The following is a 576,716-nucleotide window of genomic DNA, read 5'->3' on the forward strand; positions in this document are numbered from 1 at the left end:
AGACCAGCAATATCTCCTCAGAAATGTGTGAGTTGGTCGCAAAGCTATACTGAAGTATGAGTTTGATCGATCTGCTGTTGAGGAAAAACTGATTTAACAAATATAACCATGGTTGCTAATCACTAGAACCCTTATAAAGTGCATGCATGCCATCGGTAATCCAATGCCATCCCATCCAATGAGGTATTGGTTGCTGTCGAATGCCTCGGAGGTGCTGAAATTTGGATGATGTCTAGCAGGAGATCCAGGGAGTGCTGTTGCTGTTTGTTGCCTCTGAACGAAGATAACGGTCGATTCCTTCTCCTAGCAGTCTTGATCGTCCTCTATTTAATAGCCGGAGCTACTGTGTTCTCAGCCATTGAAAGGCCGTTCGAAACCATTGCTCAAAATCATTGGAAACTGACTTTGCAAAACTTTAGCCACACCTTTAATATCAGCGTTGTAGAGCTGAGATCTTTCCTAAAGGATTATGAAACAGCCATGGCGGCTGGCATCAGGGCGAATGCCCTCAGACCACGATGGGATTTCACTGGCGCTTTTTACTTTGTCGGAACCGTGGTATCAACTATTGGTAAGATATGATTTCCCTATAAGTGGGGGTTTTTGGTTGAAAACTATCCTCAGAGGCTGGAGATTCTATTTGCACTATTAGATATCTGTTAATGTTATTGGTTTTAAATATTTGTAAAATTTTGACTTTTTTTTTTGCATGGTTGTTTCCAAAGTTGAAAGTTTTGAATTCATAATATGTTACTTTGCTAAGGCTTATTTTCCTTGCATATCATTATTATCAGGGGCCCTTTTACTAAGGGCTCCATTTCTAAGGTGCGCTAGCATTTTTAGCGCATGCAGGATTTTAGCGCGCGCTAAACCCACTCTATGCTTCTAGAACTAACGCCTGCTCAATGCTGGCGTTAAGGTCTAGCAAGCGCGGCAATTTAGCGCGCGCTATTCCGCGCGTTAAGGCCCTAACGCACTTTGTAAAAGGAGCCCTAAGGTGCACTAAGAAACTGGTTTAGTGTCTTTTAATGCTGAATTTTCCTGCATGCTAAGCCCATTTCTAGTGCATCCCTAAAATAGAGCTTTTTTTATTATTTTTTTCTTTCTGCAGGTCATGTACATGTGACCTACAAAAATATTAATGCAGGAACACTCTTTGCCCTGATTCTATAAAAGACACCTACATTTAGGCATCTAGATCAGGACACCTTGCTAATCTAAGTGTCGAACTTAAAATTTTAAATTGGCTTAATTAGTGGTGATAATTGAAAGTGCCATAAAAAAACAATGAGAAACAATTTTTAAAAATTAATTTTCAATTCATTTGCCTACCACTTCAAAATAGTCATCTACACCAAGGTGCCTACTGGCAAGTAGGCATGGTTAGGGGCAGATTTAGGGTAGAGTTTTGGTGCAGATCGACTTAGATGCACTCATTTATGCCAAAAGAACCCTGGCCTAAATGGCGGTGTTCCTAAGAATTAGGCGCCACTTGGTGCAATTCTATCAAAGGCATAGAAACATAGAAAGGTGATGGCAGAAAAGGGCTACAGCCCATCAAGTCTGCCCACTCTACTGACCCACCCCATTAAGGCACCTGGGAGTTAGATGCCGTTTATAGAATCAGGGCCTTACTGCCTAGTATTCAGGCAGCGAGGACTGGATTCTATAAATGTCCCTCAAAAATGGGAGCCAGAAAAAGATCAGTGCTGAGCGCAGTTTTTGAAAGGGTGTGCGCCCTTTATAGAATCGGGCTTAGCACCAGTTTCCAGGTCCTGACTTTGGGCGCCATATTTAAGCCTGCTGAAACCTGATGTAAATGATGGTCCCCAAGTTGGATGCACGGACCCATTATTCACGAACAATGCAGGCAACATTTTGGAATGTCCCTGACATGCCCATGCCCCTCTTGTGGCCACACCCCTTTCGAGATGCGTGGAATGGGATGTCGGTGCCTAGCATTATAGAGTGTGCACACCCAGATGCATGCACAAATCCCAGTTGGTGCCAATTGACATCAATATTTGTCAGCACCCAATTACTGATGGTTACGAGCTCTTAGCCAATTATGTTGCTCACGCATCTTGGGAGCATATCCAAATTTGAACAACCAAATCTGGGCTCCCATGTTGTTCAATGCATTCTAACATGAATTGACTAGCTAGATAATGCTTCCATGCTCATTCCCCACCCATGACAGGAACCCCCCCCCCTCCCTGAAAAATTAAAAAAAAAAAAAATTTGTAGTACTCAATTAGCCTGTGCAGACACGAAAATCACCACAAAATGCTTTAATGCATTTTGAGATGTCTTTTTTTTCTCCAGGTTAAGTGTGCGTTAGCACAAGGTCGTTTAGTATAAAGGTCCCTTATAGAGGAGCAACTCTATGGAAGTTATGATACCATCTAAAGGACTAACGTGTCTTTTCAGGTTGTTTCATTTACATAATACAATGAATAATAACATTTTTATTTATTTATTTGCTCATTTAGCCTGTCCTCCCAAGGGAACCCAGAACGGGTTGCAAGGGTGAATTCACAAAAAGGGCCCAAGGCTTGACAGATGACATGATGACAATATAGACCTAATTTACAATGTAGCATCTGAGTGACAGTAGGTAGCACGGTTTCGATTTTACTGGGAATGGTATTTGTGTACAGTAACCAAGGGCTCCTTTTACTAAGCTGCGGTGGCGTTTTTAGCGCGTGCTAAACCCGCGCTACGTGGCTAGAAGTAACGCCAGCTCCATGCTGGCGTTAGCGTCTAGTGCGCGGGGTAATTTCGCGCGTGCTAAGCCTCTGCTAAAACCGCTATCGCAGCTTAGTAAAAGGAGCCCTAAGTTCTGGGCATAGGTCATTGAGGCACTAGGTTTGTAAAGAGGAAGGTTTTCACGGTCTTCCAGAAGCTCCAAAGCCCGTCTAGCATTCTGACAGATGTGCCATAGTCTAGGTATGAAATGCGAGTAGGCGTGTGTGCGGGCTGTTTCGAGCTTGAGAGAGCGACCAGGCGGCAGGGTCAGTCATCTCTCTCCCTGGGATCTCAGTTTTGGCTTTGAGAGGTAGATTTGGGCTTTATCACTGCCTCCCTCCATCCCAACTCATTTATGCTGGCTTTTACAAAGCTGTGGTAGAGGTTTCTACAGCGGGCTGGAGAGGTAAATGCTCCAACGCTCGTAGAATTCCCGTGAGCATTGGAGCATTTACCTCACCAGCCTCTCCTGTGGCTTTGTAAAAGGAGCCCTTAATGCCAGTTCTTGAACAATGGCTTACTCCAAATAGTTGTGGAAATAAATAGCCAAGACTTTTGTTGATTCACAATTCATAACCATTCGATAATACACAACAGAATTTTGACCATTATTTTAGAAGGATCCCCACCTATATACAGCAGCTTTTGCATGTGTAAGAACATAAGAAGTTGCCTCCGCTGAGGCAGACCAGAGGTTCATCTCGCCCAGCGGTCCGCTCCCGCGGCGGCCCATTGCCTGAGCAGTGGTCCCAGACTATCCCTAAAACTACCTCTACTCCTATCTGTACCCCTCAATTCCTTTATCCTCTAGGAACCTATCCAAACCTTCTTTGAAGCCTTGTAACGTGCTCCGGCCTATCACAGCCTCCGGAAGCGCATTCCATGTATCCACCACCCTCTGGGTGAAAAAGAACTTTCTGGCATTTGTTCTAAACCTGTCCCCTTTTAATTTCTCCGAGTGCCCCCTTGTTCTTGTGGTTCCCCATAATCTGAAAAATCTGTCCCTGTCTACCCTTTCTATACCCTTCAGGATCTTGAAGGTTTCTATCATGTCTCCTCTAAGTCTCCGCTTTTCCAAGGAGAACAGCCCCAGCTCTTTCAGTCTGTCAGTATATGAGAGGTTTTCCATATCCTTTATCAGTTTAGTTGCTCTTCTCTGGACTCCCTCAAGTACTGCCATGTCCTTCTTGAGGTACGGCGACCAGGCCTGGACACAGTATTCCAGATGCGGGCGCACCATTGCACGATACAGTGGCAGGATGACCTCCTTCGTCCTGGTCGTGATACCCTTCTTAATGATACCCAACATTTTGTTTGCTTTTCTTGAGGCTGTGGCGCACTGTGCCGACGCCTTCAGGGTTGTGTCTACCATCACTCCCAGGTCTCTTTCAAGGTTACTTACCCCTAGCAGTGATTCCCCCATTTTGTAGCTGAACATCGGGTTCTTTTTCCCTACATGCATGACCTTGCATTTCCCTACGTTAAAGCTCATTTGCCACTTTTTGGCCCATTCTTCTAGTGTCGTTAGGTCCCTTTGCAGATCTTCGCAGTCTTCCATGGTTTCTACCCTGCGGTAGAGTTTGGTGTCATCCGCAAATTTAATAACTTCGCAGTTTGTTCCCACCTCCAGGTCATTAATAAATATATTGAACAGGAGCGGTCCCAGCACCGACCCCTGCGGAACTCCGCTCATAACCCATTGCCATGTGTAGGTTTCCTACATGTGTAAGTGCAGTTTCAGAAAGCTGCCATTTATATTTGGGGATCCACGCACCATCTAAATGGCAAGGCAGTGTGGTTGAAGTGTGGAGAAAGAATGGTTTGTGGAAGCCAAAAATTTATTATTTATTTATTTAAGCATTTATATACCACTTATAGCCTAAGTGGTTTACATTCAGGTACTCAAGCATTTTCTTCCCCTATCTGTCCTGGTAGGCTTACGCTTTACCAAATGTACCTGGGGGCAATGGGGGATTACAATCTAACTATGTTACCAGCAGGAATGGAGGGTTAAGTGGCTTGCCCAGAGTCACAAGGAGCAGGCTGGGATCAAACTCTAACCACTAGGCCACTCCTCCACTGTGTGCATAAACTTAAAGTGCCTTATATAGAATTTGGGTGTATATGGGTACTTTTATAACAGAATTCCTAGGTTAAGGGATCAGGAAAGCATCTGTTCTGTGCTACTTTTATAAAGACACATAGATACCTATAAGTCTTTACAAAAGCACTAGCACAAATCCTGCAAAAATTGCATTTAGATTGAAGGTCCAGACATTCTGCCCATTTGAAATATCCACATATACATGCACATATGCAAGTATTTAAAAAAATGTGCACATACATCACTATGACACCCATGCCCCACACAAATTCAACCCCTGAACATGCCTACTGTACAAGTACATCCCAGCTTGAACCTTGTGTACTTTTAGGTGTGATCTAATTTTAAGAGCCCATTTGTACACAAAAAAAAAACACAGCATTTTCTATGCGGTGCAGTGATTCGAGCTAGAGCCTCAGCACCCTGAAGTTGTGGGTTTAAATCCTATGCTGCTCCACAAAGACTTGTAAATTTCTGATGTCTATATCAGAAAAAAACTCACAATTAAATCTAAATAGACATTCTTTATATATGTTTGTTTGTTTATTTTAATATTTAATATTTTTATTTTTCTCATGACAAGGAGGAAAAGCCTCAGACTCTAGACTGCCGCTGTTGATTTCAGTGTGGACAGATCACTCAAGGGAGAAACCTCATAGGCATAAAAACCTCCCCTCCACCAGTTCAATTCACTGTTATTACATTCAATGCCATTGTTCCCAGGTACAGTTCAATTGTAAGGCTATGTTCAATATTATTATTCACAAGTACTGTACTTTTCAATTATGAGACAAACATACATCCCACCCTTTGTGTCCTTGAAGTTCTCCTTTGTTAATGCTTTTACAAGATACAAAAAACTTATATCCACTTATCTTAGCTGAAAGACTCTTTCATCCAGACACAATGAAAAGGGTGTGAATGCTTAAAAAGTCCCCTGGCCCACGCCAACGATGGCCAACCAGTGTTTCACTATAGCTGTATGGGGGCAAAACCGGGCTCATCTAAAAAACAGATAAATAAAGAACTTCCTTTTGAGAAACTTTCTTCACAAAAAAAAACCTCTCCTCACAATTGAACCGCTGTGAAGAAACTTTTCATTAGCAAAAACGTCACTACATTCGGCACTTAAGTTCCATCCTCACTGGCAAGGCAAAGATGGCCGCTGACGGGCTGGATTTCATTAAACTTCAGCATCTGATGTCACAATGGTGCTCCTTCTCTTTCATAACTCTGGTTGGTTTTAGAAAAACAAGTGCCGTTCAATGCGGGAATTTAACTCCGCCAGCTCCTCAGACGTCAAATGAAAGATCCATTCTTGTTCACATTTTAACAGCGTTGTTTCCCAAATCTATCCTCTGCCATGTGATCAATGATGCAACATCGCAATGCAGGCAGAGTATGTTTATGGTACAGGCAATGTAGAACAAGGGGTGCCTCAGCACTCTTACAGTTCAGGCTGCTCTTGTGCTCCCCAAATCTGATTTTAAATCATCGGGTTGTATGTCCCAACATAGATCTTGGGGCATGGGCTCATGATCACTTAAACCACAAAACTAGAGTTACATGGGAATGATATTTTAAAGGAAAAAGCTTGTTAGTAATTGGATGCTCAAAATTTTGATCTAGTGCAAGAGTATGTTTAATAAGATCCACATTTTCTGTGACTGCCCTTAATAGCTGTTAATCCTTTCGCCTCCGTATCCACTGGACAAAGAATCTCTTTCAAATTATGGTTCCTACTGAAAGCAAACCTTAGGTTTTTCCCCTGAAAAACTGGATGAAGTTGAAGAATTAACCATGTTTCTTTATCATGGAAACCTCTTTCCCCACTGCACTAGAGTATCTCAAAACACAAGTTGGTGTCTGATCATCTTTTGAGTAACCCCTCCAAAGATGATCAGATGTGCTTAAATCTTGTTTCTATAATTTGCAACTTTTATATTCAGTTCGTCAACTTTTCTCAGATTCGGCTTTTCGTATCTTGAGTCATTCCCTAGTAATTTCGGATTTAGATTACTGCAATGCTCTGTTTCAGGGTTTAAGACACAAATTTATTAGTTGACTATAGTTGGTATGGAATGTTGCAACCCGTTTGCTCACTGGTGCCAGACAATTTAATCACATTACACCTTTACTTCACTTACCCCCCCCCCCTCCCTTCTTTTACAAAACTGTAGTGCAGTTTTTAGCATAGGCCATGGAGGTAACAACTCTGACGCTCCTAGAAATCCTATGAGTATCGGAACTGTAACCAGCGCTGTAGCCAGCGCTGTAGCCAGCGCTAAAAACCACACTATGGTTTTGTAAAAGAGGGGTTAGAACATTGGTTACCTGTTTCTTTTCTCATTACTTTTTTTTGTCAAACATGTTTCTCATAAGGAAGTTATTTGTTTATCTATTTTTTTTAGATGAGCCCGGTTTTGCTTTGATGCAACTATAGCAAAACGCTGGCTGGCCATCGTCGACGTGGGCCAGGGGACTTCTTAAGCATTCACACCCTTTTCATTTTGTCTTGGATGAAAGAGTCTTTCAGCTAAGATAAGTGGATATGTTTTTCTGTATCTTGTAACAGCATTAACAAAGGAGAACTTCAAGGACACAAAGGGTGGGATGTATGTTTGTCTCATAATTGAAAAGTACAGTACTTGTGAATAATAATATTGAACATAGCCTTACAATTGAACTGTACTTGGGAACAATGGCATTGAATGTAATAACAGTAAATTGAACTGGTGGAGAGGAGGTTTTTATGCCTATGAGGTTTTTCCCTTGAGTGATCTGTCCACACTGAAATCAATAGCGGCAATCTAGAGTCTGAGGCTTTTCCTCCTCGTTATGAGAAAAATTAAAATATTAAATATTAAAATAAAAAAAACAAACATATATAAAGAATGTCTTTTTAGATTTAATTGTGAGTTCTTTTCTGGTATAGACATCACAAATTGACTAAAGTTTTGGGGATAGCATGTCACTTACATGAAAATTCTATAACCAGCACCAAAACTTAGGCGTTGGTAGACGCCCTATCGATGCCTAAGTTAATTGAAAAATGCTGTCAGAAACAGCAAAATAGGGCAGTGTTAAAGTGCCTACCAATACCTAAATGAAAGGCGGCTGGCAATGCAGCTAGGTAGCCACTTTATGCCGCGGAATGCCAAATTAGGCATAGCCAACACCAGAAGTGGCATTAGGAAGGCTAAAGCGGCTACCTAGCCACGATTCATGGCATGATAGGCGGCTGATATGTAGGCTCAGAAAACCCTGGCCTACATTTCAGCTGCCTGTCTTGTAGTAAGGCCGGCTGGAGAAATGTCTACACTCTTTGGCTGACAGGCCTGCCTCTTCAAATTGGCAGATCTTCCCCTTCCCAGTGCATCCTGGGATGCACTAGGGAGGGGTCTAAGGCTCTAATTGGCCCAGGTGTCTATAGCCCCTCCAATGGGAGTCCTTGGTGCCTCCCACTGTATCCCAGGCTGCACTAAGAAGGGAGTCTAAGACCTAGGTTCCTCCTATGGGAGGGGCCTTAGGTGCCTGGGCTAATCAGACTTAGACTCCTTCCTGGTGCATCCCAGGATGCACCAAGAAGGGGAAGGCCCACCATTGTGAAGAGGCAGGCCTGCCGGCTGGAGGATATAGGCATCCCTCTGGCTTGCCTTACTATAAAAGGTACAGGGGGGTTGGGGAGGGCTTGGGAGTATTGGCGATTGGGGAGTCATGGGTTCGGGGGTGTCGGTGGTTGGGGGATCATGGGTTTGGGGGGCCTTACATGCAGGAGGGAGTGGGCATCCATCCTGCCTATCACTTTGGGGGGGGGGGTGTTTTGCAGGTTCTGGCAGGAGGGACTTGGCATCCCTCCTGCCAATGTCAGGGGTCCCATGCCGCAGCCACTCAGATGATTGCGACAGGGGTATTTCCACCCTGATCAGCTGAGATGGCAGGACTCCTGAAGTCATGGCTTTGGAGAGCACTGCCAGCTCAGCTGATCGGATATAGCTTCCCCTGCTGCGATCGCTTATGGTTACTGCGGCCTGATTTTAGGATCCCATGGCGGTATACATAAGTGGCAGATATTTAGGCCAAGGTTTTCTGAGTCTACATTTTAGGCCAGGATGTTTTGTTAAAGGTTTGATTGTGCCAGCCAAGTGTCCAAATTCTAAGCTCACCCACAACATGCCCCCCTTAAGATTTGGATGCACTGGAGAGAAAACAACCAGAAAGACGTCTAGAAAGTCTGTTTTGAGAATGCTACTTGGACGTTTTGACTAGTAAGTCATCCAAATGCTAGTTTATGCTGTCTTTTGGACATCTATCTTTTTTGAAAATGAGCCCCATACTGTACATATAAATAATTTTCTTGTAATTTGGCTTAAAATATGCACAGGAAGAATGTACACTCATTTTCCTTTTGGTGTATTTCTTATATTAACATAGCAAATTCCTCTTAGAGAGAAAAAAAAACATTAAAAATGAGTACATTACATAATGAGCTATGTTAATTCATAGTCAAGTAAAGTGGAACAGTACAAAATCTCTCTAGAGGACAATTTTCAAAGCCATTTACATTCGTAAATAGCAATTTATCCACGCACTGTACATCAGAAAACTAGAAATGACCTTCCTTTGATGCAGTTAAACGTACCCACATTGTTTCACAAAGCACATATTTTCAACCATATTAAGAAGAAACATTCCCGTGGGAGGAAAAATTAATCTGGGGGAGGAACATGGCATGCACAGATCACATTTTCAGCTGCCTAACAGTGATGTTCCTTTGAAAAAGTGTGCGATTTACAAGGAAAAGGGTGCTTTACAACTGTAGTACCCTTTGAGCAAAAGCACACCTGTTCTTCTGCGGCGAAACATTGGGTAAAAAGCATGTGGAGCAGTGGCGTAAGAGGGGCGGGGCGCTGTCTTGGTGGGGATGCTAGCACGCATCCTCCCCTCCTCCTTCCACCATGCCCACACCTTCACTACCCCCCCCCCCTGGTACCTCTAGCTCACACCAGCATCGGCTTTCCCTCTGATGTCACTTCTGGGTCCTGCGCCGAGGAAGTGACATCAGAGGGAGAGCCTGCGCCAATGCGAGCCGCAAGTTGGTGACGCCACTTGCGCTGGGAAAGTTAAAGATGTATGGGGGAAGGGGTGCACGTGAGCGGCAAAGGGGTGGGAAGGAGCAGTGAGGCGGAGAAGAGGCCTCTCGCCATCATTATACCACTGACATGGAGGGCAATTCTATAAATGCTAAAGAGGGAATTCAGTAAATGACACTCAAAATTCCACGGCCCCAAAAAGCGCTTAGCCCAATTCTATAAAGGGTACTTAGGTCTGCTAAAAGCAAGTGTACATGCCAGCGCCTGATTAGGCACGGATCGAACGTATTCTATAATTCAGCAAACAACTTTTAGGAATGCCTCCGACACGGCCCTGGCCAAGCCCCTCTTTCAGACAAAAGCAAGGCAGCCAGCGAATAAAATTCAATGTGGGTGAGGAAAAGAATAAAACCTTCCTTTATTCACTACTCATGCTCCAGGTTAAAAACTTGGAACATCCCTCCCCTTTAGAACCACAGTACTCTGGAACAACCTCTCATCCCCACTCAGAAATTCAAGCTCCTTCCAATCCTTCCGCAAACACTTGAAAACTTGGCTCTTTTCAAAAATCTAATCACCTCCCATTCTCTAGTATTTTGTCCCTCTTTATCTTCTTAGTCCCTCTCCTATATCCTTTCATTGTAGTTCCTTTCCTCTTAATTCTGTAAACTGTGCCGAGCTCTGCGCTTGCGGAGATGGCGCGGTATACAAACCTAAGGTTTAGTTTAGTTTAGTTTAGATGCACCACACCCTCATCTCCATGTGTGCTGGCGGCAAAGAAAGCAAATAGAATGTTAGGAATTATCAGGAAAGGAATGGAAAACAAACATGAAAATGTTGTAATGCCCTTGTATCGCTCTATGGTACAGCCGCACCTCGAATACTATGTGCCGTTCTGGTCGCCATATCTCAAAAAAGATATAATGGAATTAGAAAAGGTACTGAGAAGGGCAACGAAAATGGTAAAAGGAATGGGACAACTTCCCTACGAGGAAAGGCTAAAGTGGCTAGGGCTCTCTTGGAGAAGAGATGGCTCAGGGAAGATATGACCGAGGTTTATAAAATACTGAGTGGAGTGAAAAGGGGAGATGCGAATCGCTTGTTTACTCTTTCCAAAAATACTAGGACTAGGGGGCATGCGATGGAGCTACTAAGTAGAAGATTTAAAACAAACCAGAGAAAATATTTCATCACACAACGTGTAATTAAACTCTGGAATTCGTTGCTGGAGAATGTGGTGAAATCAATTAGCTTAGCAGGGTTTTAAAAAGGTTTGAATAATTTCCTAAAAGAGAAGATGGCTGGGGGGAAAGCCACTGCTTAGTCCTGTTTTACTACTTGGTATCTAGCTAAGGTACTTGGGGCCTAAGTTGGCCACTATTGAATTAGGATATGGAGGCTGTGGCAGGCAGGAGCACGTTACAGGGCTTCAAAGAAGGTTTGGATAGGTTCCTAGAGGACAAAGGGATTGAGGGGTACAGATAGGAGTAGAAATAGGTTATAGGGATAGGAGCAAGAGGTAGTTATAGAAATAGTCAGGGACCACTGCTCAGGCAATAGGCCTGATGGGCCGCCGCGGGAGCGGACCGCTGGGTGAGATGGACCTCTGGTCTGCCTCAGCGGAGGCAACTTCTTATGTTCTTATGATATTGGGCCTGATGGACCTTCGGTCTGTGCCACTATGGCGGTTCTTATGTACATGGCCTAGGGCTGCTTCAGGAGCATACAAAGTAAAATTGGGATTCACTACATTGCAGCTCAGGTCGAAGATGCCAATTTTACTAATTGGTCAAGGTTGAATTTTTAAAACCAATTGGCACTTTGTATACTCCTGAAGGATCCCTGGGCAAAACATGACTATATTGAGCAGCTGTTTTTAATCTGGAACAAGTGTATTGAATAAAGGAGCTTTATTCTTTTCTTCGGCTTCCTGTTTTCTTCCTTTTTCAGATAATAGACTATTAAAGTTGCGTTCAGTTCTTTACAAAATAGCGCACAGCAAGATGCATGTGCAATTCCCAAAGTCAATTAACCGCACTAATTGGTTGTTAACGCCTAATTATTGTTAGTTAAAGTCTTGTTAATCAGTTCAATTGTGCTCACGCTCAAAATTTGGCAGACAACTTTTGGTGTGGTATAGAATCTGGGGGAGGAGTTGTGACTTAATTATGTGTGTAGTTCATTAGAATAATGACACATACACATGTGTGCACACCTAAGTGTGGAAGTTCCAGAATTTTACTTAAGCAATATTGGCCCAGATCCTCAAAATGGCGTGCTAGTTATGAAGTGACGTCAGAAGGGAGGCGGGGACTGTGCGAACAGGATGTGGAAGATGCTGGCAAACATTTCAAGCGGTACACGGGCGGAGGGGGGGGGGGCAGAAAGGAGGAGAGGTGCCGGTGCCCCCACCAAAATGGAGCCTGGGGTGATCTGCCCACCCTTACTACACCATTGCCAACAGGTCTGTATAAAAATGATTCCCCAAAACAGTGGAAGTTCAGAAGAAGACAGTTTGTTTTTCATTCCTCGACACTTAGGTTCCTTTTTTAATTTATTTTTTTTATTTTTTATTCTTCATTAATCCTCCCCTACTTCTTTTCCATTTCTTTTTTTTTCATAGGGGACATTTTTCTCCTTTTCGGTGATTTGCCATGAGAGGTCACAGCGGCCATTTTGAAAGGCTGCCATGATGGGGCAAGAGTGAGAGGACTGCACTCCTGCCTCCGTAGACCCCTGCTGGACCACCAGATATGTAGGTAGGCCCGGAGGGGGCCTATCTACACCTTGGGTGGGTTAGGGCTTTAAACAACGTCCCCCCAACACATACACACACACAGACACACTGATTAAGAATGAATGTAGGTGGGTGGCAGGTGGGTATGAGGATCACTTCTTGCCTCAGGCAAAGTTGACAGACCTCATGCATCACCTAGACAGGATTTTAGAGGAGTAGGCAGTCCTGATACATGTCAGCAGAGCAGGATTAATTCATCGAGGGCCCCTAGGCACACAAGTACACTGGGCCCCCTGCCCCGCCCCACCCCACCATGCGCCCAGGCGGAAACAGGAAGCTGCGTCAGAGGGAAGCTTTGGGCAAGCAGCACCACTTGCAAAATTGCAGTTCCCTTTGCCTTTCTTACCCGAGTGGCTTGCTTGTCTTACTTTCCGTCGATGGGGTGGGGAGCCGCGTTGCCGATCGGGGGGGGGGGGGGGGGGTGTTGCCGATCTATGCTGGAGGGGCTCATCACCGTTTGGAAAAAACAATGTTGATGCCCTCTTTCATCGGGCCCCCCTGACCATTTTGGACCCTAGGCACGTGCCTACTGGGCCTATTGGTTAATCCTGCCCTGCATGTCAGTGATAGAAGAAGCTGTGAGAGGAAGGTTCTGTAAGCCAAATTTAGGCTTTAAAAATCCTGGCTGGCATTCTTAGAAATGCTCCCCATTCCAAGCACAGAATTCCAAAATTTCTGGTCTTAATCACCTGCTGTCTCAGCTTTCATTTGGCGTTACAAAGTGCTTTAGAACTGAATAACAGTAAAAGCAAGCAGTGATGTACCATTAGTAATAAAATAAACAACCGTACACAATCCGATTAATAAAGCAAAAAGGGGGCAGAGAAAATAGAAACAGCAGCCAAAGCTAAACTACAGATAATACAAAGAGCTGACAGACTACAGTCTGTAATATAATGAGATATAAAGATGACACAAGGCAGCATAAAAGTGTCAAACTCTGAGCAGTGCATTGCTCTTCGGGCTAGTTTTAAATGAGGAGTAATTATGCTTTGTCCTGAGGCAGGCAGAGCTCTGGAGTCTCAATGCCTGGATGAGACATTGCTGCCTGGAGGAGGGTTTTAGATGTTTTAGGTAGTGGGTTGCATTTTGGTGAAATGGAATCTTGTTCTAGATTAGGATGGGTTCCATCTTAACAGGATGGAACCAGGCTGCTGCACCAATGTTTAAAAGGGAGAGAGCATTTTGGAGGAAAACCAACAGTCATATAGACTCTCCGGATTAGACTAACGTTAAAAAAATAAAACGTATCTAAATTGTTTCCATTACAAGTTTTAATGCATTTTCACACTCTTTCAATAATGTATTATTTTATTATTATGCTCCATAACGAGGCAAAACCCAAATGACTAAAGGGTGAGCGAGGGAGGCTGCGGCCCTGCCCAACAAAAATACCCCTAATCAAGTTTGTACAAGTACTGTATATGCATTTCCAGTCGAAAATATTTATTCAATGTCTATCAAAAGCCAACTAATTACAAATGCAACCGTTCAATAAAAATCCAAATGTATTTGTGCAAAGGAAGAGTCTCACAGAGAGTTTCAAACAATGCAACTTTCTGTACAGAGTCCTCAACCCATTCTGGCTTCATCTTCCTGTAACCTATTATGTTAAACTTAGTCTTATAGCCATTTACATTAACGGGTGCTAGAATATATGTGTGTGTGTGTGTCATTCTTTCTATCTTTCTCTCTCCTTAGCCGCTTTCTGTATTTCTGTCTTTCTTTTTCCTCAACTGTCCACCCATTCTCCCTTCCTTTTATCTTCCCTATGTCCATCACCACCCCTTCACTGCTCCCCTTATCCAGCAGCAGCCCTTCTCCCTTTTTTTAAATCTCCCCCTGTCCAGCAGCACCTCTTTCCTGTCCCCCTGTCCAGCAGTAGGCCTCCCTTCCTTTTTCTCATCCCTATCTCTTCCCGTGTCCATCAGCACCTCTTTCCTGCTCCCCCGTCCAGCAGTAGGCCTCCCTTCCTTTTTCTCCCCCCGTCTCTTCCTCTGTCCAGCAGCACCCCTTACCTCGCGTCTGCCCTCCGCTGACAGCCGCCTCAAGCCGCCGTGGCCTGCAGCCGCCAACAGCTGCCACGGCCTGCAGGCGCCGACAGCTGCTACAGCCTGCAGACGCCGACAGCCACCGCGGCCGACAGCCTCCACGCCGCCTGAAGCCAACAAAACCCTAAGCCGCGCATGCGCACTCCTACCTGCGGAGACCTACAGCGCATAGAAAACAGGAGCACGCAGGTAAGAGTGCGCATGCGCGGCTTAGGGTTTTATTATATTAGATGACTTTGTGACATCATTTCCCAAGCTTCATACAATTGGTCAAAAGCATTTCCATACCATGTAAGTCATTCTTTACATTTTGTTCTATATGATACAATTAAGTTTGCTTTATGATTTAAACAACACCAGTTTCTTGCTTAATTCATTAAAACTTAAACAACCCAATAGAGTATGAAAGATCACAATATAGTGTGAGAGACAAATCTATAAGATTAGTCCTGAATTTTCTAGCTAGCCACAGCACAAGAAACAGGGCTACTTACAGGAAACCAGAAGTCATGTCTGTGTGGCAAAGATTAGAGGAGCCTTTGTAAAACTGTTCTGAGAACAGCAGGAACAACAAAGCATATAAAGTGTTCCCCCGTGAATTCGCGATTCGCGGACTCACTAATTCGCGGTATTCTCCGACCGCCTCTTCCTGTACTAAAGTCGGGCTACACCAATCAGGAGCTGCGTGTCAAAGCAGCTCCTGATTGGTGTAGCCTTACTTTAGTAACAGGAAGAGGTGGTTGGAGCATACGGTGAGTGATTTTCTTCACTCGCCGGTGCTCCAGCTGCCCTCTCCTGCTTTTGACAGGCGAAAAACCGTATTTGCCGTTTTTCAAAATATCGGCGGAGTACTGTATCTTTATAACACAACCCCTGTTTGAATGCTGCACACAGTATTTCCAAATCCACACACAAGCACTCAGTCCAATCCTATATAACTATTATACAGTGGTACCTCGGTTTACGAGTGTTTTGCAAGATGAGCAAAACATTTGCAAAATCGGTGCCTCAGAAACCGAGCATAGCTCGATTTACGAGCACCCCCCCCCCCGCAATCTGGCACCCCCCCCTGCGATCCGGCACCCCCCCCCCGCCTCGAACCGGCACCCCCCCCCGACACGATCGGGCACCCCCCCGCCACGATCCGACATCCCCCCAACACAATTGGGCACCCCACCGCCGCTTCATACCCTCATCTGGGCACTCTTGAAGATCGGCCTACTCGTCTGCTGGGCCTTGAGCATATGAGCATGCTCAAGGCCTGCAAGTTCACGTTCACGTTCAGAACCTGAACTCGCAGGCCTTGAACATGCTCAGATGCTCAAGGCCCAGCAGACGAGTAGGCCGATCTTCAAGAGTGCCCAGATGAGGGTAAGAAGCGGCGGGGGGGGGGGTGTGCCCAATTGTGTCGGGGGGGATGTCGGATCATGTCGGGGGGGTGCCTAATTGTGTCGGGGGGGGGTCGGATCGTGGCTGGGGGTGCCCAATCGTGTCGGGGGGGTTGGATCGTGGCGGGGGGGGGGTGCCGATTCGAGGCAGAGGGGGTGCCGGATCGCAGGGGGGTGCCGGATCGATGGGGGGGGGGCCTTCGAGGGGAGCAATGTCGGTTCTCGGGGGGGGGGGGGGAAACGCATCAAAACGAGTTTCCATTATTTCCTATGGGGAAACTCGCTTTGATAAACGAGCATTTTGGATTACGAGCATGCTCCTGGAACGGATTATGCTCGTAATCCAAGGTACCACTGTATTAAGGAAATATCAAATATGCAAAGCTTTTAACTCTAAAATCTAACTAAATACATTATCTAATATAATAAAACGCTAAGCCGCACATGCTCACTCCCACCTGCGTGAGCCCGTTTTCCGTGAGCTGTAGGGCACCGCAGGTAAGAGTGCGCATGCGCGCGAAGCTCTCTCTCTCCCCCCCGAGGCGGATGTCGGCCGCGGCGGCCCGAGGCGGATGTCGGCCGCGGTGGCTGCTGGCCGAACCTGGACGGCATTTTAAAATAAAACAGCTGGCTTTTCAAAACCCACCCCCACCACCACCACCGCCGATGCAATACCTTTTAAAACCCTCCCCCCCAGCTTTGTGGTTAAGGCCTGGCTTCTTCGGGCAGCAGCAGTGTTTAAAATTTGCTGCTGTTGCCGGCTTCAGGCCTTCCTCTCTGGCGGGTCCTGCCTACTTCATGTTTTCATGAAGACAGGATCTGCCAGAGAGGAAGACCTGAAGCCGGCAACAGCAATTCATTATAAATGCTGCTGCTGCTGCCCGATGAAGTTGAAGGAGGAAAGGGAGCAGAAGGGGAGAGAATGGTAGGGCATGGAGTTAAGGAGGAAGGTATGGGGGGGAGGAAAATACTGCACAGGGAAGTGGGGTAGGTGGGAAATGCTGCAGCACACGGAAATTGAGGGGCAGAAAAAGGAAGGGAGGCGTACTGCTGGGCAGGGGGACCAGGAAAAAGGGGTTGATGGACAGGGGAAGAGGTGCTGATGGACAGGGGGGGCAGAAAAATGAAGGCAGGCCTACTGCTGGACAGGGGAAGCAGGAAGGAGGTGATGATAGACAAGGGGAGGTAAAACAAAGGGAGAAGGGCAGCTGCTGGATAAGGTGAGCAGTGATGGGGTGGCGGGGGACACAGGGGAGGTAAAAGGAAGGGAGAATGGACAGGGGGAGCAGGCAAGGGGTGGTAGTGGACAGCCAAGGAAAAAAAAAAAAAAGAAAGGCAGACAGAAATACAGAAAGCGGCTAAGGAGAGAGAAAAAAAATAAAGACACACACATATATATTCTAGCACCCGTTAATGTAACGGGCTATAAGACTAGTTATAAAAATAAAACATTATGAGAGCAAAAGAGGAAGTGACAGAGAACAAAAACAGGAAACCTGAGCTCAGCTAACATACCCAGAGCAAGAAGTCTTCTGGTTGAAAGGCAAAGTTTTAAATTTCTATCTCTGTAGATTTCAGTTATATTTAATTCAACTTTTATTATCTGAGTTCCATTAATGGCCCAGCAAGAGCTCACATTTTTTTTTTCTTTTTCACCCTCATTACTCATTCAGTTTCTTGGCCATCTGCATGCTACATACCTTCTTACATATATAATATCTATATTTTCTTTGCACACCCTCCAGCATAGAGAGAGGTCTGCCATAGACATGGCGGTACTTGAGGGAGTCCAGAGAAGAGCAACTAAACTGATAAAGGGTATGGAAAACCTCTCATATACTGACAGACTGAAAGAGCTGGGGCTGTTCTTCTTGGAAAAGCGGAGACTTAGAGGAGACATGATAGAAACCTTCAAGATCCTGAAGGGTATAGAAAAGGTAGACAGGGACAGATTTTTCAGATTATGGGGAACCACAAGTACAAGGGGGCACTCGGAGAAATTAAAAGGGGACAGGTTTAGAACAAACGCCAGGAAGTTCTTTTTCACCCAGAGGGTGGTGGATACATGGAACGCGCTTCCGGAGGCTGTGATAGGCCGGAGCACGTTACAAGGCTTCAAAGAAGGTTTGGATAGGTTCCTAGAGGATAAAGGAATTGAGGGGTACAGATAGGAGTAGAGGTAGGTCATTGGGATAGTCAGGGACCACTGCTCAGGCAATGGGCCTGATGGGCTGCCGCGGGAGCAGACCGCTGGGCAAGATGGACCTCTGGTCTGCCTCAGCGGAGGCAACTTCTTATGTTCTTATACCCTGCTATTTGAGCCACAGTGCCACATCTTGGAAGGTATCAATGAAGGCCACAGTTAAGATGGGTTATTTTACTATTAATAATTTATTTATTGATTACTATTAATAATTTATTATTGAATAAAATAGCATGAGTTAGTGGTAAATATTAGCTCACATTGCTAACTGTATCCCTAAGGAGGGAAGTTATTAACCTGGGCTACCATTAAGATGGGTCATTTTACTACAATTCATGTTTTGTTTTAACCATAGGTACCATTTTGGGTAAGAAGAACATAAGAATGGCCATACAGTGTCAGAGCAATGGCTCATCTACCCAGTATTCTGCAGCCCTAACCACTAGGCCACTCCATTTATAAAAGAGGCATCCAGAATGTGCCCCTGAAGCATGCAAATGCCAGCGCATATTTACACCTGCGCCAGAAATGGCATGGCTGCATGCATGTGCTCTTGCACAGTTTACAAAATACTTATGTACTTCACAAGTCTGACTCCACTCTGCCAGGAAACATCTAGAAGCAGCACACAAAGTCATAAGTGCTCTCTTCTACATGCGTCTTCCACGGCCCGGTTTTTAAAAGGTTTTTTCCACTTTAATAAGTCTTTGGACATGGACGATGTTCCGCAAGACTGGAGAAAAGCAGACGTGGTCCCTCTTCACAGAAATGGTGAAAAAGTGGAAAGCTGTGGTTGGAAAAATAATGGAAGCACTGCTGAAGGGGAAGGATAGTGAATTTCTTGGCTTACAAGAACTGAGGCAGCATGGTTCAGGAGCTGTGTGCGCTAGGACTTGAGAGGCTGATATGCACAGACAAAGGAACCTACCTAGTTCTAACTATGCTATTTACGAGGGGCCGCTGAAAAATTCTCAGCCCAACCATTGAAATCATTGAAATTAAAAGTGTCAAGAAAAGTGTAGAATAACTTGTAAGTTTCTCTTCTTGGTTGGGCTGAGAACTTTTCAGCGGCTTCTGGCATTATGATGTCATAATGCCTCATTCCACCATGCCTAACAGCCAACCTCATCAGCGATGTCACAATGGATTGGCTTCCCTATACTTGTGCTCATTTACTAAATGCATTTGCCTCATTGAAAACGAAAAGCGTCAAGAAAAATGTGGAATAACCTGTAAGCTTCATGGCTCCACATCATTCTCTTCTTGGTTGGGCTGAGAACTTTTCAGCGGCCCCCTCATAGTTATCTGGTGACCTTGAAAGTCCTGGATTAGACCAGGTCTAATTCATCTACCGGTAGCAACGATTGGTGCTTTAGAAAATACTGACTGCAACAGACTGCAATCAGATAGAATTTATTATAACCTGACTAAACAAAAGAGAACCAAACACTCTGTAAACTGAAAACCAATGATGATATTATTATTAAGCCCACTGGTAAGTGTAGGGCTATAGTGGTGCTCTATAAAAGCAATAATATGATCTAGATAAAGTGACAATTGTGTGATCCTAATTATTATACTCTTTTAGAAGAATATCATGCGCAGAAGCTGCAAGATGAAATATGCATTGATACACACAAGATAATAGACTGGTTTTCTCACCATTTCACTCACCCTGAAAGAGAAAGAATTCCTGGAAGTAAAAAAAATCTAGTGACTATCATGATATACGTACTTTTGAAAAATTCATAAAGCATTGGTTATTCCCCCAGGGCATCCAATTGTCTCAGCTGTGGGTTTCATTTTGGAACCCTTGTCCCAATTTGCAGAAAATTTTCTCTGTCACTTCATTTCCAATATGCCCTCTTATACTGCATCAGAAATTCTGTTCATGCTATAAATCTTTTCAATGTTTTTAAGAGAGGCAAACATGATTTAAAGAGCCAGAGTCAGCATGGGTTCAGCCGAGGGAGATCTTGCCTCACCAATGTGCTTGACTGCCGCTGGAAGTCTCGGCTGCTAAATTATCATCACTGACTGACAGAGCATGGGCAGGAGCGAGTAGGATCACTCCTGCCCTAGTGCTTCTGCTAGAGCCACAGGTGTCAAAGTTGGTCCTCGAGGGCCCCAATCCAGTCGGGTTTTCAGGATTTCCCCAATGAATATGCATGAGATCTATTAGAATATAATGAAAGCAGTGCATGCAAATAGATCGCATGCATATTCATTGGGGAAATCCTGAAAACCCGACTGGATTGCGGCCCTTGAGGAGGGACTTTGACACCCCTGCCTGCTAGACCACCAGAGAAAGAAGGTAGGTCTGGGGTCTTTCCCGTGGGTCCGGGAGGGGGTTGATGGTGCCTGTTTCATAGTTTATTTAAATTTTGATTAAACGCTTATCCAAAGGTACAAAGCGTTGTACATAATAATTTAAAATAGCTGAGGAACAAACATTTTAGATAATAAACATGAACAAACATTACAAACATACTAGTAACATGAAAACATTGGGGGGAAAAATTGGAGAACTACAATTTTTTCTTTAAAAAGAATACAAATAAGAGAGGGAGGGGGAATGTTGCTTTTTCTTGTCGGGAGAAAAGGGGGGAGGGTGCGCTGAAGGTATTTTTAAATTAAAAACAAAAGAATAGTACTTTGTGGGGAGCTCAAATATAAGCTGAGACCCCCGAAGCAATCTGAATAATTGAACATCCGGATAATTGGAGTTTGGATAATCGGCGTTCCACTGTATTTCCTTGAAGTGTTAAAGAATCAAACTTAGCATTAATTTTTAATGTTTAATACTCAGTCTGAACAGGCAGGTCAATGTGGTTTACAAAATTAGTAGTAAGTGTAAGATTGAAATATTTTGGTGGCCTTCACAGCTTTCTCATATTCACAATGTGGCCTCTTACATGAAGAAGGTTGGAGACCATTTTGGTGTGAACAACCAGCAGTGAGACTGATTGAATCAATGTGATAAAAATTTGAAATTCCAGATGACCAGTAGTGCAACGGAAATTCCTTTCTTAAATATTTAAATTAAGAACACAGATGATTACATTGAGACTATTTTCCATTAATCTACAGACAAATATATGTTCATGGTTTTCATTTAATGAGTCATTTAAGGAGCGCCGGCCGCAGCAGTAACAGCTCCGACGCTCATAGGAATTCTATGAGTGTTGGAACCGTTACCGTCATGGGCGGTGCTATAAACCGCGCTATGGTTTTGTAAAAAAAAAAAGGGGGGGTTAACAGTGGCGTACCTAGGGTATGTGGCACCCGGGGCCCATCATTTTTTGACACCCCCCCCCCCATGTAAAAAAATTTTTTTTTTTGCAATAACCATGAAATGGAATAAATGGGCAGAATAGAAACAGGCAGTGAAAATTTTCTTTTATTGAACCTCATATATGTAACCATTATTCCAAACATAACATAACATAAATTATGTCTAAATTGTCATGACATTAGAAGTACATATGGAGTAGTTGCAGGTGATGCTTGGGACAGTTCTGATTGTGTTAGTTCGGTTTTATGTGTTTTTTGAATAGAAGGGTTTTTATTTCTTTTTGAAGGTTTTGCAGTCTGTGGTTGATATCAATTGGTTGTAGAGTTGGGGGTCGAGTGTTGCAGCTCGAATGGCTAGGAGGTTGTCGAACAGTTTTTTTCTTTTGACGTTTTTGGTTGGAGGGTGTGTGAATGGTGCACAAGTTCTCCTATGTCTGTTTGAAGTGGATTGAATTATTTAGCTGAAGAAATTAGTTACCCCCCATTCCACACACATTAATTCTCTTCCATTTTTGTTCCCATTATAAAAAACACTGATAAGTTCCCAGAAAAAAAATACATTAAAATAAGAAGTGAAAACAAAGGCCCCTACAGATGAGAACATAACATAAGAATAGCCTAACTGGGTCAGACCAATGGTCCATCATGCCCAGTAGCCCATTCTCATAGTAGCCAATCCAGGACACTAATACCTGGTCAAAACCCAAAGAGTAGCAACATTCCATGCTACCGATCCAGGGCAAGCAGACACTTCCCCCATGTCTTAATAACAGATTATGGACTTTTCCTCCAGGAATTTGTCCAAATCTTTCTTAAAACCAGCTACACTATCTGCTTTTACCATAACTTCTGGCCACTTCATTTTTAAGTTTAGATCTTTCCTTTCAAACAGAGACCTTGCTAGATGTCAAATACAGCACAAGGTAACTTCACATGGACTTAGCTGTGCAGGAAATGTGAATCTCCTCATACACCCACCATATAGTGCAAAAATGTGCAAAGGTCTGTTTTTTTCTTTCGATCACTACATAGCCTAATGCCACACAAGCAGCGCTGTTACAAACATATTCTGTAGGTCAATGCTAAGGATAACAAAGTTTCCTTCCTTGGACCAGAAGGAGATAAACCACTGGAAGAGATCCCAAAACAACACCCAAAGACCCACTCAGTGTGTGAATCAGTTGAGTGGAGTGGACTAACTGGGGGGTGGAAATGGGCCCGGAGTTTGCTCAGCAGAATTTCCCAGACCACCTCTTCCTCTCAACACATTGACACGCTGCCACCATTATCACTAGGAACACCTCACTGGGTAGGCCAGCTATGCTATAAACTTTATAAAACACATTATTATATTTTCTTATAAAGCACATATTTTAACTGACCTCTCTGACATCCTCAGCCTTTCCATTCACAAAAATAGAAGGAAGAAAAGTTCCCATTTCCTGCTGTCTCATGTCCCCGGCCTATACAATATTTTTTTTCTGCAGACCCTTCAAAAGTCTGACCAAATCCTCGTTTCACTTGCATTATAAAGTACTGAGGATGCCATCTCTCCCCAATCCCAGGTCCTAAAGTCTAAGACAGTAGCGCAAACTAATGCTGCCAGATACAGGAAAAAAAAATTTTGATTCGATTCAGCCCTATTGAATTGGTTTTTCAATTCGATTTTCCTGCCCAGTTGGGTGATTTTTTTCAAAACTCCTGGTGGGTTTTATAGCTTTTTCACCCCCTTTGGCTTCTCCTAACCACACTGGCGCTGTGGTGTAAATAAAATAAAGAAACAAAAAGGACTTTTCCTCTTTCTGTTAAATCCTAGCTCACGTTTGCAGTCCAACACCAGCTCTGGCAGGATACACATTTCAAATCTGACATGTTATAATCACAAAACAGAAAATAAAATTAATTTTTCTACCTTTTGTTGTCTGGTTATATTTCAAATCTTGTTGGTCCAAGGCTCTGGTTTTCTTCTGATAACTTGCTTGCCAGGGTCTCCTTCTTTCTGCATGCTAACCATCCATCTGCCAACTCTGTCCTCCCTTTCCATTTCCCTTCCCTTCCCAGGAAGTCTGGTATCTTTCCTTTTTTTCATCTCCCTCCACAGATCCACCTTTTCTTAAATACCCTTTCATCCGGCATCTCTCCCTCCTTCCCCACCATCCCAGAGTCCACCATCTCTCCGTTTCTTTTCCTAATTACCCTCCTATCCAGTATCTCTATCCCTCCTCCACACCATCCCTTGTGTCCAATTTCTCTCCCTTTCTGTTCCTTCCCTCCCTAAATCCCATGGTCCATCATCTCTCTCCCTCTCCTCTATTTTCAGACCCATTATTTCTTCCCCCCCCCCAAAGTTTGGCATATGCATGTCTCTTTGAACACCCCCTTCCCTCCGTGTACTTCTAAATCATGGTCCCCCCCCAAAGGCCTGTCCCCCCTTAAAGGTCTGCCTGTCCCACCTTGAAGGCCTGCACCCCCCTTGAAGGCCTGTCCCTTCCCCTTGTAGGCCTGTCCCCCCCTTGAAGGCCTGCCTGCCTGTCCCCCCCTTGAAGGTCTGCACCCCCCGAAGGCCTGCACCCCCCCGAAGGCCTGTCCCCCACTTGAAGGCCTGTCCCACCCCCTTGTAGCTTCTCCCCCCCCCTTGTAGGCCTGTCCCCCCTTGAAGGCCTGCCTGCCTGCCTTTCCCCCCTTGAAGGCCTGTCCCCCCTTGAAGGCCTGCACCCCCTTGAAGGCCTGCACCACCCCCCTCGAAGGCCTGCACTCCCTTGAAGGTCTGCACCCCCCCCCGAAGGCCTGTCCCCCACTTGAAGGCTTGTACCACCCCCTTGTAGCTTCTCCCCCCTTGTAGGCCTGTCCCCCCCTTGAAGGCCTGCCTGCCTGCCTTTCCCCCCCTTGAAGGCCTGCACCCCCTTGAAGGACTGCACCCCCCCCCCCGAAGGCCTGCACTCCCTTGAAGGTCTGCACCCCCCCGAAGGCCTGTCCCCCCCCTTGAAGGCCTGTCCCACCCCCTTGTAGGCCTGTCCCCCCCTTGTAGGCCTGTCCCCCCTTTAAGGCCTGCCTGCCTGCCTTTCCCCACCTTGAAGGCCTGTCTCCCCCTTGAAGGCCTGCACCCCCCTTGAAGGCCTGCACCCCCCCTTGAAGGCCTGTCCCCCCCCTTGTAGGCCTGTCCCCCCCCTTGTAGGCCTGTCCCCCCCCCTTAAAGGCCTGCCTGCCTTTCCCCCCTTGAAGGCCTGTTCCCCCCCTTGAAGGCCTGCACCCCCTTGAAGGTCTGCACCCCCCAAAGGCCTACACCCCCCCCGAAGGCCTGCACCCCCCTGAAGGCCTGCCTGCCCCCCTTGAAGGCCTGCACCCCCCCCCCGAAGGCCTGTCCCCCCTTGAAGGCCTGCCTGCCTGCCTGTCACCCCCTCCCCCTTGAAAGCCTGCTTGCCTGCCCGCCCGCCCCACCCTGAAGGCCTGATGCCCCGACCCACCCCGAAGGACCGCTCGCCCCCCTGGCCTCCCCACACCACCTATGAAGCAGCCGCAGCAGGATCGCGAAGTCAGCGTCAGCGATCCCTGCGCTGCCTCCTGCGCCACGGTCCCGCCCCTCCTCTGACGTCAGAGGAGGGGCGGGATCGCGGCGCAGGAAGCAGCGCAGGGATGCTGACGCTGACTTCGCGATCCTGCTGCGGGCTGCTTCACAGGTGGTGCAGGAAGGTCAGTGGGGCGAGCGGTCCTTCGGGGGTGGCGGGGGACTGAACGGCAAGGCCGGGAACACCCCCTTAGGGCTGGTACCCGGGGCGGCCCGCCCCCCCCCCTAGGTACGCCACTGGGGGTTAATATATCTAGTATCCAGTTTCCAAAACTTGAAAGACTGCATCACACAGGATGAGTTAGAATCTCAAGCAGGTGTATGTTCGATAGATTTACAAAAAAATAAAAAAAAGAAGAGCCTACGATAGAGCTAAACGTACAAGTAGAATATCCTGATCGAACAAAAATAAAAAAGACTAGTATGTTTTTACGTTTATGGGTTTTTAAAAAATCTTGATATTTAGTTAATTCGTTTTCTATCCCGTTTTCCACAAAGAACTCAGAACGGGTTACAGGTTAAAACATACGTAATGGTGAGGCCCCACTTGGAGTATTGTGTTCAGTTTTGAAGACCGTATCTGGCAAAGGACATAAAAAGACTTGAAGTGGTCCAGAAGAAGGCGACGAAAATGGTAGGAGGTTTGTGCCAGAAGATATATGAGGAGAGACTGGAAGCCCTGAATATGGGCTCCTTTTACTAAGCCGCGTTAGGGCTTTAACACGCGAAATAGCGTGCGCTACATTGCCACGCGCAAGACCTTAACGCCAGCATTGAGCTGGCGTTAGTTCTAAAAACGTAGCACGCAGTGTAACGCATGGTAATTTCCTGCATGCGCTAAAAACGCTAATGCACATTAGTAAAAGGAGTCCTATGTATATCCTAGAGCGGGGGTGCCAACATTTTTTGGCTTGCGAGCTACTTTTAAAATGACCAGGTCAAAATGATTTACCAACAATAAAATTTAAAAAAAAACACAAAGCGCACTGTACGCAGAGAAAATGTTAATTATCATTTATATTCAGGGGTTTTTTTTCAAAGAGGTCGAGGCAGATGACTTTAAAATATGCAATGTCACCTCAGTAACAACTATACAAAAATAGGCAAATATACCCCCTTCCCTTTTACTAAACCGCAATAGCGGTTTTTAGCACAGGGAGTTGCGCTGAATACCCCGCGCTGCTCCCGACACTCATGGGCTCCCTGCGCTAAAAACTGCTATCGTGGTTTAGTAAAAGGGGGCCATAGTGCAAAATATAAACAGCAGATATAAATTCTCAAAATGGGCACATTTTGATCACTAATTTGAAAATAAAATCATTTTTCCTACCTTTGTTGTCTGGTGATTTCATAAGTCTCTGGTTGTACTTCCTTCTGACTGTGCATCCAATATTTCTTCCCTTCTTTCTGCCTCCTGCATGCTTCCTCTCCTCCAGACCTCATTCCATTTCCCAACCAATATCTCTCTCTGTCCCTCCATGAGTCCAACTTTTCCTTCCTCTCTTCCTGCCTGCCCCCTGCCACCTGACACACTCCATTCCCTCCCCCAACTTTTTCTTCCTCTCTCCCTGCCCCCTCCCCTTTCTTTCTTTCTTTTTGCTCTCTCTGCCCCCTTCTTTCTTTCTTTCTTTCTCTCTCCCTGCCCCCTTTATTTATTTATTTATTTCTCTCTGCCCCCTCCCCGTTCCTTTCTTTCTTGTCTCCAGAGAAGGCAGCACTGTTAGTTGGTCAATGGAGGAACAGCAGCCTGTTTAGTATAAAAATATTTTAAAAGTATGAAAATAATTCCACCTCTCGAATATTTAAATAAATTTGATAAAAAGCCACATGAAATTTTCAGAATCCCCCCCATGTTCTGAACTTTTGTGAGGCCCCTGCAGATTGTGAGGCCTATGTTTAGCTTATACAGGAAGTAAATCTGGCACTGCTCCCTAGTTCCACTAAAAATATGCCCACAATATGCCCTCCTTGGATGTACTGTAGTGTTGGGCATTCCTTTTCTGTGGGATTTGGACGTTTCAAGCATATGAACATCCATTTGGGCATTTCAAGACTTCCATATGCTTCAAAAATAAGCTCCAAAGTGTAGAAATTGCATATTCTGCAAACAGATGGTTGTAACAGATTGTGTTATACTACCTGGTACCATGATGGAAAGAAAATTGCAGGATTTTTCTGACTCTAATACTTCAAATATTATTAAAGTTATCATCCGTCCATGTGATTTAGTGCACTTTGGGGAAAACTAAAAGAAAATTGTGCACATGATTGGCAGCACATCAGAGCTGTATAAAAGAGGACATTTGGAGGCACCTTTGGTGGAACATTGCGTATAGAAAAAGAGAACAAATCTAAAGCCTGTATCATCATCATTTATTGGCTTGACTAGTCAAACCACAAAGTACAACTATAATTTATTTAAAAATTTATATACTGCATAAAACTATGCGGTTAACACAGACATGGCCAACTCCAGTCCTTGAGGGCCGGAATCCAATCGGGTTTTCAGGATTTCCCCGATGAATATGCATTGAAAGCAGTGCATGCAAATAGATCTCATGCATATTCACTGGGGAAACCCTGAAAACCCGATTGGATTCCGGCCCTCGAGGACCGGAGTTGCCCATGTCTGGGTTAACATATTGATTAAACACATGATATACTAACCGCCCTTTAATCGCATGGATAAGAACAGACAATGGACAGACATCTTATCAATTAGACATTCAGCAATAACTGTAAAAAGTTAAAACCCAGGTATTCATTGTCACTGTATTTTACAGGAAGAACAGAAGTAGCATCATTTTCATAGGAAAGCATTAACTAAGAGCTGCGTTTCCAACATTTTCTTACAATTGATCTTTCCAACACAAAATCACAATATGCCTGGCAGAGTATTCCAAAGTTTAACACCCACCACTGACATCATTAATGCTCCAATTCAGTGGTGTACCTAGCATGTGACACCCGGGGCCCATCATTTTTTGGCACCTCCCCCCATCTGTACGAAAAACATGATTTTTAGTAACAAATCACACGTCACACATGAATACCTAGGAAAAGGCAGCATCTTACATATGCAGTGAGCAGTACAACATCAATACACCCATTGTAAAACTAAACAAGCCAGACTAGTACAGATCAATCCTACACCGTCAATCCTAACAGAAAACTCTGTCTTTCGAACACACAGAACACAGAAAATACCTTCACCTAGTATGGAATATTTCATCACAAACTAACCCCTCCCCCTTTTACAAAACTGTAGTGTGGATTTTAGCCACGGTGGTAACAGCTCTGACGCTCATAGAATTCTGAGCATCAGAGCTGCTACCACCGCGGCTGGCGCTGAAAAACGCTCCACAGTTTTGTAAAAGGGGAGATAAAATAGAAATACATTGACAAAGGTTAAATTGAACTAGCAAGCAGCTGGACTCTGCATACAATGCAACACCACAGAAACAGTGACACATGTCTTCTAAAGCAATAAATAAATAGAAAATTTTTGTTCTACCTTTGTCTTCTCTAGTTTCTGCTTTCCTCATCTTCTTGTTACTCTCTTCCTTCCATCCACTGTCTGCCATCTCTCTGCCCCTATATGGCATCTTCTCTCCTTCTATGCCCCTTCCAGAAACTGTATGCCTCCCCCTTCCATCTCTCCTTTCACCCCCACTGGTCTGGTATCTGTCTCTTCTCCTTTCCCCCTGCTCTGGCATCTCTCTCTCCACTCCCTTCCTCCTGTTTCAAGTTTCAAGTTTATTTTGATTTGAACGCAATATCAAGTAATTTCAATGCGTATAACAATAATAATTTGGGAGGACAAATAAAAACCATTTAAAACAATAAACATACAATCTTATCCACAATTATTTAAAGATACATAAGGAATACAAGGATCAACTACATTTCTTTAAAATTAAAAACACCAAAAAAGAAAAACATTTAGGGAAGAACAACATCAGGAGGGGTATTAAAAGATTTATGGTGAAACTTGGTCTAAAAGTAATTGGTTTTTTTTTGTTTTTTTTTAATAAAAAGACTTAATTTAAAGGAGAATAGAAAAAATCTATCCTCTTCCCTCAATCCTACATGTGCCCTTTTTTTTCTTTCTCCTCCCCACTTCCTTCCAGCATCTGCTCCCCCTTTCCCTCACACTTCCATTCAGCAGCTGTCCCTCCTCTCCCCCACGCTTCCATTCAGTGTCTGTTTCCCTCTCTCTACCCCTTTCATCTACTGTTCACCCTCTATCTCGCCCCTTCCATTCACTGCCCTCTGTGCTCTTTCTATCCAGTGTGCACCCTCTCTCTCTCTCTCTTCCATATAGCATCTTCCCTCTTTCTATGCTCCTTCCATAAACTATCTATCCCGTGCCTCTTCTCTCCTTTGAACATGATTGATTTCAACTCTGTCACCTCTCCATATTTCTCTCTCTGTCACCACCCCCTCCCCTATGCTCTGGCATCTCTCTCTTCTCCTTTCTTTCCTTCCCACCTCACAGTCTGGCATCATCCCTTCCCTGATTCCCGGCATCTCTCTCATTTCCTTTTCTTCCATCTCTCCCTCCCCCTCCATGCTCTGACATCTCCTCCTTCCTTTCCCCCTTCCTTTTCCCTTGGTATGGCATACCTTCCTCCTTCCCTCCATGCCCTGGCGTTTCTTCTTCCCTCCATGCCCTGGCATCTCGTTTCATTCCCTCCAGTTGGGTATAGCAACACTCTCCCCAATTCTCTCCCCCTCTGCTCCCTTTCCTCCTTCTGTCACCCAAGGCCTGGTGTCCTGAACTTCATCGGGCAGTAGCAGAATTCACAATTCACTGCTGTTGCCGGCTTCAGGCCTTCCTCTCTGTTGGGTCCTGTCTTCATGAAAACAGGAAGTAGGCAGGACCCGCCAGAGAGGAAGGCCTGAAGCCGGCAACAGCAGTGAATTGTAAATGCTGCTGCTGCCCGTAGAAGGTAATGGTGCCAGGCCTTGGAACACCGAGGCAGACCGCTTCTCCCCCCTCCCAGCCGAACCCCCGCTGACCCTCCTATCTCCCCCCCCCCAAGTGAACCCTTCCAACCCTCCCAGCGAGAGCAGCAAACCTCCCTCCAGTAGCGTTGGCAACCACAGCGCTAAACAGGCTGCTTCGCGGCTTTCTCCTGCCGGTGAAGCGTCACTGATGATGTCATCAGTGATGCTTCACTGGCAGGAGAAAGCCGCGAAGCAGCCTGTTTAGCGCTGCGGCTGCCAACTCTACTGGAGGGAGGTTTGCTGCTCGGTCATCTCGCTGGTCACCTTAACTAAGGAGGGAGGGAGCGCGATAGGGACCGGGCCGGCTGTACACCCCCCCTAAGGCTGCATCCGGGGCGGACCTCCCCCCCCCTCGGTACGCCACTGCTCCAATTCTAACATGAATAATAGGCATCCTCCCCTCTAAACTCAATTTCATAGTGTTTTCAGACCTTAGATTTCTTCTAGATTGGTAAATTTCAAACAATTCTTGCAGTACCCTTGGAGCAATATGGTACAGTATCTGATGGATGATTACAATGATCTTAAAATAAAGAGTCCCTTATACAAAGCTGCGGTAGTGATTTCCACTTGGCAAATGCGATGTAGCTCATTCAATTCCTAAGGCCTGTGTCATATTTGTCACACCGGGACTTACTACTGTGGCTTTGTAAAAGGGGCCCTAAATGTTTCTATGTGGTGTACAAAAATTAAAAGCTGCCAAGAGGAAGGGAAAAATGAGAGGGAAGAAGGTTAAGGAAAGCCTGTTTGAAAAGGTGGTTTTTTCAAGCAGTCTTGAAGACAGATTTGAGGAGTGGCCTAGTGGTAGAGCTGCTGCCTCTTCCCCGTAGAGGTTGTGGGATCGAGGCCTAGTGCTGCTCCTTGTGTAGGGTTACTAGATTTGGCATCTGGTAGAGGAGGACACGTGGACCCGCCTCATTCTGCTCCTAAGTTTGCCCCGCTCCGCTCCATTCTGCCTCCCAAGCCCAGGCAAACTTCGTCTCTTCGGGCCGGGTCTGGAATGCATCTGCGCATGGGCAGATGCACGCCAGACTCAGCCCAGATTGTACCAGCTTTTCAAAACCTAGGCAAAGTGCCGGATTTTGAAGAGCTGTCTGGATGCCCCACATACCCCCCAGTACCTTTTCTAATCACACACCCCCCTTCCCCATACCCTTTTAAATCCCTCCCTCCCTAGATGGCTGTCTCATCTATTTCCAAGCCAGGAGCGTGGAGGTCAGGCACAAACTTTCTGTGCCCCCGACTGGCCCCGCGCTGCTTTCTGAATGGCTGCAGTCAGTTCACGCGAGTCCCATGAGAACTGACTGGGAGGGGGGAAGTGAAGGCGCATGCATGGCAGGGGAAGGAGTGGGCAGTGGAGAGGAGAACAGGTGCCGGCCTCCCCACCAAGAAGCTGCCTGAGGTGGACCGCACCCCCCCTTCCTACGCCACTTGGCTGGGGTAACCCATGCATAGGAGCACTTTCAACCCTGACCTTTTTTACTGAGCAGACTGAATGCTGGTTATTATCGACGTGTCGAAGTGAAAGATGATATTTTCTTTCTCAAAGGACCCTCAGCCATAAGAGGGCACCCGCTCAAACTCAGGGGCGGAAAATTTCATGGCGACACCAGAAAGTATTTCTTCACAGAGAGAGTGGTTGATCATTGGAACAAGCTTCCAGTGCAGGTGATCGAGGCAGACAACGTACCAGACTTTAAGAATAAATGGGATACCCATGTGGGATCCCTACGAGGGTCAAGATAAGGAAATTGGGTCATTAGGGCATAGACAGGGGGTGGGTAAGCAGAGTGGGCAGACTTGATGGGCTGTAGCCCTTTTCTGCCGTCATCTTCTATGTTTCTATGTTTCTATCTACTGTCAGTTACTATGAAGCGAGTACAAATTAGTGCTCCAGGGAAATACAGAAGCTTTCTTACACGCAGTTGGCAAGGAACAACCATCACCGCTGCAGATGACGCAGACACAACACACACTGTTAGAAGATTTGCATAGAAATTACTGAGCGGTTTCATTATGTCATCTCAAGCCGAGCACAAAGGTATAACCTACTAATGATGTGACATCTAACCCAGGATCTGAAGAGCTTAACAAGCAAACTGTGCTTCCTGGCCCGTGCAATTGGTTTAAGTAACCAAGGCATGAGGTGTTCCAACATGAAAATTTACTGAAGCTGAAACCGATGGTATTATCCATCAGCAGTACCTTTTGCAGTTGTAAATATAAGTACTTTTCTTGTGAAATTTCCAGCATTATTTGGCAGATCATTTGCTAGGAACACAATAAAGAGAGGCATTGTGGTTTAACTTTTACAGCTATGGAACACTACAGCTTTGCACCCAGCTAAATGCATGAAGCAGCATTCAGAGAGGTTTCGATATTAGCGCCCTTCAGAGGAAAATATGATTTCTGTTGAAATTCAGGCTTGACTAGATAGAGGCAATTGTGTAAGTTAAATAAACGCAGAGAGAACTGGAGCAGTAGAACACAGACTTAAATGTCTTATCCAGACCGTCATTCCTTTTCCCTCATTCCCTTTGCAGGCCTTACAGGTCATGGTGAGAAGATCGCCCCCTAGCGTCCATCCAGGCCTACAGGTCATGGTGAGAAGATCGCCCCCTAGCGTCCATCCATGCATTATTTCACACAGAGCAGACTGAAGGTCATCCACAGCCTTTCTTCTGCCCACTCTGCTGACAACCCAAAGATTCCCACTGAAATCTGCAGTTTTCTTATGGACTGCTCTGCTTGCATGGCATGGAAAGTCAGCTGTCAGCTTTTGCAGGTCTTTACAGTCACCTTTGCTAACATATATATTAAAACTGATTTATTTGGAAAAATTCTGCTACTTGAACAAACTTCATTTCCTCGACCAGGTAAATAATACCACAATTACTGATTTAATCTACTTAACTAGATAAAGAAACTCTTGGAAATGGGGCTGGGGTTTCCCAGTTTGGCAACCTTGCTCTTCTCTATCTCCCCGTTTACCATGTTCTCTTTACCAGCCTCTCTTTCTCCCAATCCCATTAGTCTCTCTCCTCCTACTAAAATTTTGCCTTTCTCATTCATTGTCCCCTCACTTTCTTCTCTCCTCCCCCCCACTCCTACTCCCACCAGCCTCATTTACACCTTTTTCCCCAATAGCCTCTCTCCTTCCTAACCAGTGGTGTAGAAAGTGAGCAGTGCCTGAGACAATGGCACCCCCCTCTCTTCCCTACCCCCTTTTCTGCATGCATGCCCCCCTTCCCTTTCCCCGTACCTTTTAACTTCTCCGGCATGAGCAGCTGGAAGTCCAAAGGGGTGTGTCCAAAGGGGCACATCCCTTTGGAGCGCAGGGAGCAGGGGCTATCAACTTTTACCATGGGAAGAAAGAGGAAGAATAAGCTAATATCTAGACCATCGTCGACTACAAGTGTGATAAAAGGTTCCATGGATTTTCATTTAAGATCTGCTGTTTCAGTAACAGAAGTTGAGACGTCCCCAAGAGTTGCTTCTCTGTCATCCAATGAACGCCACCTCTTAAACCTGGAAATATATCATTGGAGGAGATAACTATTTTCCCCGGAGATAATCAATCTTTTCCTCCTTTATTGCTACTTCAGATGGGAAAGATAACTGGCAATGAGAGTAAAGGATGCTCGCCCTAAGCCAGTACAGATGGTCACTACAATTGTCTGTGAAGAAATTGAACTTCGGGGAAAGCAGGTTACTTTACACGATGTGTGGCCAATTGTAAAGCAAATTGAATCTTCCCTGCAAGGAACGGTTGCTGCACTAAGCTCTCTCTGAGGCTGAGAAAAGTTTGGGTGAGATTGATGTGAATGTGAGGAAGATGGACAAATCTACAAAGACACTTTGCCACATAATCAATTGGAAGCTATGGAAAATCAGTTTCACAGTAGGAATTTGAGCCTATTGGATTTCTCAATGACTCATTATTTGGCTCCTTTGGAATTATTGAAAATGTGTGTGAAAGATATTTTGCAATATTCTAAAGCAAGCCTGCACAACTCCGACCCTCGAGGGCCGAATCCAGTCGGGTTTTCAGGATTTCCCCAGTGAATTTGCATGAGATCTATTTGCCTGCACTGCTTCCATTGTATGCATATTGATCTCATGCATATTCATTTGGGAAAACCTGGCCTGACAAGGGCCGAAGTTGGGCACCCCTGTTCTAAAGCTCTCTGTCAGTAGAATATACAAGGTCTGACAATTAAGTTTGTGAACTCATCCTAGAAAATGTGCCAAATATCCTATCTCTGAATAGGGGAGTGTGAGGTGCAGTGGTTAGAACTACAGCCTTAGTATCCTGAGGTTGTGGGTTCAAATCCCACACTGCTCCTTGTGACCCTGGGCAAGTCATCTAATCCCCCATTGCCCCAGGCTTGTGAGCTCACCAGGACAGATAGGAAAAAATGCTTGAGTACCTGAATGTAAACTACCTAAGCTATAAGTGGCAAATAAATATTACTATGGTCGCCTTTGAAGTACTCCCCTTGGGAAGCTATGCACCAGCACCCAGTCCACCCTTCAAAGCAATTTTGGAACTCTTTTTCTAGAATGGCCATCAGAGCTGTCATCGTATTACCCTTGATGTCCTGAATGTCATTAAAATGTCTTCCTTTCAATTATTTCCTTTATCTTTGGGTAAAGAAAAAAAAGTAATTGGAGGCCAAATCAAGTGAGTAGGGATGGTGTTCCAATACAGTTATTTGTTTTCTGGCTAAAAACTCCCTCAGAGAAAGTGCTGTGTAAGCTGGTGCATTGTCGTGATGCAAGAGCCATGAGTTGGTGAAAAGTTCAGGTCATTTTCATCTAACTTTTTCACTTAGCCTTTTCAGCACTTCCAAATAGTAAACTTGGTTAACTGTTTGTCCAGTTGGTACAAATTCATAATGAACAACCCTCCGATATCAAAAAAGGTTAGCAACATCGTTTTGACTCTTGATTTGGACTGATGGAACATTTTTGGGTCTTGGACAATTGGCTGACTTCCATTGTGCACTTTGACGTAGTGTTTCAGGGTCATATTGGTATACCCATGTTTCATCACCAGTGATAACACGGCCCAAAACATCGTCTTGCCTTTCCAAAAAGTCTTAGCAAACTTCGACTCTCCATTGCTTTTGTTCACCGGTGAACTCCTTCGGGACCATTTTTGAACATACCTTTCCGATGCCAAGATTTTCAGTTAAGATTTTCTGGTTTCTCTATCAATAGTCTGCTATGCTTCTCACAGTCAGCTGACAATTTTGATACACAATTCAACAAATTTTTGCAATGTTTTCATCAGTTCTGTTCGTTCCTGGTCGCCCTGACCTTTCTTCATCAGTGTCACTTTCTCGTCCCTCAGAAAAATGTTTAATCCATTTGTACACTGCTGTTTTCTTCATGCCAGTTGGACTAACATGTCCCTGATTTCACTCTTGCCAAGTTTAACATAAAATTTAATGTTTCTTCATTGCTCTAATTCAAGCTCCGACATTCTTGCAATGGCACACAAAAACACACAACAACAATAATGAATGCCACTCAGCATGACACCACCACATGTTGACATAAATACAGCTATGAGACACTGATATACCAAGGTTATGAAACGTTATCGAGTTGTATGTACAATGCTGCCAATGTAAGTACACGGATGCAAGTTTGTGAACTTAATTGTCAGACTTTGTATGTTATACGGCTCATAATCAAAACTCTGAAATGTCCAAAAAACAGCCCACATCAGGACTTGGATGTCCTAATAGCTGGGACATCCAAGTGCCGATAATCGAAACTGATTTTCTGGACGTCCAGCAGCACTTTTAGGCCGCTATGCATCCAGAGCTCAAAGGGGCATGTTGGGAGGTGAGTTATGGGTAGACTTTGGGCAGGCTTAGACCTGGACATCCTGCAGTGATGGTCAAAGCTTTCCCAGGATATCCTAGACAGAACTTAGATGCTAGCAGTTAGACCTGTTTTAGTTGCATCTAAGTGTGCCAAAGCTGCCCAAACTGGCCATTGAGACGCATTAATCTGATGCTTTATCTCAAAGCTCCAAATGTCACGAAGACCATTCTTTGGTATTTTATTCAAAAGGTCACAGACTCTTGACGAAGGTACAGTTTTCTGCACCGAAACGCCTGCTGCGTTGAGTCTTTTTCACATTTACAGAACTGAATCTCTTCTTTTAATAAAAGTTTGTGTTTGAAGGGAGTGTCATCACCCGGTTTATAACCTGTGCTTCCTTGGAAGCTCTTCTTTTTGTACTTCAGTTTTTTTTTTTTATGTTTTCCAAAAACCAATAAAAAATTTTTTTTTGAACTGAAAAAAAAAAAAAAAAGTTTGTGTTTGGAAACATCTCTGGTTTCCCACTTGGTTTTTCTTTGATCTACATCTTCGTGGGAACACGGTGTTGCTTGGTGTGCTCAGAAAATGCAGGAGATACCACTTCACAGGACGCGAAAGCAGAAAGTAAACAGCGAAGGTGACTGATCGGAATTGGTAGCATGGAATGGGGCTACTATTTGGGTTTCTGCCAAGCACTTATGACCAGAATGGAAGCTCACAAAGCAACAAGTAAACAGCGAAGGTGACTGATCGGTATTCAGTCTCATTTATTGAAATAGAGTGACTCGACACGATCGTGTTTCGGCCCCAAACGGGCCTACCTCAGGAGTCTGAATGTATAAGGAGACAATATGCATGGAGAGACATAATCTTCGATTCTTGATTCGGTACTCCAATATTCACTGGATGTAAATGAAATAGATAGGAGCGGCAGCTGGCAATCAAAAAGGAATATTCTCCACATAAACTGCCTTTTGTTTTCACACTGAGAGCGGCATACGTCTCTATTTCATTTATTTCAATAAATGAGACTGAACATCGATCAGTCGTTGTTCTGGTCATATGCGCTTGGCAGAAACCCAAACAGTAGTCACATTCTATGCTACTAATTCCAGGGCAAGCAGTAGCTTCCCCAGTAAGACTCGTGCATCAGAACCCAGTGAAACTCCTATTTTTAGTAATACAGTTGCTTGAAGCAAACTTCTAGCATCTTAAACCAAGCTTTTGTCTCTAGTACAATCATTTTCATTTCTACTGTGACATATGAACAGACCAAATGGTCAATGTTCCCATCATTTCATGAAGTTAAGCTTACTTGGCTGGTCATCATGAGGTTTGAGAAAGAAAGAAATACCAGGGCAGTGCCATAAATCTACATGCTGTTATCTAATTGATAATACCTTCTGGATCATTTTGACTTAGGTGAGGGTAGTATTTGTATAGCCACTTTTATGAGGGGTATTCAATAATGTATCTACCTGAGTATGAAAAAAAATAGCAAGTGTGTTGAAACAAGTCTCTGCATGTTGTGACATGTCTCAAGGTTACTCATGCACAATTGCGGCTCAGTGTGAGTCTAACATTCCAAGAGACAGGATGTCAGGAGAGTCCTCGTGCGAATCAAATAAGAAACTGCTAGATTTGGAGCACCGTTCGTTGATAAAATTTCTCAAAAAAAGAAGGGGAAAAGCCGAAAGAGATCACTGAACGCATGACTGCAGTGTATGGTGAGTCTGCCCCATCATCCTACAAAGTATAATTTTGAAGCAAGCAGTTTAAGTGGGGTAGAGAGTCGATTGAAGATGACTCTCACACTGGACGGCCTGTGGAAACAACTTCCACAGAAATATGCAATAAAGTCGATGATTTAATTTTGGCAGATAGATGAATTAAAGTTTCCCGAATAGCTGAAGAAATGGGCATCTCGTCAGGTTCAGTTTGGAAAATAATTCAATGAAAAGTTGGGCTTGTCCAAGGTTAGTGCAAGATGGGTTCCAAGAATGCTGATGCCATGTCAGAAGATCAAGAGGCTCTGGTGCTGTCAGGAGAACTTAGAGATGCTCTGTGAAGACCAAGTGAAGTTTTTTCATCATTTAGTGACTGGAGATGAGACTTGGGTTTATCACAGAGACCCTGAGTCCAAAATTGAGTCAATATAGTGGAAGCACAAGTCATCCCCCACTCCAAAAAAGTTCAAGACAGAAAAATCTGCAGGCAAAGTTATGGCAACTGTCTTCTGGGATGATGAGGTTGCTTCTGGAGTTCATGAGTTAGGCCGGGGAGAGTTAGGCCAACACAATAATTGCTTTGCGGGAGTCAATCAAGGAGAAAAGACGAGGAAAACTCACAGCAGGCTGCTGCTTCTTCATGACAATGCGCCTGTGCACATGGCATGACAATCACAGACTGCCATCTGAGAATCTGGGTTTCAGCAGCTGAACCATCCACCCTACAGTTCTGACCTGGCTCCCTCGGATTATTTCCTGTTCCGAGTTTTGAAGCAATCTCTCCATGGACATCAGTTTTGAAGTGATGAAGACATCAAAGAACTTGTGAAGGTCAAACAGATTTCTTTTCAAAGAGGTTAAAGTCTTTGCAAGAAAAGTGGATGGAGTGTATGGAGTTATCAGGGGACTATATTGAAAAATAAATGTTTTCAAAACTCTTTTTCTTTCCTAATGAGGTAGATAAATTACCATACGCCCCTCGTAGCAGAAAGAAAAGAGTGGTTTTGGGTTTACTGCATTCAGTTATAAGCTGAAGGACATATCCTTCCTATTGTAAATCTGATTCTGTGATATTTCTGAGTGATTTTATAGCAGGGTACATAATTCTATTTTAGTAAACAATGAAGCAAACTGTTAATTTCCATTCACTCTTCCTATTGTTTTTCTGACAAAGCAACCCTTCCTCGATGTAACAACATTCATGTATTGATTCTACAAGCGACAGCATGATCATTAAAGCTTTTGTTTTGTATTGTAAGATTCTCTTACAACAGAGAATCTTGTTTTACTTTAAATGTTTTGTGACCATACCAACTATATAAATTTATTAGATATTTAGAATGAATGTTTCATTAGCTGGAGAGGGAAAATATTTATTCAGAGAACTAAATCATGGGACCTGTTTCCCAGAGATGATTTGTATCCCTAGAAACAGCTGTATGGTGCATTTGTAGTAGACGATTAGAAAGTGTCATAGCAAGAGATCTGTTGTTACGGAGCTGGGGTTTTCAACAAATGAAATGACCTTCAAATTAAAATGAGCATTTTCTTTGCAACAGTGTGATTGGAAGTCCTTTCTGATTTTACCTTACGGCATTACAGAATATCTTGCTCAGTGAGAGGCCAGCCTCCTAAAGCACAGCCAAATTCACCAGTGCAATTTGCATATGTGGAGGGTAATTTCCAGTGCCTTTTTTTTGTAGGAAAAAAAGGTACCGGTACTCATACAGGGCCAACCTTAAGTGTGGGGGTCACAGTAGCCACACCCATTGTACCAGCTATGGAGCATATGAAAGGCATCATTGAAAATAGGCCTGGATGCACTAAACATAATCGCTATTACCGACTGGATCGCTGTTGGCCAGTTCTCCGGCCAATTGTGGAAGAATGATAGATGTATCAAAAGGATTGCATGCATATGTATTGCGCGGAGGTTTGAGTCTCTCTTGTCCGATTGATCAGTGTGAGAGTGACTCTCACACATGCGCAGAGCTGGTAAAGGGAATCTGAGAGGCAGGGGAAGCCCCGAAAACAGCCTCCTGCCACTCAGCTCTTTGGGGGCAGGAAGCCTTTTTTTTTCTTTTTTTTAATGGACAGATGTGTATGTGTTACACATGCACAATATCTACCCAATTAAAAAAAGAAAGAAAAAAGCCCTCCCCAACATCCCAGCACCGGGAACCAACCAACTCCCCCCCCACCCCATGCAGCAGCAAAAATGGAAGGAAGGATGCGCACTCACTCTTGCCATGCCGTCCCCACCCCACCCGCACAAGAGAAAATTGGCAGGAGGGATGCCCACTCCTTCCTGTCATGCCATCCCCCCCGAGAGATAATTGCCCACTCCCTCCTACCAACGGAGGCCCCCCCCGAACCATTCCCTACCCTCCCCCTTCCTCCCAAGAAAAAAGGCAAGAGGGATGACCACTCCTTTCTGCCATCGGGCAGGGGGAGGGGTTGAGGGAGCATCTGGTAGCAGGAGGGAGTGGGCATCCCTCCTGTCTTTTTGGGGGGATGAAGGGGGAGGGATGAAGGGGATGGTTTGGGGGGCCTCCATTGGCAGAAGGGAGTGGGCATCCCTCCTGCCAATTTTCTCTCGGTGGGGCAGTCCCGGTGTTGCATTCGTTGGGGGTCATCGGGGAGGACCGTCATCGGCGGTTGGAGACTTTTCTTTTAAATGAGACAGATATTTTGCGTGTGTAGCACGTGCAAAATATCTGTGCCATTGAAGTAAAAAACAGGCAGACCTGTACCTGTCAGTTTTTTCTGATAGCTAAAACCCCTGTGGGTTGGTTTTTTTGGGTTTTTTTTAACATAGCTAAGTGATGTTAGTGCATCAGTCGCTTGGCTACTTTGCATGGGGTTTTAGCCAATTTGCATGGTCGGATCGGAAAATGGGCAATCGAGGGGAAAAACAGGCGGTGAGCCGTTGGGTGAATCGGGTCGGTAAAAGCGATCATCGCTAAAGCTGTGAAAACAGGTTTAGCGACGATTGCTGACTTTGGTGCGTCTATCAGGGGAGGGAAGTTTCATGGCGACTCCAGGAAGTACTTCTTCACCGAAAGAGTGGTGGATCATTGGAACAGACTCCCACTCCAGGTGATAAAGGCCAGCAGCGTGACGGATTTTAAGAGAAAATGGGATACTCACGTGGGATCTTTAAGGGAGTAAATTCAGGGGAGGGGATACTTGGAATGGGCAGACTTGGTGGGCTATAGCCCTTTTCTGCTGCTTTTTTCTATGTTTCTATGTTTCTATGTCTAGCCCATAAACCACTGCCCTCCCACCAGGCAGCACTTCTCCCTCTTCTCTCCTCGGCCCCACATATCTCACCCTCTTCTGCCCTCATCCCCCCCCCCCATGACTCCTGCACCTCATTCTCTTCCACCATAAGTTCCCCTGCGACTCTAGCACTTCTCCCTCTTCTCCCCTCGGCCCCACATATCTCACCCTCTTCTGCCCTCATCCACCCCTCCATGACTCCTGCACCTCATTCTCTTCCACCATAAGTTCCCCTGCGACTCTAGCACTTCAACCTCTTCTCCCCTCGGCCCCACATATCTCACCCTCTTCTGCCCTCATCCCCCCCCCCCCCCTCCATGACTCCTGCGCCTCATTCTCTTCCACCATAAGTTCCCATGCGACTCTAGCACTTCAACCTCTTGTTTGTGTTTAGGCATGCTGTATTAAGATTTGCTCTACCACCTTTGTTAACTGGCAGATCAAAAGGAGACAAGAACTACGGTATCGGACAAGACAGAACCATACATTCAGAACAAAGTCAATCCGGAGAGGGAATTGAGGAGGCAAAGGGAAGCGACTGGTCAGAACAAAGGTTAGGGAGGCAGGAAAAGTGTTATCTGGCATTCTGCTGTGGCAGTAAGCCGCCATGTGGGTGAAATATAACTGCCTAGGTGTAGATGGCATGCACATTTTTTAAATTAATTTGAAAACTGTTACATCACTGATCTAAGAGGGAAGTGACCATAGGCTCTTAGAAAGCTTGATTTCTCTCCCAGATAATTTACCTCAGCTAGAAAATAATCTGGTTCCCGAATAATTTTAAACTAAAGATTTCTTCTTTTACCTTCTGTTTCCGAAAACCCCTTTCTTTAGTAGGAGTTCCACTACCCCGCCCCCCTCCTAAACTTCCAGAATAGTTAAGCTCTGGAATGTGTTGCCAGAGGATGTGGTAAGAGCGGTTAATGTAGCTGGTTTTAAAAAAGGTTTGGACAAGTTCCTGGAGGAAAAGTCCACACACTGCTGTTGAGGCAGACATGGGAGAAGCCGCTGCTTGCCCTGGATCGGTGGCATGGAACACTGCTACTATTTGGGTACTTGTGACCTGGATTGGCCTCCGTGAAGACGGGTTACTGGGCTAGATGAACCATTGGCCTGACCCAGTAAGACTATTCTTAGGTTCTTAAGACCCCCGTACTCTGTTTTATCCCCCAGGGGCTCAGCATTCTTTTATTTTGATCCTTTCCTTTGGAGCTCCCTTCCATTGGTGGGGGTGGGGGGTGGGGGTGGGGAATTCTTACAAAAGTTTAAAATTGATCTTAAAACTCATTTCTATACTTTGGCTTTCAGCATGGATGGAAACCCCTGAGCGCAGCTGGCAGGTGAGATAGGTGGTTGCCGCATGCTGGTTTTTCTTTTGCTTTTCCCTATTATATCTCCTGTCACTCCTTCTTGCTCTCCCGTTTCTAGTAGGTTTTGTGTTGTACTTCTTGATTTTATTTGTGGTATTGTCCACCACTCTGCTCCCATCTGTTGAGAGACCATATAGCAAATTCAGGCCCTCTTTTAGGCCCTCTTTTGCAAAGGCGTGCTAAGCGTTTTAGCGTGCGATTAGCACGTGCTAAACGATAACGCGCCCCTAGGATAACACGCATGTGTTAGTGTTTAGCGCATGCAAAAAGCATAGCTCACCTTTGTAAAAGAGGAGGTTAGTACGCTGCAGTCAGTGGTCCACCCTGGGCACCGTCTTGGTGGGAGGCGCCATCACTTGTGCTCCTCTCTGCCCCCCCTGCTCCTTCTGGACACACTCTGCCGCATACCTGCGCACCTCCCCTCCCCTCATACCTCTAATTTCCCCGGCGTGAGCGGCATCACCGACATGCCGCCTGTGTCGGTGTCGGCTCTCTCCGACATCCCTTCCGGGTCCCGCGCGCTAGGAAGCAACGTCGGAGAGAGAGCCGGCACAGATGCGGGCAGCAAGTTCGTGATGCTGCTCGCGGCGAGAAAACGAAAGAAGTACGGGGAAGAGAGGGGATGCGCGCAGCAGGGGGGGGTGGAGAAGAGGGGCAGGGAGGGATGCCAACGCCCTCGCTGTGCCACTGGCTGTGGTAAAGGTTTCTACCTCGGCCCAGGGTGCTAAATGCTCTGCTGCTCATAGGAATTCTGTAAGCGTCGAGCAGCGAAGGAGCATTTAGCGCTTTGGGCCACGGTAGAAGCCTCTACTGTGGCTTAGCAAACCGGGGGAGTCAATAAATGTAAACACAAACTAGGCATACATTATTGATTAATATACTGCAAAAAACAAGATATATCTTGAACTAAAAAACTGAGACGCAACAGAGCTAAAATCTTAGGACTTCGTTCCCTAGGACTTTTTTTTTTTTTTTTTTCCAGTTCTAGGTCCACGGGAAAACAGCGTAGCGCATTAGGTCTTCCAGTGTGATACAGTTGTAACAATTGCTTTGATTCAATTTAGAATGGTCAAGCGTACGAGGGATTGCCGCGTCCGGTGTAATGATGATATATCCATGACTATGCCTGAGCTTAATGCAACCTCATTTTTCTCTGTGCTTCTGCAGGTTTTGGAATGACCACGCCTGCAACGGTGGCTGGAAAACTGTTCCTCATCTTCTACGGCTTGCTGGGATGCGCCGGCACCATACTGTTTTTCAACCTCTTCCTGGAGCGCATTATCTCTCTCTTGGCTTTCGTCATGAAGGCTTGTCACGAGAGGCGATTGAGAAGAAATGGCCTCCTACCTCCGACCATTCGAAGGGGGTCGGCTCTCTCCGAAGTGGACAGCCTGGTGGGGTGGAAGCCCTCGGTTTATCATGTGATGCTAATCCTGGGTATTTTCTCCATTATAGTATCTTGTTGCGCTTCAGCCTTGTACACCCCGATGGAAGGATGGAGCTACATCGATTCTCTATATTTTTGTTTTGTCACCTTCAGCACCATTGGCTTTGGAGATTTGGTAAGCAGCCAAAACGCAGCGTACCAGTATCAGGGACTGTACCGCTTCGGAAACTGTATGTTTATATTACTGGGAGTGTGTTGCATCTACTCTCTTTTTAACGTCATATCGATTGTCATTAAACAAGTTTTAAACTGGCTGTTGCGGAAACTGAGATGCAGGTGTTGTCCGAAGTGCTACAAAACGAACACGCGCCTGGGTCGGCGCAACGCAATCACCCCGGGGTCCCGATTCCGCCGGTACCCCTTCTCAATCCAAACGGACAGGCCTTACGACAGCGACACCGAAGGGAGGAGGCTCTCTGGCGAGATGATCTCGATGAGAGACCTGACGGCATCGAACAAAGTCTCCCTCGCCATCCTACAAAAGCAGCTGTCGGAGACGGCCAACGGTTACCCTAGGACCGTCTGCATCAACGCCAGACAAAATGGCTTTTCTGGAGGGGTGGGCGCTCTTGCAATCATGAACAATAGGTTAGCGGAGACAAGTGATTCTAGATAGAGCTTTATTCCAATTCTCTAGGATAAAATAAAACCTTTCTAACTTTTGACTTCAAAATAAAAAGTTCTAAGGCTAATGCTAGGATGGACAGGTTTACGACAACTGCGGCGTAAGAAGCAAGAGCTGCTTCACTTAGTCAAGGGTTATCTAAACAAGAGAAAATCTATTTGACGTGTTTGACGATCGACATTGCTGTTATTTACAACATGCAACTTATTCACCGGAGCTACAGTGAGCCAGAATAGAATTTTGTCAGTACTTTAATTTGCAAATAAAATTTTGCCATGAATTTTCCTTAGCAGGTATGGTATTCCTCATATTTCGCCCCTTTATCCAGCAAAATGCAGTTATCTAAAAGAATGATTTAACCCCATATTAAGCGTCAAAGATATGGCCATTCTGTGGCAATATTTTTTTTTAACAATGGGGGAGATCTTGATATATTAGAAAGTTCTTATCCCCCCCCTTTTTACAAAACTGTAGCGTGGTTTTTACTGCCATCCGCGGCGATAACAGCTCCGACGCTCATAGGAATTCTATCAGCGTCTATGAGCGTCAGAGCTGTTACCACTGCAACCGGCGCTAAAAACCGTGCTATGGTTTTGTAAAAAGGGGGGGATAATTAGTGGGTTCCTCTTTCCAAAGCTTAGTGCACACTAATGGAAATAGCATGTGCTAAATATTACGAAGCCCATAGTTAAAAAATGAGCATCAAGGGTTCAATTTTATATACAGTGTTCCCCCGGTTTTTTCCTGGGGGAGGCTGAAGAGGGCAGCCAGAGCGCTGCGAGTGCAGGAAATCACTTGCGGTACGCTCCGACTGCCTCTTCCTGCACAAAGTCGGGCCTTACCAATCAGGGTGCCATGTGGGTGGAGGGCACCAGCACCCCTCCTCCTTTCCTTCTCTCAACGTGTATGCCCCCTTCCCTTCCCCCAAACCTATGGCTGTTGTTCGCGGTGGTCAACAACCTTTCATGCAATCTGGAACCGTCTTTCAATCCAAGGGGCCTCATGCACTAAAGTGTGAAAAATGGTGCAAAATAGGCTCTCTACTTATTTATTTGCAGGATAGAGTTTGTTGAGGTTTTTTTTAGTAATGGAGTTCTACAGTTATTTATGTCCAGCATCAGGGCTGGGAGGGCACATTAAAACCAGGGATTAGAGATTCCCTGGGGTCTGGGGATGCAGAGCCACCTTTTTTTTTTTTTTTTTCATTCATTGATACTACATATTGGGCTTTAGAGGGGCAGACTAGGTACCTAGTTTTGGAGTTCGTAGGGCGACCATATCTTAATTCATTGATGCCCTGTGTCAGGGCTAGGAGTGGGGGAAGTAAGGGAGTCACTGGCTCTCCAGTGATGTGAGGCCATCCCGAGGGATTCAGGGGGAGCCTCTGATTTGTGCTCTTTAAGTCTTTCTGTCATACAAAGGGGAAAGATATGTTTAGAAATTTCTCATAAGCTGTCACTGCCAGGAATACACAATATTTCTGGCAGTGTCAACGCCTAATAAATTCTGCATGAAGTTTAGCTAAGGAAGTAAAACAAGCAAAAAAAGCTCATTTGCGTATTGAAGCTAAATTTTGAAAAACTGGGCACTAACCTGCAAACCTTTTCCAGGGGTTAGTGCATGAGGCCCCTAATCACTCAAACAACAAACACCCCAATAAAATTACCAATAGGGAACAGAAATTGAAAATAAAAAGGAATCAATTAGAAAGGCTGGTTCAAAATTATATCTGAAGTCCTTACATGGCCGTGTTTCATTATTAACCCAAGTATAGCCCTCGTGACGTCATTTTCCCCCATGGCCTTCTCTGATTTTTGCTGTTCCTGTCTTCTGAGGAATGATTTTTTTTTTTCTCTTCTTTCTCTCTATGTTTCGGCAAAAACAAGTGCTTCAGTACTATAATGGTGGCAAATGACCTTCCCATGAATATTTCCCAAAAGACTAGTGCAAGATCCTATTTATTATTTCCATAACACTACCAGATGAATGCAGCACTGTATATTAAACATGCAAGAGACGATACATAGTTAAAACCGCGCGCAGACAAAGCCGGGCTGACAATCGTGCATAGGACATCAGCGCGCCAGATTTAAACTCAATTTGAAAGCGCTCCGAGGGGGGTTGTGGGGGGGGGGGGAACCACCGCACTTAACTTAGTAATGTTGGCGCTGCCATGGGGGGGTGTTGTGGGTGGGGGAACCCCCCATTATAGAGGAAACAGGCTTTTCCCCTATTTTTTAGGGGAAAACTTCAGTTTTCTCTGTAATGTGGGGGGTTCCCCCCACACATCCCCAATGGCAGTGCCAACACTACTAGTGTTCCCCCACCCCCCTCAGAGTGCTTTCAAATTGAGTTTAAATCTGGCACGCTAATGTCCTGCGTGCGATTGTCGGCCCAGCTTTGTCTGCACACGATTGTCTCACGCAGTTTTGACGTATCACCTAAGAGACAAGTCCCTGCTCAAAAGAGCTTACCATCTAATTATGACAGACAGGACAAAAAGGGTGAACCTATACATACTGCTCAGGTAGAGAATAACAAAGGGAATGATGAGGCAGATAGAGTAGGGGACTATAGAGGGAATGAAAAACAGACAAGCCCCCTCTTTTACTAAGGTGCGCTAATTGAATTAGCACACGCTAAACGCCAACGCTTGCATGTTAGTCTATGGATGCATTAGCGTTTAGCATGCGCTAATTCGATTAGCGCACCTTAGTAAAAGAGGGGGATAGGTGCTTTACAATTGGGTTGTACTTAGTGGTGTAGTGAAGGTGAGAGGTGCCCAGGGTGGTAACGAACGTCCCCCACCCTCTTTTCCGCCCACCTCCATACACTCCTTCACCACCCCCTCCTGCCGTGCATGCCCCTTCCCTTCCCCCATACTTTTTTAACATTTGCGGTGCAAGCAGCAACCCCAACTTGCTGTTTGCGCCAACGTCGGCTCTTCCTCTGATGTCACTTCCTGGGTGCGGGTCCAGGAAGTGATGTCAGAGGAAGAGCCGACGCTGGCACGACAGCAGGTTGGGTATTGCTGTTTGCGCCAGGAACGTTATAAGAGGTACAGGGGAAGGGGAATGGCAGTGGAGGGTTGGGGGAAGAAGCGGGGAGGGTGAAAAGAAGGATGGATGCCTGCACCCTCACCAAAACGGTGCCCGGTGTGGACCGCCCCCCTCCCTTACTACGCTACTGTTAAAAGAAACCTCCACTAAGAAAGCAAATCTATAACTAGGTGTCTCCTGCTAGGTCTACCAATAGTGCTTAGTTAGGCCCTGATTTTATACATGGTGCCTAAAAGATAGGGACTGAGAAGCATGGCGCATAGCACAGATCAATGTTCAGTTAGGTGCCATGTACAGAATCATGCCTAATGGCACCTAAATTGGACATAGGCACCGGTAGGCATCAAAATCCTAGGCATCCCCTATTTATGCCAGGGTTATCTTGGCCCAAATACTGGTGCCTAAATCCAATTTTATGCCTAGATGCAAAACATACCCATGATCACCCATAAACTACCATTAACCACGTCCACTTCCTGGTAGGCACCTTGGCCTAGGTACCTACCACGCAATTAATTTGAATATTTTCCAGTTATGAGTTTATTGTTGTTCACTAATGATGCCAATTAAGCTAATTAAAAAATTAAGTAAGGTACCTACAACAGTGAGGCCCACCAATCTAGGCACCTAACTTCAGGTACCATTTATAGAATATGAGGTACATAATAATAATTTTTTTTTAAAAAAAGTCTACAAACCCACCTAAATCGACAAAAACAGGTCATCCAAGTACCGATAACCACACAGAGTTTTAGACTTATCTAAAACCAGCTTAGGCCTTTTCACTGCCTCTGTGCTCCCAGAACAAAAAGGGGTGGGGTGTGGGCCAATCAACACTTACTCCCTCTTTTACAAAACTGCGATAGCAGTTTCTAGCGCGGGGAGCCATGCTGAATGGCCCGTGCTGCTCCCGACGCTCATAGAAACTCAATGAGCATCGGGAGTTTCATAAAAGGAGGCCCTAGTCGTAGGCAACCATAATCGAAAAGTGTGACAGGTTGCCTGGACAGAATTTATACATTTTGACTTAGGCCAAGTCAAAATAGGTATAAGTTTCGGATCAGGCTGCAGTTATTGAAGTTAATTTGCACCCGTTAAAATTTGCATGCACATCCGACTGCATGCTGTTCTATAAGGCATGAAACCAAACTCTACTATCATGTAACTCATAATGGGGCATGGCCATGGGCATGTCAGAGTATGCCCAAAAATTGCACTTTATTTACAGAATACTGCCTCAGCATGCTTCACTCAAGTGCCAGCATTTGCACCAGATTTTAGGAGGCGTAAAGCCTACCACCCAAAGCTAGGCATAGGAACATGCCCTTTACAGAATTGCACTTAACACTGATTTTTTTCCAGCGCCTAATTTTGAGTACCGTTTATAGAATTTGCCCCGTGTGCATAACTTGGAGACACATCCATGCCCTTTCACGTTCTGTCCATGTGAATGCCCCCTTGCAATTATGCACCATCTCAAAGACAAGCAATGCACTTACTAGTGGTGTAGCAAGGGTGGGAGGCACCTCCCCACCCCCACTCCTTCCCCACCCCCCACACCACACTTGCGCCCTCCCTTCCCTCCATGTACCTCTTTAAATCTTTGCCAGTGCGAACAGCTTCTCCTGCTATTCATGCTGGCATCAGCTTTCCCTCTGATGTCACTTCCTGGCCCCGTCACCTGGAAGTGATTTTCGAGGAGAACCAGGTAGGCAGAAGCAGCAGGCCTGAGAAGTTGCTCATACTGGAAAAGATTTAAACAGGTATTGGAGAGCACAAGAGTGGCATTGGGAGGAGGGGGGCAGAGAGGTGCCAGTGCCCCTATCAAGACAGCACCAAGGGTAGTCCGTCCCCCCCCCACCCCTTTGCTACACCACTGGCACTTACACACTCAAGTGCTGCTATTCTATGCACTTATGGGCTAAAACATTTACATCAAGGGTGTCAAAGTCCCTCCTCGAAGGCCGCAATCCAGTTGGGTTTTCAGGGTTTCCCCAATAAATATGCATGAGATCTATTTGCATGCACTGCTTTCATTGTATGCTAATAGATCTCAAGCATATTCATTGGGGAAATCCTGAAAACCCGACTGGATTGCGGCCCTCGAGGAGGGACTTTGACACCCCTTATTTCCATACTATCTCACAGAATAGTAAGCAGTGGACTTAAGTACACAAGTGCTGTTATTTTGTCCATTTACACATGCAAAGCACACTCAACTAGACGCGCCCCATCATAGAGCTGCCTTTTAAATATGCATCACATCTCATTAGCATAAATTTGTTTTGATTTGATTTATTGATATTATTCCCTGCCTTGTACTGAAGCATAAAGGCAGTAGTTAACATTTGAATACAAAACAGGTCTTTAGAAGTTTACAAAAGTTCAAATAAGAAGGGGCATTATGAATCTCACTGGGTAATGAATTCCAAAGAAAAGGTCCAACATAAGTGAAAAAGAAAAAAAAAACCTCTTTCTTGTAGTCGAGAGTTTTACCACAAGAGCAAGAAGCTGAAGAAGACCTTTCGGAGATGAACAAAGTGTCTGTTGTAATACATATTTCTTTAAGATTTTTTTTTTTTTAAAGATAGCCTGGAAGATCGAAAACATAACACTTGTAGACCACACATAGGGGATCTTTTACTAATGCACGATAGCCGATTTAGCGCGCGGTAAATGCTAACGCATCCATAGAATATAATGAAGCCAAATTACACATGTTGCACATACAGTATATCAATTGAAACATTATGAATCGCCTAAGCGTTCCCTACATGGTGGAAAACCTGGAATCTACTAAAGGTTGATCTCAATAAAAGGTCATATTGCTCCTCCACTCTATTATATGTTTGCTTCACTCGTTAGACTTGAGTTCATGTTATGGGCATCGGACAACGTTGGGGAAAAAAAATGCCTTCACTGTTGATCCAAACTAGAATCCTTCAGGTTTTCTGCCATGTAGGGAATGCTTAGGCGATTCATAATGTTTTAATTGGTATATGTGCAATATGTGTAATCTGGATCCATTTAATTACAGTGTATGTTATTTATATTAATGAGTATTGGATATAATAAAGAATATACAATTAGCCAGCTTCTATAAATATTTTTGTATTTTGTGAGTAACAATTGGTGTGGAAGCTTCTTTTTATATTTACCCTGTGGTGTATTATTCATAGAATATAATGGGCGCGTTAGCATATGGCGCGCACTAAATCAGATAGTGCGCCTTAGTAGAAGACCCCCATAATGTCTTGAAGGCAATGCGAGCCACCACAGGAAGCCAATGCACCTGGTGCAAGGCAGGCGTAACATTATCCTACTTTATATTTCCAGTCACTAATCTAGGAGCTCTGTTTTGCACAAGTTGAAATCTGCGCCATCCAGATTTTCTCAGACCACGATAAAAAGAATTGCAATAGTCTAACCCAGCGGTTTTCAAGTGGTGTGTCCCCCAAGAGGCGGGAGATGTGCCACCAAAATATTTGGCAAGAGACAGCAAGTCTGCGCTATTTTGAACAACCATCTGTGTTTGCAAGCCGGGGAGAGCAGAGATCCAGGTACTTTAAGTCTCCCTAATTGGTCCCTATTGTTGCCTCCTCACTGCCTCCAGTGATAACTGCCGACGTCAGCCCCAATTGGAAGCGTTGCAGGTTCGCTGCCTACAAGCTCTCTTTGCTACCACAGTTTCTAAGGAGCAAATTTGAAGGGTTTTGTGTTGCTTCACAGCCTCTGCAGTGGAGAGATTCTGCATCGCTGTTACTGAAGCGATATCAAAAAATGTGAAAACATATTGGTTTGTATGAAAAGCGAAAAATCCGGGGCTGACGTGTTGCATGTGATTTTTTGATAAGGGATTGAATGAGAGCCAAAATTACGCTAAACTTACCATCGGCCAGAAGTGCGACCGGTGTATGGCTGACACGGTCGTGAAATTAGGTGCTGGGTTGGGCTTAGGAATAGTTTTCTCAGTCATGTTCTTCAAAAGGAGGATGTGGCCCATCACATTTGGCTGTGGACTGGGTTTAAGCATGGCAATATCCAACTGTCAGAATGATTTGAGGGCACATTCCATTCTCCATGGAAAATTTGTTAAAGACTGATCCTGCAGGAGATGTCACCTGTTCACTCTCAGTGGAGATGTGGAATTTGAATTTGTTTTATTTATTTCTTTAGAATACCGAGTTCCCTAAGGAGTAAGCTCACATTCCTCTGAACTGATAACATTTTGGGGGAGTTCTTCTTCCTTTTAACATGTTGGCCAAGATTAGAAGGCAGCCTTGTATTTCATTTTTGGGGAGATGGATGTTGTCTAGAATCTGAAACAGAATAATAAACAAGAAAAAATGGAAAAAAAAAAAAAAGAATGGAACATTTAAGAGTTTCTTTGTTCAGTGTTCAGGTAGCCCATGTATGAACATTATCACGTGTGGCACAACAGAAGACAAAATTGAGAGCCGCCGGTCGAACCTGTTTGTTACCAAGGCATGCGCCACCTTTGGCACTTCACAAAGCATAAGTACGAACAGCTGGTCACAAGAAAGATTATTTTCATCCATACGAATCCCCATGTACCTAAGGAATATATATGCACTATAGGCTGATTCTATAAATGGTGCCAAGGCCAGGTGCTGACGGCACTTAAATGATTTCTATGTAGTACTTAATTTTTTTTAATTGGTTTAAACGGTGTGATAATTGAAAACGCCATTAAAAGCCAATTAAAAACAAATAAGGTCCATGCAGTGGCATAGCGAGGGTGGGAGGTGCCTGGGCTGGTGGTGTCCCCCTTGCCCTCTTGCCCCGCCACATGTACTCCCCTTCCTTTCCCCCCATACCTGTTTAGCTCCCCGGCGTGAGCAGCATTTCCAACTTGCCCGAACCAGCGTTGGCTCTCCCACTGACATCACTTTCTAGTTGCGGGACCTGGAATTAATATGAGGGGAGCGCTGAGGCCAGCGCGGGCAGCAGGTTGGAGCTGCTGCTTGCCGGCGAAGAGCTAGAGGCATGAATTGAATGTGTTTATGCGGTGGGGGAGAAGTGGGAAGGAGGAGGAGGAGAGGAGGAGAGGTGCCACTGTTCCCATCAAGACGGCGCCCGGAGAGGTCCTCCCCTGCTCCCCCCTTTACTAAGCCACTGATTCCATGTGGAAATTGGCACAGCGCCTACCAAAGCCTAAACCAAGGTACCTACCAATTGTCTACCTATGCCCATCCAAAAGATAGGCATAGTTAGGGGCGGAGTTTAAGTGTGGCAGGACTTAGGCGTCTGTGTTAAGCACCGGTAAATTAGGCCAGGAAAACTGTGACCTAATATACCGGAGCCTAAATTGTAGACACCTACTGGTGCGTAGCTCAATTTAGGTGCCGATAGGTGCGATTCTACGTACGGAACCTAAATTTGATTGACATGCCATAGGTGCCGTTTTCAATGGCGCCTACTGATTTAGGTGCCGTTCACAGAATCATGCCATATTTATTTATTTCTATTTTAAAATTTGTTACACATAACGCCCAACAATTCTGTGTAAGGTACAATATATCTATCAATATATATCTATGGAACGGGGTTCTCAACTCAGTCTTAGGGCACACCTAGCCCCGACAGGATATTGACAATGAATATGCATGAGTAGGGTTGCCAGATTTTTATTATAGTAAAATCTGGACCCCCCCTAGACCCGTCCCCCAGGCCCATCCAGTTCCATCCCTGCCCCGTTATGCCCCTGTCCCACCCCCACCCCCAATCCCACCCTAGCCCTGCCTCAGCCTTTCCCCTGCTGCTTGCTCTCATCAGGCAGGGAGAAATCCAGGCGTGATGTCATTGCGTGGCATCCATGCATGCGCGGATTTCCTCCTGCCTGATGCGATTTAGAGGAGGCTTTTCAAAACCCAGACAAAGTGCCGGGTTTTGAAAAGCTGTCCGAACCCCTGGACTTGTCCTCAAAAGGAGGACATGTCTAGGGATATCTAATCTAATCTGATCTTCCATTTGTGAGTCGCTCATACCTCTAAAGCAGGGGTCTCCAAAGTCCCTCCTTGAGGGCCGAATCCAGTCGGGTTTTCAGGATTTCCCCAATGAATATGCATTGAAAGCAATGCTTGCACATAGATCTCATGCATATTCATTGGGGAAATCCTGAAAACCTGACTGGATTTGGCCCTCAAGGAGGGACTTTGGAGACCCCTGCTCTACAGGCTCAAGGCGACAGATACAGACTCAAGGCATGGTAACCCTATGCATGGAACACATTTGTATACCAAGAAAGCAATGCATGCAAATAGATCTCATGCATATTCATTGTGGATATCCTAAGAACCCGACTGGCTGGATGTGCCCTGAGGACTGGATTAAGAAGCACTGATCCATGGTATGTCCACGTACAGTACTGAAATTAACTGTACATTTGTGCCTTGAAAAACATTCCTTTGTAAGATTTACTTTCTGTTTTCTAATAAAATTCAAAACTGTTACATGCATTAAAAAATCTACTTCAAGCAAATTTGAAAAAGCTAATATATAACTCATTCTGCTGCATCTTGCCAAATTTAGACAAAGAGAAAAAGATGCAATCTGAAGTCAAATGAAAGAAAAAAAACGTCACTTTTGGTGGATACAGCCAACCAGGCTAAATTGGAAATGTGAAATATTTGTCACTTAACTTACTTCTTTCTGCCCAACATTTAGCTATAAAAAGTTTTTAAAAAAATTAACTGTGGCAACTATGAAAAGGCCATGTCTGTTATTGAGACAGCCACTCTTTGCCCTGGATCAGTAACATGGAATGTTGCTTTTATTTGGGTTTTTGCCAGGTACTAGTGACCTGGATTGGCCACCGTGAAGATGGGTTACTGGGCTAGATGGACCCAGTAACATTATTCTTATGTTCTTATTTTAAAAAATTTTATATACTGCAAATCTACAAATCTAAGTGGTTTACAGCTTACAAACATAGAATAGATATAATATTAAAACACAATACTCATAAGAACATAAGAACATAAGCAGTGCCTCCGCCGGGTCAGACCATAGGTCCATCCTGCCCAACAGTCCGCTCCCACGGCGGCCCAAACAGTTCACGACCTGTCTAAATCACCAGAAGGGGCCCCCATGCCTCCTTGGTTTCCTAATTGAGTCCTATCTTCCTATCAAAGTCCTAGCCCTCCGGTCTTGCACCTGCACGTCAAGACTCTTGGTACTGAAAAACCTGAACAATGTCAAAAATTTCTAAAATTCATAAAAATGCCTGAGAAAACAGATGTGCTTTTAAAAGTTTTATAAATGAACTCAAAACTTCAATTTTTCTCAATTCCTTTGGAAGGCATCCCTCCTGCTGGATTGTCATTGAAGGCATGGGGTTGATGTCGGTGTGGGGTGCCGGGAGTTTGGGGAGTGTCGGGATGGAACGCTGGGAATTCGGGGAGTGTCAGGGTGGGGTGCCAGGTGTTTGGGGAGTGCTGCGGTTTGGAGTGGGGTGTCAGGGTTCGATGGGGCCCGGCAGCAGGAAGGAATGGGCATCCCTCCTGCCAACTATGCTGAGGAAAGGTACAGGGGGATGTGGGGGTTGTCGGTTGATGTTGTGGGGAGGAGTGTAGGGAGGGAGTCTCTGTGTAGGGGGATTCGAGATCGGTGAGTGTGAGGGAGGGAGGGAGAGAGGAATCGGATCTCCCTGCCGGTTCAGCTGATCCTGGCAGGGAAATCTCCCACCAGCTGAGCCGGCAGGACTCCCTGAAACTGGCTCAGCTGATCGGGATTCCCCTGCAGTCAGCTGATGGAAAGCCTGCTTTTTTCCACTCTTTGAGCGGTGGGAGGGGATCGTGACCACAGGGGGGGAGGTAAGGAGGGGTCATGCCTTAAACCCTCCAATGGTCATCTTATCAGTTTGGTTACCTTTGGGGGCACTTAACCCTGTTTTACATTCATCTAAGTCCCAACGTGTAAGTTCTGCCTAGGATGTCTTGGAAAAGCTTTGATTATTGCTTCACTTCAGGACGTCCAGATTTAAGCCCACCTGCTGCCCGCCCATAACACACCTCTCAACATGCCCCTTTGAGCTCTGGATGCACAGCAGCTTAGAAGTGCTGCTGAACATCCAGAATGTTTGTTTTGATTATTGACACTTGGAAGTCCCTGCTATTAGGACGTCCAAGGGCCGACTTAGACAGGATTTGGGACATGTTAAAGTTTTGATCATGCCCCTCTAAGTGTATAGCCCTCAATGGAGTTCCAAACATATAAGTTCCATCCAGGATGTCTTGCAAAATGTTTGATTATCGTTGAAAGACGTCCATGTCTAACTCACCCTTGAGACCGGCCAAAACTCGTCCATAACTCGCCTCCACCACACCCATGTCGTGCTCTGATCGTAAAGAGGCTGGAACACCTTGCTAGACGTACAGAAAATGGTTTTGATTATCGGCACTTGGACATCCTGGCGATTGTGATGCCCAAGTGCCGATTTAGGATGCTTTTTTGGGATGTCTTATGTTTTTTGATTATGAGCCCAATATTATGTATATATTCTGTTCTATTTAAGGTTTATAAGTTTCCGCACTTTCATATTTTCACAGGAAATGGTTGGGGGAGGGAGAACTGGTAAGAGGGTGTGTCGTAGAGTGTCATGTGACTAATCAGTCAGGCAAGCCGGCTCACCTTGCAGGAAGTGACGTAATTTGCTTTTGAGATATTTAATAAATAGTGCTAAAAAAAGGTGTGAAAACCTTTTGAAGATCCCTCGTATTTCAAATGTTCATTTGAGCACGATCTGCCACTTTGTACATCGTTTAGCACTTCCCATTTCGGGGAGGAAGTAGCAGTGCTCTTCCTTCATGGATTTGTTTGAAGATACGAGAGTTCTAAGTCTTTTTGATTTCTGATTGAAGCAATTATCTTGTATATTAAATATACACAGGGTAACAAATGCTCAGCGTTGAATTTATCACCATTTCTACTCACTTGACCTTTCAGTACTGATACTGAAAATATTGTTCCATAAGAATGAATAATAATTATAAGAACAGACAACACTGACTACAGTTTATGACCTTTAAAATAAAAAAAAATAAAAAAATAAAAAGATATTCAGAAGAATAATTAGATCGGGGGAGAAGAGAAAAGTGGAATTCCTATAATGATCAAAATGTCAGCAGTAGCAAATGCGGCCTGCTTGACGAGGCGATACTCTGGATTCAGTCTTAACTCATTTGTAACTAATTCTAGGCTCTAGAACAATAGGAGGAGAATGTGTCACAGTGGTTAGAGCCATAGCCTCAGCAGTCTGAGGTTGTGGGTTCAAACCCCACAGTGCTGCTTGTGACCCTGCGCAAGTCACTTAATCCTCCACTGCCATAGGTACATTAGATAGACTGTGAGATGGATCTTTTCCAGATAAGCCCCGCCAAAAAGTTAACCCCCGCCACCCAAAAAAAATTATTAAAAAGAGGCGCGATCTGTAGAAAGTAAAGTGGGGGGGTTCCCCCCAAGTCGTCCCCCCCCCCTGTCGGAGCCCTTAAAAAAATGGTCGACAGTTTATCCTATTTTTTGATAATGTTAAGTTTCATATCCTCTTTTTTATAATCTTTTTTGGGTGCTCCGACGGGGGGTGTGGGGGGGGAACCCCCCCCCCCACTTTACTTTATACACATCGCGCCGCGTTGTGGGGCCGTTGTGCTGAGAACTTCACTGGTTAAGGTTGCTTGCGCTGGCAAAAGGTGGCGGGGCTTAACTTTCGGCGCGTCCACTTTTTCCATTAGTGACGGGGCTTATCTGGAAAAGATCCTACCAGATTTCCCCAGACATGTCCAGGGATCCGGACGGCTTTTCAAAACCCGGCACTTTGTCCAGGTTTTAATAATAACTTTATTTTTTTCTATACCGCCATAATCTTGCGACTTCTAGGCGGTTCACAGTGAAGAGGGCTGCACAATCAGCGAATTACAGGTTGAAAATTAGGTAAGACGTCACTGATCAGTCAGTGATTACAGGGTACAAATGGTTACAGAAATAATCTTAACAAGTTACATCGAAACGGCTGGAAAGTCAGCAATTTACAGAATACAGAAGGTGAGGAAGACATCGAGTTGTCTGTGAAAAAAAAGAAAAACGTTAGAGATGGGGCTTAGTATCAGCATGACGAGTAAGGTCTTAAAAAAGGGGGAGTTGACTGGCTAGGAAATAAATCTATTGAACAGAGCGGTCTTGATTTCTTTCCGAAAGGCGCCGTAGGTCAACCTGGCCTGATCAATGAAGTTGCCTAACCAGGTCTGCTGTCTGCCGGCTTGAAACTTAAAAGATCTATCCAGGAAGGTTCTGAATTTGCAACCTGTGATCTTCGGGTAGACAAAGAGGTTTTGAAAAGCTTCTGGCAACGAGCGATGTCGGGACGGCATTTCCGCATGCATGGATGCAATGTGGTGACGTCACGTGCATGTGAGTGACATCATCGCTTCACACCAGCACATGTACGAATGCCATCCAACGTTGCTCGTTGCTTGTGCAGGTCGGGGGGGGGGGGGAAGGGAGGGCCTGGGGGCAGAACAGGGCATGGCCTTCCCAGATCTCTCCTGCCTGCTCGCCCCGAATCGCCGCATCGCCGCCCCAGTTTTCTCCCGCCCTTCCCCGAATCTCTCCTGCCCTGCGAGTCCGTGGTTTTAACCCGCAGGTTTAAAGCAGGTTAAAACTACGGGCTTGCTGAGCTAAAAACTAATAAAAAGTTAAAAGTTAAAAAACAAAAAAAAAAGTCGCAGCTCGGACGGGCATGCGCAGACCATCTACAGATGGTCTACGCATGTGTGGGGATCGCACAACAGCAATTTGTGCCGGCAGATGGGGGCGTTCCTCCGATCGCCCCCATCTGCATATTCAACTTTTAAAGAATTCATCGGACCTGCCCAGATCGGGCACGGGTCGGTCCCGATCGCTCAGGTTAGTGAATCTAGCCCTAAGCATTTTAGCGCAGATTTAGCATGCACTGAATCAACGTGTGCGCTAAGCGCAAACACGTCCATAAGATAACATGCACGCGTGTTTAACGCAGCTAAAAAAGCATAGCACACCTTTGTAAAAAAGGGGCAAAGTGACTTGCCCAGGGTCACAAGGAGTAGTGTGGGCTTGAACCCATAACCTCAGGGTGCTGAGGCTGTAGCTTTAATTGCTGCACTACACACTTCCCTAGCAGGGATAATTGTACAGTGATGCACTATTTAAAGCCTGAAGAGTTTTACGTACTTATTAGTTATATTTGAGAGGTAACAATCATGCATAGGGCAGTGATAAGCAGTTTGATCAACAAGCTAAGAATCCATTCCAGAAAGCAGCAGCTAGCATAGAAATAAAATAAAAAGCCTCTCTTGATTTCTAGTTGTTAAGCATTTCATTAGAATCATCCGTTAGTCAAGTCTTCATAAATTAAGAAGTGTTTAGCAAATAATTGTTTTCGCAGGTGTTTTCCCTCTACTGTATGTCAAGCACACCCCGTAGCATTCAGTACCAGCAAGGAGGCAAGAAAACAATATGTCAAAGCATTGACTTAATGATACAGTTCATTGTGCTTTCCACCAGATAACAGTTATGTCTAAAGCTCAAACAGGTGTTTTTGCTTTTCTGACTCCTGCATGACGCACAGTTCTACAGCCAGAGATTTTCTGTCTTCAGCGTAAGAAACCAGAATTACTATAAAGACCGCTCTCGGGGAACAATATGTGTGAGCAGCATCTGTAATTTTGAACAGTAGGTAGTCTACAATCTCGGTGTTCCCTAGCCTTGAACACGGCACCTGCTCCATGAAAATAAAAAAAAATATATCATGATAAATTTTAAGGGGAGCTAGTCGTTTTTTTACACCGTTTTCTTTGTGGAAGAAAAACGGTATGAGAAAATTGACTTGGAGGAAGAATATGAACTAAGGGTCCCTTTTACGTTAAAAGCTGGTCTTATTACAGTAGCGTAGCAAGGGTAGGAGGCACCTGGGTTGGTGGCGGACCCTCCCAACCTCCTTTCTGCATCCCCTCCGCTCCTTCTGTGTGTCCCCCACCACACTCGCGAGGTATGAGGGAAGGGAAGGGGCGTGCGTGGGGGCAGGGAAGGAGTGGAGGGGTAGATAGGACGATGGGTGCCAACACCCCCACTAAGACTGCACCTGGGGCAGACCACTCCCCCGTATGGCGGTATATAAGAATAAAATTTATTATTATTATTAAGTGCCACACTATTTGGTGCCTACGTTTTAGGTACCATTTATAGAACTGAGCCCTAAGTGCTCCTGCTCAAGCAGCATCACGAACTTGCTGTCAGTGTCGGCTCTCCCTCTGATGTCACTTCCTAGATGCGGGACCTGGAAGTGACATCAGAGAGAGAGAGAGATGACACCAACACGGGCAACAAGTTCTTGATACTTTTCGGGCCGAGAAAATTAAAGAGGTACGGGAGAAGAGATGCGGTGCGCGCATGGTAGGAGGGGTTGGGAAGGGGCGAGGGGGGCGGAGAGAAGGACGGGTGCCAGTACCCCCACCATGACAGCATCTGTGGCAGACCACCCCTTACTACGCCTCCGATTAGGGGGAACAGCGGATGAGAGGAAGAAAGAAATAGAGAGGATATAAAATGGGAAAATCTCTCCTGGTGCTGAAGCCCCCACGGAAGCCAATTCCAAAAGAACTGGAAACACTAAGAAAGGAGAGGAAACTGGCAGCCAGAAAAGAAGCACTAAGAAAGGAAAGGAAAGTGACAGCCAGAAAAGAAGCACTAAGAAAGGAGAGGAAACTAGCAGCTCAAAAAAAATAGATTTTTTTTGTAGTGCATCTGAAAAGGCTCTAGGCTTAGGTACTATCCAGAGAGGTTTTAAACATAAATCATTTTTACCCAGTAAAAATATCATTGAATGCAGATATGTAGGGGTAACTTTATACAGGTGTTTCTGCATAAAATCCCAGTTTTACACACGGAAAAGGGCTTTTATAAAATTGTACAGCCATATTATTGCCTGTGCTGAAAAATGGCACGTTCTTATATATACTGTATAGTATGAGAAAGACTTGTTTCTATATTTTGGAAATGATAACACCAATAAAGCATATGTAACTTAAAGTTGGTTTAAAACATCTCCTGTGCCTCTTCTTTTTGCTGTTCTGTTTGTAATCAAGGCCTGAGACCTTCTTTTCTTTCTTTTGTGTGTGCTTCTCTATCCAATGAATACAGGCATTCCCAGGCAGGGTAGGACAGGCAGATATCCAAGAAAACACAGATAGATGACTGTCTGGATGCCCAGAGGGATTTCCAAAACCTGGCAGTTTGTCTGGGTTTTGGAAGTCCCCAAGCTCAGGGCCGCATCTGGAGGGCATCTGCGCACGCACGATATTGATGTGATGACAACGCGCGCATGCGTGCATGCTTGTGATATCATCACATCAACACCCTCCAGACTCGGCCCCGAGCTTGAGGAAGCAGATGCAAGGTTTGTGTGTGGGCGGGGCTGGGATGGAATGGGGCGGGGCTGGTGGGTCCTCGTTTTAGTAAAGAGAAAATCTGGTAACTCTAGAATGGCAATTGTGATGCATATGTGTTCTACTATACAACACATGGGTGCACACACTATATATGGCGTCCTAAGTTGCGCACGCAAGTGAATTGTTGAACAAGCCAATTGGCAATTAATACCTAATAATTAACACTAATTAGAAGTTATACACTTAGCTTTGTAGGCACATTCTATAAACTGGTACATGTTATTTCTAGTGTACAAATATCAAAAGGGGGTGTGGCCAGGGGAGGAGCATGGGCATTCTTAAAAGTTAAACACACTGTTATAAAATATGCCTGATCCATGCACAACTTTGGCTCAGGTATTTAGACCTGGTTGTCCTTTGTCTAAATGTTAGAGACAGGTTCGACCACTATGCATCATTCTATACATGGTGCATGCTTTTTATAAAATCACACTGAACACCGTTCTGATCAGCAATGATGGTCTGGGCACCATATCTAGAATTTGGGGGTCAGGGTTAATTCCATAAGAGAACATCAACATTTAGGTACCCAAAATATGTGTTAATGACCAGAGGACTGGCACATACGCACATGTCTCAGCTCCATTGGCTCCCAGTAATCTCCAGGATCCACTTCAAATGTGCGTGCCTAGCCTACAAGATCCTATATGGCATCCTTCCTGCCGTTATCCCTCTATCCTGGAACTCCCCAACCCCTACCTCCTCCAGATCCTCCCAAACTCTTAAACTATCCTTCCCTTCCACAAAAGGTATTTCTCATGCAGGCAAACTTGGGTCATCCCTCCCCTTTAGAATCACTGAGATCTGGAATAACCTTACCTCCCCGCTCCGATCCTCAAGCTCCCTCCAACTTTTCCGTAAACACCTTAAAACCTGGCTATTCTCAAAACTGTAACATTTCCCCCCTCTTAGGCCTCTCCCACCTTCCCCACCCTTTTACATCTAACTCTTAAACTCTCCACTGGAGTTCTCTTTCATCCTAATTCCTGTAAACCGTGCCGAGCTCTGCATTTACTGAGATGGTGCGGTATATAAATCCAAGGTTTAGTTTAGTTTAGTATATGCTATTCCAGCAGCGTGCTGTTCAGAAAATGGCACCCAAATGGGATGTGCATAGCTTGAGGATGGGAAGAATCTGGGTGGAGGATGTGCAGTACACAGTTATGCATATAGAATCCTAGAACTGATGAATGATTTTTAGCAATCGAAGTTCAAATATTTACATCAGCTCTAGGGCCGAAGCAAGTGGTCACACCAGAGGCATAACCAGACCCAGTGTTTTGGATAAGCCCACTGTTAACTTGGATGCCGTGGCGTAGCGAGGGAGTTTGGCGCCTGGCGTCACCATCCCCTACTCTTCCCCACTGCTTGGGCTTCCTCTCAACTCTTCCATGCCGCTTGAGCGTCTCCCCCGCTCCCCGCGTACCTCTTGAAATGTTCACTGGCATGAGCAACACCTTCCAACCGCTGCTCGCGCCGGCGTTGGCTCCCTTCTGACATCACGTCCTGGTCCCACGAATTTATTTGCCTAATTTGATGGCACCTATGTCAGATGCCTAACGATGCCTATGTCAGCCACATCTATTCTCCACCCACAACCACGTCTACTATTTAAGATAGGCACCTTTAAGTTGTCTATTCGAGGGAATCCACAGTTCCTACCTGGAAGCAATAACCCCATCTTTACGCGTTGCTCTGGAGCGGGCTTGCTTCTTCTTGAACATTTATTGGACGCTGACAGCGCTATGAAATCCTGGGATGCTCTTCCCATGCTCCATCCCTTGGAGGTGGGCGGTTTATTTGCGTATAAACAAATTCATCATTATGTGGAGTTCTTGGCTCGCCCAGGCCTACGGTTTCGTTTGGGACACCAATTTTGTCTCTTTTTTGCCAGTTTCAAGATAGTGGCCTGATGGTGTCTGCGTTACATGGCGCTTTACGGTAATCTTATGAGGCTTTGGGGCATCGCTGGGGGGAGAGATCTGGGTATATCTGTCGAGTCTTTGAATTTTCCTTCCCTTATTAATCATATTTCCTCTATATCTATTAGCGCCGAACTGAGGGAATGCCAATTCTGGGTGGTTTATCAAGCATACTTTTCTCATGAGCAGGTGCACAAAGCGGAGGGTACGTCTTCCCCGACTTTCCCTAAATGTCAACAGGGCTGTAATTCATCTTTCCACGCTTTTTGTGGATGCCCTCGTGTGAAAGTTTTTTGGAGGGCCAAACTCCACTTTCTGGAAAGGCTTTTTGGCCAATCTCTTCCGATGTCGCCGGAGGCTTACTTTTGGATCGGTATGAATCATTGCGGGTGTCTGCTTGGGGACATCGGATGCTGATTCAGAAGGCTGCTGTTTTAGGTAAGAAGTTCATACCTAGTGTATGGTTGCAACTGACCACTCCTGTTTATTGGGCTTGGAGGAACCCTTTCATAGTATTGTTGTACTTTTGGTTTTCTCGACCTTGTTATGCTTTTGCTTTGTACTGTATGTTTGCTGGTTGTACAACAATAAAATACAATTTACACTAAGATAGGCATCTTTAAGTTCAATACATTTTTATTGCAATTTATGGAAAAATCAAACATACATCATACATCTAACACAATACAATATAAATTAGATCATATGTATGGATGTAACAAAAAGAAAAACAAACAGACTAGAAAAACAGCAAATTAACAAATAATGATCATTGATACTATCATAAACAACAAAAAAGACAGTATGGATGTGCATCTTATTCAGGCAAATCATAGTCAATCATTTGGTTTATCAGGCGAATGACTATAGGATATCAGCGGCTCCCATATTTAAATAAATTTTTGTATAGCACTGGATCTTTCTGCAGTGACATGCTCATATTTGGTAGTTAAACAAACAGTATTCCACTAGGCATTTATAGGGGAAAACACCCTCCAGGGATTGAAGACAAAGTTGGCCAAGTTCCTGCTGAACCAGAACGTAAGCAGGTAAGGCTAGACTCAGTTAGGGCGCTGCTCTTTGACCTAAGGGCCGCCGCGTGAGCGGACTGCTGGGCACGATGGACCACTGGTCTGACCCAGCAGCGGCAACTCTTATGTTCCAATGTTGCAAAATAATTTTAATAGCCAAATTGAGCAAAATTCTTCATCATTTTGAGTGATTCTCTGGTACTGGCTGCAGAAGACCATAATGCCCCGATTCTATAATATTTAATGGAAGTGATTCCTTTATTTCCAGCAAAGAACTGATAGTCTCCCATACACAAAGCCAATATTCAGGGGTTCATAGTCAGTGGCGCGCAAGACACCAGCGTGCCGACAATCCAGCGCTGACAATTCAGCGCAAGACAGAAGCGTGCCCCCGAAAGCCACCGAAAAACTTATTAAGAGCTCCGACAGGGGGTTTGGGGGGAACTCCCCACTTTAATGCATAGTGTTCGCGCTGTCGTTAGGGGGGTGGGGGGGTGCAACCCCCACATTATAGAGAAAACTGAACAGTTTCCAATTTTTTTCAGGAAAAGTTCTGTTTTCTCTATAATGTGGGGGGTTGCACCCCCCCACCCCCCTAACGACAGCGTGAACACTATGCATTAAAGTGGGGGGGATTCCCCCCCCCACACCACCCGTCGGAGCTCTTAAAAAAATAAGTTTTTCGGCGGCTTTCGGTGGCACGCTTCTGTCTTGCGCTGAATTGTCAGCGCCGGATTGTCGGCGCGCTGGTGTCTCACGCTCGATTATCCCGTCACCATATTCACGTATATGATCGCAATAATATAGTGAATGATAGGCATCTTTAGGCGTCCTTAGGCATGGAAGGGTGCCTCCATTTAGGCATCGCTAGGTGTCCTAAGAGTATGGCGCCTAACTCTTAAATTGTTTAATTAATGTTTGGGGGTTTTTTGATTGGCTGAAAACTGGCATGGCCAATTACCACACCGATTAAGCCAAATAAAAAAATAAATGTTAGGTGTGGATCCCGAATGTAGGTGCCAATAGGTGGCTGCAATTAGGGCAGGGCCTTTCCTCTGACGTGTCGGAATGACGCATCAGAAGAAAGACCGAGCAGCCTGTTTTGAGCGCTGCCTCCTGCTGACCAGCTGCCACTTCGGGTAAGGAAGGGAGGGAGGGAGCGAGGGGGTTCACATCTCAGGACCTCCACCTGCTTCTGCTGCTTCGTGGCTTGAGAGAAGGAAGGGGGGGGGCTTTACGGCTCAGGACCACTGCCGTGCTGGTGCTTCGGGACGGGAGGGATGGGGGTTTTGCGGCTCAGCTGTTTCAGGGCTTGGGGGCTTGAGGGAGAGGTGATTTGTGGCTCAGTGCCACTGCCGTGCTGGTATTTCGGGTCGGAAGGGAGATGGGAGTCCACGGCTCAGGACTACTGCCGCTTCTAGTGTTTCGGGGCTTGAGGGAGGGGAGGGCTCAGGACTACTGCCGTTAGTGCTTCAGGGGACTTTTATCCGGCAATTTTTGTACTGGTTGGGTGACAGTGCCAGTTAACCAAGAGCCAGTTAACTGAGATTCTTCTGTAGTATATTACAGTAATCAAGCCTAGATAAAAAGGTTCATAGACAACTCGGTGAAAGACAAAGGCACGCGCCAACAACTGAGTGCAAGACGGAGGCGCGCGCCAAAGAAAATTACAGTTTTTAATGGCTCCGACGGGGGGTTTTGTTCGGGAGCCCCCCCAGTTTACTTAATAGATATCGCGTCGGTGTTGTGGGGGGTTGTAACCCTCCACATTTTACTGTAAACTTAACTTTTTCCCTAAAAATAGGGAAAAAGTGAAGTTTTCAGTAAAATGTGGGGGGTTACAACCCCCCACAACGCCCCCACAACGCGGCGCGATCTCTATTAAGTAAAGTAGGGGGGTTCCCCCCACGCCCCCCCCCCCATCGGAGCGTCATTTTCTGTGGTGCGCACCTCCGCGCTGCGCTCAATTGTCTGCACGTGCCTTTGTCCCGGCGCGCTTTTGACCTGACACCGATAAAACCAACCCCTGTACCACAGCTCTAAAATCACAGGGCAGCAGAATAGGTTTTAACCAGAATAATAAGTGCAGTTGTGCAAAACAAGACTGAATCCTTTTGGTTACTTGAAACTGCATATATAAATCACTTTGATTGTAACCACAGAAAGGTGGTATATCAAGTCCCATTCCCTTTCATCCCAATTTTTTGTAACTCACTTCGACGTGGAAAAAAAAACAAAAACCCTTGAATTAGGCTGCCTGAGAAATAACACAGTTTATTGCCAATTAATACATGTTAATTGGCAAATAATGTGCACTGATGCCATAATTCAGATGAGTAAACAGAGGTATCTGAGGTTAGGGTTACCCCGGACATGTCCTCCTTTTGAGGACACATCTGGGGGTCCAAACGGCTTTTCAAAACCTGGCACTTTATCCAGGGTTTGAAAAGCCTCCTGTCAATCGCGTTGAGCAGGAGGCGGGGGACGGAGATAGGGCAGGATCGAGGCGAAGATAGGCGGGCCTGGGGGCAGGTCTAGGGTGTCCGGATTTTACAGTCGAAAAATCTGGCAACCCTACCTGAGGCAAAGGAAAGTGATGCAACTTGTCCAAGGTCAGACGGCATATGAGGGGGAGGAAAAAAAAAGCAGGCTTTAAATCCAGACTCTGCTGCAGCTCTAACTGCTGGGCCGTCCCTTGGGTTGAGGAATACAGGATGAAGCTATATGTATCTGCCTGCAATAGTGCAGTGTCAGAGTAGCTTTTATGAGTGAAACCATCATAAAGCAGCTGTCCTACTTGCAAATTATAACAATAAATCAAAAATCAACCAGCCAGCCTTGTCTCCATTTAGATTCTTCTGGGGAAGTTAATTTTGAAGCCAGCTTCCTGGGGCTTTTCTTCCACTAGGGGAAGACTGTGATGAATCAGTTCCTTAGTGCTTTTAACTTTTAGAAAAAGCTTAATAATGCTGGGGAAAAAAATGATTTTTCACACAAGAATAAAATAAGACATTACAGGAACTGCAAATACATTGACAAAATAGTTTTATTCAGCACTTCTCTGTACTGCCGTTCATAGGCGAACCATGGGTTAAACCAGAAAGGCCATGGTAGGACTGCAAATTATATTTTGAGTGAGATTCAAATAAATGATGCCCGAGGTTAGGTGCCGGGATGATTTGTACTAAGCTAGTAAAGGACGCCCTGCATGGAGCATCTCTATAGAAATGAAGACAGATAAAGACCGGTTCATAGACAACCCCGCTAAAGACAAAGGCGCGCGCCGACAACCGAGCGCAAGACGGAGGCGCGCGCCGAAGAAAATGACAGTTTATAGTGGCTCCGACAGGGGGTTTTGTTGGGGAGCCCCCCCAGTTTACTTAATAGAGATCGCGCTGGCGTTATGGGGGGTTTGGGGGGTTGTAACCCTCCACATTTTACTGTAAACTTAACTTTTTCCCTAAAAACAGGGAAAAAGTGAAGTTTTCAGTAAAATGTGGGGGGTTACAACCCCCCAAACTCCCCACAACGCGGCGCGATCTCTATTAAGTAAAGGGGGTGGGGTTCCCCCCCACACCCCCCCCGTCGGAGCCCTAAAAACAGTAATTTTCTGCAGCGCGCACCTCCACGCTGTGCTCAATTGTCTGCGCGCGCCTTTGTCCCAGCGCGTTTTTGACCTGACACCATAAAGACCATATGGCCTATCCAGTCTGCCTACCACGCCATCTACCAGGGGCTGCTGAAAAGTGCTCAGCCCATCCAAGAAGAGAATGAGGTGGAGCCATGAAACTTACAAACTATTCCACACTTTTCATGAAGGGACGGTGACAGGAGTTGGCGGTAGAGGAGAAGGGTACAGAGAGGAGGGGCATGTCCGATGAGCAAAGTTTCCGGAAGGGAGCATAGGGAGTTAACATGAGAGCAGAGCTACCGAGGAAGCCCGAGCCACTTGAAAGAGCCCGTTTTTTTCTCAGACATGCCCCACTCTAGTCACTGATTGCTGATGACCTCTCTCACTGTTGTCAGGATGGCGCAGTCGAGTTTCCTGTTTCCAAGACGGCAAAATCCAGCCTGGCAACGTGTTCTCATAAATAATTTAGACACCCACAGCGTGCTATATTTTACTTTCAAGCTGTGAATGAATTTTCAGGGATGCTGCCATAATTGAACAGATGAAGTTCTAATTCATTTAAAAAAATCAGTTATAAAAACGGTATCGGATCAATGTTAACCTTCCTGTTCCTCTCACTTCTGCTTTCACGCACAATTGGCATTTCAGTATCTCTAACGCAGCACTATTGCGAGAATATTCATTTATTTTGCAGCCCCTTGTGCTGCATTTGAGGCAGTGTTAAGGAAACACGCTGGTGCAGTTTTAGAATTATAATGCACTGCGTCAGCTTGATGCAACTGTTCGAGATACAGGAGCATTATTTTACCCCAGAGATATTTTGTCTGTACAAAGCTGGCTGGATTCAGGGCCTGTTTTAGACATGCTGGGGCCCAGGGCAGAAATTAAGGAGGGGGCTCCTATCTTTCTCCTTCCTGCCTCCTTCCTCAATCTCCCCCCATCTCCCATTACTACCACACATAAAACTGTAAATGAGATGACTTATTCGCACACCAAAAAATCAGACAGACCATCACCAAATACTAGGGCTACCAGACATCAGGATTTACCAAGATATGTCCTCTGGGTGTCTGGACATCTTTCTAACCTGTAAGGAGTTTGTCCAGGTTTTCGGCTCGTGGCTGTGTCTGGGAGGGCCTCTGAGCAAGCGCAGATGTGACGCGAGGACATCACATGCATGCACGCCGTGAGCTTAAGGGGTTTGTGTGGGGGCGCAGCCACATGTCCGGGGTTTTTACTTTGTGAAATCGGGTAACCCTATCAAATACAGAACAAAGGATTGAAAATATAAATATGAAGACCAAAATTGAACTGGGAACCTGAAGAAATTAAACTTAGCAAGTACTGCATCACTGAAGAAATAAAATCAAAAATGCACTTCTTTCTGTACTGAACCTAATCGGTGACATAACCAAAGGAAGTCCTCAGCCAACCCACCATAGCTCCAGTCTTTCATGGGTTGGCGCCACAAAATACTTTTCTCAGCAAAGGGAGAGGGAAGCAATTAAAAAAAAAAAAAAAACCTGTTTGTTTTTTTCTGGGGTGAACATCTGTTTATCCTCAGAAATCCTTTACACAGTTTCTCCCGTCAGAAAATTAGAACATAATTGCCATACTGGTACAAAACAAGGGTTCATCTAGGCCAGTATGCTGTTTTCAACAATGGACAACCCAGGTCACAAATACCTGGCAAAATCCTAAATAGAAAAACGGATTTTATGCTGCTTTTCCTTGAATTAAGCAGTGGAAAGTCTATCTTAATAACAGCGTATGGACTTTTCTTATAAGAAATTATCCAAGCTAAAAGACAAAGGGAGAGCCTGAAGTAGAGAATGACACGGGTAAAAATTTTTACCACACCCGCGGGAACTCATTTTCCCATCCCGGCGAGTTCTTTTCTTTTCTTGTCCCTGCCCCATTCCTGCAAGCTCGGTCCTCATCTGCACAAGCCTCAAACACTTTAAAATCAGAAGTAGCAACATTCTAGAGCTGAGATTGTGATGTCATAATGCCTCATTCTACCAATGCCTAAGCTTCGTCCTCATCTGCACAAGCCTCAAACCCTTTAAAATCACCAGTAGCAACATTCTAGAGCTCAGATTGTGATGTCATAATGCCTCATTCTACCAATGCCTAAGCTTCGTCCTCAACTGCACAAGCCTCAAACCCTTTAAAATCACTAGTAGCAACATTCTAGAGCTGAGATTGTGATGTCATAATGCCTCATTCTACCAATGCCTAAGCTTCGTCCTCATCTGCACAAGCCTCAAACCCTTTAAAATCACCAGTAGCAACATTCTAGAGCTGAGATTGTGATGTCATAATGCCTCATTCCACCAATGCCTAAGCTTCGTCCTCATCTGCACAAGCCTCAAACACTTTAAAATCAGAAGAAGCAACATTCTAGAGCTGAGATTGTGATGTCATAATGCCTCATTCCACCAATGCCTAAGCTTCGTCCTCATCTGCACAAGCCTCAAACATTTAAAATCATAAGTGTTCAAGGTTTGTGCAGTTAAGACAGAACTTACAGGAATGGGGCAGGGACAGTGACATAACTCACAGTGGAAATTGAGTTCCTGCAGGGACGGGGGAAAATTTGTCCTCGTGTCATTCTCTAGCCAAAAGCAGAGATACAATCACTCTCTTATTCAAGCGTTGCACATTCAGCATCTGCATTGCTGATCTCTCCACATGTCTACATTTCTAATCACGTATCAAAAGTATCATCTTAAAGGGCCGTAGCCACAAACCCTTGGAGCCATGTACCAATTTGTACTTTTGCTTCTGAATGATGATGGAAGATGTTTTATTTATAATGTCATTAACCTGGTTCAATGTGATTTTGTTTGATGTGCATAAATAATGAAGTTCTCACTGAGTCTCTGGGGTTGCAGTTGACTAAACCAACCATGAGAACTCATTATGGAAATACAGAGCTTTTCTGGTTGCTCGGATAACCTACAGCTTGGGTTCAAGTGAAGAAGTATCGGGATGAAATAATAATAGGGTTACCATATGGCTCCAGAAAAAGGAGGACGGATTAAGACAACCGGGAAATTAGATTGTAAGCTCTTCTGAGCAGGGACTGTCTATTGCATGTTAAACGTACAGCACTGCGTACATCTTTCAGCGCTATAGAAATGATACATACTAGTACATAGTAGTACAGTGGTGCCTCGCATAACGGACGCCTCGCACAGCGAACGCTGCGCACAACGAACTTTATGTCTTGATCCGTACAACGAACTTCGTTTCACACAACGAAGTCGCCCGAGCTGCATCCTTCCGCGCAGGCACTGCGCTTAACTGCCCTCTCTCCGCCTGGTTCCCTCTTGCCCCCCCGACTCCCCGACACGATCGGGGCAAAAAGGAGCCCAAGCCCTCTTGCCCCGCCGATTCCCCAACTCCCCACACAATATCGGGCCAGGAGGGAGCCCAAGTCCTCCTGGCCACGGCGACCCCCTAACCCCACCCTGCACTACATTACGGGCAGGAGGGATCCCAGGCCCTCCTGCCCTCGACGCAAACCCCCCCTCCCCCCAACGACCGCCCCCCCCCAAGAACCTCCGACCGCCCCCCCAGCCGACCCGCGACCCCCCTGGCCGACCCCCACGACACCCCCAACCCCCTTCCCCGTACCTTTCTGTAGTTGGCCGGACAGACGGGAGCCAAACCCGCCTGTCCGGCAGGCAGCCAACGACGGAATGAGGCCGGATTGGCCCATCCGTCCCAAAGCTCCGCCTACTGGTGGGGCCTAAGGCGCCTGGGCCAATCAGAATAGGCCCGGGAGCCTTAGGTCCCTCCTGGGGGCGGGGCCTGAGGCACATGGGCCCAACCCGACCATGTGCCTCAGGCCCTGCCCCCAGGAGGGACCTAAGGCTCCCGGGCCTATTCTGATTGGCCCAGGCGCCTTAGGCCCCACCAGTAGGCGGAGCTTTGGGACGGATGGGCCAATCCGGCCTCATTCCGTCGATGGCTGCCTGCCGGACAGGCGGGTTTGGCTCCCGTCTGTCCGGCCAACTACAGAAAGGTACGGGGAAGGGGGTTGGGGGTGTCGTGGGGGTCGGCCAGGGGGGGTCGCGGGTCGGCTGGGGGGGCGGTCGGAGGTTCTTGGGGGGGGCGGTCGTTGGGGGGAGGGGGGGTTTGCGTCGAGGGCAGGAGGGCCTGGGATCCCTCCTGCCTGTAATGTAGTGCAGGGTGGGGTTAGGGGGTCGCCGTGGCCAGGAGGACTTGGGCTCCCTCCTGGCCCGATATTGTCGGGGAGTTGGGGAATCGGCGGGGCAAGAGGGCTTGGGCTCCCTTTTGCCCCGATCGTGTCGGGGAGTCGGGGGGGCAAGAGGGCTTGAGCTCCCTCTTGCCCCGATCGTGTCGGGGAGTCGGGGGGGCAAGAGGGCTTGAGCTCCCTCTTGCCCCGATCGTGTCGGGGGTGCCAGGGACCACACGGAGTCACCCACCGTTCCACCCGATTCGGGTAAGCGCAGGTATCGGTGGGTGGCTTATTTGCGGGGGGGGTGCCTTATTTTACATTTTTTTTCTAAAAAGGGGGGGCTGTCTTATTTGATGGCCCTGCCTTATCATCGGGGAAACACGGTAGAAAAAAAAAAAAAATGAACAGTTAAGTCCCAGTTTTTGCCGCTGAGACTCTGCCCTCTCTCACTGTAAAATTAGACTCTACTTAGTCTGTCTTTAAATTTAAAAAATGTGTGTTGTTTTAAAAAACAATTATGTTTTTAGATGTATCTAAATAAAAATAATAACCAAAAATTTATCTTTTTTTATGTCATCTTAGCATATTTTATGCTACAGAACGAATTATTTTTTTTAACATGTATTGTTATGGGAAAACGCGTTTCACATAACGAACTTTTCGCATAACAAACTTGCTCCTGGAACGAATTAAGTTCGTTGTGTGAGGCACCACTTGTATTACTTTCATTGAAAGCAACGGAAGCAATGAGGACAGATTGAGATATCTGGGTTTTACTCCCATTGAAAGCGATGGAAGTAAAACCTGGATGTCTCGATCCGTCCTCCTTTTTCTAGAACCATGTGGTAACCCTAAATTTACACTGTGCCATTAACTGGTACATTATTTTAGGAAGGAAACTACAGTAAAATCTTGGTTTGCGAGCATAATTTGTTCCAGAAGCATGCTTGTAATCCAAAGCACTCGTATATCAAAGCAAATTTCCCCATAGGAAATAATGGAAACTCAGACGATTCGTTCCACAACCCAAAAATTTTAATACAAAATAGTATACGTTCTTGTATTGCATGACCTCGCTCATTTAGAACAGTCACTACACTACAGCGTCAGAGAGAGAAGCACCGTCGGCTCAGTCGTGATGATGTGACGTGTATATACTGTATGAACTCGTATTGCAAGACCTTGCTTGTATATCAAGTTAAAATTTAATAAAATGTTTTGCTTGTCTTGCAAAACACTTGCAAACCAAGTTACTTGCAATCCAAGGTTTTGCTGTATTAACATATATGGCAGAAAAGAAAACACATTATTTGTGTGAACTTTGTTCCAAGTTATGTTCTTTTGAAGTCAGCACTCTCGTTTTTTTCGCTTCCAGGATCCATTGCCTCTTCAAGAAGCTTCGAAGAAAAGAAAGGACTCAACTTTCCAAGGAGTGTTTGAGAAGAAGGGCTTGTAACAGGCCAAAGATTAAACTGGAGCAGTGGTGTGCAGAAATCTGAGTTACACGTGTGGTTTTACAATATAAAAGTATTATCGGTCATATTAATTTTTTTCATGCCACAGACATCACCTCGGTTACATATTGCACTTGTACAAATGATTTGCAAAATTATGTAAAGTGTTGTCATTACTCCTCACCTCTCTCCTGCCTAGGTTTCTGTATGCTGTATTAACTATAGTTACAGTGACACAATCGCTTTTTCATGTGGCTCATCGGGCCCTTTGGACACCCTATAAGGTCCACACAAGGTTAATCAACTAGAGATAAATTACTTAATTAATGAAGGAAAGAATCTCAGAATTGCCACTCCAAGGATCATAATAATATCATCCATAAAAGGAATTGTGGCATGGATATCTTTCATCGATCCAAAACCTTCATATAATAAAAGGCTTTCTTTGTCAATTTACTTAATTTAATAAATGATTGCTACTCAAACATTATTTAAGTTCTTCTTTTTTTGTTATTTAGGTTTTTTTGTCTTTTTGTTTTTTATGTGTGCATATAACACCAAAGGAAACACTTTTTATAGTCTCAACCAAAGTTAACGGTTCTAGATATTCCGTGCTAAAGTTCAATGCTAAAATATAAAGATAAATATCTTTGGTAGTATAGAACCACAACCAGCATCTTTTACTTAAACTTCTGTATCAAACGGCACTATGGAAAGCTGCAACTATAGCCCCATTCAGTATACGTCCAACGGGGACCCGTTTCGCCACTAACACATGGCTTCCTCAGAGTTTGCAGATTGGGCTACAATTTTAGCATTAATACATCATACGTTTGATACAGAAGTTTAAGTAAAAGATAAGTGTTTATTTGTATAACTACCAATGCTGGTTGTGGTTCTATACTACCAAAAATATTTATCTTTATATTTTGAGTCTCTGCTTTATACCTTTAGCATTGAACTTTAGCAGAAATCCCACCCATCCCCGCCCGTCCCCGCGCAACTCTCTAGTGCAGATTCAGAGGAAGAGCTGATGCTGGTGCGAGCAACAGGTCGGGGTTGCGTTTCGCGCTGTAAACATGGAAGAGGTATGAAGGAATGGAAGGGGCACACGGTAGTGGGGAGGCGGGTGGGGGGAAAGGAGGGGGCGGAGAGGAGGTCAGGTGCTGGAGCCCCCACCAAAACGGTGCCTGAGGCAGACCACCCCCACTGCCCCCCCCTTAATACATTGCATTACATTAGTGACTTCTATTTGGGTGCACGCTGGGTTTGAAGAGGGGGGTACCTCGGTGACACGATCACACACCATTTTGACTCATTATATGACATCTATTCCGCCAATACCTTTCAGTTCTGGGCGGATTACAAAAGAAGATAACTGGACATTCCCAGGAAAATTACAAATTAGGGTGCTGTGTACATGGTTGAGACTTTGCTGGGAAATTTACAAGAGTGGGGATAGTCACAGAGATGTGTTAGGATTTCTTGATAAATTTTTTGAATAACAAGGTTTTGATTTCTTTTCGAAATGATTTGTAGTCAGTCGTTGTTGTCAGCATGTTGGAGAGGTGGTGATCAAGTTTCGCTGCTTGCGTTGCTAGTAAGTTGTCATACATCTTCTTGCGCTGTGTACCTTTGACTGGGGGGTGGGTAAATGGGGTCTGAGTTCTCTTTGGTCTGGTTGATTTGGTCCAGTTTAGGTGATTGATTAGGTAGGTGGGGGCACTGCTGTAGACTTTGAATAGTATTCACGCTTGTGTAGGTAGCCACTGGATATCCTGAAAACCTAACATATTAGTAACATAGTAACATAGTAGTAACATAGTAACATAGTAGTAACATAGTAACATAGTAGATGACGGCAGATAAAGACCCGAATGGTCCATCCAGTCTGCCCAACCTGATTCAATTTAAATTTTTTTTTTTTTCTTCTTAGCTATTTCTGGGCGAGAATCCAAAGCTTTACCCGGTACTGTGCTTGGGTTCCAACTGCCGAAATCTCTGTTAAGACTTACTCCAGCCCATCTACACCCTCCCAGCCATTGAAGCCTTCCCCAGCCCATCCTCCTCCAAACGGCCATACACAGATACAGACCGTACAAGTCTGCCCAGTACTGGCCTTAGTTCAATATTTAATATTATTTTCTGATTCTAGATCCTCTGTGTTCATCCCACGCTTCTTTGAACTCAGTCACAGTTTTACTCTCCACCACCTCTCTCGGGAGCGCATTCCAGGCATCCACCACCCTCTCCGTAAAGTAGAATTTCCTAACATTGCCCCTGAATCTACCACCCCTCAACCTCAAATTATGTCCTCTGGTTTTACCATTTTCCTTTCTCTGGAAAAGATTTTGTTCTACGTTAATACCTTTCAAGTATTTGAAAGTCTGAATCATATCTCCCCTGTCTCTCCTTTCCTCTAGGGTATACATATTCGGGGCTTCCAGTCTCTCCTCATACGTCTTCTGGCGCAAGCCTCCTATCATTTTCGTCGCCCTCCTCTGGACCGCCTCAAGTCTTCTCACGTCTTTCGCCAGATACGGTCTCCAAAACTGAACACAATACTCCAAGTGGGGCCTCACCAATGACCTGTACAGGGGCATCAACACCTTCTTCCTTCTACTGACTACGCCTCTCTTTATACAGCCCAGAATCCTTCTGGCAGCAGCCACTGCCTTGTCACACCTGACTGGCAAGAGGGCGTTCCAGGACCGACTCGGGAAAAAACTGCTTTAATCTATGTTCTGTTTCACCTCAGCTCTATATGACTTCTGCAACAGATTCTATATTTCACCTGATGGGATGAAATGACTATTCAATGCTAAGCTTGAATCAAAAGGCTGGCTCAGTAGCAATTTCCTATGCAGGATCAGGGTTGTCGTATCAAGCTTAGTACAGTGCATTACTTCCTGGTCAGAGTCGATTTTCGGTGCACCGAAACATTTGCTCCATGGAAAGCTGGCTAGGTGCACCAAATCAACACAAAATAGGGAGCAATCCACAGGGCTAAGCCTAGAGCAGTGTATTTCATCGGCTCTTAACACAAGAACCATGTATTCCTATCTTAATGACCCATGCTTAATGAGCCAAAGATCAGTGGAACGAAAATAGATTCTCTCTCCTTTATGCAAATATCCTTGGGAATATTCAGCTTTCTCCAACTTAATGACCAAGTTAAGGCTTGGATCAGCTAACTCTGGTTCTGCCTTATGATTTCTTTTTTTTTTTTTTTCCTGCTGTGAATTAGTCCTCACCATTTCCAGTTTAGAATGAAGACATTCCAATGAAACAGCTCTCTCGCTTTTTTTTTTTTTTTTTGTTATTCCATCACATCGTCTACAGTTCTCTCCTTTTATCAGCATATAGTACAGAACTCATTATCTGCTTTCACTAAACAAGCCACTTCAAACTAAATCACCATCCATTAATGGGAAGCCAGAGAGAAGGTGGCATAGCATTACCTTGGAGAGTAATGTGCAAATGCTTTATATGCATCTTTGTCAACAAAAATCTCAGGACTAGAAGCCTCTCTGGCAAAGGAAGACTTGCAGTTACTGAGAGTAAGGGAAATCAGTCTTTTACCAGGCTATAATCTCTTCAGAAGAGACAGAGTAGGAATAATAATGGGAAATGGAGTTCTATATAATGTCAGGAAATCCTTTTTTCATGGAGAGGGTGATTGATGCCTAGGGATGTACTGTATACTCTGGAGGACAGGTGGGAGGGGGAGATATGATAAAGATATTTAAATACCTACGTGGCATAAATGCGCATGAGGCGACTCTCTTTCAATTGAAAGGAAGCTCTGGAATGAGAGGGCATAGGGTGAAGTCAATAGGTGATAGACTCAGGAGTTATCTAATGAAATACTTTTTTACAGAAAGGGTGGTAGATGCATGGAACAGTCTCCTGATAGAGTTTGTGGAGACAAAGACTGTGTCTGAATTCAAGAAAGCATGGGATAGGCATGTGGGTTCTTTTAGAGAGAGGAAGAGATAATGATTAGAGAATGACACGGGGAAAAAATTTGTCCCCATCTCTGTCCTGTCCCCGCAAGTTCGGTCCCCATCACTATCTCATCCCCACAAGCTTGGTCCCCGTCACCGCCCCATCACCACAAACCTATAGAGAAGATTGTTCTTTAAGTAGAAGGAGTTAATCAAAGTGGATGGGCTTGGGGAAGGGAGGTGGGGAGGTAAGGAGAAAAGGCAGGGAAGATTGATAGGGAAGAGTCAAAGGGGGATAGTGATTCAAATATTCTTAATCTAGCCTCTTTCCCAGCATCTTTATCCCACTCTCTCTTTCCCAGCGTCTTCTCCCCACTCTCTCTTCCCTATTTCCCAGTGTCTTCTCCCCACTCTCTCTTCCCCATTTTCTAGCATCTTCTCCCCACTCTCTCTTCCCCATTTCCCAGCATCTTCTCCCTACTCTCTCTTCCCCATTTCCCAGCATGTTCTCTCCTCTCTTTCTTCCCCAGTTCCCTTCAGGCTGCTTCAGCGTATTCTCCTCTCCTTCCCCAGCACTCTTCGCATGGTCCAGCAGCTCCCTCCCACCCTTCTCTTCGTGGTGATTTCTATAAGGCTATGCATTGTATTGCAGCCGGAGCCTTGAAGTCGCATCATGTTGGCTGCTGGAAAAGTCTCCTCCGATGCAACCAGAAACAGGAAGTTGCATCAGAGGAGACTTTTCCAGCAGCCACACGCAACGCATCTTCAAGGCTCCAGCTGCAATACAACGCATAGCCTTATAGAAATCGCCACAAAGAGAAGGTAAGAGGAAGGGAGGGAGGGAGATGCACAGCCGGCCGGCTGGTGAGAGAAAGGGGGCTGCCGGACCGCATGCTCATTCACCGCACATGCTCACTCCTTTAACTGCAGAGACAAGACCATTTACCGCTCCACGGGGTGGTGAATGGCCTTGTCCCCGTACTCACAGTGACCTTTTTATGACACCATTTCGGCGGGTTACTCACAGCTAGCCACGGTAACAACCACCGTGTCATTCTCTAATAATGGTTACGGTAGATGGGTAGACTGGATGGGCCATTTGGCCTTTATCTGCCATCATGTTTCTATGTTTCTGTGTTAGGTGGTGGAGATGAAAATGGTGGCAGAATTCAAAAAGGTGTGGGATGAACGCAGAGGATCTCTATTTAGAAAAAGAATGGTATAAACAGTGGCGTACCAAGGGGGGGGGGCGGGAGGGGAGGTCCGCCCCGGGTACCAAGCCCTGAGGGGGTGCTCCCGGTCCGGTCCAGTTCCCCCCCCCCTGCGCCGGGTGTCGCGTCTGGAAACAGCCTGCAGCAAGATCGCGATGCCAGAGATCTTTGCCTGCTTCGACTGTTTCCTCCGCCACGGTCCTGCCCCTCCTCTGATGTCAGAGGAGGGGCGGGACCGCGGCGGAGGAAACAGCCGAAGCAGGCAAAGATCTCTGGCATCGCGCGATCTTGTTGCAGGCTGTTTCCCCAGGGCAGTAGCGTACCAAGGGGGGCGAGGGGGAGGTCCATCCCGGGTGCCGCCTTAGGGGGGGGGGTGCACAGCTGGCCCGGTCCCTATCGCGCTCCTACCCTCCCAGCGAAAGCAGCATCGGCGCCATTATCGAAAAAGGTAATGGCACCAGGCCTTGGAGCACCAAGGCACCCCGCTTCTCCCCCCTCCCAGCCGAAACCCCGCTGACCATCCTATCTCTCCTCCCCCAAGTGAACCTTTCCGACCCTCCCAGCGAAAGCAGCAAACCTCCCTCCAGTAGCGTCGGCTTTATCCTCCCTCTGCCGCATCACTGATGACGTCATCAGTAACGCGGCAGAGGGAGGAGAAAGCCGCGAAGGAGGTTTGCTGCTCTCGCTGGGAAGGTCGGAAAGGTTCACGGGGGGGGGGGGAGATAGGAGGGTCAGCGGGGGTTCGGCTGGGAGGGGGGAGAAGCGGACTGCATCGGTGCTCCATTACCTTCTTCGGGCAGCAGCAGCGTTTACAATTCGCTGCTGTTGCCGGCTTCAGGCCTTGTTCTCTGCCTGGTCCTGCCTACTTCCAGTTTTCATGAAGACAGGACCCGACAGAGAGGAAGGCCTGAAGCGGGCAACAGCAGTGAATTGTGAATGCTGCTGCTGCCCGATGAAGTTCAGGACATCAGGACATCGGGGAAGGAGCAGGGAGAAATCGGCTGCTGGCTTGGGGGTGAGGGTAGGGAAAGAATCGTGGAAGTGGAGAAATCGGCACGATGGCTTTGTGCGGGCTAGGGGGAGAGAGAAAGAAAGGAAAAAATAAAGAGGGGGGCAGGGGGAGAGAGAAAGAAAGGCAGAAAGAAAGAGGAGGGCCAGGGGGAGAGAGAAAGAAAGGCAGAAAGAAAGAGGGGGACCAAGGGGAGAGAAAGAAAGGCAGAAATAAAGAGGGGGGGCCAGGAGGAGAGAGAAAGAAAGGCAGAAATAAAGAGGGGAGCCAGGGGGAGAGAGAAAGAAGAAGGACCAGAAGAAGGACCAGAGACTCATGAAATCACCAGACAAAAAAGTAGGAAAAATGATTTTATTTTCAACTTAGTGATCAAAATGTGTCCGTTTTGGGGGAGGAAGTGACGTCATCGTGGCTGATGGCAGCCTAGAGCGATAGCTCCGCGGACCCCCGTGCTGTTTTTGGCGATCTTCGCGCGATTTCGCGTGCCTGCACTGTCTGCCTCCCTCAGCTTGTCTGTGAAGCTGCTTTGCTGCGTCTCGATGGCGACGCGAAAAAAACAAACGGATATTAAAGCGTTCTCCTCACCGATCCCGAATGGGCCTCTTAAACCTGGCTCTAAAATGGCGCCCGATCCGGCCGCGGCTGCGGAGGGCCCACCTGCTGATGCAACACTGCCGACTCTACAGCTGGAAATGCGTGGTTGGTTCCAGGAACTGAAATCTGAAATCTCTGCAGTTCGAGCTGATATCCATGCTGTTGTTGCTGAGCTAAAACGAGAGGTGGGTGAAATCGGGAATCGGGTGGGAGAGACGGAGGTTGCAGTGGAAGCACATGGCTCTGAAATAACACAGCTGAGAGGCAGGATTGCAGCGCTGGAAGAAAAAGCTGATGTGAGCACCCTTAAGCTGGAGGATCTGGAAAATCGCTCCAGACGGTGCAACCTTCGCTTTCGGGGTGTGCCAGACACTGTTTCTGACCCTCGCTGTATGGAGGTGATTGATCATATATGTATACAGGCACTAGAGACTGCTGGTTTGCCTGTGGAAGTGGGTAAACCATTGCTGGATAGGGCACACCGCATCCCTGGCCCTCGTGATGTGAACCGCCCTCGTGATGTTGTAGCTTGTTTCCATCGCTATATGGATAAGGAGCATGTGCTTAGGGCGGTGAGGCGATCGGGGGGAACCGTTAAATGGGAAGAAGCGGACATTGATGTCTATCCTGATGTGGCTCCAGCAACCCTGGCCCGCCGTCGCACATATAGAGACTGTACCCGTATACTGTAGGAGCGCAGTGTTCGATATAGATGGATTTATCCTATTGGACTGGCTTTTACACATGCTGGCAAGAACTACACTGCAATTTCTGTGGCTGATGTTCAGTCTCGAATGGTGGAAGCAGGTTTGATGACAGCTTCGGAAATGGCTCCACTGCCTCAGAGGTCACCTATACCCAAATCAGGAAGAGGGCTGGGATGGCAGAGAGTGGCTCGGTCGGCTGCAGCCCGTCGTCCTTTGGAAGCGGCCACGTCCTCATCCCTTTGAACTTTTGTGTTTGTGAGATGTGTTCCTGAACTTTTGTGCTGTGTATGTTTCTTTTTCTTTTTCTTTTTGCAGTGCGGCTTCTGTCGCGAAGGTTATTTATAGGGCTTGGTCTGGGGGTCCATTTGTGAACTGTTTCTCTACACTTCCTGTACCGTGGTTGCCAGGTGCTTTGGTAGCTGGACCATGTGGGGTGTTGTTGGGGGGTTGGGGGGAGGGGGGGGTGCTGGGGCTGGGAAGGGTTGTGACCGAGTGCTCTTTTGTATGATTGTATGGGAGTATGTTAGTATATTGTTTTTCTTAAGGTTGAGATTGCAGGGGTTGGTTGATTTGACTGCTTTGGGACATGGTATGGATTTGGTGACAAAGTGCTTTTTCTTCTTTAGTATGAATGGATAAACTTACTTTGCTGTCTTATAATGTACATGGTTTGAATTCACCACAAAAGCGACGCTTGTTATTTAAGGAATTGAGCCGTCTGAATAGTGCTGTTGGATTTATTCAGGAGACCCATTTCCAATCTCACTTTGAGAAATTGCTTACACACAATAGCTATCCTCATGTTTTCCTTTCCTCTAATAAAATCCGGAAAAAGACTCAGGGGGTGGGTATTTTAATTCATAAACGTGTCCAGGTGGTATTGAGAGAGGTGGTGCAGGATGTTGAAGGCCGCTACATTCTGGTCAAGGCTGAGTTGGATGGCACCTTATATAGTTTACTGAATGTCTATGCCCCAAATGTTGGTCAGGGGGCCTTCTTTACGTTGTTAGAACGTGTGCTGTTGGACCATGTAGACGGTACTCTCCTTGTGGGTGGAGATTTTAACCTCACTTGCTATCCTCAGGAGGATAATTCAAATTCTTCCATCCGCTACGCTAGAAGCGACAGAAGAGCTTTGCTGCGCTTCCTGCGTAGACATGATTTGATAGATGTGTGGCGCTATTTACATCCAGGCACGCGAGATTACACATTTTATTCATCGAAACATAATTCATATACTAGAATTGATATGTGGATGCTGCCTCGTATTGCCCTGCCTCGAGCCCTGGCCTCCAGTATTGAGCCCCGGGTGTGGTCAGATCATGCTCCTTTGACTCTGGAGTTACAGGTTGGGCAGGTTAGAGGCGGCCGTCGCATGTGGCGTATGAATGACTCTTTGTTGAAAGATCCCAATACTTTGACTCTTTTAGAGGCTGATGTCAAGGAATTTTTTGTATTCAACGACATAGCTGGCGTTAATGTTGCAATTCTTTGGGAAAGTTTTAAAGCTACCCTTCGGGGTTGTTGTATCTCGAGGGGGTCGTACAGAAATCAATGTCGAGTGGCTCGCAGATTAGAACTAGTGTCCCGCCTTCGACGCCTAGAGAATGCTCACAAGAGAGCCCCATCGGTGGCTGGGGGGGGTAGCGCTGACGGAGTGCCGGAGAGATTTACAAGAACTTGATTTAGAGGGCATGGCTTGGGCCCTGCAGAGGCGGAAACAACGGTTTTTTGAATGGGGTGGTAGGGCAGGTCGCTTGTTAGCTGCACAGATCAAGCAAACTCAAGCACAACATTCCATAACTCGGATTCGTAATGACTCGGGTCAGCTTTGTGTAAATGATGGGGACATCCATCAGGCTTTTTTATCCTTCTATCAGACTCTGTACACTCCGGAAATTGAAACCACGGAGGGGGAGATAGATGCTTTTCTATCTAGCGTCACCTTGCCTTGTTTGGCGGAAGTTGATGCGGAGTGGCTCTCTTCCCCTATTCAACCCGCTGAGGTGGTAGCGGCTATACGCCATTTGGCTGCTTCCAAAGCACCGGGTGTTGATGGCTTTTCCCCCCTGTTTTATAAGAAAATGGAGGCCCATATAGTCAATCCTCTGACTAGATTGTTTAATTCTTTTTTGGAGGGGGATTGTCTGCCGTATTCGTTTCGTCAGGCAGCGGTCTCCCTTCTTCTCAAGCCTGGGAAAGATCCCCTCCTTTGTGGGTCTTACCGCCCTATCTCATTGTTAGGAGTTGATTATAAGCTGTTTACCCGTATTTTGGCAGTCCGGCTGCAACGTTTTCTTCCTTACCTAGTTCATGGAGATCAGTGTGGCTTTATTTCAGGGAGGCAACCTGGTGATAATATCCGAAGAGTGTTAGATCTTATTGGAGTGGCCCATCAAGATTCGGTTCCGGCAGTCCTGTTATCAGTTGACGCTGAAAAAGCCTTTGATAGGGTTTATTGGCCGTTTATGTTTGCGGCCTTGAAGAAGATGGGCATTTCGGGTGCTTTTCTACACTGGGTGACTTTATTATATGCTGCTCCGGAGGCTTGTTTAAGAGTTAATGGAAGATATACTGCTAATTTTATGATTCGTAGAGGAACTAGGCAAGGGTGCCCTCTGTCACCACTGATTTTCGCGCTAGTCATGGAACCTTTAGCAGCCTCTATACGTGCGAATGCTGATATTCAGGGAATTGTGGTGGGTGGTGCTGAGCATAAGATTTTATTGTATGCTGATGATATTTTGTTTACCTTGACCCACCCGCATCGTTCTTTGACGGAGGCGCTTCGTGTTTTGACTACGTTTGGTGTGGTGGCTGGCTTTAAAATTAACATCGAAAAATCTGAATTGCTTAACGTTTCCCTTCCGGACTTGTTGGTAACGGACTTACGTGCTAGGTTCTCGTTTCGGTGGGCGGTTAAATCCATTAAATACCTTGGTGTGCGTATATCTCGAAGACTTACTGACCTTTTTGATTTGAATTACCCTCCGTTGCTAAGAACTGTATTTGCTGATCTGGATCGATGGGAGGGGTTGAGATTGTCTTGGATGGGTAGGATTAGTGCTTTGCGTATGAATGTGTTGCCTCGTTTTTTGTATCTGTTCTCCTGCCTACCTCTCTCAATTCCTAAACGGTTCTTGCTTAGGCTACAAAGGCGGGCCTTTGCTTATATCTGGACACGTAAACCCCCTAGGGTGCGGAGGGAACGTATGTACTGGGACAGGTTACATGGGGGAATGGGTGTCCCTGATTTTTCTACGTATTACTATGCATCCCAACTGCAGGGACTGTTTCATTGGGCATATCCCTCCCAGCGCTGGGTCTCACTAGAACAGGCCTTACAACCTACTTACCCTTTGGCAGCAGTGCCCTGGCTGTCTTTTGATATCCTTCGGGATCTGCAGACTGGGACATCTTATGGGATGGAATGTACTTTGCATGCATGGAGCAGGGTTAGACGAGCTTGGTTCCCACGTCAGCGCTATTTTTATGCTACTCCCATTAGATTTGCCCCTGATTTTCTGCCTGCTAAAGATACTGGGATTTTTCGGCGTTGGGAAATGGAGGGTCTTAGGGTCCTAGGTCAGCTGGTAGTGGGTGGACAACTGGTACCCTTTGCTGCCTTGCAATCTATATATGACCTCCCCTCGACTGACTTTTTCGCCTATGTCCAACTTCGAGATTTTATGGTGAAGAGGGTGATCCCGGAGTGGGAAGGGGCAGACTCTGCTTTTTTACAAGTTTTTAGGATGGGATCTGGGGTGGGCCTTATTTCACGTCTCTATAGGGCTCTTCTATACACTAGACCACAGGCCCACACATATGAACATCGTTGGGAACTCTTGCTGGGGAGGGCCTTGGATTATCGACAATGGGACTGTCTTTATGGTACACTGCTGAGAGTCTCCTTGGCATCTCCCTTAGTGGAGCAGGGATATAAAATGCTATTTCAGTGGTACCTCACGCCAGAAAAGGTGCACCGTTTCTATCACTGTGGGAACGGGCACTGTTGGCGCAACTGTGGGTGTTTGGGCTCCTTTGGGCATGTGTGGTGGGACTGTATTAAGATTGTACCTTTTTGGAAGATGGTTCAACGACTGCTGATTGATGTGTTACGCTTACCCATCCTATTGCGTATGGAAACATTTTTACTTAACTATCCTTTGGGGAGTTTGGATGTGGATCAGAATCATTTTGTGGCCCTGGTTGCTACGGCAGCCAGACTTTTAGTGGCTACATATTGGAAGCGTGACTCTTTGCCTTCTCGTACTGAACTGTTACATAAGATTGACCAAATTTACTTGATGTCCAAATTGACTGCTTTAAATAATGATTCCTGTGGAACGTTTCATCGACAGTGGTCTCGTTATAGCTCCTGGCGAGGTTTACTTTGAAAAAATTTTCTTACTTTTCTTTTTCATCTTCCTTTGTTTTAGGCTTATATTGTATCACTCGGTGGGGGGGGGTGGGGGGGTTCTGTTGTTTCATATGGGCGATGTACTTTTGCTGTTGGCATACTGCCTGTGTACTTTTTTCATTTTGTTTAATAAAATCTTAAACTTCAAAAAAAAAAAAAAAAAAAAAAAAAATGTGTCCGTTTTGAAAATTTATATCTGCTGTCTATATTTTGCACTATGGCCCCCTTTTACTAAACCGCAATAGAGTTTTTTAGCGCAGGGAGCCTATGAGCATCGAGAGCAGCGTGGGGCATTCAGCGCAGCTCCCTACGCTAAAAACCGCTATCGCAGTTTAGTAAAAAGGGAGGGGGAATATTTGTCTATTTTTGTATAGTTGTTACTGAGGTGACATTGCATAAAGTCATCTGCCTTGACCTCTTTGAAAACCCGCGGAATATAAATGATAATTAACATTTTCTCTGCGTACAGCGTGCTTTGTGTTTTTAAAATTTTATTGTTGGTAGATCATTTTGACTTGGCCACAAAGGTAAGGGGGAGGGAGGGAGGGGAACTGCTGAAAGACATCTAGTAATCCTTGCAGGCTTGACTGCAGGAAATTATTTTTGTAAAATCATGTTTTGTTATGTGACTGGCATTATTTAGACTTTAATTTCTATGAATGAATAGAATGAAAATGATATAAAATTACTTGCTTGTTTTTATGTGCGTGCGCTGAAGGAAAGTGGAGAGAGAGTGGGCTGAGGATGCTGAAGGGAAATGGGGAAGAGAGTGGGGAGAAGACGCTGATTTATAAATTGACAATTGTACAGAATATTGTTTCTTTTTATACTTTAATATAAACAATTCAAGGCTTGTGTGGATGGAATCAGGTGGTTTGCGGGGATGGGGACCGAACTTACGGGGATTAGTCCAATAAAATGGTATTTTTTTATTTCTCATTATTTGTTTTATTTTTATTTGTTAATTTATAAAGTGGTGATTGTTATGTATCAGTTTTTTCAAATTTACATCTACTGTCTTTATATTTTGCACTGTATTAGAGGACATGTGTTACTGTTTTTTGTGGTGTTGCATTGTATCCAGGGTCTGGTTTCTTGGCGGATCAGTTTAACTTTTGTCTACATATTTCTATTTTTAGTTTGTGATTATTCCATTTTGGGCAAGGGTGTATCTCTGTTCTGTGTGTTCTGAAAAAGACATAGTTTTCAGTTGGCATTGACTACAGGACCAATTGACTGTGCGGGATCTGGCTTGTTTAGTTTTACAATGTATGTGTTGGTGTTCTAGTGCTCACTGCAATGTTTAAGATGCAGCCTTTTCCTAGGTACACTCTTGTGGTGCGATTTGTAGATTGGTACTAAAAATCATATTTTTCATATAGATGGGGGGGGGGTGTCAAAAAATGATGGGCCCCGGGTGCCACATACCCTAGGTACGCCACTGGGTATAAAAAACCAAAACTCAAACCAAAAAAGAACTGCCGAAAATGTGCAAGGTACAGGAATTTTATTCAAATCAATGAAAAATGTGTTTCCAAAATTGGTTGACAGGAGGTTTTTTTTTACCACCTGTTTCTTCATACTTTTATGCTTTATTTGCTGTAATCCATATGGTTCTTGTATACTTATGTACTGAGCATCACGGATCCCTGAGGAAGAAGTGTTTCTTGAAACATGTCGGGTCCGCACCCTTCATAGCAAGGACCAATTTTAGAAACACATTTTTCATTGATTTGAATAAAATTCCTGTACCTTCTACATTTGCTGCAGTTCTTTTTCGGTTCAATCGCTGTATCTTCACTGCAGATTTGTTGGTCTCTTTTTGTTTTGCCCTATTAAAATCCCAAACTTAAATGGCTGTATGTGTGCTTTTGATGTGTCACGCGATGCATAAATGGGAACTCCAGCTGTGAAGATCTAAGACCGATGCCAGGCAGATTTGTGCAATCTGGGTCCCGTATGTGGCAATCCAGTTTATGATAGGACGGAGAGGGCTTCGATGGAAACTGCAGTAATTGGAGGATGCGAACAGCGCCGGGCAGACGTTTACAGTCTGTGTGCTGCAGATGGCATGATGGGATCAGGTAGGCAGGAGTGGATTTCCACGGCAACTTCAGTAGTTGGAACCTAAGGACAGAGTTGGGCAAACTTCTAAGGTCTGTCCCAGAAATGCCCAAAAATAGACAATGATCGAGCAATTCATATCACGCTCGTTGCTGGTTTAATCATGAATTGATAATGAGTGTGACTGTTGGGACTGTCCAGGTCTTTGTTTGCCACCATTTTTTATGGTACTATGTTACATCAGGTACTCTGAAACATAAGAGTCAAGTTTATTCAAATCTTGATATACCGCTTATCTAATGCCTAAATGGTTTACAATAAAAGTAAATATAAAAATATATATATATATATATATTTAAATTACAAATACTGAGAAAAACATGAAAAACAGTCAACTAGGTATATAGGGACTGAAGGGGAAAAATATAATATTTTTGAAAAGAAAAAAAAAAAATTACTAAGGTAGGGGAACATATATTTAAAATTTTCCAGAGTTGTCTACCTTTGGATTAAAATAATCTCAATCTTGTTACTATGGGCTCCTTTTATTAAGCCACGCTAGCGGGGTTAACGCGCGCAACTTTTCATCACGCGTTAATCCCCGTGCTGGCCTAAAAACTACCGCCTGTTCAAGAGGAGGCGGTAGCAGCTAGTGCGGCCAGCGGTTTAGCATGCCTTTGTAAAAGAGCCCTAAATGATAGAGGAAGAAGTGTGTGGCATAGTGGTTAAAGCTACAGCCTCAGCACCCTGGGGTTGTGGGTTCAAACCCACGCTGCTCCTTGTGACCCTGGGCAAGTCACTTAATCCCCCCATTGCCCCAGGTATATTATGTAGATTGTGAACCCGCTGGGACAGACAGGGAAAAATGCTTGAGTAAACTGTTCTGAGCTCCTCAGGGAAAATGGTATAGAAAACTGAATACATAAATAGTGTTAAGAGTTTCAGCCTCTGATAACCAGAGCTGGTATTGTGACATCATAATGCCTCATTCCACCAATGCCTAAGAGCCAGCCTCATCAGTGATGTCACAATGGTTGCATTGTCTTTACTTGGCTCACTTCTACTACAGTTTGATTTCTAGAGTGGTGCAGTGGTTAAAGCTACAGTTTGTGAGTTCAAACCTACGCTGCTCCTTGTGACCTTGGGCAAGTCACGCAATCCCCTCCCATTGCCCCAGGTACATTAGATAGATGGTGAGCCCACTGGGACAGACAGGGAAACATGCTTGAGTACCTGAATAAATTCATGTAAACCGTTCTGAGCTCCTCTGGGAGAACACTATAGAAAACTGAATAAATAAAGTCACTTTTTGTCATATTTTAAAAGCATCTTTAAATAGAAAAGTTTTGAGCTTTGATTTAAACCTGTCCTTGGAAGATTCTTGACGAAGATAGAGAGGCCTAGCATTCCATAGTGCAGGAGCTGTTACGTAAATCACTGAAGTAAACTATATTTAATGATTATCTATTAATTAAATACAAAAAAGGAACAATTCCTAAAACTCAAAATGAGTTTTAATTTTATTGTTAATTAAACGGGGACAAGCCTCAGATAATGGAGTAATTTTCCCATTCTGGGATTTCTTCCAAGAGAAAGAAATTCTTTTCTCTTACTCCTATTTGCATCATTGGCATGAACCCCTCCTCCCTACCATAACTAAAAACATTTAATATTAATTACTTTATTATTAATTCATAAAAAGTTTATATTATATCTCCTAACTAAATCTCCGTTTTCTAATCTTCTTTTAAATGTTCAATATTTATTCAATGTTCAATGTTCATTTCATTTAATTCCTTCATATTTAAATTAATGAATCTATACTTCTTAAAACCTTCTCAATTCATTAGTATTGCATGGTTGGGACTATCATGAAAAGACCACACAGTTCATTTCGACACTCAGAACCGACAGAGAAATATGTGTAAAACTTTTAAAGTACACTGGTGCTTCAAAGTGCTTTCTAAAAGTGTCTTTGTGCTATAAATTACTTCAGTTCATTTCATAATTTAGAATACTTAGCTTTGTGCTCTTTTGAAAAGTTTCGCGGGGCAGGTTACATCCCCCGCTGTGGCAGGGATACAACTTTTTAGCAATGCTGAAAGGTAGAGAGCACAAGTTACTTATTTTAACAAAAGGCTACTTACAGAGCATTTTCTACATCGTGAGGGTATCTTCACTTTTTTTTTTATTATTATTATTACTGTACACCGCCTAGAAATTTGAATAAGCGGTATAAAATTTTTTTTAATAAACTTGAAACTTGATCTTCTTTAGGCTAACTGCACACCACTGACGGTTCCTTTCCTGCGCTACCTTAAGAATTGATAATTAACTTTAAGTACATGTACGTGCTGTACGTCATGCCGTCCTTTTAAGTAAAACGTAGTGCCTTGTTCTCCTGTTTGCTTGGAACCGTCAGTGGCGTGCAGTTAGCCTAAAAAAGATAAAAGTGAAGATAGCCTCCCGATGTAGAAAATGCTCTGTAAGTAGCTTTTTGTTAAAATAAGTAACTTGTACTCTCTACCTTTCAGCGTTGCTAAAAAGTTGTATCCCTGATGCAGCGGGGATGTAACCTGTCCCGCAAAACGCAGGCCACGTCGGAAGATGTAAAGTTTAAAAGCAACGGCCTCGGTTTTCAAAAGAGCACAAAGCTAAGTATTCTAAATTATGAAATGAACTGAAGTAATTTATAGCACAAAGACACTTTTAGAAAGCACTTTGAAGCACCAGTGTACTTTAAAAGTTTTACACATATTTCTCTGTCGGTTCTGAGTGTCGAAATGAACTGTGTGGTCTTTTCATGATAGTCCCAACCATGCAATACTAATGAATTGAGAAGGTTTTTAAGAAGTATAGATTCATTAATTTAAATATGAAGGAATTAAATGAAATGAACATTGAACATTGAATAAATATTGAACATTTAAAAGAAGATTAGAAAACGGAGATTTAGTTAGGAGATATAATATAAACTTTTTATGAATTAATAATAAAGTAATTAATATTAAATGTTTTTAGTTATGGTAGGGAGGAGGGGTTCATGCCAATGATGTAAATAGGAGTAAGAGAAAAGAATTTCTTTCTCTTGGAAGAAATCCCAGAATGGGAAAATTACTCCATTATCTGAGGCTTGACCCCGTTTAATTAATAATTAACAATAAAATTAAAACCACAAAGAGTCATTTTGACTTTTAGGAATAAATCACTGAAGGACAGGAGGAAACTGAATTACAGTAGTAAGACTGAAAGGTAGGTCAAAGAATAGACCTCTGTCTCTGGACAGACCAGCTGCAAAATAAACCAAGAGATGCAGGGCTCCCAATTTATCCTTCTGCAGTTTTGAATTAAGGAAATTCTGAAGGCTGGTCCTAATGGTCTCGAAATATTATATAACTTTAGGACTCCTGAGGCAGGCTTTTTAGTCGAAACACAGCCCGTGTCAAGTCATGTGAATGTTTACAATAACTGGTTACTAATAAAGTCCACTCGGTTTGAAGCCCTGGTATGTTCTGCTCTTTTTATTGCATTCTCTCTGTGTGTGCAGACATTGATATCCTCCATTCATTGGTGGACTTTTCACCTTAGCAGCGCAACACGAGCAAAATAATGATGAGATGCGAAGCATCTCATCATTAGACAAATTGAATAACAGAGCTTGCGTTTAACTTTACAAGCTGTGTTATTTGTACAGCAATAATGCCAACTTTTTTTTGAACTGGTGCTATCTTTCCTCCTCTGAAGCATTAGGCCACAAACGTGCAGTCTGTTGCTCTCGGGAAGCCTCTTGAGGGGTTGTTGTCTAGATAAAAAAGACAAACCTCAAACTTGACCACCCCACTACTACCAGCAATGAGGTGGCATACTTACTCATCTGAGTATCCTCTAACATCCAAACCCTCCTGTAACCTCAAGTTCAAGTTTATTAAGGCTTGATATAATGCTTTTCACTGCTAAAATGGTTTACATTACATATTTTTAAACATTTTAAAACAACAGAATTATAGACAAAAACGTAAGTATATAGGTAGACAAGTTTCGTGAACAACTGCAAAACACAGAAGAGGGCAAAGGGAAGGATTAAATTGCTAAAATGACAAGGTGGTAAAAAAGGGGAAAACCACAGGGCAAGCTGCGTTGTAAGGGATAAGTTCATAATCTAGGTCTCGTATGCTTCATTAAAGAGAGAGGTATTAAGCATTGATTTGAATTTGGAGAGGTTGGATTCACACCTAAGAGCAAGTGGAAGTGCATTCCACAGCGTTGGGGCTACCACTGAAAATATTGTTTTGCGAGTGGTGTCAAAAAATAATTGCCTATAGAGGGAACTGCAAGAAGAGATTGTTGAGTGGATCGAAGTGGCCTTAATGTTGTATACGGAGTTAGAAGTCTGTCTATGAAAGCAGGCGAATGATTGGAAAGTACCTTAAAGGTTAGAAAGAGTATTTTAAACATAATCCGATGTGAAATAGGTAACCAGTGTGCCAGTAGCCACAGGGGATTTTCCTATTGTCTAGTGGGTGGAGCAAAAGCAATCCAAATTCATTCCTCCTGTATCAGGTGCCCAAGTTCAAAATGGCATCAGTCAACCCTTAGTTGCAGTCTCACAGAACATGGATTTTCCAAGACAGTGGCAGTACAAAGAGGATGCTACTAGAGACCTTCCTAGACCAAGTAGACATTGTTGGTCCAGGAGGTTCAACTGCATTGGAGGCAGTCTGGTTGAGGGCCTCCCTGACCTAGGGGGCCTAGTCCAGAGATGCCCTGGTTCAGAATGCCTGGGCCAGGAGGCCTTAGGAGGAATTACTCCCACTTCACTCCCTAGACACTAGAGAAACCTCAGTAGGAGCTGGGAAAGATTGGGGAGAAGGAAGATTGTACAGATGTCAGGGTGGTGCACAGGAGATTAGAGAAGCTGGTGGGGTTTAGGGAGGGGCATAAAAAGATTCCCAGGGCATCAAGGTAGGGGAAGGATACTGGGTAATTAGAGGGATTGTGACTGTTTATCTTTAGAAGGCTCTTTTAAAAGATATCATGTTTTGGACTTGTCCCTTGGTGCAGTGGCGTACCTAGGATATGTGGCACCCGGGGCCCATCATTTTTTGACCCCCCCCCCCATGTAAAAAAATATTTTTTGTAATGACCATGAAACGGAATAAATGGTCAGAATAGAAACAGGCAGTGAAAATTTTCTTATATTCCAAACATAACATAACATAAATTATGTCTGAATTGTCATGACATCAGAAGTATATATAGAGTAGTTGCAGGTGATGCTTGGGACATTTCTGATTGTGTTAGTTCGGTTTTATGTGTTTTTTTGAATAGAAGGGTTTTTATTTCTTTTTGAAGGTTTTGCAGTCTGTGGTCGATGTCAATTGGTTGTAGAGTTGGGGGTCGAGTGTTACAGCTCGAATGGCTTGGAGGTTGTCAAACAGTTTTTTTCTTTTGACGTTTTTAGTTGGAGGGTATGTGAATGGTGCGTGAGTTCTCCTATGTCTGTTTGAAGTGGATTGAATTATTTAGCTGAAGAAATTAGTTACCCCCTCATCCCACACACATTAATTCTCTTCCATTTTTGTTCCCATTATAAAAAACACCGATAAGTTCCCAGAAAAAAAATACATTAAAATAAGAAGTGAAAACAAAGGTCCCTACAGATGAGAACATAACATAAGAATAGCCTAACTGGGTCAGACCAATGGTCCATCATGCCCAGTAGCCCATTCTCATGGTAGCCAATCCAGGACACTAATACCTGGTCAAAACCCAAAGAGTAGCAACATTCCATGCTACCGATCCAGGGCAAGCAGACACTTCCCCCATGTCTTAATAACAGATTATGAACTTTTCCTCCAGGAATTTGTCCAAATCTTTCTTAAAACCAGCTACACTATCTGCTTTTACCATAACTTCTGGCCACTTCATTTTTAAGTTTAGATCTTTCCTTTCAAACAGAGACCTTGCTAGATGTCAAATACAGCACAAGGTAACTTCACATGGACTTAGCTGTGCAGGAAATGTGAATCTCCTCATACACCCACCATATAGTGCAAAAATGTGCAAAGGTCTGTTTTTTTCTTTCGATCACTCATAGCTTAATGCCACACAAGCAGCGCTGTTACAAACATATTCTGTAGGTCAATGCTAAGGATAACAAAGTTTCCTTCCTTGGACCAGAAGGAGATACTGATAAACCACTGGAAGAGATCCCAAAACAACACCCAAAGACCCACTCAGTGTGTGAACCAGTTGAGTGGAATGGACTAACTGGGGGGTGGAAATGGGCCTGGAGTTTGCTCAGCAGAATTTCCCAGACCACCTCTTCCTCTCAACACATTGACACGCTGCCACCACCACCACTAGGAACACCTCACTGGGTAGGCCAGCTATGCTATAAACTTTATAAAACACATTATTATATTTTCTTATAAAGCACATATTTTAACTGAACTCTCTGACATCCTCAGCCTTTTCACAAAAATAGAAGGAAGAAAAGTTCCCATTTCCTGCTGTCTCATGTCCCCAGCCTATACAATATTTTTTTTCTGCAGACCCTTCAAAAGTCTGACCAAATCCTCGTTTCACTTGCATTATAAAGTACTGAGGATGCCATCTCTCCCCAATCCCAGGTCCTAAAGTCTAAGACAGTAGCGCAAACTAATGCTGCCAGATTCAGGTAAAAAAATTTCGATTCGATTCAGCCTATTGAATTGGTTTTTCAATTCGATTTTCCTGCCCAGTTGGGTGATTTTTTTCAAAACTCCTGGTGGGTTTTATAGCTTTTTCACCCCCTTTGGCTTCTCCTAACCACACTGGCGCTGTGGTGTAAATAAAATAAAGAAACAAAAAGGACTTTTCCTCTCTCTGTTAAATCCTAGCTCACGTTTGCAGTCCAACACCAGCTCTGGCAGGATGCACATTTCAAATCTGACATATTATAATCACAAAACAGAAAATAAAATTAATTTTTCTACCTTTTGTTGTCTGGTTATATTTCAAATCTTGTTGGTCCAAGGCTCTGGTTTTCTTCTGATAACTTGCTTGCCAGGGTCTCCTTCTTTCTTCTTTCTGCATGCTAACCATCCATCTGCCAACTCTGTCCTCCCTTTCCATTTCCCTTCCCTCCCCAGGAAGTCTTGTATCTGTCCGTTTTTTCATCTCCCTTTTCTTAACTACCCTTTCATCCGACATCTCTCCCTCCTTCCCCACCACCCCAGAGTCCACCATCTCTCCCTTTCTTTTCCCAATTACCCTCCTATCCAGTATCTCTATCCCTCCTCCACACCATCCCTTGTGTCCAATTTCTCTCCCTTTCTGTTCCTTCCCTCCCTAAATCCCATGGTCCATCATCTCTCTCCCTCTCTTCTATTTTCAGACCCATTATTTCTTCCCCCCCCCCCAAAGTTTGGCATATGCACATCTCTTTGAACACCCCCTTCCCTCCGTGTACTTCTAAACCAGGGTCCCCCCCAAAGGCCTGTCCCCCCTTAAAGGTCTGCCTGTCCCCCCTTGAAGGCCTGCACCCCCTTGAAGGCCTGTCCCCCCCTTGTAGGCCTGTCCCCCCCTTGTAGGCCTGTGCCCCCCTTGAAGGCCTGCCTGCCTGTCCCCCCCCTTGAAGGCCTGTCCCCCCCTTGAAGGTCTGCACCCCCCTGAAGGCCTGTCCCCCCCCCCTTGAAGGCCTGTCCCACCCCCTTGTAGGCTGTCTCCCCCTTGTAGGCCTGTCTCCCCTTGTAGGCCTGCCTGCCTGTCCCCCCCTTGAAGGCCTGTCCCCCCCTTGAAGGCCTGCACCCCCTTGAAGGCCTGCACCCCCTTGAAGGTCTGCACCCCCCCGAAGGCCTGCACCCCCTGAAGGCCTGTCCCCCCCTTGAAGGCCTGCACCCCCTTGAAGGCCTGCACCCCCTTGAAGGTCTGCACCCCCCGAAGGCCTGCATCCCCCTGGAAGGCCTGCACCCCCCTTGAAGGCCTGTCCCACCCCCTTGTAGGCCTGTCCCACCCCCTTGTAGACCTGTTCCCCCCTTGAAGGCCTGCCTGCCCCCCCTTGAAGGCCTGTCCCTCTCCTTTGAAGGTCTGCACCCCCCCCCCCCCCGAAGGCCTGTCCCACCCCTTGAAGGCCTGCCTGCCTGCCTGTCACCCCCCTCCCCCTTGAAAGCCTGCCTGCCTGCCTGCCCGCCCGCCCCACCCCGAAGGACCGCTCGCCCCCCTGGCCCCCCCGTACCACCTATGAAGCAGCACTACCTATGCTCCCGACCTTGCCGTTCAATCCCCCCCACCACCCCCGAAGGACCGCTCGCCCTCCCGCCCCCCCCCTTGGTACGCCACTGCCTTGGTGTCTGCCTTCTGGTTGCAACTGGTGTCCTCTGTGGCTCGGCTTTGGGGTTGTTCCTGGAGAATGCATCCAAGTTTTCTCTTCACTCTACAGATCCGTTTTCACCCGCCTAGACCAGGTTGTGCGGCCTTCCTTCGGAAAACTGTCTTGCTGGGCAGGAAATGTGTCCTATTACAGTGGCTCTCGCCTCAGCCTCCTTCTATTCCGCAGTGGAGAGCATTAATGTTACAACAAATGTTACTGGAACGAAAAGACATTGTGGACATGTCTGCTAAAGCAGGCCGGTTGTTTCGTCAGTGTTGGTATTCTTTTAGTTTGACCTTTACTCATTATGTTCAAAGACAACTTTGGGATATTTGATTTGTCTAATGTTTACATTCTGATTGTGTTATTACTTTTGGGGTGCTTACCGCTGCTGCTGCTGCTCAGGAGGGGGGGGAGGTGGTTGGGGAGGTTAAGGGATTGGAGTTGTATTATGACTAAATACCTGTTCTTTACTGTATCTTGTGTTTCTATTGGTGGTTTAATAAAAATTATTTAAATATAAAAGATATCAAGTCCAACTTGGGTCTAGCAAGTACAACTTGGGTCTAGCAGTCTGCATTGCAACAGCCAGAAATGTGTGGTGTTCCTAGCTGCAGTAATTAACTGTGACAGTTACTAACTTGAGGTACAGCATACTAGTGACTTATTGACTTCTAAAGGTCTATATCACTATGATAAAATGCATTATTGTGCTGCAGCTTTGTAACAACCCCTCTACAGAGTCTTGAAAAGGAACTGACTTTGGGGTTACTGGAAAAACTGATTTTCTTCTACTGGTTTTGTCTTTTTTATTTTGTGTGCACTTTTAAATATAGGAATTCGTCAAAATAAAGTTGACCTTCTTTTATTCAATAGCACAGAACTGAGTGGGCATTTGTCGGCAAGTAGAACATTCTCAGCGATTTTGGTAAGTCACCTAGTGAAGGCCTTGGGGCACTTTGCCTCTTCCCTGCCTTCCAGAACCTCTTTGTTGAGCCTTTCAAATTCTCTTGTATATCCTCTGGGGGCTGGCAAAGCCAAACTACCACCCATAGGCACCTGGGCTGCATGACTTGAAAATCACTACTAGAACATTCCTCAAACAGCCCACTTGTAGAGAATGAGTATCAGACCTAGTAAAGACCAGTGGAAACAGTGCCATTGACAACCTGGTAAGGGACAATATAGAGCAGTGGTTCCCAAACCTGTCCTAGAGGACCCCCCAGGCCAGTCGGGTTTTCAAGATAGCCCTAGAGCAGCATAGAGCAGATTTGCATGCCTGGCACCTCCATTATATGCAGATCTCTATCATGCATATTCATTAGGGCTATCCTGAAAACTCGACTGGCCTGGGGGTCCTCCAGGACAGGGTTGGAAACCACTGAAGAGTCTAGCGATCACTGTACAGCAGTGTCTCGCAAACCTTTCTAAGCTGCGGCACACTAAACTTGGGGCCGGGACTGGAGGGTTTCCGCACATGGGCAGACGTCAATGCGATGACATCATGTACATATGTGATGTCATCACATCAACATCCATGCACGCGCAGAGGCCCTTCAGACAGGGCCCTGAGCTTGTTAACCCTAAAATGACTACGCCGGTGGGGTGGGGTGGAGAGCAGGAGAGGCGTCAGCGCTGGCTGACTTTCCTACGCGGCATGCCTCTCGCGGCGCAGCGCACAGTTTGCGATACACTGCTGTACAGCAAGGTTCAATATTTTAATCTCAGATCAGACCTGAACATATTGAAAAAAGAAGCATGGATGTCAAGAGATGCTGAGCAATACTGTTGGAGTAGATCTCTCAGTAGGGTTGCCAGATTTCCTCTTTGAAAATAAGAGAACACCTGGCCCCACCCCATTTCATCCCCCAGTCCTTATCTGACCCGTTTCACCCCCACACGAACCTCCAGTCTCCTTCTCTGATCTCAGGGCCACATCTGGAGGGTCTCTGCGCATGTGTGGATGTCAATGCAATAACATCATGTGCATACTCGCATGCATATGATGTCATCGCATCAACTGTGCAAGAGCAGAGAGCCTCCAGATGCTGCCCCGAGCTCGGGAATTTCCAAAACATGGACAAACTGTCGAGTTTTGGGAATCCATCCAGGCACCCAGACAGTCCTCTAAAAGGAGGACATGTCCGCGTTTTCACAGACATCTGGTAACCCTTCGTCTCAGGAACTGAGGCATGGGTTCAGAGGATTTATGGGCAGCAATAAATAGTAACAAAGAGAAAGCAGGAAACCTACGAGGTAAAGAGTGGCCTATTGGTGGAGTTTTCTGCACCTAGAGGTTGTGGGATCAAATCCTGGGGCTGTTCCTTGTAACCCTGGGCACCTAATCTTCCATTGTCCCAAGTACAAAATAAGTACATTACATTACACTGGTGTTTTTTATTCCGCCAATACCTTGCGGTTCTAGGCGGATTACAATAAGAGGAGATTCTGGTCATATCCAGAAGATTACAAGATAGCTATTTAGTTGGAACAATTGGGCTCTGGAGATAGATTGAAGTAACCGGTTATGTCATGAGCTTGTCTTGATAAATTTCTTCAGTAACATGGTTTTGATTTCTCTTCTGAAGGGTTTGTACCTGTATTTATGTAAACCCCTTTGAATGTGGTTGTGTAACTACAAAAAAGGTGGTATACAAGTCTCAATAGCTCTTTCAGAATCGGCCAAAAAATCGGATCGGTGCAGACCCACATGTAGGGTTACCAGATGTCTGGATTTCCCATGACATGAGCATGGGGGTGGGGGGAACTAGGGCAGGATTGGGGGGGACTGGGTCATAGCAGGGCAAGGATGGGTGGAACTGGGCCAGCCTGGGGCAGGACTAGAGGTAAAGTAAAATCTGGTAACCCCACCCACACAATATTACTGATCCTCAAAGTGCATCCGGGCCCTAATCCCTTTCACAGGAGGAGGAAGAAAACAAAACCAACACAGTTCTCTGAGGCAGTAGCAGAAATAAGAAGGGCAAAGAAGTAAGCATTCAAAACGTAACTTAAAAAAGCTCATGAAGAGAATGTTGGTCAAAAATAGCAGGAATGAAACAAAGATCCGCATGCAGCCAGTAAGGGAAGCAACGTCTTAAAGAAAATGGCCCAGTGAACTAAAGGAGGAAATAAAGCTTCGTTCAATTATATAGGAGAGAAAACCAAAAAGAGAAATTGTAAAGAGAAAAGTTAGTAAGCAAGAGGACAAACGGGAGATGGAAGTCTTAAAAGAAATTGTTTGCTTTGTATAAGGTCAATGGTAAAGAGAAAGAGGCATGAATGACTGTGAAATAATTGCAAGCCAGTGCCCAGAGGAAGACATTCTAGAGCAAGGGGGGGGGGGGCAACTCCAAGCCTCGAGGGCCGGAATCCAGTCGGGTTTTCAGGATTTCCCCAATGAATATGCATGAGACCTATTTGCATGCACTGCTTTCAATGCATATTCATTGGGGAAATCCTGAAAACCCGACTGGATTCCGGCCCTCGAGGACTGGAGTTGCCCACCCCTGTTCCCAGAGGAACGAACAGAGCAGAGGCAACCAATGGACATTCATTCAATGCACAGGAGTTAGCTTTCAGACAGTACTTAGTTTAAATCCCAAATCTGTGTTGACTCTGCTTTGCCAGAGACACTTGAAAACCTGCTCTAGGGGAGCGCAGGTGACAAGGCTCAGTGTGGATTTCTCTCCCCTGCTGCTCAGTGAATTCATTCTAATACATTATTGACGGCTGCTTGAATCCAGTAAACGAGCAGCCCTGGCCGTGGCTAAAAATACGAAGAGCGGGTGCTCAAGTGTCCTTCATGCAGCAGATGAAGTGGAGGGCTACTGATACATCTACATGGCTTTTGTCCGAGGGAAATAAGAAGGAATTTTTCTGGCTTTGGTGTTGCTTAGGGGGGCGGTGAAGGTGCGGAGCGCAGGGGGTACCACTGCCATGGGCACCTCCTACCCTCCTAACTACATCATATTCTGGAAGAAACTGAAAACTCATCTATTTGACACTTAATCATCTGTATCCTCTCCTCCCCCCTCCACCCCTCTTCCTACTCCTTCCTACCCTCCTCTTCTCTTCTCCCACCCCTCCTCCCCCCTTCTCCTTCCCCCCCCCCTTCTCCTTCCCCCCCCCTTTAAGTCGCCTTGAGCCTATCTAGGTATGTGCGACACAGAAATAGAAGATTGGATTAGATTTTATCACAGCATTATAAAAGGACCCCTTAGGACCTTATTCAAAAAGGATTTTTTTTCCTGTTCTGTACCTGTTGAAAACAATTCTTCACAGGGATCCAGAGCACGATGCCATTAGTTTCCAGTCATGTAATTCTTTTTCGACCACACTCTCAGCAGCAAGGCTGTTCTGTGCGGTATGCAGCCTTACAAAATCTATGCAAAATAAAGGTGTACAGATACCTAATGACTGACCTCACAGGAGAACCTACAAGGGGAAACAAATAGTGTCAATCCAGTCCATTTATCTGTGGCTGTGAAGACACAGTTATTTGCCAGTGCATTTATGTAATGTTGCAATGCAGATGTAAAGTCATGTTTGTCTTTCTAATGCCATTTGTTTTAATGATATGTATGTCTAACTGGAAACCGCTTGGTTACAGGCAGTATATAAATTAAATAATAATAAAATGATAGAAAGTCTAGTCTCAGAGTTCAAGGTGCTTATTTACACCTCCAAGTGAATGTGACAGTGTCTATATAAATATATATATTCCTTCCAACTCATTTTGTTAAATAAAATACTATGGAAAGGATCAGTGATGTCACAGTGGCTTGATTGTCCTATACTTTAAATGTACCTGCCTAACATTCCAGATCCTACGTGGCATTCTTCCTCCCCTAATTCCACTATCTTGGAATTCTTCGAGACCTGACATTACCAGATCCAGCCAAAAACTTAAACTATCTTTCCCCTCGTTAAAAGGCATCATCTATGCAGGAAAATTAGGGAAATCTTTTTGCTTCAAAATCACTGAGCTTTGGAATAACCATCCTGCCCTGCTGCGGAATCTGGGCTCCTTCCAATTATTCCGAAAGCATCTGAAAACCTGGCTTTTCTCTAAAATGCAAAGCTCACTACCCTCCTTATAACCACTAATTCTTATTATGTTTTTCCCTCATTTATTAAAGTACCTGTAAACCGTGCCGAGCTCTATCTTTGTGGAGAGGATGCGGTATATAAACTTAAGGTTTGGTTTAGTTTACTTGGCTCCCTTTTACTACATTTTGATTTCTAGAATGGTGCAATGTAGAGAATGACACGGGGACAAATTGTTCCCAATTCCCACAAGAATTCAATTTCCCCTATCCCCACAAGTTTTGTCATTGTCCTTGTCCTTGCCCCATTCCTGTAAGCTCAGCCTTAACCGCACAAGCCTCGAACACTTATGATTTCAAAGTGTTTGAGGCTTGTGCAGATGAGGACGGAGCTTCGGCATTGGTGGAATGAGGCATTATGACATCACAATCTGAGCTCTAGAATGTTGCTACTTAGGATTTCAAAGTGTTTGAGGCTTGTGCAGATGAGGACGGAGCTTGCAGGAAAAGAACTCGCTAGTACGGGACGGGGGAAAAAAATGTGTCCCCGTCTCATTTTTTCGCTTGCACTGCTTTATTTTAACATTAGTATTGAAGGTTTCTGTGTAACTCTGTTACATTTCCCTTAACTGCTGAAAACCAAGTTTTGCAACAGATCGCAGCTTCAAGGAGGAAGGCAAGACTGCAAGGTTTTGCTGAGGCCCTGCATTTGACATTGAATACGAGCAGGGCTGCTGCCACTGACTCAGCAAGCAACACAGATGGTCCAGGGACGCCCTTTGAAAAGGTGGCATAAGATGATGCTGACCTTGGCCACCCAGCTTTGACTCCGCTGAAGTGGTGAAACTGGAGAAAAAGCAAGGAAAAGTAGCGAGGTGCCATAAACAAGGATTCCAACTGGTTAAAGTAAAATAATTTATTGCAAAGTCTCGTTTCCAATTTATTGAAAGGACTCAGCGTAGAAGTGTTTTGGTAACACAGGAGACTATCAACCGTAATGCCAAAATGTGGACATGAGTGATCCTTATATATATATATATATACAGTGGTGCCTCGCATAACGAACGCCTCGCACAGCGAACGCTGCACACAATGAACTTCATGTCTTGATTCATACAACGAACTTCGTTTCACACAACGAAGTCGCCCGAGCTGCCGATGTATTGCATCCTTCCGCGCAGGCACTGCAGGCAGTCGTTAGTCACTGCGCTTAACTGCCCTCTCTCACAGCCCTTCGCCTGGCTCCCTGTGCAGTGGCGGACCGTCGGCTCGCCTCCTTTTATGGAGGGGCCCAGCGCCTACTGCTGATGCGTTGGGGGGGGGGCGGAGCTACTCTCGCCGCTTCCCCGATGCTAGAAAAAAAAAAAAAAAGAAAAGTTAAGTCCCAGTTTTTGCCGCTGAGACTCTGCCCTCTCTCACTGTATACAGTCGTCCTTTTAAGATAAACTCAATATTTTTTATATATCATGGCTTCTAAAAAAAGCAGGAAGGTGATTTCTGTTGAAATGAAACGGGAAATAATTAGAAGGAGTGAATGTGGGGTAAAACAGTGTGACCTCGTCAAAGAGTTTGGCCTCAGCAAGACCACCATTTTCACCATTTTGACAAATTTATCTTTTTTTATGTCATTTTAGCATATTTTATGCTGCAGAACGAATAATTTTTTTTAACATGTATTGTTATGGGAAAGCGCGTTTCACATAACGAACTTTTCGCATAACAAACTTGCTCCTGGAACGAATTAAGTTCGTTGTGTGAGGCACCACTGTATATATATCTCCTTATATATATATCCTTATATAAGGATATATATATATATCCTTATACATCTGGCTAGGTGTCCAGATTTGCTTAAAGGGGGAGTCTGTCCGGTTTTAGCCGGCCTGTAAGCTCACCCAGTTTGGCAGGGCTGGCTTACAACCCCAAACTCGAATATGGCTCTCCACTCTCCCGACTCCCCCACCTACCTCCTCCTCGGCTGCTGTACTGAATATTCTGGCAGCCGGCAGCAACGACCAGGTGAGCCCGCCGACACCGGAAGCCACCTCTCTGCAGGTCCCGCCTACGCGGTAACAGGAAGTCACTGCAGACAGAGGCAGCTTCTGGGGCAGGCCGGCAGCAGCAGGCTCACCTCATTGCCGCTGCCAGCAACCCAAAGATTCAATCCAGCAGCCTGGGAGGAGATAAGTGAGCGAGTCGGGAGCGCCATAAGGGCATGTAACAGCTTTAACTTTTTAATTGAAGGAATTTAAAGACTGAAAGTTCAGCCATGGACTGGCCTTAGCGGCTGCTCAGGCTTTGAGGTCTCTGTGTTTGAATCAGTTGTATTCTAGCTATCTATTTAGCTCTTAGGTGATTTTGATTCTTTTTAATATGTGCAATAACCGATTACCGTGTCTTGTTAATTTATTAAACTGAAAAGCCAGTTTTGTTCACTTTGGCTCCTTTTCTCTGACATTTTCAGTTTTCCCACAGAATTCTAATTTCCATGAATCAAAGCTAATAATCCCCTAGGCCACCCCAGGTAGCTTTTCTATGGCTTGCAAAATGAATACTCTGAGCTGAAAACTTCAGTGTTCACCATTTAAGTAATTCTAAGAGCTTATAGAATCGAGGCCTCACCCGGTACCAACAATCTTCTCCGAGGTATTGTTCTCCCCTTCCCACGATCCTGGATTTGGAGGGTCAAGCTCCAAAGCCTCCACCCGCACTACATGATAAGAACATAAGAACTACCATACTGGGACAGAGCAAAGGTCCGTCAAGCCCAGTATCCTGTTTCCAACAGTGGCCAACCCAGGTCCCAAGTACCTGGCAGAAACCCAAAGAGTAGCAACATTCCAGAGCTGAGATTCTGATGTCATAATGCCTCATTCCACCAATGTCTAAGAGACAACCTCATTAGTGATGTCACAGTGGCTTGATTGTCCTATATTTGGCTCACATAAGAACTACCATACTGGGACAGAGCAAAGGTCCATCAAGCCCAGTATCCTGTTTCCAACAGTGGCCAACCCAGGTCCCAAGTACCTGGCAGAAACCCAAAGAGTAGCAACATTCCAGAGCTGAGATTCTGATGTCATAATGCCCTATTCCACCAATGTCTAAGAGACAACCTCATTAGTGATGTCACAGTGGCTTGATTGTCCTATATTTGGCTCACATAAGAACTACCATACTGGGACAGAGCAAAGGTCCATCAAGCCCAGTATCCTGTTTCCAACAGTGGCCAACCCAGGTCCCAAGTACCTGGCAGAAACCCAAAGAGTAGCAACATTCCAGAGCTGAGATTCTGATGTCATAATGCCCTATTCCACCAATGTCTAAGAGACAACCTCATTAGTGATGTCACAGTGGCTTGATTGTCCTATATTTGGCTCACATAAGAACTACCATACTGGGACAGAGCAAAGGTCCATCAAGCCCAGTATCCTGTTTCCAATAGTGGCCAACCCAGGTCCCAAGTACCTGGCAGAAACCCAAAGAGTAGCAACATTCCAGAGCTGAGATTCTGATGTCATAATGCCCTATTCCACCAATGTCTAAGAGACAACCTCATTAGTGATGTCACAGTGGCTTGATTGTCCTATATTTGGCTCACATAAGAACTACCATACTGGGACAGAGCAAAGGTCCATCAAGCCCAGTATCCTGTTTCCAACAGTGGCCAACCCAGGTCCCAAGTACCTGGCAGAAACCCAAAGAGTAGCAACATTCCAGAGCTGAGATTCTGATGTCATAATGCCCTATTCCACCAATGTCTAAGAGACAACCTCATTAGTGATGTCACAGTGGCTTGATTGTCCTATATTTGGCTCACATAAGAACTACCATACTGGGACAGAGCAAAGGTCCATCAAGCCCAGTATCCTGTTTCCAACAGTGGCCAACCCAGGTCCCAAGTACCTAGTTAGATCCCAAGTAGTAAAACAGATTTTATGCTGCTTATCCTCGGAATAAGCAGAGGATTTCCCCAAACCATCTTAATGGCTTAGGAACATCTCTTTTAGGAAATCATCCATCAAAATTATCCAAACCTTTTTTACACCCTGAGCTGATTTCACCACATTCTCTGGCAACAAATTCCAGAGTTTAATTACACGTGTGAAGAAATATTTTCTGCAGTTTGTTTTGAATCTACTACTTAGTAGCTTCATCGTATGCTCCCTAGACCTAGTATTTTTTGGAAAGGGTGGCATAAAAAATAAAGCAGGAGTGCAAAAACAATATCCGTATTCATCATTCTGGACCCTATTATAGCTCACCCTGGGTTGTCATCAAGACCCCTTTACCCTCTAGAAAACAAACACAATTAAGCAGAATCATTGAAAATATATCTATTACCCTGATAGGTTATAAAGCATTTACAAGGAAATCTCAGCTGATACTCTGCTTCCAAAGAAATAACAGCTTGATGATAATTAAGAAATTCCTTCATCCGAATCTGCATCCATCTTGAGATGTCTGGAAATATATATATCCTTTCGTCTAAATAAATTTGATGATTTTCATGTTCTATAGCCTAAAACCTGCAGATACCTAAAAGTGATGTATTTGATTTGGGGGGTTAATTACTTTTTAAAAATTGATAAACATTTCTCATTTTTAAAGATGAAATTAGTCCACACCTGAGGCTGACATTTGGCAGAATTACACAATTGATATCCCTCTGTCATGTGGTCTCAATAAGTCACATATCCCACTTCTGGTACCTTTTTCCCTCAGCGGGGAAAGTAAAAAGAGAGAAAAGACTTAGTAAGTAAAGTGTCTTCTTTCTTAAGCTCCTCTAGTGATAAGTTCATAAACTGACTCCTAGCATCTTCTCTTACCAAAAAAGGGGATTTTTCACAATGTAAAATTGTAAAAGAAAAAAAAAGAACAAATTGCAAATGGATATTGTATGCATAATGAAGTATCTGGTGCCAAGACTTCTGGAAACATTGTGGTGAGAATGAGCAAAATCACAGATGTACTCAAGGCTGACAGTAAGTAGCTTTAAACTATCTTGATTAGAATACCGCAATTTAGGTCCAAGTTTTTCAGTCTGCATTCATGCTCCATTACAGATGATGTTCTAGAAAGGAAAGAAGGCTAGACTATAATTAGGAGAAAGCATACAGAGCACAATTTTCAAAACCATTTGTGTATGTAAATACAAATTTATGCACATATATTTGTTGTCTGAAAATTACCCTTCAAAACTGCTAACAGCAATTATTCCTCCACGATGCACATTTCTTCAACCATTTTTACAAAAGGCATGTGAGAAGGCTGATGCTGGGTCTACACCTTGGAGGGTGGCTCTCACCATGTGATCGCGTTCAGTAATAATCCTTATACGGGTTCACATAAAATTCATAACAAGATTTCCATACTTCCTCTGGATAGTGAAGTTTGATCATCTGCTCTAAGTTCTACCAGGGCTATTGCTGACCCCCAACAAGGCTGATCCAAGGACATCACTAAACCTTCCTTAGTAATGATGTTAAATGCATACAAAGAGCAGGGACTTAACAATAAACTAATGATACAGAGGAAGGCGCCTAAGCCCTGATTGGCTCAGACACCTAAGGCCTCTCCCCATGCATCCCAGGATGCACTGAGAAGGGGAAAGCCCACCCTTTTGTAATGGTGGATCTAAGGAACAGGGGAGACTGGGCATACCTCCTACTGTCAACTAATTTCTAAGTAGGGAGGTGGGTTGGGGGCATCCCTCCTGCCATGTTTTTTTAGGAAGGGGAGCAGGGGAAGGATCAGTTCATTAGGGGCCTTGCAGGAGGGTCAGTGTGTGTGGGGGGGTAGGAAGGAGTGGACATCCTTCCTACCAATTTTGGCTGCTGGGACTGGGCATCCCTCCTGTCTCTATTTTGTTTTTGGGGTGGTTTGTCCGGGGGGGGGGGGTGTTATTGGGAAGAACTGGCACAGCATTTTTTTTTATGGGGCAGATATTGTGTGCGCGCGCTCCACTTGCACAACATCTGTGCCATTAAAAGAAAAAAGCCCCAACAGCTGAATGGTCTTCCCCAAATCGGCTCTGCGCATGTGTTGAAGTCATTCTCAGAGTGACTGATCTGACGGGATTAGGGCAAACCTCCATGCAAATCATTTGCATGAAAACTTGTTGGAACTTCAATCGCTGTTCCAGAGTCGGCCAACAGCAACTCACATGGTCTTAATGACTGTGTTTTGTGCACCTAGCTCCTGGAGACTAGTAGGGCCAGTCCAATACTCCTGCACTGCAAAGTTACCGCAAGTGTCCGAAGCATAATGGCAAATAAAGGCCAAATGGTCCATCCAAGCTGCCCATCTGCAGCATCCACTATCTCCACCTCTCCCTAAGCGATCGCACCTGCCTGTCCCATGAATTCTCCACCACCTCTACCGGGAGACTATTCCACGCATTAATTTCTTTCATGTAATTTCTTTTTGTAAAAAAGTATTTCCTTGGATTACTCCTGAGCCTAAAACCTCTTAATTTTATCTTATACCCTCTCATTCCAGAGCTTCTGTTGAAATGACTCACTTCTTGTGCATTTATGTCATGTAATAATAATAATAACAGCTTATATACCGCAATACTGTGAAGTTCTATGCGGTTTACAGAAGATTAAGCAAAGGTAACAAATTGAATTGACTTTAAGAGGGGAGGAGGAAAGAGAATTAATAGGACAGGAAATTCATTGTTGAGGAGAGAGTGATCAAAAGGACAAGTTAATCGCTATAGAGGGGAGAGAGAAGAGAGGATCAGTTATCTAGATGCTTTAGGAACAAGTGTGTTTTTAGACGTTTCCTAAATTCCCCATAAGTAGTGGGCGAAAGCAATTGTTCTAGGTCTTTACCCCATGATGCTGCTTGGTGTGAGAGAAGGTGTTCATGGTGTATTTAAACATCTCTATCATATTTCCCCTCTCCCACCTTTCCTCCAAAATATACACAATTGAGATCTTTTTGTCTGTACTCATATGCCTTATGACGCCAACCACAAATCATTTTTGTAGCCTTCCTCTGGACCAACTCCAGCCTGTTTATATCTTTTTGAAGGGGCTGTCTCCAGAACCAAGGAAGCAAAGTTTCTGTTCTGAGCCACAGGAAGCACTCAAACTATTATTCACTATTTATAAGGAGCTTATGGTTGGTAAGGGTAATACATATTTCATTTATTACAGGTTGAGTAAATTTTTCTAAGTGATTGGAAAAGACAAAGATGGAGGAAGACAAAGAAAATATCTATTTCACAAGAAATGGTTTGAACTTGTAATCAAATTTACTTAAAGAACATACAGATATCTACAATGAATATGCATGAAAGATTTGCATACAATCAAACTTTCGCGTCTCCCATCTTTTCTTGATAAACTCATCATTCCCTTATGCCCTCCCCGGACCCTTAGATTGGCTGATCAGAATTTACTGACCATACCTTCCATCAAAAAATTCTACTACTCTAGAAAACCTAACTTTTCCGTTGTAGCTCCAACTTTATGGAATGCCATGCCATCTCAACTCTGCCTCGAAAATTCATTCGACAAATTTAAGACTAAACTAAAAACGTTCTTATTCCAAGACGCATACCATAGCGTCTAAATATTTCCTTTCCAACAGCCCACAAAATAAACACAAACTGCTTTTAAGAAGCGATCCCCATTCCTGGTCTTTTATTCTCCCCCCCCCTTCCCTTTAATTAATTTGTTTTTAATGATGTAATTATTAACTTTCCCCTCCCCCTTTACCTTCAAGCTCATGTTCGTATTTGTAATTTGTCTATTGTTCACATTTCCCCTCCCTACTAAAATTTATTTAACCTTTCATTTTTAGCATTGTAAACCGGCAAGGTGCACATCAATGGTCGGTATATTAAAATTAAATAAACTTGAAACTTGAGGTATGTAAGTAAATCAATGTTATGCATATTCATTGTGGATATCTTGAAAACCTGACTGGCAAGGGACACATTGGCTTACATGATCTGGGGCAGCATGGTTATACTAGAGCAGGGGTAGGCAATTCCGGTCCTCGAGAGCCAGGTCAGATTTTCAGGATATCCACAATAAATATGCATGAAATAGATTTGCATCTCAAGGAAGCAGTGCATTCAAATCCATCTCATACATAGTCATTGTGGATATCCTGAAAACCTGACCTGGCTCCGGCTCTTGAGGACCAGAATTGCCTACTCCTGTATTAGAGCAAGGCTACTCAAATAGGCCAGTTGGGTTTTCAGGATATCCCTAATGAATAAGATATGCATACAATGGGAATGACAGGCATGCAGATGACAGGCATGCAGATCCCTCATGCCTGGGTATGATTTTCCTCTTTGCTGATGATACAAAACTCTTACCAAGAAGACAGCAGGAGTAATGCCCAGTCCCTCCTGCCCTGCAAGCTCACCTCTCCAAAATGGTGGGCCTTCCTCTTCCCGAGGCTTAAGGCCCTGATTGGTTCAGGTACCTAAGGGTCCATAGGTATCTGAGCCAATCTGGGTCTTAGGTCCTTTCCAGGTGCATCCTGGAATTGACTGAGGGGCCTTAGACAATGCCACAGTTACCAACCTGTTGGTAATTTTGGGTCATTAGTAGTCATCGCTAGATTTAGTGTCTGCTTAAGCGATGTTAGGGCATTGATCAGAGTGCTTGTTTTAATATTAATGACCTCATTGTAATACTGATGAGGTTGTTTGCATGGCAGAGTTGGAGGCTGCAATGAACGCCCGGGAAAGGCCACAGTGAGTCATTGTGTACATCAGTCGGTAAATTGCATCCGACACCAAACTAGTTCAACTGGTTTTGCAATGATCGTTAGGCATTTAATGATCGTTAGGAATTTAGTGCATCCGGGCCAGAGCATTGTATGCAGTTCTGGATCACACAACTTCAAAAACAATATAACCAGAATGGAGTCAGTCCAAAGGGTGGCTACTAAAAGAGTGGTCTTCATTATAAAGCATATAGAGCCAGACTCGTAGACCTCAATAAGTATACTCTTGAAGAAAGTGCTTTTAGAGAAGTTATAGACATAAATACTTTTGAAGAAAAACAAGAGAGGAGATATGGTTGAGAAATGTACATATCTCCATAGCATAAATGCACAGAAGGTGGGTTTCTTTCAAATGAAAGGAAGCTCTGGCACGAGAAAGCTTAAGATGAAGAGTAATTGTCTCAAATACTGGACTATTTAAGGAAATACTTCTTCATTGGAAAGGAATGACCTCTCAGTGCAGGTAGTCAAGACAAGGACTATATTTGAATTCAAGAAAGCATGGGACAGGCTTGTGGAACCCCTTAAGGAGAGAGCTAGCAGATGATGACTGGATGGGCCAAGTGACCTTTGTCCTGCCACTTTCCAGGTGTCAGTATCAATTTGTCAAAGATGATGCTAAGAATCTTCACCCTGTCCCTGAAAGGACATGATAGGTTGTTCATAGACTGACACAGCTGTTCCTCAGACGTACTCTACTTGAGCTGCACACGTGCTGTTAGCTGCCTCCCATACAATAGCATTGCAGTAGAAAGATGCCCTTACTATATTGGAGAAGTTAAACCAAAGCAATAGCTTCCATTGGAAAGCTGTCAGTTTAAGCACAAAAAAACCCCTAAAATATGAACAGACTTGGGGTATATTTAGTGCTTATCATTGTATTTAGATGTTTTTACTCGGTTGCAGTCTCAAATCATTGATCATGGTCCGCAACTAAGAAACATCAAATTATCTCTGTGTGCTTCAATAGCAGTAGATTGCCTCTCATATCACGATTAACTACGTAAATGTTACACCCATTTGAAAGACATTTTTTTTAAGTCCACTGCTGCAAAAGAACCTGAAAAATTGTATTTACAGGACTTGATTATATCATTAGTATTTAGAGCTTCAGAAGCTAATGGTCCATTACATTTTAATAGATAAAATTGATTCTCTCCTACCCTTGATATAGAAGCTTATGAGTTCAATTTTAGCCCTAGTTCAGGTCAGAGTTAGAACTGGAGACTGGATTTGATCTCCTCTGTATTTATCCTTTTTTAAAACCAGTTTTGTTTAAAGGGGGGGTCATACCTCTTTGACTGAGGGACCAGTTTGAACATTTTGGCCCAGATTCTATAAATGGCACCTGAAATTAGGCACCTAGATTGGCATGCCTAGCCAATCTAGGTACCTAACTTAATTTTTTAATTAGTCCAATCTGTGCCATTAATGATCTCCTAATTGGCAAAAATTAATTGGGATGTAGGTGCCTAATTCAGTAGGCGCCTACCAGGAGGGCATGGCTAGGGATGGATCATAGGTGAACTTTGGGCATGTTTTGCGTCTAGATGCCTAACTTGGGTACCGGTATTTAGGCCAAGAAAACCCTGGCATAAATAGGGGGCACCTAAGATTCTATAAATGGTGCCTAACTGAAGATTGGCAAGTGCTATATGCCACGTTCCTTGGCGCCTATCTTTCAGGCGTTGTTTATAGAATCAGGGACTTTGTGATTAATATTCAGGAAATAACTGAAGCGTGGCTCTTGCCCAGTTAACTTTCACTGACCATATCCCACATGATATTCAGTGGCTCTTAACTGGATAGTCCCATAAATATCACGTGCGATGGCTACAGTGCTACCCAATTAGTTCCAAGGTAGAGAAAGAAGGTATCCAGGCACCATTGATATTCAGTGCCAGGAGTCACCATAGACTAGATATTCAGTGCCAATATCCAGATATGGTAGGGTTACCAGATTTTGCCGAAGGAAAATCTGGACACATGACCAAGCCCACATGCCCACCCAGTTCTGCCCCATTCCGCCCCCAGATGGCATCTGCACATGCACAGTCATGACGATTAGTGACTACGCTCGTTGTGCGCACTGTATGTCACTGTGGTGTCTCGCATTGTTTAGCTTGTGGCTCATAGCAGGACCGGACCCTGGAAAAAGGTTGTTTTCATGACTGAAACACGGCCTGTGTCGGGTCTATGCTATTTTATATACTGTGTTTTTATTATTTTATATTTTATCTTGCACATTTTTGCACCATTTTCAAATAAAGTTTCTAACAAGATCATCAGTTACACCTTATTTGCCTTCTGCTTCGCTTCTGTCTTTTGTGGAACTACTTCAGTGGATTGATTTTCTTTTGCTTGTGGAGCTCATACATGGATGTTTCTGAACCTGCAGTTGGACTGCCATAGTCTTCATTGTTGGGTCACAGCGAGAGGAAGAACTTTGTGCATTTCATCATAGCAGCTGAGGAAGACAGTCTGCAAGAGTACGCCAGAGGTGTGCGATTGAATTTTGTGATAAACTCAGAAAAAGCAGTAATGAAAAAGAACCGCGTAGAAAGTTCTCTTCAGATGATGAAGTGAAAAATGCCACAACCGCAGAGCTAAAAGTGATGTTGCAAAACAGTCTAATCCTTCCTCCAAAAATTTGAGAGCTCCAACAAGCTAATCAGAATTCCATAAGCTCCAATCAGGCCTTTGGTTCAACAGCCTCTTTACTGTGATGGGATCTATTTTTGAGATCAACTTCCCCTTTCTTACAATGACAAGAATTTGTTACCTTTCATTATTTTTATGATAGGGAATCATACAAGAAACCACAGCATCATATTTTTTTAATTTAAATAATTTTTATTAAATTTTCAATATAAATACAAACAATTTCAACAATATAATATCAAATAAAAATAATTAACTAATTTAATAACAACTAATTTCTTCTATACATCTTCCCATTTCCATTCCCCCCAATGCTGCAAAAACAATCCCCCCAAAAACCCAAACCATATATAATTAATATAACAGTATAATTTTAAGCATCATAGTAATACTTAAGAGTAAAAAAAAATACTAAAAACATGAATACTCAAATAGAAATTATAAGTGTCAAAATAATTGGATTGGATTCCTATATGTTGACTGTGGAGATTTTTGGGGAATCAGTATAATTATCAGGATTTTCATTATTGCATTATATATCTTTTACTGGATTTGGGCTAAGCAGCTCATGGCACCATAAATCAAGACTCCAGGTCTGTCAAACTCTATTGCATAAAAATTATGACCAGTGTCACTTTCCTAATGTCCATTTCAATCTATTCTTCAAAAATATATGAGAGAAAACTTTTCCAACATCCTGCTCCCAGCTTTTCCATTATTTCCTTTCTCTGCATGCAGATCTGTTTAATCCATCTCTATTGTTTAAATCTCTTCCATATCAATTACAACAAGAAAACAATTCATGTGAATAATGTTCTGTCTCCAAGTGCTTGACATTTAAGTGCCTCCTCTATTTCTGAGCTGTGAGCTCCCGCAATGCACCAAGTAAAACTAGGGCTCTGAGAATCAGACTCTCCCCTACCCCTACATCATGGCTCTTGAAATGTTACACTATTTATCAAAGGTACTCCAAAGAAATACTGTACTAAGGAGAATCATACATCATAACTGGGTTAGTTTTTTTAAAAAAAATCCTATTTGGATGATGAATTTTTGAACTCGGGAGCAACTTTACTCTGACATAATAATTCTGCACTTGTAATTTGTGACTGTCTCCATGTCCAATCAGGATCCAACAGGAATATATGCAACTTTACGGCCTATCCTCCCCAAAAAAGCATATTTGTAATTGTCAAGTGCACATTGTGCAACACAATTTGGCGTTATCAGAATAAAGGGGTAGAAGTTCATTAACCTTTGAGCACCAGGTAACAAGATTAATTCTAATTTATTTTGTAACTTTAGTAATGACTACAAGCTCAGAATCTGCAGGATACAAGGCTCCTAATAACACACCAGGGAAGATGCCAAAGGGTTGATTTATGGCTGCCATGAACTCTCTCTCCATTCTGCCAGTAGGGAAACATGGCCAGAACCCAGCTGGAGAACAGATGTCAGATTAACCAAAGTAGAAAACAGTAGTTTTTCAAGAATATATTTATTATAGACATATTACTCTAATTCTGGAGACTGTGGGTCTGCTGTCATATGAAGTGGTATTATGTGGGACGCTGTTATCTCCTACATCTCCAGTAGAAGGCATAAAAATTGGTTATTGGGTATAATGACTGGGGTAACCATCCAAATGATTATGGAATTGTGACCGCTTAAATTTCACATTTTGGTGAAATTTGATATGCTTACGAGAAAATGATGTTTAGAACAAAGAGGTAATATTAAGTGGTTTAATTTGACGTGGGGTCCATTGACCAATTTTATTGATTCTAATTGAATGGTTTTTCCCTTTACTTTTGGTTACACTTTTTACATCCAGGGAAGGGGGGTGGGTGGGAGGGAGAAAGATAATGTATAGGGACTGGTTTATTTATGAGTTGTTAGTACTATTGTATGGGTATCTTGAATATATTGAAATCAGGGGGGAGGGGCTGAAAATTATTCTTATGTATTTCACTGATGGATATAAGTGCTGTTTATTCAGGCAACTTGTTATGCAATTTTTGTATGTACTGTTTTTAGAATGAAAATGAATAAAGATATATACAGTGGAACCTTGGTTTACGAGCATAATTCGTTCCAGAAGCATGCTCGTAAACCAATTTACTCGTATATCAAAGCGAGTTTCCCCATAGAAAGTAAGGGAAACTCGCTTGATTCGTTCCACCTCCCATCCCCTCCCCCCACCCAAGCCCACCACATCCCCAAAAGACCCCCTCCCCACCCCCACCCCCAAGGCCACTGGTGCACTTCTACATCTCCCCCCCCCCCCGTGAACCAGCATGGCTCCCCTCGCCCATAAATGCTGCCCCCCGTGAACCGGCATCACCCACCTTCACAAACGCCCACTCCCCCTGCGCAAACTGGCATCCCCCAACCTCCCAAACTGCAAGCTTACCCCCCAATGTGGCACCGGCACGCAGCACTAAGCCACAGGAGGTGCCAGTGCCCAAAGATTGTGCCTCTCCTCCGACTGGGCCTTGAGCATCTGCGCATGCTCAAGGCCTTCTGGCTCCCACCTCTCTCCAAGATTCTCAGAGAGAACGAGAGCCAGAAGGCCTTGAGCATGCACAGATGCTCAAGGCCCAGTCGGAGAGGCATGATCATCGGGCACTGGCACCTCCTGTGGCTTAGTGCTGCGTGCCAGTGCCACATGGGGGTGGGGTAAGCTTGCAGTTTGGGCAGGCGGGGGATGCCGGTTCACGGGCGGGGCAGCGCTTGTGGCCAGGGGGACTCGCAAATCAAGTCAATGCTCGGTTTGCGAGTCACAATTTGCGAATGTTTTGCTCGTCTTGCAAAACTCGCAAACCGGTGCACTCGTAAACCGAGGTTTGACTGTATACATATATATTTATAAGCATTCGGGGTGTTTTTGTTTTAATTTTCTGTGTAAGGCATACATCGTATTTGCATATACAGAAAAACCTTGCTTTGCAAGCATAATTTGTTCCAAAACCATACTTGTAATCCAAAACACTCATATATCAAAGCGAATTTCCCCTAAGAAATAATGGAAACTCAGCTGATTTGTTCCACAACCCAAAACCATTAATACAAAATACTATCCATATTTGTATTGCAAGACCTCGCTCGTTTAGAAGTCACTACACTCCTGCAGCGTCAGAGAGAGAAGAACCATCGGCTCAGTTGTGTACTGTATGTACTTGTATTGCAAGACATTGCTTGTATATCAAGTTAAAATTTAATCAAATGTTTTACTTGTCCTGCAAAACACTTGCAAACCAAGTTACTTTAATATAATATAAATCAAAAAAAAAAATTTGTTATTTGATCGTGGCACCAAGTGACCTCCCAGCTCCAACCCAGCATACGCCCAATATCAGAGGGAGAAAAAGCAGTATAGGACACAAAGGTACTTAGAAAAACTGCTTTTCCTTACTTTCACTGGCAAAAAAAAAAACCTCCCTCTTTTAACAGCAATTTTTGTTTCTTCAACAAATTTGGGTTAAGCTATTAGAATTTATAACCCTGAATATAACCTAGTAATATTTGTGCCATGCAGGGTTGGGCCGAAATGTGTACTTCACTGGCCATATGGAACTATGTCATGTGGCACTGGCCTCAAAGCCAATGGCAGATTACGATATGAAATTGGCATGGTTTTTAGAAGAAAAACCCAAAACATTTGTCAAGCAGAAATAACAATCTAATCTAATCATTGGGCTCTCTCCATAACATTGGGACAACAAACAGAATGATTGGCCATTAACCTTTGATGCAAGCTCAGTGGACATTACTACTACTACTACTTATCACTTCTAAAGCACTGAAAGGTGTACGCAGTGCTGTATATTTTGACATTTTATAGACAGTCCCTGCTCAGAAGAGCTTAGAATTAGAGAATGACACGGGGACAAATTTTTCCCCGCCTTGCAGGAACTCATTTTCCCATCCCCCGTGATTCTTTTCCTGTCCCAATCCTGCAAGCTCCGTCCTCATCTGCACAAGCCTCAAACACTTTAAAATCATAAGTAGCAACATTCTAGAGCTCAGATTGTGATGTCATAATGCCTCATTCCACCAATGCCTAAGCTCCGTCCTCATCAGCACAAGCCTCAAACGCCTCAAATCATAAGTGTTCGAGGTTTGTGCAGTTTAGGCAGAGCTTACAGGAATGGGGCAGGGACAGGAAAATAATTCACTGGGACGGGAAAATGAGTTCCTGCAGGGACGGGGGAAAAATGTGTCCCCGTGTCATTCTCTACTTACAATCTAACTTGGACAGACAGACCCGACATATAGGGTTGGGGGATGCAGAACCCAAGATGAGAGGAGTAAGGAATTAAAAGCAGTCTCGAAGAGGTGGGCTTTTAACTTGGACTTCAACACTGCCAGAGACAGAGCCCACCGTAGGGATTCAGGCAGTTTGTTCCAGGCATTTGGCGCAGCAAGATAGAAGGGACGGAGCCTGGAGTTGGCAGAGGAGAACGGCACAGATAAAAGGGACTTACCAGTTGAGCGGAGCTCACAGCGGGAACATAGGGAGGGATGTGAAGAGAGATAGTGAGGGGCAGCTGAGTGAATGCATTTGAATTATATTAGGAAACGGATGGGAAGCTAATGAAGTGATTTTCAGGAGAGGGGTAATGTGAGCATAGCAGCTCTCATGGAATATGGATCGGTGGAATGGAATACTGCCAATATTTGGGTTTTTGCCAGGTACTTGTGAAGACAGGGCTAGATGGACCATTGGTCTGATCCAGTATGGCTATTCTTATGCTTTTATGTACTCCTGAACTGCTGGTAGCATGGTTGTATCTAGTGCCACCTCTCGAGATGGTGGTAAGAGCAACGTTGCTGTCAGCAACTGTGCCAGCAAAAAGCATGAGTCCATCCTGCACACATGTTGTCAGTGTCCATGCACTGGTAACATGGGGAGAGTGTGACGCAGTGGTTAGAGCTACAGCCTCAGCACCTCTAGGGTTGTGGGTTCAAACCCCAGGCAAGTCACTTAATCCCCCCATTGTCCCAGGTACATTAGATAAGATTGTGAGCCTGCCGGGACAGAGAGGGGAAAAATGCTTGAGTACCTGAATAAATGCATGTAAACCGTTCTGAGCTCCCCTGGGAGAACAGTATAGAAAACTGAATGAATGATTGTAGCAGCTGTTGGTGCATGGCCATGCTAAAACTAATGGTAGCTGCTTAGCATGTTTTACTCCCCGCCCCCTTTTACAAAATTGTAGCCCAGTTTTTAGCGCTGGCCATGGTGGTAAACAGCTCTGACACTCATAGGAATTTGTGTTGGAAATGATTACTGTTATTTTGTAATGTTTTTAGTTTTTTTTTGTTTCTAATGATTTTATGTTGGTAAGTTATTTTATTATGGATGTAATGTTACCCATTTGGAATTTCTAAAATATGTAATTTATTTATATATATATATATCATGAAGAAAAATATACTTAACCCACGCGACGGTAGGTATATAGAGCAAGTATCACATCTTGCCGGAAACAGCTGCTTTAGGATGTGCCGGCAAGATATATATATATATATATATGAAAAAAAATGTGGGAAAATTTGCCGGGGGTAGATCTCATCATTGGCATAAAAATCGTTTCACAATGGGAGATGTTAAAAGCCTTAAGCAATGCAGAGAAAACACAGGTTTTCTACTCAAGGCCTCTCAGCTGCTTTAGGATGTGCCGGCAAGATATATATATACAGTGGTGCCTCACACAACGAACTTAATTGGTTCCAGGAGCAAGTTTGTTATGCGAAAAGTTCGTTATGTGAAACGCGTTTTCCCATAACAATACATGTTAAAAAAAATAATTCGTTCTGTAGCATAAAATATGCTAAGATGACATAAAAAAAGATACATTTTTTGTTATTATTTTTATTTAGATACATCTAAAAACATAATTGTTTTTTAAAACAACACACATTTTTTAAATTTAAAGACAGACTAAGTAGAGTCTAATTTTACAGTGAGAGAGGGCAGAGTCTCAGCGGCAAAAACTGGGACTTAACTGTTCATTTTTTTTTTTTTTTTCTAGCATCGGGGAAGCGGCGAGAGTAGCTCCGCCCCCCCCAACGCATCAGCAGTAGGCGCCGGGCCCCTGCGAGCCGACGGTCCGCCACTGCACAGGGAGCCAGGCGGAGAGAGGGCAGTTAAGCGCAGTGCCTGCGCGGAAGGATGCAGCTCGGGCGACTTCGTTGTGTGAAACGAAGTTCGTTGTAGGAAGCAAGACATGAAGTTCGTTGTGCGCAGCGTTCGCTGTGCGAGGCGTTCGCTATGCGAGGCACCACTGTATATATATATATATATATCTTGCCGGCACATATATATATATATATATACACATATATATATATATATATATATATATATATCTTGCCGGCACATCCTAAAGCAGCTGTTTCCGGCAAGATGTGATACTTGCTCTATATACCTACCGTCGCGTGGGTTAAGTATATTTTTCTTCATGATTATTTGAAGATAGCATGTAATTGAGAGGCCTTGAGTAGAAAACACGACATTGAAGGCGTCAGCACAGTGCGCCACAGCCTCGAGGAAAGCAAACCAAATGCTAGGTATCATTAAGAAGGGTATCTCGACCAGAACGAAGGAAGTCATCCTGCCACTGTACCGGGCTATGGTGCGCCCCCATCTGGAATACTGTGTACAGTACTGGTCACCGTACCTCAAAAAGGACATGGCAATGCTTGAGGGAGTCCAGAGAAGAGCAACTAAACTGATTAAGGGTATGGAAAACCTTACATACACTGACAGACTGAAAAAGCTGGGGCTGTTCTCCCTGGAGAAGCGGAGACTCAGAGGAGACATGATAGAGACCTTCAAGATCCTGAGGGGCATCGAAAAGGTTGACAAGGACAGATTTTTCAATTTGAAAGAAACCACAAAAACAAGGGGCCACTCGATGAAATTGAAGGGGGACAGGTTTAGAACAAACGCAAGGAAATTTTTTTTCACACAGAGGGTGGTGGACACATGGAACACCCTTCCGGAAGCCGTGATAGGAAATAGCACAGTACAGGGTTTCAAGGAAGACCTGGATAGGTTCCTGGAGGACAAAGGGATTGAGGGGTACAGATAAGAGCAGTGGAAGGTTTAGAGATAAGTGTAGAGGTAGGTATAAAATTAGTCAGGGACTGCTGCTCAGGCAATATGCCTGATGGGCCGCCGCGTGAGCGGACCGCTGGGCGGGATGGACCTCTGGTCTGCCCTGGCGGAGGCGACTACTTATGTTCTTATTGCTTAAGGCTTTTAACATCTCCCATTGTGAAACGATTTTTATGCCAATGATGAGATCTACCCCCGGCAAATTTTCCCACATTTTTTTTCACTCAAGAAGGTGTATGTGTGGGGAGGCTCTGAGGCTTTTTCCTTTATATGGGTTTGGCTAAGAAGTTTTTGAAGCCCTCACACTGACAGGGATTTGGATATTTACTTCCACTTTGTCCTCTCTTCCGTGGAGTGTGTTATTGAGTAGAAGGGTGTTGTATCTAGCATTATATTGTCCTTCCACACTTGTGTTCGTTGATCTTTTATTGATTGTAAACCATTTAAATACTTTTTTTTGATAGCCGGTATATCAAAGAAATAATAAACTAGAAATTAGTAGAGAAACAAGCAGGTTTCGCGAGAAGCCTAATGGGTAGTGTAGCCATCCATAGAGATATGGACGCAGGCTCAAATCCCATTTTAATTACAACATTTAAGGTGGAATACGTGAGTCTTCCAAGACCCACCCAAATTCCACTGTACCTACACACAGGTGAAACCTGCAGGCAGAAGAACTATTGGTGTGAGGTACAGTTGGGTTCAATAGGTTTTGGCTGAGTTTTTTTAAGGCTCACCATACACTATAAGGAGGTTATGGTGGCTGTGTACCTGGAGAAACCAAGAAAACACTGGAGTGACGATGATCCTGAGATGGACTTTAATGAAAGAATCAAAATTTCAATTATACAATAAAACAATCCACATGAAAATAAAATAATCCACATAAAAAATCCACATAGAACCCAAAAGGACCTAGTCCGCTGGTAGCACAGGACCCAACACGGTCCACGCTTCGACAAGATGTCTTATTCAGGGGTCCCTAAAAGTCCTATGGTGGTGAATACGTGGAAAAACTGGTATGTGGAGAGAAGAGCGCTGGTTTCAAGCAGCGCACTTCACTCCACATACCAGTTTTTCCACGTATTCACCACCTTAGGCCTTTTAGGGACCCCTGAAGAAGACATCTTGTCGAAATGTGGACCATGTTGGGTTCTGTGCTACCAGCGGAGTAGGTCCTTTTGGTTTTTATGTGGATTATTTTATTTTCATGTGGATTGCTTTATTGTATAACTGGAACTTTGATTCTTTCATTAAAGTCCATCTCAGGATCATCGTCACTCCACAGTGTTTTCTTGGTTTCTCTTGGACTTCCTTCTCTGTGGATTCCCTGGGGTCAATCTCTCTGGTTTGTCTGGATGTGTACCTGGGCCTTTTTGTGTGGAGTTCACTGCAGTGCCTCCTACTGTATTCCCACTGCTCTGCTGGGATGCCTGTGTGGCCAGACTACTAAAAAAGCTTGCCCCTCCTACATCCCAATGTTTTGTGTGGTTTTCTTTTGGACATTTTTTTTTTCCAAAAATGGTTCCAAAAGATAGACACATTGAAAACAAGCACATCTGAGAAAGAACCATTTTCAAAACACAAAGACGGTTTTTCACCCCTTTTACTAAGGCGCACCAGCTTATCTATCGTGCACTAAATGCTAGAATATAACGGACCCGTTAGCATTTAGCGTGTGTTAATATTTAGCGTGTGTTAAATCGGCTACTGTGCCTTAGTAAAAGGACCCCTCTGTTTCAAAAATGGTCACGTTCGCTACTAGAATTTTGAGAGTCTTCCACAAAACATCCAAACTTGTATTTGGACGTCATATTGGAAATGCATCTCTTTGCTGGTTATCAACAGGGAATGACTGACACAGAAGGACCAGGATAAAAGTAAAACAGAACGTTTTATTAACAATAAAACCACTCAGTCTCTAAGGGGAAAAAACAATGATCGATCGAGGGTAGACACAAAAGCACTCAGTCATTGGAGAAGCAGCATTTGGTTGGACGTGGAACCAATACAGGCTGTGTTTAGGCCAACAAGCTTTCATCAGGAGCCCAATAACAGACAATCTACAATCAGCGATAACAGTGTGCAAAAAGCATTTTGAAATGATGCCTCACATAAGCCAGAAATAAACACCATTAAGATTAGAACTGTTATCACTCTGCATCATTTGATAATATTTAAGCAAGGTAGTTGTGTGTTGAATTTTATTTTCCTATAAAGGATCACATTCTTTAAAACTGAAGTTGCCCAATACAGAGCCTGTTATTCTCTCCTCACACTGAACTACCATCATACTTGAAAATACCAAAGGGTCTTTTCCCAGGTATCCGAGCCTTGGGTTCTGAAACACTGAAAGTATCCTTTAAGAAATGTAGTCATTTAGAGATTTTCAGGTCATTCATTTTCTGTTCCCACCGAACTGTCAAACATTTCATATTAAAATATGAAATCACCAGAGTCTTTATAGACATGCAACACTCCACAGACATACTTTACAGTTTTAGAGGTGGTCTTTCTTGGAATCTGAAAATGTATTAAAACTGTATTTCAAAAATATGCCTACGGTGTCCATAAAGACAATTACTGCATCAGTCTTTTTCCTGCATGGTAATAATGAGCAAAATAGGAGCCATATTTCAGAGTACGGTTCACTTGTTAACTGCTTTTTCTTTTACAGTTAATCAATCTGCCACATTTCCCAAATAGATATTAAAAGACTTTATTGGACATGGTACATTTAATATAAACTACAAAAATGAAGTACTGAAATTGTAACCATACAGTGCATACCAGAAGAATAAGGGCATTCTCTCACTAGAGAATTTTTTTTTTAACATAAAGTAGAATTGCATAGCGTCTCAGAGTGTAGCCTTTATTCGTGCAACAATTTCATTCACAAAGCTGTTATTTTTAGCTAATACTTCAGCCTTCAAGTATTTTAATTTGGTTTTAACGTCTTCCTCGGACATCTCCGCTATTGGCAGCGTTTTAACCTCAGAAATGAAGCCCTGGATTATTTTTTCACCTTCCTAAATGAAAAAAAAAAAAAAAAAAGGAAAATGTATTTCAGGTGGATTTCCATACAGTCCTTACAACTCTTTCAACCTCCTCTATCACAAAAACTACCTACCATGTTCATCAGATCACAGGAAGCATTTTATAACGTATGAAAATGATGAGTGCTCTACAAGAGTTATGTCTTATCTGATATATTCAACCATAGTTATTTGTCAGTCATGTGACTTGGGACAGAAACCTAACAAATCAGTTAATTTTAAGGCCTAAGAATTTTTTTTTTTCATTCTGCATCCATGAGGAAAATTCTTTGCATGTTGAATCAAGAGCCATCTGTAAACAGAGTAATAAATCATGTTTATTATAATTTCTGTAAATATATCTTTCAATCCACATCTGTAGAGTGTTTTCATCAATGTTATAAATTCTGATGGGTTGACAATTAGAAAAAGTCTATACAATAAAATTTAACATGCTGTTTTGCAAGTGCTAAATATAGCACACTGCATGGAAGCCTCATTATATATATTAGGGCTAAGAGCTATAACTTGTATATATGAAATACTATGCTATACACTCTTTCCCCCTCCTTATTCGTGGGGGTTAGGGAGCACAGCCCCCTCACAAATACGAAACATTTGTGAATAACTTTAGGGCCGACTATGAACCACCCCCGCCTCCCGGACCTCTCCATACTTTACTTTTAAAGCCTAGTGGGCTAGCGGTGAAGCAGGGCAGAAACAATCTTCCTGTGCTCCTGCCCCGTGCAGAGCCACATACAAAAATGGCCGCCATGTGTTCCCCACTGTAGTCTTGTCATGGGAACTCATGGCAGCCATGTTTGTTCGTGGCTCTGCATGCAGCAGGAATGTAGGAAGATCGCTCCTGCCCTGCTTCACTGCTAGACTACCAGGCTTTAAAGATAAGATGTGGAAAGGTCTAGGAGGCAAGGTGGTTTAGAGACTCATGAATAACCAAATTTATGAATCCTAAAACTGTGAATTTGGAGGGGAGAGTATACCAGCACATGCATAGTAAATAGCATGGTATACCACACTGCAAGCACTAAGCAAAATGTTAGCACCCGCCTTGGACCAGGTGTTGAAAAGGATTTTTGTTTGTGGGGGGGGGTTGTTGTTAAAGATGGCATACTAATGAAAGTGCTCATCAGCCAGCATTATATGCTCCACAATGTAGAAGGATACAAGTAATTACAAATCAAGTTTTCTCAAACCAATTCTTGGGGCATATAAAGTCAGTCTGGTTTTCAGGATATCTACAATGATTATGCATGAGACCGATTTAATACAATGAAGGCAGTGTATGCAGATTTGTCTCATGCATATTCATTGTGGGTATTCTGAAAACCTGAAAGAATGGGTGTGTTCCAAGGCTGGGTTGAGATGAGAACAACCCCTGCTATGAAAGGCATAGTTGTAATGATCGCTGCTGTCCTTAATATTCTGGTCCCGGGAGAGCCTACTCTCCTAATTGCCTGCTAAGATTATAGTCCAGATGCACATGGTTTGAGCTCTGAATGCTGGACAGCCCTTTCTTAGTCTTTTAGCAGAGACTGGAATTCTCCTGAACAAGGGGAATTAATATTATCGCAGAAACTGTCAAATCCACACTTCAGAGCACCCTGCAAAAAACGGAGCAAAGAACTTATTTTGACACTTTCAAAGAACACTTCTCACTTCAACACTCACAAATCCACATCTTTCTCTCTAACAGTATCATATAATTGGTGTCGGCCGCTACAATATGAATGACACAAATACACAGGATACAACCTCTAGGATTTGTTTTATTTAATAAAACCTGCCACTCATCTGACTGGGGACATGTTGACGTAATGGCCGCTGGCAAAATAAGAAGATTAGCTTTCCTTCTTAAGAAAAATTAAAAAGACCATTGAAAGACTGCTGCAGGAAATCGAAAGAATGGTCTGGAAGCGAATGGCATTTTTAAGATCAACAGTGTATTTTGTCTATCTGCTAAGCGCTTTAAGAAGACTTTGGGGCTCTCCAATTAAGGCCTTTCGCGCAGCCTTGCTCCTAAATAGCTTTCAATTGCTTGCACAGGGCATCACCAGCTGACCTTGCCCCCAACTGTACATAGAGCTCATATTGAAGGGGGCGGGAGCTTAATGAGGATGCTCAGATGCCAGTGCTTTTCTGGAGGCAGGGCTGGCCGATTTCACACTCTGTCGCCAATTTTGCTTTACTAGTTTTGCGTCGCACATTTTAAGTGGAGGAGGATACCATACAGGCAGCTGTTTTGTACCTTTCATTGCGGTTTATTTTATACCTTAGCAACCATGGACCTCTGAGATAGGAGTGTTTTCCGAAACACGGACCGTGTCAGGTCCCTTGGTTTGTTATAAGGTGGTATTTTCAACTGCATAAAACATTTGGTATAATAAACATTGCCTGCATCTGGTACATAGGAGTCTGCAGTTTGTTTTTTGTTTTTGCCAATGGATATGCTACAGCTGGTTAATCCAAAGTACAAGAATGAAAAATGAAGTGCATTCAAAAAACACAAGAGTGACCTTATACCATATAACTATTACTCGAGCCACTTTCATGCCCTTACTGGGGTGGTGTGTTCATCATTGGTCTGATTTACTTTCAAACCTTAGCCTATGGTGAACCCCACTGAGTGTGTCAAATTCGATATATAAGAAGGAGCACTTAACTTGCACCGGACGGTTACCCAATCTTTTAGCCGTTCTTTTTTTACCTATAAAAACAATGTAATGTTATATTGTATGTATTTAATGTGAAACATTTAAGAAACCTATGTAAAGTATTACATGTGGGAAGCAGAAACCCGAGATACAAATATACGATGGGAGGGATGTTATTGAATGAGAGTACCCAAGAAAGGGACTTGGGGTAATGGTGGACATAACAATGAAGCCGACGGCACAGTGCGCAGCGGCCGCTAAGAAGGCAAATAGAATAATCAAGGGCATAATCAAGAGGGGTATTACAACCAGAACGAAAGAAGTTATCCTGCCGTTGTATCGGGCGATGGTGCATCCGCATCTGGAGTACTGCGTCCAATATTGGTCGTCGTACCTTAAGAAGGATATGGCGTTACTCGAAAGGGTTCAGAGGAGAGCGACGCGTCTGATAAAAGGGATGGAAAACCTTTCAAACGCTGAGAGATTGGAGAAGCTGGGTCTCTTTTCCCTGGTGAAGAGGAGACTTAGAGGGGATATGATAGAGACTTATAAGATCATGAGGGACATAGAGAGAGTAGAGAGGGACAGATTCTTCAAACTTTCAAAAAATAAATGAACAAGAGGCCATTCGGAAAAGTTGAAAGGGGACAGAGTCAATACAAATGCCAGGAAGTTCTTCTTTACCCAACGTGTGTTGGACACCTGGAATGCGCTTCCAGAGGACGTAATAGGGCAGAAGACGGTACTGGGGTTTAAGAAAGGATTGGACAACTTCCTGCTGGAAAAGGGAATAGAGGGGTATAGATAGAGGATTGTTGGGCTGCCGCGTGCGCGGACTGCTGGGCACGATGGACCTCGGGTCTGACCCAGCGGAGGCATTGCTTATGTTCTTATGTTCCCTAAAAACATTTTTATTTTAATTATTTTATTAATTCTTCAAATTCCATTAAAACTTGACTTATAACGGCCATATTTATTACCAAAAGCAAAAAAAATCCTCAACTGCAAATCATGATATTATCTTAGACTGAACCCTAAAATCTGCCAGCTGCTGAATATAGCAGTATTCAATCAAACCGTTGTTTCTTAGGGAAATAATAGGTTTGTTAAGTGTTTCACATTAAATACATACAATATAACATTACATTGTTTTTCTAGGTAAAAAAAGAACGACTGAAACGTTGGTTAACCGTCTGGTGCAAATTAAGTGCTCCTTCTTATATATCGAATTTGACACACTCAGTGGGGTTCACCATAGCCTAAGGTTTGAAAGCAAATCAGGTCAATGATGAACACACCACCCCAGTAAGGGCATGAAAGTTATCTCGAGTAATGCTCTGGGTGTATGAGGTCTGATTAGAAAGTGATATGGTATAAGGTCACTCTCTTGATCTGTTTATGCTGGTTCATAGACAATGGCACGAAAGACAAAAGCGCGCGCCGACCATTGAGCGCAGCGCGGAGGCGCGCACCGCACAAAATTACAGTTTTTAGGGGCTTCGACGGGGGGTTTTGTTGGGGAATTCCCCCAGTTTACTTAATAGACATCGCGCCGGCGTTATGGGGGGGTTGGGGGTTGTAACCCTCCACATTTTACTGTAAACAGAACTTTTTCCCTAAAAACAGGGAAAAAGTGAAGTTTTCAGTAAAATGTGGGGGGTTACAACCCCCCCCACCCCCCACAACGCGGCACGGTGTCTATTAAGTAAAGTGGGGGGTTCCCCCTCCACGTCCCCCGTCAGAGCCCTAAAAACAGTAATTTAGAGCAGCGCACGCCTCCGCGCTGCACTCAATTGTCTGGGCGCGCCTTTGTCCCGGCGCGCTTTTGACCTGACACCGTTTATGCTACAGCTGGCACCAGACGACAGCCTTTTTCCTCCTTATAAACTTTCTTGCTGGATGTTGTGTGCCAGTATAGAAAGGCCAAATGGCCCATCTAGCATCCCAGATGTGTGGCACAGCCTCATGAATGACACCGATTATTCCTATTCCTCTCTCTATATATTTATTACCTAATTAGGGTTTTTATTGCTTGTAACTGTCGAGCTCCTTTCGGTTGATGACTTAAGTCTATAAAACTAAGTTTTAGTTTAGTTTAGTTTTTATCGAATGTTTACATTTTTTACTGAATGATTGTACTTCGCTGATTGTCCAGCTCCTCTTAGTGTAAACCACCTAGAACTTCCGGTTATGGCGGTATAAAAGAATTAAGTTATTATTATTATTATGCATGTTCTGAGTTTTCTAACCAGTCCTTCCGGGTTTCTGGATACCCACAAAGAACACAGGTATCTTGAAAACTTGACCGGCCAGGTGTGTCCTTAAGACTGGATTAAGAATCCCTGATATATTATCATTAAAAGCGAACAGAAAAAGACCATCTGTACCATCCGGTCTGTCCAGTCTTATTCAGACTCCCAGCCATGTATAGGGCATCCTCATTAGAGCTAGAAACATGTTTACTATAAGAGCAGTAAGGCAGTACCATCAATGCATGTTAATGGGCAAATTTAATGCACATTGCCGGGCAAGCACTCATACTATGAGGCGTAGGGTGAGGGAAGAAATGATCGTGCAAAGTAGAATTCACATGGGACAATGTAGTTACTGCAACATGAGTGAAGTTTCAAAGTATGCTTGTGCACTTTTTCACTATGCCTTAGTTGGGCATTGTATGTGATCACTTGTTACGTGCAACCCTATATCAGAACACCGTTCTCTGTACGATTGCTTGGGTGGTGAACCATGTGAAAGCTGTGGAATAGTTTTGAAGATTATAGTCAGTGAAAGCTTGGCAACAGAGGTAGTGTGAGGTGTATACTACAACACAGCTATTCAAGTGACATTTATGTCTCAGGCAGCACTGTGAAGCTCTGTTGTGTGTTGGGACAGTGGAAGAAGTTGAAGAGTGGTGGTCAAGAGAAAATCAAGAAAGGCAGGGCCAAGACTAGCACATCAGTAGAGCTGTCAGGTAGATGGTTGAGGAAAAACCAGCTAACAGTAGAGGGCGGTAGTGTTCCTGAGCAAGAGAGCACCCGTGAGACAAGGCTTGGCCAGGCAAGGCCCCTCAGGACTAGGGAGATGGCCAGTCTCTCAGCCAAGGTGGGGGTAGACAAGGCAGTACAATACCTACATGATGGTAAATGCCAATTCAAGTGCCCAGCACAGGATCTTGAAAATATGGGTGCACATGAGCACAGTAAGGAGTAGGGGAGTGGCAAAGAAGAGACTGGAAGCAGAACTCCTCAAATACCAGATAGCCACCAAAGAAAATAGCTCTCAGACACACAAAGCCAGCCCAGAGATAGTGTGCTGTCTTTTTTTCTGTGTAGAAGAGAACAATATGATCCTAGAGACGGTGATAGCAATTACTCATGGCTCTTAGGGCAACAGAGTGTCTAGATACCACCTGCATCCGAGAGGGCTATCTGAAAGGTGACAGCAAGGTCTTAAGTGATCTGGAAGCGGCCAGAAGATCAATTAGTCAAATTAGTCACCACTACAGGGGACATGAAAGCCAACCTCCAGAAAGATATGACCATGATTCATGTCCATGCTACACACACAGGGGTGGCGTGGGAACCTGTAACCTGTTTGAGCTCTTTGGGGACAACAGGATAGAAAACAAATTAAATAAATAAATAAACCAGGTATAATAACAATCTCACCTCTGCAACAGCAGCTGGCAAACTTTCTTGGGCCACAGCACTTCCATACGCTTCCTCGTTGGCCAAGGGTAATTTTTTTTTTTTACTGGTGGTAGATGTGTGGAATAGTCTGCCAGTAGAGGTGGTGGAGAAAAAGACTGTGTCTAAATTCATGAGCATGTGAGATCTCTTAAGGAGAGAAGATGTGGATGCTGCAAGATGGTCCGACTGGATGGGCCACTTGGCCTTTATCTGCTATCATGTGTCTAAGACTACTGCTAGGGGTCAGTGATGTCATTTTGAATTTAATGCTAGAAGGAGTAGGAGTGGAATAGAATCACCAGGCCTTAACTCCAAATAAGTCCTGGAGGTGTATGAGGGTAGAGAATGACACGGTGACAAAATTCATCACCTTTCCCGTCCCTGCGGATAACCGCGGAAAACCATCTTCATGTCATTCTTTAAGGAGAGAGGGAAGAATCGGAGTATGAATGGCCACAACCACTGACCCTCAAGCTTTGCTTTGAAGAATGCTGGTATAGAAGCATTGAAGTTGAGATAGACACTACAGAATGACAGTCTCAGGTATCCAGAGCAGATATTGTGATGTCATAATGCCTCATTCCACCAATGCCTAAGAGCCAAACTCATCAGTAATGTCACAATGGCTTGATTGTCCTATACTTGGCTCCCATAAGAATCAGAGTATGAATGTCCACAACCACTGACCCGCAAGCTTTGCTTTGAAGAATGCTGGTGTAGAAGGACTGAGGTTGAAACAGACAGTAGAAAATGACATGGGATTATTTTCCGCGGTAATCCGCAGGGACGGGAACAGTGATGGATTTTGTCATCGTGTCATTCTCTATATGAGGGTATCCGTGGATAGGGAAGGGTTGGGTTGGAGGAGCCGTACTACACGTGATGAGCATGGGGAGGATTGGGAGGGTGGACATTGTAACAGAGGTGCAATCGGAGCAGGTGAGAGCTGGTCAAAGTTGGGCCTTTAACGCGTTTTTGCAGTAGCCTGTTTTCCACACACTAAATGTTATGTCGGGGCTTAATTCCCTTTAGTAAAACAGCAACTAAATAACTTGTTAAAATAAATTAGTGGCGTGAATTGATTTAAACGGGAGCTGTAATGCCACGTATCTTCATTAACTGAGCATTAAAGTGACCATTTTAGGCATGGATATTTCCGATGCATTAATATGAGGTTCTTCATTCAATTTGTCATCTTTTTTTCTAGCTTTAATTCATAACATTTCATCTCTGAAAACCAAAGAAATCAAGTCCCATAATCCAGTGGTTTTGGCCTGTATATCTACTCTCACACTAAAAGATCCTCGAGCTTAATAAATTTCTCCAACATCTTTGGTTCTTTTGTTCATTTGGAACGAGTGCTACATGGACACCTCGTAAGTAGGAGCTTTCTTTGATGTTTTCCAGGATATAGAATACAGCTGCAGTTGCTTTGGAATCCATGATCCCCGAAGAGCGCTAATTTTCATACGGAATTATAAGCTCTTCATCAATTGAGCAACAGGCCGCTCGGTACAAGATATAACATTCATTCTGTAGCTGAGATATTTGGGCACAGGTAACAAACCTCTCTTTCCCGATGGCGTTTCTTCGCAGATGAGCCTTCCTCATCTTCTTCTGTTTTTCCAATATTTTGGAACTCCTCCAATTCCAGTGCTTTTGCCTTAGCATTCTGAATAACGTGTTTAGGAAAATTAGCAAGCTCTGCCACGTGTATCCCAAAACTCTGATCACAAATACCTAAAGAAAGATATTGATCATTAATTGCACAGAATAGAAGATATTTACAATAGTTCCATCTGTATATAGCTTACTGCTCGAAAAGATAAAATTGAATAAAGAAGGTCTCATTTTATTATAAATACTCAAGGCTTCAGTCATCCAAATTTTCTGTTTTAGCTCCTCAAACTTGGAACGCTCTGCCACTCTTTATCAGAAAAGAAAAAGATCTCATCTCTTTTAAAAAACTTTTAAAAACATTTTTATATAATGATGCTTTTACTAACTAATCATTCAAGCCCGTGTTCATTTTTATAAACAATTTTTTTTTCTTTTTCCCCCCCTTCCTTGTGTTTTTACCCTTTTTATGTTTTTCCAGACTGAGATAATTGTAACTTTTCCCCCTTTTTCCTTGTGTATCTTGTTTGTCACTAAACCACATGCATAAAGAAACCGTATGTGTTTTAATAATATTTGTTTTCTAAACTAATGTTTTTAAATTTTGTTTTAAGATTGTCTGTTCCCCCATAAGCTGTTTTTAAATTGTGCATCGCTTAGAATATTTTATATAGGCGATTTATCAAATAAACTTGAACTTGAACCAGAAAATGAGGCTATGGTAAATGATGATTTGGAAAATTGGAAAATAAGAATACTTAGAATTAAACGATGGAGCACAGACTGTAGCAAATTGAGTAATGCAAACTCTATGGATAAAGGAGTTTGGGCATGCTTTCTCCAAGCCACAGAATGCAGTGGCTAATTCCTGTACGCATGAATATCATGTCCCTTTTTTGGACATGTGCAGTGCCATTTTAGTTAGGACACGGAAGAAAGGATCGAGATGTACGGATCAGTGCATCTCAATTTTCACCTGTATTCTAAAAAAGAAACGGCCAATGTAGAGTCTGTTCTAAAATCTAAAACAGAGAATGACGCGGGGACAAATTTTTCCCCGTCCCCGCCAGTTTTGTCGCTGTCTCTGCCCCATTCCTGTAAGCTCTGCCTTAACTGCACAAGCCTCGGACACTTATGATTTTAAAGTGTTTGAGGCTTGTGCAGATGAAGACTGAACTTGTAAGAATGGGGCAGGGGCAGGAAAAGAACTCTCCGGGATGGGATGGAGAAATGATTTCCCATGGGGATGGGGAAAAATATGTCCCCGTGTCATTCTCTAATCTAAAATAAAGGGAAATGGATGTTTATGTAGCATAATTATCCATTAAAAAAAAATTGTACTGTATATAATATAGCCATTTTGAAAACCGATATATATTGTATTTCTAAGACTGCATAGAAAACTGTGTGTCGGCACATAACTAAGTAATGTTTCCGACGCTGCTCACAGTAACCTGTTAACCTCGCTGGTTTGGAATTTGGAGGAACAAAAACCACTGACAGATTAAGGGGCAAATCCCCTAAACTAGGGGTGTCCAACCTTTTGGCCTCCCTGGGCCGCATTGGCCGAAAAAAATGTTTCTGGGGACGCGCAAACGCTGCAGCAAGACAGAGGAAGGAGCCGGCAAGACGGTAAACACCCGGGGGCAGCAGGGGAAAACACTGCATCGCCCTTGACCGGGGGCCGCACAAAATACTTCACGGGGTCGCAGGTTGGACACCCCCCTGCCCTAAACCCTTCAGTCACTCAACAGCAGCCGCTGGCCCCTAAATCCTAAACATGCTTGGAAGCAGATATAACTTCAAACATCAATTTTTTAGCATACGGATATTTAGCCCCCTTCTAAAATAGGGGCTAAACATCTATGAACTTGCCATGCCCTTGCCATTTCCACACCCTTGGGTCCAATATGTGCATAATCCAGGCTTTGTACAATGGGGCTTTAGACGTTTATGCAAGACATACATTTAAGTGCTGGTTTATGCACTATTAAACCTAATAGGGCATGTAAAATGAGGGCAAGAGTCACTGGCAATACCTCACACAGAAAAAGGCAGGCGTGTGTGGTGCAGTGGTTAGAGTTACAGCCTTGGCTCCCTGAGGTTGTGGGTTCAAATCCCGCACTGCTCCTTGTGACCCTGGGCAAGTCACTTAATCCCCATTGCTCCAGGTACATTTGATAGAGTGGGAGCCTGCCAGGACAGTTAGGGAAAATGCTTGAGTACCTGAATAATTTGTAATCCGCATAGAATTGGAGGATATGCAGAATATAAATTATTAAAAAAGGGAGGGAAAAAAAATGCACCCAAACAGGAGATCCTACCTTATCAAGGCAGACACACAGAGAAGGCGACCAGTGATATTCAATATCTTTATTGTAGATTAAATATGCCATTTTGGTGGGAGACCCTATGTCTGTATTACCAATATGAGAAAATGCTTGCAGAAAAAATAAATGAATCACAAAAATTTATAGGAATCTGGGGTCCATTAGATTCTTATGTTAAACAACTTTAATAATACTGCGTACCTACCATATTAAAGATTTCATATTCTACATACAAATCCAGAGAGGGGAGGGGATTGTTTATTTTGCATTCATATATAGTACATAAGTGTTTTTCAAGAATGTTATTGATGAATAATCTGTTACACTTACTGTAAGATGTGTTTTTATAAAATTAATAAACAATTTAAACAGGAAAAAAAAAAGACTCAACACATATGTGTTTTGGCCGTAAGGCCTGCCTCAGGAGTCTTAGTTTCAATGTGATGCAACTTTTCTCTCTTATGAGTTGAGATACTTAAGTCAAATAGGCAAATCAACTTTCAAGGCAGAGAAAACAACCAGTTAAGGGTGTGTCCACTGTGCTGAGCAACGTATCAATGTCTCCAAATGCTGAAGAGCTGGTTTGCTCGGGGCTTGCGCCTGCCTTTCACTTCCACAGCAGATGGGGACTCGAGCGGCCATCCAGCGGGGGAGCCTGCCGATGCAGCGCTGGACTGCCAGGATTGCAGAAAGGTACTGGGGGGTCCTGCAGAAAGGTACCGGGGAAGGGGGCCCCTCCTGCCGGAATTACGGTAAATTAATCACTTGTTTAAATTTATAACAAATGTAGAGCTGAGGCAAGAGGTCTTGTGCTGGGACATGTGAATTGCTTTAAAAAAAAAAAAAAAAGAGGAAATAAAAATGTAAAGGTATTAGAGATGTGAATTTTCCAAAGCTGAGCAGGAAACAGAAAGACTTCCCTGCCTTCCCTGTAAACTGTCCCCGCCTGCCCTGTCCCATGTCCCAGCCTACCACTAGACCACAAGAGGGGGGACAGGGTACAGAGCCTGGCAGGGAGGGGGGAACAGGGTGCAGAGCCTGGCAAGGAGTGTGGGGTTGGGTGCAAAGCCTGGCAGGGAGAATTTGGTTCAGAATGGGTTTTTATCTTGTTTTCCTCCTCTAAATCTAGAGTGCGTCTTATGGTCAGGCGCATCTTATGGAGCGAAAAATATGGTACATTAATGGATTAAGGGCATGCTCAGTCCAAATATGGACAACAGTGTTAGGAAAGGGATTGAAAGTTCAAGACAGACATGGGTGGCAGTGAGGAGCTGGTGTTGAACCGAGTACAGAATTTATATGCTTAACTACTGAAGTAGCAGAACTGCAACTGAGCAGACCGGGTAGGCTAATTTGGTCTGGCTTTTTTGCTGTAAATGTATAAATTTATCTGTAGCTCTAAACAGATATCTGACATACTGGGTTCTTTTCCATTTAGGAGGTGGAGGGGGGGGAAGGAGAAGCACAGAATAATCTTTAGAGTGGTGAATATAATAATTCAAAATCAGTTTCACTCAGATAAAATTCAACACATGGGTTTTATGTTCCAAAATCAAAATTCTTTTATTGCAACAGAAGTGCATAAATAATTTACAGCTATACAGAGGTTTTTTTGGTTTCTCTACTGTAGATTAGAAGGCAGTACTCCAGTTTCTGTACAGCAACAAAAATGTAGGAAGCTTTTACTGTTGTAAGAATATGCCAACCTACCTATAACGAGCAATATGTGCCTTTCATTATCTAGTCCAATGCTTTTCAACCTTTTTTCAATTGAAACACACTTGACAGAGTGCGGGGGAATGGTTAAAGCTACAGTCTCAGCAGCATGAGTTTGGGGGTTCAAACCCACGCTGCTCCTTGTGACCCTAGATGGATCACTTAATTCCCACTTTTGCCCAGGTACATTAGATAGATTGTGAGCCCACCGGGGCAGTCCAACAGGGAAAAATGCTAAATTCTGAGCTCCCTTGGGAGAGCAGTATAGAAAATTGACTAAATAAATAAAGACGTTGCACACACATGACACACTGCATACATGGTACTCTAGGAACTTTGATGCGACACACTATGGCAGTCCTTATGAATTTAATTTAAACATGCTCTACAAAAAATACAGCCCTATCTTCCCTCAGCAACAGGTGCAAATCAGAAGTAGCACACCTCTCCATGCATAAAAAAATATTCTGAATCTCATGCCATCTTAGTTAACAGGAACATAAATCTCTCTGCTATCAGAACTGCCCCCACCACCCAACGCACATGTTAGCAGTACCGTATTTTCACGTAGATAACGCGCACCCGTGTAAAATGCGCACACGGGTATAGCGCGCGGGAAACCGAAATATATGTAAAAAAAATTTTGTATACCGCGCACACCAATATACTGCGCATGCTGCCCCGATTCTCCCGTCGCCGCCCGACTCTCCTTTCGCCCGCCCTGACTTTTCTAAGGCCACCCCGACTCTCCTCTCCCCCTTGAAATCCTGTCCCCACCCTGAAAGCCTGATGCCCCCCCGACGTCCGATTCACCCCCCCGCAGGACCGCTCGCACGCACTCCCACCCACACCCGCACCCCCACCCTGAAGGACCGCTCGCACCCCCACAGCCTCCCAACCCCCCCCATCATGTAGAAGTTCCTACCGGTGTCCTGTTGCTTCCTCTTGGCGGTCCCAGCCCTTCTGTGAGCCCTGCGCCTGTGCTACTTCCTCTTCCGGCAGTCCCGCCCTTTTTCTGACGTCGGAAGAGGAAGCAGCGCAGGCGCAGGGCTCACAGAAGGGCCGGGACCGCCAAGAGGAAGCAGCAGGACACCGGTAGGAGGTTCTACATGATGGGGGGGGTCAGGAGGCTGTGGGGGTGCGAGCGGTCCTTCAGGGTGGGGGTGTGGGTGGGAGTGCGTGCAAGCGGTCCTTCGGGGTGGGAGTACGTGCGAGCGGTCCTTCGGGGTGGGGGTGCGAGCGGGCCTGCGGGGGGTGAATCGGACGTCGGGGGGGGGGAACTATGTAAAAAAAAATTTCTACAACGCGCTCACGCGTATAACGCGCAATGTTATGCACAGTTTGTAAAATCGTGTATAATGCGCGCGTTATATGCGTGAAAATACGGTAATCCTATGAATCAAACAGCACTGCAGATATTACACTGAGTGCTAGAATGCCAGTGCACTAAAAACAGAAGAGGGACAGCTACAGAGTTCAACACTTACTACTTGCAAAAAGAACAGCAACCTTGGTCGTACAAAACAAATGGACCACCACATCCATAATGCACATTTCCCAATGCTAACATATTACAATTTATAAATTCAACTTTAAAAAAACACAAAACTTTTCTACTTTTGTTTGGGCATTATTTTGTTTGGGCATTATTTTTCCAAACATGTCGGTCCCCATTTCTGTTTGTCTGTCTTCTGCTAATTCTTTTGGCCCCTGTCCATTTGTCCTCTTTCTTCCTTCCATTTTCTCTCTACTTTTTTTTTTTTTTAATAATTGTTTATTGATTTTAAATACAAGAACAAAGTGCAAAAATTGTAATACAAATAGTACATGTACCAGCATTCATATCCAGTCACATATCAATACAAAATATATTTCCCCTCATTTTCTCTCTACTGATATATTTACTGTTTCTTTACTGCCTGTCTGCTCACTCAGATTTTACTCCGTTGATTTCTCCTTTTTCGTTCATTCCACAGCCTCCTATTCCCTTCTTTCACCCACTTCCTACTAGAAAAATTATATAGGGTTTGCAGCAAAACACATATGAAAACAGACTTGAAATCCCAAATACTTATACCCTAGAGCAGTGGTCCCCAACCCTGTCCTGGAAGACCACCATCCAGTCAAGGTTTTTGAGATAGCCCTAATGAATATGCATGAGAGATATTTGTATATAATGGAGGTGACAGGCATGCTAATCTACCCTATGCAAATTCATTAGGGCTATCTCGAAAACCTTGACTGGATGGTGATCCTCCAGGACAGGGTTGGGGACCATTGCCCTAGAGCAGGGATCTCAAAGTCCCTCCTTGAGGGCCGCAATCCAATCGGGTTTTCAGGATTTCCCCAATGAATATGCACTGAAAGCAGTGCATGCACATAGATCTCATGCATATTCAAAGGGAAATCCTGAAAACCTGACTGGATTGCGGCCCTCAAGGAGGGACTTTGAGATCCCTGCCCTAGAGGAAAGGAGGGGTAGAAGATTAATGATGCAATCACCTAAATAATTGAAAGGAATTAATATTCAAACAAATCTTTTTCAGAGAAGGGGAAGTAGCAAAACTAAAGGACATGAACTGAAATTATAGGGTGGTAGACTTTGGAGTAACTTCAGGAAATAGTTTTTCAAAGAGGGTGGTGGATACCTAGAATGCCTTCCCGGTGGAGGTTGTGGAGAAAAAAAACAGTGACCAAATTGAAAAACAAGTAGGATAAACACAGAGGATCCTTACCTTATATAGAAAGAGCATGTAATTAAAGCACAATTAAATGACCTTCACTCTTTAAACAGGACATAGAGCAGGGGTGTCAAAGTCCCTCCTCGACGGCCGCAATCCAGTCGGGTTTTCAGGATTTCCCCAATGAATATGCATGAGATCTATTTGCATGCACTGCTTTCTTCGTATGCTAATAGATCTCATGCATATTCATTGGGGAAATCCTGAAAACCCGACTGGATTGCGGCCCTCAAGGAGGGACTTTGACACCCCTGACATAGAGGGATGTAAGCTGCACAGAGCAGCAGGTACAAATCTAACTACTTTGCTGGGCAGACTGGACGATCCATAGGTCATCTGTTATCATTTACTATGCTACTGTGCTATTATGTCGCCCTGTTGTAAAATAACTAGTTACAAGTTGTGTCCATCTAGCTAATCATCCCCAAGTGCATCACTCTGAACTTCTTCACATTACATTTTAACTGTTATTCTTCTAATTTTTGGATATCTCTTCTCATGGTTTCTACTCCTTCCAGAGTATCCACTCTATTGGCCATCAGTGTCATCCTCAAAAAGGCAAACTTTTCCTTTTAACCCTTCAGCAATGTCTCTCATAAATATATTAAGCAGAACGGCCCCCAGTACCAACCCTTGAGGCACTCCACTACTCACCTTCCTTTCCTCGAAGTGAATTCCATTTACTTTTGTCAGCCTTACATTACTTTATGCTAGCTGTCAGCATTTTTGTTGGCCTAACCAGTGTCAACAAAGGACTCTAGGATATTATATTAAACAATCTGACTCTGGGAATATTAGTGAAGATAAACTGAATAAGCCCCTGTCCCATAACCCACATATCTTGAGTATCCAGCCAGCCTGGATTTCTCAAGAAGATATGTTAACTACCGGTATTTGAATATAAAAAAGAAGCCAGACAGACTGATTCCATCTACCAGAGTCACACCTTCCTTAACAATTAAGGGCCATTGTCTCAAACAAGTACTAAATTATTGCACAGAGAGGTACTGGGAAATACTTAATAGATACTATTTTTAGAAAAAGACTCAAACCTATTAATGCAGATTAAAACCTTCCTCCCCTCTCTTGACTCCCCCTGGATTGCCTTCTCCCCCACCTGTCACATACGCACACACACACACAATCCATTCGTTCAGGTAAACCAAATGCTCTCTCTGCTCTAAGAAAGCCACATGTTTTCCTATACATACACAGCAGTTCTATAACAAAATATCTTTTGTACATTAGCAACAAGCATATGAATGATGCATCTGTCTTCTAAGCATTACACCTCTGTAATAACAAGCCTATTTCCACAAAATATACTTTTATGCACCACTCCTGGCTATTATCATCATTAATTCCCGCTGCCTCTGAGGTTGAATCTAGGACATCTCAGGACACCCACAAAAAGACTAGTCAAAAATGCACTTTTAAATACAAAAGATTACAACTATCGTCCTCTTGCCACCTGCTAAGTCAACCCGTTTCAATCCCGTTCACCACTTTGGGTCCTAAGTTCAGCCCTCTTAGCTTATTCAAGAGTCTTCAGTGAGGAACTAATTCAAATGCTTTGCTGAAATCCAAGTGCATTAGACCTTTATCCAATTCTTTAGTTACCCAGTCAAAGAAAAGTCCATCTGATTTGTCTGGCAGGAGTTTCCTTTTTGAGGCAATCTTTTGTTTCATGAGTAAATCAAGGAAAATTTTTGTTGTTCACCTGCAATTGCATCACTTTCTTTTCCAGAGATAAATAAAAAAAAGATTTGAAATCGAGTTGTGAACATTTCTTAAGAAAGAACTGAATATTTCATGGTGTGTCCTAATTTTTTTCACTTGACTGTATGTCTAGGATGCCTAGCAATGCTTAAGCCTGCTTAGACGCTAGGCGTGATTGTATAAATGGCGCCTAGCAGTTGATTGACAACAATGTAGGCGCCACTTGGTATATTCTATGTTCCCCTTGACTTTTTGACAAAGGTGGATGCATGGCAGAAAGTGAAGACAGAGAAGGCCCTAGAAACATAGTTAAAACCACCGAAAAATAAAGTCACCAGACAACAAAGGTAGGGAAAATGATTTTATTTTCAATATAGTGACTGAACTGTGTCAGAATTTATATCTGCTGTGTATATTGTGTGTAAATGAAAAATGAATGGAAAAAAAAATTGCATTCCAATTGGTAAAGGGGGTGAGATCTGGGGAAGAGCTTGGGTGGTTCTAGGGTGGAGTTTGGGAGGTCTGTGGTTGGGGGTACTCGGTTGATATTTGTTAGACTTACCTGCTGGCACTTCAGGGCCTGTCTGGAGGGCCTCTGCACGTGCATGGATGTCAGTGTGATGATGTCACACATTCACATGATGTCATCACGGCAATATCCGTGCACTTCTGGGTGCCTCGAGCCGTGGACACTACCTTTAGTGTGCCCCGGCTCAAGAAAGTTTGACAGACACTGCTCTAAGCAGACACAGGCTATACTTTTCAGAGAGTTAAACCTTAGCAAACCAATGCACATGCGGGAAGCCCTTCTAATTTTCTGAAATATACTTTATTGAATAAATATAGTAGATGTTTTAACAGACATCAGTTTTCTGAATACTGCAGCTGGGATTCAAGGTGAAGATATGAGGAACAGAAGCTTTGTGGCAGAGCTGAGAAAATAGACAGTAAGGTATTCCAAGTTCTAGAGATTAAATGCTGAATTGTTCATGCGTACGGTCGGATACTTCAGGTGAAAAGACTGGCACTTTATTTGGGGACTTGAGCCACTTGTGTCTCAGAAGGAAGTTGAGGTATGACTGATCCCGAGACAAAGATCCACACGGAAAAGCTATAAATTTAGGGGGGAAAGGGAAGAGCCCAATAGGGACGGAGATTGGTAACAGGGAGCAGAGAGAAGTCATACCTTTGCAGACCCATCAGGGAAAAAGTTGAAGAAGTGACCAGGAACTACAGCAGTGATACAAAGTATTCAAGCTTAGACGAGAGGAAAAGGAAGGTCTTTGCAGGAGAAAGACCACTAGAATCAAAGCTTATACAGGTTAAGTAAGAGTGGCTGCAGAATGTATGAGACTAAGAACATAAGAACATAAGAAGTTGCCTCCGCTGAGGCAGACCAGAGGTCCATCTCGCCCAGCGGTCCGCTCCCGCAGCGGCCCATCAGGCCCACTGCCTGAACAGTGGTCTCTGACTAATTTTATAATTTACCTCTAATCCTGTCCCTATAACCTTACCTCTACTCCTATCTGTACCCCTCAATCCCTTTGTCCTCCAGGTACCTGTCCAGACCCTCTTTGAAGCCCTGTAGCGTGCTACTACATTACACACAATGCGTAACTCACATGCCATGGAAGGAAAAGACTACAGCACCACAATTCTAAGAAATGAGAAGAAGAAACATCTTTGAGCAAGCATGAAGCTGACTTTCTGCAGTTGAGGCCAATTAGAAATTCATTATATCTTTCACAAGATGGTTTTGTCACAATTATTCATGCACTGTTTTCTCGTCTAGTGTACTGTAATTTGCTCTAATAGGTTTGCCTAATGTTCTGTACACAATATAAGAGCTGTAGTTGAACACTGCGGCTCGTTTATCAATAAAGCTAAAATTAACATACTCCGGCCCAGCAACTTCATTGGCTGCCAATTTCTTTTCAATTTAATTTATGATAGTTTCCTTTCTGTTTAAGGCAATCAAATATTTATACTCTGCAGTATATGTTAGATAGGCTTAGGCCATATGAATATGCTATCAGATAGGCCTTCTAAGCATTAATTAACGATTCCATCCTTATTACAGATTTCTCCGTTGAAACTTGGAAGAGGGCTTTTATCAGTAAAAGGTATCATTTGTAGAATATGGTGCTGGTGATCTTCAGGTCACCAATGATCATTTAGGCTTCTATAAACAGTATAAGAGTCTAGTTATCTTCCAGAGGTGTTTTGTTTTTTTTAAGCAGCTCTTTTGAAAGATTTTTTTTTAGCCTCCGTATTTGCTTTGTTATTTATTGGTTATACGGTTGCTTTTTTCCAATAATGCAAGCAGCTAGTCTTTGAATTCCACTAGATCTCAATCTGCAGCTCTACAGAGTTGTCTAATGTTTTTATTTTCCTTGCAGCATTCCAGATTCCAATTCTTCTCTTGAGAAGCTTCCTTGATTCAATATCTGCCCCTGCTGAATTCCAGCTTTGCTTCTTACTGAACTGCTTGATGTATGTTGACCTTGTTTCTATCTTCTTTTATGCTTTCACTGCTACCTGGTATCGCTAGCACCAGAGAGGACTCAATAGAAAGGGCAGGCAGTCGATATATGGAGAAGACTCTACCCCAATCTTTCTTTGACCTTGACCTTGGGTGCCAGATCCACTGGACAGCCTCTCTGAAGACCTTGCCTTCTCACTGAAGTATAACCCATCAAAACATGTTCTTTACACTCAACAGGGACATCAACAAAATTTCAGTACCATGATTAAGACCGAATTATAACTGGGTCCTATCCAGAAAGCATAACCAATCTCCTTTTTGAGTTATATGTGAGGGTGCCCAAAGAACCCATCCTGAACTTCTGCCAGTGCATATTCTGGGCTCTTAAGTCTACGATAGGATGAAAACACCCACTTCTCTTTGTGACTAGGAATAAAATTCCTTACCTATTTCTTCTGATGGAATGGGTTTAACCATACTGGCCTGTCAGAAGGGAGCGAGCTCCTTGGTAATAATTTCTGCAGCTGAGAGCTTAACCTTGATGCTCTAGGTGCGCAATTTGAGGGAATGGGATCTTTGCGTATGGAAACCTATCTGGATAGTTTTTGTTTGTTTGGTTTTTTTAGAACCCACTAATCCAAGGTTATGAGAAAGCCACTTTGCTTTTAAAAAAAATTCAGCCTCCTTCCTACCAGAAGGTTGTCTGGGATGGTAACGGAGATTTAGATTATGCTCTGCTGGAGCCAGTAGGGACTTTAGGGCCCTCTTCTTTCTTAGATAAGAGCAAAGTCCCTGAGTTGTTTGGGAGGAGTGGGAGGGTGGAGTATGTCATTGCCTTTGAACAGGGGTGTCAAACTCAATCACATAAGGGGCCGAAATCTAAAACACAGGCTAAGTTGTGGGCCAAATGTTTTATTAAGATACGTGTCTTAGTAGAAGTATAGATCCTTCCTCACCCTCAGACACCTTTGGCGCGGTCAGGCACTTTTGTGGCGTGCCCTGATCCAATCTAGTTTTTACACTCGGACTGGGTCCTTCTGTCTTCAAATGGATACCGAGGCAGCATGGTGAGGAGCTTGGAGCACCACTGAGAACGGGGCAGCACGTTCAGGCACTTGGAGCGCCACTGGGGCTGGGGCTGCACAGTCAGGCACTTAGATGTGGTACAGTCACCGCGGGCACATAAAACGACCAGGCGGGCCGGATTTAGACCCCCCCCCAGGCCTTGTGTTTGCTTTTGAGAGTAGCAAGCAATCTGTTGCCCTTCACTACAATAGTTCTTGGAAGAGGAGGTCAGGACGGGAGTAGGCCTAGAAAGGGTCTTAAGCGAGTTTGAGTGTTGCTTAATGAAAACAGCAGCTTCTCGCATCTTCTCTCTGAAGAGTTTCCCTCCACAGTACACAGTATATTTAACAGTTCTCCTGCACTTCTGGTTTGAGGTTTGAGGACTTCAGCCATGCTAGTATGTAGATGCTAATCCCTACGGTAGGGGCTCTGGATCCTATATCAAAAATATAAGTTGCTCAGACCATGTATTTCCCACGCTCTTACTCCTTGGCTACTAACTGCGGCAGGAAGCAAGGAATCGCGGCAGCGATCTTCAACAAGAGGAACTATTGACAGCCTGGGGAAACAGTAACATCAAAAAAGAGGTAACTAAAAACAACCTAACAGTAATCAATAACAACAGTTTAGAATGAGATAAAATTAACAGCAGCATAAGATAGTAAAGCCACAGTAATTAAGATAGATTACAAGTGGTTAGTCTAATAATACCAGGAGAAGCATAGACAGACAAAAACAGTAAGCACTCCCATCTATGTCTAGCCAACTTAGGAATGCTATAAAAAAGAGTATCGTGAATTCATCTGATTCAAAATTATATCATCATTACCCAGTCACCATGATTTTGTAAATGAGTATCACATCCAACTTATTATACAAGATCGCATGAAAGATAACTGGCATTATCAGTAATAATGCAAAGAAAACAGTCCTCTGTTCTTACCTCTGATTCCCCAGAATTACAGCATCCACACTTTCTTTACATTACATAAAACATGCTGTCTTTTCTGCTTAAAAACCAACATCCCTCCCTCCCTAGAACAACTTCGCAAACATCCCACCCACACGATGAGTTAAAGCAATAGGAACCAATCCTTTCCCTTGATGTTCTTAAGGTGGCCAAACAGGTAGAAAAGGTGACAGTGAATGCTGGAAGGATAGTTGGGTATAGAGGGAGAAGAATGGCCAGTATGGAAAAGGAAGTGATAATGCCCCTGTATAAGACTCTGGTGAGACTTCAATTAGAATATTGTGTACAATTCTATAGACTGCACATTCAAAAAGATATAAACAGGATGGAGTGTGCCCAATATGAAAATGGTTAGTGGTCATCATCAAGCAAGTGAGAACAGAATTAAACATCTCCATATGTATACTTTAGAGAAAAAGCGGGATAAGAGAGACACGATAAGACACGTTTAAATGTCTATATGGTATAAATGCACATGAGGTGAGTCTCTTTCAGTTAAAAGGAAGCTCTGGAATGAGGGGCCATAGGATGAAGGCAAAAGGGGATAGACTAAGAAATAACCTCAGAAAATACTTTTTCACGGAGAGGGTGGTGAATGTATGGAACGGCCTCCTGGTGGAAGTGGCGGAGACGAGAAATGTATCTGAATGCAAGAAATCTTGGGATAAGTACATTGGATCTCAAAGGGAGAGGAGATGGCATGGATTGGCAGACTCAATAGAAAAATGAAGGCAGATAAAAACTATATGGCCTGTTTCTATTTTCTCTGTTTTAATTCCCCCATAATCCGCTTTATCCTATATCACTCCTATACGTTGACCAACTCTATTTATACCCCCCAGCACCTACCCCATTACCAAAACAATTTTACATAGTAGATCCCAAACATTCTCAGAGCCATACATTCTAAAACCATATTACATACCCCTAAAAAACCAACAAAATTCAAACAAATGCATCAAGAAATTCAAACAGAATTCCCCACTGCTTTAAGGGCCACTCCAAGGGTCTTTAGACATGGCCTTTCAGTTGAAGGATTGCAATGGAGGTCCACCTAGGAGCATGCCCATTTGAAGGGAAGCGCATAAGTCCTTTCTGATAAAATCTTCTTGTAAGGGGACAGGGCCAAGTATAAAAACAGATCACAGGTAGCCACCAGAAGTACGAAAAACCTCAGCAGGACTTACAAGTAAGTGTCAAACAGCCCTGACTCAGCCACTGACTGTCCAGATGAAACTAAATGCAGCTAAAACTAAACTTCTGTGGTTAGGCCCAAAATTGGATCATCTTACTTCCACTGTACTTTTGGATTCTAGAGCCTCCCTACAAATTGAGTTCTCCTCTAAGATTTTGGGAACACTTTTTGATTCTTCTCTTACTTTTAAGGATCAAATAAACTCTCTGGTTAAGAAATGTTTTTTCAGCTTACGAATGTTGAGGAAGGTCGAATCTCTTTTCCATCAACATCATTTTTCTGTTTTGGTCCAATCTATTATATTATCCCAGTTAGATTATTGTAACGCCATTTATCTTGGCATCACTAAGAACTGCCCTCAAAGACTATAACTGATTCAGAATACCGCTGCGAAGTTGATCCATGGAAAGAGCAAATTCGACCATGTGACTCCTTTGTTTTTCTTTCTCCATTAGCTCCCGGTTTATTTTAGAATTCAGTTTAAGTATTTATGTATTGTTTTTAAGATTTTACATGGTATCGTTGCTCCTCTTGTTCCTCTGCTATGGAATGTTTATAGATTTTCATATGCGAGAGGCATTCATCGATTTAAACTTTCTCTTCCTTCTAGGAAAGGAATTCAAGGAGTTAAGAATTTTAGCAGCTTTCTGGCGTTTAAATTTCCCCAACTATGGAATGAACTTCCCCTAATTTTGAGGTGTCCCAGTTTCTTCCAACTCTTCCGTAAACTTCTAAAAACTTTTTTATTCGCTAAACATTTTGAAAATTAACTCTTGTATTTCAGTTTACTTTATTTTTTTTAATTTATTGTTAACCGCGTCGAGCTTGTTTTGGTTGAAGACCCGGTATATAAGGTTAAGTTTTAGTTTAGTTTAGTGTCCCAGACAACAATGAATCAAGGGATATAAGATTTTATTTTGGTGGAAAGAAGTATGAAATATTATTCAGTCTCTATTACTCTGCCTGTTGGGAAAGTAAATAGAGGGAGCATACGAAATCCAGGCATGTCAGTCACAGCAGGGGTGTAGGCAAGTGACTTAGTACTAGACCGGGGGTCGGCAACCTGCGGCTCCAGAGCCGCATGCGGCTCTTTTCCACCTCTGCTGCGGCTCCGGTAGTGTGTCACGCAGGCATGCACCTTACAAGTCCAGCGTCGCGGCGGGAAATAGCCATGCTGAGCAGTGAGCTCAGCACATACACAGATGAAAGCCTTGCTTGCTGATTGGTCCGGCGGCCCCGCCCCGCCGTGCCGCCGGACCAATCAGCAAGCAAGGCTTTCATCTGTGTAGTGCTGAGCTCACTGCTCAGCATGGCTATTTCCCGCCGCGACGCTGGACTTGTAAGGTGCCTGAAAAAGAAATCATCCTGGCCGGGGTCGGTGTCATGCTCCGGAGATCTACAGCCTTCCTATCTCCCTCTCCCTTCTACCTGCTTCCGGCCACATCCCCTGCTCCGCGGCTCTCTTCGGCAACTCAGCAGCAGCTTCTGACGTCGGGGCCTACCCTCTGCGAGTCCCGCTTGTTTCAACTTCCTTTTTCCACAAAGGCGGGACTCGTAGAGGGAAGGCCTCGATGTCGGCAGCTTGTCTTGATCACCGCTGCTGACAAGTTGCTGAAGAGAGCCGCGGAGCAGGGGGGTGTTGCCAGGTGCAGGTAGAAGGGAGAGGGCCAGATGCAGGACTCGTGGGTGAGGGAGGAGAAGAGAGAGAGAAAGAGAGAGGGGAGGGAAACAAAAGGAAATCTTTCATACTGGGCTGGGCCGGAGTGGAGGGAGGGTGGAAAGATTCTGGCTACAGGGTGCATTAACAAAGGAAAAGGGGGGAAAGCTGAAAATGGAGATAGTGACACAAAGAAGAGAAAGGGTAAGCAGGACCTACTGAATAAGGATAGAGATACAGAGGGGACATGAAGAGAAGGTGAAATAGAGACATAGAAGTAATGCTGAAAAAGTGGGGGGGGGGATAAAGACATTGAAAGGGCAAATGGTGAACATGGGGTAAAGACAAGGATAGAGACAAATGAAGATTCTGAAAAAGTGGTGAGATAGGGATATAGGTGAGATGGACACAAAGAAGGGTGATGCTGGAAAATAGGTGGAATGGTAATTCTGACAGACACAGAAGGGAAATGCTGGATCAAGGAGAGATGGGGCTCAGGCTGGATGGAATGAGGAGAAATGCCTTGTTGGCCCGGAACTTCCTCTCCTACGTCAGAATTGACGTCAGGGAGCGGAATGCTGGTCAGCGCAACACTTCTGCAGGGAAAGCTTGGGACGGCGGTGGCTTGGGGGAGGGCACGGAGACAGAAAGAAGGGGGAACAGGGAGACAGAAAGAAAAAGTTGGGGGAGAGAATGGGGTCTGGAGGAGAGGAAACATACAGGAGGCTGAAAGAAAGGAAGAAAGATTGGATGCACAGTCAGAAGAAGAAAGTGCAACCAGAGACTCATGAAATCACCAAATAGCAAAGGTAGGAAAAATGATTTTATTTTCAATTTAGTGATCCTGTATATAGCATTAAGATAAGAAACAATATATGCAGTGTTAGATTTGTTTTATAATGGTTTTGCGGCTCCAAGTTTTTTTTTCTTTTCGAAAACGGGTCTAAGTGGCTCTTTATGTCTTAAAGGTTGCAGACCCCTGTACTAGACATTTGGGAGAAGAATCCTGACCCGTCATGAAATCTGCTGGACCAAAACAATATGGTGAAAACTGGAGAAAAAAATCAGGAATTTAACTTTCTTTTGGAAGAGAAGGATTTTTAAAAAATCAAATTTAGCTTAAACTGAAAAAATGAAGGACTAATTTACTACACCTTTATGGTTTTAAAGTTTCACACTATATAATCAAGAAAAAAAGAGTGTCAATTAGTGAAGGAGAATATAACAAACATTTATTTATTTACAAAAAAATTTTATACCGCCAAAAAACTCAGTGATTTACAGAATTAACACACATAAAAATATAAAATACAAATACACAAACAAAAAACTCAAAATCATCATACATATAACTTTAACATCAGATGTCGCCCATGGCAATATTATCAGTAAACCTCTTTGGCAATAGCCAATAAAAATAAAGCAGTTTCAGAATAATAGCTATTAAACCAGGTCAGAAATAAGCGTCAACAAATAACTTTGATTATGAATCCGTTTTTGTTCATTTTTATACACATTGTGGCCGGGCCAATCCCCGAGTAGGTGGGAAGCCCGGCTCGGACCACAGGTAGATTTATTGTAGCGCCTTTTATGTGGCTGGTTGAAAGGAAAACCCGGATGCCGGATCTTGAGTAAAATCCACCAAGTTTATTACTGCTCTCAGAATAATGGGAAAAAAAAACATTAAACTGGTTAGGGACTTTCACCAATGTCCTCTGGTACAATTACCAGTATCACAGTCCAAAACTACTTTGCACTGGGTTTTAGGGTCAGAAACCAAACAGTGCTAGTTAACAGAAAAAAGTCCTGCTCCAAAACAATAATTCAAGTGAGTCCTGAGCTCCTTTTTACGGCTGCGCACAACCTGTGCTAGCTCTCAGGTTCCTCATATGCTGCTTCAGTTCAAAGAGGAAAACCAAACTATTAACTTTTCTTTCATAAGTTCCATAGAAGTATGGCAAAACAAACTTCCCAGAATATCTTCCCTTAATTGGGAAGAGCTGCTTCTGCCCTGCTCCAAGCACTGCTTTAACTCAGGGTTTTAATTAACCAGGACTGGATTTCTCCTAGGATAGGAAAGGGCCTTTCAGGTTTCACTCCCTCCTATATCCATGCCCTCTTCAAATTCATTCTCGTCAGGAAGACTGCTCATCTCCCACTCATTGTTCAGGTATTCAAGGCTGTTTCTCCACCCATTAACATCAGACTGTTCCTCCCAGCACCCTCCTTGCCTGCCTGCCAGCTCTCTCATAACATACTTTCCCTGAGGACCAACTCCCGGGTTTTCCCCCCAAGACTGACTGGGCCAGGTACTATACCTTCCTGGGATTAGACTTTCCCTGCTGTGGAGCTGGCGTCCTGCAAACATCCGAGGTTGGGGAACAGGCACTCTGGAGAAGCTGGAGTCTTGGTGTGTGGCTGGGCTCTCATGATTAGAGCCCGCTGAGCTCCCCTGATGACTCTGCCTGTTTCCTATTTGAGGCTGTTTGACCTGCACACCACGAGTGCTAACCCCACCCCCCTCCTGGGCTGGTTTTATGTTTCAGAGCTTGAGGAAAGGAGTAATAGGGGGAATAATTGGTTCCCAGTGCCCTCCCCCTCTGACTCTTGGGCTGTACTATGACCTGCCTCTTCTCTTCCCCTCCTGGCTGTGCCGGCTGCCCAGACTCCATGCCAGGTTTTCCAGGGACCAGGGCTGGGTGCTTGCTGGGTTTAGTAGTTCTTTTAGCTGGGACAGGAGCTTCCCTGTCACAACATCCAAGGAAGGGTGGGAGGGGGGATATTTTTTTTACCCTAATTTTGACCTTTGAGTATTTGTATTTGGGGTGGGTGGGAGGATGGGAAGACATTATTAATTTGAATAGGGTAAGGCTATTGGAAAAATCTAAGTTTCTGTTTCTGTGTTGTTTGAATAATCATTGGGTGGGTGGGGATGGGTGGGAGAAAATGGTTTGATTATGTATATTTGTAAGTTGAATGTGCTTTTGTTGACTAATTGTATGTTACATTTCTGTTTATTGCAATATTACAGTTTGGAAAATCAATAAAGAATTTAAAAAAAAAAAAGTAAAATGTTCAACACATAACCTTATTTGGCCGGATAAATTATTCCATAGGGACATCCCTGCAAACGTGAACACGCTCTTTTCTGTAGACACATAGGGGTCCTTTTACAAAGGCGTGGTAGCGGTTTAACACGCGGAATACCGCGCGTTAAACCGCCTGCCGTGCTAGTACCTGTGACGAGGCGTTAGGATTTTAGGCTGCCGTGGGGGTTAGCGCATGATGAAATGTCTGACGCGCTAACCCCCGTAGCGCGCCTTGCTAAAAGGAGCCCATAGTTTACACTCATGGGGGGGCCGACATACTAGTTTCACACTACTAGCAGATCGCAAGGCTTTCCCAGGTTTATATATCTCCTAAAGACCTTGAAACCAACAAGGTACTTTTCGATGTAAAGTTTGATACACCAGCAAAAATCCTTTAAAATGAATCCTCTGTTCAATCAGCAACAAGTGTAGTCTTTTTAATACAGGGAGTAATATGGGACGTTCTTGATATCTCAGTAATCAATCTGGCTGCATAACGTAACATACCTTTTGGTTCGATGTGGTTCACAAAAGAATAAAAACTGAACTTATTCAGTGAATAACTCATATCAGTTAACATGATCTTATAAACTCATATTACTCTACAATAAATTTGGAATACAAATAAGTTTTCAACAACTTCCTGAAGTTGAGACTAAAACCAAAGGTTGGAACTCAGAATCCCAATGGGGAGCCTGACAGGAAATCTGCCAATCTACATATATTTTATACAAATACTGTATAGCCCTTTACAGAAGGAAACCCCCCCCCCAAAAAATGAAGGGCTGTGCAAGGAGCGACCTAATGTGGTAAATAGAAACTGGTCGGTTTGGTACTAAACCATGCAATACTTTAATACAGGATGCCAGTGCAATCTCGGTCGTATGGGGTCACGATCTGATTTTTTTGTTTTTCAGATTAAAAATTAGGTGCACAACTGTATTTTGAATGATTTGCAGTTTACAGAAATTTTTTTTTTTTCTCATTCTTGCTTTATTCCAAATTTCGTTTAATGATAAAGTGCACTAGACTGCCTTTCTTAATAAAATGAAATAGATACGGCTGGTCTGACTTTCAAAGCAAGACAACAGGCTAATTTATTACTCACCTCTAAATCTTCAATGCTGTCAAACATACGATGCCCTACTCTGATAATACATATGGTTCACTCAACCATAATGAGCTTAAGAGTTATTTGAAAGAATCAATTCAGGAATCACAGCACCTCCAGCTTTCTGATAAAGCACCAGTGACGATGGCCAAGATGAACAAAATAGGCATACATCCTGTATTTCCTTTTTTACCAAATTTATTATTTCACTGGACAACAAATTTTTCCAAAAGTTTTGCTTCCTTAAAACAAACTAGTGATTACCATATATACTGGAACATAAACTGCTCCAAATATAAACCAAGGTAACCTTTTTCCCCCCCCCAAAAAAGGGAAAAAAAGGTTAGAAACCAAGGTTAGAAATCTGGATACGTGAGCATCGTTTGTCAGGGATCGTGCCATAAGTAATCACTAATTTTTCAGTTGGGGCTGTTTTGAGTCCAATAAAGCTGAAGGAGAGCCGACAAATATTTTCCTACTTGGGGCCACGAAATGATGTTGATGAAAAAAAACAACGAACCCTCCTTAACATCTGGTAGGCTACAAAAGCACTTTTTAGATATGTTATGAATTTGATTAGTCAAAGAAAGAGTAAAATCTAAAACAAATCCAAGAATTCTGGATGAGAATTCTATCTTTAGGGAATCATCCGAATTTAATTTTACAGATAAAGGTAAATGGTGTATAACGGGGCCAAACCAGAACAGTTTGGTTTTGGTGGCATTTAACGTCATACGAACTAAGGAAGCCCACTCGAAGTCTGGAGATACAGGAATTAATATCTACTATTAAATTTGATAATGATGGATCAACTTCAAGTCAGATAAAAATATCATCAGCGTATGTGAAAATCGATTCCGAGATAGAAAACAACTTTGTTTTTAAGGTGTTTCTGCTATTGATCAGTACTTACCTTGCTTTACACGGTAAAGCATCGTTAGGGACTCATCTGTGGTTAAAGCCGTAACATGCAAGTTATTCACCGTCATGACGTGATCTGCCAGTGAAGTCAGCTCATGAAAATGAGTTGCAAACAAACAGAAGGAACCAATTTGGGTAGCAATGTATTCAGATATAGCCCACGCCAGGCCAAAGCCATCGTACGTGGAGGTCCCCCTTCCCAGTTCATCAATAATAATTAGGGAATTCTCTGTTGCTGATCTGAAATAAAAACATGGCTTATTTAAGCTGAAGTCAAGGATTCATTCTGTCAAGAGAACTTTTTTTTTTTGTTTGAAATAATTTTTATTGAAACAGACAAACAAATAGAGCTGCACAGCTACTTAGCAAGTTTATTACTGCTGGTCAAAATATACAGAACATATGTTGGAGAAGGTGTCAGGTCAAAAGCGCGCCGGGACAAAGGCGCGCCCAGACAATTGAGCGCAGTGCGGAGGTGCGCGCCGCAGAAAAGTACTGTTTTTACGGCTCCGATGGGGGGGGCACCCCCCACTTTACTTAATAGAGATCGCGCCGCATTGTGGGGGCATTGTGGGGGGTGTGGGGGGGTTGTAACCCCCCACATTTTACTGAAAACTCTCTATTAAGTAAACTGGGGGGGCTCCTCAACAAAAACCCCCGTCGGAGCCCCTAAAAACTGTAATTTTCTTCGGTGCGCGCCTCCGTCTTGCGCTCAGTTGTCGGCGCGCGCCTTTGTCTTTCGCGGGGTTGTCTATGAACCGTTGTAGAATGACAGAATGCAGTATCTAGGCTTTTACAAATTAAAAAGAATCTGTACAGCTGATTATTGGTTATAAGGCAATACCGTTTGGTCCATTTTGTAGTCATGTAACAGAGACCACCTTAGGGCTAGAGACTTCTAGTGCATGACTAAGAGCCATCAAATTAATATCACTTCTGAATTTCCAATTTAAAACACATACATACATGCATATTTATTTCTTAGTGTCTCAGATGCCGAATAAAGTTTATGTCAAACAGTTCTGATGGGATGGTACCAAAACAATATGTCATTTCAACTATAACCATACTGCAGTCAAAAATAATGTGGAAAGTTCATAAATACTTAAAACTACCTAAATCCAGAACTGTTCATGTGGCTCTTACCTCAGGATGGAGGCCGTTTCTAACATTTCAGCCATGAAAGTGGAGACTCCTTTGAGTTGACTGTCGCCTGCTCCAACTCGGGCCAGGATACAGTCCACAATGCTCACCTCTGCTGAATCACAAGGTACAAAGCATCCAATCTGGGCCATGAGAACTATCACTCCAGTCTGGCGGATGTACGTTGATTTGCCTCCCATATTAGGGCCTGGGAAACAAATGATATCCAGAAACTAGTCAAAAAAAAGTAGGCGTACTTTCTTCCTTTTCATTTCGAGACCCATACTTTTATTTTTTTAGGGGTTTATTTAACCAGCTCTCAAAAAGCGGAACAATTTCTCGGAAATACCAAACTTCTATTAAAGAAACTCATAACTATTCAAACGTATACACTTCTCCCTCCGTATTCGTGGATTCAGCAATCACGGTTTTGATTATTCACGGTTTTTAGCTTGCTGGCTCCTCCCCCCAAATTATGTCAGCTTACACAGAGAAATCGCTGATTCCAAGTGTTTACAGAGAAAATCGCTGATTCCCAGCACTATCTTCACCGCATTTTGCCTCTCCCTCAGGAACAGGCCAGGTATCCCACCATGTTATTTGCGGTTTCACCATATTCACAATGGTTTTTAATATTAAACAGTGAATAACATATGAAAAAGATATTCACAGTTTTTCTGTATTTGCGGTTCTATTAATCCCCTATCATAGCGAATATGGAGGGAGAAGTGTAGTATTATTTTTTTCCCAGCATGACACAGGGCAAACCTGATGTATCAAAGCATGCCTTATTTATATTAAGCCAATCCATAAAAAAAGGTACCACTTTACAGTCTTGGGTTTTTGTTTACTTGTCGGACAAGTGTTCAATACTATTGGAAATACAAATCCACTTTTGAGGAATTTTTCAAATTGACATTGTAGAGAAGCAATACAAGAAAAATAAAAATTAAGCACCTAAAAGGAGTAGACATGAAACTGAAAACAAAATGGTAATGATACTAAACACAGGCTGGCACTCATATAATTACAGGGTTTTTTTTTAAATTGATAATTTCATTTAACATAAAAGTAAAAGGCAATACAAAATAACAATAAGCAGGAAATACTAATAGTCATTATCCTATCAAGCCCACATTATGAGGAGCGAAGGAAAAAGAAGAAAAATCAAACATGAAGTGAATACACATTAGCAGGCCAATTTATACTTAACCCAATAAACCTGTAGTGAGAGAAAAGGTAATCATTTCTAGGATTTCTCAGCCTTATTCGAAATAAATGTTTCCAAATGAGCTGGGTCTAAGAAAACATAGGAATCTGATCCCCATGTTACCAGGCATTTACAAGGAAATTTTAAGAAAAAAGTGCCTCCTCCCAAGACACCAGGCCTCAGGAGGAGAAAAGCCTTACGTCGAATTTGAGCTTGCCTGGAAACATCTGGAAATACTAGAATGGTTTGACCATCGAAAGAAAATATGTCTTCAAAATCATCATCTTACGTTCCAACTGACACATCAAGACCAGTAAAGTTGATCTTTTTTGTTATTACATCTTGAGAATTTTCTAGAAATTTGGTCAAATCAAGACTATCTTGAACAGCTTCTTTTATACCTGGTGGAATATCTAATCTAATCTAATCCTTAGGTTTGTATACCGCATCATCTCCACGTTCGTAGAGCTCGACGCGGTGTACAGTAGGAGAAATAGGAAGGAACTACAACAGAGGGTTAGAGGTATATTGTGGAGTGTGTGGCGCAGTGGTTGGATCTACAGCCTCAGCACCCTGGGGTTGTGGGTTCAAACCCCGCGCTGCTCCTTGTGACCCTGGGCAAGTCACTTAATCCTCCATAGCCCCAGGTATGTTAGATAGATTGTGAGCCCACCGGGACAGAGAGAGAAAAATGCTTGAGTACCTGATTGTAAAAACCACTTAGATAACCTTGATAGGCGGTATATAAAATCCTAATAAAACTTAAAACTTGAAACTAGAAGTGTGAAGAAAATTTAGAGGACTTGGGATGCCAAGATATAAGAGTTTCCTTGATTCCTAAGTTGGAGGGAGACTTACATTTTTTGAGAAAAGTCAGGTTTTCAGATGTTTGCGGAAAATTTGGAGAGAGCTCAAGTTCTGAAGAGGGGAGGTAAAGTTGTTCCAGAGCTCAGTGATTTTGAAGTGGAGGGAGGTCCCTAGCTTTCCTGTGTGGGAAATGCTTTTTAGCGAGGGGAAGGATAGTTTTAATTTGTGGGAGGATCTGGTGGTATTAGGGTTTGAGGAATTCCAAGAAAGAGGGATAAAGGGAGGGAGGATACCATATAGGATTTTGACAGCTGTAACAATTCTTTTACATACATTTTAAAGAATTCCCTTGTAGACAGAAAGTGAGTCACGGGAATTAGTTTTGACACATTATTTATTTGACATGAGATTTTGCCTAACACAACAAATCCCTCAAGTGTAACATTATAGATACAGAAGCTGTAGCAAATCCTATGCTGTCTTCCTATTTTGTGTGCTCAAGAGTGTGAATCCAAGGAACGACCATAAGTCCCAACAAAAATGTTGCGGTCTTTTCTGTAAATTCTAATCACAGCACACTAACCCCCCCCCCCCCACACACACACACTTCCTTTTACAAAGCCGCGCAAGGGATTTTTTTTTTAATCGCAGGTTGCAGCGGTAAAAGCTCCGACGCTCCAAGGAATTCTAGGAGCGTCGGAGCTTTTATTGTCACGGTCGACGATAAAAAAAACACCTAATGCGGCTTCATAAAAGGGGGGAGGGGTAAGAATACTTACAAATATATCAGCGAGACACCTTACACCTTTTGTCTGACAGCAGCAGGAAAAATGATCACTTTCTAAGGCAGTGTCAGAAGTATTCTTACCGCAAAAGTCACTGAAAACTGCACAGCCTTTTCTCCAGGGACCGTGATATATAAACCACATGAAAAATTCCCTCTGTAGCTCAGCAGGTGTGCAATGGCCAGTGTAAATTATGCAAAACTTTTTATTTGGTGTTTGGGGGCACTGAAATAGCAAAGCCTGAAGAGGCCATGAGGGACACCTGCTCTGTTTCATCCCCCTCTCTTCTTTCTTGTGCTACGCTGTAAACAGATTTAACAATCATCACCCTAATTATGGAAGCTTGGAGATAATGACCACTCAAGACAGCAACTCTTCTGCCTCTGTGTAACGTATAACTATCACTGCTGTTCATCTATTCTCTCTGAAACCTTTTTGTGCTGTGCTCCAAATCGCTGGAATTCGTTTGCCTTTGTTTTAAAAGGGGAAAAGGATAAAAGCTGGGTTATTTGATCAGTTTTAAGACGTACTTTCTTTTTAAATCTCCGATTAAGCCTTTGGAGTGGATTAGAGGTTTTGAAGTTTACCTTGTTTAGTTTTATTTAGATTTTTTTTTTCTACTTTATTTTAGAGGTCTTATCTACCTCTAACCCTCTGTTGTAGTTCCTTCCTATTTCTCCTACTGTAAACCGCGTCGAGCTCTACGAACATGGAGATGATGCGGTATACAAACCTAAGGATTAGATTAGATTAGATTAAGTACATTAGTAGTCATGTATGTTGGCTGTCTGTGTATATTTAATGTGACTGTGTGCTCATGAATTTTTTTTTTAATGAACGGAAATTTATTTTCTATGATTCACTGCACAATGCCTTGAGCTTGGAAATAGGTGGCTAATGAAATTTACATAAATAAATAAGGGGAAGAGGAAACGAGTAGCAAAAGACAGTCACAAATGATTAAATTGACAGCATTCATATATTTAAAACATTTGACTTTAGATGAGAAAGTTTCTATGCACAACTCAATACGTCTACAAATTAAAAAAAAAAAAACAACAGCTTACCGTATTTCCCTGCACATAGGCCGCACCCATGTATAGGCCGCAGAAAAGGGCGGCCTATGTTTAAAAACCATGGTATTAGCCGTGGCTTATCTTCCGGTACTCCCCTGCCTTTTCCATTCATCCCCCACCCTGGTACCTTTTTCGTAATCCCCCTCGCTGGATCGCAGCTCAGGTCTCCAGCAGTGCAGGGCAGCCGCAATCTCTTCGGCATCCACCCTGCCGCCGCACTGCCCGCTGAATGGCCGACATCAGCTCTCGTGAGAACTGACCTCAGCCACTCAGCAAGCGGTGTAGGGGCAGGCCGGATGTCGAAGAGATTGCAGCTGCCCTGCACCGCTGGAAACCCGAGCTGCGCGCCAGAGAGGGAGCTTACAAAAAAGGTACTGGGGTGGGGGGCGGGGAGATGCTTAAATATTTTTATATAGGCTGCCCCATATAACTAGGCCATGTCCCATACACGGGTTTGAAGATGAGACATCATTTGAAGGTAGCGTTTGAGCTTGTTGGCCGATAAAGCCACACCCAGGTCTGCAGATCATTGTGTGCTTAGGTGTGAGTAATCGTAATCTGGCAACAATTCCAGCAGACTTTTATGTTGGAACCTTAAAGGAATAGAGTTTTGTGCGTCCAAGCAAAGGGCCTTCTTCAGTTGTTCGTAAGATTCTAATATCAAAGATGCGGAAGGCAAGGAAATAAGTGAAATACTTTAAAGTTAATCTCTGGGTAGTTTAAAGTATAATAAGTATATTAAAATAAGTATTGTGGACCAGTAACGAGATGAGCTATTGTTGAGCGGTGAGTGGTGTCGCTGAGGTCCGGAAGAAATTGGACTTGGAGAAGACAGAAATATATTGCTAAATCTATTGTCTCCAAGGATATATTAGTATATCCTTGGATCTCTTCGCTCTACTGATCAATGTTTATTAGCTGTTCCATCTCTAAAAATCATAGGCACTAGAAGAGCAGATATATTTACTGTTGCCGGTCCACAAAGGTGGAATAAACTCCCTCAATTTATTAGAATAGAACAAAATATTACAACATTTAAAAAACTTTTAAAAACATATTTATTTAAAGATGCTTTCGATTTCTAACAGTTCATTTAAATTTCTTACGTTTTGGTATTAACGTTTAAGAAGTGTGCTCGAGCTACCTTGTGCTACCTCTTTTACCCTACCTTTTGTTCTTTCCCTTTATTCTTACGAAACCCGAAATTGTAACTTTTACTTTTCCCTTTCCCCTCAAGTAAGTTTTAATTGTTTTTATGTTATGTTAATATAACTATTATGTTAAGTTTCTTATTTCTTTTTATTATATTATGTACATCGCTTAGAAATTGTAATAGGCGATCCATCAAAAGATTGAATAAACTTGAAACTTGAATATAACATTATCATCTAGGGAAGAACGTACAAATTTATGAAGGCACTAGATCAGGGGTAGGGAACTCCGGTCCTCGAGAGCCATATTCCAGTCGGGTTTTCAGGATTTCCCCAATGAATATATGCATGAGATCTATGTGCATGCACTGCTTTCAATGCATATTCATTGGGGAAATCCTGAAAACCAGACTGGAATACGGCTCTCGAGGACCGGAGTTCCCTACCCCCTGCACTACATACTAGGGTGGAGCTAATGGGTTAGTACAGTGGCCTGAGAACATGGGGTACCAGGTTTAATTACTCAAAACATAGATGGTACGTGGAACAAACAGAAACCTCAGATACCTATTTAGGTTCCACTGATATACACTATCAGCTAAATAAGAAGAAAAGGATCTCAGAAACCTTCTTAATTCACGATGAGTAGCAAAACCGAATCAAGATTTACAGGTTCCACGTTTCTATCATCAAGCCTAAAAAAAACCTCTCTCACTACAAGCCTTTTTACTTTTTAATGCTTTCTTAATATGTGAATTTTTACATTTTCATTGGTTATATTAGTCGACAGCCCACACTTCTCTTATGCGTGGCAGGCAGCCTTAAGCCTGATGGGACCTGTTTCGCCGGCCGCATCAGCTTCTTCAGAGGATCACTAATGGCTGCTTTTAATCTGTGCTCTAATCTCAGTGGAACCTATATAGGTGTTTTGAGGTACCAAGTTTAATTCCCACTACAGTTCCTTGCGACTCTGGGCATTTCACTTAACCCTCCATTGCGCCAGGTACAAAATAGGTTCCTGCATATAATATGTAAACCACTTTTGATTGTAAGCACAAAGGCAGTATATCAAATCCCATCCCCTTGCCCTTGATAGCTAGACAAAGGTCTTTTACCTGTGATAATATGGAACATCTGTTTGTCTTTCTCAAAGATGATGTCATTGGGGATGAATGCTATCTCATCCTGAACTTCAATGCAAGGATGTCTGGCAGCCTTCAGGACGATTCTTCCTTGCCCTTTATCAAGGATGACTGGACGTGTGTAGGGAACAGGCGCAACATTTGATGCATAAGCAAAACTCACAACAGCATCCAACTGAGCAATCACGTCGTTCAGAGTCTGGATTGGTTCCATGTAGCCTATTGAAACAAACAAAAAGTTCCTCCATATACGTAGCTATGTTTTTGATCTTCCCCAAATACCTCTTGTTAATTTTCTGTAAGCTGCTAAGAATGGCTGCTTCATCTTAGCTCACCTAGCCAACTCAGTACAAGTGTGTGTCTAAACCTAAAAAGATAAAGTACCGTATTTTCACGCAGATCGGAGAGAGCGAGACCAGAAGGCTTTGGGCATGCGCAAATGCTCAAAGCCTAGTCCAGCCCAGCACAGGAAGAAGGAGGATTTCTCTCGCACCGCCCAGCCCAGCCCAGCCCAACCCAACGAGGGAGGATCTTCGGGCACTGGCACTGGCACATCCTGTGCATTGGTGCTGGTGCCGGTGCCCAATCGGGTAAGAGTTGTCTTTGCGGTGCTGGGGGGGGATGTAGGATCGCGAGGGAGGGGGGGTGACGCGAGTGGGGGGGGGGGAGGATGCCGGTTTGGAGTAGGCGGGAGGAGGTTTAGCATGCGTGGTATACGCGTGTGCGCACTATATTAAAATTTTATTACATTAATTTCTGCTCCCCGCGCGCTATACCCGTGTGCACGTTTTACATGGGTGCATGGTATATGAGTGAAAATACGGTATTGCTTAAGGTCCATGTTACTGTCCTATGTTAAAAGAGACTAGCAGATGCAATTGCCTTCACAGAGAAGGGGAGAATAAATTGCTCCTCATCATGACAGGAGTGGCCCTACAGATGATAATGAAAAATTGGGACAACTTGAATTATAGTTTTTTGGTGGGAGTCTGTATGTCAAGTTTATAAGTTTGAAAACATTTTTTTTCCATGCAGAGGGGTCATCATAATAAATTTAAGGAAATTTGGGGCCCCATTAAGAAAATATTGCAAATTATGATATATTAATATTAGTTCCCTTTGATTTATGAAAGGTTGCACATCCAGGAAGGGAAGTGGGGGGAGGGAGAGTAGGAGGCTGGGAGGTCGGGTTTAACAACTTTATAGTATGTGATTGGAATAGCGTGCATTTTGATATATTACCTGTTTGTTCACTTATGTATTTGATTATAAAATGAATAAAGAATTTATTAAAAAAAAAAGAAGGGGAGAAACAGTATACAATATGCTACAAACGCCTTCTGCTTTTTCTACTTACAGTGGACGCTAGGGTCTGGCAGCAAGTAATTTTGTTCATTGTGAAATGAGAGAGAATGAGCTAGAGGAGTTGTCTGGTGACAGGGAGACAAGAATAGGGCAGGAACAGCAAAATCTGAATGATGAATAGCTGGGCAATGTGTGGAATGTTAAAGAGTGGAGGCGTGGTCTAGTGGTTAGAGCATCTGCCTCAGCACCCTGAGGGTGTGAGTTCGATTCCCACTGCAGCTCCTTGTGACTCTGGTACAAAATAAGTTCCTGTCTAAAATACGTAAACTTTTTTGATTGTAACCACAAAGAAACAGGGGTCTATCTAGTGCCATCCCCTAAAGAGATAGCTGAGAAGGGAGTCTATTGCATGTTAAAATGTATAGCGCTACCTACGCCTTTCAGCGCTATAGAAATTATACATAGTAGTAGAACAACTGGAAAAAGAAGAAATCAGCAAGTTCCTCTTTGTAAAACAAGGACAAACATAGGTCAAAAGTCCAAAGTGTTACTGAAACTGTGGATAAGAGAATGGCATGGGGACAAATTTTTCCACATCCCCGCGGAAACTCATTTTCCCCGTCCCTGCCCCATTCCTGAAAGTTCCATCCTCATCTGCATAAGCCTCAAACACTTTAAAATCCTAAGTAGCAACATTCTAGAGCTCAGACTGTGATGTCATAATGCCTCATTCCACCAATGCCTAAGCTCCGTCCTCATCTGCACAAGCCTCAAACACTTTAAAATCCTAAGTAGCAACATTCTAGAGCTCAGATTGTGATGTCATAATGCCTCATTCCACCAATGCCTAAGCTCCGTCCTCATCTGCACAAGCCTCAAACACTTTAAAATCCTAAGTAGCAACATTCTAGAGCTCAGATTGTGATGTCATAATGCCTCATTCCACCAATGCCTAAGCTCCGTCCTCATCTGCACAAGCCTCAAACACTTTAAAATCCTAAGTAGCAACATTCTAGAGCTCAGACTGTGATGTCATAATGCCTCATTCCACCAATGCCTAAGCTCCGTCCTCATCTGCACAAGCCTCAAACACTTTAAAATCCTAAGTAGCAACATTCTAGAGCTCAGACTGTGATGTCATAATGCCTCATTCCACCAATGCCTAAGCTCCGTCCTCATCTGCACAAGCCTCAAACGCTTTAAAATCATAAGTGTTTGAGGCTTGTGCGGTTCAAACTAGAGAATGACACAGGGACAAATTTTTCACCATCCCCAGCGGGGACTCATTTTCCTGCTCTGTCTCCACAAGTTCTTTTCCTATCCCTGCCCCATTGCTGCAGGCTCCATCCTCATCTGCACAAATCTCAAACACTTTATATTATAAGTGTTCAAGGCTTGTACGTTTAAGGCAGAGCTTAAAGGAATGGGGCAGGGACAGGGACAGAACAGTGACAAAACTTACGGGAACGAGACAGGGAAACCGAGTTCCTGTGGGGACGGAGATAAATCTGTTCCCGTGTCATTCTCTAGCACTCTGTATTCTCCATAATATTTTATTCTCCTCAGTTCTCTGTTTCTTCCAGGTTTGCTCTAAATGCCTGCAAGTTTGTTTTACTTTTCACACTCTTCATTGAACAGGGGATCCTTACTTCCATGTTATTTTTCAGTTTTCTTGGTCATAGGCATTGTGGTGGTGGTGGTGGAGGGGGGGGGAATTCATTAAAGAACGCCAAGTGCATTAGCATGTGCTAACTGTTAAAAACACCCCTTATATTCCCAAGGGCATCGTTACCGCAGTGTCGTAGCAAGGGTGAGTGGCGCTCCTCCCCGCCCCATGTGCGCATGCCCCCCTTCCTTTTCCCCAGACTTTTTTTTTTTAAAATTTTCCAGGCGCGAGCAACCTCACGAATTTGCTGCCCGCATCATGAACTGCTATCCCTCCGACGTCACTTCCTAGGTGCAGGGCCCGGAAGTGAATTCCGAGAGTGGCGACACCGACGCAGGCGGCAAGTTCGCAATGCTGCTCACGCAGGGAAAATTAAAGAGGTACATGGGAAGGGGTGGGCACAAGCGGCGGGGGAGGCTGCAGAGAGGACAGGTGCTGGCGCTCCTACCAAGACTGTGCCCAGGGTGGACCGCCCCCATGCGCCCCCTTTACTATGCCCCTGCTTTAGAAGTTTGTGCACGCTAATGCGATTGCGTGCACTAACGCGCTTAGCATCCTTTGATGAATTCCCCCCTATGTCATCCAATAATGCTTTATTTATTTATTTAAAAGTATTTATAGCCCACCTATCCAAAATCTAAGCGGGAAACAAAGCCACATACAAAATAACAATAAATACATACAGATAAACACAACAAAACGAGAATAAAACATTATTACAAAAAATCTAAAAAAACCCTGATAAACTAAAAAAATCTTTTAAAAAACCCACCTATACCTGTGAATAACCTGATGCCTTTATTGGCACTTGAAGGATCTTCTTCACAAGCAGTACGTACAGAATGGTCATTTGGTACTACACACTTGTATTACTAGCACTTCTCATCGACCACAACGTCCAATTTTCTTCTACCAGATCTTATTAATGGAAAAAGAAATGTTCAAAGTAGAAACATGATGGCAAAGGCCAAATGGCCCATTCCAGTCTGCCTATCCGCAGTAACCATTCTCTCTCTCTCTCTAAGAGATCCCACGTGCCTATCCCAGGCCCTCTTGAATTCAGACACAGTCTCTGTCTCCACCACCTCTTCCATGCATCTACCACCCTTTCTGTAAAAAAGTATTTCCTCATATTATTCCAGAGTCTATCACCTCTTAGATTACTTCTGAGTCTATCACCTCTTAACTTCATCCTATGCCCTCTCATTGCAGAGTTTCCTTTCAATGAAAGAGACTCGACTCATGCACATTTACGCCACATAGGTATGTAAACGTCTCTCTAGAACAAAAATAATAATAACAATCTACATGTCAATCTCAAAATATATATATAATGTTATTAGCCCAAGTGGTGGAAATGCCGACTGAAAAACCATTTCATTAAAGTGGAGAAAAAGCCTCAACTCCATGAACGCCTACTTCGGAAACTGAAGAACCATGGGGTGGAAGGAGACATACATAGATGGATCAGAAACTGGTTGGAGGGTATGAAGTAGAGGGTAGGAGTGAAGGGCCACTACTCGGACTGTAGGAGGGTCATGAGTGGTGTCCCGCAGGGCTCGGTGCTTGGGCCGCTGCTATTTAATATATTTATAAATGATCTAGAAACAGGGACTGTGAAGAATTGCAAAGGGACTTGAACAAACTAGGGGAATGGGCGATGAGATGCAGATGAAGTTCAACATTGAGAAATGTAAAGTATTACATGTGGGAAGTAGAAACCCGAGGAACAGCTATACGATGGGAGGGATATTATTGAAGGAGAGTACCCAAGAAAGGGACTTGGTAATGGTGGACATGACAATGAAGCCGACAGCACAGTGCGCAGCGGCCGCTAAGAGAGCAAATAAAATGCTAGGTATAATCAAGAAGGGTATTACTACCAAAACGAAAGAAGTTATCCTGCCGTTTTATCGGGCGATGGTGCATCCGCATCTGGAGTACTGCATTCAATATTGATCGCCTTACCTTAAGAAGGATATGGCGTTACTCGAGAGGGTTCAGAGGAGAGCGACATGTCTGATAAAAGGTATGGAAAACCTTTCATATGCTGAGAGACTGGAGAAACTGGGACTCTTTTTCCTAGAGAAGAGGAGACTTAGAGGGGATATGAAAGAGACTTACAAGATCATGAAGTGCATAGAGAGAGTAGAGAGGGACAGATTCTTCAAACTTTTGAAAAATAAGAGAACAAGAGGGCATTCAGAAAAGTTAAAAGGGGACAGATTCAAAATCAATGCTAGAAGCTTTTCTTTACCCAACGTGTGGTGGACACCTGGAATGTGCTTCCAGAGGACGTAATAGGGCAGAGTACGGTACTGGGGTTCAAGAAAGGATTCGACAATTTCCTGCTGAAAAAAGAGATAGAGGGGTATAGATAGAGCAGTGGTCTCAAACTCGCGGCCTGGGGGCCACATGCGGCCCGCCAGGTACTATTTTGAGGCCCTCGGTATGTTTATCATAATCACAAAAGTAAAATAAAACAGTTTCTTGGTCATATCTCTTTAGCTATAAATTACAATATTATTGTTAAGACTTAGCCAAAAGGAAAGATTTATAAACTATGAAGAGTTTTACCTCATGCAAAATTGTCATTTCTTTAATAAAACATTAACTATTTTTTTCTGAGGCCCTCCAAGTACCTACAAATCCAAAATGTGGCCCTGCAAAGGGTTTGAGTTTGAGACCACTAAGATAGAGGATTACTGCACAGGTTCTGGACCTGTTGGGCCGCCACGTGAGCGGACTGCTGGGCACGATGGACCACAGGTCTGACCCAGTGGAGGCATTGCTTATGTTCTTAAGTTTTATATGCAGACGGCAATCCAATTAGTTTTTCAGCCGTTCTTATTCTGTATCAGCTGTGAAGATAAGTGAAACTTTTCCATAGGTTCTTTTACATGTTCCCTGTGCACAATGATGGGATATGTTCCCGGTTTGAAAGATTACATTTTTTGAAAAGTAGTGGAGTTTTTTGCCCATAATACAGAATAAGAACAGCTGAAAAACTCATTGGGTTGCCGTCTGCTTATAAAATTGAGTTGAGGCTTTTTCTACACTTTAATGAAATGGTTTTTCAGTGGGCTTTTCCACCACATGGCTAATAACATTATATATATTTTTTGAGATTGACATGTAAACGTCTATCATATCTCCCCTCTCCCACCTTTCCTCCAAAGTATATAGATTAAGATCTTTATGTCTGTCCCCATACGTCTTATGATGAAGACCACATACAATTTTAGTAGCCTTCCTCTAGAAAGACTCCATCCTTTTAAATCTTTTTGAAGGTGCGGCCTCCAGAATTGTATACAATATTCTAAATGAGATCTCACCAAAGTCTTATACAGGGGCATCAGTACCTCCTTTTTCCTACTGGCCATACCTCTCCCCTATGCAACCTAGCATCCTTCTAAGCTTTCATAGTCACCTTCTCAACCTGTTTGGCCACCTTAAGATCATCACATACAATCACACCCAAATCCCACTCTTCCATCATACACATAAGTTCTTCACCCCTAAACTGTACAATTCCCTCTGATTTTTGCAGCCCAAATGCATGACCTTGCATTTCTTAGCATTAAATTTTAGCTGCCAAATTTCAGACCATTCTTCAAGGTTTGCCAGGTCTTTATTCATGTTATTCACCCCATCCTGGGTGTCTACTTTATTTTTCATTTTCCGTCAGGGTTGTGATCCTAGAATATTTCTCTAGTGGATAACACACATCTCACAGCAAATGAGGTGGGTGTAGTATGACTGGCAGTGTACGAACTGTGTGGGTACATGCAGATACGTGTCTGTGGGAAGACTTGTGGATGTGAGGGAGAGGCTGGGGGAGCAGGTGTAGGCCAAGAAAATCTGTAGTGGGGTGTCAGGTTGCTTGGAGGCTAGGGGGTAGGACGTAGAGTCAAGATTATCTGGGGGGGGAGGGGAGAACCGGGAATTGTACCATCCGAAGGATAATGGAGGGACTGGGTTGGACATTTACTTCATATGGAGTATGTAACAGCTAAACTGCATGGCTATTTGGATGTACAGCAGCAGGATTGGGTCTTGCTCTTTAGGAAAATTAAGGGTTGACTGTCAGTGGAACTGTTGGGTGGGTTTGGGGATGGAGGGTGTTGTGGATAGTATTTTCTTAGGAGGGAAGATTTGTTGCATTCTTGGATTTCTAAAGGAGGGAGGGGAGGGATGGGGGAAGGGGGGAAGGTTGAGTTCTGCGGGGTAGTATGTTCTGTGATGTTTTCTTATTATGTTCAGTATGAGTAGCGCTAACCCATGTGGGGAGTCTGTAATGAGTTTTGTATAGTGGATTGGACCTTGTGGGTTGTTCTTTATATGCTTGTCCCGTATATACTGCTTTGGTGTTGGTTTTTATTTCAATAAAAATTTATTGATAGAAAAAAAAGATTATCTGGGGGGGTTTCATGAGGTGGTGGTTTAGCTATAATACATAAATCCTTTATTGATATACATCTTTGTGGGAAAAATAGTAATCCAAATTTTGAATACACGATTCTCTCTGTGAAAGATTAACTACATTCTCAACCTTTAGGTATTGTATTATTTCATCGCCCACCTGTAGCCTGGAGCAAATCCATAGATATTGTTTCTGAAATCATTTCTAATGCAGCATTAAAGTTCTCAAGACTTCTGCTAATAGGTGATATCAATCTCCATTTAGAGAATGAAAATAACATCAATATCTCCAACTTTAAATCTTTCATGAATTCTTTAGATTGAAATTATTCTCCAATAGCTACTCATACTTTGGATCATAATTCCTATATAGACTCGAATCATTCTAGGTCTGCTATTTCTGCTATTGATTGGTATAAACAACCTTGGACAGATCATCTTTTAGGATGTTTTCGGATACCTATTTTCTTATCTAAAATCTCAACTAACCCTCTGAGTGAAAAAAAAATCAAAACAAGAAGTAAAATTAATACGGATATGTTCTGGCAAAAATTGGGTAAAGTCTTTTCAATTCCTGGGGAATTCAATGCTGAGTCTACATTAAAAATGTGGTTTGAAAAGTCTGAAATAATCTTTAATACTATGGCCCCCCTTAAAAATAAATTGATTTCTCATAAGAAGGCTGTACCATGGTACACTTCTTCTCACCATCAACTTAAACAATTATGCAGAAAGTTGGAAAAATAGTAATCTAGATGAGGATAGGTCCAATTGGAGAAAGAAAATAAAAGAATACAATCAGGAAATTAATAAAGCTAGGAAAATTTATTATGACAATGACATTACCACAGTGAAAGATCAGAATAAAGCTCTCTTTTCACTTTGGAAATCTGTGACTACTGAAAAAGAACGATGTATTAATACTCAAATGTCTTCTGTTGTTTTTTAAGGACAAAATCTTAACAATTATATCCTCATTTACCAATGGCGCAGACTCATTTGTACCTCTATTTTCCAAACCATTGGTAGATAATATTCCAGTAAATAGATACTGGTGTACTTTTGACTTGATATCAGAAAGTTAATTAAAGAATCTTTGTGCAAAATTTGAGAAAAACAAATGTTTACTTGATCCTTTTCCAGCTTATATCTTTTGCAATATTCCCTCCTGTGCTATTTCATGGTTTACTGTTCTAATAAATGGCTGCGGGGAGTTCCCGTCGTAATCTCGAGAGTCTACGGGAATTCCCCACAGCCATTTGTCTCAGCCCCACAGCCATTTGTCTCAGTGATCTGCATGGGGCAGGAGCGTAGGAAGATCGATCCTGCCCCGAAAGCCCGCTAGACCACCAGGTAAGGTTCGGAAAGGCGGGGGTCAGTCAGAGCTGGCCAAAAAATTGTTCGCAAATTTTCAACATATGCGGGCTGAGGGAGAAGTGTACTTCATTTTTTTTTTTCAGCAACATTTTGCAGTTTTGGTTCAGGCCATTATTTTATCTCAGTTGGACTTTGGCAACTCGCTTTATGCTCGTTTAAGTAAACGTAATTTGAGGAGGCTACAACTTATCCAGAATACGGCGGCTAAATTGATATACGGTAAACCTAAATATGATCATGTCACAGCTTTACTGAAATCCCTTCACTGGCTTCCCGTTTACTGGAGGATCCAATTTAAAAGTGCAACTGTAATTTTCAAAGTCCTATATGGTATTTTTTCTCCTTTGGTCTCTGTTTCATTTAATTCACAAGAAATCTCTATTCTAGGAGCTCTCAGAAATATAAACTTGGCTTTCCCACTGTTAAAGAAATAAAAACTATGGCCAATTTTTGTCGATCATTTTCTTTTTTATTCGTAAAAGTTTGGAATGACTTTCTTTCTATAATTAGAGTTCTCTCTCATTTACCTACTTTTCATAAAGTACTGAAGATATATTTATTTTCAAATAATCAATCATAAAAGATAAAATTCTAGCCTACAAGATATAGTTTTTGTTCTAATCTCTTGTATAATTTTATTAATATTTTGTTAACCGAGTCAAGCCCTCCTGTTGGGATGAATGGGTATAAAAAAAGATTAGATTAGATTATTCTCTTTTCCCTACACCCAAACAGGAGATTCTACCTCCTCAAGGTAGAACAAAGAAAACCAAGAGAGATGACCTGTGGTGCTCAATCTTTTTATTTATTCAAGACCAGATACGTACATTGCATTGAGGATAAGATCCCTGAGGCAGGCCATACGGCCGAAACACATACGTGTTGGGTCTTGAATGAATAAAAAGACTGAGTACCACAGGTCGCCTCTTGTTTTCTTTATTCTCTTTTCCCTGCCATGTTCTTCCCTCTGGACTTCTCACTAGAGAATGACACGGTGACAGAATTCATCACCGTCCCTGTCCCTATGGATAACCGCGGGAGACCATCCCCATGTCATTCTTTAAGGAGAGAGTGAAGGATCAGAGTGTGAACGGGCACAACCACTGACCTTCAAGCCTTGTGTTAAAGAACGCTGGTATAGACGGACTGAGGTTGAGAAAGACACTAAAGAATGACATGGGATGGTTTCCCGCAGTTATCCTCGGGTGATGAATTCTGTCACCGTGTCATTCTCTACTTCTCACCTTCCCCCCTCCTGCCCCTTGCATTCTCTCTCCATCTCTCCTCTCACTTCCTCACTGTCTCTCCCCCCCCTCCCCAAACACTCTACTTCTCTCCTCTTCCTTGCCCTTGACCATTCTACTCCCAAAGAATCTTTTCACCTTTATTTACAGCTGGTCAGCTCTATTTCTTGTGCTGTGAAGTATAAAATTCCTACGGTCATCTGCATATCTTTGACATCACAGTGCGTCACAGAGCTTGAAGATCCCTACATCACAGGTCACAAACCCGAGCACCTTTTAGTTGAATCTCTTCTTCAGGGAGCAAGTCCTGATCTCTCTGCCATGCTGCCACTGTGTTTTATGCACAGACCCTTGCTAACAGATGCTATCACTCAGGCAAATGTGCCTAAAAACAGACAATCATGGATGCCTTCGAACCAGTCAGATTTTACACAGGCAAAGCAAACAGAACAGAAACTTAATGTACCATACGTTGTCCCGTGACGGGACAAAAGCGCGCCGGACAAAGCCGCGCCAACATTTCGTCCCAGACAATTGCGCGCAAGACTCCAACGTGCCGTTGTAAAAGTTAATTTTAAAGAGCTCCTAAGGGGGGGCATGGGGAACCCCCCCCACACTTTACTTAATACTGTTCGTGATGCCGTTGGGGGGGTACAACCCCCCACATTATACAGAAAACTTAACTTTTACCTAAAAAAAAAAATAAATCAGGAAAAAGTTAAGTTTCCTCTATAATGGGGGGGTTCCAACCCTTCCAACCCCCCCCCCAACAGCAGCGCAAACACTATTAAGTGAACTGTGGGGGGTTCCCCCTTCACACACCCCGTCGGAGCTCTTTAAAATTAACTTTTCCAGCGGCAAGCTGGAGTCTTGAACCCAATTGTCTGGCTCAAATGTCGGCGCGGCTTTGTCCCCCGCGCAAATGACTGTGAACCCTTTTTCCCAGTGCTTACAAGAAAAAACTGCGTGTTTCTCTTTACCTGAAGAAATATTAATGATCTCTTTCACAATAGCATTCTGTGCTTCTTCATACTCTTCTCTACATTTGACATAGTCTTCGCTGAAAGAGCTCAGCTTGCTGCAATCAAAATAAAAACATATCAGTCATCTAATTTCATAGTCTCTACTACTATTCTAGAACACATGCATTTTTGTGTTTTGTCATTACTGTCATTTCCTTTTCATTCTACACAAATCAATACCAGATTAAAATTGAATTTATTTTTTGTTAATACTCAGGGAACATTAAAAAAAAAAAAAAGAAACTATCAAATTTGGAAACGTGTAACTGGAGAACTTTGCTTTTTATAGCTCTTGGACTGGAGCGGCACAGAACATTCCAGGAACTAAGAATGAAGCGCATAGTCTACCTATAAGCTATATCAGCTGCCCTTTCCAAATCTGGTCTTCACCATTAAAGTGTAAATATGGAAAAAAAAACAAACAAACAAACAACCTCCCCCATACAACAAGCATACATGCCAAAACTAAAATTATCTACTCCAACACCTGGACTCTGATACGAGAACAAGAGGGCACTCTCTAAAGTTAAAAGGGGATAGATTCCATACATATATAAGGAAGTTCTTCTTCATCCAGAGAGTGGTAGAAATCTGGAACGCTCTTCCGGAGGCTGTTATAGGGAAAAGCACCCTCCAGGGATTCAAGAAAGGATTAGATAAGTTCCTGCTGAACCAGAACATCACAGGTAAGGCCATACTCAAATAGGACATTGGTCTTTGACCTAAGGGCCGCCACGTGAGTGGACTGCTAGGCACAATGGACCACTGGTCTGACCCAGCAGCGGCAATTCTTATCTTCTTAATAGTAGGTGGTTAGAGGAAGAATATAAAAGGAGAGCATATTTACTCTGTTATATTCTTTTATAACAGAATATCATAGGGGTCAATATTCAAACAGCCGTGGTGAGCATTTTACTGCCTCCCACTGATGTTATTCCCGTGCTTTGGCATTCAATATTCGTTTTATGCCAACTAACAAAGAGCCGGTTAAGTTGATGTTCAGAACTTAGGCAGCAGTGGGCTACCACACAAAGGCAGGACTGTGTGCAATTCTGGTTGCCGTTATCTCAAAAGAGATATAGCGCCATTAGAAAGGTACAGAGAAGGGCAACTAAAATGATAAAAGGAAAGGGATAACTTCCCTAAAGGGAAAGGCTAAAGTGGCTGAGGCTCTTCAGCTCAGAGAAGAGACAGTTCGGGGGTGATATGATCGAGATCTATAACATACTGAGAGGAGTGGAACAGGTAGATGTGAATCGATTGTTTAGTCGTTCCAAAAACACTAGGTCTAGGGGGGCATGCGATGAAGCTACTAAGTAGTAGATTTAAAACAAACCAGAGAAAATATTTAGGTGCTTTACTTTAGGCGGCTCTTATAGAATCTAACCCTAAATATCTCTCTTCACGCAGAATTACTGCCTCAGATACATTAACAAATTGAATTGTTAATAAATATGGATCATAGAGAAATGAGAAACTTGAATATTTATACAGAGTAATAAGAACATAAGAAATTGCCTCCACTGGGTCAGACCAGAGGTCCATCGCGCCCAGCGGTCCGCTCCCGCGGCGGCCCATGAGGTCTATGACCTGTGAAGTGGTTCCTGACCATTTCTATAACCTGCCTCTGCTTCTATCTGTACCCCTCAATCCACTTATCCTTTAGGAACCTATCTAAACCTTCCTTGAACCCCTGTACTGTGCTCTGGCCTATCACAACCTCTGGAAGCGCATTCCATGTGTCCACCACCCTCTGGGTAAAAAAGAACTTCCTAGCATTTGTTCTAAACCTGTCCCCTTTCAATTTCTCTGAGTGACCCCTAGTACTTGTGGTTCCTCACAGTCTGAAAGAGGATATAATTAGAGTAGAATTCAAAACAGAGTAGACGCCTGTATCTTACTGTTTTTTGAACACTGACCAAGTAGAAGGACTAACTTGTATACTGTCCTTTTGGGCAGGCATGGTACATGGGCTTGTCGTGCCACTGGGCCTCCCAAGGTGGACAGGTTTCCGTGGAGATGTCAGACTAACAATGTACCATCTGGACAGCAGCAGAAGGGCAGAACTGGAGGCAGACGATCGCGTCTGATGCGACGACGGCGGCAACATCAAATTTATACTGGGCAGAAGGCCCAGCAATCTACTTCTATAAAGCACAGTTACTTACCGTAACAGGTGTTATCCAGGGACAGCAGGCAGATATTCTTAACGTATGGGTGACGTCACCGACGGAGCACCGGTACGGACCTTTTTAACTAGAAAGTTCTAGTTGGCCGCACCGCGCATGCGCGAGTGCCTTCCCGCCCGACGGAGGAGTGCATGGTCCCCAGTTAAGATAAGCCAGCTAAGAAGCCAACCCGGGGAGGAGGGAGGGACGTAAGAATATCTGCCTGCTGTCCCTGGATAACACCTGTTACGGTAAGTAACTGTGCTTTATCCCAGGACAAGCAGGCAGCATATTCTTAACGTATGGGTGACCTCCAAGCTAACAGAGAGGGAGGAGGGATGGTTGGCCATTAGGAAAATAAATTTTGTAACACAGATTGGCCGAAGTGTCCATCCCGTCTGGAGAAGGCATCCAGACAGTAGTGAGTAGTGAACGTGTGAACTGAGGACCAAGTGGCAGCCTTGCAGATTTCCTCGATGGGCGTGGAGCGGAGGAAAGCCACAGAAGCAGCCATAGCTCTGACCCTGTGGGCCGTGACAGTACCTTCCAGTGAGAGACCGGCCCGAGCATAACAGAACGCAATGCAGGCAGCAAGCCAGTTGGAAAGCGTCCGTTTAGAGACAGGACGACCTAGACGGTTAGGATCGAAGGTCAGAAAGAGCTGAGGAGACGAGCGGTGAGCCCTGGTACGGTCAAGGTAGTATGCAAGGGCACGCTTACAATCCAGCGTGTGTAACGCCTGTTCCCCAGGATGGGAATGGGGCTTAGGGAAGAAGACAGGCAATACAATGGACTGGTTGAGGTGGAAGTCCGAGACCACCTTAGGCAGAAATTTAGGATGGGTACGCAGAACCACCTTGTTATGGTGAAAAACAGTGAAAGGTGGGTCGGCAACCAGTGCATGCAGCTCACTAACCCTCCTGGCAGAGGTGATGGCAATGAGGAAAAGCACCTTCCACATAAGAAATTTGAGTGAAGTTGTGGCAAGAGGCTCAAACGGAGGTTTCATGAGGGCTGATAGAACCACATTCAGGTCCCAGACGACTGGAGGAGGCTTCAGAGGTGGTTTGACATTGAAGAGGCCTCTCATGAACCGGGAAACCAGGGGATGAGCTGTAAGAGGTTTTCCGAGGATAGGCTCATGAAACGCAGTGATGGCACTGAGGTGGACTCTGTTTGAGGTCGACTTGAGGCCAGCGTCGGAGAGAGAGAGCAAATAGTCCAGTACAGTTTCCACCGCCAATGAGGTGGGATCGTGATGATGAAGGAGACACCAAGAGGAGAACCGGGTCCACTTCTGATGGTAACATTGGAGGGTGGCCGGTTTCCTGGAAGCATCCAAAATACGACGGACAGGCTGAGACAGATTCTCTGGAGAGGTCAGCCCGAGAGAAACCAAGCTGTCAGGTGGAGCGAGGACAGATTGGGATGTAGTAGAGACTGATGCTGCTGTGTAAGTAGAGTAGGAAACACAGGAAGAGGAATGGGCTCCCTGGAGCTGAGCTGAAGCAGGAGGGAGAACCAGTGTTGGCGAGGCCACCGAGGAGCGATGAGAATCATGGTGGCTCTGTCCCTGCGGAGTTTGGACAACGTCCGCAACATCAGAGGCAGCGGAGGAAAGGCATATAGGAACCGACCCGTCCAGTCGAGCAGGAATGCATCCGGGGCTAGACGATGAGGGGAGAAGAGTCTGGAACAGAACTGGGGCAGCTGATGGTTGTGAGGAGCTGCAAAGAGGTCCACTTGCGGAGTGCCCCAGCGAGCAAAGATGGAGCGGAGCGTGGGAGGGTCCAGGGTCCACTCGTGAGGTTGAAGGATGCAGCTGAGATTGTCGGCCAGGGAATTCTGTTCGCCCTGGATATAGACAGCCTTGAGGAAGAGACTGTGGGCCGTGGCCCAGGTCCAGATGCGGATGACCTCCTGACAGAGGAGGGGAGATCCGGTGCCGCCTTGCTTGTTTATGTAGTACATGGCGACTTGGTTGTCTGTGCACAGGAGAAGGACCTGAGGGTAGAGAAGGTGCTGGAAGGCTTTGAGAGCATAGAACATGGCTCTGAGTTCCAGGAAATTGATGTGATGCTGACGCTCCTGAGGGGTCCAGAGTCCCTGGGTGCGAAGATCTCCCAGGTGGGCTCCCCACGCATAAGGGGAGGCATCTGTGGTTATGATCATGGAGTGAGGGGGTAGATGAAAGAGTAGACCCCTGGAAAGATTGGAGGAGTTCAACCACCATTGAAGAGATTGCCGAAGAGACGATGTCACAGAGATGGGATGAGAAAGAGGATTGGTGGTCTGTGACCATAGGTTGGCCAGAGTCCATTGAGGTGTCCTGAGGTGGAGTCGCGCCAGAGGAAGTACATGGACCGTCGAGGCCATGTGGCCCAGGAGGATCATCATCTGTCGAGCTGGAATGGAGTGATGAAGGAGCACCTGACGGCAGAGGTGGAGCAGAGTTCGATGGCGGTCGGAGGGGAGAAATGCCCTCATTAGAGTGGTGTCGAGAACTGCTCCAATGAACTGAAGTCGCTGTGTGGGAAGCAGATGCGACTTGGGGTAGTTGATCTCGAAACCCAAGAGATAGAGGAACGAGATGGTGTGATGAGTGGCTTGTAGCACAAGCGGAGACGTAGGTACTTTCACCAGCCAATCGTCCAAGTAGGGGAACACCTGAAGGTCGTGAGACCTGAGGAAGGCCGCCACCACAATAAGGCACTTGGTGAACACTCTGGGCGATGATGCGAGGCCAAAGGGTAGCACTTTGTACTGATAGTGATGATGCTGTATCTGGAACCGTAGATAGCGACGTGAAGTCGGATGGATTGGGATGTGAGTGTAGGCCTCCTTGAGGTCTAGGGAGCATAGCCAGTCGTGGTGGGAGAGAAGAGGGTAAAGCGTGGCTAGGGAGAGCATTCTGAACTTCTCTTTGACTAGACACTTGTTGAGGTCCCTGAGATCGAGGATGGGACGAAGGTCTCCTGTTTTTTTTGGGAACCAGGAAGTAGCGGGAGTAGAATCCCTGACCCCTTTGGTCCGGAGGTACCTCTTCGATGGCATTGAGGAGAAGGAGGGATTGGACCTCCCTCAGGAGGAGGGGGGTTTGGGAGGAGTGAGAAGCAGACTCTACGGGAGGATGGTTTGGTGGAAGAGTCTGGAAGTTGAGAGAGTAGCCGTGGCGAATGATGTTGAGGACCCACTGGTCCGAAGTGATGACCTCCCAACGGCTGAGGAAAAGCTGAAGACGTCCTCCGATAGGTTGAGGGAGAGGTAGCGATGGTGGGAGAATGGCTATGCTCTGGAGAAAAGAGTCAGAAGGGTTGAGACGGCTTAGATGAAGGAAGAGGCTTGGCAGGTTGAGTCTGTGGGTGAGCCTGAGTCTGATGTTGGTGGCGAGGACGGCGAGACTGTTGTTGAGGCGGGTTGAGAGGTCTGGCCGAGAACCTACGCTGGTAAGAAGACTGTTGTCTGTAGGGACGAGCAGGTGGAGTCTTCTTTTTAGGTTTGATCAGAGTGTCCCACCTGGTCTCATGTGCTGAGAGTTTCTGGGTTGTTGAGTCCAGGGACTCTCCGAAGAGTTCATCGCCCAGACAAGGTGCGTTAGCCAGGCGGTCCTGGTGGTTAATGTCTAGGTCAGAGACTCTCAGCCATGCCAAACGGCGCATGGCCACCGCCATGGCAGATGCGCAAGAGGTCAGCTCAAATGAGTCGTAGATGGAGCGAACCATAAATTTCCTGAGTTGGAGGAGGCTGGAAATTTGTTGCTGGAAAAGAGGGACCTTACGTTCAGGAAGATATTTCTGTAAGGAGGAGAGCTGTTGCACCAGATGCTTCATGTAGAAGGAGAAGTGGAAGGTGTAGTTGTTGGCTCTATTGGCTAGCATGGCATTTTGGAAAAGGCGCTTACCAAATTTATCCATGGTTTTTCCCTCTCTGCCAGGAGGGGTGGAGGCATATACACTGGAACCCTGAGATTTTTTCAAAGTAGATTCCACCAGGAGGGACTCGTGGGGCAATTGAGGTTTGTCAAACCCTGGGATTGGAATAACCTGGTACAAGCTATCCGATTTACGAGGGGCTCCGGGAACAGTGAGGGGAGTCTCCCAGTTCTTATAGAAAGTTTCCCGTAAGATGTCGTGGACGGGCAACTTTAGAAATTCCTTGGGAGGTTGCTCAAAGTCTAGGGCATCGAGGAAAGCCTGAGACTTCTTAGAGTCAGACTCTAAGGGGATGGAAAGAGCTGCTGACATTCTCCCTAAGGAATTTAGAGAAAAAGCATTGCTCCGGTTTGGAGACGGTGTCGGTCATGGAGGGTTCTTCGTCGGTTGACGAAGCGTCCTCTTCGGTACCGTGAGGGGAGTCTTCCCACAAGTCTGGGTCCCTAATGTCGGGGTGCGTACGTTTGGACATCGGCGTGGAGGGCTCGGCATGGCAGGTCTTTGAGAGAGATTTGCCTGAGCGCACCGAGGCGGTACCGGGTGAGGAAGACCGATGTCGTTCCTGGGACCGGACAGGGTCGGCAGCAGCACGGGTATGCACTGTAGGTGTTTCGGCCAAGAGCACCGGCATGGAGGTATTAATCGGTACCGAGGGGGTCGACACCGATGGGACAGTGCGAGGCTCGGACCGGTCCTGTACCGGAAGGTGCGGTGCCAGCAACGCCGGCAACAGTTGTTGGAGTTGTTGTTGCAGCTGCTCCTGTAACTGTGTTTGGAGTATGGCTGCGATGCGGTCATCCAGGGGAGGCACCGGTACCGTTTTTTTCTTCTTCGGTACCATAGGTGCCGCTCTACGCTCCGGCGATGAGGAGGCCGATGATGAGGCACTCACCGAGATCGGAGCGGAGCGTTTGCGGGGCCGGTGCGGTGCCGGAAGGGCCGATGTCGCAACCGTGGCAGGAGGGCGCTCGAGGGAAGTGGAAGGCTTCTTAGCCGGCTTACCTGGGCCCAACGACCCCGAGGAAGGGTCCGGTGGTGTCGACGTCGTCGGTGCCGACTTTTGGGGTGCCGTCGACTTCGCGGCAGGTTCCATGGCAGATCCGGTACCAAACAAAATATTTTGCTGGATCTGCCTATTTTTCAAAGTGCGCTTTTTAAGCGTAGCACAGCGGGTGCAGGTGTCAGCCCGATGCTCTGGACCCAGGCACTGGAGGCACCAATTGTGCGGGTCTGTGAGAGAGATTGGGCGTGCACAATGCTGGCACTTCTTAAAACCCGGTTGAGGGGGCATGAAGGGAAACACGGCCTCCGCAAAATCAAAGCCGGAGGCTTGTATGGTGACAACAGGCCCCACCGGGGCCGGCTCGAAAAAATAAAGAAAACTCGACGAGTTGTTTTTTTTTAAAGGAAAAATAAAGTAATCCAAAGGGAAAAAAAGAAGAAATTCGGAAAAAATACGCGAGCGGGAAGGCAAACTAAATAATTTCAACGGCCGTTGAAATACATGCGACTTCTTCGCTCCGCGGAAACGAAGAAACTGGGGACCACGCACTCCTCCGTCGGGCGGGAAGGCACTCGCGCATGCGCGGTGCGGCCAACTAGAACTTTCTAGTTAAAAAGGTCCGTACCGGGGCTCCGTCGGTGATGTCACCCATACGTTAAGAATATGCTGCCTGCTTGTCCTGGGATAATGGACTCTACTCTCTCTTTGACTAATCAAATTAATATTGTATCGAAAAAAACGTTTTTTTTAGTTTACGGACATTGAGGAGGGTACGTTGGTTTTTTTTCCAACAGCACCATTTTGCCGTGCTATTATATTAGCTCATCTGGATTATGCAAACTCTCTTTACATCAGTTTAAGTAAGGGCAATTCAAGGAGATTGCAGCTTATTCAGAATACGACTGCCAAGTTAATTTTTGGTAAGAGAAGATGAGATCATGTCACTCCATTGCTGAGGGCGTTACACTGGCTTTTGGTGTAATGGAGGGTTCAGTTCAAATGTGCTAGTGTGGTATTTAAAAGTCTAGATGGGATTTTTTCCCTATTACTTACACTTTTCTTCAATTCGCAACATCCCTTCTCTACTAGAAGAATACATAAATTTAAATTAGTATTCCCATCTATTAGAGGTATTCGAACTTTAGGTAGGCTCTCCCAACGCTTTGGCATTTGCCTTGGTAAAAATCTGGAGTGACCTTCCTTCAGAAATTAGATCCCTTTCCTCTTTGCCATGTTTCAGGAAAACTTTGAAGATGTATTTGTTTAAGAAATTCTTAACCAATGAATAAAGGATTGTAATTGTTTGTACACTTCTCCCTCCGTATTCGCGGTGGATGCATTCCGGATATAGGCGTGAATATGAAAAAACTGCAAATAACTTTTCAATATGTTATTCGCGGTTTTAGGAATCTGCCACCGTTTTTACTATTGAAACCGCGAATAACTTTTCAACTTTTCAGCGATTTCTGGGCAGCCAACCAGCAATTTCATGCATGCTGGGAAGAAAACTTTCTCTCTAGGGATGCTGGGAAGCTGCGTTTTCATGAGTGCACATTGGGAAACATGGCAGCAGATGGAGTTGGGAGAAAGCATGGAAGCAGTGATTTTCAGAGTTACAGTACAGTAGTGGTAAGTGATAAACTTTTTTATCAATACTGTACAATAAAAGGAAAAAACCGTAGTGATGTTTTTAGGGGGCGGAGTCAGCAGCCAAAAAATTGCGAATAATCGAAACCGTATGAAGGGAGAAGTGTACTCCTGTTTAATTATTGTTTTCTCCTACCCTTTGGGGCTAATTTTGTGAACCAGATCAAGTCCCCTTCGGGGAAAGACCCGGTATATAAAACTTAAGGATTGAATTAGATATATTCTGCCATGAAAACTTGATATCATCAAGTCGCTAGGTCTTGAACACGAGTCGATGGCAACCTAACAGATCAGTGAAGTACAATTTACTAGCCAGATAATTTTACTATTTTCTTCCCAGGAAATGTTGCACAAACAGAATAATAATTTCATGGCTATAAAATGTCTTTGAAAATTGCATAACACCACCTTGTGTGGAGCTGCTAACACTGCCAACATTAAAATTTCACTGGACCGACTTAGCAAAAGCTATGAATGATTGATATCATACCATATATATATAAAAAGGATGTACTCTGTCCAGAGAAAGGCTACTAAAATGGTGTGTGGTCTTCATCATAAGGTATATGGGGACAGACTTAAAGATCTCAATATGTATACTTTGGAGGAAAGGCAGGAGAGATAAGGGATTAGAGATTAAGGGCTAGATTTACTAAGCAAACCGATCATGTACCGATTGGTTTGCGACCCGATTTTCCTCTGTGCTGATCCAATTCCAATCCGTGCATGCAAATGAGGGAGAACGGCATTCAAATGTAGGCAGGCAGCGATTCACTAAAAAAAAAAAAAAAAAGGGACACCGACTGGACTGACCGATGCAAAATAAGCGACTGCTCAGGTCCTTTCCAACTGCCCTGCCTTCTGCCACCCTGCTCTCTGCCCTGCTTCTCTGCTCTCAGCCCCGATCTCCTGCTCGTCCCCGCAGTGCAAGCCCATGGTTTTAACCTGCGGATTTAAAGCAGGTTAAAACCACGGGCTTGCGAAGAAAAAGAAAAAAGTAAAACTGTTGAACAGAGCTGGAGGCAAGAAGGGGAAGGAAGGCAGAAAGGGATACGTCGGGGCGAGTAAAACAAACAAAAAAACCAGACAGCAAACGCATGCACAGGCCATCTACAGGCAAAGTAGATGGTCTGCGCATGCGTCGGGATCGCTACCCAGCAATCCGTGTCGTCGGATGGAGGCATGCCTCCGATCACTTCCATTTGCATGAAGATGGTTGGTGAATCGGTCGGCCTGCCTCCAATCGCCCACAGATCGGAAACGGATTGGAAGGTTAGTGAGAGAGAGAAATGTTGGAAGGTTAGAAAGAGAGAGAAATGTTCCAGAGAGGAAGTTTTTATAGATTGGAATATTATTCTAAACATAGAATCTATTGTATTTCCCAGTATCTTTCTGTTTATAATTTGTAAACTGAAACAATGGTAAGCTTAATTGATAAGGAAGGTGTGACACTTACAGGAATGGTAAGATGGAATTAGTCTTTCTGGCTTCTTTGGCCCATGCAAGTAGCATACCTTCTTGATAAACAATGCAGCCTGGATGGATGCTTAATGTATGGATTCTGTGCAGGAGCATTTAGGGTCTATCTGCGTCAACATTCCAGAGTCAGGTTGATATAATGTCCTATAGGCATCTGCTGACATTGGTTAGGCCAACAGAAAATACTGACAGCCAGCAACGTAAGGTCGGGCAGTTTGAATTTTAATATTAAGACTGGACAATTACAGTTCAAAATGTAACTTGCTTTGAACAAAAAGGTGGCAAATCTATTTGGGACAATTTATGAGGTTAAAATTCAAGGAGCTCTCCTCTTATCCATAAATACATTTATGAAAACTTCTACTTACCGCATGCCATTAAAATTTAAAGTGGAGCTCTTTTCACTTCAGCTTTTATAGATAAGTCTATAAGCACTATGCATTCCAGAAAACAAACACATTTGTCCTGCATGCTGAAAAAGAACTAGGACAACCACATAACCTAATTCGATTTCTTTTAGGAAGATTGAAAAAACAATTTCTCATAATTGATTTTTTTTTTTCTTTCTTAATGCAGTAAGCTTACATTTGTATTACATTCCATTCTTCAGGCTCATGTAGAGCTTTTTCCCTTTCTTTGTTTAGAATAGATTATTTTCTGACAGCAAGTAGGATCGAGTCAGGCACGTAGACGGGTGATGTCATTCGCGGAAGGTGCCGGGATGGAGTGCTCTCCCAGAGCTCAGTATAAAATTCCGACTTGTGTACGGCGGTCTCCTCGGCGTCTCAGTTTTGTCTCTTCTCCCCAGTTGCACGGAGGCGGAAACAAAGCTCTCCCATTAAAACCTCGGGAATTGCCATTTTTGACACAGTTTTAGTCACTTTGCCGTTTTCAAAAGGAAAAGAATGTTGCAGAAGTCAGGGTTCTGACCTTGCAGAAACATCCAGAATTTCAACACCCATAAGTGACTCTTATGTCTGGGTCCCAACCATAACTGAGACTCTAAACACTATAATCCAGTGTCACCATGAGCAGAAAGGACTACAGGGTGAAACTGAAAGAAGCCAAGAGAGAGACGTTTGGCGAAGGCACAGGCGGAAGAACAAATGGCTAAAAATGTAAAAAAGGGAGATAAAATTTTTTTCTGATATATTAGTGAAAGGAGGAAGATAAAAAATGGAATTGCTAGGCTAAAAGATGCTGGGAACAAATATGTGGAGAGTGATGAGGAGAAAGCAAATGTGCTAAACAAATACTTCTGTTCTGTGTTCACAGAAGAAAATCCTGGAGAAGGACCGAGATTGTCTGGCAAAGTTACACGAGAAAATGGAGTAGATTCTGCGCCGTTCACGGAGGAGGGTGTTTATGAGCAACTTGAAAAAGTGAAGGTGGACAAAGCGATGGGACCAGACGGGATCCATCCCAGGATACTAAGGGAGCTCAGAGAGGTTCTGGCGAGTCTTATTAAAGACTTGTTCAACAAATCTCTGGAGACGGGAGTGATTCCTGGGGATTGGAGGAGAGCGGATGTGGTCCCTATTCATAAAAGTGGTCACAGGGATGAAGCAGGAAACTACAGGCCGGTGAGCCTCACTTCAGTTGTTGGAAAAATAATGGAAGTGTTGCTGAAAGAAAGGATAGTGTATTTCCTTGAATCTAATGGGTTACAGGATCCGAGGCAACATGGCTTTACAAAAGGTAAATCGTGCCAAATGAACCTGCTATGCTAGATGTAATTTACTTGGATTTCAGCAAAGCCTTTGATACAGTTCCTCATAGGAGGCTGTTGAACAAACTTGAAGGGTTGAAGTTAGGACCCAAAGTGGTGAACTGGGTCAGAAACTGGCTGTCGGACAGACGCCAGAGGGTGGTGGTTAATGGAAGTCGCTCGAAGGAAGGAAAGGTGACTAGTGGAGTCCCTCAGGGTTCGGTGCTGGGGCCAATCCTGTTCAATATGTTTGTAAGTGACATTGCTGAAGGGTTAGAAGGAAAAGTGTGCCTTTTTGCAGATGATACCAAGATTTGTAACAGAGTAGACACCGAAGAGGGAGTGGAAAATATGAAAAAGGATCTGCAAAAGTTAGAGGAATGGTCTAATGCCTGGCAACTAAAATTCAATGCAAAGAAATGCAGAGTAATGCATTTGGGGATTAATAATAGGAAGGAACCGTATATGCTGGGAGGAGAGAAGCTGATATGCACGGACGGGGAGAGGGACCTTGGGGTGATAGTGTCCGAAGATCTAAAGGCGAAAAAACAGTGTGACAAGGCAGTGGCTGCTGCCAGAAGGATTCTGGGCTGTATAAAGAGAGGCGTAGTCAGTAGAAGGAAGAAGGTGTTGATGCCCCTGTACAGGTCATTGGTGAGGCCCCACTTGGAGTATTGTGTTCAGTTTTGGAGACTGTATCTGGCGAAAGACGTAAGAAGACTTGAGGCGGTCCAGAGGAGGGCGACGAAAATGATAGGAGGCTTGCGCCAGAAGACGTATGAGGAGAGACTGGAAGCCCTGAATATGTATACCCTAGAGGAAAGGAGAGACAGGGGAGATATGATTCAGACGTTCAAATACTTAAAGGGTATTAACATAGAACAAAATCTTTTCCAGAGAAAGGAAAATGGTAAAACCAGAGGACATAATTTGAGGTTGAGGGGTGGTAGATTCAGGGGCAATGTTAGGAAATTCTACTTTACGGAGAGGGTGGTGGATGCCTGGAATGCGCTCCCGAGAGAGGTGGTGGAGAGTAAAACTGTGACTGAGTTCAAAGAAGCGTGGGATGAACACAGAAGATTTAGAATCAGAAAATAATATTAAAGATTGAACTAGGCCAGTTACTGGGCAGACTTGTACGGTCTGCGTCTGTGTATGGCCGTTTGGAGGAGGATGGGCAGGGGAGGGCTTCAATGGCTGGGAGGGTGTAGATGGGCTGGAGTAAGTCTTAACAGAGATTTCGGCAGTTGGAACCCAAGCACAGTACCGGGTAAAGCTTTGGATTCTCGCCCAGAAATAGCTAAGAAGAAAAAAAAAAAAATTTTAAATTGAATCAGATTGGGCAGACTGGATGGACCATTCGGGTCTTTATCTGCCGTCATCTACTATGTTACTATGTTACTATGCCTTAACAACCCACAGGAGCATTTCTCTTTCTCAACCAACAGACACAAGCGAAGCTCACACCTGAACTTCGTTTCTCCACCGGTTAGAGGTTGTAAATTTAAAAGTCATCATCAACATCTTCTCGCACATCAAGCAGCATTATGGGGTAAAGACCTTGAACAATTGCTTGTGCCTGCTACCTATGGAGAATTCAGGAAACGTCTGAAAACACATTTATTCCTGAAATACTTAGGAGACCAACCCATTCAATCTTAGTCCTTAACAACCGAGCGCAAGAATCACCTGTCGCTAAATCTGTAACTCTGTTTATTCACTCAATCTGTAACATTTCTAAGCATTGTAAATCGCATAGAACTTCACGGTCCTGTGGTATATAAACTGTTATTATTTATTATTATTATTGAGGCTCAGAGGAAGCTGCTCCTAGAAATATTACATAAAAATTCTGCTGGAACACCCTTTTCCTCTGTCTGTTTAAAAATTACCTGCTTTCAATGGGTAAATGAAAAGGAGCCCTCTCCCCCCCCCCCCCCCGAGAACCTGTGGGGCACTCAGTGACCTTACCCATAACTAGTACTTTGAATAGCTTTGAGCTATACAGCAGTGGCTCATCTGTAACCAAGCACTGGTCGGTGTGTCCACATTTGAAGAGATGGTGCCCCTGGCTCGCAACGCCACCTTGGACTCCACGGAACACAAGCAGTCTCCTCAATGTTCGACAAAGAAGCAAGATGGAATATAACCACGGAGCATGTGCAATGACACAGTGCAGAAGTGTTGAAGGGGGGGGGTAACTATTTCACAGGAAGTGCTCCCTTTGGCCTCGATGGTACAAATGTCAGCTTCTGAATGATAGGATGCGTCTGCATTCTCCTCGGTTCATAGACAAAACCGCCGAAGACAAAGGCACACGCCGACAAGTGAGCGCAAGATGGAAGCGCGCGCCGAAGAAAAAGAGTGTTTTTAGGGGCTCCGACGGGGGGATTTTGTTGGGGAACTCCCCACATTTTACTTAATACAGATCGCGACGGCGTTGTGGGGGGTTTGGGGGTTTTTAACCGCCCTCATTATACTGGAAACTTAACTGTTTCCCTGTTTTTTAGGGGAAAAGTGAAGTTTTCAGTAAAATTTGGGGGTTACAACCCCCAAACCCCCCACAACGCCCCCACAACGCGGCGCGATCTGTATAAAGTAAAGTGGGAGGGTTCCCCCACACCCCCTGTCGGAGCCCTTTAAAACAGTCATTTTCTTCGGCGCGCACCTCCACATTGCGCTCAGTTGTCTGCGCGCGCCTTTGTCCCGGCGCGCTTTTGACCTGACACCATTCTCCTCAGTGTGCGATTACTTTTTTGATTCAGAATGGCTGGTCTAATCTAATCTAAGAAAGCTCAACTCGGTTTACAGCAGTTAAATAAAAGCAGAGAGGCATTATAATTGATAAATAGAAAAGATACAGCAAAATTTCAAAAGAATTAATTTTCCAAAATATTTAGCAAATAGAGTGGTTTTTAAAGATTTACGGAAGAATTGAAGCGAACTATAATGAAACTTTATTTTCAGAATTTACACCAAGATTTTTCAGGACAAAGAATTTGGATTTATCCGGATGTATCCAAGATAACACAGGACCGCAGAAAATAATTCCTTTCTATGCGTGATGAAGCAAAAAGTCAGGGGGGCTTCCTATCTTTTGGCATATCCCTGTAAATGTTTAATTCGTTACCTGGGGGATCAAGTACACTTTCTTTCTACCATCACAATTGAGAGCCTTTCTAGACCTTAAAATGATCTCTGGAGATTTGTAAGGTATACGATCAGCTGGATTTAAAAGATAAGTGGGGTTGTTAAGCCTAGTCAGCTTTCCTAATAATTAGGTTTCTTGTTTTATTTCTCTCCATGGAATCAATGGATCGCTCCTTTCTTAAATTTGTGGTCTAAGAAAGATAACACTGCACAACAATTTTTTGGTTAAGTCTTGATTCCTGAAAAGTTTTTGGTGATTATGACAGGTACCAACTTGGTATGCTCAAATATGGTTTTGGTTTTACTGCATCACGTAAGAACTATGAGAAATAGACATTTTTATGTTTACTGACAATAAAATATATAGTCAAGTTTACGTTTCGCACAAGCGACTAAATGAAACAGAATTAAAAGTGTTTTGCTCCCGAGTTTCTTTTATATTCAGTGTCTGGTGCATCACGTTGTAGCATCCAACAATAGTCGGCAAGCATTGACGGATTCCAATTGCCCTGGTATCGTTTCTCCATCGTAGCTATGTCTTGATGAAACCTTTCACCGTGCTCGTCACTCACAGCACCGAGATTTGCGGGGAAGAAGTCCAAGTGTGAATGGAGGAAATGAATCTTGAGTGACATATTGCACTTCATTCTCTTGTATGCTTTGAGAAGTTTGTCTACCAGCTGAATGTAGTTTGGGGCTCTGTAATTGCCCAGAAAATTGTCAACAACGTCTTTCAAGGCTTTCCAGCCAATTTTTTCCGGCCCAACTAACAGATCTTCAAATCGCTTGTCACTCATAACATGTCTGATCTGGGGGCCAACAAAAATACCCTCTTTGATCTTGGCATCAGTTATTCTTGGGAACATCTGTCTTAAATAACGAAAACCTTCCCCTTCCTTGTTCATTGCTTTCACAAAATTCTTCATGAGTCCCAGTTTAATGTGAAGAGGAGGCAAAAATATCTTTGTCGGGTCAACAAGCGATTCATGTGCTACATTTTTCTGTCCTGGAACTAACTTTTTATGGAGTGGCCAGTTCTTTCTAGAATAGTGCGACTCTCTGTCTCGGCTGTCCCATTCGCAGATGAAACAGCAGTACTTTGTATAGCCAAGCTGCAGTCCTAGTAACAGAGCAACGACTTTGAGGTCTCCACAGATATTCCATTTATACCTGGTATACTGGACATACTTTAGTAACATTTCCATATTCTCATATGTTTCTTTCATATGTGCTGCATAGCCAACAGGTACTGAAGGATAAACGTTGCCATTGTGCAACAGAACAGCTTTCAGGCTTAACATTGACGAATCAATGAAAAGACGCCACTCTTCCGGGTTGTGATCACAACCAAAGACCGAGAACAATCCTTCAATGTCACAACAGAAACAGAGACTGTCGACTTGTGCAAAAAATTTGGTTATATCATGATGCCGGTCTCGAAACACAGAAATTTTCGTACCTGGTGATAGCAAACACCATTCCTGCAGTCTCGAACCTAGCAGCTCAGCTTTTGCTTTTGACAGACCCAAATCTCTGACCAAATCGTTCAATTCGGACTGTGTTATCAGATGTGGATCGCCTGATGAGGATGGTTCAAAATCCGGGTCAATGTCACTGTTAGAACCCTGCACTGCAGTTTCTTCATCTGGTTCGTCTAAGGTCCAATCCTCTGGTGGTTTCGGAACTGGAAGACTGTCATCATGTGGCATGGGTCTCATTGCTGAAGGCAGATTAGGATATTCAATTGACTTCTTGTTTTTGGCAGAGAAACCAGACACATTAGTCAAACAGAAATAACAGTCCGTCACATGGTCTTTCTGTTCTCGCCATATCATCGGAACAGCAAATGGCATCGTCTTTCGAGTACCTCTGAGCCAGGCTCTCAGACTAACAGCACATGTCGCACAGCAAATGTGAGGCGCCCATTGCTTGTCTTGATCACCTATTTTGCAGCCAAAATACAGATGATAGGCTTTCTTTACAAGGGCAGTCATCGAACGTCTCTGAGGCATAAGTGTATATTCCCCACAGATATAGCAGAATGTGTCGCGGCTGTTACGACACCGACGAGACATATTGCCCGACACCAAAACGTCTATAGCATCAAGCTTACTTACTGTTATATTGCTACAGCTACTATACTACTATACTTTACTATACTGATACTATATACACACACGGACTATCTATATTAACCAAATGAGCAGGATCGGTGTATGGAAGCCACCATTATAGCATGGTGAGACAGCGCAAGCTCGTTCAGACCTGCCCAGACATGCCCAGGATGTCATCTTCCATAAAACAGCTTCCAACCTGGCTAGATTTTATGCATGGACATACCCAGGCGGCACAAACCGTTGTTGATAAGACACTTATGGGAGAAAAAATTGTTTGCATCCAAATATAAGAAAAAATCACGACAAAATTGAAGATTTCTCTGAAATGGTACGTGATGGGTAATTTTTGATGTAATATTCATGATCAGCACCCAAAATTCTATAAGAAACACCCAGCAGTGTTCAGGAAGCAAAAACTTTGTTGTGCAGTGTAATAATTGTAATGCCACATACACAATGTTTTGATGATCTTTACTTTCTGTATTTCTGCAACTTGTGATATTTTTTCAAATTAATAAATATAATTTTTTTCAAATAAATATAATTTTTTCAAATTAATGAATATAATTTTTTCAAATTAATAAAAATAAACTTTAAAAAAAAAAGAATCAAAGCGAATTAGAGTTTAACAACTTGGGATAAGTCCTGGCTGGATAACTTGCAGAGTACACAGTGATGGGGAAAACTCTGAGCATGCTATTCTCTTTGATGCCTGAGGTGAAAACTTAGAAGAAAGATTTAAGAACAAATATTTGGAAATAGCTTTGTTTCAATGTGCTTTTAGTACCGATTAACACAAAATTAAAAACCAGGATGTTCTAACAAACTTTCTAACATTCACTTCATCAAGTTCTGTACTCAGAATGTCATTATAATTCATATTTTATTTAATTACATTTATTTTCTAAAAAAAATTTTCATCTAGCCTTACATTTTATTTCTAAAATGGTTATGTTACAATTATAAAGTGCAAATATAAAGTGTAAAGTGCAATCTTGTGGAAAAACCGAACTGAGCAAAAGATGTAATCAGTTCATATAGTTCACATAGGGCTCCTTTTACAAAGGTGCGTTAGCGTTTTCAGTGCGCGCTACCCGAAAAACTACCGCCTGCTCAATAGGAGGCAGTAGCGGATAGCATGAGTGGCATTTTAGCGCGCTAAAACCGCTAGCACGCCTTTGCAAAAGGAGCCATAGTTCATCAACTGGTCTTCATAATTCATCAAGATATAAAATCCGTAAGTTCACCACCAAGAGAAATAAAATGTAAAGGATAGATGAGAAATTTTTTAGGAAATAAATGCAATTAAATAAAATATGAAATATAATGACATTCTGAGTACAGAACTTTTAGGCCTCTTTTTACTAAGCCGCATCAGGGCTTTAACGCACGGAATAGCGCACGCTAAATTGTCGCCCACGCTAGACCTTAATGCCAGCATTGAGCTGGCATTAGTTCTAGCCGCGTGGCGCGGGTTTAACGCGCACTAAAATGCTGCATGAGCTAAAAACGCTAACGCGGCTTAGTAAAAGGAACCCTTAGTACTGATGCCAGATGCTACTGATTAATGATTTAGCATTATTTTTATGACTATAATTATGTATGCTTTTGTGAACGGATTATAAATCTTTTAAATAATTCACAGAAAATTGGATTATTAGAAAATGTCTTAACCCTTTCAGGACCAAGGGACATATTTGTCCCATAACTTTAAATCCTATAAATTTTGATTGGGATAGTCTACAGTTCTAAATTTGATATGTACGGATTCCATATGATACTGCCTTTATGTAAACAAACTGGTTCCGACATTCATTCATTAGCGTCGTTGCCAGATTGACGAGAAGATTCACTTGCCACACTGTCCATAAGCCAGAAGTGTGATTTTTAAAAAAAAAAATAATGATATTTCACAAAAAAAAATCAATTTTTTGGCATCTGCAAGCCCTTTTTACCATAAAAATGTCGTCAAACCCACAAAAATTGGCCTACGATCCTTATGATCCTGAAAGGGTTAAGGATTAATGACTTAAGTTACATAGAAACAGAGAAATATGACGGCAGATAAAGGCCAAATGGCCCATCCAGTCTGCCCATCTACAGCCTCCACTATCTCCTCCTCTCCCTGAAGTTGTTAATTTTCCAAAGAAAAAAACGATACTTCTGTACAGGAGATGTTGAAGAATCACTTTGAGATTCTGGGTTTTGCTAAAGAGGCTTTACCAGTTTTGACTAAGGCATATTGAACTATCTTCTGCCTCTTCTTATGTTCAAGATTCTTTTGTTTCAACAGATAGTTTGGCTGGCTCAACACTCCTTGAAACTGAAAGGCCCTACTTTCAAGGAGGCTTGTGTTGATTGCAGTGCGTAATCAACGCAAAGGCTAGGCAAAATAAAATTGCAGAGTGGTTTGAACCAATTCGAAGGCAAGGCATAGGCAAGTTAGAACAAAATTGGAAAAGCCCGCCAAAATCACCAAATTCTTGACACTTTGTTGTGTCTGCTCGAAAACGTTTCATGAAAGCGAACTATAAAGCGACCCAACGACCAGCACACGACACAACTAATACGGTAAGTGTATTCAGGTAAAGCCTGGGCAAATGGATATCGCCTGGTAAATAACACACTTCTAAGGGGTGTTGGGGCGGAAGCAGGAATGGGTGATTCTAAGAGGCAGGAGACCAGGTATGACGTTGGGCCTGTGGCGTATCGTCACGGGGTGCGGGCGGCGACTCCCTACGGTACCCACAAACTATTGGTACGATAACAAGCAGCACCCCCAATACACCTGCAGGCAGGAAAAAAAGACAAGCAAAGGATCAGCAGTGGCAGCAAGCCCTCGGTAGACGACCTGCCAGCACGAGCTCTCTCCTAGCGACGGGGCGAGCTGCTGGAGAGATGGAGCCAAGTGGGGCTGGTGATCTACCATTGACCCCCCCTCCGCGATCTACCTGTTGAACATTATTTTTGGAGGTATCCCAAATGTCATTCTTTTTAAGTGTTAAAGTCCTTGATTCCACATCCAAGACTGGGAACCCTTTGCTTTCCGTGAATAATTGATGAGCAGCTGCTTCAGTTTTATTTGTTTTCTCTCTTACGTTTTTGTATTATATAGGACCGTTCGTCATATTGTCACTTTATTCAAGCAGTAACAGAAACTTGTTTTTTGTCCTCTTAGAAATCAATGCGTTTTTAGATTATTTTTTTTTTACCACATGTTTAACAGCTCATATTTCTTTTCCAGTTTCTACTTGAGTATATTATTCTATAACTTCATAAATAAAATATTAAACAATCCTTGAATGCAGTACTTCCAAGTTTCCTTTCAGGAGCGAGGATACCTCAGCTCAACCTTTTAGCCAATGAAGAAACTGCAAAAACCTCCCATCAGCTGATCCGTTCTTCTTTCCTCCTTCCTCCTAGCTTCACGTGCCCTGGCAATTCAGTCAACTAAGTCATTTCTCTGTGCTTAATCTCCAATTGTTCGCGTATGAAGAGTTCTGCACAAGTTCTCATAGTGCCCTACTGGCCTCAAAAGAGCTAGTTCCCTCATCAAGAATCTGGTAGCTCTTCCCTCCGAAGGGACACCACCTTGTAGTGGTGGAGGGGGACTTTTGTGTTTCAGTGACTCTGAGGGCTATGCTGTAGGGTCATCTATATCAGACAGGCCTCTGAGGAGAAACCAGATGAAGAGTATCCCAAATCCACCAGGAGCCAAGATGGTGTTGGAGGAGGATGCTTGAGAGGAGCTTTCTTGTTCATGGACTGATTCAACGTGTTGCACCCTGTAGTACTGGGGAAGCGAAAGGGCGTTGCCCGTGTCCATAAACCTCTACCCATGGGAGCTTCGTCATGTTTGGAGACTGATATACCAGGAGTGCCTACATCCCAAGATGTGGCTGCGTCTTCTGCTTTGGGAGGGGTGCCTGGTGTTACGGCGGACCTCGGTGTGGACTGGGCTTTGCTTAGCCTGGAATAGCCTGCACCCCCTTGCCCTGCAAAGTAAATGGAGAGTGGAGTCAGCAGCTCCTGATTGGTGAGGCCCGACTTTAGTACAGGAAGAGGCGGTCGGAGGATACCGCGAGTGATTTCCTTCACTCGTCGGTGCTCCGGCTGCCCTCTCCTGCCCGGTCATTCGCAGTCGGAAAATACCGCGAATGACCAGGACCGCAAATTCACGGGGGAGCCCTGTACATCTGTATCCACTCGGGGTCAGCAACACATCTCACAAAGGGATCACAATTTTTACTAACTGAACCAAAACCAAAAGGTCCAATTAACCCACTCTGATGTCTGAAAGGTATAAATGGACTTGCACATCTTGCTTATTCAATATTTGAGGTTGAAAACATTTTCCCTCCAGTTCTTCCTAACACTACTTATTTATTTATTTAAAACATTTATAATCTACCTATCAAACCTAAGCTGAGAACAAAACACCACCCATAAAATCATAACAAACAATAACAATCTAAAACAAATCACAAACATATAACCAAATACATATTATACCACTGAAAAAGGATTTCAAGCATCATAGCAGAAAATGCTATTCAACAGACTCATATTATTTAAGAGAGAAAAAGATGCACCAGTACCTGTTGGTAAATCTCACGCCATTCTTCTGAATATCTAGAGTACTGAATCTCTTGTTGTTTCGCAGTGCTTTCTCCTCCTTGCAAGTGACACGGAAGTAATGCCCCAACTGAGAATTGGACTCCAGTTTTATAGTCTTAGCAGCCTCCAAACCTATTTTGTTGAAAGGACGGGAAAATACATATTATACGACCACAAGGACAGTTGTCAAAGTCATTTCCATAGGTACTGCTTTACCTGAGACAATAATCTTTTACGAATTGTCTGCCCTATACAGTGTTCCCCCGCGAATTTGCGGCATTCTCCGACCGCCTCTTTCTGCGTGTCAAAGCAGCTCCTGATTGGTGTAGCCTGACTTTAGTACAGAAAGAGGCGGTCAGAGCATACCGCGAGTGATTTCCTTTTACTTGCTGGCGCTCCAGCTGCCCTCTCCTGCCTCTCCAGGCGAAAAACCGTATTTGCAGTTTTTCAATATTTGCGGGGGTTCCTGGAACAGAACCCCTGTGAATATCAGGGGGGGGGGGGGGGTACTGTATGTGGATAAAAAAGGCATATAGGCCCAGATTATCTAACCAGCACCAAATTTTTAGACACCATTAGGCACTCAAGGTCAGTAAAAAAAAACAACAAAATCACACCGTTTAAATGTTTTATGTTTATTAAAAATTTTTGACTGAAGTTCGGTTTGGCAACAGCACAGTTTACAAATAATAAAAAAAGAGAAAGGAACGCCATTAAAACATAGAAAAGAAAAAAAAAGAAAAGAAAATCCAAAATCAAAATGAAGAATTAAAATTTAAAATTAATTAAAGTCTAAATAGTTGTCAAAAAGAGGACTCTACTCCCAATATTTTCAAAAAAATGCTAGACCAAAAAGATATGTTTATGTGTATTAAAAGGCATTTATTAAAAGGTTATTAAAATGACGTTTTTAACTGAGTTTCAAGGCGTCTTCTGGCACCTAAAAAAATCAGCACCAGAATCGCACCTCCGTAGGTGCTTTAGGCCATCTAATGCCACTGTGGGCGTGGCTAATGCCAGAAGTGGCATCAGGTGGCCTAAAGTACTGACAAAGGTAGGTACCGGAAATGTAGGCCTGGAAAACTCTGGCCTATATTTCCAGTGCCTACCTTTGCCGTAGGTGTGATTCCATACCAAGCGCTGTTACGTGACTGGCACGCGATCAGCGGCCGCTTTTAAGGCATATGATGGTTACAGAATCCGGGACGTCAGTGCCCATTTTGCATTCTTGGAGATAGGGTTGGGGTGGGGTTCTGAATGACAAGTGCTTATGAATTTTCAGTAAGTCCCACTAAGATGGTTATTTCTTCAATAGTACTCTAACTTGGAATTGCATATAGCTCATAAATATCTCTTATTCCAAGTGATAAATATCCCTTGTGATATATGATTCAACCACTCTTAATAGCTATAAATTTCATAACTTTACTGAAGCTTCAGACCTCATAAACACCATTCATCGCTCAAATGTTTAACATAGTGATAAGTTTGACGTGTTGTCTCCTCACTGGCCCACTTTTTTATCCACAATGTAAATGAATGGTTGGGTGCCGACGGAGTGATTGTGGGAAACTATCCTTGATAAAGCTCTGAATACGCGAAACATGTGAGGTCTGAGTTTCCCCGATCATAAAATCTGAGATAAGTCATAAACCTTTAGTACATATGTAAAAGTATTTGACTAGTAACACTTTAAGGCATTTTTTTAAGCACTTTGAAACTGTTGCACTTTAAAAACTGCTCTTTAAATATTGAAATCCGATTAGGATAAAAAAGTGGGCCAGTGAGGAGACAACACATCAAGCTTATCGCTATGATAAACATTTGAGCAATGAGTGGCGTTTCTGAGGTCCGAAGCTTCAGTAAAGTTATGAAATTTATAGCTATTAAGAGTGGTTGACTCATATATCACAACGGATATTTATCACTTGGAATAAGAGGTATTTATGAATTTTCAGTAAATATACCCAGATAACTTGGTATAAATGGGTGAGATCATCATCAGCGGGATAATTCTGAAAGTATGTGCGCTTATTTTGGAAAATCCTGCAAAATCCACAGAAGTGAAAAATGTGTGTGTTTCAGACATGAATTGCTAGAAAATGCACTTCTCTCCCCTTATCTGTGGATTATATTTATACACATGGTAACATAGTAGATGACGGCAGATAAAGACCCGAATGGTCCATCCAGTCTGCCCAACCTGATTCAATTTAAATTTTTTTTTTTTGTAATTTTTCTTCTTAGCTATTTCTGGGCGAGAATCCAAAGCTTTACCCGGTACTGTGCTTGGGTTCCAACTGCCAAAATCTCTGTTAAGACTTACTCCAGCCCATCTACACCCTCCCAGCCATTGGAGCCCTCCCCTGCCCATCCTCCACCAAACGGCCATACACAGACACAGACCGTGCAAGTCTGCCCAGTAACTGGCCTAGTTCAATATTTAATATTATTTTCTGATTCTAAATCTTCTGTGTTCATCCCACGCTTCTTTTAACTCAGTCACAGTTTTACTCTCCACCACCTCTCTCGGGAGCGCATTCCAGGCATCCACTACCCTCTCCGTAAAGTAGAATTTCCTAACATTGCCCCTGAATCTACCACCCCTCAACCTCAAATTATGTCCTCTGGTTTTACCATTTTCCTTTCTCTGGAAAAGATTTTGTTCTACGTTAATACCCTTTAAGTATTTGAACGTCTGAATCATATCTCCCCTGTCTCTCCTTTCCTCTAGGGTATACATATTCAGGGCTTCCAGTCTCTCCTCATACGTCTTCTGGCGCAAGCCTCCTATCATTTTCGTCGCCCTCCTCTGGACCGCCTCAAGTCTTCTTACGTCTTTCGCCAGATACGGTCTCCAAAACTGAACACAATACTCCAAGTGGGGCCTCACCAATGACCTGTACAGGGGCATCAACACCTTCTTCCTTCTACTGACTACGCCTCTCTTTATACAGCCCAGCATCCTTCTGGCAGCAGCCACTGCCTTGTCACACTGTTTTTTTGCCTTTAGATCTTCGGACACTATCACCCCAAGGTCCCTCTCCCCGTCCGTGCATATCAGCTTCTCTCCTCCCAGCATATACGGTTCCTTCCTATTATTAATCCCCAAATGCATTACTCTGCATTTCTTTGCATTGAATTTTAGTTGCCAGGCATTAGAAGCTGAAGCTGAGAACAGGGAGGATAGCCTTTTCAGAGATCCTGCCAGTACCAAGAGCAGATGCGAAGAGGCAGACCGAGCTGCAAGCAACAAATGGATGGCTGAGGCGATGGTGTGACGAGGAAGGTTTCCTCTTTGTATGGAACTGGTCAACCTTCCTGGGGAAAAACAAGCTCTACAGGAGAGACGGACTGCATTTGAGCACGGCTGGGACGAGGATGCTGGCACGTAACATCCAGACCTGCATAGACATGACTTTAAACTGATAACAAGGGGAAAGCCGATAGTCGATCTGACCTCGACACATCGGACCACAGTATCAAGCAAGGATACTGAAACAGGAAATGGCGATAGTGGACTAGAGACAAAATGGACACTTTATGGACATAAACCCAAAGATGCAGCACAGGGACCCGAGAGGCAACTAGAAATAAAGAGCAAGACAAGGAGGAAACAGCAGGACCCAGAGGGCTATCAAAGAACAAAAAAGCGGGCAGAGGATGGGATAGACACACCACAGGAGGCAACACGTGAGGAGACCAGCAGGAGCAACAAATCAAGAGTAGATCCAAAAGAAAAGGTAACAAACTGGGACTTAAATTGCCTATATACAAATGCTAGGAGCCTAAGGACTAAAATGGGGGAGCTAGAAGTTATAGCCGGAAATAAGGACATAGACATAATAGGAATCACAGAGACATGGTGGACAGAGGACAACAAATGGGATGTGGCCCTTCCAGGGTATAAACTCTACAGGAAGGACAGAGCACACAAAAAGGGGGGAGGAATATCACTGTATATAAAGGACTCCATTCCATCATCCAGAACAGAAACAACAATAAGGGCAGACAGTCTGGAGTCACTATGGGTTAAGTTAACAGGAGGAGAAGGAGCTGACATCAAATTGGGATTGTATTATCGCCCACCAGGACAGTCAGAAGCAAACGACCTGGCACTGGAGGCCGAACTGAGGCAGGTGTGCAAAAGTGGAAGGGTGGTAGTTATGGGGGATTTCAACTATCCGGGAATAGACTGGGACATTGGGCACTCAAACTGCACGAGAGAAACTAAATTCCTAGAGGCGATAAGGGACTGTTTCATGGAGCAGCTGGTCACAGAACCAACGCGAGGGGATGCCACTCTAGACCTAATCCTCAACGGACTAGAAGGACCCGCAAAGGAAGTGGTGGTAATAGCACCATTAGGGAACAGTGATCACAACATGATCCAGTACAAATTAAACATGGGAACATCAAAGGTGAAAAGAACCAAAACGACAGCACTCAACTTCAGAAAGGGAAACTACAAGGACATGAGGAAAATGGTAGGAAAAAAGCTCAGCAGCAACTCAGGGAAGGTGAAGACCGTAAAGGAAGCCTGGACACTGCTTAAAGGCATAGTGCTCGAGGCACAAGACCTGTGCGTCCCAAGGTTTAGGAAAGGGTGCAAAAAAAATCGAACTAGAAACCCAGCATGGATAACATCTGCGGTTAAAAAGGCGATAAGCGACAAGAAATCATCCTTCAAGAAATGGAAAAAGGATCCAACAAAGGAAAACCAGGAAGAGCACAAAAGACACCAGAAAGAATGTCATAGAGAGGTCAGGAAGGCAAAGAGAGAATATGAGGAAAGACTGGCAGGAGAAGCAAGAAACTTCAAACCCTTCTTCAGGTATGTGAAAGGGAAACAACCAGCCAGAGAGGAAGTGGGACCACTGGACGACGGAGACAGGAAAGGAGCGATAAAGGAGGAAAAAGAGATAGCTGAAAGGTTAAACAAATTCTTCTCGTCGGTCTTCACCAGAGAGGACACATCCAATATCCCAGAACCCGAGGTGATTATAAACGGAGAACACGACGAAAGGCTGGTACAACTAGAGGTAAGCAAAGAGGATGTCCTCAGACAGATAGACAGACTAAAGAGTGACAAATCACCAGGCCCGGACGGCATCCACCCAAGGGTACTAAAAGAACTGAGAAACGAAATAGCAGAGACACTTCGCCAAATATGTAACCTCTCCCTAAAAACTGGGGAGATCCCAGAGGACTGGAAAATAGCAAATGTTACGCCCATCTTTAAGAAGGGATCAAGGGGTGACCCGGGAAACTACAGGCCTGTGAGCTTGACCTCGGTTCCTGGAAAGATGATGGAAGCAATGGTAAAGGACACAATCTGCGAACACATAGAAAACAATGGACAACTGAAGGCGAGCCAGCATGGCTTCTGCAAGGGAAGGTCGTGCCTCACGAACTTGCTGTACTTCTTTGAGGGAATAAACAGTCAGATGGATAAGGGTGAATCCATAGACATCATTTACCTTGACTTCCAAAAAGCCTTCGACAAGGTACCTCACGAATGGCTACTTAAAAAACTGTGGAACCACGGGGTGCAAGGGGATATCTACCGATGGATCAAACACTGGCTAGCGGGCAGGAAACAGAGGGTTGGAGTCAAAGGCCAATACTCAGATTGGCAATGGGTCACGAGCGGAGTTCCGCAGGGGTCGGTGCTGGGACCTCTACTATTCAATATATTTATTAACGATCTGGAGACGGGGACAAAATGTGAGGTTATCAAATTTGCTGTTGACACCAAACTCTGCAGCAGGGTTAGAAACACGGAAGACTGCGAAGACCTACAAAGGGACCTAACGAGACTGGAAGACTGGGCAAAAAAGTGGCAAATGAGTTTTAACGTAGAGAAATGCAAGGTCATGCATGTAGGGAAAAAGAACCCGATGTTCAACTACAAAATGGGGGGAACACTGCTAGGGGTGAGTAACCTGGAAAGGGACCTGGGGGTGATGGTCGACTCATCACTGAAACCATCGGCGCAATGTGCGACAGCCTCAAAGAAAGCAAACAGAATGCTGGGCATCATCAAAAAGGGTATCACAACCCGGACGAAGGAAGTCATCATGCCGCTGTATCGCGCAATGGTGCGCCCGCACCTGGAGTACTGTGTTCAATATTGGTCGCCGTACCTCAAGAAGGACATGGCGGTACTCGAGGGAGTGCAGAGGAGGGCGACTAAGCTGATAAAAGGTATGGAAAATTTTCCATACGCTGACAGGTTAAAAATGCTGGGGCTGTTCTCCCTGGAGAAGAGGAGACTTAGAGGGGACATGATAGAAATCTTCAAAATCCTTAAGGGCATAGAGAGAGTAAATAAGGACAGATTCTTCAAACTGAGAGGAGCCACAAGCACTAGGGGTCACTCGGAGAAATTGAAAGGGGACAGGTTTAGAACAAATGCTAGAAAATTCTTTTTTACGCAGAGGGTGGTAGACACATGGAACGCGCTTCCGGAGGAAGTGATAGGCCAGAACTCTGTACAGGGATTCAAGAAGGGTTTGGATAGGTTCCTGGAGGATAAAGGGATAGAGGGGTACAGATAGAACTTGAGGTAGGTTATAGAAGTGGTCAGAAACCACTTCACAGGTCGCAGACCTGATGGGCCGCCGCGGGAGCGGACCGCTGGGCGGGATGGACCTCGGTCTGACCCGGTGGAGGCAACTTCTTATGTTCTTATGTTCTAGACCATTCCTCTAACTTTTGCAGATCCTTTTTCATATTTTCCACTCCCTCTTCGGTGTCTACTCTGTTACAAATCTTGGTATCATCTGCAAAAAGGCACACTTTTCCTTCTAACCCTTCAGCAATGTCACTCACATACATATTGAACAGGATTGGCCCCAGCACCGAACCCTGAGGGACTCCACTAGTCACCTTTCCTTCCTTCGAGCGACTTCCATTAACCACCACCCTCTGGCGTCTGTCCGACAGCCAGTTTCTGACCCAGTTCACCACTTTGGATCCTAACTTCAGCCCTTCAAGTCTGTTCAACAGCCTCCTATGAGGAACTGTATCAAAGGCTTTGCTGAAATCCAAGTAAATTACATCTAGCATATGTCCTCGATCCAGCTCTCTGGTCACCCAATCAAAAAATTCAATCAGGTTCGTTTGGCACGATTTACCTTTTGTAAAGCCATGTTGCCTCTGATCCTGTAACCCATTAGATTCAAGGAAGTACATTATCCTTTCTTTCAGCAACACTTCCATTATTTTTCCAACAACTGAAGTGAGGCTCACCGGCCTGTAGTTTCCTGCTTCATCCCTTGACCACTTTTATGAATAGGGACCACATCCGCTCTCCTCCAATCCCCAGGAATCACTCCCGTCTCCAGAGATTTGTTGAACAAGTCTTTAATAAGACTCGCCAGAACCTCTCTGAGCTCCCTTAGTATCCTGGGATGGATCCCGCCTGGTCCCATCGCTTTGTCCACCTTCAGTTTTTCAAGTTGCTCATAAACACCCTCCTCCGTGAACGGTGCAGAATCTACTCCATTTTCTCGTGTAACTTTGCCAGACAATCTCGGTCCTTCTCCAGGATTTTCTTCTGTGAACACAGAACAGAAGTATTTGTTTAGCACATTTGCTTTCTCCTCATCACTCTCCACATATTTGTTCCCAGCATCTTTTAGCCTAGCAATTCCATTTTTTATCTTCCTCCTTTCACTAATATAACTGAAAAAATTTTTATCTCCCTTTTTTACATTTTTAGCCATTTGTTCTTCCGCCTGTGCCTTCGCCAAACATATCTCTCTCTTGGCTTCTTTCAGTTTCACCCTGTAGTCCTTTCAGCTCTCCTCTTCTTGGGTTTTTTTATATTTCATGAATGCCAACTCTTTCGCCTTTATTTTCTCAGCCACTAGGTTGGAGAACCATATCGGCTTCCTTTTTCTCTTGTTTTTATTGATTTTCTTCACATAAAGTCCGTAGCCATTTTTATTGCTCCTTTCAGCTTAGACCACTGTCTTTCCACTTCTCTTATGTCCTCCCATCCTATCAGCTCTTTCTTCAGGTACTTTCCCATTGCATTAAAGTCCATACGTTTGAAATCTAGGACTTTAAGTATCGTGCGGCTGCTCTCCACTTTAGCCGTTATATCAAACCAAACCGTTTGATCAAACCAAACCGTTTGATGATCGCTACTACCCAGGTGAGCACCCACTCGAACATTAGAGATACTCTCTCCATTTGTGAGGACCAGATCCAATATCGCTTTTTCCCTTGTGGGTTCCGTCACCATTTGTCTGAGCAGAACCTCTTGAAAGGCATCTACAATCTCCCTACTTCTTTCCGATTCCACAGACGGAACATTCCAGTCCGCATCCGGCAGGTTGAAATCTCCCAACAGCAGAACCTCCTCTTTCCTTCCAAACTTTTGGATATCCACAATCAGATCCTTATCAATTTGCTGCGATTGAGTCGGAGGTCTGTAGACTACCCACGTAGATAGAAGTTCCATCTTCTCTTTTCAGAGCAATCCATATCGCTTCTTCCTCTCCCCAGGTCCCTTGCGTTTCGGTCGCTTGGATATTGATCTTTACATAGAGAGCTACTCCTCCACCTTTATGACCATCTCTGTCCTTCCTAAAAAGATTATATCCCGGTATGTTTGCATCCCATCCATGTGATTCACTGAACCATGTCTCTGTGATAGCAACAATATCTAGATCTGCCTCTAATATCAGGGCTTGCAGATCATGAACTTTGTTGCTTAGACTGCGAGCATTTGTGGTCATCGCTTTCCAGCTATTTTTCAGCGATAATCTCCTTTTTCGTATGGATTTTTGTGTCGTTTCACTTTCCGTTGCAATACTAAGAAATGAGTTGCTGATATTGCTTATGTTGCAGCCTTTACTACTATCACATCTTTTCTTTTGCCGGGGGTGGTCTCTATAATTGTCCTTCGTACATACACCACCCCTACCTTCTAGTTTAAATGCCTAGAAAAATATTGTCTAAATTTCTCTGCAAGGTTTCTTTTTCCTGCTGTAGTAATATGTAGCCCATCTGTGCAATATAGCTTCTTGTCCTTCCATGTATTTCCCCATCCTCCTATGTACCTGAAGCCTTCTTGATGACACCAGGCTCTGAGCCATCTATTAAAGTCCTCTGTGTTTTTCACTCTTTGCTCTCCCTTTCCATATGCAGGCAGTATTTCAGAAAAAGCTAAAGTCTTTACAAAAGGTTTCACGCCCTCACCAAGCTCCCGAAAAGCTTTCTGTACTGCAAGTGTGGAGTTGTTGGCCAGGTCATTTGTTCCCAGATGGATAACAACATCAGTGTTAAAATCCTTAGTTTCTTCCTTAATTATAGTCAGTATTTGCCTGGAACTCCTGGTAGCTGAGGATCCTGGAAGACATTTCACTATTTTGGTCTCCTCGCCCTGTGTTCCAAGGTTAATGCCTCTGATGATGGAATCCCCCAACAGTAATAGTTTTCTGTTTTTGGCTTTTTTATTTGTACTTAGGGTGCGCTTGTTCTCTTGAGTTACCTTCATTGGTTCCAGTCCCACCTCCCTTCTGTTTTCCTGAGTATCGCAGTGCACTAGTGGAGCAAAGGAATTCTGTAGAGGTAATATTAGTGAAGGTGGATGTTTCTGTGTTACATGTCGCAGTCTTCCTGAGCCTACTGTGACCCATTTATTCCTGGGCTGTTTTATTCTTTGAGGTAGAGGTGGTAAGTTGGTATAATTTTGTGGAGTGATGGAAGCTGCTTTAATTGTATTCAATTCCTGTTTAAGTTTGCAGAGCTCCTCCTTAATACTGGCAAGTTGAAGACAGATGGGGCAAGCCTTAAGCCTCCAAATTGTATGTCTTGGAATTAAAGCACCACAGTGATTGCATAGAATAAAGGTCATCTTGATTGGTTGTGAAGTGACTTGATTTGAGTAGTTCTGATTATATGGGTCTCTATATATGAATAGTGGTCCCTGGGGTTGGTGGGACTATAAGTCTTACCCTTATTCCTATGAAGGGAAAAGGAAAGAGGAAATAACATCTGTTGTATGCCATCATTCCCAATGTGTTTTCTGTAACACCTAGTTATAAAATAGACTAGTAAAATATTACTGAATAGATTCAGAGATGATATCCCAAACTGCCTTCATTACTACAGTAGAACAAACGTTCAAAGCACATGAAGTATTATTTTTTAAAAACTGAATTACACAGGAAACATGACTTGCTGACACTGTAGTAAATGAATCCTATTTTTCAGCACCATCAAATTTTCTAGCAGAAACATTAACATTGAACGATGACACAATATTCTCTTGAATATTCTTCTCTTCTTGAAACCTTTCAGCAAATTCTTGACGCGTAGATATTTGAAACATTCAATGACAGCGAGGGAGATATTTTAGTAACAATAGGAAGTAATTCTCTCAATATACCTGGAACTGTTTTTATTGTTCTATCAATAAGCTTTTAATAGTTTTAGTAACTTCATAATATTCACACTGTTTGGACCGATATAATTCAAAAGGGCCTGGGATAGGAATGTGGGGTTTCTCGGAGAGAGAAAGAGATAATGGTTACTGCAGATGGGCAGATTAGATAGGCCTTTATCTGCCATCATTCTATGTTTCTAATATAGTAAACTCTCAGTTATCCGGCACCCAGGGGATTAGTGGATGCCAGATAACTGTAGATTCTGGTTGCTTGAGAGTTACTGTAAAAATAGTTTTGTCTCCCTTCCCACCTCACTCTATCATCCCCCCTCACCACCACTTGTAGGTCCAGCATCTGTTCGTCCCTTCTTTCTGGGTCATCTTCTCTCCCCTCTTCTCTCCCACGTTCTCTCCTCCCCTTCTCCCCCCCCCCCCACTTATGGGTCCAGTATCCATCCATCTCCCCTCCCCCTGCAGGACCAGTATCCATGTCCCTTCCTCCCCCCCTCCCCACCACTTTTGGTCTACCCTCCACTCCCTCAGCACAGGTCTGGCCCCCTTACAGCAACAATTCTCTCTCCCTCCCTCCGGTCCCAAAGCATTAGGCAGCCAATCCTGACAACCCCCCTCCCTCCGGCCCCCAAAGCAGCAGAACCAATATTGACAACCCCACCTCCTCACTTACTTACCCAAAGCACTAGAGGCAGCAGGTGAGCAGAGGAAGCACTGTAAACAGGATGCTTCATGCCAGCCCCAGTAGGGCCTTTCCTCTGCTGTGCTGGAAGTGATGCGGCAAAGGAAACACCCTTCCGGGGCTGGCCAGAAGCAGCCTGTTTACCATCCCCTGCTCACCAGATGCCGCTTCGGGTAAGTGAGAAAGAGAGGGATGGGGGTGGGATTGTCTCATAGAAAGAAAATTAACCACTTATGTGTATAGGACCAATGCCCCTGCACCGGATGCCCCTTGCAATGAGCTGCTGTCATCAGTCTCACCCAGAAGGAAATGTGAAGTGGCTTTCCTCGCGTCAGAGACTATGACTATAGCCACCAGCTCAGGCTGTTAATGCGCTGAGGCTGTCCAAGAAAGCAGCATCAGCAACACATCCGTTTGCAGCATAAGAGCACTTCATGTACGGGGCATACAAGGGACCACGTCTATTGGTGCCACCACAGAGCCCAGTACCTGCAAGTACTGCCAAGTTGTCTGTGCTGGCTTGTCCTGCAAGCTTCAGTCTGCGAGCCTCTGGGAGGAAAGCCATGTTCTCCTTTGTAGAGAAACATATGCCCAGGTACTCCAGGGACCATGACAGTTCCAGGTGACTCTTATGGAAATTTATGACCCAGCCTAGGGTCTGGAGGAGCTGGACCATACATCTCACTGCTCTCCTGCCTTTGGTTGTGAACAGGACTCAAGTCAGCCAATCGTCCAGATGTGGATGCAGTTGTATACCTTCCTCACGGAGGTAAGCTGCCACTACAACCATCACCTTAGTGAAGTTTCGTGGTGTCATAACCAGTCCAAATGGCAGAGAACTGGAAGTGTTGTTTCATAATATGGAACCGCATATATTTCCTGTGGTCTGAAAAGATGGGAATATGCAGATTGGCCTCTGTCAGACCTAAAGAGGCCAGATTTTATAGCATTTTCTACTTTGCAATATATTTCTGCTGTTTTTTTTTTTTTTTCCTTCTGTCTCACTGCAGTCAGGTACACAGAAAGTATATTTTATTACCTTGAATGATCATAAAGATCTGTTTTCTACTACTGGGGTACATAAATGTCCCCGCTGGCCTTCCTAGACCAAATACACACATTCCCTTGATCATAAACAAGTGTAAAAGAAATTTAAAGCGTTTGCCACAGAGAAAATACATTTCTGCAAAGCAAGAAAGAAAAACAAACCCAGGATGTTAAGACTGTATGTGGCTACGCATTAATAAAGAAAATATGTTTTCTAACCAAACTGCTTTAATCTTCTTTAATCTAAGTATTAAGACATCCAGTCAAAAGTAGACATAATAGACATGCAAGCCTCATATTCACATATAGCAAAATTCTCTCTTTTCCACTATCTCTCCCACCTCTAACTCACTCCTGAAAGGTGGTGGTGAAAGCTAGAAGGATGCTAGGTTGCATAGGAAGAGGTATGGCCAGTAGGAAAAAGGAGGCATTGATGCCCCTGTATAAGACTTTGGTGATACCTCATTTAGAATATTGTGTACAATTCTGGAGGCCGCACCTTCAAAAAGATATAAAAAGGATGGAGATGGTCTAGAGGACGGCTACTAAAATGGTGCGTGGTCATCGTTATAAGGCGAATGGAGACAGACTTAAAAGATCTTAATCAGTATACTTTGGAGGAAAGGCGGGAGAGGGGAGATATGATAGAGTCATTTAAATACCTACGTGGTGTAAATATGCATGAGTCGAGTCTCTTTCATGGAAAGGAAACTCTGCAATGAGAGGGCATAGGATGAAGTTAAGAGGTGATAGGCTCCGGAGTAATCTGAGGAAATACTTTTTTACAGAAAGGGTGGTAGATGCGTGGAAGTCTCCCAGAAGAGGTGGTGGAGACAGAGACTGAGTCTGAATTCAAAAGGGCCTGGGATAGGCACGTGGGATCTCTTAGAGAGGAAAAGAATAATGGTTACTGCAGATGGGCAGAATGGATGGGCCATTTGGCCTTTATCTGCTATCGTGTTACTATGTTTCTATACACAAGTCAAAAATTATCACCCGAAGTGGCTCAAGAAATATTCTACCAGAAAAATATGATAATACCACTTTTAAAGAAAGGTGCAACCACCACAACTTTTTTTCAAAAAAATTCACTCAGGAAAAGGCCTCAGAATAGGAGCCTACGCACAGTCCTATCACAGACTGAACTTTCAGCGTAGTTTTTGTTTGCTCCGTAGCTCCAGTCATTGGCCAGAAAAACCTGAGAGTAGATTTTAATAATTCAAATAGTTTTTATAATAAATATTTTTATATACTTTTTAAATAATTTTTATAAATAGTTTTAAATATGTAAGATAACTTCTTCTTATAACAATGGATGCAACACTTCCTTAGTCTGAAAAAGCTAGCAACTAGGCACTTATCTCAGCATTTGTTTGTGTGCTGTCATGTTGCCAGATTACTGCCACTGCCTGCCAACGTTTCGTGGATATAGCAATTGGTCCACTGCTTCAGGGCCAGAGGCAGAAGCGTTCAAACATCTCAGGGCATACCACTCAATGTCATCTGGGAATTCTTTTCTCTGCATTCAAACCTTTGCTGTACATATATGGACATACGGGATCTCCACGTATCTGCAAAGATTAATATCCACATCAGACTGCAAGCCAGGTCTGAGTTCCAGGCGAAAAGTGAGAAAAGAAGCACAAACAAGCCCTTGCACATGAGTTTGCAGGCAAGGTTTCGGAGAGCTGCATCTTCTGGTCAGAGATCTAGGCTCCTGCAACTCTGCCTGAGTTGCACACATGCTCCAAACCCAGCAAGACAGAGCCACGCAGCAAAAAGAAAGCAGCAGACTCCAGCCACAGAGAACCAGGAAGCAACAGTCCACCTCATGGCAACAAACTCAGGCAGAGTTGCAGGAGCCTAGATCTCTGACCAGAAGATGCAGCTCTCCGAAACCTTGCCTGCAAACTCATGTGCAAGGGCTCGTTTGTGCTTCTTTTCTCACTTTTCGCCTGGAACTCAGACCTGGCTTGCAGTCTGATGTGGATATTAATCTTTGCAGATACGTGGAGATCCCGTATGTCCATATATGTACAGCAAAGGTTTGAATGCAGAGAAAAGAATTCCCAGATGACATTGAGTGGTATGCCCTGAGATGCTTGAACGCTTCTGCCTCTGGCCCTGAAGCAGTGGACCAATTGCTATATCCACGAAACGTTGGCAGGCAGTGGCAGTAATCTGGCAACATGACAGCACACAAACAAATGCTGAGATAAGTGCCTAGTTGCTAGCTTTTTCAGACTAAGGAAGTGTTGCATCCATTGTTATAAGAAGAAGTTATCTTACATATTTAAAACTATTTATAAAAATTATTTAAAAAGTATATAAAAATATTTATTATAAAAACTATTTGAATTATTAAAATCTACTCTCAGGTTTTTCTGGCCAATGACTGGAGCTACGGAGCAAACAAAAACTACGCTGAAAGATAGGACTGTGCGTAGGCTCCTATTCTGAGGCCTTTTCCTGAGTGAATTTTTTTGAAAAAAAGTTGTGGTGGTTGCACCTTTCTTTAAAAGTGGTATTATCATATTTTTCTGGTAGACTATGTTTCTATAACCACAAAGCTCTATGACCTCACAATGCACGTGTTAAGAGCCTTAGCCAATAGGGAGAGGAGATAATGGATGCTGCGGATGGGCACACTAGATGGGCCATTTGGCCTTTATCTGCCATCATGTTTCTATGTAGGTAGATTTTTCTTGGAAACTGCTGGGGCAGTGAAAGGCAGCACTCATTGTTTGTGTAATGCAAATTGGTTGCTTTCCGCTGCAAGAATCCTACCGCTGCTTTCATACCCCATTTACTGTGATTTGCCTGTTTTGCAGCCCACTCAAACCACCCTTTATTCTAGTATTCTGCTGCTCTTTGCCTGTCCCCCCCTTTTGCTACAAGTCATTTTCCACCTATGTTAACTCTCCCCCTCCATATAATCATCTATCAGTTCAGCAGATGACTTTTTAATAGCTCTGAGCTCTATAATGTACGATGCTCCCACCCAAGAACAACATGATAAATGTTCACTTCTCTTTCAATATAATAAGTGTACTCTTAAAAATGCACAGTGCATACAACAGGGGTGCCCAAATGGTCGATCGTGATCAAAATGTGTCTGTTTTGAGAATTTATATCTGCTGTCTATATTTTGCACTACGGTCCCCTTTTACTAAACCGCGATAGTGATTTTTAGCGACGGGAGCTGCGAGGGGCATTCAGCCCAGTTTCCTGCGCTAAAAACTGCTATCACGGTTTAGTAAAAGGGGAGGGGGTATATTTGTCTATTTTTCTATAGTTGTTAACTGAGGTGACATTACATATTTTAAAGTCATCTGCCTTGACCTCTGAAAAAACTCCGAATACAAATGATAATTAACATTTTCTCTGCATACAGTGTGCTTTGGGTTTTTAAAATTTTATTGTTGGTAGATCATTTTGACTGGTGACAGGTCAAAAGCGCACGACGACAATCCAGCGCAGACAACTGAGCGCAAGGCGGAAGCGCACCGAAAAAAAACAGTATTTTAAAGGGCTCTGACATTATACTGAAAACTTCACTTTTTCCCTAAAAAAGAAGGAAAAAGTAAAGTTTCCAGTAAATGAGGGGGGTTACAACCCCCCAAACCCCCCCACAACGCCAGCGCGATCTCTGTTAAGTAAAGTGGGGGGGTTCCCCCCACACCCCCCGTCGGAGCCCTTTAAAATACTGTTTTTCTTCGGCGCGCTTCCGCCTTGCGCTCAGTTGTCTGCGCTGGGTTGTCGTCGCGCCTTTGTCGTTGCGCGCTTTTGTCTATGAACCTTTTGACTTGGTCATTTTAAAAGTAGCTCACAAGCCAAAAAATCTGTGGGCACCCTTGGCATACAACAAAGGCATCCAAAGCTACTTCTCAGGATTGAGATGATACATTTATTTATTTTAAAAAATACATTATATTTTACACTATCTTTCAGTCTAGGTGGGTTCCAAATGAGTCACATAGAAATGGTGACCCGTCAAAAGCGCACCGGACAAAGGCGTAGCGACATTTGCGCGTAGGACAGATACGCGCCGCCTTTCAGGCCTTCCCCTTTGCGCTGTGAGGGGGATGTGCTAACTTACAAGTACTCGCGCTCCCGTTGGATGGATGTTGGGGAGAAACCCCCCCCCCCCCACTACACTGAAAACTCCTGAAGTGCGAAAAAATGGGAGTTTTCACTGTACGGGGGGAGGAGTTCCACTCACCAACCAACAACCCCCCAATGGGAGCACGGGTACTTGTAAGTTTACTGGGGGGGGGGGGTTCCCCACCCACACCCCCCATTCACAACGCAAACAGAAAGCCCTCAAAGCCCAGGAAATGGCAGAGCGCATTTGTCCTGTTCACAAATGTCGGCGTGCCTTTGTCTGGCGCGCTTTAGTTACGGAACCCATAGAAATATATAATAACTGAACAAAACATTCATAAACTACATATATAAAATAGATAAAAATTGTCTGGGTTACCAAATCACATTTTACTAATTGAAATTTTTACCTCTTTCAACAGTATGAGATACTCCCTTGTCAGTCATGAGACACATTTTCTTTCAGTGGAATGCCACTAAACCAGTTTTGGCTGAAAACTATTCAAGACTGATTAAAATCTAGATCAGTAGTCCCCAACCCTGTTCTGGAGGACCATCAGCCAGTTGGGTTTTCAGCATAGTCCTAATGAATATGTACGGGGCAGATTTGAATGCCTGTCACCTCCATTATATGCAAATCTTTCTCATGCATATTCATTAGGTCTATCCCAAAAACCAGACTGGCTGGTGTCCCTCCAGGACAGGGTTGGGAACCACTCATCTAGAGATTCTCTTTTCACTCCAGGAAGACCCAACATGTCTGGTTTTCAGGACTTTTTCCTTGTTGATCTCATTATACGTCTATATTTCGGTACACCGTCAATAGCACGCAGGACATTGGCACGCCGTCAATAGCACGCAGGGGAAACAGAAGGGGAAGACAGAGAAGGAAGATGGATGGATAGCAAGAAGAAAGAAGGAGAGCCTGATCAGAAGACAACCAGATCAACATGGGACCACATGATTTGAAAAATAACCAGACAAGATAAGGTAGGAAAAATAATTTTATTTTCTGTTTTGTGATTACAATATGTCGGAGAGAACGTGAACTCGCAGGCCTTGAGCATGCGCAGATGCTCAAGGCCCAGCAAGAAGAGGAGGCCAATCTTCAGGCACCGGCACCAACGCACAGGACATGCCGGTGCCGGTGCCCAGATGACAGTAAGAAGCGGCGGGGTTATTTGAGAGTTAATATAGAAATAGTTGTGTCTCCTTTCCCCCCATCCCCATTTGTAGGTCCAGCATCTTCTTCCCTTTTTTTTGTCACTTTCTCTTCCCCCCTTCTCCCCCCACTCTCTCTTCCCCCCTTCTCCTTCCCTCCCTTACCCGAAGCAGCAGAGCTGGCCCCAACTACCCCCCTCCCTCCCTGAAGCAGCAGAGCCAGTCCTGACAACCCCCCTTCCTCCCTCACTCACTCGACACTGCAGCAGCAGGAAGCACTGGTAAACAGGCAGCTTCTGGCCAAACCCGGCAGGGCCTTTCCTCTGTTGCAAGAAGCTGCCTGTTTACGGGCGCTTCCTCTCATCCGCTACAGCATCAGGTGAGTGATTGAAAGAAGAAAAAGGGATGGGGGATTGTCAGAACCGGCTCTGCTGCTTCGGGAATGGAGTTAGGGAGGGGGTTGTCAGGACTAGCACTGCTGCTTTGGAAATGGAGGGAGGGAGAGAGATTGGTGGTTGCCGCAATGCTTCAGGACCTGGAGGGAAGAAGAGAGATTAGTAGCTGTTTCTGATGCCTCTGGGGCTTGAGGTAGGGGAGGTTATTGGGCCAGGAGCACCATTTTGGATATTGTCAGGACAGCAAGAGACAATTTTTATTTTTTGCCAACAGTTTTTTTGCCACTTGGTTGAGAGCATTAGGGGTGGGCAAACAGGGCAATTGCCTTGGGCCCCGATGTTACTAGTGGCCCCCTACCTGCCTGAAGTTGAAAGAGGAATAAGCTTGCAATCAAGCTTTGGGACCCCGCCCTAGCGTCTGCCCTGGGCCCTATCATGTCTAGTACCGGCCCTGTCCAGGAAGTATGGATAAGAACCACCACTGCAGTGGTGACCCCCTAATCCTAAAGCCGAAATCCTAAGCAGCATTGAAAAAAAAAATCATTTGCAAGAAGGGAATGAGAAAAATAAGCAAAATAAAAGATGACAAAACAAGATCCAATTAATCTGAAATGGATTTGCACATAAATGTCAACTCTGCCTTCATTTGGTCCAGCCACTGTAAAAATAAGTCCAGTTGCAAACAATGCAACTCAATTGCTCTTTTGCAACATTTAAATTTACGTGGGGAAAAAAAACCTATGTTCAAGATCCTCTAGTCACTGCTTAGGTTTATTTCTCTTTTATACCTATATACTAGTACAATGCAATAAAAACTTTTTATATTCTCCCATCTGACAAGGTTCAGTGCTCATCTCCACCCAGGACAATATCAGAAGCCAAAATCAAAAATGATTAAACTTTAAATTTGGCAAACAAATTTTTGAAAAAGATTTTAGTTCCACTCAAAGTTTTCCGTATAAGCCAAATATTCTACCTTGCGATGGCAAAGTAGGAAGTCCACTTATGCTCAAAAACAAGTTTAAGTGTTGATCTGTAATCGAAGAAGAATGTCCCGTCATAATGTATATTGGACTTCTGCACCCCCCCCTCAGGGCTGCCATCAGGGCAGTACCACCAGTCCTGCATTCAGGGGCCCGGAGCTGACAGGGGGCCCGGACTCCCCCAGGGTCCTAGGCCACAGTCTAGGGGGGGAGCGGTCCGCCCCAGGTGGACAGGAGAGAGCTGGACGGGGGACCCGCGGAGTTCAAAACATCTCGAGCCGCGAGGCTCGTCTTCTGTTCCTGCCTGCCCTGCCGCTCACATATAGCCGATCTGAAGTGTTCCCAGATGTCAGCGCTGACGTCGGAGGGAGGGCTTAAGCAGAGCCTGCCCGTTGACGTCAGCGCTGACATCGGAGAATACTTCCGGTCGGCTATTTGTGCGCGGTAGGGCAGGCAGGCAGGAAACAGAAGACAAGCCTCGCGGCTCGAGCTCCGTTTTGCTGAGAAAGTTGCAAAGATGGGCTGGGAGGCAAACGCGAAACACAAAAAGGGGGAGGGAGTGCGTTTTGGACACAAGGCATGAACTTGGGAGAGAGGAAGGGAGGGAAAGAGATGCTAAGGTGGGGGAGGGAATGGGTTTTTGGACACAGAAGGCATGGACTTGGGAGAGAGGAAGGGAGGGAAAGAGATGCTGAGGTGGGGGAGGGAATGGGTTTTTGGACACAGAAAGCATGGACTTGGGAGAGAGGAAGGGAGGGAAAGAGATGCTGAGGTGGGGGAGGGAATGGGTTTTTGGACACAGAAGGCATGGACTTGGGAGAGAGGAAGGGAGGGAAAGAGATGCTGAGGTGGGGGAGGGAATGGGTTTTTGGACAGAGAAGGCATGGACTTGGGAGAGAGGAAGGGAGGGAAAGAGAGGCTGAGGTGGGGGAGGGAATGGGTTTTTGGACAGAGAAGGCATGGACTTGGGAGAGAGGAAGGGAGGGAAAGAGATGCTGAGGTGGGGGAGGGAATGGGTGTTTGGACACAGAAGGCATGGACTTGGGAGAGAGGAAGGGAGGGAAAGAGATGCTGAGGTGGGGGAGGGAATGGGTGTTTGGACACAGAAGGCATGGACTTGGGAGAGAGGAAGGGAGGGAAAGAGATGGTTGTGTACACAGGGATTAGAAGAAAGGAGAATTTTTGGTCATAGGGAGGGAGTGAGGTACAGATAGTAGTATACCAGGGTGGTGGGGGGGGCGGTCCGCCCTGCCCCGCCCCGCCCTGGGTTTACGTCCCAAGGGGGTGCACAGCTGGCCACCCTCCAGTGTTCTCCCTAGGCCGGCAAACTGCGGCTCTTTAGCCACTTGAGTGCCACCGCCGCCATCGGGAACAGGCCGGCGCCAAGTTCTCCCTGCTTTTCCCTGTGGGGCCGGCCAACTCTCACCACTTGCGTCAATTCTGACGTTGGAGAGGACGTTCTGGGCCAGCCAATCGCTGCCTGGCTGGCCTAGAACGTCCTCTCCGACGTTAGAATTGACGTCAGGTGGCGAGAGTTGGTCGGCCCTGCGGGGAAGAGAAGCAGGGCGAACTCAGCGCCGGCCTGTTCCCGATGGCAGCAGTGGCAGCCTATTCCCCAGTGGCGGTGGCAGTATTTTCCCAATGGTGGTGGCATAGGGGAGGGCAGGGAGAAAGAAAGAAAGGGGGCAGGGTGAAACAAAGAAAAATGGGGCACAGAAAGAGAGAGAGAGAATGACAGACATACAGAACGAAAGAGGGTGTGGAGAGAGAAAGAAGGGGGCAGGGTGAGAGAGAGAAAAACAGACATACAGAAAGAAAGGGGGTATGGAGAGAGAGAAAAAGAAAGAAGGGGCAGGGTGAAACAAAGAAAAAGTTGGAGGCTGAAAGAAGGGAAGAAATATTGAATGCACAGTCAGAAGAATAAAGTGCAACCAGAGACTGATGAAATTACCAAAGGTAGGAAAAATGGTTTTATTTTCAATTTAGTGATCAAAAATGTGTCTGCTTTGAGAATTTATATATGCTATCTATATTTTGCACTATGGCCCCCTTTTACTAAACCGCAGTAGCGTTTTTTAGCGCAGGGAGCCTAAGAGCGTTGAGAGCAGCATGGGGCATTCAGGGCAGCTCCCTGCGCTAAAAACCGCTATCGCGATTTAGTAAAAAGGGAGGAGGAATATTTGTCTATTTTTGTATAGTTGTTACTGAGGTGACATTGCATAAAGTCATCTGCCTTGACCTCTTTGAAAACCCGCGAAATATAAATGATAATTAACATTTTCTCTGCGTACAGCGTGCTTTGTGTTTTTAAAATTTTATTGTTGGTAGATCATTTTGACTTGGCCACGAAGGTAAGGGGTGGGAGGGAGGGTACTGCTGAAAGACATCTAGTAATCCTTGAAGGCTTGACTGTGCAGGGAATTATTTTTGTAAAATCATGTTTTGTTATGTGACTGGCATTATTTAGACTTTAATTTTTATGAATGAAGAGAATGAAAATGATATAAATTATTTGCTTGTTTTTATGTGCGTGTGCTGAAGGAAAGTGGAGAGAGAGTGGGCTGAGGACGCTGAAGGGAAATGGGGAAGAGAGAATGGGAAGAAGACGCTGATTTATAAATAGACAATTGTACAGAATATTGTTTCTTTTTTATATTCATCCATAGCTGCATGTTAATGATGTGCTCATATGCACTTATTTATCATCATAACATACACATCATCATTAACATGCAGCTGTGGATGTGTAAGGACAGGCTGAGGAGGATGGATGGGAAGGAAGGAAGGTGAACATATCAACATATCGTACATTTTTAACATGCATGATGCAGCTATAGGCAAGCAGAGGAGGATGGGATCATACAGATGTGTATGTTCAGATATGCGCTCAGATGTGTAGTTTTTTCTGATATATTTATTAAGCTTACAGTATTTATAAAAACACATTTAATACTTGTTACAAAAAATATTGTGCAATTGTGATCTACTTCTGGCCTACAAAGATCAAAAGAAATCCTTAACTGAGATTTTACATTCAAAAGTGAATTATAGCTACTAGCACTATTATTTATTAGTTATTTATTAAGCAGATATTTGTTAGTTTGTTATTAGTTCAGTATTAGACATATGTTAGTTTAGAATAGATAGGTATAGATTAGTTTAGTTTAGGTTAGGTTAGGGCCCTGCTGAAAGAGTCTACCTTGACGTGGTTGCAGGCTTACAAATCTTTTGGTCAAAGAGTGCGGCGACAGAGAAAAGTATGTGTGTATTCGGCCCATGGAAGAAGGGGGGGGTCGGGGGGGAAGGGGTGCGTGGGGGGCCCAATAGGATTGCTCAGTAAGGGGCCCAGAAATTTCTGATGGCGGCCCTGCCCCCCCCTTCAGGATTCCCAGTATCTGAGGCAAATTCACTGCCGAGATACCAAGAAAAACAAGTTTCTTCTATTTTCCCCCACAAATCAGCCAAATCCTGCCATTTTGGGGCAATATTATAGCTTGATGTGACAAATCATCACGAAAGCTGTTCCAAATTACATTACATTACATTACACTAGTGATTTCTATTCCGCCATTACCTTGCGGTTCAAGGCAGATTACATCCAAACTAAAAACAAGAATTACATTCAAAATCTGAAGGAATAGAATAAGCGATGACATAATTTTTTTTTTTTTTTAAGGTAATAAAAATGTCGGGTAAAAGAGTTACCAATGGGAAGTAGAAGTCTTTAGGAGATAGGAATAGGGTGAATTATGGGGTTTTAGATAACGTTTGGTAAATAGAAGAATATTCAAGAGTATTAAGGGTGTTGGATGTTGGGTTGGGATTGGTCATGCTAGATAGATTTTATGTATTCTCTAAATGGTGTCAAAACACTTCAGTGCCATTGAACATATTCAACTGGCTTGCTGACTGCTGCTCATATACCACACTTCTTACCTAATTCCCGGGCTGCACTACTCAGGCAAGACTGCATACGCTTCTCCAGCTCATTCATCTTCTCTCTCAGCTCCATCAGGTTTGGATCAAAGGACGCTTTCACCAGAAATTCATGGTTTTCAACCTAGGAATAAAAAACAAGTACTAAGCCTAATTAATAAACAAAGACACAATCAAATACAGTTTGCTTACTAATTTATATAATTTTGAAAAACTACAGGAGACCGAATAACTCAGTGGGGTGGTCCAGGCTTAAAAAGCCATTCTATTGGAAGTCACTCATTTCAATTTGGTTCAAGTTGGTATTGACTGAACACGAAGCTACTAAGTAGTAGATTTAAAGCAAACCGGAGAAAACATTTCTTCAGACAACATGTAATCGGTTCGGAGGATGATCGGCCACGAGGTTAGTGAATCGGGTCGGTACACGATCGGTGGGCTTAGTGAACCTACAATAAATTCTACAATGTTCTTCTCCCTTAGAAATCTTAGGTGCATGCCAAATGCTTTCTTTTTTTCATTTTTGAATTCTTTATTGATTTTCAAACTACAAATGCGCAATAAATGAATCACATATATGTACATTAATAATAAGCGCAACAAAACTTACAAATATTACTGCAACAAAGAAATTTCCCCCGCCCATCTAATAAACTAATAAATCAAAACCTTCATGAAACCATTCACAAAATCCCGGAACCAATTCCATTCCCTTCTCTTACACCCCCCCCCCCTCTCCCTCAGGATGTGTATGTTTACTTGTCTATACAATAAAATTAGATTATTCCTCTTTACAATGGCTCCCAAACATCCATAAAATTCTTAAATCGTCCCTGTTGTATGGCCATGCAACGCTCCATTGTATTTGTCTAACACAGGGATTCCCATCAGAATGTGTGGTTCAACCTATCCCAGTTTTTCCAATCTTTTTTAAATAAGCTGCATGGCAACCCCTTGAAACCCCTTTCTTGAAATTACAGCCCTTGTTTCTTCACTTTCATCTTATTCCCCCCATATTCCAGAATGAAGAGGCTTCCTATATGTTAATGCCCTGAGGTATTTAAATATCCCTATCATATTACCCATGTGCATCTTCCTTCCAAAGGATATACAGTATATATATATTAAGATCCTCAGGTCTGTTAACATATGCTTTATGAATAAAACCACTGACTATTTTAACTATCTGCCTCCCTCTGACCTCAAGTGGAGGCTCCATAACTGTACACAGGACAGCAACATAGCAAGGGAAGACATCCTCCTCCCCCTCCCCCTCACGTAATTCTTCAAATCTTCACCAGCAGCGAGCATCTCCTCCTACCTAAACTGTATCCATGGCATCCTATTTGTTTGTCTTGTATGCTTAGATTGTAAGCTCATGCGAGCAGGGACTGTCTTCTTTGTGACTCTGTACAGCGCTGCGTACGTTTACTAGCGCCGTAGAAATAATTAGCAGTAATGCCGGCTGCTCAAGTTGGTCTCAGCTCTTCCTCTGAAATCACTTTCTGGTCCCGCAAGATTCTTCTCGCTGCCGGCAGAGATGTGAAGAGGTGGACAAGAAGAGAGATGTCAGCGCCCCCCACCAAAACTGCACTCAGGACGGTTTGCTCCCCTCGCTACGCCACTGAGAGAACTCCAAATGAGGGCAGCAACCAGATAATGAGCTCTTTCTTCTAAAGGCTCCAGGGCGACCCATCAAAAGCGCACAGGACTTTGACGCGACGACTATCCCGTGGCGACATTTGCATGCAGGAGAAATGCACACCACCACTTCCACCATTCCTGTTAGCGCTCTGAGGGGGTGTGGGGGAGGGTAACCCCCATGCTACACTTAGAAGTGTTTGTGCTGCTTTTGGGGGGGCATGAGGGGGGAAACTCCCACACACACACTACACTGAAAACTCCTGTTCTCCTTCCCATTTTCACCCTTCAGTAGTTTTCAGTGTAGTGGGGAGTTTTTTTCCCCACACACACACACCCACGGCAGTACGAACACTTCTAAGTGCGCTAACAGAAACGTTGGAAGTGGCAGCGCGCATTTGTCCTGCCACTGGATTGTCGACGTGCCAAAGTCCTGCACATTTTAGCTAAATCCAGTTGAGTGAGGCCTTGCTTCCTTTTCAGAAACTCCACAACCATAGCTGTTCACAGTAGTTTATGGATAATTTTCTCCACTTGGTTTGATATTTTAGACATGTTTTTGTTATGTTTTAGGATCTTATTTGGGAAGGGTGGTATGTTAGACACTTAGATAAATAAATTAAGTTGTAGACTTAGGCCCTGATTCTACAAAGTGCGTCCCGATTTTAGGCAGCTGTAGGCGTCCTACAGCTGTCTAATCAGCCAATCGGGATGCACATTTTTTTAAAAAAGGCTCCCCAGGCAGGCCGCCTATATTGAAGGCGTCTCCGGGAGCCTAGGGAGGCCCGCAAGACGCCTAAGCTCGCCTAAGGGCCTTAGGCAAACCTAGGTGGCCCTACGCGTCTCCCTAGTAGAGGAAGAGACGCTTAAAATGTAGGCCAGCAAAATGCTGGTCTACATTGTAAGTAGACACGGCCGCTATACTTATGGCAGCAAGGGATCTCCCTGCTGCAATAAGAATAGCGGCGGCGGCCGCCTGTCCCATCGCCGGGAGGAGGATGCCCAATCCTTCTGCCGGAACCCCCCTCCCCTCCAAACTGTTAATCGTCGGCAGGAGGATGCCCAATCCTCCTGCCGGAACCCCCCTGGAACCCTCCTCCCCCCCCAAACTGGTAATCGCCGGCAGGAGGATGTCCAATCCTCCTGCTGGAAAGCCCGACGAACCCCCTCCAAACTAACCTCCCTCCCCCAACTAACTTTTAAATGTTGGTCGGCTGGAAGGGTCTTGCTGCCGTCCAGCCGACAGGCCCTCCTCGTGGAAATGAGACGGGCCCGCCCCTTCCCGGCCCATCCCCGCTAAATCTAAGGCCTGATTGGCCCAGGCTCTAGAAGCCTGGACCAATCAGGCCTTAGGCATAGCGGGCCGCCCATCCCCACTAATCCTAAGGCCTGATTGGCCCAGGTGCCTAGCCGACCAACATTTAAAGGTTAGTTGGGGGAGGGAGGTTAGTTTGGGGGGGGGTCGTCAGGTCGTCGGGCTTTCCGGCAGGAGGATTAGGCATCCTCCTGCCGACGATTACCAGTTTGGGGGGGAGGGGGGTTCCAGGGAGGATCCGGCAGGAGGATTAGGCATCCTCCTGCCGACGATTACCAGTTTGGGGGGAGAGGGGTTCCAGGGGGGTTCCGGCAGGAGGATTGGGCATCCTCCTGCCGACGATTACCAGTTTGGGGGGGAGGGGGGTTCCAGGGGGGTTCCGGCAGAAGGATTGGGCATCCTCCTGCCGGCGATGGGACAGGCGGCCGCGGCCGCTATACTTATTGCAGCAGGGAGATCCCTTGCTGCCATAAGTATAGTGGCCGCGTCTAATTTAACCCGATTCTCTAACCGGCGTCTGTACCATGGACACCAGTTACAGAATCGGGGTTTAGTGTAGGACCGATTCTGTATAGGACACCTCTCCTGGGCGTCCTATACAGAATCAGGGCCATAATGCATACAAGACTCATGTATATTCATTATAGAGGCAGCTGTGAGATATGATTGAAGTCTACAAAATCCTGAGTGGAGTAGAACAGGTATAAGTGGATCGATTTTTCACTCCTTCAAAAATTACAAAGACTAGGGGACACTCGATGGAGTTACAGGGAAATATTTTTAAAACCAATAGAAGGGAAAAAAAACCATTTTCACTTAGAAAATAGTTAAGCTCTGGAACGCGTTGCCAGAGGTTGCGGTAAAAGCGGAGAGCGCAGCTGGTTTTAAGAAAGATTTGGACAATTTCCTGGAGGAAAAGTCCATAGTCCGTTATTGAGAAAGACATGGGGGGGGAATGTTGCTACTCCTTGGGGATTCCGCATGGAGTGTTGCTACTATTTGAGGTTCCAGAATCTTGCTACTCTGAGAATCTGAAATGTTGCTACTCTTTGTTTTTTGTTTTTTTTTGCCAGGTACTAGTGACTGCGACTGGCCACTGTGAGGACGGGGTACTGGACTAGCTGGACCACTGATCTGACTCAGTAAGGCTATTCTTATGTTCTCAGACCAATTAAGTGTGCCTCTAGGAGAAGGCTGGTTGGGCAATGGGCATATCCCCGCTTGCATTTTAGAACTGGGCCCAACAGAACTGTGGACTGAATGCTACTGTGATTCACTCTGTAATGGACGGTGTCATCACCGTACTTGAATCAAGCAAGCACGGTATTCTAATGCCTCATTTAGGCCCTCTTTTACTAAGCCGTGGTAGAGGTTTCAGATCTTTTCCAGATAAGCCCCGCCAAAAAGTTAACCCCCGCCACCCAAAAAAAATTATAAAAAAGAGGCGCGATCTCACGCCCCCTTGTCGGAGCCCTTAAAAAAATGGTCGACAGTTTATCCTATTTTTTTTATAATGTTAAGTTTCATATCCTCTTTTTTATCATCTTTTTTGGGTGCTCCGATGGGGGGGCGTGAGGGGGAACCCCCCCACTTTACTTTATACACATCGCGCTGCGTTGTGGGGTCGTTGTGCTGAGAACTTCACTGGTTAAGGTTGCGTGCGCTGGCAAAAGGTGGCGGGGCTTAACTTTCGGCGCGTCCACTTTTTCCATTAGTGGCAGGGCTTATCTGGAAAAGATCCGAGGTTTCTACCGGGGCGCTGAATATTCCAATGCTCATGGGAATTCTATGAGCTTAGGAGTAGCATCGGAGCATTTAGCATGCAGCTTAGTAAAAGGGAAGGGGGCTGGTTGCAAAAAGGTCTTGTTTTAGTTTTTAGTTGGTTTGGGTTTTTTTTTTTTTTAAGTATCTTCAAAAATATGGGGATCCCCCAGGGTGCAATTTAATCGCCTCTGCTGTTAATTTGTAGTAAAAGCCATTAGGCAATGTTATTAGACACTGGCTTTTCCTTTTTTCTCTCTGATATCCAGCTTTATGCTGTTCTTAAATCATAGCTAAGGTTTGCCACCGATATTATTAATGCTGGTCTTCCAGCTACCTTGAAATGGACCGCGGCTATCTAGCTTAAAATAAATCCAGACAAGACAGATCTCTCATAGTTTCCTCAGTTTCCAGTCTATTCTTTTCAGATTGATGGCTGCAGTGAAAGTGTACACACATAAGCCGAGGATTATTATGGAAGCAGGTTTCACTCTGAGAGAGAAGTCACTAATGTGAAATAGGGTAGGGGTTTTGCTATTTAATGCGTGTTAAACAGCAAAGTGTGCATGATTTGCTTTTAAGCGGCAAAAATATCACAGCAGGGTAACCAACTGTTCTAGAGGTCTGCACGGGAACGGGGATCGCGGGGGTCCCGCGGGAATCCCCCCCTAACCCACGGGACTCCCACAGGGACCCCCCTCTGGCCCACGGGACTCCCACGGGGACCCCCCTCTAGTCAACGGGACTCCCACGGGGATGGAAGGCTTTGGAAGCTGGGTTCGTCCATATAATATAATGGACACGTCAGCCATAGTAAAAGTGGGGGTTTATAAGTTAATTACCTGAACAAAAACCAAAAAAGGGTTCCACCAAAGAGATTCCACAAGGAAAACAGCAGCACAAGCACAAAAGAAACTGTGGAATTGATGATCATGTCAGAAGTAATTGCTGTTTTTAATGGGGACGGGCGGGGATGGAGATAATTCCTTGCGGGGATGGGTGGGGACGGAGAGGATCCTGGCGGGGATGGAGAGGATCTGGCAGGGACGGGCGGGGATGGATGGGATTTCTGTCCCCGCGCAACTCTCTAAACTGTTCAAGTGCCTTTATTGATAAACAAAAAAAGGACCCACACGGGCCCTGTTTTGGTATGATGCCCGCGTCGGAGGTCTACAAAAATAGTTATAACAGCAGCAAAGTAGTCGGTAAGCACTTTTTGAGTGTGGTTGTATATAGGGTTGCCAGATTTTCCAATCAGAAAATCTGGACCCCTAGACCTGCCCCCCAGGCCCGCCCAGTTCTGCCCTAATCCTGCTCTAGCCCCACCCCCGCTGCTACTCTTGTCAGGCAGGAAGTCCGCGCATGTGTGGATGGCAAGCGATGACATCACGCGCACGCATGCGTGCGACGTCTTTGTGCGACATTCGCGCATGCGCAGACTTCCTCCCTGCCTGATCCAATTTGAGGAGGCTTTTCAAAACCTGGACAAAGTACTGGGTTTTGAAAAGCCATCTGGACCCCCGAACATGTCCTCAAAAGGAGGGAAATCTGGACGTCTGGTAACCCTAGTTGTATAACTACAAAAGGGAAGTCTAAAAGTCCCAATCCCTTTCCCCTTCAAATGCAATTCAAATACAGAAAAGCTGCAGGAGGAGACAAAATGGCCGACATTCCTGCCTAAGGCATCAATGCCGTGTTTGGGAGTGCGCCAATACAGACATGGGCTCTCCCTTCTGAAGTTTGAAAATGCTTTTATTGCTATTATGATTTGATAATGTTTGTTTCTGATATTGTATTATTTTTCCCGGGGGGATGGAAAGTTTATGTTTGCCCATTGTTAGTATCATATATTTAGCGACTAAAGGGCGACCAGGATAATATGTATGTAACCAATGTGTAAACCGCATAGTTTTACGCGGCATATAAATGGTTAAATAAACAAACGGTTCTTTATAGGGTGCCAGCAGTTGTACTCAACTAGTGGCTCCTGCAGGCCATGCAGGAAAGGGTGGTGAACTTGTGGAACAGATTCCTTGTGGAGGTGGTGGAGATGAAAACAGTATCTGAATTCAAGAGAGCTTGGGACAAGTACATAGAATCTCTAATGGAGTGAAAGGGAGATTAGATAGCATGGATGGGTATACTGAATAGGCTATTCGTATATGGTCTCGTATATGGCCTTCATTTTCCTATGGCCAAGGTATCCTATCTTTCCTTCAGAAGCTGTGAGCATTGCAGGAGGCAGCAGCAGGAGGCTATCAAACTCCTTGAAGGGAGCAAGACTAAGGCAACTGGTGTTGGAACCAACAAGGGATCAGGCAATCCTAGACCTAATACTTACCAATGGAGAAAGTGTCACAGAGGTCTCGGTGGGCGACACATTAGCCTCCAGCGACCACAACATGGTATGGTTCAATCTCAGGAAAAGTTTCACTAAATCTACCACACTGACCAAGGTCCTTAAATTCAAGGACACAAACTTCAAAGACATGGGGAACTTCGTTCACCAGGCGCTACAAAGCCAAGCAGAAACCGATAACGTGGAAGAAATGTGGTCAACTATGAAAGCCACCATACAGGAAGCAACAAACCGCTATGTTAAATCGGTAAGTAAACGGAGTAGGAACAATAAGCCACAGTGGTTCTCTGCGGAGATCTCGGACCTCATCAAGGAGAAGAAAAAAGCATTCATCTCTTACAAACAATCAGGGAAACAGGAGTCCAGGGAAATCTTTCTGGCCAAGTCAAAAGCAGTCAAAACAGCAGTTAGGGAGGCCAAACTCCGCATGGAGGAGTCTTTAGCAAGGAACATAAAGAAAGGAGATAAATCCTTTTTCAGGTATATCAGTGACAGGAACAAGAACTCAGGTGGGATAGTACGCCTCAGGAAACCAGAGGGAGACTATGCAGAAACGGACTCGGAAAAAGCCCAACTGTTAAATGAATACTTCTGCTCAGTCTTCACCCGCGAGGCGCCGGGACTTGGTCCTCAGCTGCAGACAAGGGTTGACTCAGCTGATCCGTTTAGTAATTTCGAGTTTACGCCCAGCAGTGTCTACTGCGAGCTGTCAAAGCTCAAGGTTAACAAGGCAATGGAGCCTGACAACCTACACCCCAGGGTGCTCAGGGAGTTGTGTGATGTCTTGGCGGAACCGCTATCCGCGCTCTTCAATCTCTCCCTTAGTACAGGTAACGTCCCGTTGGACTGGAAAATGGCTAACGTCATTCCACTTCATAAGAAAGGCTCCAAGATGGAGACAGCAAACTACAGACCGCTGAGTCTCACATCAATAGTGAGCAAACTAATGGAAACTCTAATCAAACGCCAATTGGATACGATCATGAACGAGGAGAATCTACGGGATCCCCGTCAACATGGATTTACTAAGGGGAGATCCTGCCAATCCAACCTGATCGGCTTCTTTGACTGGGTGACGAGAAAGCTGGATGTTGGAGAGTCCCTGGACATCGTATACCTGGACTTCAGCAAAGCATTCGATAGCGTACCACACCGCAGGTTGCTGAGCAAGATGAGTTCTATAGGATTGGGCGACACGTTGACGAAATGGATTGGGAACTGGCTCGAGGGTAGGCTTCAGAGGGTAGTGGTGAATGGCACCCCCTCCGAAACGACAGAGGTGATCAGTGGAGTGCCACAGGGCTTCGTCCTGGGCCCGATCCTGTTCAACATCTACATAAGAGACTTGGAAGAAGGGCTCCGAGGTAAAATATCATTATTTGCTGATGACGCTAAACTAAGCAATGTAGTGGCCAAGAGTACAACAGACAAAAATTCAATGCCCGACAACATGATGCACGACCTACTACTACTGGAGCGCTGGTCTAGGTCCTGGCAACTCAGCTTCAATGCCAAAAAATGCAAAGTCATGCACCTGGGCAGCCAAAATCCATGCAAGACTTACACCCTAAATGGCGAGATCCTAACAAGAACTGAAGCAGAACGTGACCTAGGGGTGATCGTCAGTGAGGACATGAAGGCTGCCAATCAAGTGGAGCAAGCTTCCTCCAAAGCAAGGCAAATCATAGGTTGCATACGAAGGAGTTTCGTCAGCCGTAAGCCTGAAGTCATTATGCCATTGTATAGATCCATGGTGAGACCACACCTGGAGTACTGTGTGCAATTTTGGAGGCCGCATTACCGAAAAGATGTGCTGAGACTAGAGTTGGTCCAGAAAATGGCCACCCGGATGATCGCGGGTCTCAAGGATCTCCCGTACGAGGAAAGGCTGGATAAGTTACAGCTCTACTCACTCGAGGAACGCAGAGAGAGGGGAGACCTGATCGAGACGTTCAAGTATCTCACGGGTCGCATCGAAGTGGAAGAAGATATCTTCCTTCTCAAGGGTCCCACGGCAACCAGAGGGCACCCGTGGAAAATCAGGGGAGGGAAACTGCACAGTGACACCAGGCAATTCTTTTTCACTGAAAGAGTGGTTGACCGCTGGAATAATCTTCCACTTCAGGTCACTGAGGCCAGCAGCGTGCCTGATTTTAAGGCCAAATGGGATAGACACGTGGGATCTATTCACTGAGTTAGGTGGGGAAGGGTCATTGCGGTGGGCAGACTAGATGGGCCTTGGCCCTTATCTGCCGTCTATTTCTATGTTTCTATCTATAGTTAGACCATGAGCCTGCTAGGACAGATAGGGAAAATGCTTAGAGTACCCGATTACTAGTCAATGCATTGTAAACCCCTTTGATATCTGTGGAAGAAAGGCAGTATATCAGTGGTCTCAAACTCGCGGCCCACCAGATACTATTTTGAGGCCCTCGGTATGTTTAGCATAATCACAAAAGTGAAATAAAACAGTTTCTTGATTATATGTCTCTTTAGCTATAAATGATAATATTATTCTTAAGACTTAGCCAAAAGGAAAGATTTATAAACTATAAAGAGTTTTACCTCATGCAAAATTGTCATTTCTTTAATAAGACATTAACTATTTTTTTCTGAGGCCTACTGAAAGATCACTTGGACACACAAAGTTAGAGGCGTGAAGAAAGTACAAGAGGTTTATTACAGCATGCCGGACTTTAGTATAGTAAACAGCCTGCTTACTAGAGTGTTAGAATCAGGAAATGCACGGACTTTTATGCCCTTTTCACTAAACATATGCAAACTAATACATGCAAAAACTACAACTTCTCATTTGTTACTTCTATAACTTTTCTACAATTATTATTGGTCCTACGCCAGCACTTATGATAGGTTCAGGGCTACAACTTATAGTCCTATAGGAAACTAGCTCATTTCTCTGCTTATCTAAATCTTACAGTTCTAAATGTTACATGTACAGGAGGGTAGGGTACATCATGGCTCAAACTCTTATCTATTTAGCTTACAATGTGGTAAGGTAGGGACATACATTTTAGGCAGATGAGGTCAGTAGATTGTACACTGTTTTCAGCTATGTAGGCCAGAGCAATATTTTAAACAACAGTTAACCATTTCATGACCCCACACTACAAATCCAAAATGTGGCCCTGCAAATTTCTTAAAATGTTAAAACCAGGAATTATTTGGACATCTGAATTTCATATCAAAAACCTCTCTGACAACATAACTACAAAGAACAGTAAAGACAAAACTGGAGTAACTGTAAGATTCCCCACCTCTAAAGCACCTCCTCAAGGGGAGAAAAGCCACACAGAAAACCCATCCTCTTTAGAAGCCAAAGAGAACCTAGTAGAATGCTAAAAGCGCTTGTCTTATTAAAACTGACCCTTAGTTTCAAAGCAATAAATGTTGCTCCAGTTACAGAAACACAAGATATAAACTTGGCTTCAGTCCGCATTGTGACATGTGAAGGTACAATCCATTTTGAAAGAGCAAATCCTGTTTGTCTGTCTGTCTTGATTGATTAGATTGTGAGCTCATTCAAGCAGGGACTGTCTCCTTCGTGACTCTAGAAATAATTAATAATAATAGTAGTAGCTAGTAGTAGTAAATATAAAATCAAGATGGGAAGTCTAGTATTAAAAAAAATAATAATAATAAATCAAGCACTTTCCTTATATTTCATGAATCATATTATCTTTTTGGCTCTATGGCATAAAACTACTACTATAGCGCTACCAGATGTACGCAGCACTGTACAGAGTCACAAAGAAGACAGTCCCTGCTCAAAAGAGCTTACAATCTAAACAGACAAACAGGATGTCATGGATACAGTTAAGGGGAATGGTTAATCTAATGGCTGGGTTGGAGGGCTGAGGGAAGTACAGGACAATCAAGCCATTGTGACATCACTAATGAGGTTGGTTCTTATTGGTGGAATGAGGCATTATGACATCACAATCTCAGCTCTGCTTCCCAAACACTGCAACTCTTCACACTACTACTACTACTACTACTATGAATAATTTCTATAGCGCTACCAGACATATGCAGCGCTGTACAGAGTCACAAAGAAGACAGTCCCTGCTCAAAAGAGCTTACAATCTAAACAGACAAACAGGATGTCATGGATACAGTTAAGGGGAATGGTTAATCTAATGGCTGGGTTGGAGGGCTGAGGGAAGTACAGGACAATCAAGCCATTGTGACATCACTAATGAGGTTGGTTCTTATTGGTGGAATGAGGCATTATGACATCACAATCTCAGCTCTGCTTCCCAAACACTGCAACTCTTCACACTACTACTACTACTACTACTATGAATAATTTCTATAGCGCTACCAGACATATGCAGCGCTGTACAGAGTCACAAAGAAGACAGTCCCTGCTCAAAAGAGCTTACAATCTAAACAGACAAACAGGATGTCATGGATACAGTTAAGGGGAATGGTTAATCTAATGGCTGGGTTGGAGGGCTGAGGGAAGTACAGGACAATCAAGCCATTGTGACATCACTAATGAGGTTGGTTCTTATTGGTGGAATGAGGCATTATGACATCACAATCTCAGCTCTGCTTCCCAAACACTGCAACTCTTCACACTACTACTACTACTACTACTATGAATAATTTCTATAGCGCTACCAGACATATGCAGCGCTGTACAGAGTCACAAAGAAGACAGTCCCTGCTCAAAAGAGCTTACAATCTAAACAGACAAACAGGATGTCATGGATACAGTTAAGGGGAATGGTTAATCTAATGGCTGGGTTGGAGGGCTGAGGGAAGTACAGGACAATCAAGCCATTGTGACATCACTAATGAGGTTGGTTCTTATTGGTGGAATGAGGCATTATGACATCACAATCTCAGCTCTGCTTCCCAAACACTGCAACTCTTCACACTACTACTACTACTACTACTATGAATAATTTCTATAGCGCTACCAGACATATGCAGCGCTGTACAGAGTCACAAAGAAGACAGTCCCTGCTCAAAAGAGCTTACAATCTAAACAGACAAACAGGATGTCATGGATACAGTTAAGGGGAATGGTTAATCTAATGGCTGGGTTGGAGGGCTGAGGGAAGTACAGGACAATCAAGCCATTGTGACATCACTAATGAGGTTGGTTCTTATTGGTGGAATGAGGCATTATGACATCACAATCTCAGCTCTGCTTCCCAAACACTGCAACTCTTCACACTACTACTACTACTACTATGAATAATTTCTATAGCGCTACCAGACATATGCAGAGCTGTACAGAGTCACAAAGAAGACAGTCCCTGCTCAAAAGAGCTTACAATCTAAACAGACAAACAGGATGTCATGAATACAGTTAAGGGGAACGGTGAATCTGCTGGTTGGGTTGGAGGGCAGAGGGAAGTACAGGACAATCAAGCCATTGTGACATCACTAATGAGGTTGGCTCTTATTGGTGGAATGAAGCATTAAGAAATCTCACGAGGCACACTAGCGTGCCACGACACACAGTTTGCGATACACCGCTCTACACATTAGTTTCATGTTGCAGCTTTCTCTCCTGTGAAGGTCATTTGTGGCTGTAACTCCATGACCGTGGCCAAATAAACTTGCGAGACCCCCCCCTGGAGGTGCAGAATAATGAGGCACCTATAAGAGTCCACCTAGATGCTACCTCAAACGTACTGTAGGCCTTATGACTTCATTTGGGGTTCTGACCCACAAGTTTGGGGAGCTTTACAAGACTACCTCCTATTCAACATGCAGTATTTATGATTTAAATCTTTTTACTGTTGAACAAAGAAGCAAACAATGACAATACAGAATGAAGGCCAGTCCAGCGACTGGTTCAACAAAACCTTTGGTTACATTTTCTCCCCCCAACCCCCCTCCTTAACCAATCCCGCTACCATTTCAATTCCTATGAGGCCCCATCCCCTTCCCTACCTCCCCTCCCAGTCTACCCTTCCTCACCCAAAACAACATAATCATGACAAATTCCCTACTACGAGATTAGTCATAACTACAATTATTTATTCAATAACAGACTTTGCCCTTTTGGGTATAATGTAAAGACTGCAAGTATGGATCTAAATGCTCAGAAATAAAAGTTTTCTTTTCCAAGTCCTTCAGGCATCTCTAGCCTCGCAGCTCGCCAACTGATGCAACCGACTGCACTAGTGCCAAAAGGCCGGGGGATCCGCGACAGTCCAACAATGTAAAATACATTTACGTGCAAGTACCGTATTTCCCCATATATAGGCCGCGGCCTATACATGGGTTTTACAAACCCGTTTATGAGGCGTGGCCTAGTTATATGGGACGGCCTATATAAAAAACTTTAAAATCATCCCCCCCACCCCCGGTACCTTTTTAGGAAGCCCCCTCGCTGGCGCCCGGCTAGGGTCTCAAGCAGTGCAGAGCAGCCACGATCTCTTTGGCATCCTGCCTTGCCACCGCACCGCTTGCTGAGTGGCTGAGGTCAGTTCTCGCGACATTCAGCTGCCGGTGCGGGGGGCAGGCCGGATGCCCAAGAGATCGCGGCTGCCCTGCACCGCTGGAGACCCGAGCCACGTGCCAGCAAGGGGGCTTCCCAAAAAGGTACCGAGGGGGGGGGGATAAATGTAAAAGGCAGGGGAGGTACCGGAAGATAAGCCGCAGCTAATACCATGGGGCAGCTTATCCTCCGTTTTTTAAACATAGATCCGCCATTTTCTGCGGCATATACACGGGTGCAGCCTATGCAGAGGGGCGGTCTATATGTGGGGAAATACGGTAAGCACATTTTACGACAGAGCGTCCAGGGTCCCCTGTCCATACGTCCATTTGCCGCGGGCAGGTCTAGCGCCAACTGAGACGCAGTGCCCTGTATCAATCTGCCCAGCAGAGCAGACATGCCGCGCACAATACATTTCCAGACCCGCTTGATGGCGGGGCGGAGCCAAAGGTGTTGCAACATGCGGTATTTTAAGACCTCTTTTTCCAGCACCTCAAAATAGTGTCAAAATATTGCCACCAGCCAAAATGTATAACCATTCATTATCTTGAGAAGATAAAAACACATTTGGATACTGCAGAAGATTCCTTGCTGTTTGCTGCATTCATATGTGATTTACTGTCCTAGTAAGTTATTGCATTTTGAATGATTTCACCATGCAACGTACATATGATTTTCTGAAGTCAGAAATGGTGCAATAAATCACACGGTGGTTACTGCAGTTGAATGTACACTATGAATGCATTTGTTGCCTGGTTTCTTAACACATTTTCTGGGTGCAGCCTAATAATATGTCAAAGAGCTGTAGCAGCTGAAAGATTTCTTAAGTACTTTAGACAAGCAAGACTATTTTCAGTATGTCAATATTTGGTCCTACGAACTGTGAACACCAGCAATGAAAAATACTGTTTTTGTCTGGGTTTTCAAAAGCTTCATTCCCCTTAAGCAATGGAGGTTTTGCCCCCATGTTTCCATTCCCTCTCATCTCAGTTCACATGATATTCTGAAGTGAAGCCAACAGTGGTTTGTAACTAGGCCCTGGCTTCAGCTGTGTACATTCAAGGCACTGCTGCTTACTGCACAGAGCTTATATAATGGAATCTAGAAAAAACCCCAAAAAACAAACAAGCCAGACAAAGCAAGTCACAACAAAAAAGGAACCAAGATGTGGCACTTCCAAAACAGGAAAGCACAGCAGGAATCAAACAAAAGGCCCCATCAAAGGAATAGTCTTGTGAAGAGTATCGGAGGGGCTTTCGTATCAGGCTCTTATGGAGGCTCTCTCTGCTAGACAGGCTTGAATCAGGACACACAAGGGACTGATTTATCTTTATCAATGCTTTGTGTGCCCTAAATATTTTTTTTTTTAATAGAGTTCAAAGATGCAGGCTCAGAAAAAGTATTAGATTCCATTCAAAACAAGTCCAAAGTACCTGCATATAAAGTACATATAAAACCGCTTTGATTGAACCCAGAGAAAGGCGGTGTATCAAATCCATGGCTCTTTACCCCTTTATACATAACGCTTCCAGGCATTGAAAGCATCAGGGAAACACGCTGAAGAACAAAAGGTGCTCTGATTCAACTGCTAGCACTGCTTTCCAGCAACGTCAGTTCGATATGGTATAAGTTGCAGCTTCATCTTTACTCAGTAAATTAAAAAAAAAAAAAAAAAAAAAAACCCAAAACAAAACAGAAAAGAGATTCTCCCTCAAAACAATAGGCCTTCAAATGCTCAGTTTAGGAAAGGGTTAAATTGAACCATAAGACTTAAAAATCTACCAAAACAGCAGGAAGGAAGGAGGAAAAGCCTCAGCTGCCAATCTGTTGCAAAATATAGATCTGCAGACAGATTATGACTTAGTGAGAAACCTCTTTGGCATAAAAACCTCCTTCTTAAAAGACCTGATTTTAAATAATGTGTGTGTAATTGTTCTTCTTATATGTTCAATCTTAGGTGTAATAAAAGTCAGTAAACAAAGTCCCTTCAGTGACCCGTTCCAGTCACAGCAAATATTCAGTTCCGTTCTTGTTCAAAATTCTCCCGCCGACGATGGCCAGACAGTATCCTTTTTCCAACAATGGCCAATCCAGGTCGCAAGTACCTGGCAAGATCCCAAAGAGTAAAGCAGATTTTATGCTGCTTAAGCAATGGTTGTTGTTTTTTTTTTTTAACAAGTCCGTTTTAATAATAGGTTATAGACTTGTCTTTTATGAGATGATCCAACCCCTTTTTTTAAACCCTGCTAAGCTATTTGCTTTTACCACATTTTCCGGCAATGAATTTCAGAGTTTAATTACGGGATCCGGAAGGTTCGCCCCCCACATTTCGCCCCCAGCAATTCGCCCTTCACATTTCGCCCCCCACATTTCGCCCCCAGACACATTTCGCCCCCACACATTTCGCCCCCCGGATGTTTTGCCCCCACACATTTCGCCCCCGCACATTTCGCCCCCGCACATTTCGCCCCTGATTATGTGTACTGTACATTTCGCCCCTGAGCATTCCTCCGTTCTCTCTCTCTCACTCTAACTTTGTCTCCCTTCCCACCTCCCCTTTCTGCGTCTAAGATAGGGTCGGCAACATACAGCTTGTGAGCCACATGTCCCATGCCCCCCCCTCCTCCCCCTGAGACCTATCAAAGTACCTAGCAGTCCAGCATTGATCTTTGTGGCAGGAGCATGGCCCTCTCGCTCCTGCCTTCCCAAATGGCTGCCATGACCTTTCGCAGCTGCTCACGGCACTTCCTGTTAATACCATTAGCTGCTGCAAGAGGACAACAGCCATTTTAGAAGGCAGAAGTGAGAGTGCTGTACTCCTACCATGAAGGCCCCCCCCCCCCCCCACTGGATCCAGTACCTAGTTAGGCCCTGGGGGGGAGACCCTTTCCGACTCTCTCTGGCTCCCCGGCTCTCCAGTGCATCGCGCCCTGCCCGGGGCCGGAGCAGGGCGGCTGGGAGACAGCGACGCGGCCGCCAGGGTCGGAAACCCCAATCCCCCCTCCCACACAGCCGGGCCGCCCATGGAGGGGAAGGACGCATTTGCAGGGCTCTACCTCGGCCACTGTGGTGCAGGGTTCACGGCCCCCACCTCCCACAAAGTGAGGGCGGCGTGGGGTTTTAGAAGGCAGAAGTGAGAGGGCTGTACTCCTACCATGAAGGCCCCCCCCCCCCCACTGGATCCAGTACCTAGTTAGGCCCTGGGGGGGAGACCCTTTCCGACTGTCCTGCCAGCCCTGCAGCCCTGAAATCAACCTGCTCTCTAGAAGGCAGAAGTGAGAGGGCTGTACTCCTACCATGAAGGCCCCCCCCCCCCCACTGGATCCAGTACCTAGTTAGGCCCTGGGGGGGAGACCCTTTCCGACTGTCCTGCCAGCCCTGCAGCCCTGAAATCAACCTGCTCTCTAGAAGGCAGAAGTGAGAGGGCTGTACTCCTACCATGAAGGCCCCCCCCCCCCCCCACTGGATCCAGTACCTAGTTAGGCCCTGGGGGGGAGACCCTTTCCGACTGTCCTGCCAGCCCTGCAGCCCTGAAATCAACCTGCTCTCTGCCTCCCCCAACTCTCTCTCTGGCTCCCCGGCTCTCCAGTGCATCGCGCCCTGCCCGGGGCCGGAGCAGGGCGGCTGGGAGACAGCGACGCGGCCGCCAGGGTCGGAAACCCCAATCCCCCCTCCCACACAGCCGGGCCGCCCATGGAGGGGAAGGACGCATTTGCAGGGCTCTACCTCGGCCACTGTGGTGCAGGGTTCACGGCCCCCACCTCCCACAAAGTGAGGGCGGCGTGGGGTGGATTTTACACCACTGTACCAGGTTGCTTAGAACAGTCAAAGAGGCAAAGGATTCTCTCTTCCTTCCTCCTGCCTCTATCGCAAGCCCTTACATCTCCAGAGTAGGAAACCGCAGGTGCTCGGCTTACATGAGACGCCAGCCACGCTGAGCAGATGAGACGGCGGCAGCCACACCACCCCTTCCCACCCGGCGATAAGGTACTGGGCCTCCGGCGACGCACAACCCCTCCCTCCCGTGGCGTGTGCGGCGGCCCTCCCGCAGGAACCAAGGGAGCGTCTCGGCGGGCTCTGGCAGGCCGCGGCTCAACAAGGGAGGCGAAACTTCCGTGAACCTTTAATTACACATTGAGTGAAGAAATATTTTCTCCAGTTTTCTCTTAGCAGCTTCACTGCATGCCCCTTACTCCTACTGCAGTATTTCTGGAAAGAGTAAACTAAGTTGATATTCAGTGCTGGCTGTATACATTTATAGTGGCTAAAGATAGATCAGCTATTTACGTGGCCTGATCTAGCCACCAAACCTAGCTGGCCAACGCTTTAAATTTCACCTATAGATGGATAAGTCACACAATATAGCCAGCTATCCACTAGCCGCTAAGCGCCAATATTCAGCAGCCATTGCACACTGAACACTAGCTCTTAGCCAGCTAAGTGCTATCCAACCAGCCAGGAGCTGTTTCTGGGGTTAGTGCTGAATAGTAGACCTCACCACTGTTTTAGTTCAATCAGACATTAAAACCCAACCTAATGCACAGATCTTTTCTATACTTCCATATAATTTCAAATGAGTCATATTGAAATATAATAAAGACTAGTATTTCTTTAGGTCACAGGTGTCAAACTCAAGGCCCACCTGGCCGTTTTATGAGGCCCGAGGTGCGATGCGGCATTTTTAATGCCACTCCTGGTGTTATCTTCTGGCCGGCTCCCTCCTTCTCACAACATCAGAGGGAATGCTTCTGGATGAGGCGCGGGACGCGTGAGGAGCTGCCGCCCATGGCTTTGTGCACACTGCGGCTGTGAGGAGGAGGGAGCTAACCAGAAGATAACGCCGCATCGCACCACGGGCCGCATAAAATGGCCAGGCAGGAGCCAATCAGAAGGTAAGACACCCGCCGGAGGGAGGCACCTGGTTGATGCATAGCATGGAGGGAAGGAGACAACAAAGGTAGGGGGAATGATTTTATTTTCAATTTAGTATAGTGGTACTTCGGTTTATGAGTGCACCGGTTTGCGAGTGTTTTGCAAGACGAGTAAAACACTCAGCAAACTTTTGTCTCATAAACCGAGCACTGCCCCGATAAACGAGCACTCAGCAATGGTGGCCCAGGGGTGAGTACCTGCCTGCGGGTGCTGCACAGCGTTTCGAAAGCGGTGCCTTCCTTGCCTCGGGGTCCCCATGCGGCTGCCCTCCTGCTTCGGCGATGCCTCTGCCGTCCGTCAGCGCTCTCCCGGCTCCCATCTAAACTGGCCGCCATCCTGAACGAGCATGCGCGACTTCACCTCTCTCCTCTCCTAAGTCAGACGTTGCCCGACAACAGCTCACCACGTACAAGTCCTGCGTGCTTGTACGTGGTGAGCGTGTTGTCGGGGCAGCGTCTGACTTAGGAGAGGAGAGAGGTGAAGTCGCGCATGCTCGTTCAGGATGGCGGCCGGTTTAGATGGGAGCCGGGAGAGCGCTGACGGACGGCAGAGGCATCGCCGAAGCAGGAGGGCAGCCACATGGGGACCCCGAGGCAAGGAAGGCACCACTTTCGAAACGCTGTGCAGCACCCACAGGCAGGTACTCACCCCTGGGCCATCATTGCAAACTTCGGTTGTGGAACGAATCTTCTGAGTTTGCATTAAAGCCTATGGAGAACTTTCCTTTGCAAAACGAGCATTTTGGATTACGAGCATGATCCTGGAACGGATTATGCTCATAAACCAAGGTACCACTGTAATTGAATTGTGTCAATTTGGGGAATTTACCTCTGCTGTCCATATTTTGCACTGTTCAGGAAGAAATGCATTTGTTTCTTTTTTCTCTGGGGTTGTACTGCATGCAGAGTCTTGAATCTTAGGGTTTTGTTTGTATATATTAGTACTTTTAATTTTTGGTTCCGTATTTGCATAGGGGTTATCTGTGTTCTGGTAGGAATGAATATTGAGAAGCATACAGTGTGCTTTGTGTGGTTTAATTTTGTGGTTAACCATTATGTGTTGTTGTTAAGATTATATTGTGTGTATATATATGAAAAAAGAATGAAAAAATGGTATTACAATTAATACTATCATGGGGGCGGGGTCAGGGGTGGAGATTGGGCGGGATCTGGCCCGCGACTTAGCCTATGTTTTGGATTTCAGCCCCTTAATATGACTGAGTTTGACATCCCTGCTTTAGGTCATGAGTCTTGTCGTCTCCACTGTATTTGGTTTGCTATTTTTTCCTGCGGAGGTTGGTTCTTCTGTGGTGTTTTCCAGATTCTCAATAACCCCCGTTTCAAAATCATAAGTCACATACCTGATCCATGTCCAAAGTAGTTTCTATCATTTCTTGAAACTTGAAGAAATCAGTAATGAGATCATTGACGGGGGTTACAAACACAGCCAGCAACAACATCTGGTGAGCTCCTATGAACAGGAAACAAAGATGGGTTCTTATTGGACAACAAAATGTTAAGGCAAAAGCAGTAAAAGCTTAAGTTCAGAAGATTTCACCTGTGATACTTAAGTGACAAATAAGAAGCATTAATAGAGTGGAGAAACAGCCCAACGCTTAGTGCACCAATTCCCATTTCAGCTCCTTGTGACCCTGAGTAAATCACTTAATCTTTCAATGCCCCAGGTACAAAATAAGAACCTGTATACCACAGATGTCAAACTCAGGGCCCGCGGGCTGAATCTGGCCCGCCTGGCTGAATCTGGCCCGCCTGGCTGTTTTATGCAACCTGCAGTGCGGTGCGGCATTTTCATTGCCTTCCCCCCCCCCCATATTATCTTCTGGCCAGCTCCCTCCTCCTCACTGCCGCAGTGAGCACAAAGCTGTGGGTGGCAGCTGTTGCTCCAATGCACGTCCACCTGAACCAGAAGTCTTCTCTCTGACGTCGCAATGTCAGAGGGAAAGCTTCCAGATGAGGTGCGGGAAGCGCGAGGAGCCGCAGTCCGCAGCTTTGTGCACACTGCGGCACTGAGGAGGAGGGAGGCGGCCAGAAGATAACACGGGGGGGGGAGGGGGGGGCGGCTGCAATGAAAATGCCGCATTGTACCACGGGCCGCATAAAACAGCCAGTTGGGAGTCGGCTAGAAGGTAAGACACCCGCCGGAGAGAGGCACAGCATGGAGGGAGGGAGACAACAAAGGTAGGGGGAATTATTTTATTTTTAATTTATTGATGATTGAATTGTGTCAACTTTGAGAATTTACAACTGCTGTCTTTTATTTTGCACTGTTAAGGAAGAAATGCATTTGTTTCTTTTTCTCTGGGGTTGTACTGCATGCAGAGTCTTATATATATCAGTACTTTTAGGTTTTTGGTCCTGTATTTGCGTAGGGGCTATCTGTGTTCTGGTAGGAATCAATCCTTTTGTAGTTTAATTTTGTGGTTAACCATTATGTGTTGTTAATAAGATTATATTGTCTGTGTATACATGAAAAATGAATGGAAAAAATGGTGTTACAATTAGTACTATTATGGGGGCGGGGTCTGGGGCGGAGACTGGGCGGGGTCTAGCCCGCGACTTAGGCTGTGTTTTGGATTTCGGCTCCTTAATGAGACTAAGTTTGACACCCCTGCTGTATACAATACGATTATAACCATAGAAAGGACGTGTATCAAATAAATAACTGTACCTCACACAGAATTGTTGGATGTCGCAAGTACAACACAAAGGAATCCAACGAAAACTGCAGTATCACCAGCCAAAGCAAAAACAAAAAGCAAACTGCAGACTCCTATGTACCAAATGCAGGCAATGTTTATTATACCAAATATTTTATGCAGTTGAAAATACCACCTTATAACAAGTTTTGCGTCACACACTCTAAGTGGAGAAGGATACCATTCAGACGGCTGTTTTATACTTTTTATTGCGGTTTACTTTATACCTTAGCAACCATGGACCTCTGAGGAAGGAGTGCTTTCCGAAACATGGACCGTGTCAGGTCCCTTGGTTTGTTATAAGGTGGTATTTTCAACTGCATCAATTATTTGGTATAATAAACATTGCCTGCATCTGGTACATAGGAGTCTGCAGTTTGTTTTTTGCTTTTGCTTTGGAAGTCGCAAGTAACATTTTAAAAAAATAAACAAACAAATCATCTTTCCCTTTCTAATTTGTCCAAGAAAAAAAAAAGTTTATTCACTCTTCAAAAGAAGGCGATAAGTAACACTAGGCAAAACTCATTTTGGTGCCTCAAATGTTAGAGCTGTTTCAGGGTATATTTGAGCTGCTGATTCCAAAATTGACACTGTTTTTCTCCCATCGGCCCTAATTTTTCAGATACAGAACATGTGCCATATATCACTCTTCACTCTGCTCACCCATTAAAAAAATCAGGATATTTTAATGTGGTGTTTAAATGAATATCTTTTAAGCGTGAAGGAAACATTTAAAAAAATTCAAAGAAAAGTGTACAACATGAAAATCTACTTATTTCATACCAAAAGCACCAGTTTATGATGCAAATTTTCCAGTCATTCGACACACAAGAAACTCCTTTTGTAAAACTTTGGAGAATGCCAGAACAATCCCACATAAAATTCCAACAAGAGTCTGCCATCCTGTATGCATCATCCCATCTTCCTTGGTATCTGGTTTCCACTGTTTTTATGTCTTGGTGAAATCGTCCACCTTACTCTTCGCTTAAGTCACCAGGGTTCTCTGGAAAGCGATCCAAAGGCTAGATTCACGAACCTGCCCAATCGGGACCAATCTGCGTCTGATCCGGGCAGGTCCGATGGATTCTTCAACCTCCAATATGCACGTTTCGCTGGTGTACGATCCCGACGCATACGCAGACCATCTGTAGATGGTCTGTACATACGTCTAAGGCCCATCCGAGCTGCAACCTTTTTTTTTTTTTTTTTTAACGTTTTACTTTTTAGCCCAGCGAGCCCGTGGTTTTAACCCGCTCTAAACCCGCAGGTTAAAACCATGGGCTCGCAGTGCGGGGAAGAGCAGGAGAGGTGCGGGGCGGCAGGCAGGAGAAAGCTGGGGATGAGCAGGGCAGCGATTCGGTGTAGAGCAGGCAGGAGAGATCCAGGGAAGAGCATCGGGGCGGCAGGCAGGAGAGATTCGGGGCAGCCGAGAGCAGGACTTCAATGGCGCTGGCGAGTCGGAAAGACATTTTCGACTGGTCCCCAGCAGTCGCTTCTTGGGTTGATCAGCCAGCCCAGATCGGTTTTAAAAATTTTGTTGGTGAATCGCGTCCCTGTCTACTTTGCATGCGTTTCCCCTCATTTGCATGCACGGATTGGAAGCGGATCGCAGGAGAGGTTAGTGAATCAGGCCGGAGGGAAATCTGGTCGCAAAGGGGTCGCAAACCGATCGGTACACAATCGGTTTGCTTTGTGAATCTAGCTCTAAAATGGACTTTTAACACTCATGTTGAAACGAAAGAGTATATCCTCTACTAATTGCGTACAGATGTCTGCCTTCTTGCTACCGGGAAAGTTTTTCACAACAAGGACAAATGAAGATCCAGGCTAACGATTCGATTTCATTCATTGATGCTATGAAATGTGGGTCATTTATAAGTTGTCTGATCTGTGAACCATCAAAAACTCCTGCCTTCAGTTTCCCACAATAAGTCCAGATAACATATGCCCTATGTATTCAATGCACGAACCGTCTTTATCCAAAGCCTTTACAAATTGCTTCATCAGGTCTAGCTTTATATGTAGTGATGGCAGTAGGATTCTAACTTGGGCTACCAAAGGTTCATTGATTACATTTTGTCCTCCAACAACCATATACTCCCTCGGAGGCCAATCTTATGACATCCCGATTCTGCAGAAGAGGTCTTTTAAATAGCGATAAAAAGAATTAATAAATTCAACCATATCTAAGAAACTAGAGCTGATGCAGTCTATCCAATGCAATTTTCTGAATTAGGGCCCCAAATAACGGCAGGAACTGGCCAAAAAACCCAAGGCACCAAGAAAAAATTTTTTTTGTTGCTGGCCTGTGTAATCAATAGAACCTAGGAACAGGCTGACAGTGAACCTGGCCTCCTTATCATCCATCAAAAATGATTAAACTAGACGAGGCTAGAGGAAAGTGGACCCCCTACCGTTGTGGGTGCTCAGGCACTGCCCTATCATCTCAACGGTCAGTCCGCCCCTGTTATAACCCAAAATTTCTCATGCCCAGGGCTCTGAGTAAACTAAGTTGATATTCTATTTCTATTCAGATATTAGGCAGACGCATTAAACAGAGGACTCCGGATACTTTTAGGAAGGCAACGTTCTATATTTCATGGAGAATCTCCTTATTGTCATCTGGAGAATTAAGCCACACTGAAGAGTCAACATTCCCCCCACTCCCCCAAGGTCTCAGTGTCCAGTTTTCTACAGACCATGTTGATTCACACTATGGATAAGGTGCAAAAAGCAAAAGTTTCCCTGTAGGCAGTTCAATCCCCTACAAAACCAAAACGCCAAGATTAACCTAACAATGCAGCTAGAGAATGACACGGGGACAAATTTTCCCCAGTCCCCGCGGGAACTCATATTGCCGTTCCATCCCATGAGTTCTTTTCTTGCCCTTGCCCCATTCCTGCAAACTCTGTTCTCATCTGCACAAGCCTCAAACGCTTTAAAATCATAAGTAGCGACATTCTAGAGCTCAGATTGTGATGTCATAATGCCTCATTCCACCAATGCCTAAGCTCAGTCCTCATCTGCACAAGCCTGAAACGCTTTAAAGTCCTAAGTAGCAACATTCTAAAGCTCAGATTGTGATGTCATAATGCCTCATTCCACCAATGCCTAAGCTCCGACCTCATCTGCACAAGCCTGAAACGCTTTAAAATCATAAGTAGCAACATTCTAGAGCTCAGATTGTGATGTCATAATGCCTCATTCCACCAATGCCTAAGCTCCGTCCTCAGCTGCACAAGCCTCAAACGCTTTAAAATCATGTGTTTGAGGCTTGTGCAGTTAAGGCAGAGCTTACAGGAATGGGGCAGAGACAGCGACAAAACTCGCGGGGATGGGACAGGGAAAAATTTGTTCCCGTGTCATTCTGTTGCAGTTATACGTATCTTGGCAGCACTGTCTCTTTCCCTCATTTCACTGGCTCTAACAATAAAAAGAATGCCTCTGGATTGCTGGATTAGCATTCCCCTCTGCAGTATGTGTTATATTGGCTGTGTAATGAAAAGCAAAAAAAAAAATTTAATTAGGAAAGGCATGATAGGTAATTAAATTAGAAGATACATTAGCATTCCTGCCTTTCATTAAACAAAGAAAAAACCCAGCTTATCCCAAATATTTTTTAGCATAGTAATCTTGTTCAGCAACTGTGTCATGTGCAATCATATAAGACATGCAACATCTAATCCATTTAGCCTCCTGACTGACGTTCTAAGCCATTAAGTATGAAATATATTACACCTCTGAGGTTCTAAATAATAGAGAAGTGATGGCATAACTAACTACTGCAAGCACAAGCCATTTTTTAAAAAATGTTCACACATGACTATTTATGGCATGAAGATATTATAGAATCAAGCCTTAAAAGCATCCACGCCATATATCATATGATTAAAAGTAAAAAAAGAAGGGGTTATCGAGATGATATGAAGCAAACAATTTGAAATATCCATTTTATAAGCATATGTAAATATCATGATGACAATATGAGATATTGTTTGTTTCCAATAAATATTTTCTATACCTATCTATTAATGTTCTCTACTATTTTCTCTGAGCAATTTTAACCTATAGTGGGCATATCATCACTATACAGACATCAATCTTTAGAACCTCTTATGATGTATATATCATTTCAAGTTTCTGTTTTGTATACATTTTATAATCATGTATGCCCACCACCTACTACCCTTTCCTACCTAGTTTTTATTTATAACCCTTAGGTTTACTTTCCACAAATCATAACTATATATATCTTTTTTTTAAAACATTTTTGTTTTACTGTCCCCATATTTTAGCTTTTTGGAACTCAATCTGGGATCAAATAAATTGTTTATTGGAAAACCATGTAGCGTTATCTTATGATACTGTGATATTTGGAATGTCTATGAGAAAAAAGAGTCAGATATCATCGTGTAATAATAAACTTTTAATGCTTATGACTGGAGTTGCCATCCAACATATTACTAATAATTGGAAAGATCATAGTAAACTTAATTTTAATTTTTGGTGGAACTCAGTATGTCACATATATAGAATGGAAAGATCATTAGCGGTACAGAATGGAAATTATAAAAATTTTATTAAAATATGGGAGCCATTAACATCTTTTTGTCATGATTGAATGCCATTTTTCTATTAATTATATACCATTTAGTAGGGGGGGAGGGTTTCAAGTATATGATCTTATAATGATTAAGGGGTTTTGAGGGAAGGTGGGAGAGGGTTACATTTGTACTTATAAGTTATAATGATAAGATGTTCAAGTGCTCAAATTAATTGTGTTTATTATGAATTTTTGTACACTTGATAAAAGTTTAAAAATGAATAAAGAATTAAAAAATAAATAAAAATAAAATAAACATTATAAAGCATAGATTAATATATAGATATAGAAAATATTTATTGGAAACAAACGATATCTCATATTGCCGTTAATAACATTTACATTTGCTTATAAAATTGATATTTCAAATTGTTTGCTTCATATCATCTGGATAACCCCTTCTTTTTTACTTTTAATCAGGGTTTAAACTAGAGAATGACACGGTGACAAAATTCATCACCGTTCCCGTCCCCGTGGATAACCGCGGGAAACCATCTTCATGTCATTCTTTAAGGAGAGAGGGAAGAATCAGAGTATGAATGGCCACAACCACTGACCCGCAAGCTTTGCTTTGAAGAATGCTGGTGTAGAAGGATTGAGGTTGAAACAGACACTACAGAATGACAGTCTCTGGTATCCAGAGCAGATATTGTGATGTCATAATGCCTCATTCCACCAGTGCCTAAGAGCCAATCACATCAGTGATGTCACAATGGCTTCATTATCCTTGGCTCCCATAAGAATCAGAGTATGAATGGCCACAACCACTGACCCGCAAGCTTTGCTTTGAAGAATGCTGGTGTAGAAGGACCGAGGTTGAAACAGACACTAGAAAATGACATGGGATTATTTCCCGTGGTTATCCGCGGGGACGGGAACGGTGATGAGTTTTGTCACCGTGTCATTCTCTAGTTTAAACCCCAAGCACAAAGTTAAAATGGCAACCAGAAACCATGCAATCTGCACAAGCCAAAAAGGCAAGCATGATGGTATCAGGGGCCCATATTGGTCAAAGAAGGCGGCAGCAGCAGCAGCAGTAACCCAAAGGGAGCCATCACTGACATCAGGCTAAAGGACAGCTGTTGCCTATTTTTTTTTTTTTCTTTTTTTAATAATTTATATTCCGCATATCCTATAATTCTGTTTGGATCACAAATTATTCAGGTACTCAAGCATTTTTCCCTAACTGTCCCGGCGGGCTCCCACTCTATCTAATGTACTTGGAGCAATGAGGATTTGCCCCTGGTTACAAGGAGCAGTGTGGGATTTGAACCCACAACCTTAGTAAAACAGATTGCTGGAGATGAGATGATAGGGACTGAGAAAGTGAAATACTACTGGGGTGACAGTCGTTTGATTTTAAGAGAAAAACTGCTGGGATCAAGAGAAGTTTTAAAGAGGAAACAGTGAGGACAGGGTATGGAAAGAGAGAGAAGCTGGTATGAACATGGAAAAGAGACGGCTGAGGGGAGTTATGAATGAAGTTTACAAAATCCTGAGTGGAGTAGAACGGGTACCAAAAGTTACAAAAAGGTACAGGGAAAAACTTTCAAAACCAATAGGAGGAAATATTTTTTCACTCAGAGAATAGTTAAGCTCTGGAACGCATTGCCAGAGGTTGTGGTAAGAGCGGATAGCGTAGCTGGTTTTAAGAAAGGTTTGGACAATTTCCTGGCAAAAAGTCTATAGTCTGTTATTGAGAAAGACATGGGGGAAGCCACTGCTTGCCCTGGATCAGTAGCGTGGAATGTTGCTACTCTTTGGGTTTTGACCAGGTACTTGAGACTTGAATTGGCCATTGTAACATCACTGATGAGGTTGGCTCTGAGGCACTGTGGAATGAGTCATTATGACATCACAATCTCAGCTCTGGAATGTTGCTCTCATTGGGGTTCCAGAATCTTGCTATTCTTTGAGATGCTGGAATGTTGCTTCTCTTTGGGTTTTGGCCAGGTACTAGTGACCTGGATTGGCCACCGTGAGAACGGGCTACTGGGCTTGATGGACCATTGGTCTGACAGGGATTAAAGAAAACTAGAAAAGATTTGAATGGGGGAGGGACAATGGAGGAGATGGATTTGACAGAGATCTCTCACCATTAGCCCTCTCTTGAGGGTCTAATTCTTAGATTTTTCAGCTGTCTTCTAGATCTAAAGAAAATCTGTTGTCTTACTGACATTGGCAATTAAACATGGCTAGAAAAGAAAGCAAGGTTCATTCAAATTTGAACTTTTATAGGCTAAAACAAGTGTTTCCATACTTGCAACAGTTCTGCTAGATCAAACTTAAGTCCAATAGTTCACTTTCCTTTCAACTTTTTTTTTTTTTGCTAATACACAGTATTTAAGTCATTTAAGACAGGCTTCTCCTTTGTGGTGACCTTGACTACCAGGTAAAGCAAATAAGTGTGCGATTTTTTTTAACCCAAGACCAAAAAATGTTACTGAAGTAAATAAATTACTTGAGTGAATATCCACAAACGTTTGGTCCAATTATACTCACTGCAAACCGTTTCACTCTCTTTCAAACAAAACCTTTTTCTAACATTCATTTTTAATAAAATGTAAAGCTTGCAATTATACTTGACATTAACATTACAGAAAAACTGCATCTTTGTGTCAGTTTCTGTTAATCCAAAAAGTCTCATTTAGCTTTTTCCTGATATTAGCATATTTTCATCCCAAGGGATGATGGCCAACAATGCTAATCACCATCCTTTGACATTAGAGTTACCAGATTTCCTCATTAGAAAAGAGAGGTCACATGGGCCTGCCCCTAGACACACTCCCATACAAACCTAGTCTCTTCTTCCCTGAGCTCAGAGCCACGTCTGGAGGGCTTTCGAGCATTCAACACGCTGAGTCATCATGTCACATCTGTGCATGCTCGGAGGCTCTCCAGACGTTATCACCAAGCTCGGGGCTTGCAAAATCCAGACAAACTGCCGGGTTCTGGAAATCCGTCCATGTACACAGACAGTCCTCTAAAAAGAGGATATATCCAGGTCTTCCTAGATATTTGTCAACCCTAAGTGACACGATTACCAGACTAACCACCATTACTCTATTAAAAAAACATTTTGTCCTGTGTTTTTGTAATTTCATTATTCAAATCACAAAATTATGAGTTCTTCACTGTGATCCTTTCAGAGTCCGATAACCTTTTTCACCATGTGGCTACATGTAGAAATTATGGAGCCACAAAAAAAATCCAGTTGTACTCAAATGTTATTTAAGTGAATACAAACTCAATACAGATTCAACATGGGCCATGTTTCGGCTATAGAGGCTGCTTCAGGAGTCATGCAATGGCGTTACCAATAATTGAGCCTTGAAAGACTATCTTAAATCAACAGCAGTTAGCTTAGACCAATACATTCACAGTGAAGTACTCGTCAAACATGTGGAGAAGGGCGGATGTGGAAGTAGGGAATTACAGGCCAGCAATGATAACGCTTTTAAAACAGAGAATGGTGAAGTTTCTGGAATCTGGTGGAATACAGGAAAAGGCAATATGGATTCACTAGAGGTAGGTCTTGTCAGATAAATCTGATCAATTTCTTTGACTGGGTGACTAGAGAATTGGGTAGAGGCAAAACTTTTGACAGCATTCCACACAGACGTCTAAAAAAACAAACTGAGTGCCCTCAAGATGGGCCCCAAAGTGATGGGCTGGGTCAAGAGCTGGTTGAGTGGAAGACGACAGAGGGTAGTGGTTAATGGAGAGAGCTCTGAGGAAAGGGATGTTTTTAATATTTTTATAAGCAATATTGCTGAAGGGCTGTCAGGTAAGATTGGCCTCTTTGCGGATGAAACCAAAATCTGCAACAAAGTAGATATCCCAGATAGTGTGAACAACATGAAGAAAGGCCTAGCGAGGCTTGAAGAATGGTCTGAAATTTGGCAGCTAAAATTTAATGCTAAGAAATGCAAAGTCATGCATTTGGGCTGCAAACCACCGAAGGAACGGTACATTTTAGGGGGTGAAGAACTTATGTGCAGAAGAGTGGGACTTGGGTGTGACTGTATGTGATGATGTTAAGGTGGCCAAACAGATTGAAAAGGTGATGGTGACAGATGCATAGGAAGAGGTATGACCAGTAGGAAAAAGGAGGTATTGATGGCCCTGTATAAGATACTGGCGAGACCTCATTTAGAATACTGTGTACAATTCTGGAGGCCACACCTTCAAAAAGATATAAAAAAAGGATGGAGTCAGTCCAAAAGATGGCTACTAAAATTGTGCCTGATCTATTTCATAAGGCATATGGGGGACAGACTTAAAGATCTCAATATGTATACTTTAGAGGAAATGCGGGAGAGGGGAGATATGATAGAGACGTTTAAATACCTACGTGGCATAAATGCGCATGAGTCGAGTCTCTTTCATTTGAAAGGAAGCTCTGCAATGAGAGGGCATAGGATGAAGTTAAGAGGTGGTAGGCTCAGAAGTAATCTAAGGAAATACTTTTTTACAGAAAGGGTGGCAGATGCGTGAGGCAGTCTCCCGGAAGAGGTGGTGGAGACAAGAGATTGTGTCTGAATTCAAGAAAGCGTGGGACCTCTTAGAGAGAGGAAGAGATAACGGTTACTGCGGATGGGAAGACTGGATGGGCCATTTGGCCTTTATCTGCCATCATGTTTCTAACAAGAAAAGCAGGCTCCACTGCTACAGCAAACCATGTGTAACAAAAGAATATCAAGAAGGGATTGAACGTTTGGTCAATAAATTAGGCTGTCTGCAGTGAAACATTTTCTGCAAAGAGACCGCTCCTATCAATGAAAGGGGGGGGAGGGCGTGTGAATACGCCCTCCCCCCTTTCAATGATAGGAGCGGTCTACTACATAAATATATATATATATATATATATATATATATATAGCTCATACCTTTCTCAGTAGTTCAAGGTGAGTTCATTCAGTTACAGTAGATATTTCTCTGTCCTTGGAGAATTTGCAATCTAGATTTTTACCAGAGGCAACAGAGGCTTAAATGACATGCCTGAGATCACAAGGAGCCATAGTTTCAAGTTTTTTTTATTGAATTTAATATACCGACCATCAACGTGTACCTGGACGATTTACAATACAAAAAAAAAGATAAAAAGTAAAAATAATAATTATATATATATGGGGAAGAGTGAACATCAAAAGACAATAGACTAGGACTTACATGAATTTGAAGGTATTAAGGGGATGAAAAGATCAATAAATACATTATTAAAATAAAAGTTAAAAGAAAGGGAAGGGGGGGAGGATATAACATCAGGGATAGGGTCGCTTCGTAAAAGAGGTTGAGATAATTTGAGTGGTTTTGGGGAAGAAAGTATTTAGAGATTATGATATGCATCTTGAAAAAGAAAGGTTTTTAGTTTGGTCTTGAATTTATCGAGAAGATTTTCATGACGAAGTTGAGGTGGCATGGCATTCCATAAGGTCGGAGGAGCTACGGAGAAATTCATTTTCCTAGTGCAGTAGAATTCTTTGATGGAAGGAACGGCCAAGCAAGTTTTGAACCGGGCTTCTCTGGTCCTCAGTCCACTGCTCTAGCCACTAGGCTACTCCTCTGCGGTGGCGTAGCAAGGGTGAGAGGTGCCCGGGGCAGTGGCTCCCTTACCCCACTCTCTTCTCTGCCGCCTCCACACGCTCCTTCCCCACCCCCTTCCCTTCCCTCGTACCGGCGCGAGCACCGGCAGCATCACTAACTTGGCGGCCCACGTCCGCTCTCCTTCCGACGTCACTTCCTCGGCACGGGTCCAGGAAGCGATGTCAGAGGAAGAGCCGACACTGGCGCGACAGCAGGTTGCGGGTTGCTGCTTGTGGCAGGACCGTTACAGAGGTACGGGGGAAGGGAAGCAGCGCGAAGGCGGAAAGTAGGACTGGTGGCAGCGCCCCCACCAAGATGGCATCTGGGTTGGACTGCCCCCCTCCCTTGCTTTGCTGCTGTTCCTCTGTGCAGTCGGGTGCATCCATCTGTCTATCCACCTATCTTGTATGCAAATGCTCATTTTAGAATGTGCAAATTTAAACATACGCAGCACAGGGGCAGCTAGCAATAGGGTGGCAGATGGAACTTCAATAAGTTCTGCCACCTGAGAAAAACAAAGCTATAGGAGGTAAAAGAAGCAGCAGTGCAGCAGAGGCTACCAGACCCTTTCACGCAAAGATTCTGTTCAACTGCTGCTGGATGTGGCACAGTGTTAAAGTGGAAGTAAGGCCTGGCCTTCTCATCAGAGATGCTTCGGGGTTGACGCACAGCAGCAAGAGGTACGTTTCGAAAATGCAAACATCTGTCTGAGGAAGACGCAGCCAAGAAAGAGGCATAAGAGCCCAGAAATAAGGAGAGGGGGGAGAAAGGAGACAAAGGAAGAGGTGACGGGAAAAAGAAGGGCAGAGCAAGCAAGTCCCCACATACTCCACGACCTCAACTCAGGCGCACCCCCACATCTATAACTCCACAATCGGTCCCTCACCCCACCCCCCCCAACCACCTTCGCAGTGCAATGTGCTTTTGTGCAAGGTTTCAAATATGCAGTTTTCTACAGTACTCCCCTGAAATTCACGGGGGTTCCGTTCTAGGAACCCCCGCAAATTTTGAAAAACCGTAAATGCATTTATTCACCTGACAAAAGGCAGGGGAGGCAGGAGAGGGCAGCTGGAGCGCAGGCGGGTGAAGAAAAATCACTGGCGGTCTCTTCCTTTGACACGCAGCTCCTGATTGGTGTAGCCCGACTTTACTACAGGAAGAGGCGGTCGGAGCAGATTGCGAATGAGCGAGTCCGCGATTCGCGGGGGGTACACTGCATTTGCTTTTAAGATAAGCATGCCAATGTTTCACTGCCTCAGATATCGAGACAATCATCTTCCCTCACTATCATGAAAATACTCAAAACTTCTGGTTGGTCTGGAGAGGCAAATATTTCATTTGCAGTACACAGGCAAACACACACATTTTAGATAGAATAAATCAAACTGTGCAACCAAGAAAACACCGCTAAGCCAACTTTGGTAAAGCAATCAAGTTCTGATGGCAAGCCAATTCAGCAGCCATTCAAGTACAATTAAACAGCATCAAGTACTGTAAACCATAAAGTTTTCTAGTCCTGTCATCTCTCAAACCCCTTGGCTGTGCAGTTAACTAAAATGCTTAATGCTTTGATAATATGGTCTTTTAACTAATCCATCTACAACAGGGGTCTCAAAGTCCCTCATTCAGGGCCGCAATCCAGTCGGGTTTTCAGGATTTCCCCAATGAATATGCCCGAGATCTATGCGCATGCACTGCTTTCAATGCATATTCATTGGGGAAATCCTGAAAACCCGAATGGATTCTGGCCCTCGAGGACCGGAGTTGCCCACCCCTGCCATAGCTCCTACACATGAGACATCCCCACCTTGCAGGGGTCTCAAAGTCCCTCCTTGAGGGCCACAATCCAGTCAGGTTTTCAGGATTTCCCCAATGAGATCTATGCGCATGCACTGCTTTCAATGCATATTCATTGGGGAAATCCTGAAAACCCGAATGGATTCTGGCCCTCGAGGACCGGAGTTGCCCACCCCTGCCATAACTCCTACACATGAGACATCCCCACCTTGCAGGGGTCTCAAAGTCCCTCCTTGAGGGCCACAATCCAGTCGGGTTTTCAGGATTTCCCCAATGAGATCTATGTGCATGCACTGCTTTCAATGCATATTCATTGGGGAAATCCTGAAAACCCAACTGGATTTGCGGCCCTCAAGGAGGGACTTTGAGATTCCTGATCTACAATAAGCTTTGCCGTTAACACAGAGAACTGAAAGCAAAAACACTGTGGAGAACATGATGTCCAAGATGCAGGCTTTATTGAAAATACAAACATTTAATCCACAAGATGAAATGTCTAGGACTTCATCTTCTCCACAGTGTTTTTGCTTTCGGTGGCTTTCCGGTTCTCTGGAGCATCTAGGGTCAATTCTCGTTTGTTTGTGCTTTGTTTGTGCTTTGTGCTTTGTGTTTGAGAACTTAGCTTCCTAACAATTTCCACCTTTTAAACCAGCAATCCAAGTTTTACATTTAAATCAGATGATATATTTTGCAGACAAGCCACCGAACACTTCTGTTGAGGCATATACAGTATACCCCCGTGAAGTCGCGGTTCAGAGTTCGCGGCCTCAGTCGTTCGCAGATTTTTCCTTAGAACCTTAACTAATAATGTTTCATGGAAACTGCAGTATTCCAGGTCACTCCGCAATATTTTTATGACTTTTTTCTTGGCAATATATAATTTTAACACTAATTTATTTAGAACAATATAATTTACTAATTTTGTAACATAAATATTAACGTAAATTCAGCTAGATTTCCATATAAAGGTTTGGAAGTAGTCAGTCGGGAGGTTTGAAAGTAGCGAATCCGAGATGCATTCCAGCATCATAACAGTTTACTGCGTGTAGCTATCTCGAGTGTTTCGCCAAGTGTTCTCGTGTTTTCTGTTTTGTTCTTCTTAAAGCCCTAAGATGCCGCCCAAACGCCCTGCACCTTCAAAGGCTTCTGGCAATGAACCTAAATGCCAGAATAAGTTTAGGACACGCCTGGAGAAGGCTGAACTACTGAATTTGCTCCAGGACCTAAAAAGTTATACCGCAGTAGCGCGCCATTATGACATCAACAAAAGCACCGTACGCTACATAAAGGAGAACGAGGCAGCGATCAGGAGTATTGTATCAGTAAGTTTCTGTGATATAGCCAAAAAGGTAACGACCGTAAGAAATAAGAATATTGTCAGGATAGAATCTGCCTTGGCATTGTGGATCATGGACTGAAGAAAGAAGAACATCCCCTTGGACGATAACATCATCCGTGAGAATGCATGGAAATTGTACCTATACAAATAGGCATTTATAGGCTTTTTTTTTTTTTTTACCACATCCAATATTTATCGTTTTTCACAATTCACGGGTGCTCTAGGAACATAACCCCCGCAAATTTCAGGGGGGGGGGGGTCGACTGTAGTCTATTAAACCAGGTAACAAACCTTTAGCATATACAGCAATCATGTGTAGATATCATAGTATTTTTTGTTTTTGCTATTTAAAGCAGGACAAAATTTTCAGCCACTAAGCATTTTAGCTAAACCATTCAGCTATAAAGGAAATTTTGCCAGCAAATAAAGAATCTTTGCAACCTTCGTGGCTCAACCAGCAAATAAACTAATGCAGGGAAGCCAAGTAAAGAACTGATTTTATTTTCAAGTTAAAGCTAGCGAGCCATTAAGATCCCCAATTAATCCAAATAGCAGAGGGTAGATTCAGTGGGTAACAGAATTAATTAAAGACTGGCAGCTAAATCAGGCACAAAATAAATTCAATTCATTTAAACAGGCCCTAAAAAAAAAAAAAATCACCATTTAGTGAAGACAAAGAATTAAGCTTTGCAGTCAAGTTATCTTCAACACACAAGCTTTGCCTTAGATTACTAAACAATTAAGCTCCCCACCCCCTCCCAGCAGCAAGGATTAAAATATGCAGCTCTCAAACTATTAAATTATGAACGCTAACATTAAAGCTGGCAAAGGGGCAGATGCATAGGAAAAAGGAGGTAATAGTGACCTGGAATACCCTGTGCAATTCTGGAGACTGCACCTTCAAAAAGATATCAATAGGATGGAGTCGGTCCTCCAGGGCTGCTACAAAATTGGTTAGTGATCTTTGTCATAAAGCGTACGGGGACAGACATTTATAGACCTCAATATGTATGCTGTGGAAGAAAGGTGGGAGAGAGGGCTTAGGATAGGGGCATTTAAATTAGAGAATGACGTGGGGACAAATTTGTCCCAGTCCCCGCAGGAACTCAATTACCCTATCCCGTCCCTGCGAGTTTTGTCACTCAATTACCCTATCCCTGCCCCATTCCTGTAAGCTCTGCCTTAATTGCACAAGCCTCGAACACTTATGATTTTAAAGTGTTTGAGGCTTGTGCAGATGAGGACGGAGCTTCGGCATTGGTGGAATGAGGTATTATGACATCACAATCTGAACTCTAGAACGTTGCTACTTATGATTTGAAAGTGTTTGAGGCTTGTGCCAGCAAGAGGGATGCCCACTCCCTCCTGCCTTGCCAACCCTCCCCCCCCCCTCGTACAAGAAAAAAAAAAAAAATCAGCAGGAGGGACGCCCACTCCCTCCTGCAAACAGAAGCTCCCTCTCCCCCCCGTGCCAGGCACCACCACCCTAAACCATCCCATACCCTCCTCCGTCCCCAACCCAAAAAGGCTGGAGGGATGCCCACTCCCTTCTGCCATCGGATGCTCCCCCAAACCACTCCCCCCCGGTACCTTTACATGAAGAGAGCAGGAGGGAGGCTCAGTCCCTCCATCTCTGAGGCCCACCAATCCAAAATGCTGGGCCTTCCCCTCCTCGGTGCATAATGTGATGCACGAGGAGGGGCCTAAGGCCCTGACTGGCTCAGACGCCTAAGGCCCCTCAGAGCTGGAGGGGCTGAGCCTCCCTCCTGCTCTCTTCACACAAAGGCACTGGGGGAGGGTTCTGGGAGGAGAGCATCCAGTAGCAGGAGGGAGTGGGCATCCTTCCTGCCTTTTTTTGAGGAGGGAGGGTAGGGGATGGTTCGGAAGGAAGGTATGTGGAGTAGGTGGGGGCCTCTGTTGGCTGGAGGGAGTGGCCATCCCTTCTGCCAATTTTTTCCCATGTGGGGGGGGAATCAGCAAGGCAGGAGAACTTGGGCATCCCTCCTGCTGATTTTCACTGGTTGGGGAGGATCTGTCCCCGGTGCTGGTTCATCAGGGGGTGACATCATCAATAGAGGGGGGTGGTTTTTTTTTTTTAATGGGGCAGATATTGTGCATATGTAACACACACGCAGCATCTGTGCCCATTAAAAAAAAACATGAAAAGATTTCCTGTCCCGAACAGCTGAGTGGCAAGAGGCTGCTTTGGGGTTCTCATGCTGGCTCTGCGCATATATAGAGACACTCTCACAGCGATCGATGGACGGGAGAGACGGGGATTACGACAAACCTCTGTGTGAATCATTTGCAAGCAAAACTTTTAGTGCATCAATAGCTTTTAGAATAGGCCAAAAATCAGATCGGAGCAGACCCAGGGGGTCTTACCAATTCTGTTTAGTGCATCTGGCTCTTTAAACCCAGTATGGCCCCATTCCCAATATGGGTTCTATTCCCAACCACCGGAACATTTCTTGCAGAGAATCCAAGATCTTCCCACTTCTAGGAGAACCCACAACAGGTGAAGAGGCGCTGCTAGCCTCCACACAGTGACCCCCTCTAAGGGAATGACCACTCTCAGACGTGCAGTGGATACCCCAATCAACATCTGGCATATTAAAATCTCCTATTAGTAGAACTTCACCTTTACAGTTATATTTTCAATGTCTTCTATTACGGTAAATCTCTGTCCATGTCTTCTATCTGTGGAGGCAGCCTGTATAACACACCAATATAAATATATTTTCCATTTCCTCTTTCCAGTTTGACCCACAGTGCCCTCTTCCTTACCTTGCAGATACTGCAACCATGTGGTTTTAATATGCTCTATACCAGTGATTCCCAACCCTGTCCTGGAGGAACACCAGGCCAATCGGGTTTTCAGGCTAGCCCTAATGAATATGCATGAGAGAGATTTGCATATGATGGAAGTGATAGGCATGCAAATTTGCTTCATGCATATTCATTAGGGCTAGCCTGAAAACCCAATTGGCCTGGTGTTCCTCCAGGACAGGGTTGGGAACCACTTGCTCTATACCACCACCCCTCCTTTTATGCCTATCCTGTCTTTCCTGAACAGTTTATAGCCCAGTATAACTATATCTCCATCATGGCTCTCCGAGAACCATTGTCCCAGGTACTTAAATTGTACCTCCAGCCACCAAACTAGCAAGGATTCTGAGAATCTCTCCAGCACACTATTTTTATTTTTTTTTTTTTTTTGGGGGGGGGGAAGAAGGGTTTGAAGACAGAAGGAAGAAAAAGAAATTAAATTTTACAATGAAAAACAGAAATGCAATAATCTGAAATATCCTACGCAATCAAAGAAAGGCGAAGTACGAATAAGAGGTGGCAAGAAAATTCTACTCCTTCGGAAGCTGATAAAAGGACAAAGCAGCGCACGGAAGCAGACAGCATCGTGTTCGCTGCGCATTAACCAAAGACTAATACGTGTTCTTCTTGTCTCTCTGCTAACATTTATCACTATAAAGAACACAGTTTAATGGTGGTTCCCATTAAATGAAGCTAGGTGAGATCACCTTCTTACATCATTAAGTGCATAAGCTCAGAATATCAATCACACTTTAAATCTACTTGTAGACAATTCTCCCACATACTGACCACAGCGTCATCCCAAGACTAGTCATGAAAATATATTAGATTTAACAATTGATTTTCATACGCATACTTCTGGGACCACAACTCTGGGAAAATCAAGGAAACTGCCTCGGATCTCAGGCTACAGTAATGTCCGCAACAATCTTCTCTTGACAACTTCTCTGCCATTTGCCGTCTACTACTAATTGCGTATTTCTAAAGCACTAACAGGTATATGTCGTTCACACCATTTTTCAAGATGGCAGCAACGGAAGAGGATACCACTGAACAACATCTCACTAGATCAGGTAAATATTTAGGGTTACCAGACATCCTTTTGAGCAGTGTTTTTCAACCTTTTTACACCTATGGACCGGCAGAAATAAAAGAATTAATCTGTGGACCGGCATCAGTCCGTGGACCGGCGGTTGAAGAACACGGGGCTAAGTCGTGGTTCAGACCCCACCCATCTCTACCCAATTTCCACCCTAGACCCCGCCCCCAGAATAGTACTAACTGCACCTTGCACGTCTCGTGCCTCATCTGGAAGCCTTCCCTCTGACGTTGCAACGTCAGAGAGAAGGCTTCCGGTTCAGGCGCAGGACGCCCGTAGGAGCTACTGCCCGTGGCTTTGTACACCGAATCAGTGAGGAAGAGGGAGCTGGCTCAAAGGTAACGTCGCATCGATCGCACCGTGGACCGGCGGTTGAAGAACACTGTTTTAGGCCTGATGCACCTGCTGGCCCCCTGGACTGGCAGGAAATTTCTGTGGACCGGCATTGGTCCATGGACCGGTGGTTGAAGAACACTGCTTTTGAGGACATGTGCGGGGGTCCGGACAGCTTTTCAAAACCCGGCATTTTGTCCGGGTTTTGAAAAGCTTCCTCAAATCACTTGGCATTAAGAGTAGGCAGCGGGGCTGGGGCAAGACTAGGGCATTACAGGGCAGGGATGGGCAGAACTGCATGTGCCTGGGGGGGCGGGTCTAGGTGGTCCGGATTTTCCGATTGGAAAATCTGGCAACCCTATAAATATTAATTGTCCAGAGTGGGATGCCATAGTACGGAAGCTCTCTGGTCAAGGGCCTCCCCATGCCAGGCACCCTGACTAACTGTGCCTGGGCCAGACAGCCTCAGGGATGGAGCTGCTACAAAGCCCACTTGGGCCAAAAAGTGCTGAGAGGTGAAGCACTGCATTTCAAGTAAGCTGAAATAAGGATTCTGTCCTAAAGCAGTAGTAAAGAATCAAAATTTAGCTTGCACGTTTTGTTTTGGGGTTTGTTTGGTTTTAAACATCGAGGGAAATTCTTACCTCAGTCCTAAAAGTTGATTAAATATCGGTTTCATTTTCAGCTTTGGTGGAAAAACTGGCTCCAGAATTCAGATTTTGGTCACATTTTAATTTCAGTTGAAAATGCTAGTGCATTTTCAACTGAAACTGTAACCCCCTCCCCCCCCCCCTTTTCCAGGCAAAAGTTCCACCCTCCCATCGATCACAATATGATCCGCTTCGACCTGGACACAGGGGCAAAACATCGATTCAGAACGTCGGCTACGGCACTGAACTTCCGAAAAGGAAATTACGAAGGGATGAAACTCACGGTGGGGAAGAAGATTAAGAAGAGGATAAGCACTGTAAAAACCCTAGAGCAAACTTGTCCATTTTTAAGTACACAGTCACCGAGGCACAAAATCTATATATACCGCGTAATACCAAGGGATCCAAGAGGAAAAAGAACAAGGAACCGGCGTGGCTCACTGTAGCAGTGAAGGAAGCGATCAGAGACAAGAAGACTTCGTTTAAGGAATGGAAAAGGTCAAAAACGGACGAAAACTGGAAAAAGTACAAACAATATCAAAGCAGGTGCCACAAGGCGGTAAGAAGGGCCAAAAGAGACTATGAGGAAAAAAAAGCCAAGGAGGCAAAAAACTTCAAGCCATTCTTTCGATATATTAAGAGGAAACAGCCCGTGAAAGAAGCGGTGGGGCTGTTGGATGACCATGGGATAAAGGGAGTGCTAAAGGAGGATAAAGCCATTGCCAACAAACTGAACATATTTTTTGCGCCTGTATTTACCGAAGAGGATATACACAACATACCGGAAGCCAACAGGCTATACGCAGGAAACAAGGACAGGAAACTGACAGGGTTGACGGTCAGTCTAGAAGAGGTATGCAGGCAGATTGATACACTTAAAAACAATAAATCCCCGGGACCGGATGGCATCCATCCGAGGGTAATCAAGGAACTGAAAGGGGCTATAGCTGAACTGCTTCAACTAATAGCCAATCTGTCGATCAAATCGGGAAGGATTCCAGAAGACTGTAAAATAGTAAATGTCACGCCGATCTTCAAGAAAGGTTAGAGGGGAGATCCGGGAAACTACAGACTGGTGAGTCTGACCTCGGTACCAGGAAAGATGGTAGAGGCGCTGGTAAAGGACCGCCTCATTGATCACCTTGATGGGCACAATCTGATGAGGACCAGCCAACACAGCTTCAGCAAGGGGAGATCTTGCTTGACGAACTTGCTGCACTTCTTCAAGGGAGTAAACAGGCAGACAGACAAGGGTGAGCTGGTCGACATTGTATATCTGGATTTTCAGAAGACGTTCGACAAGGTCCCACATGAACGATTACTTCGAAAAATTGCCAGCCATGGAATCGAGGGTGAAATACTCATGTGGATTAAAAACTGGTTGGCAGATAGGAAACAGAGTGGGAGTAAATGGACAATACTCAGATTGGAAAAGCATCAAGAGTGGAGTGCCGCAGGGTTCAGTGCTTGGACCCGTGCTCTTCAACATATTTATAAATGACCTGGAAATTGGTACGACGAGTGAGGTGATTAAATTTGGGGAAGATACAAAGTTATTCAGAGTAGTGGAGACGCAGGAGGATTGCAAAGACCTGCAACGAGACAAACACGCTCGACAAATGGGCCACAACATGGCAAATGAGGTTTAAAGTGGATAAGTGTAAAGTGATGCTTGTCGGTAATAAAAATTTTATACACGAATACAGGATGTCCAGTGCGGTACTTGGAGAGACCCCCGTGCAATGTGCAGCGGCAGTGAAAAGAGCGAACAGAAGATTTAGAGAATACAGGCAGGAGCGAGTGGGAATCACTCCTGCCCCAGCATGCTGCTAGACCACCAGGAAAACAAAGTGTAGGCCTGAGGTCTTTCCTCTGGGTCCAGGAGGGGAGTTGATGGTGTCTGTTCAGGGAAAGAGGGGTGAATGCTCTCTTTTCTTGTAGGGGGGCAAGCTGACAGTGGTGGGAAAGTCTCCCTGTTCACAAGGGTGGGGGGAGGCTGGGCTGGGCTGATGGCAGCGGTGGCAGAAGCAGAGAAGGAACACTAGTAGGAAGGAGGGCGATAGGAATGGTACTTCGGGGGGAACTTAAATAAAAACTGAGACTCCCCCCAAAGCAAGCCGGATAATCAGCATTCTACTTATATACCAAATTCATGACCTTTCACTTTTAAATGAATAGCAGATCTCCAGCAAAGGCATTTCAGAGGTGCTGTAAAAAATTAAAAAAAATTAAAAAAAAGGTCTCTCTTTATACTGAAGGGCCTGTACAATTAAAACTGTGGGCTGGCCAGTTCTATCAGCCACTTCTAAATGAAAACTTATCATGAACAGCACATATTAAACTATTATAACAACTTCCATGGATTTCACCTTTATGTGAAATGGCAGATGAAGTTCAATGTGGAGAAATGCAAGGTAATGCATTTAGGCAATAAGAATAAGGAATACGAGTATACAATGTCAGGTGCAACTCTGGGGAAGAGTGAACAAGAAAAGGACCTGGGTGTACTGATAGATAGGACCCTGAAGCCGTTGGCACAATGCGCGGCAGCGGCAAAGAAGGCAAATAGAATGTTGGGCATGATAAAGAAAGGAATCACGAGTAGATCGAAGAAAGTCATAATGCCGCTTTATAGGGCAATGGTCAGACCACACTTGGAATACTGCGTCCAACATTGGTCTCCCAACCTAAAGAAGGATATAAAACTGCTGGAGAGGGTGCAGAGACGAGCAACAAAACTGGTGAAGGGTATGGAGAAACTGGAATACGAGGACAGACTTATAACACTAGGATTGTTCTCCCTTGAGAAAAGGAGACTGCGTGGGGATATGATCGAGACCTTCAAAATACTGAAAGGAATCGACAAAATAGAGCAGAGAAGATTATTTACATTGTCCAATTTGACACGGACTAGAGGACATGTAATGAAGCTAAGGGGGGACAGGTTCAGGACTAATGTCAGGAAGTTCTGCTTCACTCAGAGAGTGGTTGACACCTGGAATGCCCTCCCAGAGGAGATTATTGCGGAATCGACCGTCCTAGGCTTCAAGAGCAAACTAGATGCATATCTCCTTAAGAGAGGCATATAAAGATATGGTGGACTATCCTGGCAGGGCCTCCGCGTGTGCGGATCGCCGGACTTGATGGACCGAAGGTCTGATCCGGAGATGGCAGTTCTTATGTTCTTATGTTCTTATGTGCCCTCAAAAAATTGAAATATCCGATGTGCGTTTGTATTGAATTTTCCCTCGCCTAGATCCTACTTAAGAACAGTTTGACTCTGGTTCTACTGTCAGCTGAAAACCAATTAGAAGCTGTGTCAGTAAATCACAAAGTCTGACTTCAACTCCTTCTGGACTAACCAACAACTATATTATAACAGGATATGTAACATCAGATTCTTTTCAATTAGCTTTGAATTTACTGAGCCTAATTACAACTTGCCAACCCCTGCAAAAGTTATAGTCATGACAGACTTAAAAGCCTGGAAGAAAGAAACAAGCTTGGAGACCTGACAGACAAAAGTACCCCCAGAATGCAATGTGTTCCGGTCATCATTCATCCCGTAGGAAAGGCAGCATATACTGCCGTCATATTAATTACCGTTCTGTCCTGATGTCCCAAGCACACACTGGCAACCGTACTGATCCGCCTTGATCCAATGTCAATATTACAAGCTGTAATAAATTAACTGACTTCATCAGGGATATAGCGATTGTCAAAGAGCCAGGGACAACAGAAAAGAAAAAAAAAAAAACGCATCATGCCAGGGTCCTACTCACACTTGCCTTTAGCAGTTTTAATATGGACAGGCCTCGCCTTATAACAGAGGCATAGTTTTTTTTGTTTTTTTTATTTATTTATTCATTCAGTTTTCTATACCATTCTCCCACGGGAGCTCAGAACGGTTTACAAGAATTTATTTAGGTACTCAAGCATTTGACCTTGTCTGTCCCGGCGGGCTCACAATCTATCTAATGTACCCGGGGCAATGGGGGGATTAAGTGACTTGCCCAGGGTCACGGGGAGCAGCGTGGGTGCTGAGGCTGTAGCTTTAACCATTGCGCAACAATCTCCCATTGGAAGATAAGTCAGTCAAAAGGTTGGTATAATTACTCCCTGCTTTAACTGCCTTTAGAGAGAAAAAAAAAAAAGGAGCATATAAAGCAAATGCATCATCCTTTATTCTTTCCAAACTAACATCCCCCCCAAACACACACAGAACTGCCCTCACCCCTAAAATCTACTCCCCTCACCACACAAATCGCCCCCGCTCTGAAGACTTCCCCATGCAACTTTGTCCACATACAAAACATAAGAACAGCCTTACTGGGTCAGACTAATGGACCATCAATCCCAGTAGCCCGTTCTCACGTTGGCCAATCCAGGTCACTAGTACCTGGCCAAAACCCAAGGAGTAGCAATATTCCATGCTACCGATACAGGGCAAGCAGTGGCTTCCCCCCCATGTCTTTCTCAATAACAGACTATGGATTTTTCCTCCAGGAACTTGTCCAAACCTTTCTTAAAACCAGCTACACTATCCGCTCTTACCATATCATCTGGCAACGCGTTCCAGAGCTTAACTATTCTCCGAGTGAAAAAAATTTTCTCCTATTGGTTTTAAAAGTATTTCCCTGTAACTTCATCGAGTGTCCCCTAGTCTTTGTAATTTTTGACAAAGTAAAAAAAAAAAAAAAATTGATGTACTCCACTCAGGACTTTGTTGTTAGAAAGAATTCTATAAGCCATGCTAGTCATGCTTCCCCACTTTTATTTTCTCCTCATATTTTGAGATACCCTTCAACACAAAGGATAAGACAAAAAAAAAAAAAGCATTTGCATTACCTTCATATTTTTCAAGCGTTTGGACAACAATAGGTAGTTGGTTGATGGCCTGATATAGTCGGTAACAGTCCTGCAAGTTTGCAGTTTGCCTCTGAAGCTTTTTTGCCAGACGGTTGAAATCAGGGAAACGGCGAAGGAGGTCTTCCTGAAGACATTGTCTCAGCTCTGCATCGACCGCAAAGGCCTCTACCAAGTTTAACCTAAAAAAAAAAATGGAATCGGTGAAATGCTCATTACCCAGTAGCCCACAGAGCAGCGACAAACAGCGATGAAATGCATGCTGGAAGTTAAGGCAAACCCTCTTGCGCAGTAAGGGTGAGCTGCATCCCTCCCTCGACCTCTTTCCCGGGTTCATAGATGAAAGCATGCGGGACAATTGCACGCGGACAAACCCGCTAAAACAAATGCGCGGAGGACGTCAGCACGCCACATTAAAAGGTAAGTTTAAAGCGCTCCGAGGGGGTGTTTGGGGGGAGGAACCCCCCCCAGTTTATTTAGAACAGTTGTTGCTGCTGTTGGGGGGTTTGGGGGAGCCCCCTCCCCATTACAGAGGAAAGTGTAATTTTTTCCAGTGTTTTAGTGAAAAATTAGTTTCCTCTGTAAGGGGGGGTGGGGTTTCCCCTCTATCCCACCCCCCACAGCAGCGGCAACTGTTGTAAGTAAAGTGGGGAGGGGTTCTCCCACACACACACCCTTGGAGCGCTTTAAATTTACCTTTCAATCTTGAGGGCTGATGTCCTGCGTGCATTTGTCTTAGCGGGTTTGTCGGTGCGCGATTGTCCAGCGCGCTTTAGCCCCATCACCCTTCCCTTTCCCCACACCTTTTTAACTTCTGCAGTATAAGCAGTATGCCCACGTCAGCGTCAGATCGCCCCTTCACGTCACTTCCTCGGCGCGGGTCCCGGACGCGACGTCAGAGAGACCGCCAACGCGGGCAGCAACCTCACGCTGGGGAAGTAAAAAAAAAAAAAAAAAGGTACGGGGAGGCAAGGAGCGCGCGGCAAGGAGTGAAGCGGGGGAGGGGGCGGAGAGAAGGGGGGGTGACACACCCTTATGAAGACCGCGCCCAGGGCGGTCCGCTCTCCCTCTTCCCACATCCCCTTTACTACGCCACCACCCCCTTAGTCAGTACAATGTAAAATTTGATGCCTATAAAATCATATGTAAGAATTTCATTTGCTTTTAAAATCCCTCTTGATTTTTTTTTTTTTTTCACAGAAGCAAAATCAAATTGAGGTTTCAGTTCCCAATATCTCAAATGAGAATAATCCAATTGGGACTTCTTAAATCGCACTTATCCAGTACAGGTTCAAGGCGCTTTACAAGAACAAGAGGCCCAAGCAGCATCATGGGGAAAAGGTTACATCATGTCATGGAGGAAGGTTACACTGTTACAGTGGGGGAACAAGTTACAGTGTTCCCCCGCGAATTCGCGGTTTGCGAATCGCGGACTCGCTCATTCGTGGTCTGCTCCGACCGCCTCTTCCTGTAGTAAAGTCAGGCTACACCAATCAGGAGCTGCATGTCAAAGTAGCTCCTGATTGGTGTAGCCCGACTTTACTACAGGAAGAGGCGGTCGGAGCAGACCGCGAGTGATTTTCTTCCCCCGCCGGTGCTCCAGCTGCCCCTCTCCTGCCTTTTGGCAGGCGAAAAACCACATTTAAGGTTTTTCGAATTTCGGGGAAGTACTGTGCAGCACATTATAAAGGCAGGTTACATTACTGCAAGAGGGGAAGTAGTTACATGACACTGAGGCGGACTGTTACATTGTCAAGGAGAGAGGGTAGAGTTATTGAGATGAAAGGACTACCGTATTTTCACTCATATACCGCGCACCCGTGTAAAACGCACACACGGATATAGCGCGTGGGAAACTGTAATTTATGTAAATAAATTTTAATATACTGCGCACACCCGTATACTGCGCATGCCGCCCCGACTCTCCCGTCGCCACCCGACTCTCCTTTCGCCCGCCCCAACTCTCCTCTGGCCACCCCGACTCTTCTTTTGCCCGCCCCCAACTCTCCTCTGGCCGCCCCGACTCTCCTTTCGCCCGCCCCGACTCTCCTCTGGCCACCCCGACTCTCCTTTCGCCCGCCCCGACTCTCCTCTGGCCGCCCCGACTCTCCTCTGGCCGCCCCGACTCTCCTCTCCCCCTTGAAGTCCTGTCCCCACCCTGAAAGCCTGATGCCCCCCCCGACGTCTGATTCACCCCCCCGCAGGACCGCTCGCACCCCCACCCCGAAGGATCGCTCGCACTCGCACCCCCACCCCGACGTCTGACACTCTGACATCAGAGAAAGGGCGGGACCACCGGAAGAGGAAGCAGCGCAGACGCAGGGCTCACAGAAGGGCCGGGACTGCCAGCACAGGAAGCAGCAGGACAATGGTAGGAGGTTCTCCATGATGGTGGGGGTGGGGAGGCTGTGGGGGTGCGAGCGATCCTACGGGGTGGGGGTGCGGGTGCGAGTGCGAGCGGTCCTTCGGGGTGGGGGTGCGAGCGGTCCTGCGGGGTGAATCGGACGTAGGGGGGGGGAAACTATGTAAAAAAAAAGTTATAAAACGCGCTCACGCGTATAACGCGCATGGTTATGCACGGTTTGTAAAATCGTGTATAATGCGCGCGTTATATGCGTGAAAATACGGTACCTCTGGAAAAAAAAAAGTGTTCAAGACTTACACACACCCCACTGTTTTACAAAACCATAGCTCCAATGTTCATAGAATTCCTATGAGCGTCGGAGCTCTTACCACCGCGGCCGGCGCTAAAAACCACGCTACGGTTTGTAAAAAAAGGGAGGGGGGAGAGGTTAGTTTTGTCTTAAATATAGAACAAAACAAAAAAATTGTGCTTTCAATCTTTAATTTCATTTCCTCCTCTCAGCAATCTGTTCCTTCTTTCCCCAAATGGCATGCCCAAAGAACTCACAAAACACTCAGCTGCTACAAGAAATTGAAAAGCATCTCTGGAGCGCACCCTTAGCGTCGCTCGCTGGCCAGCAAATACCAGCCACCTTCATTCTCGCGCTTATGCAAGCAAATTCTACAGTAACCTAACGCCTGACCCGCCCCCAGGCAGATGATCTAGAAACTGACAGATGGTAACCCAAAATTCAGATTCAAAGCTTGTGAATTGTTACGCGTCTTGGAAAGGGGGGCAGGGGAAGGGAAGCGCGTCGTTCGCAACAAATCTTGTCAAGTACCTTCCACTGTGGCCTTGCAGCATACAAGCTATAACCAAACCTCCCAAAAAGAGAACCACCACAAGTGTAACAGGGAGAGAAAAAAAAAATGTATAAAAGCCGCCCGTTGCTCAGGATAAAACGGCGTCACTGATAGCAGGGGCTAATGCACTTGGACTGCTATAGAGTAGACGCGGCAGTGAACTTGTTCACCGACCCCAATAGATCACAAAGTTAATTGGGGGAAAAAAAAAAAAATAAGGCGAGAAAATTTACTGCTACCTTTATGATACAAATCTTACATTTAAACTGAGAGGGTATAAGCAAAGGGTCTGCCGAGAAGGCAGAATGTTGTCATGGGAAAAGCTGCAAAAAAAAAAAAAAAAAAGCCTCCGATGCGAATTTGAAGAGCCTTAATTGTTAAGAGATCAAAGGCAACATCATAAACTTCTTTACAGACAAAGAGAAAGAAAGGTTCTGAAAAGCCGCAGAAGATGTTGTGAAGACTGAGGTCACCCAGAAAGGAGTACAGCAGGGAAGACCGACGCAAACGTAGAAAGTAGAGATTAGAGAATGTGACGAGGACAAATTTTTCTCCGTCCCCGCAGGAACCCAATTTTCCCCCATCTTGGCTCCGCAGGTTTTGTCCCTGCCCCATTCCTTTAAGCTCAGCCTCAACCGCACAAACCTCGAACACTTATGATTTTAAACTGTTTGAGGCTTGTGCAGATGAGGACACAGCTTGCAAGAATGGGGGGGAGGGACAAGAAAAGAACTTGCAGGGATGGGGTGGAAAAATGAGTTCCCACGGGGATGGGGAAAAATTTGCCCCCGTGTCATTCTCTACTTGGGAGAACAGTATAGAAAATTGAATAGATAAATAGTGTGAAAAGTTTCAGCCTCTGATAACCAGAGCTGGTATTGTGACATCATAATGCCTCATTCCACCAATGCCTAAGAGCCAACCTCATCAGTGATGTCACAACGGCTTCATTGTCCTATACTTGGCTCACTTTTACTACATTTTGATTTCTAGAGCGGTGCGGTGTAAAGAATGACACAGAGACAGCAGTCTTGAGAGAGACTTGGGTGTGCTGGTGGATGCATCACTGAAGCCATCTGCGCAGTGCGCAGCAGCCTCGAAAAAAGCCAACAGGATGCTGGGCATCATAAAGAGGGGCATAACAACCAGGACGCAGGAAGTCATCATGCCATTGTATCGAGCGATGGTGCGTCCACATCTGGAATACTGCGTTCAATATTGGTCGCCGTACCTCAAGAAGGACATGGCAGTACTTGAGAGAGTCCAAAGGAGAGCAACGAAACTGGTAAGAGGGCTGGAACACTGCCCATACGCTGAGAGGTTGGAAAGGCTGGGGCTCTTCTCTCTGGAAAAAAGGAGGCTCAGGGGAGATATGATAGAGACCTTCAAGATCATGAGGGGCATAGAGAGGGTGGATAGGGACTGATTCTTCAGGCTGAAGGGGACAACAGGTACGAGGGGGCATTCGGAGAAACTGAAGGGAGATAGGTTCAAAACAAATGCAAGGAAGTTTTTTTTCACCCAAAGGGTCGTGGACACCTGGAATGCGCTACCGGAGGAAGTGATCAGGCAGAGTACGGTACAGGGATTCAAACAGGGATTGGACGGATTCCTGAGGGATAAAGGGATCGTGGGATACTGAGAGAGGTGCTGGGATGTAACACAGGTATAGAAAGCTAACCAGGTAATAAGTATAGAAACCCAACCAGGTCGTGCATGTGCAAGACTGGAGGGTTAGGACTTCGATGGGAAGATAGGACTCAATGGGAAACCAAGGTGGCAAGGGGGCCCCTTCTGGTGATTCAGACAGGTCGTGACCTGTTTGGGCCGCCACGGGAGCGGACTGCTGGGCAGGATGGACCTATGGTCTGACCCGGCGGAGGCACTGCTTATGTTCTTATGTTCTTATGTTCTTATGTAAATCTGTCCCTATCCCTGCAGGAACTCAATTTCCCCGGTCCCCGCAAGTTTTGTCGCTGTCCCTGCCCCATTCATGTAAGCTCTGCCTTAACCGCTCAAGCCTCGAACAGTTACGATTTTAAAGTGTTTGAGGCTTGTGCAGATGAGGACAGAACTTGCAGGAATGGGGCAGGAACAGGAAAATAACTAGCCGGGATGGGACGGGAAAATAACTTCCGCCGGGACGGGGAAAAATCTGTCCCTTTGCCATTCTCTAGTAGAGATCCAGAAAAGAGCACAAGAAAGATGCCAAAACAGCAATAAAAAAATCAAAAGGGGAACTAGATAAAATACCAGCGAGAGAGGAGGGTACTTATTTGGATATATTTGCCACCTTTTTGAAGGAATTCACTCAAGGCGGTATACAGCAATATAAGTCAAAGACAGGCGACAGAATTACAGCAGTATAACCAAATACACAGTATGGCCTAGAAGGATGCTACACTGCAAACGTCAATGCACAAGAAAACATTTTAACAGGCAGAACAGGGTGTAAGCAAAGATGAAACATATAGGGCCCCTTTTACAATGCGCTGAAACCCACAGGAATTGAATAGGCTTCAATGCGTTTACCGCGGCAGCATCGCTACCACGGCTTTGTAAAAAGGGCCCACAGGTAGCTAAGAGAAAGTAGCAGGAGTTAGAAATAAGGCTAAATTTATAGAAAGTTGTACATCAAGTCACTTCATTGGCTTCCCATCCGTTTCAGACTACAATTCAAATTCCTCTTACTGACCCTACAAATGCACTCACTCGGCTGCCCCTCACTATCTCTCTTCACTTATCTTCTCCTATGATTTTCCTCCCTCCCCCTCCCCTTGAGCTCCGCTCAGCTGGTAAGTCCCTCCTATCTGTGCCCTTCTCTTCAACTGCCAACTCCTGCCCTTTTGCCTTGCTGCACCGTATGCTTGGAAGAAGCTGCCCTAATCCCTACGGCGGGCTCCGTCTCTGGCAGTGTTCAAGACCCAGTTAAAAGTCCACCTCTTTGAGAGTGCTTTCGACTCCTAACTCATCTCACCTTGGGTTCTGCATCCCCCCCAACCCTATATGTCGTGTCTCTCTGCCCAAGTTAGATTGTAAGCTAAAAACCTTTTTGTTTCATGATGCCTTTGGACCATAACAGCGGGATCTGGATCGGCCCAGCTGTCCACCTATAAACTCACACCACCACTCACCTTTATGACCTTTCACCACCCCTTTTACCACAAAAACACTCTACAGTCCCTTGATGGTGAAAATTAGCCGAGCTCAGTTTATCTAATATAATAAAAGACTAAGCCACGCATGCGCACTCCCAACTGCGTGCGTCCGTTTTCCGTGAGATGTAGGGCACCTCAGGTAGGAGTGCGCATGTGCGCGAATCTCTCTCTCCTGCCAAGGCGAACAGTAGGAGCAGCTAAGTTTTTAAAGTCGAGAAAAGCCGTCGGCCATTAAGTATGCAGGCGGCATACTTCACGACCGACGGCTTTTCAGACCCCCCCAGCACCGCCGTCGCTGAACCTTTGAAAACCCTCCACCCCCACCAGCACTGTTGGCTGCGGTTAAGGCGAGAGAGAAAATAAGAAAAGGCATGATAAGTCTTCTGTTGGTCACAAGACAAAGGGAAAGAGTTACCGAATCCCTTACCAAGACAGAGGATGAGGTAGAGCAGTCCCATTCGGATATCCAGGCGGCAGAAGGTGATGTCGGCTGTCAGCGGCTGTAGGCCACGGTGCTGCAGGCTGCGGCGGCCGAGCATGAAGCCGGGCCGAAGTTTCTTTTTTTAAATTCAAAGACGCTGCAGCGGCTCCTCTCACAAGCTGCTCCTGCGTCGGAGAAGGCGGCTATTGTGAGAGGAGCCACCGGGAAGTTACACTGCTGGGGGCTCAGGCTGTTAGGACCGTGCAGGCTCCTCTCGCGGTAAATGGAGGGAGAGGGAATGCTGAGGCTGCTGGACAGGGAAGTAGGAAAGGAGATAGGAAGAACGACACAGGGGCAGGGAAAGAGACAGAAAGACAGACAGACAAAGGGGGCCAGGGAGGGAAAGAGACAGAAAGAAAGACAGACATATATTCTGTTAGGACCGTGCAGGCTCCTCTCGCAGTAAATGGAGGGAGAGGGAATGCTGCAGCTGCTGGACAGGGAAGTAGGAAAGGAGATAGGAAGAAAAACACAGGGGCAGGGAGAGAGACAGAAAGACAGACAGACAAAGGGGGCCAGGGAGAGAGACAGACAGAAAGAAAGACAGCAGGACAGAGAAAGAGAGACGGAAATAAATAAATACGGACAGACATATATTCTAGCACCCATTAATGTAACAGGCTAAAATACTAGTTAATCCATAACACATTAACATATCATAACTTCACTTATCATCATAACCAAAACTGCTCCTCCCAAGCTATCACAAATACATATTTTCAGTGCCCTCGACCCCGCCATCTCAGCAAGGGTCAGTAGGGTGGCATGTCCCTCATGCCCCATTTTACCTGAGTCACCTGACCCACCAGACACGGCTCCCCGCCAGCCCTTGCTCATCATCTGATGAGCCCATGATTCAGTAGCTCGGGAAATCCGCCCCCCCAAGCTACCAACACCTGCCAAAACCACAGGCAGGCGGGCATGCGGGAAAAAGCCGCCCTGAAGGATCCTGGAACGAGACTAATCCTTTATAAACGACTTTATAACCTCGCTCCAGCGCACTACCCTGCCTTCCTCCAATTAATTTTAACTGCCTACACTGACAGGCCCCCCACCCAATTCCTCCTTAATTACTTCCCCCTGCCCAACTACCTAACAACCCCCTGGCCTATGGGTGACACTAGGGACAACCAGCCCCGTGTTACGTTCCACCCATTGACACGGGGGTCTCGGGCTCCCATTAACCGTCCTCTTAAGGGCATTTTTACCTACAAGTGTTAAACTTTTCCATCTTCCCTTCCCTCTTGTACCTTCCCTTCTCCATTCTTTGCTTTGATATAATATAGTTCTCCCCCTTTCCCCATCGTTTCAGTTTGTTTAAATTCATTTTGTTTGTCTCTGTATTAATATACACAAAATATTGTTCGGTTTTAAAAGTCCTGTACTGTTATTTTGTGATTTTTGTTATACCCTTTTGAAAAAAAATTTAATTATTAGATGTACACCGCCTAGAAGTCTGATTAGACGGTATGACAAATTTTTTACAAACGTGAAACTTAAGCTCTTCTGAGCAGGGACCATCTATGTCAAAATGTACAGCGCTGCAGACGCCTTTCAGCACGATATAAATGATAAGTAGTAGTAGTGTTCTGCTACAGCACATGCGGCCGGTGGAAACACAGGAGGGCAAGATCAAAGCAGAATGCACCAAGCAGCCATTTGAAGAGTACAAAGAAAGGCTGGAGAGAACCCAGAAGGTTCAGGAGCTGGTGGTTGAGCTTCCAGCCTTTGTGGAGAAGGATGCGTATGCTGGGATCCATGAGTGGGAAAGACTTCTCAAGCGGAACACCTATGGTGGGAATATTGGTACAGGCCGGTGTTCTTCAATGCCAGGCCCGAGACCTCTTTGGCGGCTCCTCATTGCCTTTCTGGGGTGGTGGTGGTGGTGTTTTCTTCCTGCTTCTCTGCCTCTCTGCCCAGGCTCAGGACAGAACGGGGGAAAATAGATGGATGATCACAAGATCACATGTTTGCAGGACAAGGCGTTTCTCAATAGACACAGTGCATCTGGAAATGGTCACAGCCTAGAAAGTAATAATAATAATAATAACAGTTTATATACCGCAATACCGTTAAGTTCTATGCGGTTTACAGAAGATTAGTGGGGTACAAGTTGAGAAAATAGATGGAAAATAGATGGATGATCACAAGAGCACATGTTTGCAGGACAAGGCGTTTCTCAATAGACACAGTGCATCTGGAAATGGTCACAGCCTAGAAAATAATAATAATAATAATAACAGTTTATATACCGCAATACCGTTAAGTTCTATGCGGTTTACAGAAGATTAGTGGGGTACAAGTTGAGTTGACGTACAAGTTGAGTTAACTTAAGGGATGTGGGAACAATGGGGAGAAAGGGCAAGAGAGGGGAAGGAGGGAAGTGGGTCAGCTGTCTAGCTATTTCAGGAATAGGTGAGTTTTGAGGCGTTTCCTGAATACCTCATAAGTGGTGGGCAATAGGAGTTGTTCTAGGTCTTTACCCCATAGAGCTGCTTGATGTGAGAGAAGATGCTCATGGTGTTTTTTTAGTTTGCATCCTTTAACCGGGGGGAGAAACGAAGTGCGAGTGGGAGCTTCTCTTGTGTTTGTTGGCTGAGAAGGAGAAGAGGTCAGAAAGTACTCTCCAGTGAAATCTGAAGGTGGGTTCTAGGGATGGATGTCAGCAGTGTCATGGCCCCGTCCCCAATGGGAAAATATTTAGCGGCTCTCCTTCAGGTCATTAGAATCCAAAGTGGCACCAGCTTAAAAATTAGTGAAGACCACTGGTATATGCACACACACACACGCTTGTACATGTATGCCGGTATTCTGGTAATATATGTATATTCTCGGTACCTAAATGTTGGTGATTTCTTTATAATATTACTCCCAAGGTAAGCATATCATCAGGTTTTTTTGTTTTGTTTTGGTTTTTACTCTCTCCAGGATCAATTGTAAATAACTCTTGGCAGGGTACGAATAGCCTTAACAGCGCTCTGACCTTTCGATTGCTCAGTATTTCGCCCATAACCATGACAAGCAACTTGAGCAAGAAGTTCACTATAAATTAAATCGCTGACCGCAGAATAATAAAGTGCAGTCAGAAAGATATTGCATTCTTAACACTCAAAACCACAATACATGGCATAAGTGTTCTATTATTCATTGATACAGTTTGCTTCACAATTAAGGGCTCCTTTTATGAAGGCGCGGTAGCGGTTTAACGCACGCTAAACCGCCGTCCGTGATAGCCGCTACGGCCTCCTCTTGAACAGGCGATAGCTTTCCGGCTAGCGCAAGGGTAGCGCGTGATTAAAAACCGCTACCGCGGCTTCGTAAAAGGAGCCCTAAGTACCTGTAGGTAGCCGGTACAACCAAGAAGGTATATATCAAGAATCTAACAAATATATAAACAAAAAATATAAAACATAAAAAAAATAAGAAAAAAGCTATAACTTGCATAAAGCGCCACCTATTGATTCCAATATATCATATACAATATTGTGCAACAATAATTTCTGAGACTGTCAAACCACTGATATAAAAGGAGAAAAATAAATGCCACACTGAATGCAAGATAATTCAGCGGATTGAGGATGCCAGAAATGAGTCAAAAACCACAACATGGTATATTAACAGACGATGACCTTAAATTAATTTCCTTGCAACAAATTAACAGCAGAAGCACATATGCTGCAGACACATGAGGAAAATAAAAGGAGATAATCTGTTTTATCCCACAATACAGTGGAATAATAACTGAAAGTGCAATATGGATTCATTTATGTTTACTGTATAATAAAGTGTTAAGATTTGTGTTATTTAATAAAAATACAGTATATTTAAATAAAAAACCTGTCTAGTTATATTATATGTATTACCGTATTTTTCGCTCCATAAGACGCACTTTTTCCCCCCAAAATGTGGGTGGAAATCAGGGTGTGTCTTATGGAGCGAATACAAGTTTCCCCCCTCCCCCCGGTACTTTTTTTTAAATTCCGGTGGCAGTGGTCCAGCGCGATCTCGGCAGGAGCTTTCCACACTCCTGCCCCTCCCTCGCTGGGCAGCTGCTTCTCTTTATGCAAAGTGGCGCATAAAGCAGGAGCAGGAGCTTTTCGCACTCGTGCCTGGTCCCAGGCCACTCACTGAATGGCTGCCGTCAAATCACGAGAACTGACGGCAGCCATTCAGTGAGCGGCACGGGACCAGGAATGAGCACGAAAAGCTCGTGCTCCTGCTTTATGCGCCACTCTGCAGAATGAGAAGCAGCCGTCTAGCGAGACAGGAGCGCGGAAAGCTCTTGCTGAGACCGTGCTGGACCACTGCCACCGGAATTTTAAAAAAAGGTACTGAGAGGGGACAGGTGGGGCTGCAAACTGACGCAAAGCATGAAGGCTGAGCTCGGGTCGCTGTGGCAGGGGATTATGGATTTCCAGGAGGAGGGGTCAGAGGTGGAGACCCCCAACTATCTTTAGCAGCATGGAGGAGGAGCCAGCGTTGCCCACCGTGTTCTTAGACAAGAAGAGTCCTGAGGCTGAGCAAGGGTAATCTATAGGTGAAGGCAAGCAGTTTCCCGGCTTCACCAGATAAGGAGTCAAAAACCACCAAAGACGCAGTCTATGGTGCTACTACCACAGCAGATGACAGAAAGTTACCAGTGAGTTCAGTACCATTTATTGGGCATGTATTTTGTTAAAATATAAATGTGTGAATTTTTTTGGGGGGAAGGGGTGAACTAGGGCTCTCTTTCAAGGAAGTTGTATGAGGGGCGGTACTAGTGAAGTTCAGTGTTTTGTCAACTGCCTAGAAATGTTTTAATAGGTAATTATAAATACAAATGAAAGGTATGGGGTTGTGTATAAAAAATTGTTAGTCGACTGGGACTAACCAGAGGGGGGCAGTGTACAGAGCTTGGCAGGGAGGGGGAACAGGGAGCAGAGCCTGGCAAGGAGTGTGAGGTTGGGTGCAGAGCCTGGCAGGGAGAATTTCAGAATGGGTTTTTTTCTTGTTTTCCTCCTCTAAATCTAGGGTGCGTCTTATGGTCAGGTCCGTCTTATGGAGCGAAAAATACGGTAGATACTTTTTGAGATAGGTAATTTGGTTAATTGCACCCTGCTTTGTAGTGTTGGTATACCAAATAAATTTAGTGAGTTTTCAAGTTTTTATTAGGATTTTATATACCGCCTATCAAGGTTATCTAAGCGGTTTTACAATCAGGTACTCAAGCATTTTTCCTTGTCTGTCCTGGCGGGCTCACAATCTATCTAACGTACCTGGGGCAATGGGGGGATTAAGTGACTTGCCCAGGGTCACTAGGAGCAGCGTGGGTTTGAACCCACAACCCCAGGGTGCTGAGGCTGCAGCTTTAACCACTGCACCACTCTAGAAATCAAAATGTAGTAAAAGCGAGCCAGCTATAGGACAATCAAGCCATTGTGACATCACTGATGAGGTTGGCTCTTAGGCATTGGTGGAATGAGGCATTATGATGTCACAATACCAGCTCTGGATATCAGAGGCTGAAACTTTTCACACTATTATTTATTCAGCTTTCTATACTGTTCTCCCAGGGGAGCTCAGAATAGTTTACATGAATTTATTCAGGTACTCAAACATTTTTCCCTGTCTGTCCTGGTGGGCTCACGATCTATCCAATGTACCTGGGGCAATGGGGGGATTAAGTGACTTGCCCAGGGTCACAAGGAGCAGCGCAGGGTTTGAACCCACAACCCCAGGGTGCTGAGGCTGTAGCTTCAACCACTGCACCACACACTCCTCCTCACAGTCTCTCTTTCTCCACCACCTCTAACAGACCACTAGCAGACAGTTGAGGAGATTATATTGTGTGTAAGAGGCATTTTAATTTGACAGGTTATTTTGCGATTTTTATTTTATGTGATCTGCATGTATTGAGAACGCAAGCCAGTTCTACAGAGATCAGGGGAAACTATCGGTACAGTTTTAAGCACCACCAATTAAATTTTAAACAGCGTGCTCTAGAGAAACTTATGAGAATCCTGAAGCGTGCAAAAGAAATAGTTCCCCAGCATCAAAGGCAGACATCAAAATTATGGAACATTCTGAACTAGACTGGACAAAATCTCGGGCCCTGATGGAGCACCCAACATTTTGATCAAATGCTTAAATGCCTTCACCAGGGGGCATTTTTGTGGATTCATCTCTGTCTATGAAGCCACAACTAAAGGTTATTAAAAACATGCTTTTTTTTTTTTTATTATTAAGAATGATGTCCAGACTAAAAGGAAAAATTTTCTAAGTAGAGAATTTGTGTAAAGGAGTTTTGTAACCCCCCTCCCTCCATTTTGATTTTTGCAATGCTTTGTATCTAGGACTGCTGGAATCCTAATTACAAGCACACCAGAATCACATTCTTCATTATTACATTTGGGACTTCTCAATTTGCTCAAATTACTCCAATTTTTTGCACACTTACACTGGCTTCCTGTTTTTTTGGCATATTCAATCCAAATGCATTTACTTACTCACAGACCAGTAGAGAGTTAATACAACCTTCTGCACTGCTCCTTCATACACAATTTATCCATCAGCACAAATGCTGAAGTCCCAAGATTAGAGTCTTCTGGACATTCCACTTTTCCATCAAAAGGTTTGAAGAAAATCAATCAATCATTCACTTTTATTCCTGCAGGGCCAAATACCTTGGAACATTTTCACATGAGCCGAGACAGATTGCCCCATCAGTTATTCAGGAGGCATTTGAAAGCGAACCTTTTTAATATCAGGCCTTCCTTGAAAGACAGAACTACAGTGCAGAGAAACATGGCGGCAGATAAAGGCCAAATGGTCCATCCAGTCTGCCCATCCACTATCTCCTCCTCTCCATAAAAGATCCCACAAGCCTGTTCCACGCTTTATTGAATTCAGACACAGTCTCTCTGTCTCCACCACCTCTAACAGACCACTAGCAGACAGTTAAGGAGATTATATTGTGTGTAAGAGGCATTTTAATTTGACAGGTTATTTTGTGACTTTTATTTTATGTGATCTGCATGTATTTTCAGTTATGTGCATTGATTTTAACCAGTACATTTGTTACCCATCTAAACTTTTCAGAAAATGAAAGCATGTACATATATAGTCAGTGAACAGAGTTGCTTAGGCTTCTCCGAATGAGAGTATCTGCAAAATCCCCAACATTGTGCAAGTATATATCCAAGAGAGAAGTGAACACAGCATTCTGAAAAGTGCTTCTCTAAAAAGACCCCAATACTGAAACTTTTTTTTCCCCAGGGGCACCAAGGAATAAAGTCTTAGAACTTTTCAACCCCAATGCAATGGCAAGAAAGTGGCTAAGTAAAGTCCAGGAGCCTTCTGGTCACTATACCTAAAGTCAATCTTCTTGTTTATAGGCACTACAGAGAGCCAGTCTCCTAAATTTTCTTTCAGGAAATGAGCAAGGTCACAGACTCCTTGGGGAGAGAAAGTCAAAAAGTGGAGAATGTCCAATGTTTCTGCCATGGGTCCCTCCTTCATTTCTAACTTAAAATGGAACAGCCTCTGCCGTTTCCCTCATAGAATCAATGAAGAAAGCTCCGCTGGTGAGGATTTTTCTTCCATTATGAGGGTCTAAGTCAGCTGAAGCCTCCAGAGAATACATCCAGCTCATAATCAAAGTTAGACTTTAGAAAAATGTTCAAAGACTGGGTCTCTGTCTTGATCTTCTAAATTTGCTATCAGGCCATGGGTGTGGGTGACGAGATACCAAGGATTTCCAATGCCTCAGTGAAGCTATCCCTACCACACCAGATAGTCACCCTGAAACCCTTCGAGGTCTCAATGTTGATGTCTCCCCTGCAGGCAATGCATGAATTTCAAAGGCCAGCTGAATGTCTGCATCACCACTGTGTCGAAGCTGCTGCATTGCACCGAGCAAATAAGCCACCATCAGCTCATCAAATCTCAATAAACTCCTCCTCAATCATTTTCATCAAACTCTTAGGGATTCACTATAGGGAGTGACCATGTTCTTCTGAACTATTTGGGGAATATTGGAAACCAGATCTCAGGCCCTCTGAGGCTTCTGCAAACTCTCGAGTACTGAAAAGAACAAATAGCCCTCATGTCAAGGGAGCTTCAAGAACATCAGCAACCTCAATGTATGCGAACTGGCAAGGGCAACATCAATATGCCTAGCATTTGCCTGGTGTTCAGCAGCACAAGCCCTCAGCCTTAAAAGTCAAGGATAATGTCTTCCTCTTCCTTCAAGCAGGATGCAGAGGATAAGTTCTGTGGCCTCTATCAATGCTTGATGTTGAGGGAGAATGCTTCACTCTCAACATGCTTCTGAAGCAGGTTTGGGACCCATGGAGGCCAATGCTTCCAATGATAAAGTTAATAGACTAAACTTCTTAGTGCCAAAACCCCATTTGTGCTACTTTTCTTGACCATGAAGACCTCTCTTTGTTATCTATGAACCCAATTTACAAAGAGAGAGATAATTGTCAGGTCCCAAGCATTACAGACACAGGTATGTGCTATGGAAATGGTTCTGTTTCACCAAATGCAATTTGTGAAAAATTTATGAATAAAAACCAAACATAGCCAAGCAACAGCTTGTAAAGCAAAGTATCAATGGGAAAAAGAATCCACACCTAGAAGCAGCATGGAAACCAAATATCAAAACACTATAATCTTGAAATGTGAACATCCAAAGCCGACGATTAGCAAGAAAAAAAGTTTTTAAAACAGAATAAATATCTCCTTATTGGTTGACTTGCAGACTCGACTATAAATATCACAAAATAGTGGGAGAAGAGGAGCCCATCAATCTATCTTTCAGCAACCAAAAAAAGGATGTCAGTTGGGAAGGCTCAGAGAAAATATCTAAAATTTAATTATACATTTGCAAGGAAACTTAAGAAAAGGAGCAGCCAACTGAAACACCCCAGGTTGCAACAACCCCCGCACTTCCCCCTCAGCTGAGGCCCCGCCCCGCTCGTGCCAAAGCACCACCAGGGTTCCAAGAGCCCGTTCTCACACCTTCGCTCTGGCCCACTCTGGCAACTCTTCAGCTTAAAAAGAAAGAAATCTCTCTTTACTGCACTGTAACACCTCCCAGAAGAGCATAAGAGCTGCCATACTGGGACAGACCGAAGGTCCATCAAGACCAGTATCCTCTTTCCTCAGTGGCCAACCAGACAGAAACCCAAAGAACAGCAACATTCCAGAGCTGAGATTGTGATGTCATAATGCCTCATTCCACCAATAAGAGCTAACCTCATCAGTGATGTCACAATGACTTGACTGTCTTATACCTGGCTCACATAAGAATTACCATACTGGGACAGACGGAAGGGTCCTGCGGCAACAAGGGGGCATCCGTGGAAAATCAGGGGCAGGAAACTGCACGGGGACACCAGGAAATTCTTTTTCACTGAAAGGGTGGTTGATCGATGGAATAGTCTTCCACTTCAGGTTATTGAGGCCAGCAGCGTGCCTGATTTTAAGGCCAAATGGGATTGACACGTGTGATCTATTCACAGAGAAAGATAGGGGAGGGTCATTGGGGTGGGCAGACTAGATGGGCCGTGGCCCTTATCTGCCGTCTATTTCTATGTTTCTAACAGGAAACTCCTTTGCTGTATCCTCAGTTACACCATGGAACGTTCTAATCTTATACTTCAAAATTAAAATCTCCAGTTGCAGAAGGCACCAAATCTGTCTAAGACAAGGGTAGGGAACTCTGGTCCTCGAGAGCCGTATTCCAGTCGGGTTTTCAGGATTTCCCCAATGAATATGCATTGAAAGCAGTGCATGCAAATAGATCTCATGCATATTCATTGGGGAAATCCTGAAAACCCGACTGCAAAACGGCTCTCGAGGACCGGAGTTCCCTACCCCTGGTCTAAGATATCAGATATATTCAAAGAATTTACAAAACATTTATTTAAAAGATTTCATACCCGCTTATATCTAAGTAGCTTACAACAGTACAATCATAATAATAAGACATACATACAAGTAACATACAATAATGTCTATCTCCATACAATTAAATTCATTCATTTTAACACCTCCCCATCCAATAATGTTAATATCGCCATAAAAGATTAATTCTTTCATTTAAACGCCTCCACAAACAGTAGTTTTAAGTATTTTCTTAACCTTCTGTAGATCCAGAAGTGGTCTCAATGGCCCTGTCGATTTATTCCATAATAACCCCCCTTCTATAAAAGTTGCAGAAACCCTTGTACTTTTATAATGTACTTGTGAAAACTCGTTCAATGGCAATCATATTGCTCCTTGCGACCTTAAGGATCTAGAGGGCCGCTAGAGTGTCATTAGTTGTGTTAAATACCAGGGAATGCCATGATGAATAACTTCAAACACTAAAACAAGAATTTTAAAGAGAATTCAGAGTTTAACAGGCAGCCAATGAAGGTTTCTCAGCCAAGACAGAAACATGAAGGCAGATAAAGGCCAAATGGCAGTAACCATTCTTTTTCTCTCTCTAAGATAGGGGTGTCAAAGTCACTCCTCGAGGGCCGCAATCCAGTCGGGTTTTCAGGATTTCCCCAATGAATATGCATGAGATCTTTTTGCATGCACTGCTTTCATTGTATGCTAATAGATCTCATGCATATTCATTGAGGAAATCCTGAAAACCCGACTGGATTGTGGCCCTCAAGGAGGGACTTTGACACCCTGCTCTAAGAGAACCCACGTTCTCTCTCTAAGACAGGGGTGGCCAACCTTTTGGCTTCCCTGGGCCGCACTGGCTGAAAAAAATGTTTCTGGGGCTGCACAAATGCACAAACACTGCAGCAAGACAGAGGAGGGAGCCGGCAAGACGGTAAACACCTGAGGGCAGCAGAGGAAAACACTGCATCGCCCTCAACCGTAGCCACACAAAATACTTCACCGGGCCGCATGCGGCCCTCGGACCACAGGTTGGACACCCCTGCTCTAAGAGATCCCACGTGCCTATTCCAGGATTTCTTAAAATCAGACACAGTCTCTGCCTCCACTACCTCTTCCGGGAGACTGTTCCAAGCATCTAACACCCTTTCTATAAAAAAATATTTCCTTAGATTACTCCGGAGCCTATCACCTCTTAACTTCATCCTATGCCCTCTCATTCCAGAGCTTCCTTTCAAATGAAAGATTCGACTCATGCGCATTTACGCCACATAGATATTTAAACGTCTCAATCATAGCTCCCCTCTGCCGCCTGTCCTCCAAAGTATACAGATTGAGATCTTTCAGTCTGTCCCCCTATGCCTTATGACGAATACCACGCACCATTTTAGTAGCCTTCCTCTGGACCGACTCCTTCCTTTTTATATCTTTTTGCCGGTGCGGCCTCCAGAATTGTACACAATATTCTAAATGTTCAAATTTCTTTCCACCAAATATCAGCCGCGCCACAGCATTTTTAATCATCTGTAAGGCCTCTACTTTTTCTTTGTAGGTGGTAAATAAAATATCCTAGAAAACGGGGAGAAACTTCGGACCATTTAGCGATCCACAGTCTAGCCAAGTTCCAGAATAGCTTGCCAAATGGGATTCCAAAGTGAATTGTTTAGGATGATGTGAAGCAAACTACAGACAAATAGCATAGTTATAGAAGGCTGACCTGAGGTTTCAGAACATATATTAAGACAACTTAATTACTGAATCAAACACAGCGACACCAACTACCAATCTTTGTGTCCCTCCAGCACTCACTCCTCAAATCTGCTCCCCATGGTTCAGCCCTGACGGGGGCATAACCCATTCATCTGGATTGATCTGGCATTCATAAGGAACTAGGGATTTAGCTAATTTTAGAAGCACCAATGACCATCAGACAGCATCACATTTATTATTGTTGGATGTCCTGAAGCTATATAGCTCTTGTGATCATCATTTGGCGCAGCTCCTAGTAGTGAAGTGTTTCATTCTGGCATCCTCTGAGACTTTCAGTCTGGACGAATGTGCAAAGGCGTAATAGAAGACCGTAGAAAACAGTGATGGAATAATGAGGTTTACAATAGCCTGCGCAGGAAAGAGTACACCAGAGCTTTTCAAACTTGGCATAGGGTCCCTACAGCCAGTCAGACTCTCAGAAGATAAATGTACATAAGGAGTGGCGTAGTAGTTACAGCTACAGCCTCAGCACCCTGAAGTTGTGGGTTCAAACGCCACGCTGCTCCTTGTGACCCTGGGCAAGTCACTTAATCCTCCACTGCCCCAGGTACATTAAATAAGATTGTGAACCTGCTGGGATAGATAGGGAAAATGCTTGAAGTACCTGTATGTAAACTGCTTTGAGTGTGGTGGTATACAAGTCCTAATCTCTTTCCCTGATATCATAATGGCTCATTCCACCAATAAAAGCCAACCTCATCAGTGATGTCACAATGGCTTCATTGTTCTATACTTGGCTCACTTCTGATATTGTACTGGAGGAAAGTATGGCATAGTAGTTAGAGCTATAGTCTCAGCAGGTTGTGGGTTCAAATGCCACGCTGCTCCTTGTGACCCTGGGCAAGTCACTTAATCCTCCACTGTGAGCCCCCCAGGACAGATAGAGAAAAATGCTTGAGTACCCAATTGTAAACCACTTAATGCACATTGTTCAAGGAGTATATCAAATCCCTTTTAAAAAAAAATTCTGTTTCCATGCATTCAAATGCATCTTACAGAATCACTAAGGATAGTCTGTAAAAACCTGAATAGCTGCGGTAACCCCATAACAAGTTTGGGAAGCCTTGGTGCAAATAAATATCAAGGAGTAGAAGATGGTCTAACAATCCAGCACAAATTGCTGATGAGAAAGATAAGCAAAAGAATACTGTGAAGAAAAACTGATTTTGAAAAGTGTTTTAGTAGCAGGCAATAAGACAGAAGCTATCAGCCAGCTTGTAATATCTGTACTCTCATAACTTTGGAACTGTAGAATGGCCTCCATGATCTTGAAAAATTGAATGTAAGCAGAGAATTCCCTAGTGCCCATCAGGCAATCTATAAGAACAGTATATGTTACAACTGTAGATTCCAGGAGCTCAATGTGGTATGAGCCTTATAAAAAAAAAAGAGATTACACATATACAGCTGTCATCATAGGCTTTCAGATACACTTAACAGCATCAATAGGACCAAATGCTTTCATATTTCAGCATAAGAACATAAGAAACGCCTTCGCCGGATCAGACCTAGGTCCATCTAGTCCGGCGATCCACACATGCGGAGGCCCAGTTAGGTGCTCCTTATTGGAGACCCGGATTTCCCGTATCCCCCGATGTGATTTGCAAGAAGGTGTGAATCCAACTTGTGCTTGAAACCCAGAACAGTAGTCTCTGCCACAACCTCCTCTGGGAGAGCATTCCAAGCACCCACCACTCGTTGTGTGAAACAGAACTTCCCGATATTTGTCCTGAACCCGCTGCCGCTCAGTTTCAGGCACTCTTATACTACACAATCACAATTAGTCTTCACCCTTAAATCTGAACAAGCATTCTGATAAAAATTACTTGGAGAGAAAGAATTTCTAAAACACCATGGAACCCCCCACACACACACACACACCAAAACTCTTGAAAGAATTAGACCAGCAAACATAAAAATAATTTGTTCTCTTAGGCTTCTGCGGCTGGTTTCATGACTGCTGCAGTTGTCTGGGTATCGCCGCATCTGGGAAGGTAGAACCAACATTTCAGCCACATTGCTGTAGCTTTCCTCAGGGTGTTAGCAATTTAAAAAAAAAAATCAAGATACGTATATTCCATCAAGCCTACATAAATGAGAGGAAAGTGCTCATTCATCAAAGAAACATTTTTAAGGAAAAATAACTAGGATATAATCCTAACTTTCAAGGCGTTAAATAAATCATTTATTGCCCCAAAAACGAATTCACAAAAAAACTTATTTCTCATGTAATTTATGTAATTCCTGATTCGTTTATGTTTAAATTCTTTGCAATGCACTGTTAATATTTGAAAATTAATAAAGATTAAAAAAAATTGTTCTAATTGCAATGGATCCCAAAAGGCAAAAATCCTTATTCTGAAAATTTACCAAAACACTTACAAGGAAATTTCAAGAGAAAGGCGGTTCCCAAAGCCACAGCTCTAGATTTCAAGGCCAAAAAGGCTTTTCATCTGAGCTGTGTTAAATCAGCCACATCAGGAAACATCAAAACCTGAGCTCCACAAAACATTGACTCTTTATTTTTAAAATACATCTTCATAATCAAAACCCTATCGGTCTCACTTAAGCCACCAAGAGAGTGAACCTAGCCTGCATCAAATCCTCAGAGTATTAAAGAAATCCTAAAGGATCAAATGCAGTAGATACGACTTGGTCCACACCCTGTTCAAGTGGAAGCTTTTGTTTCTTTAGAATATAATAAAGGAATAGAAATAGATATTATATCAGCATTTTGTAGCCCTAAAACCTCCCTGAGATACTTCCTAAAAAGAATTTTAGGGGATATTAAATGGGTAATAGGAAAATTAACCCACAATCCTCTCAATCTTCTATAATATAGGATAGATTATTGCTTGCCAGGAAAGTTGAAAATTTTGAAAACTATACTAAATTGCTGAACCTCAGAGATTCTCAACTTTCCTAAAGTGCTGACAATGTCTCCTAAAGACTTATTCTATAAGTTTTTGAAGGAAGTATTCAGGTATCTGGAGAATGGACTTCCTCCTCTCCATAGAATATATTTTTTGCCAATATCAAAAAAGAAGGCTTCTGTTCCAACGGTTTCACCCGAGTCATCAAGCCCTTTGAATATCGCACAAATTCTGTAAACCTCAGGGGACAAAGTCATTTGTTGTTCAACTCTTCTGGTGATGTTTGTCTTTCAACAAGACAAACAGGCACTTCCAAAGCTTTTTTTTTTTTTAGGCTTAAAGAGGTGACGTTCCTGGATAGTAAGATCTGTACGTTTCCAGACATCTCGAAATCAACTCAGACCAGGAGAAAAAGGTTTCTAGAATTGAAACAGTTTGTAGTCTCTTTGGGGGCCAAATTTCAACTAAGATATCCCTGCAAGTGTATGATCCTTTTGGATCAAAATTCCTGGGGGGGGGGGTTGAGCCCTCTCCGTTACAATTTTTTTAAGAACATAAGAATAGCCTTACTGGGTCAGACCAATGGTTCATCAAGTCCAGTAGCCCATTCTCATGGTGGCCAATCCAGGTCACTGACCAAAATCCAAGATGTAGCAATATTCCATGCTACCGATACAGGGCAAGCAGTGGCATCCCACATGTCTTTCTCAATAACAGACTATGGACTTTTCCTCCAGGAACTTATCCAAACCTTTCTTAAAACCAGCTATGCTATCTGCTCTTAACCACATCCTCTGGCAAAGCATTCCAGAGCTTAACTATTCTCTGAGTGAAAAAAATTTCCTCCAATTGGTTTTAAAAGTATTTCCCTGTAACTACATCAAGTGTCCCCCTAGTCTTTGTAATTTATGACGGAGTGAAAAATCGATCCACTTGTACCCATTCTACTCCACTCAAGATTTTGTAGACTTCAATCATATCTCCCCTCAGATGTCTCTTTTCCAAGCTGAAGAGCCCTAACTGTTTTAGTCTTTCTTTATACAAGAGGAGTCCAACTTTCATCCCCTTTACCATCTTGGTTGCTCTTCTTTGAACCTTTTCTAGCACAAAGGGAGTAATATTGCCTAGTGGCTTTAGTGAGAAGTAAAACCAATTGACCCTAGTTAAAAAGGTCCTTGTAATAATTTGAAGATGTAACACTACTAATTTGATTGTTTTTTTCTTTTTTCTTTGAGTATATCATTCTCTCTGATGATGTGAATTGTCTCTCCTAAATGAGGGCTATGCAAGAGTATGAGTTTTGTTAACTTTTTTTAGGATATGTAGATCCAAGTTTTATTGTTTCCTATAGGTTGTAAAATGTGGCAAAGTCTCTTTTTCCATATATATATATATATATATATATATATATATATATATATATATAAATGATAAAGAATTTTAAAAAAAGGAAAATTAACCAAGCATAGATTAACCAAGCATAGATTTCTAGATCTTGCAGAATCTTCCATCATTTCAAGCTTTAAATGAACATTATAAGAATCTTTAGCATTAGAAATAGAAAGTGACTACAAATTAGAAACCTGTCTTTCAACTGACAATAGTTTATCAAGAATCTCAGTGTTGGAGTCCACATTTTCCAATTTCTCAACAAGCTCTTTAGAAAAAAATTGAGTCTTGAGTAATAACTGGATTTCAACAATCTCTCCATCCTTGAACTGAGTTGCCACAAATTTTTTAAAGAAACATTCTGTGGTATTTCTACTGAACCTTTGTACATACTTGCAGAGTTAGTAAATAGTTGAGGCATGTTCAAAAAAGAAATCTTAGAAGTAGAATGATGTTCAAAGGGTTCCGAAGAAGCTAACTTAGGACCAACTTCGGATCCTAGTCTACTTGGAAGAACCGGAGGGAGAGGAGGAGTACAATCAGGAGAGCTAAGTGAGGTTCCTGAAGTTAATTCTGATCTAACAGCTTGAGAAGATGTCCATAGGACCTGATGTAATAGGAGTGGACATTCTAGTCTTAATTTTGTGTTTCTCCATATTCAAGAAAAATAATAACATAGTAACATAGTAGATGACAGCAGATAAAGACCCGAATGGTCCATCTAATCTGCCCAACCTGATTCAATCTAAAAATTTGTTGGGGTTTTTCTTCTTCTTAGCTATTTCTGGGCAAGAATCCAAAGCTCTGCCCGGTACTGTTCTTAGGTTCCAACTACTCAAGTCTCCATCAAAGCTCACTCCAGTCCATCTACACCCTCCCAGCCATTGAGAACCTCCAAGCCCATCCTCCACCAAACGGCCATAAACAGACACAGACCGTGCAAGTCTGCCCAGTACTGGCCTTAGTTCTTCAATATTTACTATTATTTTCTGATTCTAGATCCTTTGTGTTCATCCCACGCTTCTTTGAACTCAGCCACCATTTTCCTCTCCACCACCTCTCTAGGGAGCGCATTCCAGGCATCCATCACCCTCTCCGTAAAGTAGAATTTCCTTACATTGCTCTTGAGTCTCCCAACCCTCAACCTCAAATTATGTCCTCTGGTTTTAACATTTTCCTTTCTTTGGAAAAGATTTTGTTCTAAGTTAATACCTTTCAAGTAATTGAACTTCTGAATCATATCTCCCCTGCCCCTCCTTTCCTCTAGGGTATACATATTAGGGCTCCAGTCTCTCCTCATACGTCTTCTGGTGCAAGCCTCCTATCATTTTCGTCACCCTCCTCTGGACCGCTTCAAGTCTTCTTATGTCCTTCGCCAGATACGGTCTCCAAAACTGAACACAATACTCCAAGTGGGGCCTCACCAATGACCTGTACAGGGGCATCAACACCTTCTTCCTTCTACTGGCTACGCCTCTCTTTACACAACCCAGCATCCTTCTGGCAGCAGCCACCAACTTGTCACACTGTTTTTTAGCCTTTATATCTTCGGACACTATCACCCCAAGGTCTCACTTCAAGTTTGTTCAAGAGCCTCCTATGAGGAACCGTATCAAAGGCTTTGCTGAAATCTAAGTATATTACATCTAGCATATGTCCTCGATCCAGCTCTCTGGTCACCCAATCAAAAAATTCAATCAGGTTCATTTGGCACGATTTATCTTTTGTAAAGCCATGTTGCCTCGGATCCTGTAACCCATTAGATTCAAGGAAGTACACTATCCTTTCTTTCAGCAACACTTCCATTATTTTTCCAACAATCAAAGTGAGGCTCACCGGCCTGTAGTTTCCCACGTCATCCCTGTGACCACTTTTGTGAATAGGAACCACATCCGCTCTTCTCCAGTCCCCAGGAATCACTCCCATCTCCAGAGATTTGTTGAACAAGTCTTAATAGAACCCGCCAGAACCACTCTGAGCTCCTTCAGTATCCTGGGATGGATCCCGTCCGGTCCACCTTCAGTTTTTCAAGTTGTTCATAAACACTTTCCTCCAAAACGACGCAGAATCTACTCCATTTTCTTGTGTAACTTTGCCAGACAATCTCAGTTCTTCTCCAGGATTTTCTTCCGTGAACACAGAGCAGAAGTATTTGTTTAGCATGTTTGCTTTTTCCTCATCACTCTCCATATATCGGTTCTTTTAGTTTAGCAATTCCATTTTCCATCTTCCTCCTTTCACGAATATATCAGAAAAAATTTTTGTCTCCCTTTTTTAAATTTTTAGCCATTTGCTCTTCTGCCTGCGCTTTCACCAGGTGTATCTCCCTCTTGGCTTCTTTCAGTTTCACCCGGTAGTCCTTTCTGTACACTTCTTGGGTTTTTTATATTTCAGGAATGTCAACTCTTTTGCCTTTATTTTCTTTATTTAGTTTGTCTTTATTTAGTTTGGTGAACCATGTTGGTTTCCTTTTTCTCTTGTTTTTATTTTCTTCACATAAAGTTCTGTAGCCATTTTTATAGCTCCTTTCAGCTTAGACCACTGTTTTTCCACTTCTCTTATGTCCTCCCATCCTAACAGCTCTTTCTTCAGGTACTCTCCCATTTCATTAAAGTCTGTATGTTTGAAACCTAGGACTTTAAGTATCATGCGGTCGCTCTCCACTTTATCCGTTATATCAAACCAAACCATTTGATGATCGCTACTTCCCAGGTGAGCATTAGATATACTCTCTCCTCTCTCTCTTTGGTCACTCGTAATTGGAAAAATTGGGATCACCTAAGTTTTACTTTTTGGTGGGCGAATTTATGCTTTTGTTATAAGTATGAAAAAATGAACGCTGACATGTTGGGACATTCTAAGATATTCAAATTAGTTTGGGGTCCATTGACATCTTTTGTGGATTCGTTATAGCTGTCTTATGTCTTTATTTTCCGTTGTTTTAATACACATCCAAGGGAGGGAGGGTGGGGGGTTATCTCTTTTGTTTGGTTTTATTCCCTGTTTGAAAATATTTGATTGGGAGGGGGGTTTATTCTTTCTGTTTGGTTACTGATTGATTATAAGTGCTTATTGTGATTATATATGTATGTATACTGTTGCACTTGTGGATAGTTTGAAAACTTAATAAAGAATTTTTAAAAATAAAGATATACTCTCTCCATTTGTGAGGACCAGATCCAATATCGCTTTTTCCATCATAGGTTCCGTCACCATTTGTCTGAACAGAGCCTCTTGAAAGGCATCCACAATCTCCCTTCTTCTTTCCAATTCAGCAGACGGAACTTTCCAGTCCGCATCTCGCAGGTTGAAATCTCCAACAACAGCACCTCCTCTTTCTTTCCAAACTATTAGATATCCACAATCAGATCTTTATCAATTTGCTGCGATTCAATCAGAGGTCTGTAGACTACACCCACGTAGATAGAATTTACATCTTAACTTTTCAGAGTGATCCATATCGCTTCTTCCTCTCCCCAGGTCCCTTGCATTTCAGTCGCTTGGATATCAATCCTTACATAGAGAGCTACTCCTCCACTTTTTTGACCATCTCTGTCCTTTCTAAAAAGATTATATCCCGATATGACTGCATCCCATCCATGGAATTCACTGAACCATGTCTCTGTGATAACAACAATATCCAGATCTCCCTCTAACATCAGGGCTTGCAGATCATGAACTTTATTGCTTAGACTGCGAGAATGTGGTTATCGCTTCCCAGCGGTAATCTTTTTTGTATAGTATTGTATGCTAAGAAGTGAGTTGCTAATATTGTTTGTGTTGCAATCTTTACTACCATCACATCTTGTCTTTTGCTGGGGCAGTGGCGTACCTAGCATATGTGACACCCGGGGCCCATCATTTTTTGGCACTCTCCCCCCCCATCTGTACCAAAAACATGATTTTTAGTAACAAGACACACGTCACACATGAGTACCTAGGAAAAGGCAGCATCTTACATATGCAGTGAGCAGTACAACATCAATACACCCATTGTAAAACTAAACAAGCCAGACTAGTACAGATCAATCCTACACCGTCAATCTTAACAGAAAACCATGTCTTTCGAACACACAGAACACAGAAAATACCTTCGCCTAGTATGGAATATGTCATCACAAACTAACCCCTCCCTCTTTTACAAAACTGTAGTGTGGATTTTAGCCACGGTGGTAACAGCTCTGGATTTCAGCAAAGCATTTGATAGCGTGCCACACCGCAGGTTGCTGAACAAGATGAGTTCTTTAGGTTTGGGCGACACTTTAACCAAATGGGTTGGGAACTGGCTTGGAGGTAGGCTTCAGAGGGTGATGGTGAATGGCACTCCCTCCGAGATGTCAGAGGTGATAAGTGGAGTGCCACAGGGCTCCGTCCTGGGCCCGATCTTGTTCAACATCTATATAAGAGACCTGACAGAAGGGCTTCGAGGTAAAATAACATTGTTTGCCGATGATGCCAAACTGTGCAATGTAGTGAGCAAAAGCACAACAGACAAAAAAGCAATGACAGACGATATGGTGCATGACTTACTTCTGCTGGAGCACTGGTCTAGGTCCTGGCAACTCAGTTTCAATGCCAAAAAATGCAAAGTCATGCACCTGGGAAGCCAGAATCCATGCAAGATCTACACCCTAAATGGCGAGATCCTGACAAGAACTGTAGCAGAAAGAGACTTGGGAGTGATTGTCAGGGAAGACATGAAGTCGGCAAACCAAGTGGAGCAAGCTTCATCCAAAGCAAGGCAAATCATAGGTTGCATACGCAGGAGTTTCATCAGCCGTAAACCTGAAGTCATTATGCCACTATATAGATCCATGGTGAGACCGCACCTGGAGTACTGTGTGCAATTCTGGAGGCCGCATTACCGCAAGGATGTGCTGAGACTGGAGTCGGTCCAAAGAATGGCCACCAGGATGGTCTCGGGACTCAGGGAGCTCCCGTACGAGGAGCGGTTGGGGAATTTGCAGCTCTACTCACTCGAGGAGCGTCGAGAGAGGGGAGATATGATCGAGACATTCAAATATCTCACGGGCCGCATCAAGGTGGAAGAAGACATCTTCTTCTTCAAGGGTCCAGCGGCAACAAGGGGGCATTCGTGGAAAATCAGGGGCGGGAAACTGCACAGTGACACTAGGAAGTTCTTCTTCACTGAAAGGGTGGTTGATCGCTGGAATAGTCTTCCACTTCGGGTTATTGAGGCCACCAGTGTGGCGGATTTTAAGGCCAGATGGGATAGACATGTGGGATCTATCCGCAAAGATAGATAGTGAGGATCACTGGAGTGGGCAGACTTGATGGGCCTTGGCCCTTATCTGCCGTCTATTTCTATGTTTCTATGCTCATAGAATTCTGAGCATCAGAGCTGCTACCACCACGGCTGACACTAAAAAACACTCCACAGTTTTGTAAAAGGGGGGAATAAAATAGAAATACACAGACAAAGGTTAAATTGAACCAGCAAGAAGCTGGACTCTGCATACAATGCAACACTGACACATGTCTCCTAAAGCAACAAATAAATGCCCTCTTCTCTCTCTCCCTTCTCTCCACTTCCATCATCTGCCCCTTCTCTCTTTTTCCCCCACTTCCATCATCTGCCCTCTTCTCTCTCCCCCTTCTCTCCACTTCCATCATCTGCCCCTTCTCTCTTTTTCCCCCACTTCCATCATCTGTCTCCTTCTCTCAATCTCTCCATCCACCACAGGCACATCTTTCTCCCTCACCTTTCCGATTTTGGCAACAATATTGGCAAGCCCCCCCCCCCCCCCCCGACGGCAATGAGCGGCATCGGCACTCAAGTTCGGCCTCCTTCTCCCGGCATCAGCAGAACTTCAGATCGGCAACAGGTGCTCAGTCAAAAGCTTCCCCTGACTGAACTGCCTGGGCGGAAACAGGAAGCTGAGTCAGGGGAAGCTTTTGACTGAGCACCTGTTGCCGATCTGAAGTTCTGCTGATGCCGGGAGGAGGCCGAACTTGAGTGCTGTCACGGGGCAGGGGGGCGCCGATGCCGCTGAGTGCCGTCGCAGAGGGGGGAGGCGCCAATGCCTCTGAGTGCCGTCGCAACCCAGGAATTTTCCGGACCTGTCCGGCTGTGCACCCCCCCTAAGGCTGCACCTGGAGCGGACTTCCCCCCCCCCCCCCCGTCCCCCTCTTGGTACGCCACTAGCTGGGGGTGGTCTCTATAATTTTCCTTCATACATATGCCACCCCCACCTTCTAGTTTAAATGCCTAGAAACATATTGTCTAAGTTTCTTCACAAGGGTTCCTTTTCCTTCTGTAGTAATATGGAGCCCATCAGTACAATACAGCTTCTTGTCCTTCCATGTATTTCCCCATCCTCCTATGTACCTAAAGCCTTCTTGATGACACCAGGCTTTGAGCAACCTATTGAAGTTCTCTGTATTTTTAACTCTTTGCTCTCCCTTTCCATATGCTGGCAGTACTTCAGAAAAAGCTAGACTTTACAAAAGATTTCAAGCCCTCACCAAGCTCCCAAAAGGCTTTCTGAGCTGCAAGTGTGGAGTTGTTGGCTAGGTCATTTGTTCCCAGATGGATAACAACATCAGCTTTAGACTTTTTAGTTTCTTTCTTAATTATAGACAGTATTTGTTGGGTACTCCTAGTAGCCAAGGATCCTGGGAGACACTTCACTATTTTAGGCTCCTTGTCTTGGGTTTCAATGTTAATGCATCTGATGATAGAATCCCCTAAAAACAATAATTTATTGGCTTGAGGTTTCTTACTCTTCCTTTGTGAGTGCTTCTCTTCATAAGTTACCTTCACTGGTTCCATTCGATTTCAGTGCTTTCTTGAGCACTGCAATGCTCTAATGGAGCAAAGGAATTCTGTAGGTGCAATTGTGATGGTGTATGTTTCTGTGTCACGTGTCACAGTCTGCCTGACCCTACTGTGATCCATTTATTCCTTGATTGCATTACTCTTTGAGGCAGTGGTGGCAAATTGGTATGGTTCAGTGGAGTGATGAAAGTTGCTTTGATTGCATTCAATTCCTGCTTAAGATTTCTGAACTCCTCCTTAATACTAGAAGGCTGGAGACCATGGGTATGAGTCTGTAGAGTGATGGAAGTTGCTTTAATTGCATTCAATTCCTGCTTAATAATGTACTTTAAGAAACAAAATTAAGGAAAAAGGATCACTTATCTTCCAGTGCTTCAAAGGAGCTCACTTTGGCCACATGCCACAAGAGCAACGGCTTTTTCACTCCAATGATCAAGACCCCGATGATGTCGATAGATGTCTTTTCCAGTGCCAGGTGAAACAACGGCACTTTAAAATGAAAAGACCATAAAGGAAAACAGAGCACCAGATTAGCAAGACAAGAGCCACCACTCTCCATCACTAAACACCCTCATCCAGCATATCCTCTCTCTTTGAACCTTTTCTAGTTCTGAACAAGATGATAAAGAGGATGGAACTCCTCTCATATGAGGAAAGACTAAAGAGGTTAGATATAGGTACAATGAAGTCATAAGGTAGTTATGTTTCATCCACTGGAAACTATGTAAACACTAACACTGCTGTACCAGAAAAAAAAATACACATTTAGAGCAAGACCCTCACAGAATGAAGTAATTTAGAGTGTGACTATGCCATGCTTTGATTATTGCAACAGTCTATTAATAGGATTGTATGGAGATCTCTGAAGACTGCAAGTTTTGCAAAATGATGCTATTCATATTTTTTGGGTTTTCACTGCTGATTTAGTGATAATGAGAGAAGGTTAGAGGATGGTACCGATTTTATGTTTTTTTCTGTTGTCTTGTAACCCGCTTACATATTAGGCAGGAAATAAATATTTAAAATAAATAAACAGTCACGAAACACCTGCTTTGAAGAAACTTCACTGAATTCCTAACAAAGAATTAACTTTAAAATTTTACTCCTAGTACTTAAAGTATTGAATAATTTGGTTTCACCTGTTATTGCATCTACTTTACATATCTATCAACCAGCGAGAGCCTTGAGATCCTCTGATGAGTGCTCATTAGAGAGATTTACTCTTAAAGTTGTTGGAGGAATGTCATTCTACAATTTTCAAAGTAATTTTTCAGATATATTAGTGAAAGGAGGAAGATGAAAAATGGAACTGCGAAACTAAAAGATGCCATGAATCATTATGTGGAGAGTGATGAGGACAATGCAGACATGCTAAGCAAATACTCCTGCTCTGCATTCACAGAAGAAAATCCTGGAGAATGGCCAAGATGGTCTGTCAAAGCTTTACACAAAAATGGAGTCGATGTTGTGCCGTTCATGGAGGAAAGTATTTGTGAACAACTTGAAAAATTGAAGGTGGACAACGCAATGGGACCGGATGGGATCCATCCCAGGATACTGAGGGAGCTCAGAGAGGTTCTGGTGGGTCCTATTAAGGATTTGTTCAACAAATCTCTGGAGACGGGAGTGGTTCCTGGGGATTGGAGAAGAGCGGATATAATCCCCATTCACAAAAGTGGTCGTAGAGATGAATTGGGAAACTACAGGCCAGTAAGTCTCACTTCGGTTATTGGAAAAATAATGGAAGTATTGCTGAAAGAAAGGATAGTGAAATTACTAGAATCTTATGGGTTACAGTATCTAAGGCAACATGGTTTTACTAAAGAAACAAAGATGAGTAAATAAACTCATCAAAAATAGTGAACAAGAAAACATAGGGCTCCTTTTACGAAGCCGCATTAGCGGTTTAATGTGTGTAATAGCATGCGCTAAATTGCCGGCCATGCTAGATGCTAATGCCAGCATTGAGCTGGCGTTAGTTCTAGCCGCATAGCGTGGGTTTAGCACGCGCTAAAAAGCTGCATGCGCTAAAACCGCTAATGCGGCTTCGTAAAAGGGACCCATAGTTATAATCAGGGCACATATGTCCAGCAGGACAAAGCTCCATGTTGGCATATGAGAGTGATCGTTGAATAAAGATCAGTAGAAGGAGCAGAAGTGGTCATAAGCAGAAATCGAGCACCATGGTTAGAATGTTCCTGTAAGGATTTTTGCAAAAGAGCAGAACTTCATAATTTCTTGTAATGTTGGTATATGTGACCTTCATTCAGATAGCCATACTGTGATTTAAGCACTTTTAATTTGGGTCTTAACTCCAGAAATAGCTTTCGCCGTTTGGCAGTAGCGTTAGAAAGAATGGGTACAAAAAGCAATTTTTTACTTACAAATTTAAGTTGGGATTGGTTCTAGCTGCCTGTAAAATTTGTATGAGAATATCTCAGCAGTTTGAAGATGAATGGACGAGGAGCAGGGTTGTTCAAAGCAGATTTAGATGTGCGTGCTCTATTTCTAGGGGTGGATCAAACTGTAAATTTAAAAGTGCTGGTAACAGAGATTGCAAGAAGGAAATAGGATTGTTACCTTCTGATGTTTCAGGAAATCCCAAGAGTCATATGTTTTTCTGTCTCATTCTGTTGATCATATCTTCTAGCTCCACTTGAAGAAAATCAATTTTATTCAACCATCGCTGAAAGGCCACGTGTTGATCATTGTGCACCACTGAGCTTCCACAATGGTAATTTTAAGTAACATCCATGCCGGGTTTACAGTCCTAACCTTTGCAACTGATCCTTTTAGCTTCTTTTTAACTATTTTCCTCATTTTATCATAGTCGCCCTTTCGAAAATTAAATGCCTCTACAGTAGATACAGCAAATGCCTCTTTTGCGGCATCACTCCCACTATCAGCTCAAATTTGATCATGTTATGATCACTGTTTCCCAGCAGACCCAACACAGTTAACTCCTGTACTATGCCTTGCATTCCACTAAAAGGACCAAATCTAAAATAGCTCCCTCTCTTGTCAGTTCCTGGACCAGTTGCTCCAAGAAGCAGTCATTTATGACATCTAGGAATTTTACCTCCCTAGCACTCCCTAACGTAACATTTAACCATCAGTTGTTTCTGGGACAAAAAAAATTCATGTATTTCCTAATCTTTCCAGGGTTACTCAACTAATAAGAAAAGCCTTTTTACATTACATTACATTAGAGATTTCTATTCCGCAATTACCTTGCGGTTCAAGGCGGATTACAAAAGAATTATAAACGGTGAGTTACAATGGAAGATCATTTTTTTGGCTTTAAAACCTTAGGTTTTGTCCCTGGGCAGAACATATTTCCTTGTAAATATGTTATTAAATTAGGGGGTAAGAATTATGTCTTTACTGTCCTGGAGCATTTAAATAATTTTTTGGAAGCTAAGACAACTTCAATTCTGCCACCAGCATCTTCTCCCGTACTAGATATGAATCCTACATGATAATGTCTCTTTGTATTGTTAAACTTCTGGAAGAAATTTCCTTTTTTTTTTACACTAATTTGTGATATGGAGAGATTTCACCTGTACCTTTTTTCCTTAGCTCCCTCCATTATTACTCATATTTCTTAATTTTGACATTGTTTAATTGGGGGGGCAGTGTTGCACAGTGGTTAAAGCCACAGACTCGGCACTCATGCTGCTCTTTGTGATCCTGGACAACTCACTCAATCCCCTCATTGCCCCAAGTACATTAGATTATGAGCCTGCTGGGACAGACAGGGAAAAATGCTCGAGTACCTGAATAAATTAATGTAAACCGTCCCTTGGGAGAATGGTAAAGAAAACTGAATAAGTAAATAAATAATGTTTAGCCATATCGATACAGTATTTCTTTAATGTGAATTAATTTCTTCAACTATGTTTAATTACTGTACTAGATGGCTCGCATTTTTCTGTTTCAAGTATAATACTCAATTGTAATTAAAACATATGCAAGTAAAAAAATAAATAAAAATAAGCTCTCAGCACTAGTGACCAAAGACATGCTGGCAAAGCAACAGAGCAGAGTGAATTAGTCAAAAGAATGAATGAATTATGGCAGGGACTAATTCTACAGCGTCAAAATCGTGAATACTATTCAGACGACATACCAACAAAAGTTATTTTGTTCTTTTAAAAAAAAAAATCCACACACATACGAAAGAACAAGGATCCTGCAATTTATTTTCCTGAAACGACAAAGCAATTATGAAACAGACTGCAATGCAGAGATACTTCTTTACTGCAGGCACCAAGATATGAGGCTAGACTGCTGCAACCGTATATACAAAGGCTATTTACCTTACACACAGAGAAAACTAATCATTCAGTCCTAGTTTCTTTCCTGCCTTTGAGCCCAGTTCTTGATTCACAATAGCATATTCCTCTTATCCCATGATTTTTAGTTTCAGGAACCTCTTTCTCAGGATGCGTTCTGAAACTGCAGCTACACTGTGCCAACCAGCTCACCTCCACCCACATTTAATGCCACCTTCGATAAACCTAAAAGATATCCACAATGAATATGGCTGACTATCTTCCAAGGGGCCAGTTAATGGAGAATACTACTGTAACTTGCTGTTCCGATTAAAGAGACATTGAAAGAAAAAAAAGGGGGGGAAGCTGCGGAAAGGAGTTCTCGTTTTGCAAGACAATGCATCTGCTCACAAAGCTGGCAAAATAATGGATGTTTTGACACAGTTGGGGTTTCATTGCATAGATCAGGGTTGGCAATTCCTTGAGAGCCACAACCTAGTCAGGTTTTCAAGATTTTCACAATGAATATGCAAAAGATTAATTTGCATGGACTGCTTCCATTGTATGCAAATCAATTTCATGCATATTCATTGTGGAAATCTTGAAAACCCGACTGGGATGTGGCTCTCGAGGACCGGAATTGCCTGCCCCTGGCATAGACCATCCACCTTAGACCATCACCCTACTCAACAGATCTTGCTCCATCTATTTTCTGTTTCCAAACCTTTAAAAAAAAGAGTTTGAAAGGGTGACAATTTTCGAGTGATTCGGAGGCGATTGCAGCAGCGGAGCAGTATTTCAGTGACCGGACATCAGAGTATTTTTTGGAAGAGTTGCAGTGCCAAGTGTGTTGAACTTAGGGGTGAATATGTGGAATAACATGTAAGTTTCTTGGCTCCACGTCACTCCCTTCTTGGTTGGGCTGAGAACTTTTCAGCACCCCCTCGTATGGTAGTACATCACTTTGCCATTGAACTCCCAGGCAGGACCCTACAGTCTGGGGGGGATTGGGATATTGATCTGGATCGTGGAGGACATCAGAGTCCAGTCCTCCGCGGTAGTTGGTTGTTATTGTAAACCTTGTTTTCTGCTATGGTTACACCTGCTGTTGTCATTGCTCAATAAAAAGATTTAAACATAAATACGTAGATGCAGTACTGTAACGATGACAAATTGAAACCTATTAACTGTACATTATGTATGCTGACCTGTAACCAGTTCTGAGCTCTTTGGGGAAAACGGGATAGATTAATTTAATTTAAATACATAAATATATATATTTGCATATGCCGGTCTTCATTGTATATAGATTTATCGTATGCACACTCAGTGTGGATAGCCTGGGGAAAAGACACAGGGGGAATAAGTAAATTAGCAACAATAATTAGCTTTAACAAGCTCATAATTGAAAAAATACAACATTTAATTGGGAGATAGGTGCCTATCATGGGCTCAATTCTACAAAAGATAGGCACCTATCAGCACCTAACACCAGAGTAGACATGTTTAGGGGTGAAGACAGATTTAAGCACCGCTAGGCCCAATTTTCTAAAGTGCTTAGGGGTGCCTAAAATGTAGGCCCTACATCACAGAGCCTAAGTTTTAAGCTAGGTGTCGCTCAGCGTGATTCTGTAATGGGCGCCTAAGTGTGATTTACATGCAATGGAAACCTTACTTTAGGCACCAGTTACAGAATCTGTCCCACACTATGCAGTTGACAAAGCAATTTGGGAAACGCTGCTCAAGGACAGATTTTAAAATGTCTATGCAGTACATGGGTCACTGAAAAAGGTGTTTGTGAAAACAAAGAGATCCTTTTACTAAAGCCGCGGCACATGTGGCCTTGGCGCTCTTTGCTTGCACGTCTTTCCCACACGTTAAGGCCACTTAATGGCTTATGTTTCCACTTTCCAAAATAATGACCACGCACTAATTTCACCATTAGTGTGCAGACATTTTCTTTTTTTAAAGTTACCACATGAGCCCCCTACCGACACCTACTTTATAGTCAGCAAGGGCCCACATGCAAATGCCATGCTAATCAATTAGCATGTGGCAATGCCTCATGCACTAAGCTGGTTAGTACACCCCCAAATACATCCCTTTAGAGAAAATTAAAAAATATTTTTAGCATGTGATGTATGCTCTTTGGACTGCCCCCCCCTCCCCGGCCGGACATCCATGGCCGGGTACCTCCGGCACGCAGACGCCTGGCGGAAGAACAAAGTCTGGCCCCAATCTTGGGCATACCTCCACAGAGCCACGCAGCCGACACTCGACCCATGAGCGGACAAACCTGGAGTGAGCAAGCTCCCAAAGGGAAGAAATCCCCGGAGCCCCGATCCAAATTGGAGGCTGTCCAGAGGGTGTACTGACAAGCAGCCAACTCCCTTTTCCAAAGATCTGCGATTTCCCACAGTCAGAGCAGTCCCCGAAGGAAGCCTCTGCATCAGAACAAGGGTCTCACAGAGGTCCATCAAGGGTGCTTTGAATGCAATGGTGACCTCCGTGCCAGGCAGCAATGCCTCTGCCCAACGTCTTACATCATATACTCTCATCAGCAATGACTGACAAATCCTTCCTCTTCTGATGGTTATCAGATGAGCACGACCACTGGACTCTAATAATGCTTGATGTCATGGGTGATCAAGACACTCTAGAACAGGAGTCTCAAAGTCCCTCCTTGAGGGCCGCAATTCAGTTGGGTTTTCAGGATTTCCCCAATGAATATGCATGAGATCTACGTGCATGCACTGCTTTCCATGCATATTCATTGGGGAAATCCTGAAAATCCGACTGGATTGCAGCCCTCAAGGAGGGACTTTGAGATCCCTGCTCTAGATGCTGATTCATCCTCAGTGTCCAATGCAGCTCCTAGACTCATGAAGTCTGACATTTCTGATGCTGGCGTAGATGGGCCAGTTTTATCAGAGAAAAGCTTTTTGCATTGCTTCTCTCTATAAATCCCTCTGACATTTGTGAATACAGAATGCAATAGGTATCCACAACAGATAATCCTGTTGCACCAGAACTCATTTTGAAAGTCATTTTGGGACATATCACCTGGAAAAACAGACATAGCAAAATGAACATTCTATGGTAGCAAAAGTTTCCTCTAATGGAGTTAAGGATTAGAGTTAACCAATCTAACAAGAAAAAAATAATTGCTGTGCAATCTTCAAGATTGCCGAGAGTTTACGATGGTGTTTAAAAAAAAAAAAAAGTGTCAGTTCTCACGGGATTCGCGAGAACTGACTGCAGCCATTCAGAAAGCGGGGCAGGCCCATGCAGCAGCGCAGACAGCACGCTCCTGCCGGCCCATACACCACTGGACCACCAGGCTTAAGGGGGTGTTTAAAAAGGTACTGCGGGGTGGGGGGGTGTTTTAAAATGGAAGGGAGGGCGGGGTGTTTTAAAAGGAAGGGCCGGTGGGCTGTGTTTTAAAAAGTAGTTCCAGGAGGAGGGGAGTGGGGGGAGGAGGAAAAAATTGTTAGTCAGCTGGGATGGATCCCTCCCGTCCAAGCCTACCACTAGACCACCAGAGGTGAGAGGGTGGCAGGTTAAGTTCAGGAAAGGGGGGGACAGGGTGTAGAGCCTTGCAAGGAGTGTGGGGTTGGGTGCAGAGCCTGGCAGGGAGTGAGGGAGGCTGGATACATAATTTGGTTCAGAATGGGGGTTTTTTCTTGTTTTCCTCCTCTAAATCATTCAAAAACTTCCATAAAAGGCAACTGGAGTAGTGCTTCATATACTGGGCTCCATCGGCGATGTCATTCATAAACTAGAAGTGAGGATTTATTAGCCGTTTGTCCTTGGAGAAAAAGAGAGCGCTGCGGTGTTTTTCCTTCCAGCTGTCTCTTTATTACAGAAGTTCAAATCAGCTTAAAACAATAAGTAATGTTAAAGCTGTTCTATTTCCAGCAACACATGAAGGTCAATGAAGACAGCTACATTTAAAAAAAAAAAAAATGTTTCTCTCTTTACCCATCGCCAGCCTGAAAACATGATATATGAATCTTAAGATGTATTGGCAATACTTGGAACTAGATTTGAGATTTAATTCAATCAATGCTTCCATGGCACAAACATTTTTAAATGTTAAATTACTGCACGTGAGGTTCCCTAAAGTGAAGGGTGTTGGATGGGAGTACCAAACGCGTACACATTACATTTACATAACTGCAAGGGTTCAAGGGGCATCCTCAATGAATCCACATTGCAAGACCGTCTGGAGCAGAGAGGTTTAGCTGCCAAATATCCAGCGCAATTCAATGACAAGCGGTCACAAAAATCAATGTGCGACGTAATGATAGAACAAAAAAAAAAAACTTTGCCACTTAAAATGTATGCTTGGATGTCTGGCCTTTAAATGGAAGAAGTAACTAACTTGCTAGACACAGTCGCACATACAGCAGTGACATCGGCTGCACATATTATATACCGCTCCCCTTCCCAATTCGCGGTTTCCCCAATCACAAATTCGGTTATTCGCAATTTTTTTTTTTTTAGCCTTGACTTATCATTGAGAAATGCTGCCCCGGACATCCTCCAGACCTTACCTGGTGATCTAGCGGCGACAGGGGGCAGGAGCGATCTTCCTACGCTCCTGCCCCATGCAGAGCCGTACTGTGCGCCCGTGCTTTGAGTTGCCGGGGTCCCACGACACTACAACCGAAACTCCCGTTGTAGTCTCGTGGGACCACAGGAACTCACAACATGGTTCTGCACGGGGCAGGAGCGTAGGAAGATCGCTCCTGCCCCGTGTCGCCGCAAGACCACCAGGTAAGGTCAGGGACACAGAAGGGAGGCGGGGGTTGGTCAAAACCGGCCCAAAAAATGATTCGCAGGCCGGCTCTGCCCTTAACCCCCGCAAATATTGAGGGGCTGCTGTAGTAGGACATGTTTATCCACTCTTACCCTAGCTCAGAATCCTCAAGCGCCATTCAGACCTTACATGAATGAACTTCTTTAACCCCTCCCCCCCCCTTTTTTTTTTTTTTAACGAAGCCGCATTAGGCTTTTTTTATCACCGGCTGCGGCGCTATTAACTCAGACGCTCATAGAATTCCTATGAACGTCGGAGCTAATACCACCACGGCCGGCGATAAACCCTAATGCGGCTTTGTAAAACGGGGGGGGGAGGGAGGGGGAGTAAATTAGTGTCCTTATTTTCTTACTCCTGATACTCTATCTTACATATATGCTCCATCTTTCCTTACACCTTAACACAGTGGTCTCAAACTCAAACCCTTTGCAGGGCCACATTTTGGATTTGTAGGTACTTGGAATGCCTCAGAAATAAATAGTAAATTTCTTATTAAAGAAATGACAACTTTGCATGCGGTAAAACTCTTTATAGTTTATAGATTTTTCCTTTAGGACACCCAGTTTTCCAATTTCCTAAGGTCTGCCTGGAATTTTTCACAATCCACATGCATTTTAACAACTTTGAACAGTTTAGCATCATCTGCAAATTTAATCAGCTCACTCGTCGTTCCAGTTTCAAGATCATTTATAAATAAAGTTAAATAGCACTGGTTCCAGTAGATTCCTGCAGCACTCCACTGTTTACTCTCCTCCACTGAGAAAAATGACCTTTTAACCCTACCCTCCGTTTTCTATCCGATAACCAATTCCTAATCCACAGCTGAACTTTGCCACCTATCCCATGACTCTAATTTTCTCAGAAGCTTCTCATGAGGAACTTTGCCAAAAGCTTTCTGAAAATCTAGATGCACTACATCAACCGGCTCACCTTTATCCACATGTTTATTCACACCTTCAAAGAAATCAAGCAAATTGGTGAGGCAAGTTCTCCCTCGGCTGAAACCATTTGTCTATGTGTCCCACAATTTTATTTTTTATAATTATTTCCACCATTTTGCCCAGCACTGAAGTCAGTCTTACTAGTCTGTTATTTCCCAGATCTCCCCTGAAACCCTTTTTTAAAAATTTGCGTAACATTAGCCACCCTCCAATCTTCAGGTACTACCAGTGGCGTACCAAGGGGGGGGCGGGGGGGGGGGGGGGGGCGGTGCGCCCCGGGTGCCAGCCCTAAGGGGGTGCTCCCGGCCTTGCCGTTCAGTCCCCCCCACCCCCGAAGGACCGCTCGCCCCACTGACCTTCCTGCACCACCTGTGAAGCAGCCCACAGCAAGATCGCGAAGTCAGCGTCAGCGATCCCTGCGCTGCGATCCCGCCCCTCCTCTGACGTCAGAGGAGGGGCGGGACCGTGGCGCAGGAAGCAGCGCAGGGATCGCTGACGCTGACTTCGCGATCCTGCTGCGGCTGCTTCATAGGTGGTGCAGGGAGGCCAGGGGGGCGAGCGGTCCTTCGGGGTGGGTCGGGGCATCAGGCCTTCAGGGTGGGGCAGGCGGGCAGGCAGGCAGGCAGGCCTTCAAGGGGGGACAGGCCTTCGGGGGGGGGTGCAGACCTTCAAGGGGTGCAGGCCTTCAAGGGGGGGCAGGCAGGCCTTCAGGGGGGGTGCAGGCCTTCGGGGGGGGGTAGGCCTTTGGGGGGGTGCAGACCTTCAAGGGGGTGCAGGCCTTCAAGGGGGGGGGACAGGCCTTCAAGGGGGGAGGACAGGCCTTCAAGGGGGGAAAGGCAGGCAGGCCTTCAAGGGGGATCAGGCCTACAAGGGGGTGGGACAGGCCTTCAAGGGGGGGACAGGCCTTCAGGGGGGGGGGGCAGACCTTCAAGGGGGGGTGCAGGCCTTCAAGGGGGGGTGAAGGCCTTCAAGGGGGAGACAGGCCTTCAAGGGGGAGACAGGCCTTCAAGGGGGGGAAAGGCAGGCAGGCCTTCAAGGGGGGACAGGCCTACAAGGGGGGGGACAGGCCTACAAGGGGGTGGGACAGGCCTTCAAGGGGGGGACAGGCCTTCGGGGGGGGTGCAGACCGGGTGCAGACCTTCAAGTGAGTGCAGGCCTTCAAGGGGGTGCAGGCCTTCAAGGGGGGACAGGCCTTCAAGGGGGGGAAAGGCAGGCAGGCAGGCCTTCAAGGGGGGACAGGCCTACAAGGGGGGGAGAAGCTACAAGGGGGTGGGACAGGCCTTCAAGTGGGGGACAGGCCTTCGGGGAGGTGCAGGCCTTCGGGGGGGTGCAGACCTTCAAAGGGGGGACAGGCAGGCAGGCCTTCAAGGGGGGGACAGGCCTACAAGGGGGGACAGGCCTTTGGGGGGGACCATGATTTAGAAGTACACGGAGGGAAGGGGGTGTTCAAAGAGACGTGCATATGCCAAACTTTGGGGGGGGGAAGAAATAATGGGTCTGAAAATAGAGGAGAGGGAGAGAGATGATGGACCATGGGATTTAGGGAGGGAAGAAACAGAAAGGGAGAGAAATTGGACACAAGGGATGGTGTGGAGGAGGGATAGAGATACTGGATAGGAGGGTAATTAGGAAAAGAAAGGGAGAGATGGTGGACTCTGGGGTGGTGGGGAAGGAGGGAGAGATGCTGGATGAAAGGGTATTTAAGAAAAGGTGGATCTGTGGAGGGAGATGAAAAAAAAGGGAAGATACCAGACTTCCTGGGAAGGGAAGGGAAATGGAAAGGGAGGACAGAGTTGGCAGATGAATGGTTAGCATGCAGAAAGAAGGAGACCCTGGCAAGCAAGTTATCAGAAGAAAACCAGAGCCTTGGACCAACAAGATTTGAAATATAACCAGACAACAAAAGGTAGAAAAATTAATTTTATTTTCTGTTTTGTGATTATAATATGTCAGATTTGAAATGTGTATCCTGCCAGAGCTGGTGTTGGACTGCAAACGTGAGCTAGGATTTAACAGAGAGAGGAAAAGTCCTTTTTGTTTCTTTATTTTATTTACACCACAGCGCCAGTGTGGTTAGGAGAAGCCAAAGGGGTGAAAAAGCTATAAAACCCACCAGGAGTTTTGAAAAAAATCACCCAACTGGGCAGGAAAATCGAATTGAAAAACCAATTCAATAGGGCTGAATCGAATCAAAAATTTTTTTCCTGTATCTGGCAGCATTAGTTTGCGCTACTGTCTTAGACTTTAGGACCTGGGATTGGGGAGAGATGGCATCCTCAGTACTTTTTAATGCAAGTGAAACGAGGATTTGGTCAGACTTTTGAAGGGTCTGCAGAAAAAAAATATTGTATAGGCCGGGGACATGAGACAGCAGGAAATGGGAACTTTTCTTCCTTCTATTTTTGTGAATGGAAAGGCTGAGGATGTCAGAGAGTTCAGTTAAAATATGTGCTTTATAAGAAAATATAATAATGTGTTTTATAAAGTTTATAGCATAGCTGGCCTACCCAGTGAGGTGTTCCTAGTGGTGATGGTGGCAGTGTGTCAATGTGTTGAGAGGAAGAGGTGGTCTGGGAAATTCTGCTGAGCAAACTCCGGGCCCATTTCCACCCCCCAGTTAGTCCACTCCACTCAACTGGTTCACACACTGAGTGGGTCTTTGGGTGTTGTTTTGGGATCTCTTCCAGTGGTTTATCTCCTTCTGGTCCAAGGAAGGAAACTTTGTTATCCTTAGCATTGACCTACAGAATATGTTTGTAACAGCGCTGCTTGTGTGGCATTAGGCTATGTAGTGATCGAAAGAAAAAAACAGACCTTTGCACATTTTTGCACTATATGGTGGGTGTATGAGGAGATTCACATTTCCTGCACAGCTAAGTCCATGTGAAGTTACCTTGTGCTGTATTTGACATCTAGCAAGGTCTCTGTTTGAAAGGAAAGATCTAAACTTAAAAATGAAGTGGCCAGAAGTTATGGTAAAAGCAGATAGTGTAGCTGGTTTTAAGAAAGATTTGGACAAATTCCTGGAGGAAAAGTCCATAATCTGTTATTAAGACATGGGGGAAGTGTCTGCTTGCCCTGGATCGGTAGTATGGAATGTTGCTACTCTTTGGGTTTTGACCAGGTATTAGTGTCCTGGATTGGCTACCATGAGAATGGGCTACTGGGCATGATGGACCATTGGTCTGACCCAGTTAGGCTATTCTTATGTTATGTTCTCATCTGTAGGGGCCTTTGTTTTCACTTCTTATTTTAATGTATTTTTTTTCTGGGAACTTATCAGTGTTTTTTATAATGGGAACAAAAATGGAAGAGAATTAATGTGTGTGGAATGGGGGGGGGGGTTTACTAATTTCTTCAGCTAAATAATTCAATCCACTTCAAACAGACATAGGAGAACTCACGCACCATTCACACACCCTCCAACCAAAAACGTCAAAAGAAAAAAACTGTTCGACAACCTCCTAGCCATTCGAGCTGCAACACTCGACCCCCAACTCTACAACCAATTGACAACGACCACAGACTGCAAAACCTTCAAAAAGAAATAAAAACCCTTCTATTCAAAAAACACATAAAACCGAACTAACACAATCAGAACTGTCCCAAGCATCACCTGCAACTACTCCATATGTACTTCTGATGTCATGACAATTCAGACATAATTTATGTTATGTTATGTTTGGAATATAAGAAAATTTTCACTGCCTGTTTCTATTCTGACCATTTATTCTGTTTCATGGTCATTACAAAAAATATTTTTTTACATGGGGGGGGGTGTCAAAAAATGATGGGCCCCGGGTGCCACATACCCTAGGTACGCCACTGGGTACTACAGACGATTTTAATGATAGGTTACAGATCACAAACAGTAGGTCAGGGAGTCGGGGTGGGTAGAACTCTTAGCAAATGGACAGCAGATCCTGGAAAGAGTTGGGAGACAGATAGGGAAAATCAGAAAAGAGAAACTAGGACCACTACAACTAGAGAAATAAAATGACCAGATAAAGAAATTTACATTTTATTTGGCATTTATTAACTGGTATATTGTATATTCGCTTTGGGAAATGTGCATCTTAAATTGTCTTTAACTATGTTCAGAAAAACACACTTTTTAATGCGTATACTGCCAATATCTCTTCAAAGTTCACAACAACAATAAAATATCTAATATTAGGAACTTGGAAATTCCCTATCTGTTCAAAAAGTTCTCAAGCTAACTAAAGCACCTGTATAAGTAATTACATACATACTAAGGCCAGTACTGGGCAGACTTGCAAGGTCTGTGTCTGTATATGGCCGTTTGGTGGAGGATGGGCTGGGGAGGGCTTCAATGGCTGGGAGGGTGTAGATGGGCTGGAGTAAGTCTTAACAGAGATTTCGGCAGTTGGAACCCAAGCACAGTACTGGGTAAAGCTAAGAAGAAAAAATTTAAAAATTTAAATTGAATCAGGTTGGGCAGACTGGATGGACCATTCGGGTCTTTATCTGTCGTCATCTACTATGTTACTAAAGATATAAATTCATAATCAAAATGAAAAACAAAATAGCAAAAATTAATCCAAAACAAATAAATAAATAAATAAAATTCCTATTTCTCCAGTATTGTGGTACTCAAAGTGACACAAAGAGTGACACTTCTTGTTTTCTTGGAGGTTCTCAATTCAATTTTTGCCTTGGGATTTCTGTTTCTAACTTGTAGTCAGTCCCTTCATTGGCATATACAGTACGTAGCTTCTGTGTAGAGATCTGTAGCAGAGACAATTGTTCTGTTTTCTTTGCAGCATAGTAAATGACAGCAGATAAAGGCCAGCATGGTCCATTCAATCTGCTCAGAAAAGTGGCCAGGGTTTTACGTCCAACGCCATATATAGGTTATCCATCCATCAACTCCTTGGTCTTTAGGATTGTAATTGATGCTCAGTGCAGTCTATTCTCTTCTATGCCTCATTTTATTCTTTAAAGTGTGAAAGTTATTTACTTAAGATTTACTGAGAATGGAAATGCTTTGCATATTTATTACAAGTTCATGCCAAACAGGGAAACTGTTTATCCCACGCCCTTTTGAATTTGACCATTTTTGACCCTACCACTTCCCACGGAAGAGCACTCCAGGCATCCATCACACACTGGAATAATATTTCCTGATATTGCTTTTCATTTCCCTCCTTGCAACTTCACTTCATGTCCTCTAGCTCTGCTTATATATCTGCTCCATTTTTGGGAAAGATTCTTTTGTACCATCTTTCGAGAATTTAAACATCTGTCTCATCTCCCTGCCCCTTCTCTCCTCAATTCTTCAAGTCATCTCTCGCACGTCTTCTGGTGCTGACCCCCATACTATTTTGGTTTCCTTCCTCTTAACAGCTTTTGAGTCTTTATGTCCTTGAGAAGATATGAACTCCAATACTGAACACAAAATGCTCCAAATACAGACCCAACAATAAGGTTATAATACCATTCTACAAATTATTTCTGCTGGTTATGCCTCTCTCTATGCAGTCGATCATCTTTCAGGTCCTGGCCACCTCCTTGTCACATTGTTCTGCCATCCTGAGATACTCAGACATTGTCACCCCAAAGTCTTGCATACAGCACTCCAAATTGCAACAACTTATGTCTTCACATTATGCTTAATATAATACAACTGGGTAATTGAATAAATTGAATATTATTCCAAAGGAAATGTAGCACAAACAGCAAACAAGGAACAATAATAGTTATTAATACAGTTTAAAAATGGCGTTTAGAATCCAAAAGTAGAGTAAAATAACTCAGCATAGGGAAAAACCCTTTTATAAACTTTCATAGAATCAGTCATTGCACCATCTTGTTAGTAACTAACAAGATGGTGCAATGACTGATTCTATGAAAGTTTATAAAAGGGTTTTTCCCTATGCTGAGTTATTTTACTCTACTTTTGGATTCTAAACGCCATTTCACATTATGCTTGGCAGATAAGCTATTAACCCAAGCTTCTAGTTTTTGAAAATCATTCCTTATGCATTCCACACCCTCAGTATCTTCTGTTGCTAATCTTCATGTCATCTGCAAAAAGGCAGACTTTTCCTTCTCACCCTTTGCCAATATCACTGGCAAATACAGCAAACAGAATTGGCCCCAGGACAGATCCCTGAGGCACCCCACTACAAGCCTCTCCTATTGAGCGAGGTTCATTTACCACCACCTGCTGCTACCTAGCAATCGACTAATGTCCGAGTTAGTTTACCACCTCAGGTACTGTCTTCACACCGCTCAGTTTATTTCGTCTTCAATGAGAAGCAGTATAAAGGCTTCGCTGAACTCTAAGTCCGTCACATTCAGCACATGCCATTAATCCAGTCCCTCGATCAAACAAACCAATTTGTCCAACATGACTTGCTTTGGTTAAATCAAAAATAAATTGGGTCCTCGGTGACTATGTTAAGCTACACACAATTTTATCAAACAGGACTCAAAATGCACCAGGATCTGAACCACTGAGAAAAAAATTCCTTCCTTCCGGAGTTACTAATGCACTTCCCCCTCCGTATTCACTTTTTTTGTATCTTTGGTTTTGATTATTCATGATTTTTTGCCAGAATCATTTCATTTTCATTTTTCAGGCTATTTTAGACCCTATAAGCCCCTAACCACTGCGAATACGGAGGGGGAAGTGTATTCTCATTTGCCCACAACCGGTATCATTACACCACACTGCTCTAAAACATTAACATGGCTCTGTGCAGTGGTGTATTCAGGGGTGACGGGAGGAGGTGTCCGCCCCGGGTGCTGTCTTGGTAAGGGTGTGGCACCCCTCCTCCTCTCAACACCCCCACCCCCGTGCTCCTCTTCTTGTCGCATGCATCCCTCGCCTTCCCCCCCATATCTTTTTTACTTCCTCAGCGTGAGGTTGCTGCCTGCATCGGCATCGGCGCTCTCTCTGACGTCACTTCCAGGAACCGCGCCTAGGAACCAACGTCAAAGGGCAAACCGACACCGACGTGGGCATGCTGCTCACGCCAGAGAAGTTAAAAAGGCATAGTGAAGGGGGTGCACGTGTGGTGGGGGGTGAGATGCTACACACCCTTATACCACACCACTGGCTCAGTGTCTAAAAAGGTGTCAACAAAGACGCCGTCGATATCAATGTACCAACCTTCAGATCCACACTTACAAGGGGCATTCCACCTCTCGCTCTTCCGATTTCATTTTGACTCGGTTCGATTATGTATCCCATTCAGTCAATCCAAACAAAATCTTCTCCTTTCATCCACTTGAAGAAAGCCTTCCGTTCAACCGAGGAGTTTAAGCCAGCCGGCTCAATCGTTCCCAATAGAGAATGACGCAGTGACAGAATTCATCACCGGCCCCATCCCCAGGGATAACAGCGGGAAACCATCCTGTGTCATTCTTTAGTGTCTATCTCAACCTCAGTCCTTCTATACCAGCGTTCTTTAATAAAAGACTCAAGGGTCAGTGGTTGTGGCCATTCATACTTTTAAAACCAATTGGAGGAAATTTTTTTTCACTCAAAGAATAGTTAAAGTCTGGAATGCGTTGCCAGAGGATGTGGTAAGAGCGGATAGTGTAGCTGGTTTTAAGAAAGGTTTGGGACAAGTTCCTGGAGGAAAAGTCCATAGTCTGTTATTGAAAAAGACACGGGGGAAGCCACTGCTTGCCCTGTATCAGTAGCATGGAATATTGCTACACCTTGGGTTTAGGCCAGGTTCTAGTGACCTGGATTAGCCACCAAGAGAACAGGCTACTGGGCTTGATGGACCATTGGTCTGACCCAGTGAGGTTATTTTATGTTCTTACGGTCTTCCCCCTCTCCTTAAAGAGCAGGTGCTGGGTTTCGATGGAGCTAGAAGTGCAGGGTTTTTCTGGTTGTTGCTTTGTGTCATCGCAGCTGTTTGGGGTTTTTTTCATTTGCTCTCTTAACTGCGATACGATCTTGTCTGCATTACTCATGGTTATATAAATGTTAAGAATGGCTGCTTTGTTTGGGTTAATGGCAGGGGAGAGCTTAATCAAGAAAGCTCTATTAGTACAATTGGGAAATTATGTAGAACGAATACATGGGTTAGATAAATTTCAGTTTGGCTTTAGATCAGCACCTGGGGTTGAAACTTTGCTAATGTCTACAGTTGAGCAGATTAGACATGGCATGGATGAGAAGGCAAGATTTTTATTTAATACTGCTAGATGCATCCAGTGCAATCGATTCTTTAGATTTGGGATTGATACTCTTATTACAGAAATTGAGACTGTTGGGGGCTAAATGGAATGGTTTCAATCATACTTGCATGATAGATCATTTAGGGCTCCTTTTACAAAGGTGCGTTACGGCCTTAACGTGCGGAATAGCGCGTGCTAAAATGCCGTGCGCGTGCTAGCCGCTACCGCCTCCTCTTGAGCAGGCGGTAGTTTTTCGGATAGCGCACGCAAATCCGGTGTGTGCGCTAAAAACGCTAGCACACCTTTGTCAAAGGAGCCCTAAATGATAAAGAAGGGGATCACGAACAGATCGGAAAAGGTTATCATGCCGCTGTACCGGGCCGTGGTGCGCCCTCACCTGGAGTACTGCGTCCAGGACTGGTCGCCGTACATGAAGAAGGACACGGTACGACTCGAAAAGGTCCAGAGAAGAGCAACTAAAATGGTTAAGAGGCTGGAGGAGTTACCGTACAGTGAGAGATTGGAGAAACTGGGCCTCTTCTCCCTTGAAAAGAGGAGACTGAGAGGGGGCGTGATCGAAACATTCAAGATACTGAAGGGAATAGACTTAGTAGATAAAGACAGGTTGTTCACCCTCTCCAAGGTAGAGAGAACGAGAGGGCACTCTCTAAAATTGAAAGGGGATAGATTCCGTACAAACGTAAGGAAGTTCTTCTTCATCCAGAGAGTGGTAGAAAACTGGAACGCTCTTCCGGAGTCTGTCATATTGGAAAACACCCTCCAAGGATTCAAGACAAAGTTAGACAACTTCCTGCTGAACAAGGACGTACGCCGGTAGGGCTAGTCTCAGTTAGGGCACTGGTCTTTGACCAAAAGGGCCGCCGCATGAGCGGACTGCTGGGCGCGATGGACCACTGGTCTGACCCAGTAGCGGCATCTCTTATATTCTTATGTTATGTGCTTAAAGTATTGAGTGCAGGCAAGGTATCCTATGAGGTGAAAATCACATGTGGAGTTCCACAAGGGTCAGCACTTTCTGCCCTACTTTTATATATATATATTTGAACAGATTTTTGAACAAATTAAAGTGTATTATCGACTATATGCTGATGATGTTCAATTTTTATACCCAGTCTCAGTATGGGGTCAAAGTTTTGTAGAAAAATTGAATAGATGTATGACGGTGATTGAGAGGTGGATGGAAGAGAATAGTTTAAATTTAAATATTTAAAAAAAAAAAAAAAAATCAGAGGTAGAACTGAAGAGAAACAAATAAGTACTCATGCAGTTCCTGCAAAGAAAGGGGTACGATTTTTAGGAGTGAAATTTGATTGTCATCTAACAATGCAGGAGCAAGTGACGCAAGTTGTGCAATCAGCTTTCTTTGAACTGCGTACGTTAAGACGATTAAAACCTTTTGCTAACAGCTGGTGATTTTAGCAGTGTATTGCAGAGTTTGATTCTCTATAAAATTGATTACTGTAAACGCATTATATTAGGGGAAAATAAAAAAATGCAGGTTACAAGCACTACAGATTGCAAAATGGAGTTGCAAGAGTGCTGACAGGAAAAAAAAAAACAACCCAGATGTGCTTCAATGATCCCAGTGTTAAAGAAACCGCATTGGTTGTCCGTAAAATGGAGGGTGCAATATAAAGTTCTGAAGATGGTAGCCCTTTACTGGGTTCTGTTCGATCCGACACGTTGGCGCGAGGGGCTGGGCGCCTCTGCATCATTTTGCATTATGGCAATATGTTTTGAAAATCTGCTTGGTTCATTCCATATATTCTGCAGAAGGTTAATTCTTTAAAATTGTGTTCTCGGAACTTTTCTGGACTGAATTCACCCATTAAGCAGTCCAAGATTTTACAGACATGAGGAGGCATGAGCCTAATGTAATCTGCTTACAAGAAATGAAGCAGTCACCTGTAGAACATCAAAAGGGCGAAGACATGCTATTCGGCATCGTCAGGGAAAAAGAGGGATGGAGGAGCGGCTACTCTTCTCGGTACATTAGTTTCCTTTCAATCAATCCAATTGCTGAAGGTTCCCGAGGGACGTTATGTGGCGATGCATGGTAAGCTTAATGGATCTCTAGTTACGACAGCATCCAAATACGCCCCTAATGCTAACCAGAGGGTGCTCTTTCACAATCTCCTGTCTGTTTTAAGACCAGGAAACAGCATTACTAACATTTTCGGAGGTGACACGGACACGGGGTCATAGCCTGAAACTGAGTGGCAGCAGGTTTAGGACAAATGTTAGGAAGTTCTGTTTCACACAGCGAGTGGTTGGCGCTTGGAATGCTCTCCCGGAGGAGGTTGTGGCGGAGACTACTGTTCCGAGTTTCAAGCGCAAGTTGGATGCACACTAGAGAATGACACGGGGAAAAAATCTGTCCCCGTCACCGGCCCACCATCCTCTGCACCGCCCCGTCACCGCCGATCCCTTCACCGCCCCGTCACCGTCATCCCTTTCACCGCCCCGTCACCGCCACTGCCATCCCATTCACCGCCCCGTCACCGTCCCCGCTGCATCCATATAAGCCTTTTTCCTTTCACTCCCTCCTTCCAATTTGAGCCGGGAACACTAGCGATCGCACGGTCCCCGCGGCCACTACCTGCCTGCCCGGTCCATCCTGGTGTTTGGCCGGCTCTCTCCCTTCTCCTCACCTTGGTTTGTGGGTTTTCTTTTTCGGCAACCTGCGCGCTTTCCCAGGGAGCCGCACACGCGCGGCTGCTCAGTGTTCGATCTTCTGCTCTGCTGCAACTTCCTGTTTCCGGTTGCGTCAGAGCAGAAGATCGAGGCTGAGCAGCGGCGGGTGTGCGCGGCTCTCTGGTAGCATGCGGGTCGCCGAGGAGGAAGATCTGCGGACTGGGGTGAGGAGAGGGGAGAGAGCTGGCTGGACACTGGAATCGATTGGGCGGGCGGGTGTGAGCTGCGGGGACCGCGCGATCTTTCATGCCTCACTGCGGGGGACAAGACCATTCACCACCCCGCGGGCGGTGAATGGCCTTGTCCCCGTCGCCGCAGCGACTGCTAGTTTTCTTCCCCGTTTTCGGCAGGTGACCCGCGGCTAAAATGCGGTGGCCGCAGGTAAACCGCCACCGTGTCATTCTCTAATGCACACCTTCTTGCAAATCACATTGAGGGATACGGGAAATCCGGGTCTCCACAAAGGAGTACCTAAATGGGCCACCGCCTGCGTGGATCGCCGGACAAGATGGACCACGGTCTGATCCGGTGAAGGCATTTCTTATGTTCTTATGTTCTTTTTCCATTCTGATTTAATAGTGGCAGGCAACTAATACAAGTTTTGTAAACTGATTTAGATACGATGAATAGTACTGTTAATAGATCGGACTAAGCACTTTTCTACACAGTTTGTATTTGACAAATCCCTGGAGGGTGCTACACCCAGAGGAGACAGACTTTACTCCTATTATCAAAAGGACACGACTCTATGGCTCGGACCGACTTCACCTGTCTCTCACAGAATATATTCCACAAGGTTCAACGAGCGGATGCAGGCCCCCTTGTGCTTTCTGATCATCCTATGGCAGTGGTCTCAAACTCATGGCCCGGGGGCCACATGCGACCCACCAGGTACTATTTTGAGGCCCTCGGTATGTTTATCATAATCACAAAAGTAAAATAAAACAGTTTCTTGATCATATGTCTCTTTAGCTATAAATTACAATATTGTTATTAAGACTTAGCCAAAAGGAAAGATTTATAAACTATAAAGAGTTTTACCTCATGCAAAATTGTCATTTCTTTAATAAGACATTAACTATTTTTTTCTGAGGCCCTCCAAGTACCTACAAATCCAAAATGTGGCCCTGCATAGGGTTTCAGTTTCAGACCACTGTCCTATGGTATTTCTGGAAATGGGCAGGCCGGGAAGGTATAAAGATTTTAGGGATTTTATGGAGCAGAAGTGGACAGCTTTCTGTGACTATAACAAACACGCTGAGTGAGGATCCCTCTCTTATGCTGGAGTACGGAGGAGGCTGTTATGAGAGAAGAGAATTTCTTGCACTTTCTTACAACTTTGTTTGGGAGGTGCCCTCCTTGAGACAGGTGAAATCAGGGATTTGCCGGCGATCTGCGATAGCAGTCCAGGGAACGAACTGTGGCATACGTCACCTCTTGAAGTAAAGAAAGCGTCAGCCTTACTAAACTTGGGGGCCTCTTCTATCAAACTGCGCTAGCAGTTTTCAGCGCAGAGAGCCGCGCTGAATGGCCCGCGCTGTCCCAACGCTCATAGGAACTCTATAAGTGTCAGTTTGATAGAAGAGGCCCTTAAATTATTGAAGGCGGAGTTATTTAGACGCCATCTTTCGCCATGATTTCTGTATTATGATAAGCGTGATTAGCAAGCAGTTGATTTCTAGATTTGTTGTATAGTATGTGAAAGATTTTGTTGCTTGTATTTTAATTATGAATGTAACTATGTAACTCGCACAGAACTAGAGGATGGTGCGAGTAATAAATTTTTAAATAAATAATAAAAGAAGGAAACAACTTACCTTCAAAATGCTCAATTTGGAGTCTCTATGAAGAAGATTTTTTTTTTTTTTTATTTATAATTATACAATCTTATTTTACAAGAATTAATTCTTGTTACATTGAATACAGGGAAGAAAATTTTAACACAATAATACTTTTACAACAATTATCATAGTGATATATCCCTTCTTAGACCACAATAAACAAGGGGTGACCAAAACTAAAATTAGAGAGAAATTTAGAGGAATAGTACAAAGAAGAAAGGCATAATGTATCTAGCGCCCATTACTATTATTATCCCTTAATCCTTAATGATCTGCTTAACATCTAGAAATTCCTTCAGATGGTTAGGAGAGAAAAAAACATATTTAACACCCAAGTACCTAACCAGGCATTTGCAGGGATACACCAATAAAAATGTTGCTCCAATATTTTGTTGTCGCATTGCAAGAAATTATTTCCTCCGTTCTTGTGTAGTCTTAGCTACATCAGGATATATCCATATTTTCCGTCCCCCAAATAATTTTTGGGAATTTTTAAAAAACAATTTCATAATCATATTCACATCCTGTTCAAAAACAAATGATACTAGTAATGTTGCTCTGTCCATTTCAGATGTTATCGTTTGTTCCAGTAAAGCCGTCACATTTGCAAAATCTATCACATTTGTCTCTCCTTCTCTTACTTTCCCAATCTCATTTCCATTTACCTTTCCTTTTCCGTCAGGTATCTTTTTATTTGGTAGGTAATAAATTTTATTAATTGGAGGAATACAGTTTGAAGAAATTTCCAAATTCTCAATGAAGTATCTTTTCAACAAATCAATAGGTAACATTCCTGAAGTTTGAGGAAAATTTAGAAAGCGGAGGTTCAAACGCCTATTAAAATTTTCAAATTGTTCTAATTTCTTATGAATGGTGGAGCTGTCTTTAATTGAAGCCAATTTGAATTGTTGCAATTGTTGTATATCCACCTGCATTTGCTTGGCTTGGCCTGTATACTCTAACTTCATAGATTCAACTGACCCAGTCAATAATTCCAATTTATCATTTAATTTTGTTACCTCTTCAGTTGATTTTTCAATTTTCCCTTCCATCCTCTGCAGCAATTGCCAGATGCTATTCATGGAGACCTCCGTCTGGGAGAGAGAAAAATCCCCTCTCTCTGCTGTTGTTGTTTCCAACTGCCGTTCCGCCGACAACGCTGTGCCCTCGCCGGGAGACCCCACGCTTTCACTTCCGGAAGCGTGTGTCTCTCGCCACAGCGTTTCGGCTGTTGCCGGACACGGAGGCGTCATTGGGGCCGAAGGAGACAGCGATGTCTCAGTGCCCGAAAGGGCCAGTGACTCCCTCCCGTCACCGCCCAACGCCGAGCTCTCCACTCCAGCTTGTATGGGCGCCCGAGAAGGCGCGAAGAAACGATCCATCGTCTGTTGAATCGGGGTGGACGTCAGGGCCGACGAGGCAGAGACCCTAAGCACTCCTTTCCTCTTAGAAGGCATCAATATCAGGTATAATGAAAATACAGGCTAGGAGCTTGTTGTCAGCGTCTCTCGCAGCTTCTCTACATCGCCGCCATCTTGGTCTCCCTCTCTATGAAGAAGATTGAAAGGTACTTACCAATATTACCCAACTATGGCTAATAAACATGTTTGGTTATGTGCTTAATCAGCATTAAACTCTTTAATTCAAGATAAGACAGTAAGATTGATACAGTACTAAAAATATTAGCTATATAGATACGGAAACAAACCTAGCAGGTTTTTAGTCAACTTTACAAAAGTTTGGGGTGGTTGTATGAATATTTCAGCCCTGAAAAACTCCAAGGGACATGCAGTGAATCATCAATCTGAATTTGAGGCTATATTTATAAACTTTTACATAAAAGTTTATACTCCTCAGAGGTTACGTGTTCTCTGGATTATCTGACCTCTTGGATAGACAAAGCTGTCTTTGCCCATATTGTCCTTGTCTGAACAAAAGGAATTATATGGGCCGATTACAGGAAGTGAGATTTGGTTACCTATTACACACCTTTAAACTGCATAAATCTCCAGGCCCTGATGGCTACAGTGGAGAGTTTTATAAAATGTTACAACATCAGCTTATTGGCCCTTTAGAAACTTATCGTACTCAGGCTATTTTGGTGGGTGGCTTCCCAGTTTACTCTAATCATGCTTTAATAATGGTGTTAATTGGCGTTTAAAAATAGTGTTTAAAAAATAAAAGCGTGGAAACTTTTTGAAGATTCCTGGCAGATATAGATAGATAGATAGATATAGATATAGATAAAAGTAAATCAAAAATTGTTTAGCTTTTGAAAACACTTACAATGCAGGTAGATGCATTTATTTATTTGGGTTTATCAACTGCCATTTCATGAAGAGATTCACCCAAAGCAGTTCACAATGCAATGAACGGTAATCTTACTGTAAGTACTTTCCCTGTCTCGGCAGGCTCACAATCTCTGATGCCTGGGCCTATGGGAGGGATTAGGTGGCTTGCCCAAAGTCACAAGGTGCAGGCTGAGATCAAACTCACAACTTTGGGGTGCTGAGGCAGCAGCTCTAACCACTAGGCCACTCCCTAGTGCCCAATGTCATGTCATCTGTGGTGCTGCCTATTCATAGATAGGGTTCCTGTATGAATCAAAGAAATTAGAGCTACTGAAGTATATGGCAGGTTTGCTACTGACTGCTAAGTAGAGATTTTTTTTTTTCAGGTTTTGCATTATTTCACAATGTGCCTGGTAGAGTAGAAATTATGTTGCTGTTACTCAGACTCACAAAGCAAAGAGTAGATATGTCCTAATAAGATTGGTGAACACTTATTTATCTTATAAAAGTCCTTTATTCATCAAATAATTAACAATTCAAACTCAATGACTCGACATGTACATGTTTCGGCCTCAACCGGCCTGCATCAGGAGTCTACAAAACATAGGTGTAAATTACAGGGGTGTCCAAACTTTTGGCTTCCCTGGGCCGCATTGTCCCAAAAAAAATTTTCAGGGACCGCACAAACGTTGCAGCAAGACAGAGGAGGGAGCCGCCAAGACGCTAAGCACCCGGGGGCAGCAGAGGAAAACACTGCATCACCCTCGACCTGGGCCGCACAAAATACTTCACGGGGCCGCAAGTTGGACACCCCTAGTGTAAAACAAACAGTCAACAACAATATAAGACAAATAGTGTTCACCAATCTTATTAGGACCTATCCACTCTTTGCTTTGCAACTCTGAGTTTGTGGGTTTTGTTCGCCTGTGTTTATCGCTGTTACTCAGACGACGTGAAAATCTGTATACTTCTCCCTCCATATTCACAGGGGTTAAGACAACCCACAAATACCCCAAAAATGCAAATAGTTTTTTTCCTATCTTATTTGCGGGATTTTAGTTAAATCCCTTGCAAACACCATGAAATAGTGAATAAAACTTGATATTTGTTATTGTTTAAAAAAAAAACAACAACAAACATTGTACTGCAAATGCTGAAAAAAAAAATAAAAAAAAGTGAAATTCTCTCTGCACGCTGAAGCAAGTGCTGAAAAAAGCGCCAAACTTTTTCTCGGCTCTCCAGGATGATGTCATTTGGGGGGGGTGGAGCCAGCAAGATAAAAAAAACACGAATAATCGAAGTCATAAGTGCTGAACCTGCAAATATGGAGGGAGAAATGATTTTTTTTGTATGGTGGGTTCTATGGAGAAATATCCTAATCCTATTCTTCAGCTTTTCAGAAGAGGATTTGTAATTGCACCATATCTGGATCGGTACCATGGAATGTTGCTACTCCTTGGGTTTTGGCCAGGTACTAAGGAGCTGGATTGGCTACCGTGAGAATGGGCTACTGGGCTAGATGGACCATTGGTCTGACCCATTATGGCTACTCTTATGTTCTTACATGAGCCAAATATGGGACAATCAAGCCATTGTAACATCAGTGATGAGGTTGGCTCTGAGACACTGTGGAATGAGGCATTATGACATCACAATCTCAGCTCTGGAATGTTGCTCTCATTGGGGTTCCGGAATCTTGTTATTCTTTGAGATGCTGGAATGTTGCTACTCTTTGGGTTTGGGCCAGGTACTAGTGACTTGGATTGGCCATTGTAACATCACTGATGAGGTTGGCTCAGAGGCACTATGGAATGAGTCATTATGACATCACAATCTCAGCTCTGGAATGTTGCTCTCATTGGGGTTCCGGAATCTTGCTATTCTTTGAAATGCTGGAATGTTGCTACTCTTTGGGTTTGGGCCAGGTACTAGTGACCTGGATTGGCCACCGTGAGAACGGGCTACTGGGCTTGATGGGCCATTGTTCTGACCCACTAAGCTATTCTTATATTCTTATGTTCTAATATGAAAAGCTCAGGTCAGAAAAAACATGGTTATTATTGCCCTTTATTCTCACGGCAAAGATAAAAGCCAGACAATATCATAATCCTCAATTTGTCTTTTCACCAAACGTATTATTTAATGTTAGACAGCTTCAGTTCATCCTGTGAAAGTATGTTCACCTAATCAATGTTTAAAGGAGGCCAACATCAAAGAACTCACTAGCATATGTTTTCATTAATGCCACAAGCTGATTTAAGTACAGGAATTGAACTAAATTAAAATGATGAAACAGAAGCAAGATAAAGAAAACGTTATCAGACCCTATTAATATTAATCTATCAGCAGGGAGATTCTTGCGATTTAAAAATATTTTAAAAATCCTAAGATAAGAGCTCTGCTTCCAACTCTCTCTCTGTCACTGAAACAGTAACGGACCCTTAGAACAGACAAGTAATGAGTCAAAGCAGGCAGAACTAAAATATGTTTGGAACAAACCCAAAAGACCTCAGTGGCAAGGAAAGACCATGGATGAGTAAGAACGATGACAGGACAGTATGAAGACATACGGAATAGATCAGGGGTCTCAAAGTCCCTCCTTGAGGGCCGCAATCCCGTCGGGTTTTCAGGATTTCCCTTTGAATATGCATGAGATCTATGTGCATGCATTGCTTTCAATGCATATTCATTGGGGAAATCCTGAAAACCCGATGGGATTGCGACCCTCAAGGAGGGACTTTGAGATCCCTGGAATAGATTGACGAGGGGAGATATGATTGGATCGATTTTTTTACACCATCAAAAATTACTAAGGACACTCAATGAAGTTACAGGAAGATACTTTTAAAACCAAATAGGAGGCATATTTCCCCCCCCCCCCCCCACTAAGAGAGTAGTTAAGCTCTGGAATGCATTGCCAGAGGATGTGGTAAGAGCAGTTAACATAGCTGGTTTTAAAAAAAAAAAGGTTTGGACAAGTTCCTGGAGGAAAAGTCCATAATCTGCTGGAGCAGCAGCATGAAATGTTGCAATTATCTGGGGGTTTTGCCAGGCACTAATGACCTGGATTAGCCACTGTGAAGACGGGATATTGGGTTAGATCAGAGGTCTCAAAGTCCCTCCTTGAGGGCCGCAATCCAGTCGGGTTTTCAGGATTTCCCCAATGAATATGCATTGAAAGCAGTGCATGCACATAGATCTCATGCATATTCATTGGGGAAATCCTGAAAACCCGACAGGATTGCGGCCCTCAAGGAGGGACTTTGAGATCCCTGGGTTAGATGGACCATTGGTGTGACCCAGTAAGTTTATTCTCATGTTCTTGTCAATATTTTTATGCTATGTTATATTCTGTTGACCATCTTAAAGGGTTGTAAAGCAAAGAGGAATTCTGTATCATGTGAAAGTCTCAATCTACACATTTTGTCAACCTTAAAAAAACAGACAAGAGGTTGGATAACTGTCCACAGATAAATATTTTTAAATTGCCTTCATTATTCACCTGTTTTGCCCTCTTTTCCACAAGATACTCATTCTGTCTCTATAGGCATTTATATTTGTGCTCATTTTGATTTGCATATGTCCATAGGAAGGACAAAAAAAAAAAAAGGGTCACAAATCAGTTCATTCAAGTATGAGGTTCAGTGACAATCTCAAATCTATACTAAGATTTATGAGCTGTTCAGATCATTCCGAGCAACCTGACTGGATGAAACTCTAATTAGTTTACTAGAAATGACATACTTCACTTTGGAACGCTTCCATTTATTTTCACAAAACAGTAAAACTAAATTAGGATTCAATCATCTGAATGGCCTGGAAGTTAGGAGTAAGCTACGTGGAGCTATGGTTATGACCCTAACTTCAACTCTACGACTGTATCAAGTTTCTAAGGGCTGAAGGTCTAATCTAATCTAATCTAAACCTTAGGTTTGTATACCGCATCATCTCTACATTCGTAAAGCTTGACACGGTTAACAAGAGTTAGGGTAGAAAGGAACTCCAGTGGAGGGAAGAGGCAAAATGAAGAGAAAATTTAGAGGACTAGAATAACCAGAGAGGGAGGAGGAGTTACATTTTTGAGAATAACCAGGTTTTCAGATGTTTACGGAAGAGTTGGAGGAAGCTCAGATTCCTAAGAGGGGAGGTAAGGTTGTTCCAGAGCTGAGTGATTCTGAAAGGGAGGGAAGAACCTAGTTTTCCTACAAGTGAAACGCCTTTTAGAGAGGGAAAGGAAAGTTTCAGTTTTTGGGTGGATCTGGCAGAACTGGGGTTAGAGGAGTTCCAAGAAAGAGGAATGAAGGGAGGGAGAATACCGTGTAGGATCTTGAAAGTGAGGCAAGCACATTTGAAGTGGACTATCTCTAGAGAGTGACTTATGACCCTACCAGCAGTGATAAAGGCTGAAGTGGGTTTCTGAAGTGGCACTAGGATAACCTGTATGGTGTGGCTGTGGGGGGGGGGGGGGAATGTGTGGCGCGGTGGTTAAAAGCTACAGCCTCAGCACCCTGTGGTTGTGGGTTCAATCCCACGCTGCTCCTTGTGACCCTGGGCAAGTCACTTAATCCCCCCTTTGCCTCAGGTACATTAGATTGTGAGCCCGACAGGACAGACAGGGAAAAATGATTAAGTACCTGAATACATTCATGCAAACCGTTCTGAGCTCCCTTGGGCCTTGGGAGAACGGTATAGAAAATTGAATAAAAAGAACAAGGGGAGGTTGGATGTTTTGCTGGCTGGGCGGTTTGTTAAGAAGCTCCACAGACCGTTCAATTAAAAGCTGGACTTGTAAGAACGAAAAGGGAAGACGGGGTTCGATTCTGAGCGTGCATGAGACTTATACGCCAGCAATGATCAGAAGATACCTGAAGGATGAAATAAAGACATGGGTTGAAGAGGAGGGGAATCAAGTTAACTAAGCATGCAACACTTACATTCAACCCAAAACTGAAACGGAATAATCTCACTCAGGCAGACTGAATGGGCCAATCGCGACCTTAGAATTACATGGGTCTAACTGTACCGAAAGTTAGAACCTTGTAATCCCGTACATAGAACCAGGTAATTCCTTATGAAAGGAAGGAACGGTTAAGTTGCAATAAATCCTCGCGAGTGCTGTAACATCTACATGTCGGATAGAACCCGGAAGTCATCGGAGTTAAAAATACTGAAAATTGTCACTTAGAACCCTGTAATTCTGAGGTCGCGATTTACTATGTTAATAAGTTTATTACTTATTAACGTAGGGCTCCTTTTACTAAGCTACTCTAACGCCAGCATTGAGCTGGTGTTAGTTCTTGGCGCGTAGCGCGTGCTAAAAACGCTAGCGCACCTCAGTAAAAGGAGCCCATCGTATATGCTCCCGTGTTTCTCCTTTACCCCTCCCCCCATCAACAACAAACAAAATGCTTACACGAGGCATATTTAGTTTTAGAAAGGGCATTTATTAACATCCCTGGCACACTCATTCACAGAAGCTATCAACCTGTAGTGAATTATTTCTCAAGAGTTATAAAAATACGATCAGTTCGTCATGGTTTGGGGCGAACTGCACCGAAGCAGCTCATTTTTCTTCTTAGGATTTATTTACCACCCCTTTAAAGACGTTCACACAAGGTGATATACAGCAAAGAATAAGTCAATCACACAACAGACCATTACAGCAGTGAAAATAATCAAATACAGCTATACAGTACGACAACTCAAATCTGTCAAAACAAGCACACGAACGATTTTGGTCATATGACCACGACGGAGCAGAAAGCAAGGCAGCAATTGCAAATTCATCACCTAAGATCGTAGGCGGAGATCGTTATAGCAGAACAAGGCTTTGTACCATATCATCAGATTATTTTCATGCAGATCTAACAAAATACTCGTAATGCCTCATGAGGACTAAAGTATGTAAACAAACATTTGTTTGTATTTTTTATTTTTTTTTAATGCCAATATGATAACAACCCAACTAACAAGATGCAAGCCATCATGTAACATACACCTCACCTCATCTGGTTTTAGCAAAGGCCTCATGTAATAGCATTTCATCTTCCTTTCTTGCAACAGTAATGTACTAACTGATTCTTCAAGCTACAATACTGGGACCGGTGCTATTTAACTTATTTACAAATGATCTGGAAATTGGGACGACGAGTGAGGTTATTACATTTGCAGATGATACTACGCTGTTCTCAAAGTTGTCAAAACGCTTGCGGATTGTGAAAAATTGCAGGCAGACCTTAGGAAATTGGAAGACTGGGCGTCCAAACGGCAGATGAAATTTAATGTGGATAAATGCAAAGTGATGCACATTGGGAAGAATAACCTGAATCATAGTTACCGGATGCTAGGGTCCACCTTGGGGATTAGTGCCCAAGAAAAGGATCTGGGTGTCATCGTAGACAATACGATGAAATCTTCCACCCAATGTGCGGCCAAAAAAGCAAATAGGATGCTAGGAATTATTTAAAAAGGGATGGTTAACAAGATTAAGAATGTTATAATGCTCCTGTATCGCTCCATGGTGCAACCTCATCTGGAGTATTGAGTTCAATTCTGGTCTCCTTATCTCAAGAAAGATAGTGGCGCTATAAAAGGTTCAAAGAAGAGCGACCAAGATGGTAAAGGGGATGGAACTCCTCACGTATGAGGAAAGACTAAAACGGTTAGGGCTCTTCAGTTTGGAAAAGAGATGGCTGAGGGGAGATATGATTGAAGTCTACAAAATCCTGAGTGGAGTAGAACGGATACAAGTGGATCGATTTTCACGCCATCAAAAATTACAAGACTAGGGGACACTCGATGAAGCTACAGGAAAATACTTTTAAAACTAATAGGAGGAAATTTTTTTTTCACTCAGAGAATAGTTAAGCTCTGGAACATGTTGCCAGAGGATGTGGTAAGAGCAGATAGCGTAGCTGGTTTTAAGAAAGGTTTAGACTAGTTTCTGGAGGAAAAGTCAATAGTCTGTTATTGAGAAAGACATGGGGGAAGCCACTGCTTGCCCTGTATTGGTAGCATGGAATCTTGCTACATCTTGGGTTTTGGTCAGGTACTGGCCACCGTGAGAAAGGGCTACTGGGCTTGATGGACTATTGGTCTGACCCAGTAAGGCCATTCTTATGTTCTTATTGGACAAACAAAAATTCTCAAAAGAGTGATGTCCTTGACTTTTCAAAGACACATAAAGAGATCTGAAAGCAGTAACAACTATATATACTCAAATATAAATCAAAGTATCTTCCCCCACCCAAAAAAAAAAGGGGGGGAAGGTTGATGCAAAGTTTCAAGTTTATTAGGATTTTATATACCGCCTATCAAGGTTATCTAAGCGGTTTTTACAATCAGGTACTCAAGGATTTTCCCTCTCTGTCCCAGCGGGCTCACAATCTATCTAACGTACCTGGGGCTATGGAGGATTAAGTGACTTGCCCAGGGTCCCAGGGAGCAGCGCAGGGTTTGAACCCATAACCCCAGGGTGCTGAGGCTGTAGAGCCAACCACTGCGCCACACACCCCTCCAAAATAGAAAATGAGTTAGAAATTTGGATATCAAACTTAAACCTCAAGAAGCCATATGTTATATGTAGTTCAACACCAGAAAAGCAGAACTCTACACTTCGAAAAATAAAAAGAAAGCAGTGTAAATTTAATGTAAAACTGCATTTTCTGTTCATGAAATTAAAAATAAAATTCTTTTTTTCTACCTTTGTTGTCTGGCCGTTTTATTCATGTTTATCCCAGTGTCCGGTTTCTGCTTTTTTTCTGTCTTTTCTTAAATTTTCTTTCCAGGGTCTCCCGTTTATCTGCCTCTTCTCTCCTATCTTCTTCACTTCCTTTCCTACATCCATCACTGACTAACCTTTTCCCTTCAGTTTTCCTCCATTTATTTTTCTGCATCTCTATCTGCTTCTACTTGCAGCTTTCCATCTCCCTCATCCTATTATTCTACAGGTTGGTTGGTTTTCTTGCTAACTCTCCCCTTCCAGCATTTTCTCTGTCTTCCCCCCTCTATTTTCACTCTTCCAACCAGTATCTCCTCTCTTGCCCAGTCTATCCAGCATATCCTTCTCTCCCCCTCTACCTCCATCCAAAATCTCGCCCCATCTCTTACCCTTTGCCTCTTCCAACACTACCTGGGGGTCTGGCTGTGGGGAATGGAGTCATGGGTTAGAGGCAAGCCTGACATGTGAGGCAGGCCGCTAACTCCTCCCAATGGCAGTCACGTCGGTCATCCATGCTGTTTGCTGGCCACCAGGAGGTGGGGGGAGTGAGGAGTCAATGGTGCATTCTAATTCCTATCAGCCCTGCCTTCAATCCCAGTCCCACTAAACCAGCTGGCAGTAATGAAGCTAGAAGTCACAGGGGCCTTCCCTCTTGCCAAGCTGTTATAGGCTCTGTCAGTCTTGATCCCGCCCCTGAAAAACAGTGTATCCAGTTAGTTATCTGGAGAGCTAACAAAATTGGATATTCAAACGTGGCCCACTATCCAGATATCTGTGGCCAAATATCCAAACTTTTTTTTTTTAAATTAATTATGTTGGCCAACTTAAAAAAAAGTAACACTAAACAGAATATCAGCCCAATATCTTGAATAAAGCGACACCTTTTTATTGGACTCATTTCATACATTTCTTCATTACCTTTTGGGAGTTAGTAAAGGGAGTATAAGTGAAAAACAGAAGTGATGTTCGCAAAATAATCTTTATTTTGCTTTGTACTGCTCATTTTTGGCATGAAATGAGTCCAATAAAAAGCCATTAGCTTCTAAATTTTTGCAACGTAAAACCAGGAACTAAATAAAACGGGCTTTACAAGCACTGACCATGCATGAGGCAACGTCTTCTTTTGGAACAAGATGACAAACAGTAAAAGAAAATATTTACATTGCCATCAGTGTAACATATTTAGGCCTTCCAATCTTATGCTTTAACTGATAAACATTCATAAAATACCCCCCCCCAGTGGTGAAAAAGAAGTGTTTATTGCAGTGTCTCGCAATCTTTCTTGAGCCGTGTGCGACATCACTGTGATGACATCTCATGCACACGTGACATTATGTCGACATTAGCGCATGCGCTAAGGCCCTGCGCCGGCAGTGCGGGGTGCCTGCAAGGAAAAACCGTGAGAGGCAAGTCCTTTAGGCAGTCAGCAGGTGCCTCTCCTCCCCCCCAGTGTGCCACAGCATTCCTGAAATTTCAGGAGGCACACTGGTGTGCCAGGGCACGGTTCTTGCGATACACTGGTTTATTGGGTAAACACAAACACACCACATCCCCTACTAACATAGTAAATGATGGCAGATAAAGACCTGAGTGGTCCATCCAGTCTGCCCAACCATACATGCTCCCAAAATTAATTATTTAGTTTAAATGGTCCTTTTTCTTAGATATTTCTGGGCCAGAAACCCAGAGCCCTGCCCAAAGCTCACTCCAGCTATTCGTAACCATCCCAGCCATCAAAACCCTCCCCAGCCCGTCCTTAACTGGCAAGCCAGCCCAGTACTGGCCTTAGTTCCTTCAATGTATGCCCATTATTTTCCGATTCGAGATCCTCTGTGTTCATCTCACGCTTGTTTGAACTCAGTCACCGTTTTCTTCTCTATCACCTCTCTCAGGAGCGCATTCCACGCATCAACCACCCTCTCCATATAGAAGAATTTCCTAACATTACTCTTGAATCTACCACTCCTCAACCTCATAAGAACATAAGCATTGCCTCTTCCGGGTCAGACCATGGGTCCATTGTGCCCGGCAGTCCGCTCCCGCGGCGGCCCCCCAGGTCCATGACCTGTAAATGTTCCCTACCTAACCTAAAATGTCCATACCCTGTTCGCTTAATGTCCTGTAAGGTAAACCTCTATCTGTACCCTGTTATCCCCTTCGCTTCCAGGAAGTCATCCAGTCCCTTTTTGAACCCCAGAATTGTACTCTGTCTTATCACCTCTCCGGGAAGCGGGTTCCAGGTGTCTGCCACCCGTTGAGTGAAGAAGAACTTCCTTGCATTCATTATGAATTGTCTCCTCTCAGTTTTTCTGAATGACCTCTTGTTTTTGTTGTCTCCGCTAGTCTAAAGAATCTGTCCCTCTCCATCTTCTCTATGCCTTTCATGATTTTATAAGTCTCTATAATGTCCCCTCTCAGTCTCCGCTTTTCCAGGGTAAAGAGCCCCAGCTTGTCCAACCGTTCGGCATATGAAAGGTTCTCCATGCCCTTTATCATCCTCGTTGCTCAAATTATGCCCTCTGGTTTTACCATTTTCCTTTCTCTAGAATACATTTTGTTCTACATTAATACCTTTCAAGTATTTGAACATCTGAATCATGTTTCCCCTGTACCTCCTTTCCTCTATTCAGGGCTTCCAGAATCTCCTCATACGTCTTCTGGCGCAAACCTCCTACTATTTTCGTCGCCTTCCTCTGGACCGCTTTGCCAGATACGGTCTTCAAAATTGAACACAATACTCCAAGTGGGGCCTCACCATCGACCTGTACAGGGGCATCAACACTTTCTTTCTTCTACTGGCTACGCCTCTCTTTATACAGCCCAGCATCCTTCTGGCAACAGCCACCACCTTGTCACACTGTTTCTTCGCCTTTAGATCTTCAGACACTATCACCCCAAGGTCCCTCTCCCCATCTGTGCATATCAGACTCATCTCCCAGCACATACAGCTCTTTCCGGTTTCTACACTGGTTTATTGGGTAAACACAAACACACCACATCCCCTACTAACATAGTAAATGATGGCAGATAAAGACCCGAGTGGTCCATCCAGTCTGCCCAACCATACATGCTCCCAAAATGAATTATTTAGTTTAAATGGTCCTTTTTCTTAGATATTTCTGGGCCAGATGCATTATTCCACTTCTTTGCATTGAATTTTAGTTGCCAGATATTAGACCATTCTTCTATCTTTTGCAGATCCTTTTTCATGTTTTCCACTCCCTCCTTGGTGTCTACTCTGTTACTCTCTCTCACCCTTGCCCTGACTTAAGTGTGTCCCATTTTTCTAATACCATTTTGAAAATTTGTCCTGGCTGATCACAGAAGCTAGGGAAACACAGGAGAGTCAAAATCCACAAAGATCAACACCCACACACGATGGAGTGGATAAGTCCAAAGAAAGACTGGTGAACTCTAAATATTTCACAAAGTTCTTTATTCTTTAATTCAACATACATCGACTCGACATGCGCATGTTTCAGTCCAAATGGCCTGCTTCAGGAGACTCACAAATCTGTGGATAAATCAAAAGAGCGACCAAAAATCAATTGGGCATCACGTGATCCACCTCACAAAACCGCCACCAGTCTTTCTTTGGACTTATCCAATCCATCGTGTCTGGGTGTTGATCACAGAAGCTGCCATTGAAGAACAAGCAATTCTGAAGAAACATGTCTGCGACCTGAAAGCAGTAATATGTGACAAAGCATTCACTCAACAAGATCATTCTTACAAGGACACTGCCGGGTAATGTGGATGCCAAGATGACAGGCAAAACACGCTAGTGCTTCTGCGCCATACCAAATATTTTATATCTAACTAGTGTTTAAGCCCATTACATTAACGGGTGTCTGTCTTTCTTTCTCTCTCATTCTCCTTGGCCGCTGTCTCTTTTTCTTTCTGTCTCTCTCTCTCTCTCCTTGGCATGCAAATGAGTTCCGCAGAGGTCCACGGAAATTCCATCAGAACAGCCGTTGGAGAAAACGACCAACACGTGCGCAGAATAGTCCACAGAAAAAGGCATAAATGTTAGGGTTACCAGACACCCAGGAAAACCTGAATGTGTCCTCCTGGACAAGCTTTTCAAAACCTGGCATTTGTCCGAGTTTTGGAAAGCCCCCGACAAGTTCCGGACGCATACGGAGGACCTCTGAGCATGCGCAGATGATATCACACACATCCGCGCATGCTCCAGGCCCTTCAGACACAACCGGAGCTCATCGCAGAAGAAAGGAGGCCTCTAAGAAGATGAATAGAATGCTAGGTATTATCAAGAAAGGTATTACAACCAGAACGAAAGAAGTTATCCTGCCGTTGTATCAGGTGATGGTGCGCTCACATCTGGAATACTACGTCCAATATTGGTTGCCGTACCTTAAGAAGGATATGGCGATACTCGACACAGTCCAGAAAAGAGTGACACGATTGATACAAGGTATGGAAAACCTTTCATATGCTGAAAGATTGGAGAAACTGGGGCTCTTTTCCCTGGAGAAGCGGAGACTTGGAAGGGACATGATAGAGACAAGATCATGAAGGGCATAGAGAAAGTGGAGAGGGACAGATTCTTCAAACTTTCAAAAACTACAAGAACGAGAGGGCATTCGGAAAAGTTGAAAGGGGACAGATTCAGAACCAATGCTAGGAAGTTCTTCTTCACCCAAAAGGTGGTGGACACCTGGAATGCGCTTCCAGAGGGTGTGATAGGACAGAGTACAGTATTGGGGTTCAAGAAGGGATTAGATGATTTCCTGAAGGAAAAGGGGATAGAAGGGTATAGATAGAGGAGTACTATTCAGGTCCTGGACCTGATGGACTGCCATGTGAGCAGACTGCTGGGCATGATGAACCTCTGGTCTGACCCAGCAGAGGCACTGATTACGTTCTTTTGTTATGTTCTTATGCTGGGGTTGGGGCTGAGTGTGGAACTAGGCGTGGCTGGAGGTGGAATGGGGTGGGGTTATGTGTCTATGGTTTCCCTTTGTAAAATATGGTAATCCTAATAAATGTGCACATGTACCAGTAAATACTACGTCATGGGCACACATGAGCGTCATCATGGGCACATATCATAAGCACCCATCGATGCCATAGGGGAGGGGAGGGAACTACCAGCAAACCATGTAAATGCTTTTTTCTGCACTGCTTCTGTGGGACACATATGCTGCCCTCGTATTTTATTTTATTTTTTTTCAACTTCCCACCTTTAATGAAATCAGTAGCCCCGACCTGCAGGCATATGCTTTTAATGAACACGCATAAGATGAGCCTTTAAGACATGCACATTATACACGCTTTTAACACAATGGCATCCCTCCTCATCAAGTATGATAAATGTATTCATCTTTCATGCAACTGTCAGCCCAGACCTGTTGGTATACACTTCTTATGGACGCACATGAGACGTGCTTTTAACACTCTACCAGCACCTCCAGACCTGCTGGTAATTTTGGAGCGTTAAGAGGTCAGTGCTTCATTTCGTGCATCACCAGGCAATGTCTGGGCATCACCAGGAGTGCTCATTTTAATATTAATAACCTTGTTGAACTACACCGACATTGTATCATTAGAGGATACTACGAAGCACGGAAAAGACTGTACAGGGCCATTAGGTGCATCAGAAGCTAAAATACATTGACGCTAAACTGGTTTAGCAATGAACATTAAAGGCACCGTAAGTTTAGAGCATCGGGGCCTGAATTAGGGACTCAAGCAACTCTCCTGCGCTGCTCCAGGCTCACTCTGTCTCGATCCTCTCCTACTCACTGCAGGCCGCTTGGAAGGAGAGGTACTAGAGCAGAACGCCCCTGCTGCTCCGGAGTCTGAAAGAAGTGGCGGAGCAGCGTTCTAGGCTGTTCCCCCCAGAAATTGAGCCCTGCGCATAAGAAAGGAGAATCCAAACTATAGTCACATTAGGCGTCACCACCCGGGAAAAAGATCTGAGGATCATTGTTGAAGGTAAAAATTTAAATAGCAGTATGCACTAAGGAGGTGAGAGATTGATGTGCATGGATCAGGAGAGATACCTTGGAGTAACAACATCAAAGGATCTCAAGGCAGTAAAGCAATGTGATGAGGCAATAGATGTAACCAGAAAAATCTCAGGCTGCATAAACAGCGGGGTTGGGGGTGGGAAGAGGTGTTGATACGGCCTCTTCTGGAGTATTATATTCCGTTCTGGAGGCCATAAAGACTTGAGGCAGTCCAGAGGAACACAAAAATGGTACAGGGTTTGCACCATAAAAGACATACGAGAAGAGACTGGCAGACCTGAAAATGAATGCACAAAAGGAGAGAGAAAAGATATGATACAGACATTTAAGTACAGTAGAACGCCAATTATTCGGACTAACCTCGGCATAGGGCAGTCCGGATCAAGGGAAATCTGGATGATTGGACAGTGTTCCATCCCACATCCTGGACCTCTCCACACTTTACCTTTAAAGCCCCGATTGTCTAGCGGTGAAGCAGGGCATGAGCGATCTGTCTGCACTCCTGTCCCGTGCAGAACCGTGATCGAAAATGGCTGCTGCAGAACCAGAACTGGCTGCTGCAGAACCAGAACTACCAAAACTGCAGAACCAAAACTACCGAAAAGATGTGCTGAGAGTAGAGTCGGTGCAACGGATGGCCACCAGGATGGTCTCGGGACTCAAGGATCTATCGTACAAGAAAACAAACGAGGGGGAGGGTTAGCCATCATAGTAAAAAACAACTTTAACTTAAAAGTCCTAGCCAAGAACTCATCCCCTCACCTGGACCTTCTAGCATGTCAACTCTCCGATAACACTCTCTCTGGAAACCTGACCTGCATTCTATGCTATGTCACACCAGGGAAATGGTCCACATCAAAACAAGAACTCGAAGAATTCATTCTCCAGAATTCACTAACTTCCACCCACAACTTACTCCTCGGAGACTTAAATCTCCATCTAGAAGACCACTCCTCCAAACAAGTAGAGGGAATACTCTCATATCTCGATAACCTATCCTATCAGATACTTAACCCCGAACCCACACACGAAAAAGGCCACCAACTGGACATTGCAGCATTCACGACCCATAATCTTGACACTCAAAACATACACACATCCAACGGTATATGGCACCCCTCCCTCTGGTCAGACCACTACAAATACACTTTCACCATAAACTGGGCTCAAAACAACCACAAACCCGCACCCCAAAAAATCCACATCAACACACGACAGAAAATCAATCCTACTACATTTTGGGAGAAGGTAGATCCAGCATTCGACGAAATCAACCCCAAAGAATTTGTAACTCACTGGCGTACCATTAGCGAAGCTACTTTGAACGAGCTAGCACCAATAAAAACAAAAAACAAAATCTGTAGACCTTCAGACAAATGGTTCGACGCTGAACTTCTCCATTTAAAAAGACAATGCAGACACCTCGAAAGAATATGGAAAAAACAGAAACAAGACCAAACAAAAGTAACATGGAGAATCCAAATCAAACAATATAACATCAAACTAAAGGAAAAAAGGAAAGCATACTATTCCAAACTAATAGGCACTGAAAACCCAGACTCAAAAATACTCTTCAATATTGTAAGAAAACTCACAGACACCAAACCTTTCCTAGCTACTCAAGGAAACCAATCTCCTTCAGCTCACCAATTAGCAGACTACTTCAAGCACAAAATCACCAATATCAGATCCACATTCAACAATTCATTAACCCTCCTCGATGAGATTATAACAACACCAACAATAGATGAAGCCTTAGTAGCCGACAGAACGTGGACTAACTTCCCCAAAATACAATGGAACGACATGACTCGACTATACAACAAATATAGTAAAACTTCTTGTGACCTAAACAGCTGCCCATCGTACCTACTAACAACCGCATCCATCAAGTTCAAAGCTAACCTCATGAGCTGGCTACAATCCACGCTCACAGATGGTCACTTCCCACCAGAACTAGGCGAGATTATTATCACCCCCATACCGAAAGATCCCAAAGCTCCAAACAATAATCCAGCCAACCACAGACCCATCGCTTCAATCCCATTATATATCAAACTACAAGAAGGTCTTGTGGCACAATACCTCACCAACTACTTAGAAGACCACAACATACTACACCCATCACAATCAGGTTTCAGAAAAAACCACAGCACAGAGACACTACTTGTATCTCTAATGGATATAGCCCACCAACACCTCAGCAAAGGGAACAGGATACTACTTATCCAACTAGATCTTTCAGCAGCTTTCGACCTAGTAGATCACAACATACTACTCCAGATACTAGACGCCATAGGGATCACAGGTTTGGTACTCAACTGGTTCCAAGGCTTTCTAAAAACTAGAACTTATAAAGTAAAGACAAAAGACCACATATCTGACCCTTGGTCAAACCCCTGTGGAGTACCACAAGGATCTCCATTATCACCCATACTTTTCAACCTCTACGTATCCTCACTGGGCACCACTCTAGACTCCCTAAATATAGTCTCATTCAGCTACGCAGACGACATAACAATCCTTCTCCCCTTCAATACCCAAGACCCCAACTCATCAGGACGACTGAAAATAACTCTGGAAACGGTAGAAACATGGATGACCAACCACAAACTGAAACTGAACACGGATAAAACCAAATTCCTGCTGCTAGAAAAAGACAAAGAACCTACCTTAACTGATCTGACGACAAATGCAATCACATACCCAATACAGCCAGCACTCAAAATCCTGGGAGTAACAATAGACAGGAGATGCACAATGCAGACTCATACTAACAAAACCATCCAAAAAGCCTTCTACACCATGCGCAACCTGCGAAAAATAAGAAAATTCTTTGACAAAATTCAATACAGGATCTTAGTCCAATCACTTGTACTAGGACTTGTAGACTACTGCAACAGCCTTTATCTACCCTGCCCCGCTTACATGACCAAACAATTACAGACAGTACAGAACACAGCACTCAGACTTATCTACTCGCTAGGAAAATACGATCACATCACTAATGCCTATCTCGACTCACACTGGCTACCGATACAAGCAAGAACTCAATTCAAACTATACTGTTTATTATTCAAAGCACTAAACGGAACAGCACCTCTCTACCTAAACAGCCGCCTAACCCGAAACCTCTCAACTAGAGTAAGGAGAACCCAGACTCCATTCACCTACCCCTCACTCAAAGGCACAAAACGCAAAAAGCTATATGACAACCTACTTGCTACACAGGCCGCGAAAACTGACCCCACCATATCCAAGCTGCTGACCACAACAACGGACTACAAAGCGTTTCGAAAAGATATAAAAACCATACTATTCAAAAAACACATCCCAATATTATAATCTACCATCATCTTCTCTCCCTTCATAACCTACTGCAACTCACAACCAACTGCAACTTCGTCCCCATAGGCAACATCTAATCTAGCTGCATCGGGCGTAAAGCCAATTCATATCTAGAAACACAGTCTCCCCAAATACCGAAAAAATCAGATATAGCAACCTAGGAACAGACGATTTTTTGGTAACATAAGAATATGCGTTGTAATATTATGTAAAGTAACATAAGGTTATGCGTTGTAATATAACATAAGGTTATGCTTTGTAATATCATGTAATGTAAGTTATGCAATGTACTGGAATAATAAGGTAAAATAACATAAAATAACTCTACGTAAAGTCTTGTAAAGTTATGTAAGATAAATTATGTAAGATAAATTATGTAAACTTAATGCAAGTTATGCAAGCACGGTAAGGATAATGTAAAGTAACACAAAGTAACTCCACGTAAAGTTATGTAAAGTTATGTACGTAAAGTTATGTAAAGTTATGTACGAAAAGTTAAGTAAAGTTAGGTTTGCAAAGTTTGTAAAGTTATACAAATAATTGTATTGTCATCGCCTGGAAATGTCCAGCCATCTTCTAATGTAATCCGCTTAGAACCGCAAGGCACAAGCGGAATAGAAATCACTAATGTAATGTAATGTAATGAAAGGTTGAAAAATTTGCGGCTGTACTCACTCGAGGAACGTAGGGAGAGAGGAGACATTATCGAGACGTTTAAGTATATTACCGGCCGTATCGAGATGGAAGAAGAGATTCTCTTTCTCAAAGGACCCTCAGCCACAAGAGGGCATCCGCTCAAACTCAGGGGCGGGAAATTTCATGGTGACACCAGGAAATATTTCTTCATCGAGAGAGTGGTTGATCCTTGGAACGAGCTCCCGGTGCAGGTGATCGAGGTAAACAGCGTGCAAGAATTTAAGAGCAAATGGGATGCCCATGTGGGATCCCTAGGATAGTAGACTTGGGGGTGGGTCAGAAGAGTGGGCAGACTTGATGGGCTATGGCCCTTATCTGCCGTCATCTTCTATGTTTCTATGTTTCTATGAAGAAGGGAGCTGAGGCCGGCACGAGCAGTGGGTGAAAGATGCTGCTCACGCCAGCAAAACATTTCAATAGGTAAACGTGGAGAGGGGTAGGGGGCCTCCCTCCCTCGCTATGCCACTGATATCAGAAAATACTTTTTCACAAAGGGTAGGTCATTTGGTAAGCTTATAAGCTACAAAATGCAAATGTAGCTTTGACATTTACTGAAACATTTCATACCTATATCCAATTGCATAAAATCTCAGTCCTCCAGGGTTTTTAGAACTTCACACACAGCCAGTCCAAAACCAAATTCTAACTCTTATTTGGGCTACAGGATGACTCTAGGACAGGGGTGCCCACACTTTTTTGACTCGCGAGCTACTTTTAAAATAACCAAGTCAAAATGATCTACCAACAATAAAATTTTAAAAAAACACAACGCACACTGTACGCATAGAATTGTTAATTATCATTCCTATTCCGGGGTTTTTTCAAAGAGGTCAAAGCAGATGACTCTATAACTGTCACCTCAGTAACAACCATACAAAAATAGACAAATACCCACCCCCCTCCCTTTTTACTAAACCACAATAGCAGTTTTTAGCACAGGGAGCTGAGCTGAATGCCCAGCGCTGCTCTGGACGCTCATAGGCTCCCTGCGCTAAAAAACACTATTGTGGTTTAGTAAAAGGGGACCATATTGTAAAATATAGACAGCAGATATAAATTCAGACACATTTTGATCACTAAATTTAAAATAAAATCATTTTTCCTACCTTGTCTGGTGATTTCATGAGTCTCTGGTTGCACTTTCTTCTTCTGACTGTGCATCCAGTCTTTCTTTCAGCCTGCATGCTTCCTCTCCTCCACACCTCATTCCCTGCCCCAACTTTTTCTTCCTCTCTCCCTGATCTTTCTTTCTTTCTCTCTTCATGCCCCCTTTCTTTTTTTCTGTTTCTCTTCTTTCCTTCTGTCTCCCTGCCTGCCCCCTTTCTTTCTTTCTCCCTGCCCTTCCCCAAGTCACTGTCACTGCCATCGGGGAACAGGACCCAAACTGCCACCAATGGATAACAGGACCCAAAGCCGATGACGCCCCATGCTCTCCCTGCTTCGGGCCGACCAGCATTCCTCTCCCCGACGTCAATTCTGCCGTCGGAGAGGAAGTTCCGCCCAGCCAGGCAGCGATTGGCTGGCCCAAACTTCCTCTCCGACGGCAGAATTGATGTCGGGTTGAGGAAGACTGATCAGCCCGATAGATCGCCAAGGCAAAGTGAGTCCTGGGTGATCGACTCACTTTGCCTTGGCGAGCTACCCGTCGATCGCGATCGACCTATTGGGCACCCCTGCTCTAGGACATTTTTGTCCACTAGGGGGTGCTCTAGGTCCAACTGGACAGCAGAGTCAGCCAAGAAACAACTTTCTATGCTACAATGGAAACTCATTTCTACACACAGAATGGCTGATTTGCTGATGCGACTATGCTGTGCTATTCTTAAAATATGCTTTCATATATCATATTTCTTGAATAGTTCAGCTTTCATATTGTTCTGAGTTTGAGGGCATTGAACTTTAAAATAAAATTATTTCTTATGCGAGTTACTCATCCATCCTCCTGCATTTTATGGTATTTCATTATATAGTACATTTAAGACACAAACCATGTAAAATTGATTTTCTTAACATTTATTCTTTTAATATTCCTCTAACTCATCCACTTGCCTACTGGCAAGTCTTCTCTACATATACCACTAATCTCTCCCACACGGCCCTGATCTTGCTCCCTCCGATTGTCATGTGTTTGGATCCTTGAAGGACGCTTTCAGAGGTCAAAAAAGCAATGCATTCCTAGCTGAAAGCATGACCAAAACATTATTTTCCAATGGAATAAAGAAGCTGGTGCAATGATGTGAGAAGTGTGTTAAAAAGGAGGGTGATTATGTAGAAAAATATATACATACACCCCCCTGTAGATTTTATATGCCTGCATAAAACACTAGAATAACAAAAATACATACATTCACAAAACAGGTGCTGATAAGAGAGGTCTGTCCCTACCACATTTCAGCCAGCTGTCACCAACAACAGCTTAATGCCAATTTTATTTTATTATTTGTTCATTCAAAAGATTGCTCTACAATCCACAGCTTACAAGAAAGCATACAAAATATGATAAGCATAAACATTACAGAACTTAAAATTATAAGTGCAATGTCTAACAAAGACTATCCAGCTAGAACAGTGGTCTCAAACTTGCGGCCCGGGAGCCACATACGGCCTGCCAGATACTATTTTGAGGCCCTCGGTATGTTTATCATAATCACAAAAGTAAAATAAATCAGTTTCTTGATCATATGTCTCTTTAGCTATAAATTACAATATTAAGACTTAGCCAAAAGGAAAGATTTATAAACTATTAATAATTTTACCTCATGCAAAATTGTCATTTCTTTAATAAAACATTAACTATTTTTTTCTGTGGCCCTCCAACTACCTACAAATCCAAAATGTGGCCCTGCAAAAGGTTTGAGTTTAAGACCACTGAGCTAGAAGGATGCTAGGGTGCATAGGGAGGAGTATGGCCAGTAGGAAAAAGGAGGTACTGATGCCCTGTATAAAACTCTGGTGAGAGTTCATTCAGAATATTGTATACAATTCTGGAGGCCACACCTTCAAAAAAGATATAAAATGGATGGAGTTGGTGCAGAGGAAGGCTGCTAAAATGGTGCGTGGTCTTCATCATAAAGTGTATGGGGACAGACTTAAAGATCTCAATCTGTATATGGAGGAAAGGCGGGAGAGGGGAGATATGATAGAGACGTTTAAATACCTACGTGGTGTAAATGCGCATGAGTCGAGTCTCTCATTTGAAAGGAAGCTCTAGAATGAGAGGGCACAGGATGAAGTTAAGAGGTGGTAGGCTCTGGTGTAATCTGAGGAAATACTTTTTTACAGAAAGGGTGGCATATGCGCGAGACAGTCTCCCGGAAGAGGTGGTGGAGACAAGAGATTAGAAACATAGAAACATAGAAAAAAGCAGCAGAAAAGGGCTATAGCCCACCAAGTCTGCCCATTCCAAGTATCCCCTCCCCTGAATTTACTCCCTTAAAGATCCCACGTGAGTATCCCATTTTCTCTTAAAATCCGTCACGCTGCTGGCCTTTATCACCTGGAGTGGGAGTCTGTTCCAATGATCCACTACTCTTTCGGTGAAGAAGTACTTCCTGGAGTCGCCATGAAACTTCCCTCCCCTGATTTTCAGTGGATGCTCTCTGGTGGTCGAGGGTCCCATGAGCCAGAAGATATCATCTTCTGACTCGATGTGTCCCGTGATGTACTTATATGTTTCAATCATATCTCCCCGTTCTCTTCTTTCCTCAAGTGAGTACAGCCGCAATTTTTTTAATCTTTCTTCATACGTGAGATCTTTGAGCCCCATGACCATCCTGGTGGCCGTTCGCTGAACCGACTCGATCCTCAGCACGTCCTTTCGGTAGTGTGGTCTCCAAAACTGAACACAGTACTCCAAGTGAGGCCTCACCATGGCTCTGTACAACGAACGGCATCATAACTTCAGGTCTCCTGCTGACGAAACCTCTGCGGATACACCCCATCATTTGTCTTGCCCTGGAGGATTGTGTCTGAATTCAAGAAAGCGTGGGATAGTCATATGGGATCTCTTAGAGAGAGGAAGATATGATGGTTACTGCGATTGGCCAGCCTGTTTCTACTGTGAAAGGACAGCTGACACAAAACAGAGTTTAAAGACTTTTAAATTCTATGAGAACCTTGGAAATGTTTAAAAGAGGAAGGCGGAGCGTTACAGAGCGTGGGTCCTGCAATCCAAAAAATGGAAGTTCTATATTCCTTTAACCAAACTAAATGAAAGGAAGGGGCATCAAATAAATCTGATGAAACACATCGCAAGAACCTGGATGGTTGACATATGTGGAGGGTTGAGAAAATCGCCCACTGGTACATTATTACTCAAAACATTAAAAGCCAACAATAGAATCTTGTATTGAATTCTACTGTATATTCATTTGGTAACCAGTGAAGATGCATCAAAGTTGGAGAAACATGGTCAAAGTTTGAAAGGCCATATAATACACGTGCCAGAGAAACACATGTCAACAATTGAAAATAAAATTACAAACAGAAAAAAAGAAGGGGACCTGTGCTATTTTTATTTATTTAAATGATTTATATTCCGCTTATCCCACAATTCTACGCAGATTACAAATCATTCAGGTGCTCAAGCGTTTTTCCCTAGCTGTCCGGCTGGGCTCCCACTCTGTCTAATGTACCTGGGGCAAACGTGACTTGCCCAGGGTCACAAGGAGCAGCGCAGGGTTTGAACCCACAACCTCAGAGCACTGAGGCTGTAGCTCTAACCACTGAATCACACACTCCCCACATGACTAGCGCGAGAGTTTCCTGCATGCTGATTAATGGCCACATGCTAATTTCCCACTTAATGCATGGCCATTAGTGACAACCATGGGGATGACTCTGGAGGACCTTACCAGGACTAGCACAAAACCAATTTCTTTTTAGATCTGTTAATTCATCAAGCCGCTAGGACTCTAACACGAGTCGATGGCATCTAACTGCCAAGTACATGAACTATATGGATCCACTTCACATGCAAGCCAAGAAAACAACAGCCAGCTATCTGAAAACCAGAAAAACTAGGCTGGCACCTTGATGACGGATATTACTGCTTCAAAGCACCAGGGCTCCCAGACCACCTCTCTTCCTCCGGGGCTCGGCGTGTGAGCAAGCTCCGCCCCCCCAGTAGCGGCCGGGAACACTCCTGATCTGCGGCAGCGTTAACCCGGCGAAGGCACTGCAACCGCTGGCTTCGGCCATGGAGAGGAGCATTCCCCACAGCCACCGCCGCCACCGCGAAGGGAAGGCCATGGTTAGCCTGGATGGCATGGTCGCCGAGGAGCCGGGCACGATCAAAATGGCACAATACCTGTCCAAAAAGAGACAAGTTCATCAGGTTTGGCATGCAGGAGGAGGATGTGAACATCTTGGTCGAGTTCGAAAAGCAGAGACACTAGATCTGGGGCTTCCGGTGTGTTGGCAAGGATCGGATGATACCTGGAGAAATTTGGCGGCCTAGCAGTGAAGTCATTTCAATCTGGACTTTAATCCGACTATTCTGATTTATATTTTCACTTTTTTTCCAGTTTATGTTTTATTGTTAATTTCATTCATTGATTTCCCCCTTGTTTTGTTTTATTTTTAACATTTAAATTTCTCCAAAATTCTATTGCTCAACGGTTCCTCCTTTCTGCAGCTATTCCTATCTCTCTTCTTTTCTACCTTTCAAAGTCCTTAGATCAATGTAGTCTTGTTAGAATGTTTATTTTCTTATTTTTTTCTTCTATTTCTATTTCTTACTTTTATTACTCAACTAATTGTTATTTTTCCAGGTACTTCAGTTAGATTGTGAGCCTTCGGGACAGTAAGGGAATTTCTAAGTACCTATTCTTTATTTATTTATCTTATTTTTATTGTATCCTTTAATTTATATTTCTCTGTAAACCTATATTACTTATAATTTTAATACACACTATTGTCTGTTTTCTGTAAACCGCTTAGAATCCTAACGGAGTTTAGCGGTATATAAGAAATAAATTACATTACATTACATTAATTCAGTTGTGTGTCCAGTACACGCTACGTCCTTTTCTTTCTAAGCACCTCTGCTCTGGAATTCACAGATCTCTCCACCAGTAACTGCCAGCCCATGAATACTATGCAGACTATGCTGTGATGTGACATTTCAGATTGTTTTCCTTGTGATCCTGGACATGTCACTTAATCCTCCACTATTCTTGGTACAGTAAGTAGATTGTGAGCCCACTGGGACAGATAGAGAAAATGCTTTTGAAGTACCTGTATGGAAACTGTTTTGAGTGTGGTGGTATACAAGTCTCAATCTCGTTCCCTGATGTCATAATGCCTCATTCCACCAATAAAAGCCAACCTCATCAGTGATGTCACAATGGCTTCATTGTTCTATACTTGGCTCACTTCTGATACTGAATTGGAGGAGAGTGTGGCGCAGTGGTTAGAGGTTGTGGGTTCAAACCCTGGGCTGCTCCTTGTGACCCTGGGCAAGTCACTTAATCCTCCACTGCCCCAGGTACATTAGACAGATTGTGAGCCCACTGGGACAGACAAGGAAAAATGCTTGAAATACCTGTATGTCAACTGCTGCGATTGGGGTGCATAACTACAAAAAGGTGGTATCCGAGTCCCAATCCCTTTCCCTTTTCTGCCCAGAGAGCAGCTGAGCAGAGGAAGACGAAAACTTGTCTTACACTGACACCGTCTGGCACAACATCGCAGTCGCATCTAGAAATAAGTAAAGCTTATCTGACAAACACACTTTTACCTTAAAACATATTCCACATTATGAAAGAATGAACGCAGAATGTTTGGGATTTAGTAACGCATTTAAAATGGTGTGGAGCCCATTGACTGCATTTATTGAGTCACAATAGCTATCATGTACCTTTCCTTACACATCCAGGGTGGGTGGAGGGGAGGGGAATGTATTCTGGTTTGCTATACTAAATTATCTATATTACTGAAATTAAATATGTACTTCTTCTTGTATTAGTTATGGGGTGAGGGAGGGAGAAAATTATTGTTTACTGAATTATTTATGTATTTAAAGTGGGTTCTGTGTAGTGTTTATGTTTAAATTAATTGTATTGCACTATTAACGTTTGAAAATCAATAAAGATTTAGCAAAAAAAAAACAAACCCAAAAACCATATTCCACATACTAACCATGCAGGCAAATAAAGTCTTCTGAAGGGAAAAAAAAATATGGGCATAAATGGATGTTTCAAAAACAACACAGGAAAGACGGAAACAGTTCTTATCTTTACGGCAGAAAACAATTGCATTAGGAGCCTCTTTCCTGTTGGCATACCCCTGTAAATGTGTTGTAAAGTATGCACAAGTTAAATATGGATTTTTTTTCTTCCTGACCAGATAAAGTCCTTTCTGGAGTTGAAAAAGATGACTTGAAGTTTTGACCTAGTGTAATTAGAGTGGCATGTTAATTGCGTTATAGCCTTTCTTTATATTTTCTTTTCTTCTTATTTAATAAGCTTCTTATATTCTGAGCCAACTCCCCTTTGTTTGCGGTCTAAGGAAGGATAATCAGATATGCCACTGTTTTTGTTTTCCTTTTGAATGTATAATATATGTTTATGCTGTATTTATCTAACAAGAAGTTAATTTTCTTGTAAATTGTTGAAAATAAATAAAGATTTAATAAAATCTTCTGAACTGTTTAGTTCCTAATCTTAGAAATACTATATAGCAGCATGGAAGCAAGCTAAAACAAAAAAAAAAAAGATAGATTGTGGTCCAAGCTGAAAGCTATAAAAATGGCAACTGAACTGTATGTAAAAAAAGTTCGTAAAAGCAAGAGGAAAAGGAAACCGTTATGGTTCTCTAAACAGGTGGCTGAAAAAATAAAGGCAAAAGAGGCAGCGTTCAAGAAATACAAAGGAACTCAAGAGGAGGAACACAGAAAAGAATACCGGATAAAACTCAAAGTGAAGAGAGAATTATACGGCTGGCAATAACACAGCGGGGAAAAAAAAAAATGGCTACAGATGTAAAGAGGTACCCTTACCCCTCTGTATTCACGGGGATTAGGATCAGAGCCGGCCCACGAATAATATTTGGGCCGGTTCTGCCCCAAAACCCTGCTTCCCCCAGCTATTTTTTTTTTTTTTTTAATTCTTTATTTATATTTTGAATATATTATCAAGAATAAACTTCTTGTACAGAATATGATTAAGTCAACATAACATAAAACAAATGAAGTAACATTTATATAACGAAATTACTATTTACTCAATCAAAATTAAAGTCCCAAAATTTGAGATCCAAGATGTTCCTGAGTGAGAGACTATTTAAAAGAAAAAGAAAAATTCAAATTAGGCGGTCAGATGAGAATGGACCAAGAGTAAATTTATGCATTGAGATTTTCTTAATCCCCTTCAAGGCCCCTCCTGGAGAGAAATCCTGTCAGCTGCGAAGGTTCAAAGAAAATATAATTGCAAGATTTATACTTTACAATGCATTTACAAGGATATCGTAAAAGAAATGATGCCCCCATTGCAGCAACCCCAGGCTTAAGAAGCAAAAATTCCTTCCTTCGTTTCTGAGATTCCCTTGTCACATCCGGAAATAATTGAACTTTATATCCAAGAAATTCTTTATGTCTGTTCTTAAAGTAAAGCTGTAATATCCAATTTTTATCTGGTGATAAAACCACCGTAGCCAATAGGGTAGCTGGGATAGCTACCTCCCTCATTGAAGATTCCAATAATGATGTTATATCCATTTGTTCGCCCTGACCTTGTTGTTCTAATTGATGTTGTTCTTGCAAATTTTTGGATGTTGGCAAATAATATATTTTAGAGAAAGGAGGAAAAGCATCATTAGGAACATTAAGAACCTCACTAAACTTCTTTTGCTGATAAAGAAGGAATCTTTGGGAAGTTCAAAAATCTAAGATTATTCAACCGCATATTATTTTCCATCATTTCCACCTTTCTCCTAAGGTTGATATTCAAGTTTATTAGATGGCTTGATTAACCGCTTTAGACAAAGTTTCTAAGCGGTGAACATTTAAAAAGCTACATAGCTTAGGTAACAAAACAGTCCATACAATTAATAAATAAACTTATTATACTAAAAATTAACATTGTTTAACAAAAGGAAAGGAGGGATGAAGTACAATTTGTAAAGTAAAGAGGAGACATCAAAGGGAAATACAAAAGGGTAATAAGACATTTAGGGGAATAAAATAAGCAAAGCAATAAAATAAAAGATTAACTTGCAAATGCATCTCTAAAAAGGAAAGTTTTTAATTCGTTTTTAAATTTTAATCAGTGTCGTTTGGACTTGATTTACTTCACTTATCTTTTTATCTATTTTTTCCACATTATTTTTCATCAATATATTTTCCTGTTTAAGTCCATTTATTTCATTTCTTTGTTCTAGGAATTTGTCTTCTAGTGCTTTAATTTGTGGTGACAATGTTTGTCCCAGAGTAATTACCAAGTCCCAAATAGAGTCTAGGGTAACATTCATGGGTTTAGGAACAGAGAATATACTTGCTTGCATTGTCCAAGCTTCCACAGCAATGGCAGTCTTCTCCCTCTGGGAACCTTGCTCTATTTCATGTCCCTTCGTTGTTCTCACCGCAGTCTCCTCTTCCTCCGGTGCTACGCCCATTTCAGCCTCCCGGGAAACGAAGTCTGCCTCCTCGGACTGACTACTCTCCCGTGGAGAGCTAGCACGCTGCGGCTGAGGGGGCGGGGTTCTGGCGTCGGGGCTCAGAGTAGACTCTAGCCCAGGGAAGCTTGCCGCGACCTCACTCCTTCCCGGCGATTCCAGCGGGCGACTCCCCGATGCAGCTGCTGCCTCTTGGTTTAGACGCCGCAAGAAATCCTCCATGGACATCTGAAGAGGAGTCTCCGGGCGCCTCGAGGCTCCAGAAGCACCTTTCCCTCTCCTTTTCAGCATCGATAAAGCAGTAAGTAAACGTTGTTACGTGGAATCTCTGGCGGCGTCTCTCTCACTCTCATCAGCTCGCGGCCATCTTGGATCCACACTCCCCCCCCAGCTATTTTAAGCCCTGAAAGCCCCCCCTTAAGCCTTACCTGGTAATCTAGCGGGTTTTCAGGCAGGAGCAATCTTCTCACACTCCTGCCCCTTGCAGATCACTCACAGGAAATGGCTGCTTTGAGCTCCTATAGTCTCTCGAGCCATTTCTTGTGAGCGATCTGCAAGGGGCAGGAGTGTGGGAAGATTGCTCCTGCCCCGAAAACCCACTAGACCACCAGGTAAAGCTTAAGGGGGGGGGGCTTACAGGGCTTAAAATAACCCGAAAAATGAAAATGTATTTTTTGATCTAAAACCGCAAATAAGCGAATCCGTAGATACGGATATTGGACAAAGGAGGAAGACTAGAAATGGAATTGCGAGACCGAAAGATGCTGAGAACTGCTAGGTGGAAAGCAATGAGGAAAACGCAGATGTACTAAACAAAAAATGCTTCTGTTCTGTGTTCACGGCAGAAAAGTCTGGAGAAGGACTGCTATTGGTTGGCAAAGTAATAAATGAGAATGGAGTAGATACCACGCAGTTCATGGATGAAAGTGTTTCTCAACAACTTGAAAAATGAATGTGGACAAGACGATGGGAACTCAGAAAAGTTCTGTTGGGTCCTCTTAAAAATGTCTTCCATAAATCCTCGGAGATGGGAGAGCATCTGGAAGATGGTCACAGAGATGAAGCAGGAAAACTACAGGCCAGTAAGCCTCACTTCAGTTATAGGAAAAATAATGGAAGTGTTGCTGCAGGAAAGGACAGTGAATTTCCTAGAATCTAATGGGTTACAAGATCCGAAGCAACATGGTTTTATTAAAGCTAAATGGTGCCAAACAAATCTGATTGAATTCTTTGACTGGGCAACCAGAGAATTGGATCGAGTGCATGTGCAAGATGTAATTTACTTAGATTTAATCAAAGTCTTTGATACAATTCCTCACAGGAGGATCTTGAATAAACCTGGAGGGCTGAAGTTAAGGCCCAAAGTGGTGAACTGGATTAGAAACTGATTCACGGGCCAGACGCCAGAGGGTGGTAGTCAATGGAATTCGCTTGGAGGAAGGAAAGGTGAGCAGTGGATTGCCTCAAGGATCAGTGCCTAGGTCAAGTCTGTTCAATATGTTTGGGAGCAACACTGCGGATGATTCCAAGATTTGTAACAGAGTGGACACCCCGGAGGGAGTGGGAATACATGAAAAAAGATCTGCAAAAGTTGGTAGAATGGCCTAATGTTTGGCAACTAAAATTAAATGCAAAAGAGTGCAAAGGGATATATTTGGTGGGGGGGGAGAATTCTGAGGGAGTCATATGTGCTGGGAGGAGAGAGGCTGATATGCACAAATGGGGAAAGGGACCTTGGGGTGATAGTATCTGAGGATTTGAAGGTGACAAAACAGTGTGACAAGGAGGTGGCTGTAGCCTGAAGGATGCTAGGCTGTATAGAGAAAGGAATGACCAGCAGAAGAAGGGAGGTGTTGATGCCTCTGTACGGGTCATTGGCGAGGCTCCACTTGGAGTACTGTGTTCAGTTTTGGAGGCCTTATCTAGCTAAGGATATAAGAAGACTTGAAGCGGACAAGAGAAAAGTGACAAAAATGGTAAGGGGCTTGCGCCAAAAGGCGTACAAGAAGATATTGGAAGACCTGAATATGTATACTTTAGAGGAAAGGAGTGATAGGAGTTTTGATACAGATATTTAAATACTTGAAAGGTATTAATAAAGAACCAAATCGTTTTCAGAGAAGGGAAAATGGTAAGCTAAAAGCCATAAATTCTTCTGCTTCTGAGGCTCCTAAGGTACTAAAGGGCGCAGGGTAGGAGGAAAGGGAGGCATATAGGGACTGACTCGTGGATATGGATTTTTTTTTTTTTTATTTTAGCCACAGGGAGAGAGTTTGCTGGGGCTGCTGGACCCGTGAAGGGGAGGGGGGGTTTGCTTGGACTTCTGGACCCACAAAGAGGGGGGAGTGCTGAATGGCTTCAGAGCTGGAGCTGAAAGGAAAGGAGAGAGGAACTGAATCTGGTTGGGGGGAGGAAGGGAGAGAAGTGCTAGACCCATGTTGGAGGGAGGGTTGGTGTTGGTGGGAAGGGAGAGAGGCACTGGACCTATGTGGGGGGAACTGGAGCTGGAGGGAATGGAGAGGTGCCAGACCTGCGGCTGGGAGCTGGAGAGAAGGGACGCATGGGAGGTGAGCTAAAGGGACGATGGAGAAGTGTTGAAATCATGGGAGGGGGTTGAAGGAAGATAGAGAGGTGTTGAAATCATGGGGGGGGGCTTAAGGAAGGGATAGAGGAGTTAGACCTGCAGGGAGGAGGAAAAAGAAGGGAAACGAAAGAGATGCTGAACCAAGGGGATGAAAGAAAAGGGAGTGGAAAATTGAACATAGTGGAAGGAGTGAGGAAAGCGAGTGATAAATGCTTGAGTACCTGAATAAATTAATGTATACCATTCTGAGCTCCCTATTCAAACTTCTTACAATATAGAATACAGCTAATGTTGAAAATTAACTCTGCAGTTCCACAGATATCCAGCAGATGGAACTAAAACCATTTAAAGATACTGAGGCCCAGCTTCTCAAAGGTTTAACGCCATCGCTAAATTGTTTTCCAACGGTTTAGCCTGTATGCATTTTAGCGGCGGATTATCAAAACAGCTTATCTCTGTTTTTAGTGAGGTTTCTAGCAGTCTCTGACACTGACATGCAAATGGGCTCTTCAACATTAAAATGAGTACACCGGTGGATTCTTTAAAATCACCAAGCCATTCTCCAAAAGTGGCATCAGCTTTTGGCGACAAAAATCAGCGACTGGTCCAGGGATGACGGTACAGTGAAAACCCCGGCATAGCAGTGTCTGAGACTGCTAGAAGGCCTCCCCCCCTAGCAGCGGGAGAGATGCCCACTCTCTCCCGCAGCCAAGCACACCCCCCCTAGCAGTGGGATAGATGCCCACGCCCTTCCACTGACAAGCAATTCCTCCCCTTAGCAGCAGGAGAGATACCCACTCTCTCCTGGTGCCAAACAACCCCACCCCCATGCAGTGTAAGAGATGCCCATTTTCTCCGCTGCATCACAACCCCCCACCCCCTCTCCCCGATGCCTTGCCTACTCCCTCCAGTCAGCTGGCCTGACTCTTCCAAAATGGGCCTTGCCCTCCCCAGTGCATCCTGGGAGGGGCCTGGGGCTCTGATTGGCACATGCTATTTAAGGCCCCTCCCATAAGAGTGGCCTATGATTCTGATTGGCCAGATCCCCTAGGTCCCTCCTATGGGACTAACTTGAAGGAAAAATAAATGGTGTAGGGAGACGCGTTTGTTCGTGCTCCCTCAAAGAGGACTGATCGGCGATCTCCACACCCTGAGGCAGCAGGAATTGTGAAACGCTGGCCATCGTTGGTGTGCTCACTGATCCCCTGCACAAGACAAGTAATTTACATTTCTATCTTCTTGGTCCCAAACTACATCGCACAGAGCTTGTTTTCAATATACAAAGGATTTTTTAATGCCAGCGAGGTTGCTATCTGTCTTACCTTGAGCCACTTAGTGGTTAGTAAGTACTTGGGTCTGAGGCTTTTTCCTCCTTTTGAGTTTTGAACCAGCCTCAGGTGTAAGCTTTAGTTTGGGCACACATTGAATTGAATTGAAGATTTAATATACCATGATTAAAATATCAAAAGGGTTATTATCCCCTTTAGTCTAGCGCAGGGGTAGGCAATTCCGGTCCTCGAGAGCCACAGGCAGGTCAGGGTTTCAGGATATCCACAATAAATATGCATGAGATAGATTTGCAGCTCCAGGAGGCAGTGCATGCAAATCCATCTCATACATATTCATTGTGGATATCCTGAAAACCTGACCTGCCTATGGTTCTCGAGGACCGGAATTGCCTACCCCTGGTCTAGTGTAATGAAAACTGACAAAAGGCAGGTGGCACCTTATAGGCTAACCAATTTATTGAGCCATGAGCTCTCGAGGGCCAAAGTCTACTTCAGTAAATGCATCTAACAAAGTGGACTCTGGTCTTTGAAAGTTCATTCTTTAATAAACTGCTTAGTCTTAAAAAGGTGCCATCTGCCTCTGTCAATTTATTAAATACACACGAAACACATAAATGAAAAGTAACTGGGGAAAAAAGAAGAAAAAAAACAAGAACTAGAATGATGCACACGTTCTAAACGCTTGAGAAAAGGGAAAGAAAATTTCAATTAGGGCATAAAAACTCCATTAATGTCTTTATCGGAGCAAGAAATAGGAACTGCACAGGAAAGGAGTAATTATTTCCAATGAACAGAAGATTCTCCATATAATGAGCTGTTTGCCATGCGAAGCAATATCAGTAAGACTACAAGATTAGAGGCAGTTCACAGAGAGACCTCCCAAAATAATCACATGACCCACAACCCAACCAGAGGGTGGTGGATACATGGAACGCGCTACCGGAGGATGCGATAAGCAGAAGCAAGCTACAGGGCTTCAAAGAGGGTCTGGACAGGTACCTGGAGGACAAAGGGATTGAGGGGTACAGATAGGAGTAGAGGTAGGCAATAGGGATAGGATTAGAGGCAGTTACAAAATTAGTCAGGGACACTGTTCAGGCAATTAGAAACATAGAAACATAGAAATTGACGGCAGAAAAGGGCCATAGCCCATCGAGTCTGCCCATACCAATGACCCACTCCCTGATTCTTACTCTCCTAGAGATCCCACCTGAATATCCCATTTTCTCTTGAAATCTAACACGCTGCTGGCCTCAACCACCCGCTGAGGCAGCTCGTTCCAATGATCGACCACCCTTTCGGTGAAGAAGTACTTCCTAGCATCACCCCGAAATTTCCCTCCCCTGATTTTCAGCGAGTGTCCTCTGGTTACCGAAGGACCTGATGGGCCGCCGCGGGAGCGGACCGCTGGGCAGGATGGACCTCTGGTCTGACTCAGCGGAGGCAACTTCTTATGTTCTTATGTTCACTGTATAGAAAAACCTAAGCAGCATTCAAGGGGAGGGAGATGAACATAACACACTCAAATATTTAACTGGTTTCAATGATGTTCATGAAGATAGCATTCCCCAACAAGAAAAAAAAAAAAAATAATAATGAGTCATATGGCCAAAGAGGATTATGGATATCTGATACCGCCTATCAGCAGAGTTAATAATGGCCAAAACTAAGACACAGAGGGCGGTATCAAGTGCAGGGGAGGGGAAAGGTAGGTAGAAACAGGATAGTGGGCTAGATGGACCATTGGCCTGACCCAGGAGGGCCTTCTTATTTATTTTAGATTTATTAACCGCATTTTCGTGAAAAGAGAGATTCACCCAATGCAGTTTACAATTAGTAAATCGGGTACTCTTAGGTATTTCCCCTGTCCCGGCAGACTTGCAATCTAACTGTGGTACTTGGGGTAATGGAGAGATAAGTGACTTGCCCAGGGTCACAAGGAGCAGCTTGGGTTTGAACCCACGACTCCAGGGTGCTGAGGCTGTAGCTTTAATCACTGCACCACTCTAGAAATCAAAATGTAATAAAAGTGAGCCAGGTATAGGTCAATCAAGCCATTGTGACATCACTGATGAGGTTGGCTCTTAGGCATTGGTGGAATGAGGCATTATGATGTCACAATACCAGCTCTGGCTACCAGAGACTGAAACTTCTCACACTATTATTTATTCTGTTTTCTATACTGTTCTCCCAGGGGAGCTCAGAATAGTTTACATGAATTTATTCAGGTACTCAAGCATTTTCCCCTCTCTGCGCCACACACTCCCCCTTTTGGCCTTTGCATTGCACAGAGTCATTTTGAATTTGGCAAAAAGGAAGGGGGGAGGCTTATGCCCATGAGGTTTTGTTGGGGCTGGCCTTGAGCCACTATGGTGGCTGGCTTGTGCTACTTTTTCCTCCTTTTTTTTTTTTTTTTTTTTTGCATTTAAATTAACTCGTGCAGGCTAAGTTAGTTTGGTTTGTGATTGCCAGATTTTGGTGAAGTCTCCACTTATTGCACTATATTTGCTGAAAGTGTTATGTTGTGATTATTGTTGGTTTACACCAGTGGTCTCAAATTCATGGCCCAGGGGCCACATGCGGCCCACCAGGAATTATTTTGACGCCCTCAGTATTTTTATCATAATCCCCAAAGTAAAATAAAACAGTTTCTTGATCATATGTCTCTTTAGCTATAAATTACAATATTATTATTAAGACTTAACCAAAAGGAAAGATTTATTAACTATAAAGAGTTTTACCTCATGCAAAATTGTCATTTCTTTAATAACATTAACTACTTTTTTCTGAGGCCCTCCAAGTACCTACAAATCCAAAATGTGGCCCTGTAAAGGGCTTGAGTTTGAGACCACTGATTTACACCATACTGTGTTTATTTGTCTAAAACTACATAACAAAAAAAAATCAAACTGGTCTTGGGGTGTGTTGCAAAGCCACTTAAGAGCCTGAGGCTGAATTTAAAGAAACAAGTTCCAGGTCAGATGGCAAAACACAATTTGTATCTTTGTCTATGAATAAAAAGAGCTCGGAGATCTTTCTTTTTGTTATTAAAAGGTCATGCACAGCGTCATGGAAACATATGGAGGCCGCATTAACTCCCCCCTCCCCCCCCCTTTTTACAAAACCTCAGCGCAGTTTTTAGTGCCGGCCGTGGCAGTAAAAGCTCCGATGCCCATAGGAATTCTATGAGCATCAGAGCCGTTACTGCCGCGGCCAGTGCTAAAAACTGCGCTACGCTTTTGTAAAAGGGGGAGGGGGAAGTAAGTGCAATTTCAGCCTTTTTGGAAGAGATGGTGGTATAGAGGAGGCAGTGGGGTTTGCCTTGGTTTGAAAATACGATTTCTAATAAGGTAGTTAAAAGATTGAAATTTCATGGAATATAAAGTAGGTGTAGCTATGCTTTTTGGAGCTCGTTCAATCAACAGGTGACTGATAACGGATCCCTCCATACCATGTCATACTGTACAATAGTGTCTCTCAAACATTTTTAGCCCTGGCACACTAAAAACGGAGCAAATGTTTTTCACAATTTTAAAAATTGCAAAACCAATAAAAAAATATTTAAAGTTCTTTATGTATGGGTAAATGTAACAATTATATGTATGGGTAAATGTAACAATGGTTAAACTAAAGAAGATAGAACAGAATTGCTAATTAATGGATCACCTCCTTCCTCTATCAAAGGACCCAGACTGTCCTACTAGGAACACACAAATCTCGCCCCAAGCCTATCAAATATGGTGTTCCTCAAGGCGCCCTTCTATCCCCCCTCCTATTCAACCTCTACATCAGGCCTGTCATTGATATAGCGCAGAAATATAGCATTAAAATCCACTCCTACGCAGATGACATCCAGCTGCTCCTCCCACTAGGCGAGAACCGATCGTCCCAAATTACTAACCTCCAACATTGCCTCTCTGATATGAAAACTTGGATGTCAAACAACAAACTTCAACTAAACGCCACTAAAACAGAACTCTTATGGATCAGGAAAAAAAGCACCAAATTCACACGTCCTACCCTAGCATGGGACTCCACTCTACTAACGGCAACAGATCAGGTACGCAGCCTAGGAGTAACCTTAGATGGACACCTATCCCTATCTGCCCACATATCCCAAGTAATCTCCACTTCCTTCTACTACCTCCGCCAACTGAAAAGGATCAAACCCTACATCTCCACACCTGACCTTGCCCAACTCCTCTACGCATATGTCCTCTCCAGAATGGATTACTGTAACTCCCTATTTAATGGACTAACCAAAAATAATCTCAAACGCCTCCAACGTGTCCAAAATGCAGCTATCCGCCTCCTACACAACCTCAACTACCATGATCCCATCTCCCCAGCACTCCGCGCTGAACACTGGCTCCCAATTAGCCAGCGCTGTGCTTTCAAGGCCCTAGCAGTAGCCCACAAGAGAATTTATGCCACCACCCCCTCCTACATAAAATCTAAGCTTCCCATCTACACCCCCACTCGCACCCTCCGCTCAAAATCGGAAATACGCCTATGCATTCCCCCTGGAAGGTCCCTCCTCTCAGAAACTGCCCGCAAACGATCCTACAGCCACTTCATCCCACATCTCTGGAATAAACTCCCCCCCCAACTCAGGCAACAGAACTCTTTATTGACATTCCGTAAAATGGTAAAGACCCTCCTCTTCAACTAAAGATCTCCCTCAGTCTACACCCCCCTCTCTCTTCTCTCCCCTATTTAACTTCTCCTAAATTTCAGTATAGTCCTCTCTTAGTCTGTACTCTGATAAATTGTCTGTACTCTGAAAAATTGTTTGTACCCTGATAAATACTGCACAATCTTGTATGTCCAAGCACCTAAACCTATTGTACATCTTATTTGCCTAATTACTTCTACTGTGTATGTTTACTTGTAGACCGTTCTGAGCTACTGGGAGAACGGGATATAAATCTAAATAAATAAATAAAAATAAATAAAAATAAATAATGCGATGGATGTGTTTATTTTTGTGCAAATTAACTCAAAATACAGCTCAATAGTCGTCAAGCAAAACAGTTCATCATCTTCCATCTTCAGTCATTCTCTTTCTGTTGTTTTTTTTTTAAATTTAATTTCTGTCAGAGCTGAAAAATCCAAGTTTGCAAAGATAAGAAGATCCAAACGGTAACAAAGCCTTGATTGCTTTGTTGCTCAAGTTAGGATAACTACTGCAGAAAAAAATAAAAAGAAAGACTAAAATTACTCGCTGTTAGTTTTCAAGCACCAATCGCATCAAAGAATGATGCATGTCTGGGCGGTTGTATCCTTACGCACACAGATGCTCGTAACACTGACAGACTCTTGCGTACGCTCTTGGAATGCGCTCCCGAGAGAGGTGGTGGAGAGTAAAACTGTGACTGAGTTCAAAGAAGCGTGGGATGAACACAGAGGGTCTAGAATCAAAAAATAATATTAAAAATTGAACTAAGGCCCGTACTGGGCAGACTTGCACGGTCTGTGTCTGTATAAGGTCTGTGTCTGTACAGGATAGGCTGGGGAGGGCTTCAATGGCTTGAGTAGGTTTTAACTGAGATTTCGGCAGTAGGAACCCAAGCACAATACCGGGTAGAGCTTTGGATTCTTGCCCAGAAATAGCTAAGAAGAAAAAATGTAAAATGAATCAGGTAGGGCAGACTGGATGGACCATTCGGGTCTTTATCTGCCGTCATCTACTTTGTTACACGATGTACATGTCATCTATTCTAGTATATACAGTAAAACCTTGGTTTACGAGCATAACTTGTTCCGAAAACATGCTTGTAATCCAAAACACTAGTATATCAGTGAATTTCCCCATAAGAAATAATGGAAACTCAGTTGATTCATTCTAGAGAATGACACGGTGGCGGTTTACCCGCGGCCACCGCATTTTAGCCGTGGGTCACCCGCCGAAACGGGGAACGAAAACTAGCCCGTGGGGCGGTGAATGGTCTTGTCCCCGCAGTGAGGCATGAAGGATCGCGCGGTCCCCGCAGCACACACCCGCCTGCCCAATCGATCCTAGTGTTTAGCCAGCTCTCTCCCTTCTCCTCACCTTAGTTTGTAGGTTTTCTTTTTCGGCGACCCGCACGCTATCAGAGAGCCGCGCACCCGCTGCTGCTCAGTTTCGATCTTCTGCTCTGACGCAACCTGAAACAGGAAGTTGCAGCAGAGCAGAAGATTGAACACTGAGCAGCCGCGCGTGCGCGGCTCTTTCGGAAAGCGTGCATGTCGCCGAAAAACAAAACCTACAAACTAATGTGAGGAGAAGGGAGAGAGCTGGCTAAACAGTAGGATCGATTGGGCAGGCGGGTGGTGGCTGCGGGGACCGTGCGATCGCTCGTGTACCGGCTCAAATTGGAAGGAGGGAGTGAAAGGGAAAAGGATTCTGGGCCAAGGGGATGAAGACGGAAAGAAAAACCCACAGCAGGAAAGAAAGGGAAGGACAGGCAGGTGAGCCAGATGCTAGAAGCAAGGGGGGGAGGGGAAGAAAGAGGGAAAAAAGCTAGATGGGGTTGAAAAGAAGAGACACACTGGTATGGAAGAGGAAGATAGGGGAAATCTGGACACAGGAAGGTAACAGAAAGAGGGGAAATTATGTGCATGTGGCATAGGGACAGTGACATAAAGGGGACATGCCATGGGGATGGCATATGGACACAGGGGGGGGGCAATGGCAGATACATAGGGGAGATATTAGAAATGGGGAAAATAGCACAGAAGAGAGATGGTTTGTGGGGATGGGACAGGGACCGAGCTTGCAGGCTCCAGTGGCTTGCACAAATTACATTGTAACGGGCCATGAAAATAAGAGGGAGGAAGGTAGATAGATAGGCCACGCGAGAGGAGCTGAAGGGTAGTAGAAAGGAACAGATGGTAAAGGAGGGAGGGAAGGGTGGTGGTGGAAAGGAATAGGACAGACATTGAAGGAGGGTGGAGAGGAACAGACCCCGAAGGGAAATGTGGAAGACAGAGTGGGAAGAAGATAGATGCCAGACTATGGGGGAGCGGAGGGAAGAAGATGGGTGCTAGACCAATTGGAGGGGGGGGTGGTGAAGGGAGAGGCACAGTAACAGCAAATGGAAGACGCAGAGAGAAGACACACAGTGGATGGAAGGAATTGAATGAGAAGATGTGGAAAGCAGAAACCAGACAACAAAGATAGAAAAAAAAATTATATTTATTTATTTATTTTTTGCTTTAGGATAAAATATATTAGTTGTGTTGATAAAAATTTATAAAGAAAGCCCTGCCAGCTGAACATCTCTTTCTCTAGTTCAGCAGCAGGAACTTTGATTTATAAGAAAGGAATAAGCTAAATATTACAGTACTAAGGCTTATATGGATGCAGCGGGGACGGTGACGGGGCAGTGAATGGGATGGCAGTGGCGGTGACGGGGCGGTGAAAGGGATGGCAGTGACGGTGACGGGGCGGTGAAGGGAACGGCGGTGACGGGGCGGTGCAGAGGATGGTGGGCTGGTGACGGGGCGGTGACAGGGACAGATTTTTTCCCCGTGTCATTCTCTAATTCGTTCCACAACCCAAAAACTTTCATACAAAATACTATACGTACTTTGCTCATTTAGAACAATCACTACACTCCCACAGCGTCAGAGAGAGAAGAACCATCGGCTCAGTTGTGTGGTATGTGTACTGTAAGTATTTGTATTGCAAGACATTGCTTGTTTATCAAGTTAAAATTTAATAAAATATTTTGCTTGTCTTGCAAAACACTTACAAACCAAGTTACTTGCAATCTAAGATTTTACTGTATTTATGAAGGGAATCTTTAAAAATACAGTAAAATTTTGGAAATCTCTCATGACAGACACACCTGGAATCTTTTCCAGGCACAACACTGCCGGGGCACACAGTTTGAGATACACTGTTGTACAATGGCAAACGTGGCGGTGAGGGAACACCTCAGCACACAGTCACAGAAGCGACCGATAAACCGTCTGGACAATATAATTGTCGTGCTGTCTTTGTGCAACTATCACCATAACTGAACATAAGAGGGAAATCTCGAAATAAAAGCAGGCAGTCCTAGCAGGTAGCCTTGGTCAGGAAACAAGTCAAGAAAAGGAAAGGGACTTACAGAAACACTAATTCCACAACCAGTCCTGACCTGAGAAAGCTTTTGTTTACAGTGCGACAAACCCCTCCTGCCAACCAGACAGCTGAAAGCACCTGAAGTTTCAGTCAGATCAAATGAACCCTCTAAGCACCAGGTATTTCCTGCTAAAAGAACAAACAAAACTCTACTCTAGTCAGAGGTGATGAGCAGGGCCATAGCACTCCTTTCCATAAACCAAAATACTTCTCTGTTTATGTCACTTTTATATTGCTACCTTTTTTTTTTTTTTTTTTTTTTTTAAGAACATAATGGTCCATCAAGCCCAGTAGCCCGTTCTCACGGTGGCCAAGTACCTGGCAAAAATCAAAATAATAGCAACATTCCATGCCACCGATCCAGGGCAAGCAACAGCTTCTCCCATGTCTGTCTCAAAAGCAGTTTATGAACTTTTCCTCCAGGAACTTGTACAAACCTTTTTTTTTTTTTTTTAAACCAGCTACATTAACTGCTCTTACCACATCCTCTGGCAACATATTTCAGAGCTTAACTATTCAGAGTGAAAAAAATATTTCCTCCTGTTGGTTTTAAAAGTATTTACTTTGTAACTTCATTCACCGAGTGTCCCCCTAGTTTTTGTAAATCTTGATACAGTAAAAAAAAAAAAAAAAAAATTTTAATATATATTGATCCACTTGAACCCGTTCTACACCACTCAGGATTTTGTAGACTTCGACCATATATCCCCTCAGCCGTCTCTTTCAGCAGCAGTAGAAACATAAAAACATAGAAAAATGACGGCAGATAAGGGCCATAGCTCATCAAGTCTGCCAACTCTACTGACCCACCCCCCATAGTCTGTTCTCCTAGAGATCCGCTCCTAATGACCCATCCTTAACTCCACCCTCTTAGGGACCCCACATGGGCATCCCATTTACTCTTAAAATCTGGCACACTGGTGGCCTCGATTACCTGTACCGGAAGCTCGTTCCAATGATCAATCACTCTTTCGGTGAAGAAATACTTCCTGGTGTCGCCATGAAATTTCCCGCCCCCGAGTTTGAGCAGATGCCCTCTTGTGGCTGATGGTCCCTTGAGAAGGAAAATATCTTCTTCCACCTCGATACTTCCAGTGATATATTTAAACATCTCGATCATGTCTCCCCTCTCCCTGCATTCTTCGAGAGAGTAGAGCCGCAAATTGTTCAGCCTCTCCAAATAAAGTATTCTTTCTGAGAAGTGGTGCCCTCATCACCACTTTTTGAAAATTCCATATACAATCACACAGCAAAAGAAATACAGTATTCTAGTTTTTAACAAAAGAGGTTAGAAGAGCAAATCTACTGTTCCTGGGACTCTATACAACCTGGAACTGTCTCACTTTCACTTACAGAAAAATTATACATGAGCTAATGAGACTAAGGTCCTTCTTCAGAAAACTTTCTTTATTCTGTTTAGCCCTTTCTGGAACTTTCAGATAGGGAACAGGGGTTTCACGTCCCTTCCTAGAAGCAACAGAAATCTTGCTAGAAGCCCTCGTCATTCTTCATGCCAGTTTGGGAATTTTATTGTGTATGTTTTTGGTTGTAACCCGCCTTGAAGAAAGGCGAGATATAAATCAAGTAACCATAACAATAACCAAAACCAAAAGGTATACACTTCCCCCTCCCCATTCGCGGTTTCAGTAATCGCGATTTCACATATTCGCGATTTTTTGGGGAGGGGGAAAAAAGAAAAAAAATCCCCATCCTTAAGTCTTCCCCCTGGCATCCCGGCCTTACCTGGTGGTCTAGCGGGCTTTCAGGGCAGGAGCGATCTTCCTACGCTCCTGCCCCATGCAGAGCGCCATTAGGAAATAGCTGTAGGGAGTTCCCGTCGTAGTCTCGAGAGACTACAGGAACTCACAGCAGCCATTTACTAATAGCAATCTGCACGGGGCAGGAGCGTAGGAAGATCGCTCCTGCCCCGAAAGCCCGCTAGACCACCAGGTAAGGCCGGGAAGGCGGGGGGGGTGGGTCAGAGCCGGATATTCGCGGTTTTTCACCATTCGCGGTCCGGCTCTGCCCCTATCCCCCGCAAATCCGGAGGGAGAAGTGTAGTTCGAATAGCAGAGAAGGACCTGGAGAACCCCCACTGCTAAAATGTCATATTACAGAGGGTCTCCCTGGTTAGGGTTACCAGATTTTCTGGAATGAAAATCCAGAGCCATGGCCCCAACCCCCAGGCCCACTCCGTTCTGCCCGGTCGCGCACTTTTCCGCATATCATTGGGACGGCATCTGCGCATGCGCTGGTGTGACGCAATGATGTCACGTGCGTAACACCGCGTTCACAGATGACGTCCCAAAGTCGCTCGTCGATAGTTTTTCAAAACCCGAACAAAGTGCCAGGTTTTGAAAAGCCGTCCGGACACCCAGGCATGTCCTCAACAAGGTGGACATGTCTGGGGAAACCCTATTCCTGGTATTTTTCTCCGCAGTTTGGAGGCTCCAGGGAACTAGTGAGAAATTAAAGGCCACAAAGAGCCACAACCTCCACTTCAAAAATGTTTGTAGGGTTGTACCAGTCAACAGAACATCCAACAATGTTCTTTCATTATTATGGATATTGGTATTAGATCCCTAGTATTTGGCAAGTTAGGATAAAAACTTGAACCAGAAAAAAAACAACCCAAAACACCTTGTACTGTAACTACGGCAAATAGTAACCCTTAAGCAAAAACAAAGAAATCCAACGAATCTGAAGTAAAAGGTGAACACCAAAAACAAGGGGAAAAAAAACCTGCAGAATGGAATGTACAAGGCACAGGAATCTTTATTTTAAAAGCATACAAAATTGCGATCCTTAAAAAATGGCTCTCGTATACATGGAATACGGACCCAACACGGTCCGTGTTGCGGAGAAACGCTCCTTCCTCAGGGGTCTGGGATGTCCAATGTATCACATGTAGAGAGTGAATTTAGGAAAACAACGTTGTGTTAAAATCATCAAAAATTTTGTATCGGACGCAAGAAATTCTCCTTCTGAGCAGACGCACAGGGTGAATACAGCTATCGAAAGGATAAAAACTTGTACCAGGAGAAAAAAAAAAAACCACCTTGTACTGTAACTATGGCAAATAGTAACCCTTAACTATTATATTGTGTATGTTGACCTGTAACCCATCCCGAGTTCTTCTGGGAGGACACGATAGAAAATGAATACATAAATTAAATTCGCTCTCAATTTGTGTTCTAGTTACAAATATGAAAAAATGAATGCAGACTTTTTGGGGAATAATAAGGTATTTAAGTTAGTGTGGAGCCTGTTAGCAACTTTTGTTGCATCTATTTAAGATATATAGTTATATATTTATGTCTTATATCTCTTTTAAATTAGTTCCCATACACATCCGGGGGAGGGGAGGGGGGGTAATGCATATATATATTTTTATATGCTTATATTTCTGAGTTATACAGGGTTGGGGGGTAATGATGTCTTTTAATTTCTGTAGTTCAAAAGTGCTTCTTAATGGTTTGATATGTTTCAGATGTATATATTTATATTGCACTGTTCATATTTGAAAATAATAAAATTTATTAAATAAAAAAAATTCTCTCTCAGTACAACCAGGGATTCATCCTCCCTGACTCCTCCTGAGCCTAGGAAAATTAGCAGCTGAGGGCACCAGCACACCTTTCACTGAGAAACCGACACTGAAACCGCCCCACCCTAAACACACCGGAAGGGATTGTGCAAGTAGAAACTTGCTCAAACAGGTTCTCTCGCATTCAAAAAACTCCCTTTGTGCTTTATGTAAATTCTGGGTTTTACATGCTCCCACACGGTAACTGGAAAAGATTCTCCGAGCGTTTAGTCCAAATCCGAAACCTCCAGAAGGGAGGTCAAAATTCAGATAGGAACAGATCCCACAGAAAAATCGGGCACAACTGTCAGTGCCTGCCTATTCTTTCAGGATGACTCGGGGCCTGTAAACAGCTCTGAATGGTTTCTGCAAAAAAAAAAAAAAAAAAAAGCAGCAAAGAAAATAACCCAAATCAACATATCCAGGACACGCCCTGCATTTTACAGTATGTGTTAGACTGCGTACACAAATAGCCCCCACCAGGATATTTAAAGCACCCCAAATAGATACTACAGGGATTATGCACCCTCCCTGTGCCTCCCAAAAGCAAGGCAGACAGATAAAACTGAACAAAAGAAAGGAAAATAAGGCGATATATTAGGGCCCGGAAGCTCTAAGACCGCCATTAAAATCCTGCGGGGCAGGTAAATGTTCGACTCGAAAACGGCGATTGATGTTCAAACAAGTTTGTACACAAATGACTTTTGCAGAGGTCCACCATAATTCCATCCAATCAGTCATTGGAAAAGCGACCGACACGTGTGCAGAGCTGGCAGGAGAAGCCCAAACAGCTGAGTGGCAGGGGAAGCCCCCGAAGCAGCCTCATGCCACTCAGCTGTTCAGGGCAAGATGACTTTTTTTTTTTCTTTTAAATGGGCACAGATGTGTGTGTCTTACACACGCTCAATATCTGCCCCATTAAAAATAAAATTTGTGCCCCCCCACCCCAGACAATGGCCCCTGAACGTAATTTAAAAAATGGAAAAAAAAATCGACAAGAGGGAAGCCTACTCCTCCTGCCTCGGCATAACCGGATTCCCCCCACATCCCATGACCTGACCCCCCCACCCGTACCTTATTCAGATGACAGCAGAAGGGATATCAGCTTCCTCCTGCCTCAGCTTAAATGGATCCCCCCACCCCCGTACCTTTATTCAGAAGGCAGCAGGAGGGAGGCCCACTCCCTCTTGGAGGCAGGCCCGCCTCTTCAAAATGGCGGGCTTTCCCCTTCCCGGTGTACCCTGGGATGCACTAGGAGTGGGCCTTAAGACTCTGGTACAGATATCAGAGGCCCCTTCTATGGGAGTGGCCTTAGGCACCTAGGCCAATCAGAGTCTTTGGAATGGGGGTGGGTCAGGTCATGGGGTGTGAGGGGGTCCAATTATAAGAACATAAGAATAGCCTTACTGGATCAGACCAATGGTCCATCAAGCCCAGTAGCCCGTTCTCACGGTGGCCAATTCAGGTCACTAGTACCTGGCCAAAACCCAAGGTGTAGCACTAATCCTTGCTACCACCAATAAGGTATAGGTGGGTCTGGTCATGCTGAGGAAAGAGGGAGTGGTCTTCCCTCCTACCAGGTTGGGGTTTTTTTAAGTTCAGGGGTTGTCGTCGGGGGGGATGGGGGCCGGCGCAACTTTTTACATTTTTAATGGGGACAGATATTGTGCGTGTGCAACACATATACATCATTTATGCCCATTTTTTAATAAAAACCCCAGCTGCTGTTCAACATTAACACTACCGGCACCTCCAGACCTGTCGCAGATTTGGGAGCATTAAAAACTGATGCTTCATCTTGGGCATCGATCAGTGCGCTCATTTTAATACGGATGACCTCGTCATAATTTATTTACATACGATTTTCAGAGGCTACCTCAAGCCATGGAAGAGACCACAATTTGCCGTTTTGGGCATTGAAAGATGCAATACTGTCGCGAAACCGGTTAGAAACTGGCTTAGTAACAATCGTTAAACACACGGCGCGTTTTGTGCATATGGGCTTAAGTTAGGCTAAGAAAGATATTCTTTGGAGAGTCTTATTTTCCAAGTTTTTCTTTTATTTCTGTTTATTGTCATATTATTGTTCCTCACAGGAAGTTCTGAAACCAGGAGACCCTGACTCAGAACTCTCAAGCACCTATGTACAGTCCCTTAAGAAGGTTTCTGCTTTCCTAGCAACTTCCCATTTCATTATCATAGCCTAAGTCAATCATTAACCAACACAAGGCCGTCCACCAGATGTCACTCAGCTTAGCCATACTCTTCCGGGTATCTTCAGACACCCTTATTAGCTCACTGAAGTCTTCAGCCCCGCAAAAACAAATCCTTAATTCCTGAAAGCACAGGAAGCAGTAACAAGGAGGACTTTCAGAGGCCGAGGAGTACTTGACGGGTTTGGGGAAGGATGGCGTGTGGAAAGAATTTGCTAGAGATGTCTGGAAGCATTTTTTAAAATTTCACTTTAAGGAAGGAAATTTATTTTGCACGAAGATCTTTTATAGGGAAAGGGTATGGGACTCGATATATTGCCTTTCTGTGGTTACTTATTTTGTACCTGGGACAATGAAGGGTTAAGTGACTTGCCCAGAACCACAGGAAGCTGCAGTGAGAATTTAATCCGGTTCCCCTGGATGTCAGGTACTGCACTAATACACTAGAATACTCCTACATAACCCCACCACCAATGGTTACACGCATACAAAGAATACCTGCAGTGCCCTGAAGGCATGTACTTTTATATGGCCCTTGATGGGCAGTGTAATAACCCCCCCCCCCACACACACACAGATACAGGTGAGGTCATTACACTGCCTACCAAATAGGCATAAGGTCCATAGCTTCAAACTAGGATTTATATATAATTTTATTAAAAAAAAGAACATAGTTACATAGGTACCTAAAAATAAGTGCTTGTTTGCCCTCCAAAACAGACGACAATCTGTTATAAAAATATCTTTGAAAATGTGACACAATTGAGGAGAGTGTGGCGTCGTGGTTAAAACTACAGCCTCAGCACCCTGAGGTTGTGGGTTCAAACCCTGCGCTGCTCCCTGTGACCCTGGGCGAGTCACTTAATCCTCCACTGCCCCTGGTACATTAGGTAGATTGTGAGCCCACTGGGACAGACAAGGAAAAATGCTTGAATTACCTGTATGTAAACTGCTTTGAATGCGGTGGTTTACAAGTCCCAATCCCTCTCCCTGATGTCATAATGCCTCATTCCACCAATAAAAGCCAATCTCATCAGTGATGTCACAATGGCTTCATTGTTCTATACTTGGATCACTTCAGAGTGTGGCACACAGGTTAGAGCTACAAGCTTCAGCACTCTGAGGTTGTGGGTTCACACCCTGTGCTGCTCCCTGTGACCCTGGGCGAGTCACTTAATCCTCCACTGCCCCAGATACATTAGGAGCCCTCTGGGACAGGCAGGGAAAAATGTCAACTACTTTGAGTGTGGATATAAAACTGCAAAAAGGTGACATGCAACTCCCAATCCCACATAATTGGATGTGAATGGCAATATACTGATTTTTCTCTGTTTATAGGGTTTTAAAAAAATTAATTTATATTATGGTGGGGCCCACAGAGCATTTGGCCTTCCTTGGGAGGGGGGAGCATTATTTTCCCATCACTGATAGCAGAATCAGTCCTTCACACGGCTACAGAAAACAAGAGACCCCCTAAGAAGTGCAGACTTAATGAGTTCTTATGAACTGCCCGACTAGGGTTATGATCCCAAATGCAGGTTTTGCGACTCCACTTGGTGTCACGACCACAGCTGGACTGCAGAAGCCCTCAGAACAGAGGTTCTCTGTGTAACGTTTTGCTTATTCTATTCCTTCAAAGTTTGAATGTAATTCTTGATTTTAGTTTGAATGTAATCCGCCTTGAACCGCAAGGTAAATGGTGGAATAGAAATCACTAATGTAATGTAATGTAACGTAATATAATTTTCACTGTGCTCCACCCACAATAAACAATCACTCATCTATCATACAAAGGTACGGTGGAGGACAACTCATCAGTGTGTCAAGAATTACTGAATTTATGCAAGACTGCTTTTTCTTAATTTAATTTTAGCTTAACATCAGATTTTTTTTTTTTCCCCCAATTATCTTTATTAACAATTGCAAAGGGAACATATAACCAGGAGCAGAGTAAGCATAAAAACAGATCAGCCTGAAAAACAGCACTTGAAAACTATAACAGCAAAAAGTGCACCATACAAGAACCCAATGGAACAGATTATTAACTGACTGCACAGTCTTAAAACCAACAGGAGGAAAAAAATTTTAACTTGGAGAATAGTTAAGCTCTGGAATGCCTTGCCAAAGGTTGTGGTAAGAGCAAATAGCGTAGCTGGTTTCAAGTTCCTGGAGGAAAATCCATAGTCTGTTATTGAAAGAGACACAGGTCTTGCCCTGTATTGGGGCATCCAAATTAGATTACTGTAACATTGTTTATATTGGATTACCGTCAGTATCTCTTAAGAAACTACAAACTGTTAAAAATACTGCTCTCAGAGTTCTTGTTAACGCTCGGAGATATGATCACATTTCTCCTTTTTTAAAGGAGTACCACTGGCTTCTCGTTAAATTTCGCCTTATGCATAATGCTTGTATATAAAGCATTATAATCAGGTCAACCGGATTACTTAGGAAAATTATTAGTTCCCTATAAGCCTTCTCGTAGCCTACGTTCATTGCCTGTCATTCACTTGGTACGTTTGGCATCGACGCAAAGATCTGCCTTTTTGCAGCAGTTCCTCGCCTGTGGAATCCTCTTCCAGTTACGATTCATTCAGAACTCTCTTATGTAAAATTTAGATCAAAGGTTAAGACGCATCTTTTTGATTTCACATTTCTATGAGAATGTTTTGTAAGTTAAGATCCTGTTTCCTGGCAACTATTTAAACAAATTTATTTTTCTTTGAGATTTGATTATTTAGATTTAATTAATTTTTTTATATTTTATTTTTCTTCTGTTCTTCTTTTGCTTTCCTATTTTTTATGGTGTTCTTTTCATTTCTTGTTTTTATATTTTGTACACCGTGCTTTTGGCAAATCGAAGTGCAGTTAAAAACTTTTAATAAACAATAAAAGGGACCAACTGACTTTCACACCAAAATTCAAAATTGGTGGCCAACTGACTTTCCTGCCTCATTCACCTCAAGCCCCAACCAATCGGGTTTGAGGACCTACTATATAAAGACAGACTGCAGACCTCACAGCATACTCTGAAGCGTGATGGCTGAAATGTCAGTTCTACCTGACAAGATGCAGCGAGACTAGGAATCCTGCAATAAGCATGATGCCAGCTGCGGAAACCCTGAGAGAATAAAATAAGATCCCCAACACACACAGTGAATTTTAAGACTCTGCTAGTGCAGGTTCATTGCTAGTGCAATGGTTAGAGCCACAGCCTCAGCACCCTGAGATTGTGGGTTCAAATCCCACATTGTCCCTGGTGACCCTGGGCAAGTCACTTAATCCCCCATTGCCCCAGGTACATCAGATAGAGTGTGAGCCTGCCAGGATAGATAGGGAAAAATGCCTGAGTACCTAAATGTACCCCACTTAGATTATAAGTAGTATATAAATGCTAAGGAAAAATAAAATAAATATATTTTGATAGGCAACACACAGACTTCACAAATGCTTTATCTTTTTAAGGGGTAGGAGGTGTTTTTATATATAAAAATTCACTTAAGTAAGAGAAGCTTTATTTCAGTGACTCTGAATTTCTTAGAAATACTAACTCTGGTTGAGGAGGCAGACGGGTTTTTTATGCAACTGTTAACAAAAGAAGAATGAAAGCAACCCCCAGCCCGGAATAGCAGCCATCACATCAGCATTATCTAGGAGAGAAAAGAATGGGATTCGGGTATTTTTTCCTCCTGTAAGCTAAACATTAAATGCAAATGTATCATTTGGAAATTGAGAAATACTGAAGACCCCCCCCCCCCAAGTTGGTACGCTCTAGCTGTTGGAAACGGACATTACAGCTATTTACAAAGTCACACTGCAGACTTCAGAGCATACCCTGAAGAAAGCCACAGCATGGTGGCTGAAACATTGATTTCTACCTGACAAGATGCAGCGAGACCCGGAATCCTGCAACAAGCACAATTCCAGCTGCGGAAACCTTGAGAGAACAACTTTAAACCTACCAGAGACTTTTCCATTCTATGGACTTTTACAACAAAATTCAAATTTCTGACAACTGACTTTCCTGCCAAAATTCAAACAGGTGGACTGCCCTGTTCCCAATCAGGTCAGTGAACCCACTATTTCCAAAGCAGACTTCAGAGCATACCCTGAAGAAAGCCACAGCATGGTGGCTGAAACATCGGTTTCTACCTGACAAAGACGCAGCGAGACCCAGAAACCTGCAACAAGCATTACAGCTTTGCTCAATTTAATCGACTACGAGTGTGCATGTCACCTGTGACAATTTAAGAATTAATTTTTTCCTCAAGAAAAATGCACCTGCCTCTAGCTAACAGTCTCTTCCTTCTTTTCAAAAGCTTTGTGCATTTGCTGATATAAACAAAAGCATTCGACCCAGCAGGATACAATCCAGTTTGAGACACAGTGTGCTTAGCTGGCATTCCATACGCCTCTCCCTTTATATGCCACCATAATCATCAACACCTCTGGGCAAAGTCCCTTAAGCTACACCTGCCATTAAAATGATTCTATTTTGTATGTCATACAAGTGTTGACTGTACAAGCTCCCATCTTTGGGATACACCTTGTACTTAAAAACAACTCTCAATGATTTTCTGAAGTTTAAGATTTAAAACAACAACCGCTGTCTCTATCCATAGAAAATCAAAGTATTATCAGTTTCTCCTTTGGTGCTTTGCCAGACCCTATGGTGCCCATTCCGATAGTGCTGTCAATCTGAAACTAATGGCCAATTAAGGCTTAGGTTGAGGAGGAGGGGTGGGAAAGGAAGAGTAGGAATAACAAATTTGGAGGGTTTTTTTTGGCTTAGCAGGAGACAGGCAGTGCAAGAAGCAAAGGAAGATGAATCAGGAAAATAGCCAGGAAGAACCAGGTGGTCTCACATGTCCTCTGAAAGCCACTATAACAAGCTCAGTGCCCTAAAAAGCAAAACCCTAGGAAGTGTAGAGGCAAAAAGGGCCTGCCCTCTGAAAACAAGCCACGAAATCGTAAGTGCCATGCCAGGTCACTCCAAAAAATCCACCAAGCCCAAGCAACCTGCCTCTCTAGACAGAGGCCCGTGGAGATCACGAAAAGCTAGCAAGATCCCAAGGATAGATCTAATCAGCACAGGCGTGTTATCAGGTCAGATGAGTTGAGCTGATGCAAGTAGGAAAGCCATTAAATATTTTGCTTCTTTACACTCTTTATAACGGCGCAGAATCCTCCCCCTCCACAGACTGCGCAGAATTCTGCTTTTCCCGTGCAGTCCACCGAATACGCACCTTTTCCAGCTGGCCATCTCCCACCCTCTATGCCTACCTGTGCATGCACCCCCTACAGCATGGCAAGAGAGAAGTTGCACACAGCTGCACATCAGGATGCCTCCTCCTTCAAAGCCATCTTGGCTCCCAGTGGTTTCTTTAAGCTGCACAGCTATATAGAGGCCTGTATGCCTCAAAAGCATAGTAAGGCCCAGGACATCAGAGGAAGAGGAGCAGGAGGAAGCAGCCCCATGCTTTCTGCAGTGGTACATGTGCAGATAGGCAGAGACAGGAGAAGGAGGGGGGTGCCTGGAAAAAGGTAGATAGTGTGAATAAGTGTGTGTGGGTGTCATGGGAAGGGGGTAGAGAGCTGCAGGAAGGTACATGAGGTTGCATACGCCATGGGAGAGGAAGGCTGTAGAGATTGATTTCTTTAAAAAATGTATATGCCATCTTTAAACAAAGCGGTTTCCATAAAATTGCAGAGTATAAAACAAAATTGCATTTCTAAAATTAAAGCTAAAATTACAATACCATAAAATACATTTTTCTTTACGAAAAGAAGAAAAAAAAAAAAACAAATAATGGGTGCAGAATTCCCTCAGGAGTAATTCTTATACCCTGCACAGCCAAGTGCACTCCCAGTTTTAACCTCGCTTCTATCAAACTCATCAAGTCTTTTTTTTAATTCAGTTACCTTTCCTCGATTCTGTTCTTGTCCATAAGCGGCTGCTTGATCCACTGATTAACCAACCTCTGACCCTGAGGGGTTTTGCATTTGTTCAACAGTCCGGCCAGAGTCTGCGTGCCACTCGTATCTTCCGTCGAACCCTATTTCACGGAAAGAAAAGAGCATGTGTGCGCTGTCCCATTTACAGACTGCCAGATATTCATGTAGATATCAAATAGTGGCTTAATGCAGCATCGCAGGTCTCACCACATGACTCTGGTTAGCACAATCATGAAAATGTCCACAAGGAAATCAAAAGAAATAAAAGTAAGACACTTTCAAACAACCTAAAAAAATTGTATATTAATTTACAGTATATACTCCTGAAATCAGAGGCCATCAGTACAAGAATCACTGCTTTTCTGCTCAGCCTATCCATTTAAATCCCTTGAAGCAGTGGCTCCAAACCTGGTCCTGGAGGCACCTCAGAGTGTTAGGATTTCAGGATATCTACAATGAATATTCATGAGAGAGATCGGCAGGCCGTCCCCTTCACCGCCCGTCCCCGCAGCATCCGCCCTTCCCTCTCGCCACCTCACCACCCTTCAGCGGCCCAAGAATCTCCCTCCCCCCCCTTACCTTCGTGGTGCGTTAGTAAAGAATTGAAACTTAAGGGAGGGAGGGCGCGCGGCCCCCACCCTCCCTACCTACGGTCAAATCTATCTCCCTCCCTCCCCCTTACCTTCGCAGCGCTTTCGTAAAACACTTACTAAAGCCTGCCTGCCTGCAGTCACGTGTGTGTGGGCGTAAGCTTCTCCTCTGACGCAACCGGAAGTTGTGTCAGAGGAGAAGCTTCCGCCCACACACACACACAATTGCAGGCAGGCAGGCTTCATGGGCTTCAGTAAATTTTTTACGAAAGCGCAATGAAGGTAAGGGGGAGGGAGTTAGATTTGGCCGGAGGGAGGGGGCCACGCGCGATCGGTGCCTGCTCATCTTCCCTCCCTTAACTGCGGGGATAAGGCCATTCACCGCTCCACAGGCGGTGGATGGCCTTGTCTCCATGCCCACAGTAAGCACTTCCTCCCCCCACCCCAACCGTTTTGGCTGGTTACCGCGGGTAACTGCCACCGTGTCATTCTCTAATGCAGATCTCTCATGACTATTCATCGTGAATATCCTGAAAACCTGACTTGCTGGGGTGCCTCCAGGACTAGGTTTGAGAACCACTGCAGTAAGGTATTCATTGCCCAAGGTTACGCAGAGTAAGAACATCCTTTGAGAGCAGAGAACCTATTGTACCAAAATGCAAATGACAGTCCTATCAAAGGCAGAAAGTACAAGGTTATATATTTCTGTATAATTATGATAGCAAAAATGTAGCCACCAGAGTTTTCTGTCTTAACAAGACAACTAAGGTTGTTTTGGGATAAATTAGTGTTTTATTTGGGATATATATAAACTTGTGCTACTGTTGATTTTCCTGTATTAAACAGGTATTCCCTAGATGTGGGCTAGGCATTTAAATTTTTTTTTGTTTGTTTTAACTGTGAAAACCACTTAAGACGTATTCTTACAATTTACAGTACATCAAAATAAATGGCCATCTATGCCATATGGACTTAATACTAACAGACATTAAAATCAGCCATGGCTTCCTCTTGGGGACACAATGAATACTTCTTACCTGAAAGAGGTTAAGCGCACTGACAGCTGCATTATCCAGCCTCATATACTGGCTCAGATCAAAGGTGGTAAGTTCAAATTGTCCAAAGTTAGATTCATCAGATAACAGTTCCAAGTATTTGATCACAGCAGACAATGAAGACATAGCAACCTAAGATGACGACAGCAGTGTCAGTTATGGTCTGGCAGGCTTTGATAATGTTAGGACTTATACACTAGTCACAGTGCATACTGCAAATGATTTCAAGAGACCTAGAATCTTCAAAAACAAAAAGCAGCCATATTGCAACCTACCTCCACCACCCACCTAACCCCCGAGATTTAGGAGAAACGCATTTGAATTGTAATTGTTTTCATTTTATTTGGATGCTGATCTGACATAGTGGTTAAAGCTACAGCCTCAGCACCCTGCTCATGCTGCTCCTTGTAACCCTGGGCAAGTCACTTAATCCCCCCATTGCCCCAGGTACATTAGATAGATTGTGAGCCCGCTGGGACAGACAGGGAAAAATGCTTGAGTACCTGAATAAATTCATGTAAACCATACTGAGCTCCCTTGGAATAACAGTACAGAAAACTGAATAAATAATAGTGTGAAAAGTTTCAGCCTTTGATAACCAGAGCTGGTATTGTGATGTCATAAAGCCTAATTCCACCAATGTCTAAGAGCCAACTTCATCAGTGATGTCACAATGGCTTTATTGTCCTATACTTTGCTCACTTTTATCAAAATTTGATTTCTAGAGTGGTGCAGTGATTAAAGCTACAGCCTCAACACCCTGAGGTTGTGGGTTCAAACCCACGCTGCTCCTTGTAACCCTGGGCAAGTCACTTACCCCCCCCCCCCATTGCCCCAGGTACATTAAATAGATTGTGAGCCCGCTGGGACAGACAGGGAAAAATGCTTGAGTACCTGAATAAATTCATGTAAACCATTCTAAGCTTCTCTGGGAAAAACAAATTATTTATTTATTAATTAATTAATGATGATCCTTTCTTTTAATGTGTTTTTATTATATACCGCTTTGATCCACTTGTTGGAAAACACGGTATATCAAATTTAAATAAGCCATAAAAGCAAACCATTATCAACCATACAATCAAAGCTAAAATCTAAAAAAGTGAGAAAAAAAAACTTTATGGGTGGTTCTTGATTAATCTATTTATATTGGCTTGGCTGTTTTAAGAAGTACTAGCTGATGCCCCGGCGTTGCACGGGTATTTAATTATAGCAATAACACTGTAAATGGATTCAAATAAAGATACTTTATAGTGGTGAATGAAATTATTTTTTTACAGCTTTATAAAAAGTACAATATTCAAATTATAATGTGAAATATTTGACAAAATGAATACAATACAACTAACACAAAACTTGATTATAAACAACATTTTTAGTTTCACCTCCAGGAGCAAGAACATATAAATTCTTGGGTGAAGAGACCCCCAGAACATATCACCCCAGTTAGTGAGGGATCTGCATACCAAGTTTCGTTCAAATCGGTCAAGCCGTTTTAGATTTACTGTGAGAATGGCAGCTTTTTACATTTTTTCCATTGACGTGAATGGGTGAAATCTGATTTTCAGTTTGTAGCTCCGCCCACGTGTGCAGGGGGGCCGCGAGACCCCCAGAACATATCATCCCAGGTAGTGAGGGATCTGCATACCAAGTTTCGTTCAAATCGGTCAAGCCGTTTGTGAATTACTGTGAGAATGGCAGCTTTTTACATTTTTTCCATTGACATGAATGGGTGAAATCTGATTTTCTGTTTGTAGCTCCGCCCACGTGTACAGGTGGGCCGCGAAACCCCCAGAACATATCACCCCAGGTAGTGAGGGATCTGCATACCAAGTTTCGGTCAAAGGGGTCAAGCCGTTTTTGAATTACTGTGAGAATGGCAGCTCTTTACATTTTTTCCATTGACATGAATGGGTGAAATCTGATTTTCTGTTTGTAGCTCCGCCCATGTGTACAGGTGGGCCGCGAGACCCCCAGAACATATCACCCCAGGTAGTGAGGGATCTGCATACCAAGTTTCGTTCAAATCGGTCAAGCCGTTTTTGAATTACTGTGAGAATGGCAGCGTTTTACTTTTTTTCCATTGACATGAATGGGTGAAATCTGATGTTCTGTTTGTAGCTCCGCCCACGTGTGCAGGTGGGCCGCGAGACCCCCAGAACATATCACCCCAGGTAGTTGGAATTACTGTGAGAATGGCAGCTTTTTACATTTTTTCCATTGACATGAATGGGTGAAATCTGATTTTCTGTTTGTAGCTCCGCCCACGTGTGCAGGTGGGCCGCGAGACCCCCAGAACATATCACCCCAGGTAGTGAGGGATCTGCATACCAAGTTTCGGTCAAAGGGGTCAAGCCGTTTTTGAATTACTGTGAGAATGGCAGCGTTTTACTTTTTTTCCATTGACTTGAATGGGTGAAATCTGATTTTCTGTTTGTAGCTCCGCCCACGTGTGCAGGTGGGCAGCGAGACCCCCAGAACATATCACCCCAGGTAGTGAGGGATCTGCATACCAAGTTTTGTTCAAATCGGTCCCACAGCTTTTTACATTTTTTCCATTGACTTGAATGGGTGAAATATGATTTTCTGTTTGTAGCTCCGCCCACGTGTGCAGGTGGGCCGCGAGACCCCCAGAACATATCACCCCAGGTAGTGAGGGATCTGCATACCAAGTTTCATTCAAATCGGTCCCACAGCTTTTTACATTTTTTCCATTGACTTGAATGGGTGAAATCAGATTTTCTGTTTGTAGCTCCGCCCACGTGTGCAGGTGTGCCGCGAGACCCACAGAACATATCACCCCAAGTAGTGAAGGATCAGCATAGCAAGTTTCATTCAAATCGGACAAGCCGTTTTTGCGTTGACAGCTTTTTACATTTTTTCCATTGACATGAATGGGTGAAATCTGATTTTCTGTTTGTAGCTCCGCCCACGTGTGCAGGTGGGCCGCGAGACCACCAGAACATATCATCCCAGGTAGTGAGGGATCTGAATACCAAGTTTCGTTCAAATCAGTCAAGCCGTTTTTGCGTGATCGCGGCACATACACACATACATACACACACACCTACCTCTGATTTTATATATATAGATTTTAGTTGACCTTGGTATTTAGAGACGGCTGAGGGGAGATATGATTGAAGTCTACAAAATCCTAAGTGGAGTAGAACGGGTGCAAAATGACAAAGACTAGGGGACACTCGATGAAGTTACAGGGAAATACTTTTAAAACCAATAGGAGGAAATTTGTTTTCACTCCGAGAATAGTTAAGCTCTGGAACGCGTTGCCAGAGGATGTGGTAAGAGTGGAGAGCGTAGCTGGTTTTAAGAAAGGTTTGGACAAGTTCCTGGAGGAGAAGTCCATAGTCTGTTATTGAGAAAAGGAGGAAGCCACTGCTTGCCCTGTATTGGTAGCATGGAATATTGCTACACTTTGGGTTTTGGCCAGGTACTAGTGACCTGGATTGGCCACTGTGAGAATGGGCTACTGGGCTTGATGGACCATTGGTCTGACCCAGTAAGGCTATTCTTATGTTCTTATTGTGGCTGTTATTCCCACTGATTTGGTAGTTTTTTTAAGCATTTGTAAACCATACAGAGCTCAAGGCAGAGACAGCATATGTTATGTAAAACATTTTTTTAAATGCTGAATTTTGAAGAGAAGGATGATGCAAGAAGGTAACGTGCAATTAAGGACACTGCACAGCAAATGAATATAAGAGTTAAACCATTTAAAAGCAATTGCCTTAGGGAAGAAGGTTATTCTATCAGTTTGGATTGGGGAATCTTCTCCATCCTTTTGGGACTGGAGGAATCGTTTGCATGCTCTGCTGCTGCTGGAGTGTAAAGATGCGTCTTACAGCTTACGACGGAAGCGACTCTTTCTTCGGATCTGGGATTCTTACCTTTTTTCATTATCGCCACGGGCTAGAAGTGACATTCTAAATTCCTTGTGACTTTTTCTGAGACCTGGGCTTGTTTTCCATCTTTGAGGGGCGCCAGGTATACTTCTCTTTCTCTTTCTTTCCTCTCTTTCTTCTCTCTTTCAGTGTTGGTGTTACTCCTTGTATTGGGCAGTGGGCTATCTGAGTCCAAGCCTACTGCACTATAATTTTTCCCGCTTCAGACTCGGGGGTTTGGGGAGGGGGGTGGGGTGGGTGGGATTGTTGGATCTCCTATTTTGTTTCTGATGTTTCTTTTGTTCCTGTGGTTCTGACATATTGGTCTGTTATGTGTTATTTGATAATAAAAAACGATTCAACATAAAAGCAATTGCACGCTGGCCTTATGATTTAAGGTACAGTGCTGTGTACCATAATAGAAAGGATCCAGTTATAGGTTGTTGCGCGAGGTGGGTGGTGGCATCGCCGTCACTGGTGTAGCAAATGAAGATATGATTTCACAATGCCACACCTACACTTTACCAGCTGCTGACCCAACTCCCATCTCTATTTGGCTATTTATGCCAGGGGAATCCCTCTTGTACCTGTCGCATTGAAAGAGGACTCTCGTAGTAGAGAATGACACGGGGACAAATTTGTCCTGGTCCCCGCAGGAACTCAATTTCTCCTTCCTCAATTTCCGCAGCTCCTGATTGGTAAGGCCCGACTTTAGTAAAGGAAGAGGCAGTCGGAGCATACAGCGAGCGATTTCCTTCACTCGCCGGCACTCCAGCTGCTCTCTACTGCTGCCCTCTCCAGTCTCCCCCACTTAAAACCGTATTCGCGGTTTTTCAAGATTCGCGGGGGTTCCTGGAACGGAACCACCGCAAATATCGGGGAGTACTGTATTGTTCATATGTGCAATGATTGGGTGGGTGGGTCTTGCTCTAGGGGTCCCTGGCATGGCAAAACAACTCTGGGCATATGTGGTTAAGACATTAAGAGTGTGTTCAAATTGAATATACTATTTAAAGATTATTACATCTAAGCATTAGTGATCATTTACTTTTTTACACAGAGCTTGAATGAGTTCAGGCAAAACAAAACAAAACAAAACACCCAACCCATGAAAAAGGAAAAAAAAAAAAAAAAGAAGTCAACCTGCCCACAAAGCAGAAATAAAGAACAATTTGCTCTCCCACAAATCATAAAAATTGATTACACACCATTATAACAGCAGGCCCAAACGCAGAAGTCACAGCAAAGCTATTGACATATTGACATATAAGGCAAACTTACCTGCTTTTCCATTTCTGGCAGCGCCGCGCTCGTCACCTGTTCCCCTTTCCTCGCTTTCAGCAGCCGGTTAAGATCTTGCACAGTGTCTTTAGTGGTGAATTCTCCTTTTTTCCTGTCCGTTATCAGAATGCCACCCCTTTGAACAATCTGTGGATATAAAAAAAAAAAAAAAAACCAAACCCCCCAAAAAACAACCAACCAAAGTCAAATCTTGACCCAAAGCGCATCCTAAATTCCACTACAAACTGCACCAGGTCAACAAGAAACAAAGCCTGCAAATCTATCTCCAAGCTTCTCTCATCCAAAGATTTTTTTTTTTTTTTTAATGCATATCAAATTCAAGCTTGTGAAGTTACAACTTAAAACAGCTTTATGTTATGTACTCGTGAGATCTTGACGAAGGGCATCTTAAGGAGACACAACCAAATCAATGATACAATCGACTAAATAAATATGCCACTTACAGATGTATAATGGAGTTGTGTTCCCTTCCACTCTATCCATACCCACCCATGCCTATACCTGTGCCCATTTCCTTAAAAAAACAACAACAACAACAACTTTACTGTGACTTGGACCGTTGACATAAATTATCTCAATGTAATATTTATAAAATATAGAGAGAGTCATTTCTTGTCAGTTAATTAAGTCGCTTGGGATGCTTTAGTATGATGCTCATTGGGAACTCTCTTCTATGCTTTACACGTGTACTCTCAGCTGAAATTATATGTACTGGCCTTGCTGGATTTGGTTGACATGAGACACTGGTTGTATTAGCTTATAATTAATACTATCTTCCCACTTATTAACTGTAATAAGTACAACTAGTCTGTTTCATGTTTAAGTTACCTTTTGTATATTTGCATATATGTATATTTGTATATTTATAATAATTATTTGTATACTTTGTATATTTATTTTGAAAAATAAAAAAAATTTATGGGAAACCTCCCCACCCAAAAATAAATAAATAAAACAACCACCTTTCTGAGGGGATCATATGATGCCTGTCTGAAAGATATGTTTCACTCGTTTCCACTCTCCTGGCCATTAAGGCCCCTTGGTACATTCTAGCAATCTTTGATGTCAATATCAAAAGAGTAGTAGCTGATGTCTACTAAGCTAGAGGATAAGAAATTAATCTAGATCAGCAGCAGCAGTAGTAGTTAAACTCTAAACTAGACCAATGCACAGGGACAGAAATTTCGCCCATCCCCACAGGAATCTATCCCATATTTGTTAAGATCCATTCCATCCCCACCATCAGTCTCCTCCATCATCCATCCATACCCACAGAGGCCAATGCTACGACTTACTTCTGCTCAGCCCCTCCATTTCCTCCTGACCCCAACAGCTTCCTACAATTTGGGGGGGCAGTAACCATACTGTTCAACAAATGAGTGTTCCGAACCTCAGGGCTCCTTTTACTAAGCTGCGTTAGGGCTTTAACGTGCGGAATAACGCACGCTACAATGCCCCGCGCGCTAGACGCTAACGCCAGCATTGAGCAGGCGTTAGTTCTAGCTGCATAGCGCGGGGTTAGCACACGCTAATCTGCTGCGTGCTCTAAAAACGCTATCGCACCTTAGTATAAGGAGCCCTTAATCTGGCGTTCTGGCTGCCTCTCTAGGGATTCAGAGCCTCATTCTGGCCGTCCAATTACCTCTCTCAGTGTATTCCAAGCTTCATTCCGACTATTCCCCCATGGGAATCCTGTAACAACTTCTTCCACCCCATGGGAATCTTGTGGAATTCCCACAATCCCCAGTTTACGAATGTATGTTTCTGTCATTTTAATTGATGTTTAATGAAACTGTCAGTTTGTTACCCGCCTTGAACTCTATTTATTTATTTAAAACATTTCTAATCCGCCTTTCTCCCAAGGCGGCTCACAGAATTTCCATATATAATAAAGTAAACATTTCAAATGAGACATACAATAAGCAGGGAAAGCACAGAGCAGGATAGTATAACATCACAGCTTCAACAGAACAACGTCTAAGCAAATCTCAAGTAACATCGTTCTTCAATATAGTACATAGCTTTCCAGTAATAACTCAAAACACAAGTTATATATCGACTCAAAGAAAGTTTGAATAAACAGATGGGTTTTAAGCAACTTCCTAAATTGCAAAAGATTTCCAGAAAATCTTAACATTCCGGACAACGTATTCCCACATTGGTGGTCCAGCTATGGAGAAGTAATTTTTCCCAGGCATAGGAAAAGAGAGAGCAGCTGGGAGTTTTTCAGGTGCGGGAAGAGAAGGGGGAGAAGATGTGCGTGCTGCTAATTCTGCATTGTGCAGAACTCCCCCGGGAATATAACTGCTGGTTCTCCTTGAAGTATACATGACAGCCAGACAGACAATCTACTATTCACATGGAAAGCTCCGTAAAATGATAATACTGGCATCCAGGAAGTCTCCAATTTTGTTTATTCTCTATGCGAGTCACCATCTGCATAAGCCTTGAGACACTGAATAAAAAGCCGAAAGGGAACCTTTACAATGGAAACGCCAGAGCAAACAAAAGAGTAGTACGGCAGAGATGTCCGCAGCCAAAGTTCAGATCAACCAAAACAGTCTTTGTTGATGACAGCAAATTTAGGTGTCAAAGCAATTGTGTACTTGTATCTTCAATGGTTTTCTTACTCAGCTGTTTTATCTTTGATCCACATTTTCAGCATTTTCACTATTTGTAACAAAGTAACATAGTAGATGACGGCAGATAAAGACCCGAATGGTCCATCCAGTCTGCCCAACCTGATTCAATTTAAATTTTTACATTTTTTCTTCTTAGCTATTTCTGGGCAAGAATTCAAAGCTCTACCCGGTACTGTGCTTGGGATCCTACTGCCGAAATCTCCGTTAAAACCTACTCCAGCCCATCTACACCCTCCCGGCCCTTGAAGCCCTCCTCAGCCTATCCTCCACCAAATGGCCATATACAGACACAGACCGTGCAAGTCTGCCCCGTACTGGCCTTAGTTCAATTTTTAATATTATTTTCTGATTCTAGATCCTCTGTGTATTTGTTGATGCTTTTTAAGAAGACTTTTACAAAACCAACTCTTGACAAAGACTATTCTAGCCGAAGCACTGTCAGTGTCGCGTCTACATTTGCTGCCATCAATAAAGACTGTTTTGGTTGACCTGAACTTTGGCTCTTTACAAAATGACATGGCACACAACTACTGAAGCCTGTCTGTGCTCCACTTACCTGTCTCAGTTTTCCCATATCTCCTGCAGTCTCCCCACTGGGCAGCACACATTCCTTGGGACCAATCTGAACCAGGAGAGCTTCCAGGTTGGAAAACTGATCATTGTCCGGAAACTCACACACCCCCAGCTTCCTGAGTGTTGAATCAACGTAGCCAACGCCAATTAATCTTTGCCCATCAGCAGTAGCCAGCTTAACGCCCACAACTCCAGCTGCAGTCGCCATGTTATTACTGCTAAAGAGGATCTCCTCAAACTGGGTAAGGTTACCTGGGGAAGCCTACAAGAAACTACAGGCAATCAGAACACATATACTATACAATCCACTAATCACACATTTCTCCAGATTTATTTATACAGCTGAGGATTTTTTAAACATTAGCTTTCTAATTTATCAAATATAAAATATTCTTTGACAAATTTATTTAAAATGTTTTCATCCATTTATTAGGGGAGTCAATAACTAACATATATTAATGGAATATTGTGCTTTTTTAAATTAGAGGCCGACTAAGACTGTATTCCCAGTTTCGGCTGAAACCAAAACTGCTACTAAAAATATCTAGCCACTTTCAGCCAAAACTTATCATCTGGTTTTGGACAAGGCCAAGGTTGAAACCTAAGATTTGGTTGTGTGAATCACTCAACTAGAACCCATACTAATATATAATAATATAAATAATGAAAAGACCATATTATACCTCCAAGCAAAATAGCCTCCGCACACATGGACCTCAATGAATGAAAAACTAAAAGCCACAGTGTTTTCACAATGGCTGACTTTGCACCACATTTGGAGTGATAGCTGATGTTATGTCTCCACAGAGAGGCTAATTCCTGAGGAGCTTATCACCCTAAATTAACAGACTTAAATTTTTGCTAAACGTTTGATTCAAAAGCATATAAGCTACTATGCAAGATCATAACTGCATTGTCTGCAAACAAAGAATGCAAAGAGTAGCTCCCACCCCCAGACTACCTTAAAATCCCTAGTGGTCTATGGTATAGTACAGGAAAAAGCAATTCCCAGTTTCTCTTGTCTATGTCGGTTCCATTAAAAAAAAAAAAAATGGCTGCTGTGACCTCTTGCAGCAGTCTCACAAGATTGCCATTATAGGTCACGGCAGCCATTTTGAGAGCAGAGCCATGATGGGTAGGCATGACTGGGGATCACTGCTGCCCTGTTTACATCCCTATACTGCCAGGGATTGTAAGAGATGTGTTCCTCCCCCCCCCAGGGAATACAGTTGGGTGGGGAAAAGAATTACTGTTCAGAGGGGGGAAGGAGATAGACAGGGAAACAAAAGGACAAATCACAAACACAGTCAGTTTCTGTCAAAACCATGGCCATAGTCTTCTGGCCAACACTGAAACCAGGCAAAAAAAAAAAAAAAAAAGGGTTTTGAGTTAGTTTCAGCAATGTAACCAAAATTCAGTCAGCCTCTATTTTCAATCACATATATAAAGCACAATTTAGCCCTATTCAGCTTCTTTCTTCAGCATTTTTACCTGCAGGAAAGTGCAATTATGTTTAGAAATCCCAATTTGAGTTTTTAGGTGATACTACCAACACCGCCAGTGCATAAAAAAATAATATGCAAGAGATCTATTTATGTACGATGGAACCAGTACATGCACATCAAATCTCATGCATGTTCATTATGGAAATCTTGAAAGCCCAATCGAGTTGTGGCCCTCAAGAACTGTGGTTGCCCACCCCTGGTTTAACAGATAAATTCCAGAAAACACCACTTCCTTGGCTTAGTTTGAATCCTTAACTCAGATTTTTTAGGCCTTTTCTGCACTGACATTGCCTAAAGTGACACAAACAAATATGTTCAATTTCATCAGCAAAAGTGCTCAGCAATAGCAACTGTGGCACAAACACAAAGCTAAGGTAAAATTATGTCCTTACCTGATAATTTTCTTTCCTTTAGTCACAGCAGATAAATCCAGAGACTAGTGGTTGATGAGCGTAATCTCACTAGTCTCTGGATTCATCTGCTGTTGATGACAAGGAAGGTAAAATTATGTCCTTACCTGATAATTTTCTTTCCTTTAGTCACAGCAGATGAATCCAGAGACTAGTGGGATTACGTCCATCAACCACTAGTCTCTGGATTCATCTGCTGTTGATGACAAGGAAGCAGTGATGTTTTTTGTGTCCCTAAAGAACCTTTAATTATTTTCTAGTTAATCTATAAACACCTCTAAGACTAGAAGACTTAACCCTCCTTTTACGAAGCCACGGTAGGCTTTTTTTTAAATCACCGGCCACGGCAGTATTAAGCTCCGACGCTCAAGGGGGGAGGGATATAGATTGATTTGTTTCTTGAAAGAGTATTAAGTGATGTCTTAAATATAAAATGTATTTAATTTGTATTGCACTTATAAATATTGAAAGTGAATAAAGAATTAAAAAAAAAAAAGAATTCCTACAAGCACTGGAGCTAATACTGCCATGGTTGGCAATAAAAAAAGCCTAACACGACTTCGTTAAAAAAAAAAAAAAATAGGGGGGGGGCTAATTACTGCCCTTAAAAGGTAGATGTAGAATGTAGCATATCTGTAGTAAAAAGTCATCTTCTTTTGCCACACAATCAGTGACTCTGAATTACTACATCAAAAACTTTGGTCTTACCCTCTCCTTAAGGGAAACACCACACAATAGAGAAACTGCACAAAAAAAACTCCTAAATAAGGATTCAGTGAATGGAGGATATTCTGAACATAGAAACATGACAGCAGATAAAGGCCAAATGGCCCATCCAGTCTGCCCATCCGCAGTAACCATTATCTCTTCCTCTCTCTAAGGAGAGAGGAATGCCTTCTTGAATTCAGACAGTATCTCTGTCTCCACCACCTCTTCCGGCTAAAGAGATCATAAAATGCTAAGCAGGGCTAAACTATAACTGAATTTTTTAATGCCTCTCCACTTCAAAAAACAAATAAATCAAAACAAAAAAGGGAATATAGCAAGGTAGTATGGACTCGTGGTCCATATTTGCTATCCCTTTTGATGTCTCTATATGTTACAGAAAGGCTAAAATGAAAGAAACAATCCAGCTGCTGACTATTTCAAACTGCTATGGTGATGGGCATCAACATAATGCATCTAGGAAGTCAAGAGGGAGCAAATACATGAGCATACATCAATGGAGTAAATCTCAGTACAATAAAATCGTCACACTTTCTAAGGGGTCCTTTTACTAAGCTGTGTTAGGCACTAATGCAAAAATGGCCTAATGAGGAAAGTGCTAAAGCACCATACATTAGTTTTGCATGCACACATACTAATTGTTAAATCTTTTTTTTTCTGAGAGGGCGTGTTGGGGTGCAGTGGAAGTTCTCGCACTAGCCAGTTAGCGTGCAATAATGCAGATGTGATAACTCACGTAGCAATAATTTAAGGTTAATTAATTTTCCAAAACTCGAGTTAGTAACTCCTAGAGATATGCTTAAGAGATATCTAATGGAAAATTTAGAGATATCCGAGGATTCATTACCACCATTTTCAAGGGTTTATTACTTGCCTGATAAAGAACAAAATCAACAACCAAAAGTAAAATCTTCAGATCAAGAACCTTTAAATATTTCACAGGTTTTAGAAACATCTGAGAAGGATTTAGCATCACCAGCCACTATGATTATCACCTTAGCTTTGCCAATTGACAAAACATGGTTGTTAAAACTTTACTTTAAAAATAGACAAAAAAGCTTTCTTGGTTACAAAATATTAATGTTCCCAGATCTGGCACGGGAGACGCAAAGGCGCCGCCGTGAATTTCTTCTTTTGAAACCTGGGGTTTTATCTTTGGGGGCAACTTTTTATTTGAGACATCCGTGTAAGTGTATTGTATATTATCGTACGTTTAAATATGTGTTTTTTGAACCATCACAACTGACTAACTTCGTGGCTATGTCTCGTCTGAATGTTAACAATCTTTGAGCCCTATAATTTAGAAATTGTGACCCCTATCTCAATGCTATAGCTCTCAGTTTTCTGTTATTATTACTGTTTTTTTTTTTTTCTTCGCCAAGTTTCTTTAATTCTTGGATCTTAATTTGTGGACTTGAGCATAAATAGTATAATTGTTAACTTAGGAATTATATTACTATTGTATTTGATATCCATTCTATTCTTGCTTTCTGTACAAGTGTAATACTTGAAATTTAAGTTGAAAATAATAAAAATAAAAAAAAAAAAATAATGCAGATGTGATAATTGGTTAGCACATGAACAACACAGGGACCTTTACCACCTACCAAATAGGTGGCGGTAAGTGATCCCCGTGTGGCAACATTAGCATATGTTCATTATGAAAAACTGGAGGGGAGGGGAAGGGTTGCGGCCACAGTAAAAATGGCCTCAGCACACAGGAATAAAGCTATTTGTTATCGCAATTTAGTAAAAGGGCCACAATGATTTGAATTGGGCACAGTGCACCTTAAAAACTGACCATATGTTAAAGTTATTCCATGGCAAACACACTCAATAGCCACAAGTTATTTTGTTATACTTAAAGTAGCCAACAGTATTAAAACTGTACCTTGTAAGCCAAGTACCAGTCATGCTCCTTGGATGACTTGCTGCCAGCTTTATTCCTGTAGACTTCAACTCGGTACTGACGAACCAGAAGCAGATCCTTCACAACAGACTCAAAGTTCATCTTACTGAGTACGACACTCTCAAGCTTCTTGCTCCCTAAAACAAAAAGGGACACACAATCTCCTAAATACTCGCCAAATATCAGTGTGTAGAAAACAAAGTTTTTACCATAGCAAAGCACCTGTTTACATTTTTTTTCCTTTTTTTCAATATCAATTGAATATTTATTTTTTAAAAATACCTTCAAAATATTTAACCTGTCAAAAATAATGGGGCAGCAGCGAGCAAGACATTTCAGGTCGATTGCATAAACTGTTAGCTCGGTTTAGGTGCCCCCAATGCCAATTCTATAGTGACATCTTAGCGCCAAGATTCTGCTATAGAATAATAAAGTGTTAGCACTGATGCTCCCCGGTTTAGGCGCATCCTTTTACATCACGTCAGCAGCAGATGTAAGCTGGGTGCACTTAATTCTATAAACCAGTGAATTTGCAAACTGTGTGCCGCGGCAAGATTCAGGGTGCACCGGCAGGGTCGAGTGTCACTTACGGCACTGGCACCCCTCCTCCTCCACACGAGCCTCGTCTCATTTTCACCAAGCTTGGGGCCACGTCTGGAGGGCCTCCAAGCATGCATGGACATCGACACGATATGGCCTACCTGTACACTGCCTTGCAGTTAGACACTATGGCACTTAAACACTACCTTATAGAATAGCACCTAGTAAACATAAGGATCCATAAGTCAATGGCACAATTAAAGGGGGAATTCTATATTAGGTGCTAAAAATACCAAAAATCAGAGCACTAAGCTAGTATTCTATAATGGAAGTCTGAAAGCCCAATTCATGATGTGCCTAAATTTAGATACAAATATTAAATGCCTCCTCTACAGCAGGCATAAATGTTTGAAACTAAATGCAGCATCATGTGAGCACAACTGACAGTACTATAAAGTGCCTCCTGAAATAGTTAAAACACCCATGACCAGCTCATCCCCTCCACCATCTCCCTTTGCAGTTACAGAATAGTTCCTAAATGCACTTGCAGGCATAACTGCTGTTTGCCACCATTTTGGTATGTAAATTGCTGTTGTAAAGCAAAAGTCGCATGCTGAATTGGTGCCTACCTTTTGACAAACAAAAACAATTAGGGGGTTAACCCAAATACATGAAGTAGTCCCACACTGCAGAAATTAAAACAGCTGATACCCCACCTAAATGTTGTGAACAGGCACCCACAAATGGTTTGAAAGCTATGATCATCTGGATCTGGAAAGTTATTAAACAAGGTAGAAGAAGATCAACTAAACATTAAATGGTGTATTCATATCGCCTAAAGTTACTTTTGGTTACGTTTCTGCCAAGTAAGTGGAGAACTTAATTTTCTACGTTTTATCTTAAAGCCTAACTCACTGTAGTTTTTGTAGGGCATATGAAAGCACCATTACAGATACCAAAACGCAAAGAGAGAAAACAAAGGATCCAGGAGTAACCCAAAAGTCTTCCTCCGACCAAACTGGGTCACTTGACATTTAACCACAGCTCACAGTTGGCCAGACACACAACCCCTTACCTGAGCCCAGGTATTTAACAACGCCATTAGTCTTAAACACCTCCTTTGCTGCGAACAGCGCATCACTACCGTGCACCGTGTAGTAGTCGCTTCTGTCAAATACTCGCACGGTAGTGTCCGGCTTCTCGGGCATGGAGAAATAAAATTGCAGAAATCCACTCTCCGCACTGCTGTCCAGCGACAGCTTTTCCTTAGGCTGCACCGCCATGCTGGAATCTCCCGCCACGGAATACAGAACCCAGCGGGTCAAAGGGGATGCGTCTCACCGACGCAAATCCGTGATGACGACATGACGCAACGTAAAGCGCCTTCTGACTCTGTCCAGGTATTGCTATGTACAAATTGCTGGGGACGCCTGAGCGGCCATCTTTGATTAGGGGGGTGGAATTGTTTAATATCGGTTTTCTGAATGCTATAGATCAGAGCTTCCCAAACCCTGTGTTGGGACGCCAGATTGAGTTAGGGTCACAACCTGGGTGAGCTCTCTATATGTACATCATTATTCCAGACCTGAGAAGTCTGCTTTTATTGGAAGACTCCCACTTTGACGGGTCATCTGCACTCCCAGCAGGAAGCTAGGATCTCTTGTTAAGTGATCTCCCCAGCCAGCAGCAGCAAGAAATTCCTTCCTAAAAAGCTGGAAAGTCAAGTGGGCCCACTTGCCCAACAACCCCCCTCACCACTACAAACCGACCAAGCCCCACCCAAAAAAACTAAGAACCCTAAAAAAACTGGCGTACTCCCACTACTCCCCACCCAATCACACCAACCACCAGTCCCTGCAGGGCTTTTACCTGAATATCAGATCTATGAGGAATAAATCCACACTAATCAAAGACTGGCTAACTGAAAACAACCCCGACTTTGTCCTTCTCACAGAAACCTGGTTGCTTTCAGACAAAGACATCATTATTAAAGATTGTCTACCACCAAGATTCAAGATACTCTCCCTAGCCAGAACATGGGGAAGAGGAGGAGGCCTAGCAATAATCTTCCGAGACCATCTCAATGCTTCCGTTCTTAACACAACCTCTTCACCTAATTCCGAAATTCTAACCATCGCCCTAGCATCAACATCTCTGCCCTCCTCACTAACCATCACTCTATTTTACATACCCCCCAAAAAATGGACCACGACCAAAGACGACTTCGCTGAATCACTTCTTACCAATTCTCTAACAAGCCCATACAACCTACTGTGTGGGGACATCAACATACACCTCGAGCAAACTGACCAACCTGAAACCGCGGACTTCTGGTCACTGCTCTCACAACTAGGCTTTGACAAACACCCCCCGATCAAAACCCACCAAAGAGGACATCAGTTAGACCTGGTAACTCTATCCTCCAAGGAACAGACCAATCCCACTTTTTATTGGAAACAAGGCAACTGGTCAGACTCCCTTTGGTCCGATCACCGCCTATGTAGCTTCACCATTGGATGCCAACTTAAACCTCCTAAAAGCGAAAAAACAAGAACCGTCAAAACCCACAATACCAGAGGAAAGATTGACCCAATGGAATTCTGGTCCCACTTCGAAATCAACACCAATCCAATAGAAGATACGGAACAAATCATGACCTCCTGGATACAAGATAGTACCAATATACTAAATGAGATTGCCCCCCAAAAAACCCGCAGAATAAGAACCCCCAACCAAGAGGGCTGGTTCGATTCTGAACTGCTGCAATGCAAGAAGGATCTCAGAAAAGCCGAAAGATCATGGCAAAAATCCGGAACGCTAGAACACAGACTGGCATGGAGACAAAAATTAAAACAGTACAAAACCCTCACTAGTGAAAAAAGAAAAAAATTCTACTCCCACAAAATCGGTAATCCTAAAACCAATAGCAATAACCTCTTCAGATTGGTCAACGATCTTTACAACATAGAAACCTACACAAACCTACACGAAGAAGCCACCTTAACCGCCAACACCCTTGCCGACTTCTTCAATACCAAGATCCAAAAAATAAGAACAACTCTACCAGCCAGCTCCAACCCCCTCGAGCTCTTCCCCATCCTCACAGACATGAATCCACCAAACCCAGACCCGGGAGCCAAAGTCGACCTTAGTTGGAAACAATTCGCAGTAACCGATTGGCAAACCTTCAATACTTACTACAACAAGTATACTCACTCCGACTGCCATCTGGACACATGCCCACCAAAAATCATGAGAACGGCCCCCCCCCCCATTTTAAAGCAAAAATGATGACATGGGTTAATTACCTATTATCCAAAGGTAACTTCCCGTCGGAGCAGGGTCAAATAATGATCACCCCAATTTTAAAAAATGAGAAAGAACCACCAAACTCCCCATCTAATTATAGGCCGATCGCCAGCATCCCCCTATTTACCAAAATAGCGGAAGGGTTGGTAAAAGCGGAACTTTCCGCATACCTTGAAAAATTCAACATTCTAAGTGACAACCAATCAGGATTTCGTGCGGACCACAGCACTGAAACCATCATAGTCTCCCTTCTCGACCACCTCCTCACACTCTTCAGTCAGGGCTCAAGTGCCCTGATCATACAACTCGACCTGAGCAGTGCTTTTGACCTGGTCGACCACACCATTCTCCTGGAATGCCTAGCGCACATAGGCATCTCAGACCAGGTCCTCAATTGGTTTCAGGGGTTCCTACAAAATAGATCATACAAGGTACTCAAGAATAACTCTTTCTCATACTGCTGGGACAACACCTGCGGGGTCCCACAGGGCTCCCCCCTATCCCCCATCCTATTCAACATATACCTAGCCTCACTAGGTAAACTCTTACACAACCTAAATCTCAAATTCTTCATTTATGCAGACGATATCACAATAACCATCCCATTAACCAACTTTTCACAAGAACTACTCGACCACATCTCAAACACTCTCAACCAGATAGAACTCTGGATGCTTTCATTCAGACTGAAATTAAACCCAGACAAAACAAAATTTTTCCTAGCCTCCCCCAAAGATAAAATTAAGGAAACCACAATTCAACTAAAAGGAAAGACCTTCCCCCTTGATCCGACCATAAAAATTCTGGGAGTCACGCTGGACAAAAACTTATCTCTAGATAACCATACCGACCTCATAATTAGGAAAAGCTTCTCGGTACTTTGGAAACTTCGCACCATAAAAAAACACTTCTATGACAATGCATTCCGCCTACTTGTACAATCCTCCATCCTCAGCATCCTCGACTACTGCAATATCATCTACCTTAACGCCACTAAGAAAACTACCAGGAGACTAAAAATAGTCCAAAATACCGCGGTGCGCCTCATCTTTGGCCTAAAGAAATGGGAACATGTCACCCCTTTCTATCACCAACTACACTGGCTACCATTTGAATCTAGAATTCTTTTTAAATTTGCATGCTTCTGCTACAAATCGGTTAACGGCTCCTCCCCAAGTTACATAAACACACACTTTAACCTTTACTGCAGCAACAGGACATCACGGAGAACTCAATTGTTCGCCTTCCCTTCGCCTAAACACTGTCCTCTCAAAAGATTCCTTGATAGAACTTTTGCCTTCCAAGCAGCCAAGTCGAACCCATGGCTAGCACAGATGATACTCGAGGCCCCCACTTACCTATCATTCAGAAAACTACTAAAAACGTACCTTTTCAGCAAACACGACCCTTAATAATCCATTCACCTCACACGACACCTACCCCACCCCTGCCCCCTTCCTCCTTCACCAGTCCCTCCCTCCCCCACTCTCTACCTCCCCTACCTAGCTCGATCAAACCTGCAATTTCTGTAATATTGTTGTAAACCTGCCCTTTTTGCAGACAGTTAAGAATCGCTGTAATTTCACGGCTGACTGCGGCAAATCACTGTAATTTATCGTAATTCAGCCTGCAATCTGCTGTTAAAAATACTTCTAATCATGCTGTAAATCTGCTTCTAATTTTGTAAACCTACTTCTAATTTTGTTGTAAATCTGCTATTCAATGCAGATCATTTGCTAATTGATGTAAACCGCCTAGAACTCACTGGGTATGGCGGTATATAAGAATAAAGAATAAAGAATAATAATAAGTAGAGAATGACACGGGGACAAATTTTTCCCCTTCCACGCAGGAACTCAATTTCCCCGCCCCGTCCCCACGAGGTTTGTTGTTGTCCCTGTCCCATTCTTTTTTTTTTAATATTTAAGTATTTATTGAAAATAAACTTTTATGATTAACAATGCACAAGAGCAATACAATATACTCAGCAGTATATATATACATCAAGGAGTATCATGTCCTAACAGCATAAAATTAACGTGAATTGTAAACAAAATATAATCATGTCAAATATACATACGCCCACATCCCCCATATCCCCGCTAAATACCAATTTCCCCATTATCCACATTCTCCATCCCTCCCCCCCCACCCCATTCTTCCGGCAGACGACAAGGCAAAGGTCCCTTACAGAGCAGCCAGTAATTCTTCCAACTTCCTCCAGGTATGAAAGTATACAATATAGTTATGTCTTCTCTTTGCTATGGCTACCTCCATCTTTCCTATGGAAAGCAAACGAGACACCCATACATCTCGAGAGGGAGCTTCCACACTTTTCCAATGATTGGCTATTAGACATTTCGCAGCCGCTAATCCCCATCTAAGAAATTTAGTCTGCCAAGAGCAATCCCTGGAGTTATATAGGCCCAAGAGACAGCTCCTAGAAGAAAGAACAACACATTCCCCCAGGCATTCAGACAAGGTATCAGTCACCACCTTCCAGAAGGGCTGAATAATTGTACAGTCCCACCAGATATGCATAAAAGATCCCCCCTCCCTTCCACATCTCCAACAGAGGTCAGGCACTCCAGGGTAGATTCTATGCAGGCGTTCTGGCGTATAGTACCATCTCGTCAGCACCTTGTATGCATTTTCCTGAACCAAGGCACAGGTAGAAGCCTTATATGCCTCCCGACAAATCGATTCCCAATCTTTATCCGACAACTGAATGCCCAGATCTCTCTCCCATGCCAATCTGAAGGGATAAGTAGCTAGTACATAACCCCTCCTGAATTGATAGATCACTGACAGTGGCTTAGGTGCTTTCTGCAGCAACAACCAGAGATTTTCCAAAGGTTCCTTATCAATCTTTAGCCCAGAGCCCCAACCCTGAGCTATAATAAAATGCCGAATTTGCAAATAGGCAAAACAGTCCCCGTCTGGTAAGTCATAGTTTTGTTGAAGTATATGAAATGGGATTGGTCCATCCTTTCCAATGAAATCACGAAACACTTTTAACCCCTTTTGGTACCATCGGTGAAAGACCCTGTTGTCTCTGCCCGCTGGGAATAAAGGTTCGTGTTGTATCCCCGCCAATGTTGAAACCAAAACCCCGTCACCCATCTGTTTACGCGTTTGACTCCATAATCGTGCCAAATGTTGCAAAAAGGGATTAGACATGTTCTGAACCCACATGCGTTGCGCATCCGATGCCCACATCTGGAATTTCAGAGGTACTATACCACTACAATTCTGTTCTATTTGTACCCCACTTTTATATTCCCCAACTTCCCATTCTAGCACCAATTTCAACTGCGCCGCTTGATAATACCACGACAAATTAGGCAACCCCCTGCCCCCTTCCTCCCTAGGGGCCCACATCAAGGATTTGGAAAGTCTAGGCGATCTACGATGCCAAATAAAGCTTCGAATGTCCCTATCCAGTCTCCTCAAATCTCCTAATGGAACTGGGATAGGCAAAGTCTGAAAAAGGAACAGCAGTCTGGGGAGTACATTCATTTTTATGATCGCAATCCGGCCCCACCAGGATAACCACAGCCCATGCCAACGTTGCAGGTCCGCTCTGATCTGCCTATAAATAGGCAAATAATTCTTGTCATAAATTTTCTGAAGGTTTGAAGGAATATAAATTCCCAGGTATCTAATCCCCTGCTCCACCCACCGGAAGGGAAAAATATCCCGCAACCTATCCATCTCATGCCTTGTTAGCGTCAGATTCAAAATCTCCGTTTTGGTTAGATTTATTTTAAACCCAGAGACCTCCCCATATGTGTCAAATAGCTGTAGTATATAAGGTATAGAGTGCTCAGGTTGTCCCACGTATAGGAGGATGTCATCTGCAAACATCGCTATTCGATGTTCTCTCTCCCCGCTCACTACCCCTACCAATGATGCATGCTGTCTAACAGCTATTGCAAGCGGCTCTAGGGACACCGCAAACAATAAGGGAGAAAGGGGGCATCCCTGCCGAGTTCCCCTGTATATGTGGAAGAAGTCAGTGTATGATTGATTAATCCGTATACATGCTCTCGGTTCTACATATAGAGCCCGAACCCACTCTCCAAACCTTCCCCCCAGACCCATCCTATCCATCACTTCCCATAGAAATCCCCAAAGAACCCGGTCAAATGCTTTCTCAGCATCAATCGATATCAAAACCGCCTTATCTCGGCTCTCCCCCACTTTCCATAGCAAGTTCAGAGTTCTCCTGATGTTATCACTCACCTGTCTCCTCTGAATAAACCCCGCTTGATCCTGATGGATCAAGGTAGGTAATACCTTTCCCAGGCGCTTAGCTAAAACCTTGGCCAGTATTTTGGCATCTATATTTAGCAGAGATATGGGTCGGTAAGAACCACAGAGTAAGGGATCTCTTCCTGGTTTAGGCAAAATCACCACTCCTGCTTCCCCCATCGTTGGCGGAAGCCTACCTCCCCCAGATATTCCATTAGCTACTCTAACTAAAAGGGGCCCCAAGTGCTCCGAAAATTGTTTATAGAATCGGCTAGTGTACCCATCCAATCCTGGCGATTTACCGTGCTTCAACTCCCCAATCACCCCTAGAATCTCTGACAACTGTACCGGCTCTCTTAAGTATTCCTGATCTGAATCTGGTAACACCGGTATCTGCAACGAATCCAAAAATCTAGTCTGCGCTCCTTCCTCCATGGGCCCCGGGCGCCCATAGAGTTCCGAGTAAAAACTTTTGAACTCCTGCTGAATAGTGGAATCCCTGACTTGTATTTCCCCCCCTACTTCCCTTGTGATTCTTGTAATAGTATTCCTGGCTTGTTTAATCTGAATATATCTCGCGACTTGTGCACTAGCTTTATTACTATGTTCATAAATATTAATTCGGAATCGCTCTCGCTTTCGTTCCATTTCTTCTACTTGAAGTTGATATAATTCATCCCTAACTCTTTGTAAGGATATCAGTGATCGGGCATCTCTCCTATTCTGATGTTGCATTTCCAATTGAGTCAACCGGGTTCGTAGTTGAAGAAAGGTTCGGGCTCTATGTTTTTTAAATCTAGCCCCCCATTTGATAAATTCGCCCCTAATAACCGCTTTAAGAGCGTCCCACAAGATAGCATCAGATACTTCCCCATTATCATTCAAAGTTAAATAGTCCCCAATAAGACGGTCTACCGCATCAACCACCTGAGGGGAACTCAGCAGGGATTCATTGAGTCGCCAATAGGTACCACCCCCTGGGTCTAACAATTCCGTGCAAGTTATCCAAACCGGTGCATGATCTGACACATGCATCGGTTCTATCTCTGCTGCACGCAGCCCCCCTGCTAGATTTCTGTGAATCCATATCCCATCCAATCTCGTGTAAGTATTTTGTGCATGTGAATAGAAAGTGTAAGCCTTTTGTGTACCATGTAATAGCCGCCACCCGTCTACTAGCCCCAGGGAGCCCATTAAAGCCCTGAGCTCTGCAGCTGGTTTCCGCAGAGACCTGCGTCCCCCTCCTGAATGGTCCAGTGCAGGTTCAGGAGGGACATTAAAGTCTCCCCCCACATAAATCGCACCTTGTGCAAAAGTACCCAATGCTCTCCTCAATTTCCTATAAAAAGCTTCCTGACCTACATTAGGACCATAGATATTAATAATGGTTAGTGTGCGACCCTGTAGTGTGCCCCGTACCGCCAGACACCTCCCTTCCCCATCCCTGTATTCCTGGTCAACCTGCAGACCCAGTCCCTTTCGTGCCAAGATAGCCAATCCCCCTGCCCTTTTGGATGCTCCCTCTCCCTGGTGGGTCCAGATCATGTCAAACTGCGGCCGCCGAAGCAGCGAGGTATCCCGGGGCCTTAGGTGTGTCTCTTGAAGAAGACAGATATCCCACTTCATACGCCCCAGTTCCCGAAAAACAATACTCCTTTTGCCTGGGCTATTTAGCCCATTTACATTCCAAGATCCTATAGTCAGCCCAGGGGGTAATCCCGGTGATCTCCCATCCCCCAGAGCCCGTCGTCTGCCGAATCCCTTACCAACATCTCCTCCCCTCCCCCCTCCCCCCCTCCGATTAGCTGATTCCCCAAGTTTTGAATCAGCCATGATAAGAAGTGAGTCAAACTGAAAAGGCCCATAAAGACACATCCCTTAATGCTTACCCTCATTACCCCCCCTTCCATTCACACACTCATTCGCAATAAGTCACTTATAACATATTTCCCCCTATCTACCATAAGTCCAAAGAACCAACATGTTCTATAAAATTCAACCACCCTGAGCAGCATAATCTGTGAATGCCAAAAACATCCACTCTATTTTCTAATACCAACATTAGAGTCCCATTCCCTACTAATGTGGGAATATTCTTGAATTAGCCATTGTAGTCCAGACTGAGTCTCCCTATCCCGTAGCAGACGTGGAAGGCAAGTTTTCCTCAGCCCCGCGTAGTTTGTCGCTTGATGTTGTCTCCTGTTCCAGGCCACCCTGGCTCCTGGGAGAGATATCCAGAGGCATCCGACATCCAAGTTCTTTCAATGCCATCCAAGCATCGAGGACATTATCCACCTTTCTGTGAGTCCCATTTATAGTAAAATGCAAGCCAAAGGGGAAAAGCCACCTATATCTATACCCTTCGGCTCGCAACAATTGGGTGATTTCTTTGAAAGTTCTTCGCTTCTGTAATGTAGTTAGAGCTAGGTCCTGGTATACCCCAACTTTCAGCCCCTGCCACACAAATTCCGGGCGACGTCTGGCAGCTTGCAACACCTTTTCTTTCAGCTGGAAATCAGCAAAGCAGGCAATTATATCTCGGTTACCAGGACCCCTCAATGGGCCCAGACTTCTATGTGCTCTCTGCAAATCAATCACCGGTGGATCTATATGGCCCTCATCTGCAAGCAAGGCTATACAAAATTCAGAGACCACTTCCCTAGCATCTTTAAAGCGTTCCAGGTCAGGTACCCCTTTGAAACGCAGGTTATTTCTCCTGGAGCGGTTCTCCAGGTCCTCAACCTGTTTCTTCAATTCCTCCATATGTGCTGCAGTAGTATCCATGGTAGCTGTTCTTTCCTTCTCCACCTCTTCCACGTGGCTCAACCTTTCCTCTGCAACCTGGACCCTGCCGCTCAGCTCACTTACTTCTGCTCGAAGCTCCCCCAGCGCAGCTTTGACATCAGTTCTCAGACCCACCATTTCTGCTTTGAGGTCTCTGAACCACAGTTCCATCTTCCCTTCCATACCGCAATCAGACGGTAGAGTTCCGGTCTGCAGGGGCGCTGGTGGCTCTGGCGCGTTCGGCTCCGCCATCTTGGATGCCGCTATCGGGGAGCCGGGAGCTTGCGAGCGAGTTTTCACCGACTTAACGCTGGTGAAGTGAAATTTTTCCAGCCGCCTCCGACTCGCCATGCAATCCGCCGTCGGTATTCTCCGTGGGTGATGTTCGCTTCTTCGCGATAAGCAATTTTATTTGTGATCGCCGCGAGCCCCGTCAGAGCTCTGAGTTTAAGCGGCCATCTTCCGTGGTGACGTCACTCCTCCTCCCTGTCCCATTCTTGTAAGCTCTTCCTCAAGCCTCGGACACTTATGATTTTAAAGTGTTTGAGGCTTGTGCAGATGAGGCCGGAACTTACAGGAATTGGGCAGGGACAGAAAAAGAACTTGCGGGGACGGGATGGGAAAATTAGTTCCCAAAGAGACGGGGGAAAATTTGTCCCCGTGTCATTCTCTAATTCTGAGTGTGGGAGATTTAGAGCCTGCCCATAGCTCCGCCTAGCTCACCCACAGCTTTGCCCCTGGCTTCACGACCAGGGCTACCAGATGTAGCTTTCCTTAACAGCAGCAAACATCTTCATAAAACCAGGGCAGGATTAATTTGTCGAGGACCTCTAGGCACACAAGTACACTGGGCCCCCTGCCCTGCCCTGCCCTATCCCACCTTGTGCCCAGGCGGAAACAGGAAGCTGCCTCAAAGGGAAGCTTTGGGCAAGCAGCACTGCTTGCAAAATTACAGTTCCCGTTGCCTTTCTTACCCGCGTTGCTTGCATGTCTTACTTTCCGTCGGTGGGGGGGGGGGGGGGGGGGGGGCGTGTTGCTGATCGATGCTGGAGGGGCCCATCGCCATTTGGAAAAAACAATGTTGATGCCCTCCTTCATCGGGCCCTAGGCACATGCCTACTGGGCCTATTGGTTAATCCTGCCTGCATAAAACGTAATCTGCTGCACAACGTTTAAAGAAAGTGATTCTTGCTGTCGTCTGGAAAGGGAGGCCATTCAGTGGGAGATCCTGACTCCCCCACGAGAGTGCAGGAGATGACTCAAAAGCAAACAGAAGACTTGGCAGGTCTAAACATAGAAGCATCCACTATCTCCTCATCTCCCTAAGAGATATGCTTTCTTGAATTCAGACAGTCTTTGTCTCAAACACCTCTACTGGGAGACTGTTCCGCGCATCTTCCTCCCTTTCTGTAAAAAATATTTCCTTAGTTTACTCCTGAGCCTATCATCTCTTAACTTCATCCTATGCCCTCTCACTCTCCTGCGTATTTAACATCTCTATCTTATCTCCCCTCTTCCACCTTTCCTCCAAAGCATGCATATCTATGACTTTGTTTCTGTATGATTTATGACATAGTAGACCACTAACCATACTAGTAGCCTTCCACAGGAGACTCCATCCTGTTTATATCTTTTTGAAGGTGCGGTCTCCAGAATTATACACAATATTCTAAATTAGGTCGCACCAGAGTCTTATACAGGGGCATCAATACCTCCTTTTTCCTACTGATCATTCCTCTCCCTATGCACCCAAGCATACTTTTAGCTTTTGCCATCATCTTTTCAATCTGTTTGACCACCTTAAGATTGTCACATACTATCATACTCATGTCCCATTCCTCTTTTGTAAACAAAAGTTCTTCACCCTCTAAACCAGACATGGGCAAATTACGACCTGCATGCCATATCCGGCCCATTTAGTTTTTTAATCCGGCCCACCGACCATCCGAACCCCACCAACCGCGAGCCCTACATACCTCCCTCCAGAGCAGCATCGGGCCGGCAGCACTCTAAACAGGCTGCTTCATGGCCTTCTCTCATCAGGGAATTCCCTCTGCCGCATCACTGATAATGTCATCAGTAATGCAGCACACGGAAGGCCCTGACGAGAGAAGTCCACAAAGCAGCCTGTTTAGAGTGCTGTCAGCCCGATGCTGCTCTAGAGGGAGATATGTAGGGCTCGCGGTCGGCAGGGTTCGGCTGCATGGCAGGGGCAGGTACTCAAGGGTTCGGCTGCACAAGGGATGGAAGGGAGGGAGGAGGGAAGAATGGAAGTTGGGCAAGGGTTCTGCCGCACAAGGGATGGGAGGGAGGGAAGGATGGAAGCTGGGCAAGGATCTGCATGAGGGATGGGAGGGAGGGAAGGATATAAATATGCTGCAGAGGGAAGGGACAAGGGGATGGGTGAGATGGGAGGAAAGATGCTGCATATGTGGGGGAGAGAAAGGAAAGATGAAGAATTGGGGTAAAGGAGAGGAAGGGAGAGATGATCTCATACATCTGTTATGTACAATAAGCCTTATATTTTCATGCTTTGCTACCTTTTAAAGACCAAAACATTTTATGTTAAGATGTTTACATTTAATTCACACAAACACTCCATCCATCTGCTCGGTCCAGCCCCTCTGTCAAATTTAAGAACCCATTGTAGCCCACGAGTCATAAAATTTTTCCACCCCTGCTCTAAACTACAGTTCCCTCGGGTTTTTGCAGTCTAAATTCATGACCTTATATTTCATAGTATTAAATATTAGCTGCCAAATTTCAAACCTTCAATAGGTCCTTCCTCATGCTATCCACACCATCAGGGTTGTCTATTCTACTGCAGATTTTGGTATCATCCACAAAGAGGCAAATCTTATCAGACAGACCTTAAGCAATATCACTTACAAAAATGTTAAAAAGAATTGGCCCATGAACCATACCATGAGGCACACCACTGTAACATCCCTTTCCTCAGAGCATCTCCATTGACCACTATCCCCTGTTGCCTTCCACTCAACCAGTTCCTGACCCAGTATGTTACTTTGGGGACAATCACAAGGGTGCTCACTTTATTTATTCGATGGCTCTATGGAACGCTGTCAAAAATTTTGCTAAAATCTAAATACACTACATCTAGCGCACTCTTGGTCTGTTCATAAAACTACAAATCTAAAACTTTATAAAGAACATGCATCATTTTACAAGATGAAAATTAATTGTGCCAAAAGAAACTACTATTCCACTAAAATCTCAAAAGCAAAAAATCCTTCCATCCTCTATTCTATTTTGAAATCCATTGCCCCCATCTCTCAGAAAGAAGACAATAACCTGAAGATCAACTTAACAGCTCAAGATCTTGCCAACTATTTTTGTAAAAAAATCATTGATATAAGGAAAAAAGTTGACCATACTTTATCAGGAGATTCCACCGATATTCCAAATAATTGTCACTTATCTTGCTAAATGCTCTACTTTTAATCTTCCTTCATTAGCTGATATTGAACGTTTTTTCCAAAGAGTTAATATAAAAGGTTCCCAATCAGAGATCATCCCTCCATTCATCATAAAAAAAAATTTCCTGTTTCAGCCCATTCATACATTCTCTCATCTTAAAGAGCCTTAACACGGGTTCATTACTACTGTCATGGAAAACTGCAACAATCTTTCCAATAATAAAGGATTATAAATCCAGCCCCAAGGAAGCCTCAAATTATCGCCCCATTGCCAATATTCCATTCTTAGCTAAACTAACAGAAAGATTAGTATTTGATCAATTATCAGATTTTGTCGAATCAACCAATGTATTACATCCAAACCAGACAGGGTTCAGAAAAAAACACAATACAGCAGGGGTGCCCACACTTTATGGGCTTGCGAGCTACTTTTATAATGACTAAGTCAAAATGATCTACCAACAATAAAATTTAAAAAAAACACAAAGCACACTGAAAGGCAGAGAAAATGTTACTTATTCATTTTCTGGGTTTTTTCAAAGAGGTCACGGCTGATGACTCTATGCAATGTCACCTCAGTAACAAAATACAAAAATAGACAAATACACCCCCTCCCTTTTTACTAAACCACAATAGTAGGTTTTAGCACAGAGAGTTACGCTGAATGCCTTGTGCTGCTCTCAATGCTCATAGGCTCCCTGCGCTAAAAAACACTATTGCGGTTTAGTAAAAGGGAGCCATAGTGCAAAATATAGACAGCAGATATAAATTCTCAAAACCGACACATTTTGATCACTAAATTGAAAATAAAATCATTTTTCCTACCTTTGCTGTTTGGTGATTTCATGAGTCTCTGGTTGCACTTTCTTCTTCTGACTGTGCATCCAAACTTTCTTCCTATCTTTCAGCCTCCTGTATGTTTCCTCTCCTCCAGACCTTATTCTCTCCCCCAACTTTTTCTTTCTGTCTCCCTGTTCCCCCTTCTTTCTGTCTCCCTGTCTGCCCCCTTTCTTTCTTTCTCCGTGCCCTCCCCCAAGCCACTCGGTTTGCTGCCACCGCCATCGGGGAACAGCCCCAAGCCACCGCCGTCCCAAGCTTTCCCTGCAGAAGCGTCGCGCTGACCAGCATTCCGCTCCCTGACGTCAATTCTGACGTAGGAGAGGAAGTTCCGGGCCAACAAGGCATTTCTCCTCATTCCATCCAGCCTGAGCCCTATCTCTCCTTGATCCAGCATTTCCTTTCTGTGTCTGTCAGAATTACCATTCCACCTATTTTCCAGCATCACCCTTCTTTGTGTCCATCTCACCTATATCCCTATCTCACCACTTTTTCAGAATCTTCATTTGTCTCTGTCCTTGTCTTTACCCCATGTTCACCATTTGCCCTTTCAATGTCTTTATCTCCCCCCACACACACACACTTTTTCAGCATTACTTCTATGTCTCTATTTCACCTCCTCTTCATGTCCCCTCTGTATCTCTATCCTTATTCAGTAGGTCCTGCTTACTCTTTCTCTTCTTTGTGTCACTATCTCCATTTTCAGCTTTCCTCCCTTTTCCTTTGTTAATGCACCCTGTAGCCAGAATCTTTCCACCCTCCCTCCACTCCGGCCCAGCCCAGTATGAAATATTTCCTTTTGTTTCCCTCCCCTCTCTCTTTCTCTCTCTCTTCTGCTCCCTCACCCACGAGTCCTGCATCTGGCCCTCTCCCTTCTACCTGCACCTGGCAAAACCCCCCTGCTCCGCGGCTCTCTTAAGCAACTCGTCAGCAGCGGTGATCAAGACAAGCTGTCGACATCGAGGCCTTCCCTCTACGAGTCCCGCCTTTGTGGAAAAAGGAAGTTGAAACAAGCGGGACTCGCAGAGGGTAGGCCCCAACGTCAGAAGCTTGTGTCGATCGCTGCTGCTGAGTTGCCGAAGAGAGCCGCGGAGCAGGGGGTGTGGCCGGAAGCAGGTAGAAGGGAGAGGGCTGCTGGAAGAGGTAGAAGTTCCGGAGTATGACCCCGGGCCAGGATGATTTCTTTTTCAGGCTGTTGTTGCTGCTGCCGCCACCACGCCCCCCCCCCCCCCCCCCGAAATGACAAAAACAGCCAAATGCCCAGCGTCGGCGTCTTTGACGTCGGGGAGAGGAAGGCTGATAGACCCGGTAGATCGGGACGGCAACACGAGTCTATCACAGAGCCCGGGATGGGCTCTGCGATCGACTCACGTTGCCTTCCTGAGCTACCGGTCGATCGCGATCGACACGTTGGGCACCCCTGCAATACAGAGTACTCACTGATTGGTTTGACTACAAATATACTTTACTACCTAGATCATCATAATTCCGTTATCCTCTTCTCTTTAGATCTGTCAGCAGCATTTGACACCATCGATCATGCCTTACTTCTTGATAGACTAAAATCTATAGGTGTCTGTGATCAAATACTAGAATGGTTCACCTTTTCTTTCTAATCGATCATGCATAGTTAGTTTCAATAACACGACATCAAAGTCTTATACTCTTAATTATGGCATTCCTCAAGGATCCATTCTATCCCCATTATTGTTTAACATTTTTCTATCACCCCTATTAAGTCTAAGTCAATCGATATGCTTTACTACTTACACATATGCTGATGACATTCAACTTTCACATCCCCTAAATCCAGAAAATACAGAGGAAATACTTGAGATCAACAAAAGAGATAATCAAAGACTGGCTTAATTCCAACATGCTAGATCTAAATATACAAAAAACAAAAGCTTTACTTTTCCCGTGGAAAAAGGGAATAAGCTTGAGTATCCTTTCACTCTTAATAACATTCATCTGGATTCAGTAACATCTTAAAAAATATTGGGTGTCATTATTGACGATAAATTCTCCTATCACGAACACATAAGTAATACCATTAAATTCTGCTTCTATAGATTACGCATGATTCGCTCGATATCTACGTTTCTTGAACCAAAATATCTAAATATTTTAATCCACTCCCTAATTATCGCTAAACTTCATTATTGCAGCTCATTATCAATAAACATCACACAAAAAGAAAAGAAGCGTCTTCAAATAATAAAAAATACAGCTGTCAAACTTATTCATAACGGTAAAAAATATGATCACGTTATTCCTTTTTTGATTAACTCACACTGGCTTCCAATTAATCATCATATCACCTTTAAAATATTACTCTTAGTATTTAAAACTCTGTTCACCAATGAACCACAATTTATTAATAGAATGCTTATTCCCTATAATACGCCACGCTCTCTCCGATCTACAATCCAAAAGCTCATAGTAGTCCCTTCCTTGAAAGTCATTGGAACAAGACGCCATGATATGTTTTCAGTGATGGCCCCGCAACTCTGGAACACTTTGCCTCAATGTATAAGAGAGGAAAATGATCTCAGCCGTTTTAAAAATAACTTAAAAAGCTTTCTTTTTAAAGATGCTTTTAATCTTATATACTACTCCCACCCTAATGTTTTTTTCCATTTATGGTTCTTTTTTTTCTACTTTAAAGCACTGATTTGTAACTTTATTCCTCCACCCCTTGTGTATCAACTAGTTTGTCGGTCCAACCCATTATTTTAAAATTTTAAATAGCATGTCTAAATGTATGTTTATTTTTATTCTATTGTAACTCGCTTAGTAAATGTGAATAAGCGATTTAACAAATCTAAATAAAACTTGAAACTTGATTATCTCCTGCTTCCACTGAGCCCATAGTAGCAGATGAAGGCATTTCCTGCTGCCATTGGACAGGGAGGCCACTTTTTATGCCACTGGCTGCAAATCAGCTGTGGCAGGGGCAGAGTTCTGGGCAGAGCAATGGGCAGGGCTGGTGCAGTTGTGGGTGGGACTGGTTAGGGAGTGGTGAGCTGGAGGCGAGGCCTAAATATTCTGCCAAGTGGTTTGACACCCTTGGCAGCTCTCATATTCTGCATCTCCGGGGGAGGGTCACACAGTGTTATTTGGCTGCAAGCACAAAAAGATTAAGAAGCACTGCCGTAGAACTAGCAAGTCACTCGAGAGCCAGTGCTCAAAAGTCTTTACACTTCTCTCTCCATATTTGCAGTGATAGAGGATTAACAGACCCACGAATACAGAAAAACCGCAAATAACTTTTTCATGTTATTTTCTGTTTTCTATTAAAAACTATTGTGAATATGGTGAAACCTAGAATAACATGGTGGGAGACCTGGCCTGTTCCTGAAGGAGAGGCAAACCACGGTGAAGAAAGCAATTTTCTCTGTAAACGCTTGGAATCAACAATTTCTCTATGCAAGTTGTCATCAGTGACATGATCCATCCAATGCTGGAATAACTAGTCAGGAATAGACCTTTAAATTAAAAGCAGAAGCTGTAGGCTATTATCAGTCCTCTTTAAACAGATATATCCTCACTTTGAGTTCCTTCAGGCATGTCTTAAAGGGCTTGTTGGTTTTTTAAAAAAATAAGAAAATGCCCTTTTTGTGAGTCAGGAATCTATTTATGTACTCATCCTTCCACACCCACCCAAAAAGAGAAACCTTCTACTCAGTGATGTAACCAGGCCTATTATTTTAGACAGGCCCATTCCTTAGCTTAGCATTTCCTCTGTCCTTCTCAACCCCCAAAGACCTGCATCTGCCCATCTCTGAATCTCCCTGTCCCTTCCTGGTGCACCTCAGAAGCATCCCAATGGCTGCAATGATTCATCATCTCTGCCTATGCAATGTACCTCTGCAGCATTCCACTCTCACTGATGTCTCTTTCTGTTTCCTCACTGGCACAGAAGGAAGAGATACCAGCATAGATGCCAGTATTGGGGGGGGAGAGGAAGAGACATCAAAATGTAAGGGGGGGGAAGGAAGAGATACCAGGACAACTGGTATTGGAAGGGGAGAAGGAAGAGATGCCAAGATGGGAGGGTGAGGAAGAACTGCCAGAATGGTAGGGGATGTGAGGAAGAGATGCCAGGACAGTTGCCAAGGATCAGAAGGTGGGCGAAGAGGGAAGAGATGACAAGACTTGCAGGGAAAAGAGGGAGAAATGCTGGACCTGCAAATGGAAGACAGAACAAGAGCAAGGGAAGAGAGAGGAACACTTGCTGGACCTCTGGGAGGGAGGGAAGAGGAAGAAAGGCTGGCTTGGGAGAGTGGGGCATAAGGACATAGAAGGGTTATGTGGGACAAGGCAAGGATAGTGACCCACAGATGCTCAACATGGCAGGAAGATAGGGGCAAGAACACAGGGGTGATGGGTAGGATAGATAAGGATGCAGAGAAAAGATGAATGGAGAACATAGAGATAAAAGATGTGCCAAATGGACAAGGAAACTCGGGCAAGGCATTTAAGAGAAGAAAGAGGAAAGCAGAATCCAGAGACTCGGACCAAACAATAAGAAAAATAAAATGAATAAACAACAAAGGCAGAAGAAATAATTTTATTTTATATTTATTATGTCAGTTTTTGGAATATGTATCTGCCATAACTGTTTTTAGACATGGATGGGGTCCATATGAAAAAACTCCCTTGCTGGATTTCAAACTTCAGCATACCGGTGGTTAGTTTCCAGCTTTGGGATGGGCCACTTTTGGCATCCCTGGTTTAAACACAGAAGTAGCATCCAAGGTTGTACTCTCAGTTTTATTGCCCCACTGTGATGTCACTCACAGATTTTCAGCTCCTCCTCCATCTCCCCAGACTCTGCTGCCCTCTTCAGTTTTTCCTTCGGCAGGCAAGCATGAAGGAGACTATTCTGGACTATGATGGTCCTTCAGTCAGGGACACAGAGAACAAGAGGGAAAGATCTGATTTCTTTTATATCCAAAGTGAGGCTTCCCTGATGTGTGACACAGCCTCCCATTCAGAGGACCAAGAGTTACAGTCTTCCATTCAGAGGACCAAGAGTTATTGACTATAGATCATGGAGATGATCACTCTGTCCGCCAACTTTTTAGCGGCCCAAAAGAGATTATTACTGAGTCCCTATGAGAACTGAAAATAAATCCCTCCGTAAACCTCATCTTCAATGTTCTCCTCTGAGTGGGGTCCAGGCTCAGCCCACATTATTCCCATGGCACTCAGACATGAGGGTTTTAATCAAAGAACCTTGGGAGACCCCTGAAGGCTCCCTGAGAGTGGCAAAAACCATGGGATACAGCAGTCAAGCGCAGCACCAGCTGGTGGCTTCGTCCACAGACTTTGGTGAAGGAGATCCCCCTTCGGATCGAGACCTGGGTCACCCTAACAACAGATGCCAGCTTGTTCAGCTGGGGGGCTCACTGCAGTGCTCACCCAGTTCAAGGCCAATGGATCCCATCTCAACAGATGTGGTCTATCAACAGACTGGAACTCAGAGCAATTCGGATAGCGCCACTCTGAGTGCAGTTTTTGCTGGAGGGCAAGGCAATCAGAGTTTTCTCTGACAATGACACGGAGGTGGCTTATCTCAATAGACAGGGAGGCACCAGGAGTGCTCTGCTCCAACAGGAGGTGAAAGCATTGTTCTGTTAAGTATAAACACACCTGCAGGTGATCATGGCATTGCACGTGACCAGAGTGGACATTGTTAAAGCAGATTATCTCAGCAGATAAACTTTAGATCCAGGAGAGTGGATGTTGTCTCTGCAAGTATTCCAGGCCATTATAAGCAGAAGGGAGTCACCCGATGTTCGACTTCATTGGAGTAGGAGCTGAAAAGCTGTGATAGACATCTCTGCAGAATGCTCATGAGCAGGCATGGACAACCCTATGGTTCAGCATACCATTCATATTTGCTGGAAAAGATATTATGAAGATAAGAACCTAATCTCTTTTTTTGATGCAAGGAAAATAAAATATAAGAGTGGATGGTCCTAGCCTAGAGGATTGTGAACTCCAGGTGGTAGAGTTAAAGGTATGTGTCAAGCTCACATGTTTTGTAAACTTGAGCCCCCATTTGAAGGGTCTAGGAACTGACTATTTGATGATCCTCTGCTGGTTGATGTGTGAGTTGATGGTGTGATTAGTAGACCATGTTATGTCTAAAGTCTGATTGTTTGATTAGGTCATGTTTAAATTTACACAGAAGTTTACCTGTTAAGAATACCATCAGTGCAAAGTATGATGTACCTTAAGGCCTTGTTGGATTAAGCTACAGTTTGGTCATGTAGAGAGGAGGGCTTGATGTCTTTTGCTTTTCTATTGGAAGTGGACTATATTAGAGTATCTACAGAACTTTGATTTGAACAGCTCTCTCTTGATAGCAATTTTGCTGGTTTTTGACATGTATCTCAGAAAGCAGATCTCATATTCTCAGAGTGAATGGAACCAGATTAAATAATTTAGCAGTGAACGCACAAGGGAAATGGTATTCAGATCTGAACTTCAAATATTCATCTGTTTGGGTTTTTTTCTCATAAATAAGAATGCATAATGATTGAGACTGAATGTATACAAATTTTGGTGATATTCATGGTAGCTACTGCTAGATTTGGGACTCAGAAGAACTCTAGTCAGCTTCTTAGCATCTGCAAGTAGGGTTTTGAGAGATACCACCTTTAAGTGGATAGCCTCTGTGCTGTCCTTAAATTAGGGATGTATTAAACTCATCAACTCTCTAAGAATGGGGGTATCCACCAAACCTCTGTTATACATTACATATGTCTAACACTTATCCTTAACTTTTAACTTATCCTTAAGGTTTTAAAAATTAGGTACCTTCCACTGTCATTAGAAATATTGCTATGAATTTGGCACAAAGTTAGAACAGCTTTCTGGGGTGTGACACAGAACCACATCCACTAACCAGGTCCTAAGCTAGAGTAGGTGCCATACCTGCTCTTGTGATTCTTGAGGACTTGCCCCCTTCCACCACCGAGATGATCTTCTTATTCATAGCTGATATCAAAAGGTATCACTTTGGACAGATGCAGCTTCTTAGCAAGTACAGAACACAGCCTACCACAGACCTGCTCACCTTCAGACTGGTAATCATGCCCTTGATCACTGTGTACAATGAAGGCCTTAACAGGTTTCATGATAGTTCTCCACCAGTAGCTTCTTTGAATGGTTTTAATACTGAAAGCACTCAGGTTATGAGAAACATCCTACTAGAACATTCCCTTCATTCATAAGCTCTACCTACACGGGTGTTCTGAAATGTTCTCAGCCCCTACCAATTTCCTAAATCATGAGCATTATTTAGCTGAATAGTATTACTTTATTTTGCAAAGTGCCAATTTGCAGAATTGTAATGCTATGTTCTAACATTGCATCATTGAACCATGTCAATGAAAAGTGTGGACTTTTCAAACAAGTTTCAAGTTTATTAATTTTTAATATACTGACCATCAACTGGTATGTAGCTGGTTTACAATAAAATGTTAAAAATGAGGTATGCTTAATAATGCAGTATGAGAGATGTTTTGCAGAGAAATGTGGAAGTATGCATGAACACGACCAACTCTGGGTGCCTCTAAGTATTGTGATCCTTCTTAGATCACTGCCCTTATGTATTTTGTTTTCTGCCACTTTTACATACCAAGTTTCAAGTTTATTGGCTTTTAATATACCGACCATCAACAAGTATCTGGCCGGTTTACAATAAAAAATTTGACAGAAAAATAAATAGATAGTTTAGAAATAGAGGTGTACACTAAGGACATTAACTAGACAAACTTGAAGGTGAGGAAAAAATGGGAAGGATGGGGGGAAAGTTACATGTTAAAATAAGAAAGGAGAAAGAGGGAAGAGGATAAAACAAATAGGGTGGGATCGCTTTATAAAAGCGGTTGGTTTATATATAGAAAAGAAGAAAAAAAGTGAAGAATGGGGAGAAGGAAAAAAAAGAAACTATATGTGTTTAAAGGAAAATCTAAATGCAGGAAAAAGGATCACTAAATAAAAAGGTCTTCAAACTTATTTTAAATTTGTCAAGTTGATCTTCGGATCGGAGTAGCTGTGGCAGAGCATTCCACAAGGTGGGAGCTACTACAGCAAAATTTATTTTCCTAGTATAGAAAAAATCTTTTATTGTAGGAATTGACAGGAGTTTCTGATCTGCTGACCTTAGGAGACGTATTGAGCAGTGTGGAATGAGAAGCTTGTCTAGGTATGAGGGCAGGTGAGAGAGTCTGATTTTGAAAGTAAGCAGAATGGTTTTATAGGTGATACGGTGTGTAATGGGGAGCCAGTGTGCTTCCTTCAGAAGAGGGGTAACATGGTCGAATTTCCTGGCTTTATAGATGAGTTTTATTGCTGTGTTTTGAATTAGTTGTAAACGTCAAATTTCTTTTTGAGGAAGTCCATTGAAAAGAGAGTTACAGTAATTGAGGTGGGAGATAACTAGAGAATGAATTAGAATTTTGATCGCATCTGTCTCTAGGATCAAAGTTAGAGAGCGGATGAGGCGAAGTTTGAAAAAGCAAATCTTAGCGACCGAGCTGATGTGATCGTGAAAAGTGAGATCTTTTTGTACTTGCTGTACTGATTTTGACCTTGACTGTATTTGCTAGATGCAGACTGTTTACCGTTCTTGTTTGCTGAACCGACTCTGCTCTGTACTCTTTTTATTGTGCATTTTATAAAACAAACATTTTGAACTAAAAAAAAAAGGGATAAAAGATTATACTTATAAAAGAGGTGTTTAATAAAAGTGTACATTAAGGACATGGACGGGACAAACTTGAAAGTGATGATAAAGGGGAAGGGGAGGGGTAAAGTTATATAATTAGAAAAGGGAGAAAGAAAAAGAGGAAAAAAAGGAGTTTGAAAGAAAATGGAGGGAGAGGATAAAACATTAGGGATAGGATCACTTCATAGAAGCGGTTGGTTGAGTAAAGAGAAATAATTCAAGAGCAGTTGAAAGCATCTTGAAATAGGAAAGTCTTTAGGCTAACCTTAAATTTATCAATTTGTTTTTCGTGACGGAGTTGGGATGGTAAGGCATTCCATAGTGTTGGGGCAACTACTGAAGAATTTGATTTCCTAGTATAGAAAAAATCCTTTATAGAAGGAATAGAAAGTAAGTTCTGGTCTGCTGATCTTAGCGTCCGTGTAGGGCACAGTGGAATGAGGAGCTTATCGGAAGGTTGATGGGAGAGTTTAATTTTAAAGGTCAGCATTCGGAAAAGTTGAAAGGGGACAGATTCAAAACAAATGCTAGGAAGTTCTTCTTTACCCAACGTGTGGTGGACACCTGGAATGCGCTTCCAGAGGACGTTATAGGGCAGCGAACGGTACTGGGGTTTAAGAAAGGATTGGACAATTTCCTGCTGGAAAAGGAGATAGAGGGGTATAGATAAAAGATTACTGCACAGGTCCTGGACCTGATGGGCCGCCGCGTGAGCGGACTGCTGGGCGCGATGGACCTTAGGTGTGACCCAGCGGAGGCATTTCTTATGTTCTTATGTTCTTATGATGGTTTTATAAGTAACACAGTGTGTGATGGGGAGCCAATGCACTTCTTTCAGGAGAGGGGTGACGGGATCTTATTTCCCTAATTTGTAAATGAGTTTTATTGCCGTGTTTTGGATTAACTGTAAGCGTCTGATTTCTTTTTGGAGAATTCCGTTATATAGAGAGTTGCAATAGTTGAGGTGGTAGATAACTAAGGAATAAACCAAAGTTGTGTTTGCATCTGTGTCTAGGATGGAAGTAAGAGAACGAATGAGGCGAAGCTTGTAAAAACATGTTTTTACCACTGAGCTGATTTGGTCGTGGAATGCGAGGTCTATCAATAATTACTCCCAGTAATTTTATTTTTGTTTCGATTTTTATGGGGGAGAATTTGATGAAAATCTTTCCTATTAATGTCTCATTTTTGGTTGGGAATAGTAAGCCACATAATTTATCAATATTAAGAGAAAGTTTGTGTGAAGCCAGTCACTTATTTTATCTAGTTTATTGTTGATTTCTTGTATTTCTGAAGTATTTGAGGTATTTACGGGGTGAAGTAGTTGAATATTGTCTGCATAGGCAAAGATTATGAAACCAATTGACTCGGCCAGAGTAAGGAGAGGTGACAAAGATGTTGAATAGTAAGGGGGATAGAATAGAACCCTGCGGAATACCATAAGTTTGTGCTATAGCTGGGGAGGTTTCCTCCTTTGAGTGAACTTTGAAACTGCATTCGTTAAAGTATGAGGTGAACCATGAGAGAGCTGGTCCTGTGAGGCTGCAGTCTTTGAGTCGGTTGATAAGAAGAGAGTGGTCAATGGTATCAAATGCTGCGGACAGATCTAGAGAAATAAGAACAGATTTCTGGTGATCAAGAAAATAGTATATAGTTAAGACCTAGCAATGACAATTCGGTGGAGTAGGAAGAGCGAAAACCTGTTTGGTGTGGATGGAGGGCATGAGTGTTGTCAATAAACTCTGCAAGTTGGTTATGAATGATTTTCTCTGTCAATTTTGATATTAGGGGGAGATTGGCAATTGGATGGAAATTCACTGGCAAGGTGGGGTCTGAGTTATGGTTTTTTAATTTTGGAAAAACAAGAGCTGACTTCCAAACTTTAGGGACAAGATTGTCAGAGAGGGATTTAGATACCATTTCCAGGAGGAATGGTCCAAAAAGAGAGAATTTTTTAATAAGAGAAGGGGGAATACTCTCTGTAGGATTATTTGGAGTGTTTAAAGATTGTAGGGTTTGGGAAAGATTTGCTAGAGAAGGGGATTTAAAGTTAGAGCAAGTGCTGGATAACAGGTAAGTAGCATCATCGGAGATGTCTGGAAAAGAGGCAGAGATGGGAGGTCCAAGATGTGATGATATCCTTGATTTTCATGTCAAAAAAGAGTGCAAGTTCTGTAGCAGATGGCTGCATAAGTAGAGGTGGAGGTTTCTTATTGGAATATGGAGATAGAGATTGAACTATATTAAAGAGCAGAGGAATTGCAGGTAGCAGTGATGTATTTAGAAGAAAACTCCAAAGGAAATCCATGAATAGATGATGCAAACATTGAGTGATAAATGACCATCACACTCCACAGTGAAGTGGTATGCAGATTTTCAGCATGGAGACAGACTGAATATATAGCAAGGTCTGGGAGGCCTCAGTGTCAACTTCTGAAATTTTTGACCTTTTTCTAGACCTGATTTTGGCTGATGAGCAAGTATCAGCTAAAACAATTGCTGACAGTACAGATATCCTGGGAACCTCTTGGGTATATAATCCACAAGCAGCTGGGTTTGCAGAAGGTATCAGCCAAGTAGGTGTGCAAATGTTTGAACACGGCAAGAAATCAAGTGAACACTCCCCAAGTTGATTTTGCAGCATTTTCAGTGAACTGGTGCCAACTTTTTTAGAATGATTAGTTACTGTTGAAACATGATTACACTATGATCCTGAGACAAAACAGTTCATGCAAAAGAAGCACTCAGGTTCTCCAAGGCCAAGGAAATTCAAGACTCAAGTCAGCAGGAAAGGTCATGTATACAGTGTTTGGGATCAGGAAGGTGCTGTAATGACTGACCATCTTCCAAGGAGCCAATTAATGCAGACTACTACTGTAACTTGCTGTGCCACTTCAACAAGGCATATGGGGGATGTAATTACAGAAAGTTGTGTACAACACTGAATTGAACCTGCTCCTATCTGACTATTTTCAATTTCTAAACCTTGAGTTTGAAAGGGCAATGATTTGAATGATTGCAGCAGAGCAGTATTTCAGATAACCTGTGGCTAATAAAGTCCCCAACACTCATCAGGTAGACTTCATGAAAGTAACATTGGAATACTGCCAGCTATCTGTGAATCAATTAGATTAAAATTGGCCACCATTATATATAGGGTGCAATTGTGCTCTGACCCAGTATGATATGAAATGGTATGTAATAACTTGTATATCATTGAAACAAAAAAGTGTCGAGAAAAGTGGAACTTGTACATTTCATGGCTCCCTATCATTCTCTTCTTGGTTGGCCTGAGAACTTTTCAGCAGCCCCCCATGCATAGTAATCTACATATTTGCTCTAGGCATGCTCCCAAACAGGCCTTGCTTCCTTTGTGAAGTTACCTCCTACCTCCAATATCCCATATGTTGGCATATTTCTTTCAGCAACACATACGCAAGGGTCCCATTCAAAATGATTTGGCTAGCTGTTATTAACCAGTTATGTGCCACTATATCAATCAGTTAGCACTGAACACAAAGCCAGCTCTCTTAAGGGTTTTCTGTGAGTGGAGTCGGCACTTAAGCTGCAAGAGCATGTCCCCCCTACTTTTGTGGCAGCCTAACTGCTTAAGTGAAATATTGACTTAAGTGGCTGTGTTAACTGGCTTAAATAACCTATTTCAAAGCCAAAGCTTGCAATGTGCCAGCTTCAATTATCTGGGAACGCTGCTAACAGAATATTGACCCCAATATTGACTAAAAGTCTGGCTTATGCCCATCACCTTCCTGTCTTAACCATCCCTTTTTAATAATTCCTAGCATCCTGTTTTTTGGGCCACCGCTGCACATTGGGCAGAAGGTTTGTGTTGTCTGATGACACCCAATCCTTTTCTTAGGTGCTAACCCCCAAGGTGGACCCTAGCATCTGATAACTGATTTGGGTTATTCTACCCAATGTGCATCACTTTGCATTTGTCCACATTAAATTTCATCTGCCACTTGGATGCCCAGTCTTCCAATTTCCTAAGGTCTGCCTGCAATTTTTTTACAATCTGCATGCATTTTACAACTTTGAAGAGTTTAGTGTCATAAGCAAATTTAATCACCTCACTTGTTCCAATTTCTAGATCATTTATAAATAAATTAGATAGCACCAGTCCCAGTACAGATCCGTGGCACTCCTCTGTTTTCTATCTGATAACCAATTCCTAATCCACAACTGAACTTTGCCACCTGAAGTTAAAGGCTATCCCAAGTCAAGTGATTTTGTTCATCTCAATGCCTAGAATTATATAAGCTTTTAAAGCTGAGAAACTGCTGAAGTTTAAAGGCTTCCCCCCACCCCCAAATGTCTAAACTTTTCTTTCTGCACAATGGCAGAAGTTAGTTTACTTATGGTCAACAATAAATGCCTATCTAGGAAAATATGTCCCATCATATCTGACTTCTGCATAGCTCTTCAGGATCTCCAGTGAGGCAGAAAAGTTGGCTTGGTTTCTGTGCAATGAATACTGCCCCTTTACCACAATATGGCTTCCTTCTGCACTTTTAATGCAGAATTGGCTCCCTCTTTCCTGTAAGAGGACTATCTTGGCCATTCACTCTGAGGTTTTGACAGAAGTGCCTAGTCAATTTGCATTTGGACTTGCATGGATACTGGAGTAATTAGTATTTGCAGACAATGGAAGCCTGCTTCAATTTTTCAGAAAACGAGGTGCTTTTGCATATTGTCAAAGCTTTGCCAGGTTGCAATAGCCACATTACATAAACATGATAAAGTGCTGTGTATAGAGGCAGACCATATACACCTGCTCATTTCCAGATTTTTATTGAGTTCAAAGTTCTCATAAAAAAAATTCATTATGTACAAACTTCTTTAAAAACAAGCAAACATTTAAATCTTACAAAAAAGAAAATCCACAGCTATTCTGGACTAATTACAAAATATTTGCCACAGTAGTTAAATTGTCATCCACAGCTTCAAAACAGTTTGTTGCAATAATGTTAAGTATTTTTTTTTTACAAAGGCATCATACTTTACTGTGGACAGCCAGTTGTTAGTCTCAACAAGTGTAGTTCCTACCACTGAAACCAATTCTTAATACATTGATACAAACAAGCTAAGTCAGCCTGTACAGCTTGATCTTGCCACTTCAGAGTCAATTTGGAAACGTCATTCACAAGCCTATGAGTTTAGGTTGCTTTGCATTTCCCCCATCTCCTTCATCTAGAAGGAAAAACAAAGAGTCAGTTAGTGCAAGTATGACAAATCTGTCCCAAGATGTGTTCCTTTGATCAGGAAAGATAACTAGTAGACCGATAGACACCACAATGGAACAATGGCTCCTACATTTACAGTTTATGTTGAACTTTTAACACTTAAGCAGTGGCATAGTAAGGGGTGTGTGGTCTGCCCCAGGCACAGTCTTCCTATGGGTACAGCAGCACCCCCTCCTCTCCACATATGCCCCTTGCCTTCCCTTGTACCTTTTTGGTGCTCCACTTTACCAAACCTGTGCCCAAGTGGGGCAAGACACCGATGTGGGCAGCATGCTGCTCACTGGAGAAGTTTAAAAGATATGGAGAAAGGGAAGGGGATGTGTGGCGGGGCACGACACTGCTGCAGGCATCGCTCACCCTTACTATGCCACTGTACTTAAGCCACCACAGTCAAAGGCCAAGTCCCCTTCAGACAGTACTCCCAAGGGAAAGTGTTGCTGTTATCTATAGGACTTTAGTATTATGATTAAATGGTAAGTCTGTTAAAAAAAAAAAAAAAATTTATATATTTGTTGGGCACCATCGACTCGTGCTCGAGTCCTAGTGACTTCATGAATTGCGGATCTAAAAAGAAATCTGTTTTGTGCTAGTCCAGAAAGGTCCTCCAGTGCCATCCCCATGGTTGTGTGTGTATGAGCAAGACAAGCAAAACATTTTATTAAATTTTAACTTGACATACCAGGAATGCCATGCAATACAAGTACATACAGTGTACACACATCACAACTGAGCCAATGGTTCCGACACTGCAAGATTGTAGTGACTGTTCTAAACAAGCAAAATCTTGCAATACAAGTACATACAGCATACACGCGTCACACCACCACAACTGAGCCGAAGGTTCTCATCTCAGACGCTGTGGGAGTGTAGTGACTGTTCTAAATGAGCAAGGTCTTGCAATACAAGTACGTATAGTATTTTGTATTAAAGTTTATGGGTTATGGAAGGAATCGTCTTGAATTTCCATTTCCCATAGGGAATTTCGCTTTGATATACGAGTGCTTTGGATTACAAGCATGCTTCTGGGACGAATTATGCTTGCAAACCACATCCTAAAGATGCCAGCTATGACCAATACAACCAACCATTTAAGTCCCTGCTTAGGACTTGGGCATGGGCTACTAAGGGGAAACATCTTAAGTGCACCAAGTTACTAAGCAAATATTTAGATCTTGGAATGGTAATTATGGAGGTCAGAGCAACCTTACCTCTGCTTTCTGGTATTTCCCACTTCGCCGTCTCCTGGTCAAGACCTATTAACCAACAGAACAAGTTACTGATGAAGTTGGTTTAGGAACAAGTCAAATTCAGTAGGACAAAATTTTCATCTCATTTTTAGACTCTCCATTTGTCCAGACTAGCTTTAGTAGAACAAGCACCCTTCGAGGTTGTCTCCATTTAACTTGCCTTTTTATATTCTACCCCCCCCATACCCATTAAGGCAGGCTGAAGTCATTTTCTAATTTCATCATTTTCTACCTTTACTGGTTATGAGGCTACTTACCAGAACAACAATTCCCATAACAATGGCCAAAACCACGACCACAATGACAGCTATCACACCAGGAGTCAGGTGTTTCATAGAAAATTCTGGAAGCTTCTCATCCATGTAAAAGATTTTGACTTGTTCAATTGACAAAGGTGCACCATCAACCAGTATCTCAAATTGATTGTCAAGAGGTAGTAGAGACTCTCCCTTAATCTACAAAAAGGGTGGAAAAAAATGCAAAATTTCTCCATCACTGAAGAGCAACCCATGCTTTGTCAGTTATTTAATCATACAAATATGAAGTCAGATCAGGGGCTAGCTCAGACATAGGCAAAACTAAGGCCCGCAGGCCATATCTGGCCCACCGACCGCAAGCCCTACATACCTCCCTCCAGAGCAGCATCAGGCCAGCAGCACTCAGGCTGCTTTGTGGCCTTCTCTTTTCGGAATTCCCTCTGCCGCATCACTGATGTCATCAGTAACGCAGCACACAGAAGGCCCTGACGAGAGAAGGCCATGAAGCAGCCCAAGAGTGCTGGCGGCCCGATGCTGCTCTGTAGAGCTTGCGATTGGCATGGTTTGGCTGCACGGCAGGGCAGGTGCTCAAGGGTTCTGCCGCACAGGGGGATGGGAGGAAAGATGCTGTACTTGTGGCGGGAGAGAAAGGAAAGGAAGAATTGTGGGTGAGGGAGAGGAAGGGAGAGATGATCATGTACATTTGTTTTGTACAATAAGCCTTACGTTTTCATGCTTTGCTACCTTTTAAAGACCAAAACTTTTATGTTTTGACGTTTACATTTAATTTATATTAGTCACACAAATACTCTACCCATCTGCTCTTGGTCCAGCTCCTCTGTCAAATTGAAGACCCCATTGTGGCCTGCGAGTCAAAAAAGTTTGCCCACCCCTGGGCTAGCTAGTGGCCAAGGCAAGGCATAGATCTTGATATTGATAAAGCACCAGAGCTTTTGCCACCACTACCTTGCTTTTCAAGCTAACTTGTGTCCTGCAAAAACAGCACCAGCAACTTTTAAAGGGAAGCTGTGCGATGTCTTTGTGCTGGCTGCCCAAATGGTACCCTGGCTCTTTGTGGTACCCCATTGACCATAGAAACCTGTATGAAAGTGCTGCTGGACCTGTCAATGTAAGGACTAGCAGATCTCATGCAGAGTTTCCCCAAGATGCAACTACTGTTACAGGGTCAGACTGAAGGGAGATTGTGGCAAGGTTGAAGTGGGAAGGGGGAAAAAATTTCACATGGCAGTACGCAGTGCTGGTTCAGGGTACAAACATGCTAGATTATTTTATCCTGCAGGGACATGGTAGCACCACATCATTCTAAAAACTGCAGATGATACCAGAATCTGCAATAGATTAGACACCTTTGCTAGTGTGATCATGAGGAAGGACCTAGTGAAGCTTGAAGAATGTTCTGATGTTTAGCAGCTAAAAAAATGCTAGGCCATGCATTTGGGCTGCAAAACGCAAGGGAATGTAGAGTTAGGGGGTAAAGAACACTTGTACACAAAAAAGAGGAGCGAGACAGAGCATGATAGTATGCAACGATCTTATGGTGGCCAAACAAGTTGGAAAGGCAACCACAAAAGCTAGAAGAATGCTAGGGTGCAAAATGAATGTATGGCCAGTAGGAAAAAGGAAGTTATCGATGCACCTGTGTAAAGATTCTGGCGAAAGCTTATTTAGAATATTGTCTACAAATCTGGAGACTTCACTTTCAAACAGAAAGATAAACAGGGTGGAATCAGGCAACTAAAATGGTTGGTGGTCTTGTCATGAGGTGTATGAGACAGACAAAAGATCTCAATATGTATACTTTGGAGGAAAGGCGGGAGAGGGGAGATATGATAGACGTTTAAATACCTATGTGGTGCTATGTTACTAATCTCTCTTGTGTTTGAGCAAGATCTTAATGCCATTCTAAGATTAGATTTCCACAATTCTGAGTTTGTTTTATGGGAAAAGAACAAGAGAGAGAGAAAGAGAAAGGACCATTTGGCCTTTATCTGCCATCATGTTTCTATACATTCACTGTCAATTATACATACATGTTAGGTGGGGGGGGGGGGTAAGCAACTATTCATCCAGAATCAGGATTTCAATAAATCTGAGGGCTGCATACCCGAGGAATATAGTCTCAGCCTTGGGAAAAGATACTGGAGTATACATGTTAGCCTTTAGTATGTAACCCTTAACTTGCATCCTGTCTACTAAACTGTGCCTGGGGCTAGTGTTTTTAAAGGAAGACATGATGATGTACCCACCTCTAAGCTCAGTTGTTATCTCCCATAATTTAAAATTTAACATCAGAAGTAGATAATGATGCAGGAACTCATTCCCATCCTGGAGAGTTTTTCCTGTCCCTGCCCCATTCCTGCAAGCTCAGTCATCTGCACAAACCTCAAACACTTCAAAATCAAGGGCTCGAGGCTTGTGCGGTTAAGGCAGAGCTTACAGGAATGGGCAGGGACAAGGCAAAATGTGTCCATGTCAATGCAGTAGTACAGCATTTCAGCCTAGCATTTTCCATGCAACACCATAAGTATTGGTCCATTCTAAATGTTAGAATGCATTCTATACTTACATCTTTTTCCATGTAATAAGCCACCTCAGTTATGTCCACATCACCTGCAGTTTTCTCTGTACCGTTTTGCATAAGATCAATGATGATGTAAGGCTCTTTGTACTAGGAGAAAGAAACCATTAAGTACCGTTATGATTTGAAGTGGTTCTTACCCACAATCACAGCCATCTCGGCTATACAGCATGTGACATTTTTAATTTATGTCAACTTACTATATTTGCTACATGGACAAGCATTAAACAAATTTTGCTTACATGTATTTAACTGTAGATATAAATTCATAGTGTTTTGACCTGCTACAAATTCCAACTAGAAAATGTTCATATTAACCTCCAAGGGAGAATAAGTATCCAGGCTAATCTATGCTGCTATTGCTAGTCTAGCTTGGCAAGACATGAACACGAGTTTAAATACAAAGTCTTTAAATGGGAGTCTTAACTAGTCCAAGACTCCTGGGCTTTTCTAGACCAGGGTAGGCAATTCTGGTCCTCGAGAGTAGCCTATACTGTGAAACTCACTACATAAGGAACTGTCAACTATTTTGACACAAAGAAAGAAGTTACCTTACAGCCCAGAGGTTATCTGTTCCGAATGTTAGAATTCACAAATGTCCTACATATATGCGGTATATAAACTTAAGGTTTAGATTAGATTAGAGACGCAATGTGGCAACTGCCAGGGTATATGAGAGGTAGGCTGGGGGGGGGGGTCCCTATAAACACTTCCTGTTGGAGCCAATGATAGGAGGGAATAGCCAAGTGAAATTTAGCTACTTTGTTTTCAGCTTTCCCCAACCTGCTGCAGACAGGGTTTAGGAAAGGACAATGTGACATACTTCCCAGCTAGAGAATGACACGGGGACAAGTTTTTCCCCCTTCCTCGCGGGAACTCATTTTCCCCATTCTGGCAAGTTCTTTTCCTGTCCCTGCCCCATTCCTACAGGCTCTGCCCTCATCTGCATAAGCTCAAACACTAGAATCATAAGTGCGAGGCTTGTGCGGTTTAAGGCAGGAATGGGGCAGGGATAGCGACAAAACTCAGGGGGACGGGATGGGGAAAATTTGTCCTTGTGTCTTTCTCTATTCCCAGGATTTGGCAACTGCCCCAACACACCGGTTGAGAACACAATTAAGTCTAAAGCTTACGGCTCACACCCGAGAGTCACTGGCACATATGGCACATCCCACTAGCCAAAGAATCACGCGAGACATTTATGTCTCCTCATCTAGGAAGGTTAGAACAGTGGTTCCCAACCCTGTCCTGGAGGACCACCAGGCCAATCGGGTTTTCAGGCTAGCCCTAATGAATATGCATGAGATAAATTTGCATATAGTGGAAGTGACAGGCATGCAAATCTGCTCCATGCATATTCATTAGGGCTATCCTGAAAACCTGATTGGCCTGGTGGTCCTCCAGGACAGGGTTGGGAACCACTGGGCTAGAATAACTTCTTTCCAAGTATCTATAGACTATTTGTATATGAAGCTCAGTATATAGTCCGATACCAATTCAAATCCTACAATAGCTTTGTTTTCCATTACATTTCTCACCTCAACTTCATTAACATGATTTTCCTTTAAACCGTAACGCTTGGATATGGTCTTTGTGATGGCTCTGTCAAAGGGAGGAAAAAAAAAAAAAAAAAAGTTTACACACTACAAAATTTGATATAGTGTTCTTCCGCGAATTCAGACTCAATTATTCGCAGTAGTTTGACTGCCTCTTCTGGTCAGAAAATACAGGGAATGAGTCTGCGAATCAGCTTTCTGCACAGCCGATTCCTCCTCCTCAACCCCCCCTCCCCCTCAAAGCATACCAGGCATGATTTACTGCACCCACCGGAGGCCCAGCTGCCCTCTCCTGCCTTTTTATAGACTCAAAACCGCATTCATAGTTTTTTGAAATTTGTGGGTGTTCCTGGAATGGATCCCCTGTGAATTTCGGGGGAGTACTATATATATATATATATATTTTTTTTTTTATACCACAGAATGTAAACTTACTGTTTAAGAGCAGGAAAGGCCAATTTTGCAGTTCCATTCTGTTTCAGTTCAATTTGGATCCAGCTGAACACAAAAAAAAAAATTCACAGAAATTACAGAAAGTCTGATGACAAATGCTCATATTGGCATAGTGATAAAGGCAACAGGAAGCCCTTCCCTTATTCTCTCCATCCCTCCCCAGGGAAGAATTGTGAAATGGTGAAGGGTTCTGTCAGGCATGCCATATGACTCATTTATTTATTCAATTTTATATACTATTCTCCCCAGAGAGTTCAGAACAGTTTACAGGGTGTCCAACCTGCGGCCCAGTGAAGTATTTTGTGCAGCCTCGGTCGAAGGTGATGCAATGTTTTCCTCTGCTGCCCCCGGGTGTTTACCGTCTTGCCGGCTCCCTCCTCTGTCTTGCTGCAGCGTTTGCGCATTTGGGCGGCCCAGGGAAGCCAAAGGTTGGACACCCCTGGTTTACACAAATTTATTCAGGTACTTAAGCATTTTTTCCGTCTGTTCCAGCAGGCTCACAATGTAATGTATCTGGGGCATTGGGGGAGATTAAGTGACTCATCCAGGGTTAGAAGGAGCAGCGCGGGTTTGAACCCACAACCTCAGGGTGCCGAGGCTGTAGCTTTAACCACTGCACCACACACTTGCGATAAAATCTCCCACAATGCACTGGAAAGGTACCAACACTTATGGGTGGCAGAAGTAAGATAATGTGAAATGTATTACTTTTGGTGGGGGATATATATGATATAGTAGGGCTCCATGTGGAACTGCTGTGGTCTTTCGTGGCATGTGCCTGGGAAAGTGATGCAGCATCAGCAGGGTCAGACATGTTAATTGGTCTAGGCAGGGGTAGGTAATTCCGGTCCTCGAGAGCCGGAGCCAGGTCAGGTTTTCAGGATATCCGCAATGAATATGTACGAGATGGATTTGCATGTACTGCCTCCTCGAGATGCAAATCTACCTCATGCATATTCATTGCAGATATCCTGAAAACCTGACCCGGTTCCCGACCCGGATCTCGAGGACCAGAATTGCCTTACCCCGGTCTAGAAAAGCCCAGGAGTCTTGGACTAGTTGAGACTCCCATGTTAAATCTTAACATTTTTTTAGGTTATGTATACAGTGATAAAAGCCATGGCCTCATTAGGGCTGCTATTCATTTCTGGAATATATTATTTTGGTGGCGAGAACAGTCTGAAATGGTGGCAACATCTAAACTAAGTTTAACACAGCTTACATCTTTGAGTTAGACAGTTCTGCAGTTTTAAATGAGCACATTTTACACTATTATCTGAGAGGGCAAACTTGGAGATTGGTTCTGAGCAGCATCTTTTCGCCCCAGTTTTACAGTTTTCATCTGTAGGTTCTTATTATAAAAAGCGTTCCCAAGTTTGATTTATGATCCAGTAGACGGGAAAACTTACAATGTTCTGACTAGTTCTGGGCATTTCCAGTCTTTACCACCCTTATCAGTCCTTCGTACTCCCGCACTGTTGACACACCAGCAGGTCTCGGTGTCATTACACTGTCTTGCTTTAAAGTTACCATTAACTTCACAGTCCGCAAGGTAAATGCCATCGTTATCCACAACAGCAGTATCTGGTCGCAGCCTGCGTCCTCCCTTAGTTGCAACCATTTCTTTCCTCATCAATACACATTTGGGAATTACTTTAAAATAAAAAAAAAGGCATGGTAAGAAGAACGAGTACAAATTTCTCACAACTGAAAACTTGTTAGTAAGTTAATATTTACTATGCAAGCACGAGATAATAATAATAATAATAATAACAACTTTATTTTTCTATACCGCCATAGTCGGTGACTTCTAGGCGGTTCACAATGTAAGAAGGCTGGACATTCAGCGAATAACAAGGTCACAATACAATAAGTCAACATACAATACAAGACAAAACAATACAATACAGTACGATACAATACAATGAGTGTATACAACACAGTACAATATAATACAACGAGGAAAATCAATCAAGACAAAGCTCATGATAAAACCGATTACCTCAATCTATCCCCAGACCCTAAGCGTTCCAAACCAATTAGCTATCTCATAATCTTCTGGATATGACCAATCTCCTCTTTTTGTAATCTGCCTAGAACCGCAAGGCATTGGCAGAATAAAAATAAGACACCAATGTAATGTAATATTTGCTATTTTACTGCTTTTAAACACATTTTGCTGTGAGCACGTGCTTTCAAGTTATACTAGAATGCTGAATTTCAGTTTCAATTTGCTCTCTGGCTGATCAGGCATAAACAAGCAAAAAAAAAAAAAATAAAAAAGACGCAAGCCTATCACCTAATCTTCAAATATTAATGGAATAACTGCACAGGTAATGCACACTTGGGGAGTTGTAAATATGTTAAGGCTTAACCCCAAAACACTACCATCCCCCCCCCCAATAGTCTGAAAAGGGACTGTTCTCTCAAGGGTGATTATAATATCATTAGAAAATTACAATGAACTCGCATAAACTGATCACTGCTATACTTACATTTTGTACAATCTAATGTCATCTTATCCTTAGCAACGAAGAACGTACACTCACAGCTATCACCAGATTTTTCACACTTGCCATCTTTGTGTGTTGCACATAGATCGCAGTCTGGGGAGAGAAATCCGTACAAAAATCAGTTACAGGCAGATCAAGTTATGCACCTTTGAATTCCTGATGTTTAAAAGTGGCAGGTCAAAACCCCTTTAAAATACCAAATCCCACCTAGTGAGTTGAGAATGTATTACAGCAGCAAATCTCAAACTATAATGCTCGATAACCTGGCCTTACTTTCCCTAAATTTCAGGAAAGTGATCCTTTTTAAAAGCCTCCCTTGCACATTACTGGTTTAATACACACCTAAGCCCTTCTCTTCCCCCTGCCTCCTAGCCTTTTACCCTACCACAAGCTGTAAAGCGAGTAGATAGCCCAGGGGTAGTTTCAGGAGAGGGGTGGGATATGCAAGACCCTTTTCTAGGGTCACATATGTCTAATCTTGGACACAAGTGTGCCACTGGCAACAGCCTTGCATATCCCCACCAGTTCACCTATTTAACTTGGTTTCTATCCCGTTCTCCTCAAAGAGCTCAGAACGGCTTACAGGTTAAACATACATATGTAGTTGACCAGTTACAATTTGGCAATTACAGAAAAAGTTTACAAAGCTGTATCCTAATTTAATACAAACTAGGGGTCTAGTACAAATAAGAGTTTCCATGTTACAATTTGCCAGTTATCCTTTTTTTAAAAAAAAATAAATTTTAAATTCTTTATTCATTTTTAAACATACAATAAGTGTATCAATATGTTAAAACAAATTAATCATAAATATATCACTTAATCATCAAGCGCACAAATATGCAATCATTATATAATCAAATACATTGTACAATATACAATAATAAAATAAAATTATCTCCCCTCCCCCTCATAATTGAATCTGTAAATTTAAGGGAAAAGATGTCATCTAATCAGTACAATATTTTGTTAATGGCTCCCACACATCTTGAAATTTCCTAACACACCCTCTCTGTATTGCAATAAATTTTTCCATTTTATATGACAGAATTCCACCAAAAATTATAATACTCCAATTCTTCCAGTTACAAGTAATTTGTTGAATGGCAACCCCAGTCATAGGTAATTTATTATTTGAAGAGATCTGACTTTTTGCTCTCATTGCCAAACCAAACAGCACAGTATCATATGACAATGCCACTGGATTATCTAACAATTTGGTCCCAAATTGATTTCCAGAAAGTCATAACAAATGGACAGTAGAATAAATGATCTAAAGTCCCTGCTTCAAGATGACAGTGCCAACATTTATTAGACTTAGAGCTATCCAATTTTTGTAACTGAACAGGGGTCCATGATGCTCTATGTAACAGAAAAAAACATGTTTTTCATAATGCCATAGTTATCTTTAACAGTGCACGTTTTTTCAATATAAATTTTTATCCTAATGTGACATTAGGATCTAGTACATTTCTCTGGAGTCCATTGGTCATGGGCAGGTAAAGGCTGTTACTTCTCCTTTTTAGTGTGTATGGGGAGCCTGCTAAAACTTGATAGCCTAAGGGACATATACCTAGTGTAACTATCATTGACTTTAAGCCAAGTTTTAGTAATCGGGACTATGACCCAGTTTTTATCTGTAAGGTCTTTCCTCATACAATGGAACGCCTCTCAAATGAGGAAAGACTAAAACGCTTGGGGCTCCTCAGCTTGGAAAAGAGACAGCCAAGCTCAGATGTGATTGAAGTCTACAAAATCCTGAGTGGAGTAGAATGGATACAAGTGGATCAATTTTTCACTCCGTCAAAAATTACACAATCTAGGAGACACTAAGTTACAGGGAAATACTTTTACCAGTAGGAGAATTTTTTTTTTTACTCAGAATAGTTAAGCTCTGGAACACATTGCTAGAGGTTGTGGTAAGAGCAGATAGCATAACTGGTTTTAAGAAAGGTTTGGACAATTTCCAGGAGGAAAGTCCATGGTCTTATTAAGAAAGACATGGGGGAAGCCACTGCTTGCCCTGGATCGGTAGCATTGAATATTGCTACACCTTGGATTTTACCCAGGTACTAGTGACCTGGATTGGCCGTGAGAACAGGCTTGATGGACCATTGGTCTGACTCAATGTTCTTAGATATGTATTTTATTGTGGGGGTTTATAACCATAAAGAAGCAAAAAAGTTTTTTAAACTTTGCTTCCATTTTAATAAATGTTACCATGCCCTGTGCATCACTGTTACATCAGATTGTGAAAAAAAAAATTAAAAATGTAATGCAGATTTTTAGCAGCAAAGTAAGCTGCTACAAAGAATTAGTTTCCTTGAATCCAGTTCTTAAAGATATTTCATAATAACACCTGGACCACTGTTGGCAACCCTAGATCAAATTGTCTTGATATATCTTGTTCATGAGGTCCCCAAATTTGAAAGAGGCCATATGATATTTCTGGAGTGTCACCATAATCTTTAGCTGGTAGATTCTAATAGTCCCATCTTGCTTCCTTTTGAGTTTTCAGAAAAAGATTTATATTTTGAGACGGGCAGGAAAAGTATAAAGCGAAAAATGAATGTCGGGGGTTAATTTGGAGCTTAACATGAGAATGCTGTTAAGGGGAAGTGGTTCAGGCCTTTTTTTTGGCGCTCAAGAGGCCTTGCAACCTCAAGTTGTACCCTCTAGTTTTATTATTTTCCTTTCTATGAAAGATTTCAAGTATTTAAAAGTTCTGTATCATCTCTCCTCTAGAGTATACATATTCAGGTCTTCCAATCTCTTCTTATATGTCTTTTGGTGCAAGCCTCACTCCATTTTCCTCGCTTTTCTCTGGATCGCCTCCAAATTTTTACACCCCCTAGCCTCCAAATTTACACAGTGCTTACTTCAGGTGGGGTCTCACCAACTACCAGTACAAGGGTCTAGTTGAGTATTAGAAAAGAAGGGAACAGTAGGGGTGGGGGAATTCCCAAGGAGAAATAAAAAATTGATCTTGAGAATGAAAAACTTGAAAACCCCATCCTTTTCCCATCCCCTTCAACTCTTGCTAGGCCCTGCCTAAACGCAAGCAGGAAGAAACACCTAAACTCTGGTTTCTAGATACAGTGTAGTTAAAAACACTGTTTTTCAATGCAAGGCCCAGAGTCAAAGACAACTCCTAAAAGACTTCTGGGTTAGCTTTTTTCCCCTCTCTTCAGGCCCCTCAAGCTCATGACTGAAAACAAGAAGTCGATGGGGAAAGCCACATGCTTGAAGGACAATCTATTCTCAAAAATGCTTGAAGGTGGCCTGGTAAAGATGGATGTTATTCACCCACACCAGTCAGCAGTGTTGAGACATGTCCCTGTATGGGAAGATTTGGCGGCTCTCCTGAGCTCATTTAGAATGCAAGTAGCCCTGGCTTAAAATTAGTGAAGACCAGCAACTTAAAAAGTGAAGCCTAACAAGAAGGAAGCACAAGGAAAAGAGTTGAATTACTTAGCTTTAAAGGGAAAAACGAGGTGTGCTGTGCTTTTTAGTTCATGCAAGACAGGTAGAACCATTCTCAGCTCTTCTGGAAGAGAGGATATAAATCCCAACAAAGTATAGAGTTGGCTAGGATGGAACGCCCCCCCCCCCCCCCTTCCTGTCCTCTTTTAATCTGAAATGACATCCTATTGACCCTTTTCCATTGCAAACGCAAGCAGTGTCTCACTTCCAGCTCACCACACAATTGTTTCCCACATACTCACCTTTATAGGATCCCCAGGGACCCCTGAAGAAGACTTTGTCGAAACGCGGACCGTATTGGGTCCTGTATCCCTAGCGGACTAGGTCCTTTAAGGCTCTTATGTGGATGATTTACTTTTATGTGGATGGAATTATTTTATGTGGATGATTTCAGTGTACCTTTGGAACTTTGACACTTTAGGAACATCGTCACTCCAGAGTTTTTTTTGTGTTTTATCCTACTGACACTACAAACTCAGATCAAAGCTAGCTGCAAGTCAATCAACGAAGTTCTCTCTTTACCACCGACGTAGAGGCGGAAGAGGGGCAAGAAAGAAGCAGCATTCATCCGACACGATTAATTGGGGATGGGGCGCGATAGGCCGCTTTTTCCCGTGTGATTTTTACCACAACGCGGTTTATGGTGGGGGGTGTATGAAGTCTTAAGCGAGTAAAGTAGGACAACCTAGGATTTACCCGGCCATAATTTAGGATTTTACTCCTGCGTCTGTCGGGCATCCCCAATAGGGAAAGGAAAAGCGCGCTAGCCGCGCCATAGCAAGCGAAGCTGGGGGGGGGGGAGGGAGGGGGGTTGGCCTCCGGGCGCCCCCTACCGGATGAAGGAGCCGAACACCTGCGGCATCGCCGGCCGCACCTCCGCCCAGCCCAGGTGGCCCGGGCGCCATCTTGCAGCGAGTCGCGCGAGCGTCTTCGGAGATACCCGCGAAGCGGCTACCGCGGGGCGCGTTCTCTCTCCTCCACCGGTTCTCAAAGCCAGCGAAAACGAAGCGCCTGGCTCTAACCACAAAAAAATCCCAAAACAAACCCACCCACACCCCCTCATACTTCTACAGGACTTTTGCTTAGTCGCCCTTCCCCGGGGCTATTGTTCTTTTAAGGGGCAAAACTTAACACCCTCCCCTCCTCCTCCTCAACTTACCTGGCGCAGGGCTCTGCGCGGAGGCGGCGGCCACCAGGACCACGAGCAGCAGCGCTGCCAGCTGAATCGTCATGCTCGGAAGCTGCTCCTCTCTCCTTCCCCTCGTCCCTGCGAGCCTTAACCGCTGCTCTCGGAGGCGGGCGGGAGTTCCCAGGCGAGACCGGTCCAACAAGTTTCGCCTCCTCAGGAGCCGCAAACAAATCCTTGGGTCTGGGCTCGGCGCGACACTTTCTCCGGTCACAGCCTTAAGAGCGTCAAGGGAAAACCCCCCAGATGAGGGAGATTAAAAAAAAAACAAACAAAAAAAACCCCCAACAACAACAAAACACCCCCAAAATATGAATCCAGGCAACACCGCGACCTCTTCTCCAGCGACGCTCGACTGTAGTGCAAGCGCGTCTCGCGCCAGGGGGACGCTTATATCTAGGTCCCGGGGCGCGTGACGTCGCCGATTACCTGGGCGAAACTCGGGGGGATGGGCGGCGACCTCGCGCTCACCTGCGTCTCTGCAGCGCCATATATGTCAGTTCCGAGAGCGGCTGCCGGGTGACTTCACCGCCGAAGCCGTCGCGAGATTCTCTTCACTCCCCCCCCCCCCCCCCCTCCACGAAGTGACGAGGACTCTCGGGTAGTGTCCCCCCCCCCCCCCCCCCCCCCAGCTTCACTGTTTCCCCAGTACGAATTATGCTGGACTGACAAAAAGTGAGTTTCAGTAACTGGGAGCAGCGCCCGTCACCAAACAAACAAAAGAAGGTAGGGCCAGCGGCTTGCTAAGAAATTAGCAGCACTCCCCATTACCCTTTCCCAACTCTGCAAAAAAAAACAACACAAAAAACCACCAACAACCCAAACTAACCCTTATTTATAACACAATAACGCTTTGTTGTTAATGTTTCCTTTTGAGTATACTTGGTTCACCAAAAAACATACTTGTGCAGCAGTACATCTGGAAAGATATATCTCAAATCAAACTCGAGGGACTAATTGAAAGATAAGGTTGTACGATTAGTTTAGGGTACGATTACCTCTTAATGTGCTATCCTATATAATAAAACCCTAGAGCGCGCATGCGCTCTTGAAAAATCGTGATCCCTGGCGCCGTGTTTTCTGATCCGTGGCCGCAGTCGTTAAGCCCGTTACATTAACGGGTGCTAGAATATATGTGTGTCTGTCTGTGTTTCTCTCTCTCTCCTTGGCCGCTGTTTGTGTCCTTCTGTCTCCCCCCCCCCCCCCGAGCAAAGCTGTCTGCCTCCAGCACACCCCTCCCCCCAAAGCAGCCCCCTTTCTCCCTAACTGTCTCTCCATGGCCCCTTCTGTCTTCTCCCCAGTGCAAAATTGTCTGTCTCCAGCACACCTCCCCCCTCAAAGCAGCCCCCTTTCCCTATCTCTCCATGGCTCCTTCTGTCTCCCCCCAGCACACCCCTCCCCCAAAGCAGCCCCCTTTCCCTCTCCCTGACTCTCCATGGTCCCTTCTGTGTTCCCCCAGAGCAAAACTGTCTGTCCCCAGCACACCCCTCCCCCAAAGCAGCCCCCTTTCTCCCTAACTGTCTCTCCATGGCCCCTTCTGTCTTCTCCCCAGTGCAAAATTGTCTGTCTCCAGCACACCTCCCCCCCCAAAGCAGCCCCCTTTCCCTATCTCTCCATGGCTCCTTCTGTCTCCCCCCAGCACACCCCTCCCCCAAAGCAGCCCCCTTTCCCTCTCCCTGACTCTCCATGGTCCCTTCTGTGTTCCCCCAGAGCAAAACTGTCTGTCCCCAGCACACCCCTCCCCCAAAGCAGCCCCCCTTCCCTCTCCCTGTCTCTCCATGGCCCCTTCTGTCTCCCCTCAGCACACCCCTCCCCCAAAGTAGCCCCCTTTCCCTCTTTCTCTGGCCCCCTGTATTGATTCCCCTGCTTACCCTCCCTGCATCCCGGCGTCTTCTGGCCTGCTCCAGGCCGCGATCATGGTGGCTGGCCCCAGCGAACCTCACAGGCCGCTCCCCAACCCAGAAGCACGCTCCCTCCCGACGCAATCCCGTGCGTCCGAGGGAATGTGCCACCGAGGCCAGAAAGCAGCCCGCGAGGCCCTCCAAAGCCAGCCACGATCGCAGGCTGCCCCGAAGAGAAGAATCAGCGGCAGCAGCAGCGGTGAGCGAGGGCGGGAGGTGAGGTGCTTGCTTCCGGTTGGTGAGGAGCTTGCTTCGGGTTGGTAAGTGAGGAGGGGAGTGGCCAGAGTGATCCCTGGCCGCGTTCTAAAATGGAACGCGGCCATGGATCAGAAAACACAGCGCCAGGGATCATGATTTTTCAAGAGCGCATGCGCGCTCTAGGGTTTTATTATATAGTATATATATATATATATATATATATATATATAGCACATTGATTTTCTTGATGAGCTCAATAAAATGTATTTGAATCTAATATAATAAAACCCTAAGCGCGCATGCGCACTCTTACCTGCATGTTCCATGATCTCTGATCCATGATCAGTAGGTCCGTGGTGGCAGGAGTGCATATGAGCGCTTACCAGTGCCAGCGGCCGAAAGAGAAATTGCAAAGCGCCGGCCTCCCTGCTCTACAGGTCCTCCATCCAGTCCACCAGAGCGGCCCGAGCAAAATGGCCTGGCAGGACCGGAGCTGACGCAGGATTTGGATTTCATTTTGTCAGCCCGCGTCGGCGCCTTCCCGCCGCCGACTGCGGTTCATGATTCCTGTTTGGGGGAAGCGGGCGCGCGGCCAGAAGAATGGCCGGCGGGCGCGTGCCCTGAATGAAGAATTGTCGCCCTCGAGACTAGGTAGCTCAAAAAAAAAAATTTAAGAAAAAGTGCTGGTAATTCTGTACTTTTACAGAATCTATCCCCCCCTAATATACTCCAGCAGACCCTGCAAACATTCAAGGCTGCTGCTTTGGGGCACTGAAGGAGGAGGGGTTGGTACGTCAGGACCGCCTCGGGTAAGTAATGGGGGTCCAGGAGGCCAGATGGAGGGCCATGGGTGGGGTCAGGGTCAGGATATAGGTGAGGCTATTCTAGCACCCGTTACTGTAACAAATATAACGGGCTAAAACACTAGTATATATATAATTTGAAATTGCTCTCATGATCTCTCCCCGAGCTGTGAGCTTGAGACTTATTCTGTGCTTTTTTTTTTACTTGCACAAAATGTTTTCCATTTTGATTATAGTACTTTGGAATTAGTCTTTTTCTTGAATTGCTTATGCAAAGTGTGAGAAATATATATATATATATATTTTTTTTTAAAACCCTATCATAAAAACTACAGCATGTTCAGTTCCAAATTTTCTTTCTTTACAAACCCCCCCCCCCTTTTCATTAAGCCACATTAGCTGCAGGTAATAAAAAATGCTAATGCATCTTCATAAAAGATGTGGGGGGGGGGGAAATTATTTGAAATCTGCAATTGTTTTTCAGTTATTTAAATGGGGGCTACATTTTTTTTTTTTTTTTTAAATCCCATTCACATTCATTCAGTTACTCTGTTGAAGTTTATCGCTGGGTTTTGCTAAACAGCACTAGAGGTTTTTAGCATGGGCCAGCGACATACATGCTCCAGCACTCATAGGAATTGCTGGCCTGCACTAAAAAACTTTTAGCGCCATTTAGTAAAAGGAGCTCTATGTTATTTGTGTCATTTTCCATTTGAAATAGCACGAAAATAATAACCTTGATAGGCAGGATATAAATATCTAAAAAACATAAAATATTGTTTTAGCCTGTGTTAAAAAGCATTTCAGGAGACATTCAAATAATTTAGTAAAATATGCCACTTGTAAGTCCACCCTACCTACGAGCCGCTGGACCAAGCTTCATTGATGGATTTCACCGTCAACATGGTATTTTTGGTAGTCATTACCTCTGCCTGAAGAATGTCCGAACTTCAGGCTATGTCCTGCAGAGATCCCTTTCTTCGGATTACAGACTCAAGTGTGACCCTGTGCACTTTCCTCTTTCTTGGCAAAAGTGGTTACTGGCTTCCACATCAATCAAGAGGTGCGTTTGCTATCCTTGGGTTTGAGTAAACACGACAGGGTGTTAAAATCTGTGGATGTGCGCAGGCTGTTACTGAGATACTTGGAGGTTGCAATGTTTGTCAGATCATCTGTTCTTGCTGTTTGGAGCAGCCCATTAGGGCAGGCCCGTGTCAAAAAACATCATTTCCAGATGGATCCGGATGGCCATTTCATCCGTCTATATCAGTGGTCTCAAACTCAAGCCCTTTGCAGGGCCACATTTTGGATTTGTAAGTACTTGGAGGGCCTCAGAAAAAAAATAGTTAATGTTATTAAAGAAATGACAATTTTGCATGAGGTAAAACTCTTTATAGTTTATAAATCTTTCCTTTTGGCTAAGTCTTAATAATAATATTGTAATTTATAGCTAAAGAGACATATGATCAAGAAACTGTTTTATTTTACTTTTGTGATTATGATAAACATACCGAGGGACTCACAATAGTACCTGGCGGGCTGCGAGTTTGAGACCACTGGGAAACAGCCTCTTATTTCGGTGAAAGCCCACTCCATGTGAGGTGTGTCTTCCTCGTGGGTGGAATCTTCAGCGGTTTCCCCAGAAGAGATTTGTAGATCCGCCATTTGGTCTTCTCTGCATACATTCGCAAAGTTTTACAGAATAGATTTGGCGGCCATGAGGGATTCCGCATTTGGATCTTCAATCCAAGAGGGACTGCTCTGTTACGTCCCAAAAGTTCGGGAATAGAGTGGGCTTGTACAACAAGGAAAGATTAGGTTCTTACCTCACTAATCTGTAAACCTACACTCTCTTCCTGGAGCCCGCCCTGGGAGATACTGATTCATTGGTTGTCTGCTTCAATAAGTACCAGTAAGTTGGACTTCTAGTTTATTTGATCAGCCTTACCAAGAATACAATCCACAAATATCATGCGCGTTACTTCAGGATGGGGGATTCTCGTTGATGTGTCCCCCCCACACTATTAGTGTAGGCTTAGTTTCCTTGTTTATTCTGTTTTTAAAAAAGATGCTTGATTGTTTGTTGTGAGTAGATTAGACTTGTTTCTCAGGGAGTTTCTCCATACCCCTCCCTCTTCTGTGTTCTCTACAGGAATGACTGTCTGCTTTGTCACACACTAGAAGCTGGAGAAGCAAAACTATGCAAATGAAGCTTCCTACCAGAGATCTCACAAGATGGGATTGACTAGAGTTCGGGAATACGGTGTGGTTTTACAACAGGAGCTCGCGGTCAGGGGATTCGCCCCACCCCCTAAAGGCCCTGAGGGAACCACTCTGAATTTGCTTGGTCGAGCAGGTGACAGGCAGATGCTGCTCAGCCAATCAAATTCAGATCAGTATTGTCAGGGCCTTCAGGGAGTTCAGAGAATCCCCAGTCCAAGAGCCCAATTTTTTTAACCTCCCTCACGCCTCTCCCCCTCCCTCCCCCCCCCCGCCCCCATACCTTTTTGAATTCCTGGTGGTCCAACGGTGTATCGGGCAGGAGCAAGCTTTCCACACTCCTGCCTTGTGCTGAGTCCCTCCCTGAATGGCTGCGAGAACTCAGGGCAACCATTCAGCGAGCAACTCAGTGCCGGGTAAGAACGAGGAAAGCTCGCTCCTGCCCAGTACCACCAGGAATTCAAAAAGTTATGGGGGAGAAGGGAGGGAGGTTAAAAAAATTGGCAAGAGTCGGCCGGGACAGGAGACAGTAGTGATCCAGTCTCAGCCCACCCCACCAGGCCATACGGCAGGCCCAATAGAGGCCTGCAACAAGTCCGGGGATGGGGGCAGGTGGGTGATGACCCAAATATAAGCCAAGACCCCCATTTTTGAGTCATTTTTTGGGCCCAGAAATCTCGGTTTATGTGCGAGTATATACGGTAATTATTTATTTGATGTATTTTTATTTGTGTGTACTGTGCTTGCTTCTTTTGCCCCCTCCTTTACAAAGCCACACTAGCATTTTTAGCACTGGCCGCCACGGTAACAGCTCTGATGCTCGTAGAATTCCTATGAGCGTCCGAGCTCTTCCTGCCGCGGCCGGCGCTAAAAATTCTAGCACAGCTTTGATGATCTTTATATTTTAATTTTACATAGTAATTCTCCTTAATCCAGGCATTGCTGGAAAAATAATCATGACAGGGAAATATAAAAAAAATTGCTGAATTTTGTTGTGCTTTTCATTTTATTTTGGGTTATGCATTATTGGTCAGTTTATGATTATGTACCGTACAATACTGTATTTACTCAAGATGTTTTAAAACCTGCTCTTTAATAGGTGAGGTTTTATGAACCAAATATTTTAGAATTTATCGACATACTGTATTTGTTTCCACCCACTAATGCTATCTGGGGACAATCTAGCAGGGACAATCTAGCAGGGCGCAGCTCCCGACACTCATAGCAACTCTATGAGCATCGGGAGCAGCGTGGGCCATTCAGCGCGGCTCACCGCGCTACAAACTGCTAGCGCAGTTTGATAGAAGAGGCCCATAGTGAAACAGACTTGCATATAGTGTAACATGACCACAATTTAACAAAAACCATAATTTAGATATTAAAACATTTCCTATCTATTGTATTTAATAAGTGGTTAGGTAATAAGTATCATTCAGTGTCTAGAAAAACAACATAAGCAGTATGTACTGTTCTCTCAACATTGCTTTTCAGCTGCTGCAGTCAATAATTTGCCACCTGTGTAGAAATGTTTTGGTTTTTTTTCCCCCAGTCTTAATACAGTTTACTGCGAGGCCCTTTTAGTAAGCCATGCTAAAATGCATGCTTAACACAAGAGAAATGGCTTAGGCTCCCTTTCACAAAGGTGATTATTGCAGCGGGCTGTGGTGATCCCTGCGACGCCCAAAGGGGTTCAATGGGCATAGCAGCCGCTATTGCGTCTTTGTAATAAAAAAAGGGGGGGATTAATGCACAACCCACTACAGTGCTTTGTGTTAGTTTTGCCATTTGTATACTTAAAGCGCAATATTGTGGGGGGGATGGGTGTGTGTCAGGGGTGGAAAATGGTCATAGAAGTACTAACATGCTGACATTTACAGGCATGCTGACTGGTTAGCACATGCATAATGCGAGAGCCCTTAACACCTGCTAAATAGGAGGTAGTAAGTACTCCCACATTATTATTATTATTTTTTTTTAATGGCTGTGCACTAATTTAATAACAGCCCATTATAGATAGGGATTGAGGTTTGTGAGGTTGGGCGGTGATGTGTTAATTTCCCATCCCGTAGAAGTTAGAATAATGGGGTATTCAAACACAATCTGTAACTGCAATTGTAAAACAATATAAAGTGAAGTAAAAGAAAATAAGACAAAATAAAATAAAATAGAACATAATGACATGTAAAGTTTTGCTTGAGCGGTCACAGTATTCAAATCAGATGAGGTAATCTTAGGTTGACCCTTGTAGCCTTCATTAAATGTTGGAGCTTTAATAATTGAAAAACCGGGTTTATTTTTTATTCTTTATTGTATAGTACTGATAAGATTAATCATAGTGCTCCTGAAGAAGCTCTTTTCTACAGTGAGAGAGCGAAACGGAGATCTTCCGTCGTTTCTTGATGGCTGTGTAGTATTCACAAGCTAAGTACTACTACAATAACGATATAAGGGAATTTTTGTAGTAAATGGCTACACTTAATAGTTAAAATAAAACAAAATAAAATTTTAAGTAATTAATAATAATAAAAGAATAAAAGGACCGATGATAGCTCACATTAAAGTTATATGCCCAAAAATACATTAACAACATTGTAACTGTGAGCGCTTGAGTTCCATTACGAAATTCTTTTATTATAAAAGTCTATGAGGAATTTTTTATGGTGTTTATGGGCACTAATGGTAATATTAGGCGCACAGCAAAAACTTCAACAGCCAAAAATGGGCTTAGCACATGGGGCACAGCTTAGTAAAAGGGCCCCTATGTATGGCTAGTTGATATGTAGCTCTTTAAAGATAATGCTCAACCTAAAATATTTTCACCATGATCTCTAAGCTAGTCTCTGGAGTGCAGGAGTAGCCTTATGGTTAATGCAGTGGCCTGAGATCCAGGGGAACAGGGCTGAACTCCCGCTGCAGCTCTTGGTAACTCTGGGCGAGTCACTTAACCCTCCGCTGCCCCCGGGACAAAATAAGAACCTGTATATAATATGTAATCTGCCTTGATTGTAATTACAGAAAGGTGATACTGTATATACTCTAATATAAACTGAGATGACCTTTTTTTCCTCCCAAAAAAGGAGGGAAAAGGTTTGATTCAAATATAAGCCGAGATTAGAAATTTGAGTATGTGAGTGTCGTAAGTAATGCCGTAAGTAATCATTAATTTTTTTTTTTTCAGTTGGGGCTGTTTTGAGTCCAAAAATGCTGAAGGAGAGCCGACAAATATCTTCCCACTCGGGACCTTGACACCAACCAAAGTTTCTGAACTTCTATCCCCACCAGAACACCTGGCCTCAGTCACGCATGCAGAAAACAAGGCTCGAAGCACATCTTTACGGTAATGTGGCCTCCAGAATTGCACACAGTACTCCAGATGAGGTCTCACCATGGTTCTGTAAAGTGGCATTATGACTTCAGGCTTGCGGCTGACGAAGCTTCTCTTGATACATCCCATCATTTGCCTTGCCTTGGATGAGGCCTTCTCTACTTGTTTGGCAGCCTTCATGTCTGCATTGATGATTACTCCCAAGTCCCGTTCTTCTGAAGTCCTAGCTAGTGCTTCTCCATTCAAGGTGTATGTTCTGCATGGATTTCTGCTGCTGAGATGCATGACCTTATACTTCTTAGCGTTGAAGCCCAGCTGCCATGTTGAGGACCAGTTTTCCAACATGATCAGATCCTGCATCATACTACCCTTGAGACTGCTTTCACTTACTATATTACACAGTTTGGCAGCGGCGGCGAACAGTGCTACTTTACCCTGAAGCCCCCGGGTCAAGTCCCTTATGAATATGTTGAAAAGAGATGGTCCCAGGACTGATCCTTGCGGCACTCCGCTAGTCACCTCCGATGTCTCAGAGAGGGTGCCGTTGACCACCACCCTCTGAAGTCTTCCACTCAGCCAATCATTGACCCATGCAGTTAGTTTCTCACCTAACCCCATCGATTTCATCTTGTTTAATAGTCTACGGTGTGGGACACTGTCAAACGCTTTACTGAAATCCAAGTACACTATGTCCAGAGACTCTCCCGAGTCTAGCTTTCCTGTCACCCAGTCAAAGAAGCTGATAAGATTGGATTGGCATGACCTGCCCCTAGTGAATCTATGTTGACAGGGATCCCTCAGATCCCCCTCATCCAATATCGTGTCTAATTTCCCTTTAAGTAGAGTTTCCATGAGTTTACACACTATTGATGTGAGACTTACTGGTCTGTAATTCGCAGCCTCCGCTCTGCAACCCTTTTTGCTCACCCTGCTTCGGGCCGACCAGCATTCCTCTCCCCGACGTCAATTCTGCCGTCGGAGAGGAAGTTCCGCCCAGCCAGGCAGCGATTGGCTGGCCCGAACTTCCTCTCCGACTGCAGAATTGACGTCGGGGAGAGGAAGACTGATCGGCCCGATAGATTAGAGCGCCAAGACAAAGTGAGTCCTGGGTGATCGACTCACTTTGCCTTGGCGAGCTACTGGCGCCCCTGCCTTAGAACACTGCCTAGGACCCTGGGGGAGCCCGGGCCCCCTGTCAGCTCCGGGCCCCTGAATGCAGGACTGGTAGTACTGCCCTGATGGCGGCCCTGCCCCCCCTCCCCCGTCTGACCTGATGGGCTCACAATCTATCTAATGTACCTGGGGCAAGGAGGGACTGAAAATAAAATCATTTGCCTTACCTTTCTTGTCTGGTGATTTTATTTTTCTAATCATCTTTTCCCAGTCTCAGGCGGCACTTCCTTCTATCTGTACTCTTAACTCTATTTCCAAGACCCTCTTATCCATTTGCTGTTTTTCTCTCCTTCACTTTCTGCCCTACATCCATTTTTGGCATTAACTTTTAATATTCAACTTTCTTCCATTTTTCTGCTTCCTTCTCAGTCTGTCTACTTTTCCATGTCTACCGCTAATCTCCATCCATGTGCACCATCTTCCTCACAATTGGCTTTAATTGGACATAAATGAAAGTTAAGTATCTAATTTGAAAGTCTTGTTTCTAAAAAAAAAAAAAAAAGTAGGGGGCCTAGCCCAAAGCGCCTACACTAAAACTGGGTGTGGTTAGGGGGGCAGATCAAGGGTTGTTTATGAATTAGGTGCCTTTTTGTGAATCAGGTGCCGTTAAGCTCTGATATCGGCACCTAATTTTAGGCATAGAAAAGCCTTTAATAAATTGGGAAAGCCTAAATGTTAGGATGCTGAGCACGATTCTGCAATGGGTGCCTGAGTTTTACAGAATCAGTGCTATCGGTCCCTAACTTTAGGCAGACTTTATAGAATCAGGGCCTAATTGCCTTGTTGCTCAAATTGCACGTAGAAGCATGCCCAAATTAGTGTGTGAAATTTTGAGCACCATTTATAAAATCTGCAGTTTACTGTGCAAAGTTGTGCTTGAAAATTATAGAATCGTGTCAGTTAATTTGTAGCAATATAATAATTAGCTGCTAATTAGTGTTGGAGAAAACTGGAATCTTTGTAGGCTGATATATTTTTAACTATAACAACAAAACTGATAGAAACATGATGGTAGATAAAGGCCAAATGGCCCATCCAGTCTGCCCATATCATAATATGGGAACTCTGGTGACCTCCGATGTCCCATTTTCAGATGTTGACTCAGTGTCATATGTTGGGGGTCACTCCTGTTTCTTGACCCCCCTCTAAGTCACTCCAGTCACTTGACTTCTGTCAGAGAGTGTAACTCTGGTCAGGTTCAAATGGCTCTTGGCCACGCTCTGGACATTCTAGTCAGGTTCAAAGGTTTACTGGGAGTTAGGCTTACACCCGCATTCCTCCTCACAAGGGTTGCCTGAGAGCTCCCCCTTTTTCCAGGGAAAACAGTTCTCAAGTCGATATGGAAGCCCTACTGGATGGTCAGAGTGTCCTACCTTCCCCAATTATACAAAAACTCTCTTTTATTCACCCAATGTCTAGTCCATCTCTTCTCCCACTCTTCCACAAGTCTTTTATCCTCTTAAAACAGTGGTTAGAGCTACAGCTTTAGCACCCTGGGGTTGTGAGTTCAAATCCCTCACTGCTCCTTGTGACTCTGGGCAAGTCATTTAATCCCCTCATTGCCTCAGGTACACTAGATAGTTTGAGCCCACTGGGACAGATAGGGAAATACAATAAAGTACCTGAATGTAAACCACTTTGGATTTAAGTGGTATATAAATAATAAAATAATAATTAATATGACTCATTTGAAAATTAAGTCTGCCACTAGGGATCTTGGTCAAACCCGGGTTGTCCTCTAATTCCTGTGAGCCCCCTAGTGACGAATGATGGAATATATACCCCATCACACTCGGCCTTCACAAATTTCCATTGTCATACAATAGCTATGAAGCCACAAATATCCTAAAATAAATGGACTTGTGCCCAAACCTGGCTTGATTATTTTTCATGTTCAAGACATGGAAAAGCTTGTCTTTCTTGTATTGTGGTGCTTATCACCAGCCCTTATCGAGAGAAAAATTTTTTTTTCCATTTATCAGGTTGATTAAGAAAACAAATAAAGGGTAACAGAGCAAATAATTGTTAAAATAAACATCAGGAGTCTTAAGGGAAAGAAAAATCAGTTCGTCACAACGGACAGTGTTTAAGAAGGATAATTAAAAATTGCTGGGCATAATAATTAAGGGGTCTTTTTATCAAGCTATGCTAAGAAATGGGCTGAGTGCTTCGTTATATCTTTCCTGTGCTAAACCCATTTCTAGCACAGTCATCAAAAAGGAATTTTTCCAATTTGTTTTATTTCTAGCCATGTGCTGATATTGGAATTAGCATATGGCCATTTTAAAAATTGCCATGGGAACACTTACTGATGCCTATATATGAGGTACTAAGCGTCCTGCAATATGGACGCACTAACCAGTTAACAAACGAACAGTGGCGATGACAGCAGCCAATGAAAGGTATTGAACATTTTTTATTAGGCTCTTCTCTGGCTCAGCATAGGCTGTGTTTCAGCTGTGGTGCCTTCATCAGGAGTCTGATAATATATTTTCTGGATAAAATGTGAAAGAAAAATATAGCCACCACCTGCTGAGGAACACAGACCTATCGGGAAACTGCATGCTGTATAGGTAGCCTATATTTTGTAGCATGAAACTCTTGATCAAATTCTGCTAAAGTGAACTCATAAATCGGAACAATAAATTACCACTCTCCTTCAAAATGAGAAAACCTAGCTGGTTAGTGTATCCATGCCCATTTTCTGTCTCCGATGCCCCCCCTTGGTCCCCCAAAAAGGAAAAATACTGTGGTTTGTAGCCCATGCCGATGGCAAAACTAACTTGGAACGCTTTAGCACAGTGGTCTTCATATCAAGGCCGCGGGTCAATTATGGACCTTTGGGTTGGCCCATGGAACCTGTGCAGAATGTCACCCTTCCCCTCCACCATTAGGATCCTGTACTTTTTTTTTTAACCCTTTTTTGTTTCCAATGGTGCACTGTTCAACAACGTCTGTAACCATACCTAAGCAATCAGAGGTTGGAATAAGAACATAAGAAGAACATAAGAAGTTGCCTCCGCTGGGGCAGACCATAGGTCCATCCTGCCCAGCGGTCCGCTCCCGCGGCGGCCCATCAGGCCCATTGCCTGAGCAATGGTCTATACCTATTTATACCCCTCAATCCCTTTTTCTTCTAGGAATCTATCCAAACCTTCTTTGAAACCATTTAATGTTTTCTTGTCTACAACAGCCTCTGGAAGCGCGTTCCATGTATCCACCACCCTCTGAGTGAAAAAGAACTTCCTAGCATTTGTTCTAAACCTGTCCCCTTCCAATTTCTCCGAGTGTCCCCTTGTGCTTGTGGTGCCCCTTAATTTGAAAAATCTGTCCCTGTCTACTTTTTCTATTCCCTTCAGGATCTTGAAGGTTTCTATCATGTCTCCTCTAAGTCTTCGCTTCTCCAGGGAGAAAAGTCCCAACTGCTTCAATCTGTCGGTATATGGGAGATTTTCCATTCCCTTTATCAGTTTAGTTGCTCTTCTTTGTACTCCCTCAAGTACTGCCATGTCTTTCTTGAGGTACGGTGACCAATACTGGACACAGTACTCCAGATGAGGCCGCACCATTGCACGATACAGTGGCATGATGACATCTTTCGTCCTGGTCGTAATACCCTTCTTAATGATACCCAACATTCTGTTTGCTTTCCTAGAGGCTGTGGCGCATTGCGCCGATGCCTTCAGTGTTGCGTCTACCATCACTCCCAGGTCTCTCTCCAGGTTACTGAGTTAATGAGGCAAAAGTCACTAAAACTCCAAATGACTCTCTTTAATCCCATCAAGGATCTGCCAGCTAGGAAGCATATGACCAGCCAAACCAGATGACATCACCAGACCTAGCAAGAAACCAATTTTCAACTATCCTGAATTTCGATTGGCCTGCTAAATGTACAACTTAACCCCAGCTCCTGTAGCCCCCATTAAAAGGGGAGATTCATCTAAGCTTCTCCTTTTGGAAGGATCAGCGCTGGACCTGCAACACACCTTGCTGAAATCTCCTCTGCGTCTAAGTCTCCATGTTCCACATCAAGCCATTCTGCAACCGAAGAACTTTCCTTACAGCAAGGGACCATCATCTCAAACTATCCTATGCAGACACAAGACCTCCATTACCAGAGTGAGTTACTTTCTCCCAGCATAATTAATCAGTCAGCCTCTCTGAGGAGGTGCTGAGTGAGAATATGCTAAGGGGAAGAAAAACTCCATTGGAATATCTTACCTGCTGGCATTCAAACTTGGGGAAAAGGTAAAACGTGGGCTTCAGTATGCTATTTCATTGTCCTTCTCTTTAGTTCAGTACTCTACTTTCTCAGCAAAGTCAGTTTAGGCAATAGCGTAGCCTTTAGTGTCTCTGCTAGGGTTTTTATATAAAAAGTGTTTAGATTAGCATTTTAGGTTGCATTTCAGAGTTGAATGTTAAAAGTTAATGCCAAAGATGAATGTAGAACAAAACACAAAAAAACCCCTCTCATCAATACTGGGCAAGTTTCTCAAATAGTATCTTCATATAACATTTAAAGGCTTTTAGATATTTAAATGTACTCATAAGCTCTTCAGCAAGGCGCCACAGCAGTGGTACAATGTCGCTGGAAAGGTGCTTGAATTTTAATCATAACACATTGCATGGAGCAAGGATTCTCGCTTCTACTGTAGTGGCAAATGTTATGGCTCTACAAAAGTTGTTTAACAGTAGACCACTTATCTGAAAAGGTCAGTTCATGGCTCCAACACAGTCTGTGTTTCGCTACGCTACATCAGGAAGCTGGAAGGATGAGCTTTTTATATTGATTTTATTTGCAGTGTGCAGTGCCTGAGTCCTTTGGTCTACACACTTGATGTTGAAAAAAGACGCCCAATAGAAGCAAGAATCCATGCTCCATGCAATGTGTTATGATTCAAATTCAATTCTGTAATAGCACACTCCATACACTTCACAAGGGTACTCAGTCAATAAAGACTATCTCAAAGGGTAGACAAGACTTAGCTACCACCTCAATGCCCTTATGTATTATGTAAATTCTTCCACAATCCTCAGCGGCACCACTTGGAGCTCAAAACAATCTCATTGCTCCAAGCTTTACGTGTCAACTCGTCATTGGATCACTATTCCTAAACGTTTTTTTGCGATTTTTTTTTAACTTTTGTATATTAGTGTATTAATAAAATTATTTAAGACTTAAACGTTAAATTAGAAGCATATTTCTTAGCTTTAGTCATGTGGTCTCTGGCAGGGGATTATAACACAACATGTTTCGCTATAGAGCTTTATCAAGGATAACCCCTCACTATTATACCACCAAACCAAGGATAACCCCTCACTAAAGCTAAGTAATATGCTTCTAATTGAACATTTAAGTCTTAAATAATTTACATAATACATAAGGGCATTGAGGTGGTAGCTAAGTCTTGTCTACCCTTTGAGATAATGATTAAAATTCAAGCACCTTTCTAGCGACATTGTACCGCTGCTGTGGCGCCTTGCTGAAGAGCTTATGAGCACATTTAAATATCTAAAAGCCTTTAAATGTTATATGAAGATACTATTTGAGAAACTTGCCCAGTATTGATGAGAGGGGTTTTTTTTTTTGTGTTTTGTTCTATTTTGAAAGTATTGCCCCCTCAAGTGGACTGTAATTTAAAATCCCCGGTCTGTTTGGATCAAAGATGAATGTAGGGCAGAAAGTGAAGGAGAGAAAAACAGCAAATGGATAAGAAGGTCCCGGAAACACAATTGAGGTCAAAGACAGAAGGAAATGCAGCCAGAGACTGGGACAAGGTGGTTAGAAAAATAAAACCACCAGACAACAAAGTTAGGAAAAATGATTTTATTTTCAGTTCAGTAACTGAAATATGTCAGTTTTGAGAATTTGCATCTGCTGTCTGTTTTGCACTGTTCAGGAAGCAATGCATTTTTCTCTACTTCTCTGGTGGTGTACTGCATGCAGAGTCTGGCATCTTGTGTATGTTAGGACTTTTAGTTTGTGGTCCTATTTTTGCGTACGGTTGCATACAGCGGTTTGGTCTGAATTATTCAGACACATGCCTTTTAGACTAGCGAGTGTCCAAGATAATGATCAACCAATTAAGGGGGGTCAAGCGTCACAACTTTTTATGGAATTTTTGAGGGGGGAATACACTCCAGAGAGGTCAGCACAATTGCCCCTCAATTACTAGTAGAAACACCCAGTCCAAACAAGTAGGTGACATGCATGCATGATCGGAGCAGGCTTTATAACATAGTAACATATTACATGACGGCAGATAAAGACCTGAACGGTCCATCCAGTCTGTCCAGCAGTCACACTCGTCATTAATTCATGATTAAATTGACTTTCTTTGACATTTCTGGGATATAGACTGTAGAAGTCCACCCAATATTGACCTTACATTCCAACTACTGGAGTTGCTTTCAGGTGTACTTGCTAGCATCAGTATTTGTTAAGTATAAGTGTATTGACCTTGAAAAATCAGAATTACATGCATACTTTTCTGGCTTATCTACAACACACCTGATTGAAAATTGTGTGTTGTAGCTTTTCCGCATGTAAATACCAGCTTTTACAAGTGTAAATGCAGCTTCTTACATGTACAAAAACCACGGGAAACTTTCAGAATGTCCTCCTTAATTTCCTAATGGGCCTAGTTATCAATGATAGAGACTTTTAAAATACTAAAAGGATTTGACAAAATCCAGCAAGATGCAGCGTTATTCACGTTGTCAAATGTGACTCGGACGAGGGGTCATGGACTGAAGTTGAGAGGCGACAGGCCCAGGACAAATGTTAGGAAGTTCTGTTTTACACAGCGAGTGGTGGACGCTTGGAACGCTCTCCCGGAGGAGGTTGTGATGGAGACCTCCACTGTAGGATTCAAGAGCAAGTTGGATGCACACCTTGCTAATCATATTGAGGGATATAGGTAAACAAGATCTCATCTGGGACCACCTAGGCCTTCATTAGCAAGTACCTAGTTGAGCCTCCGCCTGTGCGGGTCACCGGACTAGATGGACCAAGGGTCTGATTCGGTGAAGGCATTTCTTATGTTCTTATGTTCTTATGATTGGTTCTCTAAAAAGGTGTTGTTCCTTGTATGGCATTTACCTGCCACCCTACCTTATACAAAACAATAGCTCAGTTTTTAGTGCTGGCCATGGCGGTAACAGCTCCGACAGAATTCCTATGAGCGTCTGAGCTGTTATAGCCACAGCCGGCGCTAAAAACCGCACTACGGTTTTGTAAAAGGGGGGGGGAGGTTGTTAATGAGTGTTTCAGAAAGTGCATTTTAAAATCGAAAGAAAGATTAGGCATTGGTACAAAATCTGATGGAACCAGTTTTTTAAAAAACTTTATTTTCAAATATTTTGGGGTTAGTTTTTTTTAAAACAAATACCTACAAAAAAGCTTCCAGAAAAAAAAAAAAAAAAATTTAACAAGATCTAAAAATCTGGCTGAACTGCTTTTAGTATTTAGTACTCAATTTCAGGGGCACTGACTTCGCACTCATGGGAGATTTCGTCTACCAGACGCTGCAGGTTCAAGAAGTAACTGATAATGTGGAAGCTATGTGGACAACCTTGAAATCGATCCTTCATGAGGCAACTATCCGCTACATAAAATCGGTAACCAAACAACAATGGTTCACAGATGAAGTATCACACCTCATCAAGGAGAAGAAAAGAGCATTTCTATCATACAAACGCATAGGGGAAAAAGAAGCAAACATTGAATTCAGGACAAAGTCTGCAGCGGTCAAAACAGCAGTCAGGGAGGCCAAACTTCGTATGGAAGAAACTCTAGCGAAGAACATCAAGAAAGGGGACAAATCCTTCTTCAGATACATTAGCGACAGGAAAAAGAACACAAATGGGATAGTACGCCTTAGAACGCCAGACGGGAATTATGTGGAAACTGACTCCTATAAAGCCAAACTACTGAATGATTACTTCTGTTCAGTCTTTACCTGCGAGGCACCAGGGCACGGGCCTCAGCTGGATGCAAAGCAAAGCATGGATAACCCATTTCAGAAGTTTGAGTTCACACCAGCTGATGTTTACAGAGAACTGTCAAGACTCAAGGTGAACAAAGCCATGGGACCGGACAATCTGCACCCATGAGTGCTCAGAGAGCTATGCGATGTTTTGGCGGAACGTTAGCCATGCTCTTCAATCTCTCCCTAAGTACGGGGAGAGTCCCCCTGGACTGGAAAACTGCCAATGTTGTTCCTCTGCACAAAAAGGGTTGCAGAGCGGAGGCTGCGAATTACAGACCAGTAAGTCTCACATCAATAGTGTGTAAACTCATGGAAACTCTACTTAAAGGGAAATTAGACACGATATTGGATGAGGGGAATCTGAGGGATCCCTGTCAACATGGATTCACTAGGGGCAGGTCATGCCAATCCAATCTTATCAGCTTCTTTGACTGGGTGACAGGAAAGCTAGACTCGCGAGAGTCTCTGGACATAGTGTACTTGGATTTCAGTAAAGCGTTTGACAGTGTCCTACACCGTAGACTATTAAACAAGATAAAATCGATGGGGTTAGGTGAGAAACTAACGGCATGGGTCAATGATTGGCTGAGTGGAAGACTTAAGAGGGTGGTGGTCAATGGCACCCTCTCTAAGACATCGGAGGTGACTAGCGGAGTGCCACAGGGCTCAGTCCTGGGACTTGACCCGAGGGCTTCAGGGTAAAGTAGCGCTGTTTGCCGATGACGCCAAACTGTGTAATATAGTAGGTGAAAGTGATCTCACAGATGGTATGGCGCAGGATCTGATCAAGTTGGAAAACTGGTCCTCAACATGGCAGCTGGGCTTCAACACAAAGAAGTGTAAGGTGATGCATCTCGGCAGCAGAAATCCATGCAGAACATACACCTTGAATGGAGAAACACTAGCTACGACCTCAGAAGAATGGGACTTGGGAGTAATCATCAGTGCAGACATGAAGGCTGCCAAACAAGTAGAGAAGGCCTCATTCAAGGCAAGGCGGATGATGGGATGTATCAATAGAAGCTTCGTCAGCCGTAAACCTGAAGTCATAATGCCACTGTACAGAACCATGGTGAGACCTCATCTGGAGTACTGTGTGCAATTCTGGAGGCCACATTACCGTAAAGATGTACTTTGAGCTGAGTCAGTCCAGCGAATGGCCACTAGGATGGTCTCCGGACTCAAGGGTCTCTCATACGAGGAAAGACTGGGCAAGTTGCAGCTCTACTCTCTAGAGGAGCGCAGGGAGAGGGGTGACATGATTGAGACATTTAAGTATGTCACAGGTCGTGTCGAGGTGGAAAACGACATATTCTTTCCTAAGGGACCTTCAGTCACAAGGGGGCACCCGCTCAAACTCAGAGGAGGGAGATTTAGTGGTGACACCAGGAAGTATTTCTTTACAGAAAGGGTGGTGGATCACTGGAACAAACTACCGGTGCAAGTGATCAAGGCCACTAGCGTGCTCGACTTTAAGAATAAATGGGACATCCACGTGGGATCTCTACGTGGGTCGAGCAGCACTCTGACTTAATGGGGTGGGACAGTAGAGTGGGTAGACTTGATGGGCTATAGCCCTTTTCTGCCGTCATCTTTCTATGTTTCTATGTTTCTGTCTTGTGTTTTCTTTAATGTCTGATTGTGTGGTGTATAATTCTTATTGCTGCAATTATTTATATGGGTAGACTATGTTTTCCTAACCTTATTTCTCACAGATGATGTTGTGTGCCAAAAAGTCTGATAATGCAGTGGTTGCGTGGAAAGGGCGTGGGTTCATCTGTGGCTCCTTGGTCCTATCAACAAATGCATAATTAATGTAATTAATGACCTACAAATTTTCTAGTCTTTTCTCTGTCTAACCAGGTAATGCTTCTGAATATCAGCATTAACCCCACACTATCTGGGTAGCGCTGGGGTGGTCTGGGGGTGGAGCCAGCAATTTTCCAGGCAAAATTCACCACTGATACAGGCATAGCTAACTATACAGATAGCGGTGCCTGATTATTTGGGCACCAGCATCGGTTAACATCCTTTTCCTCCCTCCTGATGACCCAAGACCCCCTCCCCCCAAAAAAATCTGATCCCCCTTCCCTCATCCCAAAAGCAAAGGTCCCCCAAATCTAATCCCCATCCTCACTCCTCCTTACCAATAACCTTCTTTCCCCCAACATGGATACCTCTACCCCTATAGCCTACCTTTCAAATCTCCAAGGTAGAGAATGTCACGGTGACAAAATTCTTCACCGTAGATAACCACAGGAAACATCTCCATGTCATACTTTAAAGAGAGAGGGAAGAGTCAGAGTATGAATGGGCACAGCCACCGACCCTCAAGTATTGCACTGAAGAGTGCTGGTGTAGAAGGACTGAGGTTGAGATAAACACTAAAGAATGACATGGGATGGCTTCTCGCAGTTATCTGCACGGACGGGAATGGAGATGAATTTTGTCACCATGTCATTCTCTAATCCAAGGGGCAGGAGTGACTCTCACTCTCTCCTGCTCATTATGGCTCCAGACAGAGAATGACATGGGGACAAATTTTTCTCCGTCCCCGCAGGAACTTATTTTCCCGTCCCTGCCCCATTCCTGCAAGCTCTGTCCTCATCTGCACAAGCCTCAAACACTTTAAAATCATAAGTGTTTGATGCTTGTGTGGTTAAGGCACAGCTTACAGGACAGGGACTGTGACAAAATTCGCGGGAATGGGATGGGGAAATTGGGTTCCTGCAGGGACGGGGAAAAATTTGTCTGTGTCCTTCTCTAGCTTCAGATTCAAAATAGTTTCCATGACCTCTAGTGGCAGCCTGAGGGTACTACCTCTACCCAGACTGACTCTCATGGACTGCCCCAGCATTACTTGGATAGTGCAGAGGTGATCAACGCTACGAGCGTCGGGAGCCGCGTGGGCCATTCAGTGCAGCTTACCGCACTACAAACTGCTAGCGCAGTTTCATAGAAGAGGCCCTTAGTACTGGGTTTTCTGCATGTTAAATTGTAATTTTTGTAAACCGCATAGATCCTCGCGCTTACGCGGTCTTATAAGTTGATTTTATGTTATATTATGGGCTCCTTTTACGAAGGTGCGCTAGCGTTTTTAGCGCACGCTACAATGCCACGCACGCTTACCCCCACGCTACACGGAAAATACCAACGCCAGCTCTATGGAGGCATTAGCGTCTAGCGTGCACCGCATCGTAGCGTGTGCTAAAACCGCTAGCGCACCTTCGTAAAAGGAGCCCTATGTTATACCTAGCTTAGGTCCTCTTTTACTAAGTAGTGGTAGAGGTTTCTACGGCGACCCGGGGCACTCAATGCGCCAATGCTGCTCTGACACCTTTGGCCTGACCCAGAATAGCAATTCTTATGTTTTGATGTCAACCGCCCGTGAGAGGAACCATCTTCTGATAAAATTCACCTTTGTTCTTTTCTGACAAGGGCAATAAACATGGGTGCGGAAATAGGTGTGTAATGGAAGTTAGTTTGGTTAATTATTGCTAGATTTTTCCCCATCACACATACCCTGCTTTTGTTGTTTCTGTCCAGTAAGTGCAATATCCCTCCAGGTAAGTGAGGTGCCTCGACTTGTTTGTTGTAAAAAAAGGAAAAACGTAAAGAAACGCCTTCAGGCATCTGTATCTGGAAAGTGTATAGTTTTCCATTTGAGTGAGATCGTTCCCTTTCAAGGGCGCTCAGAACTCTGACTGGAGACACAGTTCTGCCCTAATGTTTGCAAGTCTACATAAGAACATAAGAATTGCCACACTGGGACAGTCCGAAGGTCCATCGAGCCCAGTATCCTGTTTCCAACCCAAGCCCCCAAGTCCCTGGCAGAAACCAACATCGCAGCAACAATCCAGAGCTGAGATTGTGACGTCATAATGCCTCATTCCACCAATGTCAAAGAGCCAATCTGATCAGTGCTGTTACAATGGCTTGACTGTCTTATACTTGGCTCGCATAAGAACATAATAGCTGCCATACTGGGATTGACTGAAGCAGTGGCGTACCAAGGGGGGGGGCGTGGGAGGCGGTCCGCCCCGGGTGCCAAGCCCTGAAGGGGTGCTCCCGGTCCGGTCCGGTTCCCCCCCCCCCTGCGCCGGGTGTCGAGTCTGGAAACAGCCTGCAGCAAGATCGCGATGCCAGCGATCTTTGCCTGCTTCAGCTGTTTCCTTCACCACGGTCCCGCCCCTCCTCTGACATCAGAGGAGGGGCGGGACCACGGCGGAGGAACAGCCAAAGCAGGCAAAGATCGCTGGCATCGCGCGATCTTTTTGCAGGCTGTTTCCCCAGGGAAATGAAGCGGGGAGGCCAGGGAATGAGCAGTGCTTCGTGGTGGTGGTGGTGGGGCCGAGCGGTGCTTCGAGGTAGTGGGGGGAGGGCAGCAGGCCTTCAGGGTGGGGCGGGCAGGCAGACCTTGTAGAGGGGGGGGAGACAGGCCTTCAGGAGGACAGGCCTTCAAGGGGGACAGGCAGGCCTTCGGTGTGGGGGGGGTGACAGGCCGTTGGGGGGGGTGCAAGGCTGTCGGGGGGGGACAGGCCTACAAGGGAGGGACAGGCCTTCAAGGGGGGGACAGGCAGGCAGGCCTTCAAGGGGGGGACAGGCCTTCGAGGGGGGTGTAGGTTTTCGGGGGGGTGCAGGCCTTCGGGGAGGGTGCAGGCCTTCGAGGGGGGGTGTAGGCCTTTGGGGGGTGCAGGCCTTCGGGGGGGAAAGGCCTTCAGGGGGGGCAGGCCTTCAAGGGGAACAGGCAGGCAGGCCTTCAAGGGGGGGGCAGGCCTTCGAGGGGGGTGTAGGCCTTCAAGGGGGGGACAGGCCTTCAGGGGAGGCAGGCCTTCAAGGGGAGCAGGCAGGCCGGCCTTCAAGGGGGGGACAGGCCTTCAGGGGTGAGATGCAGACCTTTAAGGAGGGACAGGCCTTCAGGGGAGGGGGGCCCTGGTGTAGAAGTACACGGAGGAAAGGGGGAGGGGTTCAAAGAGACGTGCATATGCCTGACTTTGGGTGGGAAGAAATAATGGGTTTGAAAATAGAGGAGAGAGAGAGAGGTGATGGACATGGGTTTTAGGGAGGGAAGGAACAGAAAGGGAGAGAAGTTGGACACAAGGGATGGTGTGGAGGGGGGATAAAGATACTGATTAGGAGGGTAGTTGGGAAAAGAAAGGGAGAGATGGTGGACCCTGGGGTGGTGGGGAAGGAGGGAGAGCTGCTGGATGAAAGAGTAGTTAAGAAAAGATGGATCTGTGGAGGGAGACAAAAAAAGGAAAGATGCCAGATATCCGGGGGAGGGAAGGGAAACGGAAGGGGAGGACAGAGATGGCAGATGGATGGTTAGCACGGAGAAAGAAGAAAGAAGGAGACCCTGGCAAGCAAGTTATCAGAAGACAACCAGAGCCTTGGACCAACAAGATTTGAAAAATAACCAGACAACAAAAAGGTAGAAAAACTAATTTTATTTTCTGTTTTGTGATTACAATATGTCAGATTTGAAATGTGTATCCTGCCAGAGCTGGTGTTAGACCGCAAACGTGAGCTAGGATTTAACAGAGAGAGGAAAAGTCCTTTTTGTTTCTTTATTTTATTTACACCACAGTGCCAGTGTGGTTAGGAGAAGCCAAAGGGGGGTGAAAAAGCTATAAAATAAACCCACCAGGATGTTTGAAAAAAACACCCAATTGGGCAGGAAAATCGAATCGATAAACCAATTCAATAGGCTGAATCGAATTGAAATTTTTTTTCCTGAATCTGGCAGCACTAGTTTGCGCTACTGTCTTAGACTTTAGGACCTGGGATTGGGGAGAGATGGCATCCTCAGTACTTTATAATGCAAGTGAAATGAGGATTTGGTCAGATTTTTGAAGGGTCTGCACTCTGCAGAAGAAAAATATTGTATAGGCCGGGGACATGAGATAGCAGGAAATGGGAACTTTTCTTCCTTCTATTTTTGTAAATGGCAAGGCTGAGGATGTCAGAGAGTTCAGTTAAAATATGTGCTTTATAAGAAAATATAATAATGTGTTTTATAAAGTTTATAACATTGCTGGCCTACCCGGTGAGGTGTTCCTAGTGGTGGTGGTGGCAGCGTGTCAATGTGTTGAGAGGAAGAGGTGATCTGGGAAATTCTGCTGAGCAAACTCCGAGCCCATTTCCACCCCCCAGTTAGTCCACTCCACTCAACTGGTTCACACACTGAGTGGGTCTTTGGGTGTTGTTCCTGGGTAGTTGTTTTGGGATCTCTTCCAGTGGTTTGTCAGTATCTCCTTCTGGTCCAAGGAAGGAAACTTTGTTAACCTTAGCACTGACCTACAGAATATGTTTGTAACAGCGCTGCTTGTGTGGCATTAGTCTATGTAGTGATCGAAAGAAAAAACCAGACCTTTGCACATTTTTGCACTATATGGTGGGTGTATGAGGAGATTCACATTTCCTGCACAGCTAAGTCCGTGTGAAGTTACCTTGTGCTGTATTTGACATCTAGCAAAGTCTCTGTTTGGAAGGAAAGATCTCAGCTTAAAAATGAAGTGGCCAGAAGTTATGGTAAAAGCAGATAGCGTAGCTGGTTTTAAGAAAGGTTTGGACAAATTCCTGGAGGAAAAGTCCATAATCTGTTATTAAGACATGGGGGAAGTGTCTGCTTGCCCTGGATCGGTAGCATGGAATGTTGCTACTCTTTGGGTTTTGACCAGGTATTAGTGTCCTGGATTGGCTACCTTGAGAATGGGCTGCTGGGCATGATGGACCATTGGTCTGACCCAGTTAGGCTATTCTTATGTTATGTTCTCATCTGTAGGGGCCTTTGTTTTCACTTCTTATTTTAATGTACTTCTTATTTTAATGTACTGAGAACTTATCAGTGTTTTTTATAATGGGAACAAAAATGGAAGAGAATTAATGTGTGTGGAATGGGGGGGGGTAACTAATTTCTTCAGCTAAATAATTCAATCCACCTCAACCAGACATAGGAGAACTCACACACCATTCACACACCCTCCAACCAAAATCGTCAAAAGAAAAAAAACTGTTCGACAACCTCCTAACACTCGACCCCTATCTCTACAACCTATTGACCTCGACCACAGACTTCAAAACCTTCAAAAAAGAAATAAAAACCCTTCTATTCAAAAACACATAAACCGAACTAACACAATCAGAACTGTCCCAAGCATCACCTGCAACTACTCCATATGTACTTCTGACGTCATGACAATTCAGACATAATTTATGTTATGTTATGGTATGTTTGGAATAATGGTTACATATATGAGGTTCAATAAAAGAAAATTTTCACTGCCTGTTTCTATTATGACCATTTATTCAGTTTCATGGTTATTACAAAAAATATTTTTTTACATGGGGGGGGGGGGTGTCAAAAAATTATGGGCCCTGGGTGCCACATACCCTAGGTACGCCACTGGACTGAAGGTCTATCAAGCCCAGTATCCTGTTTCCAACAGTGGCCAACCCAGGCCCCGAGTGCCTAGTTAGATCCCAAGTTGTAAAACAGATTTTATGCTGCTTATCCTAGGAATAAGCGATAGATTTCCCCCCAAGCCATCTCAATAAGGGCCTCTTTTAAACCCCGCTAAGCTAACTGATTTCACCACATTCTCCAGCAATGAATTCCCAGCGTTTAATTATACGTTGTGTGAAGAAATATTTTCTCCAGTTTGTTTTAAATCTACTACTTAGTAGCGTCCTCGCATGTTTCCTGGTCCTAGTATTTTTGGAAAGCGTGAACAAGTGATTCACCTCTACCCTTTCCACTTCACTCATTATTTTATAGACCTCTATCATATCACCCCTGAGCCGTCTCTTCTCCAAGCTGAAGAGCCCCAGCCGCTTTAGCCTCTCCTCAAAGGGAAGTCATCCCAAACCTTTTATCATTTTCATCACCCTTCTCTGTACCTTTTCAAATTCCGAAATATCTTACATTTTGGATTTGTAGGTGCTGGGAAGGCCTCAGAAAAAATAGTCTTATTAAAGAAATGACAATTTTGCATGAGGTAAAACTCTTTATAGTTTATAAATCATTCCTTTTGGCTAAGTCTTAATATTGTAATTTATAGCTAAAGAGACATATGATCAAGAAACTGATTTATTTTACTTTTGTGATTATGATAAACATACTGAGGGCCTCAAAATAGTACCTGGCGGGCCGCATGTGGCCCCCGGGCCGCGAGTTTGAGACCACTGCCATAGAGCGATACGAGGGCATCGCATTTTCATCTTTCTTTTCCGTTCCTTTCCTGATAACTCCTAACATTCTGTTTGCCTTCTTAGCCGCTGCTGCACATTGTGCTGAGGGTTTCAACGTATCCTCAACACCTAGATCCTTTTTCTGGGCAGTGACTTCTAACCTAGAACCCAGCATCACATAGCTATAGTTTGGGTTCCTCTTTCCCACGCGCATCAAATCCAGGGCAAGACAAATGATGGGGTGTATCCGCAGAGGTTTCGTCAGCAGGAGACCTGAAGTTGTGATGCCGTTGTACAGAGCCATGGTGAGGCCTCACTTGGAGTACTGTGTTCAGTTTTGGAGACCACACTACCGAAAGGACGTGCTGAGGATCGAGTCGGTACAGCGAACAGCCACCAGGATGGTCTTGGGGCTCAAGGATCTCACGTATGAAGAAAGACTAAAGAAATTGCAACTGTACTAACTTGAGGAAAGAAGAGAACGGGGAGATATGATTGAAACGTATAAGTATATCACGGGGCACATCAAGTCAGAAGATGATATCTTCCGGCTCATGGGACCCTCGACCACCAGAGGGCATCCGCTGAAGATCAGGGGAGGGAAGTTTCATGGCGACTCCAGGAAGTACTTCTTCACCGAAAGAGTAGTGGATCATTGGAACAGACTCCCACTCCAGGTGATAAAGGCCAGCAGCGTGACGGATTTTAAGAGAAAATGGGATACTCACGTGGGATCTTTAAGGGAGTAAATTCAGGGGAGGGGATACTTGGAATGGGCAGACTTGGTGGGCTATAGCCCTTTTCTGCTGCTTTTTTCTATGTTTCTATGTTTCTATCACTTTGCACCAGCTCCCATGAAACGTCATCTGCCATTATGACGCTCAGAGCTTCCATTCTCACAAAGTCCTCTTACAATTTTTCACAATCCTCTTGCGATCTATTTATTTATTTAACTAGTTTTCTATCCCGTTGTCCCCCAAAGAGCTCAGAAGAGATTACAGGTTAAAAATGCATAGTTGACATAATTTGCAATTTGACATAATTACAGAACAAGTTTACTATACAAGGTTGTATCCTAACTTGATACAAACTAGGGATCTAGTACAAACAAATCGAGTTTCCAGGTTACAATTTGCAGAGTAATAACTTTGGACAACTTTGTGTCATCAGCAAATTTAATTAGATTGTTATTCCCATCTCCAGAACATTGATAAGTTTCAAGTTTAATTAATTTTAATATACCGATGATTGACGTGCACCTGGCTGGTTTTCAATGTTAAAAAATGAAAGGTTAAAATACATTTTTATTGGGGGGGGGGGAGAAATGTGAACATTAAATAGACAAATTACAAATACGAACATGAGCTTGAGGGGAAAGGGGGGAGGAGAAAGTTAATAATTACATCATTAAAAACAAATTAATTAAAGGGAAGGGGGGGAGGATAAAACACCAGGAATGGGGATCGCTTCTTAAAAGCGGTTCGTGTTTATTTTGAAGACTATTGGAAAGGAAATATTTAGACGTTATGGTATGTGTCTTGGAATAAGAACGTTTTTAGTTTAGTCTTGAATTTGTCGAGTGAGTTTTCGAGGCGGAGTTGAGGTGGCATGGCGTTCCATAAAGTTGGAGCTACAACAGAAAAGTTAGTTTTTCTAGTGTAGTTAAAAAGCAGCGGTCCCAGCACAGACCCCTGGGGAACCCCACTATTTACTCTTCTCCATTGAGAACATTGACCATTTAAACCTACTCTTTGTTTTCTTTCTTTCAACCTGTTCTTAATCCATAATAGGACATTGCCTCCTATCCCATGACTTTCTAATTTCCTCAGAAGTCTTTCATGAGGTAGTTTGTCAAATCCCTTTTGAAAATCCAAATACACAATATCAACTGGTTCACTTTTATCCACATATTCATTCACCCTTTCAAAGAAATGCAGTAGATTGGTGAGGCAAGATTTCCCTTGACCAAATCCGTGTTGGCTTTTTCTCATTACTCTATGATTATTTATATGTTCTGTCATTTTCTTCTTTATAATAGTCTCCACCGTTTTGCCCTTCACCGACGTCAGACTCGCTGGTCTATAATTTTCCGGATCGCCTCTGGAACCCTTTTAAAAAAATCAACGTCACGTTGGCCACCCTCCAGTCTTCCGGTACAATGCTAGATTTTAAAGAAAAGTTACAAATTACTAACAATAGCTTTGCAAGTTCAGTTTTCAATTCTGTCGGCACTGGGGCTCAGACAGAGCTGACTTTACAGAGAGAAACTGGAACAAGTCAGGAATGAAGCAGCAAATTTATAGGATCAATATTCGGTGGCACAGCTACCATTTAAGTTAAGGGGTAGAGATAATCAACAGGGTTTAAGCGGGAAGGAGAGGCTTCTGCCCATTTAAATTTATTTACTTAGGATTTATATACCACTTATAGCATAAGTGGTTTACTTTCATGTACTGAAGTATTTTTCCCTATCTGTCCCGGTGGGCTCACACTTTATTTATTTATTTAAAAATTTATATACCACATACAACTATGCGGTTTCCATATCACATACATAGAATCTTGTTTCCCTCTGATTCTCACATATAACATAGACATGTCAAGACAACATCGTTAATTGTCCCTGTTATAATAGGGATAGAGCACAAATTCAATCAATTCAAAAGTACAAAGGCGATTATCAACTGAAATACATCTTAGCATAAGACGGCATTGGCAATGTACCTGGGGAAATGGGGAATTAAGTGACTTGCCCAGGGTCACAGGAAGCAGCATGGGATTTGAACCTACAACCTCAGGTTGCTGAGGCTGTAGCTCCAACCACTGCACTACACACTCCCTACACTCAGTAGACCATTCCTGGATATACAGTGGCCCTTTAACACAAAATGCCACCGATTATCCCCTCTGACCACCACAACATTGTGCAGTTAGTGCTAGATAGTCCATGGCATCAGCCATATTTAGTGTCGCACCCTCACAATTAACTGGGCAATCCTATCTTTGCTTGCATAGCTATACAGGTGTCGGCACCGAATATTGCCTGGTGATTTGCATGAATTCTGGCTTAGTGGATGACCCAGATATTTAATGCCAATGCCCAGACATGGCCCCGTCATCGAATGTCTGGATTAGGGTTGCCAGATTTTACGATTGTAAAATCCAGACACCCTAGACCCGCCCAACTCCAAACAAGTCCCGCCCCATCTCCATCCCCCACTGCCTGCTTTGGTCGGGCAGGAAGCGATCGTACACGCGCGTGAAATCATCACATGACACCCATGCATGCGCGGATTGCCTCCTGCTCAACGCGATTGAGAGGAGGCTTTTAAAAACCTGGACAAAGGTGTCGGGTTTTGAAAAGCCATTCAGACCCCCCGGACATGTCCGGGGAAATCCAGACGTCTGGTAACCATAGTCTGGGTTAGATTTAGCTTGAGGCAGAACTGCTGCCTGTCTTGGACCGAATGTTGGGGGGGGGGGAGGGGGAGTAAAGACATAGCCAGGGCTGGTCTGACCATCAGGTAAACTAGGCCTCCACCTAGGATAGCACAGCTTAAGTTTAAGTTTAAGTTTATTAGGATTTTATATACCGCCTATCAAGGTTTTCTAAGCGGTTTTACAATCAGGTACTCAAGCATTTTCCCTGTCTGTCCCGGTGGGCTCACAACCTATCTAACGTACCTGGGACTATGGAGGATTAAGTGACTTGCCCAGGGTCACAAGGAGCAGCGCGGGATTTGAACCCACAACCCCAGGGTGCGGAGGCTGTAGCTTCAACCACCGCACCACACACTCCTCACACTCCTCACACTCCACACACTCCCTGAAGGGCAGCAATCAATGAGTCTACAAAAGACTCACCACCCTGTACCTAGTGTGAATGGGGGGGACCCTAGCGGTTTAACGTGCGTAATAGCGCACGTTAAACCACTAGCCGCGCTAGCCGCTGCCACCTCCTCTTGAGCAAGCGGTAGTTTTTAGCCAGCGCGGGGGTTAGCGCGTGATGAAAAGTCGCGTGCGTTAACCCCGCTAGCGTGGCTTGATAAAAGGAGCCCATAGTATTCTATCAGTTACATGCATAATTTTGCTCCCCACCCAGACTCTGCTTATGTGTATGCCCCCTGCAAACAACAAGTTATTAGAGTTTTGTAATAGAACAGCACTAGTTTCCTTCTCTGTCTCTTGAGTCCTAGTATTCTTTTGCCAGGCCTCTTAATTCTCCCCTAGTTCCAACCCTGACCCTCTACCCTATGGCCATTTTCTCTCCCTCCCACAAACTCCCTAAATCATCTAGGCCTCCCTCCCAATCCTTAAATTTCACCTCTTGGTCTCGCAATACTCTTATTGCCCCTTCCCATCCTCAGTTTCAGGTTCACTCACCCTCTCGATCCCTGTTCTTTCCTCCCTCATTGCACCTCTCACTACCTTTTCTCTCCACCCCTGTCCTCACTTACTCCCTATGCTACAGAAGCCTTTCCTCTCACTCTGCTCTTTCTTTCTAAATGCAGACTACACTTCTCCCTCCGTATTCGCAGTGATTGGGGATTGACTAACCCGCGAATACGGAAAAACCGCGAATAACAGCAACGTATATATATTTTATGCTAGCAGGCTCCAGAGGGCGGAAAGGCTCAGGCACTGAGCAAAAACGAGACGCGGGTTTGCTTATTTGCATAGGGTTAAGGGTCACCATGTCTCACACGGGCTAAATCCAGGCCCCCTCATGAGAGTGAGGCAAATAAGTAGCGGCCACTGCCTGACTCCTGGCACGGAGCCTCAGGCTGAAATGGTCTCTGTGGCCGCCCCACCTCTGCTCCTCCGCTTGTCTATCGCATTCTCGTCAGCCTCGTGTTTCACCTCGGTCTCCCAACACCTTCACCACCACCTCCCCGACACCCCCGCCTTATGCCATGTGGGTAACCACCCCAGGTAGGCAAGTGACACCTAGATATGCCGTCATATGCAAACCACTGATATGTGCGGGAGCAGGTCGTTGCCTAAGAAACCGCTGTTCTGTCGCCAGGGACGGAAGCAATCTGTGGAGGGAGTTAAGAGGGAGGTGAGGGAGTAGAATGCAAAATGATAAAAAAAAGCCTTGAAACCTGGTGCTCTGTGAAAGCTGGTAAGCAGTGATTTTCTCTGAATGAAGTGCTTGGAAAAACGTGCCAAAATTTTTATTGGTACCATACTACTGTACTATGCTCATGGATGACGTCATTTTGGGGAGGGGGGGGAGTCGGCACACTACAATAATCGAAATCGCGATTGCTGATACCACGAATACGGAGGGAGAAGTGTATAATGCAGCTCCACGGACTCATAAGGAGTCTGCATGAAAAGCACTTCTCTTTCATTTGGGAACAGTCAGGGGCTTCCTCTTACTTTGTAGGCGGCACAGCGAGGGAAACTTGCACCCGGCGCCACCTTCCCTCCCTTACCTCTTCAAAGTCTTTCCTTCACCAGCAGTGAGCAGGGTCTTCTACCCACTGCTCACACCTGCTGACTGCCTCTGATGCCACTTCCTTGTCCCATGAACAGGAAATGACATAAGAGGGAGAGCTGGGACCACTGTGAACAGCAGGAAGGACTGGACAAAGACTAGAAGAGGTACCAGGGAGGGGGGAAGTGCATTTAAAGAAATCTCCCCTATTGCTGGGGGTGGAGAAGAGATATTCCATCCCTCTTACCATTCCACTGAGCAGCCCTAGATGATCTCTCTTTCTCTTCTCGGTCATCCTCCTGCATCTGAATGGCCTGAATGGGAAGGATTGAGCCAGTTGAACTGCCTTTCACTGGAATGCATCATGGCTAGGGTTATCAGATTTATTTTGGTCACACCATCAGAAGAGAGAGATCACTGGAGGATGACATCATGTTTAGGAAGATGAAAGGAACCAGGCGAAGAGGGCGACCTGCAATCAGATGGCTGGACATATTGAAAACAACTATGGGGATGACGCTGGAGGACCTTTCCGGACTAGATCCGCAATTCATCAAGTCACTAGGACTCAAGCACGAGTCGATGGTATCTAACAACAACAACATGCTGGGGGCGGGGAGCAGAGAGGAGGCGAGGGCGCCTGGGACAGTCCACCCTCTGCTCCCCCTTACTATGCCACTGCTCTGGGGCCTGGGATTTCACGTTGAGCTGCCTCACAAACAAGAACCTCTTCCTTGTGTGCACTGAAATTCTGCTCTAAGCCTGATCCGCACAGTACGGGACAGGCAGTTTGGGCTGATCTTATGGTTTCAAGTCCTGAAAAACGTCCCAAATTTCATGCGCTGCATTGCACTGCGTGGCTCAAACTTACCCCCTCCTTTACAAAGCCACGCTAGCGTTTTTAGCGCCGCTGCCAGCGGTAAGACCTCCAACGCTCATAGAAATTCTATGAGCATTGGAGTTCTTACCACCGTGGTTGGCGCTAAAAACGCTAGCGTGGCTTTGGAAAGCAGGGGGTTAGAGTGTACTTACCACAGCTTAAAATATCTTACCATGGGACATGCTAAGGTTCTTGATCTGCACTGGCAAATTGTTCACAATAATATTTTTTATTTTATCATGGAGGGGGCATGTCTGGGCCAGAGAGTGGATGTTTGAACTAATCGGTTAGCACAGATAAATTACAGCATGCTAACTGATTAGCACAGGATTAGCAAGTGAGTCGTTACCATCTACAACAGGGGTCTCCAAAGTCCCTCCTTGAGGGCCGAATCCAGTCGGGTTTTCAAGATTTCTCCAATGAAAATGCATGAGATCTATGTGCATGCACTGCTTTCAATGCTTTCATTGGGGAAATCCTGAAAACCCGACTGGATTCGGCCCTCAAGGAGAGACTTTGGAGACCCCCTGATCTACAAAATAGATGTCAATAAGTCCTTTGTATGCTACTGCTAATGGCAGCATCAGGGCAAGGCAATTAATACAGAAAAATAGAAAAATGGCCATTTTATTGCTACAGTAAAAATGGACTTAGCACATAGTAAAAAAGACCACATCTGGGCACCCTGAGACCACAGCTTAGTAAAAGGACCCCTAAATGTTTTATCTCAGACAATGAAGTAACATTCGACAAAATTGATTAGCTCTGAGGTGAAATCAGAGAACTAGTCACTGATGTTTTCTGTGGTGCAAAAGTGCCCTCTAGTGGCTAGACTTCACTATACAGTACAGCATCTTAAAATACAGACTCGGAAAAGCTTAAAGAAATATATAGTTATGTAATGTTGGGGCAATATTTAAAGTCAACAGTCAGAATTTATTTTAAACACTAGCTCAAATGCTGTCCACTTGATATTTGGATTGAAGAAAAGCAACCATGTTAGCCCCTACTACAGACTGCTGCACTGGTTACCAATGGAGGCACGAATAATGTTTAAGTTTCGTGTTATATAGTCCTACAAGGATAACCAGAAACTGTAATCAATTTGCATACCCAAGCATTACTGGCTGTAAATACAAATCCTGTCTAGATAGGACTCTTATGTACCAAGCAAGCAAACAGCAATCTTGGTTAGGCAACTACATCAATGGAGCAAGACTGACCTATGGCACCTTTAGGAAAGAAATAAGAACTGCATTGTTTGATAGATTTATCTCCTATCAAGAAGTCACACTAAATCTAATACTTCTAATATGTCCACTCTTGTGTAAAATGTTGTATTTAATTTGCATATTGTAATTCGCTGAGTGTGAACCGCCTAGAAGTCATCTGATTATGGCGTTATAGAAAAATAAAGTTGTTATTATTATTATGATCTCCGGATATTGAGGGCTGAATATCCAGGTATGGCATTGAATACAAATCCGGAATTCCAGATAACTTAGGACAACTGTTTTCCTATTAAAGTTATCTAGACACTAGCACCAAACATCTCCAGCCTCTGAAAAATTCCTGGATCGATCCCTGGACCACCTCAACGCTATCCAGATTTGCATAATGCCTCTGTGTGGAAAATTTCTGACTTGCCTTGGTCAGCTCTTCTTATCAAGGTGAGCAGCTTATCAGGCCCTGTAATTATATTTGGCCCCAACAACATTTCCTTAGATTATTATTCTCTGCCAGCAGTTTTCTTACAATTGTTATTTTTGTAAAAAGATCAGATTTTGTAATGTGACAACTTATATTCCTTTAGTACCCCAAAATCTCTTCAGAAAAATACCACAAAGAACATTAATATCCAAAACAACCAAAGCCTTATATAAAATGTACATGTTGTACAAATCAGTTCAGTCAATGAAAGAAAAAGATCTGAGTTTCATGTAAAGAAATCTTCCTTGCTATCTATCATTCCTTGCTTATATGGGGTAAAATAAACCAGCGAATCCATTGATTATTCCTAGGATAAGCAGCACAAAATCTGTTTTACTACTTGGGATCTAGCTTGGTACTTGGGACCTGGGTTGCCACTGTTGGAAACAGGATACTGGGTTTGATGGACCTTTGCTCTGTCCCGGTATGGCAATTCTTAGGTTCGTATGCGAGCCAAGTACAGGACAATCAATCCATTGTGACATCACTGATGAGTTTGGCTCTTAGAATGAGGCATTATGACATCACAATCTCAGCCCTGGAATGCTGCTATTCTCTGGGGTTCTGCCAGGTACTTGGGACCTGAGTTGGCCACTGTTGGAAACAGAATTCTGAGCTCGATGGACCTTTGGTCTGTCCCAGTATGGCAATTCTTAGGTTCTTATATGAGGGGGTCACTGAAAAGTTCGAGCAGTCTCCAATATGAGCTATACGTGTAGTTCAGCGATTTTCCACTTTTTTCATTCCGCATTTTTCCAAAAGAATGAAAAAAGTGGAAAATCACTGGACTTGGTGTATGGTCCTTGATGAAACATAGAAACATAGAAATAGACGGCAGATAAGGGCCCACGGCCCATCTAGTCTGCCCACCTTAATGTCCCTCCCTTATCTTTGCCCTGTGAATAGATCCCATGTGCTGATCCCATTTGGCCTTAAAATCAGGCACGCTGCTGGCCTCAATCACCTGTAGTGGAAGACTATTCCAGCGATCAACCACTCTTTCAGTGAAAAAGAATTTCCTGGTGTCACCTCGTAGTTTCCCGCCCCTGATTTTCAACGGATGCCCTCTTGTTGTCGTGGGACCCTTGAAAAAGAAGATATCTTCCTCCGCCTCGATGCGGCCCGTAAGATACTTGAACGTCTCGATCATGTCCCCCCTCTCTCTGCGCTCCTCGAGCGAGTATAGCTGTAATTTGTCAAGCCGTTTTTCGTATGGTAGATCCTTGAGTCCCGAGACCATCCGGGTGGCCATTCTTTGCACCGACTCCAGTCTCAGCACATCCTTGCGATAATGCGGCCTCCAGAATTGCACACAGTATTCCAGGTGGGGCCTCACCATGGATCTATACAATGGCATAATGACTTCCGCCTTACGACTGACGAAACCCCTTCGTATGCAGCCCATGATTTGTCTTGCCTTGAACGAAGCCTGCTCCACTTGATTGGCAGACTTCATGTCCTCACTGACGATTACCCCCAAGTCTCGTTCTGCTACCGTTTTTGCTAGGATCTCGCCATTAAGGGTATAAGACTTGCATGGATTCTGGCTGCCCAGGTGCATAACTTTGCATTTTTTGGCATTGAAGTTGAGTTGCCATGTCCTAGACCATCGCTCCAGTAGGAGTAGGTCGTGCATCATGTTGTCGGGCACTGAATCTTCATCTGTTGTGCATTTGCCCACTACATTACTCAGTTTGGCGTCATCGGCGAATAATGTTATTTTACCTTGAAGCCCTTCTGCCAAGTCTCTTATAAAGATGTTGAATAGGATTGGGCCCAAGACTGAGCCCTGTGGTACTCCACTAATCACCTCCGTCATTTCGGAGGGGGTGCCGTTCACCACCACCCTTTGGAGCCTACCTCCAAGCCAGCTCCCAACCCATTTCGTCAATGTGTCACCTAATCCTATAGAACTCATCTTGCTCAGTAACCTGCGGTGTGGTACGCTATCAAATGCTTTGCTAAAGTCCAGGTACACGATGTCCAGGGACTCCCCAATATCCAGCTTCCCCGTTACCCAGTCAAAGAAGCTGATCAGGTTGGATTGGCAGGATCTCCCCTTAGTAAATCCATGTTGTCGGGGATCCCGTAGATTCTCCTCATCCAGGATCTTATCTAATTGGTGTTTGATTAGAGTTTCCATTAGTTTGCTCACTATCGATGTTAGACTCACTGGTCTGTAGTTTGCTGTCTCCATCTTTGAGCCTTTCTTGTGGAGTGGAATGACGTTAGCCGTCCTCCAGTCCAACGGGACGCTGCCTGTACTAAGGGAGAGGTTGAAGAGCGCGGACAGTGGCTCCGCCAAGACATCACTCAGCTCCCTAAGCACCCTGGGGTGCAGGTTGTCCGGCCCCATTGCCTTGATAACCTTGAGCCTTGACAGCTCACCGTAGACACTGCTGGGCGTAAACTCAAAGTTACTAAACGGGTCAACTGAGCCAACCCTTGTCTGTAGCTGAGGGCCGAGCCCTGGCGCTTCTCGGGTGAAGACTGAGCAGAAGTATTCATTTAATAGTTGGGCTTTTTCCGAATCCTTTTCCACATAGTCTCCGTCTGGTTTCCTAAGACGTACAATCCCGCCTGAGTTTTTTCTTCTATCACTGATATACCTGAAGAAGGATTTATCTCCCTTCTGGATGTTCTTTGCTAGAGACTCCTCCATGAGGAATTTAGCCTCCCTGACTGCTGTTTTGACGGCTTTTGATTTGGCCAGGTAGTCTGCTCTAGAGTCCTGCTTCCCTGATTGTTTGTAAGAGATGAATGCTTATTTTTTCTCCTTGATCAGGTCTGAGATCTCCGCAGTAAACCACTGTGGCTTATTGTTCCTTCGCCGTTTACTTACTGATTTTACATAGCGGTTTGTTGCTTCTTGTATGATTGCTTTCAAAGTCGACCACATGTCTTCCACGTTATCGGTTTCTTCTTGGCTTTGTAGCGCCTGGTGAACGAAGTCTCCCATTTCTTTGAAATTTGTGTCCTTGAATTTGAGGACTTTGGTTAGTGTAGTAGATTTAGTGAAACCTTTCCTGATATTGAACCATACCATGTTGTGGTCACTGGAGGCCAATGTGTCGCCCACCGAGACCTCTGTGACACTTTCTCCATTGGTAAGTATCAGGTCCAGTATTGCCTGATCCCTTGTCGGTTCCAACACCAGTTGCCTGAGGCTTGCTCCTTTCATAGAGTTTAATAGCCTCCTGCTGCTGCCGGAAGCAGAGGTAAGTGTAACCCAATCCACATCAGGCATGTTGAAGTCACCTAGCAATACTGTGTCCCCACGCAAAGTGATATTTTCTATATCTTCGATTATTTCCATATCCAGGTCATCCTGTTGTCTTGGGGGTCTGTAAATTACGCCAAGATACAAGCATTTGTCCTTCCCTCTGGCCAAATTAACCCAAAGGGATTCCCCAGTATACTGGACATCTGAGATTCTCGTGACCTTAATGTCATCTTTAGTATATAATGCTACACCCCCTCCCTTCCTACCCTCTCTGTCCCGGCGAAGCAAGTTGTAACCCGGTATGACCATGTCCCACCCGTGGGAGTCTGTGAGCCAGGTTTCGGATAGCGCCACCACATCCAGGTCGGCATTCCTTATTTCTGTTTCTAATTCCAGGATCTTGTTTCCTAAACTGTGTGCGTTGACGTACATAGCCCTCCATGTTATATTTTTGTTATGTCTCAATGGGGATATTCCTGTTTGAGCTATTTGAACACCTTTAGCATTGTTTGTGTTATTTGTGCTTTCCTGAGGCTCAGAACCACAATGTGTACTCCCCATATACCCAGAACTACAGTGTGTACTCCCCCTAGACCCGGAATTACAATGTGACCCATAAATATGATGTGACCCTACTCCCCGACTCAAAAGTGTGTGCACTCACCCCTGACCCAGAATTTCGGTGTCTACTTTCCTCAGCCTCATAAATGTATTGGCATTTTAGTTCGCCTGGTATGTTGTTTGTGCCTGTACCCTCCCCCGACTTACCTAGTTTAAAGCCCTGTGGAGTAGGCGGGCTAGGCGGTGTCCAAGGACATTCTTCCCTCTTCTGGTTAGGTGTAGCCCGTCGTGTCCCTGTAGTCCTTGCAATGCTTCTCCATGGTGCAGAAACCCGAAGTTCATCTCCTTGCACCATCCTCGCAGCCAGTCGTTCGCCCTTTGTATTCGATCCTCTCTGGCTCTGCCCTTGCCCCTCACTGGGAGAATCGAGGAGAAGACTACCTGCGCATCCATCCTCCTCAGCTTCTCCCCCAGGGCCCTGAAGACTGCCCCGACTTTATTGGTTGGGTTGAGAACTTTTCAGCAGCCTTTCTGGGCCTTTGCGCATGTGCGGGCGTCGATGTGATGACATTATGGGTGCCTCGAGCCGCAGCCACTACGTTTATTGTGCCGCCACTCGAGAAAGTTTGTTGGACACTGCCTTAGAGGGAAGGAGGTACAGGGGAGATATGATTCAGACATTCAAATACTTGAAAGGTATCAACGTAGAACAAAATATTTTCCAGAGAATGGTAAAAACAGAGTAAATGGTAAAAACAGAGGGATGGTAGACCCAAGAGTAATGTTAGGAAATTCTTCTTTACGGAGAGGGTGGTTGATGCCTGGAATGCACTCCCGAGGGAAGTGGTGGAGAGGAAAACAGTGACAGTTCAAACAAGTGTGAGATGAACACAGAGGATCTCTAATCAGAAAATAATGGTATATATTGAAGAACTAAGGCCAGTACTGGGCAGACTTGCACGGTCTGTGTCACGTATATGGCCATTCAGTTGAGGATGGGCTGGGCTGGTTTAGATGGGCTGAAGTGAGCTTTGATGGAGACTCCAGTACCAGGCAGAACTCTGGGTTTCTGGCCCAGTAATATCTAAGAAAAAGAACAATTTAAATTAAATCATTAAATTAAAGAGGGTGTATGTTTGGGCAGACTTGATGAACCATTCAGGTCTTTATCGGCCATCATTTACTATGTTACTATGGTCAGTGCTAACTTCTTACTCTTTACTGTTTCTGATTCTATTGGAATGGAATCGCGAAAAAAAAAAAACTTAGGAAGATCTGTTTGTGGTGTCTACTGTGTTTCCCCCAAAATAAGATGCTGTCTTATATTAATTTGGGGCCCAGAAAAGGCACAAGGTCTTATTTACGGGGAGGTCTTATTTTTTTTAATGTACGATTATCACTTCCTTCCTCTCCTCCACCCCAATTCTTCCTATTTCCTTTCTCTTCCCCACATGTGCAGCATATTTCCTCCCCTCTCACCCAACCCCTTGTGCAGTATCTTTCTATCCCTCCCATCCCTTCCTCCCATCCCCCTGTGCAGCAACTTTCTATCCCACTCATTCCCCCCGCCACCGCTGCTGTGCACCCCCATGCTGACCCTTTCATCTTTCCCTCCCATCCGAATCCCGACCGCGAGCTGAAATACCTGGAAACAAATTGCAGCGTCGGCAGCACATGCTGTGCATCACGGCCTGCCCTTCTCATGTCCAGGCGTTCCTCTGCCGCATCATCAGCAACACAGAACGGCAGGGCGTGAGAAGGGCAGGCCGCGATGCAGCCTGTGCTGCTGACACTGCCGTTTGTTACCAGGTATTTCAGTCTCGCGGTGGAGGTTCGGAAGGGAGGAAGAGATGGAAGGGGCGTGTGGGGGGGGGCGCATGGGGGGAGGGAAGCGCTGCTGCCAGTGACTAGGGCTTTTTGGGGGTAGGGCTTATATTAAGACCTACCCCGAAAATCATGCTAGGGCTTATTTTCAGGGTAGGTTTTATTTTCGGGGAAACACGGTAGGTATCCTGGTTTCTTTGATCATTCTAAACAGCAAATGTTAGACAGAGATGGGACAAGAAGCGTGAGTAGCAGGCAGTGGCGTAGTAAAGTGTGTGGGAGGGAGTGGTCTGCCCCTGGCGCATTCTCGGTGAGGGTGTGGGCACTTATCCTCCTCTCCACACCTGCCCCCTCTTCTGTGCACGCACGCTCCTGTACCTCTGTAACGTTCCTGGCGCGAGCAGCAACCCCCCCAAACTGCTGTCACGCCAGTATGGGCTTTTCGTCTCACGTCCCTTCCTGGTCCCGTGACATCAGAGAAAGAGCCGAAGCTGGTGCGGCAACCGCTTGGGGGGGGGGAGGGGTTGCTGCTCGCACCAGGAATGTTACAGAGGTACGGGATATGGGAAGGGGCGTGCGGGTGGCAGGGTGGGGAAGGAGCACGTGGCAGAGAAGAGGGCACCCCTCCCGGGCGCCTCTCTCCCTCACTACGCCACTGGTAGCAGGTATCTCTTTGGTCTCCTCACATGCTGTGGTCTGTTTTGGGATTACCACTGATGTGTGCAGGGCTGACCAAGGATGTTTGGTACCCTAGGCAAAGCTGTCAATTAACTTTCAGGTTGACTAGGCTCCACCTCGCCCTGACATTTTTATTTCTAAATGCGACAACTATGATCACCTCAGCTCTACTCCTCCCAGAAAAATCCTGTACAAATGCATTAATGTGACTCTAGTGAACTAATTTTAGAAAGCCTAGAGGCCATTTGCATGTAAAGTAGCTTCTTAGGTGTAAGCTGCAATGCGTGACTAAGTAGTAATTTTAGACGAGGCACTATTTATAGGAATATTTAATAGTATGCAAGAGTTTAAAGGAGGAGTGTGCAGGGAGGGTTGTGTTTAAGAATGACAGTACAGAGGTTCCACCTGTCAGCATTTAAGTATACTTAAAGTCACTCCTAACCAGGCCTGGCTGAAGAAACTGTGGTGCCCTGAGCCGGATTTTGCATCATTCCCCTCCCCCGCAATCCAGTATCCCTTCCTTCTCTCTCAACTTCCCTTCCCCGTGTCCATTTACACTCTCGAGAGCAGGGGAGTCAAATGCCGGTCCTCGAGGGCCGCAATCCAGTTGGGTTTTCAGGATTTCCCCAGTGAACAGGCATGAGATCTATGTGCCTGCACTGCTTTCATTGTATGCTAATAGATCTCGTGCATATTCACTGGGGGGGAATCCTGAAAACCCAACTGGATTGCGGCCCTCGAGGACCGGCATTTGACACCCCTGCTATAGAGAGTGCTAGCAGTGGCAACAGCAATCTACACATGCAAACTGTGCCTAGCACGGAACCTTCCTTCTGTTGCGTCCTACCTCACCGGAAACAGGAAGTTGTATCAGAGGGGGTGGGAAGAGGCAGACGGAAGGCTCTGTGCTGGGTGCTGGCAGCATGTATGGATCACTGCTGCTTCTATGGCATCCTCTAGAGCAGTGGTTCTCAACCCTGTCCTAGGGGACCCCCTGCCAGTCGGGTTTTCAAGATATCTCTAATGAATATGCATGAGAGAGATTTGCATATAATGGAAGTAGCAGGTATGCAGATCGCTCTCTATGGGTTTCTGTCAGGTACTTGTGGCCTGGATTGACCACTGTTGGAAACAGGAAATGGGTTAGATGGACCCCTGGTCTGACCCAGTACGGTTGTTCTTATTAGTTTTGTAATACGAATTGGTTGCTGGCTACTGCTGGTTTCTTGATTTACATGCTTATCATTTGGTTCCATAGATCAATGGTAGAAGTTTGCACTGGCATAGTAAGGGGGTGCGGGGGGTGGGGTGGGGGGTAGCCTTTGTAAAGGGCGCAGGCACCCGTCTTCCTCTCTGCCTCCCCTGCCATGCACGTGAGCCCCTTCCCTTCCCTCGTATCTTTCATTACGACACATTGGTGTCGCCTCTCTCTGACGTCACTTCCGGGCCCCGTGCCTAGGAAGTGGCGTGGGAGGGGTAGCCAACATGATGCGGGCAGCAAATTCATGCCATTGCTCTCGCCTGGAAAATTAAAGAGGTATGGAGGAAGGGAAGGAGGGGGGCACGCGCCCGGCAGGGGGGTATGGAAGGAGCATGGGGGGCAGAGAAGAAGGTGGGGGAGGGGCGCCACTTACCCTCACTACACCACTGGTAGTTTGCACTGCCATGTGAAAGGTCCCCAAGTGGGGTCTTCTGCCTCCTGGGGTTAGCCAAGGCAAGAGGCTGTAGTCATTCTCTCAATGGATACATTTAGAGGTCAGATTTAGGGATAAGGACAGCGAAAGTTCTAGGGGTTATCATTAACTCTAACCTTGCTTTCAAAGGTCAAATTAGGTTTGCATTGGTCAAAACATTTCTTTTCAGAAAGAGACAACCGAGAACAATAAGATACTTACTGAGTCAAGATACCTTTCAAATAATTGCGCAGGTTGTATTGCTACCCTATTTAGATTACTGTAATTCACTTTATTGTGGTATTACTGCGAAAGGTATTACAGTTTACATTCATTGCAGAACACCACAGAAAGACTGATTTATTGTTTGGTAGATTATGAGAGAGCTAGCTTTGCTCTTGATGTTACATTGGTTATCAGTGAAAAAGAGAATTCAATTTAAAATTGCCTTTATGGCCCCTAAGGTTATATAAATTCAGGTGGGCTAGCCTTAGCTATAAATGTTCCAGAGTCATTTATTAACACTTGAACCTCACAGCTTAATTTTCCGTCTGCCACATACGAGGTCTGACGAGTTCGTGAACTTGCCACCATGCGCTTACGTTGGCAGCACGGTACAAACAGCTCGGTTAGGTTTCATAACCTTGGTTGTGTTCGTGTTGACGTGTGGCGGTGTCTTGCTGAGTGGCATTAATTATTGTTGTTGCATGTTTATATGTGCCATCACGAGAATGTTATATTTATCTTTATTCATTTTAAAACTTTCAATAAGTGTGATACAGTATACAATCAATTTACATTTAACATCACTTAAAGCTCTTATAATACTCCTTCAAAACAAATACCCCCCTTCCATCAGTTTCCCACTCAATAGACCTTAAGTATCCCCCCTCCCCCTCTCCCTCTCCCCCCTCCCTGGATGTGTACAATCAACAAAGGAAAAGAAAAAATATTATCAATCGTTACAGTATTTTTCTAATGGTCCCCAAATTAACTTAAATTTTGTTAAATGCCCCTGCTGTATGGCCAGAATACGTTCCATTTTGTAAATGTGACATAAAGAATTCCACCAAAAGTATCATTTAAACAATCTTAATTTTTCCAATTTTTCGTAATATGTTGTATGGCAACCCCTGTCATGATGAGTAAGAGTTTATTATTATTAAATGATATTTGACTCTTAACTCTCATCAACATACCGAATAAAACATTATCATATGACAATACCACCGGATTTTCCAATAGATTATTAACTTGATTCCATATAGAGTTCCAAAAATTGAGTATTGAGAATGTTAGAGCTTAAATTAGAGCAACGCACAAACATTAAGTTTCTTGTTAAACTTGGCAAGAGTGAAAGTGAAATCAGGGACATGGAAGTCCAAGTTAAGGGAATAATCCTATGAAGAAAACAGCAGTGTACAAATGGATGAAACATTTTTCTGAGGGGAGAGAGAGCGTCACTGATGAAGAGAGGTGAGGGTGGCCAGTAACGAGAAGAGCTGACGAAAGCATTGCAAAAATTTGTTGAATTGTGCGTCAAAATCGTTGGCCGATCATAGCAAACCAAGTGAACATTGATAAACGAGAAAATATTAGCTGAAAATTTTGGCATGAGAAAGGCGTGTGCAAAAAGGGTCCCTCGTGGTTCTTGCATCACGACAATGCACCAGCTCACATGGCACTCTCTGTGAGAGAGTTTTTAGCAAGTAAACAAATAACTGTATTGGAACGCCCTCCCTACTCACCAGATCTGGCCCCCCAATGACTTTATTTCTTTACCCAAAGATGAAGGAAATATTGAAAGGAAGACCTTTGATGACATTCAAGACATTAAGGGTAATACAATAACAGCTCTGATGGTCATTCCAGAAAAAGAGTTCCAAAATTCCTTTGAAGGGCTGACTAGGCACTGGTGCATAACTTCCCGAGGGGAGTATTTCGAAGGTGACCATAGTGATATTCAGCAATGAAGTATATGTAGCACTTTTTTCTAGGATGTGTCAGAACCTCATGTGCTCGTCGTAAACATATGGTTGAAGCTACATTTGCTTACCAAGGACTTAAAATAAGGAATGGCTTACCTGTTCAGTTGAGACAGCTTGTATCATATTATTAGTTTAAGAAAGTGTTGAAGACCTTTCTTTTCTCTGCTTAAAACAATTTTTCAATGATGTATCGGTATTTGTAGTTCCCTTGGCTGAAGGTAAGTTGATTTGTAAACCGCACCGAACCCTCATTGAGACTTGCTGGGTATAAGAGATAGAATGGTATGGTGTGGTATGGCTGTGACTGATATAGGTAGACTAGTTACATTGGGAAAGGAATGGTAAAGTATAAAATGGGGAGAAAATATCCCTCAGTAGTTTCAAATGAAGGCTTATGGTGTCAGACTACCAGCCCTGGTTCCAACCACTGTTCCCTCTAAGCCAGTGGTCTCAAACTCACAGCCCATGGGTCACATGTGGCCCGCCAGGTACTATGATTATATATGGAAAACTTGTGCCTTAAGTGTCCAGCGGGTCACGTCCCACGGTCGCTGTAACCTCATGCAAGCGTTTTCCTTCGCCTGTACGTGACTGTGATGTGGAGAACAATCGCATGCAGACGCAGGAAAGCGCTTGCTTGAGGTTACAGCAGTGAGGCGGGCAACGTTCCAGAACGTAAGGCCACCGTTGGAGGCAGTGCAGCTTGTGCGTGTGTCCAGTGCCGGAGGAGGTGAGAGCTGAAGGCGGTCGCAGATGCGACCACCGGATGCTTAAGGCACAAGTTTGCCATAAAGGAATCATTCTTTATAATGACGAGGGCCTCAAAATAGTTGGTCCATAATCTTGTCTCTTGCAGTTGATACTTTGATAGTTTTTCACTTTCTGCATGTTGCACTGCTTTCAGCTGTGTATAGCTGAAATGATCAGAAGCAATTAAGGAACGATTTATAAACTATGACGAGTTTTACCTCATGCAAAGTTGTCATTTCTTTAATAAGACATTAACTTTTTTATTTTATTTTTTTTGCAGCCCTTCAAGTATCTACAAATCCAAAATGTGGCCCTGCAAAGAGTTTGCGTTTGAGACCGCTGATCTAAGCTGAACTGGGAGTCCTCCACTTATAGGCCTACCAGTGGGAGGTGCTGTTTCACTGTCAAGTTTCCAAGTTCCAAGTTTATTAGTTTTTAATATCCCGACCATCAAACAAATGTCTGGCCGGTTAACAATAAAATTTAGAGAGGCTTATTAAAAAAAGGAAAAAAAAGCATGGAGTGAACATAAATGACAAAGCATTTTCAATTGTGAGAGACAGGGCAGTGGCCGTAGTAAGGGTGGTAGAGGGGGCAGGACAGTTCACCCAGGGCGCAGTGTTACTCTGGGCGCTGGCACCCCTCCTCCTCTCTGCCCCCTTCCCACTCCTCCTCGTACCTTTTTAACTTTGGCGTGAGCAGCCACCAACTTGCTGTCCGCTTCGGCGCTCTCTCTGACATCACTTCCGGGACCACAGCGCCAAAGCCGACGCGGGCAGCAAGTTAGTGGCTGCTTGGGCCAAAGTTTAAAAAGGTCCGAGGAAGGGGCGGTGGCGAGGAGGGCGGGAGAGGGGCGGCGCCACTCGCCCTCACTACGTCACTGCTCCAGGGAACCTGCCCGTGCCTAGCAATGCTGAAGCACCCACGCCACACTGGTAGGAATGTAATCGGACTGACCAAAAGGAGCACGATAAAACTGCCAAGTTAAAAAAAAAAAACCCCTAAAAAACTTGTTTGTGAATGTTTCAGTCATTCTCATTTTACCAATGATGAGTGGAGGAGGAGGAGGATGCAGCAGCACCAACACTTTTGAAAGAAAACCAAAAAATGCTCATCATTTTTGCCCACATGAAACCTGCTAGCAGCATCCATCCTGGAGAATAAACACAATGCTACTGGAACGAGAGAACTCATTAGTCAGATATTCCTAAGAGCAGTTACTATGGCGTCCTGATATGGGAATTGTCATACCATGAAAAGTTAGCTAACTAGCTCTGAAGCTATTAGCCAGAGAGACCAGCGAAACAAGCATAATACCCACCCACAGTCCTTGCAATTACTTCACACATCATGATCTTATTATCAAGGTCCCTAAGGAGCTGCAGAGCGCAGAATTCAATACATCCATATAGAACAATTAAACCCTGGCATCAACCATGAAAAATGTTGGGGATATAGAACGAAGTAAAATACCTGAAGAACTATAGATATAGGCCCGCGTTCTCTAAATGGCGCCGATTTCTTAGGTGTTGATAGGTGCCCAAGCTCAGTAAAAAACAGCAACACTATTTAAACGTTTTTAACTGGGTGAAACGAACTAAATGCTAAAGACCAGAATCAACCTACATAGATATCATATTAAGAATTGCAATACCAACCAGGATGTCACCTCTGTTGGACGAAAAAAAAAAAACAAAGACTGCCGAAATCTAAAATATAAACTCAACAAAATAGGCAAAAAAATATGGGGAGAGGAGGACACCTCTTCCCATATACTCAAGAAAAGAGGGAATGAATGAAAATATCTATAGATAACCTCCTACTTAATAAGCCTATAAGTGTAAGAAACTTCAGTATCAGGGAACTGTAATACAATTGAAAACTCTTAATCAGTGTCCTCTGGGCTCATGAGGACTATTTAAGCCCAAGTGAGTTCACCAAATACATCACCATGTCTCTGCAAGTCGAAACCTTAATCAAAAACTGTGAAAAAAATATGTGTAAAATTCATGATTTATTCATCTCCCTCTTTCAACAATGAGTCCTCAAAATTCAATAATATATGTCCAATAAAGATGAACCAGCACAATGTATAACTATAAATATAATAAAAATTCAGCACAAGAAATGTCCAACTTCTCTGTGTTCAAAAAGTTGAAAAAGTCCATGATTCTCTAAGGTAAGTCCGTGGTATGTGTGTCAAAGCAGCTCCTGATTGGTGAGACCCGACTTTAGTACAGGAAGAGGCGGTCGGAGCACACTGCGAGTGATTTCCTTCACTCGCCGGTGCTCCGGCTGCCCTCTCCTGCCTTTCCAGCTCCCATTTCCTGTCCTCCCTGCCTAAAAAACGTATTTGTGGTTTTTCGACATTTGCGGGGGTTCCTGGAATGGAACCTCTGTGAATATCGGGGGAGTACTATATGCTGATATGTCAACATTTGCTTTTTTCTGATCTGAAGAAGGGTTACCTTCGAAAGCTCATCATAAAATGCATTGAGTTAGTCCAATAAAAAAAGGTATCGCCTTATTTCCTTTGGGTTTTTTTTGTGTTATTTCTTTATACTATCTTGGAAAGTGAGCCAACACGGCCACCACACCATTTCGCTCGAGGTGCCTATAAAAATTGTCGCCAGAATTGTGCCGCCATAGGCACTTTAGGTTGCCTAATACCACTGTGGGCATGGCTAACGCTGGAAGTGGCGTAAGGCGGCCTTAAGCGCCTATGGAGGTGCAATTCGCATCAAATGTAGGTACGGAAATGTAGGCCTGGAAAACCCTGGCCTACATTTCCAGCACCTACCTTTGCCAGAAGCATGATTCCGTACTCTGCAGTGTTGTATAATTGACACGTGATCAGCGGCCGCTTTTAAGGTGGCTGTGGCAGCGGCGTCGGTTACAGAATCCAGTCCATAGAGCAGGGGTGTCAAATTCCATCACATAAGGGGCCGAAATCTAAAACATAGGTTAAGTCACAGGACGAATTTTCTATTGATACTTAGGGGTCCTTTTATTAAGGTACGCTAACCGATTTAGCGCATGCTAAATGCACACCTTAATAAAAGGACCCCTTAGTCTTAGTAAAAGTATAGGGTTACAACCTCTCCAACCCCATGCCGGCTCTGTGATGTAAACAAAATAAATAAAAAAGACTTTTCCTCTCTCTTATAGGTCCTAGTTCACGCTTGCTGTCTTAACACCAGCTCTGGCAGGATAACACATTTCAAATCTGACATATTGTAAACACAAAACAGAAAATAAAATTACTTTTTTCTACCTTTTGTTGTCTGGTCATTATTCAAATCATTTTGGTCCCAAGCTCTGGGTGTCTTCTGATAACTCACTTGCCAGGGTCTCCTGCCCATTTGTTGTTTTCTTCTTTCTCCTTGCTAACCATCCATCTTCCATCTCTGTCCTCCCCTTCCGTTTCCTTTCCCTCCCCCGGAGGTCTGGCATCCCGCAGCTGCAGCGATGGACTCCACCAACCTCAGATCCTAGTAGGCTGCCATCGACCTCCACAGCACGTTCCCTCGGATGCTGTCCCGCCCCTCCTCTGACATATAGGACCGCGGCAGAGGGAACGTGCTGCGGAGGTCAACGGCAGCTTGCTAGATTCACTACAGCCAACAGGCGATCCTCTGCAGGCTGCTTTGAAGATGAGACCAGGAAGCTGGGATGGAGGGAGGGAAGGAACAGAGGGCCAAATCTGATTACCTTGCGGGCTAAATTTGGCCCAAGGGCCTGAGTTTGACACCCCTGCCCTAGAGTGTAGGTGCGATTCTATAAATGGTGCCTAGCCAATGATTGACAATCACGCTGAACTGCACCTCCAAATTTGATGCTGTTTATAGCATCAGGCGTACCAAGAAAACCCTGGCCTAAATGGCAGTGCCTAAGGATTCATAGCCAAAAAGACTCGGATACTGTGAAAAACCAACTATAATAGATAACATTTCCACAATGGTCAGATGCACACTGTCTGATGGTGTATTGAAAAACAAAGTGCAGAGTGAGATTACAATTCTCAACGGAGGAAAAAGCCTCAGACAAGGGCCCTCCCACCTCCACAATGGTGGAATAACGGTGGTTGAGCATTAACCTCACTGGCTAAAAAACCTCCTTTAATTAGAAAAATACTGCACTACTTAAAAGTATAATAAAAAAAATGTATATACTGTGATAGATGAAAATATCAACTTATCTTGGTTGATCGGTAATCTCACTCTGCACTTTGTTTTACAATACACCATCAATCAGTGTGCATCTGACCATTGTGGAAATGCCTAAGGATTCAACACCTACCAGTGCCTAAGACCGCTTAAATCATAAGGGCCCCCCTTTCCAATAATCTCTGCTTCAACATTGCAGCTTGCATTTTAAGAGATGTCGAATCTGAACAAATTCTTCTAAGACGCAAAAGCTGGCCAATAGGCGTACCTAAAGCGTGTGCCTATCAACGCCTAAATCAAACCACACTCAAAATCCACTCCTCACCATGCGTACTCTCTAGTAGGCACTTTACTACTACCACTGCTATTAATTATTTCTATAGTGCTACCAAACACACGCAGCACTGTACAGAGTCGCAAAGAGTAAGGAAACAGTCCCTGCTCGAAAGAGCTTACAATCGAAACAGGCAAGACAGACAAACAGGATGTCATGGATACAGTTAAGGGGAACGGTTAATCAGCTGGCTGGGATGGAGGGCAGAGGGAAGTACAGGACAATCAAGCCATTGTGACATCACTGATGAGGTGGGCTCTTATTGGAGGAATGAGGCATTATGACATCACAATACCAGCTCTGCTTCCCAAAGACTGAAACTCTTCACACTACTACTATGAATTATTTCTATAGTGCTACCAGACGTATGCAGTCACAAAGAAGACAGTCCCTGTTCGAAAGAGCTTACAATCTAAACAGACAAACAAGATGTCATGGATACAGTTAAGGGGAACGGTTAATCTGCTGGCTGGGTTGGAGGGCAGAGGAGTAGGGTTAAGGATTGAAGGTTATATCAAAAAGGTGGGTTTTCAGTCTGCTTTTAAACGAGGGAAGGGAAGGGGCTTAACGGGCAAACTTTGGCACTTTAGTGTAGATGCCTACCGAGAACTTGTTGGCATTTACCGAGTTAAGTGCCTACCAGAAAATTTATTTTTTTTAATCTCTTTTTAATAAAAATTTGATTTGATTGATTACATTTGATATACCGCTTGTACATAAGTATGATGTAGTTTACAATACTAATACAATAGAAACGAGGGATACATCTTTCAATCCAAAGAGATTATCCCCCTCTGTCCCAGCGGGCTCGCAATCTAATTATAGTAACTATGGAAGAAGAATTTAATTACATGCTAGAGAAATATGAAGAGAAAGAGGTGCATTGTCAGTGGCATAGAGAGGGTGAGAGGCGCCTGTGGCTGTGATATCCCCCCCACCCTCTTCTCTGTCCCCTCACCTCTACACACTCCTTCCCCACTCCCACCTGCCATGTGCATGCCGCTTCCCTTCTCCCGTACCTCTGTAACATTCCTGGTGCGATCAGCAACCCCCCAAGCGGCTGTTGTGCCAGCGTCGGTTCTTCCTGTTGGGGGGTGTCTTCATGTAGGATATAGTGGGCATCCCTCCTGCCAATTTTGGGTGTGTATGGAGGGAGGGGGGATCGGTCGGTCGGTGAGTGGGAGGGAGGGAAGGAGAGAGAGGAATCGGGGATCTCCTGCTGGTTCAGCTGATTGCGGCAGGAAATCCCTGATCAGCTGAGCTGGCAGGACTCCCCAAAGCTGTGGTTTCAGGGAGTCCTGCCGGCTCAACTGATTGGGGATTTCTCTGCTGCAATCAGCTGATGGCAGGCTGTGGACTATTATCCAATCCAATCCTTAATCTTATATACCGGGTCATTCCCCAAAGGGACTCAAACCGGTTAACAAAAGTTAACTCAAAAGAACATAGGAGAACAATAACTGGACAGGAAATTCCTCTATTACCATCTCTTGTCAGCTAAAAATTTCTTAAACAGATACGTCTTCAAAGCTTTTCTAAAATGTGTCAAAGAGGAAAGAAGCCTGATTTCTGAAGGGAGGTCATTCCATATTTTCACCAAGGTAAATGCCATAGAGTGTGAAAGCCTACCTAAAGTTCGAATACCTCTAATAGAAGGAAATACTAATTTAAATGTATGTATACCTCTAGGACAGGGGTAGGCAATTCTGGTGCTCGAGAGCTGGAGCCAGGTCAGGTTTTCAGGAAATCCACAATAAATATGTACGAGATGGATTTGCACGCACTGCCTCCTTGAGATGCAAATCTATCTCATGCATATTTATTGTGGATATCCTGAAAACCTGACCTGGCTCCAGCTCTTGAGGACCGGAATTGCCTACCCCTGCTCTAGTAGAAAGAGGTCGATGAGAGTTGAAAGAAAGGGTAAATAACGTTGAAAAAAAATCCCATATAAACTTTTAAATACAACATTGGCACACTTAAACTGAACCCTCCAGTCTACCGGGAGCCAATGCAGTGCCTCAGTAATGGAGTAGCATGATCGTATCTATTCTTACCAAAGATCAGTTTAACAGCTGTGTTCTGGATAAGCTGTAATTTCTTTAAGTTACACTTACTTAAACTAATGTAAAGAGAATTTGCATAGTTCAAATGAGCTAATATAATAGCTTGGACCAATACAGCAAAATGATGTTGACGACAAACCCTCCTTAACATCCATAAACTAAAGAAGCATTTTTTAGATACATTGTTAATTTGGTTAGTCAAAGAAAGAGTAGAATCCAAAACAAACCCAAGGATTCTAGATGAAAGTTCAGCCTTCAAGGTATCACCAGAATTTAGTCGTATGGAAGAGGGTAAATTATGTGTAGTAGGGCCAAATCATAGAAGTTTAGTTTTGGTGGCATTAAATTTCATACGTAAAGAGGAGGCCCGACTTTGAAGTCTTGAAATACAAGAATTAATATCTGCTGTTAAATTTGACAATGATGGATCAACGTCAAGTAAGATGAAAATATCATCAGCGTAAGTAAAAATTGATTCTGTGGTAGATAAGTTCAAATATTTCAGTGTCATCATATATATTAAATAATATGGGAGACAATGGAGATCCCTAAAGTACTCCGCAAACAGGAGAGCAAGATGGAGAGAATTTACCCTCAGCATGTACTTGATAAGATCGTAATTTCAAGAAGCCACTGAACCAATTCAGAACTCTGATCCAAGCCGATATTAATCAATAGTTGTATGAAAATATCATGATCCATGACATCAAAAGCTGCCGAAAGATCAAATTGTAACAAAATAGCACAATGGCCATGGACCAGAAAGTGTTGAACTTTTGCCACCAGTGAAATAAGAAGAGTTTCAGTACTATGGTGTGGACGAAATCCATGTTGGAATGGAAGAAGTATGGAGAATTCATTCAGATATTCCGAAAGTTGCCTTGAGACAATGGATTCCAAAATCTTTGTTAACAGCAATCCCCCAGCAATGATAGGCACCACAAATATAGACCAGGGTTTTCTGGGCACCTGTCTTTGTGTGAATCATGTCTGCGTAGGTGCTTTATGCAGCCTAATGCCATTTCCGGCACTGGCCATACCTATTTTAGTGTTTGGCAGCCTAAAGCACCTACGAAGGCATGATTCCGGTGCCTTTTATTTAGACACTCATAGGAGCCTCAACCTTGCCATTTTTTGCCATTTCTAATGGTGTTTTTCAATTAATTTATGTGTCGGTAGGGTGCCTACTGGCACCTAAGTGTAGGCGCTGGTTTTAGAATTTCACCCTTAGTGCTGAGCTAAAATAAGTACATGCTTCTACAACATTATTGGAATATTTCAATTGAAGAGGCACTTATAAAGATATAATATTAATAGAATATGATTGTGGATTGTTACACTTTACTATAAGAAAAATTGGACCGATGAAGATGTATTGTGAGATCCATGATTGGATTGGAGAAATATTTATCAACTTTAGATGTATGCATGAATGCACATAAATTATAACATTTTATAATTTACACATAGACAAGTGCATTCTACCTTTAGTCTACCCAAACTCCACCCATGCACATATGCGCCATATGTTACCCGGCATATTGCATGGTTGGCAACATTTTTCTGCACACGGTATATTATATTGTTTTACTTATTTGCAATTCATTTCCTGTGGTCAATATCCATAACGAACCCCGGAAGAAGGTTTTTTGTGACCGAAACACGGGCTGTGTTGTGTCCATACCACAATTCTTTTATTGTGTTGCCTATGTCCTGCATTGTGTATACAGTACTACAATTGGTTGAATAAAAGACTCTATGAAGATCATCGGTTCCACAGTTGTTTTCCTTGTTGTTGTGTACAGCAGTTGTTCTGTGTCCCAGCGATCACTTCATTCAACGATTTGTTCTCTCAATGCTTGGAAAGTCACCGCCACCATTTTATACATAAATCATATCCCATCGGACCCTTGGGGAAGGCGTGTTAGCCGAAACACGGCCCGTGTCTGGTCCATTTCTGATCCATGTGGACAAGGTTTGTTTTGTTTGAGAACACATTTGAGGAAATAAAAGGAAAGTCGAGAACATTGTGCTTTCCACAGTTTGTTTTTCTTTCTACAAAGCATAAGACCATCAAAAAACATGGTATGTACATTTCCACTAGTTGGTATTCTATGAGATTATTCACATACTTAAGTATCCATTAATGAATATACATGACCAGAATATCTTCATTTACACACCTTGAAAATCTGGTAACCCTATTTATTGGTATGGTAAATTCTATGGTGAAGTGTCCTGTTCTAAAGACATTGTCGGGCAAGATAAACTTCTGTGGATGCAGAATATCTGTTTATAATTAATATAATGAAGGCCCAGTATGCAGGATCAGAGGACTTATTAGAAACCTAGGCTACATAATTTTATTTTTTTTTTATATATATTTTATTGAGCAAATCAAGAAAAAACACAGAACACAACAAAAGGCAGCTGTGCCAAAAGAGCAATAATACACCACGGCAAACCCTAAGTACAAGACATCAATAAAGAATACAACAGTCACACAGTGCCATAAAGAATCAAGTGCTCAGAAAAGATTTTACAAATATCACCCTAAAGCAGGGGTGTCCAATGTCAGTCCTTGAGGGCCGCAATCCAGTCGGGTTTTTAGGATTTCCCCAATGAATATGCATTGAAAGCAGTGCATGTATATAGATCTCATGCATATTTATTGGGGAAATCCTGAAAACCCGACTGGATTGCGGCCCTCGAGGACCGACATTGGACACCCCTGCCCTAAAGATACCCAACCTTCCCACCCAGCCCCCCCCCCTCCCACGTGGATGGCACAACAAGAAGAAAGATGTCAGAGAAACACAGGTATGTATATGTATGAGTGAGTGAGGAAACAAGCAACAAGCGCCAGAGAGCAGAAAAGAAAGAGGTGTAGTTCCCCATATCCTATGAGTTAAGCAGTAAACTCCTAGAACGATGTGGTAAAGCCGTCCAATAAGCCTCCCAAATCTCCTGAAAACGATCCCAACTACGGGGAACCCTACCGGACACAGCCCGGCGCTCCAGCAAGGCCAATTCAAAGAGTGAACGTTGCCATTGTACCACCGTTGGGATAGCCTGCTCCCGCCAGCACACCAAAATCGCCCGTTTGACCAGTAAGAAGGCTTTCTGCACAAACAAACGGTGCCCTCCGGACATAGATCCCATCCCATCCAGAACTTAAAAAAAGAACAATCAAAGGAGAACAAGCTGGTAAATTCGACACGAAAGAGCGAAGATAAGACCAAACCCAAGACCAGAACCGCTGTATACGGGAGCAGGTCCAAAACATATGCCCCAATGTGGCTCCAGGAGAGGCACATTTAGGGCAACATAATTTAACTGCTACAATTTTTGCTAAGCATAACCAGTGATTGGAAAGTTTTCATTTTTGAAATGACATAGTCTGGGAATATGTTGCATTCTGTTTTGTGGGGGCAACTGTCTGGCCCGTGTTCTGAGTGAGAGGATCCTGCCTCCCTCTCGGTTCCCTAAGCAGAGCTCTGATGGCCTCCTCCCTTCTTGGCTGCCTAGGAGCAAATTGATTTCAGCCACCCTCGTGGGGGGAGTGCACAGATGAAGATTCACCCAAGTGTTAGCGTTGAAGACAGGGGGTGGAGGGAAGGTGGAGGAAAGCCTGGCAAGCTGAGAATTTCATGCTCGAAGAGCGTAAGGAAGCTGCCAGGCAAAAATTGAAAACGAAATTCCAATATGAAAAAGCAAAGTTCTGGGAGTTCTAAAAATACTGGAAAATTCCCTACCTCCCCTTACAAGGGCTCATTATTTTACCTATAAAGTCTCAAGATACACAGATGCAGGATCGTGACCAGCAGGAAGGTCATTTGGATGTGACTGCATTACTGGAAGAATCAGATAGAGAAGCAGCTATTTCAGCTACTCTCCTATTGACTTGCATTATCCCCTGATAAGGGCTTGATTCTTAAATTGTTCTTTAAGAACAGATCTAAAGACTTCCTGGGTTTTAATAGTCAGATATTCCCTGACGTTTCAAGAGAAACGCAGAAGAGGAGAATGTCAGTTTAATAAAATGTAAGGATGGTCGCACCCCCACAATGTTAGGTGGTAGGGGTTAAGTGAAATGCGCACTGACAGACGCCAGGTCCCAGGTTCAGTTCCCTCACAGATGACTCACCAGAAAGAAGAATAAAGAAGGCATAGCCAGAGGTGTTTGCATAAAGAATATATTATAGACATAGCCTTACAGAAAAGCAATATTTATAATCATTACAATTAAGCATTACAATTAAATAGAGAGCATGGCAGTTTCCCTGCCTTACAGAGGTCAGAGGCAAAGAGGGACATAGAAGCTTGCAGTTCTAGGAAGCTTCGTGTTCCATAGATAAAGGGAAGGATAGACAGAGAGAGGGAGAGCCAAGACAGAACCAGAGTGCCAAGCAAAGAGCCAAGAGATAGCTAGATAGAAAGAGAGAGAGAGAGAGCCAAGACCCCTCTCATGATAGCTTGATAGAAAAAGAGATAGATTGATAGCTCCATAGAAAAAGAGAGATAACTTGATAGAGCAGAGAGCAGGCTTTTATACCTTGGAATCTTATTCTGACTAGAGAAAATATTGTATCTCCCAGTATCTTTCTGTTTAGAACTTGCAAACTGTTTGAGACAATGGTCAATTTAATTGATAAAGGAGGGTGAGATACCTGCAAGCATGGTGATGGGATTAAGTCTCTGGCTTGATCTGTGCACCATTGTCCTAAGCACCCTCTTAATCAGACATTAACACCTTTTAGCTAGTCATGATTCAATCAGGGAAACTTAACACAGTCTCCCTGCACTAAGGGTCTATCTGCCTTCCCATGCCAGAGCCAGATTGATATAATCTCCTACAGGCCTCTAGGCTGACAGAGATGAGAATTCTTAATTTTGAAACCAGGGGTGACCCAGATAGGGGGGATCTTTTCTTTCTTAGGTACCCCTGCAAGTGTATTATTAGATACCATTCTTTAAAATATGTTTTTTGTTTACCCGTCTCATTTAGTTATTCTCACCCTAAAACGCTTAGAGAATGAAGGAACAACAGCTCCTATATAATAAATTAAGCTGTATGTTTCAGCAGCAGATATACTTATTATACTAGTTATTTATGTTATGTTTTAGTAAATTACTCGTTTGTTACCTCTTGGATCATATAGGAGGACCTGAGTGTAATTAAGTAAGGTTTCTTTCTTTGTATATTTGATGATATTTGTGTTTAATTGTTATGTCTTAATTACGCTTTCTGTACAAGATGTTATGCTTGGAAATAATTTTGAAATTTAATAAAGAAAAAGAAAAAGCAAAGTTCACAAATCAACTATTAGACTGCAGTAAGAAGCAAGTTCCTTTTATAAATAATGTTTAGACAAGTTTTAGAGAGAGGTCCTGGACCCCTGTATAATTTCTAATGTTATCATGTTACAGTAGAAATGCTTTCAGTGAAATATTGTACAATATATAGTCCAGGGATCTTAAAGTCCCTCCTTGAGGGCCACAATCTAGTCGGGTTTCAGGATTTCCCCAATGACTATGCATGAGATCTATGTGCATGCACTACTTTCAATGCATATTCATTGGGGAAATCCTGAAAACCCGACTGGTTTGCGGCCCTCAAGGAGGGACTTTGAGATCCCTGAGTACTGTATATCCCAGCACTTGTGCTCACCACAAAGGGTCACTAAATATGGTCGCATCTGTATCTGTACATCAAAATAACAAAATGATATCATAGCTGGTGATAGCCTTTATTCACTGATCCATCCAGCTAATGAGCTGCATTTACAAGTCCTCTTGCTATAGTGTTTTTCATGAAATATATACTGGATGTGCTATATTTGTATTATTCAGACAGTATATATGGAGGAGAGTGTGGTGTAGTGGTTAGAGCTTCAACCACAGCACCCGGAGGTTGTGAGTTCAAACCCTGCATGCTTCCCGTGATCCTGGGCAAGTCACTTAATCCTCCACTGGGACAGATAGAGAAAATGCTTGAAGTACTTGTGTGTAAACTGCTATAAAAAGTAGTATACGAGTCCCAGTCCCTTTCCCTGATGTCATAATGCCTCATTCCACCAATAAAAGCCAACCTCATCAGTGATGTCACAATGGCTTCACTGTTCTTGCCAGGCTCACTTCTGATATTGTACTGGAGGAAAGTGTGGCATAGTGGTTAGAGCTACAGACTCAGCACCCTGAGGTTGCGGGTTCAAACCCTGAGCAAATCACTCAGTCCTCCATTGCCCCAGGTACATTAGATAGAGTGTGAGCCTGCTGGAACAGATAGGGAAAATGTCTGATTACCTGATTTGTAACCCATTCTGAGCTCCTTGGGGAGAACAGGCAAAAAAAAAAAAGATCATTCTGACAGCAGTTCTCATCTTTGCATTATGACTGAATTAGTTGCTTGCAGGGCACAACCAGCTGGCACTTTCTTTATGCCAGTCAGTGCCAAGCTTGAAGACTGGGACCCCACAGTCACTTTGGTTTTGCTTGTACCTGTGTGTCACCCTGAAATGTGTCAGAGTTGATGCTGTGATTCGTTTGTTTTCCATCATCGTCATCTGCTTTTTCCTACAATGGCAACATGTGAAGTGTCATTTCAGCTGCTTGACGTGTGCACTTCAATCCGTGGGGAAGAAAGACTTTCTCCCACACACATCTTAGCATGTATTTTTTTTTTTTCCTTCCTTGCCCTGCAATTTCAGTGCTATTGTTGACAGAAATTGCACAGTGTGGTTCTATATGTTCACCCTCCCACTTCTGGAGAAAGATTGGGGCGGGCTGGTGTGCACCGGAAGGTAAAAATACTAAGATTCCCACCACTTGATGACTGCTTACCTTAACTGTTGATAAAATATTTTTGTATACTTGCATATTTGTATGATTCCTTCAATAAAATGTTATAAACTAAAAAGAATGAGGGGGGGAAGGGGCAGGTTTAGAAAGGAATGGATTAGATCATATGGAAATATATTTTGGAGGAATGATAGAAATATGTATGGAAATATTATTGTAAATCTAATTGTAATGAATATCTCTTTGTATTATATTATTGTATACTTATTTGATTCCTTCAAAAAAAGTTATAAATTAAAATATTTTGCCCTTATTTCCTCTTTCTTATATCAAAATTGTGCTCTTTTCCTTAGGATATTTTATGAGGGCCATTTCATAAATAATGCACACTATATTTTGTTTTTAAATTTACATGTTTTTTTAATTTTTTTTCAAGTATTTCTTTACAATCCTTCAATATAGCCTCCCTGCTTTGCAATGACCGAGTCCCAACGTCCAGGAAGAATCATTATTCCATCCAAGACACCGTTATAGTTCAGTTGCCGAATGGCTCGGGTACCGGCGGAAGAAAGCTCGTCCAGACATGCGAAACAATGTCCACGCATAGGTTGTTTCGACTTTGGAAAAAGGTCAAAATCTGGTGGTCCCATATCTGGACTGTAGGGAGCATGAGGTAACACCTCTCAGCCATATTCGTGTAGTTTTTCAATGACATTCCCTATGTGCGGGTGAGCGTTGTCTTGAAGGATGAGTGGCCCAGCCAAAAGCACCTGAGGTCGGGTTTTGTGCATTTCTCTACGCATTTTTTTGCAAAAAAAAAAAAAATCACAATAATACACTGCTGTGAAACTTCTTCCACATGGAACTTTGTCTGAGATGATGACGCCTTCATAATCGTTCATCGGTTGTTGATTTCGGCCTTCCTGGTCTTGCATCATCATCTATGCTCACTCGACTACGCCAAAAACGAGTTGCCTACTGAGAAATTGTACCAAGGTCCGCCGTTAACTCACGACAAACTTCACGTAATCCACTGTGGATTTCTGTCAGGTTTTTGCCACATCGAGTTTCGATCTTAATGTACGACCTATGATTGTCAACAGACACAGTCCCCGAGACACCTGCAGCCTCCATTTCCTACACTTGTCACAGGCACACTATGTACACTACAGAGCTCCTAAGCACACGTCCTGCTGCTTCAAGCGCTGAAGTGACAATGAAACAAGCTTTACTGTAATTGCATCATCCACGCCCCAATGTTGCCAACCTGTGCATTATTTATGAAATGACCCTCAAATTAAGCGATATATAGAAACTGTCATCCGTGCATTTGACTACTGTAATGTGCTTTTAAGGGTCCTGGCTAGGACAGAGAGAGAGAGATCGAGTGGCGACAATTAATCCAGATTGTCACTGTTAAACTACTTTTTAATGCTAAAATATTTGATCATAAAATCCCTGTACAGCGAATGGAACACTGGCTTCCAATGGAACACTGCATTGCCAGCGGCTCCCCTTCCTGCTTTCTGCGTCTGGCAATGATGCAACTTCCTGTTTCCGCCCGGGTAGATTGCAGAGGCAGACGCGGAAAGCAGGAAGGGGAGCCGCGGGCGATGTAGCTGAATCACTGCCGAGGCCGGCAGTTTTTTCAGCTTCACGGAAGGAAAAGGGAGAGAAAGCTGGAAACATGCTGAGCCACGGGAAATATCCAGAGCCTTGGCACTGGGCTGTGAGAAGGGAAGTTCCCGGACCATGACTCCTAGGCCGGGAACACCCCCTCATGGGGGGAACATTACTAAAAATATTTTTTTACGTGGGGGGTGTCAAAAATGATGGCAGGGGGTATCAAAAAACAATGGGCCCCGGGTGTCACATACCCTAGATACGCCTCTGCTCTGCTTATGACATTTCTATGGCCGGTGCTCGGCACGCCAATACCAGATTAGGTTAGTATTCTAGACACCAAGGTTCCATTATAGAAGTGTTTCTCAAAGTGTGCCACGGCACAGTGGTGTGCCTCAAGAGATTCCAGAATTTTACTTTATTTTTAAAAATTCCCTTCATAAGTATGCACTGCAATAGATGACATGTATGTCACGTACTCAACATTCTGTCAATGTTATGAGCGTCTACATGCGTAAGGATACAAGTGCCCAGACAAGCATTGTTCTTTGACGTGATTGGTCCTTGAAAACTAAAGGCAAGTCATTTTATTTTTATTTTTCATGCAGTGGTTGTCTTAACTTGAGCAACAAAGCAATCAAGGCTTTGTTACTGTTAGGATCTTATTATCTTTGCGAATTTGGATTTTCAGCTCTGACAGAAATTAAATATAAAAAAAGAGAACGACTGCTGATGATGAAATATGTGTTTGCTTGTCGACTATCGAGCCGTGCTCTAAGTTCATTTGCACTCAAAAACAAGCACATCCATCGCGTTGATTAGCAACTCTGTCTACTTTAGTTTCACCGTTGTAACAATGACCCAGACATAGCTTAAAGAATTTTAAATAAATAACTCTCAAATTTAATGTTTTGTTGGTTTTGCAATTTTATAATTTCAGTTATAATGTGCCGCAAAAAACATTTGCTCCGTTTAGTGTGCCGGAGCTAAAAAGGTTTGAGAGACATTTCATTGTAGAGAAAGCTCCTGCTCTGAGGTTTCACAGCGCCTGAATGGAAACACCAACGTATGGATTTATCTCCAAATTCTGATCTCTGGTGCCGTAAGTTGTGCACGCAAATTGGTGAGCGCAGCTGATTTGCTTACCTAACTTACCCCCCTCTTTTACTAAGGTGTGCTAGCCAATTTAGCACATGATACACGCTAACGCGTCCATAGAATATAATGGACGCGTTAGCTATTTGCGCGCGCCTTAGTAAAAGGACCCCTTAATTGTTTAGCAAGCCTAATTGCACCGATAATTGGCAATTAACACCTCATAATTGACACTAACCCCCCTCTTCTACGAAACCGCGCTAGCGGTTTTTAGCGCAGAGAGCTGTGCTGAATGGTCCGCGTGGCTCCCATTGCTCATTGAGTTCCTATGAGCGTCGGGAGCAGCGCGGGCCATTCAACGCGGCTCTCTGCGCTAAAAAACGCTAGCGCGCTTTTGTTGAAGAGGGGTGTACATGGCACTAATTAAAAGTTACACGCACTCAGACCCGATCCTACCAAGAGTGTGAACTCTTCCCCCCCTGCAATCCGCTAAGAAGATCGACTGTCGGCTCCGGGCAGCTTTCCCGCAGAGGAGAGAATCCTGCATTCACCGTGGACCTCATCTGGGGCAGCCTCCTTGGAGCGGCTGGGGCACGGGCAGTGTGTCTGGGAGGGAATGCATGGATGGAAGAACATCGCAGGGGAGGAGACATAGGCATCCTGGGACTGTCGGCCAGAAGAAGCCCTTTCTGGATACGTCAATCGCTCCTCCTAAACTTACTTGCTCCACTTCATCACTGACGCTGACCCATTCTGCTTCTATTCCTTTCTCTCCTCTCTTCTACCTTCCAAAGTATTTAGATCAATGCTGTCTTGTTAAAATGTTTATTTTATTTTTATTTTTCCTCTAACTCTACTTTTCACTTCTCTATTACCCTCCAGGTACTTTAGTTAGATTGTGAGCCTTCGGGACAGTAAGGGAATTTTTCAAGTACCTTTCTTATTTCTAATCTTAATGTATATTTTCTGTAAACCGCTTAGAACCTAACGGATGTAGCGGTATATAAGAAATAAATTACATTACATTACATTACATTACAACTTGATAGACTAAACTAAACTAAACCTTAAGTTTGTATACCGCATCATCTCCACAGAAGTGGAGCTCGACACGGTTTACAGGAATTAATATAGAAAGGAACTCCAATGGAAAGAAGAAGGGCTTAGTAAAAAAGAAAGAAAGAGGGGACTTAGTATAATGGAGAGGGAGGGAGTAGTTACATTTTAGAGAAAAGCCAAGTTTTCAAATGTTTTCGGAAGCGTTGGAGGGAGGTCGAACTCCGAAGAGGGGCAGTAAAGCTGTTCCACAGCTCGGTGATCCTGAAGAGGAGGGATGTCCCAAGTTTTCCTGTATGGGATATGCCTTTTAAAGAGGGGAAGGATAGTTTGAATTTTTGAGTGGATCTGGTGGAGCTGGATTTGGGGAGAGCCAAGATAGTGGAAAAAGGGGAGGAAGGATGCCGTGTAGAGATTTGAAGGCTAGACAGGCGCATTTGTGGTGAACCCTGAGGATAACTGTGAGCCAGTGAAGCTTAGACAGAAGCGGGGAGATGCGGTTGAATATGCTTTTTGCGAAGATTAGTTTAGCCGCGGTGTTCTGAATCCGCTGAAGTCTGAGAAGACTTTTCTTTGTTAGGCTTAAGTAGATGGAGTTGCAGTAATCCAGTCTGGATAGAATAATGGATTGAGCGAAGACAGCGAAGTGTTGTTGGTGGAAGCAGGATCTTACTTTCCTTAACATGTGAAGATTGAAAAAGCATTTTTTTACCAAGGAGTTGAGGTGATCGTTGAAAGACAGTGTAGAGTCAATGATGATTCCCAGAACTTTGCTTGAGTGCTCAAGCTGCAGTCTGGTGCCAGAGGATAGTGGGATGAGGATGGGTAGCTGATCTAATTTTGGGCCGAGCCAAAGTAGTTTTGTTTTGGTCTCGTTTAGTTTCATTTGAACGGTGTGAGCCCAGGACGTATTCTATAGCGTGCTGTGTGCCACTTTTAGTACATGAACCTGAAAAGAAGGCATGGGCGGATTGTGGACATTCCTAAAATGTATGCACACTGTTATAGAACACATCCGATGCATGAAGAAGTTAGGCACAGGCATTTAGGCCTGGCTTTTCTTGTTCTAAATGGGTGCACTTAAAAGTTATGACACACTCTGAAACTTAATCCAAAACCATCTCAATGTCCTTGATGTTCCTTTAATTTTCTTTTAAACTTTTTTTTAAGGCCTCAGACTAGCCATTAGGTGCCATGCATTTCTATGGTCACCAGACAAACTTATGGCAAAGGCATCCTCAATAAGCATTATACAGATCGGGATGGTGCGAACAAGTTTGAAAAGGGGGGACTTTTCTTGAAACAGCCAGAAGGCGAAACATGTCGGAATGACAGGTCCCTTCAAGATGACAGTATGAGACAAGACTGACTTAAGATAAGTCAATTAAGTTATAATAATTTTAAGAATTAAGTTATATGAGACACTAAAGAAAAATAGCACTGAGCACTTTAAATAAGAAAAATGTGAAAAAAATATACAATGGGGCTAATGAGGATGCCATTGCCATAAGTTTGTCTGGTGACCATAGAAATGCATGGCACCTAATGGCTAGTCTGAGGCCATAAAAAAGTAAAAAAAAGTTTAAAAGAAAATTAAAGGAACATCAAGGACATTGAAATGGTTTTGGATTAGTTATGTTTTCAATGTCTTACATTTGACTGCAGGTGATACACACTGAAACTTAGCACAATTGTATATGGTGCATGTATTCTTCTCCCTCCATATTTGCTGTGATTGGAGATTAACAGAACTGCAAATACAGAAAAACCGCAAATAACTTTTTCATATGTTATTTGCTGTTTTCTATTAAAAACCATCGTGAATATGGCGAAACCGCGAATAACATGGTGGGAGACCTGGCCTGTTCCTGAAGGAGAGGCAAAACACAGTCAAGAAAGTGCCGGGAATCGGTGATTTTCTCTGTAAACGCTTGGAATTGGTGATTTCTCTATGAAAGCTGATGTCATTTGGGGGAGGAGCCAGCAAGCTAAAAACCGTGAATAATCGAAACCGCAAATACGGAGGGAGAAGTGTACCTTTTATAGAATCGTCCTTGGCACCGATTTTTTTTGGACACCATATATAGAATATGGCCCTTCCTCCCTAATTGATTTAATAGTTGTTAATTTGCTGGTTAGTGTGCATTAAATCAGTGGTTCCCAACCCTGTCCTGGGGGGACCCCCAGTCAGTCGGGTTTTCAAGATATCCATAATGAATATGCATGAGAGAGATTTGCATACCTGTCACTTCCATTATATGCCAATCTCTCTCATGCATATTCATTAGGGATATCTTGAAAACCTGACTGACTGGGGGTCCCCCAGGAGAGGGTTGGAAACCACTGCATTAAATCACTTCAGTGTGCACTAATCAACCAGATGCACATCCATAGCATGCAGCTACATAATGTAAGGATAGATTTCGAGTGGGGGTGGGGGGGGAGTTAAACTCAAATTGAAAACAGATATAGAAGCGTCTGTAAACTGTTTTCAAGTTTTTATCCTATTATTGCTTGATAATTGAACGAAACTGCAGTTGTCCACCTGAGCAAAGCAATTTTGTTCACTGAGCCTGACATTCATAGGGTTGTGACTTTTAGAAAAGAGAATTTGAAGAAATCATGCTATAAGTTAAATGTTTTTCTAATTTCTTGAACAAACTTGATGGTCTTCATCAAAATCTTCCTTATGATAATAATTGCTGGGTTTATTCTTCCCTTTACTTTTTGTATTGGTGGAAAGGGTTTAGGTATGTTTTAGAAACGTGTGTATTAGATCCATGAGGGAATCTATCTCCAGTTTGTGCTTTGGTACTGGTTACTTATGACTTGATATGATAATTTTGCACACTGCTTTGCTGCCTGTTGTATGAAAAACAGTAAATAAAAGTAAAGTGGCACTAGAAAAGGTTCAAAGAAGAGCAACCAAGATGATAAAGGGGATAGAACTCATCTCGTATGAGGAAAGACTAAAACGATTAGGGCTTTTCAGCTTGGAAAAGAGACGGCTGAGGTGAGATAGGATTGACATCTACAAAATCCTGAGTGGAGTAGAACGGGTACAAGTGGATCGATTTTTCACACTTTTAAAACCAATAAGAGGAATTTTTTTTCACTCAGAGAAAGTTAAGCTCTGGAAACCATTGCCAGAGGTTGTGGTAAGAGCGGATAGCGTAGCTGGTTTTAAGAAAGGTTTGGACAAGTTCCTGGAGGAAAAGTCCATAGTCTGTCATTGAGAAAGACACGAGGGAAGCCTCTGCTTGACCTGGATCGGTAGCATGGAATGTTGCTTCTCCTTGGGGTTCCAGAATCTTTTGTTATTCTTTGGGGTTCCAGAATCTTGATGTTCTTTAGGATTCTGAATGGAATATTGCTACTCCTTGGGTTTTGGCCAGGTACTAGTGACCTGGATTGGCCATTGTAACATCACTGATGAGGTTGGCTCTGAGGCACTGTGGAATGAGGCATTATGACATCACAATCTCAGCTCTGGAATGTTGCTCTCATTGGGGATCCGGAATCTTGCTATTCTTTGAGATGCTGGAATATTGCTACTCCTTGGGTTTTGGCCAGGTACTAGTGACCTGGATTGGCCACCGTGAAAACGGGCTACCGGGCTTGATGGAACATTGGTCTGACCCAGTAAAGCTGTTCTTATGTTAGATAGATAGATAGCCGATTGGCTGTGCTCAAGGTGCCCTGCAGTAAATGCCAAGTGTACCAAGTGCCAGATTCTGTAATTGGCACCCAAAAAAGATAGGCACCACTTACAGAATCACGCTTAGCGGCGTCTAACTTTCAACTTAGGCACCTCTAATGTAGGCCAGAGTTTTAAAGACCTACATTATAGACAGTGGCGTAGCAGGGATGAGCAGCGCCTGGGGCGGTGGCGCCCCTCTCCCGCCCTCTTCCCTGCCCCCCCGGTACCTTTTTTAAAAAATATCTTCGACGCGAGCAGCCATGAAGTTGCTGCTCGCATCGACTTTCTCTCTCTGATGTCACTTCCTAGGCGCGGGTCCTTAAAGTGACATCAGAGAGAGCGCCGAAGCGGAGGCGAGCAGAAACTTCGTGGCTGCTTGCGCCAACGTTAGATACGGGGCAAGGGGGCGCACGTGCAGCAGGGGGAGGAGTGGGAAAGGGAGGCGGAGAGCAGGAGGGGTGCCAGCATCCTGAGGAAGACCGTGCCCGGGGCAGACCCCTCCCCCCCCCACACCCACTGATTATAGATGCCTAAATCCTTTAGAGAATTGCCCCTAGATGCCTAAGTCTTTCTCTATCCCTAAACATGCCTATTTTGATGTTAGGTGCCAATAGGCACTTTGAGATAAATGCCTATCTTTTGCAGAATCATGTCTAAAAATATAACTGCCTATCTCCCAATTAAAATTTATTTTTTTTCCAATTATGAGCGTTTTAAAGCTCATTATGGAAGCCAATTTACTGATTAAGTTAAGTACCTTTTAGACGCCTATTTATTTATTACAGAATTTCCTCCTAAGGGCCTGATTCTATAAAGAGCCCTTAATTTCTAGGCGCTGTTGAGCGCAATTGTCAATCATCCATTAGGCACCATTTATAGAATCACGCCTAGCAGTGCCTAAGGTGTTGAAACCTTAGGCGCACTCCCATTTAGGCCAGGGTTTTCTTGGCCTATAGGAGAGTGCCTAAATTAGGTGCCCCAACTCTGTCCCTAACCACGCCTTCTTGCTGAGAGGCACTTCACAGTAGACGCCTACCAGCTAATTAATGTTTTGAAATGACTTTCATGGTGCTTTCAATTAACTGTGCTCCTTAATATTCCATCTTTAAAACATATTAATACAATGCAATCTAATATTTTCTTTGTTACCGCACCCTCTCTCTGGAACTCCATGCCAAACTACTTACGAGAAGAAACATTCTTAAATCAATTCAAATCAAAACTAAAAACATTCGGACTGTAACTGTCCTTATAAGGACAAAATGCATCTCTTCTACTATGGTCTTTCACTGCCTCTTGTCTGTCCCTTTTTTGTTTTCCTCTGATCATTGTAGTTGTGCTCCACTTCCCTTTTGTCGGCGTTCGTCTTGTTTTTTCATCTCCTCCTTGAATTAACAATCCCTAGTGACGTTCCTCTGTAACTCTACATGTATTTTATATAATCCTTTTTACTGGTGTACACCGCCTACCAGTCTGATTAGGCGGTATAAGAAATTTTTAAATAAACTTGAAGTTAGGCGCTTAGCACAGCTAAGCGTGCCAATCTAGGTGTCTAGCTTCAGGTTAGAGAATGACACGGTGACAAAATTCATCACCGTTCCCATCGATAACCGCGGGAAATAATCACATGTCATTTTCTAGTGTCTCTTTCAACCTCAGTCCTTCTACACCAGCATTCTTCAAAGCAAAGCTTGCGGGTCAGTGGTTGTGGCCATTCATGCTCTGATTCTTATGTGAGCCAAGGATAATGAAGCCATTGTGACATCACTGATGTGATTGGCTCTTAGGCACTGGTGGAATGAGGCATTATGACATCACAATATCTGCTCTGGATACCAGAGACTGTCATTCTGTAGTGTCTATCTCAACTTCAATCCTTCTACACCAGCATTCTGCAAAGCAAAGCTTGCGGGTCAGTGGTTGTGGCCATTCATACTCTGATTCTTCCCTCTCTCCTTAAAGAATGACATGAAGATCGTTTACCGCAGTTATATGCGGGGACGGGAACGGTGATGAATTATGTCACCGTGTCATTCCCTACCTCAGTCCCACCACTCTACCGCCTCAAAATGCTCTCATTGCGGTGAGCTTTATGTGGTCATTTCCTCACTGGCTCATTTCTATTTAGTTTTTACTTATTGCTTTTCCCCATTTATATAGGGGTTTAGGCTTACACTTTTGAAGTTAAGAAATGAATGTTTATAACCTTCCGTCTTATTAGGGAGGACCCTTGAAACAGCAGTAGGCGAAACATGTCAGGTCTAACCCTCCCAAGCCAAATCAATTAAAGCTTATAAAGAAGAAGATTGAAGGAGTAAAATATACAGCTAAGTTTTTTGGATATATGTTTATATCTTTATAATATATTTATGTATATTTAGGAAACGAATGAACTGAGTAAGCACTAACGCACTTTAGAAGAAATGAAATAAATAAGGAGTAGCAATAGCAAAATACACAAGCACTTTAAAATAAAAGCAATAAGTAAAAACTAAATAGAAATGAGCCAGTGAGGAAATGACCACGTAAAGCTCACCGCAATGAGAGCATTTTGAGGCGGAGTGGTGGGACTGAGGCTCAAAGACACGTAAATCAATAAGAATTTCTCAATATTTTTGCTGTATTAGGTTGGTATTTCTGCAATGGGTGGGGAGGGGATGGGAAGGTTTTCTATTTTAATATTAATTGTTTTACATATTTGATGTATTACATAATATTCAAGATATTACAGAATATGATTATAGAATGATATGTTGTATTTTAAATGTTATATTAAGGAAAATCAAGTGTGTATTTATAAGATCATATGTCTTTTTCTGTTACACTTGTAATATGTAAAAATGAATTAAAAATTTAAAACAGAGAAAAAGAATTACTTTGGAAGCTTAGAGTGTTTAAATACCTACAAAATGAGTGACAGTAGGTGCACAGGAATTTATTTATTTTTTTTCAATGGCTGCGCACTAATTGCAACACTGACATGGCCATTAATACAAGAAATAGGGGAAAAAACCCAACATTTATATGGCTGCAGTAAAAATGGCCTTAGTGCACCAGAAAACCAATATAAGGGAGCGCTAAGGCCACTTTTTACTGCAGCTGAATAAAAGGACCCCTTTAAAAAAAATCAAATAAATATCACAGTGTAAATGTATTTCATACATTTTCTTCACAGGAAAGGTACTTAATTTTTGTTGCGATAAAATTTGGATTGGCAAATCTTGACGCTGTCATGATGGCTGAAAACATCAGAAGCCGCCACTCGCTCGGATCACGCTCCTGATTTGTGACTCATTCAGCTCGGCTCTAGTTGCCAGCTGCCCATTGAATTATTCAAATATTGCTTTCAAACAAATATATTCAGCCCTATCCTTTGCATTATCCCACACCAATGACTTTACCGACTGCAATGTAACACCTCTGACTCACAAATTCTCTTTGCTGCTAAGTCCCTCTTTACATATTTTTAGGTTGTAATTCCTTTTTCTGGGTCGTCAGATGGTTCCATGAAAGCCGAGCCTGTCCTTATTTTAAGCTCATTCTCATTTCACACAGGCACTTGGAACCCCATCTCGTCATGCAGTCCTCATGTACTGACTTCTGTGATTTTGAAATGCATTCCACTTATCATCTTCTAGGCATTCATATGTGTCTCAAACCTAATCAGAATACATTTCAAATTCATTTGATAGAAAACAATATAATACTAATTTAAGCTTCTATGTGAGAAATTAGGACAACCCCTTACATAGATGTAATAAACTCTGTTCCTCAGAGAAGTCACTCTTAGCATTACCCTTCTCCTCCACTGCCAATTCCAGACTTTGTTCCTTTCATCTAGCTGCCCCCTTTGCCTGGAATTAATTACCAAGTCTGAAAACCCACCTTTTTGATATAGCTTTCAATCCTTAACCTTACTCCTCTGGGGGCACTCGGAGAAATTGAAAGGGGACAGGTTTAGAACAAACGCTAGGAAGTTCTTTTTTACCCAGAGGGTGGTGGACACATGGAATGCGCTTCCGGAGGTTGTGATAGGTCAGAGCACGCTACATGGGTTCAAGGAAGGTTTAGATAGATTCCTAAAAGATAAGGGGATTGAGGGGTACAGATAGAAGTAGAGGTAGGTTATAGGAATAGTCGGGGACCACTTCACAGGTCATAGGCCTGATGGGCCGCCGCGGGAGCAGACCGCTGGGCGCGATGGACCTCTGGTCTGACCCAGTGGAGGCAACTTCTTATGTTCTTATGTTCTTATGTCATAATGCCTCATTCCGCCAATAAGAGCCAACCTCATTCGTGATGTCACAATGGCTTGATTGTCCTGTACTCCCCTCTGCCCTCCAACCCAGCCAGCTGATTAACCGTTCCCCTTAACTGTATCCATGACATCTTGTTTATCTGTCTTGGCTGTATAGATTGTAAGCTCTTTCAAGCAGGGACTGTTTTCTTATTCTTTGTGACTCTGTGCAGCGCTGCGTGCATCTGGTAGCTCTATAGAAATAATTAATAGTAGCAGACCCCAATGTTATGTTATGTATAAATCTAATCTAATACAACCACAAAAAAGAGGGAGGAATCTCCATACGAAAGAGGTTGAAAGCAGTAGTTAGGATCTGCGTACTGATAGCGCTAAGGCCCTGAAGCAGTGGTTACTGGCCATGAAACGATCATCAGCCTGGCCTGTTTGTGTTCAGTGGTTTTTACCATTAATTATTCTCGGCTATTTTTTTTCTCCCATCTGCTAACTTTAAACTTGTGCGAAAGTTTTTTGCCTATGATGCTTGGGTGGAAGAGTGTGGGTCCACCTCTCCGTTTGTCTGAGGCTTTTCTTTCCCTTAAGCAATAAGCTAGCTTTCTTGGCTTGTGTGGTGCTTTTGTTTTGGAGTGATATTTTTGAATTTTTGTAAATCTAATCTAACACACAAATTATTAGTTGCACTATACCAAAAAGGTTCAAGCCAATTTACATCCAAAGAAACCATAAAATATATGGGAGAATGCAAAGCAAACAAAATTAAAATATCATCCTACCATGAATATTACAACAAATCGTATAAAAAAGTTTTCAAATTTTTTTACAAAACCTTAAGTAATTAATATCAGTGATAATGTGAATAGGTAGATTGTTCCAAACTGTAATAGCAGTCTTCAAACAAATTCATTCCTTGTGGATTCACAAAAATACATCAAAATACTAACTAAACTAAACTAAACCTTGGGTTTATATACCGCATCTTCTCCACAACGTGGAGCCCGGCACGGTTTACAGGAATTGGGAAAGAACGGAACTCCAATGGAATTATAGAAATAAGTATAAAGAGAGATTAGAGGGCTTTAGTGTACCAGAGAGGGAAAGAAAAGTTACATTTTAGAGAATAGCCAAGTTGTCAGATGCTTTCGGAATAGTTGGAGGGAGGTCAAGTTACGAAGTGGGGAGGTAAGATTATTCCAGAGCTCAGTGATTCTGAAGGGGAGGGAAGACCCTAGTTTACCAACATGGGATATGCCTTTTAAAGAGGGGAAGGATAATTTTAGCTTTTGGGCGGATCTGGTGGAATTTGGATTTGAGGAATTCCAGGATAATGGAATAAAAGGAGGGAGGGTGCCGTGTAGGATCTTGAAGGATAAGCAGGCACATTTAAAGTGGACCCTGGAGATTATAGGAAGCCAGTGGAGCTTGGACAGGAGTGGTGAGACATGGTCAAATTTACTTTTTGAGAAGATAAGCTTAGCCGTGGTATTCTGGATTAGTTGGAGTCTATGGAGGCTTTTCTTTGTTAGGCTTAAGTAGAAAGAGTTGCAATAGTCTAATCTGGAAAGGATGGTGGATTGTATGAGGATGGCAAAGTGTTTTTGATGGAAGCAGGACCTCACTTTCCTCAGCATGTGAAGGCTAAAAAAGCATTTTTTTAATCAAGGAATTGATATATATACAGTATATTTTGTATCTATTAGGATTTTTTTCACCACCTTTTTGAAGAAATTTGCATAAGGCGGTGTATCACAAGTATAACCTGGACACATAAGCAATAAAGAATTACAGTAAAATTTTAAAACAATACACATTACAGCATAATATGCTGCTTACAATGTTAACTTAATGCACATTAAAAGATCTCAATCGACAGCACAGGGGGCAAGTGGAGGTGGAACATATGGAGTGTAGAAAGGAAGTCCCACTCAGAATACGGACGTCCAGGTTTGTACATCACATATGGATGCCCATTTCTCATGTATTTTGGGACAGGGTCTGCTGACCTACAACCTGTTTTAAAATGCACGAGAAATGGACATCCGAGTGCTGGCTACATCCAGCATGAACATCCATTTTGCAAATTGAAACATCCATGACACGGGGGCAAATTTGTCCCTGTCCCCGTGGGATCTCAATCTCCCCAACCCGTCCCCATGGGTTCTGTCCCTGTCCAATTCCTGCAAGTTCTGGCTTAACCACACAAGCCTCAAACACTTATGATTTTAAAGTATTTGAGGCTAGTGCAGATGAGAACAGAGTTTGCAGGAATGGGGCTGGGCTAGGGCGGAGCTCGTGGGGACAGGGACAGGGATAGAGAGATCTTGCAGGGACAGGGAAAATTTGGCCCCATGTCATTCTCTAATACAAATTATGAATAGGTAGGGTTACCAGACGTCTGGAAAAACCTGGAAATGTCCTCTTTTTAGAGGACTGTCTGGGTGTCCGGATGGACTTTCCCAAAACCAGGAAGTTTGTACGGATTTTTGAATAGCTCTGGTCGTGTCTGAAGGGCCTCTGATCAGGCGCGAATGACATCACATGCGTCCACACATGCTCGGAGGCCCTCGGACGTGGCCCGGAGGTCAGGGATTAAAAGAAGAGGCTTGCTGGGGGCAGAACGGGACGAGTTTAGAGACGGAATGGGGCGGGGCTGGAGGCAGAAGGGGGTGAGTAAAAGAACATAAGAATAGCCTTACTGGGTCAGACCAATGGTCCATCAAGCCTAGTAGCCCGTTCTCATGGTGACCAATCCAGGTCCCTAGTACCTGGCCAAAACCCAGGGAGTAGCATTATTCCATGCTGCCGATCCAGGGCAAGCAGTGGCTTCTCCCATGTCTTTCTCAATAACAGACTCTGGACTTTTCCTCCAGGAACTTGGCCAAACCTTTCTTAAAACCAGCTACGCTATCCACTCTTACCACATCCTCTGGCAACGTGTTCTAGAGCTTAACTATTCTCTGAATGAAATTATTTTTCCTACTATTAGTTTTAAAAGTATTTCCCTGTAACTTCATCGAGTGTCCCCTAGTCTTTGTCATTTGTGATGGAGTGAAAAATCGATCCAGTTGTACCCGTTCTACTCCACTCAGGATTTTGTATAGGGCGGAACAAGGCAGGTGTGGGGGTAGAATGGAGTATAGCTATGTGTCCGGGATTTTTTGGATGCAAAATCTGGTAACCCTATGAATAGGGTAAACAAGGGCTATAGACATGCTTGTGGCAACATAGGAACATCCATATTATAGAATGGCTACATTAGCCTAATGGTTAGAGCAGCCACTTAAAAACCAGAGATTACAGGTTCATATCCCACTGTTGCTGTTTGCAATTTTCTTTTCTTTTACTTTTTAAACCAGTGGTCTCCAACTCAAACCCTTTGAGGGCCACATTTTGGATTTGTAAGTACTTGGAGGGCCTCAGAAAAAATAGTTAATGTCTTATTAAAGAAATGATAATTTTGCATGAGGTAAAACTCTTTATAGTTTATAAATCTTTCCTTTTGGCTGTCTTAATAATAATATTGTAATTTATAGCTAAAAACTGTTTTATTTTACTTTTAAAACAAGCTCCCATCCCGTCTAGGGAGGAGCGCGGCCAAATCGGCCGAAGCCGTTGCGAGGAGGGGGGGGTAGGAAGAAGGGTTAGGGAGTGGGAGAGAAGGCTAGGCTAGGATAGGGAGGGGAGGAGCCGTGAGGAAGGCCAATCAGGGTAGAGCAGGTCAGGAAGTAGGGATAGGATAGCGGAGGGTGAAAAGAAAGTCGTTCTTTTTCAGTCTGGCACTCAGAGGAGGCCGTTGCGATTTGCGATAAGCGAGGTTTCGCTATCCCAGGTCGTGGAGGGTACCAAATACGGTTCATAGGCACAGCATATGAATAATAGAGAAACACCTTCACATATGTTATGCAAAAGGGGCATGTCTCCTTGCTTGGACGGCGGGGAGGCCAGGCCATGGTATTCACGACAAAGTACAGCATATGAAAGGACCCATCCTTGAACGGGCTGGGTCAGGGTGAGCAGAGGGAAGCTTCTACGGCACCCCACAATGTGAGCTGATGGAGAGGCATATGCTGTGCACCTCGTCATCTGGTTGTTACATTGCATACTAGTAACAGGTGATATGTACATAGAGTGTTATGTGCAGATGTTCAGTCTTAAGTTGATTAGTGTTCATGATTTATTGTATCGTGCAGTTATGGCTGTGGCCAAATAAAATTCCACACTTGTTGACGAGCACGGTAGTATTGTCTCGTGATTGACGGGGTTGGGGTAGAGCAACAAGTGCTGAGTGCATGATTTGGTGATTATGAGAAACATACCGAGGGCCTCAAAATAGGACCTGGCGGGCCGCATGTGGCTCCGGGCCGCAAGTTTGAGACCACTGGTTTAAATTGTGAGTCCTCCAGGGACAAAAAAACAAAAACAAAAACCAACTACCTATTCCCCGTACTTCCTCCAGTGGAGAACTGCTTAATCACAGCACCTTTCTAGAACCTGGACATGCCAATTTCTAGCTCCAAATACTTGCATCCATCTTTTTGGCCATGGATGTTTCTTCCCCTTCTTCAGTCAGAGCTGGATGCCCCCTCCCTAATCCCACCCAAAACATGCCCTTTGCCGTATGGGTCTACTCCAATTTTAGACACCCATACCTTTTACAAAATTGGGGATTTGGACATCCATGCAATATAAATGTCAGTTTTCAAACATCCAAAACAGGTCTAGAGCTTCTAAAATCACCACTACAGGCAGAAAAGATAGAGTAACAGGAGTTAAGAGACCCAGATTAGGTTGAAAACTGGAACGCTCTTCCGGAGTCTGTTATAAGGGAAAACACCGTCCAGGGATTCAAGACAAAGTTGGACAAGTTTCTGCTAAACTGGAACATACACAGGTGAGGCTGGACTCATTTAGAGCACTGGTCTTTGACCTGGGGTTCGCCGCGTGAGCAGACTGCTGGGCACGATGGACCACCGGTCTGACCCAGCAGCGACAATTCTTATGTTCTTATGTAAAAATATAATGCGCATTATAACTAATGGATACAATAGCAATGATGCCTTTTCTTATTCTCTCTTGACGTGGGCTAGACAGAATATTGAAGATATTTACATTATTTTTTTCCCACCTTCAAATTTCCATATTCTATATCCTTGTTGGATAAATATATATGATAAATGTATAAAATGCAATAAAAAAGCAAAAATAAAATAGTGTGACAGCCATGTTAGCCTCCTTTAAAGGTAATAAATAGAAATAAAACAAAAGAAAGAGAAACAGTATAAGGTGGCACTTACTGAATTTTGCTTAGGAGCAAAATGCACACTAACAAACCGTGTTCCTTCAATCACATTTTTATTTTTCAAGTGGGCTGCTAGATCTTTTGTTCACCTGGATTTCTAATTGCACAGCCTAGCAGTTCCTACTTCTTTTGAAGCAAGCTCTATAAACAAGAAAACATTCATGCGGAAGAAACCGGCAGTACTTCTCAAACATCAGGTGGATTAAAGAAAACTTTAAGGTCGGTTAATTGGCACAAGCTAAATATACTTCCCCCGAGACCCACCAGGGTTCCATCTACTCTGAATTCATTTGCATTGCACTTCAAATGTGTGTATTTTTGATTTGCTGGCGAACGGCTTTCCATCTCAGCGGTTTACAATTTTGCTCTTGTGGGTGGAAATCATCAGTTCTAATTTTGGGTTCCTTCAGGGGTGGCTCCACCTCGTAAGGATGGCTTTCCCAAGCAAAGCATAGACCCTCCCCTGGAGAAACATTCCAGCTTTTGTTCACATCAGAATTGATGTCTTCAAGATCAGTGTCTGACGCAGACCAAGCGAATATGACCTGTTCAGGTTCCATGCAGTGTATACATGGCATCCTCCTGACTTTCAATGCCACCCTAGGATTACAAACTGTGGAAGACGTTGATAACTAGTTTCAACAAACTACAGCACTATTTCTAGTAAGGATGGCCGGCCTAGCATTTTACTAACCCTCCCTTTTATGAAGCCGGGTTAGGCTTTTTTAGTGCCGGCCGTGGTGGTATTAGCTCCGATGCGTCGGAGCTAATATCGCCGCAGCCGGCGATTAAAAAAAAGCCTAACACGGCTTCATAAAAGGGGGCTATAAAGAAAAATAAAGATGCTCCTGTAGTTGAAGGTTGTTTGGTAGGTTTTAAGATGCTTGTTTTGATATAGAGAATGACACGGGGACAAATTTTTCTCCGTCCCCGCAAGTTTTGTCACTGTCCTCATTTCTCCCCCCTTCCTGTAAGCTCTGCCTTAACCGCACAAGCCTCAAACACCAATTGATAATGAAAAACTGGAAAAGTTGGGATAACTTAAATTATAGTTTCTAGTGGGAATTCCCTACGCCAGATTTATAAGTTTGAAAATATGAATTCTTTACAGTTGGGACATCATAGTAAATTTAAAGAAATTTGGGGACCGTTAACAAAATATTGTAAGATATGAATATGAAATATTATCATTATTATTACTTTTATTATGTCCCTTTGTTTCATGAATGAACATTATACATATCCAGGTGGGAGGGGGAGTGGTTTAGGATGGGAAGGGGGGATAAAACAGTTTTATATTTTATTGTTGGAATAGAGTGCAATATGGTACGTTACTTGAATGTTCATGTGTTTGCACTTTGTATTTGATATCAAAAATGAATAAAGAATTAATATATATACTTTATATATATTTATTTTATTTTTTTTTAATTAAATAATCAGACAAAAATCTATAATACTTTATAAACAAATATTTGCTTGCATAGTCATCTTCTATGGAATTGTTTTATCCCTTTGAATAAATTGCAGGAAATGAAATCAAAATTCTACAGCCTTTATGCATTGGTTTTGTGTGAAACCTAATCTTGCTTTTAGGATCACATTATGTGGTGTAGTACATTTCCTGAGCACAGGGAACCTCTGAAATGTCACACTAGCCTAGACCATCCATACCCTTATAAAAATTGCAGGGCAAGAATGCTGAGCGACCAGAGGCTATTTCTAAACACGTTCGCTGCAGATGAAAAAAATGAGTTTGCCATTTGAGTCAAAGTCGATGTGTGCGATCAAAACTGGGCAGACTGCTCTGTTCGTATTTCAGAAGTGGGCAGTTTGAGCTTGAGAAATGGCTCCCCAGTCACTGTGTTCCATCCCAGCTGCTAGGAACTTGCAGCCAGACAATCTCATGGGTTCCAGCTATCATTAGCAACTCCATCCCACTCACAGATCCCAACCAAGTGTATGTAAATCTGAGTCAGTCAGAAATTTGGAAGAGGAAAGCCTGGGGAGTTGTTCCCGATTTCTTTTTACACATTTCTGGATGTTCAGGGATAGGTGATCACAGCCCTGTTCTCGTACCTGTGATCTTTTCTACACAGAATAGTGCAGAGGTTTCTCATTGTTAACTGCAGCCCATAGCACCTAGGGTTACCATATGGCTCCAGAAAAAGGGGGACAGATTGAGACATCCGGGTTTTACTTCCATTGCTTTCAATGGAAGTAAAACCCAGATGTTTTGTCTGTCTTCCTTACTTCCATTGCTTTCCGTGGAAGTAAAACCCAGATTTCTCAATCCATCTTCTTTTTTCTGGAGCCATATGGTAACCCTAATGGCACCTGGTCTTTCTTGGTGATCCCCCTCCCCTGCCACTTCAACCTGATCTTGATTATCTTCTAAAATCTGGTAGGTTCACACCAGAGAATGACATGGGGACAAATTTTTCCCTATCCCTGCAGAAACTAAATTTCCCCATCCCCATGAGTTTTGTCGCTCTCCCAGTTCTTGCCGCATTCCTGTAAGCTCTGCCTTAACCACACAAGCCTCAAACACTTAATGATTTTAAAGTGTTTGAGCCTTGTGCAGACGAGACTTGTGCAGAGAGTATTGTTTATGTTTGGTTGCACCTGTTTTACAGCAGTGGCATACCAAGAGGAGAAGGGGGGGAGGTCTGCCCCGGGTGCACGCCCCAAGGGGGTGCACAGCTGGCCACCCTCCAGTGTTCTCCCTAGGGCAGTGGTCTGCAAACTGCAGCTCTTTAGCCACTTGAGTGCGGCTCGCGGCTCGTCTACAGCAGGGGTGCCCAACCTGCTTCCCTTCTCTTCGCACTGCCCTTCCCCAAGCCACCGCCGCCATCAGGGAACAGGCCGGTGCTGTTTTCTGAGATCGCCCTGCTTCTCTTCCCCGCAGGGCCGACCAACCTTTGCCACCTGACGTCAATTCTGACGTTGGAGAGGACGTTCTGGGCCAGCCAATCGCTGCCTGGCTGGCCCGGAATGTCCTCTACGACATTAGAATTGACGTCGGGTGGCCAGAGTTGGTTGGCCCCGCAGGGAAGAAAAGCTGAGAGAACCCGGCGCTGGCCTGTTCCCGATGGCAGCAGTGGCAGTCTATTCCCCGGCGGCGGTGGCAGCATGTTTCCCAATGGCGGTGGCATGGGGGAGGACAGGGAGAAAGAAAGAAAGAAAGAAAGGGGAGGGGGGACAGGGAGCCAGAAAGAAAGAAAGGGGGCAGGGTGAAACAAAGAAAGGAAGAAAAAAATGTACAGAACCATGGTAAGACCTCATCTGGAGTACCGTAAAGATGTACTGAAAGTCGAGTCGGTTCAGCGTATGGCCACCAGGATGATCTCAGGGCTCAAGGATCTCTCATACGATGAGAGGCTGAATAAATTGCGGCTGTACTCTCTCGAGGAACGTAGGGAGAGGTGAGACATGATTGAGACATTTAAGTATATCACCGGTCGTATCGAGGAGGAAAATGATATTTTTTTTCTTAAAGGACCCTCGGCCACAAGGGGGCATCCGCTAAAAATCAGGGGCGGGAAATTTCATGGCGACTTCAGGAAGTATTTCTTCACCGAAAGAGTGGTTGATCATTGGAATAGACTTCCTGTGCAGGTTGTCAAGGCCAACAGCGTGCCAGATTTTAAGAATAAATGGGATGCGCATGTGGGATCTCTAAGAGGGAAATAGTGGGGGGAGAGTTATCGAAATAGGCAGACTCGATGACATATAGGATATCTGGGAGAATATATTTAGGGAAGGGGATCTTTAGTGTGGGCAGACTAGATGGGCTATGGCCCTTTTCTGCCGTCATTTTTCTATGTTTTCTATAGAGAAAGAAAGGGGGCATGGAGAGAGAAAGAAAGAAGGGGGCACGGTGAAAGAAAGAAAGAAATGGGGCACGGAGAGAGAGAGAAAGACAGACATACAGAAAGAAAGGGGGCATGGAGAGAGAAAGAAATAAGGGGGCATGGTGAAACAAAGGAAAAGTTGGGGGTGGGAATGAGGTCTGGAGGAGAGGAAGCATACAGGAGGCTGATAGAAGGGAAGAAATATTGGATGCACAGTCAGAAGAATAAAGTGCAACCAGAGACTGATGAAATTACCAAACAAAGGTAGGAAAAATGATTTTATTTTCAATTTAGTGATCAAAATGTGTATGTTTTGAGAATTTATATATGCTGTCTATATTTTGCACTATGGCCCCCTTTTACTAAACTGCAATAGCGGTTTTTAGCGCAGGGAGCCTATGAGCGTCAAGAGCAGCATGGGGCATTCAGCGCAGCTCCCTGCGCTAAAAAACATTATCGCGATTTAGTAAAAAGGGAGGGGGTATATTTGTCTATTTTTGTATAGTTGTTACTAAGGTGACATTGCGTAAAGTCATCTGCCTTGACCTCTTTGAAAACCCACGGAATATAAATGATAATTAACATTTTCTCTGCGTAGAGTGTGCTTTGTGTTTTTAAAATTTTATTGTTGGTAGATCATTTTGACTTGGCCATGAAGGTAAGGGGGGGGGGGAGGGAGGGAGGGGAGCTGCTGAAATACATCTAGTAATCCTTGCAGGCTTGACTGTGCAGGGAATTATTTTTGTAAAATCATGTTTTGTTATGTGACTGGCATTATTTAGACTTTAATTTCTATGAATGAATAGAATGAAAATGATATAAAATTACTTGCTTGTTTTTATGTGCATGCACTGAAGGAAAGTGGAGAGAGAATGGGCTGAGGACGCTGAAGGGAAATGGGGAAGAGAGAGTTGGGAGAAGACGCTGATTTATAAATTGACAATTGTACAGAATATTGTTTCTTTTTATACTTTAATATAATAAGTTCAATATAAAACAATTCAAGACTTGTATGGATGGAATCAGGTGGTTTGCGGGGATGGGGACCGAGCTGACGGGGAGGGGACGGAGACAAATTTTTCCCCCTGTCATTCTCTAGGCTCTGCCACAAATCGATTTCGACTATGTGTGGACGAGCGGGGTGTCAGTTGGGTTGACTTAGCCGTCGTAGCGCAAGAGGGAACGGGATATGGCTCTCAAAAAAATAATCTTAATCATTGTACTGCTGATTTTGGCTCTTTTGACTAATGAGTTTGCCTACCACTGCCCTAGGGCCTTTTAACCGGGCGCTGCGTCCGGCTAATTTAGATGATCGCCTGGCTGCTATCTATCACGAATCCTGCCGCTGCTCAACATTAAAAAAAAAAAGCAATCCCCACCTCTCACTGGCTTGGTGATTTTCCACCTAAGCCCGTAGCAAACTCATGCTTCAGGGCTTTAAGGTGTGCGTGCCAGCTTCCCTTCTCTTCCCCCCGAAACCAGAAGTTACGTTCTGGGGGGGAGGAGAAGAGAAGGCATGCAAATGTTCGAGCCCCAGAGCATGAGTTCAATAGGGCTAAGGTCAGCGACGGAGGGAAGCTAAGGGAGATAAGTCAGCGACGGAGGGAAGTTAAAACTTGTCTTGCTGCTCTTCCTTGCTACGGGCCTTCCTGGCTGCCAGATCCTGCCTACTTTCTGTTTCCGCGAAGGCAGGACCCAGCAATGAGGAAGGCCCGAAGCAAGGAAGAGCAGCAAGAGGTCAGCGATGGAGGAAAGCTTGCGACTCCGCCGATGGGAGAGATGGGAAGAGAAATGCTGCTGCACCCAAGGAGGGGGAAGAGAGATGCTGTTGTTGCACCCAAGGGGGGAGGGGGAAGAGAGATGCTGCTGCTGCATCCAATTGGGGAGGGGGCAAGAGAGAAGTGCTGCTGCTGCACACAATTGGGGAGGGGGAGGGGGAAGAGAAAAGTTCTGCTGATGCACCCAATTTTTTTGGGGGGAGGGGGAAGATAAATGCTGCAGCATCCAATTGGGGAGGGGAAGAGGAGTGCTGCTGCTGCACCCAATTGGGGAGAGAGAGGGGATAAGGAACACCAGGGAAGGGAGAGGAAAGAGATGCCAAGACCATGGGAGGAAAGGAAATGAGCTACCAGACCATGGAGGGAGGGAGAGATGTCCGGGGGGAGGGGGAGGAGGCAGATGCCAGACCAGGTGGAAGGAAGGAGAGAAAGGAAGGAGAAGAGATGCTAGATAATGGAGTGGGAGGGGGGAGACTGAAGGAGAGGAGAGAGATGCGAGGACATGGGGGGAAGGAAGGGAAACTAAAGGAAACAAAATGCCAGACCAGAGGAAAAGAAAGGAGAGGAGGTGCCAGAGGGAGAGATAGATGTCAGGGCATGGGGGGAGAGAAAGGAAGGAGATAGAGATGCCAGACCATGGGGTGGAGTGGGAAGGAAGGAAGGAAAGGAGAAGAGAGATATGCCAGAGCATAGGGGAGGGGGTGAAGCCAAAATGAATCATGTACAAAGGAGAGAAAGGGCACAGGATATACAGTTTATTGAAGGGACATAGAAAGAGGGAAGATGCCATATGGAACAGAGAGAGGGTGGACAATAGATGGAAGGGGTAGAGAGAGAAGGCACAAGCTGGGTGAAAGGGGCAAAGAGAGGGCAGATGTTGCATGGAAGGGAGAGAGGACAAACGCTGTATAGAAAGAAGAGAGCATAGAGAAGATGATTAAAGCAGAAACGTCAAAAAGTAGAAAGATTTTTTTGTTGCTTTACTTAGAATCAAGTAGCATTGTAACTGTATTGATAAAATTTTATAAATAGGAAATGGAAATAAGGCAATTTTTTGGACTAAACCCTTTTCCTCAGGTCAGGACAGAATACCATAACAGTACTGTTCTGAAGAAAGATTTGGCCTCTGAAAGCTAATTGAAAAATGGATTAGTCCAATAAAATGGTATTTTCTTATTTCTCATTATTTGTTTTATTTTTATTTGTTAATTTGTAAAGTGGTGATTGTTAAGTATCAGTTTTTTCAAATTTACATCTACAGCCTTTATATTTTGCACAGTATTAGAGGACATGTGTTACTGTTTTTGTGGTGTTGTGGTGTTGCATTGTATGCAGAGTCTGGTTTCTTGGCGGTTCAGTTTAACTTTTGTCTAAATATTTCTATTTTTAGTTTGTGATTATTCCATATTGGACGAGGGTTTATCTCTGTTCTGTGTATATGAAAAGGACATAGTTTTCAGTTGGCATTGATTGCAGGATCAATTGACTGTGCGAGATCTGGCTTGTTTAGTTTTACAATGTATGTGTTGGTGTTCTAGTACTCACTGCAGTGCTTACGATGCTGCCTTTTCTTAGGTACACTCTTGTGCGATATGTGAATTGTTATTAAAAATCATATTTTTCATATAGATCAGGGGGGGTGTCAAAAAATGATGGGCCCCGGGTGTCATATATGCTGGGTATGCCACTGTTTTACAGACTGTTTGGAATGGCTCCTAACTACTTGTCTTTATGCTTTGAGCGATACAGACTTAGTAGGTATACTCGAGAGCAACGTTTGTTTACTTTTCCAATTATTAGGCCCTGTCGATACAAGAGATTTTTAGATAAACTGCTCAGCTTTCAGGCAGGTAAAATGGATCAATGGCTAAGAATATCTTTCAAGCTCACTCATATATGTCCTTCAGGAAACTACTAAAAACTGATCTATTCGAAAAATATGTAAGTTGATGTCCCAGACTATTTACTGGTAAATTAGATATTGATTTCACAGCTAGTATATTTCTGCAGTTTTATGGTATAATGTATTCTAAGTTCAACTTTTTAGAATATCATATACTCATCTTAAAGCTAGCACTTTTTGACTGAATTTTATGGAATTCAAATATACTGCATTTCAATTATCTACTCATTTATTGTATTTTAGTTCAACTTTTTATTCATTTATTGTATAATCCTAGTTCAACTTTTTAGAATATTGTATTTTAATCATCCACCGTAGATTTTTAGTATTGTATGTGAACCGCCTACAACCATGTGGTAGGGCGATATATAAAAAAATAAAATTATTTATTTATTATTTTATACAAACATTTCACATTACAGGTCATTCCATGTAAACAATGGGCTCACATATCCTCATAATGCACTCATCCTAAAACCAGCTTTAAGCAAAGACATCTTTTATTAAAATGGTTCTATAAAAAGTATAGTTTTAAGCATTTTTTTTTAACTTCTGAATATCAGATAATGCTCTTTGCGGTCCAGTTAATTTGTTCCACAGTGTTATTCCCATAATGAAAATAGCAGAAGTTCTCATATTTTCATAATGTATTTTTGAAAAGTCCATCAATGACAATCCAACTGTAAAGTTCTAAGCGGTCGGTAAATAACCATAATTTGCGATAGATACCAAGGGATTCCATGGTAAATGACCTGGTAAACGAAGGTTAATGTCTTGAAAATAATATGTGACCGCACGGGTAACCAGTGAAGTTTCTTCAGCCAAGGTGTTATGTGTTCAAATTTTCTTACCTCACAAATTAACCTTTCGGCAGCATTTTGGATCATTTGTAATGATTTACTCTGTACAGTTGAAATCCCTAAATGGAGGGCATTGCAATAGGCCAGTTTCGATAAAACTATCGTCTGTACCACGATCCGGAAATCATATATCGACATCATCGATTTTAAACAGTTCAACAGTCGCAACTGGAAGAAAGTAGATTTAACTACAGACAGGATTTGATCCTTCATGCTGAACGTTGAATCCAACCAGACTCCTAGAATTTTCAACTTTGGTTGTATCAGAATAACCTGATCATCAACCTTGATCTCTTTAGGCCATTGTGGGTCATCCTTTCTCCCGATCAGTATAACTTCTGATTTTGCAAGATTCAGAACCAATTTAATTTTCACCAGTTTATGTTTCACCATCCGCTCTATCACACTCTTCATACAACCAGTTTGTAACGTGTGTACTCTTTGAGTGATTGGAAGAGTAGCATGGAAGAAAGTTATCAATATGGCCTACTGTTCATTTGGGTTATTTTATCACAAGTCATGCTATTATAGCAAGGTCTCTGTATAAAACCATGATTGGAACGGGTAGTTTTTAGACACAAGGATGTTTTATTTCTTAATATGAAGCTCTATATTTTCCCTAATATGCCTAAGTTGACAAAGAAGAAGATGAAGTCATTCTTAGGGTTCCTTTAACTAGGGCTTTAATGCGCAGAATAGCACGCGTGTTAGACCTTAACGCCAGCAAAGAGCTGGTGTTAGTTCTAGAAGCGTAGCGCACGGTAATTTCCCGCATGCGCTAAAAACGCTAGCACACCTTAGTAAAAGGAGCCCTTAGTCATGAGGCCCAGGATCTTGGTGAAACCTCTGTCCTTAAATTTCCTTGTAAGTCATTAGTGAAGCATAATAATGTGGAAATACATAAATGAAATAATGCAATCTCTCAGAACTCTTTTTTTCCTTCTTGACAAGTGAATGATGTTTCACTGCTTATATAGACTCCTTGAAGGTATTGTTTGTTCTTCATCCTCTGTTAATGTTGCCTTCTTTCCCTAATTGCTTTTTTTTTTTTTTTCCAGTCATTTATTTTCTTTCCAGTTGGGTCTTGGATCTCTTCTGCCTATATTTCATTTCTTGTGGACCGACGATACTGGTGAATATGTATATTGTTACCCTTTCCATCGTGTGCTATTTTCATCATTTCCGTACACCGGTATGTTTCTGTTTCAAGTGGATTCTTGAAATTGTAATATTTAAGAGTAAATTAAAAAAAGAAAGAAAGAATAATTTAAGAAACTGTTAAGTTCTGCAAGATTAAGTCAAAAGTGGCAGGCCTTTCTGTGCAGAGATCATAATAATTTTGCTCTAGTTAGTATTCACAGCCATCTCCATCCATCATTCTGATAGTGGAAGTTGACAGTTCAGATTACATAAATGCAGCAATGTGGCCTTGTGGTTAGAGCTTAGAGCTGTGCAACCTGAGACTTAAAGAGATTCAAATCCCATCTCCCTTGCTCTTAATAGAGCTAGATGATTAACTTCCCTGTGTTTACTGCTTCCCTTATCTCTTATTTCTTTTCCCTTGAGAAGATTCAATCTCCATCGACTCTGTGATGGCAGTGCACTTTGTTTGCTTTGGATCTGATTACTTTCAATTTCAAATCCTAATTCAAGGTGATTTATATACAAGTTCAATACCCCACCCAAGAGAACATGCAATATAAAGGGCCTATTTAATAACACACAATGAAATAATGCATTTCTACAATGTTTTACCAAAAACAATTTTAATGTGGGATTCACCAGCCCATAATAAACTTGTTTTTACATTGCAGTAGTCAAGAATATCACATGCTTCCAGTCGCGGTAGTGCAAAGGCAGCAGGTCTCAAGTTGGGCCCACTATCTTCTAAAGAATCAGACCACTTATGCACAATAAAATCTCCCCAATCACGTTCCTTTAAATTATCTCAAAGTCAACCTCCTCCTGCAAGTCCTGATCCCCAAATCCTTTAAATTAGTTCAAAGTTCCACACCACACCTACCCTGATACTACCTGGTGAATGGAGAGGAGATATGATTGATTCCTGGTCACTCCTTTCCCTGTTGCTCCCTGTGTAAAAATGTCAGCTGTTGATTCTTTCCAGTAGTTTTCTGGTACTACCACTAGAGGTCAGCAACTGCCATTTCTATAGAGGAAGTTGCTGGAGATTAGTGCTGCCCGATTCAGGAAAAAAAAATTTGATTCATTTCGATTCAGCCTATTGAATCGATTTTTCGATTCAATTCGATTTTCCTGCCCAATTGGGTGATTTTTTCCAAACATCCTGGTGGGTTTATTTTATATCCACTTTCATTAATCACCTAAAAGTTACTGGTCTCAAAAACATATCAATTCAAGAATGTAACTAGTGCAAAGTGAATACTCAGACCCACAACTTTATCCCAGTGAACAAAGATCATGGAGTAGCTGTGCAGAGAGACCATCATGGTCATCATCTCACCCACCGAAACCAAGTACATAGCTACAATAAGCAAAATCTTATACAGAAAAAACATGACTTATCTTGGTTCAAGGCGGGAAATAATCAGCAGCTGCTCCGGGCACCTCCTTAAAGTTACAAAACCATACAGACACATACACCGACCCCCCCAACCCAGGTTTCACCGGTTGGCTTCTTCAGGAGGGGTACTAGGAACAAAACAAACACCTCTAATCAGTAACGTATTCACCTACCCACTAGAAATACTTCTAAACACTCTACTGCATTGCTAAAATGTTAATCTCTACTTTCAGCTTACCGGGACTAGAACTCCATCTTGCAAACAGAAAACGCTACTGGCGTCGGGTAACACGTCGGCAGGCCACGCCCCTAAAATACTCCCACACATCCGACGTCACACACACCACAAAAAAACCAAGGTTCACAATTTAAACCAATCAATCTCGTTGTTAAGACCGACGGGGGTCAAGGTGTGCCACTGAAATATAAATTTATGTTCATGGTAAAGCAAGAATTGCGATACATCCCCTGTATCTTTATATGCATGCATTAATACTGTGTATTTCAATTGTTCTGCAGTATGACTCTTCTCAAGCCGACGTGTAGTGAAGATTCGTATTGCTGAACATCTAAGCAATATTCGGTGCAAACGGCAGTTAGCCATTGGCTTGAGAAGAGTCATACTGTAGAACAATTGAAATACCCAGTATGAAGTGCATATTTATATTTTTTTTACCAGCTGACTTAGAAGTTGTTGAAAAACACATAAAGAGAAAAAGATACAAGTTCAGCTATCGAGAGGTTTTTTTGGGTCGATGCTAGAGAACCTGACCTGCATATGCTTTTTTGAATTGCCATTCATACTTTACCTGTCATGCCCCGCCAACACGCTAAAACAATTACAAACAGTCCAAAATACAGCCCTAAGACTAATATACTCGCTGAAAAAAATACGACCACATGACCTCAGCTTTCCAAGACTCCCACTGGCTCCCAGTACAAGCACGCATACAACACAAATTCTACTGCACCCTATTCAAAGCCCTAAATGGAAATGGGCCAAGCTATCTGAACAACCGCCTAATCTGGAAAAACACATCCAGACCAAGGAGAACTCAAGCACATTTTACCCCCCCCCCCCCAATCAAAGGCATGCAAAGCAAAAAAATATATGACGGTCTACTAGCCACCAGAGCAGCAAAAATAGACCATCACCTCTCAAATCTGCTGACCACAACGCCCAACTGCAAAACATTCAGGAAAGAACTGAAAACCTACTATTCAAGAAATTTGTCAAATGATCTAACCAAACCGTATCGACTAGAGAATGACACGGGGAAAACATTGATCACCGTCCCTGCCCTGTCCTCGCGAGCTCAGTCCCCATCCCTGCGCCGTCCCCGTCAGCTCCCCATCTCCGCCCTGCAAACTGTCAGATCCCATCTGCACAAGCCTTGAATAGTTATGATTTTATACTGAACTTATTTTATTAAAGTATAAAAAGAGACAATATTCTGTACAATTGTCATTTTATACACACAAATAATACAGAGCAAGGATCAACAAAACCCCTGTCTCCCCTCCCTTTCACAAACATCCCCTCCACTATTGTGAAAACTGAACAAACCAAATTACTAGAGAATGCTACATAGAAAAATCAAGCTAACAGAATACTTCAGTCACACATGGCAGGAATAGTGCTAGGGGAGTGCAACTAGGGCAACTGCCCCCTGGTCAGAGAGAGAGAGAGAGAGAGAGCCCTAAGCCCTAAGCCAGCTGGAAGCTAAAGAAGCACAGCCTGGGCTTTGCGGTCCCCAGTTATGTCTAATACCAGCTCTAGCAGGATACATATTTCAAATCTGAAATAGTCTAATCATAAAATAAATTCATTTTTTTTCTACATTTTGTTGTCTGGTAATTTTATTCTTCAAATCACATTGGTCTCAGGCTTTGGTTTTGGGTTCCTTCTATCTTCATCATGGCATGGCTGGCTCCTGAAGGTAAAATAGGCATAAGAGGAGCTGGGGAGGAAATGCTGAGTTTGACACGGGTGCAATTTTTTAACCACAGGAGCAAGAATTTTCACCACTCCCACGGGGCGATGAAAGGTCTTGTCCCCATTCCTGCGGTAAACCAGTTGCAAATGTCTCTATTCCTGCAGATTTATTGCGGTGACCAAGGTTTACCGCAGTAAATGGTCCCCGTGTCATTCTCTAGCATTGACCATTCCCAGATCCCGACGCATACTATAGCTATCGACCTTGTAATCTCCCTGGGAATGCCCAGGCTAATTTCTTGTAAACTGCCTAGAACTGAAAGGTATTAGCAGGATATAAGACATCAATGTAATGTTACTGAAATCTGTTTTTGGTCTGTAGTTATTTCTAGGTTAGACAAAATGAATAAACACCTGAGAAAAACAAGTCAGATCAGCATGTGAAAGTTTCCCAAGCAAGGACAGCAGATGTTCTGTCTGAATCCCAGTAAAGAATTTGGCTTCTCACAGACACTGGCAGACATAGTAGGCTCTTACTGATAAGAGCTCCCTGGCAACCAGCAAGTCAGCTGGAGCACTGAACAATCAGGACTGCTTGTGAACACCATAGGTGAGAGCTAGGTTTTCAGGTGATGCTCTACATATGGACAAGTTCTCCACTTTTTATTTTTTTTAATAGGCCCCATTGAACCAAGACACCTTCTATGCACATACCAGAAACCAGACAAAAATTAAAAATAACAAGCACCTAGTAATAATGACACAGAAGTAAAAGCTGTCTTCAGAAGATGCAAGGAATGCAACCACAGCCACTTAAACTCAAAGTGTGGATTGTCTTAAATTTAAAACATGGTGACATATAGGCATGCACGTTTGTTTTTACAGTTTTAATGGGCAATCTGGGCCTTTTGGATGAAATGAGCATTCTGAATCTCGGGTTCAGTGAGCTGATTTTCACAATTAAATCATTTTCCAGATAGAAATGGTTTCTCGTTTTACATCTGGGAGCTATTAGATGAGAGACGTTGGTTTCCCATGCAGTCATGCGAAAAAATTAGGACACCCCATGAAATATTCAGTTCTTTCTTAAGAAATGTTCACATATCGATGTCAAATCTTTTTTTTTAATTTATCTCTGGAAAAGAAAGTGATGTAATTGCAGGTATACAACAAAAATGTAGGTGGTACTGGACAGTGAGGGAGCAAGAGGGAAGGAAGATGAGAGAGATGCAGTTCTAGCTTCTGTTGTTCTGCTGGGCGCTGGGCACTCCCAGCCCAACAGTTTGAATATTCCCTGTGGTACGCATACCGTGTTTTAAGAACCTCTGGCTTAGTAAATGGGAGCTTTAGGTTTGTACTTAAGGCAATGGAGAGTTAAGTTACCTACTCAAGTTCATAAGGCATGTCTGCAGAAGCAAAGTTTGAAACCTGGCTCTCACAGTTCTCAGCCCGCTGCTCTAACCAGTGGATTATTCCTCCAAGCCTTGGTAAGTAATAAGCCAACAGAGGGTCCTAGTCTAGGATTACCAAATGATGCTGGTTCATGTAGGACAGATTGAGCCAATCTGGGTCTTACTTTCAATCTGCCTTCCATGACCTAAAGCCCTATATGAGGGGTCTATGAAAAGTTCTTAGCCCAACCAACAATGTTGAGGCAGTCTCCATCGAGGGCTACACACGTACTCCAGCGATTTTCCACCTTTTTCATTCCATATTTTTGTTGGTTGAGCTGAGAACTTTTCAGCGGCCCCGCTGGTTATGGAAATGCTAGATGCTTTGCAGATCATGGTACTTTTTATCGGATCAGTGGAAGAACTATAGATTATAGGCTATCTTTCCACGAACATATAACTAACACTTTCAGATCTTGTTTCTATCGGCTGCATATGATCCGCTCAATTGCTAAATTTTTAGAACCAAAATCACTTAATATATTGATCCATTCGTTAATTATTTCAAAACTTGATTACTGTAACTCTTTATTAATAAATGTCACCCAAAAAGAAAAGAAACGTCTTCAGATAGTTCAAAATACCGCCATCAAATTAATACACAATCGCAAAAAATTTGATCATGTTACTCCGCTCCTGATTGAATCACATTGGCTTCCTGTTGCTCATCGCATTACCTTTAAAATTTTATTTTTAGTTTTCAAAACACTGTCCTCAAACAAACCCCAATTCATTAACAAATTACTTATTCCCCATAGTACATCGCGTCCTTTAAGGTCCATTAATCATAAACTCTTAACAGTTCCATCACTGAAAGTTATTGGAACTCGTCGTCATGATATTTTCTCTGTAATGGTCCCACAATTATGGAACACCTTACCTCAGTATCTAAGAGAGGAAAATGACCTAAAACATTTTAAAGACATTCTGAAGAGCTTCCTTTTTAAAGACGCTTTTAACTTATAATCATATGTAATGATTACCTTCTTTCTTTCTTTTTTTTATCTCATTCCCCTTACCTGTTGTTTTTACCATTCATGTTTCCTTTTTATTAATACAGTTGTAGTTCTGCCCTTTTTTTCTCTTATATATCTGTTAGTTTATATGTCAGTATGTCAAATTTATGTAATCTATCATAAATAAGCTGTGTACACCTTTTTTTTTAAATATTTTTATTTGTAAATCGCTTAGCAAATTAAAATTAAGCGATTCAATAAGTTAAAAATAAACTTGAAACTTGAACTTGAAACTTGGGATTCTGAACTTTTCAGAGCCTTGTAGGTTCCTTCTGAAGATGTGTCCCTTGATCCTATATAAATAATAATGACCCAGGAAAGTGAATTGAACCTGAAAATGTGTTTTCTCTGGGATTTCTGGATAGGAGAGCATTCTTGCTGTAACTCATTCACTCTTCTCTAGCAGTAATAAGAATCTCAGTATAATTTAACAATAATAGAAACATAGAGTATGACGGCAGAAAATGGCCGGCGGTCCAACAAGTCTGCCCACTCAAGAACCCTCCCTCCTTTCAGAATCCATCTTTTAAGTATAACTCTGTAGCGACCCCGCCTATTTGTCCCATTGTCTCTTGAAGTAGAGCAGGTTACTGGCCTCGACTACCTGGCGTGGAAGGCCATTCCATCGATCAATCACCCTTTCGGTGAAGAAGTATTTTCTGGTGTCACCATGAAATCTTCCCCCCTTAAGTTTTAGCGGATGCCCTCTTGTTGCCCTGGACCCATAAGAAAAAATATTTCTTCCTCCACCTCAATGCGGCCCGTGATATATTTGAATGTTTCTATCATGTCCCCCCCTTTCTCTGCGCTGTTCGAGAGAGTACAAGCGCAATCTGCTCAGACGTTCTTCATATGGGAGATCTTTAAGTCCCGAGACCATCCTAGTGGCCATTCCCTGGATTGACTCCATTCTCTTCACATCCTTTTGATAGTGTGGCTTCCAAAATTGGACACAGTACTCCAGGTGAGGTCTCACCATGGATCTGTATAATGGCAGTATGACTTCAGACTTTCGGTTGATAAAGCTCCTTCTAATGCAACCCAGCATTTGTCTAGCCCTGGTTGAAGCTTTCTACACCTGATTGGCAGCTTTCATATCTTCCCGGATGATTACTTACAAGTCCCTTTCTGCAACAGTTCTTGTTAAGTTCTCACCGTTCAAGGTGTATGTTCTGCATGGATTTCCGCTACCAAGATGCATTACCTTACATTTTTTGGCATCAAAATTTAGTTGCCAAGTACTGGACCATTGTTCTAGTAAAAGTAGGTCCTGCTCCATAGTGTTGGGCCTGGTTGCGCTGTCAGGTTCTGTTGCCTTGCCCACAACGTTGCATAGTATGGCGCCATCGGAAAATAATGTAATTTTGCCTTGAAGTCCCTGAGTTAGATCCCTTACAAAGATATTAAATAGCATCGGGCCCAAGACCGAGCCCTACGGCACTCCATTGTTCACTCTCGATGTTTTTGATGGAATACCGTTTACCATTACCCTTTGAAGTCTGCCGCTAAGCCAGTCTTCTACCCATGCAGCCAGTGTTTCTCCTAGTCCTATTGCGTTCATCTTCTTCAATAACCTACGGTGTGGGACACTATCAAAAGCCTTACTGAAGTCTAAATGCACGATGTCCAGGGACTCTTCCCCGTCTAGTTTTTTTGTTACCCGGTCAAAGAAGCTTATCAGATTGGATTGACAAGACCTTCCCTTCGTAAAGCCATGCTGGTGGGGATCCCTTAATCTTTTGTCATCCAAAATCGTGTCCAATCTGTTTTTAATCAATGTTTCCATAAGTTTACTCACTATTGATGTTATTTTCAGCCTCTGAACTGCATCCCTTTTTGTGGAGTGGAATAACGTTGGCAATTTTACAGTCCAAGGGAACTTTTCCCTTGCTTAGGGAAAGATTGAAAAGCTCGGCTAACGGTTCTGCCAGGACATCTCTCAATTCTCGAAGTACTCTATGGTGTAGATTATCCGGGCCCATAGCTTTGCTTACCTTTAATTTTGATAGCTCATGGTAGACGTTGCTCGCTGTAAATTCCATGTCCCGGAATGGGTCCTCTGAGCTCCCCTTTGTCTGTAGCTGAGGTCCGGATCCTGGCGCTTCGCAGGTGAAGACTGAGCAGAAGTAGTTATTGAGTAGTTCTGCTTTGTCTGCGTCCGAATCTGCAAAGTTACCGTCGGGTTTCTTTAGGCGCCCAATACCGCTTGTGTTCTTCTTCCTGTTGCTAACGTATTTAAAAAAGGATTTATCTCCTTTTTTAACCTGCCTAACTATGTTTTCTTCCATCTGGAGTTTGGCCTCTTTGACTGTCGTTTTAACTTTTCTAGATTTTGCCAGGTAGGTTTCTTTAGATTCCGGTCGTTGTGATTGTTTGTAAGTTACGAAAGCTTTTTTCTTTTGCTTTACTAGTTCTGAAATCTCTGCAGAGAACCACTGTGGCCTATTTTTTTCTGCGTCGTTTGCTCACGGTTTTTATGTATATGTTGGTTGCTTCTTGCAGAGTATATTTAAGAGCCGATCATAGCACCTCTACACTGTCCGTCGTGCTCTGGTTTTGCAGCGCTTTGTAGACATAGTCCCCCATGCCCTGAAAGATAGTTCCTTTAAAATTTAGGACTTTAGTCGATGTATTTGATCTGGTAGTCCCTTTCTTGAGGTGGAACTACACCATGTTGTGGTCGCTGGAGGCCAAGGTTTCTCCCACCGATACCTCTGTGACACTGCCTCCGTTGGTGAATAACAGGTCCAGGATTGCCTGATCCCTGGTGGGTTCTAGTACAATCTGCTTGAGGCGTGCTTCTCACATGGAGGCTAGTAGCCTCTTGCTGCCGCTGGTTGTAGCGGAGGGTTTGTTCCAGTCCACATCAGGCATATTGAAGTCTGGGATAAATATCTATTCAAATTTAAGAGCACCCAAATTACATCTATTTCTTTCTCAGTTTCTTTTCAAAGTCTAGTTTTGTCACTAGATTTGTTTGTCTAATTTATGTTATTGTATTTGTCGCCCTTTTTTGAATTGTACATCGCTTAGGAAATTTAATAAGCGATTTATCAATAGAATACTACCCCTAGAGTGACCAGGTTACCCATTCGAGAAGGGAGACTTTTTTGGCCAGTCCTGGTTTTAAAATTACACCCCAAAGCAGTGTAGTATTTGTAGTCCATGATTCTATCCATTGAGATCTGTGCTACAGGTCCCATAATGCACCAGGATGAGGTTGCCAGAAATCCAGGACTGGCCAAAAAGTCTTCCTTCTGGAATGGGTAACCTGGTCACCCTATCTATCCCAGTGCATCTAACTTGGGCACCAGCATTTATACCAGGTTTTAGCAGGCATAAGCCTGGTGCCCAGAGTTAAGCACAAGAATTGATGCTGCTCATGATTCTATAAAGGGCACATACCCTTCATAATAGAATAGCACTGACCACTGATTTTTTTGGGTGCCCATTTATGAGCACTATTTATAGAATTGCCTCCAATGTGATTCTGGGTACTTTGCTGCTGGTTTTTGCCAGGTACTACTGACCTGGATTGGCTACCATGAAGACAGGCTACTGGGCTAGATGGACCATTGGTATGGCCCAGTAAGGCTATTCTTATGTTGTAATGCAGTGTCTCTCAAACTGTGTGCCAGAGATTTCAGAATTTTACTTTATTTTTAAAAATTCCCTTCATACACTATATACACTAGAATAGATGACATATGTCGCGTATGCAAGAGTCTGTCATGTTATGAGCGTCTGCGTGCATAAGGATACAACCGCCCAGACCAGCATTATTCTTTGATGTGATTGGTCCTTGAAAACAACGGCAAGGAATTTTATTTATTTATTTATTTTTTCCGTTAGTTATCCTATTGTAACTTGAGCAACAAAGCAATCAAGGCTTTGTTACTATTTGGATTTTCTTATCTTTGCAAACTTGGATTTTCAGTTCTGACAGAAATTAAATTTAAAAAAAATAGAATGACTACAGATGGTAGATGATGAAATGCATGTCTGCTTGTTGATTATCGAGCCGCATTTTGAGTTAATTTTCAGTCAAAAACAAGCTCATCCATCACATTGATTAGCAATTCTATTCTATTTACTTTAGTTTTACCTTTGTCATAAATTGCCCATACATAGCTTAAAGAACATTAAATAAACAGCTCTCAAATTTAGTTTTTTGTTGGTTTTGCAATTTTATAATTTCAATTATAATGTGCCGTGAAAAACATTTGTCCGTTTAGTGTGCCAGAGCTAAAAGTTTGAGACACTGTTCTAATGCTATATAAACATTCCTCAGTAGAGGGCACTCACCACCCATTTCTGAAATAAGCTTTATTTCTCGATGCTCTATAAACCTTTAAATATTTTTATGTCATCATGTTTTCTGCCAGAGATAAACAAGATGAAATGTGCCAATGCTACAGCAACCTTTATCGTGTGAGAAGGATGGTTTGTTAAAGGTGGCAAGCTGAAAACAATTTCGGTACCAACTTCTACTCAAAGCTTCTGTGAGATTATACTTTCCTCTCTTGAAGGATGAGTTTAATTCATAGTAGAGAATGACACGGTGACAAAATTCATCACCGTCCCCGTCCCCGCGGATAACCACGGGAAACCATCTTCATGTCATTCCTCAACAAACTCTCCTCAAACCCTAGACCTACAGACCCCGAATCACACTGGCATAACTGGACCGCCCTTTCCGAGTCCACCTACCACTCCCTTGCCCCATTAACCACCAAAACCATCTCCTACCCCCGAAAGGCTCCCTGGTACCTACCTCTCCACAGAGAATTGAAACAGAAATGTCGCGCTCTGGAGCGCAAATGGAAAAAATCTAAATCCCCCTCAGATAGACAGACCTGGAGAGCTAATATTAAATCTTACAATTCAACATTAAAAAAAGCCAGGAAAAACTTCTTCGGAGATAAGATTTCGAGATCCAACAACCAGACCAGTGCGCTGTTCAACATCTGGCGCTCACTAACTACAAAAAAAAATGACCTATCTTTGCTCCCACCATCTCTATCAGCCGATGCCCTTGCAAATTTCTTTAACGAAAAGGTTACCACCCTAAGATGCTCCTTCCCCCCCACAGTCTCCTATAATTCCTTGACCTCTATTGATCTCAACCCTACCTCACTTGTATCCACTCCCATTCCTGCCGACAGATCCTGGACCTCCTTCGAGCTTGTCTCCGAACCGCAAGTCTCCAAACTCTGCCTCAAATTAAAAACTTGTAACTGCTCGCTGGACCCTTTCCCCTCCTACTTATTCGAGAATATCCCTACACAGGCCATCGCTTCCCTCACTGAACTTATTAACTCTGCCCTAACATCGGGCCTCTTCTCCCCCGACATGGGACACATTTCATTGTCCCCTTTACTGAAAAAGGCCGACCTTGATCCCTCCATTCCATCAAATTACCGCCCTATAGCAAATATCCCTCTCCTAACCAAGCTATTAGAATCTATCATATCCAACCAACTCTCTTCCTACCTAGAAAGATTCTCTATCCTCCTACCCCACCAATTCGGCTTCAGACCCAACTTCAGCACCGAATCCCTCTTGGCCTCACTAATCTCTAAAGTGCAACAACTCCACTCGCGTAACAAATCTGCTGTTCTTCTTCAATTCGACCTCTCCGCAGCCTTCGATGTCGTTCACCACAACATCCTAATCTTCCAACTCTCCGAAATAGGCATAAGCTCCACTGTCCTAGACTGGTTCTCGAAATTCCTACGCTTCCGCTCCTACACCGTTAATACAAACGGTACCTCATCCCCCCCCTGGAAGCCGAAATGTGGAGTCCCGCAAGGCTCACCCCTCTCCCCTATCCTTTTCAACATCTACATGTCCTCTCTGAAACTACTTCATCTATCCCCCCTAGAAACTCTCTACTCCTACGCTGACGACATCCTCATCCTCCTCGAGACCGACTCGAACCTCTCTAACCTCACTGAAAACATATCCTCTTGTATTACGAACCTCCAATCCTGGGCCCAATCTGTACAAATGAAACTAAATGAGTCCAAAACAAAACTACTTTGGCTCGGCCCTATTTCAGACCATTTACCCTCCTCCATTCCACTACCTTCCGGCCCCACTCTCCAGCTTGAGTTTTCAAGCAAAGTCCTAGGCTTCGTCCTAGACTCCTCCCTCTCCTTCAGTGATCACCTCAACTCCCTGGTAAAAAAATGCTTCTTTAGCCTCCATATGTTGAGGAAAGTAAGATCCTACTTTCACCATTCTCATTTCGCCATCCTCGTTCAATCCACCATCCTCTCCAGACTGGACTACTGCAACTCCCTCTATATATGCCTAACTAAGAAAAACCTCCACAGACTTCAACTAATTCAGAACGCCGCGGCCAAGCTTATTTTCACAAAAGGCAAGTTTGATCACGTCTCCCCTCTCCTCTCCAAGCTTCACTGGCTCCCAGTATACTCCAGAGTCCTCTACAAATGTGCCTGCTTATCCTTCAAGATTCTACATGGCATCCTACCCCCCGTTATCCCACTCCTTTGGAACTCCTCTAACCCACTCTCCTCTAGATCCTCCCAAAAACTGAAACTATCTTTCCCATCTACAAAAGGTATATCCCGCGCAGGAAAACTTGGAACATCCCTCCCTTTTAGAACCACAGAACTCTGGAACAACCTCTCATCCCCGCTCAGAAATGTCAGCTCCTTCCAATCCTTCCGTAAACATCTGAAAACTTGGCTCTTTTCAAAAATCTAATCACCCCTCGTTCTCTAGTACCCTGTTCCCTCCCTATCTTCTTATTCCCTCTCCTATATCCATCTTTGTAGTTCCTTTCCTCCTAACCTCTGTAAACCGTGCCGAGCTCTGCGCTTGCGGAGATGATGCGGTATACAAACCTAAGGTTTAGTTTAGTTTAGTTTAGTTTAGAGAGGGAAGAATCAGAGTATGAATGGCCACAACCACTGACCCACAAGCTTTGCTTTGAAGAATGATGGTGTAGAAGGACCGAGTTCGAAATAGACACTAGAAAATGACATGAGATTATTTCCCGCGGTTATCCGCGGGGACGGGAACGGTGATGAATTTTGTCACTGTGTCATTCTCTAAATTCATAGTAAGTATTTCCAATAAATTCCTTTCTAGAGACAGCTCTAGCATTGAGCCGGTTAACAGAGTCCCTTTGGCACTGTCCAAAACCAATGAAGAGGTGAAGCAGAAGCCAAGATATACAGTAGCAGCTGAGCTACTCTGTCCTTCTTAAGTGCTGTTGACCAACTCAACTCTGGTCCTTCTTTTGTAATTAGTAGGAAGAGATACTCCATCCATAATCTGACCCCATGCATCAACCTTGTGATCAGTACAGTGGGGTCTGGTTTTAGCCTCACTGAGGCCCTCTTTTATTAAGATGCGCTAAGCGTTTTAATGCGCATTTAGTGCTCGCTAAATCAACACATGCACTAGCCGCTAATGCGTCCATAGGATAACATGCACGCGTTAGTGTTTAACGCACACTAATATTTACCGCTCGCTAAAAAGCATAGCGCACCTTAGTAAAGGGGGGGGAGGGAGTTTCTTATACCTGATATTATATTCAGATAATATAAAATGCCATGTCCAGGATTACTGCTTATTTGACAACTTCACCTGCAGTACTCTGCTTTAATTACCATAAATTATCCCTTATTTTTCACTAACGTTTAGTAATGCCTCTATACACGTGCAAGCAACTTCAGGAATATGCATGAAAAGAACAAATTCCTTTATGAAAAACCTATTTCTTGGTTCACACAATTTACTACTCTTTATTGTCTGAATCTTCAAATCCAGCGTGATTTATAATAAGTCCCATAGGCCTAGTGTAAACTGGTTCCAGTTCAAGAGACAATTAAAACCTCAGCTGTTTTTAAAATTTTAGTTTGTCTCCTATTTTATATATGTTCTTATCGATGTACTGTTTTTTAAACAGTATAAAATGTTTTAAATAAATTTATAGTCAATCATATTATCACAATTCACCAAAAAACTAGCACTATAAAGAGGTAAGAATAACAAATCAATGTTTCTTGTAAACTTCTATATTCTATATATGGTTTACAAGAATTTATTCAGATCCTCAAGCATTTTTCCCTCTCTGTTCCGGTGGGCTTACAATCTATCTAATTTACCTGGGGCAATGGGGGGATTAAGTGACTTGCCCAGGGTCACAAGGAGCAGCATGGGTTCGAACCTACAACCTCAGGTTGAAGCTTTAACCATTGCACCACGTTCTGTATAGGGAAATGGCATATGTCTGAATTCAAAAGGGCCTGGGATAGGCACGTGGGATCTCTCAGAGAGAGAAAGAGATAATGGTTACTGCGGATGGGCAGACTAGATGGGCCATTTGGCCTTTACCTGCCGTCATGTTTCTATGTTTCAATTCCTAACTTTTACTGATCAGTTAAAATCACATATTTCTACCCAGATAAACAGTAATACAGATCTAATGCTGGCAGAGTTGAATGTTGGGAAGAGTTCGACAAGGCTTGGAGAAATACATTCACCGGGCAAGTAAATTCTCACCCCAACCTTAAACCCTAGACAACCGAGTTTCAGGCTGGCAAAAGAGAAGGCTAGAGTAGGAAGAATAGTGTACATGCTTTTTCTGTATCTTTCTGTTTAGTTCTTGGTCTTGTGCTAAATAGGAGCCAGACCATCAAAAGTTAAATTGTTGACCATGGGCTCAGCCAGCTATAATCACTGAGAGATGAACATAAGAATAGCCTTACTGGATCAGACCAATGATCCATCAAGCCCAGTAGCCCATTCTCATGGTGGCTAATCCAGGTCCCTAGTACCCGGCCAAAACCCAAGGAGTAGCAATATTCCATGCTACCGATCCAGGGCAAGCAGTGGCTTCCCCCATGGAATTCCTATGGCTCTAGAACCTATGGCTCAGAAAAAGAAGGGTAGATTGAGACACCGTGTTTTTCTTCCATTGCTTTCAGTGGAAGTGAAACCCAGAAGTCTCATTCTGTCTTCCTTACTTCCATTGCTTTTGACAGAAGTAAAACCCGGATGTCTCATTCTGTGCTGACTAATCTTACTGTAACCAACTAGACTTTGTATTTGTTGAGCAACTTTCTTTGATAACACGAAATAAAGAATAAGCACTCACAATTTATGTTTTCAAGGCAGTTCAATTCTGTCACAGAATCTTCTCACTCTACCAGCTTTCCTATTCAAGCTGGGAGTGAGTCTACACTTTGTGGAAATAAAACTAAGCTGTGTTAGATTGTTAGAAATAAAGGCTGAAAAACCTAACGGGAGAATAATGCTAACTCAGGTTCTCATACAGCCATGCGGTCTCAAATATGACAACAGTTCTCTCTCACACTGGAGAAGAAGGGTGGGGCTTCAGCTCTGTGAATGCAGCCTAGCTCTCTGGGAGAAGCAAGGCCCTCTGGGGAATTAAGTCTACAGAGCACACCTTACTCATACATCTTAATATAAAACACTTAAACTTGTTCTTATTCAAGAAACTGAGCAAATGTGCACACAAAGTGGGAGCAGAACACAATCCGGCCTCTTCTTTTTTTTTTTCTGGAGCCATTTGGTAACCCTAGCTAGAAACACTGTGAAAGTTTTGAGTTGTATCTAGCCAAGTTGTAACATGAGTGAAACTCCCCCCCCCCCCTCCAATAAGGAAAGCTCTCTGGGAATGTGAAGTACGGTACCAATGAAATGGCTAAGAGGCAGAAGAGATAGCCTCAGGTATAGTAGGGTTCAGTGACTGAGAGGCAGAAGAGGTGGCACCCTTAGAAGAGTTGGATCTAGCAACAGAAGCAAAGCTTTGGGACCAAATAGTACTGCATAGGAGAAAGGCTAGGCATGACAAAGAACATCCTCCCTATGACTCATATCAATAACCAGCCCATTTGCACTCCTGCACATGGGTGAAACTTAGACCCCCCTATTACTACGGCGATTAGCATAGGCCGGCGTGGTAACCGCACCAAAGTCCTATAAATCGGTTACTGCACGGCACTCGCTAATGCCGCTTAGTAAAAGGGGACCATAGAGTCCAGTAGGAAAGAAGCAGGAAAAAGATAACTACTGTGAAACATGGGGAAGACAAAGAGAGATTTTCTATTTAGCTGTTAATACTGTATGGGGGATTAGTACTCCATTTTACATAGACTTTTATCTTCTGGGATTCGAGGTCAATTTCCCCAAATCGCATCTCATTCCGACTCAGCGTCTTTTCATTGGGGCAATCCTGGACACCTCTCTCATGAGAGAGTTCCTCCCACCAGATCGTCTTCAGACTCTCATCCATCTCTGTCAACAAGTGCTTCCAGTTCAGACCATCTCTGCCAGACACATGATGGTTCTTCTGGGCCACATGGCTTCCACAGTTCATGTCATGCCATTGGCAAGACTCCATCTGCGTACTCCTCAGTGGGCTCTGGCTTCTCAGTGGTCTCAGGCGATGGATTGTCTTTCACAGCACATATCTGTGACATTGTCTCTTCTGCAGTCGCTTCAATGGTTGACTTCCTCCATGGGGTTATCTGATACCCTATAGAAATACATATGCCCCCTTTTTACAAAGCCACACAGCAAATGCTCTGATGCCCATTCAATTCCTGTGGGTGTCAGAGCAATTACCACGCCAGCCCGCACTGCCAGCTTTTGTAAAAGAGGGGGATAGATTCTGTTTGCTCTTTGAATATTTATGCATCAGGAGGAAAAAATACTCTATTTATATGCACCACTGGTATTTTCCATGATCCTTTAGTTGTATAAGTTAATCATTTAAATATTGACAGACAGCCATGCTCATAGTCCACACTTGGGTTTTTTAAAAATAAGTTTCATAATGGAAAGAGAATGAGGCTCCAAGCATTCAAAGACTGACCGAACCAACCTGAGGGATATTCCTGCCAGGTCGGTCTCAAATCTAGGGACACCCCAGGAAGGTGATTGAAGATGAGGGTGCTACATAGTTGAGAAAAGGATTTGATGAGCTAGAATTCTGAGCGTGCCTGGACTACATTTACAGTAATCTAATGGGTTGTAAGGGCAGTGCTATTAATATGCTTCAATAATGCAGCGAGTCATGTCTATAATAAATATGAGCAACACAGCTTGGAGCCAGGTAATTTCTTGTAAATAATCATATTTGGCAAGCAGCAGGCTGCATCTGTAATTACTGCTGTTGAAAGAGGTCTATTAGATGAGTTTGTTCTAACCGCACTGAATTAGCTTCATGCTTAATGTGGTTTAATGCACACACACACATCCCAGGTTTTCCTTGTGCATTTTGTTTTGCCCATAATCTGCTTAAGAATAGCTTACAACATTCTGTTGGAGTTCATGACTTATCTTCGTCCTTTGCTCTGAATTGCAAAATATTCCTACTTACTTCTGCTGATCATTCAGGACTGAGGGAATAGATCTGCACCTTCAGATGGTTCAAGGTTCTTGAGAATTTCAAGAGCAGCCTTTCATTTATAAATTTGAAAAAAAAGATGCATTAATGCTCCTTTCCTAGTTGTTAGGTGCTTGAGTCCTGGCGACTTGATGAACTGCAGATCTAAAAAGAAATTGGTTTTGTGTTAGTCCGGAAAGGTCCTCCAGCGTCATCCCCATGGATGTTTTCAATGTGTCCAGCCATCTGATTGCAAGTCGCCCTCTTCGCCTGGTTCCTACGATCTTCCCAAACATGGTGTCCTTCTCCGGTGATCTCCTTCTTCTGATGGTGTGACCACAATAAGACAGTCGTAACTTCATCATTTGGGCTTTGAGTGACATAGCCAGTTTGATCTCTTCCAGAATCGATTTGTTAGTTCTTCTGGCAGTCCATAACACGCCTAAAATCCTTCTCCAGCACCAAAGCTCAAACGAGTCAATCTTCTTTCCTAGTAGAGATAGATAATCAGCACAATCAGACCAGCTGGATCATTATCAAAGCAAATCTTAAAATGTTATGCTCCAAATCAGCAATCATTGAGGGATATTACTAATGAATATGCATGGCAGAGATTTGCATACAATGCAGATCTATCTCTTCCATATAAATTAGGGATATCCTGAAAACCTAACTGACATGAGACCCTTAAGGACTGGATTTTGAGACCCCCCTCCCCTTTTATCAAGCCGTGTTGCCAAGCACCATGAGCTAAATGCCGAGCTGTCCATTCTAATCCTATGGGTGGCTCTGCATTTAGCTCGCGCTGCTCGGCAGCGTGGCTTGATTAAAAAGGGGGGGGGGGGACAGTTAAGATAAAAGCATAGTTAAGCCTGCAACTAATTATACTGCATAAGTGCATTATTCATTTCAGATCTTATTCATGGCTGGTAAGTCATCCTTTATTTGTGATTTATTCACTAAACAAGGCTGCATTGTCTTAGACTTAAAATGTAACTGCGCATTGGATTCTTGAAAATATAGGGGTAGATTATCAAAGGGGTTTAAGCAAGCTATTGATGCTTGTGACCTTGGATAAGACACTTAACTCCACTGCCTCTAAGTAGATGGAAAATACCTGGTGTACCTGAATGCAGCTTGCCTTGAACTACTGAAAAAGTTGTGAACTAAATCCAAATGTAATCACCTGCATAGGGGATAATTTTATAAAGATTTGCATGTGTAAAGTGTTTATGTTTTGGGTTTTTTTCAGTGGTTTATGTTTTGTTTCAGTGGTTTATGTTTTGGGATATCCCCTCCTGACGAAGCAATGTAAAGTGAAACTCGAATCGAGGTTATTTTGGGATTCATTTTGGAATTAAGTTCACAAGCGAGGACAAAGGATTTCTACGGAAAAGATTTTGAAGAACCAGCCACCATTTTCAGATAAGTACATTGAGATATATCAGTGATAAGAGGGGGTTTAAAATATAATCTTTCTGGGTGGCAAGGGACTGTGGAGGTGCTATGATGGCCAAATTATATATTAAAACCTTTTTACCAAACAGGGGACCCAACACGGTCCGTGTTTCGGACAACCTTCATCAGGGGTCCATGGTAGAAAAAGGAAAAAACATATGTCACAACAAATGTATATAATAAAGCCAAACTGATGTTATGTAACGTCGAGAGTCACTGTGAATAGTAAAAATTACTCTTTTTTTACTATTCACAGTGACTCTCGGCGTTACATAACATCAGTTTGGCTTTATTATATACATTTGTTGTGACATATGTTTTTTCCTTTTTCTACCATGGACCCCTGATGAAGGTTGTCCGAAACACGGACCGTGTTGGGTCCCCTGTTTGGTAAAAAGGTTTTAATATATAATTTGGTTGTCACAATAAATTTTGCCTACATCGTTGTACATATCTGCAGTTTTGGCTTCTTTTTTCCTGGTTGGTTTTTTCACTGCAGACAAGGTTGGACTCCCCTCTTTTTGTTTCTGGTGCTATGATGGCCTCATGAGCAAGCTTTGCCAACTGTTTGGTGTTTTAGGTTGAGGATCTAAGCATATCATTTTTAATAATTTAATTATTGATCACAAAGTATAGGAACCTGTGTTTAATTTTGTTGACAAGGCATTTGTTAACCTAGGTGACAGCTGATCCAGTATGGATGTTCTTTATTTTCAACATTGATAACGGACACGTCTAGTCTGTCTCTTCAGCTACGACCTGTCTGGCTTGGGTGACCCTCCTGGTAGCTAAATTATCACCAGCATAGCTCCTAGTATCCTCAGAGCACACAAGCCCTCTACCATATCAAGATACATAGCCATTGATCAAGACAACCAACTACAAAATTCAGGAAAGAACTGAAAACTATGCTTGTCAAAAAATTTGTCAAATGATCTAACTCGGTGTTCTTCAACCACCGGTCCATGGACCGGTGCTGGTCCACAGAAATTTCCTGCCAAACCACAGGGCCGGCACGTGCATTGGGCCCCAGACAGTGCTCTTCAGCCGCCAGTCCATGATACAATCGATACGGTGTTGTCTTCGGGCCAGCTCCCTGTTCCTTAGTGCTGCAGTACACAGCCGTGGGCAGAGGCTCCTACGCATATCCTGTGCCTGAACTGGAAACCTTCTCTCTGACATCGCAACCTACGACTTTATGTACTGCAGCACTGAGGAAGAGGGAGCCGGCCCGAAGATAACACTGGGGGGCAGGCCAGAAGGCAAGGTACAGCATGGAGGGAGGGAGACAACAACGGTAGGGGGGAATGATTTTATTTTTTAATATAGTGACTGATTTGCATCTGCTGTCTGTTCAGGAAGAAATGCATTTGTTTCTAATTTTCGGGGGGGGGGGGGGGTACTGCATGCAGAGTCTTGCATCGTAGGGTTTGTTTGTATATATATTAGTACTTTTAGTTTTTGGTCCCGTATTTGCATGGGGTTATCTGTGTTCTGGTAGGAATGAATATTGAGAAGCATACAGTGTGCTTTGTGTAGTTTAATTTTGTGGTTAACCATTATGTGTTGTTAATACGATTATATTGTGTGTGTGTATATATGAAAAATGAATGGAAAAAATTGTGTTACAATTAGTACTATTATGGAGGCGGGGGCAAAGATTGGGTGGAGATAGGCGGGGTCTGGCCCATGACTTAGCCCAGTGTTCTTCAACTGCTGGTCCACAGACTGATGCCGGTCCACAAAAAAATTATTTTATTTCCGCCGGTCCATAGGTGTCAACGTTCTATGGACTATAATTTGTCTTATGATGAATGGCAGGCTCTTCAGGAACTGAAAAACAATACCTCCTTGATTATTACTCGAGCAGACAAGGGAGGAGCTATTGTTATCCTCCCCAGGGACATATATTTATGTGAAGCTCATCGTCAACTAAACCAGACTCAATTTTATGTCAAATTGAGGGAGGACCCTATGTTTCATCTTAAATTGATTATATTTACTCTAATATCTAAAGCCTACAAGGCCAAAATGATCACTACATGGGAGGCCACATTTCTCAACCCTAAGTGGCATGTTACCCCTAAAATCTACTTTCTTCCAAAAATACATAAGGATGCAACTAATCCCCCTGGTTGTCCAATTGTATCGATGAGGAATTCTCCACTGGAGCCTTTATCAAAATTTTTAGACATTTTTCTTCAACAAGAAATCCAGTATGTAAAGTCATATATAAAAGATTCTACTCATATGTTGCGTTTACTTGCTGAGATTCAGGAGGTACAAGATCATTGGTTATTGGTTACTCTCGATGTTACAGCTCTGTATACTATGATTCCGGTGGATCGTGCCCTTATTTTGCTGCAGAAAATCTTCAGCAAGCAAACTGTGAGACCGCATATGTCAACTGAGACTTTAATGGAAATGGCTACTCAAGTACTTACTCGTAGCCATTTTTGGTTCCATGAAGAATTTTATCAGCAATGCCATGGCATAGCTATGGGTGCCTCCCTGACTCCATCTTTGGCCACTCTATTTATGGCCGCCATGGAGGAGAAAAAGATATATTGTAACCCGTACTGTGGTCTACTCGGGACTCAACAGCACCCCTCAGTGGTTACAAGAAATAAAAGCACTTGCGTGTGACCCGGACTGGAGTCACCCTGCAGGCTTGGTCTGACACCAAATTAAATCAAAAGCCACAATGTTCCAAAAAGGTTCTAAATCAGAATGCCTCAGGTTTATTCTTTCCAAACATAAAAAATCAGGAAAATCATGAATCCCAACAAACAGGTAAATAAACCATAAATCTTCAAGCAGTCCAAAATCAAAATAAAGAGCAACAAAACAGTTCAAATATAAAGTCCAGCTGCTTTCCTTATTTCACCCCTCTGAGGTTTGGTCTCACCTCAGAACTCAAGGCCACCTGCTCCCAAACAGGTTATACAGTGTAGTACAAAATAGAGTTCAAGTCACTGGATTCACTGTACACAGTGCTCCTATAGTGAAGCCTCTGGCAGCCCAACACTAAACTGCCAAGCAAAGGAGAGTGTCACAGGTTTGCTTTCAGTTAGCTATAATATAGCCTACAAAATGCCCTCCCAGGTAACAGCAAACCTCTCCCAAAACTGACACCTTCAGCTTCAAAAACAAAACAAAAGAAAAACAAAGCAAAATCCCAAAAGGAACAGTTCCAGCACACAGTCACTTTCAATCAAAGGGTGCTGAAAACACACTCACTGTTTCTGCCACTTAGGACTTGCAGCTGATGGAAAGACCAACCTCCATGGCTTCCTCACAAGGACTTACTTCCTCAGGCAGGTTGTCAAGTTCCATTGGAAGATCAGCATCAGAATGAACTTCCTCCAGCATTTCTCCAGCCTCTTGTACCTTCATAGGTGAGACGGTATCATCCCTGCGTGGCCCGAGGAGACTCTCAGGGAGGAAAGGTCTGAACCTTCTCCCTAGCCTGCCTGTCTGCTTGCTCTCAGCTGCTGGTTTTTGTACTCCAGGGGCACGCCCTATTCTACCTTAGTCAGCAGACCTGCCTGGGGCTCTTGGGCTCCTCCTGTGGTGACCTAGATAGTGCTCATCCAGGAGATCCTGGGAGATTTCAGGCTCCCCCTGGTAGTTAACCTGAAAATCATCCCTATTTTTTCTAGCACAACCCTTGTCCATTCCCTTCCGGGTTTTACTCTGTGTCTTAGTGGGAACTTTAGCTGGAACCAGGTCAGGCACGATGCCTGTCTGGTTACAATATACAATGACCCTATATAGCCATGTAATTATGTGGAAAAGATATCTTGATGATATATTTTGCATTTGGACATCAACTGAAGCTGACTTAAATCGATTCGTGGAGACTTTGAACCAGATAGATACTAATATCCAGTTCACAGCAACTATAGAGTATCATGAAATAGCTTTTCTGGATATAAAAATTATGAAAAATCAGGGGAGACTACTGACAACTATCTACCAAAAAAAGACAGACAGGAACAGTCTGCTTCGTTACCACAGCTTTCACCAGATTGGTCTTAGACGTAGCCTCCCTATAAGCCAATTCCTACGTTTACGTAGAATTTGCCACTCTCTAGAGGAATTCCGAATACAGGCAAAAAAGATGAAGATCAAATTTTACCAATGTGGATATCCCTATAAGGTGGTGAAAAGAGCATATATCCGGGCAAAATATGCCCACCGGAAATGGCTATTACAAGAGAGGAATAAGAACTCTACGCCTAATGAGGGGATTGCTTTTATTCAATATCATTCTACCTTAGCACCTAACATTACACAAATTATTGAAAAGCATTGGCATATTGCCAGGCTAGTCAATCCCACCCTGGAAGAACGTCCAATCTTCTCCTATAAAAGAAAGATAAATATAGGGGAATACATTAATCACAGTATTCTGAGAGAACTAAACCCCAGGGTTGTAGGTTGTCACTTACCCTGTGGGCATTGTCAGTGGTGCGCCTTCACTATGTCAGGGGATAAGAACATAAGAACATAAGAAATTGCCTCCACTGGGTCAGACCAGAGGTCCATCGCGCCCAGCGGTCCATTCCTGCGGCGGCCCATGACCTGTGAAGTGGTCTCTAATTCCTATAACCTACCTCTACTTCTATCTGTACCCCTCAATCCCCTTATCCTTTAGGAACCTATCTAAACCTTCCTTGAACCCCTGTAGTGTGCTCTGGCCTATCACAACCTCCGGAAGTGCGTTCCATGTGTCTACCACCCTCTGGGTAAAAAAGAACTTCCTAGCGTTTGTTCTAAACCTGTCCCCTTTCAATTTCTCTGAGTGCCCCCTAGTACTTGTGGTTCCCCACAGTCTGAAGAATCTGTCCCTGTCAACCTTCTCTATGCCCTTCAGGATTTTGAAGGTTTCTATCATGTCTCCTTTAAGTCTCCGCTTTTCCAGGGAGAATAGCCCCAGCATTTCCAACCTGTCAGCGTATGAAAAGTTTTCCATACCTTTTATCAGTTTAGTCGCTCTTCTCTGGACTCCTTCAAGTACTGCCATGTCCTTCTTGAGGTACGGCGACCAGTACTGGACATAGTACTCCAGATGTGGGCACACCATTGCACGATACAGCGGCATGATGACTTCTTTCATCCTGGTCGTGATACCCTTTTTAATGATACCCAACATTCTGTTCGCTTTCTTTGAGGCTGTCGTACACTGTGCTGATGCTTTCAATGTTGTGTCCACCATCACCCCCAGGTCTCTTTCAAGGTTGCTCACCCCTAGCAACGATCCCCCATTTTGTAGCTGAACATCGGGTTCTTTTTCCCTACATGCATGACCTTGCATTTCTCTATGTTAAAGCTCATTTGCCACTTTTTTGCCCACTCTTCTAGTCTCGTCAGGTCCCTTTGCAGGTCTTCACAGTCTTCCGTGGTTCTAACCCTGCTGCAGAGTTATAGTTGGACTCATCCCAGAACAGGAGGTGTATACCGCTCTAGAGCTATGACTATGTGTGACTCTAGTAAGGTAATATACCTTATCCAATGCCCATGCCCGAAACTGTATGTGGGTCGCACTCTGAGATCAATAAAAACTCGATTAACGGAGCATAAATCTCGAGTTCACACTCATAATGAAACCTCTCCGTTGGTACGCCACTGGAAGTTATGCGGGCACACATTAGGCGACCTTAAATGGAGAGTATTGGATATGGTCACAGTAGGGTGGGAGGGAGGCAATGTGGAGAGAATTCTAAATTTGAATGAGCTACGATGGATGTTTACATTAAATTCCATGGCTCCAGAGGGGCTTAAAGAAATGACTGACTGGCTAGCCCAGGTTGATTTGTAAATAAACTCTATGGTTGTAGTTTATTCCCTGGGGGAGGTGGTTAGTAGTCCCCTGTGGGGTTGCTAGTGACCTTTTGCTCCAGATATGACGTCAGGGGAATAGGATATTTTAGTAGGGAGTAAGAACGTCGTGGCCATCTTTGCGAGCCACAGGCACGGTAGACAGTAATGCAAATCTATTCAGGTAAAAAGACTCAGGTTTAAAATTTTTTTATAAATAAAATAAGGATTTTTAAAGTATAATATTAATGTTATTCTTTACATGTTTATTTTATAGTATCCCCAGCCTTGACAAAGAGTGGCGAAACGCATTGGTGATTGGGGAGTATTCGCTAAATGCGATAGATAAGTGCTGGAAGCATGAATTAGCACTATTACAAGCTAAGTGATTTAAAAATATTTATATTTATATATAATGATAAAGGAAAATATCCCAAAAAATAAGATATATGCAATCACAATAAAAACTAGAAAATTAAGATAACGAGGGATGAATGAGGAGTGACAGACCTGACAAGCTTACACATATGCTTGAAAGGTCATTCTGATATCCCATAATAAGTTATCACTTAACTGTCTTGTCTCTGGGACCTACTGAATCAGTCTAATTGACAGTTTTGATTTTTGCTTGAATTTATTCATTATAACGGTTGGAAGAGTATGCCTCCAAAATTGGACACAGTACTCCAGGTGAGGTCTCACCATGGATCTGTATAACGGTATTATGACTTCCGGCTTTCGGCTGATAAAGCTCCTTCTGATGCAACCCAGCATTTGTCTGGCCTTCGCTGAAGCTTTCTCCACTTGATTAGCAGCTTTCATATCTTCCCGGATGAGAACTCCCAAGTCCCTTTCTGCAGTAGTTCTTGTTAAGTTTTCACCTTTTAAGGTGTATGTTTTGCATGGATTTCCGCTCTCAAGGTGCATTACTTTACATTTCTTGGCATTGAAGTTTAGTTGCCAAGTACTGGACCATTTTTCCAAAACAAGCAGGTCTTGCTCCATAGTGTTGGGCCTGGGTGCCCTGTCAGGTTCTGAGGCCCTGCCCACAACGCTGCATAGTTTAGCGTCGTCGGCAAATAGTGTAATTTTGCCTCGAAGTCCCTGAGTCAGATCCCCTTTACAAGAAGGTCTGAGCAGGGCAGGATTAATTTGTCGAGGGCCCCTAGGCACACAAGTACACTGGGCCCCCTGCCCCGCCCCACCATGCACCCAGGCAGAAACAGGAAGCTGCACCAGAGGGAAACTTTGGGCAAGCAGCACCGCTTGCAAAATTACAGTTCCCATTGCCTTTCTTACCCACGTTGCTTGCTTGTCTTACTTTCCATTGATGGGGGGGCTGTGTTGCCGATCGATGCTGGAGGGGCCCATTGCCGTTTGGAAAAAACAATGTTGATGCCCTCCTTCATCGGGCCCCCCTCACCATTTTGGGCCCTAGGCACGTGCCTACTGGGCCTATTGGTTAATCCTGCCCTGGGTCTGAGGGGAATACTACTTGAAGGGTTACATTTTTACGACACCTAACAGTCACTATTCTTGCAGCTTTGGGGGTTTGAGCACCACTCAGTTCTTCATCTTCCTGGAAAGTTTTGCCCTCTTCTGCTTCCAGGGCTGCATATACTGTTTCTTCATCATGAGGGAAGACAGAGTAAAAGTGTTGATTCTGCAGGTTCTGCCAGCTGTCACCTCAGCTGGGTGTCATCCAAAAGTAGGGAGTCCCATGTTCTTTACAGTAAGAACCACTCCAGTAACTGGTGGCAAAACCCATGCAAGAAGGGAAGATACTGAACCTGTGATTATGAATGAGGGTGTTTCTGATGTCGCAGTAGGTTATCATTTAGGACTGAGTGGTTGGTGTGGTTCAGTTATTGCGCAACGGGCAGGGATGGTTCACTCAAAAGGGAAAGTCCCAGATTTCAGGGTGTGGACTAGTTGGCACCTATTGAATTAGATTTAACGAGGTTTTTGGAGGATAGCCAAGTGATCCAGTCATTTTTTTTTTTTGCCAATTTAATATTTCCTTTGTGATTACTATGTTTGAAATTTAAAGCTAATTTTCTCATTTATGCCAGCCGTTTAACCATCCCCTGCTAACTGTAACCCCTATCCTGGCCTCCTGTTAGTCTGTCTTGATTGATTAGATTGTGAGCTCATTCGAGCAGGAACTTTCTCCTTTGTGACTATGTACAGCACTTTGTAGGTCTGGTAGCACTGTAGAAATAATTAGTAGTACGATTAGTAAAGAAAGATTAGGTTCTTACCTCAACAATATTCTTTCTTGAAGATGTGTCCAGTAGTCTCGAATGCTAGGGTTATGCATCTGAGCCCACAAGTTGCATGAGGAATGCTGTCAGTCATCTTTGAGTTCCGCCTCCTTCCCAGGAAGCTGCACCTAGCTTTAGGCACAAGCATGTACACCAGGTCAATGGCTGGTGTAAATGTTCCCGCCTAACTACAGACAGTTAGACGTGTAACTCTTAGTAGTCTACAACCCAGTGTATCGCAAACTATGTGCCGTGGCAGATTCCAGATGTGCCGCGAGACACTGGTGAGGAGGAGAGGCGCTGGTGCTGGCTGACTGCGTACAGGACGTGCGTCTTATGGTTGTCTCCTCCTCTCCCCCCGCACCTCTCCTTACTGGCATAGAAATAGGCTCAGGGCCGCACTGGAGGGCCTCCGCGCATGCATGCACGGATGTAGACGTGATGACATCACACATGCACATGACTTCATCGCGTCGACGTCCAAGCACTTCCAGATGCCCTCCAGCCATGGCACCAACTTTAATGTGCCAAGGCGTCAAAACGTTTGCAGGACACTGCTATAACCTGTACATGCATGCCTCTACACTGCCGGTGCGCCCCTCCCATGTCCTTACCCGTTTGAAGTTGCATGCTATGGATTTTGTATACAATTTTTAGAATTCCTACTAAGCACAGTTGCTTGCATAACTGATAATTAGTACCAATGAACAAGAGTAATAGCCAATTTGTCATGAATGTCAGCAGCTCGTTATATGAAGTTACATGCATCAGTGGCAGCATTCTATAACTTGCATGCTCAACTTTGCATGCTAAACGTAATATTGTGCATTCGGGGGGGACAATGTCTAGTACCAGCTTTGGTTCAAGGGCAAGTGGTCATTACATGAAGCTGAAGGGAGAAAAATTCAAATGGAATATGATAAAATAGTTTTCCCTACAACAGTGTGTGGCACATAAATCACACTGTGGACTCGCACATAGAGATAATTCTATACTTTGTCCAGATTCCAGACAAAAAATGAGACCCCCCTAGTTTCAAAATGCATTGCAATTGTTAAAATTTTTAGAAATATGTTAGTATAATGGGGGGATTATTAGTTAATTCATAATTTGTGTTCAAAGCGTCCTCCCTCAACCTTGACACAGTCACAAAGCCTTTGACACCACTGAGCTGCTGACGCAACGAATCCTCAGATTTCGTTAATTAAGCAAACGCCACTGTGCTGGCACTCCATCCTGTCGAAAAATAAGGTACTCAGAAATGGCTCAAATTTCAGGCAGAGGTTTCTGCTGCAGTAGGACATTTTGGGGTTATTTGAAAAAAAATGTTTGGGAGGGCTCACATTTTTTCCAGACTGCATACTTTTAAGTGACAAAGTACATGTCCAGTCTGCGGAATTTTTAATTATTTATGCATGGATGTGGCAACATTTGTGCAAAAATAATCCCTATCAGAATACCATCTAGTTGAACAATATACACCACGACATAATGGCACATATTTTGCCAGAGGGTGTGCATAGGAATGGAATTTGAGCACAGTGTGGGTGGAGTGTAAAATACTATAATTTTACATACATAAATGACAAATATTGACATGGACATTTATATCTGCCCTAGGGTTTGTCTGCACCTGCTACCTGCACTAGTATTTTCTAAAGAAAAGTATGCTCAGGGAGAAAGTGGCTTATCTTGGACCCCCCCCAGGAAAGAGTGTGGGTTGTTGTGCTGGAGGAGCTGACTTGTCTTCATGAACCTCCCTGGGAGTGAGATCAGGACATTGGCGGCGTCTGTGTCTGACATCATTCACCACTGCTGGAACAACACTATAAAAGTACAAAGTGCCAGTGGCATGCGGCCATGGGGCGTGCCACAAGGGGCTCGTAGGCCCCTTGGGAGACCAGAAAGAGCCAGGACTTGATTTGATATTCTTCTAAGGTACTGTTTTCTTTAATTTCTATAATGGTTATGAATATAGGAAAGAGTTATCTGGCCATATGGATAAGCATGTTAAAATGAAGTTACCTTCTTCAGTCCGTGTTAGATGCCTCCCTGAGTGAGGAAGATCCACTCCTTCTAATACTACTATTTATCATTTCTATAGTACTGAAAAGCTTGCGCAGTGCTGGACATTCAATATGCAACAGAAGGTCCCTGCAGAAGAGCTTACAATCCAATTGGACAGACAGGGGAGTTGGGGAGTTTCTTGCAGAGAATGATAGAATGGACATTTTATGTGCACGGAAGTTAGTTCAAAGCAGCATCAAAAAAGTGGTTGAAAAAGTGATGATGAAAGCTAGAAGGATGCTAGTGTACATAGGAAGAAATATGATCAGTAGGAAAAAGGAGGTACAGTCGACCTCAATGATTCACGGGGGTTATGTTCCTAGAGCACTTGCAAATTGTGAAAAACCACGAATATTGGATGTGATTTTTAAAAATGCCTATTTTTATAGTTTAAGCCCTAAATATGCCCCCAAACACTTTAAAATACAGTAAAATGTATGGGTACTCACCCTTACAAACCTCCCACCAAACCTTTCAAACCTCCCGATTGGCTGTTTCCAAACCTTTAAATGGAAATTTAGCTGAATTTATGTTAATAATTATGTTACAAAATTAGTAAATTATATTGTTCTAAATAAATTAGCGTTAAAATTATATATTGCCAAGAAAAAAGTCATTAAAAAAATTGCAGAGGATATTTGCGGTTTCTGTGAAATTGCGGGGGTTTCCACAAAAAAATTATTAGTTAAGGTTCTAAGGAAAAATCCGTGAACGACTGAGGCTGCGAACTCTGAACCATGACTTCACGGGGGTATACTGTATTGATTCCCCTGTATAAGACTCTGATGAGACCTCATTTAGAATACTGAGTACAATTCTGGAGACCACACCTTCAAAAAGATATAAAAAGGATGGAATCAGTCCAGAGGAAGGCTACTAAAATAGTGCACAGTCTTCATCATAAGGCGTATGGGGACAGACTTAAAGATCTCAATATGTATACTTTAGAGAAAAGGCGGGAGAGGGGAGATATGATAGAGATATTTAAATACCTACATGGTGTAAATGTGCATGAGTTGAGTTTCTTTCATTTGAAAGGAAGCTCTGGAATAAGAGAGCATAGTATGAAGTTAAGAGGTGATAGGTTCAGGAGTAATCTACAGAAAGGGTAGAAGATGCGTGGAACAGTCTCCCGGAAGAAGTGGTGGAGACAGAGACTGTGTCTGAATTCAAGAAAGCATGAGATAGGCACGTAGGATCTCTTAGAGAAAGGAAGAGATAATGGTTACTGCAGATGGGCACATTTGGCCTTTATCTGTCATCATGTTTCTATGTTTTTCATGCAGTGGATTCTAAAATTGATATGATAGACATTAAACTGTTGCAAATGTCTTCTCCTATGATTAACAGCCAATCTGATATGACAGCTTTTGTTAAGGACAGTTTGTTGATCCATAGATAATTGGAGTCTCTAGAAAATCGTATTTGTTTAAGAACTTTACATACAGTATTTTGAATTTTTCTATATGTCACCTTTTATCTCCTGAGATATTGATGTATAGATATTTAAAGGAGATATTGCATTTAGATAAAGTGAATGAATTGATTATTTCTTAATGTCAATATGTTTATGTTCCTCAATCTGGGGTGGTCGATGAGGGGGCAAAAGTGGGTGCCAATTTAGAATCAATTAATTTGATTAATTTCCTGGAATCCTCTCAGGAGGACAATTCTACAAGGGCAACTTTCCAAATCATCCTCTCAAATGAACAGGAAAAATTTAGGCCCTCTTTTACTAAGGTGTGCTAACTGATTAGCGCACGCTAATTGATTTAGCGTGCGTTAAACGCTAACATGTGCATGTTATTATTCTATGGGCGCATTAGAGTTTAGCATGTGCTAATCGGTTAGCGCACCTTAGTAAATGAGGGGGTTAATATAGTGAAACTATTTTAAAAAAATATATATATGTTCAGTTTTGTGGTCATCCAGCCATGATTTTGACAGACCTGGCTACGACCACTTATCTGCGTTGAAAGGAATTTTTGAAATTGAGAGACAGGAGGAGTTGGGATTTTATTTCCTCCAGTTTCCCTGTAAATGTGTGATAACACTGAATTCCATAAGATATATTTAGTTTGATCCTATACATCTTGAAAGATTATTGATCAAAGAAGAAGCTTCTGTTGAGGGATAGCACAAGTGGATATTGATAAATTCAGTACAAATGGTTGGTGATGATGGGGGCTGGGGGTTTAAATTCTTAAATGTGAATTTCTTGTGTTTCATTTCAGTTGCTTTTTCCCTTTAATGTGGACTATGATCTCATGTATTTCATGTATATTACACAGACAAATAAAAAAAAGTGACTCAGTTGGTATGTTTTCCCTAAGTGCCCTGTAATAAAATTATGCTCAATGAGTCCCCAATAGAGCAGGGATCAAGTGGAACTGGTGACAGCAGAGTATGAATGGGCAGGGGCGATGGACTAATCAGATATTTTTGCAACTCTGCTTTACTGCGTTTCTATGTTCTTAAGTGACTGGTTAAGACTAAGGGCTCCTTATACAAAGGTGCACTAGCATTTTTAGCACGCGCGCTAACCCCGTGCTACACGGAAAATACTAACGCCAGCTCTATGGAGGTGTTAGCGTCTAGCGCGCTGTGACCAGGCAGAGGCCGTGCCTAGCAAGGTCTCGGTCAGGGCAGGCAGGAAATGTGAGAAGAAGTTCAGGAAGGGAAGCCCCAAGGCCCGACCTAGTCAAGGTGATGATTTCCCGGGTCTGGTTAACTCTCCCGAGTTAGGGGCTGGGAAGCCCGATCATCTACCAGGGGGAGCCGGAAGAACTAAGAATTCTCAAGGTATTCTGTATCCAGGTCACCACCAGGGGAGCTCCAGAGCCGTGCAGTTTCAGGCTGACTCAGCTAGATCAGGGCGTGGTCTCTCACTTGAAAAGCCAGCAGCTTGGAACAGGCAGTTGAGCAAGCTAGGGAGAAAGTTGAGGTCTCTCTCTCCCGATGAACTCCCCAGTCCAAGCAGGGATGATAGCTGTACACCTATGGAGGTTGTAGAAGCTGGTGACTCTCTGGATCTGCCAATATCGGATGAAGAAACTCCTATGGATCTACAAGGAGTATTGCCACAGGAGTTCGGAGAATTTCCTGAACCAATGGAAGTAGGCTTAATCACCAGGTGACAGAAAAAAGCCTAAGACTGTGAGTTTTGTTCTGGACTTTGTTTTTGAAACTCTGCATTTTTGGTTAGCATTTAAGAAGATGAAAGTGTCTTTTTGGGGAGAGGTTTGGAAACACCCAGGGAGGGAATTTGAAGGCTGTGTTGTAAAGCTTTTGGAAAGGCAAACCTTGGATACTCTCCACTGCCCAGCAGTGCTTTTGAAACTGCTGGAGGTTTCTGTTTTGGAAACTGTGATCTTTGAGAGTACCAGAGCAGAGAACTATATTTTTGCATTACCACCTGCTTGAGAGCAGGCAGTGAGAATCCTGAGGGACAGTAGTTCTGAGGAGAGCAAGTCCTTAGGAGAAATATTAACTAGTGTTTGGAAAAGAGGAAAACCCTGAACTGTTAGCTAAGTTGTTTTTTTCCCCTTGGAGTTTTTGATGAGACTTTACTAACAGCACTTCCTGCTTTGTTTGGATCATCCTTACCTTTATTTTGAAGAGTAAATTTGCATTATGAACATTGGTACAACTGTGGCTGTGTTTTAATTTTGAGTTCCTTTTGTTCAATCCAGTTCCTGCAGGGTGACTCTGGTCCGGGTCACACGTTGGTGTACTTTTTATGTCTAGCCACTAGGAGCACTGTAGAGCTCGGTCCTGAGAAGCAGAGTGGCAACATTGATTTGGTATCAGGAGTGTGATATTGCACCTCCTGCAGGTGACACTGGGGAACTACAATTGGGGAAAAAAAACAACCCCTAAAGTTTTTCTTTTGTTTGGTGAACTTGCTGGGAGAACCACATCAGCATATTTCTTTTGGATTGGATTGTTGGACTTATTATAAACTAAACTAAACTAAACCTTGGGTTTATATACTGCACCATCTCCACGAATGCGGAGCTCGGCACGGTTTACAGGAAGAAAGATGAGAGAGGAACTACAGTGGAGAGATTAAAGAGTTAGGTGTAAAGGGGGAAGGTGAGAGGCCTAAGAGGGGGGAAGTGTTACAGTTTTGAGAATAGCCAGGTTTTTAGGTGTTTGCGGAAGAGTTGGAGGGAGCTTGAGGTTCGGAGAGGGGAGGTGAGGTTATTCCAGATCTCAGTGATTCTAAAGGGGAGGGATGACCCAAGTTTGCCTACATGGGAAATACCTTTTATGGAAGGGAAGGATAGTTTAAAAATTTGGGAGGATCTGGAGGAAGTAGGGGTTGGGGAGTTCCAGGATAGAGGGATAACGGCAGGAAGGATGCCATGTAGGATCTTGTAGGCCAGACACGCACATTTGAAGTGGATCCTGGGGATTACTGGGAGCCAATGGAGCTTAGACAGGAGTGGTGAGACGTGATCAAATTTGCTTTTCGCAAAAACATTATCTTTTAGTTTTTCCGGACTATTTTCTTACCGCTTTCTGGAGTTCCTGTGGTCCATCCAGGAGGAAGAGTTTGGAAGACCAAAACCGGAAGGAGGTCCACTTAAGGAGTGGTATCATATCCTTGTGAAGGAGAGCAGCGAGCAGCTGAGTTCCAGTCGGAGAAGCGAGAGAGCAGGAGCCGAGTTCCAGGCCGGAAACCAGTTCCAGACCGGAGACAGCACGGGCGGTGCACCTAATCAGCACGCAGGCAAAGACTCACCAGTACTTCGGGTAAGAGTACCTGGGAGGTAGCTGGTGAGGATAAGGTGGTGCTGTTTGGGGAGGACTGGAGGCTGGGGAAGATTGTTAAGGGAGGAACACTCCTATCGTATGGCCACACTTGGTTGTGTTTTTTTGTTTGTTAGTTTATTTAGGACCTCATCATGGAGCAGGCGCAGATGCTAGCAGCATTGGCCAGCGAGCGCCAGAGGCAGTGTGAGGACCTGAAGGCGATCCTGAAGTCCAGCGAGGAGCGCTGTCAGGCGAATCAGGAGATGATGAGGCGTCAGCACAAGGAATTGATCACATCGATGCAAGATCAGGCCAAAATCTTTACCCAAGTTTTGCAGCAAACGGCTATGCAGTCCGGGGGACAGTCTCTACTGACAGTACCAGTACCAGCTCCGATAGGACTTAACCCCCTTACACACTTAAACCTGTGCAAGACAGCGCCGGGGGAATGTGAAGAACTGCAAAGGTATCTGACCAAACTGGAGGAGTGGGCGAATAAATGGCAGATGAACTTCAATGTGGAGAAATGCAAGGTCATGCATATAGGGAAAAAGAACCCGATGTTCAACTACACAATGGGGGAGTTGGCACTGGGGGAAAGCAACCTTGAAAAGGACTTGGGAGTGTTGGTAGATACAACAATGAAACCGACGGTGCAATGCGTAGCGGCCTCTAAGAAAGCGAACAGAATGTTGGGTATTATCAAGAGGGGTATTACATCCAGAACGAAGGAAGTTATCCTGCTGCTGTATCGAGTTATGGTGCGCCTGCATTTGGAGTACTGTGTCCAATATTGGTCACCGTACCTTAAGAAGGACATGGCGATACTTGAGAGGGTCCAGAGAAGAGCCACACAAATGATAAAGGGTATGGAAAATCATACGCTGAGAGGTTAAAGAAACTTGGGCTCTTCTCCCTGGAGAAGCGGAGACTCAGAGGAGACATGATAGAGACTTACAAGATTATGAAAGGCATAGAGAGGGTGGAGAGGGACAGGTTCTTCAGCGTACTGGGAACTACAAGAACAAGAGGACATCCGGAGAAATTGAAAGGGTACAGGTTTAGAACCAATGCTAGGAAATTCTTCTTCACACAGAGGGTGGTGGATACCTGGAATGCGCTTCCAGAGGGTGTAATAGGTCAGACTACATTATGGGGTTTCAAAGAGGGACTAGATAAATTCCTGAAGGATAAGGGGATTGAAAGTTACAGATAAAGGAGAAAGAAAGAGTATAGATAAAAAAGATAAGGGGTTTGAAGGATATAAAGGATTAGGGAAGAACAGGTTCTAGACAAAAGATCACTTTACAGGTCATGGTCCTGATGGGCCACCGTGGGAGCGGACCGCTAGGCACGATGGACCTCTGGTCTGACCCAGCGGAGGCAAATTCTTATGTTCTTATGATTCACCGGACGACTTTTTCAATTCCTTTGAGCGTATTGCCGTGGCTGCCGGTTGGCCCCTTGAGCAATGGGTGTACAGACTATTGCCCTGCTTGGCTAGAGAGAACTTAGCGGCTTTTCAGACCCTAGGTCCTGAGCAGGCCAACAGTTACCCTATAGTTAGGCACACATATTGGATTATCTAGGTTTTACTGCAGAACATTATAGGCAGAAGTTTAGAGCCACGCTGATGCTGCAGGCAGAAAGATCTAAAGTTTTGCTCCAACGAATCACCAAATTGGCTGAAAAATGGCTACAGCCAGTTTTGAATGATGCCAAGGTCCTATTCATAGAGATAGTGAAAGAACAATTGTTGGAAGCTATCCCAAAGAACATAAGATCATGGGTCAAGAGGCAAAATTGTAAAACACTAGGACAGGTCCTGGAAGTGGCAGAAGCCTATCTTGATGCCCAGGAACCCTCCTGGGAAGGCCCAGGCTAGAACACACACTTAGGCCGAACCCAAGGGATTTAAGCAAGGGGTGGCTTAGAAAACCCCCGTTCAAGAATTTATCTGCTCCTGGTCACAGGACTAACTCCCAGGGAAGGCATAGTATGCTGGGCACCTGTACTCCTGGAAGGCAGACAGGTATGAAATATACTATTCCTGTATTAGTCAGGGGCCAGATTACTGAGGCCCTTGTGGACACCGGAGCAGACCAATCCATGATGGCCATCCGGTTCTGGCGGAAAGTCTTCCCTGAGGAAAAGGAATCATTTGGAGAAGGGAAGGTTGTGATTAAGTGTATCCATGGAGACAGTGCACCCTATTCTCTTAGGCCAACCACCATTCTTCATAAAGATTGGGTGTACAAAGTAGCCGTTGCCCTAGTCCCAGGAGTCCCTTATGGGATAATTTTGGGGCAGGATTGGCCCGGGTTGGAGGAATATCTGGGGACTAGGCAGGGGTTGGTGAGCACATGTTCTCAAAGTTTAGCTACTCCAGAATCAGAAGGGGAACTAGGAAAGGTATTTCCCCTTAGGGAAGGGGTTGTTCAGAGACCCCCTCAGAGACAGGCCAGGGCCTCAAGGGCACAGAAAATAAGACAACAGCAGCAGAGAGCACAAAGTTTGAAGCAGGCTGGGCAAAGGAAAGAATTTCCGGTGCTTCCTCAGGAAATAATTAATACTTTCCCCACATATGCATGGGAACAGCGGGTGGACCCGTCATTACAAGAGTTATGGAGTTGGGCTACAGGACTTCACTCAGGACAGACAGGTCTACGCATTAAAAGGGAACTCCTTTACAAAGAAAGTGAAGGGACAGAGGACCCCGGGGAAGTGAGGGAACAGTTGGTGGTCCCCAAGGGATTCAGAAAGCCCATTCTGCAAACAGCTGATGATTCTCCGTTAGCTGGGCATAAAGGGGTTCAGGCTACGCAAACTCAGGTCCTACGCAGGTTATTCTGGCTAGGTTTGAGGCAGAAGATAGAGGAGTTTTGTAAGTCCTGTCCCACCTGCCAGAGATTGACCCTAAGTAAACCGGCACGGGCTCCGCTCATACCCATCCTGGTAGTAGAGGAACCTCTTAAAAGGCTAGCTATGGATATTATAGGACCTTTAGAGCGGACCCCTAGAGGACATAGTTTCATCTTTGTGGTTATGGACGTTGCCACCAGATTCCCATGGGCTTTTCCCTTACATATGACATCCTCTAAGGTGCTCATGAGGGAATTGATGGGGTTATTCTGCTCTATTGGCATCCCTAGGGAGGTATTATCAGACCAGGGGAGCAATTTCCTATCTAAAGAGATGGAAGGGTTCTGGAATCACACATATTAGGACCTCTGCCTATCACCCCCAAGCAAACGGTATGGTGGAACGTTTCAATCAGACCTTGAAGCATATGCTCAAGAAAGGGTTGGGCGATAACATGAGGGATTGGGACCTCTTTATACCGTTTGTTCTATTTGCCACCCACGAGAGGGTTCAAGACTCTTTGGGGGGAGTCCCTTTGAAATGTTGTTCGGGCGAGCTCCGAGGGATTTGTTGGATATGGTCAAGGAGGATTGGGACCCTCCTGAAGAGACAGATACAGATGTTATATCCTATCTGTCCCATCTGAGATGGAATCTAGCTCAAGTTGCCAAGTTAGGTAAGGAAAATCTTGAATGGGCTCAGAAGAAACAGAAGGTTTACTATGACAGGAAGGCAAAGGAGCACCAGTTTATGGTGGGGGACAGGGTCTTAATACTAGTACCGTCAGATCCCCATAAATTTTTGGCTCATTGGAAGGGCCCCGCCACCATTATTGAAAAGATAGGTCATAGAAACATAGAAACATAGAAGATGACGGCAGAAAAGGGCTATAGCCCATCAAGTCTGCCCACCCTACTGTCCCTTCCTCTTAAGTCTATACCTAGTGACTATTTATTCGACCCTCGTAGGGATCCCACTTAGGTATCCCATTTATTCTTAAAGTCCAGCACGCTGCTGGCCTCGATCACCTGCGCTGGAAGCTCATTCCAACGGTCAACCACTCTTTCTGTGAAGAAGTACTTCCTGATGTCGCCATGAAATTTCCCGCCCCTGAGCTTGAGCGGATGCCCTCTGGTGACAGAGGGTCCCCTGAGAAAGAAGATATCATCTTCCACCTCGATACGTCCTGTGATGTATTTAAATGTCTCAATCATGTCTCCCCTCTCCCTACGTTCTTCTAGAGTGTAGAGCTGTAGTTTGTTTAGTCTCTCCTCGTACGAGAGACCTCTGAGACCCGAGATCCTCCTGGTGGCCATCCGTTGAACCGACTCGACTCTAAGCACATCTTTACGGTAATGTGGCCTCCAGAATTGTGAGTTATAAAGTTAAGGATGAGAAGGACCATTTACAAACTTACCAAGTAAACCTGTTGAAACCATGGAAGGATAGAGATGCCTTAGCTCTCGTGGCACAAAGGTGTCAGGAGGACGATTTGGGACCCCAGGTTATGGATTGTGGGCAAACTGAAAATGTAAATATAGGGGAGGAGCTGTCGACATCTCAAACCCAGCAGGTACAGGCCCTTGTTAAAAAGTTTTCTGATGTATTCTCATCCATACCAGGACGTACCAGGCAAGTTAGTCAGGGTACGGCCCTATCGGCTGTCGGAAGAGAAAAAAACTGGTTACTTATTTGGTTCATGAAATGCTAACACTAGAGGTCATCGAGCCCTCACAAAGCCCCTGGTGTAGTCCAATAGTTATTGTTCCGAAGGCCGATGGCTCACTGTGCTTCTGTATAGATTTTCGCCAAGTAAACAAAGTTTCTCAATTTGACACCTTCCCAATGCCTCGTGTGGACGAGTTATTAGATCGGTTAGGCCAGGCCCAATACCTTACCACCATTGATCTGACCAAGGGGTATTGGCAAATTCCTCTGACAGAGAATGCTAAGCCGAAGACCGCCTTTAGCACTCCCTATGGGCTGTATCAGTTTACGTGCATGACTTTTGGACTGCATGGGGCAGCTTCTACTTGTTTAGGGGCAGCTGCTACTTGTTAAAGGGCAGTGAATGAAATGCTAAGGGGGCATCACGCCTACGCAGAGGCGTATCTAGATGACATAGTTATATATTCTCCTTCTTGGTCTCAGCACCTCGAACATGTTGCTGCTGTATTGAACTCATTAAGGAAGGCAGGCTTCACGGTAAACCTCAAAAAGTGTTTTCTGGGTCAACGGGAGGTTAAATATTTGGGGTACACTGTGGGAAGAGGCCACATTAAACCCTTAGTTGACAAGGTGGAATGCATTCGGGAGTATCCGCAACCTAACACAAAAAAACAGATGAGAGGTTTTTTAGGCCTAATGGGGTACTACAGGAGATTTATCCCAGACTTTGCTACCAGGGCTACTCCATTTATCAACTTGTTGAGGAAAGATGCTCCGGACACCTTACAATGGGGGATAGACAGCGCGAAGGCTTTCCGGGATCTAAAGGGCAGTTTGTGTAGACAACCGGTCCTTGCGGCCATTGACTACAATAAACCTTTGATCCTACAGATGGACGCATCAGGCTGTGGTTTGGGGGCCATACTCAGTCAGGAGACACAGGGCATAGAGCACCCAATTCTATACCTCAGCAGGAAGTTGCACCCCAATGAAAGAAACTATGCAGTAGTGGAGTTGGAGTGTTTAGCAGCAAAATGGGCGATGCAAATGTTGGAACACTATTTGGGAGAGAGGAAGTTCATGTTGGTCACTGACCATGCTGCTCTAAAATGGTTAGGTACCATGAAGAACAATAACGCTCGGCTTACAAGGTGGTACCTAGCCTTACAAACCTTTAGATTCAACGTGGATCATCGTCCAGGGCGCTTAAACACTAATGTGGATATACTGTCTCGCATCCCTGAAAATACTGTAGCCCCCCGAGCTGCTCAGGATGAGCATTTTCTTAGTGTGGGGGAATGTGACTAGGCAGAGGCCGTGCCTAGAAGGTCCCGGTCAGGGCAGGCAGGAAAGGGGAGAAGAAGTCCAGGAAGGGAAGCCCCAAGGCCCGACCTGGTCAAGGTGATGATTTCCCGGATCTGGTTAACCCTCCTGAGTTAGGGGCTGGGAAGCCTGATCATCCACCAGGGGGAGTAGGGAGAACTAAGAATTCTCAAGGTATTCTGTATCCAGGTCACCACCAGGGGAGCTCCAGAGCCGTGCAGTTTCAGGCTGATTCAGCTAGATCAGGGCATGGTCTCTCACTTGAAAAGCCAGCAGCTTGGAACAGGCAGTTGAGCAAGCTAGGGAGAAAGTTGAGGTCTCTCTCTCTCGATGAACTCCCCAGTCCAAGCAGGGATGATAGCTGTACACCTATGGAGGTTGTAGAAGCTGGTGACTCTCTGGATCTGCCAATATCGGATGAAGAAACTCCTATGGATCTACAAGGAGTATTGCCACAGGAGTTTGGAGATTTTCCTGAACCAATGGAAGTAGGCTTAATTACCAGGTGACAGAAAAAAGCCTAAGACTGTGAGTTTTGTTCTGGACTTTGTTTTTGAAACTCTGCATTTTTGGTTGGCATTTAAGAAGCTGAAAGTGTCTTTTTGGGGAGAGGTTTGCAAACACCCAGGGAGGGAATTTGAAGGCTGTGTTGTAAAGCTTTTGGAAAGGCAAACCTTGGATACTCTCCACTGCCTAGCAGTGCTTTTGAAACTGCTGGAGGCTTCTGTTTTGGGAACTGTGATCTTTGCGAGTACCAGAGCAGAGAACTATATTTTTGCATTACCACCTGCTTGAGAGCAGGCAGTGAGAATCCTGAGGGACAGTAGTTCTGAGGAGAGCAAGTCCTTAGGAGAAATATTAACTAGTGTTTGGAAAAGAGGAAAACCCTGAACTGTTAGCTAAGTTGGTTTTTTTCCCCTTGGAGTTTTTGATGAGACTTTACTAACAGTACTTCCTGCTTTGTTTGGATCATCCTTACCTTTATTTTGAAGAGTAAATTTGCATTATGAACATTGGTACAACTGTAGCTGTGTTTTAATTTTGAGTTCCTTTTGTTCAATCCAGTTCCTGCAGGGTGACTCCGGTCCGGGTCACACGCTGGTGTACTTTTTTTGTCTAGCCACTAGGAGCACTGTAGAGTTCGGTCCTGAGCAGCAGAGTGGCAACAGCGTGCGCGGCATTGTAGTGCACGCTGAAACTGCTAGCGCACCTTTGTAAAAGGAGCCCTAACAGTCTGATGTTGCTGTTATGTTTCCCTTTTCAACACAACAGTTTTATTAAGGCCGTTAAAAGGTATGACTGGATATGTCTGTGACTTGTTCAGTGTCCAAAATTCTGTGTACCCTGCCACAACAGTATGACCCCTGTTTGCCAATAATTCCCCTTTGTGGATCTGTAAAATCAGATCTGTTCTTCAAGCTCCCTGCTGAAAGGCAGCTTTCCAACAGGATCTAGAAAAGAGAACAAAATGCTCCTTGTTTCCTTAATGTTGATTTGATCTTTTTACTGCCACAGTTGACTCTACCTAAATCTCCCTTCTGGAAATATTTGCATGCAAGGAACAGAAGCTAGTTCTTTTCTGTAGAGTAGCCTGAACATTTCAGTAGCCAAAAGCAAATCCCAGTTAAAGCAATTTCTAACATGTGAGGTTCGCAATACTGTAGACACTGAATTCTATTCTATGTAAAAAAGCTCTAAAGATCAGAAATAGATTACACATAAATATGAGGGAACCTCGCCCCACCTAAAACCCAGTGTCCCAGTGTTGTACTCAGAACTGGCCAAAGCCACATAAAAGCACTATACAAGTCCCCATTCCCATAATTCCTATCTACTTAGGATCTTTGGTATGGAATCAGCTTTCTCTTATGTTTGGACAAGTTCCAGGAGGAAAAGTCCATAGTCTGCTGTTGAGACAGACATGGGGGGAAGCCACTGCTTGCCCTAGATCGGTGGCATGGAATGCTACTACCCGTGTTCCCCAAAAATAAGCTCTACCTCGAAAATAAGCCCTAGTTGAAGAGCTGGATTTGCAGGCAGCAGTACTTTCCCCTGCCCCCCCCCCCCCTATATATCTAGAGTCCTTCATGGATACTTAGAAATTTATTATTACTTTCCCAGATATTGTATATGCACTGTGCTTCCATTTTTGTTTCTTTTTTTTTTTTTTCTTTTCAATATATGCTTATTTAATACTTACGTTATGTTATGGACCATGTTTAGCATTTCTTGTACTAATGTTTTAAAATTTTCAATAAAATTTCATGGAAAATAAAAAGCATAGTCTTGCAGCATTAGATTGATTAGGAAGGCATTGAAGTGGTCTTTGGATTCTATCCATTTCCCTGATGGGCAGTAGCAGATGGCACAGATTAGTTTGTCTTTTAGGGAGAGGTCTTATATTTCACATTCTATGATTTCCAGTGATTCTGAGAGATAATCATTGGTTATGGTGACTTCAAAAGAGTTCTTATAGATGATTGCTACCCCTCCTCTTTTTTTCTTTCTGCTTAGATGTAGTATTTTATAGCTGTATGGAAGAAGGCCTCTTATTACTGGGTCATCCTGTAATTGCAACCAGGTTTCAGTTACTAGTAATAAATTTGGTTGGTTTTGCATTAGCCAGTCCCTGCTTAGGTCTGTTTTATTTATCAAGGATCTACCATTAATATAGTAACCAGGAATTGTGAGAGAGGAGTTGTTTGGGGAGGAGTTATAGTAACATAGTAGATGACGGCAGATAAAGACCCGAATGGTCCATCCAGTCTGCCCAACCTAATTCAATTTAATTTTTTTTTTTTCTTCTTAGCTATTTCTGGGCAAGAATCCAAAGCTCTATCCGATACTGTGCTTGGGCTCCAACGGCTGAAGTCTCCGTCAAAGCTGACTCTAGCTCATCCATACCCTCCCAGCCTCTGAAGCCCTCCCCAGCCCATCCTCAACCAAAAGGCCATATACAGACACATGCTGTGCAAGCCTGCCCAGTACTGGCTTTAGTCCTTCAATATTTACTATTATTTTCTGATTCTAGATCCTCTGTGTTCATCCCACGCTTCTTTGAACTTCGTCACCGTTTTCCTCTCCACTCTCTTGGGAGTGCATTCCAGGCAGCCACCATCCTCTCTGTAAAATAGAATTTCCTAACATTGCTCTTGAATCTACCACCCCTCAACCTCAAATTATGTCCTCTGGTTTTACCATTTTCCTTTCTCTGGAAAAGATTTTGTTCTACATTAATACCTTTCAAGTATTTGAACATCTGAATCATATCTCCCCTGTCCCTCCTTTCTTCTAGGGTATACATATTCAGGGCTTCCAGTCTCTTCTCATATGTCTTCTGGTGCAAACCTCCTATCATTTTCGTCGCCCTCCTCTGGACTACTTCAAGTCTTCTTACGTCCTTCGCCAGATACGGTCTCCAAAACTGAACACAATACTCCAAATGGGGCCTCACCACCGACCTGTACAGGGGCATCAACACCTTCTTCCTTCTACTGGCTATGCCTCTCTTTATACAGCCCAGCATCCTTCTGGCAGTTGCCACCACCTTGTCACACTGTTTTTTCGCCTTTAGATCTTCGGATACTATCACCCCAAGGTCCCTCTCCCCGTCTGTGCATATCAGCCTCTCACCTCCCAGCATATACCTTTTAGGCATAAGGTTGTTGACTAATCTACCATGGTCTGGTTTCTTGTGTAATTTCTTCTGGGGTCTATGCCCTGCGACTACTTCAGTTTTTCCCGTTATTGAGTTGTGGCTTTTTGGGACTTTGTGTATGAGAGGTTTACCCTCTGCTCCATCTGGATTCTATTGGTCATGATAGATAACAAGCTTTTCAGTAGTGTGTTTTCTGATAGTTGACCTAGTAGTATTACCAGTAAACCTAGTCTTATCTACATTCTAGTTATGTTTCTTAACGTTCTAAGTATTGTATTAGGTAGAAGTAGGTGGGGGATATTGTAGTTATAACAAACATTTGGCTGTCCTGTCTTTGCTGGGTGTTTGGTTATCGTTGGGTGGGGTTTTTAGCAGTTTTTGCAGTGTCTTGAGAGTCTTATTTGGAAAGCTTATTGTGGCTGCACAATTCCCTGTGCAAAGAAGTATGCTAAGAAGCATGTCTTTGTGCCACCAAAATAGGCAGCCCTGTTGACGTTGGCAGGAGAACGGAGTTTTGGCTCCCATACCTCTCTCCTACCTCATGGTCCCATTAGGGCAGTTCCTGGGTGGACCGGAGCTGCCCTGAAGAACTTAATTGGGGATTCTGGTGGCCCTGATGATGTTGGCATGGGACAGAACTTCTCCTTCCATGCCTCTCTCCTGCCTTCTGGCTCCATTGGAGCAGCTCCTGGGTGGACCAGAGCTGTCCTCAAGAACTTAGTGTGGGATTCTTGTGGCCCTGGTGATGTTGGAAGGGGTGAAGCTTCAGCTCCTACACCTCTCTCCTGCTTTGTGGTTCCATTGGAGCAGCTTCTGGGTGGACCAGAGCTGCCCTGAAGAGCTTAATTGACTGCCTTGTACCATCCACTTCCTCACATGAAGTCTACTCTGCAAAGTTCAAATTGACTGATAAGCAACCAAACAAGTTGCCAAATATTTTCCCATCATGTAGTGCCTTAAATATCAGGGAAATAATTTTTAACACCAGTGTAAATAAGTACAGCAGCCAGTAGAGTTGGATAAACCACAATGTCTTGCTTTCTATTTCAATGGGTTAGATATAAGTTTCAAGTCAAAATAAGTCAAAGAGTACAGAAACCCTGCAAATCGGTTCCTTGCATTTTTTGTATCAGTTTTACATAAATACAATTTCCTGCCACTTTGTAAGAACAAAAATAGCCACAGATAAAATACAGTGGATGGAAAATCTTTACAGATTTTGTGCACTTTTTAAAAATTCTTTTAATTTACTTTTTGTACTAAATTCAAGAATTAGGAAAAGGATCCATGGTACTTTTTTCTCACAGGCTTTTGCATAAATAATTACTTTTTGTCTCTGACAATGGACACTTCCTGCACCCTTATATAGCAAGCGCGCCGATAATCCCACGCAGGACTTAAGCGCCGGCTTAAAACAGTTACTGTTAGCGCTGTGAGTGGGTGTGAGGGGGGGGGACCCCATCCAGTAAACTTACAAGTGTTTGCGCTTCCATTGAGGGTGTGGGGGGAACCCCTCCACTACACTGAAAACTGCCATTTTGCTTAGTTTTTTGTGTATTCAATAGTTTTTAGTGTAGTGGGGGGATTTCCACCCCCCAACGGGAGCACGAACACTTGTAAGTTTAGTGGGGTGGGGGGGTCCACACACCCTCACAGCAATACAATCTGCAGACTGTCTAGAAGGCTTACTGCAGTTTACGCTCACAGAGCACCCTCCAGAAGCAGACAGAATTTAAAATGTCTGCGATCTCCTGCCGAAGGATCACTCCCACAAAGTTGATATGCAGCATGTGGGCAAACCCGTGAAATAATAATAATAATTATTATTTTATTTTTTGTATATCACTCGTTCTGGGTGGTTCACATCAAGAGAACTGTTACATTTCAGTGAAAGTACAAAATCAGAGTATACAACAAAAAATAGTTATTGTACAAATCTTTCAAACAGGTAAGTTTGCATCAAATTTCTAAATACATAATAAGATTGTGAATGAGCAATCAAGGAACTCATCTATGAATTCATTTATCCAGCTTGAAAAGCCAATGTCTTATCCAAAAAACTTTTGAAACAGCAGGCTTTTGGGGTAGGGTACATAAACATGCCAGAATATCTTGTATTCTTACTTGACATGAATAATTTCAATTGAGAAGATAGGTATATTGGGAATAAACCAAAGAGTGCTTTAAAACATATGCAACCAAATTTAAAGATGACTCTGGCTTCAAAAGAAAGCCAGTGGAGCTGCAAATAGAAAGCACGGATTAGCGGTATATAAGAAATAAAATTACATTACATTACACTTACATGATCAACCTTTCTTAAGCCGAAAACCAAATGTACTGCTGCATTTTGTACCAAATGCAGTCTAGTGAGTGTTTTCTTGGTTGACCGCAGGTAGGTAATAGTACAATAATCTAAGGTAGATAAAATAGTGGATTGTACTAGTATCTTAAAAGAAGCCAAGTCAAAGTACTTTTTTTAATAGTTCTTAACTTCCACAAGATCGCAAAACTTTTTTTTTTAAAATAACTCTTTATTCATTTTCAAACTTACAATAAGTGTGACAATATTGCCGAACAAATTAACAATAAATATATCACTTAATAATCATCAATGGTATAAATGATATGCTCTTATCTTCCACCCTTCCCTATCATATAATCAATACCTTATACAATAAGTAACAATAAAATTATCCCCTCCCCCTCTCACAATTGAACTTGTAAATTTAAGGGAAAAAATGTCATCTAATCAGTACAATACTTTGTTAATGGTTCCCACACATCTTGAAATTTCCTGAAACATCCCCGCTGTATTGCAATAAATCTCTCCATTTTATAAACATGACATAAGGAATTCCATCAAAAATTATAATTTAATCTACTCCAATTTTTCCAGTTATACGTAATTTGTTGAATGGCAACCCCAGTCATTATAAGTAATAATTTGTTATTAATTGTAGAAATCTGACTTTTTGCTCTCATTGCCATACCAAACAGCACAGTATCATATGATAATGCCACTGGGTTGTCTAATAAATAATTAATTTGGTCCCAAATTGATTTCCAAAAATTCATAATAAATGGACAATAGAATAATAAATGATCTAAAGTCCCTGCTTCAAGACGACAGTGCCAACATTTATTAGACTTAGAGCTATACAATTTTTGTAACCAAACAGGGGTCCATAATGCTCTATGTAACAGAAAAAAACAAGTTTGTCTCATAGATGCCGACACTGTACATCTCATCCTCCAAGTCCAAATTCGTGGCCATTGAGGCGCAGTAATTTGCTGCTTAATCTCAATGCTCCAAATGTCTCTCAGACCAGTGTTTGGCTTCTTTTTAATAAATCCAGTCAGCAATTTATACCACTGGGCGGCCTGGTGACCCAAGAAGTCCGCCTGAAAGCATAAGAACTCCATACTATATTGATTATTAAGGTTTTTCCAGTCAGGGAATCCTGCCTGAATGGCCTGCTTCAGTTGCAACCATTTAAAACTTTCTGATTTATTAAGGCCATATTTATGTTGCAACTGTGAAAATTCAAGCATTTTACCATTAGAGATAACATCATCTAATAAACGTATTCCTGCTATCATCCAATGCTTCCAGGCGAGCCTTTCTCCGCCAATTTGAATCTTGGAGTTCAGCCATATAGATTGATTTGTAGATTTGTGAATTGGAATAGTTGCTAAATTACTTACATAACGCAATGTTTTCCATGGATCAGCTAATAGTCTGTTATCTTTACTGTAACTAGGCATTTTGATACTGAGCACATGGCAAAGGCATAATGGAGACATGAGTTGCATTCTAGCCACAACCAATCTGGGAGTTTTTCCATGAGCTCTGGGAGGACCCAATACATACCCTGGCACAAAATATAGGCTTGATGATACCTATAAAAATTGGGAAAATTTACCCCTCCCTCTGAAATTGGCCTTTGTAAAGATACCAAGGCCACTAAATTTTATAAGAATGCTATTTAATTTTTTATAAAAGGACCCTTGAAAATAAACCAGCAACATACCCATCTGATAACAAACCACAGGCAAAATCATCATCTTGATAGTTTGGACTCTCCCCCACCATGAAAGATGTAAAGGATTCCATTGCTCACACATTTCTGTAACCTTCTGTAATAACGATTTTTAATTTATTTTTATTGTTTCTTCTATCGTATTTTTAATCCAAATCCCTCCAAAGAAAGGGAAATGAATCAAACAAACCTTTTGTACAATGGACATTGAGTGGAAGAATTTCTGATTTACTCCAATTTATCTTGTAACCTGAAAATTTTCCAAATTTCTCAATCATTTCAAGTAAGCAAGGAATGGTTGTCTCAGGATTTCTCAAATAGAGAAATATATCATCCGCGTAAGCTGAGAACTTATATTCCCAATCTCTACGAGGAATACCCTGAATCTCCTTTGCTTGCTGAATGGCTAATAACAAGGGTTCCAATACAATATCAAAAAGCAGAGGAGATAAGGGACAGCCTTGTCTAACCCCCCTCTGCAACCTAAAACCATCTGAAAAATTATTATTCATATACAATTTAGCAACAGGGGAGCTATACAATTTGAACCATTTGTATAAATCCTGAACCAATACCAAACCATTCCAACGCTTGATACATGAAGGTCCATTCAACATGATCAAAGGCCTTCTCTGCTTCGAGGGATACAGAAAAAGCCGGATCATTTAAGGCTTTTGACAAATTCAACATATGCAAGGCAAGCCTAGTGTTGTTAGAAGAATGTCTTTGAGCAACGAATCCTGTTTGGTGCATTCCAATAATAAAAGGGAGAGCTTTAGCCAAACGTATAGCCAAAGTTTTAGCTAAAAGCTTTACATTTACATTAATTAAAGAAATAGGCCTGTAATTTGAAACCAGTGTGGCTTTGGCAAGACTATAATGATTCCGCCATGGTACCCGTAATACAACCTTTAGTTAGTTGAGCCTGATACAAATTTAACAAATATGGTAATAGGGTAATTTGGAATGATTTGTAGAACTCTACTGTAAAATCATCTCCACTTGGAGAGGATCCAACTCTACGCAAAACATTTTTTAATCACTTGGTCAGTATGATTCTCGAAAGTTAAATGACAGTCTAGAGACTAGGAATTGGAAACAAATCATGAGCAGAAGAGACTGATTTCAACCATGCAGAGAGGCTAAGCACGACAGGAAGCTACCAGATAGCCCAGAGGGGAAGGAATGAGTTTTAGTAGTCCTGCAGCCAAGGCTAAACAGGATGCAAGATCCCATGAGTTCAGCCTCCAGAGGGATTGTACAAGAATAGGTAATTCATGCTTCCTCACTAGCAGTAGCCATTTGGACCCTGGGTGTAGCTGATAGTCTTTCTAAGCTATATAACCCAGTGGTTCCCAACCCTGTCCTGGAGGAACACCAGGCCAATTGAGTTTTCAGGCTAGCCCTAATGAATATGCATGAAGCAAATTTGCATGCCTATCACTTCCATCATATGCAAATCTCTCTCATGCATATTCATTAGGGCTAGCCTGAAAACCCGATTGGCCTGGTGGTCCTCCAGGACAGGGTTGGGAATCACTGATATAACCCATGCTTCCTGCTGGCAGTCATCTTGCACAGTCTTCCAGTCTACTAATTGTCAGAACTTAGTACTATAAGAAGGACAAAATATAGATGTCAAACATTGATGCTATGAAGTCATTCAACTGGAGGACAGCTTTCACGACTACCTTTCAGATAAATGATAAACACAGGCCTGTATTTAGAAATAATCTTTTTGTCAAGAGATGGTTTCTTTAGTAGAGGCTGTGCTATGGTGTCCTTTCAACAGTCTAGAAAAATAGACTAGCTTTCAGCCTAGTCCACAGATGTCACACTTTGGACAGTGTACTACTGGTTTGGTGCTAGAGAGAGCTCCACAGAGCATAGGAGAATTCTGAAAGAAAGTGACCTAATTGGGATTCTGGAAGTTATAGTCCTTGGGAGTCCTGAACGGAGTGAGCCCAGGTTGGAACAAGCAATCTGTAAGAGGTAGTAAAAAAGCAGCAAGGTCTAGGAGCACAGGGGAAGATAATTAAACACTTGGGGCTAATTAACCAGACTGCTGGCAAATGGAAGAAAAACCCAGATTGTTGGCAGAGAAGGCAAAGAAAAAGAAGAGCCCAGGAGAGGAAGAGCTGCAAATGCACAGGATGGTTTCAGGAGGGGAGAAGAAAGAAGTTGATATAGTTGCCAGGCCCTGAAATGAGTAAGGGACCTAAATACTGTCAGTTAAGGAACTGTCAGGTTCTTGGGGCAGTGACAGAAGAGTACTGTGTTATTATGTGAAGGGTTCCAATTAGCAGTCAAAGGAATGCATTCCCCTGGCATTTAAAATGCCTGGGAACATACTGTAGACTATGCTGGAAAGCAGATAGACAGGAAGGCAAAAAAATGAGTGTCATCAGAGATACACCTGGTTTAGAGTGTGGACAGAAGGCTTTATGGGCTAGGATTGATACCGACCAGGAATCCAGGGGAAAATAACCTCCTGATTAGAATAATATCAAGGCTAGTGTCAGGGGCGGCCCTATAATGAGGCCAACTGAGGCGGCAGCCTCAGGCAGCACTGTTGAGGGAGCGGCATCTTGCTTTTGGCCAGCATACCTGCTGGTCAGATCTCTCTGCCACATCCTTTCCCCATTTCCTGACATCTAATTCTTTCAACCGTCTCCCCCAAAATGACATTTTTCCCATTCTCCCCCCCTCCCCCATCTACCTTTCATTTGCTGTAAAAGTTGATCAGCAACAATAGCGATTCATCGAGCTACCCTGTCCCCGGTCCCGGGGTCTTCTCTCCACTGTGGCCTGCCCTCTCTGACAAATTCCTGTTTCTGCTGAGGCGGGTCACAATGGAGAGAAGACGCTGGGACAAGAGGCAGGGTAGCTCTGTGAATCGCTACCGCTGCTCGGCAATTTTTACAGCAAACGAAACAAGGCAGGAGAAGAGAATTGTAAAAGAGACAACAGCCACTGGAAACAGAAGAAAAATAGGAAAGCAGACAAGTAACTGGAACCACCATAATAGAACATGAAACCATCCAGAAAACAACAGTAAAATAAAGTGTTTTATTTGGAATGCATTAATTGAAATATGATAGCTTTGGGAAATATTAATTACAGATGTCTTTGTACTGTATTCCATACAAAATATGGAGCCCCTTTTTGGGGTTTGTATTTCACAATGTGTCTGGTAGTGGAGAGCTTTGTGTTGCTATTGCTCAGATAACATGAAAAATCAGGATTTTTTTTTTTTTGTTTTTATATGGTGACTTCCATGGAGAAATGTTTTACTTCTGATCTGCACATTGTGGGGAGGTAAGATATCAGCTCCCAAATAACTAACCCCCTCCTTTACAAAGCCATGCTAGCGTTTTTAGCGCTGGCTGCCACAGTAACAGCTCCGATGATCAAAGGCTTCCCATGAGCGTCTGAGCTGTTACCACCACGGCCGACGCTAAAAACCCTAGTGTGGCTTTGTAAAAGAGGGGCTAATTTTATTATGGTATGTTAAACTAAGCTTTTCTTTTGCTTTCTTTCTCATTTTCCTCCTTGTTGTTTGAGCATCATATCTCTTTTGTGTTTTTGCAGAAAAGCAGGTTAAAAAGTCTGTGTGGTAAGAAAATGGTTCTTTGAATTTGGTAGGATTTATTGTTTTGCTTTAAACATGGGTGACCTGGGCCTAAAAGGAGTGAGGCGCAATGCTCTGCTATCATTTACTGTGTTACTGAAGCTACTACCCTCTAAGAAGCTGCTGCCATAGGCAGCTGGTCAGTCATGCCAGCCTTTGGCCCACCCCCATTTTGGATGCTTGGGGGGGGGGGGGGGATTGCGCCAGCTCATCCCTCACGCCTCAGGCAGCAGAGTGCGTTGAGCTGCCCCTAGTGTATGTAAAGGCAAATATGACTACATTTGCTGCAGGTGTTAACTGTGGATTTGCAATTTAAAACTCATAGGCAGTAGTTTTAGACCATGCAGGATCTAGGGTATGTTTTTATTTGTAATTGCACTTTGGACTAAGCTGTGCAAGGGGTTATATGGTAGTTGTAAGAAGACCTGGACATAGCATCTATGAAAAATTATAAATAAAAGCATGTAAATAGTATACCAGTGCCCAGCCTTATCTGTGAAAAGGGAAGTAGGGGCTGAGCAGGAGTCCTCCAACCGCATTGCTGCCAGTGGGGGATGGTGCTTCAATATTGTGTTTTCAATTGCTAGGGACAGGCAGGTTCCCTAGCATCCCACGGAGATTGCCTGCCTCTCACAATTTAAAATGAAAGTCAAACAATGTTCCCCCCAACCCGCAAAATTCTAGGTCAGTGTGTCGCAAACGTTTTAAGCTGTGCTATGTACTAATCTTGGGGCTGCGGCTGGAGGGCATACAGAAATGTGTAATGTCGACACAATGACGTCCACACATGAACAGATGTCCTCCAGCTGTGGCCATGAGCCTCCTATTCCTGCCTGTGTGTGTGCTGCAGAAGGAGAGGTGAGGAGAGGCGAAGGTACCAGCTGGCTGACTACAGAAAGTCTTGCAAACTTTGTCAAGCCGCGGTACACTAAACGTAGTGGCCGCGGTTCAAGGCACCTGGAAGTGTGCAGACATCAACGCTGTGATGTCATGCTGTGTGATGTCATCACGTCAACATCTGCGCATGTCCAAAGGCCCTCCAGACTGATCCTGAGCTGCCAGTGGAGGGGTGCTGGAAGGGAAGATGCACAGAGAGGAGAGGTGCTGGTGCCGGCTGACTGCCTAAAGGTGTGCCTCTCACCGTAACAGGCACGTCTCGTAGGCGGTCAGCCGGCACCTCTCTTCCTCCCCTGCGTCTCACGCACACCTGAAATCTTGGGCGGCACACTAGTATGCTATAGGAATATTAAAAAGAGTCATATTTGTATTTAGCTCACACCTTTTTCAATGATAGTTCAAGGTGAGTTACATTAAGGTATATGACGCATTTCCCTGTCCCCTGAGGGCTCGCAATCTAAGTTTGCACCTGAGGCAATGGAGAGTTAAGTAACTTGTGCAAGATCCCAAAGTACACTGGTTTTTGAGCTGGGATTCCCTGGTTGTCAGGCTGGTGTGCTATCCACTTACTCCTCCACTCCCGTTGAGAAGATAAGGTCTTGAGTATGACTAGCCCTGTGGCTTGATTATAAATTGAGAAAAAGACAAACTACTCAAGGCCAAGCCTTGGGGATATCTACCTTTTATTTCCAGGATAAGCAGCATAAAATCTGTTCTACTATTTGGGATCTAGCTTGGCCACTGTCAGAAACAGGATACTGGGCTTGAAGGACCTTCGGCCTGTCCTGGTATGACAATTCTTATGTTCCAAGAGAGAGAAAATACATCTCCAGCTGTCTGTTTAATCACCATGAAGAATAAAGTTGTGAAACAAAGATTTACAGAGCAGGTTTAACAATTCTTCCACTGAAAAACAGATCAAGCCAGCAGGATTATAAATAAGCAGCAGGTTGATTGAAAGAGCTGTATACGAGTATTTATGCATATTTAAATTAACAGAGCCTCGGAAGAGGAATAGTAGATAACAAGTGTCCCTCGGTCAGTTAGTGGCTGGCCTGGGGAGCAGGGTTGGACCCACTGTACGTAGCAAATATCTTGCACATCATTCTCTACACTATATCTCATTGCCTTTCATACAGAGGTTCAATTAAAAAAAGGACAGTATTTACAATAATCCCCCTTTTAATGAGCATATTATGGCCCTGTGTTTGTATGTTTAGTTGACAGAAACATTTTATTGCCCAGTTAGTTCTGATAATTTCCATGGTATCTTTTGAATGGTTAACCTAAGTGCAACCTATGTTACTGATTACAAGACAAATAAGGAATTCAGTGTTTACTATAGCAGAATACTTTTTATGTTTGTAGCTGCTGGGTCTTTGTAAGCAGATGTCTAGCCAGGCCTCAAACTATAGCACTCCACACAACACAAAGTAATTCTATATATTGGTATCTAAATTTCAGTGTGAATAGTGCACCTAAAGGCTGACACCATTCCCTCTAAGCCAGTGGTTTCAAACTCAAACCCTTTGCAGGGCCACATTTTGAATTTGTAGGTACTTGGAGAGCCTCAGAAAAATAGTTAATGTCTTATTAAAGAAATGACAATTTTGCATGAGGTAAAACTCTTTATAGTTTATAAATCTTTCCTTTTGGCTAAGTCTTAATAATAATATTGTCATTTATAGCTAAAGAGACATATGATCAAGAAACTGTTTTATTTTACTTACTGGTGTTTAAGCCCGTTAACATTAACGGATGCTAGTAAAGCCTCCTTCCCTCACATGTCCCCTATTTTCAGCCCCAGCTCCAAACCCATTTTTACCACCCCCCTTCTGTTCCCTTTTAGCCCGAGCCCCCTTTTCTCACCAGCAGCATTTCCCTCCCCACTCCACTTCCCTGTCCAGCAGCACCTCTTTCCTGCTCCCCCTGTCCCTCTTCCTGCTCCCACGGTCCAGTAGCACCTCTTCCCTGCTCCACCTGTCCCTCTTCCTTGCTCCCCGGCCCAGTAGCACCTCTTCCCTGCTCCCTCTGTCCCTCTTCCCTGCTCTCATGGTCCAGTAGCACCTCTTCCCTGCTCCCCTGGCCCAGTAGCACCTCTTCCCTGCTCCCCCTGTCCCTCTTCCTTGCTCCCCCCGGTCCAATAGCACCTCTTCCCGGCGGGCTGCATGTCGGGAGCGCTGGCTGCTAGGAGCTGCAGGCGTCGTCCTGAGGGCGGGCGTCCGTGGCGTTTTCTTCAGTTGGCGCGCGGTGGTTGCACAGGTGGAGCTGTGCGCCGGGCTTTTTCGCAGAGTCGGCACATGTTCTCGGGCTGCCTTCGGGGCTCCATGTCCATGCTGCTTGTCTTGGAGGGTTGTGTCTGGGTGGGGCTCCTGTGCGCAATTCCCTTGTGGTCGGCGCTGTGTTGGGGCTTCTGCTGGGCAGTGGCCTGTTGGCTCGGCATCGTGCGCGTGTGAGGAGTGACAGGGCGGGGGGCAGGGAGAGAACTTGCCTGTGCTTCCTCCAGCAGTTGGTGAGCGAGGACGGGAGAAGAGGAGTGGCCAGAGTGTTCCCTGCTGCCGCGTTCTAAAATAGAATCCGGCCATGGATCAGAAAACACAGCGGCAGGGAACATTATAGAGGATGTATGTCTTTCTTTCTCTCTCCCTGGCCCTTTTCTTTCTGTCTCTCTCCCTTGCCCACTGTCTGTCTTTTTTTTTCTTTCTCTCTTTCTTTTCTTGGCTTCTGGCTGTCTGTCTCTCTCCCTTTCTGTCTGTCTCTCTGTCCCCCTGTCTGTATATCATTCTTTCTTTTTCTTTTTGGCCACCTATCTGTCTTTTTTTCTTTCTCTCTCCTTGGCCGTCTGTCTCTCTGTATTTTTTTTATTTCTCTCTCTCTCTCTCCTTGGCTGCTGTCTGTTTTTCTGTCTGTCTGTGTGGCATCCTGTGTCATTGTTTCATTCTCTCTCTCCTTTGCCGCTGTCTGGATGGCTGTCTGTCTTTCTTTCTATCTATCTGTCTCTCTGACCCCTTGTCTGTTTGTCTTTCCTTCTGTCTGTCTTTCTCCCTTTCTGTCTGTCTCTCTGGCCCTCTGTCTGTCATTCTTTCTTTCTCTCTGTATCCTTGGCCGTTGTCTATTTGTCTGGGGTTTTTTTTCTCTCTCTCTGTCCTTGGCTGCCTGTCTGTCTTTCTGGCCCGGTGTCTGTCTGTCATTCTTTCTTTCTCTCTCTCTCTCTTTCCTTGGCCGCTGTGTGGATGGCTGTCTTTCTTTCTGTCTGTCTTTCTGCCTGGCCCCCTGTTTATCTTTCTGGCTGTCTCTCTGCCTGGCCCCGTTTTTCTTTCAGTCTGTCTCTCTGCCTGGCCCCCTGTCTCTGTCCTTGGCTCCCTGCCTGTATTTCTCCATCTCTTCTGGCCCCCTTCTGTCTGTCGGCCTCCCAGCACACCCCTCCCTCCAAAGCAGCCCCCTTCCCCTCTCCCCCTCCACTTCCCTGAGCCGTAGTAATTTTTTTTTTTTTTTATCTTATAACAGCCACTGCACAGCCTCCTACAAAGCAGCACCGGAACAGACACTCTCCAGCCCCTACTAACAGAAGAGAAAATGCCGGCCAGGAAAGCTCAGAACGGTTTACATGAATCTATTCAGGTACTCAAGAATTTCTCCCTGTCTGTCCCGGTGGGCTCACAATCTATCTAATGTACCTGGGGCAATGGGGGGATTAAGTGACTTGCCCAGGGTCACAAGGAGCAGCGTGGGTTTGAACCCACAACCTCAGGGTGCTGAGGCTGTAGCTTTAACCACTGTACCTTCTAGGTTCTCATAGCCTTTCAGTGGGCTATATTGAGGTCATTAGCTACAGATTAGTGTCCTTTCCACTAAACTGGTTGATGGTTTTATCCTGTTGAGTACACAGCCCATATACATTATGCTTGTGTTTGCCTCTGAGGAAGACAGATTTTTCTGTTGAAACATGGTACTATGTTGGGTTTTGTGCTATGCCTTATTATGGAAATTAAGAACCATCAAAAAGTTTTAATAGAGAATCCTTTCGATTACTGGTCCAATCTACTGTATTATCTACCTTGGATTATTGCAATATAGTTTATTTGGGGTTACCCAAAAAATTTTTATTAAGACTTTGACTGGTACAAAATGCCGCAGTTCGCCTGATCTTTGATCTTAGAAAAATATGACCATGTTAGTCCTTTTTATACCAAACTGCATTGGCTGCCGTTTGGGGCCAGGGTGTTTTTCAAGTTTGGGTGCTTTTGTTTCAAGGCACTTTTTGGATTATTGCTCTCATATCTAACTTCCTATTTGAAATTCTCTTATTCATCAAAAGGTACTAGAAATTCAGGTAAAGTTTATCTTCCCTGCCCCTAAGGCCTGTTGTTATAAGACTTTTTTGGACAGGACTTTTGCTATCAGGCAGGGAAGATGAACTCCTGGTTAAGTCCGATGATTGTTCAATCCTACTCTTACCTTACCTTTAGGAAAACATTAAAAACCCATTTATTTGACAAACAAGAATGCTGTTTTTTATATTATGAGGTGTTTTGGTTCTTATTCTTTTTAATGCATGTTTTAATCTTTCAATTTTTTGTAATATTTTATTATGTTGATGTAATATTTTATTATGTTGATGTAATATTTTATTAGATTGATGTGTGCAGCTGTGTGTTTTGAAATTGTATCATGTGCTGAAATGTCTCAGCTTTTTCCCCATTGTGAACCGCCCAAAACTACTGGTAGGGCGGTATATAAGAAAATAAATTATTATTATTATTGTTACACAAGATGATGAAATAAATTTTATATAGTTGGATATTGTACGCAGGTGGAAAGTCATCTTTCTGACCTATTTTTTTTCTAGTTTGGATATTTGTAGGATTTTTGTTTTCTGGGGGTAGGGGCAGCAGAACTTTGCATTAGTTACAGCATTCTTAGTTGATTTTTCGCAATGGCCAACTATAATGCATTACATTAATCACATTTTATTAACTCTAAAATCTGAATCAAGAGTTTATGGTGTTTAGTTGTTTCTGTAGCTGAGACTCCTTCACAGATTGCCATACCCTTAAGGATACCCAGCTCAGTACTCAACAAGTGTGTTATTTTTGATGCACCCTCACTATGAGAGCTTAGATTAAAGCACTTGTCTAGTCAACATTTTACCAGCTGATTTTTGAGCAGATTAAACCCATTTATGCAGTAAGAATTTTCAATGTCATTTAGGGCCATCCAATTTGAAACCGTGTGAAGAGAACCATAAAATTTAGCGCATACATCCTCAAAAGATATTTCTGAAGGATGGCTCCTGGTACTGTTGTCCATCAGAGGTTACTTCTGATCAGGGATGGACTTAAGCAGGGGCAACAGGAGTGGTTGCACAGGGCCTCACATTTCTAGGGGTCCTATGCTTAATTGGGTCAGCAAATCTGTTTCCCTCTTCACCCCAGGTCTAGCATCTCAACTCTCTCAAACCCTCTCACTAACAGGTGAGTGTCTGCCTCTGAACCCATCTCCATGTTGTCCAGTAATTTCCCCCTCTCTTTTCTCCCACCCCCATGTTGTACCTTAAATTGTATCTCTCTGATTCTACAGCTCGCTAGTTGAAGCAACAATTCAATTGCACTGCTGTGGCTGGTCTTGGAACCTTCTCTTTGCGGTGTTGTGTTGCCTCTTCCCATTTCTACATGGGCAACACATTCCATAAGGAAGGGTAGCATAGATGAAGCTGTAAAATCAGGGAGAGATACCATTTAAGATACAACATGGGGGGGTGTCAGAGGGGGCGATGCCAGAATATGTGTGTGTGGGGGGAGGAGTTCAGAGGGGCAGATGCCAAGATGCCAGAATGGGGGGGTGGGGTGGAATTCAGAGGGAGGGACAGTTGCTGGACTACGGGATGAGGTGGGGTCCACCAAACTTTTCCACATAGGGCCCTATAAGTGCTAAGGCCAGCCCTGGTTCTGATTGAGTATGAAGCAAGATGTAGCAGGAAGAAACTGCAAGGCCAGAAAGATATACAATTCAATAATTATTAAAATAGAGGCATAGTTTTCTCACCAAAAAGGTACTTCAGGATAGGAATCTAAATTCCTGTCTTAATTTTATTTTACTATATGAAATTCTGCCAAGAACAACTTAACATATACCATATGTCTATATTCTGAAAGTGCAGTTTTTGTACATTGTATAAAAGCTTTAGCTAATATATGTAATAATCTAATGTGAATATTACATATATTAACTTTACTTTTATTTCAGTTTTTCTGAATTGAACAATTAGAGTATTTACATACAAATTCTTGTTCAGTAGCATTTGCTACCCCACAATCTTGTGCCACTGAAAAAAGCTCTTAAGATTTCAACATTATGCAAATGGCAGATATGTCAAACAATGGCTGCATAAATGATACTAGAGATGCATACAGTAAAGATACCCATTTTTATTACAGGCCATATGTAATCCAGATCAATAACTAATTAATTTAAATAGCATTACAAAACAAGATTAAACGAGTAATATCATAGACCATCTTTTGAATGATTATCTAATAAAGAACATTTTAAAACACCGTGTTGTACAGCAGAACGCGAGTAGGCTGGCAAAGGATCACTTTGCTGCAGTACTTTAAGTTTAATTGTCAGAGGAGACAAGCAAGCTGCTCAAAGCAATGGGCTAGCTGTGTGTCCTTTGCAGAAGAATGTCTTCCGTGATTCAGTGGTGCAATGCAGCAAGCAGGTTGGAGAGAGGCCTTATTCTGTACAGACACACATAGATCAGTCAGACAAGAGCTTGCTGCTTTGCAGTCAGAAGAGCTTCTAACAGATGTCTGTACTGAGGGAGACAGCATTTTGTTCCTGGGTTGTAATAACCAATAGCTTTTCAGCATATACAGTATCTTGCTAGGAAAAAGCACTGATTGGAACAGAGATTGGAATTGGAATGTTCAGGTTTGTACCTGCTCAGTTCCAGTGGTATTTTAAAAAAATGATCTTTTCTAAATATATATACAGGAGTACAAATACATATGGCAGCATGAACTGTAGAAGCATCCATTTTACAAAGAATCACACTGGAAAAAACCAGCAGTGTAAATACTGATACAAATTTAAAAGGTGAAATATCCATTAATGTCAGCACTTAAACATGTACGCCATCCATTTTGCAAACCTATCTGTGTGCTTGGGGCTGCTTATGAGCTATTGAGACTGCAGTTTGTTTTTCTAACTTCTATTAAGAAGGAGAAAGAAACAATGGAGGATTAAGGAAGAAAACTCCTAATCCCTCCTATAATGGGCTGACCAAAATAAACATTTTAAAAACCTATATGTGCTTTTGAGCAGATATAAATTCTGTAACTTACTAATGCAGAATAATAAACTAAAATATTTTATTAACAATATCTAACAAAGATTAGGTTTCTTACCTTTGCTAATCTTCTTTCTTGTAAATATCCTCTGGAATCTACACCATAGGGTTGTTAATCTCTTCCAGCTCTGAACTGTAGAGAACTCCAAACCAAATTCTAGTCCCTCTTCCTATGGTCATCTCCTGTTACACTCCCCTGGAGCCTCAGTTAATACACAAACCAGGTAGATCTATAGCAAAAACAGGAAACAAAAGAAAAGAGAGAGGGGTGTGGGGACTCCCCGCTACATATCAATTCTGCTCATGAGAAATAATTTCAAAACAATTAGTGCCATAAGGCCAAACTTTGCATAAACAACCAATTTGAACATCAAACAGTACAGTATAAATTTAGATAAAGGAGACACAGCCTGAGGTTTCAGAAGGGGCCACCACCCAGGGACCCCCAAACCCTACTTTAAGGAACAATTACGAAATTTTCAGCAAGGCTGGTCAAAGACAGAAATCCAGCTTACCAGTTACTGGTCAGGCAAGCTGTGAATTGGACAGAAAAACAGACAGGTTTGTAGATTCCAGAAGATATTTACAAGAAAGATTAACAAAGGTAAGAAACCTAATCTTTCATTCTTGTACAATACCTCTGGAATCTACACCACAGGAATGTATCAGACCAGTCCCAGCATTTCAAGGTAGGGGGAGGGGAAGGCTGATGAGCCCGCCACCAGGACAGAAGCCCCAAAAGCTGCATCTTACTTTGCCGCCACATCAAGTTGATAGAATTTAGTAAACGTATGGAGAGAGGCCCAAGTGGCCGCCCTGCAAATCTCCACAGGAGAGACCGCTGTGGATTCTGCCCAAGAAAAAGCCATTCCTATGGTAGAGTGAGCCTTCACCCCAACGGGAGGCTTCTTCCCTGACACATAAGCAGCAGAAATGGCCGCACAGATCCATCTAGAGATGATAGCCTTAGAAGCAGGCCTACCCCGCTGGGCAGGACCGCCAGGACAAACAGATGATCCGAAAGACGGAAGTCATTTGTAGTCTCCAGGTATCTCAGAAAGAGATGCCGCATGTCCAGAGACCGCAAAACACGATCCTTGGACTTGGAGCCCGATGGAACAAAAACGGGCAGCCGAACTTCCTGACTGACATAGAATGCTGAAACCACTTTCAGAAGGAAGATACTGTCCTCAGGAGGACCGCAGAATCCGTGATGCAGAGAAAAGGATCTCTGCAGGACAAAGCTTGGAGCTCCTAAACTCTACGTGCAGAAATGACCGCAATGAGGAAAATGGCCCTGATGCTAAGATCTTTCAGAGAGATCTGATCCAGTGGTTCATAGGGTAGACGAGCCAGAGTGGAGAACCAAGTTCAAATTCCACATTGGACAAGGCAGCCACAAGGGAGGCCTCAGCCTCTCTGCCCCCTGCAAAAAGCAGATGTCTGGGTGAAACGCCAGGGAACCCGAGAGTAGTGGGACCCAAACATGAGTCCCGCAATCTGAACACGGAGCGAAGAAACCGCAAGACCCTTCCTGATGCCAGCCTGCAGGAAGTCCAGAACGTGTGCCACCGAAGGGGCCAAGGGATCCACCTGAACCCTCTCACCCCAAGCCTGAAAGTACCTCCAGGCTTTCACGTAGGCTGACACAGTGGATTTCTATTGCTTTGAAGGAGCGTAGAAATGACTGCAGACGAATAGCCCCTAGCTGTCAATGCCATGAGCTCACGCCGTAAGACCAAAGTGGTCCGGATCTTGTAGTGCTATATGGCCCTGCGTGAGCAGCCGATAATGGCAGGGGAGTCGCACCAGGTCGCACCAGGTCTGCATACCATGATCTTCGTGGGTCAGGATCACCTGACCATGTGAGAAGCCACGCAGTGCAGAACGCGCCCTATCATGGACCATGGGGGAAGACATAGAGAAGTTCCCCCTCGGGCCAAGGCTGTAGTAGGGTGTCCAACCCTTCATTGTCAACCTCTCTCCGGCGGCTGAAGAATCTGTCTGCCATCAGATCGAAGGATGGAGCCTTTCTTTGGCACGATGAAGTATATCGAGTTTCTCCCTGAGCCCAATTTGGCATCTGGAACTGGCTCTATGGCGGCCAGATCTAGTAACCTGCAAACAGTGGCCGGCACATGGCGGGCTCTTTCCAGATGTCCAGTGTGTGAAGCCAGGAAAAAAAATCCAACGGAGGTTAGTAAAACTGTAGTCTGAGACCCTCTCTGAGTACATCTAGGACCCACTGGTCCGAAGTCACCCTCTGCCACTCTGGTAGGTAGGCTGAAAGTCGCCCCACGATCTGAGGGAGAGGCGTCAAAGGCCTGGCATCAGAACTGCTTTTTAGAGGGGGCAGGAGAACATTTGTTGGAAGACTGTTGTCGGGTCGGACCTCCAAAGCAAGGTCTGGATGGGGCTCCAAATTGTTGGCTTGTCACCGGGGGCTTGGCGTACTGATGAGGGTGCCGATAGGGATGAAAATTTAGCCATCCCGAACCCATTGCTGGGCGAGACTTAGAACTGCATAGCACCTTAGGCTTACGGTCCTGAACACTGGCCATGAGGTCATCCAGACCCTGGCCAAACAAGAGCAAATCTTTGAAAGACAACCTGCTCAGTGTGGCCTTGGAAGAAGAATCACCAAACCACTGACTAATCCAAAGCATTCACCAGGGCTGTCACTGAATAAGCTCCAAGCTTAGCAAAAACTTTCATGTCATACAGGGCATCTGCCAAATAATCCACCCCGGACACCTCCTTGGGATGGTGCGACACGCATGGGCAACAAAGGAAGTGGCTGCTGTAGCTCTCACTCCTGCCACTGCGGAATCAAAAAGGCGCTTGAGGATGAAATCCACATGCCTGTCCTGAACATCTTTCAGGATTACCCCTCCAATTGAGGGCAAGGAAGTGCGCTTAGTGGTCTGTGCTACAGTCGAATTAACTTTAGGCGGGGCCAGGCATTTGATAAATTCCGAGGACATGGGATACAACTGTGCCATTGCCCTAGCACATTTAAGGGGACCCTCCGGGGACTCCCAGACCTCAGAGTATCCTAGCCAAATCCGGATTGTCCGGGAAGGAAGCGGACAGAGGACGCTGATCACTCATTATGGAACATTCTGCCTGTTCCAGATGGTCTGCATTCAGGTTTAGTGACCTTAGGGACTCAGAAACAATGTCAGGCAGTTGGCTAGTCTTAAATAGCTTGCGTACTGCCGGGTCATCCCCAAGCTCTTGGGACCCACTGTCATGAGGATCACGAAGATCCACTAGATTAGCTACATCAGCTGACGCTGACGAGGAAATCTGCGACAGCAAAGGTACAGAGTCCGAAGCAGAAGCGATGGCGGGAACCGCCTGCTTGCTCTCCAGTGTCCCTGAAACAGAACACAGCGACATGCTGGAATCTAGGGGAGGTGTGGACCCCATCTGCTGCATTGGATTCTGAGTGGAGAAACAGGCATAGCCTTTTTAGCCAGAAAAGCCCGATACATCATATTCACAAATTCTGGGGGAAAATATTCACCTGTGGCAAGTGCCGCTCTGCGTGCATCAGTCTTAGTAGATTTATGAGACTTTTCCCTGGAGCTGCGCTTGCATGTCGTGGAATTGCCCTCCGTATCCTTCTTAGGCGCACTAGACACTTCATTCGCATTTCCAGCCGAAATGGAGGTAAGTGCAGAACTTGTGCATGCTTCGCCCCCCTCACGGGCTGCGGCGCACATGATACACGGCTGTAAATCCGCCACAATTATGGCATGAATCCATGCCATCCTGTCCTGAGGAGGCCATCTTTCGAGTTAAAACAAAGCTTCTAAGGTCAAAAAATATACTTTAAAAAGTTTTAAAGAAAATCCAAGATGGCCACTGCAGGTGCTGATTTTGCCCTAAAATGGCCCGGGAAAAATCACAGTGAACCTGGGAAAATGTCAATTTTGTGATTTTAGAGGTGGGGGAGGGGCTATGGCATGAAGGAAAACCACCCAAAAACCCCTTTCCAGGACCCCCCAAAATCGCCAAACCCATGGGTACACAGATACTCACCGTAACATGTGCTGCAATAGAAATCAATGGCAATCCAGCTAAGCACAGAGCAAGCAAAAGAGTACCTCAAGAGCTGAGAAAACTGGATTTCAGGTCTTCTGACCGCCTCACCTTTCCTGTCACCCAGACAGTGACTACCAGAACCTCTAAGGATAAATAAGGAAGACACATGGTCTGGTCCCAATCCCGTTCACTCCGCCACGGAACCGCACAGCTTGCGCTCTATCTCTTAGCAAATGAACCTGGGGCGAGATAGACCCGATCTGATCTGATGGAGACCCAATCCGATCTGCAGGGTGTCCAGGGGGCTTACTGCAGCGGCAGATAACCCCCATAAGCAGACAATATTAAATGGAAAAGTCTGCAATCTCCCACCGAAGGATGTCCCCGCAGCACTAGGGCAAGACCTGCGCCAAATATAAAATTAATGGACTTTAAATTAGAAAATAAAGCACGAGCAGAAGAGACAAGACCTTACTGCAAGGCTGTAGGAAATGAAACTGAGGCTTTGGGAGAGTGTACAGGAGATGACCATAGGAGGGACTAGAATTTGGTTTTGAGTTCCCTACAGTTCAAGGCTGGAAGAGATTAACAACCCTATGGTGTAGATTCCAGAGGTATTGTAAAAGAAAGTATATTATATGGTGTGTTCAGTGCTCCTGCTAACAGGTCATGTAAACGATTGACTAGTTGTGAGAGGAACCATCACAGCACCACAAAGGGCTCCTTTTATCACGCCGCGCTAGCGGGATTAACGCGCGCAACTTTTCATCACACGTTAACCCCCACGCTGGCCTAAAAACTACCGCCTGCTCGAGAGGCCGGCAGTTTAGCGCACAGTATTACGCATGTTAAACCGCTAGCGCGGCTTGATAAAAGGAGCCCAAAGTTCCTCATTTCTATCATAGTATCCTAGTGTATGACTGTTAAATACTTATTACTAGAAACTTTTTACTTATCTTAGTTCCAGCAGAGGGACTTTTGGTGACGTGGCGTCATGTACCCAATCAAAGCAAAACAAGTCTTGCATTTCATGAATGCGTTGCAAGATTTCTCAGTGTACAAAAAGTGTCAAGCCATAAACCCCAATTTTCAAAATAAAAAATGCTAAAAAACAAAGAAAATGTTCCATATAGTCTAAAGCATATATCTCCCCAACTTTGGCCGAGTTTCTCGATTGCTTCCTCAGGAGAAATAAAAAACACTTCACTGAAAACAATTGCAGCATTGAAAATGTTCCAAATGCTGCTGCAGTCAAAACTTCATCAAAGGCGATTACCGTATAATGATGCACAAAACACATCAGGAAGTAAAAAATGCACATCCTAAATAAGTATTAATGCAAACTTAAGATTAAAAAACAGAGGGTCATATGATGCTGGAGCCTCTCTGCAGCTCCAGGCCACTCCGTTTTGAAAACTTTTTCTGAACCCCAAAATCGCCGCCACAAATGCCTGTTTTTACCTCATTTGGTGGCTCAAGGTGAGGAGCCTCGGCTCATGGGTTTGCCTAGGCGATATCTCCTGCTATGTTCGCAAAATTGCAGCGGGGGAGTTAAAGAAAAGCTGAAAGCGCTGGATTCCAAAATGGCGGAGCAGCACGAGGTACCTATGTTCACCTTACAAGAGGCAGCGGTTCAAGAGCTTACGCGGTCCTTAATTCTAGTCATGGAGGACAAATTAACATAAATCCAATCTTTTATGGAGGAGATGAGGGAACGTTTGGATTCTCAAACGAACTGTTTGCAGCGAGCAGAAGATTGCATAGCCCAACAGGAGGAGCGCACAGATAATTTTGAGGAGCGCATACAAACTCGAATCCTCCAACAAAATGCTAAAGGAGCATGCCGAAGACCATGAAAACATGGGACGATGGAACAACTTACGGTTCATTGGGATTCCTGCTTCCGTCCGTGATGTGGACCTTCGAGCATGGCTTGAGAGCTGGCTTCCCACTGTTTTCGACATCCAGGCCCCTATGGCTCTGGTGCATATTGAACGGGAGCACCGGGTGGGGCTCTGGAGAGAGGATGAGCAACGCCCGCACCCTGTGCTTGCGCACTTCCTCAACTATGCTGTTAAGGAACGGATCCTTTTTCTGTATTGTAACGGGAAGGAGATTCTGTTTGATGGACATAAAATTCTTATTTTCCAAGATTTCTCCCCACAAGTTTCATACCAACGGCGTGCAATGGCCTCATTCTGTAACGGACTTTTCATGATAAATATATACTTCTCCCTCCGTATTCGCTGCGATAGGGGATTAACAGACCCATGAATACAGAAAAACTGTGAATAACTTTTTCATATGTTATTCGCTGTTTTCTATTAAAAGCCATTGTGAATATGGTGAAACTGCGAATAACATGGTAGGAAACCTAGCCTGTTGCTGAAGGAGAGGCAAAATATGGTGAAAAAATTGCCGGGAATCGGCGATTTTCTCTGTAAATGCTTGGAATCAGCGATTTGTCTATGCAAACTGAAACCGCAAATACAGAGGGAGAAGTGTACGAATAGTGCTGTTATATCCTGCATGCGCTTGAGTATTCTATAATAACAAGGTCTCCTATCTTGATACTCCACAAGCCTTGGAACAATTCATAAAAAAGCTCCCCCCCCCCCCCCCCGTGTTAAAACCTAATCGGGCGGTGGAGTGACCTTTCTGGGGTGGTTGCTCTTTCGCTCTTCAAATTTTCTTGTACTATGGAAATTTGGACTTTTAACTCACAGCGTTGCCGCATTTTGGGGGTGCCAGTTTTGCTCTGATGTCTGTAGTGCATAACACATCTTGATCCGGAACGCACTGTTCCTGTTAACATTTTTTTTTTCTGTTCTATTATTTGGCGCCTGGTTTCTAACTGCTAGCCACTATACCTTGTGAACCTTTAATTCTCGATGCACACGTGGCTCACAAAACTTTTTTTTAAAAAATAAATCATTATACTAACAATTTGTATTGGGGAGGCCCATCCAGCCAACATTTATATAACCAGGCAGGCTGGTTTTGGCTCTATGCTGGATGTACTTTTGCAGGTCTTTCTGTTAATTTCTGTTTTTAGTTCTGCTCTGAAAGTCGCTATTTCCCTTCTGATAATGTATGTTTGCTGTTATGGTGTAGTTACCACTGATTGTATTGCTTTACTGCTAAGGGGATTTCTTATATCTTGTTACTTGCTTGTTTTCCTTCTTGATAGGAGGGTGGCCCGGAGCTGATGCATCTAAGCCAGGGGTGCCCACACTTTTTTGGCTTGCGAGCTACTTTTAAAATGACCAAGTCAAAATGATCTACCAACAATAAAAATAATAAACATATACCCCCTCTTTTACTATGGTGCGCTAGCCGGTTTAGCGCGCGCTAAGTGCTAATGCACCTATTATATTCTATGGACGCGTTAGCATTTAGTGTGCGCTAAATCGGCTAGTGCGCCTTAGTAAAAGACCCCCATATTTATTTATAAACATTATATACCGAGTGCACTTCTTCTGTTCTCCAGACCTCATTCCATTCCCCAACCAACATCTCTCTCTGTCCTTCTAGGATTCCAGCTTTTCTTCCTCTCTCCTCTACCCCTATTGGCAACATGTGTTCTGATCTTGAATCTCTCTGTTCTTCCTCAGGGTTTCTCCCCCTCTGCACCTCCCATAGTCCAACATCTGCCCCCCCTCTCTTCTGCCTCCCCTTGGTTTCAGGTTTCTTCCTCTCTCTGTCTTCCTTCTGCTAACATTTTGAGTCCTCCCACCTTTGGTCCAAGTCTTTGTCTCTCTCACTCTCTTTGTCTTTCCCCTCCCTAGGGCCTGGCATCTCTCTCCTCGGTTCAGAGTGCTTCTAGTAGTCCAGGATCTGCCTTATCTTCCCACTCCCATTTGGTTCAAGGCTGCTTTCCCACCCCTCAAGGTCCTTTTATCTCTTCTCTCCCCCCCCTCCCTGATCCAGCGTTTCTAAGGCAATCCCCCTCCCACCAGGGCCCTTGCAACGGGCACAATTTTACCCTGACTTACGGGGCCCGCTACTTCCCTCAGACTGGATCATCAAGCTGCTTCCCCTAGACTGGATCCCTCACCTCTGTTCCTACCACAGTTGAAAGTTCATTACGGCAGCTTGCAGAGCGAACGTAGCAGGCTGCTGTCGGCTTCTATAGCACCTTCCCTCTTCCGTGGTCCCATACCTCCTCTGACGTCGGGGGAGGGACAGCGGCAGAGGGAACGTGCTACAGAGGCTGGCAGCAGTCTGCTAAGTTCGCTCTGCAGGCTGCCGTAATTCCACTACTTTAAAGGTGAGACAGTGACCGGGGGAATGCTAGGGAGAACATTGTCTCTGCCATTGACCAGTAGATCGTGATCGATGTTTTGGGCACCCCTGATCTAAGCTATTGTAAAAAGACAGGGTAGACTGTCTTAGGGGGTGGGGTGCAGTAGGGTTGGAAGGGGTGGGCTGGATGATTGTGGGGGTATGCATGAGGTGTTTGTGTGTGCTATGATTGGGACTTTGCTGTTTTGGTGCAAGATGTATATGTGGATTCGGTGGCTGACAGGGACGTTTTGCTATGAAGTTCGCAAGAAGGGGGGGATTTGGCTGGGACATCTCCTCCTTCTTGGTTTTTCTTGTATTTCAATCTATTTTGGATTCTAATTTCTTAACCTATCCCTATGGCTAATTTGAATATGAGATCTCTAAATGTTGATAATATCTACTCCCCTATAAAGAGAACTAAAATTCAGCCTACTTGAAGCAAGAGTAGAGTGATATAGTGTTTCTCCAAGAAACTCACTTGACCGCCACAGAACATTAAGCTTAGGAGAGATTGGGCGGGACAGGTCAGTTTTGCAGCTTATTCTCCCAGAAAGAGAGGGGTAGCCATTTTGATCCATAAAAAACATCACTCTTTGTATTCATAAAGAAATAAAAGATCCGGAGGGTAGATATCTTTTTTTGATAGGGGAACTCTGGAGACAGAATATTGTGCTGGGTACTGTCTACGCCCCCAAATATTTACTCTCATGATTTCTTCTCCTCTTTGGTGGAGATTTTAGCGCCCTATTCGTTCCACATGCTGATTTGGGGGGGCAATTTCAATATTGTTGCTGACCCTTTAATGGACTATAAGCCTGCTAAATTCCAGTTAAAGGACACTATGACAGAGGTATTCGGTTCTTACTACAAGAACTGGAGTTGTTAGATACATGGCGCACGCTCCACCTGGACAATCTCAATTTTCTTTCTACTCACATCCACACAACAGAATTGATTACGTACTTATCTCTGAGGCTTTGTTCCTAAAATTGACATATGCAACCATGGCGGCCCCTCTTGTGTCTGATCATGTTCTTTTGGGTGCCACTTTGCAATTTACTCAAATTTCGGAGGGTAGAGTTTGGAGGATGTCTCCTCAATTGTACTTGGACACCAATTTCCACAAGTATCTGGGGCATAAATGGGAGGAATTCTCACAAACCAATAGTGTTGAGGATGTGGGTCTGGTTATGTACTGGGAAGCGGCAAAGGCAGTCATGAGGGGACATATTTTAGCGTACTCTGCGGCTGCCAAAAAGAAACATGAAAAGGAGCTGTTGGCATTGACCAAAGAGTTACAATGTCTGCAGATGATCCACATCTCCAACTTAACCTAATCTCTGAAGGATAGGCTCAGCATAGTTAAGCTACAGATCAACACTATATTGAATCAGTGAGCAGCTAAGAGTATCTATTTTTACAAATATAAACTTCATATTTGGGGGAAAAAAACTGGTCGCATGCTCGCTAATTTAGTATGCCCTCCGAAGGCCAAACACATTATCACTCATATTAAGGACAGGCAAAGGATTGTAAACACACAACAACAGGCCATTACAGAGCAATTTGTTCAGTTTTATAAGAACTTATATGCTGGGCAACCTTCTGATGATCAGGCCCAGAATGATTTCTTTCAAAATCTAATGCTGCCTGCGGTGTCTGAAACACAGAGGCAGATGCTCAATCAACCGATTAGTGGGGAGAAACTACAGCTTGCTATTCGCAAACTAAGTTAGCCAAAACCCCAGGGCTGGATGGGTTCGATCTGGAATTCTATAAGCTTCTTCCCCTGACTGCACTGCAATACTTGCAGGCTTATTTTATGGGGATGCGGACGATGATGGGAATACGTCATCATCTTACCGAAACCTGGTTGACCTGTGGATCAGCTGGGTTCTTACAGACCAATATCCCTCTTGAACCAGGACATTAAACTTTTAGCGGGGGTTTTGGCTGCATGTCTTAATACCTTTCTCCCTGAGTTGATACATAAAGACCAGGTGGGGTTTGTTCTGGGAAGACATGCTTCTATGAATTTACTAAGAGTTCTTACGGTTCTGCAGCTGCTGTATACAGCTTCGGATAGAGCGTTAATCATCAGCTTAGACATCGAGAAAGCTCTCGACAGGGTATCCTGGAAGCTTCTATTTTAGATTTTAGGGCAATATCGTATTTCGGGGGACTTTGTTGATTGGATGTCTGCATTGTACCACAATCCTACTTTGCAGCTGTTGGTAAATGGGGGCCGCTCTGAGCCATTTCCCTTGGGCCGAGGCACATGCCAAGGGTGTCCTTTATTTTCTCTGCTATTCCTCCTCTCCATTGAGCCCTTGGCTATACGAATACACCAGGATTCACATTTGCAAGGTTTGGGTATTGGTGATCATGAGTTTAGAATTAGCATGTTTGCAGATGATATGCTTTTATACGTGCAGCATACTGACATACATCTTCCCTACTTAATGGCTATAATTACCTCTTATGGATTGTTCTCTGGGTTGAAAATCAATTTTGATTAAACTGAAGCCCTTTTGAAACATGACTTGCCCATGGATCCTTGATATGAAGGATTGGGTGGGGTATTGTTCCTGGAAAATTAAAATATCTAGGAATTATTTTGCATCGCAATCCAGGGCAGCTTTACGAAGAAAATATATCAGCGACAACTGGCCAGGTTCAATTCCTCTGTCATAAATGGTGTTCCCTGCCTTTATCCATGATGGAGAGGGTAGCGTTTGTGAAAATGGTCCTGTTTCCCAAACTTTTATACCCTATCCAGATACTGCCTTTATGGATCACTAGGGTAGATAAGCGTCATTTTAATCTTATCATTCGTACATTTATTTGGAATGTAAAGAAGGCTCGTATTAGTTTCCAGAAACTCACTAGGGTTAAAAGTCCAGGAGGATTGAGCCTGCCAGACATACTTATCTACAATGCTGCCTCCATGTTTCGATGGATCCATGAATATTTGATATCACACAGGCGATACTCTCCATCCGGCCTTTTGGCTACCTGCTGTTTCCTATGTCTTTTACATCGTTCATACATGGTATCCAGGGACTTGCTACACCATTGAGATATCCCACATTGGTATTTCTTACTTCATTTAAGAAGGCCTGGACTTGGTGGAGGGTACTTTAACAAAAATTGACACATACTTCTCCCTTCCTGTCCTTGATTTGTAATCCTTGTTTTGAGCCAGGATTTTTAGGCTTGCCTGGGTTGAGGGGTTGGGATGAACATGTCACGCTTGGGGACTTGCTTCAATTGGGAGGGGAGGGAAGACACTTCCCATCCTTTTCCCAGATATGCACACAATGGGGGCTTCATACGAACCAGTTCTATCTCTACTTACAAATTAAACATTACTATACTACTTTGACTCCAAACATACTACCAACTGAGAATATGGTCCCCTGGATGAGGAGACTCTTCTTACTCCCCCCACCAACACTTAAATAAGATCTCTACATGGTATGGCAGGGGCAGAGATTTCCAGGGAGAGAAGTGTCTTCAGAATATTGCGAAAGATTGGTCACATGAATTGGGATTAGATGTTTCCTTTCAAGATATGCAGCTATTCTTTCAAAATGTTTATCTGTTTATTAAAGCTGTTAATTTACAGGAAACCCAATTCAAACTGTTACATAGAGCTTATCTGACCAGATCT

General features: G+C 43.7%; 3 protein-coding genes across 3 annotated transcripts; 1 reads left to right on the forward strand and 2 right to left on the reverse strand.

Annotated features, from left to right (window-relative positions):
* The first annotated feature begins 225 nt into the window (after positions 1-225).
* On the forward strand, positions 226-44,533 carry KCNK12 (potassium two pore domain channel subfamily K member 12). Its single transcript, XM_033936089.1, has 2 exons — positions 226-571; positions 43,638-44,533. The coding sequence occupies exons 1-2, from the start codon at positions 226-228 to the stop codon at positions 44,531-44,533; spliced, it is 1,242 nt and encodes a 413-aa protein (XP_033791980.1).
* Positions 44,534-121,123: 76,590 nt separating this feature from the next.
* On the reverse strand, positions 121,124-380,682 carry MSH2 (mutS homolog 2). Its single transcript, XM_033936364.1, has 16 exons — positions 380,396-380,682; positions 378,763-378,917; positions 374,214-374,492; positions 370,995-371,141; positions 365,797-365,946; positions 364,137-364,270; positions 258,443-258,642; positions 234,003-234,112; positions 214,154-214,277; positions 191,413-191,563; positions 169,569-169,666; positions 158,548-158,793; positions 152,407-152,611; positions 151,253-151,500; positions 130,212-130,384; positions 121,124-122,277 (listed from the first exon to the last, which is right to left on the reverse strand). Exons 1-16 carry the CDS (start codon positions 380,601-380,603, stop codon positions 122,107-122,109), a joined length of 2,799 nt encoding a protein of 932 aa, XP_033792255.1. The 5' UTR covers positions 380,604-380,682; the 3' UTR covers positions 121,124-122,106.
* A 26,797-nt stretch (positions 380,683-407,479) lies between these two features.
* On the reverse strand, positions 407,480-421,662 carry EPCAM (epithelial cell adhesion molecule). The gene is made up of 9 exons (XM_033936366.1): positions 421,216-421,662; positions 416,556-416,666; positions 415,470-415,713; positions 414,043-414,105; positions 413,590-413,653; positions 412,040-412,141; positions 409,453-409,650; positions 409,157-409,201; positions 407,480-407,895 (listed from the first exon to the last, which is right to left on the reverse strand). The coding sequence occupies exons 1-9, from the start codon at positions 421,286-421,288 to the stop codon at positions 407,854-407,856; spliced, it is 942 nt and encodes a 313-aa protein (XP_033792257.1). The 5' UTR covers positions 421,289-421,662; the 3' UTR covers positions 407,480-407,853.
* Between the last annotated feature and the right edge of the window lie 155,054 nt (positions 421,663-576,716).

The sequence above is a fragment of the Geotrypetes seraphini genome, chromosome 3, assembly GCF_902459505.1.
Source record: "Geotrypetes seraphini chromosome 3, aGeoSer1.1, whole genome shotgun sequence".
NCBI classification, from domain to species: Eukaryota; Metazoa; Chordata; class Amphibia; order Gymnophiona; family Dermophiidae; genus Geotrypetes; species Geotrypetes seraphini.

What these genes read in the sequence shown, in the direction of transcription:
- MSH2 (XM_033936364.1), bottom strand. Translation starts at nt 380,603, where the DNA reads ATGGCGGTGCAGCCTAAGGAAAAGCTGTCGCTGGACAGCAGTGCGGAG. An exon ending in TGTTAAATACCTGGGCTCAG is followed by an intron (nt 378,918 to 380,395) that starts GTAAGGGGTTGT and finishes TTTTTGTTTTAG; the next exon opens with GGAGCAAGAAGCTTGAGAGT. An exon ending in ATATGGGAAAACTGAGACAG is followed by an intron (nt 371,142 to 374,213) that starts GTAAGTGGAGCA and finishes TTATATCCACAG; the next exon opens with ATTGTTCAAAGGGGTGGCAT.
- KCNK12 (XM_033936089.1), top strand. Translation starts at nt 226, where the DNA reads ATGATGTCTAGCAGGAGATCCAGGGAGTGCTGTTGCTGTTTGTTGCCT. An exon ending in AACCGTGGTATCAACTATTG is followed by an intron (nt 572 to 43,637) that starts GTAAGATATGAT and finishes GTGCTTCTGCAG; the next exon opens with GTTTTGGAATGACCACGCCT.
- EPCAM (XM_033936366.1), bottom strand. Translation starts at nt 421,288, where the DNA reads ATGACGATTCAGCTGGCAGCGCTGCTGCTCGTGGTCCTGGTGGCCGCC. An exon ending in CGCGCAGAGCCCTGCGCCAG is followed by an intron (nt 416,667 to 421,215) that starts GTAAGTTGAGGA and finishes TTCTCTCCCCAG; the next exon opens with ACTGCGATCTATGTGCAACA. An exon ending in ATCATGTTAATGAAGTTGAG is followed by an intron (nt 412,142 to 413,589) that starts GTGAGAAATGTA and finishes TCTTTCTCCTAG; the next exon opens with TACAAAGAGCCTTACATCAT.